Below are 576716 nucleotides of genomic sequence, written 5' to 3'. Positions count from 1 at the left end.
AGCCAAGGACTGTCTGAGAGACGCTGTGAACCCCAGCGTCCAACAGGTTCTGCTCCGTCACCCGTTTGGTGGCTGCAGGTGTAGCGCTGTGTGTGCACATGCACGTGTCTGTGTGTGTTCATTAATAGACAAGCCCCCTTTGGCCCTCTTAGATTCCATCCCAGTAGAGACATAACTTCCAGCCCAGTGTTTTTTAACCAGACGCTCCAGGCTAAGGCCACGCAATAAGGTGGACCCACCTGCACTGCCGGGGAGAGAGAGACATGCATAAAAACATTGTAGAACTAGCAATGGAAAGGACCGCCGAATGTAGCTACAGTCCAGTTTTATGTCCGTTGTTGCCTCTCTCCCGACTGAGAGAGGTGATTGCAGCGATGAACTATACAGTAGGCTACAGATGGCGGCGTAGGGCCAACCCCGTCTCCCGATAACCACATGGTTATTGTGCATATTACGTGAGTTCCCTATTCACATGAGTCTATTGACAAAACTCCCATTTTTAATTGAGTCAACTATAAGCAACGTGACCCCATGCAGCCGTGACTTTAGATACACTGCACACAGAAAAACCCTGACTGATCATTTAAAACTGCACGTCCAGAACATTGACCCAGGATTCTGTGGTGTAGTCTCGCGGTGCCCTCGGGAGACTGAAGCTCATTCTCTTCTGAAAACAAATTTCTCTCTGTGGCTTAGAGGAGCCTTGATTTCATCCTGCTACTACCGCAGGGCGCGTTTGATTGTGGAAGGTCACGAGGTCATATACTCGAGTTTAAAGGTCATATAGCGCCCGCCGCGCCGTGTTGAGTCCGCACGGTTACCGCCTCACCTCTGACCTCGTTCTCTTTTTCTCTGTCGCTTTTTGGTCCCACGTCTCCATATCTCTCTCCTTTTCTTTTCTCCCATGCAGGTTCAGTGAGCCCAATGTTTGTGAGGCTGCCATGTGGAGGAGTGGGGGTAAGTCCACCTCTCTCTCTCTCTCTCTCTCTCTCTCTCTCTCTGACTAATACAACAGTGGCAGATTTGTAACTTTCAATTTGTCGCTGTCTTTGGGTGGAATGCTTGTATGTCCAAAACCGTGACTTTTCAGTGAACTAACAAAAGAACCTGTAATTTTAGTGGATATAGAGTACACGCGTTGTGAGCTTGTACACTGGCTACTTTTTGTGTGCCACTGTGGTCCATACAGTATATTCAGCTCCATTTGTACACTGTGTTGAGTTACAAATGGATCCATTCATTGCGATGATTTTACTGTGTGTGTGTGTGTGTGTGTGTGTGTGTGTGTGTGTGTGTGTGTGTGTGTGTGTGTACTGTATGTGTGTGTGCTCTAGGTTGAGATTATATCCAATAGAAATATACCCTAGAGACTACACGGCACCCTGTCATCTGATTGGCACGGCACCTTATGGGTCCATTTTTATGCTTTCAGTGAAATGAACACTGGGTTTTACTGTGGTAATGAAACTGTCTCAGCAGCACCAAATAGGAGCGCGCTATAGCTGGTCCTCTGTTATATCCTCTTCCACTTCCTCTCTCTCTCTCTCTCTCTCTCTCTCTCTCTCTCTCTCTCTCTCTCTCTCTCTCTCTATCTCTCTCTCTCTGTCCATGTCCATGTCTCTCTCTCTCTCTCTCTCTCTCTCTCTCTCTCTCTCTCTCTCTCTCTCTCTCTCTCTCTCTCTCTCTCTCTCTCTCTCACTGCTTAAATAAAAGTGCCATTTGTTTTCCCCGTACACCACACACACACACACACACACACACACACACACACACACACACACACACACAGAGAGAGAGAGACGCACGCACACATGCACCACCAACCCTGAAGCTCGGAGGCAACAAAACTGTTGCTCTGCTTTCAGCCGAGTTGGTAATTATATCCAGATGTTTTCACTAAACAAGCTTTCTGCGTGTGCGCGCGAGTGTGTGTGTGTGTGTGTGTGTGTGTGTGTGTGTGTGTGTGTGTGTGTGTGTGTGTGTGTGTGTGTGTGTGTGTGTGTGTGTGTGTGTGTGTGTGTGCCGTGTGTGTATAATGGGAAGTGTTTGTGTACATAGCAGTGTGTTTTGGGATGTTTGTTTCTCTGTATACTCATGCCAATGATGATTGAAATGGGCACTGTGTGTGTGTGTGTGTGTGACTGTATAGTTATAGTCACCAACGTACACAGTTTTTAAATGTACAAATATTATTATCAAGATATTCTTTTTACATAATAGGTAGGCCTAGTTAAACAACTACTAAACTAGGCAACTAGTAAAAATCACTAGAAGTGAAAGCCTAGTGCGCGCGCGTGTCCCATCCATATGTAGTGAGGATAGGCGAGGGTCAGTCCAGCACCTCCCACCATATTCCCAGCCTTTATATCTCACCCCTTTACCCCCTTTCCTCATCATACAGTAGGCTACCTTGCATTATTCCACTTTCACTCATCCTCTATTCTCCTTATTCTTCTCTTTCTTGTTGTTTCGTTCTCTTCAATGCTTCATCTCTCTCTCTCTCTCTCTCTCTCTCTCTCTCTCTCTCTCTCTCTCTCTCTCTCTCTCTCTCTCTCTCTCTCTCTCTCTCAGAGGATGTTGGTGAGGTTGTGGTGGGAACCAGAAGGGCCCTCAGCTCTGTTCTTTTTAATGGCAAATGGAACAAAATTGTTGTCTTCCTGTCGCGCGCACACACTCACACACACACACACACACACACACACACACACACACACACACACACACACACACACACACACACACACACACACACACAGAGGGAAGGAGTGAGTGAGCGAGGGAGCAGAAATTAGGCTGTCAGCCAGAGGAAAACCATCGTTCCTTCATACCAACACGTTCCTGCTCCTTTCTGCCCCTGACATGCACACATGTGTGTGTGTGTGTGTGTGTGTGTGTGTACACACACATGTGCACACACACACACACACACACACACACACACACACACACACACACACACACACACACACACACTCACACTCACAATCACACACAAACACAGAACATGCACTCATCGCTTTCACTTTTCATCTCATGTGTGGCTCTGCAGGAGCACGTACGTGTGTGCTTGCGTGCGTGCGTGCCTTCATCCGGAGGTCCTACTAGATGATTGCCGTCACACCTATGGTCATGAAATGTGACTCATGACCGAAAGAATAAGGTTGTGAATACAAGTCGGCCGAAATGAGTTTTCTTCTACGGGTGGCTGTCATCTCCCTTAGAGATAGGGTGAGACTCGGAGTAGAGTCGCTGCTTCTTTGCCTGGAAAGGAGCCAGCTTAGGTAGTTCGGGCATCTGGTTTGGATGCCTCTCGAGTGTCTCCCTTTGGAGGTCCTCGATGCACATCCCACTGGGAAGAGACCCTGGGGCAGACCAAGGATTAGATGGAGGACTAACTGGCCATGGAACGCCTTGGGATCCCCCAGGAGGAAGTTACTATATGTTGCTCTGGAGAGGCAAGTCTGGAGCTCTCTGGTGGAGCTGTTGCCCCTGCGACTCGACTACGGATAAGAAGGTCGTTCGCATGTGGATCCGCATGCTTCGGTTTTCTGTGCCGTGGCTCTGCTGGAGGGAAGCAGTCTATAAGAGGGTCTGTTCGTCTGGAGCTAATCTCGTAAACCATTAGATCAATCAGCTCCACTCTTATCCACATTACCAGTTGGTAATGGCACGGGATCCGTCTTCCCCCTCCGTTGAGTGGTGGATTATATTATTGATATGTTATGATCCAACAGATATAAAAGTAGGCCTACACAGCAATGTAACTTTGGGAATGTAACCAAATCATCCAAATGGACCCGCTCATTACATGTTGTGGTGTCGAAACACCTTTAGGCTACTGGGAAAGTCACAGTGCATGTGTGGACGTCTGGACGATAACGCACGGTGGAGGAGGGCGGACAGTGTGGTTTCGAAACAGCACATGTGTTCACGTTAACGCACGTAACTGGCTAATTCTGGCCAATTCTGGCTAATTCCCCAGTCCAACTTTGTGGCTGCTAAATCCCCTGTCCCGGGCGGAATGGGTGAATGGTATTTGTCTGGTACGGCGAAGGAGGTGGTGGAGGAGTAGGCGGGATGCTTCCGCTGTGTGTGTCAGTGCAGGCTTTCAGCTGTCTGTCTGCCATGCACCCCCCCGTGTTGGTCGCACTGTTTCAGCAAAAATTCACCCGCGTCTGGTTTGAAGTTATATCGACTGATGTGCAAACATTACGAAAGTGTCAAATAACTAGTATGCGGCCGAGATGTTTTCCCCATGTTGCTCTTCTGCCTGCCAGAGGGCTGTGTTATTCCTAAAGGGGAGGTGGAGAAGGCAAGGGGAATGTTGCACGGAAAACTGTGACCCATACTGTACATTAATCTATGTCGCTCCCAACATGCATTTCACTTGTGACACGTGATCTGCGGGATGATGGTGGGGCTAAATTAAGATAGTGCCAGCAATTATTTGGTGCTTGTAAGCATTTCACATTGAAGCGAGAGCACAGGGCCGTCTGGCGAGAGGTGCGTGTAGGCTGTCCGTGCACCAGGGCGTCGTGAGATGGGCCCCTAACACCGGGGCTCCACCGGGCGCGTCAGCGTCGCCGTCACCGTCACAGAATGTTCCCTTTTTAATCAATGAAGGGTGGCTCCACTGCCCGCGTTGCGTCGCGTCTCAGTCACCATTAAAATTGCCCCGGTTCGTTTTTTGACGCCCGCGACGGAGCCGCAATGCGCCCGGTGGAGCCCTGGCGTAAGGAGACGCAATGCGCCCGGTGGAGCCCTGGCGTAAGCCAGCAGCAGTCTGGCTCTGTGCTAAGGAAGTGGTTATACAGACAGACCGACTTTCCTAGAATTAATAGATAGATATAAAAGACTTAAAATGATAATGTGATTGTGATGGCTGCCTTGGATGGCTTACTGGCTAATGGCTGGCCGGCTAGGCCGGCTGACTGACTGGCTGGCCGGGGGTTCATATAATCTATGTAGGGAGGTCTGGGCTTTATGCTAGAAACCCCTGTGTGGGCCCCAGCAGCAGTGTGTGTGTGTGTGTGTGTGTGTGTGCGTGTGCGTGTGTGCGTGTGTGTGCCCTATCTTTTCCTGTCCATCATGTCTTCCATTTGCAAATATTGTCTTGCCATGACCGTTTGAAGGGTTTACACTGCCCTGTGCATGGCTGTCATTACAATCACTCACACAGGGTAAATAATCTATATCTTTGCGCGTGTGTGTGTGCACGTGTGTACCGTGGTGATTGGGGCTCAGGGCCAGACGTGCTTCAGCATTAATCAAGCCTGACTGCTGAATCGCTGGCCTCTGTCAGAGAACACACACACACACACACGCTCGCGCACACAAACACACACACACACACACACACACACACACACACACACACACACGTTCACTGTGACTCGAGTCTCTTTATGTTTATGTCCAACAATATATTTTCTTTCTTATATCGATTTGGTTTCCCGAGTAGGTTAAAACAAACACTAGGAAATACTCCAGTACTTGACCCAGGCTATGGACTATGTGAGCTTGTAGACTTACAGTATGTATGCCTCCAGAGCTCTGTGATTTGTATCCCAGCCACCCACAAACTTGCACCTTCTCTGAACTCCTAGCATGCCTGGGGGCTCTGTCCAAGGGACCTTAAATCAGACTTTGAAATGTGCAATGTGACACACTGAGAAAAGATAATAATAATTTCAATTTTATTTGGTGCGGTTTAGCACTGCGCTCTGTCAACCACACCAAACGACATGCAGTTGAAGCGAGGTCGCTCATTTAGTGAACAGAATTTCTACCACAATGAGATAAATAAATGCAACTGGATTCAGATGTTACAGTAACTTCAGGGGTAGCCTTCCATAATCCTTACCCTGTGTCAGGGTTTACAAGTCTGTCGACAGTCGTTCACTTCCTGTGAACCATACGGCAAATGTATAGGCTACTTCGTCTTATGGCGGACCACTGCGCACTAGTTCACAATGCGTTGAGGACGCACCACATTGTGAGCTTGTAGATCCGCACCCAATTTCGAATTAAGCAATATTACACCAAGACGGTGTGGGTCACTGTCATTAATGGCACGCCCATGCGTTGCTGCAGGAACGAGCCGATAGGCGAGTTCCATAGCCACTCTGGCTGAAAAGTCCCATGAAAACTGCTAGCCTAGCCATCCAACCGGCTATGCTCTAGGAGCAGCTATAGCAGGACTCAGCACAGCTGAGGGGCGATAGCCCCTCCTTTGTCCAGCTTTTGGTGTGTGTAACCCAAATTGTGTCCTAACACAAACATTAAATGCCATTGACAATGAATCAGTAATTTTGAGTGTAACATTGCGTAACAAATTCTTATTGGCCGGAATGAGATGATGTACTATGATGATGTACGATAAGAGCACCCCTCACTTCACACAGGTGTGATATTTATGTTTTGATTAGGTGTGCCATCATCCTCGTTTAAGCATGGCTATTTCAACCAATCAGATTGCTTCCTCGGAAAGGTTGTTGCGTTCACACCAGCGCAAACGAACCGCACTAAAACATCCAGGTGTGAAGGCTCTCTAAAATGTACTTGGGTGCCCACACATAAGCACTTGGCATACTTTTTTGGGAATGTCATTATAGACGAAGATTTCCGCAAAATCCTTTAAGCCAATCTACCAGCTCAAGCTCACAATGCATCAGATCTTAACACGTTGTGTGCCTGTAGATCGGGTATAACAAAACGGATATGGCATAAATGGTTAACACACAGAGTGTGTGCATGCGTACGTTTGCGCATCACAATGTCAGACAAAGGGCTCCTTAATGTTCAGTTTCTAGTACAAACGCAATTCATGTAGAAACAATACAACAGGTTTCAGCAATACACATGTTGATGTTTTTGCCTATAATGTTTGTCGGTCTGTATTTAAGTGTGGCTCTGTGTGTATATTTGCACTGGCAGGTGGACAGCGACACCATTTGGAACGAGATCCATTCATCCAGCGCTGCTCGTCTGGCCGTGGGTTCAGTGGTGGAGTTGGTCTTCAAGGTGGCGTCTGGAGAACTCAAGGTTAGTCAAGTTACTTCTACTATCTGGCATCCCTGTTTTTGGCATGTGATTATAGCTAAACAACAAACATTGTTCTTAAATGGCACAAATAGCAGATCTACATCTACAAACTCGCAATACATCACATCGTGTTGTGGTTAAGTTCCACCTCCAAATCCAATCCAAGGACAACTGCCGTATAACGACGGTAGACTCTATTAGATGTTATTGTATCCCATATGCTCGCTCCTTGCGATACCTACAACCACTACCATTCTCTTGAGTAGTGTTGATTTTGTAGATGAAAAATGATCGTCGACTACCTTTTTTCACAGAAGAAAACTAAATGGAAACTGAATGAAAACTAAGCCATGATGACTAAAACTGTAACTAAATGTACTGACAATTTCGTCAACAAATTTAAAAACTAGAGCGTTCCGCTCTGATAATAGCGGATCTTCAGCATGCAACCAAATGTAAAACCTGCCATTACGACGCCATCAAGGCTCGTCAAAATATATTTTTTAATGGACAATACCAACTGTAGATTTAGTCGACTAAAACTAGACTAACACTGAAACATTTCAGGTCACTAAATTAGGACTAAAATTTAATACATTTGTATTCAAAAGACTATAATGACTAAAACTGAATCAAAATTAGCTGTCAAAATCTACACTACTCTTGAGCTCCCATCTCTTATGGAGAGGCAGGAATGTGCTTCCTTCCCCAAGGCTCTTATTAGCACCTCTCAGACAGACCCCCCCCCCCCCCCCCCACACACACACACACACACACACACACACACACACCACCCTACACCGCTGTCTCGCCTGCCTGCCAGCCAGCCAGCCTTCCTGTGTCTGTGGCTGCGCCTGCCTGGCAGCGCCCGTGCTCAGTGTTTGAACCCAGCGGGACGGCTGGGTGCTCGGGCACCGCTATAGTGCAACAATCACTGCTAACAGGCGTACTTTATTAGCCACACACCACAACCACCTGCAGCGCAGCAGGCATGCCCGGCGTTAGCCTAGCTGCTCCGCCACATCACCGCCGCGTAATGACATTCCTCACAGAAATCGTATAGCCTGCCATGCTAAATGCCCACATGGAGCTTTGGCGAGGAATGCTATCTTTCATTACTTCCTGTACGTGCGTGATTGAATTACCACAAAATATGTAAGTCAGGTTGCAAAACTGCATTTTTATTAGTTTTATTTTGTTTTTTCATGAGATGAAACCGGGCATTTTTAATTCATGAAAAATACCTACAGTACTTCCTTCAATTAGTGTTGAAGTTACTTACCCTCAACTTAACCTGATCTTAACACATTTACACACACGCATGCACGCACGCACGCACGGACGCACACACACACACACACACACACACACACACACACACACACACACACACACACACACACACACACACACACACACACACACACAGTCACACAGTCACACAGACACACACATTCTTTAGACACACTTTCTTGCTGCCCTGCCCTCCAGGGATCCTCCATAGCCCCAAAGAATTTGATAAATCTTCAAAACGCTCTCTTATTGAGCATCACACTCTCACTCGTTCCAGTCACCCCCCCCCCCCCCCTCTCTCTCTCTCTCTCTCTCCCTCCCCAATTCCACCTCGACACACAAGACAGGCTTCAATAACGGGGTGTCCTCCTCTCTGGCCAGCTGGGGTGGTTGTTTCTAGAAGGAACGATCCCCTGGCCAGCTGCTAATCCACAGCAGCTGCCTCAACATCATTATCCAGAGCCTGCCTCGCTCTGCATCGACCCTTACATCTATCTAACGTTCCTCGCACCGCACCGAGAGAGACCCCTGGAAGCAGTGGGCCGGCGGTCCCACAGGTCCCCATATTAACACAGCAGCCCCCAACTGACCCTTCGCAGCAGCCTCAGAGTGTGTGTGTGTGTGCGTGTGTGTGTGTGTGTGTGTGTGTGTGTGTGTGTGTGTGCCTGTGTGTGCCTGTGTGTGTGTGTGTGTGTGTGTGTGTGTGTGTGTGTGTGTGTGCGCGCGTGTGTGTGCGCGTGTGCGTGCGTTAATCAGCATTCTAGAGCTTGTGAGGACATTCTTGGGAAGTGGTCAGTTTGTTCGAATACATGATTTAAGGTTAAGTCAACCACTTAAGCCCTTATGTAGCTACTTTGACACAAGACAAATAGCAAAAATACTCCATCTACATTCTACTAAGCTCACGTTTTGAGCTCAATAGATTGGCTATTTTTGCAATATTTGCAATGTATTTGTTTATTTAGATTTTGACATGCTATACTGTGTACAACTGTACACTGTATAGATATAGTTAAAGATGTATAAATGGCATGTGCAAAATATAGGGATACAGTGGTGAGGATTAATTCTACATCTACTGTATACTGGGGGCTTTCGGTGGGGTTCCAGTACAGTACAGTATGTGTCGATTGTGTCGTATCAGTGGCTGTGTGAAGACGTTGCTATGTTACCTATAATCCATTCATGCCTGGTGGAGGGGAAAGGAACTGGTTGGAATAACGTGTTCCTTCCACACGCTACGTCCTACCAGGTAAATTCCGCCCTGTCAGGTGAAAAGAAGCGGCCTGGACTCATGCAGTATGGAAGCATGAGGTCAGTCCGTTACTCTCCCTAGTTTGTGCCCAGGATTACATTAGATAATTGACACTGGGTGAAATAATGGGTTGCAAAGAAATTAAGAATTATAATCCATTATAAGAATTATAATCACTGGGAATTCAGTTAGGTGTCAGCTGCATGGGGATTTGATGACAATGTCAGGGTCGACATGAGTCGCGTCTGTGAGTGCGACCCATGCGTGCGTGCGTGCACGCACATGTGTCTGTTCTATGTTGTGCTGCATTTCCTTAACCCTGAAGTGTAAATGATAGTTGTTTCCATTGACAGAATGGTTTCGCTGTCGTACGGCCCCCTGGACACCATGCGGAGGAGAGCACACCTATGTAAGTCATCCATTGCGTACGAAGTCTCTTGACCAAGCATATATTAACGCCTGGTCTACAAGATTCGTTACACCACCAAGATACCCATGTACATATCTAAATACTTCCTTAATGTCAACAAAGTCCACAATCACGACACCAGAGAGAGTTCAACAAACCACGTGCAACCCCAATTCGGCTCAGATTCGCTCCTATGCCACTAAAATGTGGAACGCACTACCAACAGCCATTAAGAAATGTGAATCCCTAGACTAGTGCTTTTCATGGTTTTCATCCTCATAACAGTTTTGTATTGACTGATTTCAATCAATCAATGTACTGCCATGAATATTTAACTGAAATAACCCTCACTGACAGCGATTTTTCGTTTTTCCTTACATTTTCAAGTTGTCACACAATATTTGTTTTTTAAAGGTGAGTCGTTTGGCCTATGCCAAGTTAGGGGCGATTGAAAATACCCTGTTTTGACAAAACACAGCGAAAGTCATGAAGTGGAGAAAAAAATGTTTCTGTGAATTTTTTTAACATGTACTGTAGTAGATTCAATAGCTATTCACGAGAGGCAGTTGAAGGGGAGAAACGTTTACTGAAGCACACTAGGAGGATGTTTCTCTCACTTCTCTCTTTCTCTCTCAACCCTCGATATGTCCGACTGCCTGGCATTCCATCCGTCTTATCTTTTGTACCTGCAGGGGTTTCTGTTACTTCAACTCAGTGGCCATCGCTGCCAAGCTCCTACAGCAGAGACTCAGTGTCAGCAAAATCCTCATTGTGGACTGGGTGAGTTCAATATGACACGCACAGCAAGCCTGCCTGCCTGCTCACTCGCTTCAAGTGCCTTTTTATTTTCATGATGAATTAGCCATTGTACACACAGCGTAATCCTGTGAGGTGTGCACACATTTATTACAGAGCATCCCCGACTGTTTTCTGCTTGTCTGTTTTCTGCATTCATGGGTTTGCAACCGCCTGCGGTTTGCAACCGCACACAAAATAGTGTTTCTTCAACATGCAGTACAGTGCCTGTGGCCAGAAGTTAAGTGACCGCAGAGGAGATTTTGCACAAAACCTGTGGGAGGAATTCCAAAAAGTATTGAAAAATCACACTTGTGTGAAGCGAGCGGGCCATTCGTCACAATGATGTCAACAACGTGGACGTCACAGACATTTCATGCTGAAAATGCACATTTCGTACATATATATTTAAAAAGTTTAAGTGGGGGCCTGGGCCATGGCTCAGTGGTCCAGGCACCTTGGCTGTTAATCCAGTCTGGCAGTGTGCCGCGTGTTCGACTCCCCCCATCTCTCTCCCCATTTCCTGTCAGCCTACTGTCTGTCCCGCCAAAAATATATATAAAATAAAGGCGAAAGCCACAAAAAAACATTAAAGTGGGTGTTAACAGCGCGAATTGGAGGATTTGAGTTCAGTAACTTTAACTAATGGTTTGGTTTCTGAGATTTAAAAAAATATATACTTTAATGGGAAATCACATTTTAAAATGACATAATGAAATACATAAATTTTTGGCTACTGCAAAACAAATCGATTTCCCCATTTGTGTCATAAAAAATGTGGGAAGAGTAGCACAGCAATGTTTTGCGGGTATAATAAAGAATAATATGTACGATTGCTATACTGTGGCTGCCTGAGGCAACCACACTAATAAGTCAAATCACAATGGCGGTGAAAGCAATGTAGCTGGGTGTCGTGTGGTTTATGTGGGCTGTATTATGTGTTGTACATGCACTAATAATAGGCATTATAGCATTATCACTTCATGTTTTTCCTCCAGTTGCATATTTGTTTTATGATGAGTTTCAAAGAGAGGGTGGAAATACAGTGGGTGGGTTTTGAGGAGGACCTGCAACATTAAACGGCCCTCAATAAAGAGAGGGTGGAAATACAGTGGGTGGGTTTTGAGGAGGACCTGTAACATAAACGGCCCTCAATAATAAATACAGTGGGTGGGTTTTGAGGAGGACCTGCAACATAAACGGCCCTCAATAATAAATACAGTGGGTGGGTTTTGAGGAGGACCTGCAACATAAACGGCCCTCAATAATAAATACAGTGGGTGGGTTTTGAGGAGGACCTGCAACATAAACGGTCCGAAACAATGACAGCGTTGTCGGGCCAGTGCACAACAGCCACAACCAGACATTTGTCAACAAGACAGTGGCTAGAGAGTAGAAACATCAGCTATTTGGGCCAGACGCTGTCCCTATTTGGGCCAGACACTGTCCCTATTTGGGCCAGACACTGTCCCTATTTGGGCCAGACACTGTCCCTATTTGGGCCAGACACTGTCCCCGTCCCTTCCTTAAAAGGAGCTCCAAACAAATCGTTCAAGAGACGAAAAATATCCATTACGGCAAATGAGCATGACGAAACCTTGCCCGTTGTCCCTGAATGCTGCCCTACGGTGGCTGGCTATGGCCATCCCCAGAGCTCTTTGAAGATACTTTTCATTTCCTCTCTGTCTGTCATGGGGGGGAGGGGGGGGGGGGGCTGCTGTGGCTTACTGTCGTGCCACAGTGCAGGGACGTGTCATGATGCCAACCCTCCAGCCAAAAGGGACATTTTTTGGAGCCATTGTATTAAAACATTCCTAGGATGTGGCGGATTGAGGTCACTTTTATATGGCTGTCTTGTTGACGGAATGAAATGAATAGGTATTGTTTGCTAAAGAGCTGCAATTATTTTTATTGCATGTGTCTGTCCGTCCCAGTCAACGTCACATCGGCTGGGACGTGGACTAATTGTCTGGCAGCTTTTCAGTGATTATTCCATTGTGTCCCTGTATAGATGTAGGCCTCGGACCTCGGTTCTCGTTTGGATTTTGTCTTAACCAAAATTAATTAACCACATGAAGTCATGAACCCTAGCATCCCTATTTTGGGCATGTCGTAATAGGCAGGGGGAAAAAGTGGCAGATCTACAAGCTCACAACACATCTCAACACGGTGCTTTTGCAAGCTTTTAGATTTGCTATTTTTGGGTGAAGAGATCTGCTGTAGAGGAGGAAAGGGGGACACTGGGCAATGAGGTATGCAGTATAGAGCGTCGCAGTCCCGCCCCCTTTCATGACGACGCCAGGCCCAGGAAATGAATCCCAATGCATTTTTCCCATAGACATTTCAAAAAGTATTTATTTAAAGACCTTTTAAGCGTCGTACGAAGCCAACTCTTGTCGTGACAAATCATGACAACACACACAATATTTTGGACCAAACAAATAATTGCAAAGAAGAAAAACAACAAAAAAACCCTCATCTAGACTGAGTCTGAGTCATCTAGACTGAGTGGCAAAACATTTCAGTCTAGATGAGGGGGGCGTGTCCCGGTGGAAAAGTGATGCATGTGTTGTGGATAGTTTATATTGTAGCTTACTTCCAGTGGTGGAAAGTACATTTACTTAAGTACTGTACTTAAGTACAATTTGGAGGCATTTGTACTTTAATTTCCTTTTAATTCCAGTCCACTACATCTCAGTGGCAAATATTGTACTTTTACTCCACTACATTTATTTGAAAACTTTAGTCTACACACAATATGCACACAATATGCGTTGCGATGCGACGCATTGTGAGCTTGTAGATCGCCTATTGTCAACATAATTGTATACATCTGAAAACGTGTGAATTCGGACATTCTGCAATGCATAATGAGTACTTTGTACTTTTGGTACTTTAAGTACACTTTGATTCCAATACATTTTGAATTCCGGATTTTTACTTGTAACGGAGAAGTTCTATATTGTAGCTTACTTCTCTAACTCATCTATCTTTACTGGTTTCTAGGATGTCCACCATGGCAATGGCACCCAACAGGCCTTCTACAGTAACCCCAACATCCTCTACCTGTCACTCCATCGCTACGACGACGGAAACTTCTTCCCTGGCAGCGGGGCCCCTGACGAGGTGAGAGACTGATCTGTCTGTGCATTTGAGTGACAGTACAGTATAGATCATCATACATCATAGATGTTACAAAAGTCATTGCCCTTTCATTTCGAGACATTATTCCAAAACTGCCATCCAAAACAAAGAAGCGACCACTGGTCGGAAAAGTCGGGTACTGCAGGGAAAGTGTTTTAAGCTCTTAAAAATCTGAATGAGAATTGGAATATTTGCATTCAAAACCAACCTTTTTTTTTACATACCGACTGCCATGGACGGAGATCTCCGTCTTTTCAAATTCATCGGTCTACTGCCATGGACAGAGATCTTTGTCTTTTAATTACTGCCGGGCATTAACGCGAGACTCTTATCGCACGATAACAAAAATATCTATTCTCAAAGTTGGGTCTGGGAGCTGGGTCTGCATATGGGCCAGGAGGCAGGCCGTGTGTGCGTGTGTGTGCACGCGTGCCCACATGTGCGTGTGTGTGCACGCGCGCGCACATGTGCGTGTGTGTGTGTGAGAGGAGGCGGAGCACTGTACGGAGTGCACTCTGTGAGAGGGACGGTAAACAGCAACACGTTAAAGTTCTACTTACTAGAAAAGAAAGAGGCAGCGATGGAGCCATAAGTCCACATATCCATACTGTAAGTTCTGGGACATAAAATTACGCTAAATACTGCTATCCATGACGGCAGCAGGCTAGCTGTTGTGCTAAACTAAATCATCATTCATCATCACAACCAAAACAAACACCGCTAGGACTAGCTTTAATGGTTGCCACAAGAAACAAGCAACCAGGTCTATGAAAATGTTAACAGGCCAGATCAAGTTCAGAAAATCCGACAAAGTCAGAAAATAAGTCTAAAATAAGCAGCTATAGTGCTGACTGTCAAATATCATTGTCCAATGTTTTAGAGCAGTGGTTCTCAAACATTTTCATGTCAAGGACCACCAATATTTTAAATAAACTTTACAGATAAACAAGTCCAAAGTAGCTTATAATGACTAGACTTGACTTGACTAGACAAGTTCACAATATGAAATATAAGGTATTCTCTAGGTCGTCCTCAGACGAGCCCTCCATCGTCGTTTCCAGTCATCCCGGTTCTCCATACATCTGGCCAGTTCGTTGGTACTTTGGGCTCCTGCGTCGTTCTTCAGTACATCCACGTATGTTAGCGTTGGACGTCCTCGTGACCGGTGCCCGTGTGTTGGTTCCCACAGCACTAGTTTACTGGCTGGCAGCTCTTGGTGTCTTTGGCAGTGTCCTGCTAGTCTCATTCTCCTGGCTGCTATTTTCTGGGTCACCCTTGGCATTCCATCATACAGAGTTGTGTTTGTAACATGTGTGCTCTTATTGATGTTGAGTACTGCCCGCAACATTCTGGTGTAGCACCCATCGAGAGACTTCTGCAGGGTTGGCTTCAACCTTGGCACATTCTGACTCCACTATGGTCAGGAGCTCCTGCGCTTGTTCCACGTGGTCAGAGAGCAGGCTGATGTCGTCCGCATAGTCCAAGTCTGTCAGGACTACTGTTGGGTGTCGCCTCGACCTCCTTGGTGTTATGGTGAGGCCAAGGTCCTGCTCTCGTCCATTGATGGCCTTCCTCAACGCGTAGTCCAGGACTATGACGAAGAGGAAGGGGGCTAGGGTGTCTCCTTGCAGTACTCCAGCCACGATGTTAAACTCCTCACTGTTGCCATCTGGAGTCAACACTAGCGTATTACTATGCTAGTTGTATTGTTGTTGTATTGTTAATATCATTAACACAATCATATCTTAAATTATATATTTTATGACTGTTATCAAGGTCATCATGAATAAACAATTTAAACACACGTACATCTTATTGATCATTATTTTCATTACCAATGATCATAGGGCTCCTGGTCTAATGGGCAACCTGGCCTATGCCCACCACTACTTTGAATGTTTTCTATTGATTCAGTTCAAGATGAACGCTAAGCTACTGTCTATCAGCATCTCCGTGTCTAGGAGATCATTATACCCTAGCGCACAATGTGATGCGTTGAAGATCAGTTCTTTGTCGCCAAGTGACACTGTCAATTCAATTCAAAGGGCTTTATTGGCACGAGAAAACATACGTTTACATTGCCAAAGCAGAAAGCACAATACAACAATACAGCAATACAATCTGTCACTGTCATGTGATTTGTTTTTAGGCATTATTCTATGTACATACTTACATCACTGATCAAAGCGTGTGTGTATTTCTGTGTGTGCTCTAGGTGGGCAATGGAGCAGGCATGGGGTTCAACGTTAACATGGCGTTCACCGGAGGGCTGGAGCCTCCCATGGGCGATGTTGAGTACCTGGCCGCCTTCAGGTAAGCCTGAAGGCCTCGTGGCCTTTTTTTGATCGGACGTTCTGTGGCGTGAGTGTGCCAAACGTAGGCCTTCTTCGGACACTCTGAAACAGCATGGCACTAAATGCTTAACACAAGGACTCAAGCCACACAAGACCTAGTGAAATGAAAAATATGTTTTTACTTTTTTTCACACTTTTAGACCATATCCGTGGGCATACCTAACAATGGATGCCAAAACAATGGGGAAATTAACATTTTTGTTTATTTCCAAGTCCATAAAAAAGAACATTTTAATGAAATTGAATGAAAAAGTGCTGCATGATGACGTGTAGATGCTCGCACGTTTTCGTTCAAAGGAAGTAATTACAATTGGAGTGTTATGGATTCGATATAGAAATACACAAAAATGGAAATTGTCCCATTGTTTTGGCATCTATTGTAGGTATGGCCATGATGACTACAGATATGCTCTAAAAGTGTGAAAAGAATATTTTTCATTTCACTATACCTTTAATATCAGAGACCTGCAGTGCTTTGATGAACCGAGAAATATTTAGGTCTATGATCAATAAAGAAATGAAGACCATTTTGAATATGGTCAATTATATGAGCACTGTGATGCAGTCTGACTGTATGTCACAGTACGTTTTTTCCCACTCACAGTACGTGAGTCAATGCTAGCTCAGAGTCAGATTTTAGGATGTGCTGTGAATCCCATGCATCTGATGTGGGTAGATCCAAAGAATAGTGGCATTCTGGGCATTTCCTTTTGTCACAGAGCCTGCGTGTGCGTGTGCGTGTGCGTGTGCGTGTGTGTGTGTGTGTGTGTGTGTGTGTGTGTGTGTGTGTGTGTGTGTGTGTGTGTGTGTGTGTGTGTGTGTGTGTGTTGGGGGGGGGGGGTGAGTATGTAATATATGATGCGTAGTAAAACATGACCTGGCTGCGACCGTTTAGGTGGTAGCTGTTCCTATCTAATGCCAGGTCTGAATTCTATTAGGTCCGCTGTCTGGGGCTATTTATAACCTCAAACAGACAGACACGCACGTGCAAGGCACACACACACGTTATGCATACAAGCATGCTAAAACAGGCATGTGCTCACCCAGAGATGTACACCACACACACACACGCACGCACGCACGCGCACACACACACACACACACACGCTCAGACACACACTCAGACACACATGGCAGTGCTGTTCATACAGTCATGCCCTACCACCATATGGTATATGGAGTATAGGTCTGGATTGGTTCCAGCCTTCTTTGAAGATGAGCCCGTGTGTCTGTGTGTCCATCTGGCCCCGTTGCAGACACATCAAACCGACAGGCCAATGTCGACTGGCCGCCGTCGGCACGCAAAAACCCTACCCCCCTACCCCCCCCCTCCACTCCCCCCCCCCCCCCCCCCACGCCCTCGGCCGGAAGCACACCTTGGCCCGTTAATGAAGCCCAGACTATTCTGTGCTCTTCATCCTCCTCTCACTGCCCCATGTCGTCCTCATGCCCTCTCTCTGATGTCCATGTGCACCTCTCACTGCCCCATGTCATCCTCATGCCCTCTCTCTGATGTCCACGTGCACCTCTCACTGCCCCATGTCGTCCTCATGCCCTCTCTCTGATGTCCACGTGCACCTCTCACTGCCCCATGTCATCCTCATGCCCTCTCTCTGATGTCCACGTGCACCTCTCACTGCCCCATGTCGTCCTCATGCCCTCTCTCTGATGTCCACGTGCACCTCTCACTGCCCCATGTCATCCTCATGCCCTCTCTCTGATGTCCATGTGCACCTCTCACTGCCCCATGTCATCCTCATGCCCTCTCTCTGATGTCCATGTGCACCTCTCACTGCCCCATGTCATCCTCATGCCCTCTCTCTGATGTCCACGTGCACCTCTCACTGCCCCATGTCATCCTCATGCCCTCTCTCTGATGTCCACGTGCACCTCTCACTGCCCCATGTCATCCTCATGCCCTCTCTCTGATGTCCACGTGCACCTCTCACTGCCCCATGTCGTCCTCATGCCCTCTCTCTGATGTCCACGTGCACCTCTCACTGCCCCATGTCATCCTCATGCCCTCTCTCTGATGTCCACGTGCACCTCTCACTGCCCCATGTCATCCTCATGCCGTCGCATAAACTATGTCACACTTACGACAGGATTTATGAGCCAATGCTGGAGCCATGTGCAACACACGTACAGGGTGGCATACTCTGTATTGTGTGGACACTGCAGTATTCTCAGGGATAATCTAACTCTGAGAGTGTACTGTAAAGGATTTTACTGTGTAGTACTGTAATATTGAATGACATTATATTAAATAATTTTACTTGGACATACTGTACATATTGAAAGGGAGTATTTGCACAAGGATCATAACTGCGTTGTTACTGTAATAGTTGTTGTTTTATCAAGGCAAAGAGATATGCCTCCTTTTGCCAAATCTAAATAGTGTTTTTTGTTTTCTTTTTTGTTTTCTTTTTTTTTGCAAATGTAGATTTTGAACTACGACCGAACATTCCTTTTACTTTTACTCCATAAGACACTTAAGGCGTTCATGGCCACAGCAGGTTCTGTGTCATGACATCATGCACATAGCAGCATGTGCTGTGATTGGACAGATGTACATACAGTACATCTGCACAGCCGTGCCACAAAAATGGAACGGTGTATCATCACCATATAGAGAGTATGCACATACATATAGAGACTCGCCCCCCTCATCTAGACTGAGTGGCAAAACATTGAGCAGCATGGAGTGTTGGACTTTGGAAACGCTCGTTGGAAATCACTCAACCGTCCTGCGTACCACCTGTTTCTAAATGTCACATAATGCAGGAGGCAGCAAAATGTTGTGTTATTGAAAACAAGCACTTCCAAACTCTGACACTTAGAAGTATAATCAAATGCAGGGCATTTCTTGACAGAAAGTAGCTCATAACGTTTCTATGGTGGATTTTTATGAAGCAGATAGAGGATAATTCAAGCTTTTCGTACAGCTGCAATGTTGGTGAGTTTAACATTGTTTAATCATTAAACAATGTTAAACTCACCAACATTAAACATTAAACTTTAATGCAATCCGACAGGACTTTTCTGTTTGGATGAATGGGCTGTCAAGACCAGAAAGTAGTTTTTTGCCACTCAGTGGGCGTTCCCGCATAACTTCCCGGTACGATGATGTCACGCGCATACCCTCTATTCATTTTTCAGTCTTACACTGTGCTTAAAAGGTGCATGGTTGATCATGGCTGCATCAAGTCAACCCTACTATTGGTTAGCTCGTCTCAGGTTTAATTGCCCACAACAGCCCCGTGCCCTGTGGAATTGTCCTCAAGCAAAACGCCATGCCTGCCTAATCATTATAAGTCGTTGTGCATTAGAGTTTTCAGCTAAATACCTTGAATGTTAATGTAAATCAACATCGTTTTATTGGGAAATCCTGACAGCTCAACGAGTATGTTGGGAGAACTATGACTATATCACTGACCCTCCCAACTGAGAGGCAGCCAGCGTTCTGAGCAAGAGTTATCGTGAAAGCATTCAAATTAGGCTGTACAATTTGTTTGTACAGTAGGTATCCTTCTGCATTTAGATACATTACGAGCAGATAAAATCTATGAAGCATATGCTGGCAAGTAAGGAATTGCATTTACTGTAGGGTGTCATCTCATAGTGTTGCCTTTTAAAAAGGCTGGCATAACATTCTAAAACCTCAGACTTTTGAAAACTGCTAGTGTAATTGAAAGTACTGGCTGCTTTCTACCTTGTGTGTATTTTCTGCAGGAGTTTGCACTTTAAAGGCCAGGTAGTGGCTAATATAACCTACTGTAGGTTGTCTTTCACTTACCCTGCGTTTTAACAGCGGGAGAACAGCAGCGACTCTGGGCGATACAAATCTCCTAGTGGGCGTTCCTGCTGTCATTGCCGTACGTAATGTAAACGTATCACCGTTACGCGTGGAGGGTAAACAAAGCAGCGCATGAATTTGATTGCCTATCGACGGACGATGTCGTCCAAAAGATAAAATATTTTCATGTTTTTGGACGACGTTTCCTCCACCCACTCCTCTTTGCCTGCTATGGCCAGTAGTTCCGGGTCCCATAGACAAATAACTCACTTCCGGACTATAGACGGTATGCGCATGCATAAAGTGAATGTGAATGTAACGACCTTTGCCACATGTCTTTGACCGTCTCTCCTGTCTCCTTCCTATCTATCTTCCCTTGAACTATCAATAAAGGCAGAAAAGCAACAAAAATAAATCATTGATTGCAGATGACAGTTTGGAAAAAGCACTTTGCTGCTCACTACTTCCGCCTCATTCACTCGACAAAATGTAGACTACAAGTGATGTTGGCATGAGACATATTGTTTGAAGCACAGAGCTCCTTGATCTAAGCCCTAAAATTCTTGAAACACTTTGCTTTTTAATTGGTAAATTTAAAAAAGAAACACGTGCATATGCCGGTGCACACAGATGTTTACATCCTCACCTACATCTATACGAGTGCACCTGCATGCATGCACTGCTCTTGAGTTTACATGACACATGTGGCCGCATGTTATTTTAGACATGTACACCGTAAGTCATGTTATCAACCTCTGCGTTATGGGAGCAAAGGAGAACGGGACGGAGTTGAAGGAGATGAAAAGAGCCCAGGAGTTCCTCAGTGTCACCTCTTGGACCGTGGCGTCATTCATCCTTCCCCCCAGGTTCCGATGAGTAATAGGCCCCACAGGACAACCCTGGCCATGTCTCACAGCTCATAGATCTGCCATGCAGACACACACGCGCGCACGTGAATGCATGGATAATTAAGCGACACACACACTCGTGCTCCACATCATGCACACACCGACACGTGTGCGTACGTACGTACGTAGACATCCAGACAGACAGTACACGCACGCTCACTCACTCATGCGCCTGATTTATGCTCGCGCCCTGGTTTTGTGCATCGGAATATAGCCAATGTAAAAGCTTGTCCGTACATAAATCGGGGCAATACGCTGATACGCAATATTTGTATTGTATTAATTATTCTCCTACCACACTGTTTATCCGTCTGTTGTGATCCCCCCCCTCTTTGGGAGGGGATGCGTGCCTTGCAGCCGGCACCTTCCCATTCCTGCACAGGCCTGTGCCACGTTGCATTTGCAGGGGATCAAGCCTGAGCCTCAAGAAAGCAGGGAGAAAAAAGATAAGAAAATTGGCCCTAATGAAAACCAGAAGCACGGGTCTCTCTCTCTCTCTCTCTCTCTCTCTCTCTCACCTCCCCCTCCTTTCCTTTCACTCCTTCTTTCGCCATGAACTTGGAAAGAAGAGAGAGGAGGAGAATTAAACTTAATTCAAACCAGCTCTCCACAGCGCCAGATGACAGGGCTTTGAAGTGTGTGTGTGTGTGTGTGTGTGTGTGTGTGTGTGTGTGTGTGTGTGTGTGTGTGTGTGTGTGTGTGTGTGTGTGTGTGTGTGTGTGCATATATGTTTGCGTGCGAGCGAGTGTGTTTGTGTGTATGTATGTACGTCTGTTTTACGCTCTCTCCCTCCCTCTCCTCTGCTCCTACTTTTTTGTGAATGCAGGGGAAAGCCTTTCGAGCTCTGCCACGGTTAACCCCTTGTTGTCCAGTTTGACGAGCAGTACACCTTCCAAATAACGGGGTCTGTATTTCCTTGCCCATAGGCCTTGGCACTCCCCCGTTCAGGGGTTGGCTGAGGTTGACAGTGTGCACGCATCTCTCCCGCTGGTGGTCAGACCTACTTCCAGGCTCTTACTAATTAGTCCCAGTCCAAACCCAGCTGGGGAAATCTAGGAATTAGCCTGTAACGGTAATTAGCGCTTGGTAAACTCCAGCGGAGAGGACAGCGGCGTGGTGGATAGATGGCAGGCCTGATGATTAGAGAGGCTGTTCCTGTGAGCGCACTGTCACAGGTGCGGTCCTCGCAGCGGCCAATGTGCACATGTCAGGTTGGGAGTTTTCGGCGGTGTCACTGACCCCTCCCATGAAACACGCCATAATGGGCACGCACAGTAAAATCCTTAGTGTTGATTTAACTCTGAGCATTGGTAACATTTGCACGTGCTCAGAGAGTCACAAATGGATACATGAAGACTGAGGATAACATTAGCGACAGTCAATTGATTCTTCAAATCCATATGAGTAAAACCGGCGGGGTAATTTGGTTATTTTTGGAACACAGTTCTTATTTGATGCGATATAAGAAGTCTATGGAGGATGTAGGATGTAGGATGTATAAATGACACGTTGCTCTATTACATTGAGATTGATGGGGGCAACGATGGCCTAGGCTAGTGGTTAAGTCACACACCACATAGGCTTTGATGCCTGACAGTGTGTCCTGGGTTTGATTCCTGAACCTGGCAGTAGATTTGCTGCATGTCACTCCCAGACTCGCTCCCCTGGTTCCTGTCTCTCTCTCCTCTGTCCTAACAAAGGGGAAAAGATAACTGGTTTGTAACGAGGCATTTTAACAAGGATATGTAAAATCACACTTGTGTGAAGTGAGGGGCGCAAGATGTATTTATATTGGCCATATGATGTTATTTACTGCCCTAAAGAAACATTTTAGTACATAGACTTGACTAGTCAAACGATTTATGTCATAAGCAGGGTCATTTTCGCGCAAATTTTGCCCAGACCGGCCCACCACAATCAGCGCGCAGATAGCAGAAACTCTACCACCCGCTCCATCGAGGCACACACAAACCCTTTGTTGCTCTCACAAGAATGATGCTGGCAAAAGGATTTATTTGTCACTCAACTTTGTCACTGCCAACTTGAGCGGCCCCCTACGGTCGCGCTCCACCGGTAATATGCCCGGTACGTCCTGTGGCCATAAGTGCTCTAAACAAACATTACAAAATCCCATAGACTTGGGACGGTAATCTTCAAAAGCCACATATTGGAGGCGCTTGCGCACCTCAAAAAACCTAAGAAACAAATCTACATCTAACAGTTCTGAATATACAGTCAGCTTATGGGTCTAAAACTCATGCAGTACCTGGTCTCATCCCATAGTCCCCCACCCCTCCTATTTTGAGCGTGAAAGCATTAAGTGACTACAGAAACTTGTTGGCGATGGATAACACTTGGAGAGGGAGCTCTCCTTAATCTCTTATCAGCACCACTATGCCAACACCTGCTTCATCAACCTCTCTCTCTCTCTCTCTCTCTCTCTCTCTCTCTCTCTCTCTCTCTCTCTCTCTCTCTCTCTCTCTCTCTCTCTCTCTCTGAGACGAGCATCTGTATATGCTCGTCTCTATCTGTGTGGTATGTACGAGTGTGTGCCAACGATGCGTTCACGATCATAGAAAGCCAGGAGAGTAGTAATCTCATTAGAAAAAGAGCTGTGTCCAAAAATCTGTATGCCTGGAAAACATGATCTTCAGTCTGTGTGTGTGTGTGTGTGTGTGTGTGTGTGTGTGTGTGTGTGTGTGTGTGTGCGTGTGTGCGTGCAGTGTGCACACACTCTGTTGCGTGCATGCAGGAGTGTGAGATTCGGAGCTTATGCCTTCATGTTGGAGGATTGGTGTAGGCCCCAGGTTGTCTGATGAGAAAAGAGGTATGCACTCTCCGAGGCTTAGCAGGTCCTCCTGGAGCATTACGTACGACACACACACACACACACACACACACACACACACACACACACATGCGCACACGCGAGCGCACACACACACACACACACACACACACACACACACACACACACACACACACACACAAAATCTAGGTATTCAATTCTCTATTTAGAGATTGCTGTTTTCCTCCTGCTTTCTTCCTGTTCTCTGGTTGTTGCCCCCCCCCACTCCCTGTTCATGATCACATTCCTGCTGTTGCCCTTGTAAATATGCACAGACTCTCTCTCTCTCTCTCTCTCTCACACACACACACACACACACACACACATTGTAAACGGATCCATTTACAGAACATAAAATCGTGGCAAAAATCCACATACTAAAATGAGATCATGCCGCGGCCAGTATGCATCACGCTGATGACACACAACTACTTACCAAACGTACAAATAACATGCGCGCATCAACAAGGGCACGCACACGCACACACACACACACACACACAAACAAACACTCACACAGGCTCGCGGCCAGTGCTTCATCTTCAACATATACTCATTTGATGCATGCGCACCTGTTGCTATGTAGGCCAAACATTACCAAAACAACACGGTTTTTACAGTTTGGTGGAGGGAACACTCATGATATGTGCATATCACATAAAATCCAGTGGTGGAAAGTAACTAATTACATTTACTTAAGTACTGTACTTAAGTACAGTTTTGACGTATTTGTACTTTACCTGAGTAGTTCCAATTTCCAGTGCTTTTCCTTCTACTCCATACATCTCAGAGGCAAATATTGTATTTACTACTTTTACTCCACTACATTTGTTTGACAGCTTTAGTTACTAGTTACTTTGTAGATTTGGATTATTATTACAAAACATATACATTAACCACTTCTACCCTACAGTATATACATTTTGTCCATTTGAAAATTGCATATCTACAATCTCACAATGCGTCGCGATGTGACGCATTGTGAGCTTGTAGATCTACTATTTTCAAAAGATTTGTATACATTTGAAAACTTGAAATGGGATATTCTGCATAATTAGTACTTTCTACTTTTGTACTTTTACTGAAGTGCATTTTGAATTCCGGACTTTTACTTGTATGTTTACTTCTATATTGCAGTATTGATACTTGAGTACCTTTTCCACTACTGGTAAAATCCTCTGTGTTAATGTATCCATTGGTAACTCTGTATACGACGGGTCCATTTGGGTTAAATGAACGGAGAGAGAGAGTGAGGGCCAGAGGTTTGGACAGCACAGGATGTCCTGTAGCTCTGCGGCAACGCTCGTAAACTCTCCCCCCTCCCGTAACTACGCCAAGGACCTTTTTCATCTCCTCGTACGGTACACGCATCCCCTGATTCACGCTCAATTAGTGCCCCTTAAAACCCCTGGTCTCCCCCTCGCATCGGCTCTCTAATTGATCGCAGTGGCTTTTTTTTTATTCTGCTACATGCCAGGTTGTTAAAAAGAGACAAAGTAAATCTGTCTCTGCCTGACTTTAAATGTAATGCTGAGCAAGGATTATTATTTTAATTTAAGATGGGGAGGGGGTGATCCCGCTGTTGTAATAACCTTGGTTGTTCCAAGGTAACCCCCTCTGCAGCGTGCGGCGGCCCACATGAGTGCCTGTGGCCGACATCCTTTTGGTGTGGGGTCTTTTATGGTCAAAACGTTAATGGGCCAAGGCTGTGTGTGGGAGGGGAAGGAGGCAGAGAGAGAGAGAGAGAGAGAGAGAGAGAGAGAGACCTGTGAAACATGATTAAACTCTGAAATTGCAGCTGAAAAATATGACCCGTCGTTAATTTTCATTTAATCGTCTAGTTTCCTGATGATGGGTAGAAGCATTCATGCTGATAACAGTAGTGTGTCATAAATGGCATTGGACATGCTATATCTATCATCTCTTTCATTTGAGCTAAGTCTTTGCTCTCTTCCTTCAAGCTTGTTGCAACAGCGAGCGTCTGATGTAATCCTTTTTGGCACAACCGAACGTGCATTTGTCACTTCTCCAAAAAGCGTGTTCGGCTCATTGCTCAGGATAAATACTCCCATTCAGTGATTTCAGAAAAAAAGATACAGTAGGCTTTATTGATTGATCCCTCAGACAGAAATTCGGCACACCCACAAAACAAAGAGCAAAACGTTATACCCGTGCCGTGACACAGGATTTACATCGAGCAAGGTCTCCTTCTCTTTCTTCTTCCAGCACCCTCTTTCCTCTCTCTCTCTCTCTCTCTCTCTCTCTCTCTCTCTCTCTCTCTCTCTCTCTCTCTCTTCTCTCTCCCCACCCTTTACCCTTCGTGTATGCATGACGTTTCCTCCTGAGCCGGTGCCAGTGGCATGCTGACACACACACGCACACACAGTGACGCACGCTCTCCCTGTGTGTATTCTAACTGTCTAGGGCTACCAAACCTCCGAACGGGCCTAAAGCTGCCTCCAGCCTCTCCCTCAGACAGCTGTGTGTACGTATGTGTGTGTCGTTTGGGGGGCGGTGGGAGGGGGGGTACAGTGGTGGGGGTGTGGTTTGGTGTGCCCGAGCCGAGGGTTATAATTTGGCGGTGAGCGAGGGATGGAGGAAAAGAAAAAGAAAAACGTCGGTCTTGGAAGCTTGGGGCACACTGCCCGCCAACAGCCAGCACACCAACCAACACCGTTGTTCGTGAGGTCAGCAAAGTACAGGGAACCTACGGCGGAACCCTGTGGTACTCCGCCACTCACATACCTCACCAATACACTGCCTGCCCAAATGGCCTGGACCAAAAAATCTAACCTGCTTCAAGTGTAGGGTCCCCGCAGCTGTTCGCTCGAAGAGAGAGAGAGCCACTGGTTCTGCAAGCCGGGAAGTCCTGCTATTATTATACAGTGCAGACAGCCCATCATGCTAACCCAGATCTCTATGCCACATTGTACTGCTTCCAGGTTGTAATACGCTCCGATCGGTTTATGTTCTAAAAAAAGAAAACATCTTACTGCTAATACTGCTACTACTATTAGGAGGTATACTGTAACGGACTATATGCACACAACATAACTACTTCTGGGCCGCTTCCTTACTTCCTTCACAGGTGTTACCAAAGATACTAATTAAGGCTCTGTTCCATTTAGTGTACAGTGGTTCTCAAACTTTTTTTTAAATCATTTCAAGGACCATCTTATTTCTGAGAGCGTACAAATGGACCAAATGGACCTGTAAGGGTCTATTTGGTGTGTGTGTGTGTGTGTGTGTGTGTGTGTGTGTGTGTGTGTGTGTGTGTGTGTGTGTGTGTGTGTGTGTGTGTGTGTGTGTGTGTGTGTGTGTGTGTGTGTGTGTGTGTGTGTGTGTGTGTGTGTGTGTGTGAGAAAAGCCTAAGGCAAAGAGTGTATCGGTGTCGGACCGGACCATCCGCCAAATGTATTTCCCCCGTATCCAATATTTTTCGACCAATCACAACACTTGTTTCATTCACAGAGAATGTAAACAGATTTGTAAAGCTCCAACGTAAGTTCCTTGAGCGATACTTCTGGCAAAATCCCTCTACTTCCGCCAATACACTCTACAGCGGAGGTCTTGCCCAGTGTGAGGTTCAAGTGGTTAAACAAAATTCTGAATTTAGTTGCTTTGGAAAATGAAATCTCACACTACACCACACAAACCTAGTGTGACACATTAGGTGAGTCAAAGATGGAGTCACCATATGAGCTTAGAGTATTACTATTAATGGAAACTGCAACCACAACTTAAAGTGAATCCTTCGTTCTAGAGCAGTGATTAGATTCCCGTGAAAGAATGACACATTGCACGCAAAAAAACGCCCTACCACATGTGTCAGATGTCTCCTTTACCACACTCATTCAGTTTTAGAATTATCTTCCATAATTAACAGAGACTAAGACGCACGCACGCACGCACGCACGCACGCACGCACACACACACACACACACACACACACACACACACACACACACACACACACACACACACACACACACATGCACACGCACACGCACACTAAAATGTGTCCATACCCCTGAAGTGCAATTATGCCTGCCCCTAGAATGATACACATGCAGTCAGTACTCTTTACTGAAGTCAGATACTTTTAAAACCCAGGGGTTCAAGGGGAAAAAATAATGAATGAATCATTGAATTGGAATAGATTGATGGAAATTATTTCATTGGAAATGAATTAAAATGTATATACTTGAAACATGTACTGTAGCTTTCCATCTGTTCAGTACTAGCCGATAACCATCAAGAGGTTTACATTAAAATATTTCACTACTGTACATGAATATAGATGAAGTGTTGTTGTTTTAACCTTCAATTGTCCTTTCCTATACCAAGCACTTAACGTTAAGTGTCTCCACTGCCAAAAAGATTGTATTGACTTTTGTTCTTATTTTATTGAATTTTCCATTTTGTCCCAATTTAGCTGATCTGTCCGTTACCAATTCCTCCATGTAGTCCCTGTCACTGCTGGCCTCTGTTTGGAGTGTAGAGTGTAGACAACCACGTCTCTCCTCTGATACATTCATACATTGTAATGTCACCACCAGTCTCTCCTCTGATACATTCATACATTGTAATGTCACCACCAGTCTCTCCTCTGATACATTCATACATTGTAATGTCACCACCAGTCTCTCCTCTGATACATTCATACATTGTAATGTCACCACCAGTCACAACCACGTCTCTCCTCTGATACATTCATACATTGTAATGTCACCACCAGTCAGTGGTGGTCATGTCGAGGAACCCCCAGAATGATGTATGTGATCGCCGACCTTCATCTGAAAATATGTTGTTTCAGGACCCACCAGAAGCAAAGGTTTGACTTCAAAATGTTTGCTGTGAAGGAATATATTTACAAAGATTTGCATTAGTAGTGCTGCACTACGAGTTTGTAGATCTGCTATTTCTCAATAGCTAAAGTATAAAATAAGGGTTAAAACAAGTGGTTCGCTAAAACGGGCGTTGTGGCCACCCTGCGTCTTTAGTCTTCAGTGCACCATCAGAGATCAACCTCCCCATGCACCCACAAACACAGAGATCAACCTCCCCATGCACCCACAAACACAGCCAATCAGAGATCAACCTCCCCATGCACCCACAAACACAGCCAATCGGAGATCAACCTCCCCATGCACCCACAAACACAGCCAATCCTGTTCGTTGGAGCGCCCTGCCAAGCCGGATGCACCGTGGAGGATTTTAGGAACGTTAGCCCTGCGCCACCCAAATGCCCTGAAATATAATATATTTTTAAAGGCCCGTGTCTTTCTTCCATTGTGATCCTTTTAAATCCTCATGCTCTTAATATTCACATTTCGCGTGGCCCTTGATTTCCCCTGTCTGTCAAGCTGTGGGTTCCACTTCCAGTGGCTGCAGTAGTGGTTCTGTGGAAATATGGAACTATGCTGGCAAAATCCAATAACCCTGCTTGTTTATATTCCCATCGGATTGATTGCAATGTTAATATCTTGAAATTGTGTCTCTCCCAAAAAACTTGGCTTATCGGACTCTGTGGTTTTGACTGTCCTTTGGAGTGGGTTGAGTTGCAGGTTCGTATCCCAAGAAATACATTTTGATGTGTTTCGTTTCGGGGCCCATAAACGTTGGCCCGGCGGCCATTCTGATGGGAACTGCAGGGAACTAGGGGAATATTAGCACAGAAACATAGCTATAGTACTCGGATAGTTGAGTTTTTGAAAATCTACCTAGTTGTGTCAATTTAAAGACGTGTCGTATTCTCTTCATTACAATTTATAGCATATAAAGACATTTTTGTGTGTGTGTGTTTTATTCCCTTATAGGACGGTGGTGATGCCTATCGCCAACGAGTTCGCCCCGGATGTAGTGCTGGTCTCGTCGGGTTTCGACGCGGTGGAAGGTCATGCGCCGCCCCTGGGAGGGTACAGGCTCACAGCCAAATGTAAGTACCCTGTACCCCTGGGAGGGTACAGGCTCACAGCCAAATGTAAGTACCCTGTACCCCTGGGAGGGTACAGGCTCACAGCCAAATGTAAGTACCCTGTACCCCTGGGAGGGTACAGGCTCACAGCCAAATGTAAGTACCCTGTACCCTGTACCCTGAGAGGGTACAGGCTAATGTAAGTGCACTGGAGTAAAGTAACTACAATAAGCACTGCACTATTAGGTCAAATGTTTAGGTATTTGTACTTTACTTGAGTAATTCCAATACCAAGACAAATATTGTACTTAATATTTTTACTCCACTACAATTATTTGAAAACTTTAGTTACTACTAGTTATGTTCTAGATTTGGGTTATTATTACAACAAAAAAGCACTGAGAAAACTGTTGCGCCTTTCTTCGTCCTTTTTTTCTTTCTTTCAAACTTGACTACGGTAGCGGTGGTCTCAAAAACATAAGGGAAACTTTGACAGAAAAAGACTCACCGTATTGAAAGTAAAACTCCTTAGACTGAGATTTTTTTATTTTATTTATTTCATCATGCTCATAAAGTGCTCTGTGCTCAAAGTGCAATTAAAAAGCAAACGTTTCGGTCCTAAGACCTTCGTCAGTGGTTATTATTACAAAACATTAATTAACCACTCCAGCCTTATATACACTTTGGCCATTTGAAAATTATTTAAATTAGCTTAATTTCTACAAGCTCACAATGTGTCGTGATGTGACGCATTGTGAACTTGTAGATCTGCTATTTTTGATCTGCTATTTTTTTTATACATTTGAAAACTTGAAATTAGACATTCTGCATAATGAGTACCGTACTTTTACTTTTGTACATTTTGATGCCAATACTTTTGTACTTTTTCTCAAGTACATTTTGAATTCCGGACTATTGCAGTATTTATACTTTTACTTGAGTAAAATAATTGAGTACTTTTTCCACCACTGTGTAAGTGCCAACCTGTAGCCACACACAGTACAGTGCTGTGTGTTTTCCAGTTGTCGAATAGTTTCTGATGCATTTAAAGAGGAATAAAAAAACGCCCACTCTAACGTCTGAGCGCACCTCCTTCACGTGCTCATAAACCACATTTGATGTGTGGTCCACGTTGGGTGCGCTTGTTTCAGGACAGCTAGACTATCCTCCTGGTCACGTGACGTTGCAATAAAAGTAAAGTTATGTAAACTTTAATTATAATTATTATTATCGAACAGTGTTACCAGAGCCCTGTTAGTCAGCTTCACCTGCTTCCACCTTTCACGACAGGGACGTATGGTTGGGTTCGAGAGTATCGAGTTTAGGTAGTCCATACCGGTGTTGCCAAACCAACTCTCCCCTGTGATCCGTCCTCTTTGGTTTTGAAAGAGCAGGTCGCTTCTTGCCGCTGATTCAGAGCCACTGCTAAAAGGAAAGCACATCTTAAATTAAGTGCAAACTCCACCCAGAGGGTACTTCAAAGCCTGAACAAGTGCAGCCAATGATGTCCAAAATGACAGGATGTTTGTTACACCAGAGACTATAATGTCACTGAACTTTTTCAACTCGTAAGGGGCAAGGCTACAGGGAGCAGTGCTGGAAACAGCTTTGCAATTCACATTTTGGCCCCGAATAAATATCCGTCTTATACTTACACAGCAAATAGATTTTTAGTGTTATTGTGGTCTTCAAGTAGTGCAGAAACATGAGAGGTTGGGTTTCCGGCCAAAGTCTTCGGTATTAACAACACGTCGGTATGCCAGCAGGTCATTATGTGCTATACACAGGTATGTCAACTGTTACTCTTTTTATCTCATTCATATGAATACAAGAACGCTCGCCCCGGGTCAAATCCGGCCACTGTGTATTCCTAAACGTAACCTCAATAGAACTATGCCCAAACCTAACCTTATTCTTAAACGTAACTTCAGTAAAACTATGCCCAAACCTAACCTTATTCCTAAACGTAACTTCAGTAAAACTATGCCCAAACCTAAACTTATTCCTAAACGTAACTTCAGTAAAACTATGCCCAAACCTAACCTTATTCGTAAACGTAACTTCAGTAAAACTATGCCCAAACCTAACCTTATTCCTAAACATTACCTCAGTAAAACTATGCCTGAAACTAACCTTATTCCTAAACGTGACCTCAGTAAAACTATGCCTGAACCTAACCTTATTCCTAAACGTAACTTCAGTAAAACTATGCCTGAACCTAACCTTATTCCTAAACGTAACTTCAGTAAAACTATGCCCAAACCTAACTATGTAGGCGACCGGTCCGTTGAAAAAATGTTTATTTGTGGCACACCTTCCGCTTACCATTCATATCACTGGAATGATCAGAGTCAAATGCAAAGGTCAAAGATTACCTGAAAAAGTCCTTGATGTGCTCTAAACACATTATCTTCCATATTCTGGGCATAATTGGCAAACATTCAGCAACATTTCGCGAATAAACATTCAATAAAATGCATGCACGCACACACACGCATACACACACACACACCTTGTCAGTGTTTTATACCTTTGTACTCCTTGACTTGTGCACGGAGCGCGATACCTTGGCGTGCCAGCAAAGAGCTTTCCCTAAAACCATCCCGGAGATCTCCAGACGAGAGCCAGGGGTCCTGCGCGGGGAGGGGAGTGTGAGGGGTGGCTTAGAGGGAGATTGGAGGACGAGGGAGCATGGGTGGAGTGAAGGGGGGGAGAGAGAGAGAGAGCGGTATATGGCTGAATGCATATATTAACCCCTCCTTCCTGGAAGGAAAACATCAAAGGCAGCGACTGAGCCAAAACCCAAAGCCGCATTTATTAAAATTAAACCTGGCTTGTATTATGCCCCTTTTTTTGGTCCCCAGAAAAACCCAAATCTCTCTCTCTCCCCCCCCTCTCTCTGCCTGCCTGTCTGTCTGTCTCTCTGTCTCTCTGTCTGTCTCTTTCCATAAAGAAATATGATGCAATAGTCGTCCCCCCCAACGAAACCCCTTCTCCCGCTCCGTGTTTTCTTTGTTCCATGTCCAACTTTGAGCCAGAGCGTCACTCACCTCCCATCATCTCCCCTTCTCCTACCCCCACCCTCCCCCCGTCCTTCTCCGTCTCTGCTGTCATTTCCTGTGCTCCCAGGTTTCGGATACCTGACGAGGCAGCTGATGGGGCTGGCGGGCGGCCGGGTGGTGCTAGCCCTGGAGGGCGGTCACGACCTCACGGCCATCTGCGACGCCTCAGAAGCCTGCGTCTCCGCTTTGCTGGGCAATGAGGTAAGAAAGAAATGTGGTGAATAACTGAACGCTCTCTCTCTCTAGCCAAAAACACATCTTTTTCGAGAGCGCCCTTGAGCAAAGCACTTGACCTCCACAACTCCAGCCAGCGTAGGCGCTCTGTCTCCCAGCAGCAGGAGATCGGCTCCCATGTGCCTGTGTGCTTGTGTGTGTGAGGCTGCATGGACGTGAAACCCGGGCATTACTGAAAAAAGGCATGCGTGGATCAGCATATATTTCCTGTGTTGCCTTTAGAGTGTTTCGTTCTAGCGAGAAAATATTCGGCAGTCAAGTCCCTTCAGGATCCTTTCTCTTACACACACACAGCACACACACACACACACACACACACTCGCACGCACTCATGTGCACACAAAACACCCGCTGTTTTAGTCGAACCCTGACGGTCATATGCCGGCCTTTGAAGTTCCCCACGCCATGACGTTTATGAGCAATAGCCACAACCTCTCCCCGATACGTTTGGCCCGTTGACCGTAGACTGATTTATACTTTGTTGAGCGCACGAACATTGCGTGCGTTGTGTGGACGCGCAACTCAGTATAAATCACCTGTATGGTTTCCTTGAATGGAGGGAAATGTCTTGGATATTTATTTGCAGTACAGCTCACCATATAGGCTGGGCTCTCTGTGGTTGCACACGTTCAATCAGTGTTCGAATTTACCAAGTGTTATAAATAGTCAGATGGTGTGTAATTAAGTTTCGGTCGTTTACAAAAATGGTTAACAAAAAAGAAATAAAAAAGAAAGAGAGAAAATGTCACTGGTTTAGCATTTCTCAGAGGATTTCAGAGTGCAGTTGCACTTTGGGTGATGACTCATAATGCAGGGCATGCTTTAGGTCTTCTTACTCATTGACCAGTGGGGTCAAAGTGTGTTAATATAACATATAGCAGAGCTATTCAACTAAATTGTTCAGGGGGCCACATGTCAGAAACCCATGGGGCCGGGGCCCAGGGTTCCCCCCGCAAGCTATTCATTTCATATGTATACTTAACAATGCGCTACCATTTTTTGCGGTACTTTTATTTAAGATGCTATCTTAGAATGGATGTAGACCTATTTGACAGTGCAGCAACATAATTGCCTTCCTTGATGTATTAACAAGTGTCAACGAGCATCAGGTTGGTCACAGACACACACAGCTTGTAGCTGAGCAGTGGTGAGACCACAGCCATGTGGTTATTTGAAAATAATGCACTCCCTGTCTCCCTCTGGCCTTTTGCGATGGTATAATAAACACTGGTTATCTATTATTACAATTGTCAAGTTGGTCGCCAATGAAAAGCGGCAAAAGCTGTGAACAGGTCACCAACTAGCCAATGAAACGCGCCAAAAGCTGTGGACATGTCGTCAGGCCCGCCCCCACACTAACTTTCACAGTCTCACAATCGGCAGCCATCTTGCTTTTTATTTATATGGGCGAGTGGAAATGTAATGCAAATAAATTAATTATAGGTCCAGCAAGCAAATCATGATGGTCTGTTTGTGCTCAATAGGTCACAATAACATTCCGATTTTAGGTGTTGTGTTTTGTATGACATTTTGGCCAGTAGTTTTATATCTATCTCAGCTTTTGCCTGATAGCACACATGCTAACAGTGGTGACCACAACGTTAGCAGCATTTGATGACAGGTTGCCATAGCAACGTACAGTGTGCGCAGACCTAACGTGAGTGCGGGTGCAAAATTCTAGTACACTACAAGTGAAATATCCATGTACCAATCAATGTTGTCCTCACTGTCCACCCTGACTTAAATCACTTACGTGCTAGCGGCACTACTGTACAAGTGAATGCAACGAGCAGTTGTCAGTGTTGAGGTTTTCCGAACAATGGACTGGTGGGCTCCATCTGATGTTTGACATACAGTAGCAAGGATGGACGAACGGCACTGAAAGCAGAGGATGATGTATCACTGTCAGTATAATTTGTATTGACCCGGCAGAGTGAATGTAATCTGTGGGTATTTGCAGGGGTCATCGCCATGTTGGTAAATTTTTGTCAAAATTACATTTTTGAAAAATAAAACATTTGAGAACCACTAGTACTAGTTGGACTAATGTGCCATATAGTGACGTAGTAAATAAGTGTAATTTTGATCAATTACTGAATACTTTTAATTACATTATAATGGTGTGTAAAACAGAAAAACAAAAATTTGCCATGGTCAAGGACAAGTCTTTGCTATGGACACATTTGTCTGTGTATAGACATATTGATGACCCCTGGGTATTTGACTTGGTGACATCGGTGCAGGGACGGGCCAAGCTAAAAGTGATATTTGGCACCGACAGCGCTGAGTGAAAGACGACTCAGACGAGGATGGCTTAGTCATCCTTCCTTTACTACGATCCGAGCCAAAACCATCTTCATCTCCATTTTCATACTCCTTACCGCTCTGACGGGGGAAGTCATTCCACACGCACTCACACAGTACACCACATTATACATACCACAAACACACACACGCACTACACACGCCAGCAGAGAGTATTTCTAGGCAGAAGGTTAATTGCGGAAGTGTGGAGGAGCACGGAATCAAGCGGGGATGCATTGCACACGCAGATTAGACACACCAACTTACCGACATGCTGAAACAACGGTTGGAAATGCGGTCGAACATGTGCTGCTCCGTGCTTGCGGTTAGGGCTTGAGGTAGGTTGTCGGCCTAAACTAAAGCCTGTACCCATCAAGCGATCTCCGTCTCTCTGTGATTCATGGCACACGATAATAGAGGTTGCTCCTAAAAGCCATCCTCTCTGCCTGTCCTGATAGCAAATGCAGAGGCTTTCTGGAGAGCTTTCTTGGAAGATCTCCCCAGGCTCATTTTGTCTCCTCATACAGTATTATCGGCCTAAGATTAACTGTATCCTTTGTTTTGGTTGTACTGCAGTACCACTTGTGGTAGGAAGAGGAAAGTATGGAAGCCGAAGCGAAGCCCAAAGAATACACCGTATAATCCAATTTAAGTGTCAATTTAACACTCTTGAGTCCATTTGGTTACATTTGTACACTGATAAATTCACACGTTTTACTATTTTATTATGCAGATGATGTGAGCATACTAGTGTATGAATGTGGGTGCCCGCTAGTGTGTTAACCAATGTTCCCTAAAACATTTTTTCATCGGTCTGAGCAAACACGCCAACCTTCTGAGTGCAACTGCTGAGCAACATAATCATGATAAGTGCACTGTGTACATTACACTCACGTTTTGGCTTATCCAAATCTAATTACAGAAGAAGTAATAACAGTTGAATTACTTTTAATAAACTGTAGGCTAATAGGTGAGTTAAAAAAATCTAGTGTTATTAATGTGCGCTACATAGATTTGTTCTGCATGGCACGTTCCTGAGCTACAGTAGGGGTTCGGTGTTAATTTAACCCTAGGAATGTAATGAACACTCCTGATTTCACCGTGTGTCTGTTTATTCCCCCTTTATTTCCAGTGACTGATCACTTCTCGCGTACTCACAGAAGAACCAATGTTCGTGACAAAGTATGTTTCCCTCGGGTTGACACTTAGAGTAACCACAACTCGAGAAACAAAGACATATACATCTTAACGTTTCTAAGATGGAAATATGGAAAGCAAAAATCAAGACCTGTTTTTGCAGCTGACGTGTAAGAAAGCTCATTCTGTTCTTAAACCATATAGCCACCTTTGTAGTGATTGGACCGGTGCGTGTTTGGTCAGTTCATACGCCTCATAGGCCAGTTGTGGATATCCTGTCATAAAATGGAGAAATTGTTTTTCTTTCAATAAAGGTTGTTCCAGGCCAGTTTGAATTTAGCCTTAAGCTTAATTTACAATACTCCATCACGCTAGGATGTCATTTGCCAAAAAGAACAGATCTACAAGCTAACAATGTGTCATGGTGTGATGCGTTGCTAGATTGTAGATGTGTTCTTTTGGCTGTACTACGACAACTTTTAGGTTTAACTTACCCCGAATCCCCTCCACTACATTTATAACATAAGTCGTAAGGAACTCCTTTTACAATTCCTTGACCGTAACGAGACTTGCAACGGTCAGTGGCTAAACTTAGAACTGCATGTAAAAGATTGAATATCCAGCCTGACAGTGTTTGTATGAAGTTCATTTTATTTTGAGAAATTGAGCAGTCTCCCTAAGTGTTGCTCCAGGCCCAGCCACAAGCACTCTCGGAGTGTTCGCCATAATTGGGAATGGCTACCTGCTAAAGCCATTATGCTCTGCCCTGCGAGGCCTTCAGAATGCTATTAATGATGCATGTGGGGCCATAGTTCCTATTATACAGCCTCACATTGCATATAGCGTGACCAGCTCTGCCTGGCTTGTTTTCAGCCTGATATGGGATATGATTGCAATTAGAGGGTGATAAGTTGCGTGAGCCAATGTTTTAATAACTGGGAGTTAACAAAGTCCCTTCGTCCACCCGATTCGACTGTTATCAATAGACAAGACCGCAGTGATCACTGAGGATCAGTACCATTGTTTTCCACGAGTATGGGCATGCTCTGCCGATTAAGGTTGGCGAACATGCGCTAATATTAGCTGCGGTTACGTTTAGGAGAGGGTATGAGGAGGCTTGTCATTTTCAGTAGGCTCCCAGCATGTCCAGTAGACCTGAATAGACCGATAAGATCGGTTTACGTGTCATCAACGCCAATCGCAGCCAGTAGGCTCCAGACGAGCCGATCGGCTAGATAAGATCGGCGTAATAAGTAACCTACTGGGAATTATCGGTTGGTTTTCGGTCGAAATAGCCAATAGCCGACACAGTCTCAAGCAGTTGAAGGAATGAGGCTAGGCCTCCAACCCCCAACGTCAGTGTCCATGTTTATTCTCACATCACAAGTATACAGGTGTAAAATGGTGCATTATTTTCCATACAAGCTTCCACAAATTGCAGTTTCAAGATATGCATATGCATATATGCATAATATATCAAATATATAGTACACAAGGTAGATTTCCTATGTGCAAGCAAGAGACATCACTGAGCATCAGATGTGTATTAGATGTTTTGGAATGGAGTATATTCACAGTCATATACATAGATCACTTATTTATACCGCAGTAGTTGAATCAATAACATTTTCAGAATGTGGCTAGGTTCTGATGTAGAGGAGATCTTCAAACTATTTACAATTAGGCATTTAGCAGAAATCCAGAGTGATGTACATTGAGCAAGAACAACAACATGGCAATACATCTTACAAATTATTATCATGAATCATACGTAAGCTAAGAACGTAACAGTGGTATATATCTATATAATGAAACTATGCATATATACTATATAGTGCTATGTCTACATAAAATGCTATCTAAGTTACATAAGTTGAGCCTTTGCATAAGCCTGTAAGGTCAAAGATGTATACTTCATTCCTGAATACTAGGACAGTAAGCATTAATCTAGTAAATATGTGTGGTTATTAATCGCTGCATTAGTCAAACTAATATTATACTGTATATCTCTCTATCCACTTTTCAAAGTATAATGGGCTATACCTGCTGGGCTTCGGAAAGGATAATAACTTTATGAAATCATGACTAGTCAAATTAATGTAAGAACGAAAACCTGCCACCCACACAAGTAATGTATTTAATGAGATGTATGTTTCTGTTACTTGCCAAGATTAACATAGAGGAATGAGATTTCATTTTTTTTACCCTGACTAATCTGGAAAAACTCCCAAGAATTCTTATTTTTGAGGCTCACGCTTCAGTTAATGCCTGGCTTAGTTTCTGTCTTTTCCTGGTCCTCCCTGTGGAGGAATTCATCTAGATATGTACTGAGGTTCTACTGTAACTTGGAGAGATGTCAGGACTGTGAATACTGACAGGCTGTAGTGTAGGGCCATGACAACTACGTCTCGGGGTATGGTGTCATATACAGTACAATGTCTACGCTACAGTTAGATGTTAATAGCCGCATGCTGTATACTGATGACCCAAGGGAGCTTTGGAATAACGGTGCTGGCGTTACATGTAAGACAAGCACACTTGGATTGTGAAATAGTGGGGAAAAAGCCTTCCTCCCATTCTGTATGGAAGTAAAATGTGTTCAGGTGCTTTATAATGCTACTGACTCTGGAAAAGAGAGAATGAAAAACATTTTCCAACATTTAAAAGCCGTGAAGGGAGCTTCTTGATCAATCAATCAAGTCACCTTAAGTGGCAGATGCCAAAAAGAGGGGTTTTGTGATTTTTGTTTTTTATTTCAATTATGATTATGATTCTTTAGGGGCATGTCATGTGGTCTACCTGCACAGCCTTTGTGATCTACAGGTATAGATCACAATCTAGAATCTACCTTTTGGGCACCCCTTCTGTATAGCATAGCATATCAAGATTCCAAATAGAACTAGCTTTTCTTCCTCTTTCATACACGTAAGGGTGTTGGATCACAGGCTAAAGTTTATTAAGGTTTAGAGTGGAGGAATCAGTTGTTGGCAGTTAGTACGAGGTATCGCCCTTGCATCTCTGGACATGACCTGTTGTTCCAGCCCTGCAGACAAACCAAGACATAAATAAGCTCTTGGAATCGTAAAAAGGGAACATGGCTCCGTTCCATGTCTCTCTTGGACAGAGAGCAAAACAAACAGAACAATAACGCAAGATCACGCAAATAAAACTCGGTCACCGCGACTTATCAGCCCACCACCACCTCCAAAAGCCTGAAAGGCATCATCCCCCCCCACTGCGGACAAACGGGCCAGGCCTGAACGTTGGGTCTAAGTGATCGGGTACATTGCTAAACCGCCATTAACCTTTCCAGAATGTTTCTCTTGAAGGGGAATGCTCTGCGCCACGCCAGACCTGTCAGAGGCGAGGAATGGCACCACGCTGGGACCAAGGTTTGCTTTGAGGAGAAATAGACAAACACTGCTTTAATCCAATAACCTTAATCTGTTTACCCGCGCCGTGCCCACCAGTGACTAAAAGGTCGCAGCTATGATGACTATTAAGGCTCAGACTGGGATACTGAAGCAGCCTCTGTCTACTTCAGTTTCTCTAAGTGGATTAGGACATTAGGACATTAGGACATGAACGTGAAGGGCAGAAAACGCAGTACGGGTGTCACTTTTTGGGGATGAGGAACTGTATCAATAGACTTCAGAATTCAGAGTGTGAATTTAACTCTTGAGAGTGTGACCCTCACCGGTTCATTTTACAGGATTTTGCACTGTAGTACTTAACGGTACAGTATGTATTTATCAAAGATAGAATATAAGGATGGAATATTTTGTAAAATGTTTAAATTAAATTGTGGCACAACACGTTGTTAGCTTGTTGATCACCCTAGTGCAATGCATTATAAATTAAGCTTAAAGCCGAAATCACACTCATGAGACACAACACAACGTTTTTAGCATTCGTCACAGCGGTGTGATATGTCCTGTTGCATGTCGACACAAGTCGAGGCAAGTGATTCAATTGTTTCAATTCAATGGTTGCTTGCAACTACATGCGTCTACTCGCAACCGTTTTGTTGCAAGGAGTTGCATATGGCGGCCCGTTGGTGTGCTTTCAAACTTCAAACTGGCCTGGAACGACCTTTATTGAAAGAAAAACAATTTCTCTTTTTTATGACAGGATACTCTAGTCCACTAGCCAAAAAAAATGCTGTTCTCAATTCAGCACTGTAGACTTGACTAAAAAGGCAGAGCTTTGAATAGCCATCGGCAATGCAAACCGTGGGTGCCTCCCTGGAGGGAGGAACAGAAAGTAGAGGAAACAGGGGTGAAGGGGAGTCACAAATGATCTTTAAGATCGGGCGCTGGGAGAGGGAGGCGATTGGGGGGCTCACGTCTCGGATTTCTGCAGCCCGCAGAGTGCGGGGATGGGCAGGGGTCTGGCAGGGTCACCGGGGTGGCTGCCACGGGGAGCTGAGAATTCTCCCAAATTGGCTGAAGGCGGTATACGCTAGCAGCTAGCACGGCCCTGCAGGCAGTGGTGGAAATTGTACATTTACTTAAGTGCTGTACTTAAGTACACTGTTGAGGTATTTGTATTTCCAATATCCAATCTACTCCACTACATTTCAGAGGTAAATATTGTACTATTACTCCACTACAATTATTAGAAAACTTTAGTTACTAGTTACTTTGTAGATTTTTAATAATAATAAAAAAATATGCATTACCCACTATAATTAGCCCAATATAACCTTTGCCAATTTGAAAATAGACTATCTACAAGGTCATGCGTCACATATTTTTGAGTGGTGCTAGCCACTCCTATGCAGAGCTATGTATGTGTACGTTTGTATGTATGTGTGTATACATGTGTACATGTGCAACACCTAAAGTGGCCACATTAATGCAAACACACGCACGCAGAGTGCACATGCGCGTGCGCTCGCACACCGCACGAGCGCGCACACACACACACACACACACACACACACGCAAAGCTGCTATGAAACACCTCCACACATCGGATATACAGTAGATACACAAAAACAAAGACACCCATGGGCAGAAAACCCACAAACATATACACACAGTCACAAAACTGCTATAAAACTTTTCCACAGATTGGATATTAATCCACAAGAAAGCGCACACGACGCATGCACGCACGCTCAAGTACATTTTGAATTCCAGGCATTTACTTGTAAGTAGTTCTACATTGCAGTATTTATACATTTACTTAAGTAAAATATTTCAGTACTTTTTCCACCACTGCATGTCTCGGCCCCCCAGAGCATGTCAGTTGGTACACATCTGAAAGTGGTTACCCACACACACCTCTCTCGACAGGGTCAGCCACGCACGGAGGGATCGCATAATCAAAGGAAATGGAGGAATCATTTGAAGTCAGCGGGTGGAAGCTATTGTTATAAAGCAGCTATAGGCCTATGCTGCATGGGGGTTGGTATGGGGAGCGACGACTGTAAAAGTATGGAGGATGAATTTGATCATTTGCAGAGCTCAGGAATTCATTTCACAAATAGTTGTGTTATTTGGGTGCACTTGCATGAAACCGTAAAAAGAATTCCCCTTTGAAATGTAATTTCGCACACACGCCCGCTCACAGCAAATGTTGAAATGTGTTGAACTTCCTTATACACGACGCATTAACTCTTGAATTGAATTCGTGAAATAACCTTCACTGCTGAGTATTTCACTAACCTTTGAAGAATCATTCGGGCGCTAATGTAGGTGTCCTGGAATAGCAGCGGGGAACTGGGAGACACAGGCACCGCCATTGCCCCTCATTGACTTTGCATTACACATCAATTTCCCATCAGCCCTATAGAGCGTTGCAGTCCCGCCCCCTTTCATGACGATGCCTGGCCCAGGAAATGAATCCCAAAGCATTTTTCCCATAGGCATTTCAAAACGTATTTATACGTACTTTTAAGCGTTGTACGAAGCCAACTCTTGTCGTGACAAATCATGACAACACACACAATATTTTGGACCAAACAAATAATTACAAAGAAGAAAAACAACAAAAAAAGTGTTGTAACCTGCCGTTTCTTTCTACTTTCTAATTCTTTGTTTGGCCCGAAAAATTGTGTTTGTTACTTTGTTGTCATGATTTGTCACGACAAGAGTTGGCTTTGTCCGCGCCGTGAACGTCTTTAAATAAATACTTTCTGAAAAGTCTATGAGGAAAATGAACGGGGATTTCTTTTCCGGGGGGCGGGACTGCGACGCTCTATTGGGAGCCAATGTGATTGATTTGCTTTCCGGTCACGTGATCCAAACCTGTGGCGTATCCTATACTGTGTCCGATGGAAACCATGTATGTCTTAAAAGTTATCAAAAACAGCGTAGTAAACAATGAAAACAAGAGTCGGGAATGTCGTGGTCAGTTAAAGCATCTGTTCACATGAGGGCCACAGTGCAACCTCGTAGATCCAAGCACTGTGTTACTCCCCTGTGAAAAACCACTACAAATTACCTCACAAACATGTGGCGACGTGACACATATTTCTGCCGCACGACAGCATTATAGGACAGTGGTTTTCAACCAATGGTTCGGGGGCCACCAGTGGTCCTTGAGGGGATTCCATGTGGTCCCCAGATAAATGATGGACTCTTACCTTTAACTCGTGAGAGCGTACAATGAAACCAAATGGACCCGTAATCGACGTTTGCTTTGCTGTAACTACAAGCCTTCCACAACAGTGAGAAAGCGTGGTAGTAAAGAGGAGAGGTTTAAATGTACCTGATCAAATCAAACTGGCAGGAATGTTGTTTGTTGTTGTTTTTTATCATAACCTCAATGGAGGTCTCTCGTGTGGAATGTAGCTGAAAAACTGTGCCCGGTGGTGGTTTGATTGAAGCAGATATGGAGAGTGTGTGTGTGTGTGGTGTGTGTGTGTGTGTGTGTGTGTGTGTGTGTGTGTGTGTGTGTGTGTGTGTGTGTGTGTGTGTGTGTGTGTGTGTGTGTGAGTGTGTGCGTGTGTGTGTGCGTGCGCTTTCTTGTGGATTTATATCCAATCTGTGGAAAAGTTTTATAGCAGTTTTGTCACTGTGTGTATACGTTTGTGTGTTTATGCCCATGGGTGTCTTTGTTTTTGTGTATACTGTATATCCGATGTGTGGAGGTGTTTCCTAGCAGCTGTGTGTGTGTGTGTGTGTGTGTGTGTGTGTGTGTGTGTGTGTGTGTGCACTCTGCGTGCGTGTGTTTGCATTAATGTGAATGGAGCAGATGAGTGGGCTCAGACAAGGGACCACAGCTGGATAAGTCGGTCAGCTGTGCTTTTGTTTATCCGGCCTCAAACTGCCCGAGGGTTCGTATTGTCTGGAAACGTCCCGAGTCCCACCACACTAGACCTGACATCTCTGATCTAAGTATAGCACACGCAGCATTAAGGTCAAATAGCAAATGATAAATAAAAAAGCTTGTACGTTGGCTATTTTTGACGGATGTTCTCCCCAGAATAGTGAGGCTAGGGTTCAAGGGGATAAAGTGACGGTACAATGTACAGTTTAGGCATCTTAATCCAGAGCGATTTACACAGTAAGCAAGAACAACACAGGGTAATACATCAAATACATAAAAAGAGTCATCAAGAATCATACTTAAGCAAAGAACCTAACATCCATCTATATGGATGTGGGATATCTATATAATGAAATTGTATATGCATATACACTATAGAGTGCTACTAAAATCTACATAAAATGCTATCTAAATTTCAAAGGAACAGGAATGTCTATTCCTCTGTGATTGATGACTTGCAACCACGACACAGTCTGATTCCACCTTTTTGCGACAAACCCCACTAATCTCATTTTAGATCTAACATCAGTGAGTATCTGACCCAGTTGACATTTTATGTTTTTATTGACTTGCAGTATATATATAGGCCGGAGCTGAGCAGCCCCTCCGTCGGAGCCAAAACATCCTAAACCTTTTTTTCTTTATAGCCCCCCTCTGCCTCCTGTGTGACTGTACCGTGTGCATCCAGCGTTTTACTGCACACTCCAGTGTGAGAAATATATCCCCCGCTTTTATTGGCAGGTTAAGACAAGCTTGGCTATAATGAGCATCGGGTTCCCTTTGAAAGCGGCTCAAATTAGCTGGGAAACAGGGAGATAAAAATTGCTGAATGGACTTTACGGGCTCCTTTTCGTTCGCCCCCACCGCCGGAGTGCGTAATCGCAAAAAGTCTTTCTAGTTAAATAGCTCATGAATGATGCATTGGCAACGACGCCGGTCAACTCTGAACCCGGGGACTAATTGATGATTGCGCGCAAACAGATGTCGGCCGGTCCAAACCACGGTTGTTAGCAATTATTTGATAAACAACAGGCTAATATGCTAATTGCTACCAGCTGCCAATGAGGTTATTCGCGGTGTTTGCACTCCAGTTACAGTAAGCACGCCCGGCTTCACCTGTACCCCCTCGGGCTTTTTGGTATTTTACTCCCTGTGAACACAAGGGGAAACCTATTCCCCTGCTGCCGAAAAGGTCACCTGCTTTGCACAATACACGCCGTTACCTAGTTCAATTAGCATAACATAATCAGGCGGCCTCGGCTGGGCCGCCGGCATATGCGCCTGGACGCGACAGTAAACAATGGACGCCTTGTGCACTTTTTTCTTTTGCTGAACAAGTGGAATTCCTTGCTGCTTTTCCACTGTTTTGGTTTCAGCCTCCCTGCGGAATGTTTTGTCAGGGCACATTCCTCACACACACCCGGCCGGCCTCATGGCTTTTGCACGGCGTCTCAATTTTGTTGGCTGGGGTCTTTGAAGGCCGTGCCACACTGGCAAACACATTTCCCAGGATTCAGTAGACGCAGTGACAGCAAAACACGTCTCGCATAAAGAAACATTTTATTTTATTTCTGTCAGAAGATGGCCGCCGACTTGACGCTAGAAAGACGCAGAGGTCCATACTCAAATAAACACTAAAGTGTGTGTGTGTGTGTGTGTGTGTGTGTGTGTGTGTGTGTGTGTGTGTGTGTGTGTGTGTGTGTGTGTGTGTGTGTGTGTGTGTGTGTGTGTGTGTGTGTGTGTGTGTGTGTGCGTGTGCGTGTGCGTGTGTGCGTGTGTGCGTAGTGCATTCCCTGTGTTTTGGATTGGTCCTATACCTGCCAGGTGGGGCCCCTAGAGTTCAATGACAAGAGCCATTAAAGTTTATAAGCGTGAGGCCCGGCTGTCAGTCAAACTGACAAGCTGCCCCCATCCAACCCTGCTGCGAGTGGAACCCCACAAGACCCCACAGAACCCCTGACCTTGCTTTGACAGGGTTCTGAGGCAGGCTGGGATAGGTTGGGGGCCGGGCCGGTCCAGGCTGGGTGTGAGTAGGGTGACCAGTTCCAAACTGTTTGAGGGACAGAAGTATCGCTTAAGTGAGATGGGGGGAGGGGGGAGGGGGGAGAGAGACAGGGTTAGCAACTTATTAGTCCACTCCTTCAGCGCCTCGTTTAATATCAGGTTTTAGCTGCAAATTGCCACGCTTTTCAGCCGCCGAGCTCTTCTTTTGAAGAGCCACCAGCTGATTTGATGAACCGGAAGTAACAAGCAATCATTTCCGGGGCACTCGCTATAGATACTTTTGTTTTCATCACAAGCGCTGTGTGTGTGTGTGTGTGCGGGCGGGCGGGCGTGCGCTTGTAATTTGGATATTAAACAAGTTGATTGGGAGCCTAATTGCGCACATAATTGGTGGTGGTTGTGGTGTGTAGGGGGGGGGAGAGCTTGGTAGGGCTCTGTGTTTCATCCTCTGGTAAAGGTGCAGATTGGATATGGCAACCATCCAGGTGCCACACAAAGAAAATCTGAATTCACAAATAATGAAGTTAGATCATCTACAAGTTCACATCGCGATGACACGTGTTGTGAACTTGTAGACCCGGCTACACTCACTATTTTTGCACAATAATGCTTAAATGCTTCCTCGATTATTTGATGAATCAAAAAAGTCATAGAAAGTAAATTATCCGTGTGCGTATGCGTGTGCGTGTGCGTACAGTACAGTACAGTACACGTGTGTGCATGATGCAGCCTGTCGTGCCACAGCAGGATTAAAGTATCCGTCTCTCTGGACCGACTCCCCCCCCCCCCCCCCCCGCCCTCCCACCCTCAACCGGCTATTTGTTTTAATTAAAAGAAAACTTCCAGCCTTGGCTGAGCGAGACCGACCGGCGATCCTTCTTTCCTCCGCTCTCTGGCATCCTCTGAGCCTCTCTACAAAGTCCTCGGTCCAAAACGTTTATTCTTTTTTTGTTTCGTTTTTTTTCTCTCTCGCACTATTTTCCCTTTCTCTATAGCCCTCTCCTTTCAAGTCTTTGTTTTGTTTGTTATCACGAAAGAAAAGGGACGCGTTTTTTTGAGTTTATATATAGAGTTGAGTTGGTCCTGTTTGGGGGGGGGGGTGAAAAAAGGGGGGGTGAGAAAGTGTAGAAAGCGCAGTCGGCCAAGGGGAAATGGAATCATTCCGGATTGGGAAGGCACATTGGGGAATACCCCAGTTTCCTCTGCTTTGTGGCTTGGAGACTGCAGCGGCCTCCTAGCCTTTCTCTGCGATAGGTTTGTGTGTGTGTGTGTGTGTGTCTGTGTGTGTGTGTGTGTGTGTGTGTGTGTGTGTGTGTGTGTGTGTGTGTGTGTGTGTGTGTGTGTGTGTGTGTGTGTGTGTGTGTGTGTGTGTGTGTGTGTGTGTGTGTGTGTGTGTGTGTGTGTGTGTGTGTGTGTGTGCGTGTGAGTGCGTGCGTGCCTGCCTGCGCGCACGTGTGAGAATGGGCAGCTTTTATCATCATACATCTCCTTGTGCCAATATGTGTGTCTTTGGAGTGGGATGCAACACAGAGCACACATTGTCGTTTGTGTCCGAGAGTGATGGAGGCTTGCGGTGAGTGGGAGATTGTGTGTGCATCTGCAGTGGTGGAAACTAAATACATTTACTCAAGTACTGTACTTGAGTACAATTTTGAGTAATTTCTACTTTACTTGAGTATTTCCAATTTCCAGTACTTTTACATCTCAGAGGCCTGCAGTTTTTATTAGCTTGTATTCCCCATCGATGATGTCACTGGAAGACGGTTTCTGAACTGCCCACAGCCCTCCTATGAGACACAGACAGAGTAGAAAAGAATTGCGCCATTTTTTCATGATTATTAGTGAGGACCTATTATATGAAGATAGGTTGAGAAGTGGTCCTTTAAAGAAAACAAATGGGACTTCAGCGGTTCTTTACAACTCGTTCAGAATGTGGCTTGGAAGGGGCGGCTGCTCCACAATGGAGGGGCAACAGTAGCAAATGGACTATCCCCCTTTGTTTGGCGGAATAGCGCAGAAACCTTCCCCATCAACATTTTGGAATCACGTTGCTTTTTTTGTTTTTCCCTCCATCCAGCTGGACCCCCTGCCTGAGGAGCTGTTGCAGCAGAGGCCTAACCTTAACGCTGTCCGCTCCATGGAGACTGTCCTGGAAGCTCACAGTGAGTGGATTGTTTATTTCTTTCGTCTCCACAATTCAACTCCCTAATATGTCCCACTTTACCCCTAGCCTACACAGTATATCTCTGCTGTCGGGAAGAAACCACCGAACTCCAAAATGTTCATTTCTCAGGAAATATAAAATAAATAAATTTTCAGGAAATGAAGAAAGCTTTAGATTTTGAAAATAAAGCAATAATGCCTCATCAAAGTTGGTATTGTGACTTATCAATTACTTGCATAAGATGGGGAGAGGCGGTGGAGTTTGAGGGTCCAATGGGGTTCAGAGATTTTGTCTGAAGCGCTTTTTTATACTTTTCATTGGTTCAATATTTCTTTAACCAACACACAGACGTAAAGCATGTTCAATAGCATTGATTTATGAAAAAGAATATGTAGGTGGTTTCTCTCTGACAGCAACCATACTTCTTCGCATGACAAAGGGTATGGCATTTGGTTTTGCGTTTGGTTCCAGTTCCGGACCAACTTTTATGGTTCTGAACCAATTCATGTTCAGTGGAAAACAAAACAAAAAAACTGAACCAGTTCAACTCCGGTGGAAAACGGGCATCAGTCCTCCAACTTAACCCGGAAACCCGATTCTGTGTCCCAAATTGTGACCCGAGACCGGGGAGAGAATGTTTCCAAGCCGCTTGCAGCGGCGGTTTTCACAGAGTGCACATCAAGTGCAGGCGTCTGTTCTTGTCCTCTTGCCGGATGTGTTGACTGTCCATCTGTGCGGGTGTTTTGGGATGGACCGTCTCTCGGGCTATTGGGAGGGAAAACCATGACTACACTTTCTGGGAGATGTGGTTTAAAAAATACGGCATTGCCGCGTCGCAGACTTCAAAGGGATGTTTTAGAGCTGACACAAAATGAAAATGTAAACATAGCGTGCCTGCGTGCGCATGTTGGGACGGTTTGCAAGTGAAAGTTTTTCCCCCTATGATACTGACGTGCATTCATAGTATATATACAGTATATATATATATATATATATATATATATAATTAATTCTAAATAACAGGTTTATGTTTATTTATGATATCTTGCTGTTTGTTGTGCATGGTGTGGGCTAGAATGCATATCAAACAGCTCATACTATATGATAAATACAGCATCTATACAACATGACATGCAGGAGGAGCGGTGTGTGGAATTGGAATGTGGCCAGTCAGTCAGTCAGTCAGTCAGTCAGTCAGTCAGTCAGTCCAATAACCTGCTTGATTCCTCCACAATTATCTAATACTTGGAGGCAGGACTATACGTGAGTGTGGAAGTTGGGAGTATTTGGAATGACCAGATGGATTCTCTTACCGCTACGTCACGGCCACCCCATCATTATCCACTTTCAACCTGGCATGCCTATTCTTGTACATTGGCTATTTTTGCTTTCGACATATATGACAGAGTATAGGGCCTAAGCTTTCTTCATACACTATTAAATACCGTTGACCTAATCTGTCATTGTTCAACCAGTAGTAACTAGTATTGTTGTGCATGGCGGTGGGTGGCTTGTAGGTAAATACTGGCGCTCGCTGCAGCGCTCCGTCTCTACGCTGGGCTGCTCTCTGAGCGAGGCTCTCAGACAGGAGACGGATGAAGCCGAGACTGTCACGGCGATGGCCTCCTTGTCTGTCGCCAACAAGCACATCACTAAGAGGTACGTTGGTTGCGTGTCTGTCTCTTTGCCCTATTTTTGCCATTGCTATACGCATTATGCCTAAACTTCTTTGCCTTTTTAAGTGGTGCTAGCCCTCCTATTATGCATGTCTAGTCTGTGTGTATGAGCATGGATGAGCATGGAAGTACCACGCCAATACCGCTGGATGGCACTGTTGAGCAGCGACACACACACACACACACACACACACACACACACACACATTTTTTTTCAACTATTTTGAAAACATTTTAACCGATTCCATGCCACCATTGACTTCCGGCACTGTGGAGCCAGTGCCAACAGAATGCACGAGCCATTTTCGAGTCACCGTGAATCTCCTTCTTTAGCGTTAGAAACGCATGAGTTCGCGCTAATATTGTATTGAGCTCCTAACATCGTCCCTCACCTCAATTCCTAGAAAACGCAGCTAAGATCGTGCACAAAGTTTGGGGATTTCAATGACGTAACAAAGTTGCATACCAACGGGGAAAGCGACCAAAAAGCGACTGGACGGTAAATATAAGCGCATTAATTCGGATAATCAAGCACTCAGTTGAATAATTCCACGTAATAGTGTAACGGGTGCACGGTTCTGGAAGATATACACTGTGAGAATAAATACCAGCACTCACGTTGTATCCTTTAGGATTCTTGTTTATCTTTTTTATTTCCCCCAGCAGGCAACAACAGACAGATGGAAGTTTTGGCCGAGTGGCCTTCTTCAACTCTAATCAATGATTAGAGTGGCACAGGAGGTTAAACGCGAGATATCTCGAGAATTGTTCAACTATGTTGAACAATGTTGTGAGCTTTTAGATTGCCTAATTAAACATGTTTTTCAAAATAGTTAAAAAGGCAAATATGTTTAGGGATAAGGCCCTGGCAAAAATAGGCCCCTTAGTCCTCTACTATGTCATTTATTTGAAACGCATATGATATAATATCGCCTCTGTGGCTTACAGTATGTCATGAGTGGGCGTGTTTAAACCTGTGTGTGTGTGTGTGTGTGTGTGTGTGTGTGTGTGTGTGTGTGTGTGTGTGTGTGTGTGTGTGTGTCAAGTTTCAGAGAGGTGCACCTTACCAAAGGCTTAATTAGAAACACACTGAATACATGGAGTACAGATGTTTGCTGCACATAAGCCAGCTCCATTCACAGTTTCACACACACGTACACACACACACACACACACACACACACACACACACACACACACACACAGTCATAATACTCTCTTAGCAGTTTTATCTCATACAATTGCCTGTAGTATGTCGGTAGTTTATAAGCATGATAAAGTACTAGTTCAGCGTTCCATCCTCATTGGGATAAGGTGATGTCTATTATGGTATTTCATTTATTTTGTTCCACCAGGGCTGAGGAGGAACCTATGGAAGAAGAAGCTCCAATGTAAAGAAGCATCTCTTGGCTTTGACCACCACATGACAGAGAGCGCTCTGCATCTCTTGACAGTCCTTTCAACAAAGTCCCAACTCTGTTTCAATTCGAGCCCCCTTCCCCGCGTCTTGCCTCCCCTGCTGTGTCAAGATGGCGTCTTAGCTTGAGAAGGGTGCGGGCCCATCGCAGTGTTGACAAAGGGGACCACGGGGTCTGAAACAGAACACTAAAGGTGCCCCCCATGCATCGCACTCTGTGAGAGTGGACGGATTTGATTGGCATCAGTGTGTAATGTTGTCTCCGTGTCAAGAGGCCAGAGGCCCCCGATTGCCAGGTCCTCAGTGCCTGGGATTTAAGAGGGACATGTTGTTGCGCTGTCCCAACCTTGAGGGCCAGTGCTTTTTAAAAACCACAAGACGGGACTCGTCACTCGACCCCGTCTGCCTCCAAAGCGGTGGATCGTCCGCCGTTGTTGTGGATTAACCGTGTACGTTCGTCTCCATTTCGTATCTTTGTTGCTCTATCTCTCTCGTCTTGCTTTTGTAAAAAAAAAAGAAAACGCAAACGACAGAGCTAATGTTGTAATCGGTGCTCTGCGCTGAGGATGGATAGTTACTGCTCTTCAAGGACATTTGGGGGAGAAATAAGAAAGAACATTTGTAGAATTTGCGACTTTCCAAGGTTTTTTTCGAGAGAAAACTGGACATGAAAGATGGACAGGTAGTCTATTTCCAAGATGGTGGACAGTAAAAGACTGTGAGTTTGTGCCTTTTCTTTATTTTTTTTTATTTTTTTTTTGTTGTCTTTTCAAACCTGGTGAATATTTCACAATGAACTCAAGACATTTGCCTTATGAAAAGAACAAAGAAAACAGGTTTTGGAAAGAGGCCTCTCCCCTGTCACCCCTTCACATTTTCTATCCCTGGCAAGAGTTTCAATGCCTGCACGTTGTTGGCACATAGACTGGAGACCCCTGGCATGTTTACCCATAACTCCCTGTAAACCAGCTTACTGTCCTACTCTGTACCTTAACCACCTCTCCCTCCCAAACTCCCTTTTCTTACCTACCTGCACTTTTATCCCTTTTAGAAGGTAGTTGCCGGCCTTGCAGGTGTTAACATGGTTGGTATGGTGTGGGTTGTTTCACTTAACAAGTAAACGCTAAAATGGTTTAGTATTACTCCATGTAGCCCTTTACCAGATTAGCATTACCTTTACTCAAGGAATTAACTAGCATGCACTGTATTAGGACTGTCCGAAAAGCTATAAGAATGCCCTTCATATGTATAGTAATAAGATACTAAACAAGCCAAAGCATGATGTACTATTGTTTATACAGTATCAGCTGTACCACTTAGTATTTCAAACATATAAGAAAGACTTTCCAGTCACAATTCGTACACTATTCCTAAAATGTTTGCCTGTGGGAAACTGTGGAAACAGTTGTGCCATCATGAACATACAATTTTTCTCTTTATGAGCAAGTTGAATTCAACAGAATATATCATGTGGATCAAAGATTAAGAAAATAAAATAAATGATAATATTCGAAGATTAGAAAATGGAGAACCTGTTTTCTCCAGAGATTTACTCTTTATTGCTAACAATGCAAGTTTGACTATACCACCTTTGATTATGCATAGGGATGTTCCAGAGTCTCCATAGTGATGGCTCAGATATTTGTGTCATCTACTGTATTTCTCCTTGTTCAGCACATCTGCGGCCCAACTGTCAGGTGCTATTGGGCAGGTGTGTTTGTGCACGCACGTGTGCGTGTCTGTTGATGTGTTTGTCTGTGAATGTGTGTGTGTCACATTGTACAAGAAGCTCTCTCTTAGCCTTTGCTTACAGTGACAGTCACTCAATCTGATGGCACATGCGAAGGGCATGCACATAATACATGTATATTTTCACAGGGAGGTTTTGCTTTTCAAACCTTTCCATTCGCCTCTGCAATGAAACATAGGCTACTATGCTAGATAAGCGCATGATAGATATCTTCTTGACGTTTTGGACTTTGCTCAGATTCTGGGGAATGATTGTACAGTTCTCTGGTCTGCTGAATCCCCCCCAAAAACCAAAGTTGTTTTGTTTTGTTTTTTAACTCTTTTTTTTTTACTGTGACTGAGGAATTCCTTCTTTTTCACTTCAGCAGGTAACCAGACGACATTTGGAGTTCCAATCTTATCGTAAGAAACTGATAAAACAGTGAATGTGCCTAGTGAATGTCCAGATATACCATACTTGCCCACGACTTGCCTGCTGTGGCCAGTTGTATGCCCTGCCCACCCCCCAACCTTCTGCCATCTCATGTTTAGCCTCTGGGCAACTACCTTCTCCCATTTTATTTGTTTAAATTGTTCATTTTGACATATCATCTAAAGAGCTAATCAAACATTTATCACATTTCTAAATGAACAGAAAACAGTGCTGTGGTGTTTACAGTTTTTTGACTTTGGGGTATTCCAGCCATGCACTGCAGAATCCTGATAGTTAATTCAACTCAAGAAAGAGTAGTGAACAAATGAAACCAAATGAAGCCGTAAGGGTGCATTTGGTTCCATTTGTGCACTCTGAGTTCCATCAACACTGCTGAGTTGACTGTATGCATTTGTTGACTGCTCAACACATTTCCCTCTCATCTTTGTCTATTTCCCTCTATGCTGGTTGTGTTGTTGTCTCTTTAAGTGGACTCTGTTAACTTTGTATTTTTATTTGTAGTTATTTTTGTACTTTTCCACAAGTTTTCCGGTTTTGTGTACCCCCCCCCCTCTCTCTCTCTCTCTCTCTGTTACATTGTACAGCTGACATACTTCACAACAGGTGAAGTTTCATGTTGTTTCTCTTGGTGGACATTTCATGGTTATGTTTTGTGGGTTATGGTTGTTGTTTTTTTTGGGGGGAGGGGGGTGATACAAATATTTCTACTTTGTATAATTCCAACAATTGTGTATTTACTATACCGTCTGTTCATAGTAGATTTATATATGAAACAATTCTAAGTATATTATATACATATATATATATATATATATGAAATAGTATGATCTTGTTTTGGAAGTTGGTATTTGCAAGGTGACATGTTTCATAGGTCTTAACTCAGGACCTTGCTCTGGGTTGTTGTTGTTGTTGTTGTTGTTGCTCAAAGCACCACTAAAGGCCTATTCATACTCCGAAAAGGTGGTCACCTCAATAGGCCTTAAACTGTCCCTGGCAGCAGTTGGTCGTGTGTTGAGTAGCGTTAGCGTAGCATCCCATAAAGTAACATTGATGGCTGGCTTTTGACTATTGTCATCCCATGAATGCCATTTTAGGAGTGCCATCACTCGTCACCCGCCGAAACACACATGCCACAAACGATCCCACATTACGCCATCTTTTTTTTTTTTTTTTTTTTTTTACTTATGTAATGTTAGTTTCCTGGAAAGAAAAATAATATAACGGAGGAAAATGTGAGTTAATTTCCCCACTGACAACAATACTGTATAGTTGAGATATTTTACAAGACACTTAAGTCTCACTGGTCCGTGAGTCAGACATTAACGTCTAAAAAATGGCCGGTATGGCCGGTATTCTTTCTTGGAAACCAACAATAGCACTTTTATATCAACCAATCACGCTACAACTGCAATGAAGTTAGCGGTCTAGCATGAAACATAAAACACATAATCACAGTTCCTATCTAGTCTCTGGGTTTCTCCATCTTACTCTAATGTGTAGAGTATATCTGGCAAACCCATCCTCAAGCTTCTACTTGTATGACAGTGCCTGGCACCGAAATGAACGGCAACGCGTTGTGAGCTTGTAGATCGGCTATTTTTGGTGTGCGACACTATCGTACGACAGAGCCTAAATTTGGCATTAAGAAGGACATGCAGACATGAAGGGTGGGATTGAATTCGAACAGAGCCATGGACTCCCCCCTCTGCTGCCAACAGTAAATCACTGTGAAACGGCCTAGCCAATGATTGCACAAGATAATCGCTTATGTTCTTATCTGGCCAAATGTCACCAGTTCTAATTTAAATCAACAATACTGTAAAATGATCATCGCATGTGCATGATATGAATTGCCTCGTCATGCATTAGATCTGTAAAAACAAAAAGATGGCTGTGCTGGCCACCAAGCCCAAAAGATGATTTGTGTCCAGAAGGTCACAGGTTGACTGTCCCTGCTCGACTCGTCCACTCAAATTCACACGTGAACCGGTGTGAACTCTGAGAATTTATTTGGTAGAAACAAATACCTAATTATACCGTGCATAATACAGCAACTTAATCTCCGTAATCAGAAACAAAAATCCTAGAAATGTAGCTTTTAAAGAAAAGGACTTTTCTCTATTATGATTGTAACAGGGACTGGCCCATATTGACAGTGGTGTAAAAAGTCTCCTGTGAGTTGACCCAAACCAGCAGCCGTGTCCCACTGCTAAATCTCAGCCATTCCACCCTTCATATAGCCTCCCCATCCCCCACAAAACACCCCCCAACACCCCAACAGATAACCAGGGAGGTCAGAGGTCTATTTCTAGATTCTCCTTCCTGTTTCTGTCATCTTCCACTTTGTAAACTCACAAGACTTAATTTAATTTTCGAGGAATGCGGCGGACTTTGATCCGAGATAGCAGGAATCCTTGTTTGAGATCGTTGGGGTTAACGTTAGGGTTAACACTGGGTACATGGGAAATATGCACAATGTAAGCTTTTCTTAAAAGGGGCATTATGGAGCATTAAATGTTTAGTCCTTTATGGGTTACCTTTCTGTGTATTCTTCTACAGTACCAACCCCACACACACACACACACACACGCACGCACGCACACGCACACACGCACGCACGCACACACACACACACACACACACACACACACACACACACACACACACACAGTTTACCATGGTGTGTTTTCCCAAAAGGACCCCGTTTCATAGACGATAAGGATAAGCTTTTAAATATCACAATCATTAGAATCTCAAATAACTTCACAGGCATATTATGTTGTTATTGTATTTTCATGCAATGATAACATAACTTTGGAAGATATACCCTCTGCAGCGGCTGGTTAAATATGATGAGTAGCTTTGGTCCAATCTACCCAAATATTTGTTTGAAAGAAAATACTTAACTTAAAAGCTAATAGATTTATTTTGTATTTATTTTTTTATAATTTAAACAATCACACACTGTTGTAGATTTTAGTTAACCACTTAAGCCCTATACAAAAAAGAATCACAGATCTATAATGTCAAGGTTGTAATCTGATATTTTAGAAAATTGCCCAAAAATATATTTTACATTTCTTGAACATGACTGCCTATAGATGGTATTTTGAGGTGGTACAGTATATACATAACCCTCTGTGTATGAGATGGGTTTTGGTATAATTCAGCTCAGAAGAACATCCCCCGACAAAATCCACTGTACAGTGTTTCTCCAGCCTGAACCTTTTGTGATGGCTGATAAATTTAATTTAATTTAGGACTACCTGTCTGCCGTTACAGGTAGTCTAAACACAATGCCATGTCCTATACATAAAACAACATTCCATGTTTTATATATATATATATATATATATATATATATATACTGTGTGTGTGTGTGTGTGTGTGTGTGTCATCATCATTTCCATTATTTTATTGGGGGGCATTGCCTTTGTTGAACATTTCCTTGGCCCACGATGTTGTCTGTCTGTGTCTGTCCGGCCAGGCTGAAGGATTGTCTCCTGTTTATTTAGGTGGCCTGGTTGGATTCCTCTTCAATGTCCCTTGCCTGCCACCTCTGTCTGTCTGTCTGTCTGTCTCTCTCTCTCTCTCTCTCTCTCTCTCTCTCTCTCTCTCTCTCCCTCTCCGTCTCCCTCTCTCTGTATCTCTTCTCTCTCTCTGCATGGTTCGTACGTCAGCATGCATACCTGTCTGTCTGTCTCTATCCCATCATATATATATCTGCACAACGGAAAGAGCACTGAAGGACAATTGTACTTTGATTGCATCCCAGCATTTGTTTTAGTTTAGTTTGTTCGTAAGGGGATGTTTTACGTGCTTTGTCAGATGTGTTATTTTTTTTTCTTTTTTTTACCTGTATAAATAAGGAATCAACAAAACCGAATGAAACTTTTGAACATTTTACAACCACAAAAGAAATATTTTACCTAGCACTACGTACCTAGCACACAGACAATAGAATTCATTGTATTTATGTAGAAAACCATTTGTTCTAGGGGGTTGTGTGTGACGTTACATGAATGTCGACATCGGAATAGACCAACTGTTTTTTTGTTTTTGTTTTTCATGCCAGGTATGTTTTGGGTTTTGTGTGCGGGTCTGGCAAGACGTTTGTTAAGATTTTTTTTTTTTCTTTTTGTCATTTCGGGACTTATCGAAGGGCTCAATCCAGACGCCTGGTCTTATCATTTGTTATGGTCCATTCCACTACTTAAGCCAGTTATATCTATGACCACTGTGGTTAAAAAAAAGAAATGGTTCTAGGTTTACAAATGTATGAAATGCGTATTCATTTTTTAATTATTATTGGTTATGTTTTTGACTTGTTCCACCATTGTTACAGAATAGTACTTTTTCTCTGGGGAACCTTTGCTCTAACATGTTGTCTTTGACATCTACAATATAAAGTATCATGTTTTGAAAAATGTGTGTGTGTGTGTGTGTGTGTGTGTGTGTGTGTGTGTGTGTGTGTGTGTGTGTGTGTGTGTGTGTGTGTGTGTGTGTGTGCGTGTGCTTGCGCGTGTGCGTGTGTGCACGCGGACCACCCATGAAATGCACTGAAAGACACTTACATTTATTTACATTAGGTGTAAGAAATGATGCTATTGAGGTGATCTATCCTAACTGTTCCAATCATCCCACAATTTACAGTAGGTACTTGGCAATTATCTACATGAATCATTTCATTTATCACATTTATTAAAATTAATATTTTTTCATAATTGATTGAATCGATTAGTTCAATTAGCTAATCGATTGAATGTAATGTGTGTATTTAGATCCACACATTTGATGACAAGATAGATTTTGTCAGCTGCAAAGGCGTCTTTTGGGTCTTCAGGAGATATGGCAATGGGCTCTGCACACGGAATAACTTCCTACTTCCGGGCCGCTTCCCTACTTCCTTCACAGACATGTGTTGTAATTTATATAAGCCTTTTATTGTACCATTAATATATTAACTACTTTCAGAGTGTTAACTTTGGGAATGCCATAGGCGAACATTTTCTCTTTTCGCCACAAATAGCGACGCATTGACAGCTTGTAGATCAACTATTCTCGCTATTTTAGAAATGGAGCTTAAGTGGTAACCAATTTCTAGCCAACCCCTATTTCTTTCTGAAATTACGCCTCTGCAGTGTTGCTACATGGAAGCACAAGGAGCCACCATCACCAACCTGGAGAATGGCAACCGATGGAGTCCCACTGCAGTAGCTGCGAGCAGGATCAGTCACCCATTTGGAGGGGTCGAGGGTCAACGCCGGTGTCCAAATAAACAGAGGAGAATCCCTATTGGTGGTGGAACTAAAGTTAAGACAACATTCCAAATGCAAACACGGCCAAGCCCTCCGTAGCGCGCTCAAATAAACAGGAGCTCTGCTCTCAAGTCAAGCTATGGGACGGAGAGACGGACTCTTGAGACTGTACTAATGTAACCAGTTGGACCCTTATGGACATTGTGTTATTTGTTGAAAGTAACTAAGTACATTTACTTAAAGGAGAATTCCATACTAAAAGGCTTTCTTACCTTTCTTTGTAGTTCCATTTCCACCATTTCCGCAATTTCCGCAATTTCCATTTCCGCATTTCCGCAATTTCCATTTCCACCATTTCCGCAATTACAATTTCCGCAATTGCAATTTCCGCAATTTCCGCAATTTCCATTTCCAACTATTAATGGCAGCTGGGTTTCATCATTCAAATAAAATAGAATTCTGTCCGTTTAGCTATAAAATTATGTCAGGGAATAGGGATACACAGTATATGTCTTTCATTTGCATTGCATCTCCCCCCCCCCCCCCAAGCTTTTATTTTCGTTCGAGTAATAGTACAACTCTAATAGTATTACTTATAATAATGTAATTAAAGATAACTTCATTCAGATTTATTTATTTTTATTTCATTTTCCAGATTTTTTTTTCTTCTTTTTTTTAGATTTTCATTGGTGGGCCAGTCATAATGGTCCCGCGGGCCTGATGTGGCCCGCGGGCCTGAGGTTGAGTATCACTGCCATAGCCCCATTCAATTCAATGCAATTCATTGAGGACTTATGGTAGGGGAAATAGCCAAGGAGTTTTTGCACAAAAAAACACCTGGAGCTACTAGTTACTTTGTAGATTTTGATTATTATGACAAAACACACATTAACTATGCATAAACAATGCAACGTATTGTGTGTTTGTAGCTATTTTCAAAAGATTTTTTGAAACATTTGGAATCTTGAAATATGGAACATTCTGCGTAATGAGTACTTTTTACTTTTGGTACTTGAAGTACATTTTGAAGCCAATACTTTTGGACTTTTACTCAAGTAAAAGTAGAATTCTGGACTTGTACTTGATATTTAACTATTTATATATTCCAATATTGCAGTATTGATACTTTTACTTAAGGAAAGAAATGTGAGTGCATTTTGCACCACTGACTTTTGTACATTCTGTTAAATTAACAAGCTCCGAGTTCGAGTCATCATAAATCAGGGAGGTTTTGAAAAGGCAAACGTTCCTTGTTGAAGGCATGCGAATAGGACCTCTTCTCTGGTTCCTGGAGAGCATAGCGGGGCAAACGGAGACGTGAGGAACAATATTTACTGTCCTGCAGAAGTGAAAAGGGCTCCCGTAAGTCGACAAAGGTGACACAAAGGTCTGGAATGTGCCTCTTTTAGGGTCGGGACGTTGTAACGTGATCGGGGGGAGGGGGGGCAAACTGTCCGCGTCCGCGTCGCCTCTTGCTCACCCGGGCCAACATTCAACTGTTATTATGACTAACAAACGTTCAATGCATCGTCCTCAATATACGCGGAGAGAGACACACGTGACCTCTGTGACCTTTTGGGGGAGGTCACGCCAGAAATTGTGAAACTTTTGCTTCTGAAACCGAATCCCGCAAGATGGCCGCCTTCTCAGCCACAACAAAAGGCCCATGAAAGACAGTCAGGATCGAAACTCAGGGAAAACCCCTGTCTATTTTTCCTCCGGTTTACCCCACAATGACATTGTGGGGTCTGTGGTATCTCTCTTGCCTTGCTCATCCCCCTATCAGCCCATGCCGCTGTCACTTAGCTCTGTCATTATCCAGCCACCCATCTTCATAAAAAAGGCCTCATCCTCCCAAATGGCACCCATCACCGTGCTTTTTTAATTGCAGGTCTCGCTTGACAGTAAATGGCAACGAGGCTTTGGCCAGCTGCACAGATGACAAGCAACTCTAATTACAGATCAGTTTTATTAGACTCTCTTGGACTCCGTGATTGCGTAACACACTGTGGCAGGCAATAACATTAGCTCCATTTGAAAAGATAAAATCCAAAACCGCCCCATATATATGTTTTGGAAAGAAACATGAATCTAAAGTGGTTTGAACCGCTGTAGTTGGACCTCAGCACTGGGCCAGCGCTTGTAAACACGGCACATTTTCAATACAGTCTCATCTAGTTGTTTGGAACACATGCCCCTTTTGGTTATGCCATACCTGATGAGCCCATTGTCAGAGTAGGCTACTTAGTGCAGCACCCATACTTGGTGAGAAGCCTATGACGTCAGAACTATGGCTTCCAGAGGTCTTCAATATGTCCGTGCACGGACAAATGTGTCCGTGGCAAAGACTTGGCCGTATCCGTAGACAAATTTTCATTCCATTATAATGTTCTTATTTTGATCATAGACACAAATACTGAATGTCAAGTCTCCAGGTTTTCTTCATAATATGTATGACACTTATTTACTATGGCATATTAGGAGTCCAACTAGTACTAGTGGTTCTCAAATTTGTTTTTATTTGCAAGGACCCCCTTATAGGTCCATTTGGTTCCATTTGAACACTCTCAGAGTTACAGACCTTCAAGGCTAGCTCTTTTGCGTTTCTGGTAATATTGTCCACTCATTTTGTATGGCAAAAGCTTTCGTTGTGACAAAATGACCACCACAAACCAGCATGGCGATGACCCCTGATGGCTTCATATTGATGACCTCAGGTATCAGGGATCATTAGACAGACAGATATATGCAGATATTCTGTGAATGTATCTAGATTTATAAGATTTTTGGAATGACGAAATCTAAGACGGACTGGTGTCTCGGATAGAGGAGAGCAGGCCACTATATCATATTTCAGAACCAGCCTATTGTGACAAAACAATTAGATTGTGTTACTGGTATGTTTAAATCCTGTACCTATGTTATAATCCTGTGATCGCGTTGTGCAAGTGAGGAGACAATTCATTGCAATTTAGTACTAATTAGTTGCTTCTCGTCGGATCGGTTGTGTGACGTGAGTGCAATCCCCCCCCCCCCCCCCCCCCCCCCACACGTCTCTCTCTCTCTCTCTCTCTCTCTCTCTCTCATTAGCAGGCAACAGAGCATGCACTATCCCTCTCTGTTTCTGGCGCCCCCTACTGGTACTAATAAGTCATATACTCGTGCTCATTGCCAATGCCACATAGGTGGACACATACACGGACACGGACATTGCTGGTTGTAGGAGTGGTTGCACCACTCAAAAAGTACAATATTTGCCTCTGAGATGTATAAGGTAGCCTAAGTGTATTAAAATATTCAAGTAAAGTAGAAGTTTTTCAAATACTGTATATACTGTGTACTCAAGTACAGTAGCCTACTAGTAATTGTACTTAGTTACTTAATCACTTTCCACCACTGCAGGCACAGCAAAAACAGCAGCAGCAAAATAGTACAAATATGCATTGGTCAACATTAAGCAGACAAGACAGACATGGGATAGGGAATATTAGCGTGTCGGGAAACAGCTGCATGCATCATGTGAGAATGCGGGCGATGAGTCCTTGAAAACTGACTTGGGGATAAAATTGTCCAGTTTTAGTGTATCCAGTGTTTTTTGTAGATTGTTCCAGTCCTGCAGCAGGCCAAAACCAATAATCCCTCGAACAGTTGAAACAGAATTGTATCATTAATGTTCCAGTTCCGTCTTCACGGTTTCCTATTGTGAATGTGAGTGGTTCCTGACGTTTTCTGGATCAGGGCCCACTTCAAAATCTCGAAGGTCGTATGCGACCCGCCCACCGGACCACTTTACATTTCAGACTTTTTCTTGTGACTTGAGCATTTCTACATTGTGGTATTGGTACTTTTACTCAAGTGCAGAAGCAATGGAAACGTGTGGCCTGTTGGCTCAATCTCAGAGTGCTTACAGGGTTAAAAGCATGGCAAGAAATAAGAATAAAAAGTTAAAAACAGCATATGCAACAATCAATTTCGTGGGACCCAGCTTGGCTAACCTAAAAGGGTCAAGTTTAAACTAAGAGAAAGAAAAAGTTAAGGGAATGATTTTCACTCTGAATGGATATCCCACCAGCCTGGCTGGGCTGGGGATGGGACCGCCGGTCCATCCCATGTTGTGTATTTGAAAAGCTGCGTGGCGTTTGCTTGTCTTGCCATGTGTTTAGTCTAATGTTAAGCAGCCACTGAGAGAGAGAGAGAGAGAGAGAGAGAGAAAACAGGCTAAGGACACACAAGGAAGTCCACACACAGCAGGGTGGACGGAGAGACGCGGAGGCCACGGGGAACCGTTTAAAACAAAACACTGTCAGTGCCGCCAGGTCAAAGCCAGTGGAGGAAAAAGTACTCAAAGTTTTTTTACTTAAATGTATTAATAATACTGCACTGTAGAAATACTCCGTTACATGTAAAAGTTCGGATTTCAAAATGTACTTGACTAAAAGTACCAAAGTATTGGTATCAAAATGTACTTCAAGTACTAAAAGTAAAAGTACTCATTATTCAGAATGTCTCTTTTCAAGTTTTCAAATGTATAAACATCCTTTGAAAATAGCAGAAGCAAACAATGTGTCACATCGCGATGCATTGTGAGCTTGTAGATCGGCCGAAATGTATTGGGCTGAAGTGCATGTGGTTATTGTATGTTTTGTCATAATCTACAAGGAAACTAGTAACTAAAAAACAATACATTATTTGCCTAGTTTTAGTTTACTTTAGTGTTTCACACTTTTTTAGGCCAACTCTACATGCACCGTTATGCTTCATTGATTGATTCATTGAACATTTTATTTCACAGTATGCAGAATGATGTACAAATATACACAAATATACATCATGCATTGTATGCTATGGCTTAAATGGAGCTGATTGCCGAAGTTCAGGATCAGGACCACACCTCCAATCCAGCTACCTCCACGTCGTATCAAGCCACCTCCAATCCAGCTACCTCCACGTCGTATCAAACCACCTCCAATCCAGCTACCTCCAGGCTCCAGGTCGTATCAAGCCACCTCCAATCCAGCTACCTCCAGGCTCCACGTCGTATCAAGCCACCTCCAATTGTGTCACCTCCGCCCATACAGTATATAAAGGCACCTCTAACCTACGGTTCTCCCTTTGTTCTCACTTTCCTCACACCCCTCCTCCCCCCTCCCTAATTCTCATCCTACCTCTCCTTTTTTTTTTTTTTTTTACAGGTCCCTGACGGGGCTTCGTTCCTTGTGCCCGGGAGCCACGGCGGATCCCCGAAGCCTCCGGCCTCACCACGGCTTAAGTTACCTGATGACCAGCTGGATGGGCTGATGGGCTGTCGTGCAGGGTCGTCTTCATTTCTGTTCATTATTCGGTTCGTTAACCGGTATTCTTCTTTTTGTTAATACACTTTGTTAAACTTCATTAGTTGGTGGTGTGGTCCTTGATAGTGAACCACTTTCAACCCAGTATTATTTTGGATATGTCATTATATGCGAAAATAATCTTCAAAAATAGATATTCAAAAATAGCATGTGAGCTTGTAGATCGGCTGTTTTTGCATGACGAGGCTTGAGTAGGCCTAGTTGATACAAGATTCAGTTTAGTATATTTTGTACATATGCAGGGTTTTGTTTACAAAAAAAACATTGGGTGGACCTTTTTCTTAACCACCTACAAGCTCACAACGCATTGCAACGCAACACCTTGTGACTTGTGAGCTAGTAGAGATGTACAAAACACATTTTTAATTAGAAAAATAGGAATGCCGGGGTTAATGTGGTGTAACATACATGTTTAATTAAATTGTTAAACTGGGATATTAAGCATGAGGTCAGACATGCTGCACACTTTCCCAAAAAGGAAATGCATACCGGTATTATATTTAATTCAGTCAAACCTGAAGCAGAGATAAAACACATCGCCAAAATAATACATGAACCACCAGAGGGGGGATATCCAAAGTAGAGGCATATATTACCCCCCCCCCCCCCCCCGCCATCTCAACTGTGTGTGTGTGTGTGTGTGTGTGTGTGTGTGTGTGTGTGTGTGTGTGTGTGTGTGTGTGTGTGTGTGTGTGTGTGTGTGTGTGTGTGTGTGTGTGTGTGTGCGCACGTCTGAGTCTGATAGCTCCCCATTAGTGTCTGCGTTTCAGCCACATTTTTCACATTAGCTCCCACACCTCCTGCATGGAACAAACCATGAGAAAAGAAAATGCCCCAATTTATGCCTGTTGTGTTAGCCAGAATTATACAGGTGACCTATCACCTCTCCAAAAGACCAGATCAGAAATGGTGGTAGAGAGAGAGAGAGAGAAGGGGAGGAGAGGAAAGGATTTACCCCCTCGGTGCAGGTTTAATTTTAGCTCTGCTCACATCACTGGTACCCACAATTCCCTGAGGCTGAACTAATCTAGTAAAAAAAGGAGACTGTATGTTTTGTTCTGTAGTGTAGGGTACTAACGCATAAGGAACACATTACCACATTGGTGAGTATTCCCCCTCACACATGCACGCATGCACGCACGCACGCACGCACGCACGCACGTACGCACGCACGTACGCACACACGCACGCACGCACGCACGTACGCACACAAAAGCTGCAAAGTGATTTCCATGTCAAAGAAATATCCAAAATCATTTTGTGCTTCAAAGTATTTGTTTATCGTTATTGTTCTGGAGGTAGTAGGCCTACTGTTGTTTAGGTAAACAAAGGTTGATGGCTTTTCTTTTTCTCAAAATTCTTAATAATTTATCATGCATCACTTCACATATAATTTGCAGATTAAAGCTGTAATCAGTGTGATGTCATGATACACATGATGGTTGTACCAAATGACAAACACTGCAAATGTCTGTGTGTGTGTGTGTATATATATATATATATATATATATATATATATATATATATATATATATATACATGTGTTAGTTTGTTTGTTTAGGCTGCCACTAGGGGGCTTGCATAAACAGTATAGTGGTTCTCAAACTTTTTTCAATTTCAATGACCTCCATTAGCTCCATGATTCAAGAGTGTACACATTATTTGCATCTGTTATGGAACCCCCTCAGGAAGCCCTGAGTGTCCCTGAACCCCACGTTGGGGACCAGTGATATAGTGCGGTAGTTCTAAAACTTTTTCATGTCAAGGACCTGCTATATTTAGCCACGGACCACCATCTGAAAAGGTTTTGTGCTAAGGACACAGTTCAAAAATAGCAGATGTACAAGCTTGCAGCGTGGCATAAAGTGTGAGCTTGTAGATCTGATACTTTTTGGAATAGCCATCGTAGTGATTGTGATGCTGTATTAACACATTTTGCTGGGGACCCTCTGGGAAAGCTGAATATAGGTTATGCACTTCAGCCCGTGACATCATCGTCATAACCGGAAGTTAGAGCAGGAAACTACTTTCTGGCCTTGACAGCCCATACATCCAAACAGAAAGGTCCTATAGATTGCATTAAAGGATGTTAAACTTTGCCTCTCAGTTTCCCACTCGATTTGCCACTCACTTTATCCATGCGATAAAGTATAAATATTGTGATTTCTTCTGAAAAAGGAATTTGTGGTCTTACTTTTGTTTTGATCATATTCTACAAACAAACAAAGGTTTTCAGTGTCCTTTGAGAGTAACATATAACCTCTATGTCTATGTCTGACACCGGTCTGACCCAACGCAGCAATGGATGCAAAACAACCCAAACCTACAGAGAGGCGGAAGAAAGCATTTGGGAATGACTTATAGCGGGCTCCTGTGTTGCCACGACCTCCACCGACCTCTGTTGACCTGGCGGTCATTGGCTGTACTAATGAAGGGGAGGGGCATACGTCCTGGCATGTCACATCCAGGCACCCATATACCAAAACCCCTGCCTGGTGGAGACGAGTCAAATTTCACAGCCGGTGAGGAGGATTGACGGCCATGACTGCTGGAGATCTGTTACCAGACCCTGAACAGAGAGTGCAAGGGAGAGAGAGGGAGGGGAGTTTGGGTAAGGTGTGAGTGATGGGAAGAATAAAGCTGTGCAAAACATATTACAGTCCACCACGGCTGGTAAACACACTGAGCTTATGTCTGTGTACACTTTTGTCTGCACATTTATGTATATTTGTATACACTGTGTGTATTGTGTGTGCACGTGTGCGTGAGTCAGCTAAGATCTAGTCTCTCGAGACAGGAAAAGGTTTTTCCTTTATTTTTTGAAGAAGGGTTCTCAGATTGGAAGGGAAATTGTGCTATCATGTTCAAAGGGCCACTGGCCATGCCGGGGCTGATGGAGGGTTACTGGTTGGAATAATGTGTTCTTTCCCCGCGGCGTGGACTCCTGAATGCATTGAAGGAAGCATGAGTTTGGTCCGTTGCTCTCCCCAGGTTGTCAGAGGGAGTGTAGCGACCAGGATTTCATTATATAATTGACACTGGGTGAAAAATTGGGGTTACAAAAATTGTGGTATAAAAAAATAAAACAAAGGGCCACACACCTGCACACGTTTGCCTCACGCTCATACACACCATCACGCACCTCAAACTCGCCTCGCCTGTCTGTCTGTCTGTCTGATTGTCTGTCTGTCATCACGTCGTATCACATTCTATACACTTTGATCCAGATCCACTTGGCTTTGAGGTCCAAGCCGGGGTGAGTCTGGGTATTTCCTCCCCCTGGCTGGTCCACATCCCAGCATTCCTCCATGACCTCTTTTACAGCCATCTTTACAACCACTTTAGTGTTTTGAACCCGGTTCTCCTGCCTAATACAGTCTCCCGCCTCCTTTGGATCCAACAGAGAATAATATTCCTATGGTGAAGAGAGACTGTGGAAAGGGAAGATGGGAAGTGAGAGAGGAGAGGAGAATCACCTTTAACAATATGAATCCCAGCATCCCTATTCTGGGGTAAAAGAAGAAGTAGGTCGGAGTGGCTTATTGTCTGTATCAGCCAGTAACACGTGGGAGTCTGTCCCCGTTACAATGTGCTAGACTCCTGGGAGATGGATTGCTGAGGTGGAGCACCACACCTATACCAACAGCTCCCAGTACTTCCCGCACCCAGGCCGTGGTACTCCTACGCTGAGTTGGCGGTTCCTGGGATCGAACCCATGAACAGAAACATTTGAAACGTGCACATTTGGTGAAACGTGCTTACTTATTTACCTCGCTTGTTCTATCTACATTGTTATGCTTGTTATGACATTATTATTGATTTTCATTTTTTTGGTGAAGAGGTCTGGTGTAGACTCAAAAAAAGAAGAATCCCTGTGGGACTGCGGTCAAGTATAGCCTAACATGAAGATCTCCCTTCAATTACTTCATGTTATGAGTCACTTCGTAAGTCACTTTGACAATACTACAGTGTGTACTGTAAACACCCCAACCTGGGAGAACAGACAGACACAGCATTTACAGTGCAGGGCTATCAATGTAGCCAAACTCGTCACAACAGACCACTAGCATCTCCAAGACTGTGGAACCACCAGAGATTTCATCCGAGGTTCTCCACCCGTAGTGTTGTAGTCGAGTCCACCGTCCTAAAGCGAGTCCATGTCAAGACCAAGTCCGATGGGGGCAGGGGTGGCGAGTCCGAGTCAAGACCGAGTGTGGGAGGGGTTCGAGTCTGAGTTGAGACAGAGACCGACAGGAGGTGAGACCAAGTCGAGACGGAGACCAGAATTATTTTCTCATTTGATAGATACAGAAAACATTGCGAGAGCAGGCAGGCGCATCAGCTACACTCTGTTACTTAACAAGATAGCTGTCTATAAGCGCCAGACAGCTCTCTTATAATGTTAATGTGAACAGGCTCCTAATAATATGGGTATAATACATTTATTTCATTACATTGTAGTGACTCGAGTGGACTCGGTGGGGGAGGAGTCCTGAGTCCCTTGGACCGGAGTCAGCTCTGCACTTGGTTTGCTCTTTTTCCCCTATACACCAAGCCCTACAGTATATCTTGCACCACCCCTTACCCCTTATCCCCAACATTGTAGATTGCCTAGTTGAACTAATAATAACTAACAAAAAAATGGCAAATAAGTTTAGGGATAAGGGGTTTGGCCTCTTTGCCAAACAAATTGCGAATCTACAAGCTCACAGAGAGCTTGTATCTGCTGTTTTCCCCCCAGAAAATAGGGTTGCCAGGGTTCAAATGGACAAAGATTAGACGGAAATGCTTGTTCCGGAGAGAGCTATACGTCGCAAGTGGCCATCTGGTTCAGACCCCGCGCAGCAGGGCGTGCCGTATACCGGCCAGTTCCATAGGTGTGAACATGCAGAAGAGAGACAGGGTGTTGTTGATGAAGAGCATCGCCGCTCAGCGAAACCCTGTTCCCTGCACAAAACTAAACACACTGGCCCGCCCCAAGCATGGGCCTGATGATATAATGTCGAGGGGGCCCATCAGTGTGGGGGGATCAAAGTCTTAGGGAACCCTGATTAAATGATGGAATGAAGGGAAGGCAGAGAAGAGTGGGAGAAACAACCCAGAGCCTCTCTGTTGATTCCTTTTCATCCGAGGAGCCATGTGACAGCTGTGTGGCTCCGCCAGATTCCTCTGGATTCTGCGCTTCTCTGGATATTTGTCGCACAAACTGTACTGCTGCTCTCTTTGCACTGCATGTGAGCTCTTTGTGTTTTCAACAGTGGTGGAAAGTAACTAAGTTAATTTACTTATACTTTACTTAGGCCCAAGAAGAATACAATTTTTAGGTATTTGTACTTTTCTTGACTATTTCCAATTTCCAATTGTTTTACTTCTACTCCACTGCATTTCAGATCCAAATATTGTCTTTTTCAGCACTACATTTATTTGAAAACTTTAGTTACTATAGTTACTTTGTAGATTTTTATTATTATTATTACAAAACATACATTACCCACTCAGCCCTATATACAATTTGGCCATTTGAAAATATTCGATCTACAAGCTCACAATGCGGTGCGATGCGAAGCATTGTGAGCTTCTAACAGAGTATTTTACTTGTAACAGAGTATTTCTATATTGCAGTATTGATACTGCAGAAGCCATTAATGGTGACATAATTTTTTTAGGTTGTCAGTATTATTATTATTGGACACTTGGTGGCGCGCTCTAGTTTTGACTGCACTGGGTGTGGTGTATAGGCTATTTAGAGGGTCACAGGTGCAGTAATCAGACAGGACACATGGTACTGGGGGAGCAGAACGTTCTTACCAGCCAGCCAGGCAGGCAGACAGACAGACAGAAGCAGACAGAGAACCATATCAATGGTTCAACAATAAATATAACTAAAACTAGAATCTTTGCTTGGCCATTACTGTTTTCACTGTCTACTGCCGCTGCATATAGGGTTACTCCCATCCATACCTGTGAAGTCAGGAGCCAAAGACAATAGGACATTGGAAGGTAAAAATTGTAGTACTTTTTCCACCACTGGTTTTCGGTACTACTATATGTGTCAGTGTGTGCTGTGTGTTAGTTGACAGAGGGTTTGTGAACCCACGAGACCTGTTTGTGTCTGTTTGTTGTGCTTGGCCAATACAGTGATTCTGCCCTCCCTTTGTTCCTTCAGGAACATGCAATGCTGTATACATCCTGATGCGTAGGTCTCCTAAAAGGTACTCACATTTATTACTAAAATAAAAGTATCAATACTGCAATGTAGAACTACTCTGCTACAAGTAAAAGTCTGGAATTCAAACTTTGCTTGAGTAAAAGTACAAAGGAACTGGCATCAAAATGTACTTACAGTACAGTACCAAAAGTAAAAAGTAGGCTACTCATGCAGAATATCCCATTTCAGAAGTTTTCAAATGTATTAAAAACTTTTGAAAATAGCAGATCACAATGCCTCGCATCGCGATCCATTGTGAGCTTGTAGATCGGCTATTTTCAAATGGTGGAATTATAGGGCTGAAGTGGTTTAATGTATTTTTGTAATAATAATTAAAACTACTATATACCCAAAGTTTTCAAATAATTGTAGTGGAGTAAAAGTACAATATTTGTCTCTGAGATGTAATGGAGTAGAAGTAAAAGTACTGAAAGTTTGAAATAATCACATGAAGCAAAAGAATATGCAGTACTTGATTAAATGTACTTAGTTACTTTCCACCACTGCTCCTAATCCACAACGTAAGCATTTAGCAGATGCTCTTATCCCAACCCTGTCTCCAGCGCAAAATGTTATATTGTAAAACATATAAACTAAGGATAATGAGCAAACAACAACTGCATGTACTGCTCTGATATTTTCAATGATACAGTATTGCCTCCATGACAAGTGGAGGGATTCCTGTGGTGTAAAGTAACATTTAAGTACATTTATTATTGCAAAACAACCACTTCAGCACTACTGTATGTACATTTCGGTTTCGGCCATTTGAAAATAGCCATTCTACAAGCTCACGTGAGTTTGTATAGATCTGCTATTTTCAAAAGATTATTGTACATTTGAAAACTTGAAATGGGACATTCTGCACAATTGAGTGCTTTAAGTACATTTTGAATTCCGGACTTCTACTTGTAACAGAGAATTTCTGTATTGCCGTGTTGATACTTTTACTTAATTAAAAGATGTCAGTACTTTTTTTCCGCAACTGGGGTGGGATTCCATCCTTAGACCTCCGGACCGTATAGCCTATACAGTTCCGTCTCAATGCAAAGATTTCTGGAAGGCGTTACACTTGGCAGCCCAGGAAAATATTCAGCACCTGTTTCAGCACAGCAAAGCGCGTAATGTAAATGATGTAGTGATTCCAAATGATGTTGATATTGCTCCTTACTAATCAGGGTCTACTTAACTTAAATAGAAATAATAATCACGGGGGTGGCGTTGTGGGAGTGCGGGCGCAGGGCAATATATAGTATCTGGCTAGGGGCCCAGTGGTGGAAAAAGTACTCAAATATTTGACTTAAGTGAAAGTATCAATATACACTACAGCATTGTAGACATACAAGTAAAAGTCCGGAATTCAAAAAGTACAATGTACTTAAAGTACCAACAAGTATATATACCGGTACTCATTGTGCAGAATGTCCCGTTTTCACAAGTTTTCAAATGTATAAAGATAAAATAGCAGATCTATAACCTCACAATGCATCACATTGTGACGCATTGTCAGCTTGTAGATCGGTTATTTTGAAATGTATAGCTGAAGTGCGGTTAATGTATGTTTTGTAACAATAATCACAATCAACAAAGTAACTATAGTAACTATTAAGTTTTCAAATAATTGTAGTGGAGTAAAAGTACAATATTGTTGGAAATGGAATTACTCAAGTACAAATACCTGATAATTGTACATGTACTTAGTTACTTTACACCACTGAGGGCCAACCCACTGGGCTGTATAGCAGGTGCAGCAGACCATTTCAACTGTTTGATAAATGTGGATAAACAGAATGATTGATGGCGCCAAATTAGAACAGATTACAGCATTCGCTAAAGAAGAGTGTATAACTAAAGCCTAAGCCTCCCATACATACACTACAAAAGTTTTTGGAAATATTTTTCAAAGACTATACATTAGACTAGAATGTAATCTTTTAAAGATCTTTCTGAAATCTCAAAATGAGAGGCTTAAAGGTCCTGGTTCCAAAGTTAAACACTTTTGATGACCACATGATCTACTGTATACACTTTAGGGGTTTTCCATTACAAACTTTCACTTTACTTTTGGAAAGAATATATAACATTTGGGAATGTACTTCTGGCATGCCGCAGCTATAGTATATAGCCAAACAATATGATTTATACGATTAAAACACACACACAGAATGATAGATACTACATGAGTAATATACAGTATACAAATATAAAGGAAGAGATCAATATTAGTTGAGGCCTATTTAAGTTCTGACTCATGCTTGGTACCCTATGCCTATGGTTTGTGTGTCAACGTGGTGGCAATCTGTGTGCAGCTGACTTTCAGCCTTGCCAGGAAAGAAAGAAAAAGGGGAAAGAAAAAAAATAAAGCATCAGTAATGCCGACATGCACCAACCTCCAAAAGGTTAGGCTAACCTTAGAATCTAAGTGAACCCGCCGAACACGAAATTCTGTTTGAGGCGCGCACACACAGCGTAAACCTTTTACTTTTATCCCTTTTACTGCAAATTAAAATTTTGTAGCTTTTTCCGTCTGATTTTACGGGAAACATCTGGGGCTCTCACACCGCTGGAGCAGTGGCCCCCGGGTGAGTCTCTGCCGCTTTGGCTCTGCAGTGCTCTGGATAATGAGCCCTTATCAAACTGGCTCCTAAAGCACGACTATAGGTAGAGTTGACCCAGCACCATAAGACCACCATGACAAAAGACAACAGCAATGTTCTTTATCTATTCTAAGGATATTGCATTATTATTATTATTATTATTATTATTATATGTTGCATTAGCATTTTCAACCACTAAGTTGTAGAAGGAAGACAAATTTGAAAAATTGACGTTTTATATTATTATATTTACTTAAAAAACATTTAGGCCTACTTAAAGGGGATTACTAGGCCTATTTTAGATGATGATAATAATAAGATAAGATTGAACTCACTGTTGAAAAGCCATGCAACTGTCTGTATGCAATTCAATTGGCTGCACAGCACAGGTGCACATATATGCACCCAGTCATCATCAGCAAGTGCATGGCGCTATGCACGGCGATGAGGGAATGTCACTATATCTATCAGTGATGCTCTCTCACAGCATCCAAGCCTGCTGGCTGGCGCATCGTGTCTCGCCGAAAATAGCCAATCTACAAGCTCTCAAGGCATGCAGTGTTGTGGGCTTGTAGTGTGCTATACAAGTTCAGGGGTGCATGGGTGAGACACCTCATGCAGCGCGCACAATGCAATCTGAACAGATGATTCCCTAAACGCACACCGGTGCAAAATGCAATAAAAGAAGGTGACTTATAGCCAGGCTATATCAGACGAATCCACGGAGGGGTGCCCACCGTGCCCTGCAGCCATATTGAGCTGACCATTAAGCGCAGCTTTACACCTCAGCAGCACTGATTTCCTATACACCTGTCCTATACAGGGCACTTTTACAGCCTACTCCGTGGATCCGTCTATTATGTAGGCCTAGCTTTTCCATGCAAATATATTTTCTGCTCTTCTCATCATGCAATAGCCTATACAATAGCCCATTGATTTGGTTTTCTGACTGTATACAGTACGCCTATGCTAGCCTATCAACACATAAAACCTTGCCCAACACACTATTTAGCCCACTGAAAGACACTCGAACTGGTGCTGCCTCGCGTTAACAATGAGGTCCTTTCACTGTTGAGATTGTATCTCTAACCGCGTCTGGGAAAATGAGATGTAAACGAGAGTGTGCGGGGTACAGACCTTCCTATAAGTATATATAGGCCTATATAGGAAACCATAAAGAGGTCTGGTTCTTTATTTATTTAATTTTAAGCGAGATGGATCATTATTGTCCTTATCTGCAGTTGTTCGGCCTCGTTAAATGCCCCCCCCCCCCGATCGCCATTTGAAATGATTAGTTGTCGTTATTATAGTGGACATGGATTTTATATGCTGGGGTTTGAAACTAGCTCGAATTTCCTCCACTGTTAATGAAGCTGTATTTTTTATGATCCTTTTGGTCGGCGTGTTCTTTCCACAACAAGGGGGGGAGAAGAAAAAATATATAGCCTACCAAATATCACACCCCAGTATTAGTGAAGTGGGTTTTTTTCTTCGCCTATATAATCGACTGACCATCAGGTAGAAAAGTGACTTTTATAGGCTATGGCTCTTAAAATAGGCCTATAATAAATAAATAAAAATCACATTCCATTGGAATTCTGATCTCGTCAAATTTAAGTTAATCAGAAAACGCATTATTTGGACTGATTTTTTATTTGAGTTTAAGAATAATACTTTTTGGTTTTTTCCTTTTCTAATAAATGTAGGCCTACATCAAATGTGAAAATGGCAGTGCTGTTATTGCCTTGGATAAATCAAAGAGTTCAACTACATCTCATTCAAAAAAATACTTGTTTTAATAAATAAACAAAAACAAAATTTACATTGGACGGAGTTTTTTTTTGGAGACTTGCTAAAGAAGTCGTTAGAAAAAAATCCATGCAGCGTATTTCAAGAACGTAATTATTCTAAATTGCATTGGTCCCTTTACAAGCTGATAGTCCTACGTACACAGCTATGTACAATATGCATTCATTTATATATACCTCTATTTAAACAAAAAAATATAGGCTATCTCCTTCAAAAAACGATAAAGGATGGCTTTTCCGCAGGCCTAGTACCGACCATAAATCCGAGCTATTGATTGTCTGTTGCTTTTAGATGCGTGAAACATCTCCAGCCTCCTGCACTGTCCAGGAAACTCCATGCTTTTCCTTCTGCATACACTCAAACAGTTCCATAAGTGTCATGATGGGACTGCATACAAAAACACTCTTGAAGAGTTCATATATATATAGCTGTTTGTCACATTACTTCTGCCGGCCATTCCTTTGAGGTTCGTGGGTTCTTCAATAATTCCTTAAGTCTTGTAGTGAAGTGTAGTCTTCGTACTTTGTAGAAGTAAACAGTCTGTGAAACAAGGACAGAAGAGATGCATGTGTGAACGTCAGCGACCAATATAGACATGTGTAAATTGCAATTATGCTGTCACAATTTGCTTCAGTTTGTCTCTATAGGCTAGCCTATATCCTATTATTATTATTTTTTCCTATGATGAACAGTTGGTTTAGCTGGCATAGCCTTTGGGAAGTCATTAATGAATCAATTATTTGCCAATGAGTAAAACCATATGGCAGTATAACTGAAATGAGTGTCTTTGTAAAGTACAAAAATAACTTGCAGAATAAGTTATTCATATAAAGTAAACAGCCCATGATTTTCAAATTGTTTAAGTAAAATTGTATTGTAAATCACTGTATTGACTCAATAGAACGTTTTAATCTGTGGTTAATGCAGGTTCTACCGCAGAGCACAGTACTGTCCCTGATTTCCACAGCCTATTATTTTGGGGCGGAAGGGGGATTAAACAAGTAAATCAAGAATGGCGTCAAATAAAGTAGGATTTGCCTCCGATTCTAAGTTTATTCCCCGCTTTTCTCCCCTTTAGAAGGTTCAAACAAGTGTCGTTATTTTCTTTCACATTCCACTTTAGAGCAATGAAACTGAAACCCCTTTAATGACAGCAGAAATGGATTCCGGGTATAGCTTGAGAAAAGCCACAGGTCTTCAAATGTAGGTCTACCTTGCTTGCATACACATCACTAAAGTTTATTTATTTCCTCTCGGCACAAAGAACGGTTTATAAGACAACAAAGCCTTGCTGATGAGCTATTACGAGTGGGCGGTCTGCAAACTATAGATCTTAGGCCCCAGCAGCCCATGAAAACTAAACAAACCCTGCTAGCTATACACTTATTTTAGGGGAGAATTGTTATTTAATGTCACTGGCTTTCTTCAGTCTTTCATGCGGCTAAACAAAGTTGCTACAAATTTAACCTGGATATGATGCATTGTAGAATAGGCCCATGCAGAGTTTAAAGAATATCCACATCAGCAAGCCACCCCTTAAAATCACAGGATAGAGAAAAAAGAGGGGAAAAACAAATGGGGGGGACGGACACACACCAACAATGTAGTCCACTACAATAAACAACTCGTGTATGACAGTGATGCCCGAATGGGTCTGAATTGGGCCTAAAGCTAAATGGTTCTGAGAGCTTTCCTTTGACAGCAAAGATAAGCAAACGCCGTGACAGTTTCTAATACGGTATTACGGGCCCTATTTAGGGACCTTGCAGGGTTGAACTTCCAGGTCCAGCCGAGCTACCATTCCTGCGGTCTCGACACAGGAAAAGCACTCCATTGTGAATATAAATTAGCCGCGATATCGTGGCTGCAGTGTGGTGGCTTCTCGTTTTAAAGTAGCCTACAGTTAGAGCGATTGAATGAGGCTTAACAAACAGCAAGGAAGACTGCATCAGCTCATAGGTTTCAGCTGTCACGGAACTATGTCTAGGAGTTGACTTGTTACCATTTCATTTCACTCACCGAGGCATAGTTTTATAGACATGCCAATTGTGAACGCGTTCCAAAAACATTATTTATATTAGTTAAGTCTACTTCCCCCGCTTATAGGCTGTAACCATAGGGGTAATCGTTTTCTCATAGTAAATGAAATATTCCTATTTCCATTTCCTGGCCTGACGCAAGGAATTAACGTTTTGTCAACTTAATTTCCTTGTGGGAAACTTAAAAAAAAAAAAGCATTGTCAGACAGAACTTGTCTTAACCCGGCTTGCGCTCGGGTCAGGCCCAGACCCCTTTGCGCACGCACGCACGCACCGTGCACGGGCTCCAGCCAGGTGTGGACATGCAGTGGAGTGTTTGCAAGATGTTGAGGCCTTGGTGTGAAATGTGTCGCTCCTGTAACAAGCAGGCGCACTTTTGGCACAACACTGGCGAAATTAATTGTTTACACAATACAATACACATTAGTCTGTGTGTGTCCCCTGTCTTGACTGACAGTAGTCAATTAGTTTTAGTTTTATTATGTTGTATCCTGTTTTATTAATATTATTACTTACAAAATGAATTATTATTATTAAATTACGAAATAGGCTATATAGCTATAGCCTATACTATATTGTTTTCAACTTAGCAGATACATAGGCCCTGTCACATAACTATTATTAACGATTATTGTAAATACAATTTTGGCAATAATAATAATAAATACAAAATGTGAGTTTTGACACAATTGTGTCCAACACAGGTATGTGACCTACCGCTTTGGCATTCCATAAGTGAGGCCCATTCCATTGGGCTGCTGCTGCTAGTGAGTCGCCGACATGGACCACGCGCCCTCCATCCTCCACACGGAGAACGCGTAGCTGAGCCGCTCGTGCGCGACATAGCTGCAGCTGGACATCTTGTTGTCCATCTCGTCGCTCTGCAGCACCTGGTAGAGGAAGTCAATGTAGCGCGACGCCAGCTTCAGCGTCTGGATCTTGCTCAGCTTGTCCGACGGCAGCGTAGGGATGATCTTGCGCAGCGACGAGAACGCTTCGTTGAGCGACTGCGTCCGCTGCCTCTCGCGGACGTTGGCCAGAACCCGCTGGTTCTGGAGCTCCTCGTACGACTGGCTGCTGCTCGGGCTGGGCTTCTTTCCCCGCTTGTTCCCCGGGCCGCCGGGACTAGTGCTCGACGAGTCCTCGCCCGAATTCTTCTTGCTGTTTCTCCTCTTCCTCCCGAAGCGCTTCTGATGCCTGTCGACCAGTTCCTCCTCGCTCGTTACCAGACTATCCACAGGGGAGACGGGAGGAGAACTAGAGCCCTCTTCCATTTCTTCTTTCTTGAAGAAATGCAGGGATAGCGAGGAGAAAACGTTTTCCACCGTTGAAGCCGTGGTTACAGAATGTGTATATATATATCCGTGCAGTATAAGGCAAGTAAGATATATGGGGAGAGATGCTGTTTCAAGACGTCTTATTGTTGCTCTCTCTCCACCCGTCTGTCATGCAGAGGCTTTGGAGAAGGAATCAAAACCTGGACTGTTGGCACGATTCTTCTCTCGCAGGAAGTTTTTTTCCTCCAGAACTTTTTTTGTTGGGAAACAGTCTCCCAAGTTTCTGATGCTAAATAGTTGAGTGAGTGGAGGGGGAGCCAGCATCGCGCTCCGATTGGTCAGCTAATAAACAGGAGGGACCAGTCTTGGGTTACACTTCATATTCTGTCTGGACAGCGTGCAGTGCTAACTTAAGGCACTTTTTGCAATGGCACAAATATTTATTTATTTTAACATCTAGATTTATGATAATAAATGCAAAAAACGAAACAAAAACAAAAACAAAACAAAAACAACAAAACAATCCTGCAATGTATGTATATATATATATATATATATATATATATATATATATATATATATATATATATATATATATATATATATATATATATATATATATAATATATATTGTGTGTGTGTGTGTGTGTGTGTGTGTGTGTGTGTGTGTGTGGGGGGGGGGGGTAGGCCTATTTATAAGGGGAATAGTAGGCTAAGTAGGCTTAAAATATTGTGAAATCTTGTTTCGTTCATTTAGGCAGCTATGGTCAAAATGTGGTCTGGTAATTTTGGGATGTCTTGTTCAACCCTAAAGCCTCTTTGCAAACTAATTCTAAAATGTCTAAACTTCATTATTAACATTCCGTGTCGGCAATTTGTATTTAGTTAATAAGGTTGTGTCCAACATTTTAAACAATTAAAATGTGTCATTTTAAATAAATATCCTATAAAGATTGATGATGTGTTCATGTGTAGGCTTGGCATATAGGCCTACATAAAACCAAAACAATAAGAGCCTACGACGGAGCACTTAGGCCTATAGCCTATACGCAAATGTTCAAACACGCGTTTCGTATACGGTGCGACCACAGCCCGTGCGCGCCTTGCGCACTGACAGTGCACGCTCTGCACATTTCTGCAGGTTCACAGGAAAGCCAGGAGGAAATCTATGCGCCTTTATCCCTAATCGAATCAAGAGTCGGCATGCTCTTGCAGTTCTTTTGTGGAAGTCAAACAGAAATGTAGCTTTAAGTAAACCAGTGGTTCTCAAAGTGGGGCCCGGGGAACCTCATGCATGGGTATAGCCTATACCTGAGGGTGTTCCAAATGAACATTAATTGGTCTGTATACTTTAGGTCTATATCTATTATCTATCTCAGAGTTAGGGGGGGGGGGGGGGGTCCTTGACCTTGACATTTTGTTTGCGAACCACTGGCTTAAACTAACCGAGGAGGACCTCTCCGGTTTCAACGGAGATCTCTAGTGGACTCTCAGTGCGTTTTGTCAACAGTCCACCTCTTGATCTGTGATGTCATGCTTTCCCTTCTTGCACAGGTGGCTCGTATTAACGGAGCTCATTTATCCGCTGCCAGGACGCCATGTTTGTCCGAAACAGCTGACAGTCCTCTCTAGAGATTTGAATATCACCATCTCGTTTTGTTTATTAAATACACTATACAGCCAATATCAAGCGGCACGCCCAAATATATATTAGGCTGAATTAAATTAATTAATATTAACCGAGGTCCTATTGTAGACCTATTGTTGTGGCTGATAATAATTTACAAATAAATTACTCATGCCGGCAGCCGGCTAAGCCTGGGAGCTAAAAACAAACTGTAATGACGCGCGACAAAACAATGATAAAATGATTCATATCCAAACAAGCTCAAAGTTTAAAACTTTTATATAGCTCAGTGCACAAAATATTACAATACAATAAATAAATATATATATATATGCAATAAATATGTGCAAATAATCTAATAAATAACAGTCAAACAGTGAGCAAACAACGTGAATGAATCAAACTATACCAAAGTGTATTGTGCGTTTGTGTGTGCGCGCGCGCGCGTGTGTGTGTGTGTGTGTGTGTGTGTGTGTGCAACAGCTGTCTGGGCCAAGCCGCTATGCGAGCGTGCAACGTGCCGAGTGGACTCGATATACGAATGGATTAAACAAACGATAGAGGAATACAACATATACTGCCGTGGTGCACACCAATGTACGTTCCGTTGTATAAGCGTCGTGGGAAACCAGGTAGACTACACGCCAACTTCCCGACACCAACACCAACAAGATACAGGTTTGTTGACAACCACTGTAGCTAAGCACTCTTTGGCTCCTACACCTATTGTAGCGCCGGCCGCAACTACACTATTATTGGACATTATGGGTTCGCTGCATATTGGTTATTCCCGCAGGATTGGATTTTAAAATGACATGAAATTCTCAAGATATGTAAGGCTATTGCTTTGTTTAAACAACGTCATCTTTGTTTGCTGCACAACTTCACAAGTCGATTCCAGGTAGGTAGGGCCTATGTGTGTTTTAGGCTACAGGCTAGCTGTGCTGTGTGCTATATGTCCAGCTTGTTTGTTGAAACTTGAATCCAAATGTTAATAGGGTGGAAATACGGCATCTTTTGACATTCTAGAGTAAGTAAAGGGGAACTGGGAAGTTGCACAATACTGTTTGAACCAACAAGACGACATGGTATTGGGACATGGCCTGCTTTTTCTGTTAGAAGCAAGCAAGCACCCTTTGCTGCTGCATGGGTCTGTTCTGTGTTTCGAGTCCCTTTGGTAACAGTGCTTGTCACACCACTTTTAGCCATTGCCAGAAGTCTTAATTCAGACTCTGGTATGCTTCAGCGCAGGTCGAAGCTTGGTCAAATTTTGTAACACCACCACTGGGCTAATTTCACATACATACCTTGATGTTTATAGGAAGAGCTTAATGTTTTACACATGCCATCCTCGAAAAGTAGTCATATTTACATATATGCACGTACTTCTTATAGCATTATGGACACACACACACACACACACACACACACACACACACACACACACACACACACACACACACACACTTTCCCTGATTATGCCCCCTGACCCTCTGCTCTGTGTCTCAGTTGCAAGAGGCCTCCGTGCCCAGGGGACCAGGCTTCTGACTGCTGAGTGAGAGGCTGATCCTGCACAGTGCCTGCAAGGTAGGCTGCGCACGTGCGCGTACACACACGCACGCACGCACGCACGCCCAACCACATGAAGAAAACGAAAGAGGGGCCCCTGGCCAAGTCTTTTTGATCCATCCACTGTGTGTATTTTGGGTAACAATAAGCAGTTTTCTTATTTTTTTTAAATCAAATAAGCAGCAACAAAACAATGAAGATGACAGCGTGGCCTCTTCTCAAACCTCTGAAAAGAACTTGGCTGATCCGATCTGTCGCAAGACAAATAATTTCTCCGTTACAAGTCTGAATTGACCATTTTATTTTCATCACACAGGTTACTAAACGAGGTACTGTACTTGAAGAAATATTTGTAGGACAACACACATACTCCAGGGCCAGGCATTTTGATTTAGAAATCAACACATTGTTTTCTGTGTATACACACAGTCAAATTCTCAGTGTTAATTTAACTTGAGTCCAGATGGACTCAATCGAGTTAATTTGCCCTTTGGTTGCTTTTATGTTGCAGATATTGTACTGATATTGCAATTCCGATGATCGAACGGATGCATCACACTATAAACACGTACACTATATGTATGTGCATGCATGCAATCTTTTATGAAAGAAGGAATTGAGTTCTGCTCTCCCTGCAATTTGCCTCAGTGGTTTCCAAACCTGTTAGCCCGTGACTGTAATTCACCAGGCGAGGATGACATACCTCTGTCATATTCAGACACCTCAGAAAGCAGCTCCACATGGGCAGGGGCATTATTGAGCTCACATCCTTTCTACTGGGAAGCATAGGGGGCACGTCCTCCCTACGTTCAAATCCTATATCCTCGTCTAAATAGAATAAATATGACTGTCCACGGGTGTAGAAAGATCCTGCAGGTCAATTCATTACATCTTTTTACACAGATGATAGATTGCTGTAGCTATATAATACCTGTCTATGTGGTGTATATTATAGATGCACCTTAACTGATGTTGCATAGCACCAAGAGCAGTGTAAGAATGAAACACAGATCAGTCAGGTGAGAGTCAAAAACCAAACCAAGACAATACAAAATGTAACTATGATCTTGGATTCTGACCCTAGATATCTGGACTAGAGTGAACATATGTACAGTATGCACAATCTATCTCTCTCTCTATATATATATATCTCTATCTCTATCACACACACACACACACACACACACACACACACACACACACACACACACACACACACACACTCTGATATGCATCTATTGCCAATGAATATATGATTTAATGGCACACACCATCCTTCAACATACCTTCAACAGTGAGCAATTTATACATATTTGGACAAAGAGGGAGTTGGATACAATAAAAACATAAAAAGAAAGATGGAGGGACACAATATAGAAGTGAAAGAGAAAAGGTGAGATGGAAGAAACATTCAAAAGGAATATCGATGCCCCTTATTTGCGTCAAAAGCTTGTCGTGACTCGGGTAGAGTGACGGGTTGCGGTTCCCAGTTCGAACCCGGGCTCCCCCAGAGTTGGTGTCTTAGTGTCCTTGATCAAGACTGAACCCCTAATTGCTCCCGATGGTTGGTATGAATGCGTGAATGTGTGAATGTAATGCACAATCTTTGTAAAGCGCCTTGGATAAAGGCGTTATATAAATGTACCATTTACAGTAAAATCCTCAGTGATAATTCATACGTTTGTAACTCTTAAACTTCCATCTGGTTATATCTGTACACTCTCATAGTGAAATAAACTGTGTAGCTGCGTGGAGGGGCAAATAGACGGACAGGCAATGGCGTGCACATGCAGACAATTTGAGGGACAGGTGCTCAAAATAGGTCACCTTGAGCGGCGTGTGGAACCGCCGGCTGCCTTAATAGTGTGTGGTTTATAGAATTTGGGGCATAAATATTATATTGGCAGCTTTTAATCCAGAATTTGTCGATGTCACCATGTGCCAAATACTGACTGACTGTACACTGCATGTACAAAACAAAAATAACAGTACAAAAAAACGTCCAAAAGGGCACATTTCTGTCCAGAGGGCAAAAGGGCAGCTGCCTCATGTCTGTCTGTGCACGGCCCTGTGGACACGGGTTGGAGGATTTGCCAAGCCCTCTGATCTGACAGCGAGGGTTAAGAACGTGTGAGCAGAAGTTCTGGAAGAGATGATTTATTGGAGGCAGTGATGAGTGGAATTTTACTGTCCATATGCGTGCCAGGACTGTTGCCTTCGCCCTCAAAACACTTGCGAGGCTCACCCCAAATGATCTTCGCAAGTGGATCTAAAGGTCTATAAGGCATTAATAGTGTGTGTGTGTGTGTGTGTGTGACTGTGTGACTGTGTGTGTGTGTGTGTGTGTGTGTGTGTGTGTGCACGTGCGCTGCTCGCTCATGTACTGTACTGCATAAATACAGTACATGTGTGTCTCAGTCTGAGTTTGTGTGTCTATCCTCATGCACTGTGTGCGTGTGTGTGCGCGCGGCGCTGTGTGTGTGCGCGTGCGCATCATCATTCATAGGTGTGTGTGTGTGTGTGTGTGTGGGGGGGGTGCTGTGTGCACGCGCATCATTCATAGACTCCTGTGTGTGTGTGTGTGTGTGCGTGCGTGCGTGTGTGCGCACCTGCAGACACGCGTGTCCTGTGTCTGTGAGACGGCAATAGAGGAAGTGCACACACATGTTTCAAGATGAACCAAAAATGCTCCGCCGGGGGATGGAACCAGCTGGTTCTCATTGCACAGAATACAGTGTCTATTACCAACAGTGCAATCACTTTTTAAAGCTACTGCTGGCACTGCTGTTTCCATTAGAGGAACCATTTGCAGTACCTGCTCAGGTACACTCCTGCAGCTGCTATAGCATGCACAATGCTCATTTATCCACTTAAACTCTCTATTCCAGTGGTTTTCAACCCTTTTTATATCAAGGTCTATTATTTATTTGGCATTTGAGCCACAGACCATCATTTGATGAGATTTAGCCAATAGCCTCTCAGACCAAAGACCAAATAGTTTGTTATCGTTGGATAAGATTTTGTATACATGCTGAATTGATGTGGCACCATAGGAGAGATAACAGGCAAACGTTGATAAAAAAATCAAACAACAATTCTTCTATGCTCTAATTGTGTAAAGTTCTTGTAAATTAAGTAATGCAGATGTTTAACAATAATGTAACTCATGAGAGTGTACAATGTTAAAGATCTATAACGGTCCAGGTCATCAACTCGCCATCATTTAGCTGGGGACCACCTGGAACCCCCCCAAGGACCAATGGTGGTCCCCGGACCACTGGTTGAAAACCACTGGCTCTATACTTTGTAAACTGGACATGAGTTGCCTCTGTACTTTGTGCACTCTTTATTTCCCTCTATAACAAATCTCTTAAAATCTACAGGCTCAATGCATCAACTTGTAGATCTGCTATTTTTGCCAAATGTTCCCCCCAGAATAGGGATGCAATAGGGTTCAATTAAGTGGTTGGCTTGAGTTATATTAAGATTTAGGGTTTTTACTTAATGTAAATTATATTGGGGAGCAGATTACATGTAATATGGTTAAAGTAATCTAATTTTAAAGTGGCAAATGTAATCTGCTATAAAACACTTTGTGCATCGGAGAGTGCACAAATGGAAACTTTGGTGCACAAATGGTCCCCTTTGGTTACATTTTTACACTCAGATTTCACTTAATCTTAGCATTTCACAGTGTAGCCTAATCTTCATAGCTGAATGTTGTTTGGACAGGAGTGGTACAGTGCTGGTTATAGTTTCTGTGTGTACACACAGAGACCAAGATACAAATGCCAATGTAATCAATAAAATATACAAAGAAAAAGTATTATGAGAATATAGAAAAACCCTCCATGGTATTTCCATCAGCAACCACACCCATGAGCCCTCGCTTGGTGGTAACGCAAATGTGCTATACTCGTTAAACAAGTCAAACAAACACAACTGATGAGGTTTTTTGTATTGATTACTAAGACCTTTTCTTGGCAGAAATGCAAGATTAGTTCAAAGAAATGAGTGGAGTCTGTGGAGACAAATGTAAGCTGTGTATTTTCTTTCTTTCTTCCTTTCATTTTTTCATTGCACAATTCTCTTCCCTCCTTCCCGTAAGTGATCGCAGAGAATCTGTGACTCAGAAAATAGTCAGTCCTTATAGGAAGAACAATGCAGGCTTCAAAGTTGTGGAGTGTTAAACCGAAATAAGAATCTTGTGTAAATATCTCCATCACAGACAAAAAAGCGGCAAAAGGCAATTATAGTGTTTCTTACGGTTTCTGTGTTGAATGGTGAGTTCACTGACTCAGTTATGTGTAGAGTGAGTTTCCCTCTTGGGCCTTTGGAACGTGTTAAAAAGTCATTGAATACTTTTCCATAATGGACGTCAACGCGAAAACAAGCATTATTTTCCTCATTCTCGAAAAACGTTTTAGAAATGTGTTTTTTGTCCAACAGCAATATAATAGTTGGCTCAGAATAGGAGGTATTACCTCTCTCTCTCTCTCTCTCTCTCTCTCTCTCATTCCTAAGTATTATCACAATCTTGTTAATTGTGAGAAAGGCCATGAGCACACACTTTTTTCTTTTTAAGTTTGTTTACAGTAGTCAGCACGACGGAAATAGGCAGATTTGGTGTAAAGGGCATAAAGGAGGGGGTCAAGCATAGCCCCCCGGGGCGGGGGAGTCCCTGGGGGCCTCCAATGAAGTATATAGGGTATAAGTGTTTAAAGTACACATACTGGCGACCGGCAGTACTCTGCCTGCGTTTGCTGTAAGCTGCTGCGTTAAGTGAAACAATGGTCAATATTGGCGAGGTGTACACATGTATTGGGGCAATAAAACCATAGACCCCAACACTCAAAGAGCTATTCTTCAGTTACACTCGGTAACTCCAGGACCCCATTCATTCATACATCCACACTTCTACATTTTTGCCGCCCCGGGGGCTGATGACAAGGTGTTTCTGAAATCGCATTAGGGGCCCTTTCATAAAGGTTTCATTGGAGAGTGTGTAACAGCTTGAAGCATTTAGGTTTTGTTTAATACGATGCAGACTCTCCGCTCAGCGCTTTGTCTCCTGTGCGGACAGGGGCCCGGGGTGCCAGAGACCCCCGCTGTGAGTTTACTTTGATATCTGGAGGGTGGAAGGAGGGGGCGAAACGTGGTAGAAATACCCCTCCCAACTCCCACCCCAACTTGTATGCTCCATACCTGAGTCTTCCCTGTGGAGTTATAGGCATTCATCGGACAGGTCAAGCTTTTGAAGTGCAGCTCACAAGGGCCCCTACACCCTACTGGAGATGAGAAACACAAGGGCCCCTACACCCTACTGGAGATGAGAAATCATACCAGACACACACTGTATCTATTAGGTTACATGGTTCCAGTTACTGCTGAAAACATTGATCTCCAGTACCTCTACACTTTAAAGTCCTCAGTGTTAAATTAAATCTGAGAGTGTACAAATATATTCCAATGCCACCCCCCCCCCCCCCCCCCATTTGCTTGCACATTCTCAGCATAACAAATGAATAAATTAATACTGAGGATTCCATGGGTTTAACAGTTGCAGAAAAGGTTTGTTGTTTATTTTGTTGGTTATTTTGTTGTCCCTCTGTTCCGTTGAGGAACAGTGCTTGGTGCTGGGAGTCGTGAACTTAAAATTCAACCTCAGGCTCAATTCAAACACACTTCATTGACTTGACAGTTACGAAAAACAGCATTGCTCGAACAATTATGTCGGCGGAGAAAAGGCAATTATATTCATTATGCATGTAGCACTTCCAGAATCTGAACTTTAACCAGGTAAAACAGAAGGGAAAGGGGGGGGGGGTGGAGGTCTTATTGATGGGGTCAAAGCAAATTTGCCAGGCAAATGACAGAGGGACTATGCACTTGGGTGCTGATGGGGGAAGTTTGCAGCCTCCTGCACAAATAACGCTGTGTAATTAAGGCTGCACTTTGTGACCCTGGTGCCAAGGTTAGCATGACGGTCGGCCCAGGTTCACAGTGGCCTGTGTCACACCCCAGGTGGCTTATGGGCCAGGCTGGCCTGAAGCAAGGTTAAGCTGTGCTCAGTGTGGCCATGTCTGCTTATTATAAGCGACTTTGGGCTTCTTATTCTGTAAAGTTGCTTGTAAATATTGGTAGTTCCGGGTTGTTGTTCCTTTTTTGGGCTTGTTTCTAAAGTGTAGATGCTTATTCCGGCTTGTTTCCTAATGTCGTTTAATTTGCACACATTTACATGTCAAGGACCCCAGATTAATGTATTTGTCCAAGGAAGGATCTAAAAAACAAAAAAATGTGCCTGGACCCCCATACCAGATTTGTGTTGTTAAAAAGTTTCAAACATATTCCATATTTGTCATTTTTTCCCAAGATGTTTTGAAAATAGCAGATCTAAAAGCTCACAAAAAAAGTTGTGAGCTTGTAGATCGGCTATTTTCAAGCCTATTATTCTTAGTTTTGGGCTTGTTTTCATAGACTTGAATTGGTTGCTTATTTCTTTCACACAATCTGGCAACACTGGCCGTGCTCAGTTTGCTTGGGGGAGGAAGAGTGTAGGCAAACAGAGGTTTCATTTGCTTTACTGATTGGGCTAAAGGAGGGAGGGTTGAAGATCACCGGATGTCAACACGGAGGTGACATTTACATTCCACTGTCACTCCCGTCACCTGTGTCACCAACATCCTTAGCCTGGCCCAGCCAGCGTGCTTTCTGGTCTAGAGGGGCGAGCAAGCTTGGAGCAAGCGCTGGAGAATATTGGTTTACCGATCAGAGCCCCCCTCCCTGCCCCCCTCAGGTCCCCCTCCGCCCCTCCCCTTCCTGGTTGAAATAGCGGAGAAAACTGACGTCACTATATTGAGAGCGTCCCTCTGCACTGTAGTACACTCCCACTCCTAGACCAAGAAATGTCTCACATTCCCCCAGGCTTTAATTTTTATAGCCGTAGTGAACGAAAATAAAAGCCTGAGGGCGAGAAGTGCACGCATCCACCTGGGTGACAGCAGATTGCTGTGCGAGTGCTGGCGCTTTGGCCCAGCAGTGAATGAATTCTGTACTGACCATATAAGGAGCATGTCTTGAGTGTACAACTGAGGTCAGATCAACATATGAAATGTCAGAACAGGTCAGCTCCATACAGTATATGGAGATCTAAGCGGGGACATTCTCTTGAGTGTACAGGGTTTGATGAGGGCCCAGGTAGGGCCGGGCCTTAATGTTCGGGACTGTTGAGAACTCTAGTTTTTGCCGGCTGCTGGGTGCAGCTGCACTAATAACTTTGGGCCAGGCCCGTCTAGAGTTTGAATGGAAAGGTATAAGTCAAAAGGGAGACATCAAAGAGGAAGGATGGATGGGGAAGGATCAACATATGGAATGTCAGAACAGGTTCTGACATATATCCATATGGAAGTCTGAAGTCAGATGTAGAGTTGCTGGCCAATATTGATGGCATCATGGATCTCCATATATATGCTTAACTGCGACAGCAGGTCGCATTTACAATGACATCAGGGATATCCATCCCTGATGATGTTACTTGATGTTGCGATGACCTGGGCACCATTTATGGGGGTTGATGTCACGTGATGTCAGGATGACCTGGGTGCTTGCCTGGTGTGACACACTGACAGGAAATGCAAGATTCCATATTAAATGCAATTAGCTCATGCGTTAACTTAACTGTCTGCAATGCAATATTACATTGCAGTGGGTTTGTAAGGCTACAAGTTGTTGATCACAATTTTAGCTTACACAAATAGTGAAGTTTATATGCATTTACATGGGATCAGGCAAGCGGTAGACGGCAAACCGGAAGTCATATTAATGGATGGGAACAAGACGGTAAACGGAACAGGACAGCATGGCAGCCAGAATCGGCGACGGTAATTCCAGACGGCATCAATGTTAAAATATTTAATATTTTTTACCGTTCTGTCGTCCATCAGGTGGTGCCGTTTGCCGTCTACTGCTTGCCTGATTCCATGTGAATGCAGCATAAACCCGTAATTGAATAACAGTCAAAGTATTTTTCAAATTACAATGCAATCTTTTCATCTGTAACTAGCATGGCTCACCTGCTGCTCGCAGAAAATGTATTAGTGCCCGAGCTAGGCCCCTTAGCAGTGGCATGCATAGCTAACACCTAGGAAAGCCTTAAAAGTGGACACTGTTTATTTCCCTCTGCTGAAGCGTGTTTGCACTGGGCACCGGGAGGCCTGTGATTTCAAACCAGCAGAGGAAATTATTGTAGCGCTCGTCTGAGAGAGAGAATGCTTCAAATACGGGGCCACCCGCAGTTCAGGGCCCTTCGGTGTGGGGCCCCCGGGACGCGTTGTAAAGACGACACCATATTTTCCCTCCACAAGCTCTGATCTGAGTTATTAGCTCTGAGGCTGGAAGCGCGGCGCTGTGAAGAAGAGCTGTAATGAGAAAAACAGGTGAGGTCTTTAACTGGCGTTTCACACCTATTAAAGTGCCAACACACTGGGTTGCCATGGTGACGAGCGCTGGGTACTAGTCTTCTGGGCAGTCAGCATTTTGTTTTAGAGGGGGTTGGGGGATTATATTTTTAAATTCCTGAATGCTTTTTTAATGATAACCCAACTTGTAAGTGGAGCATTTTGTGTATGTAGACTGGAGTGCTTTGTAGAAAGAAGTTGGCATGATTTATAGCATGCATTCATTAAGACAGTGATTCACAAACTTTCAAATTTCAAGGACTGCCCGTTTGCATTAGTCCACAGACCCCCATTTGATATGATTTTTATCCTGGGGACCCCAATCTGCAGTGTAAAATAGTCATTGTTCAGTTAATACATACATAAATGGACCCTTTTATTGGCAGTGGTGGAAAAAGTACTTCAAATGTATACAAAATATTCTGAAAATAGCAGATTTACAAGTTCACAATGCGTAGCATCTGCAATTTTCACATGGCCGAAATGCATATAGGGCTGAAGTGTTTTGAAATAATAATCAAAGTAACTAGTAACTAAAGCTTTTTAATACATTTATTGGAGTAGAAGTAAAAGTATTGGAAATTTTAAATACTCAAGTAAAGTTGAAATACGTCAATTGTATACTTAAGTACATTACTTAAGTAAATATACTTGGATACAATTTACAATTTAGGCATTTAGCAGACTCTCTTAATCCAGAGCGACTTACATTAAGCAAGAACAAAAGCATGGGAATACATCACATAAAAGCATTTATCATGAAACATGCGTAAGCTAAGAAAGTAACAGTGGAATATCTATATAATGAAACTATACATATAAACTATACATAAATACTACTATGCTATACATATGTACTATGGTGTGCTATGACTATATACAATGCAATTCTAGTGCTGTCTACATAAGTCTACAGAAATGCTATCTAAGGGGGTAGGGTAAGTGCTATGGGCCATGATGGAGTCTTAAAAGGTGGGTTTTCAGACTACGGCGGAAGATTGGGAGTGATGCTGCAGTTCTGACTGCAATGGGAAGTGCATTCCACAGTTTTGGAGCCAGAAGGGAGAAGAGTTAGGGACGTGTGGAGCGTTGTCCCGGCGTTTTTAGTGAGGGTACTTCCAGCTTCCCTGCGTTGGCTGATCTGAGTGCGCGGGAGGGTTTGTAGGGTTCAATCATACTTGCAAGATATGGGGGAGCCATACCTTTGGTTGCTTTGAATGCCAGCATGGCAGCATCAGAGTTTTGTATTCTGTGCGGGCAGCGAGCGGGAGCCAGTGGAGGGAGCGGAGCAGGGGGGGGACATGTGAGAATTTTGGCTGGTTGAAGACCAAGCGAGCTGCGGCATTTTGGATCAGCTGGAGAGGCTTAAGTGCACATGCTGGTAGGCCAGTAAGGAGGGAGTTACAATAGTCGAGTTTTGACAAGACTGTTGTCTGGATTAGGAGCTGGGCTGATTCCTGGGTGAGGAACGGTCTAATTCGTCGTATGTTATAGAGTGTGAACCTACAGGATCGAGTGACAGCTGTGTTGTGAGCTTTGAACGAGAGCTGACTGTCCAGGACAACACCAAGATTCCTGGCTGTTGGGACAGACGTTACCAGGGCTTTGTCTACGGAAATAGTTAGCTCCCGCATAGGGCAGGACTTAGCCGGGAAGAAGAGAAGCTCAGTCTTGTCTGGGTTCAGCTTGAGGTGGTTGGAGGACATCCACTGTGAGATAGTTACTTTCCACCACTGCTTATCCATTTGTACACTCTGAGTTACAGACCTGGTCCATTTGATTCCTAACTATCAATCATTTAGCTGGGGACCCCCTGGAACCCCCTAAAGGACACCCACAGTCCCTGGACCCCAAGTTGAGAGCCAGTGCTTTTAAGATTGTGTAGGTTAAGCGTACAATATGTGATGCATATACTGTAGATTCTGAAGTACTGATTGAAAATATCTGCAACATTTCAGATTCCACCAGCACTCAAATGTCAAAGTCAGTATTTATTTTATTTTTTGCACATAAAGCTAATGTCAACAGAACATTCACACCTTGAAGACAGATTTATAGTTGTTACATCCTGTCAGTCCCTGCGTCTTGTGTATAAAACTTTACACAGCCTCACCACAAAAAAAGTGGCTGGCTATAAATAAGCAAGTAGGCAGTCGTTTAATCTGCTGTTCATTTTAAATAATTATTTTCGCATTAAATATTACAGTAAAGAGAGATACAGATAGAGGCATTTAAAGGCATTTAGAGGAAAATAGAAGATTTACTACAAGATCACAGCTTGCACACAATGTTATATAATATGTCCCTGCTCCATCTCTCTCAGCTAAGGGGTCCTTGGCCTGAAAAACGTTGAAGACCCCTGCTATAGTGTGTTCAGTAACAGTGGTCGACTCATCACAACAGCTAGTAAACAGAAAATATATATATATTTTCAGGTTGGGATACCAATTTTATTCAGTCAGGTGAAAAAGAGAATTAAATTGTATAGTGTTCCAATTTGGTCTGTGTATTGTTTTGTTTCATCACTTTGAATTGCACGTGTCGGTCATGTATCCTGTATGAGTTAATCCCAGCATGGGGGACCCATGGTTACTATCGGGTTATAGAACTTTAACTTTATTTTCTTTCTTTTTTTTTTACAAAGACATCACACCCCCATTTATTCTGACACCCTGTTGATGTGTATTGACTATCACAGCAGCTCCAGAAACATGTTGACCGTGGCTTGTTGGAGTTGTATGTTGTTGTAAGTGTGGCTGAGAACGTTTGTCTTTTGTTCCACGGTCTGATCATCCCTGTGTGACATTCAGTGCCTCTGCTGAGTTCAATACAAACATAGACCTCTTTTTCTGGTTCAACAATAAACTGCTGTAAAACGCCGGGAAGAAGAAGCACCCTGAAGGTCCCACCTGACATTTTGGTAGTGGAGAAAACCTGTGCAGTACTAGCCTATATGGTTTCTATCTCTACTGTTTTAGTGAAAAAGAAAGCTTCTGGTGTTCCTGGAATTTGACGCCGCTGACTCCCAGAGAGCCATAATGGACATTGCAGGTGGCAAAGCTTGTCAATCAATGGGCCATATTAATATACGGTTTTGGAACAGATCAATATTTCTATGCTCAAACTTAAATTTACGGTCTGGATAAGGAATTTCACCGGGAGTGTTTAATGTGTGGAGGATCACGCCAACCTACAGGTTCAGTTGAACAGGCGCCAACCTTGTAAGAATCACTAGTGCTCGGACAGAAATTATCCACAGAATAACTCTTCCTACTTCCGGGCCCCTTCCCTACTAGTCCGGGAGCTAGACCCAGCCCTCATAACAATTTTTGCTACCTTTTTTTCCCACTATTATTTCCTGTTAGCATATACCTTGGGCCATCTCAAAATGAAGGGACCACTCCCAACTCGGGCCCGTTCGGTTTCAGGGGCCCAAAAACCCCTTTTTTGGTATATGTCTCTGGCGAAATTGTATAAAGGCAAATAAAAATTCACTAAAATTACATAAATACACATGGAAGTGTGAAATTTGGCATGGAGTATCCTGACACATAGGGGTAAGTATCAGAATAGGATTTTGGGGCTATCTACCATTGTATTCTTAAATATATCCTCAGAAACACAAAAATATACACTGTCCGTTTAACAAATAACAACAAAGATGGTTATTTTCCAGCACATTAGGGTGAATATAACTGCCTCACTTGTATATAGAAAACTTCCCATATCCTTAAGCTTCAATTTAAGCCCAAGATGACCTCTCTATCTTGAAGATTACTCTTTCTGTGGCCAAAATGCTGCACTATACCTCAAATCGGAGACATTTTCATTATCAGTCACTATAGCCTTCCAGAGTCCTTGAATGTAACAATAGGTTCACATGTTCTGCAACTACTGCTGTCTGAAGTTAGAAACATGAATACTACAGCAGGAACACAAATGCCTTTTATTATATTTATATTTATTTATTATATTATATGCACATAATAGCTTGTTTCAGTACATAGCCTATCAATAGTCACCCAAATCAATGTGCACCCAAATGTTAATAGAAAAAATGTTGAATGGGAGAAGAGGTAGAAACCTGACTGTGTCCACCTTGATGCATTCATATAATTCAACCATCATCACTCCATGTCACCCTCAATAAATATATGTGAAACCACAAGCCGACTATATATGGTCCTGCATGGTTCTCTAATATAGGCACACTGGTGTAAGGGTGATATAGCCTACAACCAGCAAACCCCTTCGTACAGTATACAATTCTTTCATGGTCCTTCGAGCACGGATCACCCTGCCATCAGAGATGGACCGGAGTCCCCCTCCCCAGCTCCACCGCCACCATCGGCGCAGCAGCGACCATGGGCCCCAGCCCCCCAGCAGCCATGGCCCTCAGCTGCTGCTGGGGAGCTGGGGGAGTGGGGGCCATGGCTGCTAGGGGGGGCTGGGGGCCATTGCTGCTGCTGGGGAGCTGGGGGAGTGGGGGCCATGGCTGCTGCTGGGGAGCTGGGGGAGTGGGGGCCATGGCTGCTGGGGAGTGGGGGCCATGGCTGCTGCTGGGGAACTGGGGGAGTGGGGGCCATGGCTGCTGGGGAGCTGGGGGCCATGGCTGCTGCTGGGAGCTGGGGGAGTGGGGGCCATGGCTGCTGGGGAGTGGGGGCCATGGCTGCTGCTGGGGAACTGGGGGAGTGGGGGCCATGGCTGCTGGGGAGTGGGGGCCATGGCTGCTGCTGGGGGAGTGGGGGCCATGGCTGCTGGGGAGCTGGGGGCCATGGCTGCTGCTGGGAGCTGGGGGAGTGGGGGCCATGGCTGCTGGGGGAGTGGGGGCCATGGCTGCTGCTGGGAGCTGGGGGCCATGGCTGCTGCTGGGAGCTGGGGCGGTGGGGGCCATGGCTGCTGGGGGAGTGGGGGCCATGGCTGCTGGGGAGCTGGGGGCCATGGCTGCTGCTGGGGAGCTGGGGGAGTGGGGGCCATGGCTGCTGCTGTGGAGCTGAGGGCCCTGACATGCTGTGAATGCTGGACAACATAACGACATGCGACACATAATGTACAGTACAGTACGGCTCACCTTAACGACATGCGACACATAATGTACAGTACAGTACGGCTCACCTATAACAACATGCGACACATATTGTACAGTACAGTACGGCTCACCTATAACGACATGCGACACATAATGTACAGTACAGTACGGCTCACCTATAATGACATGCGACACATAATGTACAGTACAGTACAGTACGGCTCACCTATAACGACATGCAACACATAATGTACAGTACAGTACGGCTCACCTATAACGACATGCGACACATAATGTACAGTACAGTACGGCTCACCTATAACGACATGCAACACATAATGTACAGTACAGTACGGCCATGGCTGCTGGGGGGCTGAGGGCCATGGCTGCTGGTGGGCTGGGGCCCATGGTCGCTGCTGCGCCAATGGTGGCGGTGGAGCTGGGGAGGGGGACTCCGGTCCATCTCTGATGGCAGGGTGATCCGTGCTCGAAGGACCATGAAAGAATTGTATACTGTACGAAGGGGTTTGCTGGTTGTAGGCTATATCACCCTTACACCAGTGTGCCTATTAGAGAACCATGCAGGACCATAGTCGGCTTGTGGTTTCACATATATTTATTGAGGGTGACATGGAGTGATGATGGTTGAATTATATTAATGCATCAAGGTGGACACAGTCAGGTTTCTACCTCTTCTCCCATTCAACATTTCTATTTTATTTATTTTCTATTTTCTATTAACATTTGGGTGCACATTGATTTGGGTGACTATTGATAGGCTATGTACTGAAACAAGCTATTATGTGCATATAATATAATAAATAAATATAAATATAATAAAAGGCATTTGTGTTCCTGCTGTAGTATTCATGTTTCTAACTTCAGACAGCAGTAGTTGCAGAACATGTGAACCTATTGTTACATTCTAGGACTCTGGAAGGCTATAGTGACTGATAATGAAAATGTCTCCGATTTGAGGTATAGTGCAGCATTTTGGCCACAGAAAGAGTAATCTTCAAGATAGAGAGGTCATATTGAAGCTTAAGGATATGGGAAGTTTTCTATATACAAGTGAGGCAGTTATATTCACTCTAATGTGCTGGAAAATAACCATCTTTGTTGTTATTTGTTAAACGGACAGTGTATATTTTTGTGTTTCTGAGGATGATGTAGGTCATATTTAAGAATACAATGGTAGATAGCCCCAAAATCCTATTCTGATACTTACCCCTATGCGTCAGGATACTCCATGCCAAATTTCACACTTCCATGTGTATTTATGTAATTTTAGTGAATTTTTATTTGCCTTTACACAATTTCGCCAGAGACATATACCAAAAAAGGGGTTTTTGGGCCCCTGAAACCAAACGGGCCCGAGTTGGGAGTGGTCCCTTCATTTTGAGATGGCCCAAGGTATATGCTAACAGGAAATAATAGTGAAAAAAAGGTAGCAAAAATTGTTATGAGGGCTGGGTCTAGCTCCCGGACTATACTTCCTTCACAGGTGTTACAGATGCTACTAATGAAGTCTCTGTTCCATTCTGGTCAAACAGAGTCAGGGTTCTGCTTTTGATATTGTTGATATTGTGCATGTTGGCTCACTGGGTGAGCTAGGGGCAGGGCTACACTGGAGACAGAATTGGCTCTGCAATGGTACGCTACCATACCACTATAATCAATGGTACCCGGCTGCAGTGTGCAGGTTGTGTGTAAGCTCCATGCGTGAATCTTTTTTGCTCTTGTGCTCTATTTTTCCACAGGTCCGCCAGGGTTACGCAGCCCTTCCCCTCGCCTTCAGGGGAAAGAAAGGGGGAAAAGTTTGAGAACAACTGTACACTAAATGGAACCTAAATTAGTAGGCTATCATTGGTAACACCTGTGAAGGAAGTATGGAAGGGGCCCGGAAGTAGGAAGAGTTATTGTGTGCATATTGTGTTCATTCCAGTGGGCCAAGCCGGACGAGTATCCCTCACAGCCTGAGGCACTGCGGATGATTCGACATTTAGTCTCTGTGGAGGTGGACAGGAGCTTTCCCCCTGTGCCACCCCGACACCACATGTTCAAATTTATGGCAATCTTCCATTACCCATCTGATCAATTGACAGCTGTTTACATTATCAGAGATTTATAGCCCTTCTGCCTAGTTTATATTCCACTGCACAGGCCGGCAGTGTCGCTTGCCGACAAGATCAGATATTTTCATCAAAGCACACCATCGCAGACATTGTATAAATTGAGCCTTTGACAGGACTGTTTCAGCTCACTGGTTTCCAGACCCCCACACGGTTCTAACAGGATGTGATGCGCTAATTATATTTACAAGTCGAGGGCCCAAAACTCCAGAGTTTTCACCAGCGTGATAAACACACCTGCCAGCCCAGGGCAGAATAGCCCCCCAGACCCCTGAGCTTCACAGTGTTTGTCAGTTCAAGTCTGCCGGATGTTAAATCAATAAACGAACCCGATGCAAAAATAAACCGGACAAGGGTCCTGATGCAATCCACAGACTGGAAGAATCTCGCTCTGTGCTGCTTGGCCTCCGAATTTTCCCCTGGCTCAATCATATCTCATCTAAAAGGTATGTTACGGCTAGTTTAGAATAGATGGGTCAGGAGCCTACATTCGCGAATGGAAAGTGCATTGTGGAAATGAAGAGAGGCCATTTCCAAAATGTGATGTAGGTACCACGTATAGTTTGAATGACAGTTACATAAATTATGTTATTTTCTATGAAAGGTCCAAAATAGTGCTATCGATACTGATCCTGCATGCTTTGGCAAGTCCTAGACTACGGATTATTAATGTTTTGACCTATGTTTTGTTAAAACGTGTAAAATCATTTAACTTACAAGCAAAATATTAGAAAGTAACTTCTTGATAGATAAAAAAACTAAAACTCATGAACTGAACTTACTTTTATTTAAAAGCTGATCTACATACCGGTACTCACGTGATGCGTTGTCAAGTCAAGTCAGTCTGGCTGTAAGTTTTTACTATCAGCTTGTGTAAAAGACCTCCTTTTTTAAACTAACTAAATTTAAACTGAATTTTCCTTTTAAGGGAGCAGGCAGTGTTGGTGAAATGGACAATTGTTTTGATTTGGATTTGTTTGCGGTTGGGAGCGATTCAGGCTATTTATTTTCCATAAACACATGAAATAAACACTCTGCCAAGACTCAGGGAAACGCTCTGCAGTCCATACAAAGACAAGAGCATGTCAAAACCAAACTTGGATAAAAAAAAAAAAATCTTTATTGCTTAAGACTGCTCTTAAAAAGCATGTTTCTCTCAGACTACATCCATCTGGTTTGAGATGTAGCCTATATGTTTCTTTTACTTTGTTACAGCACAACTTCTATTCATATTCACACATATGTTGCTGTTGAAATGCAAAACCAATGGATGTGTTCACAAACGTGACACATGATAAATGTATTTAAATGACACATTTCTGTAAATGTATCCAATATCTCATATCAAACTACTTGGGGAAATCCCTTGAAAGAAAACTGTGTAGCCTTGCGTCCACTAGGGGGACCCAGGGGTTCTAAGTATGCAGGTGTCAGAAAGGTCACTTATTATCAGTGGAGCCTAGTTTATTTTATGTCAGTGAATTTCTTTATTTTTTAAAATGTTTTATGCAATACTTAGTCAAATGGTGGGATTGATGCAAAATGCTAAACTAAAATCACACATTTGCTTATGAAAATGGTCCATGTTAAACAACACATGATCTAAGTTAAGTTAAACAAATATCAATTACATGAACTTGTCCCTTCTTAATCTCTGGTGTGCATTTACATTAAGGCGAATATAGCAGGTGCTCTGTGTGATGAGGGAAACAAGGCAACATCTGTCCTACCTATGAGGGCCGTAAATCAGTAGGATGTGGACACACACAATCACACACACACCCACACACACAGCCATACAGTCACATGTCATATGTATGAACTGTAACAGGAGAAATCCACCACCCTAGGGTTTGGATTCAATGTTATGTGCTATTGTCATCATCTATGAATGTGGACATAACAGCTAAACGCACACAGTTCTTGAGCCTGATCATTATTATCCATAGATCTCTCAATGCAGTTCCCATACGGCACCAGGCTGGTTCTTAATTGTTTCCTACGGGCTCCATTAGTGGCACTAAAATTACACACGTGCAGAAAAGAAATAAAAAACATTCACTCCCCTGGCCTGTTTAACACATCTCTGAGAGACACACACACACACACACACACACACACACACACGCACACCTGGCGTAGCATCAATGAAACGTAGACAGAAAGGTCTCGTTATACTACTGCAGCCTGCACCGTCACAAATCAAGTCAGCCGTAAGGTGCATAGTGTTAGTCCGACGTCCCAATAATCCGACATTACTAACCCTAAACCTAACCATAACCGCGCGCAGAAGCCACGGGTCTTAACCGGCCATGTATATTCACACTAACGGGATGTCGGACTAGCACCTGACCCCCCCCCCCCCAGGTATAGTGTCACCTTCTTTGCATTGCTTCTGCTGTGCAAGCTCGCAATATGATGACATTGACAGTTATTTGCGGTGACAGGCGACCTATGTTAAGCGGCATGGTAGTGTTGGCTGGGCTAGCCTGAGTTAAAGAGTTAGTTAGGTGGGAACAGCTTGCAGGGTCCCCAGAGAAGGATCTCTAGAGGGAAATGGCTAAACCAAATGCATCGGAATTGGCTGAAGGGAAAGGAACATTTGGCCTGGATTTGACAGATTTAAATTCAATGTCACCTATTTGGGCTCCGGGAGCCGCTGCACAGCTGGCTCAATGACACATGTAGTAAATATGCACGCACACACGCTATCTCTCTCTCTCTCACACACACACACACACACACACACACACACACCCCTACATACAGTATTTTACGTATTTAAGATGTAATCCATCCTTTTTGTTCGTGTGAATAAAACATTGTTTTAAATCTGTATGGTAGAGTACCAGTAAGACACCCTGAGGGCCGGAAGCATGAGGCGGCAGACTGCTGGGTGAGCACTGACGCTTTGGCATGGGGGGGTCAGATCAACATGGAATGAATTCTGTACTGGCCATATATGGAGCGTGTCTTGAGTGTACAGGGTTTGATGAGGTCAGATCAACATATGGAATGTTAGAACAGGAAGGACGGGAGGGGAAAGACCTGTTCTGACATGTCAGAACAGGTCAGCTCCATATATGGAGATCTAAGAGTTTGAGGTCATATGTAGAGTTGCTGGCTGGCTCCATATATGCAGATCTAGGTGCAGATCCAGTCTTCTCCATGTATGGTTATCTAGGGTTAGATGAGGTCAGTGTCGTGATCTTCATATATGGATATGGCCATGCATATACAGTATGGTGGCGTGACGTGTCACAAGACGTAATGTTATGGAGATCTAAGGGTCTCCATGATATGGAGCCGTGATGTCATGAGGCGTGGCCATATATGGAGATGTGGGTGACGGATGGACGGGAGACGGGTTTTCATAGTAAATGCGACATGTGGTCGCAATTTGTAGATCTGCTATTTTTGCTGAATGTTTGGCCTGTTTTATCCTTTAATGTTCACTTATCACATGCCCAGAATGGGATGCTACTATGCTAGGGTTCATGTGGTTAAGAGCCAGGAAGAAAGGTTGTGCTCCACCCCCGATCCCCCCCCCCCCCCCCAACACACACACACACACACACACACACACACGTCCATACATTTAATTTTCTTTTCACTAAACGAGTTTCTTGACACTTTTATGCAGTTCCTGGCTGTGTGCCTACTGCCCTACTCCCTGCCAAAACTCTCACCACCACAACTGTAGAACATGACCAGCGTACTGTAGGTCCACTCACTGTGATCAGAAAAACATACCGCCATCCTAGCATTTCGTTAGGAATTCCCTTAATGGACTTAAAAGCAATAATCCAGCAGTGCCCACCTACAGTATACACTAGGACTAGTGGAATATAGATAGTACGAAAAGTCATGGTATGTAAAGCACTAACGCATTAACCACTGAAACGTATGCGACAAGTCTTTGTTCCTTCTCCAATGTCCTGATGTTGTGACCGGTGAATGTGAGGTTTAAAACCCCAGTATTCACCTTCTGGGGGTAACATAAGCCAAGTATAGTAGTCCAAGTACAGAGCCAACTCTGGACCAGTTTACTAAATCGGGAGGGTTTATGTGGTACAGTAATTCAATATCACTCATACGTCTGTTATGGTCTTAATCCTGTACAAAACGGAACATTTTGGATTACATGCATGATTTTCTTTTGGCTATCGCTAACTATTTGCCAAACATATCAGATGTCTGTTACAATGAGTGGTACTTTAATAGAAATGTAATTCTTTGTCCAAGAAAGTCCAGGCTGTATTTTAAACTTTAGCTTGATCAGTGGCATTTCTGTCTATAGTTTTGGTAAGCATACAACTGGGGATAGGACATACTGTATACCCTCAGGAAGCTGTAGTCTTTTCCAGTGGTGTAAGTAAGTAACTAAGTACATTTACTTACTATGAAGTACTGTACTTGAGTACAACTTTGAGGTATTTGTGCTTTACTTGAGTATTACCAATTTCCAATACTTTTACAATTATTTACTACAATTATTTGAAAACTTTAGCTACTAGTTACTTTGTAGAATTACATTTAGATTAGAAAACATACATTAACCACGTCAGCCCTATATAAATTTAAGCCATTTGAAAACGGCATATCTACAAGTTCATAATCTACAAGTTCATAACTATTTTTAAAAGATATTTACACATTTTGAACTTGGGAAATGGGACATTCTGCAATATGACTACTTTTACTTTTAATACTTTAAATACATTTTGAATACAGAACATCTACATTGCAATATTGATACTTTTACTTAAGAAAAACAATTGAGTACTTTTTCCACCACTGGTCTTTTCTAGCATGATTGATACATGTAGTACTGTTGTGTTGACCCTATTCTAGGTCGAATACGGTGAAAATATCAGATCTACAAGCTCACAATGCACCGTGTTGCAGTCAACTATAGCGTTTTAACGTGGTTATGCATTACATCATACTCTGTTGGGGCAAGCCTGAGATTGCTCACCTTGAGAGGGACCTATTGCTATAATTTATCACACACTTGTAATCAAGACAGCAAATCACCCCAGAGAGCAGCACTGAGCATCCTTTTAGCTTACCTTGTGTGAAGTAACGATGATGGTGAGCGAGATGGACTATTTATTCATAAATAAACAGATTCTAGAAGTCAGTATAGCAAGGCAAAGGGTCAAGGGTCAAAACCCCTTTTGGTCTGTGTGTTGCATTTGTGGACAAACCACAACATCCTGTATGCAGAACACAGTAAGTGCTACATTCTTCTTTAAAACTAAAAGACAATGTTTTATGTACAAGATGTATTACCAATGTTTTTGTTCTTGCTTACTGTAAATCGCTCTGGATTAAGAGCGTCTGCTAAATGCCTAAATTGTAATCGATGAATACAAACTGTTCAAGAAAATAACTTATTTTAAACATACATGATAAAATAAATAAAAATACAAATAGATATATAAGATGCCAGTTGAATTAAGTGATAAATTAATTAATTTTAAATACAGACTCGTACAACAAAACTTATATGGCCATCTTTCTTTGGCCAAAGCACCTGACAGCACACACACACGCAGTATGATCCGTTTCTCACGCTGCACCGTCTCATTTACATGATCATGGTTCTTTTACCGCATCGCCTTGCGGCCGCGGCATCTAATGAGTCCACGTCTCTCCACCAGATAAACACTTCAGTGTCATATGCACAAGTACGCGTCCTTTCAGTCTCAGTGCCAGGGGTGCCCCTCTCCCTCTACATGGGCAAAACAACGTCACCCTTGTCCTTCCTTCCCCGCGGGCCCAAAAGACACAATGGCTCTCAATTACCAGTCAACAACAAATTACAATATTAATAGCAATGGAGGACGGGGAGATTGGAAGAGGCTGCATGGAGGAAGAGAGAGGTGAGACCTGGTGAGAAGTCTACAGATGTCGATTGGTCGTCGGCCGCCTGCTGCCACGCGGAGAAGTAGCAAGGGAAGGGGGGGTCACAAACTCAGACCCAAATCTGTGGGCGCCCCATGGGTCCACAGTTAATCCCACTTTATCCACGAGAGGCGGGCCGTCAGATCTGGAAAGGAGCGGGAGGCGGGGGGCATGGAGTGGGAGTGAACAAAGGCAAGACAAACACAGAAGTTTAGATACATTTTAATGAGTGTTTGACAAGTCACAGGTCTGCTCCGGAGAAAAGGGGCACACTTACTCCTGAATGACCCATACAAAAAAGCTCGAGAGCAGATTCTTTCCCACAGAATTAGTTAAGTAAAGTAGCACTGAGTGTGATAAGAATACTTTTAATAGGACTCCTCTGGGCACTATAATGCCAAAAGGAAAGACACCTGGGGATAAAAGCATATGGCAAATACAAAACGAGTTGTTTAAAATGGCATTAGCTTTACTCACAGCATTATGAACTGGGGCTTCTCTCAACATTAGTACAACATTGAGGACCCCCTCGAAAATGAGATTATGCATATCAAGGCGCTTATCCTCTAAATAAATGTCAAATAAATAAACAAATACATAAATAGTATATGTTGATCTTCATGTCCTACTATATATTATTACTTTGTGTCTCAGGTGGCTTTGTGTAGGCCTATAGGTGCTGGGTATCATTTTATTGTTGAACAGCAACTTTAATGTGATACTGAAGTTTTCCTACTGTATCAGGCTTATAAATGTCAGATGAGATAAAGCCAGAGAGGCCAGACTGAGATGGTTTGGACACATACAGAGGAGGGATAGTGAGTATATCGGTAGAAGGATGTTGAGGTTGGGCCCTAGAGGTCAAAGAAAATATGTATGAATGTAGTGAAAGAGGACATGAAGTTAGCTGGTGTGAGAGAAGAGGATGCAGAGGACAGGGTGAGATGGAGGCAGATGATTCCTGAAGGGAAAAGCCGAAAGGAAAAAGAAGAATAAGATCAGGCTTATAAATGGTATAAAATAAGAACATAAGTGATTAACCTAAACTTAATCAAAACATTGAAGATAGGCCTATTTACTGGGAAGCACCCTATGATCCGACGGACCATTGCTCCGAAGGAGCATTGGTCCGAGGTGCGCTGGGGGTCGGGAGAGGGTGGGTGGTTAGGTTTAGGTGTCCCGGGGGAGGTTAGGGTTAGGGTGAGGGTTTGAGGTAGGTTGTCGATCGGACCAATGGACCGTCGGCATATTGACGCGGACCCCTATTTACTATAGGCGCTGGAAAGGGGGTCATTTGGGTCTGAATGTTATTTATTTTCCTCGAGGCCGCTGGTGGTCTCTAGCACCGTTTGCATTTTGTTGCACAATCGTCGTCGTGTATTGTCTACCGCTGCATGCTAGCCTCTCGCCTCTGGCTATAGCCTACCCTATACGTGCAGTAACTGCAGTTGCTCTCTCGACTCGATCTTGAATATTGTCCCCCCACTTTGACGTCCCAACGGCGCCACTGCTATTTACGGTACTTTACAAATAAACCATATAGGCCTTAGTTTGATTATTTCTTCTAAACCAGTCAATTGGTTTAGTAGGCCTACCCTTTAGACCAATTGGACAACCCATTTGGTTAATTCATGCAATTTAAAATCATTCTTGGGAGAGAAAGAGATTTGGGCACTACAAAATAGCTATAGCCAGGCTACTAATAATTCTGTAGTGGGCTAGCATAAACAAACGGAGAGATGTAGAAGAATGGGCAATTAAAGATGACCAGTTTTTTGGGGGAAACGCATGTTTCAGCAGAGAGCTGTCAACAACGAACTCACCACTTGTGTTCCAAATGGCGTTGGTGTGGTTCTTGTAGCCGTTCTTCATGCACTCGTCCACGTAGGACTTTGGGTCACAGCCTGACACGAGGATCTCCCGGAGCAGGGCTATGTAGGCGATGGCCAGCCGGAGCGTGTCTATCTTGGACAGTCTCTTCTCGTAGGGGAATGTGGGCACGTGGCAGCGGAGCTCCTCGAACGCCGAGTTGATGCTCAGCATCCTCTTCCGCTCGCGGATGTTGGCGGCGTGCCGCTGAACCTTGTACACGGGTGGTGTGTAAAGTATAACTATAAGTACATTTACTTTTGTGTTTGTACTATACTTCAGTGTTTCCAATTCCTAATACTTTTACTTCTGCTACACTACATCTCAGTGGCAAATATTGTACTGAATGAATATTGAATATTCATTCATATTCATATTCGTATTCATATTGATTATAAAATATCACTTACCTTACCTTTAAAGGAAGAGTAAGTACGTTTTTTGGTTAAAACAAAGTTTTTTGTTAAAAGGTTAAATCAATATCATAGTAATCGTTACTATAGAGTTTGTTCAGTAACAGTCTCTCCAGCTTTAGAAAATAAATGTTTAGGTAGGTGACATTTCAGCCAAGGAGAGAGTAGCTATTTACAAGCTTATTTCTTTTTAGTGTTCCAGTTCCACTTTTGTTTGCTAATTTCTTTGTGTCATCACTTACAATTCCACTTGTTTCATCTGTATCCTGACTGCGTTCTCTATCCTGATGGGATAAAAATAGGTATCCTAGTTACAGTTTCAGTTTCTGAAAATTAGTTTTGTGTTTAATAAAAGTGTGAAGTGAGGGGCACTCTTATCATCATACATCATCATACATCATCTCATTCTGGCCAATCACAATTTGCGTCCACACTTATTTTAAAATGACTTATACCTAAGTAGCCTACAAAAAGTGAGTACTTTATCCACCACTGACCTTGTACGGGTGGTGGAGGACATGGGAGTGGGACATGGACACCAGGCGCCGGGCCCTGCGCACACTGTTGATCCCCAGCAGGGGCGAGTCGTCTGCCGACAAATAGCTGCTGCTGCTGTTGTCCCCTTCTTCTTCTTCCACGCACGCGCTCAGCCCCGGAGACTGCGAGTCGAGGTCGGTGAGGGTCAGCTGTGCATGGTCGTCGGGGAACTCGGACTGACACCCGAACACGGAGGACCCCCACGGGGACAGCTGGCCCGTGGCTGTGACGGCGGCGGCGCTGCAGTCCAGCAGGAGAGTGTCCAGCTGCGCTTGGAACTGGAAGTTTGGATCCATTTGGCCCCAGAACGCGAAATCCGTGCCGGTGCCATCTTGGTCGAAATCAAAAAATATGTCCTCCATGATATTTTAAAGGATGAAAATGAATAATTTGAGCTCTCTCTCTCCTCCTGCGGTTCTTCGCTCAATTATTGTTATGCTGGTCTCGTGTGCTGTCTTCTTGCCAACAAGAAAACTAGAGCGCTCTGCATGGGTGACATTTTAGGACAGTGTGGTTTTATTGGCGGGCCTCTCCATATACGCACCTTAATCTCTGACAGACAGACGCAAGAGGATACATCTCGTGGATTAAATACTTAACAGGACCTCCATGTTTCGCAGCGGGGGTGCATGTGCCAATTGTAAAGGCTGAAAGGGAGCTCATTTAGTGCTCCTTGACCCGCCAATAAGATCGCTCCGTGCTTTGAAAAAACAATTACAAAGGAATCAGTTGATCTCCAACTCGCCCAAAAAGAAGAAAAAAAAGGGCTCGGGCACGTGTCCAATTATAAATTCCCCCCCAAGTAGTCCGCTAATATTTACAAAAACCCACTCTGTCATATAATGCCTAGCATTATGGTGCAGACCAAGCCTGATTGGCTTCTGAAAGGAGGTTTGCTTTATTATCAGTTGGAACTCAGCTGACTGCAAACAATACTGTCGGAAACATATGAGAACACTTCAGTGGTGGAAAGTAACTGAGTAGATTTACTTAAGTAGCCTACTGTACTTAAGTACAATTTTGAAGTATTTGCAGTTTAGTATTTCCAATACTTTTACTTCTACTCCACTACAGCTCATTTATTTGGAAACTTTAGTTACTTTGTAGATTTTGAATATTATTACATTTTTCACATACTTCAGCCCTTTTGGCTGACCTCTGTACTATATTGTTTTTCTAGTGCTTAACTGTGTTATATTAACTGTTTTTATCTTGTTGATCTTGAGTGAAAGGCGCTTTATAAATACAATGTATTATTATTACATTTTGGCCATTTGAAAATAGTCGCTCTAAGCTCACAATGTGTCATGATGTGACGCATTGTGCGCTTGTGGATCTGCTATTTTCAAAATGTTTATACATTACATCCTGAATGGTAACAGGAGAAGTCGCGCCTTTACCGACTCGCTGCGAAAAGTGCGGACATTTTGCTGGACATGTCGCCTCACATGTCGCCTGAAAGTTGGGAGTTATCGGGAGAACTCGCCAGTTTACCATCTCGCCGCGGTGAAAAGTGGAGAGCAGTCGCCGCAAATTAAAAAAAAAACTAAAGACATGTCGCTGGAACTGTGGACAGCTCACCGAGACGGCTCGCCAGGATCTGTGGATAGCTCTCCGGACAGCTCGCCATGGTGTGATGATTTACCGACCACATATGAGAGTAAATTACTATAAGACATTGTAAAATAAGCTGTGATTGCGTCTTTCTATAGCCTAGAATGTTGTTCAGAAGACTTGTTTGTAGGCTTATTAACTGTTGTTTTGGAGGGGAGAATAAAGTGACTGTTTAAGTAAGTCTTTTGTGCAGCACTGTAATAACAAAACAATGTATTTTCCTTCCGAAATGATGCAGACAAGTAATACATTAGCTGTCACTGCATGTGTCACAAATCAAAACACTTACTAAATAGCTGATCTACAAGCTCTATTTTCAAATATCCTAAGTATAAAAGGGTTAAAATATGGAATATGTACATGCAAAACAAACAACTCTATTTATGGCACACTGTGTGAATCTGTTATTCAACCACAGTCACTGAGTCATTGATGGGCCAATTAAGTCTGTATACAATCCTAATTTGCAAATGATTGCTGCAAATTCCTTCATAACAATAGACCCAGATAGAACCAGGCATTAATTTGTGAATAACAACTGCTGACTACAATGTTGAAATTGTACATCACAGCATCTTCATTTATCCACAAAGTGTGTGGACTTGCATTGCGTTCCAAAATATATCACATAGGTTATGTTATTACTGAAAATCCATCCATCCATCCATCAACACACAAATGCACTACAACTACTGTACATACAGAGCTATGCTATATTAACACTGGGAGTAAAACTAGAAATTTAAAAACTATCAATTAATTAAAGGTGTAAGTAAAAATAAATTGTACACTACATACAACTATCATTAGCTCTCTGAGCTCTCCCGCCTCGGGGCGACATGTCCGGCGAGAACGACATATCCGTACTTTCGGGGACCTTCGCGGCGACATGGCCGGTGAGATCTCCGCACTTTTCGTGGAGAGTCGGAAAACTGGCGAGTTCTCCGGTATTCAGTCGGGACAGCTCTCCCCGAATCGGGAGACAGAGGCAGAGAGAGAGAGTGGGAGTGAACAAGTTTTGTCATAGATAGTTAGTGTAGGCCTACTATTTCTACTCTTTCTATTACATTTGAAAACTTGAAATGAGACATTCTGCACAATAAGTAGGCTACTTTCTACTTTTGGTACTTTATTTTGATAGCCTACTTTTACTCAAGTAAAAAAAAAATCCCTGACTATCCCTGAGTATTTCTATTGCAGTATTGCTACTTTTACTTAAGTAAAACAGTTGAGTACTTTTTCCACCAGTGAGAACACTGTCTATTAAAACAAACCACGATCTGAGGCTGCTGCATGTTGGGGGCTTCACAGCGAGAGCGAGATAGACCACTATTATAGGCTATAGCGTCGGTTTAACATTTATCACATTATATAGAGGTTTATTCTCCTCGACTTCAATGTATTTTACGCACTGACATCAGCTGTGTAGGCCCAAACCGAATACAACATGCCAAATGCAATATTCCAACACTATCACCACGGCTCGTTCCGCATAATTTTGGTCTCCCGGCCACATTAAAAGCGAGCTTAATTTGCAAATGATATGACTTTGGGTATGACAAAACCGTAAAGAAGAGGCATGCACTCTAATTATGCCAGAGTTAATGAAATGCGTGACTTCTTGCTTCGAGGTTGCCTCGGGGGCATTTTACCGATGAACGTTAATGCAGAAAGTATGTGTAGGCCTATGTTTCCTCCTAGCATATGGTTTTGATAGAACAAAGTCCTTCAGGACGCAAATTGAAAGGGGAGTGTGTGTGTTTTGTGTTGTTGCAGACAGTAAACAGTGTGTGCTACAGGCGGATGTTTCTTCAATGGCGGTAGGAGGCTGTAGTATGTAGCTCATAAGTAGGCCTACTTTAGGCTATACTTTATTGCTGAACGTATGCTCCGAAATACCTGGCATCACACCACGCTGTGGGCTTGTAGATTGGTGCATGGCACCGTTTTACGACGACGCATAAATTAGGCTTAAGAGTGATTAACTCGGCTTTGTCCCGAGTCCCGACTGGCTTGACAATACAGTGCACATAAAGGCAGGTGAAAGCGTGTGCTGGGGTCGTGTGCCTTAGCAATGGCCAGTGGTGTAAAGTAACTACATTTTACTTACTTAAGTACCGTACAATTTTAAGGTATTTGTTTACTTGAGTATTTCCAATTTCCAGTAGTCTGCACTTTTACTCCACTATTTGAAAACTTTAATTACTATTTACTTTGTACATTTTGATTATTACAACACATATATTAACCACTTCTTCAGCCATATTTCAGCCATTTGAAAATAACCAATCTACATGTTCACAATACGTCCTGATGGACTTATTGTGAGCTTGTAGATCTGCCGTTTTCAAAAGTTTTGAAAAACATTTGAAATCTTGTGAAATGGGACAGTGAATTTTGTACTTTTACTCTATAGGCTACATTTTGAATTCCAGACTTAATTGAGTATATATTTTTGTTATAGAAATATGAGTACTTTTTCCACCACTGACAATGACCACAGAGATCCAACTGTAATACTTTAGCCTAATTTGACTTCATGACACATTATTTTGTGAATGAAGACATATTACTTGTAGGACGCACGTTACAAGATTGTACAAGGCCACCTTACAATTGTATACTTCTGCTTCATGTTAATTGTTTCAGGGTGCAGCGGGATAAGGGGTTATTTCCGAGGTTTAACAAGGCGTTGAAACGATTTATTCATCATAAAATATTACAGATGCTATTGGAATTGAAAAGTGCAAATCCAAAACATACAACTAAGTATGTAGGCCATTAGGCCCATATCAAACGTATCAAAGTTTTATGGTATTCCATCACTAATTTAGTCGTGTTTTTTTTAAAGGCCAAAAATAGCACTCTGCATTTTCCTCTCATGAAATCCCGATTTCCTTATACTGGAGGCCTTTTGTATCTTTCGTTTGTTTCAGGAAACACATCAAAGTTGCTTTTATTTTCCATGGATCAGGCTCCAATGGTTATGCGTAATTAATGGACCTACATTTCTGCTGTTTATTTAACCCCCTCCCCTCTAGAGTTCAATTAGCCTGTGAGTCCGACAACACGAGAGGAATTTGGAGGGACAACATCTTTGAGTAATGAGTGCATTTCTATCGGGATCAACATCTCGTTTTTTTACGCAACGGCCGACTTGGGCCAATTGTGCTTTATAAAAATGTTTGGGGGAGTTTCGAGTCAATTACGCACGGCGGGGAACTGCGTTATTATGATGGGGATGGGTGATCATGGGTGTTCAAAGATATGACTGGATGTTTGGCGTAGAGTGTGTTCCTGTATAGCCTATAGGCAGTGGTGGAAAAATGTAGGCTACCCATTTGTTTTACTTAAACATAAAAGTATAAATACTGCAATGTAGAACTACTCCATTACAAGTAAAAGTCTGTACAAGTACAAACGTATTGGCATAAAAAATTACTTAAAGGGGCATTTCACTCAAAGCTGGACATAACAAAAACAAAAGGTGATTAGGTGATTCATAATATAGGCTATGTTACCAAATGCGTCACCATAGCCTACAGTGTAGCTTATCAGTCAGAGTGTATATGGAACCAAATGGACCCAGATCGATTTGGTTCCGTGTTGAATCAGCAAGGAAAGAAGGGAGGATTGTCAAGACCTGCTGTGGCAGTTCACGCACAGCTGACGGTCTCGGGTTGCTTTGGACGTGGCTGAAGGACGCGGCTGTCAAACTCAGACTCGCTGCTCCATTGTTTATCCGACAGCACAGACAAAAAGAGGCCCTTTTCATTCCAGTGCAAACAAAAACAAATGTATAATCACAAGACAGTCAGGGCAGCACAGATAATAATCTGGTCCCAAATCTGCATTGATTTGAACTGCTCTTAAATCTTTCTATTACATGGCGTATCAATGTAGTCTGTCATGACTCAATATTGCACTCAACTAAGAAAAAAAAAGAAAATGCTGCAGACAAATGACATTTTGTGGGTTTTGTGCCATAGAGAGAAATCCTAAACGCCTCCTCTGGCCTATAGCAACCCTGATTCAATACACAGGAGACTACACACACAGCATGGAAAAAGTCAAGTGCATTTTGGAACCTGCACACGCAGGACACATGCTTGCAATTAAGACTGCGGTTTTGAAGTCGTCTCCATTTGGGATTTTCTTTGAAGAAAACAAGGAAGTTAATGAAAATGGCAAATCAAACGCATATCAAAATTGATCCACACCTGCTCTTTCATGTTCTTTTTTATTTTTACAATATTATGATTTTTAATCAGTGACATGTTTTGCGGGTGTATAATTGTTGCGTTTGTGTCATTTCCTACAATTTATTGAGCTGTCATTTATAAACTGTGGAGTTTTAAGTATTGGTGCCAAAAGCTCATTGCAGAAACATCATTTGCCATGCGCATGACCAAATTAAAAAGTACTTATACCATCTATTTTCTCTCTCTCTCTCTCTCTCTCTCTCTCTCTCTCTCTCTCTCTCTCTCTCTCTCTCTCTCTCTCTGTCCCTAAAATAAGACCGAAGACCCACCCGAAAGAGAAAGTACAGTGAAAGAAAGGACAATGCGTTATATAGCTATCCTTTGTGAACCTAAAAAGGGAAGGTTGACATTCAATCTTTCTGTTCATTCAGTGATGCATGTAGATCTTGTTTGTTTGAGAGGCTGGTCGATAAACATCTGTCTCGAATGCCTTTGGGATCTGCTTGGCTGCTAGGAGAATGGCATAGCAGCCAAGTGTAATCTTAAAACTCGGTCACAAACAGCTCTTTCATCTGCACTGAGAGACTGGGCCATTAGACTGTCACGGCACAGTGAAGTGATATAGCCACAGTAGAAGTTACCCGTGTCCACAGACTATGGCACATATTATCATAGAACTTTACCTTTAAAGGTAAAGGACAATCAACGTAATTCAATGTATGTGCAGACTGCAGAGGGTCAAAGTTAAAGCCAGAATAAAAGTCAGGGAGAACAATATTAAAGGAAATGTGACTGAAGGGTTTGAAACAACTCACTGCATACATCACAGCTGAGTGAACCCGCCTGGGGAGCCAGAGTCCCTGGTTGTCCCAGGTACGATTCCAGGCCAGGCCAGCAATGTGTCGATGACTCGATGTGTGTCCCTGACTTAACCCCAAATTGCTCCCCGAGCACTGGAATGGCTGCTCACTGTGCCTAGTTGTTATATGATGAGGACGAATTCCACCTACAGTGTATGTATGTTTGTATGTATGTATGTATGTATGTATATATATATATTATGGAAAAAACAAAGGAGTTGGTACTATTCTAGTATTCTGCACTAAAGCCACCAAAGCGAGTCCCTGCTGCACATATACCTCGCAGGATAGTAAAGTGATTCTGAAAGGTAGAAGGAAGCAGCTCTCTGGCTCCATGCCTGATCCCCTCTGCAGAATATGGACCCAGTTCTGGTCTGGAAAAGGCATCAGGGTCGTAAAACAGGCCTTAAGCAAACACCCCTTTGGGGGGGGAGAGGGGGACACCCCTCTCCCCGGACTCGCAAGAACCTTAAGCTGGCTCTTGGCTCCCAGCTTGGTAAAAACACAACAGCCTCACTGCATTGGGCGTGTTTCCACTGTATGACAACAGGTGTTATTTAGATAACTCATTCACTCTCTCTCTCTCTCTCTCTCTCTCTCTCTCTCTCTCTCTCTCTCTGTCACACAGTGCATGCAGATTCACTTGCTCTCTTTTCTTCTATCATATACCTATCAATCCTAATTTCTCTGCAGTGCGCCCGTCTTTTATAGGGCACTCATGGTGTGAGGGTCTTCTGTGTAAGCCATGGATATGCTGGAGAGGTGGGACACTTGCTGCTGAGACCATATGTGAATATAGAACCTCCATCACTTCAAGTTATACCATTTTCAGGAATCCCCCAAAAAGCCTGCTTATATATTTGAGGGGTGCTAGCCCCCTTTGTGTATACCACTCGTGATGATTTGATTGGCTGAGCATGCAATGTGATTGCGAACGCAGTGATTGCGAACGCAGTGATTGCGAACGCAGTGAGCACTTACTATGAGACCTAGCAGATCATGTCTGTCTGTCTGTCCGTGTGTCACACTTTTGTGCCCATATATGGAGCTGCTTTGGGGACTCCTTATATGGTTATGGCTGAGTCATGGTGACATGACTGTGATGGCGTGGTCCAACTTGTGCCCATATATGGAGCTGCTTTGGGGACTCTTTATATAAATCTTAAAAAACCCCAAATATGTACGAGCTGCGTTCGCTTCCCGCGTTTGTGCGTCTTACTGGTGTATGATGACAAGAACACCCCTCACTTCAGTCAGTGTGATTTTCTTTGATACCTGTGCATTTTTGAGGGGCGATAGCCCCTCCTATGGACAGCTTTTAGTGTGTGTGCACAGAGCACACAAACTTTCTCCTACACAAACTTTAAATGCCATTGACAATGAATGGACAATTTTGATTGTAAACACAAACCTGCGTAACACAAACCTTGGAAGACAAAAGTGAGGACACAAATTGTGATTGGCCGGAATGATGTATGATGATGTTTGATGCTAAGAGTGCCCCTCACTTCACAGGGGTTTGATTTTTGAGTGGTGCCAGCCCCTCCTATACACAGGTTTAATGTTTGTCTTTAGTTCAATGTTTGATTTGCAAACGCCATTGACAATGAAGGGAAAATGTACGTCATATGTGCCTCATTACATCATATTGTCTCTTTAATGTTAATGGCGATTAATGTTTGTGTTGGCAGTGTTTGTTTTACATCACCATTACAACACCTAATACATCACCTATATTAGCACCCCTCGCTTCACACGGGTGTGATTTTTTTTTAATGATACATTGGCTTTTTCAATGGCCACAAGGATGATCAAATCCCATTCATCGCACAAAAAACCCCATGTGTAAATTCCTCTTTTTAATTCCGTCAATGCCAAGATCACCGCTGTGAGGTAATTCTCTGACACAGTGATACAGGAAAGAAGTCACAAGCCAGAGTATAGCATCATCTATGGTCACTCTCGCTGAGAGCAGAAGCAGATATGACACCTCTTAAAGTCAGCTGAATCCAAATAAGTGATATATGGCACTGGCAGGGTACATGCGTTGAGGCAAAGGTGCACCTGCTGCGATACACAGGAGATGGATTTAACAGTCTAAGGTCAGGTGGACACATAATCACTAATGACCATATGGTCATTTTGTTGGATGACAGTTGTTTTTGTCTGTTTCTTTGTATCTTCTCTGGTCTTCCAGGGGGCGGAGCGTTGTATGCATTTCCCATTTTCATTTCATTTCATCGCCGAAAGTGAAAGAAACTTTCACCCTCTCTCGAGTCTTTGAGGAGAGGAGTTGTATGGACTGATGAGAATATGGTCTCTGCTATTCCAGAAGAGTTGAAAGGAAACGTTGCTTCTTGTTAGGCCAATGCTTTGTGCTCACATGTCGAGTGGCCGATGAGAGAACCTAACCACTGTTTGAATTGATGTCTACTTCCTCTTCCAGCGAAGACTATAGGCAGACTGAATGACCTTTGAATGCCTGGAGACCAGATTGACAGTCGAGAGAATGTGAACAGGGAGCATCTCTAACCTAAACTTCGATGGTTATCAGCCAGGTTATCTAATAAACCAATTATCTCTTTATTTCTGTTAAAAAAGACCCCCCTCCCTCTGGTGACAGATGCTATTGCAGATCTGTTTTCCATTACTAGACGGGAAAGTGGTAAGTAGCACCCCTACCGAGTGTGCTCACTTCAAATTTGCCCCAAAAGGTCCCCGTTATTTTTCCTCCTTATATCTAAGACTTTAGACTTGAGGGTACGTTTGATTATAAATGCATGGCTGTTTTTGTGCAATTCGTTGGATTAAAATATGTTTTGGTCGTCATTACACCTACATGTTTCAAAGCTGAAGTAAAGAAGGGAAAACAAGTTCTGCATGTCTTGAGTGGCTTATGACAAAAACATTTCTTCTAAGGGGGAATTCCTGGCTGTGCCAATGATATATAAACTAGAAAGAGGGAGTGGGCACTTAAACTGAGGAAGGTCAGGCTGTTAAATATATAGAGAGGTGTTTTTCTTTTCTTTCTTTTTTTTCAAACAAATCCCAGCTGAAAGAATGATGGTTCCATGGCTGTTGGCACACTAAAGCCAAACGTGCATACCAGAAAGGAATCACAGCGGCACGAATGTGCTCGGAAGAAGCAGAAAAAAAGAAAATTGACACACAATGGTCAGTGTTTGTCAGCGTTTGTACCACAAGCAGGCCTCCACAAAGCATTCACAGTGGGCGACCTTGAGGCTCGGTTTTCCCTGAAACGGGAAAACAGTCCCGGGAACAATCAAGCAATGATTGAGTGATGCCTTGAGTGATCCACCAAATGTTGGTGAGACATGAGAAGGGTGATAGGATTTCATGTCATAGCTGAAGAGGATGTATTTGATTTTACATCTGACCATTGTCAAAATGTGGCTGCGTTTCCTTTTTTCACTTGAGTAGAGGGTTTGCTGTGTGAAATCCACTGTAGCGCACCCTAAGCAGAAGTCATAGATTTCCAAAGTTAATGCAAAGAAAATGAATGCTCTTGAACCTGAAGTTAATCATCCAACCCCTTTGAAATAAAGGGAATATATGAAGGTATTATTATTGTCAGTTACCAATTACATTTTGTTTTTGACAATTTTCCCGAATCTTTGTGCGATTGACAATTTACCTTGACACACCCCATCCATATATTGTACTACTCCCTATACTGACTAAACCTATAAAAACTATACAAATTAATGTGTGACAACATTCAGTCTTGTCATACCCACATCCAACCCATAAGCCTGCACGACACGCGAGCCTTTTTAATTAACGGCAATGATGTAATTAAACCTCCGCGTGCACAGCAAAGTCACACATTGTGGCTCACACCAAAGTCCCGACATCTGAGAACAATTAAACGTCTGGTTTCCATGAAAGACCTATTTGCCGGCTGACAGTTCCACAGGGCGGGTTACACTGACCCCCACAGTGCCCCTCTTTGCCTGTGCCCAGTGGTGGAAAAAGTACTCAAAGATTTTACTTAAGTAAAAGTATCAATATTGCAACGTAGAACTACTCCGTTAGTCCAGAATTAAAAATGTACTTGAGTATTGGCGTCAAAATGTACTTAACGTACCAAAAGTATACTCACTATGCAGAATCCCATTTCAAGTTTTCAAATACTTTGAAAATGGCAGATCTACAAGCATGGCCGAAATGTATAGGGCTGAAGTGGGAAATGTATGTTTTGTAAAAAATAATCAAAATCTACAAAGTAACTACTGGGTAGTAACTAAAGTTGTAAAATAAATGTAGTGGAGTAACAATATTTGCCTCTAAAATGTAATGGAGTAGAAATGGAAATTTGAAACACTCAAACACACAGTAAAGTACAAATACCTCAAAATTGTACTCTGTACTTAGTTACTTTCCACCACTGCCACCAGAGACGGCACACGTTTTGCACAAAGGCCTGAGCAATTTGAAAATACTAACTGACAACAAAAGACTGACAACAAAAGAAAACTGGCAAAGTAAACATGGACGGAGCACGTGCAAAAGTGTGAGGGTGCATTAATCTGTGGCACAACCAGCTCAAAGGCTGTGTGATTATTTCAACATGGTAACAGGGAATTCATCTACTTTATATACTCTTAGGATTGCTATTGGGTGAGAGGTTGGGCAGCTTGCACAATCTGGCCTCAAAATGTAATCATTGTCCATTCTTTGATTCATTTGGAGCGATGTTGAGAGGCCTCTTCAAAGATCATTTCACTGCATGCTGATGCAACACACCCCACCTGTCAAGTACATCAGCTATAATATACACATTCAGGTGATTATATCACAGCTATGGGCGTCGTTGGCGCAAAGCAGAGTGCCAGTGGAAATCATTGATATGATGCAAACGTTATTATTACCACATTATACAAGTGTGATGCGTTTGTCATGTCATAATGTCACTGCAGTGATTGAGTTTTCTTTTCTCACGTTTTTTTGCCTAAGCATGGCACTATTGAATGTGTTTGTTTTGCTCTGCAGACAGTGCAGGCCTTAGTATTGGGGTACATTGTGTGTATATCATTTAGCGTGCTGATTTGATTAATGCTCTTTGGGCTAGATACTGTGATGACACTGTGACTTAGCCAGAGTCTTGATGATGACTAATGAAGATGCTGTCGAGTCTCGGCATCGACACATTTGTCCATTGTTGATGATACAGCACCTTGCATATTAAGGCATGTTCTAATAGTCTATAGAACCACCGCAAAAGGCTCTGGTCAGGCTCTGCCAGTGGACCTCACCTAATGAGCCGAAGTCCCCTCACCTGTAGATTCCATGACGTCATGAGATTAGGCATCACGCTTCTACAGCCGGGGCACCAGTCTAGTAATTATAAATTTGTGTTCTAACGTGAAAGCAGCTACTCAAAAATCTACATATACAATCTACAAAATCTGTGCTTTGTTCAAGTGTTGCTATACTGTCGTTCCGACCTCCCGTCAGTCCGACCGATTACTAACACTAGGTCGCTAATCGTAACCTCAGTATTAACCGGCCACGCCTCAGTCTTAACCGGCCACGTAGGTCGGACTAACGGGATGTCAGACTTATGGGCAGGCCCCTATGTTTTCGCCTCCCGCAGAAAGTCTCCGCTCAAACAAAGGGAAGCGTCCCATGGAGGCTGGAGGCCATGCGACCATAATTGCAGAACACAGGAGTCCCCTGGGAGTTCTGTAGAAAGGGTCACAGTCCGTTGTGGTAAAGATCTAATTTTACACTGTGAGAGAGCGGAGGGTGGGGGGTGGGGGTGATGGAATGGGAGAGAGAAGCCAGTATACCCACAGTGGTGGAAAAAGTATTCAATTGATTTCCTTAAGTAAAAGTCAGAAATTCAAAATGTATTTGAGTAAAAGTACATCAAAATGTACCGAAAGTAGAAAGTACGATGCAGAATCTCCCATTTCATGTTTTCAAATTTATACAAATATTTTGAAAATGGCAGATCTACAAGCTCACAAGGATGTTAATAGTTAATCGTTAATCGATTAATCGCTGATAAGAAATTAGTTGGTAGTCGTTAACATTTAATAACTAATCGTAATTAATCGAAAATTATGCGATTCTATCATTGGGTGGTTTTGTGTGAATGTAATGCTGTCTGCGTGTGACCGAGGAACGCACATACAAAGATGCTATTGCCTGGCCCTGGTCAATTGTCAAATAAATATTTGATTTAGGAATATAATGTGCCATTTGTATTATTTTTGTGTATCAGCTAAATGTAGATTTGTATGTTAGACATTGAGGGAAATTAAGATTCTTAGATATTTTACAGAAACGCTGCTTATCAACTAACCGGTTAATCGATCGATAACCTTATCAAAACGTATCGATTAAGTATTAATGCATTCATCGATAATTCACATCCCTTGTAGTGGAGTAAAAGTACAATATCTACCTCTGAGATGTATTGGAGTAGTACTGGAAGTTGGAAATACTCAAGTACTCAAAAATGTATAGATATAGTATAGATATAGGATGGCTCTGCTCCCTAGCTGGATTACATGTCAGGTTTAGGTTATAGGATGAAACTGCAGACCTCATCAAAGCATTGTCAAAGTCAAGTTGAATTAATTCACGGTGTGATTCTAATAAACAGGTTAAATGTTGGTGTTTGCTTTTAGTGTTGTCAGACACCATGTTGTAGGCAGACAAAACGCGATCAAACAGTCAAAAATGAACATAATACGTTTCATCTCCGGAGATGGGAAGAAAGACGTAATGCTCTGAGACGCACCTTTTCCCTAAGGGTTCAGTTTTGCACGCTCAGAGTTAAATTAATTCAGAATTGTATTGTGTGTAATGTGTATACGTGTGTAATGTATGTGGTCTGAAGTAAATTAACATGCAGGATTCTGCTCTGAAAATTCAATATGATTTGCTTTAGCTTTTTAATTCGGTCATAGAATGAGCACACCTTGAGATGAAATGTAAATGCTATTGCATTATATATTCACCTTTGTCTCAAAAAATGCGTTCATTAAGGTTAAAAAGCATTTATCTTCTCAAATTGAAAATCAAATGATCTTTTATTTATCGTTTTAATTCTGTCATAGAATGAGGACATATGAGGACAATAAATGTAAATGCTTTTGCATATTTATTTGTCTCGAGAAATGCGTTCATTTTGGCAGCTTTAAGGGCCTTGCAAACGGGGAGTGATAAAACGCGCCTATAGTTCATTTTCGATGAGACCGCGGCGTCGCGGTGCGACAACGCAAGGGTATTTACGTGAGCGCGGCCCCGTGATTTTTTTGCGCGCGTGCTCGTTACGCGCACACGCCCGCGACTCACCAGACCTGGATTCTGTTTCGCTTTTTTTTTTACACTTGCGTTGCTGCGCCCCTCTTCAACAGACCTGGAGGAGACCTGTGTTGATCCAGGCAACAACACCTGCGTTCCTCGCTTCACGTTTGCACGGCCCTTTATGCTTCCATAAGTTCTCACACATGCACGTACAGTATAAACACAACAGCATGCACACACCTCATTCAATATGGGCATGTTTTTGCCAGCTGCCTGAAAAGTACCTGGACTACATTTACATGTACATTTACACGTACCACTAGTAGCGACCGTAGTGGACACCTTTTCATCAATGGCTACCTCTAACTAGCCAATTCCCATTGGCATAGAAACCCATAGTCTGAACGGCAAAATAACCCATACTCGACGTGAAGCCGTATTGGCTGCACATAGTTTACTCTGAACGCTGCAACGTGAAACCGTATTGGCTGCATACTCGGTGCATACTCAATGCTCTGACTTAAGTTATGACTGAGTCATTCTAGTTTTTTGTTTTTTTAACTGTTTGGACTGAGTTGCTTGAGCCTTTTAGGTGTTGCTGTCAGCTGACTGTTGTGTTGCCAAGGCCTCAAACCTCCTCACCCTTGTCCCTTGAGCAGACCTAATCTTGGAGCAGTTCACAAAGGAGAGAGACAGAGGGAAAGAGAAGAAGGCAAGGGTAAAAAAAGAAAATAGGGGGAAAAAAACCCAAAATGATTATAAGAAACAGATCTCTAAACATAAACACCAATCAGTTGACGGGAGCAGAAACAGGAAATCAGATTCCCAGGAGCTGGAAAACACAATCCATGAGAGAAAAATTAGATCAATGAATCATTGTGTTTTGCCTGCCACAGCTGAGAGAGAGAGAGGAGGAGGGGGGGGGAGGGAGAGAGAGAGGGAGAGCGAGAGAGAGAGAGAGACAGAAGGAAGGAAAGCGGGAGAAAGTGGCAATGAAAGAAAGGACCAAGCATAGAGGGGCTCACAACAGACACCAGACACTCCAAGGACTCCTCCTTGGCCCTGCTAGAGACCGTTGAGCACGATCCCCCACAGGAGCATCTGTCTTGGCTGTGGAGAGGTTGGTTCATCACTATACCCCGGCCCTCTCCCGGGGTTCTGTCATGGAACTGGAGGTCAGTGCAGTGAGGCTGCCAGCCCAAACTCTCCCAAGGACCAGGGGTTCTCTTGAGACTTGTGAATGGGTTTGGCATGGCCAAGCTCACTGGTTCCCAAACAGTGGGGTCGGGACCCATTTTCATGCAGGGCCCATTTATTTTTGGTTTCCTGCCATTTGTCTTTTTTCAAAACATTTCCAAAAACATTCCCAAACATATACAAATTCGATGATTTCTTTCAGTATAGTTTCATGAAGAAATAAACGAGAAATCAAAAATTCCATGAAAGAAAACTAGTGAAAATCGTAAATCTTGTAGATTTGCTATTTTCACTAGTTTTGATCACGGGCTAAAGAGTTTGGGAACCACTGGCCAAGCTGATGTGTTTTAGGGCCTGCAACCATGCAGTATAAGCTGAATAGAACTCTACAATTAGTGCAATAGTTGAGGACGTACAGCCCCGGAGGAGTGAGCTGTTGTGTGAAACCGTAACATGAACAATGAGAATAATTTTAGATGTGAAGTCTGATGTTCTGTCGCTTTAAAGCATATCATTACGATTTGTCACTGATTTACGTCTGGCTGCTGAACCTTTCACTCGTTTCGGGACTCATGTTTGATCAGTGACCATGTGTTCCATTTCAATTGGAGGCCTTCATTGGGATGATGAAGACTTTCGTTGAGGATCGCTGCCGCAGGCGTGCTGATAGTTAATTGAAGGATGACAGCATTTTCAACTCTTCTCTCACAACAAAGCAATTACACAACTGTTGATTGTTAGGTATTTCTTCGCCAGCCGCATCTGAGCAAACACCGTGCTTCTCATATTTTAGGTCATTCTGACATGAATACGGAGACAATTACAACTTTTAGAATATAAAAATAAATACATTTTAATGTGTTTAACTGAGGATTGAAAGACAACGTTTAGTGGTTATAAGTAGTTGGTGGTTTTCTTTTTAAAAGCTTATGTTATCGATGGCCTTTCAATGGATTTCCTGCTGAGTCACCTGGGACAGTGAGGCCATCTAGCCAACTGAATGACTCCTTGCATTTTTGAAGCAACAGTCATAGTATGACACAGACAAATTGAGTATAGATACCCTACCCACCCAATTACGGGACTATCATGATTATGAAGGAATTTATTATTCAACTGCAACGGGGGATAATCCTAAGGGAAACTACAATGAGAAAATGCATTTACTGTCAGTAGTGACTATTTGTTAAATACTTTGTTAACTTTTGGTTTAGTTTCCTGGCGCTGAAATCCGGCCACTAAAAACATAACGTTTAACGACACAACTTGAGACTCCTGTTTCACACAAAAAAATCCAGTGTCCTCCACTTGAAGTGAAACAAAACTAACATGGGGCTTGACAGGGAGATCCCGCAGTGACCCTGTGAAGATGGATTAGACATTCCTACTGTTTTAGAGAAGTCAGCCTAGTACATTTAAGATAATATACAACCTGGAGTTACTCTATATGGGGTGGACCGAGGTACGGGAGCTGTGGAGTGGTGAGGGATTGAAGCCCAGATCGGTGACCCCATCTCCCTTAAGGTCTGACCCCTGCACAACTCCCCCACGCCACCCCTCCTGCACAGGAGGAAGTCTAGCTGGCCTGACATCCCGCGGGCTAGCATGAGGATGACTCGGCCAAACTGGCAGGAGACACGGCGTTTCGGGGGCAATGAAAAATAATTTCCTCCCGAAGATGGGTCTCCGGGGGAAACTGGCTTGGCCCGGAGCAGGGGAGTATGAGCCACGCAGGAGGAATTCTGAGGTAGGGGTGACAGAGAGGGAACGTCAGGGAGAGATGTCAAAGACAGACAGTGGGGCCGGGCTAGCTGTGCCCTGGACCTGTTTACCCCAAACCCTGATTACACCGCAGCATGAAGGGACGGCAGCATTCCCGCCTCCAGTCACCCAGCAGAGTGGAAAATAAGAGTCAAGCTAAAAAGACACAAATGTGGAAAAAGTATATTCGACTGTTTCACTTAAGTAATCAATACTGCAATATGGAAATACTCCGTTACAAGTAAAAGTAAAAGTATTGGCATCAAATTGCACTTAAAGTTCCACATTTAAAAGTACTAATAATGCAAAATGTTTTCAAATGTATAAAAATCTTTTGAAAATAGCAGATCTACAAGCTTGTGAGCTTGTAGATTGGCTATTTTCAAATGGCCGAAATGTAGACGGGGCTGAAGTGGTTAATGTACGTTTTGTAATGATAATCAAAGTAACTAGTAACTCAAGTTTTCAAATAAATGTAGTAAAGTAAAAGTACTGGGAAGTACTCAAAGTATAAATACCGTACTAAGTACGGTACCGTAATAAGTACAGTACTTTGGGTACACCACTGCTAAAGACACAAATGTGCACAGAGATGGCAAGTGGGAGAAACACTTTTGAAATCCCAATTTGTTTTTAAATGATATACAGTTACACTATTGTCTTCATTCTACAAAGCTTTTTGGTTGAATGTTTTCTTTTTTTTTGTTTCCTGACTGGCTTTAGTCTCTGGAAGTCGTAGGAGGGGAGACATGAAAGAATAGTGGTCGAATGAAATACGTTAGCTAAACAACACAAACACCACACCTTCTAAAGGGAATACCGCCCAGTTTAAGAATTCCCCCAAAACACTGTAGGCCTATATAATTTCCAGCTCCAAAAGTCTCCCAGAGTAGTGAAATAAACTCCTATGCATTTCACCTGTTTTTCAGTTTATCTCCTGTAATTTCTACATATTTATGGCATCAATAAGACTCCTTGATTCTAGAAATAAACATTTAAAACATATTTAAATGCTGACATGGAATTATGTCAACAATATTCAATGATTATTCATGTGATGCAGTTGTAATTTGGTTTTTATTATCTCTCTCTCCCCTTTCCTTCTCCCAGACTCTTTGCATTATTAAATGACAAATGTCATTTAACAGCAGACCGTCTCAAAGAAAATAATGCTTGCTAATTAATTGTGTGAGATTAATCCGAACTTTATCTGTTTTCATTTACATCATCATTGACCATTCAACTCCCTCGACACATACATTAGCATATAAACTTTCAATTCCAGTAAAACAAAACAAAAAAACAATGGAATTTAAGTGACAACAGTAATTTGCTTAAAGGCTAAGTGATTTTGGCAGCTCCCGTCTTCTGCACTGATGTGCTGTTCCGGTGTTTGCCTCTTGTTAAATCAGCTGGGGCCTGAACGTTTGGAAAAAGACCATTATGGAAAATCCCCTTCCCTCTGAATATCCACCCCTTTGTTTTATGAGCAGAGAGTGATTGGTGTTTTTACAGGGAGGCCACTGGGGGACACTGAGGTGAATTTGTCAGTCGGTCTTATCAGGTTTAAGATGAGGAACCCTGACGGAGATGAACAATTCATATTGAAATATAAGCTGAAAGAAATCAATTACGGTTGTCATGTAGGCCTACATTAAATGAATGAAATGAAGAGTTGTCCAACACAAATCCTTTGCTTTTGTTCTAATTCATCCCAAGCAAATCCTTTTATCATTTTGAAATGACCGCTTCATTTTGACAACTAACATTATACCTTAGACTAGACAGTATTCACCTAACGTATTAACCCTTTAGGACTGACGCTGAATGATACTGTAGATGGCAATAAGAACCCCAAAAGGGGTTCCTGTCCTGAATGGGTTAACTTGTATTTATTCAAGGGTTTAGTTGTACTTAGCTCAGCTGAGTAAGGAAAAAGGAGAATTGATATTGGTGGTATCGATTAACTATGTCAGGTCATACTATTGATTTACATTTTTATTATAGAACCTCATTAAATATCAATTCAAATTTTGATACTCTATATACTATAATATACTGTATTTCTCCGCTTAAACAGTCTTTAAAAACTATAAATGAGTATATTAATTATGAGTTTGTTATTTAAGGTTTTGTGTCCGGTGACGTTTATCTTTTATGCTCTTTTATCAGTTAAGTAATCAGCATTTGAGTCAAAGCAGAACCTCCTTTGACCCAGGAAGACTGTAACAGAATATGAAGTACATTTCTAAATCTATTGAGACAGTCTGCTAAAAATGTTCCTCTTTTGACAGAGATAAAAACACAGACGGAGCAAGGTCGCGACCTTTATAGAAGCCAGTGCGCTGCTTGATGCTGTGCATAAAATATTCCACTTTCCCAGGCCTCGCATGTTTTGAGGCCCAGACTTCAAAGAGCACTTGAAAAGGTATGAGCTATCTGCCCCAAACCCAAATCCACTACCCATTTGCACAAGGGGGAAAGCGGAGCAATGTGTTTCTTATTATTTGATAAGCATCCCATATTTTCAAAGGTATTTTAATGACCCGCGGCAAGTCCTTTCATGCATGGTCCTCCTGGCGGTGACTCCCCAACGACACTCTGGGAGTCTGCACACGGCCGGGAGTTTAGACTCACAGTGGGCAGAGTGAGATCTGTATTATACACAATGACACCCAACGTTAAAGACATCGTATGATCCTTTCTCCTGGCCTGCTGCTATCCATTATTTTGTTTCTTCGCCGTCCAGTCGTCCGTTTATTTTTCGCTGTCCTGAGATGATGGCACGGGGTCTCGTGTTCATCCTTGCCGTGACAGCACAAGTGTGTACTAATTGTCGCTGGGACGGACGCAGTGTGTATTGTTTTAGGCTATGTGTGGTGCCAGCTGTCATGGCTGTCCTTGGCACGATCGAGAGCTCTGCATCACACTGATTTTACAATAATGTCCTGTGAGGTTAGGTATTCGACAACTATACGTTCCACTTCACATTGATAAGTTCAGACGAAAAACATGAGTCTTGTCAAACGGGTTAAATACTGAAAAGAGGTCATCCAATGAATTTTTTAAACGAGTAAAATGAAACTATGCCTTTATAACTTCATGAGATTTTAAAATTGATAGCTTTACAAGCTTGTGGTCTACATCACTGGTTCCCAAACTTTTTCATGTCAAGGACCTTCAAATGGACAACAAATAGCCCGCGGCCCCCCATTTGAAAAGGTATGACAGGGACTCCCATACGGGTTAGAGAAGATTTTTACGGCTCTAGCAGTGATTCTCAACCCGTTTAATTTCATGGACCACCAGTTTGACATGCATTAGTCTACGGATGCATTTAATGGCATTTCTTTCTCTGGGACCCACAATTGAATCAATGTTATTTTAACTAACAGGTCCATTTAGTTTCACTTGTACACTCTGAGTTACAGACCCCTATAATGGTCCATTTGGTTCCATTTGTACACTCTGAGTTACAGACCCCTATAATGGTCCATTTGGTTCCATTTGTACACTCTGAGTTACAGACCCCTATAATGGTCCATTTGGTTCCAAACTATCATTTAGCTGGGGACCCTCAGGTACCCCTGGGGGTCCCCATACCCCATTTTGGGAACCACTGCTCTACATCAAGGATTTGTGCAATTCTGAGATCTCGGGCATGACGCTTGAACTTGTCTCGAAGCACATTAACTTTGAAAACGGAGGAAAACTGAGAAATTATGCATTGTGACCAAAATAGGGAGATATGTCCAATAAAAAAGCCTAGTCACGTACAAAAAACCCCATCTAGTCATCCCGTGGCTTTTGATTCATTTGCAGCCTTCACACAATTTATAGCCTTGTTGATTCATATGCTACGTGTATGTGTTATTGACACCCACTATCTGGTTATTCTTTAACCAACTGAGCAAATAACCAGAGGCCAAGATGTATAAATAGATAAGATTCCATATAGATCACCACCACTGTCAGTATCTAGGCATTCCTCAATAAATGTGGACGATATTTGTTGTCCACTGGGCGTTAATAAGAAGTCTCATTCCAGTATTGACAGGTTTATACCCAGCCTCGTGTCTCTCGGGTTCTCAATTCTATCATCTTGTCGGCATTCAGCTGCATTGTTTGACTTCATCAGGCCAGACCGCAAAGCCAAGTCTCACCCTTCAGGGGCTGGAGTTCGGCTCATTTACCGACATCAGAGTTTGTTTGTGTGGATGAGTTATGGATTTACCCCACTGGTATGTTCTTTTGTGGTGATTACAAAGGGCCTTACAGTGACTGGGAGGCCTGAGCGAAATTGTCACACAGCAGCCCCTTTGTTTTGTAGCGAAACTTTTGGGGGTTACTCTGCAGTCTGCACACAGTAACCCAAATATACCCCTCCCGCCACTCACGCACCACTGTAAAATGTGCCAGTCTCTCCAGAACCCAATGCCCAATGTGGGTGGCACAGGGTTAAGTATCACTACGCTACTTGTGGAGCCTGGGGTTTGATGCCTTGCTTATAGGTTGTCCCTATTCGGCGGGTAGGGGAACAGGGAGGGGTGCATGTGTTTGGTACTAACAGACCCGACAGGCATTAGTCCGGCGCCCTACCCAAAACCCAAACCCTAAACCTCACAGGAAGCCACAGGTTAGTTTTAACCTAGCACGCCTGTCTGGAGCCACGGGTTAGTTTTAACCCTGCCATGGGTTAGTTGTAAACTGCCACGCATGTCGGGACTCGGGAGCCACCAGTCAGTTTTAACAGGCCATGGGTTAGTTAGTTGTAACCGGCCACGCATGTCGGGAGTGACGGTGTTGTCGGACTAATGTCTAGCGGACTGTTGGTATGTCTAACCAACGTATGCACCCCAACAGGGAGGGATAGCATGTTCCTCCGAACATGTTATCCCGTAAATAGTAAATGGTGCATTTATATAGCGCCTTTATCCAAGGCGTTTTACAGTAGGGGCTGGCAGTGACTATACACATCGCATTGACTAAATTGAGAGAAAGTAAAACCAAAAACATTTGATCAAACGAATGTATAACGTCGAAGGATATGTGTTTCTTGCATTTGTGCATGGAACATTGGAAACATTGGTATGATAATGGCAATACACATTTTCCTTTCCCCTCGTGACATCATAGTTTGGAAGGGTAAGGGAAGATACCACTCATTTTTTAGTTACATTAACAGACCATCTGAAATGACATTGCCTGTCCTCAGCCACTACTCTGGCAGTGGTGGGAAAAATAATGTTTTACTTAAATAAAATTATCAATACTGCAATGTGGAAGTATTTAAGTACAGTACTTATAAGTAAATACTTTCCACCGCTGCTACTCTGGTTAGATTTTGTCTCATGTCTGTCCATGGTTTCCTTTCTTCTCATCTGACTGAGAAAATGTGTTGCGGATTCCCAGGCTGCAACGTATGTTGTAAATTGAGGGTAAAACGACAGTCATGTGAATTATGGGGATTGACGCATCATGCTCTAAATATGCGGTTCGTGCAAAGCGTGGATTTTGGTTTGCTTTTGTACGCAGAATCCTGTGTTCCGGGCCCGGGGAAGATGAAACGGGGAGCCTAGCCGTGTCGTGCCGTGGGTGGTTCGCGACAACGTGTTAGGGTTTATGACCCTGAAATGATCAACATGCTCAAATGAAAATTAATTAAATGCAGAAATACTGGCGTGAATGAATGCCAGGAGCTTGAGACGAATACAAAAAGACGGTGTATTTATGCATTGATGTGGAATAAACACATTAATGTTGTAGTACTCGAGTCCTTGACTTTACTCGCCCTTAATTTTGACTTGGACCAAGGGACCAAGGGACTTGGGACTCTCCCTCCACCGAGTCTATTCAAGTCACGAGTCACTATAATGCAATGAAATAAATGTATTATACCCATATGAGGAGCCCATTCACATTATAAGAGATCTGTCTGTCTAGACAGCTATCTTGTTAAGTAACGGAGTGTGGCTGAATCACCTGCCTGCTTTCACAGAGTTTATTATTTAGTACCTATCAAAAGAAAGAATGTGACTCGGACTCGACCCCCTCCCGCACTTGGTATTGACTCACTTTAGGTGGACTCGACTACAACACTACGACACGTGCATGTGAATACAGCGAATACAGTGAATTTTCAGGACAGAAATTGCAAATTTACACCAAATTGAAACATGTTGTTTATAGTGGAATCATGGAATTGTGCTAAAATAAGAAAATCAAAGATACAAGTTGGGGACAAATAAAAGAAAAAGAACAGGTAGACTTAGAAGTGTGGAGGCGATGTCCCTGAGTAAAGCTTAGTGTGCATCTGCTTCCAAACAGACCTGGATCAAATGATATTTGCAAATGTTTGTTTTAGGCTACTTAGTTCAATGCCAGATAAATGCTGCTTCAAAAGTCCAACGAGAACCAGAAAATCGGTGTGGAAGGAAAGAAATATGAAGTCCTTTTTGGTATAAGTTGAAGTGGTTGACAACTTAGCCAACGCTATCTGAATTCACTTATCTGAAGTCTTTCTCAACCAATTAACCCCATTTAACCGCCATGCGTAACACCCTATATATTATCATCGTACATCATCATGACGTAACATGACGATTTGCACGTCCAAATATGACGTACATTCTCCATTCATTGTCAATGGGAATTACATCTTTATGTAGGACAAAAATACAGATTTGCTCGTCTACATATGATGTAAATTCTCCTTTCATTGTCACTGGGAATTTAATGTTTGTGCAAGACTAAAATCTACACTAATAGCTGAATATAGGAGGGTCTATAGTGCCCCACAACAATTATTTAGTTCTGGTTCTTCAGACATTGTAGCAGCAATTCATTGATTGAAAATGTCATTTCAAAGTATGCAGAATGGGTACATTTCAAATGAAAGCACTATCTAGCAAGTCAATACAAAAACTGTTAATGTGGACAACACTAGTACACTTGTTTAGGGTCTACCATTTCCAATTCATCAGAACATTTAGAGATGTACAAATATACAGTATACTTCTATAACAAAAAACAGGAAATCATCAAGAAAGTAAAAAGGTAAAAGCATATACAGTAAGGGGAAATGGTGGTGGAGGCGGGGACTCAGACTTTATTTATGGAGGCCAGTTTCGAATTGCAACCGTCCATAGGTGCCCATTGAGAGTGGTTTTGAAGGAGTCAAGGGATGCACATGTCTTAATGGCTGTTGGTAGGGCGTTACACATTTTGGTGGCTTAGGAGCTAAATTAATTTAGACCCTTGTTTGAGCCGAATCTGGGTTGCACAGTTTGTTGAACTCCCAATACTAAGCAATACTTCTAGGGTTGTCCCGATCCGATCACCTGATCGGAAATCGGGGCTGATCACGTCACTTTCAAATGATCTGAATCGGGGGTAAAAAAGGGTGATCGGGACATCCCTATAGTATCAATATTATATTCATATCGATGATATTAGACTGGACATTGTCTGTGGTTTTGCATATTGCACTATTGTGATATGGCATAAGAGAATAATTCAGGATTCAGAGGATGGCAGCATTATTAGAAAAAATACCTGTTTGTCCGTTCGTCCTATAGTAATTTAGGAAAGATGAATGTAATGACACGATCATATGTACATTAGCATAATCTCAAAAAGAAAATGTAAAGCTAATTTATAATTGTGTCCCACACCAAAAATAGCAGATCGACAGGCTCAAGTTTGTAGAGCTACGATGGTGCGCGTTACAGTGTGCAACCAAGCATAACTCTGGCATATGCTTCCTGATATAGAACAGAAAACACTGTCCATGTATTTCTCCATAAATCTGGAATGCTGGATGCTCGTTGCCTCAGTGCACTCTGGTGCACATCCTGCATTCACAGCACTCTGGCTTTCTGCCCGTTCTCTTGACTTATTTATTTACTTTTATGATCTCACCCTGACCTACACTCAGTATAATGTACGTCAAACAGACATGCCAATACCCTGATGTATATGGCATTAAAGATATATAAAAGCATCATAGATAGCCTGAGTTATGAATGCGGGCCTGACGCATCTTTTTGATCAGGCATATCGAGAAGGGTGGTGACAGGCAGATGAAACGAAGTGGAGAGCGAGAGAAAGAAGATAGGCGTGCGTTTGTGTGTGTGTGCGTGCGTGCGTGCGTGCGTGCGTGTGTTTTTTGGGGTGGCTGCTGAGTTCCATCAGTCAAACAGCAGCACGCGCTGCTGATGACCCATTCCGTGAGATATGGAGTTCAGGATGTGGGATTCTGCCTTTCTTTCTTCCTCTCCGCTTCATTCTTTTTTGTCATTCTTTTTTTTATCTTTTCAGTTTCCTTTGCGCTCGCACACACACACACACACACACACACACACACACACACACACACAAACACACACATTTTAGTCTTTTCTTCCCTTTTCTCCGCCGTTCTTTGTTTCATCCCAAAAAGCTGCAGTGCCCAGAAGGAATAGATTTGCTGGCCCACTTTGATCCTGTCGTTAGGATTCTTTTATTTGCTTTTAGCCACATCCTTCTTCTCTACGCTGCGCTCGCCCCAAGATGCTTTGAATTAGGCCTGGAGGGATCATGGGAGGATTGGGAAGCATGGGATGTCCAGTATATGGGGGGAGGAGGGGAGGTGGTGGTGGAGGTGTGGAGTGGGGAGTCCCCAGGAGGTGACACTGTGGTCCTTGATCTGTAGAGGTCTTCAGGTAAACCCGAGAATCGGAAATACCCGGACCCGGGTCGGGACTGCTACCGTACAGTATGTCTCTGGGCTCCGACAGTGAAATGACAGTTCCACGATTACCTGTGTGGACCCGGCGATTGGCTGTCACAGCTGTCAATCACCACCGCTCCTCTATTTCTTTCTCCTCCGGCCAGTGGGAGGCGAGCTGCCTGCGTGCCTTGCATTGTGTCACGTGACTTCGTGACACAACAATCGGTCCATTCGGTTTTGGGTAGACTACATTTTTTACGGGTCTATTTGTGTACGGCAAATTGGACTCGCTAAGACCTCTACTGTACCTTGGTCCAGTGGCGGAAAGTAACTACATTTACTTAAGTACAATTTTGAGGTATTTGTACTTTACTTGAGTATTGCAATTTCCAAAACTTTTACTTCTACTCCACTACATCTCAGAGGCAAATATTGTACTTTTACTCCACTACTTTTACTCTACTAGAACGGTGCCCGTTGGGGGGGTGATCAATGTGATCAATTGGCTAATAAAGGGCGTGGTCGTATGATGTATGATGTACGATAATAACAGCGCCCCTCACTTCACACGGGTGTGATTTTTGTGTTTATCTATCTCGCGTAATCTGTACGTATTATTACTTGCACAAGCAGAGCAGCGCAAGTACTGTTTTCTACTGCGTATGTCGGTGACACCCTCAACCAATCAGGGATTGTGACGTTTTGGTGACACCCTCGGCCAATCAGGGATTGTGAATTTTTGATGACACCGTTTTTACATAAACATATAGTTACGTCATCAGCCAATCCCTGATTATTACTGCTGTGTTGTCTTACTGCTTACATGTACAAATAAGTAACCCAGAGTGAAAACAGACCAAACATGATGAAAGATGGCACTTAGTCATAGAGATGTTTGCATCAAAGACTGCAGGAACCCAGAGGTTTGCGTCAGGGAATTATACCAGTCACTGTGGTGGAGGATTTTCTGCTCTTTTGTGGTCCATTTTGGGGTGTATTTTGGTCGATGCTGCCAGTCCACCCTTTTATTGGCCTTTGGCTTCTAGCCAGAGAAGATACATCTTTGTGTGTGTGTGTGTGTGTGTGTGTGTGTGTGTGTGTGTGTGTGTGTGTGTGTGTGTGTGTGTGTGTCACCATTGAGCATATGGTTTTCTGTGTGTACAGTGTACAGTATATCATTATATATGGTTATAATTATCCGTAAGAGTGTGTGTGCCCGCGTGTGTCCAACTGTGTGTGCCTGCAAGCTTGCATGTGTATGTGTTTTTCAATAACGGTGTGTCGAAGCATTTGTGAATTTGGACCGACATTTTTGTTAGATAGACATGGCATTTTAGTGTTATACTCATAGTTTCATTGTAGAGATATTCTATCTGTTAGACGGATGCTAGATTCTTAGCTTACTTATGATTCTTGATGACAATTCTTGATGTATTTGATGTATTACCATGGTCAGAGGTTCTTTACTCTGGAATTCACACATAATTATTGCCAACTCCTCATCTTCACTCTGTAACTTTAAACATAGATTGAGGGCAACCCTCTCCACTTGATTCTAACGTAATGTAGCTGTATTGTGCATACTCAGGCACATGACATGCATGTACACTAGGCACACTCAGGCTTGCGCATGCGTGAGCGCACTCTCTCACTCTCACACACACACACACACACACACACACACACACACGCACACACACATACACACACACACACACACGCACGCACGCGCACGCACACATACACACACACACACACACACACACACACACACACACACTTCACAAGTGTAAATAATGTATCTGTTGTTTCCATAACTATGTTTGATCACTTTGTCTCCTTACTATTTGTATATTACTATTTGTATATTATCTTTGGTGAGAACCACATATTTTGTTAAAAACGGGCCAATCCTGAAAACTTTAGATCAATCTTAGCGAATCAGAATGGAATATGACATATCAAACAAACCCGTCTTGCTCACATGCGTGAAAGTTTGAAGGAGTAATATCCAAAAAAAATGTTTACAATGTGCAGCCCTGCAAACTTTGGAAGCCCATTTTGTTCAATGGCTAAATCCGGTATAGGCAGGGCTATTCAACTGGCGGCCCGCGGGCCAAATGCCAGTAAATAATAAAGTAAGTAAAAGTAGTAAGTAAAATAAAGTGCTAGATTATCATAATGACAGTAATCAGGCATAGTTGTTTCTATAGGGCGAGGGGGGCAGCCCCACCCCATGGGGCCCGCGACCCGCAATTTTATTTGCGCACGCATGAGACTGGACCATGGTCTTATTCAAAACTTATTTATTATTACTTATTATTTGTGGACCTTCAGCATTTTTAGTTGAGGACCCCTGGCCTACATACATCTTTGTGTTTGAACACAAAATGCATTTGTAGAATCCAAAATAATCCGCGCGCACGCTGTGCGGCCCTCCACACACAATCATTCTACAGCTGTGGCCCCCGACCTAATCTAGTTGAATACCCCTGGGCTAGATGTAGCCTACTGTCAAAAAATGTTTTGCAAAAATCGGCCTCCTGGTGGCGCTATAACAGGACCATGTGAAAAGGTTCAGCTATGGAATTCGGGGAGTGTGTGCAGCGTTTGTCTGGGATCAAGACAGCGGTGGAAGAGATTAGTGATTGGACGGACGGACAGACGGACGGAAGGACAGGGTGCAAAACATATACTCTCTCCCCATCCCTTCGGCCTGCAGAGACAACAAATAAATACAGATTATACTTCAGTACAGCACTTGAGTAAATGTACTTAGTTACTGCTGGATGTTTATTGGTCCCTGTGTGTTTATTGCGTGTATTTCACCTTGCATAGTTGAAATTACCTGTGTGGGTCCGAACATGAACAAAGAAGATAACAAATCAAGGAAATCCTTTCTAAGGAATACCTTCCTGAAATCAGAGAAGCACATTTAGACAGGACAGGACAAATATTTCAATATTTCACATTGAGTGAGAGTGAGAGAGAGAGGCGCTTCCTTGCCCTGTTGTATGATGAATTGTGAAAATAGCAGATTTTTTTTAATGAAATGTCTATATACTCAAAATAGGGAGGTCAGGTGGAAAGTAGTTGATTTCCAACATATTCCAACTAAAGGGCCAATTTGCGAACGTTTAACAGGAATCCTATCATTCTGTTGTGATGAGTACATGAGAATTCAGACTGAAACATCACTGACCTTTTGAAAAACTCATTTTACATAGCCTGGAGGCCCTTTGACTGGAATCTGGCATAAGTCAAGAAGGATTTGATCACATTTATTTGTATGTTTTATATAACAGTACATCTTCAGCTCTCTTTATTTCATAATACATTTTGGTCGACTGCCCCTTTAATATGTTAAGCTTTAGCAAGAGTATAAAGTTTAAGTTTCATGTGTTCTTTTTCATAGTGTATCTTTCCTCAGAGATCATTTTATGAATTATGTGTTCTGCATGGACAGACAAGGGAAACATGGATGGGAAACGTTTTTTTGACAGCAGTGGGAAGAATTGTACATTTGTGGCATAACTCGTTTCAAACCCACCTGCTGTGCTCTCGGGCTTTCATGAGCCTGTGCTTTAATGCAATGCCATGGCAACCATTACAACCACTGTTTGTCTCAAAGTCTGAGCCAAAAGAGAATGATTTAGCTAGAATTTATTCTAGGTACTGTACCTGACCCACTCTGGCCCTTTTTTCCACCGGTTGGTTCCCAATGGGAACCGGTTCAGTTCTTTTTGGTTCTTAGTCCATGAGCCAGAGCTACAAATTTGTTGGGAAAAACTAAACCTATATTAAATAGTTTATAGGATCAATACAAGTAAATTAATACATGATAACCCTTCCACAGTAGTAGCTTTTTCATATTTTCGATTATTTTGCATATCTTCCTACATAATGCCTCATTTGCATATTTAAAAATGTAAAATTTGTAATAAAATAAATCATTGTCTTCGTGTAAGTACTAGGCATGTGGAAAATAATCGATACGTATCGATACATCGATTATGACGTGCGCGATGCGAGTGAATCGTTCATTCACTGTGTATCGGTAAAATTGACGGGTGAAATCTCGATGGATCGTTCGCGGAGTGCTTTCATCGGTAAAATCCGTGGTTGCACTGTTTTTTCATGGTAAATTTCACCCTATCCTGTGTTTCCGAGGCGCATTGAACGTACCATCAGAAAAGGAAGGAAAAAAAAGGTCTCTCGCAGCCAGCTCCGCACAGTGTGAGGCTGTGCGCTGCGAGCACGCAGTCAATGAACAGAGTTACAGAAGCTACCGTACGACGGTGCAGAGTAGACACGTTGAGTTGACTATAAAGAGCACCCGCGACGAACAGAAGTGAGCCCCACGCACAAAGGAAGCACAACCTTTAGCTTTATAAAATAGCTGTCCGTCGATCAGTTGACTTTTCACTGTAGCGCTGCGTGCTGCTAATTATCCACACTCCACAGCTGTTCTAGCTGATTCTCCGACGCGAATCTGCGTCGCGACTCGCGATCATCAATTTGTAATTAAAGAAAGCTTCTGCAGTCTGCACACACGTGTACAACAACAACAACAACGCCACATCTGGGTGTACTGCTTGCGTTTAAAGTCGTTTACAACCGTTCCACAACTTTCCACTGTCCAGCTTTCCCCTGCTATTCTCTGAGATAGAAGCCTTATTTATATTCTGCAGCAAGACGGTGTCGCACGCCTAAAATTGCAGATCCACAAGCTCACAGCGGGGCGTGGATGAGACGCGTTGTGAGCTTGTACATCTGCTATGTATTTATAACGTTAATAATACATGCAGGCCAGGGTCTTCAATGTTTTTTAGGTCAAGCCAAGGACCACTTAGCTGAGAGTGAGAGATCAAGCAGGGACCCCCACTATACATAGGCAATTATATTATAAAACTGTGTTGCAGATTAAACTACTTGTTTGACAGCACTACGAGTGTGACCTGTCATTTTTGTTTTGTTTATTTGTTTCTTTTCTATTTATATGTTGGTAACATTAATTGAGCTATTACATAGGCTATTACATTTTAATCTCTTGAACCCTCTATACTCAACCTCAAATTGACCTTTGAGATATAATTATTATACTATAGCCTATGATTATTAGTAATCTAACAATTCCACAATAACCAGCAGAGAGCAGACCCTTTGTTTACTTACATAATTCTATAAGTTGGGTTGTTTGAGATGCAGAGCTATAATACTAACCTACAGTAAAACAATAAATTGCTTTGAATTTAAATGTAATGCATTTTTACATGTTTTGGGAAATTAATAGAGCTTTAATATAAATCCTTTCTATTGTGATGAATCGCCATCAAATCGCATCGTATCGGTAGAGGGGTGAATCGCATCGTATCGCATTGATTTGAACTAAATGGTTATCGCATCGCATCGCATCGGGAAGAGGGAGAATCGTATCGCATCGTATCGCCAGGGGATTCCATGTATCTCTAATGTATCGTATCGCTGGCAGTGCATCGAGATGCGTATCGAATCGTGAGATGAGACGAGATTCACATGCCTAGTAAGTACTCATGAACTGGTGAAGTTTCATTGTGATAACAATCTAATATAGGTATGGTTTTGCACACTCAATTCATAATTAACGTTCCAAATTTGGAGCTCTGGCTCATGGACTAAAAACTAAAACAAATGGTGGAAAAGGGGCGTCTGAGGATAAATCGTTGATATGTGACCATAGGTTAGCAGAGGAATGGTTATGATCTTTGATATGATGTTCGTCTTATGTGCACCATGGCCCCCTCACATAAAGGGACATAAAGGGATATTGCACTTAAGAAAAAATGTTGGATCATTTTATCGCCTACTCAGGCTTTTGTACCCTATACGTTTTTAAGTTGCTAGATATTTGATATTCATAGTACTTCTATGTTTTTAATCCTTTTTTTCGTTTCTTTTTTATATTTTAAAACATTTTCATTTTCCCCAAAATGTATTAAAAAAAACAAATCAAAACTTATTTGTAAAAAACCTCACGCATTAGATTGATTAGAAGGTCAATATCAGACACTAGAACCAAGGATGGGTGTTTTGAAGAATCTATCATGGTTACAATGGGTATAGGAAGGGGGCGGGGCAGATAAAATGAATATCAAATATCTAAATAGAACCTGAGTAGACGATAACATGACCAAACATTATTTTTAAGTGAAATATATATAGTACCATCCTTGGTTGAATAACCTCAGGCAACAAGAATGTGATAATCCATACTGTATATTTTAGCATTTCAGAATATAAATTAGATCAATGATTTCTCAACTATCTTTTTATTTCAAGGACCCCCAGTTTGATATGCACTAGGTCTAGGCCACATACCAACACTGTCTTCAGCGTCTTGAGTGTCAGGGCTCGAAATAGCGACCATTTTGGTCGCAAATGCGCCTGAATTTTAATCTGTGCGATCTCAAAATATAACTGGGCGCACCAGTGCTACTGCATATAATTACTGTAGTGCGACCAAAACGATCGCGACCGAAAGTGTCGCGGGCCGGTTCCCTCCCGCGAGATGATTTAAACTTGTAGAGCATAAAGATCTGAGCATGTAAAAAAAAAAGTAAGTTCCTAGTCCATTCCTGTCCAGAGTTATGATTGTTTAAAGAAATATCTCCTTGGCTTCTTCTACTTCCTCTAACCTCCCGTCAGTCCGTGGACTGATTGGGTGATCAACATCAGCTGGACCTGAGGTCCTCAGCTGTGAGAGACAACAAAAGGGCTCAATTGAATGGAATGTGTGGAGTCACACACACACATTTATGATGACGTTATGAAAATAACTTCTCATAAATATATACAGTAGGCCTATATATATATATATATATATATATATATATATATATATATATATATATATATATTTTTACTTCAATCAAAAAGCAGGCCTACATAAAACAAAGGGTTTTGTAGCCATTTACAAATTCAGAAATTATAGCAGAGACAGTATTTAGAATTTAATTATATTTTCAACTGGTTTATTGCCACAAAAATAGCATCTCATACCAACTGGCTTGTAGGCCAGTGGTTCCCAAAGTGGGGTCCGGGGATCCCTAGGGGTCCTCGGTTAAATGATAGTTAGGAACCAAATGGACCCTTATGGGTCTGAAACTCTGAGAGTGTACTACATACTATGGGTAAACCAATTTCACTGTACATTTGTACACTCAGTTAAATTAACTTTGATTTTATGGGTCCCAGAGATAGAAATGGGGAACGGTAGCCTAATTCAGGTCAAACTGGGGGTCCTTGAAATGTAAATAACTGAAAATCACTGCTAGAGCCGTAAAAATCTTCTCATATGGGGGTCCCTGGCATATATTTTCAAATGGGGGTCCGTGGGCTAATGAGTGTCAATTTGAGGGTGCTTGACATGAAAAATGTTGGGAACCACTGCTGTAGGCTACAAGTGTAATAATAATGAATGTAAGAAATCGATTACATATTGGTGCTCGTAAAATTTTGGTGGGTGCTCCTAATTTTTTTCTGGTGCTCCTTCATTCTGAATTTGGGAGCACCAGTGCTACCAAGTAAAAAAGTTAATTTCGAGCCCTGAGTGTACACAAATGTGTAGCCCTTCCTTGTCATTGTCTGGTCCGGCTTTCAAGCTTTGAGAATCAGCATACACCCAGAACTGAAATAGTTTATTTCATGTAAATAGTTGCCTCATTTCTTTTACTGACCATTTGGCTCATTTGATGTCCCATTTCACAAAGCATCAGTGGTGGAAAATAACGAAGTACAATTACTTCGTTACTGTACTTAAGTACACGTTTTGAGAATTTGTACTTTTATTTACTATTTTTATTTTTCTGTATTTTTACTTTTACTTCGTTACATTTACAAGTAAAAAATCGTACTTTTAATCCGCTACATTAAAATTGGACACCTTTCGTTACTCGCTACACATTTCCACGCGAAATATGCGCAATCTCCGCATTTTCCACATAAAGTTTATAAAGTCATCGCCTCACTCATTCGTTCACATTCACACAGAAGCATGGTGGTGCGGTGCGTTGAAAAAGCTGGACAAGAAGCGCCCGTCTCTCTCTCTCTCTCTCTCTCTCTCTCTCTGTCTCTCTCTGGTGCGGTGAATAAATAACAGCGAGCCGCGCTGTGTGTGTGTGTGTGTGTGTGTGTGTGTGTGTGTGTGTGTGTGTTGTGTGTGTCTGACGTGCGCTGCATCTGCTGGTTATTGCAGTTCTGTTTTTGTTTTCGTCACATTATGTGACGAAAACAGAACTGCAATAGCAGCAGATGCAGCGCATGTGTATGGGACTCACATACACATCTTAACGTCAGGAACGTTACACGACTCACCCATCCAGGTGATTGCAATAATAATCACTGTATAGGCCGTCTTTACCGTGCATTGCATGTAAACGTCTGTCGAACGGGATGGTCGTTAAAGTTGATATCGGTTTCAACTTTATCCCCCAATAATGAAAAAACAAAAACATTTGTGCATAGGCCTATAGCCTACTGTACTACTGTAGGCTTTTTTTACTCTATTTAGAAGACATTTTCAAGCTCTTGCTAATGAAATGATCGATTATTTTTATGGAGAAATCATTTACATGCATCTCAATGGGAGACAGTTTGCCCTGCAAAGTGGAGTGGGTGGGGCTTAATTAGTGAAGGGCTAATTATAATGCGTGAATTCATGCAATTATAATGTCTGTTTTGCAAATTGCAATGGCTCTCCCCATTCTCCCCTAAATCTGAAATATATTTTTGTGTGAGCTTGCTTGCACCCTGAGTTGTTTGTAATGTTTGTAATGATAATGAGTGGCCAGTTTAGTTTCTAGTGTTTATCCCAACACAAACATTAAATGCCATTGATAATGAATGGCCAGTTTCTAGTGTTTATCCCAACACAAACATTAAATGCCATTGATATTGAATGGCCAGTTTCGAGACGAGTGTTGAAATAAAGCCACTTTTGGACTTTTCTTTGTAGGCATTTTGAAAAGCATGTTGTACTTTTTACTTGTACTTTTTACTTGTACTTTGTAATTTTTACTTTTATACTTAAGTACATTTTTACACCGGGTACTTTTTGTACTTAAGTACATTTAATTTGAGGTACTTTTATACTTTTACTTAAGTAACTTTCTTAATGGGTACTTTGTACTTTTACTTAAGTAATTTTCAAGTAGAGAATCAGTACTTCTACTTAAGTAAAATATTTTTGTACTTTTTCCACCACTGCAAAGCATATGACTATAGTGTTTAGTTCTCCAAGTATATTCTCATTATTATCCACATGACCTCTAGTGTCCCATTCTTGACATAACACCAGTGGTGGAAAGTAACTAATACATTTACTTAAGTATACTGTTGTTGTATTTGTACTTTACTTGGGGAATTTCCAATTTCTACTCCACTACATCTCGGATTGAAATATTGTACTTTTACTCCACAATTAGTTTGATAACTTCGGTTACTTTGTAAATTTGGATTATTATTACAACACATACATTACCCACTAATGTCAATATACAAGCTCACAATGCATCACGATGAGCTTGTAGATCAGCTATTTTCAAAAGATGTTTAAACATTTGAAAACTTGAAAAAGGACATTCTGCACAATGACGTTTGTGCAGAAAGTTTCTACTTTTGGTACTTAAAGTATACATTTTGATACCAATACTTTTACTAAAGCTCATTTAGAATTCCAGACTTTTATTTATAACATTAGTTCTACATTGCAGTATTGATACTTTTACTTAAGTAAAACATGTGAGTACTTTCTCCACCACTGCATAACACAATAACATATGGTGAGAACAGCAGATCCACCAGAGGGAACACGGGAGCGGACCCAATAAAGATAGAGACCTCGGGGATGCCAGTCAACTAAGGACAGTGCATATGAATGTGGTTAAAGGGACACTTCACCCCTTTTGCAACCAGATCTTATTTTAATGATGTTTGGGAGACAAGAAACACGTTGCAGGGGTTTTTTTGGCCGCCTGGCCGAGCACCCCTTCATAGATTTGTCTATACTCACCCTTTATCTGAGCATTGAGGAACCAAATCAAAATCATTTTTGTGTTTGAATTTGATTTCACTGTGGCCATCAGGAAACATTGCCAGATGGGTGGCATTTCCTAAAAATATCACCAGTCATAAAACCGGTTCTGTGTCACCGGTCAATCACAGAAAGGCATGTTCATGTATTGTACTTTGGAGGTACAGTAAGTGTGCATGAACTGACATGTGGGATACATTTGAAAGAACACATGCACGCACGTACGCATGACGCAGGCACACATGCACGCACCCAAATCTCAAACATTTCCCCACAAAACCGGATCCATTTTGATGTGCACGCACGTGCAAGTGAATCTCATGCAAATACACAATCAAGAACGACATATATGCGTTCAGTGAATGAAGGCGAGTGCGCTCATGCAGCGCACTGCCAGCACTATCACCGCTGCTCTCATAAATGTACAAGGCGGCTCCCTGGCGCTAGATCTGAATCTCCTCCCACCGTGTGGTTAAACTGTTGGACGACCAAAAACACTAGCTGGGGTTCCCGTGTTGCGTTACATTTTTCGAGGGAAGCAACAGCTGTACTAATTTGAAATAGTCTTGCACAGGGCCCTGCAAGGTGCGGGCCCTGGAGATTAAGATCCAGTCAATTCCATTGTTAATCCGGGCCTGCGCGCACACACACACACACACACACACGCAAACGCACACGCACAGTCACACACACAATTTTATCCCAGAAAATGTGGTGACCATTTACAGAAGGATGTGGATGTGTGCTGCGATAAATAAAAAGGCATCAGAAGTTGAAATGTTTATGTGGCGCGGCATAAAAGAGGGATTGGATCAGGCCTGTTTCCTACCCCCTCGTTCCAACACAGACCAAACAAAATACACAGAATCAGCAGCAAGCCAGGCCGTGCTACAGTAGGTTCACCACACACACACACACACACACACACACACACACACACACACACACACATACACACACATACATGAACAAACAAACAAACACAAGGGCACTGGGACTGGGTGGGATATAGCACCGATGCTGTATGACTTGAGTGACTAATAATGAGTACTATCTCATTCTGAATCACGATATGAAGTAAAACCTTTGTCAAAGATTATTTTCACAAAACTTTAGAGCTGAACAGTACATAATGCTGTAAAATCCGGAGTGGGCTCAACTAGGCTGGGATAGAAATGTGCCTACAAAAATACGTATTCCTGGTTGAACCCATCAATAGTTTTGCCATAAGGCCAATATTATCCCCCACTGGATACACAATTTTTCAAGTCAAAATGTATTCAAAAGGATTTAACAGTATGTGTGTGTGCTCTTGAACTGCCACCTGTCTACCTGCTGCAGACGTATTAGCAAGCCAGCTGTATTCACCCCACAGAGCAGGCGTGCCAGTGGGTGAGAAAATGAGAGAGGAGGTTGTATTGCGGTCGGTACCTCCTCTGATGGCTTGATTACATAGATGGGCTGTGTTAATGGCCACTCTGCTTCCCTATACAGCAGAGGGGACAGACCAGAGATAACACAGGCCAGAGGAAGGAGTGATGCCGTTAAGATGAATTAAGAGACCTTCCGGACGTGTCCTCTACATTCGGCCTTGCCATGTCCTAGTTGAGCAGGGAGTATTTATATTTGGGACAATTCACTATCCGGTCGATGCATTTTGAGCATTCGATTTTCAACAGAAAATTAAATGGCTATTAAAAGACTGCATTATTTACAATTTTACAATTTAGGCATTTAGCAGACGATCTTAATCCAGATGCATAGAACAACACGAGATTGTTCTATGCATGCATAGAAATAGTCATCTAGGATCATAAGTAAACCAAGAACCTCTCATCAGTCTGTCTAACTGTATATCATACTGAGAAAAACTGAGGAGTACCGATTCACTTCGGACGGCGGTGGCTCAGGACAGGAGAGAGTGGCCACTTGAGGTTCCTGGTTTGTTAGCCTGGCCCAGAGTCAGACACCGTGTTTTCTGGTATAGAGCTGCTGGAAGCAATGTGTCATATTGGTTCATCAACTTGAGCCCCATGTGTTTTTATAGGGCCAAGACGCATTTTGGGTCAAGGACACATTTTTAATGGTTGTGACTTGTGAGTAAACCGTGAGTTAAAGCTGCACTGTGTAACTTTCGTCTTATGGGTCTCTGCGAAAGTGCTGATTTATTTTTAAATACTTTGTTTGAGATAATAGAGCCTGCCTGCTTGCTCAGGGGATTAATTGAATCTTGACCTTCAGGCCAAAATTTACGTCAAACCAGAAACGGTCAAAGGTCATTTAGATCCTGTGTCCAGGTGAGACATGACTCATGTCTCACCTAGACACAGGATCTAAATGTCTCAATCGGCCATATTCAGAATGCAGCCATCTTGCCAGCAAGGTGATACCTAGGTGCTACTTCCCATAGACAGCCCTGCATTCATCCAAACAGAAAAGTCCTCTCTAATTATATTAAACAACTTACGTCAAAATCACCAACATTGCAGCTGTAGGGAAAGCTTGAATTATCCTCTTTCAATCTGTAAAGTTTTTGTTTAATAAAAATCCACCATAGTTATGAGCTACTTCCTGTCAAGAAATTCCTTGCAGATGATTATTTTCTAAGTATCAGAGTATGGAAGCTCTCATTATCAGTAAAGCAACCTCGTGCTGCCTGCTGCACTATGTGCACATTCAAAACAGGTGGTACGCATGGGCTGTTAGTGATATTCAACAAGCGTTTCCAAACTCCAACACTTCCAAATCACATGCAAGGAATTTCTTGACAGGAAGTAGCTCATAAAATGTGGTGGATTTTTATTTTTACGGTGGATTGTTATGAAACAAACACTTGAAAGACGATAATTCAAGCTTTCCCTACAGCTGCAATGTTGGTGATTTTGACGTTGTTTAATATAATTAGATAGGACTTTTCTGTTTGGATGTATCACCTAGACTAGAGTATCACCTAGGTAGCACCTTGCTGGCAAGATGGCTGCGGTCTAAACTTGGCCAATAGAAGAGCAGGGAGATAAAATACACAAAGTTATATTGTATTAACATACTCAGATTGGACAAAATGTAATTTCATTCATTAAGAAAAAGTTACAAGTTAACCTTTCCTTCATTTTCATGTATGGTAATTATATCCACTCTCGTAGTCAAGTTCACACAGCGAGAGTGACTCTGAGATGCTTTAACATTTTGACGATGTTGTGGATCTTAAAGTGATGAAACATCTGTGATGGGAGGTGCCCACTTGATAACCCCAATGACTTAACCACTTCCAATCCCCTGCTTCTTCCTTAAACGTCCACACGCCAAGGGTTCTGCTGCGTGGGCGACCGCGCTCCGGTTCAACAACACAAGGGACCGTTACATCAGATTTCTGTCTATTGGTAAACATTCTAACCAGTGTGAAAGCGGCGCGGGCTTCTCCCCCATGTCAAATATCGCCGTCTCCTCTCATTTCAGTCTCAGCGGAGTGTCACAGTGCGAGAGATGAGATCTGAAAACATAAATCAAGTGCCCCCCACCCCCCCCACCCCCCTCCTCCACTCTCCTCACTCCAGAACTTCAGAGAAGTATTGGAAAACCACAACAGCCGCACTCCTCGATGGAATTCACCGAGGACAGGATGTTGGCTCAACAGTCACGCAATGCTGCACAAGTCCCATGCCTTCTGGATCCACAACGAGAGCCTTGCCATTATTCTTTATATCAGCGTTTCCCAAACAGAGGGCCTAGACCCGTTTTGGGTTGTGGACCCATATTTGTGGGTTGTGAGTTAAAAGGAACACTTCACCACTTTTCAACCTATCTTCATATTATTGGTCCTCACTAATGATCATGATAAAATAGCACAATGTTTTTCTATGCGGTCTGTGTCTCATAGGAGGGCTGTGGGCAGTTCAGAAACCCATCCTCCAGTGACATCATCGATGGAGAATCCAAGCTAATAGAAACTGCAGGCTTTCTATTCCTTTATAAAAGTTGCAATGCGAAAATGGAAGCCATCGTTCTTGTGACTGTGGCAGCTCGTCTGGGACATCTTAGGCATGGATGTGTATTTAATGACAGCAAAGTTAAACTGTTCCGTTTTTACCGGAAGTAGAAGTCTGCCATTACGGATCAGTAACCAGCCCCGGGTGTGTCTGTCTCAAATTAGGGTTTTATGAAGCCCAGAATATCGCATTTTGACCAGATTATGAGCCATAATGAAACTGGATGACAGGAGAAATTCTGCAAAATAGACCCCATGGCAAGTCATTTGGGATCAATATCATGCAATAGGAAAATTGATGATTGCTATATGTAATTTAATCTGGAGTCTTCCTTTAGTTGACCGTTCCAGCAAAAATAAATGAATCAATAAACCGTGAGTTAACCTTTCTTACAATAATTCCTATAATAATTATTAGCCTATAATAATTGAGATGTTGATTTTCAAAAAAGATAAATGATTTTTCCGAAACATTGTGACGCATTGTGATCTTGTAGATTGGCTATTTTCTTTTTTCATAGCTCTTAAGTGTTTAATTCATAATATGAGTCTCGTACAAGATTGGGAACCACTGCTTTATATCACATCTCCTCTGAATACTCCCAAATGTGTATATTTGCATGTATAGGGTCAGGGATGAGCTTTGAGATTTACTACAACTAAAGTCTGATTTATGCTTCGTTGCCCACTAGTCCAATTGTGCCACGCCAAAAATAGTTTAGAATCTGCTATTTTCAGTTTGGGACTCCCTCGGATGACTAGTATAAATCGGGTTCACGCAATTAGAGGGTGATATGCCGATTCATCTTTCCCTGCAGTCCATAGCCACGTCTGAGTGGATCATCGCGGTCGCGGACATTCCACCACCCCAGCCACAATCGTGTCATGGCCCCTGATTTGTGCCAAGTTTGGTACGGATTGAAGCAAGAGTGCTGCTCTTGGAGGCCCCTGATAGTCAGCTTAGTCCAAAATTGGATTATTTTGTTTTTCAACTGATTCTGACATGCAGGACATTATAGGCCATGTGCCGGAAACCTCTAACGACTTTAGTTTTGGTTGTTCCCCATCAAGGAACTGGATATTTTTTCACAGTAGACGGATACAATCCTCATAAGTACTGTAACAAATGTTTCCAGCTTTGATTTGTGCACATTAATGAAATGGAGCAATCCAAACTTCCATTTTAAGCAGACACATTTTTGCAGAGCACTTGGAGGGGAGGTTCATAATAACTACAAAAAATAATTACAAAATAATTAAGGTCAGCCGGCCTCATGGTGGCGCAATAACAGCCCACATTACGTTTCGCCCTATAACTCTTGAACCGTAAATCGTAAAATAAAAATCAGCTGTGATGTGTGTTTTGAACGAGAGCTGACTGTCCAGGACAACACCAAGGTTCCTGGCTGTTGGGACAGACGTTACCAGGGTGTTGTCTATGGAAATATTAGGTCCCGCATAGGGCAGGACTTAGCTGGGAAGAAGAGAAGCTCAGTCTTGTCTGGGTTTAGTTTGAGGTGGTTGGAAGACATCCCCTGTGAGATGTCAGCCAGGCATGCAGTGATGCGCTCTTCCACCTGGGTGGCAGAGGGGGGGAAGGATAGAAACAGTTGTGTGTCATCGGCATAGCAGTGATATATTGTGAGCAGAGATGATAGTGCCAAGGGATTTAGTGTACAGTGAGAAAAGCAAGGGACCAAGTAAAGATCCCTGTGGGAATCCAGTTTGGAGGGTTCGGGGGTATGATAGCAAACCTTTCCAAGAAACCTGGTAGGTCCGTTTGGTGAGGTAGGATTAGCACCACTTTAGTGCCGTCCCACCGATGCCCAGATCAGCTAGGGTAATTTTCAATTACGCGACTTTAATTTTCAATTACGCGACTTTAATTTTCAATTACGCGACTTTAATTTTCAATTACGCAACTTTAATTTTCAATTACGCGACTTTAATTCTCAATTACGCAACTTTAATTCTCAATTGCGCGACTTTAATTCTCAATTGCGCGACTTTAATTTTCAATTACGCGACTTTAATTTTCAATTACGCGACTTATAACTATGGGATATGGGATATAACTTGGGTTATATTGAAGCGTGCACCTACACACGCACAGGCGCACATGCGTATGCACACCTGGACCTGTAAATGAACAACACAAAAACTAAGGCACTGGTGTCGCAATTTTTCAAAAAAAATCTAAATTCCGCAATTTCCGCAATTTTTGAAATTTTGAAAAAAAAAGTTATCCTCGTTTCTCATCATTTTGGACCATGGGCTATAGCCTATATCGTACGGCATACTATAGCGCGCCGTTTTTCATCATTTTTGATGATTTGACAAAAATTAAAAAAACGATGGGTTATAGCCCATGTTTTTTGAAATTTTGAAAAAAAAAGTTAGCCTCGTTTCTCATCATTTTGGACCATGGGCTATAGCCTATATCGTACGGCATACTATAGCGCGCCATTTTTCATCATTTTTGATGATTTGACAAAAATGAAAAAATGGAAAAAACGATGGGTTATAGCCCATGTTTTTTGAAATTTTGAAAAAAAAGTTATCCTCGTTTCTCATCATTTTGGACCATGGGCTATAGCCTATATCGTACGGCATACTATAGCGCGCCGTTTTTCATCATTTTTGATGATTTGACAAAAATTAAAAAATTAAAAAAACGATGGGTTATAGCCCATGTTTTTTGAAATTTTGAAAAAAAAAGTTAGCCTCGTTTCTCATCATTTTGGACCATGGGCTATAGCCTATATCGTACGGCATACTATAGCGCGCCATTTTTCATCATTTTTGATGATTTGACAAAAATGAAAAAATTGAAAAAACGATGGGTTATAGCCCATGTTTTTTGAAATTTTGAAAAAAAAAGTTAGCCTCGTTTCTCATCATTTTGGACCATATGCTATAGCCTATATCGTACGGCATACTATAGCGCGCCATTTTTCATCATTTTGATGATTTGACAAAAATGAAAAAATGGAAAAAACGATGGGTTATAGCCCATGTTTTTTGAAATTTTGAAAAAAAAGTTATCCTCGTTTCTCATCATTTTGGACCATGGGCTATAGCCTATATCGTACGGCATACTATAGCGCGCCGTTTTTCATCATTTTTGATGATTTGACAAAAATTAAAAAATTAAAAAAACGATGGGTTATAGCCCATGTTTTTTTTTATTTTGAAAAAAAAAGTTAGCCTCGTTTCTCATCATTTTGGACCATGGGCTATAGCCTATATCGTACGGCATACTATAGCGCGCCATTTTTCATCATTTTTGATGATTTGACAAAAATGAAAAAATGGAAAAAAACGATGGGTTATAGCCCATGTTTTTTGAAATTTTGAAAAAAAAGTTATCCTCGTTTCTCATCATTTTGGACCATGGGCTATAGCCTATATCGTACGGCATACTATAGCGCGCCATTTTTCATCATTTTTGATGATTTGACAAAAATGAAAAAATGGAAAAAACGATGGGTTATAGCCCATGTTTTTTGAAATTTTGAAAAAAAAGTTATCCTCGTTTCTCATCATTTTGGACCATGGGCTATAGCCTATATCGTACGGCATACTATAGCGCGCCGTTTTTCATCATTTTTGATGATTTGACAAAAATTTAAAAAACTATGGGTTATAGCCCATGTTTTTTGAAATTTTGAAAAAAAAAGTTAGCCTCGTTTCTCATCATTTTGGACCATGGGCTATATCCTATATCGTACGGCATAATATAGCGCGCCATTTTTCATCATTTTTGATGATTTGACAAAAATGGAAAAATGGAAAAAACAATGGGTTATAGCCCATGTTTTTTGAAATTTTGAAAAAAAAGTTATCCTCGTTTCTCATCATTTTGGACCATGGGCTATAGCCTATATCGTACGGCATACTATAGCGCGCCGCTTTTCATCATTTTTGATGATTTGACAAAAATTAAAAAATTAAAAAAACGATGGGTTATAGCCCATGTTTTTTTTAATTTTGAAAAAAAAAGTTAGCCTCGTTTCTCATCATTTTGGACCATGGGCTATAGCCTATATCGTACGGCATACTATAGCGCGCCATTTTTCATCATTTTTGATGATTTGACAAAAATGAAAAAATGGAAAAAACGATGGGTTATAGCCCATGTTTTTTGAAATTTTGAAAAAAAAGTTATCCTCGTTTCTCATCATTTTGGACCATGGGCTATAGCCTATATCGTACGGCATACTATAGCGCGCCATTTTTCATCATTTTTGATGATTTGACAAAAATGAAAAAATGGAAAAAACGATGGGTTATAGCCCATGTTTTTTGAAATTTTGAAAAAAAAGTTATCCTCGTTTCTCATCATTTTGGACCATGGGCTATAGCCTATATCGTACGGCATACTATAGCGCGCCGTTTTTCATCATTTTTGATGATTTGACAAAAATTTAAAAATTAAAAAAACTATGGGTTATAGCCCATGTTTTTTGAAATTTTGAAAAAAAAAGTTAGCCTCGTTTCTCATCATTTTGGACCATGGGCTATATCCTATATCGTACGGCATAATATAGCGCGCCATTTTTCATCATTTTTGATGATTTGACAAAAATGGAAAAATGGAAAAAACGATGGGTTATAGCCCATGTTTTTTGAAATTTTGAAAAAAAAGTTATCCTCGTTTCTCATCATTTTGGACCATGGTCTATAGCCTATATCGTACGGCATACTATAGCGCGCCGTTTTTCATCATTTTTGATGATTTGACAAAAAATTAAAAATTAAAAAAACGATGGGTTATAGCCCATGTTTTTTGAAATTTTGAAAAAAAAAGTTAGCCTCGTTTCTCATCATTTTGGACCATGGGCTATAGCCTATATCGTACGGCATACTATAGCGCGCCATTTTTCATCATTTTTGATGATTTGACAAAAATGAAAAAATGGAAAAAACGATGGGTTATAGCCCATGTTTTTTGAAATTTTGAAAAAAAAAGTTAGCCTCGTTTCTCATCATTTTGGACCATATGCTATAGCCTATATCGTACGGCATACTATAGCGCGCCATTTTTCATCATTTTGATGATTTGACAAAAATGAAAAAATGGAAAAAACGATGGGTTATAGCCCATGTTTTTTGAAATTTTGAAAAAAAAGTTATCCTCGTTTCTCATCATTTTGGACCATGGGCTATAGCCTATATCGTACGGCATACTATAGCGCGCCGTTTTTCATCATTTTTGATGATTTGACAAAAATTAAAAAATTAAAAAAACGATGGGTTATAGCCCATGTTTTTTTTAATTTTGAAAAAAAAAGTTAGCCTCGTTTCTCATCATTTTGGACCATGGGCTATAGCCTATATCGTACGGCATACTATAGCGCGCCATTTTTCATCATTTTTGATGATTTGACAAAAATGAAAAAATGGAAAAAACGATGGGTTATAGCCCATGTTTTTTGAAATTTTGAAAAAAAAGTTATCCTCGTTTCTCATCATTTTGGACCATGGGCTATAGCCTATATCGTACGGCATACTATAGCGCGCCATTTTTCATCATTTTTGATGATTTGACAAAAATGAAAAAATGGAAAAAACGATGGGTTATAGCCCATGTTTTTTGAAATTTTGAAAAAAAAGTTATCCTCGTTTCTCATCATTTTGGACCATGGGCTATAGCCTATATCGTACGGCATACTATAGCGCGCCATTTTTCATCATTTTTGATGATTTGACAAAAATGAAAAAATGGAAAAAACGATGGGTTATAGCCCATGTTTTTTGAAATTTTGAAAAAAAAGTTATCCTCGTTTCTCATCATTTTGGACCATGGGCTATAGCCTATATCGTACGGCATACTATAGCGCGCCGTTTTTCATCATTTTTGATGATTTGACAAAAATTTAAAAAACTATGGGTTATAGCCCATGTTTTTTGAAATTTTGAAAAAAAAAGTTAGCCTCGTTTCTCATCATTTTGGACCATGGGCTATAGCCTATATCGTACGGCATACTATAGCGCGCCATTTTTTATCATTTTTGATGATTTGACAAAAATGAAAAAAACGATGGGTTATAGCCCATGTTTTTTGAAATTTTGAAAAAAAAAGTTATCCTCGTTTCTCATCATTTTGGACCATGGGCTATAGCCTATATCGTACGGCATACTATAGCGCGCCATTTTTCATCATTTTTGATGATTTGACAAAAATGAAAAAATGGAAAAAACGATGGGTTATAGCCCATGTTTTTTGAAATTTTGAAAAAAAAGTTATCCTCGTTTCTCATCATTTTGGACCATGGGCTATAGCCTATATCGTACGGCATACTATAGCGCGCCGTTTTTCATCATTTTTGATGATTTGACAAAAATTTAAAAAACTATGGGTTATAGCCCATGTTTTTTGAAATTTTGAAAAAAAAAGTTAGCCTCGTTTCTCATCATTTTGGACCATGGGCTATAGCCTATATCGTACGGCATACTATAGCGCGCCATTTTTTATCATTTTTGATGATTTGACAAAAATGAAAAAAACGATGGGTTATAGCCCATGTTTTTTGAAATTTTGAAAAAAAAAGTTAGCCTCGTTTCTCATCATTTTGGACCATGGGCTATAGCCTATATCGTACGGCATACTATAGCGCGCCATTTTTCATCATTTTTGATGATTTGACAAAAATGAAAAAATGGAAAAAACGATGGGTTATAGCCCATGTTTTTTGAAATTTTGAAAAAAAAGTTATCCTCGTTTCTCATCATTTTGGACCATGGGCTATAGCCTATATCGTACGGCATACTATAGCGCGCCGTTTTTCATCATTTTTGATGATTTGACAAAAATTTAAAAATTTAAAAAACTATGGGTTATAGCCCATGTTTTTTGAAATTTTGAAAAAAAAAGTTAGCCTCGTTTCTCATCATTTTGGACCATGGGCTATAGCCTATATCGTACGGCATACTATAGCGCGCCATTTTTTATCATTTTTGATGATTTGACAAAAATGAAAAAAACGATGGGTTATAGCCCATGTTTTTTTAAATTTTGAAAAAAAAGTTATCCTCGTTTCTCATCATTTTGGACCATGGGCTATAGCCTATATCGTACGGCATACTATAGCGCGCCGTTTTTCATAATTTTTGATGATTTGACAAAAATGAAAAAATGGAAAAAACGATGGGTTATAGCCCATGTTTTTTGAAATTTTGAAAAAAAAGTTATCCTCGTTTCTCATCATTTTGGACCATGGGCTATAGCCTATATCGTACGGCATACTATAGCGCGCCATTTTTCATCATTTTTGATGATTTGACAAAAATGAAAAAATGGAAAAAACGATGGGTTATAGCCCATGTTTTTTGAAATTTTGAAAAAAATGTTATCCTCGTTTCTCATCATTTTGGACCATGGGCTATAGCCTATATCGTACGGCATACTATAGCGCGCCGTTTTTCATCATTTTTGATGATTTGACAAAAATTTAAAAATTTAAAAAACTATGGGTTATAGCCCATGTTTTTTGAAATTTTGAAAAAAAAAGTTAGCCTCGTTTCTCATCATTTTGGACCATGGGCTATAGCCTATATCGTACGGCATACTATAGCGCGCCATTTTTTATCATTTTTGATGATTTGACAAAAATGAAAAAAACGATGGGTTATAGCCCATGTTTTTTTAAATTTTGAAAAAAAAGTTATCCTCGTTTCTCATCATTTTGGACCATGGGCTATAGCCTATATCGTACGGCATACTATAGCGCGCCGTTTTTCATAATTTTTGATGATTTGACAAAAAATTAAAAATTAAAAAAACGATGGGTTATAGCCCATGTTTTTTGAAATTTTGGAAAAAAAAGTTAGCCTCGTTTCTCATCATTTTGGACCATGGGCTATAGCCTATATCGTACGGCATACTATAGCACGCCATTTTTCATCATTTTTGATGATTTGACAAAAATGAAATAATGGAAAAAACGATGGGTTATATCCCATGTTTTTTGAAATTTTGAAAAAAAAGTTATCCTCGTTTCTCATCATTTTGGACCATGGGCTATAGCCTATATCGTACGGCATACTATAGCGCGCCGTTTTTCATCATTTTTGATGATTTGACAAAAATTTAAAAATTTAAAAAAACGATGGGTTATAGCCCATGTTTTTTTAAATTTTGAAAAAAAAGGTTAGCCTCGTTTCTCATCATTTTGGACCATGGGCTATAGCCTATATCGTACGGCATACTATAGCGCGCCGTTTTTCATCATTTTTGATGATTTGACAAAAATTAAAAAAACGATGGGTTATAGCCCATGTTTTTTGAAATTTTGAAAAAAAAAGTTAGCCTCGTTTCTCATCATTTTGGACCATGGGCTATAGCCTATATCGTACGGCATACTATAGCGCGCCATTTTTCATCATTTTTGATGATTTGACAAAAATGAAAAAATGGAAAAAACGATGGGTTATAGCCCATGTTTTTTGAAATTTTGAAAAAAAAAGTTAGCCTCGTTTCTCATCATTTTGGACCATGGGCTATAGCCTATATCGTACAGCATACTATAGCGCGCCATTTTTCATCATTTTTGATGATTTGACAAAAATGAAAAAATGGAAAAACCGATGGGTTATAGCCCATGTTTTTTGAAATTTTGAAAAAAAAGTTATCCTCGTTTCTCATCATTTTGGACCATGGGCTATAGCCTATATCGTACGGCATACTATAGCGCGCCGTTTTTCATCATTTTTGATGATTTGACAAAAATTTAAAAATTAAAAAAACGATGGGTTATAGCCCATGTTTTTTGAAATTTTGAAAAAAAAAGTTAGCCTCGTTTCTCATCATTTTGGACCATGGGCTATAGCCTATATCGTACGGCATACTATAGCGCGCCATTTTTCATCATTTTTGATGATTTGACAAAAATGAAAAAATGGAAAAAACGATGGGTTATAGCCCATGTTTTTTGAAATTTTGAAAAAAAAGTTATCCTCGTTTCTCATCATTTTGGACCATGGGCTATAGCCTATATCGTACGGCATACTATAGCACGCCGTTTTTCATCATTTTTGATGATTTGATGATTTGACAAAAATGGAAAAAACGATGGGTTATAGCCCATGTTTTTTGAAATTTTGAAAAAAAAGTTATCCTCGTTTCTCATCATTTTGGACCATGGGCTATAGCCTATATCGTACGGCATACTATAGCGCAGTGATACTCAACCTCAGGCCCGCGGGCCACATCAGGCCCGCGGGACCATTATGACTGGCCCACCAATGAAAATCTAAAAAAAAGAAGAAAAAAAAATCTGGAAAATGAAATAAAAATAAATAAATCTGAATGAAGTTATCTTTAATTACATTATTATAAGTAATACTATTAGAGTTGTACTATTACTCGAACGAAAATAAAAGCTTGGGGGGGGGAGATGCAATGCAAATGAAAGACATATTCTGTGTATCCCTATTCCCTGACATAATTTTATAGCTAAATGGACAGAATTCTATTTTATTTGAATGATGAAACCCAGCTGCCATTAATAGATGGAAATTTCGGAAATGTGGAAATGGAAATTGCGGAAATTGCGGAAATGTGTAAATGGAAATTGCGGAAATTGTGGAAATTGCGGAAATGGAAATTGAGGAATTGCGGAAATGGAAATTGCGGAAATTGCGGAAATGGAAATTGCGGAAATGGAAATTGCGGAAATGGTAATTGCGGAAATGGTAATTGCGGAAATTGCTCTTCACTTATAGCTATCTATTTTCAGGTAGATTGTTTTATTTTACTCAGTCAGCCATATCACTACTCATTTTTTTTCATGAAAAAGGTCATAGCTGGGTAATCTATTTTCAGGCAAATTGTGTTTATTGTATTTTATTTTACTCAGCCATAACAATTTATTTTCTGTTAACCAACTTGCTGGCTGGCAGGCAGGCAGACAGCTACTCATAGACAGGCAGACAGACAGACAGCTACTCATGGAGAATTGGACAGGCAGGCAATCAGACAGCTACTCATAGACAGGCAGACAGACAGCTACTCATGGAGAATTGGACAGGCAGGCAGACAGCTACTCATGGACAATTGGACAGGCAGGAAGGCAGACAGCTACTCATAGACAGACAGACAGCTACTCATGGACAATTGGACAGGCAGGAAGGCAGACAGCTACTCATAGACAGACAGACAGCTACTCATAGACAATTGGGCAGGCAGGCAGACAGCTACTCATAGACAGACAGACAGCTACTCATGGACAATTGGACAGGCAGGAAGGCAGACAGCTGCTAGATGGCTGCTGGTGCTCATTTGCCTGATTGAACACCTGTTAAAGGCTGATGGTGGTGACACTCAAACAAATATCAAACAAGATGGCGGAATAAACAAACCTATAAAGGCTGATACAGACAGCCACAGACACACACGTCCTTGTGTTTATTAATATAAGCCTTTATAACCAACCAAAGGGTGAAATAATGCACGTGCGTGCGTGCGTGAGTGCATGAGTGCGTGTGTGTGTGTGTGTGTGTGTGTGTGTGTGTGTGTGTGGTGCACACAGCAGTTACATCAACAGTGGATGATCCAAACACAAGGACCAATGACGGACGGACTAGTTGAACAGGTGACCGGATCCAGTGGGCGGGGCTTTGGATTTAAATAGGAGCGGCCATGTTTTTTCCCAGCATGCTGTTTGGTTTGGGATCCACTTCATGCTGTCTGTTCCAAGGTAAGAAGCGTTTGTTTGAGAAACACGGTTTTATCCTTGAGCACTGTTGTTGTTTAGACATTAAGATGATTTATAGGACTGTTTATTGTTTAAACAGAGTATTTATAAGACTGTTGTTTATTGTGACACTAAATGGACAACAATGTCAGCAATGTTTGTCCATTTATAGGACTCGTTCTTTGGCCTTGGGCCTCGATCACACAAAAAAAACTTTTGTCTTGTCTGTTTAATGGCCGCCCCAATGCATTTCCAATGGGAGGCACATGCTTTGACCAAACATTTGTGCTTGATTTTGGGGGGCAATCAAACACAGGCAGAGCCCAGAACATATGCTTATGTGTGACTGAGGCCTTGGGCCTTGATCGCAACAAAAGCATTGTCTTGTCTGTGAAAATGGCTGATCTACAAGCTCACAATGCATTGTGAATGTGATGTGACACATTGTGAGCTTTTAGATCTGCTATTTTCAAAAGGTTTTTTTCTGTTCAAAATGACCAAGTATGCAGATTGTCCCATTTGAAATGTTTAAGTACATTTTGATGCCAAAACCTTTTAACTTTGACTCAAGTTATATAATGTAGATTTTGAAGTTTAGATTTTTTTTTACCAATATCTTAAAGGGACAATTCACTTTAAAAAACGAACTTTTTGTCATTGTATTATCTACTCGGGTTTATGTGAACACTACAGACAGTTTTTAAGTTAAAATGCTAAAAAGCTAAAATGAATATTTAAATACTGAATCAAGCAACTTAAAAGCTGTCTGCAGTGTTCATATAAGCCTGAGTAGACGATAAAGTGAAATATCCTTTTAATATTATATGAATTTTACAATGTATGAAATCTGGATAAAGAGTAATGTTGTTTTTATTTATGTCTTGCAGGTTAATCATGTGACCTTGGTGTCATGTGTGACCTTGGATGGGGTCATCAGGAGATGGCTGGTATTGATAATAGAGTGTCTACTCGGCTGAGCTGAAACGTATAACGGTGTCAACGAACGCTCCCTGAGATTACGAGGCGTACGGTGCTCGGGACGTATTGTGCCATACAACCTACGCGGCTCTATTAATACCGGCTATCTTCAACTGAGCGACGGAAGCCCCCCCCATGGTATGTACCTGGATTACATGTGGCTGTAGTAGAAACAAGGGCAGTGTCACCATTACATGTCAAGTTGACCATTCATTGTCATACATATGATTTTACATATGTTTGGGTGAAAAACCTTACTGAGGTTTTTATGTGTTTTTAGTATTTCAATGTGTCCATGATTTCATGGACACTTCCTACCCAGACTACAATTCCCATAATGCTTTGGTGCACTGCTCCTTGTGCATAGGGGAGGGCTGTCTTACTGAGACAACATGTAGTCTAGGGAGGAAGTGAGCCCATTGTCCATGACATCATGGAGCCCATGGACACTTTTGAAATGCTACATATCTAAAAACGACGATTACCCACATAAAAAACCCAGGAAAGTGTTTCTTGTCTCCCAAACATCATTAAAATAAGCTCTGGTTGCAAAAGGGGTGAAGTCGCCGTTTAATGGGTTGAATCATTAAAGCTGCTATAAGCAATATGTCAAATGTAATTACTTAAAAAAAAAAATTGGTATTCAGACTGCCAGCAATGGGTAAAACAATATTGTCTCTGACACATCTTGGGGCCACAATCTGCATTCAAAGATGTTCCTAGCTTTGTCATTGGTCGATTTGCCTGTCTACTTCCTGATTGGTCAGTCATTTTGACCGGGTTCTTTTTTTTTTCTCTGACCAATGACAAAGCTTCTAGGAATATCTTTGACTGCAGATTGTGGCCCCTAGATGTATCGCAGAGACTAAATCATGTGTGTTTTACTCATTGCTGAATGAAATAAAAATCATTAAAATTGACATTATTGCTTATAGGAGCTTTAATCACAATTTGTGACAATAATAAAGTAAGATATTGGTGACACAGCTTTCAGTGACTGTTATGACTTACAAAATGTCATCCTGTAGGCCGACAACTAAATAGATATATTTTTTTCTTGTCATTTCAGAACGTGAAGCTGACAAGGCGACGTCGGTATTGAAGGTACAGTGCTGTTGCCACTCCTGGGTGCTGTTGGCAGTGAAGGTTAGTAATGAACCTTTTGATTCCTGATGCTTGTGTAAGTGGGCTACATGCTACATGCTACCATACCATAGGTTGTCATTCGCACCGTGTATCGTTTCACGTAATCTGTGTATAATGCCACTCTACATCACATGCCGCAATGTGATTTATGTATTGTTTAACATAATTTACGGGTAAAGCTGTCGCGTCACGTCACATCACATTATGTATGTTCTGTTGTAGTCTTTCTGTGCTGTTTTCTGTGTCGAGTTATTAGAATTTCTATTTCCTTTCTCTTTTAATAAAAAAAAGTATTTTTTTTATTTCTCCTTGCCCTAGTTCTTCACTAGTGGACTGTGTGTACAAAATGTGATTTGGCGTCATGCGACTTATTTCCGGTATCATTATGGTAGCATGTAGCCTGCTTAACACTGTTTACAGCCTTCTATGCTGTAGATCTGTCCAAACTAACAGGAAGAAAATTATGGCAGATTTTCTTCGTTGGTTAGTTTGTTTTGTTTAGTGCTGATATTGAAGGTAAGTGGGCGTAGTTTATTATCTTTTGATGTCGGGCAGAAACCTTGTATCTCCATAGTTCAACCTTTTGTAAATTAATTTCCTTACTTGGTCATGCTACAGTGTCACACACTAAAGTAGCAAATAGCTGATCTACAAGCTCACGATGCAAAGATCATCCATTATTGAATATAACCTATTAGTATCGAACATGCACGGTTTCTACCCCGACCTTTCATCTTCTCTTCTATTCTTTGCTTTAATAAAGTTATTGTTTTTTCTGGTCAGAGTTTTTAATCGCATTTTGAATCGCATTTTTAATCGCATTTTTCATAAGTCATTTCTTTCTTTCCTATCTATCACTAGTTCTTCACTAGTGTATGTGGTGCGTGTGTCGGGTCGTGTCTCTCATACAGTTTCTAATCATTTGATTGGAGCTGTATCGTTTCACGTCATTTGCTGGTAAAGCGCCATCACGTCAGTTCACATCAGATATGAACACAGGCCGGTATGTGATGTGCATTTATGTGATATTTTTATGTGATTATTTCACAAATTGCGGATAGCTCGTTGCACGCCATGCACTCTGTTCATTGCTCTTGTGTTCTAATGTCATCCTCAGTGTTGTATGTATGTTGTGTTCTCATGTTCATAGTGTTGCTGTATTGCTGACAAATACTGGGGTCCAAAGAATGCTTCTGCCATTGCATAATTTGCACCTCGTATAATTTGTCAATCGTCCACAAATGGCATAAATTGTAATGTATATTTAAATGTGGGCAATTCTTGAAAACATGTAGATTTTAAAATAGAAATGTGGGACAACTGGCTAGAAAGACTGGCCACAAACCTAAGGCCAACTGCTTGGGCGGAGACCAAGAATCTTTTTGTTTTGTTCATGTTCATAAAGCGCTCCAAGTGCTTTAAGTGAGAAGTCCAGCAGCAAACCTCTAGGTCATAAGAGCATTGTTTGTGCTATATTATCAGATCCAATTTGTGAGTATAAAGCTTCATCTAAGCCCACATCACATATGAACACAGGCCCGGTATGTGATGTGTGTTTATGTCTCGTATCATTTCACATTGGTGAGTAAGGCTTCATCACGTCATCCCCACATCACATGATGAATTTAGGGTTAGGGCTAGGGTTAGGTATGTGATGTGGATTAATGTGATGTATGTCTTTTATAATGTGCGAGTGAAGCTTCATCGTGTCAGTTCACATCACATTATGTGGTGTGTATTGATGTGATTTATTTATGCTGCCATTTGCAGCTAAAACTTAATTCATGCCGGTCAGTAGGCGAGGCATTGACGATGGGCCTATGACCCAAAGGTTTTCTGCTGCACTTTTCACTTTTAGCACTTTGCAGCTCTTTATGAGCACGGAAAAATAAAATATTTTCTTAGTTTATGTCTGAGGAGTTTTCCTTAGTCTTCTTCTCGATTTCAATTGTAAGACATAATCATGGCTATCATTTATAGTCCATTATGATTCAAATTATTATGAATGTGATTGCTTTTGGACCTGTAAATTACAACAAAACAAACTAAGGCACTGGTGTGGTACTACTGGTTTACCAGAATGGGGTTCAACTCCCTGCGGTGCTCTCAATTTGTTGTATTTACATGGTTCATTTTCTGCTCATTGTTGCCTTTTCAGAGATGATAACCCCCAGGTTCTTTATTGCGTTTGTACTCTCTACATTTGGGTTACAAGTCTATTTAGGGACAAGCCCGAAGGTACTCTTGGTTTTCTCTTCTCCTTCCACCAAAAATGGCAGTCCACGGTCACACTCGGCAGTCAGTTGGGGGTTGGGGGTCCATATTAGAAGTCCATGGAACTTTTTTTCAAATCCTCGTTTTTCAGTATGCCGTTTTTCATTTTGGAGGATTTGAAAAAATAGACTAATCATTCCAAGATCATGGACTATAGCCCATGGTCTCGGAATGATTTTCGTTCCATAGTGAGGCGGCATAGCTAACCTATCGTTCATTTTATGACGTAAGCGCCAAATTTGGCAGAAGTTTTGACAGATATATTGGTAACGAAACTGGATATTGGGCCATCCCAAATTCTTATTCTGGTGGGTGTGGCAGCCATTTTTAAAATGGCCGCCAGCGGTTTTGTCAAATCTTCCTAAACGTCCCTCTAGCAGCTACAATATTTGCTGTAGAAGACTGAAATGTTGCATGAAGGTCATGTGCTTTCAGACCAATTGGCTAAAAGAGGTGGGGGAGATGCAATGGGAGTGGCCTATCATAAAATGTGCATAACTTCGAAGTAGACATACAAATTTTGTTTTCATTATTACATTTTTTTTCAAAAATGATGAAAAACGGCGCGCTATAGTATGCCGTACGATATAGGCTATAGCCCATGGTCCAAAATGATGAGAAACGAGGATAACTTTTTTTTCCAAAATTTCAAAAAACATGGGCTATAACCCATCGTTTTTTTCATTTTTTTCAAATCCTCAAAAATGATGAAAAACGGCGTGCCATAGTATGCCGTACGATATAGGCTATAGCCCACGGTCCAAAATGATGAGAAACGAGGCTAACTTTTTTTTTCAAAATTTAAAAAAACATGGGCTATAACCCATCGTTTTTGTCATTTCGTCATTCTTTTCAAATCCTCAAATGATGAAAAACGGCGTGCCATAGTATGCCGTACGATATGGGCTATAGCCCACGGTCCAAAATGATGAGAAACGAGGCTAACTTTTTTTTTCAAAATTTCAAGTATCATTAATGTCGTAATTTTATCTACTGGCCCCTGGCCCCTTGCCATTTTTGTAATGTGGCCGACAGGTAAATCTATTTGAGTATCCCTGGCATAGGCCCTGCAGGCCAGGCCAAGGGGCCGTGACAATGCACATTGTACTTTGATACATTTTGCGAAAATAAAGCAATTGAAAGAGAAGTTATCAAGTATCATTAATGTCGTAATTTTATCTACTGGCCCCTGGCCCCTTGCCATTTTTCTAATGTGGCCCACAGGTAAATCTATTTGAGTATCCCTGCTATAGCGCGCCGTTTTTCATCATTTTTGATGATTTGACAAAAATTAAAAAATTAAAAAAACGAAGGGTTATAGCCCATGTTTTTTGAAATTTTGAAAAAAAAAGTTAGCCTCGTTTCTCATCATTTTGGACCATGGGCTATAGCCTATATCGTACGGCATACTATAGCGCGCCATTTTTCATCATTTTTGATGATTTGACAAAAATGAAAAAAACGATGGGTTATAGCCCATGTTTTTTTAAATTTTGAAAAAAAAGTTATCCTCGTTTCTCATCATTTTGGACCATGGGCTATAGCCTATATCGTACGGCATACTATAGCGCGCCATTTTTCATCATTTTTGATGATTTGACAAAAATGAAAAAAACGATGGGTTATAGCCCATGTTTTTTTAAATTTTGAAAAAAAAGTTATCCTCGTTTCTCATCATTTTGGACCATGGGCTATAGCCTATATCGTACGACATACTATAGCGCGCCGTTTTTCATCATTTTTGATGATTTGACAAATTTAAAAATTTAAAAAACGATGGGTTATAGCCCATGTTTTTTGAAATTTTGAAAAAAAAAGTTAGCCTCGTTTCTCATCATTTTGGACCATGGGCTATAGCCTATATCGTACGGCATACTATAGCGCGCCATTTTTCATCATTTTTGATGATTTGACAAAAATGGAAAAAACGATGGGTTATAGCCCATGTTTTTTGAAATTTTGAAAAAAAAGTTAGCCTCGTTTCTCATCATTTTGGACCATGGGCTATAGCCTATATCGTACGGCATACTATAGCGCGCCGTTTTTCATCATTTTTGATGATTTGACAAAAATTTAAAAAATGATGGGTTATAGCCCATGTTTTTTGAAATTTTGAAAAAAAAAGTTAGCCTCGTTTCTCATCATTTTGGACCATGGGCTATAGCCTATATCGTACGGCATACTATAGCGCGCCATTTTTCATCATTTTTGATGTTTTGACAAAAATGGAAAAAACGATGGGTTATAGCCCATGTTTTTTGAAAATTTGAAAAAAAAAGTTAGCCTCGTTTCTCATCATTTTGGACCATGGGCTATAGCCTATATCGTACGGCATACTATAGCGCGCCATTTTTCATCATTTTTGATGATTTGACAAAAATTTAAAAATTAAAAAAACGATGGGTTATAGCCCATGTTTTTTGAAATTTTGAAAAAAAAAAGTTAGCCTCGTTTCTCATCATTTTGGACCATGGGCTATAGCCTATATCGTACGGCATACTATAGCGCGCCATTTTTCATCATTTTTGATGATTTGACAAAAATGGAAAAAACGATGGGTTATAGCCCATGTTTTTTGAAATTTTGAAAAAAAAAGTTAGCCTCGTTTCTCATCATTTTGGACCATGGGCTATAGCCTATATCGTACGGCATACTATAGCGCGCCATTTTTCATCATTTTTGATGATTTGACAAAAATTAAAAAATGGAAAAAACGATGGGTTATAGCCCATGTTTTTTGAAATTTTGAAAAAAAAAGTTAGCCTCGTTTCTCATCATTTTGGACCATGGGCTATAGCCTATATCGTACGGCATACTATAGCGCGCCATTTTTCATCATTTTTGATGATTTGACAAAAAATTGAAAAAACGATGGGTTATAGCCCATGTTTTTTGAAATTTTGAAAAAAAAGTTATCCTCGTTTCTCATCATTTTGGACCATGGGCTATAGCCTATATCGTACGGCATACTATAGCGCGCCGTTTTTCATCATTTTTGATGATTTGACAAAAATTAAAAAAACGATGGGTTATAGCCCATGTTTTTTGAAATTTTGGAAAAAAAAGTTAGCCTCGTTTCTCATCATTTTGGACCATGGGCTATAGCCTATATCGTACGGCATACTATAGCGCGCCATTTTTCATCATTTTTGATGATTTGACAAAAATGAAAAAATGGAAAAAACGATGGGTTATAGCCCATGTTTTTTTAAATTTTGAAAAAAAAGTTAGCCTCGTTTCTCATCATTTTGGACCATGGGATATAGCCTATATCGTACGGCATACTATAGCGCGCCATTTTTCATCATTTTTGATGATTTGACAAAAATGAAAAAATGGAAAAAACGATGGGTTATAGCCCATGTTTTTTGAAATTTTGAAAAAAAAGTTATCCTCGTTTCTCATCATTTTGGACCATGGGCTATAGCCTATATCGTACGGCATACTATAGCGCGCCGTTTTTCATCATTTTTGATGATTTGACAAAAAATTTAAAATTTAAAAAACCCATGTTTTCTCATCATTTTGGACCATGGGCTATAGCCTATATCGTACGGCATACTATAGCGCGCCATTTTGCATCATTTTTGATGATTTGACAAAAATGAAAAAATGGAAAAAACGATGGGTTATAGCCCATGTTTTTTGAAATTTTGAAAAAAAAAGTTAGCCTCGTTTCTCATCATTTTGGACCATGGGCTATAGCCTATATCGTACGGCATACTATAGCGCGCCATTTTTCATCATTTTTGATGATTTGACAAAAATGAAAAAATTGAAAAAACGATGGGTTATAGCCCATGTTTTTTGAAATTTTGAAAAAAAAAAGTTAGCCTCGTTTCTCATCATTTTGGACCATGGGCTATAGCCTATATCGTACGGCATACTATAGCGCGCCGTTTTTCATCATTTTTGATGATTTGACAAAAATGAAAAAATGGAAAAAACGATGGGTTATAGCCCATGTTTTTTGAAATTTTGAAAAAAAAGTTAGCCTCGTTTCTCATCATTTTGGACCATGGGATATAGCCTATATCGTACGGCATACTATAGCGCGCCATTTTTCATCATTTTTGATGATTTGACAAAAATGAAAAAATGGAAAAAACGATGGGTTATAGCCCATGTTTTTTGAAATTTTGAAAAAAAAGTTATCCTCGTTTCTCATCATTTTGGACCATGGGCTATAGCCTATATCGTACGGCATACTATAGCGCGCCGTTTTTCATCATTTTTGATGATTTGACAAAAAAATTAAAATTTAAAAAACCCATGTTTTCTCATCATTTTGGACCATGGGCTATAGCCTATATCGTACGGCATACTATAGCGCGCCATTTTTCATCATTTTTGATGATTTGACAAAAATGAAAAAATGGAAAAAACGATGGGTTATAGCCCATGTTTTTTGAAATTTTGAAAAAAAAAGTTAGCCTCGTTTCTCATCATTTTGGACCATGGGCTATAGCCTATATCGTACGGCATACTATAGCGCGCCATTTTGCATCATTTTTGATGATTTGACAAAAATGAAAAAATGGAAAAAACGATGGGTTATAGCCCATGTTTTTTGAAATTTTGAAAAAAAAAGTTAGCCTCGTTTCTCATCATTTTGGACCATGGGCTATAGCCTATATCGTACGGCATACTATAGCGCGCCATTTTTCATCATTTTTGATGATTTGACAAAAATGAAAAAATTGAAAAAACGATGGGTTATAGCCCATGTTTTTTGAAATTTTGAAAAAAAAAAGTTAGCCTCGTTTCTCATCATTTTGGACCATGGGCTATAGCCTATATCGTACGGCATACTATAGCGCGCCGTTTTTCATCATTTTTGATGATTTGACAAAAATGAAAAAATGGAAAAAACGATGGGTTATAGCCCATGTTTTTTGAAATTTTGAAAAAAAAGTTATCCTCGTTTCTCATCATTTTGGACCATGGGCTATAGCCTATATCGTACGGCATACTATAGCGCGCCATTTTTCATCATTTTTGATGATTTGACAAAAATGAAAAAATTGAAAAAACGATGGGTTATAGCCCATGTTTTTTGAAATTTTGAAAAAAACGTTATCCTCGTTTCTCATCATTTTGGACCATGGGCTATAGCCTATATCGTACGGCATACTATAGCGCGCCATTTTTCATCATTTTTGATGATTTGACAAAAATGAAAAAATTGAAAAAACGATGGGTTATAGCCCATGTTTTTTGAAATTTTGAAAAAAACGTTATCCTCGTTTCTCATCATTTTGGACCATGGGCTATAGCCTATATCGTACGGCATACTATAGCGCGCCGTTTTTCATCATTTTTGATGATTTGACAAAAATGAAAAAATTGAAAAAACGATGTGTTATAGCCCATGTTTTTTGAAATTTTGAAAAAAAAAGTTAGCCTCGTTTCTCATCATTTTGGACCATGGGCTATAGCCTATATCGTACGGCATACTATAGCGCGCCATTTTTCATCATTTTTGATGATTTGACAAAAATGGAAAAAACGATGGGTTATAGCCCATGTTTTTTGAAATTTTGAAAAAAAAAGTTAGCCTCGTTTCTCATCATTTTGGACCATGGGCTATAGCCTATATCGTACGGCATACTATAGCGCGCCATTTTTCATCATTTTTGATGATTTGACAATAATTAAAAAATTAAAAAAACGATGGGTTATAGCCCATGTTTTTTGAAATTTTGAAAAAAAAAAGTTAGCCTCGTTTCTCATCATTTTGGACCATGGGCTATAGCCTATATCGTACGGCATACTATAGCGCGCCATTTTTCATTTTTGATGATTTGACAAAAATGAAAAAATGGAAAAAACGATGGGTTATAGCCCATGTTTTTTGAAATTTTGGAAAAAAAAGTTAGCCTCGTTTCTCATCATTTTGGACCATGGGCTATAGCCTATATCGTACGGCATACTATAGCGCGCCATTTTTCATCATTTTTGATGATTTGACAAAAATGAAAAAATTGAAAAAACGATGGGTTATAGCCCATGTTTTTTGAAATTTTGAAAAAAAAAGTTAGCCTCGTTTCTCATCATTTTGGACCATGGGCTATAGCCTATATCGTACGGCATACTATAGCGCGCCATTTTTCATCATTTTTGATGATTTGACAAAAATGAAAAAATGGAAAAAACGATGGGTTATAGCCCATGTTTTTTGAAATTTTGAAAAAAAAAGTTAGCCTCGTTTCTCATCATTTTGGACCATGGGCTATAGCCTATATCGTACGGCATACTATAGCGCGCCATTTTTCATCATTTTTGATGATTTGACAAAAATGGAAAAATGGAAAAAACGATGGGTTATAGCCCATGTTTTTTGAAATTTTGAAAAAAAAGTTATCCTCGTTTCTCATCATTTTGGACCATGGGCTATAGCCTATATCGTACGGCATACTATATAGCGCGCCGTTTTTCATCATTTTTGATGATTTGACAAAAAATTTAAAATTTAAAAAATGATGGGTTATAGCCCATGTTTTTTGAAATTTTGAAAAAAAAAGTTAGCCTCGTTTCTCATCATTTTGGACCATGGGCTATAGCCTATATCGTACGGCATACTATAGCGCGCCATTTTTCATCATTTTTGATGATTTGACAAAAATGAAAAAATGGAAAAAACGATGGGTTATAGCCCATGTTTTTTGAAATTTTGAAAAAAAAAGTTAGCCTCGTTTCTCATCATTTTGGACCATGGGCTATAGCCTATATCGTACGGCATACTATAGCGCGCCATTTTTCATCATTTTTGATGATTTGACAAAAATGAAAAAATGGAAAAAACGATGGGTTATAGCCCATGTTTTTTGAAATTTTGAAAAAAAAAAGTTAGCCTCGTTTCTCATCATTTTGGACCATGGGCTATAGCCTATATCGTACGGCATACTATAGCGCGCCATTTTTCATCATTTTTGATGATTTGACAAAAATGAAAAAATGGAAAAAACGATGGGTTATAGCCCATGTTTTTTGAAATTTTGAAAAAAAAGTTATCCTCGTTTCTCATCATTTTGGACCATGGGCTATAGCCTATATCGTACGGCATACTATAGTGCGCCGTTTTTCATCATTTATGATGATTTGACAAAAATTAAAAAATTAAAAAAACAATGGGTTATAGCCCATGTTTTTTGAAATTTTGAAAAAAAAAGTTAGCCTCGTTTCTCATCATTTTGGACCATGGGCTATAGCCTATATCGTACGGCATACTATAGCGCGCCATTTTTCATCATTTTTGATGATTTGACAAAAATGAAAAAATGGAAAAAACGATGGGTTATAGCCCATGTTTTTTGAAATTTTGAAAAAAAAAGTTAGCCTCATTTCTCATCATTTTGGACCATGGGCTATAGCCTATATCGTACGGCATACTATAGCGCGCCATTTTTCATCATTTTTGATGATTTGACAAAAATTTAAAATTAAAAAAAACGATGGGTTATAGCCCATGTTTTTTGAAATTTTGAAAAAAAAAGTTAGCCTCGTTTCTCATCATTTTGGACCATGGGCTATAGCCTATATCGTACGGCATACTATAGCGCGCCATTTTTCATCATTTTTGATGATTTGACAAAAATGAAAAAATGGAAAAAACGATGGGTTATAGCCCATGTTTTTTGAAATTTTGAAAAAAAAAGTTAGCCTCGTTTCTCATCATTTTGGACCATGGGCTATAGCCTATATCGTACGGCATACTATAGCGCGCCATTTTTCATCATTTTTGATGATTTTACAAAAATGAAAAAATTGAAAAAACGATGGGTTATAGCCCATGTTTTTTGAAATTTTGAAAAAAAAAGTTAGCCTCGTTTGTCATCATTTTGGACCATGGGCTATAGCCTATATCGTACGGCATACTATAGCGCGCCATTTTTCATCATTTTTGATGATTTGACAAAAATGAAAAAATGGAAAAAACGATGGGTTATAGCCCATGTTTTTTGAAATTTTGAAAAAAAAAGTTAGCCTCGTTTCTCATCATTTTGGACCATGGGCTATAGCCTATATCGTACGGCATACTATAGCGTGCCATTTTTCATCATTTTTGATGATTTGACAAAAATGAAAAAATGGAAAAAACGATGGGTTATAGCCCATGTTTTTTGAAATTTTGAAAAAAAAAGTTAGCCTCGTTTCTCATCATTTTGGACCATGGGCTATAGCCTATATCGTACGGCATACTATAGCGCGCCATTTTACATCATTTTTGATGATTTGACAAAAATGAAAAAATGGAAAAAACGATGGGTTATAGCCCATGTTTTTTGAAATTTTGAAAAAAAAAGTTAGCCTCGTTTCTCATCATTTTGGACCATGGGCTATAGCCTATATCGTACGGCATACTATAGCGCGCCATTTTTCATCATTTTTGATGATTTGACAAAAATGAAAAAATGGAAAAAACGATGGGTTATAGCCCATGTTTTTTGAAATTTTGAAAAAAAAGTTAGCCTCGTTTCTCATCATTTTGGACCATGGGCTATAGCCTATATCGTACGGCATACTATAGCGCGCCGTTTTTCATCATTTTTGATGATTTGACAAAAATTAAAAAATTAAAAAAACGATGGGTTATAGCCCATGTTTTTTGAAATTTTGAAAAAAAAAGTTAGCCTCGTTTCTCATCATTTTGGACCATGGGCTATAGCCTATATCGTACGGCATACTATAGCGCGCCATTTTTCATCATTTTTGATGATTTGACAAAAATGAAAAAATGGAAAAAACGATGGGTTATAGCCCATGTTTTTTGAAATTTTGAAAAAAAAAGTTAGCCTCGTTTCTCATCATTTTGGACCATGGGCTATAGCCTATATCGTACGGCATACTATAGCGCGCCATTTTTCATCATTTTTGATGATTTGACAAAAATGAAAAAATGGAAAAAACGATGGGTTATAGCCCATGTTTTTTGAAATTTTGAAAAAAAAAGTTAGCCTCATTTCTCATCATTTTGGACCATGGGCTATAGCCTATATCGTACGGCATACTATAGCGCGCCATTTTTCATCATTTTTGATGATTTGACAAAAATTTAAAATTAAAAAAAACGATGGGTTATAGCCCATGTTTTTTGAAATTTTGAAAAAAAACGTTAGCCTCGTTTCTCATCATTTTGGACCATGGGCTATAGCCTATATCGTACGGCATACTATAGCGCGCCATTTTTCATCATTTTTGATGATTTGACAAAAATGAAAAAATGGAAAAAACGATGGGTTATAGCCCATGTTTTTTGAAATTTTGAAAAAAAAAGTTAGCCTCGTTTCTCATCATTTTGGACCATGGGCTATAGCCTATATCGTACGGCATACTATAGCGCGCCATTTTTCATCATTTTTGATGATTTTACAAAAATGAAAAAATTGAAAAAACGATGGGTTATAGCCCATGTTTTTTGAAATTTTGAAAAAAAAAGTTAGCCTCGTTTGTCATCATTTTGGACCATGGGCTATAGCCTATATCGTACGGCATACTATAGCGCGCCATTTTTCATCATTTTTGATGATTTGACAAAAATGAAAAAATGGAAAAAACGATGGGTTATAGCCCATGTTTTTTGAAATTTTGAAAAAAAAAGTTAGCCTCGTTTCTCATCATTTTGGACCATGGGCTATAGCCTATATCGTACGGCATACTATAGCGTGCCATTTTTCATCATTTTTGATGATTTGATAAAAATGAAAAAATGGAAAAAACGATGGGTTATAGCCCATGTTTTTTGAAATTTTGAAAAAAAAAGTTAGCCTCGTTTCTCATCATTTTGGACCATGGGCTATAGCCTATATCGTACGGCATACTATAGCGCGCCATTTTACATCATTTTTGATGATTTGACAAAAATGAAAAAATGGAAAAAACGATGGGTTATAGCCCATGTTTTTTGAAATTTTGAAAAAAAAAGTTAGCCTCGTTTCTCATCATTTTGGACCATGGGCTATAGCCTATATCGTACGGCATACTATAGCGCGCCATTTTTCATCATTTTTGATGATTTGACAAAAATGAAAAAATGGAAAAAACGATGGGTTATAGCCCATGTTTTTTGAAATTTTGAAAAAAAAGTTAGCCTCGTTTCTCATAATTTTGGACCATGGGCTATAGCCTATATCGTACGGCATACTATAGCGCGCCGTTTTTCATCATTTTTGATGATTTGACAAAAATTAAAAAATTAAAAAAACGATGGGTTATAGCCCATGTTTTTTGAAATTTTGAAAAAAAAAGTTAGCCTCGTTTCTCATCATTTTGGACCATGGGCTATAGCCTATATCGTACGGCATACTATAGCGCGCCATTTTTCATCATTTTTGATGATTTGACAAAAATGAAAAAATGGAAAAAACGATGGGTTATAGCCCATGTTTTTTGAAATTTTGAAAAAAAAAGTTAGCCTCGTTTCTCATCATTTTGGACCATGGGCTATAGCCTATATCGTACGGCATACTATAGCGCGCCATTTTTCATCATTTTTGATGATTTGACAAAAATGAAAAAATGGAAAAAACGATGGGTTATAGCCCATGTTTTTTGAAATTTTGAAAAAAAAAGTTAGCCTCGTTTCTCATCATTTTGGACCATGGGCTATAGCCTATATCGTACGGCATACTATAGCGCGCCATTTTTCATCATTTTTGATGATTTGACAAAAAAGAAAAAATGGAAAAAACGATGGGTTATAGCCCATGTTTTTTGAAATTTTGAAAAAAAAAGTTAGCCTCGTTTCTCATCATTTTGGACCATGGGCTATAGCCTATATCGTACGGCATACTATAGCGTGCCATTTTTCATCATTTTTGATGATTTGACAAAAATGAAAAAATTGAAAAAACGATGGGTTATAGCCCATGTTTTTTGAAATTTTGGAAAAAAAAGTTAGCCTCGTTTCTCATCATTTTGGACCATGGGCTATAGCCTATATCGTACGGCATACTATAGCGCGCCATTTTACATCATTTTTGATGATTTGACAAAAATGAAAAAATGGAAAAAACGATGGGTTATAGCCCATGTTTTTTGAAATTTTGAAAAAAAAAGTTAGCCTCGTTTCTCATCATTTTGGACCATGGGCTATAGCCTATATCGTACGGCATACTATAGCGCGCCATTTTTCATCATTTTTGATGATTTGACAAAAATGAAAAAATGGAAAAAACGATGGGTTATAGCCCATGTTTTTTGAAATTTTGAAAAAAAAGTTAGCCTCGTTTCTCATCATTTTGGACCATGGGCTATAGCCTATATCGTACGGCATACTATAGCGCGCCGTTTTTCATCATTTTTGATGATTTGACAAAAATTTAAAAATTTAAAAAACGATGGGTTATAGCCCATGTTTTTTGAAATTTTGAAAAAAAAAGTTAGCCTCGTTTCTCATCATTTTGGACCATGGGCTATAGCCTATATCGTACGGCATACTATAGCGCGCCATTTTTCATCATTTTTGATGATTTGACAAAAATGAAAAAATGGAAAAAACGATGGGTTATAGCCCATGTTTTTTGAAATTTTGAAAAAAAAAGTTAGCCTCGTTTCTCATCATTTTGGACCATGGGCTATAGCCTATATCGTACGGCATACTATAGCGCGCCATTTTTCATCATTTTTGATGATTTGACAAAAATGAAAAAATGGAAAAAACGATGGGTTATAGCCCATGTTTTTTGAAATTTTGAAAAAAAAAGTTAGCCTCGTTTCTCATCATTTTGGACCATGGGCTATAGCCTATATCGTACGGCATACTATAGCGCGCCATTTTTCATCATTTTTGATGATTTGACAAAAAATAAAAAATGGAAAAAACGATGGGTTATAGCCCATGTTTTTTGAAATTTTGAAAAAAAAGTTATCCTCGTTTCTCATCATTTTGGACCATGGGCTATAGCCTATATCGTACGGCATACTATAGCGCGCCGTTTTTTATCATTTTTGATGATTTGACAAAAAATTTAAAATTAAAAAAACGATGGGTTATAGCCCATGTTTTTTGAAATTTTGAAAAAAAAAGTTAGCCTCGTTTCTCATCATTTTGGACCATGGGCTATAGCCTATATCGTACGGCATACTATAGCGCGCCATTTTTCATCATTTTTGATGATTTGACAAAAATGAAAAAATGGAAAAAACGATGGGTTATAGCCCATGTTTTTTGAAATTTTGAAAAAAAAGTTATCCTCTTTTCTCATCATTTTGGACCATGGGCTATAGCCTATATCGTACGGCATACTATAGCGCGCCGTTTTTCATCATTTTTGATGATTTGACAAAAAATTTAAAATTTAAAAAACGATGGGTTATAGCCCATGTTTTTTGAAATTTTGAAAAAAAAGTTATCCTCTTTTCTCATCATTTTGGACCATGGGCTATAGCCTATATCGTACGGCATACTATAGCGCGCCATTTTTCATCATTTTTGATGATTTGACAAAAATGAAAAAATTGAAAAAACGATGTGTTATAGCCCATGTTTTTTGAAATTTTGAAAAAAAAAGTTAGCCTCGTTTCTCATCATTTTGGACCATGGGCTATAGCCTATATCGTACGGCATACTATAGCGCGCCATTTTTCATCATTTTTGATGATTTGCCAAAAATGGAAAAATGGAAAAAACGATGGGTTATAGCCCATGTTTTTTGAAATTTTGAAAAAAAAGTTATCCTCGTTTCTCATCATTTTGGACCATGGGCTATAGCCTATATCGTACGGCATACTATAGCGCGCCGTTTTTCATCATTTTTGATGATTTGACAAAAATTTAAAAATTTAAAAAATGATGGGTTATAGCCCATGTTTTTTGAAATTTTGGAAAAAAAAGTTAGCCTCGTTTCTCATCATTTTGGACCATGGGCTATAGCCTATATCGTACGGCATACTATAGCGCGCCATTTTTCATCATTTTTGATGATTTGACAAAAATGGAAAAAACGATGGGTTATAGCCCATGTTTTTTGAAAATTTGAAAAAAAAAGTTAGCCTCGTTTCTCATCATTTTGGACCATGGGCTATAGCCTATATCGTACGGCATACTATAGCGCGCCATTTTTCATCATTTTTGATGATTTGACAATAATTAAAAAATTAAAAAAACGATGGGTTATAGCCCATGTTTTTTGAAATTTTGAAAAAAAAAAGTTTGCCTCGTTTCTCATCATTTTGGACCATGGGCTATAGCCTATATCGTACGGCATACTATAGCGCGCCATTTTTCATTTTTGATGATTTGACAAAAATGAAAAAATGGAAAAAACGATGGGTTATAGCCCATGTTTTTTGAAATTTTGAAAAAAAAAGTTAGCCTCGTTTCTCATCATTTTGGACCATGGGCTATAGCCTATATCGTACGGCATACTATAGCGCGCCATTTTTCATCATTTTTGATGATTTGACAAAAATGAAAAAATCGAAAAAACGATGGGTTATAGCCCATGTTTTTTGAAATTTTGAAAAAAAAAGTTAGCCTCGTTTCTCATCATTTTGGACCATGGGCTATAGCCTATATCGTACGGCATACTATAGCGCGCCATTTTTCATCATTTTTGATGATTTGACAAAAATGAAAAAATGGAAAAAACGATGGGTTATAGCCCATGTTTTTTGAAATTTTGAAAAAAAAAGTTAGCCTCGTTTCTCATCATTTTGGACCATGGGCTATAGCCTATATCGTACGGCATACTATAGCGCGCCATTTTTCATCATTTTTGATGATTTGACAAAAATGGAAAAAACGATGGGTTATAGCCCATGTTTTTTGAAATTTTGAAAAAAAAAGTTAGCCTCGTTTCTCATCATTTTGGACCATGGGCTATAGCCTATATCGTACGGCATACTATAGCGCGCCATTTTTCATCATTTTTGATGATTTGACAAAAATGGAAAAATGGAAAAAACGATGGGTTATAGCCCATGTTTTTTGAAATTTTGAAAAAAAAGTTATCCTCGTTTCTCATCATTTTGGACCATGGGCTATAGCCTATATCGTACGGCATACTATAGCGCGCCGTTTTTCATCATTTTTGATGATTTGACAAAAAATTTAAAATTTAAAAAATGATGGGTTATAGCCCTTTTTTTTTGAAATTTTGAAAAAAAAAGTTAGCCTCGTTTCTCATCATTTTGGACCATGGGCTATAGCCTATATCGTACGGCATACTATAGCGCGCCATTTTTCATCATTTTTGATGATTTGACAAAAATGAAAAAATGGAAAAAACGATGGGTTATAGCCCATGTTTTTTGAAATTTTGAAAAAAAAAGTTAGCCTCGTTTCTCATCATTTTGGACCATGGGCTATAGCCTATATCGTACGGCATACTATAGCGCGCCATTTTTCATCATTTTTGATGATTTGACAAAAATGAAAAAATTGAAAAAACGATGGGTTATAGCCCATGTTTTTTGAAATTTTGGAAAAAAAAAAGTTAGCCTCGTTTCTCATCATTTTGGACCATGGGCTATAGCCTATATCGTACGGCATACTATAGCGCGCCATTTTTCATCATTTTTGATGATTTGACAAAAATGAAAAAATGGAAAAAACGATGGGTTATAGCCCATGTTTTTTGAAATTTTGAAAAAAAAGTTATCCTCGTTTCTCATCATTTTGGACCATGGGCTATAGCCTATATCGTACGGCATACTATAGCGCGCCGTTTTTCATCATTTATGATGATTTGACAAAAAAAAAAAAAAAAAAAAAACGATGGGTTATAGCCCATGTTTTATGACATTTTGAAAAAAAAAGTTAGCCTCGTTTCTCATCATTTTGGACCATGGGCTATAGCCTATATCGTACGGCATACTATAGCGCGCCATTTTTCATCATTTTTGATGATTTGACAAAAATGAAAAAATGGAAAAAACGATGGGTTATATCCCATGTTTTTTGAAATTTTGAAAAAAAAGTTATCCTCGTTTCTCATCATTTTGGACCATGGGCTATAGCCTATATCGTACGGCATACTATAGCGCGCCGTTTTTCATCATTTTTGATGATTTGACAAAAATTAAAAAATTAAAAAAACAATGGGTTATAGCCCATGTTTTTTGAAATTTTGAAAAAAAAAGTTAGCCTCGTTTCTCATCATTTTGGACCATGGGCTATAGCCTATATCGTACGGCATACTATAGCGCACCATTTTTCATCATTTTTGATGATTTGACAAAAATGAAAAAATGGAAAAAACGATGGGTTATAGCCCATGTTTTTTGAAATTTTGAAAAAAAAAGTTAGCCTCGTTTCTCATCATTTTGGACCATGGGCTATAGCCTATATCGTACGGCATACTATAGCGCGCCATTTTTCATCATTTTTGATGATTTGACAAAAATTTAAAATTTAAAAAAACGATGGGTTATAGCCCATGTTTTTTGAAATTTTGAAAAAAAAAGTTAGCCTCGTTTCTCATCATTTTGGACCATGGGCTATAGCCTATATCGTACGGCATACTATAGCGCGCCATTTTTCATCATTTTTGATGATTTGACAAAAATGAAAAAATGGAAAAAACGATGGGTTATAGCCCATGTTTTTTGAAATTTTGAAAAAAAAAGTTAGCCTCGTTTCTCATCATTTTGGACCATGGGCTATAGCCTATATCGTACGGCATACTATAGCGCGCCATTTTTCATCATTTTTGATGATTTTACAAAAATGAAAAAATTGAAAAAACGATGGGTTATAGCCCATGTTTTTTGAAATTTTGAAAAAAAAAGTTAGCCTCGTTTCTCATCATTTTGGACCATGGGCTATAGCCTATATCGTACGGCATACTATAGCGCGCCATTTTTCATCATTTTTGATGATTTGACAAAAATGAAAAAATGGAAAAAACGATGGGTTATATCCCATGTTTTTTGAAATTTTGAAAAAAAAGTTATCCTCGTTTCTCATCATTTTGGACCATGGGCTATAGCCTATATCGTACGGCATACTATAGCGCGCCGTTTTTCATCATTTTTGATGATTTGACAAAAATTAAAAAATTAAAAAAACAATGGGTTATAGCCCATGTTTTTTGAAATTTTGAAAAAAAAAGTTAGCCTCGTTTCTCATCATTTTGGACCATGGGCTATAGCCTATATCGTACGGCATACTATAGCGCACCATTTTTCATCATTTTTGATGATTTGACAAAAATGAAAAAATGGAAAAAACGATGGGTTATAGCCCATGTTTTTTGAAATTTTGAAAAAAAAAGTTAGCCTCGTTTCTCATCATTTTGGACCATGGGCTATAGCCTATATCGTACGGCATACTATAGCGCGCCATTTTTCATCATTTTTGATGATTTTACAAAAATGAAAAAATTGAAAAAACGATGGGTTATAGCCCATGTTTTTTGAAATTTTGAAAAAAAAAGTTAGCCTCGTTTCTCATCATTTTGGACCATGGGCTATAGCCTATATCGTACGGCATACTATAGCGCGCCATTTTTCATCATTTTTGATGATTTGACAAAAATGAAAAAATGGAAAAAACGATGGGTTATAGCCCATGTTTTTTGAAATTTTGAAAAAAAAAGTTAGCCTCGTTTCTCATCATTTTGGACCATGGGCTATAGCCTATATCGTACGGCATACTATAGCGCGCCATTTTTCATCATTTTTGATGATTTGACAAAAAAGAAAAAATGGAAAAAACGATGGGTTATAGCCCATGTTTTTTGAAATTTTGAAAAAAAAAGTTAGCCTCGTTTCTCATCATTTTGGACCATGGGCTATAGCCTATATCGTACGGCATACTATAGCGTGCCATTTTTCATCATTTTTGATGATTTGACAAAAATGAAAAAATTGAAAAAACGATGGGTTATAGCCCATGTTTTTTGAAATTTTGGAAAAAAAAGTTAGCCTCGTTTCTCATCATTTTGGACCATGGGCTATAGCCTATATCGTACGGCATACTATAGCGCGCCATTTTACATCATTTTTGATGATTTGACAAAAATGAAAAAATGGAAAAAACGATGGGTTATAGCCCATGTTTTTTGAAATTTTGAAAAAAAAAGTTAGCCTCGTTTCTCATCATTTTGGACCATGGGCTATAGCCTATATCGTACGGCATACTATAGCGCGCCATTTTTCATCATTTTTGATGATTTGACAAAAATGAAAAAATGGAAAAAACGATGGGTTATAGCCCATGTTTTTTGAAATTTTGAAAAAAAAGTTAGCCTCGTTTCTCATCATTTTGGACCATGGGCTATAGCCTATATCGTACGGCATACTATAGCGCGCCGTTTTTCATCATTTTTGATGATTTGACAAAAATTTAAAAATTTAAAAAACGATGGGTTATAGCCCATGTTTTTTGAAATTTTGAAAAAAAAAGTTAGCCTCGTTTCTCATCATTTTGGACCATGGGCTATAGCCTATATCGTACGGCATACTATAGCGCGCCATTTTTCATCATTTTTGATGATTTGACAAAAATGAAAAAATGGAAAAAACGATGGGTTATAGCCCATGTTTTTTGAAATTTTGAAAAAAAAAGTTAGCCTCGTTTCTCATCATTTTGGACCATGGGCTATAGCCTATATCGTACGGCATACTATAGCGCGCCATTTTTCATCATTTTTGATGATTTGACAAAAATGAAAAAATGGAAAAAACGATGGGTTATAGCCCATGTTTTTTGAAATTTTGAAAAAAAAAGTTAGCCTCGTTTCTCATCATTTTGGACCATGGGCTATAGCCTATATCGTACGGCATACTATAGCGCGCCATTTTTCATCATTTTTGATGATTTGACAAAAAATAAAAAATGGAAAAAACGATGGGTTATAGCCCATGTTTTTTGAAATTTTGAAAAAAAAGTTATCCTCGTTTCTCATCATTTTGGACCATGGGCTATAGCCTATATCGTACGGCATACTATAGCGCGCCGTTTTTTATCATTTTTGATGATTTGACAAAAAATTTAAAATTAAAAAAACGATGGGTTATAGCCCATGTTTTTTGAAATTTTGAAAAAAAAAGTTAGCCTCGTTTCTCATCATTTTGGACCATGGGCTATAGCCTATATCGTACGGCATACTATAGCGCGCCATTTTTCATCATTTTTGATGATTTGACAAAAATGAAAAAATGGAAAAAACGATGGGTTATAGCCCATGTTTTTTGAAATTTTGAAAAAAAAGTTATCCTCTTTTCTCATCATTTTGGACCATGGGCTATAGCCTATATCGTACGGCATACTATAGCGCGCCGTTTTTCATCATTTTTGATGATTTGACAAAAAATTTAAAATTTAAAAAACGATGGGTTATAGCCCATGTTTTTTGAAATTTTGAAAAAAAAGTTATCCTCTTTTCTCATCATTTTGGACCATGGGCTATAGCCTATATCGTACGGCATACTATAGCGCGCCATTTTTCATCATTTTTGATGATTTGACAAAAATGAAAAAATTGAAAAAACGATGTGTTATAGCCCATGTTTTTTGAAATTTTGAAAAAAAAAGTTAGCCTCGTTTCTCATCATTTTGGACCATGGGCTATAGCCTATATCGTACGGCATACTATAGCGCGCCATTTTTCATCATTTTTGATGATTTGCCAAAAATGGAAAAATGGAAAAAACGATGGGTTATAGCCCATGTTTTTTGAAATTTTGAAAAAAAAGTTATCCTCGTTTCTCATCATTTTGGACCATGGGCTATAGCCTATATCGTACGGCATACTATAGCGCGCCGTTTTTCATCATTTTTGATGATTTGACAAAAATTTAAAAATTTAAAAAATGATGGGTTATAGCCCATGTTTTTTGAAATTTTGGAAAAAAAAGTTAGCCTCGTTTCTCATCATTTTGGACCATGGGCTATAGCCTATATCGTACGGCATACTATAGCGCGCCATTTTTCATCATTTTTGATGATTTGACAAAAATGGAAAAAACGATGGGTTATAGCCCATGTTTTTTGAAAATTTGAAAAAAAAAGTTAGCCTCGTTTCTCATCATTTTGGACCATGGGCTATAGCCTATATCGTACGGCATACTATAGCGCGCCATTTTTCATCATTTTTGATGATTTGACAATAATTAAAAAATTAAAAAAACGATGGGTTATAGCCCATGTTTTTTGAAATTTTGAAAAAAAAAAGTTTGCCTCGTTTCTCATCATTTTGGACCATGGGCTATAGCCTATATCGTACGGCATACTATAGCGCGCCATTTTTCATTTTTGATGATTTGACAAAAATGAAAAAATGGAAAAAACGATGGGTTATAGCCCATGTTTTTTGAAATTTTGAAAAAAAAAGTTAGCCTCGTTTCTCATCATTTTGGACCATGGGCTATAGCCTATATCGTACGGCATACTATAGCGCGCCATTTTTCATCATTTTTGATGATTTGACAAAAATGAAAAAATTGAAAAAACGATGGGTTATAGCCCATGTTTTTTGAAATTTTGGAAAAAAAAAAGTTAGCCTCGTTTCTCATCATTTTGGACCATGGGCTATAGCCTATATCGTACGGCATACTATAGCGCGCCGTTTTTCATCATTTTTGATGATTTGACAAAAAATTTAAAATTTAAAAAATGATGGGTTATAGCCCTTTTTTTTTGAAATTTTGAAAAAAAAAGTTAGCCTCGTTTCTCATCATTTTGGACCATGGGCTATAGCCTATATCGTACGGCATACTATAGCGCGCCATTTTTCATCATTTTTGATGATTTGACAAAAATGAAAAAATGGAAAAAACGATGGGTTATAGCCCATGTTTTTTGAAATTTTGAAAAAAAAAGTTAGCCTCGTTTCTCATCATTTTGGACCATGGGCTATAGCCTATATCGTACGGCATACTATAGCGCGCCATTTTTCATCATTTTTGATGATTTGACAAAAATGAAAAAATTGAAAAAACGATGGGTTATAGCCCATGTTTTTTGAAATTTTGGAAAAAAAAAAGTTAGCCTCGTTTCTCATCATTTTGGACCATGGGCTATAGCCTATATCGTACGGCATACTATAGCGCGCCATTTTTCATCATTTTTGATGATTTGACAAAAATGAAAAAATGGAAAAAACGATGGGTTATAGCCCATGTTTTTTGAAATTTTGAAAAAAAAGTTATCCTCGTTTCTCATCATTTTGGACCATGGGCTATAGCCTATATCGTACGGCATACTATAGCGCGCCGTTTTTCATCATTTATGATGATTTGACAAAAAAAAAAAAAAAAAAAAAACGATGGGTTATAGCCCATGTTTTATGACATTTTGAAAAAAAAAGTTAGCCTCGTTTCTCATCATTTTGGACCATGGGCTATAGCCTATATCGTACGGCATACTATAGCGCGCCATTTTTCATCATTTTTGATGATTTGACAAAAATGAAAAAATGGAAAAAACGATGGGTTATATCCCATGTTTTTTGAAATTTTGAAAAAAAAGTTATCCTCGTTTCTCATCATTTTGGACCATGGGCTATAGCCTATATCGTACGGCATACTATAGCGCGCCGTTTTTCATCATTTTTGATGATTTGACAAAAATTAAAAAATTAAAAAAACAATGGGTTATAGCCCATGTTTTTTGAAATTTTGAAAAAAAAAGTTAGCCTCGTTTCTCATCATTTTGGACCATGGGCTATAGCCTATATCGTACGGCATACTATAGCGCACCATTTTTCATCATTTTTGATGATTTGACAAAAATGAAAAAATGGAAAAAACGATGGGTTATAGCCCATGTTTTTTGAAATTTTGAAAAAAAAAGTTAGCCTCGTTTCTCATCATTTTGGACCATGGGCTATAGCCTATATCGTACGGCATACTATAGCGCGCCATTTTTCATCATTTTTGATGATTTGACAAAAATTTAAAATTTAAAAAAACGATGGGTTATAGCCCATGTTTTTTGAAATTTTGAAAAAAAAAGTTAGCCTCGTTTCTCATCATTTTGGACCATGGGCTATAGCCTATATCGTACGGCATACTATAGCGCGCCATTTTTCATCATTTTTGATGATTTGACAAAAATGAAAAAATGGAAAAAACGATGGGTTATAGCCCATGTTTTTTGAAATTTTGAAAAAAAAAGTTAGCCTCGTTTCTCATCATTTTGGACCATGGGCTATAGCCTATATCGTACGGCATACTATAGCGCGCCATTTTTCATCATTTTTGATGATTTGACAAAAATGAAAAAATGGAAAAAACGATGGGTTATATCCCATGTTTTTTGAAATTTTGAAAAAAAAGTTATCCTCGTTTCTCATCATTTTGGACCATGGGCTATAGCCTATATCGTACGGCATACTATAGCGCGCCGTTTTTCATCATTTTTGATGATTTGACAAAAATTAAAAAATTAAAAAAACAATGGGTTATAGCCCATGTTTTTTGAAATTTTGAAAAAAAAAGTTAGCCTCGTTTCTCATCATTTTGGACCATGGGCTATAGCCTATATCGTACGGCATACTATAGCGCACCATTTTTCATCATTTTTGATGATTTGACAAAAATGAAAAAATGGAAAAAACGATGGGTTATAGCCCATGTTTTTTGAAATTTTGAAAAAAAAAGTTAGCCTCGTTTCTCATCATTTTGGACCATGGGCTATAGCCTATATCGTACGGCATACTATAGCGCGCCATTTTTCATCATTTTTGATGATTTGACAAAAATTAAAAATTTAAAAAAACGATGGGTTATAGCCCATGTTTTTTGAAATTTTGAAAAAAAAAGTTAGCCTCGTTTCTCATCATTTTGGACCATGGGCTATAGCCTATATCGTACGGCATACTATAGCGCGCCATTTTTCATCATTTTTGATGATTTGACAAAAATGAAAAAATGGAAAAAACGATGGGTTATAGCCCATGTTTTTTGAAATTTTGAAAAAAAAAGTTAGCCTCGTTTCTCATCATTTTGGACCATGGGCTATAGCCTATATCGTACGGCATACTATAGCGCGCCATTTTTCATCATTTTTGATGATTTTACAAAAATGAAAAAATTGAAAAAACGATGGGTTATAGCCCATGTTTTTTGAAATTTTGAAAAAAAAAGTTAGCCTCGTTTGTCATCATTTTGGACCATGGGCTATAGCCTATATCGTACGGCATACTATAGCGCGCCATTTTTCATCATTTTTGATGATTTGACAAAAATGAAAAAATGGAAAAAACGATGGGTTATATCCCATGTTTTTTGAAATTTTGAAAAAAAAAGTTAGCCTCGTTTCTCATCATTTTGGACCATGGGCTATAGCCTATATCGTACGGCATACTATAGCGCGCCATTTTTCATCATTTTTGATGATTTGACAAAAAAGAAAAAATGGAAAAAACGATGGGTTATAGCCCATGTTTTTTGAAATTTTGAAAAAAAAGTTATCCTCGTTTCTCATCATTTTGGACCATGGGCTATAGCCTATATCGTACGGCATACTATAGCGCGCCGTTTTTCATCATTTTTGATGATTTGACAAAAAATTTAAAATTTAAAAAACGATGGGTTATAGCCCATGTTTTTTGAAATTTTGAAAAGAAAAGTTAGCCTCGTTTCTCATCATTTTGGACCATGGGCTATAGCCTATATCGTACGGCATACTATAGCGCGCCATTTTTCATCATTTTTGATGATTTGACAAAAATGAAAAAATGGAAAAAACGATGGGTTATAGCCCATGTTTTTTGAAATTTTGAAAAAAAAGTTATCCTCTTTTCTCATCATTTTGGACCATGGGCTATAGCCTATATCGTACGGCATACTATAGCGCGCCGTTTTTCATCATTTTTGATGATTTGACAAAAAAAATTAAATTTTAAAAACGATGGGTTATATTGAAGCGTGCACCTACACACGCACAGGCGCACATGCGTATGCACACCTGGACCTGTAAATGAAGAACACAAAAACTAAGGCACTGGTGTCGGACTTCTGGTTTACCGGAACGGGGTTCAACTCCCTGCAGTGCCCTGCTCAATGTGTTGTATTTACCGGAAAGGATGGGAAACATTAGCAAATTGCGGAGTGTTAGAAAAAAAAGGATGGGTTATAGCCCATGTTTTTTCATTTTTTTGAAAAATTGCGAAATTGCGGAAAATTGCGGAAAAAAGGTTTTATTATAAAAATGACTGGCCCACCAATGAAAATCTAAAATAAAGAAGAAAAAAAAATCTGGAAAATGAAATAAAAATAAATAAATCTGAATGAAGTTATCTTTAATTACATTATTATAAGTAATACTATTAGAGTTGTACTATTACTCGAACGAAAATAAAAGCTTGGGGGAGATGCAATGCAAATGAAAGACATATACTGTGTATCCCTATTCCCTGACATAATTTTATAGCTAAACGGACAGAATTCTATTTTATTTGAATGATGAAACCCAGCTGCCATTAATAGTTGGAAATGGAAATGGAAATTGCGGAAATTGCGGAAATTGCGGAAATGGAAATTGCGGAAATTGTAATTGCGGAAATTGCGGAAATGGTGAAAATGGAAATTGCGGAAATTGCGGAAATTGCGGAAATGGAAATTGAGGAAATTGAGGAAATAGTGGAAATTGCGGAAATTGCGGAAATGGAAATTGCGGAAATTGTAATTGCGGAAATTGCGGAAATGGTGAAAATGGAAATTGCGGAAATTGCGGAAATTGCGGAAATGGAAATTGAGGAAATTGCGGAAATGGTGGAAATGGAAATTGCGGAAATGCGGAAATGGAAATTGCGGAAATTGCGGAAATGGAAATTGAGGAAATTGCGGAAATGGAAATTGCGGAAATTGCGGAAATTGCGGACATGGTAATTGCAGAAATTGCGGAAATTGCTCTTCACTTATAGCTATCTATTTTCAGGTAGATTGTTATATTTTACTCAGTCAGCCATATCACTACTCATTTTTTTTCATGAAAAAGGTCATAGCTGGGTAATCTATTTTCAGGCAAATTGTGTTTATTGTATTTTATTTTACTCAGCCATAACAATTTATTTTCTGTTAACCAACTTTCTGGCTGGCAGGCAGGCAGACAGCTACTCATAGACAGGCAGACAGACAGATAGCTACTCATGGAGAATTGGACAGGCAGGCAATCAGACAGCTACTCATAGACAGGCAGACAGACAGCTACTCATGGAGAATTGGACAGGCAGGCAGACAGCTACTCATGGACAATTGGACAGGCAGGAAGGCAGACAGCTACTCATAGACAGACAGACAGCTACTCATGGACAATTGGACAGGCAGGAAGGCAGACAGCTACTCATAGACAGACAGACAGCTACTCATAGACAGGCAGACAGACAGCTACTCATGGACAATTCCGCAATTTCCGCAATTTTTCAAAAAAATGAAAAAACATGGGCTATAACCCAGTGTTTTTTGTTTCCCATCCTTTCCGGTAAATACAACACATTGAGCAGGGCACTGCAGGGAGTTGAACCCCGTTCCGGTAAACCAGAAGTCCGACACCAGTGCCTTAGTTTTTGTGTTGTTCATTTACAGGTCCAGGTGTGCATACGCATGTGCGCCTGTGCGTGTGTAGGTGCACGCTTCAATATAACCCATCGTTTTTTTCATTTTTTCAATATTGTCAAATCATCAAAAATGATGAAAAACGGCGCGCTATAGTATGCCGTACGATATAGGCTATAGCCCATGGTCCAAAATGATGAGAAACGAGGATAACTTTTTTTTCAAAATTTCAAAAAACATGGGATATAACCCATCGTTTTTTCCATTTTTTCATTTTTGTCAAATCATCAAAAATGATGAAAAACGGCGCGCTATAGTATGCCGTACGATATAGGCTATAGCCCATGGTCCAAAATGATGAGAAACGAGGATAAGTTTTTTTTCAAAATTTCAAAAAACATGGGCTATAACCCATCGTTTTTTCCATTTTTTCATTTTTGTCAAATCATCAAAAATGATGAAAAATGGCGCGCTATAGTATGCCGTACGATATAGGCTATAGCCCATGGTCCAAAATGATGAGAAACGAGGCTAACTTTTTTTTTCAAAATTTCAAAAAACATGGGCTATAACCCATCGTTTTTTTTTTTTTTTTTTTTTTGTCAAATCATCATAAATGATGAAAAACGGCGCGCTATAGTATGCCGTACGATATAGGCTATAGCCCATGGTCCAAAATGATGAGAAACGAGGATAAGTTTTTTTTCAAAATTTCAAAAAACATGGGCTATAACCCATCGTTTTTTCCATTTTTTCATTTTTGTCAAATCATCAAAAATGATGAAAAATGGCGCGCTATAGTATGCCGTACGATATAGGCTATAGCCCATGGTCCAAAATGATGAGAAACGAGGATAACTTTTTTTTTTCAAAATTTCAAAAAACATGGGCTATAACCCATCGTTTTTTAAATTTTAAATTTTTTGTCAAATCATCAAAAATGATGACAAACGGCGCGCTATAGTATGCCGTACGATATAGGCTATAGCCCATGGTCCAAAATGATGAGAAACGAGGCTAACTTTTTTTTTCAAAATTTCAAAAAACATGGGCTATAACCCATCGTTTTTTCCATTTTTCCATTTTTGTCAAATCATCAAAAATGATGAAAAATGGCGCGCTATAGTATGCCGTACGATATAGGCTATAGCCCATGGTCCAAAATGATGAGAAACGAGGCTAACTTTTTTTTCAAAATTTCAAAAAACATGGGCTATAACCCATCGTTTTTTTAATTTTTTAATTTTTGTCAAATCATCAAAAATGATGAAAAACGGCGCGCTATAGTATGCCGTACGATATAGGCTATAGCCCATGGTCCAAAATGATGAGAAACGAGGATAACGTTTTTTTCAAAATTTCAAAAAACATGGGCTATAACCCATCGTTTTTTCCATTTTTTCATTTTTGTCAAATCATCAAAAATGATGAAAAATGGCGCGCTATAGTATGCCGTACGATATAGGCTATAGCCCATGGTCCAAAATGATGAGAAACGAGGCTAACTTTTTTTTTCAAAATTTCAAAAAACATGGGCTATAACCCATCGTTTTTTTCATTTTTGTCAAATCATCAAAAATTATGAAAAATGGCGCGCTATAGTATGCCGTACGATATAGGCTATAGCCCATGGTCCAAAATGATGAGAAACGAGGCTAACTTTTTTTTTTCAAAATTTCAAAAAACATGGGCTATAACCCATCGTTTTTTTAATTTTTTAATTTTTGTCAAATCATCAAAAATGATGAAAAATGGCGCGCTATAGTATGCCGTACGATATAGGCTATAGCCCATGGTCCAAAATGATGAGAAATGAGGATAACTTTTTTTTCAAAATTTCAAAAAACATGGGCTATAACTCATCGTTTTTTCCATTTTTCCATTTTTGTCAAATCATCAAAAATGATGAAAAATGGCGCGCTATAGTATGCCGTACGATATAGGCTATAGCCCATGGTCCAAAATGATGAGAAACGAGGCTAACTTTTTTTTTCAAAATTTCAAAAAACATGGGCTATAACCCTTCGTTTTTTTAATTTTTTAATTTTTGTCAAATCATCAAAAATGATGAAAAACGGCGCGCTATAGTATGCCGTACGATATAGGCTATAGCCCATGGTCCAAAATGATGAGAAACGAGGATAACTTTTTTTTCAAAATTTCAAAAAACATGGGCTATAACCCATCGTTTTTTCCATTTTTTCATTTTTGTCAAATCATCAAAAATGATGAAAAATGGCGCGCTATAGTATGCCGTACGATATAGGCTATAGCCCATGGTCCAAAATGATGAGAAACGAGGCTAACTTTTTTTTCAAAATTTCAAAAAACATGGGCTATAACCCATCGTTTTTTTAATTTTTTAATTTTTGTCAAATCATCAAAAATGATGAAAAACGGCGCGCTATAGTATGCCGTACGATATAGGCTATAGCCCATGGTCCAAAATGATGAGAAACGAGGATAACGTTTTTTTCAAAATTTCAAAAAACATGGGCTATAACCCATCGTTTTTTCCATTTTTCCATTTTTGTCAAATCATCAAAAATGATGAAAAACGGCGCCCTATAGTATGCCGTACGATATAGGCTATAGCCCATGGTCCAAAATGATGAGAAACGAGGATAACTTTTTTTTCAAAATTTCAAAAAACATGGGCTATAACCAATCGTTTTTTCCATTTTTCCATTTTTGTCAAATCATCAAAAATGATGAAAAATGGCGCGCTATAGTATGCCGTACGATATAGGCTATAGCCCATGGTCCAAAATGATGAGAAACGAGGCTAACTTTTTTTTCAAAATTTCAAAAAACATGGGCTATAACCCATCGTTTTTTCCATTTTTTCATTTTTGTCAAATCATCAAAAATGATGAAAAATGGCGCGCTATAGTATGCCGTACGATATAGGCTATAGCCCATGGTCCAAAATGATGAGAAACGAGGCTAACTTTTTTTTCCAAAATTTCAAAAAACATGGGCTATAACCCATCGTTTTTTCCATTTTTTCATTTTTGTCAAATCATCAAAAATGATGAAAAACGGCGCGCTATAGTATGCCGTACGATATAGGCTATAGCCCATGGTCCAAAATGATGAGAAACGAGGATAACTTTTTTTTTCAAAATTTCAAAAAACATGGGCTATAACCCATCGTTTTTTCCATTTTTTCATTTTTGTCAAATCATCAAAAATGATGAAAAATGGCGCGCTATAGTATGCCGTACGATATAGGCTATAGCCCATGGTCCAAAATGATGAGAAACGAGGCTAACTTTTTTTTTCAAAATTTCAAAAAACATGGGCTATAACCCATCGTTTTTTCCATTTTTGTCAAATCATCAAAAATGATGAAAAATGGCGCGCTATAGTATGCCGTACGATATAGGCTATAGCCCATGGTCCAAAATGATGAGAAACGAGGCTAACTTTTTTTTCAAAATTTCAAAAAACATGGGCTATAACCCATCGTTTTTTCCATTTTTTCATTTTTGTCAAATCATCAAAAATGATGAAAAATGGCGCGCTATAGTATGCCGTACGATATAGGCTATAGCCCATGGTCCAAAATGATGAGAAACGAGGCTAACTTTTTTTTCCAAAATTTCAAAAAACATGGGCTATAACCCATCGTTTTTTTAATTTTTTAATTTTTGTCAAATCATCAAAAATGATGAAAAACGGCGCGCTATAGTATGCCGTACGATATAGGCTATAGCCCATGGTCCAAAATGATGAGAAACGAGGATAACTTTTTTTTTCAAAATTTCAAAAAACATGGGCTATAACCCATCGTTTTTTCCATTTTTTCATTTTTGTCAAATCATCAAAAATGATGAAAAATGGCGCGCTATAGTATGCCGTACGATATAGGCTATAGCCCATGGTCCAAAATGATGAGAAACGAGGCTAACTTTTTTTTTTCAAAATTTCAAAAAACATGGGCTATAACCCATCGTTTTTTTAATTTTTTAATTTTTGTCAAATCATCAAAAATGATGAAAAACGGCGCGCTATAGTATGCCGTACGATATAGGCTATAGCCCATGGTCCAAAATGATGAGAAACGAGGATAACGTTTTTTTCAAAATTTCAAAAAACATGGGCTATAACCCATCGTTTTTTCCATTTTTTCATTTTTGTCAAATCATCAAAAATGATGAAAAATGGCGCGCTATAGTATGCCGTACGATATAGGCTATAGCCCATGGTCCAAAATGATGAGAAACGAGGCTAACTTTTTTTTTCAAAATTTCAAAAAACATGGGCTATAACCCATCGTTTTTTCCATTTTTTCATTTTTGTCAAATCATCAAAAATTATGAAAAATGGCGCGCTATAGTATGCCGTACGATATAGGCTATAGCCCATGGTCCAAAATGATGAGAAACGAGGCTAACTTTTTTTTTCCAAAATTTCAAAAAACATGGGCTATAACCCATCGTTTTTTTAATTTTTTAATTTTTGTCAAATCATCAAAAATGATGAAAAATGGCGCGCTATAGTATGCCGTACGATATAGGCTATAGCCCATGGTCCAAAATGATGAGAAATGAGGATAACTTTTTTTTCAAAATTTCAAAAAACATGGGCTATAACTCATCGTTTTTTCCATTTTTCCATTTTTGTCAAATCATCAAAAATGATGAAAAATGGCGCGCTATAGTATGCCGTACGATATAGGCTATAGCCCATGGTCCAAAATGATGAGAAACGAGGCTAACTTTTTTTTTCAAAATTTCAAAAAACATGGGCTATAACCCTTCGTTTTTTTAATTTTTTAATTTTTGTCAAATCATCAAAAATGATGAAAAACGGCGCGCTATAGTATGCCGTACGATATAGGCTATAGCCCATGGTCCAAAATGATGAGAAACGAGGATAACTTTTTTTTTCAAAATTTCAAAAAACATGGGCTATAACCCATCGTTTTTTCCATTTTTTCATTTTTGTCAAATCATCAAAAATGATGAAAAATGGCGCGCTATAGTATGCCGTACGATATAGGCTATAGCCCATGGTCCAAAATGATGAGAAACGAGGCTAACTTTTTTTTTCAAAATTTCAAAAAACATGGGCTATAACCCATCGTTTTTTCCATTTTTTCATTTTTGTCAAATCATCAAAAATGATGAAAAATGGCGCGCTATAGTATGCCGTACGATATAGGCTATAGCCCATGGTCCAAAATGATGAGAAACGAGGCTAACTTTTTTTTTTCAAAATTTCAAAAAACATGGGCTATAACCCATCGTTTTTTTAATTTTTTAATTTTTGTCAAATCATCAAAAATGATGAAAAATAGCGCGCTATAGTATGCCGTACGATATAGGCTATAGCCCATGGTCCAAAATGATGAGAAACGAGGCTAACTTTTTTTTTCAAAATTTCAAAAAACATGGGCTATAACCCATCGTTTTTTCCATTTTTTCATTTTTGTCAAATCATCAAAAATGATGAAAAATGGCGCGCTATAGTATGCCGTACGATATAGGCTATAGCCCATGGTCCAAAATGATGAGAAACGAGGCTAACTTTTTTTTTCAAAATTTCAAAAAACATGGGCTATAACCCATCATTTTTTAAATTTTTAAATTTTTGTCAAATCATCAAAAATGATGAAAAACGGCGCGCTATAGTATGCCGTACGATATAGGCTATAGCCCATGGTCCAAAATGATGAGAAATGAGGATAACTTTTTTTTCAAAATTTCAAAAAACATGGGCTATAACCCATCGTTTTTTCCATTTTTCCATTTTTGTCAAATCATCAAAAATGATGAAAAATGGCGCGCTATAGTATGCCGTACGATATAGGCTATAGCCCATGGTCCAAAATGATGAGAAACGAGGCTAACTTTTTTTTTCAAAATTTCAAAAAACATGGGCTATAACCCTTCGTTTTTTTAATTTTTTAATTTTTGTCAAATCATCAAAAATGATGAAAAACGGCGCGCTATAGTATGCCGTACGATATAGGCTATAGCCCATGGTCCAAAATGATGAGAAACGAGGATAACTTTTTTTTCAAAATTTCAAAAAACATGGGCTATAACCCATCGTTTTTTCCATTTTTTTCATTTTTGTCAAATCATCAAAAATGATGAAAAATGGCGCGCTATAGTATGCCGTACGATATAGGCTATAGCCCATGGTCCAAAATGATGAGAAACGAGGCTAACTTTTGTTTTTCAAAATTTCAAAAAACATGGGCTATAACCCATCGTTTTTTAAATTTTAAATTTGTCAAATCATCAAAAATGATGAAAAACGGCGCGCTATAGTATGCCGTACGATATAGGCTATAGCCCATGGTCCAAAATGAGAAACGAGGATAACTTTTTTTTAAAAATTTCAAAAAACATGGGCTATAACCCATCGTTTTTTCCATTTTTTCATTTTTGTCAAATCATCAAAAATGATGAAAAATGGCGCGCTATAGTATGCCGTACGATATAGGCTATAGCCCATGGTCCAAAATGATGAGAAACGAGGCTAACTTTTTTTTTCAAAATTTCAAAAAACATGGGCTATAACCCATCGTTTTTTCCATTTTTCCATTTTTGTCAAATCATCAAAAATGATGAAAAATGGCGCGCTATAGTATGCCGTACGATATAGGCTATAGCCCATGGTCCAAAATGATGAGAAACGAGGCTAACTTTTTTTTCAAAATTTCAAAAAACATGGGCTATAACCCATCGTTTTTTTAATTTTTTAATTTTTGTCAAATCATCAAAAATGATGAAAAACGGCGCGCTATAGTATGCCGTACGATATAGGCTATAGCCCATGGTCCAAAATGATGAGAAACGAGGATAACGTTTTTTTTAAAATTTCAAAAAACATGGGCTATAACCCATCGTTTTTTCAATTTTTTCATTTTTGTCAAATCATCAAAAATGATGAAAAATGGCGCGCTATAGTATGCCGTACGATATAGGCTATAGCCCATGGTCCAAAATGATGAGAAACGAGGATAACTTTTTTTTCAAAATTTCAAAAAACATGGGCTATAACCCATCGTTTTTTCCATTTTTTCATTTTTGTCAAATCATCAAAAATGATGAAAAATGGCGCGCTATAGTATGCCGTACGATATAGGCTATAGCCCATGGTCCAAAATGATGAGAAACGAGGCTAACTTTTTTTTTCCAAAATTTCAAAAAACATGGGCTATAACCCATCGTTTTTTAAATTTTACATTTTTTGTCAAATCATCAAAAATGATGAAAAACGGCGCGCTATAGTATGCCGTACGATATAGGCTATAGCCCATGGTCCAAAATGATGAGAAACGAGGATAACTTTTTTTTCAAAATTTCAAAAAACATGGGCTATAACCCATCGTTTTTTCCATTTTTTCATTTTTGTCAAATCATCAAAAATGAAAAATGGCGCGCTATAGTATGCCGTACGATATAGGCTATAGCCCATGGTCCAAAATGATGAGAAACGAGGCTAACTTTTTTTTCAAAATTTCAAAAAACATGGGCTATAACCCATCGTTTTTTCCATTTTTTCATTTTTGTCAAATCATCAAAAATGAAAAATGGCGCGCTATAGTATGCCGTACGATATAGGCTATAGCCCATGGTCCAAAATGATGAGAAACGAGGCTAACTTTTTTTTCCAAAATTTAAAAAAACATGGGCTATAACCCATCGTTTTTTTAATTTTTTAATTTTTGTCAAATCATCAAAAATGATGAAAAACGGCGCGCTATAGTATGCCGTACGATATAGGCTATAGCCCATGGTCCAAAATGATGAGAAACGAGGATAACTTTTTTTCATAATTTCAAAAAACATGGGCTATAACCCTTCGTTTTTTCAATTTTTTCATTTTTGTCAAATCATCAAAAATGATGAAAAATGGCGCGCTATAGTATGCCGTACGATATAGGCTATAGCCCATGGTCCAAAATGATGAGAAACGAGGCTAACTTTTTTTTTCAAAATTTCAAAAAACATGGGCTATAACCCATCGTTTTTTCCATTTTTTAATTTTTGTCAAATCATCAAAAATGATGAAAAATGGCGCGCTATAGTATGCCGTACGATATAGGCTATAGCCCATGGTCCAAAATGATGAGAAACGAGGATAACTTTTTTTTCAAAATTTAAAAAAACATGGGCTATAACCCATCGTTTTTTCCATTTGTCAAATCATCAAAAATGAAAAATGGCGCGCTATAGTATGCCGTACGATATAGGCTATAGCCCATGGTCCAAAATGATGAGAAACGAGGCTAACTTTTTTTTTCAAAATTTCAAAAAACATGGGCTATAACCCTTCGTTTTTTTAATTTTTGTCAAATCATCAAAAATGATGAAAAGCGGCGCGCTATAGTATGCCGTACGATATAGGCTATAGCCCATGGTCCAAAATGATGAGAAACGAGGATAACTTTTTTTTCAAAATTTAAAAAAACATGGGCTATAACCCATCGTTTTTTTCATTTTTGTCAAATCATCAAAAATGATGAAAAATGGCGCGCTATAGTATGCCGTACGATATAGGCTATAGCCCATGGTCCAAAATGATGAGAAACGAGGCTAACTTTTTTTTTCAAAATTTCAAAAAACATGGGCTATAACCCTTCGTTTTTTTAATTTTTTAATTTTTGTCAAATCATCAAAAATGATGAAAAACGGCGCGCTATAGCAGGGATACTCAAATAGATTTACCTGTGGGCCACATTAGAAAAATGGCAAGGGGCCAGGGGCCAGTAGATAAAATTACGACATTAATGATACTTGATAACTTCTCTTTCAATTGCTTTATTTTCGCAAAATGTATCAAAGTACAATGTGCATTGTCACGGCCCCTTGGCCTGGCCTGCAGGGCCTATGCCAGGGATACTCAAATAGATTTACCTGTCGGCCACATTACAAAAATGGCAAGGGGCCAGGGGCCAGTAGATAAAATTACGACATTAATGATACTTGAAATTTTGAAAAAAAAAGTTAGCCTCGTTTCTCATCATTTTGGACCGTGGGCTATAGCCCATATCGTACGGCATACTATGGCACGCCGTTTTTCATCATTTGAGGATTTGAAAAGAATGACGAAATGACAAAAACGATGGGTTATAGCCCATGTTTTTTTAAATTTTGAAAAAAAAAGTTAGCCTCGTTTCTCATCATTTTGGACCGTGGGCTATAGCCTATATCGTACGGCATACTATGGCACGCCGTTTTTCATCATTTTTGAGGATTTGAAAAAAATGAAAAAAACGATGGGTTATAGCCCATGTTTTTTGAAATTTTGGAAAAAAAAGTTAGCCTCGTTTCTCATCATTTTGGACCATGGGCTATAGCCTATATCGTACGGCATACTATAGCGCGCCGTTTTTCATCATTTTTGAAAAAAAATGTAATAATGAAAACAAAATTTGTATGTCTACTTCGAAGTTATGCACATTTTATGATAGGCCACTCCCATTGCATCTCCCCCACCTCTTTTAGCCAATTGGTCTGAAAGCACATGACCTTCATGCAACATTTCAGTCTTCTACAGCAAATATTGTAGCTGCTAGAGGGACGTTTAGGAAGATTTGACAAAACCGCTGGCGGCCATTTTAAAAATGGCTGCCACACCCACCAGAATAAGAATTTGGGATGGCCCAATATCCAGTTTCGTTACCAATATATCTGTCAAAACTTCTGCCAAATTTGGCGCTTACGTCATAAAATGAACGATAGGTTAGCTATGCCGCCTCACTATGGAACGAAAATCATTCCGAGACCATGGGCTATAGTCCATGATCTTGGAATGATTAGTCTATTTTTTCAAATCCTCCAAAATGAAAAACGGCATACTGAAAAACGAGGATTTGAAAAAAAGTTCCATGGACTTCTAATATGGACCCCCAACCCCCAACTGACTGCCGAGTGTGACCGTGGACTGCCATTTTTGGTGGAAGGAGAAGAGAAAACCAAGAGTACCTTCGGGCTTGTCCCTAAATAGACTTGTAACCCAAATGTAGAGAGTACAAACGCAATAAAGAACCTGGGGGTTATCATCTCTGAAAAGGCAACAATGAGCAGAAAATGAACCATGTAAATACAACAAATTGAGAGCACCGCAGGGAGTTGAACCCCATTCTGGTAAACCAGTAGTACCACACCAGTGCCTTAGTTTGTTTTGTTGTAATTTACAGGTCCAAAAGCAATCACATTCATAATAATTTGAATCATAATGGACTATAAATGATAGCCATGATTATGTCTTACAATTGAAATCGAGAAGAAGACTAAGGAAAACTCCTCAGACATAAACTAAGAAAATATTTTATTTTTCCGTGCTCATAAAGAGCTGCAAAGTGCTAAAAGTGAAAAGTGCAGCAGAAAACCTTTGGGTCATAGGCCCATCGTCAATGCCTCGCCTACTGACCGGCATGAATTAAGTTTTAGCTGCAAATGGCAGCATAAATAAATCACATCAATACACACCACATAATGTGATGTGAACTGACACGATGAAGCTTCACTCGCACATTATAAAAGACATACATCACATTAATCCACATCACATACCTAACCCTAGCCCTAACCCTAAATTCATCATGTGATGTGGGGATGACGTGATGAAGCCTTACTCACCAATGTGAAATGATACGAGACATAAACACACATCACATACCGGGCCTGTGTTCATATGTGATGTGGGCTTAGATGAAGCTTTATACTCACAAATTGGATCTGATAATATAGCACAAACAATGCTCTTATGACCTAGAGGTTTGCTGCTGGACTTCTCACTTAAAGCACTTGGAGCGCTTTATGAACATGAACAAAACAAAAAGATTCTTGGTCTCCGCCCAAGCAGTTGGCCTTAGGTTTGTGGCCAGTCTTTCTAGCCAGTTGTCCCACATTTCTATTTTAAAATCTACATGTTTTCAAGAATTGCCCACATTTAAATATACATTACAATTTGTGCCATTTGTGGACGATTGACAAATTATACGAGGTGCAAATTATGCAATGGCAGAAGCATTCTTTGGACCCCAGTATTTGTCAGCAATACAGCAACACTATGAACATGAGAACACAACATACATACAACACTGAGGATGACATTAGAACACAAGAGCAATGAACAGAGTGCATGGCGTGCAACGAGCTATCCGCATTTTGTGAAATAATCACATAAAAATATCACATAAATGCACATCACATACCGGCCTGTGTTCATATCTGATGTGAACTGACGTGATGGCGCTTTACCAGCAAATGACGTGAAACGATACAGCTCCAATCAAATGATTAGAAACTGTATGAGAGACACGACCCGACACACGCACCACATACACTAGTGAAGAACTAGTGATAGATAGGAAAGAAAGAAATGACTTATGAAAAATAAAGCAAAATGCGATTAAAAACTCTGACCAGAAAAAACAATAACTTTATTAAAGCAAAGAATAGAAGAGAAGATGAAAGGTCGGGGTAGAAACCGTGCATGTTCGATACTAATAGGTTATATTCAATAATGGATGATCTTTGCATCGTGAGCTTGTAGATCAGCTATTTGCTACTTTAGTGTGTGACACTGTAGCATGACCAAGTAAGGAAATTAATTTACAAAAGGTTGAACTATGGAGATACAAGGTTTCTGCCCGACATCAAAAGATAATAAACTACGCCCACTTACCTTCAATATCAGCACTAAACAAAACAAACTAACCAACGAAGAAAATCTGCCATAATTTTCTTCCTGTTAGTTTGGACAGATCTACAGCATAGAAGGCTGTAAACAGTGTTAAGCAGGCTACATGCTACCATAATGATACCGGAAATAAGTCGCATGACGCCAAATCACATTTTGTACACAGTCCACTAGTGAAGAACTAGGGCAATGGGCAAGGAGAAATAAAAAAAATACTTTTTTTTATTAAAAGAGAAAGGAAATAGAAATTCTAATAACTCGACACAGAAAACAGCACAGAAAGACTACAACAGAACATACATAATGTGATGTGACGTGACGCGACAGCTTTACCCGTAAATTATGTTAAACAATACATAAATCACATTGCGGCATGTGATGTAGAGTGGCATTATACACAGATTACGTGAAACGATACACGGTGCGAATGACAACCTATGGTATGGTAGCATGTAGCATGTAGCCCACTTACACAAGCATCAGGAATCAAAAGGTTCATTACTAACCTTCACTGCCAACAGCACCCAGGAGTGGCAACAGCACTGTACCTTCAATACCGACGTCGCCTTGTCAGCTTCACGTTCTGAAATGACAAGAAAAAAATATATCTATTTAGTTGTCGGCCTACAGGATGACATTTTGTAAGTCATAACAGTCACTGAAAGCTGTGTCACCAATATCTTACTTTATTATTGTCACAAATTGTGATTAAAGCTCCTATAAGCAATAATGTCAATTTTAATGATATTTATTTCATTCAGCAATGAGTAAAACACACATGATTTAGTCTCTGCGATACATCTAGGGGCCACAATCTGCAGTCAAAGATATTCCTAGAAGCTTTGTCATTGGTCAGAGAAAAAAAAAGAACCCGGTCAAAATGACTGACCAATCAGGAAGTAGACAGGCAAATCGACCAATGACAAAGCTAGGAACATCTTTGAATGCAGATTGTGGCCCCAAGATGTGTCAGAGACAATATTGTTTTACCCATTGCTGGCAGTCTGAATACCAATTTTTTTTTTTAAGTAATTACATTTGACATATTGCTTATAGCAGCTTTAATGATTCAACCCATTAAACGGCGACTTCACCCCTTTTGCAACCAGAGCTTATTTTAATGATGTTTGGGAGACAAGAAACACTTTCCTGGGTTTTTTATGTGGGTAATCGTCGTTTTTAGATATGTAGTATTTCAAAAGTGTCCATGGGCTCCATGATGTCATGGACAATGGGCTCACTTCCTCCCTAGACTACATGTTGTCTCAGTAAGACAGCCCTCCCCTATGCACAAGGAGCAGTGCACCAAAGCATTATGGGAATTGTAGTCTGGGTAGGAAGTGTCCATGAAATCATGGACACATTGAAATACTAAAAACACATAAAAACCTCAGTAAGGTTTTTCACCCAAACATATGTAAAATCATATGTATGACAATGAATGGTCAACTTGACATGTAATGGTGACACTGCCCTTGTTTCTACTACAGCCACATGTAATCCAGGTACATACCATGGGGGGGCTTCCGTCGCTCAGTTGAAGATAGCCAGTATTAATAGAGCCGCGTAGGTTGTATGGCACAATACGTCCCGAGCACCGTACGCCTCGTAATCTCAGGGAGCGTTCGTTGACACCGTTATACGTTTCAGCTCAGCCGAGTAGACACTCTATTATCAATACCAGCCATCTCCTGATGACCCCATCCAAGGTCACACATGACACCAAGGTCACATGATTAACCTGCAAGACATAAATAAAAACAACATTACTCTTTATCCAGATTTCATACATTGTAAAATTCATATAATATTAAAAGGATATTTCACTTTATCGTCTACTCAGGCTTATATGAACACTGCAGACAGCTTTTAAGTTGCTTGATTCAGTATTTAAATATTCATTTTAGCTTTTTAGCATTTTAACTTAAAAACTGTCTGTAGTGTTCACATAAACCCGAGTAGATAATACAATGACAAAAAGTTAGTTTTTTAAAGTGAATTGTCCCTTTAAGATATTGGTAAAAAAAAATCTAAACTTCAAAATCTACATTATATAACTTGAGTCAAAGTTAAAAGGTTTTGGCATCAAAATGTACTTAAACATTTCAAATGGGACAATCTGCATACTTGGTCATTTTGAACAGAAAAAAACCTTTTGAAAATAGCAGATCTAAAAGCTCACAATGTGTCACATCACATTCACAATGCATTGTGAGCTTGTAGATCAGCCATTTTCACAGACAAGACAATGCTTTTGTTGCGATCAAGGCCCAAGGCCTCAGTCACACATAAGCATATGTTCTGGGCTCTGCCTGTGTTTGATTGCCCCCCAAAATCAAGCACAAATGTTTGGTCAAAGCATGTGCCTCCCATTGGAAATGCATTGGGGCGGCCATTAAACAGACAAGACAAAAGTTTTTTTTGTGTGATCGAGGCCCAAGGCCAAAGAACGAGTCCTATAAAAGGACAAACATTGCTGACATTGTTGTCCATTTAGTGTCACAATAAACAACAGTCTTATAAATACTCTGTTTAAACAATAAACAGTCCTATAAATCATCTTAATGTCTAAACAACAACAGTGCTCAAGGATAAAACCGTGTTTCTCAAACAAACGCTTCTTACCTTGGAACAGACAGCATGAAGTGGATCCCAAACCAAACAGCATGCTGGGAAAAAACATGGCCGCTCCTATTTAAATCCAAAGCCCCGCCCACTGGATCCGGTCACCTGTTCAACTAGTCCGTCCGTCATTGGTCCTTGTGTTTGGATCATCCACTGTTGATGTAACTGCTGTGTGCACCACACACACACACACACACACACACACACGCACTCATGCACTCACGCACGTGCATTATTTCACCCTTTGGTTGGTTATAAAGGCTTATATTAATAAACACAAGGACGTGTGTGTCTGTGGCTGTCTGTATCAGCCTTTATAGGTTTGTTTATTCCGCCATCTTGTTTGATATTTGTTTGAGTGTCACCACCATCAGCCTTTAACAGGTGTTCAATCAGGCAAATGAGCACCAGCAGCCATCTAGCAGCTGTCTGCCTTCCTGCCTGTCCAATTGTCCATGAGTAGCTGTCTGTCTGTCTATGAGTAGCTGTCTGCCTGCCTGCCCAATTGTCTATGAGTAGCTGTCTGTCTGTCTATGAGTAGCTGTCTGCCTTCCTGCCTGTCCAATTGTCCATGAGTAGCTGTCTGTCTGTCTATGAGTAGCTGTCTGCCTTCCTGCCTGTCCAATTGTCCATGAGTAGCTGTCTGCCTGCCTGTCCAATTCTCCATGAGTAGCTGTCTGTCTGCCTGTCTATGAGTAGCTGTCTGATTGCCTGCCTGTCCAATTCTCCATGAGTAGCTGTCTGTCTGTCTGCCTGTCTATGAGTAGCTGTCTGCCTGCCTGCCAGCCAGCAAGTTGGTTAACAGAAAATAAATTGTTATGGCTGAGTAAAATAAAATACAATAAACACAATTTGCCTGAAAATAGATTACCCAGCTATGACCTTTTTCATGAAAAAAAATGAGTAGTGATATGGCTGACTGAGTAAAATAAAACAATCTACCTGAAAATAGATAGCTATAAGTGAAGAGCAATTTCCGCAATTACCATTTCCGCAATTTCCATTTCCGCAATTTCCATTTCCGCAATTCCTCAATTTCCATTTCCGCAATTTCCACAATTTCCGCAATTTCCATTTACACATTTCCGCAATTTCCATTTCCACATTTCCGCAATTTCCATCTATTAATGGCAGCTGGGTTTCATCATTCAAATAAAATAGAATTCTGTCCATTTAGCTATAAAATTATGTCAGGGAATAGGGATACACAGTATATGTCTTTCATTTGCATTGCATCTCCCCCCCCCCCCCCCAAGCTTTTATTTTCGTTCGAGTAATAGTACAACTCTAATAGTATTACTTATAATAATGTAATTAAAGATAACTTCATTCAGATTTATTTATTTTTATTTCATTTTCCAGATTTTTTTTTCTTCTTTTTTTTAGATTTTCATTGGTGGGCCAGTCATAATGGTCCCGCGGGCCTGATGTGGCCCGCGGGCCTGAGGTTGAGTATCACTGCGCTATAGTATGCCGTACGATATAGGCTATAGCCCATGGTCCAAAATGATGAGAAACGAGGATAACTTTTTTTTCAAAATTTAAAAAAACATGGGCTATAACCCATCGTTTTTTCCATTTTTTCATTTTTGTCAAATCATCAAAAATGATGAAAAATGGCGCACTATAGTATGCTACACGATATAGGCTATAGCCCATGGTCCAAAATGATGAGAAACGAGGCTAACTTTTTTTTTCAAAATTTCAAAAAACATGGGCTATAACCCATCGTTTTTTCCATTTTTTCATTTTTGTCAAATCATCAAAAATGATGAAAAATGGCGCGCTATAGTATGCTGTACGATATAGGCTATAGCCCATGGTCCAAAATGATGAGAAACGAGGCTAACTTTTTTTTTTCCAAAATTTCAAAAAACATGGGCTATAACCCATCATTTTTTTAATTTTTTAATTTTTGTCAAATCATCAAAAATGATGAAAAACGGCGCGCTATAGTATGCCGTACGATATAGGCTATAGCCCATGGTCCAAAATGATGAGAAATGAGGATAACTTTTTTTTCAAAATTTCAAAAAACATGGGCTATAACCCATAGTTTTTTCCATTTTTTCATTTTTGTCAAATCATCAAAAATGATGAAAAATGGCGCGCTATAGTATGCCGTACGATATAGGCTATAGCCCATGGTCCAAAATGATGAGAAACGAGGCTAACTTTTTTTTTCAAAATTTCAAAAAACATGGGCTATAACCCATCGTTTTTTCCATTTTTTTCAAATCATCAAAAATGATGAAAAACGGCGTGCTATAGTATGCTATAGTATGTAGGACTAACATGCTACTAGTCCTACATACTTAAACCTACCAACCCCATCCTAGCCTACTTAGGTTCATCTTAGGGTGGACATGTTTGCCTGAAAAGGAATCTTTGAAATGTGTCATAGTTTTAGAAATATAGTGCTTTCAAATGTGAGACTTTTAACATGGGGCTCAATGGCAGATTTTGGCACGTCAAAAAATCACTTTCACCTAAAAACTCCATTTTCCAACAACAGCACACGACATTCAATATTTTCCAGACTCTTAATTATCTGAGGAAAACAACAAAATGTTCTGCAATTTCACTGTCACCGTGTATGAAATCTAAAAGAAATCTTCCCAGGAGATACTGTACAGCTACGTCTTGTGCATGTCCATTTAAAGCGTTAAGCAAGCGTTCCGATTCAAAGTTACTAGCCATCACAAACAAACAACAAGAATGATTTTGTGTTTACTGACAGCCTGAACACGTTGCTACTTATGGGCAGTGATCGGCTACGTGAAACTGGAGAACAATACATAGGTATGGCCAATCGAAACAGCTCTATGTAAATACGTGCAGGAATGTTCACACCCCTAAAATACGGAAAATAATCTGTAATTATAGAGACATTTTTGCAATGTAATTACGACTTAATGACACTAAAACTACTTTCTGATGGAATAAAAACCTTCTTTGTTAATGTGGCTAAAAACGAAAACCCAGTATTTTGGTCAATTGTGAAGTTTCATTAGAGCCGACTTGTGGTTGAAAATACTGGGAGGAGTGTCACACTCTGTACTGAGTGCGGGTAGAATATGCCATAGGTACTGGAATTAGTCCTCAAAAAGTCACAGAAAAAATCACCAGGTACTCAAAAATACTCCCAAGAAATACTCAAAAATACTCCAAAGTTACTGAAAACATTTTCCACTTAGTTGGAATATATTCAAAAGTATTGACAAAGTCAGTGGTGCAATCAAATTGCTTTTCTTCACCTCAATAGTGTCCAGTGAGAAAAATGGCGGTAGTTTCCGTCAAACAAAATACACCTAAACTGGCCAGGTGGGCTACATGTCTTCTCTCTCCAGGATCAGCCCTTCACTTCAATGACTCCTGGGCAGTGGCAGGTTTCCTGCTTATAAAGGCCAGGCCCCTCCCACTACTAGACCAATCCATCCCTGTCTGAAACTTAAGTTACATCCCAGTCTAGCCCATGTCCAAAGACAATATATAACTCGCAAAATGGTACAAATGCCATGTAGTCTAACAATAACAATATTGACCATATTACTCAAACAAGCACTTAGATAATAACAATAATCTTCTCTTTAACAAAACCCCACAGTTGGTATGGTCCACTCATGGACCAATCATATAAGGCCCCCTCCATATAAGGCCGCCTGAGTCACTCCTCGGTGCTTTGCCTCTGCCCAGAAGTCAGGGAATACTGTGGTAAAACAAAGAAACAAAAGTCATACCCTTGATACACACAATAGTGAATAATAAAGAAAATAAACAATACATGTGGCAAACAGCACAGGAACAATGTTAAACCAGTTTGCGTGTGTGCACTCACCAAACTAATGAACAGGGCCCTGGCTATTGTGTCATGGTGTATTGTAGTGGAGTGTTATAAGTGTGATCATTGTGATGTGCTGTTAGTGGCAGGGTGAACTGCCACAAGGAGTCACATATCGGGTCATATCCGTATCGGCGAATATGCCAGTCTAACTACCGATCCGACACAGGGGTAAGTGGTTGACACTATGGCAGGTAAATGAAATGTTGGGCATGTGGAGTTTTCTTTCGAGTTGCCCAAACTGCAAGTGCACATATGAGTGAGGAGTCTGCTATAAACACAACACGAGATATATAGCTAGATAGCTATAAACACAACATGAGATCACAACACTGGTATCGGTATCGGCTAACACAGAAATTGTGCTATCGGGATCGGATCGGGAACGAAAAAGGTGTATAAAAGGTGTATAATGTAATCAGAGGGACAGCTCCCCCTTACTGATGTCCTACTACAGCTAGGACATGCCTTGTCTCGGTTGGTGACAGGCAGCACCCCCTTTTCCATCCATGCCTGCCGGTTCCTGTGGGATTCCCAAGGCCAGTTTGAAATGGTTCCGTTCCCACAGTGGTGGCCTGCCACCGACCCAATGACTGTCTTCCTCTTCTCCCAACTGCTTTCCCGCCGGGGTCTCTGTCTGCCTTGTTGTTGTTGTCGGACAGCGGTTTGGGAAGCTGCCCGATGGTTCCTGGTTCGTTTCTGGAGGAGGTGTGTGTGTGCGTGTGTGTGGACTGAGCACCCCCTCCCCTCCCACCATGACAGTTCCAGCGCTTTGTTCCCTGTCCAAGATCCCTGCAACTCCCTCTCTGAACCATGCAGGAACTTCTCAGCTGCGGAAAATCCTTCCCATGAGCGCCCCAGCTCTGCGGAAGTAATTAAGCATGGGTAGTTTGGTGTAATGGACATTGTCATGCTGCCATTAACAACCCTCCCCCACCACGACCCACTCCCCTCTACACACACACACACACACACACACACATACAAGCCCCAGCTTTCCACCACATATATGGGGCATTATGTGGTATTGACAAACTCACATGGATGCCGTGTTCAATGTTCATTCCCTGTTCTCGTAGACTGTTCTGTCTCATCAGATTCTGTTTGTGTGTGTGTGTGTGTGTGTGTGTGTGTGTGTGTGTGTGTGTGTGTGTGTGTGTGTGTGTGTGTGTGTGTGTGTGTGTGTGTGTTTTATAACTTGGCCAGTTTTCGTATTAGTAAGGTCCCATTACATGAGTGTTCACCGGTCGTTCAAACCACAAAGTGATGATGTATAATCCAGTTTGACATTTTAAATCCCATATAACCTGTTGAAATTCAATTACAACATTACAGCAGCTCAAAACCTTTCCATACAAATTCTACTTAGTGTCTAAAAGCTTTTATAATTCTGGACCAGTGCTTTAGGGACCAGTAATGGTGCAAGCACATTAACTATAACATCCCACAAAATAAAGGGAACTAATTAAGCATGGGAGCAAAGTAAGAGACTGTGACATTACAGAAGCAAGAACATCCGTCCTGCCACATTTGACGGCACCACATCCTTTTGGAAAACTGTCAAATTAAGACTCATTAAGCCACTCTGCGGTTTCTAATTAAAAGACGTCGTTTTATAGGTAAATAGTTTTCAGTCAATATTTCCGACTATATACGTCTTAATGAAGTCAATAAAGCTCAAGGACGTTGGAACAGTGATTGAGTTGTTTATGGGGCCAGACAGCCTTAATGGGAGGAAAAATACTTCCGCACGTACAGTTGGAATCCACATGTGCTGCGTTACAGTGTGACACAAAAATGAAAGAAATGATCAATATTTGGATAATCACTCGTCCACACCCAAGCTTGTCCGTTTAAATCGTCCAGACACAACTACAAACGGAAAACGGCTGCTCTTTTAATAGTTTTTGGACGATTTAAACTCCAATTTCACGTCAGCTGTGTCAGTGGATGTGAGTCACTTTGAGCTGTCTTATGTGTAAAGAGTTTTGCTGACGATTAAACGTATGCAAGCTTGATAAAGGTAGAGTAGCATTCAGTCCAAATTGTACTGGAACAACGTCAGTGCTCCATTGTGTGTGTGTGTGTGTGTGTGTGCAAATGCATGTGTGAGTGCATGCGTGTTTGTGTGTGGTAAACACACTGGAGGAAACGAAAAGTTCCGGAACGCCCGAGGAATGAGATCATTCAAATAAAAGCGTGTGGTAATTACAAAATTGTAATATGTGCCAGTGCAAGTGCAAGAATAGAGGCAGCCTGATAAAGAGGCAGACACAAAGTGATTGTGGTGGAACTGCCTAACAACTTGCAGGTGAGTTGTGCTCTAAACAAACCAGAATTATATCTTTCCTCCTTTCAGTAGTTCCTTCCCAGATACATCTGCAATGCATACAGAGATGCACGCACAATGCACACTGATGTGGCAGTTTTACACACTCTAAACGCGTGAGGATTCAGGAGGCAAGCAAGGTCTGGCTTGAAGATCTTTATTTAACGTGCGCACACAACGTACACGGATGCTGCAGCCACACAGGCGGGTCTACAAGGCAGGCATAATGATACAACACAGAGGTACAGTATATATCAGAGATAGACCCCACCCACAAGGTGGAGCAGAAAGAGAGTGGGTGTTTAGGAACAGGATGGAGAGGTGAATAAAGCTCTATCAAGATGAAAGGAACATGCTAAGGAAGGTAGGGGGGGTGGGGGACAGGTGAGCAGCAAATGGTCCCTTATCACATGGCCATGTGTTATCACAGCGTGGTTCCGAGAAGCTTCAAAGGGTTTGTCTAGACGAATTAAATGTATTCAAATGAGCTTCAAATGAGCTTTGATGATGGGAATTCCTCGTCAACACGCACTCACAAAATATACATACGCGCGCACGCACATGCACACACACACACACACACACACACACACACACACACACACACACACACACACACACACACACGTTATGCAGGTATCACTTAAACATTAAACATGCATGCACGCACGCACCCGTCATACCACGTATGCCAAATCCACGGAAATAACGTAATATCTAACGTTTCCTAGTTAGCTGAATGTTGTGGTCACTTCATGAAGAGCTGCAAAAGAATTACTGTAACATCCTTTGCATGTTGGCCGCAAATAGAAGCGGAACACCGCAGTGATATTAGCAGAGTCTGCTGGGTTTTTGATTGCAGTTTGTGGCACAAATAAACAACAGCACACGACATTCAATATTTTCCAGACTCTTAATTATCTGAGGAAAACAACAAAATGTTCTGCAATTTCTTTCCCCGTTTCTACCACAGAGGCGAAAAAACATAAATAAAAAATAATTATTTTCAGCCAATTTCCAAAATGCTAGATTGTCATTAAAAGAAAGGTAATTTAATATACTCATGGGGTTCCTAATAGTATTACTACTATTACTATAGAATCTACAGTAATAGTAGTAATAGTAGTAATGATAAAGTAAAGTAAAGTATAGATGATCTAGATTAGAAGATGACATTCCGAAGTAACATTTTCATTAAGTATTTTTTTTTAAAGTTTTAATTTAGGGCCATCAACCATTTTATGAACACTTTCCACAGCAAATATAGTCTTTTGCAAGAAAATTAAATGGACAGTGCTGTGCTTTTGATCAGTGCAACTTCCAATACTAAGCTGCAGCCTTACTATATATATTGTGTCTGTGTGTGTGTGTGTGTGTGTGTGTGTGTGTGTGTGTGTGTGTGTGTGTGTGTGTGTGTGTGTGTGTGTGTGTGTGTGTGTGTGTGTGTGTGTGTGTGTGTGTGTTATAAACTGGACTTGAAAGAGAAACCCCTCACAGTGGAAACTACCCACAGGAAGATAGTGGTTTACCAACTGTCCAATCGCCGCTTCGCTTTATGCTGGCGCAGAGGAGCTCATTTCGACTGCGTGTCTGTGTTTGTGCGTGTGTGTTCCGTTAATGAAAGACTTGCCTTAATGAGATCTGAAGGGATGAGGCTATTGAGGGCAGATGCTCAGATCTCCAGCTGAGAGAGAGAGAGAGAGAGAGAGAGAGAGAGAGAGAGAGAGAGAGAGTCAGAGACACACACAGAGAGAGCAATAGAGACATTATTGCCATGCATGAAAGGAAGACAGTGCCATCTAGAGACCTCACAGTGACAGCATTTTTTGAAAACACCCATATACACATACTGTATTAGGCCTACTGTACACACAGGTTCAGTTGCATCAGGAGCATTATCATCATTTACAGTTGTCATCAGCAATTGTTACACTGCATACAGTGCATTCATATAACCTCCAATTCAGCTCTTATGTAGCCTGACACTTTCCATTACACACGCCACAATATATGTATACTTTTCTTTTGGGGGGGGGGCAGATTTGTCTGATATCAGTTTGGCGACATGACATCACCAGTTTTCTTGTCTGCAACCAGATATTCATGATCCACTTTCAACTTGGCATCCTTATTTTGGGCACGTCATTATAGGTGAACATATTTTTTTCCCTTTATTAAAAAAATAAAAATAAAAATCAGACCTGTCTGAACTGAGTGGTGCTGTGTGTGTGTGTGTGTGTGTGTGTGTGTGTGTTAGGCTGCTCAACAGTGACACTTGGTGGTCAACCACGGCTATTGCTGTACTAATTTGGACATACATGGGCATAGTTGGTAGTTGGAGTCATACTGTAGATATAAAAAAATATATAGATGCCTACTGGCCAATCGCAGCGCGTCTTTTCCGGGACTTACATTACGCTCATGCATCCACTATGCTTCGCAAGGAATCTCTGGAAAATGTTGTCCTCTCGAGAAAACACGCCCCAGAGCCGGAAGAGGCGTCTACCTTTATGTCTATGGTTGGTACCACTCAAAAATTGTTGATCTACAATGCATGCTCACATAACATTGAGGCACATTGTGAGATTGTAGATCTGCCATTTTTATACATTTTTTTGTCATCCTCGATTTCTTTCTGAAATTCCGCCAAAGTTGCATCCACCCACATGCACGCATCACACACATTTTGGCACTGTATGCAATATGCAGCATGTTTGTAAAAGTCCTCCACTTCCCATGGCTCTTTGAGAAAGACAAGTTCCCCTTCTTGTCTTTGCCAGAACCATTTGGACACCAGAACCACATTTTCTGGAGTGCTGCTGATCCCTGCTGGTTCCTGCTCTGGCAAAGTCCAGTGGTTCCCAGGCCCCTGGATTTTTCCATGGGGTGTTTGGGCCTTCACTTCACCAAAGACGCGGTTTCCTCAACCGTCACTACACCCCGGCCCATTCAGCAGTTCCACAATGATAACAAACACCTCCTGTCCAACTCCATTAATTTCTACAGGGGCAATCTCCGGGTAACACGTCATTGCTCCGACCTAACCCTAACCTCAGTCTTAACCAGCCACGTAGGTTGCTAATCCTAAGGCCTATAACAAAATATAATACTTTGGTCTCCGGTTGTCGACCGACTCTATTAAATATGCTGATATCCAGATGATTTAATTGGCATTTGGTAAAAAAAAAAAAAAAGTCAGAATCAGAAAGACCAAAAAGGTCTTTGATCACTAAAATTCTCTTTGGTGACTATCGCGCAAAGTCAAAATAAAGTTTTCTTTCATCTAAAATATCACGTGCGCAAATGTTTTGGACAAAAAGGAGTTGTTTAACGACATACTTGACTTACTACAAGAGAGAAAAGTCGGCTTCTCCGTCCCGGAGAGCACGACGGGTGGATCCCATCTGCTGACTGTAAGTTCAGTTGACGTTACTGTGTAGTGTCTGTGAGCTAACTATCTAACGTTAGCTATGTTTTTTGTCTTTTAACCTGTAGCACTAGCTAGCTATACTCAGGCAAATATTGAAGTTATTAAAAGTTATTGCCGTAGGGGGATTTTTTTTTTTTATTATTAAAAAAAAATCCTGGCTACCCATCCAAAATATAATAAAATAAATTCCCTACCTACTCAGCCCAAAAATGACAGCCAACCGGAGATCAAAGTATTATTTTGTTAGACCTAACCTCAGTCTTAACAAGCCACGTAGGTTGCTAACCCTAGCCTCAGTCTTAACCGGCCACGTAGGTCGGACTAACGGCATGTTGGTAGTCCCCAAACTCTGAACAGAGAGCATCAGACACCTCACCAGGCATCTCCAACAACCTCGAAATAGCACACAGAGAGGGGGAGAACCGCAGAAAGAATGAGAAACAGAGAGAGGGAGGGACAGAGGGAAAAGTGAGCGACGTTTTCCAAATCCAAACAACCATGAGAAACCATTTCATACCCAGGCCCCCAGCAGATCACAGGAGCTGCTGTGTTCTCCATCAGCGAGCTAGCTGGCTGTGTCATCATCCATGATGCAAGCCTCTGGAGGGCCGTGGTGAAGCTGGAGCAGGAGCCCTGCTCCCCTCTTGGCATCCCTGCTGTTCATCATGACTGCAGAAAAAGAACATAAATAGTAAATTTTCACTCAGCTGTATTAAATAAATGGATGCCTCCGTTTCAGCATACCGTAGCTGTCCCTTTGTCCAACACTGACATGATAACATTATTATTTAAAAAAGTACAGGGATGTGTGAGTTTTGATTGGTTTGGAGTAAAACACATCATGACTCCATCGTTTTTATGGAGTCATTTATGTGTTGAGTGAGTTTTATGGATCCGTGAAACCTTGTAAATCTTTGCTTACGTTTAAAACAATACGCGGGTGAAAGAGTCGCTCCTTGATCCCTGAAAAACTACTTTTTTGGATGTACATGTTTTTTTTGTTTTGTAAGGCAAAGGCCTGCACCAGGCACCAGGCCAGAGGGAGACATGGGATATTATCCACTTTATCCACACAGGGTCGGATGCACTGTACAGGCAGCTTCTCAATCCGGAGATCCCTGGTTTATATAATCAGCAAGTCTTAATTAAAGAATTATACTCAATGAGGTATGCAAACAAAACCAAAAATATGAGTGAGTAGAATTACCTTCCAGAATTGATTAGCTGCATACAGTGTACCGACGCTTGTCCAGATCAAAGTCCTGCACCAGCTGTGCATTGTGCCCTGATATTTACGCTGAAGTGATTTTGTTTTTCTAGATTTAACCAAAGCACAGACTGTGTCCATGACAGAGGCAAGGAAAGTTTGGACTAAAACAGATCTTGGAAGAGGTTGTAAGGAAATGAGAACGAATAATTCTTTCATGTTTACTCAAGGAGATGGCTAACAGACACAGGAAGCATGAACAATAATCGTACTTTGGGAGAGGACATCTCAACACTTTCCGTACATTGGTGGCCATTGTATATGTACCCATTCATACTTTCAACCTGCAACTATTTAGTATTTCAAACACTTTAACCACATAAACCTTATAAAATCTCTACGCTTAAAATAGTCAATCCATGAGATCATACCTTGCGTATACTGTATACAAGAAAAAACTAATCCAAGCTAATTATTTGTATAAAACACCCCAGCATGCAAGGACCTTTAATCCCAAGTACTTTTCTGTTCAGTTTCAGAAAATATACTAAATACAAAAGTTGACAGATGTACAAGCTCATATAGCGCGGCACTCGGTGCCACGCTATATGAGCTTGTACTTGTTTGTGTGAATCAGTTACCCTAGAGACCCTAGAGACCAGTAAGCTCGCGTCACCAGGCTTTCCACATCGGAGGAAAGCCTGGTCTGTGTTACTAAATTGCCATATGATCCGGTCTAGGTGTGGTTTAGACAACATGATTAAATAAAACTGAAAAATAAACCTCCATTATTCCAGTTTGGGGGTTCCGGCTTTTTCCTGCGTCGCTTTGTTTTGGTCACCACTGATTGTTTTTAGTCCCGCCAGTCGCTACGAGTTGGAATAAAACATGGATTTACCAAACAAACTGTTCCAATTACTTGATGAAACTTGTTGGATTCATACGCCGCATCAAGGCTATTATTGTGAAGGCCCTAAAATTATGACGCATTTGATCACAGGGAATTTGGGGTATTTCTTATTCCGGTTCTGATAACTACAGCCTGGGCCATGGCTCAGTGGTCCAGGCACCTTGGCTGGTAATAGGCCTGTCTCACAGCCATTCCAGACCTAGTGGTGTTGACTTGATGTCACTCCATAGACATTACATGTTAAAAGACCTACATTCAGAAGCTATAAACAACGCTTTTTCTGAAGGTAAACTATTATTGGTTTAGCGGTCTTAACATCTTTTCTTCATAATAATATTGGTCTTTCATTTATAGAACAAATGGACACCAAGCAGTGAAGCACATGCCACTTTAGCACCCAGCTGAAAAGGGGACAAGGTGAATATTTTTTTTGTTATTTGGTCTTATTCTTGTGATTCATTGTTTGAGGTGTAGTGGTTTTCATATTGCATTTTGATATGGTAGTTTTAAGCTATGTATACTGTATGGGATATGTAATTATGGTTTATTGGAACTTGTTTGTTATGGTGATAAGATGTTGGATAATGGATGGATGTTATCTACCGGAATTTGTCTGATTTATGATACCTTTGTTTTTGTCAGTTCTACGTTGATATACGAATAAAGAAACTTCAAAATCATCAGTTCAGTCTTCAACCTTTCATGGCCAGCTGGGTCCGCTACAGTAGAACTTGTCCCCTTTCCAGCTGGGTGCTAAAGTGGCATGTGCTTCACTGCTTGGCGTCCATTTGTTCCATAAAGTTTGGCTTTTTACCGTCAGTCCTTTCCTTCGGCCTTCCTTTCCAAACTTGACCAAACTTCCTATCGTAAGCATAATTTGTGTACTGGTCCCATAGTGATGTCGTTCACGCTTCTCTACTACCACTGAGGCTGTTTTAACTGTTGCCATCTGCAGCACCATGATGGGCGTCAGCAGCAGCACCACAGGTGAACTTGATCAGCCTAATCAGTGCCCATTGATGTGCTTCTAAAGCTTAGACAGGAAACAAATGAAATAAAGGTCTGAGACCCAACATGGCAGGAAGCCCTTCACGATAAAAGTTTCACCACCCCGGGGTCCGTTACAATGCTTCAGGCTAAGAGAGTCAGTGGTTCTCAAATGAAGTGAAGTCCAGGTGTGCCGTGGGGTTTTCATGACAACCACACATTAATGTTAATATAATTATAGAATAAGCTTGAATTATGACCTGGGCCACCAGCATGGCGTGTCCGGGCACCCTAGGCTGCAATGCAAACCTGACAGCCTTGTCGCAGGTTCGAATTCTGATCCCAACGACCTTTGCTGCGTGTCACTCCCCATTTCTCTCCCCTTTCAGTCTACTGTATAAAAGTCCAAAAATACATCTTAAAAAAATAAAGGGTACTATTATTTAAACATTTTAACCACATTTTGTATGGGTGACATTTTGAAATTGGAATTCATGAACAGCACATCTACAACCTCACAATGCACCTTTGGCACAGCTTTGAGAACCACGGGTCTATACTATTTTGTGGAGGTAACAGTACAATCTGAGTCTACTACAATGAACATCCGTAAATGTACACTATGCAGACGGACATAGAACATGCCCAAGATATAGAAGTATTTGCACATTTATGCTCAGCTACATGATCACGTTTATGATCAGACATACAAAGCAATGTATATGGACATTTACAGTACTATACAGTTAAGTATATACAAGGAAATTCCATTCATATTTTTCACAAATAGCGAAACAGCAGCAACCAAAAACAGATTTGGTAAAACAGTCTCACACCGAAGCCAACCATCTGAGAAATAAATAGGATATCATCTAGGTAATAGGAATTTCATTTCTCTTAGATATCATTCATGATTATAAGTAAATTACTTAATTTTCCAGAAGAGATTGTCTCCCTGTAATTAAGTTTCAGTTGGTATTTAGTCCTTAACTAACCATGACCACACTTAACTGTCACAATTCATCGGACTGATTCGTCTTTGTGGCAGTTTTGCTACAAAAGGGATTGTTCAATCAATGACATTTCAATACTGAACCATGATGGGTCTTCAATCTCTGTCGGACAGTCTGTTTGACATAATCAGTGTTCAAAATAAAATTTAATGTATTTCAGGGGCGCCCAACCATCAAAACATACTATAAGCTAAGTTAATGAGCACAAATGCCTGGGTACTTTGACCCTTTTATTTCTTCGTAGTGGAAGCATATAATAACGATTACAGACTACATAAAACGTAGTGTTGCAGTCAGTGTGAGTTGAGCAACAGTAGAGCAAGAACATGTTATAGTATCTAGTTAAAGTGTATCACTGAGCCACAGCTTCTCTGCTTCAGATTATAGAACTATAAATTAGAGCCAGGCCCAGATTGATATATTGGCTGACTGATATAGCGACCATTGTTCCACTTTCATCCTGCCGTTCCTATTTTGGTCAAGTTATTACAGGCTAAGGTGTTTTCATAAATGATCGTACTCAATAACCCAGCATAGTTCGGACTCTACTGTAAATATATTTTAGTCAGTGCTTCTCACTGCGGCATGCAGCTAAAATGTGCTAATGAATTAAATAAAAATCAGCAAAAACCTTGGGGTGTAACGATATAGTAACTATCGAAATATCGAGGAATGGTTAGGTTGACACAAAGGAGGTTTATGGTGGGCGGGGGGGCAGAGTAATGGTTATGGTGGTGTAAGAGTCTGACCCTGGTTTGAACTTTAAATGCATCTCCCACTGTTTACTGTCCTTCCTATCTGAATAAAAGCATAAAATGCCCCAAAATAAATCTTCAAAAAGAAAGGTTTATGGTTTGAGTCAGACCAGGCAGAAATATGTTGTGATGAGCAGAGGGACACAGTACACACCCTGTCAGTTCTCATGGAGCAGGAACTTCTTGATGGGGTCAGGGAGCGGTAGTGATGTCATGTGGTTCAGACGCTTCTTGCCCATTGCTCTGCGTATCCTGATCCGACACAGGTGGGTCAGTCTCTGAGGACATCCTGGGAAGACATAGGGATTGATTCAAAAAATAAATTAAACTCTTTTCTCAAAACATGGCACAAAAGAACATGGTTTATAGAAATGTGAACATGAAGCTACCGTCTTGTCCAACTGCCATAAGTTAGAGCCAGATCAATATGTTGTCAGACATTAGACGTTTTTGGACGACAGCGTTATCAGCAATTATGTAGCCTGTGTCCCAATTTTCCCAAAGGACCATTTCAACCGTATCTCCAGAATATAATTGATCCTCACTAATGCTCAATAAGATGGCATTATTTATGTCTATACATGTCTATGTCTACTAAAAACAGCAAATAGCTTAAGCTAATTTGTTGTGTTCTTGTAAATCAGTTTTTTTTATTTTTATGAATAGGGCTTAATATTTTGTATTTTATTATAATTTTTTAGCCCACAATTTTTGTAACCCATTTTTTTTTCACCCAGTGTCAATTGTCAGTTTTAGAGACCAGGATTATGCATATTATTTATATGCATCAGCCAGCACTTTTGCTCTTTAGATACCTCTATAAAATTATAAGTATCGTGAGACTGTCCACCGTTTCCTGTCTGGCAGCCAAATCTCGTGATACCCCCGAAACAGAAACGATACCTGCTGCAGTTTAAATCCTCAAATAAAATGATGTACTGTGCACATGGAAAAGCAAGTGATTCGAAAACAAACTGTGATGTCTTCTTTTAGATGCCTGAACCGATTATATGACACAGGTCTCAATGGTTTATAAATGATGTTTGTTATGAGTTGGGCCAGCTTTCTCCATTTACTGCTTTGTATTCATGTAACTTTCGGTGCGAGATTTGGCTCCAGTCACGTGACCATGACACTTCATGATTCTCCATCTCTTCAGACAATCTTTGAGAAAACGGTGCTCAGTCTGTTAAATAGAGTGTTGTCTGATCCTTCACATATATTATCTTCAGAGTATGAGCTGTTACCCTCTGGTAGACGCTACAGAGCGTGTCGTTGCAAGAGCAACCGCTTCAAACTTTCTTTTCTTCCCACTTCAATTGTTCTACTAAACAACCACCACATAGTTCAAAGTTCTTAGTGGGGAAGGGACTTCTTGACCTTCATCAGTTACTTATTGCACTTTACTGTGATTGTGTACTATAAACTGTGAATACTCTAGCACTTTTTTTATATATATTATACCTTCTCTTATTGAAACTTGCACTTCTCTTGTGATACTCTTGTGACTTGTACTTTGCTGCTACTGTGTATTGTCTTGTGTATTGTCTGTCTGTTTTAGGAAGCGTTGATGTATGTACTAATGCACTTTTGCCCAAGACAAAGTCCCCTTGTGGGACAATCTCATCTCATCTCATCCTTCTCTAAACTTCCTTGATGTAGTCCAGGAAGGAAGTGAGACCAGTGCCTGTGACATCACAGGCACTATGTAAAGTGTTTCTTGTGTACTAACCATCATTAAAATAGGATCCGGTTGCAAAAGGGGTGAAGTGGCTCTTTAAGAAAGTATCTGTCCCCACCAGCAAGACTACTACACCAGCATCTCAAGCCCACCCAATAATCAGATTACAGATAACTCACTCCTAGCCTCCATGAAGACCCCGAGCGCCTCTGGGTCCACCTTCCCCCGGTTAGCCTCTGCCAGCCCCGTCTCTGCCCAGAGTACCAAGGCCGGGTTGGCCCCGTGGTCCAGCAGGAGCTGGACGAAGGACGTCTCGCAGCCGCGGCGGAGGACCGCGTCGAGCAGACAGGAGGCCAGGCCTCGCACCAGGGCCTCACGGCAGACGGGGCCCGTGTAGTTGTAGTCGGGCTGGGCACCGGCCCGGAGCAGCAGGCTGAAGCAGTGGAGGTGATGATAGGTGGCACTGATGTAGAGAGGGCACACCACCAGGGTGTTGAGGGTGCGGGCGCTGAAGAGCGGCCGGGGACCCAGCTGATAGTCCACATCGACGTCTGCGTGGAACCTGGAGGGTGTCACCTTGTGTTAAAGACGGAGTGCCGTAATCCCCCCCCCCCCCCAAAAAAACATGATCATCACGCATAACTATATTAAAATGGTGTTTTTATGTGGCTACACCCAACAGTTCATTAAAGGCATAGTGAAATAAAAAATATGTTTTTCACACTTTTAGGGCCAATTCATACTCCTATTTTAGAGCCGAATAAAAGACGGTTCGGCGCTGTATAGCCTACAATTTGACGTCATTTGAGGTTCGGGGGGGCGTATACCGTCCTAAAGTCGGCTCTTCGGTGCTGCTGAAAATTTCTGACGAGCCGAAATCATTTCGGCACTACAGCGCCGAAACAGCGGTAAAATAGGAGTATGAATCGGCCCTTAGACCATATCCGTGGTCATTATGGGCTCACCAGTTTGATTCCCATACGTTGTCCTCCTCCTCCACGGCTGGTGTTGATTAAAGAACTACTCCGTAGTTTAATCTCATTCAAGATGGCATCCAGACAGTGTATTACTTGTTTTAAACTTAATCATCACGCTAAAATATGTATATAGGTTGTGTATAGATTAGAAATAATCCACTGGCTTTACCCAGTCTCCCTGTCACTTTGTTTACAAACGAAATTCACGTGCAGGAAGTCACAGACTTTGAGACCCCATAGCCTGGAGGGATGATTGGTTCAGAAACTTCAGAGCCAGCGTTTCAAGATGAAACTTCAAAATAAAATGTCCACCATTTCCGTTTCCCTACACCTTTAAGTATACCTGGTTTTCACCTCAACACCACCCACCTGAACTGAAGGCTCGCCCACAGCTGTTGCTGAATGATAGTAAGGGGAGGGGCTGATTTTAGTGTGTTTCTAAAGTGGTGTATTTTTCAATGGGGTCTTTTGACTCAAAGCCTTTCAGCTTTCAGGAAGAAACCAAAAATGCACATATTTGCATGTTATAACCACAACTGGGGGTCTTTTAGAGTAATATTAAAGGACCATTGCCGTTTTTATTAGCTTGTATTCCCCATCGATGATGTCACTGGTGGACGGGTTTCTGTCCGCCGGCTGATCCTCACCTGATGAGTTCCTGCAAGATGTCCAGTCTCCCCACGCGCACCGCGTGGTAGAGCGGGGTGCTGCGGTGGTGCCGGCTGCCGTTGGGGTCCGCCCCGGCCTCCAGGAGGATTCGGACGCAGTCCAGGTGGCCGTTGACGACCGCTACGTAGAGGGCCGTCTGGCCCTTGACGTCCACGAGGTCCACCTGGGCACCCTGGGCAATTAGGAACGCCATGCAGGTGGCGTGGCCGGCCGTGGCGGCAATCCGCAGCGGAGTGCAGGGCAGGCAGCCGCAGCACCACACAGACTTCTCATTGATACGCCTGACGACAAAGGGATGGGGCCGTAGTTTAGTAGGAAATAAAACGGCAAGTTCTCGGCTGAATGAACAAAGACAAATTATTGCTTAATATTCTACAGTACAGTCCCTAGCTTTGCTAGCTCTCATTTCTTAATTCTTACCCATCATTTAGCCATGTCACTTATTGTATTTGTGCAGCATTCTGGTAAACACACATCAAACTTAATTAAAGTTATCGTTAAAGTGTCATTAATGACTTATTACCTAGATATTTTGTTCGAATTATAATCTCATTTGGTAGCATTAGATCAGTGGTTCTAAAAAGTTTCAAGACGTAGGGAAATGAAAAATAAAATGTTCACACTTTGATCCGTCATCATATGAGCATACGTAACAATCTATACCAAAACAATGGGAAACGAAAACATGCTACGTGATGTCCAGCATGAATAAAAATATATTTTGATTTAATTCAACTGTTTTATTCCCATCCTCCAAACACAGCTGGTTTTGATTACAGAACTACTCTGTTTTTAATTCTCATTCAAGATGACATCCAGACAGTGTATTACTCGTTTTAAACTTAATCACCATGCTAAAATATGTATCTGAAAACATTATAGGTTAGAAATAAGCCACAAGCTTTGCTGACGGTCTGTGACTTGTAAACATTGTGTTGCCATGTAGCAGAGCGTCCCATAGCCGAAAGGAATGCGACACCGATTGGTTCAGAAACATTTTTGGAAAAACCCCAAGGAACCCCGAGGGTCCCTAGATGGACCCTACTTTGAGAGCCACTGCATTAGAGGCATAAAGAGACATGCTCATACGACAAGTTTGCCTTCCTCACTGTCTGAAGCAGTCTTCTTGTAGAAGGCTCTTCAGGGTGTCCAGGTCTCCCACATAGGCCGCGTTGTGGAGGCGCATGTCTTCTTGCTCTGCAGGTTTGTTGCTGAATTGTTCCAAGAGCCATTCCTTCAGGTTACGGCCTGGTGTGAACAGGAGCAGTTAGGAGACATTGGCTGTAATAATATCCAAACATTATGTTATTTAATCAGAGGCCGTTGTGAATGGCCTACAGAAGGATAAACACTGCATTATGAGATCATACAATTGGCAATGGCAGCATAGTTAAAGACTAGACACTCCTCCAGGTTTTCACCTGAATAACATTGAATTCTTATGGCCTAGCTAGTCCTTAAACACACTTGTGTTTTCCCCCTTTTAATATCCTAAGATTAAATGTTTACTAGCCATGGTTGTACTTCACGAGCGTCATGATAATCATGACAGTCATGTTTCAGGGCTAAATGTTTACAAGCTTTAGCCCGTTTCACATGGAATGATTTCAGCCAATGAATGCACACACAAAGCCCAGGGAAGAAAATCTGAAAACAGAAACACCTACCTAAAAGCCCCACCCAGCCTAGCTCTGGTCTATGAGAAATGAGAATCATAGAAGCATTAGGGCTATATGGACCAGAGCTACACCCACCTGATGCCTCTGCTGGTGAAGCATCGGTACCCACTACCAGGCTTTCATTTCTGTTACTGCAGCAACTTGTTTTCTTTTTTCTTTCTTGTTGCACTTTGGTGAACCTGGGTTGTTTTTAATGTGCCTTAATATATCATAAATAAAACGGACTTGACTTCATGCTGAATACCCTTTACACTATCTCGTACCAGAGCTGACTTCACACATGTCACAGACTATAATTTATACACGGTTGGTTTGCACTTGGATTCGTTCATTCATTACTTATTACCTGCAGCCGTAGCACTCGGCAGATCAGACACAGTGATGAGCGGTGGTAAACTGCTACTGGGTGGCTCGTCAACATCATTGTCCGACCCGTCGGCCATCAGCGTCTGTTTTAGCTCTGTCAAACCTTTGAATTGAAACTGGAAGTTCGGTGCTTGTGTTGTTGTTGAAACAGGTTCCCGAAGCCAGAGAGTCGTGATCAGCGTCAGCGTGTAAACTAAATCAATGATGCAACGGGAACGGGAAGGGAGAATCTAAACATAAACAAACGAGCAGTGCAGCGCTACTTCCTGTAGATTTAAAGGGGAACGCCTCCAATTGTGGATTTGGGGGCGGCGGGGGGAATAAGGAAAACATATCACACCATTTTCTAATTTGCAATGAACAATTTCGTGCAAATTATTCCAACATAAATTGTTGGACTAGAGATGTAATTGATATCAATACAGCTTTGCTCAATGCTGGCATGCCATGGGTTTAGGTTACACTGGAAAGACAGAATATGACAGGGCAAAATGACACTGTAGCCAGAAGAATTGCTTGAACCATGCATGGCAACATGACAATTTGGCCCCCATGGATAATACAAAAATCAACACAATTGTCAGTTGAAGACTGTCAGTTTAATAGAATCTTACTGTATGTTTTTCATATTTGGTGCCAGTTCCTGTAGCATTGGGGGTGTAACGATATAGTAACTATTGAATGTAGGCAATGTAGGTAGCACACACAAAGTTCCTCTGTAGTCAGTGTAGTGCTCACAAAGAGTGAGCTCAGCCTCAGATTAGTAAACTATATAAACTGGGGACTCAGTCATTTATGACTGCTCAGGGCAAATACCAGGTAAAAGGTTCTTATAACTATGACTGATGTGATTGCACCTCATCAGATGTGATGCATTGCATCTCCCACCATAACAACCATAGACCCATCAAAGCAACTGTTTTATGTTAAGTACAACTGTGGCAAGAATCATGTGCATCTATTGGCTGTTCAACTTTAAAGAGCAAGGAGCTAATAGGCTAAAAAGCAATGCGGCCCATCTTAGCTGATCGGGTGGCTCAAGAGTCATTTTACATGAAAACGCAAAATCAAAAAAATATGTGACAGCTTATGTTTCAAAAGCTATAGGGCCTAAACTATTCTTTTTTTATTATATAAATTTAACTCAAACATATTGAAAATAGCCAATTTAGTATAAACCCAATTTAGTGTCATGCATCACTTTTTCTTAGTTTCCCAGGCTAATTACCAGAAAGCGGCCCAAATTAGTTGACATCACCCTAAATGTCTAAACTTTAATGTCAAACTAAATGTCAAACTAAATGTCAAACTAAATGTCAAACTAAATGTCAAACCAAATGTCAAACTAAATGTCTAAAGTAAAGGTCAAATTAAATGTCAAACTAAATGTCAAACTGTCTAAACTAAATGTCTTTAAACTATAAATGTCAAACTGTCTAAACTTAAATTATAAAGTGTAATAAAATAACATGTAAAATAATCAACTGGCAATGAATGCAGTAGTACTTCAGAGCTGCAGCTATGATTTTGTGAGGTTACAGCCACGGCAGTCTAAACCATAGCTCTGTGCTTCCAAACAAAGTGGTGTGGTGTGGTTTGTGTTAAAATTAAGGATTGGCCCTTTCAACCTGGCCCGGATTAGTGGGCAACTGCAGTCCAGAGCAATGAAAAGAGTGTATTTTAGGAGCCCACTCCAGTTGTCAAATAGAATCATTCATTAGCAGCACCAACAATTGTTAAGCGCAAAGTCTAAAAGTTTTGAGGGAGCCTTCTCTTAAACCACCTTGCTAGTTTTTGACAATGTAGTTTTGTTTGTGGAACCCTGCAGTGAAAAAGTAAACGCAGATGGATGATGGAGCTGTAACTTGATTGTAGTGTGGTCTCTTAATCCAACTGTTGAGGCTAAGGCCAGCGTCTTTACTTTAAGCAGGTGTCCATGCTCTCTGTGAGGGGCCTTTGGCTAAATTGATTTGTATCTCAAATGCTCTGTCTAAATCTTTCTTAATGGCCATTTAAGGGCTTCCTAATGCTTTTTGTGTGCCGCAGCTGTTTCATGGCTTGCCAGAGCAAAATCAGAGCTGATGTTATAACTAGGTCCTTTAATGAAAATGTGAAGGTTTTGATTATGTCATGTCAGGCCCAGCTTTAAAGAAAATGTGTCTCCTCGCAAGTGTGACTCTGGTGTTCCAAATGCCACAAGGACTTTAGTTGAACTGGTCAAAAAACGAAACTATGGTTTGAAACTATACTTTGACATATAATAAAATACTTCGATGTACATCACATTAGCTCTAAGTTCACAGCATACTCAATCACAGACTGTCCGCATCTTTTTGGTAGGTCTAAAAAGAATGAGATGGAGGCAAATGCTTATTGAAATGTAAACCATTTAATTCACTCCACTACAAAAATTATCTTAACTATGATACAGACTCCAGATATACATAATATACAGTTTAAAGCGCAACTGTGGAAATGGTACAAATTAGTTTACAGTGTAAATGGTCCTTTCATAAAAAATAGTATATTTCAGAAATGGGCTCCCACTGCACGATTTTCAGTTGGGAAAGTATTTAAACTGTACATCTTAAGGGCTGTTCACATTTACATTTCATGGGCTACAATACTGATATGAAAATGAAGTGAAACTGACCACAAAATAGATTACTGTAGTAAATAGTGTGATGAAATGTTTTGCCTAGTAATTTATACTTGGTTACGCTCTGCGTAGTGCATCAAATAGCCGATATACAAGCTCATTTGTAGATTATACCCCATTCATTCGTGACATTGTGATATTGTGTTCGTTGTCATGATTTGTCACGATCCGAGTTGGCTTTGTCTGCGGCGTAACAGTCTTTATATAAATACTTTTTGAAAAGCCTATGGAGAAAATTTATGGAGAATCATTTCCTGGGCCACTCGTCGTTCTGAAAGGGGGTGGGACTGTGACGCTCTATTGTGAGCAAGACATTCATTATAGGTGGACAGCTTTGTAAATTTGCCAGGAATTCCAGGGTTAATGTGTTCTCAAAGTGCAATGGTGCTTCACAAGTGGAACAATGGAAGAGATGCCACTAGACAAACTACTACTACTGTACACATTGAGTATATTGCTTTTTACAAGCTACAAAGAGGTTCAGGTAAACAAAGAAACCAGTGGCTGTCAAAACGGCCAAAGCGTGAGTTGTCCTCGGTTGATACGTTACGTGGAATATAAATTAGTTAATAAGTCAGACAGTCAGTGCTATTGAATAAGTCGATGTGAACATGTTTCCAGTTTTCAATCAGATTAATGTTCCACTGAAAAGTACTGTAGACTGAACCACTATTGTACTACAAGATTGCAATGATGGATAACCAAGCAACTCACAACTTTGCTTACTGTAAATCGCTCTGGATTAAGAGCATATCTGCTAAATTGTAAAAAGCACATGACTACTACAAGTCCAATGAAAGATTCAGCACACAGCAGTGGGTAAGAGTTAAATACTGTTTATGTTTTAATTGGTTCATGATCGAAACTTCAAATTTAGGAAACGTGTAGGACTCCCTCTTCTCAACAGCTAACTGTGAAGCATTCACTGGCTCATTCATTTGGGCCAGCCGTAGCTTAGTGGGTAGAGAATAGAGACAGGCCGTCTCTATTCATCCCGCACAAAGTTATACAGTACATGTCAAAGTGTTTCTGAGCAAGACACATGATTCCTAAGAGCTGTCTCACATGTACTCACCATGACCTCACCATGACCAGCCTTCAGCTGGGTGAAGCCGAAACAAAATTCGGCATCCATAGCTTAGTGCTTAGAGGCCACCTAGTAATGCTCTGCTGTCGGGAAGAAACCACCTAACTGAAATGGTTCTTTTCCCGGGTTTTTTTTCTAGTTTTTTTAGGAAATTAAGAAAACCTTATATTACAAAAACAAAGCAATACTGCCTCATCAAAGTTAGTGCTGTGAGCCTGTGACTTGTTGTATGTGTGTGTGTGTGTGTGTGTGTGTGTGTGTGTGTGTGTGTGTATATATGTGTATATATATATATATATATATATATATAGCATGAGAGGGGGAGAGGTGGTGGAGTTAGCAGTTTGATGATCCAAAGGAGTAAAGAGGTTTTGTCCGAAGCGCTTTTTGTTACTTTTCATTGGTTCAATATGTTTTTAACCAACACACGTTGGTAAAGGCTGTTCAAAAAAAAAAAAAAAAAAAAAAATTTGTTAGAGTTAGGTGCTTTCCTACTGACAGCAACTAAATTACTGTAAAAGGTCACCGGTTGGCTTCCCAGCACGCCCGTGTAGAAGTGTCCCTGAGCAAGACACAACCGTAACATCTCCCGCGCATCTCTGAGTGCTCATGACCTTCTGAGTAGACATCATCACCTGTCCGCGGGATAAAAGTCTTCCCTTCCACAAAGGCACAATGAAATAGTAAGCAATATGTTGCAGAGGTGGGGTGTGTATTGTGTGTGCACAGCAGGAACGGTTTCGTTGTCCTCAGTGGCTTGCAAATTCACTAGCCACCTTTACTGTTTGACCAGGCATCTGGTTTTTGAGCAGTGGCACACGCCGCACACCGTCTCCTACATGTGACTTTGACTGTCCCTATGTCAGTGTCTGACTATCTGTTTGGGGTACCAACAGGTGAGAAAGTGGTGCTGTTGAGCTTCACACTGTGCACAGATGCATGATGGGAAACCAAGTATTTTGTGTAACACCAATGTCTTTTTACAACAATAAAAGTATAGTTCCACCACGGGTCTGATTTTTTCTTTTTCTTTTATGAGAACAGGACCCTCCGCAATCGTGATTGGTTCCCTGCCAGAGTGGCTGATAAGAGGAGACAACCAGCCACTGCTACAAGAAACTAGAGGTTTTGTGCCAAGATCCTAAAAATGGATATTGGGTGGGCACAGTTCCTTCCTTAAAACCCCTTGAAACTGCAGCTTTTCATTTTCACCATTACTCAGAGTATTGTTTTGTCTCGAAAACGTCAGCGCTTAAAAAAAATAATATATATATATATATATACGGTATATATATACTGTATCATAGACCTGTGTCTACTCATGTCCTGGAGGAAAAGTTGATGCTGATCACCATCTTTTGGATCTTCTCCTCGTTCTTCAGGATGTTGGCCTTGACGGCACAGATCTTGTCCTGCTGGTCCTTGATCAGCTGTTCCAGTTCAACTAGCTCAGACTTAAGGGGCTCCACTGCACTGTCAGTCTCTCTGTGACACACGGTCAACACACGAAAACATCGTTATAAGAGCAGATCAGCTATTTTGTTTTTGTGTTTAAGTTTAAATGATTAAATGTCAGTAATGTATTTGTATATTTAAGTTACTTGTCATATCTGCTTTGTGCAATGTTTGATTACGAAGCCTTAAAAGGCAATCTGAAATGTATTTTTTTTTGTATAATTTTGATTCACATCAAAGTTCCCATATTCAATGACAATGCCTAAAACACATTCAACTTGCAATTATTATTAATAATTAATCGCAATTATTTGTGCGACAAACAGCTATAAGTAATAATATATCAAGATAGATTTTCTCAGAAGCTTTGTCATTGGTTAAAAATTTCCAGATGGTAAATTACTAACCAATCAGGAAGTGGACAGTCAAATTGCATGCATTATTATTGTAGGCAGACTGCAGCCCCTAGAGGTGTCACAGAGACTAAACATGTTTTGGGAGCCTTTAACCTTAGAGTATATATGAATAGAGACGGCACCCAGAGGAAACCCTGAGGCGAAATGGACATAGTGGCCGAATTTGATATTGCAGCCTGGCCCCAAACACATGAACGCGCTGGTCCGTTGACTATCATTGTGCACGTTCGGCAGCACGCTTGTGCGCGTTCATGCACGTTTAACGGCAGCGCGTTCATGTGTTTGGGGCAAATCCATCCCAGAATGCTCTCTGTTCCTACCCGGAAAGAGGAGTGAAATCGCCTCATGCACTTTTGAGCAACTTAATGCAAGTGGATGGAAGGAGAACTCGGATGCCATCTCTATTCATATATACTCTAAGCCTTTAACCCATTGCTGGCTGGCTGTCTGAATAAAAAGGAAAAAATGTCATTACATTTTTGATACATATGATACGAATAGCTACTTTAATCGCCAACTTAATTTTGTAACCGTGACAGCCCTATGTGTGAGTGATCCCTCCAGTCCATACCTCTGCTCCTGTGTCAGGGCCTGAGCGTGCTGCTTGTTCTCCTGGTGGGGTGTGTGTGTGTGTGTGTGTGTGTGTGTGTGTGTGTGTTCCCTCCAGTCCATACCTCTGCTCCTGTGTCAGGGCCTGAGCGTGCTGCTTGTTCTCCTGGTGTGTGTGTGTGTGTGTGTGTGTGTGTGTGTGTGTGTGTGTGTGTGTTCCTCCAGTCCATACCTCTGCTCCTGCGTCAGGGCCTGAGCGTGCAGCTTGTTCTCCTGGCGCCAGGTGTGCAGCTCGGCCTGCATGGCGTCCATGTCCTCCTGGACGTAGTCCATGATCTTGCCCAGGGGCAGGGCGCTGCGGCACAGCGTCTGGACGGACGTGCGCAGCCGGGAGATCTCCCGCGACACCAGCTCACGCTCCTTCCTCCTCGCCGCCTCAGACACCACGCTCTGGATTGTGGACCGAGTGTGAGCGAGTGAGGGTTGGAAATAGTGCTCAAATATTTTAAATATTTTCAAATGTATAAAAATCTTTTGAAAATAGCAGATCTACAAGCTCAAAATGCGTCACATTGCGACGCTTTGTGAGTTTGTAGATCGGCTATTTTTAAATGTATCACATATGTAACATATATAGCGCTGAAGTGGTTGGTTACTGTATGTTTTGCAATAATAATCCAAATCTAGAAAGTAATTAGTAACTAAAGTTTCCAAATAAATGTAGTGGAATAAAAATATTTGCCTCTGAGACGTAGTTGAGTAGAAAAATAAAAAATAAAAATACTGAACATTTGACATACTCAAGTAAAGCAAACAAATACCTAAAAATGTTACTTAAGTACAGTACTTAAGTAAATGTACTTAGATACTTTCCACCACAGGTTCTGGATCGGTGGGACAGGGTGGAAATAGCACAAAATTGCTGATCTACAAACTCACAGAGATTGCAGATCTTATTATAGAGCTTGTAGATCTGCCATTTTGGAACGTTCACGGCGGCTTTCATTTATTAATTTATTAAATTTAATAACATGCCCAAAAGTAACACTGGTGCATTAGTCTCTAAATGTTACTGGCAACAGCAAATAAAACAATGAACACAATCTTTCCATATCTAGGCAATCTAAACGTTTGTTTTTTCCTCCTGAAATAAAACTTGTTTTAGTCCCATACAGGTCAATTAGTACAATCTCAGAGATCATTTAACTAATTCGCCCGCTGAGATTGTCCATTATTGACCCCTTTACCTACTCGTCGCCGAGACGATATATATTGATTACGCTTCACAACTCTGTTCTGCACGCGCTCGGAACACTCCGGTGAAATGTCCGCTGGCTTATGCTGTCTATTGGAATAAAGTATTTAGGTGATTTAGGATTCTAATATCTCTGATTATTCTTCCAGGCTGCGTTTTGGATCAAAAGAACCTTGATTTGCAGCTTATTTTTATAAACGATATGATCGCTGGTTACAAAGTGTATGTTTTGGGTGAATACGATAATTATCAATAACAAATATCCAGTCATCAAAATGTTAGCATTTTGACAGCCAAGGACATAAAGGCCCATCATTCTAGTGTTAAGAGAGAATCACATAAAATGCAAGTATTGTTTTACATAGTCTGTTTTTTTCCAGTGGTTTACCTGCCAAAAGTTAAATAAAGTGTTAGTTAAGTTAAAAGTAACTTGAAGAATGCACACACAGATGCAAAAATGTGAGACACACACACACACACACACACACACACACACACACACACACACACACACACACACACACACACACACACACACACACACACACAACATAATAAACCCTCTTCAGGAATTCTACACTTGCTAGCAAAAGTATCAAATGCCCATGGCCAGAGCAGGGCTGCATTTAGTGGTTTAGGATTTCAAGGCTAAAAATGTTAAGCAGGAATTCTACCAACCTACTTGTATATATAAAGATCAAAAGCGTGGCTGAATTGTGTTGGTTAATGTAGGGGGCCTGGCTGGTGAAGGCCTCTAGTGTATGATGGTGGGGTTGAGGGGGTTCCGCTATGTCCCAGTTACCCTCAGCCCCTTGATGGGGGTGGGGGGGAGGAGTAGGGGGAGAGGTATTAGAGAACGGCCTCCCCTTGGCACGACCAGACCCAGTGATGTTTGCTCAGCTGGGCTCTGCAAGGCCTCTTCAGTGTGTGTGGGTGTATGTGCACGCGTCTGTGTGTGAGAGAGAGACTCTGAGTCAGTGAAATGACAGAGCGCTATAGCTCTGGCTAGCCTAAAGCCACACACATGCATGTGTGCACTCTTTCTCTCACACACACACACACACACACACACACACACACACACACACACACACAATATAAAAGGCATAGCACTACCAACCAGAGGTATATGCGCATGCAGATATAGTGGACGCACGGCAGCCACCCACACTCCTGGTCTTAAAGCCTTGTTTATTTAAGTAACAGGCTGTGGCAGTGAGGTTATTTTACTACAGTATTGAGTAACAACTACTACACTTATGCGCCCTTTCAAGTTCAACGCTCGGCCCAATTTATGTCATTCGGCCCCCACAGATGGAAGCACCTGCCTTTGTGCGGCAACAGAAATCACCGTTTGCGACAGTGTGTAAACTAACTGACAACTTCCTCTTCAAAACACGCCAGCCGTCACAGTCCACTCGGGTAGGAGGCCAGATATCACGTTTTGGCAAAAGCCGGTTCCACATTTGTTCGGAGCCCCTGTCTTATCAAGCCATCTCTTAAAAACAAACCAAACGGCTCGGTAATTACGACATTGAAAAGCGACTTAACAAGACAGGACCGCGCTGGAGAGAAAACACACAAAACCTCAAATGTTTGCCGCACATTCCCGTCAGGAAGCAAGCAAAAAGAAAATGTAGAAATTGACAAGTTGCCTTTTTTTTGTACCCTTTTTTTTGCGGTGGCCCGGGGGTGTGAGGGTCGAAACGCCCAGGCCCAAGGGTCCCTCCGTCAAGGTGGGTGGCTTTCCACCGGGCCCCGGCGTGAACACAGCAGCTAGACAAACACTCCATGGCTCATTCGCCTTGCCACGGCCGCGGTCCGCCCGCCCGCCTGGCCCAGACCAGACCCGTGGCTTCACTCTATTTCCCGCCCACTCCATGCCTGTGTCCCCGCTGTCTCAGTGGTGGAAAAAGTACACCAATGTTTTACTTAAGTAAAAGGTATCAATACTGCAATATAGAAATACTCTGTTACAAGTAAAAGTCTGGAATTCAAATTTGACTTGAGTAAAAGTAGCCTACAAAGGTATGGGAATCAAAAAGTACTTTAAGTACCAGAAGTAAAAAGTATTTGTAATTGGAAATACTCAAGTAAACTCCTAAACATTGTTACTTTACACCACTTTACACCACTGCCCCTCTCCCTCTGTATATGAAGAAAAAAAAACAGGACCCGTGGTTTGTGTGGACTCTATCCGGGCTGGACATAAATCACTGCTTTATAGAGGTCTCTGTTGGGGTGTAACAACACCAGCAGCTCCTAGTTTTTCCCTCTCTTTCTCACCCCCGATCCCCAGAACAATATTTGTTTAGAATGTGGTTGCCCAGTAGGAGAAGGGAGGAGGAGGGTGGCTAGGGTTTTTGCCATTATCTCAGACAGTGATGGAAGTCTAAAGCAGAGCTAGGGGTCTAAAGAGCTGGGAGCTCACTGCTATACTGAGAGCAGGTGGTACACAGTGGTGGAAAAAGTACTTGCATGTTTTACTTACCGGTAAGTAAGGCGGACTCTGGCGGACTGTAGTCAACGGCCTATGCTCCATAAAAAGGAGCGATAGGCATAAATAAGTAATACTGCAATGTAGAATTACATTAAAAGTCCGGAATTGAAAATGTTGCTTGAGTAAACGTACAAAAGTGTTGGCGTCAAAATGTATTTAAAGTACCCAAAAAATTGAGGGTAAGAACGCAAATTCGTTTTGGATGTCTGAATGTTGTATGTTAAGTTGGTTGTTCACCAAGGAAGTTTTTGTTTAAGGAAAAGTCATAGAAGGCATGGCAGTTACGTTGGAGAACGTTGTATCCATAAGTAACTGTTTATGTATTTTGTTTATGGTGTATCATTGTGTATGTCAATTTAGTTGTGAGTGTCTTGTAAGACCGTGCAGGCTGGCATCTTTTGATGTAAGACAATTTAATAAAAAACTCTATCCATCTATATGTACCAAAAGTAGAAAGTACTCATTATGCAAAGCTCGTTGTGAGCTTTTAGATCGGATAAAGTCTATAAAGTAACTAAAGTTGTCAAATAATTGTAAAAGTACAATATTTGGATTTGAGATAGAATAGATAGAATAGAGTATAAGTAAAAGTACTGGAAATCGGAAATACTCAAGTAAAGTATAAATACCTCAAAACGTTACTTAAGTACAGTACTCACTGTAACTAAATGTACTTAGTTACTTTCCACCACTGGTGGTACGTTGCTTAGCTGCCAAGACACAAGTGGTAACTTAAGACCACCATCTTGTGCTACAAGATGCTTCTAACGTGGGGAATACATGATCCTGCAAGAAAAACTCAAGAAAGAGCCTTTTAACCTGGCGGCCCCATTTTGGGCATGATAGGTCAAATATTTCCCCAAATTCACGTTGTGAGCTTGTACAGTAGATATTATATTTTTGCTTCTACAGTAGATATGATATTTTTGCTTCTTGTTTGACGCCCTTGTCCCACTTCCCGCCCACCCCCAACTTCCCTTTTTTACTTCTACGGAAAATAATGATACGATGGGAACGATCCACAAAGATTTTGTGCAAACATTTCACCCACATCTTTACTTCTGTAAACCTGTGAACTGACAATATAACCGATTCTGATTTTATTACAACAAGGTATGTAGAGCTTAAGTGGATTTTAAAAGCACTTTGAATATTTTGTTTTAACTTTAGTGGTACTGAAGAATAAGTCCCCGGGGCTACTACATCGTCTCAGGTCTGCCTGCCACTATGGGCAGACTTCAAAATTAAATCCTCACAAACCTGCATGCAACACTTCAAGGCAAGCTACATTGCAAATGTGGAATCCATCTTGTCCTTACATAGCTAATTAGTTTAATTAGGAATTGCATGCAAAAAAGGATGATTTATGGCATGTTAATAGGGAGTTGCAGAGGAAGGGGTGGGTAGGAGCATTCTTCAAAGTGGCCTCTGACAAGAAAAAACGACTCGCACGCATGGATCCCGTCGGAGGCCTAGTAGAAACCTCTTGGGTATCATTAATTAAAGACAAGTTAATTTAGCCACGAATGGACGAGTTCACCACGTGGGAACAGCTTCCCTCATGATGTAACCAACTTCAGTCGTCAGCTTTTACATACTGTACGTTGGTCAGGACAAGAGGATTATAGTGACAAAGCTGTTGTGACTAAGCCATGTTGAGCTATCACTATAGGTTGCACTTTCAGGAGACGTTCTAGTCTTGCATAGCCAGACGATCAGTGATCGGTGACATCTAAATTCAACGTAGCGGTGCTACATTGCTATTCTGGCCTCTGCATTGAATTTAGATGTGACCAGTGACAACCACAAACTTATGCCCACTTCTTTGAAAACCAATCATTAACCCATTCTGACCTGAGATCAGATTCTAAAAATGTCTTCTACATCCTGACAGTGTTCTGAAAAAGCTATGTTTCTATGTCAGTGGTTCTTCCATTTAAAAAAAATAGCAGACCTACAAGCTCGGTGGCGCGCTATGAGCTTGTAGATCTGCTATTTTTCAATAGGTAAAGTATGACATCACCAAAAGGGGTTCCCGCCCAAAAAGGGTTTTAAGAAGGAACACACTTACAGTACTTCTTTGCATTGGTTGTGCAATGCAGTCGTTTATATCTGAAATATTTCCATCCAGTTTTAGTCCCTAGACTGAATTTAGATGTCACCAGACTGCGGAGATCAGCAATCATCTGACCACGCAAGACTAATTTATATGTCTCTTGTAAGGCTAATATATATATTTAACCAAGTAGACCTCATTGAGATATGGAATCTCTTTTGCGAGAGGGACCTTGAGTATAGTTTGTCTGCAGAGTAATCACTGAAAACACGGCTCTGATGTCTGGAGGCGTCAATGGCCATATTACAGCATTGATGAAGACCACTCGAGTCTCGACTGGAAACAAGTTGAAACCTCTGGGAATGTACCTTGTCCTGGCTACTGGTGTCCATTGAGAGACACTGATGGACATCCAGCTCTTACTGACTACAGCTTTTACTGTGTGTTTCCAGAGAAAAGTCTCAGAGGTGGGCCAGTGAGCAACACATTACAGGATGAGAATGAGTCCTGGAGGTTGCTCATGGCCTTCCTCCACCATTTTTCATAGAAAGCCATCCAAAAGTCCAGTCAGATCATAAAAATAGCTGGGAGTCAGTGAGGTGAGGAGGGAAGATGAGGGCCGAGGGCCCGGGGAGGTTACAGGATGTTGTTATAAGGTCACTGTACCCCCCCCCTCCCCCTAGGGGTCATAGCTGAGATCACCACCTTGGGCCCTCTGAGCTGAACCAGAGGGGAAATCTCAATGGGGGGACAACTAAAGGCTTCCATTGTACAGGAGGACCCGACAAATGGGAACTCATATTATTGAAACACAGCGGAGTGGTATGTTATTCAAAACGTATCTCAAGAGAGGCTCTGGGGGACTCTATGAGATTTGAAGATGATCGCCTGTGAATGCTCTCCTTTGCAATTTCATGCCTCGCGATAATAAATCCAAAAATGCGTTGCCAGGGCCAAGGTCTGGCCTGAAATCAGATCATGCCAATTTCAGCTATTTCTCTGCAGAAACCCCCCCCCCCCCCCAATACCTCCGATATGTCAACATGGCCTCTGCGAAAGCAATACGGCTAATGGAATGCTGCGGGGTCATTTCCCTTACGTTTCCACAAAAAAGAAAAGAAAAAGATGAAAAAATGAAATGTCTGGATGTTTATGAAGACACGGGGACCTGCAGGGAGGAGTATTTATTTTCCTGATGATTCTGCAGAGAGTATTCTGGCCTTTCTCCCTCCGTGACTCTCACTCAACAGCCATCCATTTGTGTGCCACGGTGGTTTATTTATACATTACGAACCTTCATCAAGCCTAATTTGACGGGGGGGGGGTAAAGAAAAAGGGGGGGGGGGATGGGGTGCACAAAAAAAACAATCTTATGAAAACGCAGCTGCTGCAAAGGGGGCAGGATTCTGTCTAAATAAAAAAAGACACCCTCCGAGAAGTATCTTGGAATAATATACAAATGCGCCGAGGGGGTCACGAGGAAGGTCGTCCCCATAAATATACAGCAAATTCTTCAGTCGCACACACAGCGGTGGGATATGGCAAAATACAATTGCGTCGACTGTTCTGAGAGCTCCCTTTTATTTACATCGACTCAGCGATGCGGTGGGCAGGCGTTGGCATTAACAATAGCGAAACGGATTCGGGGGGAGGCGTAGAAGACGAAGTGCAGAACTTACGATGGGGGTATAATAAGCCGCAGACTGGATTTCCTTAAAAATGGCAAAGTGAAAGCTTTTTGTGTCGAAACTGCATGTGCAGTCATAAATCAAAAGGGATCAAAACTAACTGAAAGATGGTGTATTTTGATAAACGTCAGCGATGAAAAAAAAAGAACCATGCTCGCTGAAATTTCAAACCTGTCACGCCACATGGGATGGGGAAGCTCAATATTTACATTTTTAACCCTCCATGTTCCGTCGTGATTACAAAAAAGGAAAAAAAGGTGACTCCATTACGCTGACCCCTCTACCCTTTCATGTCAGGAAGGAAGTCATTATAGTCCTTTATACAGCTGACAAGGCAAGGCCAGTAATGGGGGGGGGGGGGGTTCTGTACGGTTCCTATGAGCAGATCTACCTCCTATTCAGACTGTAGGGGTACCTCAGAGCAGACCACGTACAGGATACCCTGAAATGAGGGGCTTGGAATCCCTGAAAACTGATGAGGCTGTATTAAGTCAATCAGCATCAATCCTATACACGCTGTGGTCCGGTTGCAACAAGGCATCCCACTAGTTCAGATTGCCGCTTGGGGGGAAAATATCTCTGAACCGTGAGATCAATCGGAGGAAGAAAGGATGAGTCGCACAGGCATGAGAAGAAGCTAGATTAAACACTAAGCCAAATCAAACCGGTTAAACCATACAATTAAACAAATTAACCAACGGAAATAGCAGATCTACAAGCTCACAACAACACGCTGTGACACGATTTCTTTGTTCATTTTCGAACCAAGGATAGGGAGGAACGCTAGGGTTGAAATGGTTAATTCGCAGCCCAGACTATGACTTAGCCCAACACATAAAACCGTGTAAGTCAAGCAAGTCGACGTCCAGTTCATCGCTGAAGAAGATGAGACAACCTCACTGGAATGAGTGATGAGGGACGGAGGGGTTGAGGTCGGCGGAGGGAAGGAGGCAGTAGACCAGAGGGCCTTTCCGCATGAATGGCAGTCCCAAAACAGTGCATCCATCAAGAGTCAGGGTGGTCAGCTGGGCAGGGAAGGCACGGAGCGTATACGGTTCGGAGGAGAGGACCACCCAAAACAGGCGGCGTTCGTGCGCCACCCCGCACCGCTGGAGCACACACAGACCCAGACTTCAAGCTTCACACTGATTCACTCTCCAAATATTGACGATGAGGGAGCCCTCTCTCCCTCTCCAGCTGATAAACACAGCAGCAGAGGGGAGCACATGAGCCACACGGCACCAATGCGTCACCTCGGCAGCGCAGAGGGCACGGTTCGGAGTCATGAAAAATCGATCAAGTATGACAAGCATTTAGAGTCGGGAGGCCAAGACGAGATGAGATTCAAGGAGCTTGACGGGAACACAAGGCCATCGTGTGCGGATTGTTTTTCATGGAGGACGTTCAGTGACAAAGTGAAGCCGGGTTGAAAATCCCATTGTCAGGAAAATTGGTTGTGCATGGCCCCGGTTTTCCACAATTACCTAATTCTGTCACAGGGCCACACGTGGCAAGGGATTGTGAACTGGCCAAACAATTGCTCTGAAAGCTAGTTCTCCAGACAGCGTAGATCAAGATAATGGTGCAGAATTTTCTGAGAATGCTATACTCGAGACTCATTTAGGCATGTCTAAGAAATGGTGTAACTCTATCTAGCCCTGGAAAAAATGCTTACTTATGCCCCAGACATCTTGATTTGTGTGTCAATTGTGGTGTGATGTGTGTGAGGCCATGCTTGTTTGGTTGTTATTCCTTCTGCTTCAATGAAGAGGAACATTTTTCACAGGTTTCACGGCATGGCAATTACACCACTGCACTTCCAATATCTTTCTTTTGATAATAGCCTGTGTTGCTTGGGGCTTTGCAATCTGATCAAAACTCCAGCCCCAAGGCGCAGACTTTCCACAAAGGTTGGCTGATAACCAGTGGTGGAAAAAGTACTCAATTGTTTTACTTAGTATCAATACTGCAATGTAGAACTACTCCATTAGTAAAAGTCTGGAATTCAAAATATAATTGAGTAAGTTGATTAAGTACAAAAGTATTGCCATCAAAATGTACTTAAAAGTATAAAAAGTACTCTATATGCAGAATGTCTCATTTCAAATTTTCAAATGTATACAAATACTTTGATAATAGCAGATCTACAAGCACAATGCATTGCAATGAGACGCATTGTAGGTCGGCTATTTTCAAATATATATAGGGCTTTAAATAATAATAAAAGTTACTTTTAAGTTTTCAAATGAATGTAGTGTAAGGAGTCACAGGAGGGGAATGAATGGGATGGGGTTCTTATCAGGTCTGCTACTGCCCTCTTGTGGTGATGGATGAGAACTGCCACTGTGTAGGCTGGACCTACCTGCTCTTTAGGCTTTGGGGAGGACGGTGATGATTCGTAGTCTTTCTTGGTTTCTAGGATCTTTTTCACGAGCCCACCTATGAAGAAGGTTACAGTGAGAGATCCATCTGTTGTGTGGTAGTTTTTGCTTGAATGAAAAGAAAAATGAAAGGAGATAAATACCATGTTTTTCGTCACCATCTAGTTCATCTGTAGGTGACTGTAATAGACAGGAAACAGGAGATTACGATCCTATGTCAACTTTTGCAACACAATCCCACCTTCCTTTAAAAAGAGTGCCGTGATTTCTGCCCCCCCCATAAAACATGATCATCAGATACTATGATTAGTCTACAGAAAGTGTTAAAATTATGTCTTTATGTGTCCACACCCACCAGTTCATTAAGTATACCTGGTTTTCACCTTAGCACCACCCACCTGAACTTAAAGGAAAAGTTTAGTTTTTTTCAACCATGGTTCATGTTTTAGGTTGTTATTAGAGAAAGTAAAAGATGAGTGTTCATTCTTTTTCATTTGCTGCTTTCTTTAGTTTTAGGGATTTTAGCTCTTTTTGACAGGGGGGCGGGGGCATTCGAGCATGGGGCTAAATATGTATTATTTTACATAATTTTATAGCGATTTTTTTTTAATCATTTACTATAGTCCTAATAAACCCCAAGAAATTACATCTGGCCACAAAAGTTCACAGGATCTACTGAATGTGAAGGAGGACTACTGGGGGGAAGCCACACTGTCATAGGCTCAATATGTCAGTTTGACACATTCAGTAGATCTTGTGATTTTTTGTGGCCAGATGTAATTTATTGGGGTCTAGTAGGACTAGAGTAAATAATATAAAATTAAATCGCTATAACATTTTGTAAAGAAATACACATTTAGCCCCATGCTCGAATGCCCCCGCCCCCCTGTCAAAAACTGCTGAAATCCCTAAAACAAAAGAATGCAGCAAATGAAAAAACAATTACAGTCATCTTTTACTTTCTCTAATTACAACCTAAAACATGAACCTTGGTTGAAAAAAACTAAAGTTGTCCTTTAAGCCTCGCTTGATGTCACACAAATGGTGTAATTTTGATTGACTCAAAGTCTGTCAGGTTTCAGGAAGAAAGATAATAAAATACACAGGGAAGACATATTTGAATGTTCTAACCACAGCTCTATTAGAGTAATGTAAACAGAAAAAGTACAAAGATCACGGCACATCTTTAACCAAGCAACCTACTGCTAGAAGGCCTCCTTGTCCACTTACCACCTCCATCTCTGGGAGGACCGGGGCCGGAGCGGCAGCCTCCTCCACTATAAACTGACACTTACCACCTCCATCTCTGGGAGAACTGGGGCCGGAGCGGCGGCCTCCTCCACTATAAACTGTCACTTACCACCTCCATCTCTGGGAGGACTGGGGCCGGAGCGGCGGCCTCCTCCACTATAAACTGCTCGTCGTCATCCTCCTCATCGTCAGACAGCTTCCTCCCCTCCATGATGACCGCTGCCGGGGGCTTGGCACTAGCTAGCCTGGTGGGAGAGAGAGGTAGAGGATGTGATTCATAGCTCGAGAACTCAAATCTGACAACATGGACATTTGGAACTCCCACCAAGAACCAAGCATAGCCCGTTGGTAGCATGAATGACAGCTGTCTGTGACATCAGTGTGTGTGTGTGTGTGTGTGTGTGTGTGTGTGTGTGTGTGTGTGTGTGTGTGTGTGTGTGTGTGTGTGTGTGTGTGTGTGTGTGTGTGTCACGTCACGTCACCTCTCGGCTGGAATCACTTCATTGCAGCTCTCCTGTCTCTTGACTCGTGGAGCGGCAGGACGAGCGCTGCTGGGCCTTGCTGTCCGCCTGCAGGACATACATTCACATTTCAGCAACGGTGGAAAAGTCTCCTTAAGTATCAATACGGAAATGTATAAATACTCTGTTACAAGTAAAAGTCCGGAATTCAAAATGTACAAAAGCATTGGCATGAAAATGTACTTACTGTAAAGTACCAAAACAACTTTAAGTGTAAAATATGCAGAATGTCCCATCTAAAGTCTCCAAATGTATAGACTGTCGGATGTTGTATCGGATAAAGTCTACAAAGTAACTAGGAACTAAAGTTTTCAAATAATTGTAAAGGTACAATATTTGGATTTGAGATTTAGTTACTTTTCACCACTGTAGAACACTAATCTTTGTTTGTCAATTGTGTCATTGATTCGTGAAACACTGATCACGTAATTCAGCTTTATGTAAAAATGGTTAAGTTGGAATCACTAATCAGAAGGATTTAAATCAGATTATTGTCCATGAATGCTAAGCCAACTCAGAGAGTGTACACATGTAACCAAAAGGGTCAACTTGTTTGTAATTGAAGGTATAATGGATAATGTCAGTAAATTCAAGTAAAATACAGACAGACTTTTCTCATCTTGTGTGACTGTTCCATACAAAACAGACGTTGGGGGGAATGGGGATTTCTAAATTACTGTAATACCCTTAGAAGTTTACTAAGGTCGCATTCACACCTAATACTTCGGTAGACTCGATGCGAATGGGCGGAGAAGTTGACATTTAATTTGCTGCGGTTTGCCTTCACACTGCATTGTCATCCGCAGCAACTGGAAACGCAGCAGGGACATTTATCAATGTGTTCAATTCATAAACTAGCCTACACAGTGAAATCTATGGTGTTAAAATTATACTCATAACGTGCATGTGTCGTGCCGTCGGGGACTAGACCTCTCTCTCTCTCCCCCTCTCTCTCTCTCTATGCACGCACTGTTCTTTTGGGCATGGAGGCTCAGGCACAGCGCTGAGCACAGTGACATCACAGTGTACGGGCACTCGGCAAACCCGGTGCGCAGCGCACTGGATTTTCGAACGACAACGCACCGAGTGCACTGAATAAACAAACGAGACCACACCAGTGCGTTCAGGGTACATTTCCGAACGCACCCATTGTTTGCTTAATTTCCTTTATTTGCTGCAGATTGCATTCACACCTGCACCAAATCGAAATCAAGTGCGATTGGAAGCAAAGCAAAACCCCTGATTTTTGGCAGAGTAGAATGCAGTTCTTTGTTGCGTATTGGATTCTAATGAGGATTCACACCTGCCAAACGAAGCGCACTTTCCGACAATGTGCAGCAGGATTCGTTTTAATCGCAGTAAAGCTTTCTGGTGTGAAGGCGACCATACTAAGAGAATCCATTTGTGTTACAAATGGATAATGTAACACTGAGACATAATGTGAGGCAACTTAGTGAAGGTGACATGATTTAGTTATAAATAATTTTATAAAAGCGACAAATATGAGTTTATTTTGCATTGACAGCAGATGGTGAAATGGTGCATGCAGATTGTTCAGACCTGTTTGCCGTGTGGGACGGCACTGTAGACTCTGTGACGTCTCCATTTTCCAGGGGGACAGGTCTCTCAGCCAACGGAGCCTCTCCATCTATGATAGGACCATAGTGACAGGGTTGGTCAACTCAATGAAGCTCTCGAGTCAACCTTTACAATTTAAAGGAATGCATGATTTAAAGTTTAAATCATGCCATGCCCTTCATTAAACTCTCAAAATGTATAATTATCTTTATGACTCTCATTTCCATCATTCCATCTGCATACTTTCTCATCAACATAGACTACAGCACCGGGCCTTACTGGAAACCATAACTAAGCTATGTTGACAAACAAAAAAACTAGTTTAGCTTGTAGAACTTCCTGTCCTCAAATAACACTGTCATATGAGAAGCCATCTATCTATATAGGCCTACTGTAAAAACCTAATGTGAAGTACGCACCCATTTAAGAGTCCCTTTTTTCTCCTGCAACTGGTACTGATAAGACCCAATTTTGGAAATCCCAAACATGGGATATACTTGGACCATGCATATGCCACATATAATGCCTGTCACAGGACTGCCACCTGCCAGTATATAGTGGATAACTTCCCAGTTCTGCTGTATAGCTAAACACTAACTTTAACCCTGACATCCACATTTTGGGCATGTTAGTATTATAGGCTAAAAAGAAAAGAGAATTGCTTACAAGCTCACAAGATGCCGTAATGTGTTAATCAAGACGAGTATACTTGTCAACGGGTGTAGCAGAGCCGAACTCCAAGATAAAATGTTATATGCACACTTGTATTCTCATTCTATAATAAACATTTGTTCAATCTATTCGTGAGTTATCCGACTGAAATAATAGAAACAGGTTTTTCAGAAAACTGTTAATGGGTGAAAGAGCATGCAAGTCTTAGTTTGTGCATACTAGGCATGCACATATCTGAAAGACAGAGAAAGTCAAAGACATACCTCCTTCGCTGTCCGATTCATCTGTAGGGAAGAGAACATAAATAGGAAAAGGACACATTATTCCTCAGAACCTTGATACAACTTTGAGCAAAACTATAATAATCTACTTCTGGGCCAAGCGAGAGGTGACCCATGCAGGCGTTGATTAATATAATGGGTGGAAAAGTGCCGTTAGTACCTTGACCGCCGACCTTTGGCTTGCGTCTCTGCCCTTTGGCAGACGAAGGCCGAGGTATTCTGGCGGGACTGGCAGACTGGCATAGGAGGAGACATGGCAAAGGAAAAAAAACATAGTTTAATGACCACGCACCTACACACTTAATAAATCAAGCAAATAATCCTGCTTTAATTTCATATTCCATAAGTTCTTTAGCTACAGAGCTTATGACATCCCTCTGAAAGGAACAGTGTTTGTGTAAGATTTTGTGTAAGACACACACACACGCACACACAAGGAAAGGAACGTTAACTTCAGGGTTTTCTATTATTTTTTAGAACATGAAGCCGATGTTACCTGGCTCTCTATTGCCTCTGCTGGCTATACAGAGAAAGCGCAAAGAACTAGGTCTAATTCTAAAATAGCTATATACAGTAGTCTAGTAGCCAGAATGTGAACCCGGACATGTTGAGTACACCAACGTTTTATGTTAGAAATGTTTAGTATGGGTCCCCAGCATGTAGAAACTGCCGGATGCCAACTTGCATATGTGGACTTGTGGAGCAATTTTCATAATTGGCATAATATCTGACCATACCATTAACAACCTATAAGGGGGGGGGGGGGGGGGATCAAAATTTCATCATCCTTTATGTAGCATGTGACATGTAAAATTAGGGGGTTTTCATGATGCTGAATCCATTCCAAGCATTAGTTTTGCACAAAATACACTCCTTAGGCTAAAACGGCCATAGCCGTAATCACAAATGTGATGATGTCAGCACATTTGGGCTATGTAGCAATGGCCGTTTATAGCCCAAGTTAGCATCTGGTAGTTTCTACATGCTGGGGACCCATACTCAACATTCCTAACATTAAACTTTGGTGTACTCAACATGTCCGGGTTCACAATGGGGCTCTATGGGCTGGCTGCTAGACTAATACCGCAAGGCGAGACTAAATATAAGCCATGAAGAGCAGCTCTTATGCCAGTCTACAAGCCTGCAGTGGTGGTCAAAGTAACTACAAGTACATTTTGAGGTATTTTTACTTCACTTGAGTAATTCCAATTTCCAATACTCCACTACATCTCAGAGGCAAATATTGTACATTTACTCCACTACATTTATTTGAAAACTTTAGTTACTAGATACTTTGATTATTATTATTATTACAAAACATACATTAAAAACGTCAGCCCTATATACTGTACATTTCGGCCATTTGAAAATAGCCAATCTACAAGCTCACAATGCGTTGCAATGCAATGCATTGAGTATTTATATAGTGCAGTATTGATACTTTTAAGTAAAACATTTGAGTACTTTTCCCACCACTGCAAGCCTGTCTAGTCCTAAATCAAGCAAACCACCACTGAGGTACTAACAATGCTCAGAGCAGACAGCTACAGCACTCCTTACTATCCCCCAACTTCTATCAGCCATATACCGTAAAGATGGAGATGAGTTGTTAAACCATATATTATCAAAATAGAAGATGTTTTTGAGTGGTGCAACCACTCCAAGGAACAGCAATGTCTGTGTTAACCTATGCAACGTTAACTTCGGGTTACTTCAGTAACCTCAGTTAGATGAGTGACTCGCGAGAGAGAGTCATATGGGGTCCAAGCCACTAGATGGCGCAGGCACACAGCCTAACATACACTCACGGAACAATTGTATTGGGTTGTGAACTTTCGCTCATGGCGTGGTTGTATACCCCACCCACCGGGTATATAACCTGAGGTCCGCCCTGAGCACGTCATTCCTATCAACCTGCTTTCTGACTTCTTGACAAGACAGAAGGGCGACTTAATGACTCTCTCTCTCGAGTCACTTATCTAACTGAGGTTACTTAAGTACCTCTCGGAGAGAGTCATATGGGGAACATAACACTCCCGTATGATCGCCTTGGCTGATAGAAAGATTCAACCCTAGGATCATCTCTACTTGAGAGACCAAACGCAAAGGTGGCCCAAGAAGCCAACCCTGCGCGTCCACCCAAAAGAGACATCCATTATGAAGATGTCCTTGACCCAAGGCCGACAGCTCTGCTGTTCCAGCCGTGCCGGTCAAAAACACGATGGTCATCCATTCCTAACGGTCAGGGGCCAGAAGGGACCTCTTGACCAAAAACCAGTCAGACTTCCTGACTCAAATGGGCGGCAACCTCCAGGACTGCATGTCCCAGGGTTGCAGGGGCCACATCCAGGTTATAATACGTGGAGAAGGTCGACGGAGACGACCAACTCGCCGCAGCGCAGACATCCTGAATCGGGACTCCCCTGGCCAAGGCCCAGGATGCAGACAAACCTCTTGTAGAGTGTGCACGTAGACCCTCTGGGGGTTCAGTACCACACGAGGTATAGGCTAACCTTATAGCCTCCACAATCCACTGCGAGAGTCTTACTTTCGAAATGGGTTTTCTCCATTGGGAATCCCGGGCTACAAAGAGCTGCTCACCCAGCCTGAAGGGGGCAGTCCTGTAGACTTTCAAGGCCCTCACAGGACAGAGACAATGTAGTCTCCTATCCTCCACCGAAGAGAAGGGAGGAGGATGGAAGGCCGTGAGACCCACAGGTGAGCAGCCCGAGGGAAAGGTCTTAGGTAGAAACGAAAGGTTCGGCCTGAGCGTGACCCTGGTGTCATTACCACTGAATCTCAAGCAGCTGGTGCTCACTGAGAGCGTGTGCATGTCACCAGCCCGCTACTAGCTAGTGTCTAGCGGAGCTAAAAGGCTAGTAGCTGCGTTAGCGGGAGATAGCTAACCTAGGAAGGCTAGCGAAGCTGCGGAGGGAGGCTAACGACTAGCAGCGGGGGCTAGCTAGGTAGAACAGAGCCTTTAAAGCTGTTAGCTGGGCAGGTGAGCTAGCAAGAAAACTTCGGGCCGTAGTTCTAGAGCTTATAGTACAACGTTTGTACAACAGTAGACTAAACTAAGCAAGCTAGTAGCAAACGGGGACGCAACGTGGGCTAGCAAGGGGGAAACAAAGTTTCGGGGAAAGCTAGCAGAGGACAAACTCAAGCCGCCGTATGGCCCACTTGAGTTTTTAGTGTCCTTATAGTAATTTACGGGCTTTCTAAGGCTGGGAACGTCCGTGAGTGGAGAAAACACTGACTTATGACCGTGAATTTCCGTGGCACGAGTCCGAGACCCGTCCTAGTGGAAAACGCATACACATCTTGGCAAGACGTGTATGCGTAGCACCGAAAGCGAGGAATGACGTGCTCAGGGCGGACCTCAGGTATATTTACCTGGTGGGTGGGGTATACAACCACGCCATGAGCGACAGTTCACGACCCAATAGAATTGTTAGTGTATGTTAGGCTGTGTGCCTGCGCCATCTAGTGGCTTGGACCCCATATGACTCTCTCTGAGAGGTACATAAAACTAACCTATGTGACTGACTATGTGACTATGATATTTAGCTCGCTTCACCAACAGGAAAACCTTACACCAGTCACTTCAAGAGAATTCCAAAATATAAAACTATTACATTTACTGTATGAGCGAAACAGGCTAGACGGGCAGGAATTATAGTCTAATGGACCTGTACCTCTGATCTTTCATCTTCAGCCTAAAAAACATACGTAAAGGAAAAGAGAAATGAACATGAACATTTCCTGCTTTGTGTTCAACGCAACATCAATCCTTAATGATATTAGCACAGGGCTTTATATATTATAGTTTCAAAAAAATACATTTGGAATGAGAGGAATGAAACCTCAACTGTAATGTTTACATTAAGGGGAAAAACATGTTTTCTTGTTTGTGTTGTCGCTGTCAATTTCATTCTTATTTTGTTAAAAAAACATTTAAAAGTTAATAAACAGAACGTTAAAAAAAAGGATCCAAAACATACCACTGGCACAGGTTTGGCTGATTTACTAGGCTCTGCCGAGTGGGGCTTTTGCCGTGCTTCCTCTGATATTCCTGCCTACACACACACAAACACACACAGACACAAACACACACAGTTAAAAAGTGCAAGACGAATTGTGTTGCTGACACTTGGAGGTGTGTAGACGTTGGATAACGACATACCTTCAAGTCTCCTTTCTCCAGGCCCTTAGTTCTGTCTCCGCCATCTTTGTGTCTTCCACCGTCCTTCTCTTTGTCCCTGTCCCTCCGTTTGTCTCCATCGCGTTCCCTTTTGTCCCCGTCTCGTTCCCGTTCTCTGTCTCTGTGCGAGTCCTTGTCTCTGGTCTTCTCGCGGTCTTTCTCCCTCTCCCTGTCCTTCTCCCTCTCCCTGTCCTTCTCCCTCTCCCTGTCTTTGGTCCGTGCTTTGTCTTTGTCCCGGTCTCGGCTCTTGTCCTTGTCCCTGTCCTTGGTGCGGTCCCGCTCGGAGCGGTGGTGCTTGTCAGAGCGCTCCGCGTCACGGTGGTGATCCTTCTCTCCTTCCCTCCGCCTGCTCTCCTGTTCTTTGCGTTGGTCTGGGTCCTTCTGGTCCTGGCTGCCGCTACGCTCTGTGATCTCCTTCCTCTCCTGGGAAATGGACAGTAATGCAAAGATTAACTAATAAAATAAATTAAAAGTGAACTCTGGAAAGTTGCCAAAAGTCATATGGAGCTCGTATAGGTTAGAAATAAGCCACATAGTTGCAAACGTCTGCCTCTCACTTGTAAACAAACACACTCCACGCAGATGTAGCGTAGCCCCGTCCCATAGTCGCCCTAAAGGGATGCAACGCTCTGATTCGTTCAGAAACACACAGGCTTCCGTTTCAGACTGAAACATAAAAATATGCCCATTCACCCCAACCCCCCAGTGCAGCTCTCCAACGTTGAAGCACTGGGCCCTAGTGGTAAGAGGTGGGACTGCGGGCAGACCCATGGAGTTATGACTAGGAAACCCCGTGCAGCTGGGGTTTAACATTGAGCACGTTTGCACTTCCGCTTCCGTGTCCAAATCGAGAAAAAAAGCGGAAGTAAACGGTTCTTCCGGGTGCTTCATAACGCCAGAGCAACTTCCACTGAAATGAATAGCGGGGAGGCGTGGATATCGCTCCGGTTCGGTCTCTATCCTTTTATTACTCTATGATTCACCCCCATCTTTAAACCACCATACTCCATGGTGGTGGGCAGCTATTTTATCACTGCACCAACCAAGCGCCCGACATAAAAAAAAGTTTGAGAACCACTAGTGTAAATGTAATGACATTGGTCTCACCTCTCGGTCCCGTTGAGGCTCCCGTCCCTCCCGGTTCTCCTTGTCTTGGGAGCGGGACGTGCTGTCTTTCGCCTTGGGGTCCGGCTTTTCCCCTGCCAGCACACGCTTCACTGCCTCCTCACTGGACAGCTAGAGCAAAAAAAACAACACAGGGCAATCAACAGGGCACAATCATGCCTGAGGAGAGTCGTTGCTCAGATTGGGAGTACACTGTGAAATCCTCCAAAGAGTCAGTGGTAGAACATACATTTACATATTTAACATACATTTAAGTATTATACAATGGTACTATGCATGAGTGGGTTCATGATTTCCTTACTGGTGGACCAGAACCCCTCGAGCCTCGAGGTATGGAATGTACTCCCTATGTACTTTTAACTGAACTCACAAATATACACAAATCACATTATAAATTATCTGACAGCCCTGTACTCTCAAATTCAATCAAGATTTGGAAAAAGCTTTTACGGGTAGGAAGAATATGTCCTTATTACTTGACACCACTCATAGGTAATAAGACAGTTTGCCCCGGGAATCAGGAGTGCCGTTTTTCGGTCATGGTATCATAAAGGTATTAGAGTTATAGGAAACCTGTTTGATGCCACGGGTGTTTTTATGTCATTTGAAATGGTCAAGAACTCATTTGGAGTCCCACAGAGATATTTCTTTGCTTATTTACAGGCTCGCCATTTTATCAATATTGACACTAAGTTTCCTCGAGATGAGCCTCGTCTCAGACCCTTGAAGGACTCCATTATGCATTCTACTAAAAAGAAAGGGTTGATTTCATATTTTTATGATACTTTTCTGAGTTACGACAAACACAATATCGATAATGTGACTAGGAAATGGGAAAGGGACTTTCAAACTGAGTACGATGAAGATTGTTGGTCTGAATGCATTAAATCTTCTCTTAATCTTCTCTAAGTCTTTTCTAAGTAACAGGTTCAAAGAGATGCAGTATAGGATACTTCATAGACAACACAGAACACCTGAAATTTTGAATAAAATCGATCCCAGTAGATCCCCATTGTGCATTAAATGCAAAAAAACGGTTGGTACGTATATACACTGTTTCTGTGAATGTCCCATGATAGCCAGGTTCTGGTCTTGTGTGACAAAATAATTGAGTTCAATTATGAAGTCTACGATCTGTAAAGATCCGGGGCAATTTTTATTAGGGCTGCCATACAAATTTGGGGTGCTAGATCCTAGAAGGGCTAAGCTACTTAATAAGCTTCTCTGTGTAGCTAGAAAATGCATTTTGTTTAATTGGATTCGCGAAAAACCTCCATCAGTGACTCAGTGGTATAGAGAAGTCTACAGAGTACTTCCAATAGAAAGGCTCAGTGCCAAATTAAAAGATAACTTTATGAATATATGGCAGCTGTGATATATATATCTACTGTGATTTATAAAGGAAGTGATTCATTGGATTGGAGAGCCCCAGCTGTACTCTTGCAATTTGCCTTCTGATGTGCCCATGCGTGTTGTGTATGTATATATATATTTGTATTTATATTTTTTCCCCAATGAATAACTGACTGTATTGTGTATGTCTCGCTCGCCATTTTATTTTTTGTTTGTTTGTTTTGTTTCTGTGCTTTGTTTTTCTTGTCTGTTTTATTGTATTGTGCTTATAATTTATACTTTTCTAGTTTGTCTCACTTTATCTATACAATTTTGATTCATCTTTATGTGAAAACATAAAAATTCAATAAAAAGTTATTTAAAAAAAGTATTATACAAGGTTGAGGTACTTTTACTTTACTTGAGCATTTAAATTCATATATCCTTGAATTTATATTATCTTATGGCAAAGAATAACAAAGATTTTTCTTTCAAATATGAATCTATTCTTTCTCTAAGTTCAGTGTAAGTACCAGGCAAGCGTAATGTGTCACACTTGCCTGGCCTCTTTAAAGCAAACTCTCCCAGGACACCAACAACCTGTTGTTTACACCTGCAGGTCTCCAAGGTTCCATTAAAACATTTCAGTGTGAAAGCTGTCTCTTGAGAGCTGGACCACTTTCCCCAAGAGTCTGGTGTGCAAAATAACCTACTGAACGTGCATTCATGTAGAGCCATTATCATTTACGCTTCAACCAAAATAGTACAAAAAGTGGGTCAGAGAATAAACTATTAACTGTTGTGTTGGTTACAGTTGTCACGGAGTTGAAGGAAATACAGTTACCAATTTAGGTTATCACACACTCCCCTCACTCTTGGAGACATAAAGTTACTGTCAACCCTTCCAGCAGTATTCTACCCATATGCCTGAGCTGTACAAAACAATCAATTTTTAGCACGGCGTCCTCAGTGGGAATATACCCCCTAACCCAGGCAGTGGAGTGTCTCTTCCAGGTGTACAGACCTTGCTGAGACAGCACTTTGCGATGGCCTGCAGCAGCTCGTTGGTCTTCTCTGGCTCGTGTCCGGCCACGATTCGTGCAGGCTTGGCTCCCAGGAGCTCACCGCTCACCAGCATCACCACGTCTATGGCCTTCTGCAGGAAGACTATCTTGGAGTCCTTCTCCTACAGAGGGATGTGGCATCAAGAGAAAAGAGTCGATGGACTTATGTTTGTCGAGGGCCTAATTATACATTTCCCGACCCAACAAAAGTATATGGAATTAATGCTTTCTTTTTTATTCCACATGTTTGCAGTGACACATCACATAAATACATAGATAAGTACCGGTGGGTACATTTCATGTTAGTCAAGGCCTATTCATAGTCCACTTTTCGGTGAAGAGGTGACCACTGAAAACTACAACATGACGTCACGCCGCAGTGGTCACCGCTACTAACACAACATCTCTGTTTTTACTGTTTTTACTGTTTTTTACCGAACGGTGGTCACCTCTTCACCTCTTCACCGAACACTGGACTATGAATATGCCATCAGTGCTATCTTGTGGGTTTTTGAGGGGCGCTAGCATGCACAGCTTTGTGTGCATGTCCGTTTGAGCACGAAATGTGTTTGTAGCACGGAATGTGATGATGTGATGGGCTCAGCACGGAATGTGATGATTTGATGGGCTCAGCACGGAATGTGATGATTTGATGGGCTCAGCACGGAATGTGATGATGTGATGGGCTCAGCACGGAATGTGATGATTTGATGGGCTCAGCACGGAATGTGATGATTTGATGGGCTCAGCACGGAATGTGATCATGTGATGGGCTCAGCACGGAATGTGATGATTTGATGGGCTCAGCACGGAATGTGATGATTTGATGGGCTCAGCACGGAATGTGATGATTTGATGGGCTCAGCACGGAATGTGATGATTTGATGGGCTCAGCACGGAATGTGATTATTTGATGGGCTCAGCACGGAATGTGATGATGTGATGGGCTCAGCACGGAATGTGATGATGTGATGGGCTCAGCACGGAATGTGATTATTTGATGGGCTCAGCACGGAATGTGATGATGTGATGGGCTCAGCACGGAATGTGATTATTTGATGGGCTCAGCACGGAATGTGATTATTTGATGGGCTCAGCACAGAATGTGATGTATGATGATGTATCATACATCATCATAAGAGCGCCCCTCACTTCACGAGTGTGTGTCTTTTATTTATGTTTTAATATCCCCTCCAGTTTCCCCCTATCCCCCCAAATACCTCCTGACCCCACCTTCCCACCCACCCACAGTCCACTTAACCACCTGGAATTAATGTTTGTTTAGGGTAAAATAAAATATAATTTGTGCCGGCCATGTTTATGGACTTTAATGTTTGTCTAGGGTATGTATACATTGTGACATTTTCTTCACTTCAAAGTCATTACCGAAACAATCTGGGTACCCATTGGCAAAACAAAGGATAAACAGCGCCCTCTTTTCATTTGAATTTGCACAGTATTTTCAGCCAGATCTTACGTTGACAATATATAACAACGTAAGATGTCATCTGGCTGAAAATACTGTCCTCGCTGTGCCCCTGATTTTTTTTTAAATCACAGAATGGGGGACTCTTTTCATCTATAGTTTTCCAATAATAAACTCTGAATATCATTGCGTGGTTATGTTCTATCAAGGTCACATTATTGTTGCTCTTTAATGTATTTTAAAGCAGAGGGTGAGAGGAGGGGGAGAGGGAGGAAGAAAGGGAGAGGGAGTCTATTTCGTCCATGCACCTGGCCAATGCACCAGCATATGCTGATAACACGAGAACTACGTTTTCTGCTTACAATGTGTAGATCTCACAGTGATGTTTAGCCAACATTGACAGTTATTCAGATCATTTTGGTAATAGTCTCTCAAGACAGACTGTGCAAATTCAAATGAAAAGAGGGCGCCGCCGCCGTTTATCCTTTGTTTTGCCAATGGGTACCCAGATTGTTTCGGTAATGACTTTGAAGTGAAGAAAATGTCAACACAAAAGCTAAGAAATAAAGCCATTAAAAGGAAAACGGTGTGACATTATGGCTGAAGCTGTGACAACCTTTTCTGAATGCTCCACTCCACACTCGAATTCCAACGTATGTATTCCAAATGATGCCAGTAATCCAGTATGGTCCTCAACTCCTTAAGGATTTGTGTGTTTCAGTTGTAAGCCTAACCCTGTAGATTTCAAGTTGTGTAAAATGCCGGACACCACATTTCTATGCACAACTCTACAGTGACATTATTTTCAAACAAACCACATCAGGTGCAACCTTGAGTTACACATGTATGTGCTCCTTGACAGTGTTACTTTATTTTCACATAAGGCTGTTTAGTCTGCAGTCAGGGAAAATAATTTGCTGTGTCAGACACTGTTGTTTTGTTGTTTGCAATGCTCGTTTGTAATTTGAAGTTAAAATGTATCATCTTTTTTTGGGACAAATTTGGTACACTCAGTAGCATTTGTACACTCTTCTTCGGGTTAACACAGGCTTTTACAGTGAGAAGACGCCTTTTAGGAGATGATGGCAAAAATGTGTCTCACATACTTGCACCCGGCACACAAACCCTGTGACCAAGTTAAACGGTACCTCTCCTCTACCCTATCAACTTGTTCTATCTAAGGAACCTGCCAGCTGTGTAACACGAGGGCTTGTTGCCGGTGCCACCTGGCCCTTGCGGAGAACAGCTGATATCAGACCAGCCTTTGTAATGTCTGCCCTATTCTCTCTTATGCCATCTCTATTCAATAGCTATGGCTGGCAGACGGCACAGAGACCTTTACTTCAATACAGCTGACAAAAAAGGCTTTCGTTTAGAGAATGTGTGGTGGTAGGTAAGCTGCGAACAACCACAGGCCTTTCAGCCGCCGAATGAGGACTGCAACGTCACAGTACATGTCGGATATACGCATACATTATGGAGTTTCCATTTTTGAATGGAAACTCCATAATGAAGAAGACATGGGGAGAGAGTATGTTTTGCACTCCGTCCGTCTGTCCGTCCATCCGTCCGTGGACAGCTAATCTCCGGCACCATTTGCTTGATCGCAGTCATACTCTGCACACACTCTGCACACACACTCCTTGAATGACACAGCTGAACCTCTGCCCCAAGGTTTTCACATTGGCCTCTTATAGCGCCACCAGGAGGCCGTTTTGTGCAAAAAAAAATTTGGACAGTACACCTACAGATTTTGTTCAAACATCACGCAAATTGGTACACCGTCTCTCAAGTCTAGAGCCATTCAACAACATTTCAGATTTTTCAGACTCCATCCTGATTGGCTAAGATTGGCTTCCAAAGTTCGTAGGAGTGCTCAGTTTCACACAAAATGCCGTAAATCATGAACACATCGTGTGATTTCTGTGAAATTGTGCCCGCACATTCCCACTAGGCTGAGTAAGAAATTCACTTGAACATTTTCAACTCAGCCTCATGGTGAAGCTATAACTGGCGGCTGATTAGTGTTTTTACCTCTAACTGCACGGATCTGTGTAAAACCTTGTATACACACACCCTAGAGGCCAAGGAAACACCTTTGCCTGGAATCTGCTCTTTATAGCGCCACCAGGAGGCCGGCATATGCAAAACACCTTTTCTAATATTACTCCTTCAGATTTGATCAAAATTTCACGCAAATCGGTACACTCTCTATGCTTACCATAGTCATGTGATCAAGACGGGTTTGTTTGATTTCTCATAATCCATCCTGATTGGCTACGATTGGCTTATAAACTTTTCAGGAGTAGCCCGCTTTGTACCCGTTCTGGACAAATCGCCACATCTCCTCAATGCAGCGTCCGATTACGGTGAAACTGTGTACGCATATTAATAACAGGAACTTTGAACAGGCATAAATCATGCCTCGTCTGTTTTTAACCTCTTATTTTATCATGCTTTTCTTGTTTCATTTAATGTATAATTTAAAATCGAATTTATTAAATCTGAACTAACCCTTTAAAAGGGTTAATGAGCAGAGCAATGAGGGGGGAGCAGCGTCTCTCTCTGACCCAGTAGTATGTACCGTATTGGTGCAATACATAGTAGTGCAATAGGGCCGGTGACTTGCTTCCCACCATTGTCTACTGTGTCACCAGCAGGATCAAGTGTGAAAAGCTGGCACAGTGTGCAACCTCATCTCATCCTTCCCTTTCTCATATTAAACAGCTGCCTGCGTCCAGCATGGTCCTACTGCCGTTTATACATGGTGAGAATGGAATAAATAATTATGCAGCTTTAACATCAACGCTTTTAATCATGATTTGTTCTTTAACTTGATAAATAAGCAAAATTGTTTCGTAATTACAAAATAAATGTTAAAACCGCTTCAGAAAATACTCCTTTCTTTTTTGCAAAGCTTATATTTCTTCATACAAGCGGACAGTGCCACGGTTCATTTGTTGCATTTATTTATTCATGCGGTGTTCAGATTTCACACTGTAAAGTGTGGCGAATCCCATCTTGATATTCCAGACACTGATCTGAACTGAAGTCAGCCACAGGCTTCTCTGTGCCCCCAACCGATTTGAGGTCGGCTCTTAACACTGCACACCTGAGTTCTGACACCTTGACGGGCTCACTCAGGTCATACCCTGCCAGATCCTCTGACTTTACAGAGGCTACATGTCACACAGGTGGTGTGTATAGTGTTACAGTCATCATTCTCGCACACAAACACACACTCTCACCACGGTGTCACAGACAGGTGCTCTAGTCTAGTACACAAGCTGTTTGTGACAGTGAGTGGATGCAATAACATGTGTGGGGCATTCACAAATGTATGAGCATGGATGCACGACATGGGAATATTATTATCTATAATGTAAAGACGATGAGATGTGATGATGAGAGGAGATACTCAGTCACCTGTTCAGCTCAATTTAAATTGTCCCATCTGTTCATGATAACTTCACAAGTCGGCTTGACAAAAACACAATTAATGAAAATGACAACAATAATAATATCATAACAGTAATTTTACTATTGGCCACAGCTTAACTGGAGCAGTTTTGAGTCAAGTACCTGATAAATGGCCTTAGTTGCCATGTCATTTGCTGAAGGGGCAGGGTAACTCATCCCCCCTGTAAATGTAGGTATTTGAAGCTGCTTCCACTGCCGCGTTCATAGCAGCAGTGTCGCTTTCCTTTGAATATGGTGTTTTTATGGCAATATAATGGAAAAACAAGCTAAGCACATGTAGTACATTTACTGGAAGCCCTCTCCTGCTTGATGGTGCTATGTCATACTCTTGTAAATCCCACAGTGGGATTATACTATGTTTGCTAAGCACCGCTTGTGTCTACCATATACACAATAAAACATTTGTAAAGTTTGTTAGTAATGGTTGTTAATACAAACTACTAATAAGCTTTACTATTTCCGAAATAATAATAATAATAATAATAATAGTAAGTGCTCACTGCGTTCGCAATAAGGGGCAAGAAGGACAAGAAGCCTCGTGCACGCATCCGCCTGTGAAGGCAGACTGCTGGGCAAGCGATGGCGCTTTGGGATGGGGGTCAGATCAACATGGAATGAATTCTGTACTGGCCATATATGGAGCGTATCTGAGTGTACAGGGTTTGATGAGGTCAGATCAACATCTGGAATGTCAGAACATGTCAGCTCCATATATGGAGATCTAAGGGTGGCAGCAGGGGCAGAGTCTTGAGTGTACAGGGTTTGCTGAGGTCTGCCCATATATGGAGCATGTCTTGAGTTTACAGGGTTTGATTAGGTCAGTTCAACATATGGAATGTCAGAACAGGTCAGCTCCATATATGGAGATCTAAGGGTGGCAGAAGGAGCAGTGTCTTGAGTGTACAGAGTTTGATGAGGGCCCAAGTAAGGCCGGGCCTTAACCCAAAGGCCCGCAAATTTCTAGTTATAAACAAGTGTAATGCTTTATGGTGTCGTGCACAGTAACAGTTTGTGTATTAAGTTGTGCTTTTGTTTGAAATGTACCCATTCTGCCTCTTTAAACTAATGTTGTCCACTTTAGCCTGCATGTCAAAGTGAAAAATGTGAATTGGACACAAGAGGAAGACTAGCCAAAGCTGTACCTAAACAGTTGAATCATCTGAACAAGGCCTTGTTGAACCAGCTTACCTTAACATTATCTGACTTCATCTCATTTTCGCCAAAAAGGCCTTTCATAAAACCAGTGGTCCTGATCACCTATAAGTAGGGAGCAACACATGGGAAAAGAAGGTTGCACTGATGAATGCATCAAAAGAGAGTAATAATCACATTTACAAGAGAATATGAAACAGAATATAGCAACAGGGTCACTTTCAAAAGAGAGAGATTGTTTAGACCAAGATCAATCATAGCAGTAAGGAACTTGTGCTGTTTTGCTAGCATTTAAATCATGTAAGATGTTAAAATTATCTTTATTGTTTTATACATTGCATTGACGTTATAATTCTAGTAGTCATAGCACGTCATAGTACATATGTGTAGCATAGTAGTATAGATGTATAGCTTATATGTATAGTTTCATTATAGATATTCCACTGTTACTTTCTTAGCTACGCATGTTTCATGATAAATGTCTTTATGTGATGTATTCCCATGCTTTTGTTCTTGCTTAATGTAAGTCGCTCTGGATTAAGAGCGTCTGCTAAATGCCTAAATTGTAAATTGTAAATTGTAATTTGATTATATTACATTTTTCTTTGTATTTGTGGATATTCATCATGGCTTTTTGTGAAAATATCTGGCTTTTTGTTCACCGTTGTAAAAGGGCAACACTTAGCGGCTAGTTCAGAAATGTTCCCAGATAAAATCCATGACATAATAACTTTACCCCATTCAATTCCCTAAGTGAGAAATTTAAATTTAAATTGCAATTAACAAATTAATTGTGTTGAACAGGCTTGAAGTTGCACAAAGACATAACTTTATACTTTTAAGAAAACATAAATACTGGAAATAGCACAAGCTCACAACTCGTTGCACTGTGATACGCTGTGAGCTTGTAGAATGTGAAAATATGTGATTTTTCTTAAACATGGAAACGATTGACGATTATACAAAATATAATTGCAATTATTTCAAATAATTGTGATTATCTCAAATAATTGCAATTAGGCGATTATGTAAAAATTGTGACAGGCCTACAGTGAGACACACATGGCTAATCAGAAAAATTGAATCACACTCACACCTGCCCTTTATCAAATATTCATTAGCCATGAAAGATGAGACCGCAGGCGGAGGGCGTGAGATAACACCGTTTTGGAAAAGGAAAACAGATGTCACTGAACTTGACCCCTAAATGAATTGGATTGCTTTATGCGTGCGTGTGCCGTGTGCGAGTGTGTGTGTGTGTGTGTGTGTGTGTGTGTGTGTGTGTGTGTGTGACACGTCGCACGTGCATGCACACAGCTAGTATAAGTATTCAGGCAGTTCTATAAATCTATGCAAACTCAAGTGTTCAAGTTACGGTTCTACTGAAAGTTGCGATTTTAAAACCACATACCTCCTATCATACCTAGCCCCTTTAATACATATGATTACGTCATATACTGTAGCAGCCAAGTCTATGGGATTTAATATATATATATATATATATATATATATATATATATATATATATATATATATATGACGAATCGTTTGCCAGCCACGTCTATGGACAAATTGTTTGTTTAGGCCGGGCACCAAACGACAAAGTAAGACGTCTCCACTTGTGATTGTATCGAACTTCCATCGATTAGTTCAAAGAACTGCTGCACCCCTAAGTTTGAGTATCTTTTTCTGTCCTCTTCATCTCCTCTGTACCGACACTGATTCTGAACTTAAGCATCCAGTTGTGGAACCCCCAGCCAGCAGGTACTCTAGTCCAGTGGTTCCCAAAGTGGGGTCCGGAGGTCCAGAGTCACTGCTAGAGCCGTAGAAATCTTCTCTTATGGGGGTCCCTGGCATATCTTTTCAAATGGGGGGTCCGTGGGCTAATTAGTGTAAATGTGGGGGTCCTTGACATGAAAAAGTTTGGGAACCACTGCTCTAGTAGTCCATTGGTTCCCAAACTCTTTATACTGAAGTATCACCTCAGAAAAGATTTGGCTCTCCAAGTACCACCATAATAACTGATGTTAATACAGGAGGGTATACCTGCCCTTTTTGTTCCATTCCTAAGCCAATAATGCTGCTGCTCTGATAAAACTCTGTCTAATCACTAATCAGCACAACTGATGATATTTCTAATGTGATTAATCCATTCTCAAATCTTCTATTAACGGCTAGGTGTGTTGTCATGCTCATGTCAGCATCGCTGGATATCCTATTTCAACCAGTCGCTTGGCCAGAAGAACTACCTGTCCTGTAATAATAATATAAATATTTCATTCCACTTTTTTGGTACCACCAACTGTACTCATGCCAACACCTGTTGACCCAGGTCTGCAGTTGCACCTGACCTCACTTGAGGTTGCAGAGGTCTTTGACAACTGAAGAGCAGCTGCATTGATAGCACCCGATAACCTAATATAACCTAATAATATTTGTATAATCATGTGTGCATGGCTTTTTCTTGCATTTGTACACAATGTAGAATTCATTAAACATTTGCTGGAGGTCAGGTGGCCTTTATTATTATCATAATCCAGAAGCAAGCATCATAGCTCCTTTGGATAGCGCTCTATCCAAAGGAGATAGCTGATTATCTAACCTGAACATACTGTAGCCTACTCCACTGATGATGAAAAACAAACTTTCATATAGGATCATCAGGAGACGCAGCACCCTGATCGAGGTCCAATGGTTTGTTGATAGTTATAGCAGTCCCTATAGCAACGAAACGACGCTTCTGGTATGATGGTGGTATAAACGTTATAGATTAGCATTGTTGCTCCGCTGTTATCTCTGTGACGTGGTTGCACTCGCCACCTGCTTGTGGTGTAGTATAATTGAGATAAAACATGTTTTGCTATTAAAGGCTATTAAAGTCCACACTGACAGTACACTGCAGTGCACTGGCTTCTTTGGGGAAGTAACTTGCTTATTTAGTTTGCGTTAGCATGTTAGCTGGCTAGCTCTCTGGGCTTCTATATGTGGGTGTCCCTAAAAAAACAAGAACTTATCTACAAGCTGACAAGTTAACGCGTCGAGTCGTGACGCGTTGTCAGCTTGTAGATCTGCTTATATTTTTTCCCCTAGGCGAGCGGCAGTGTTAATGAGCCTATTATGAATCTCACCTCGCTGAAGATGTCGTGCAGATACCTGAACGGCGGCTTGCTGAGAAGCTTCTCGGTCAGCGGAGGTTTCTTTATCACTTTCCCCAGAGACTCCTGGGTCTTTTTCACCACTGCCGCGTTCATAGCAGCAGTCTGAAGTGTCACTTTCCTTGGAAAAGGGTGTTGTTTTTAGACCAATATGACGAAGGGCGCGAGTGTAGTACATTCACTGGAAGCCCTCTCTTTCTCTCTCTCCTGCTTGATGTTGCTATGTCAATACTCTTGCAATCCCACAGTGCATCATTGATGAGTAATGCGCATGCGCCAAGGGTTTACGGTTGCCAGAGTGATGGTTGCTATGCACTGCTTGTGTCAATCATAGACACAATAAAATTGTTTGCTACTATTACTAACAATTAACAAACGTTACTATTTCCATAATAATGATAATAATAATGATAATGATGATACTACTACTACTACTACTAATAATAATAATAATAATAATAATATTTAATATACTTAAAAATCTTTAACTCTTGAGAGTGTCAAATGAAACCTCGTATTCAACTCTTAAGAGTTCCATTTTGATAAATATCTTCATTACTTAATTTACAAGAAGTCACACAATTATCGGCTGCTTTTCCACCGAGATTGAGTCGGTTCAGTTATTTTTGGTTCCATGAGCCAGAGCTCCAAACTTGAATTGAGTGTGAAAAACCATACCTATAATAAATTGTTTATAGGATTAAATTCAATAAGGAAATTTGTATATGACCAGTAAGACGCGCAAACGCGGGAAGCGAACGCAGCTGAGACCCTGCAGATCATGTCTGTCTGGCTGTGTGTCTGTCCTGCTGTTATATGCTGTATATGTGGACCTGGCCCCTTTTGTGCCCATATATGGAGCTGAGTGGACCTGGCCCCTTTTGTGCCCATATATGGAGCTGAGTGGACCTGGCCCCTTTTGTGCCCATATATGGAGCTGAGTGATTGCTGATGCAACACACTCCATATTTGGATAGCGGGAAAGACAGACAGACACACAGACACAGACACACAGACAGACACACAGACAGACATGATCTGCTAGGTCTCATTTCCTAACTGTGTGTGTGTGTGTGTGTGTGTGTGTGTGTGTGTGTGTGTGTGTGTGTGTGTGTGTGTGTGTGTGTGTGTGTGTGTGTGTGTGTGTGTGTGTGTGTGTGTGTGTGTGTGTGTGTGTGTGTGTGTGTGTGCGTGCGTGCGTGCGTGCGTGCGTGCGTGCGTGCGTGCGTGCGAAGAATTCTTCATTTATCACAGGCAATGCTATACCAGTTTGTTGAGTTCAACTGCTTATAAAAAGCTCTGGCCAAGCCAAAACAGAAGGTATTTGGAAAGTGCAGACACTTCCTGTTTCCTGATCCTGCAGTTAAACAAGGTAGAACTCAGAGTAGATGAGTAGAACAATTTTTTTGATGAATTGAACAAGGTGGACCCTCTTGTAATAATGCTCTATTGGTCGTCCAATAGAGCATTAGGCTATATAATGCCACATTTGCATATTTAAATGTACAATTTCAGAACATTTGAAATACAATAAATCATTGTCTTTGTGTAAGTAATCAACTGGGGAAAGTTCATGGTGATAACTATTAATTACATTTTACCTATATTCACTTGTCATATACGTATCGTATACTGTAGGTGAAAATAACAATTAAAATGTGTGATAAATAGGCCTATGAAAAAGCTACTACTGTGGAAGGGTTATCTTATATTAATTTACTTTTATTGATCCTATAAAAAATAACATTCCAATTTTAGAGCTCTGCCTCAAGAACTGAGAACCAAAAAGAACTGGTTCAACCCTGGTGGAAAAGGGGCCATATAGAGAATGTAGAATAATTGTTATTTTGATGCTATTTGGTTCGCCTGTTATCTCTCCAATGGTAGGCTACCACACAGCATCGTTATCTATCCAATGGTAGGCTACCACACAGCATCGTTATCTCTCCAATGGTAGGCTACCACACAGCATCGTTATCTATCCAATGGTAGGCTACCACACAGCATCGTTATCTCTCCAATGGTAGGCTACTACCACACAGCATCGTTATCTCTCCAATGGTAGGCTACCACACAGCATCGTTATCTATCCAATGGTAGGCTACCACACAGCATCGTTATCTCTCCAATGGTAGGCTATACCACACAGCATCCAATTGTCCGTTGTGAACTCAATCTTCTTTAGTTTGGGGTCTGCGGGGCTAATACAAATGGTGGTCCGCAGCTCAAATGCAGAATAAATAATGGGCCTTGATATGAAAAAGGTTGAAATCCACTGTAGACCTCACCTATATCATAAATGCTATAATTCACTATAGGAATGTCTATGGCGTATATGACTTTGATTGATTGATTGATTCTTTTGGAAGGGGGGCACATAAAATGCCTTTCTTGTGCCTATTCCTTTGTATGCCTTCAGTAAAGCACTTGAAATTGCTTTTGTGTATATAAATAAACTTGCCTTGCCTTGAAAGAACCAGTAAAGTGGGTTTGCATCAGATATCTCATTCCTCTTTCATTTTGCGTGTGTGCATGTGTGCATGTGTGCGAGTGTGTGTGTGTGTGTGTGTGTGTGTGTGTGTGTGTGTGTGTGTGCGTGCGTGCGTGCGTGTGTGTGTGTGTTTGTCAGTGTGAGAAGAATTTTCTTCATTTATCACATGCAATGCTATACCAGTTTGGTGAGTTCAAATGCTTATAAAAAGCTCTGGCCAAGCCAAAACAGAAGGTATTTGGAAAGTGCAGACACTTCCTGTTTCCTGCAGTTAAACAAGGTAAGACATAATAACACATATAATCATTAGAGACACAAATTACTTTTATAGTTTAAAACTAGTTGTATTCTGATGCCTAATAGAAAAGATAGTTGTCAATGAATATTACGTATAATCTGGGAGGCTTTTAACACTTTCAAACCACTTAACAACTTTGATACAAGTCAACCATATCACATTTTCGCATTATACTACTTAGAGATTGCATTGTTATAATAGGCCTACTAATAATGCAGTAACATTGTAGGGTGATAATTGAAATTATCAATATTTGTAGAATCTTGCTATTTTTTACATCATATGATGACATTTCATCGTAGAAAAAAGACAAACGAAATAGATGAAGCTACAATTATATCTCGGACTAACAATTTATCAGACCCTCTTATCCAGATTGTCTAGTTTTTATAAATTGCCACATCTGTTGGACAAATAGCATGATTAGTGAAAGAAAGAAGATAATTTAATAATAGCTCACTGCAATGTCATTCTCTTTTGAAGGACTGAACTATGCATCACTGGACTGTGCTGGCATTATTGTTGGTGACTGCACTGACCTGTGGTGAACCTGTTGGTGCACAGAAAGGAGCTGAGAAAAGAAACTCAGCACTGTCTAGAGGTGGGTCATATTCTGACACATCCACTACATGGTTGTTTCATTATTACGAGAATCTTTCGCAAATGTTACTGTATAGTGTATGTCTTTCACTGTCCCCCTACACTGTACACACTACACAGTATGTGACAGTGACACCCTGTTGACCTTGTGCCATGTCATTACATATAGTAGCACTACTCCCTTGGGGTATCTGTCTACCTGTAAATGTGCTATGATGCTATGACTGAGTGCTTGCCATGTATTTCCACTTCATGGTTAAAGTGACTCTTATACAGTAACAACATACAGGTGATTGTCTTTGTGCGCCTGACGAGTGACCCTTGTTTCATAACCAGTTTATTCACCATTGCACTTGCTCATAGGATGGGGAGATGGCATCCCCTGGGCGCAGACTTATGAGGACGGCCTAACGAAGATTAAAAAGATGTACGTTTCTTTGCATGTTTTTCTTTATTACCATTTTATTTAGTTATTTGAAATGTGACAAAATAAATGGGTGGCTGCCAACTGCAACTGAACAAGGAAATAAAGGGGGGGGGGGGGGGGAAATGACTGCTATGAGGAAGATGTGCTTAGTGTACAACATGATCCTTGTCATTGACTCATTCTCAAGGCTAAAGGCTAATGGATTAAATGTAATGTGAGTATACAGTAAGTAATCTGATTACAGACATAGTTTAGGGGTTAGAGAGGCCGTCTGCTAATCAAGGTCACAAGTTCACCTCCCGACTGTGGTCGAAGTGTAAATAAACATTCAACCCCTAGCAGAACAGAATGACAGAATGAAAAATTCTGTTTCACCTTCAAAGATACCGGTAGGTAACTGCAATACATTATACAAGTATAAAAGAAGAAAAAAGGTATTATAGTTACCATAAATGTACTCCATCCATATAAGTGATCATTTATACTGGTTCATGTATATACAGTAAATTATAAATAATATAAAATTGCTGTGAATGAATTGGCCAGTGTCCACTCGGGTACACTGCCAGGAAATAAATCGATTACTGTCTCGTAAGGTAACAAATTGTCTAGCAGAAGTGAGTTTGACTGTTTCTTAGGCGAGGCTGCCTTCACAGTTCACATCCACCACTGTGCCTATTCTTTTGTGGAATGTGTTCAGTTCTTTCTCTGTGGTTGTTTCCCACAGTAAGAAGCCCTTGATGGTCATCCATCACCTGCAAGACTGCCCGCACAGTGAAGGTATACCAGTAAGCTTTTATATTTGTAACCACATGAACCCATCGTGTCCTTATTTGGGGAGGAGTGAAGACATTTCGTGTAGAGGGGAAAAAAGGAGTGAACCAACTTGATATCAACCAAGTATAGAGAGTCAATATGTGGAGTAATCTTTAAAATCTGCTGTTCATCATGTGCCTTATCAGGTCTTGTAGTGAGTCAGTATGTGAAATACCGGTAAGCTTTTCTTCGGCAATAACAACATGATAGATTCCTGACTGTACAATAATTTTACCTGGCCATTTATCTGAAACATTTACACACTCATCCTTTCTGATCTAATAATATATTATTTCGTTATGGGTGGAAAATGCCATAGCTGTTGTGGTATGCTACACTGGTAATATGATTTATGGTGAAATATGTGGTTGGGCTAGACTAGACTAGACCTATACCTACCACAATGAGCAGGTCATACGCAAATAGCAAAGCTATAGCAATGTTATTAAGGCAATAAATAATAGCAGAAATGTGAGTGATGGCAGGTGTTATAATACTTGATATAATACGTACTGTACATTGAAAAGTGATGTCAGGTGTTACAATGCTTGAAAGGATCATTATACAAGGCAGGATTTGCATGTGAATACAATCGGTGCATTCCATAATACCGGTCAGGCAAGCCAGTCATAGTTGACATATTTCCCGTCCCACTTCACTTTTACCATTGATTAAGCTTTGATTCCTGGAAATACACGGCATCTTTCAGTTTTTGCTTGTGTCCTTTATATAAAAAAATACCATCGCCCGTGCTCATGACGCCGACGCTGCTTCACACTGAGTACAATTTATGAAAAGGCTGTGTGTTCAGCACTGGTTGAGTATTTGATAATGCAACAACCTCAGTGGACCTTTCTGGTCTCTAGAGGGAGCACCAGACTATAGAATTTAGGTCCCACCTGCCTCACCTAACCTGTTTCTAGGTTTGCACCTGCTCTCTACAACTATTGATGGGAGTTCAGAGAACAACTTTAGCACAGCTATAATTTAGAAATACAAGCTGTGGAAAATAACTGAACTTCTGAAACTTACACACTCGTTTTTCAATTATCACGGTGGCATATGTTTCAGATCCTGTTATGAAACTAAAACAAAACAATTTTCACAGCACTGAAGAAGAAGTTCATTGCTGATGCGGATATTCAGAAAATGGCCAAAGAAGACTTCGTCATGCTCAACCTAGTGGTAAAAACACTCATATAGAAATAGACCTTTAGCATAGACAGCAGATGTGTATACTGTCTGTCACTTATATACAGTATTGCATACTGTAGGTATGTGTTGGCCTCCTGTTATGTACAGTAAATTGGGATACGGCTATTCTATTTATGTTATGAGTACTGTCATTCTGTGTCTTACAGCAGGAGACCCCAGACCAGAATTTGTATCCTGATGGCCTATATGTTCCCAGAATCCTCTTTGTCGGTACGCATTTTCGTCCATCAATCGATCTTTAGCATTATTGTACAATAATATGTAAATTATAATTCGGAACAGAAATGTAGCTATAAAGTACAGAGGGATATACCAGATGAGTGGGCTCACTGCATCAGGTTATTCTTAAAATGACTGTCTATAAATGTGAAAGATCAAACAATCCATAAAGAAAAGGAATGTTTAAGATTATCCAAGGTCTGCTTCAAGGAAATATTCTAACTTGCCTGAGAGTCATAAAAAACGTTTTTCTCTTTCTCTTTCTTTTTTTTATCATTTTTATCCCACGATTTTGTAACACATTTTTCACCCCTGTGTCAAATATCTAATGTGATCCTGGGCTCTACACACCCTCCGCCAACCTGGGGAGAGCAACGGACTTGAACTCATGCTTCCTTCATGCATGAGTGTCCTAGTTGCTCCTTTATACCTGACAGGGGGGAGTTTCCCTGGTTGGATGTAGCGTGTGGAAGGAACACATTATTCCAACCAGTTCCTTTCCACCCCATCAGGCGTCCCGACTGGCCAGGGGGAGGCAGTTTAGAGACCAGGATTACTGCATGTTTTTGTGAGGGTACTTTCTTTCTCTCTTTTTATTTCAGGAGATGGTATATAGTTTTTTGTATTGGCCTAAAATAGTCTATATACATACATTCATGAATCCTCTTGCTGACCGGCTGTCAACATTGAGCAATTTGTTTTATAGGGGTTTAAATGTGACCATACCATTAACATCCTATATAAGGCAAAATGTCAAAAATGACAACATTTTCATCATGCTTTAAGTAGCAGGTGACATGTCAAACTATAGGGGGTTTTCATGATTCTGAATTACTGAATCCAATCCATTCACAAATATGATGAGGTCAGCACATTTTGGGCAAGTGGCCGTTTTTAGCCCAAGGAGTGTTTTTCGTTCAAAACTAATGCTTGGAATGGATTCAGAATCATGAAAACCCCCCAGTTTGACATTATTAAAATGTGAAAATCTTGCCTTAGGATGTTAATGGTATGGTCACATATATCCCGCTATAAAAAATGCTCAATACCGACAGCCGGTCAACAAGTGGATTAATACATGTATGTATATAAAGTAGACAATATTTTAAGCCAATAAAAAGACTATTATACCAAATTTCCCACTTTGAACAAAATAAAAATGTTGGCTGCCGGACTATACAGTAGTTAACAAGACCAGCACCTTACCAGAAGTGAGTGTGAGTGTCATCTGTCTACCTTCTCTTCTCATTCTCACTCTCTCACTCATGCCCAATCTCCATCTGCCTAACCCGGCTGTGCCTCTCACTCTGTCTCTCCATCATGGTTGCCAAGCCGCCTCTCTTTATTTCAATCTCAATTTACGGGGATTACTGTTATGCGCCGATATTGAATTGTCCAAAAAAGATCTACTGTACAGTACCAGTCAGGTGCATAAGCCAAACAAAAGTCAAAGAAGACAAAAGGAATGCTCACACACAACATAACAAAGGGAATGTCCACAGATGTTTGGCTGATGGAAAAGTGCTACCAAAAAGCGTGTACAGTGCAGTGGGATCGGGTACATCTGGTCCCACTGTACACCCTTTTTGGCAGAACTATTTAAATTCAGTCTCACTATATCATTACAGAATATTATTTGACATCTGCCAAACCCCTTTGTTATGTGTGCAACCATTTGTCTTCTTGATTGATTGAAATTCTTTAATGTAAATGAATAACCCCTTGAGATGAATCATTTCATTTTAAAGGGGGTCGACAGATTACAAAATTCCTTCCTTTTTTCATACATTTAGACACAAATTTCACAGACAGTTGGCAAACAACAAAACAAAACAGAACAAAACATACAACAACAACAGAGTACTTAAATGTACATTGGTTAATAGTTCTGTTGATTTTGTCAAAGCATGAACAGGTAGTCTCAAGGTAAGATTTTAAACAACCTAAAATACGTTATTGACCGAATATGAACTGTTAAATAGTTCCAGTCAGAGGGAGCTTTAAACCTGAAGGATTTTTATTTGGTTACCTTTGTTGGAACTTTAAATTCAATCCGACTGTTAAACTAAAGCAATTAATGGCAAAAGCACTTTAAAGGTTATAACAAACCCCTTTGACACACAGATTATGCTTTGAAAAACAATAATTGATTTTAAAAACAAATGTTCTCTTTCTTCCCATGGTTGTTCTCGCTCTCTCTGTCCTAACCCAAACCGGCTTCAGATCCATCCTGGACCGTGCGGGCAGACATCACAGGGAGGTACAGCAATCACCTCTACACCTATGAGCCCACTGACATCGATCTCTGTAAGTGGAGCGAGTTGGACACATTTTTGTGTCTGAAAAAGTGCATTCGTAGATAAATATGCACTCACTGCGAACACCTACTGTATACACTTCCCTGTCAGACCTGACTGCTTATATTGTAAAAGTTACAGTGTAACTTATGAATAAGTTACACTGTAACTTATTCATTTGGCCTCATTCTCTTCTTCGCTCACAACTTTTGTAGAGTTGGATAACTTTTTGGGGGGTCTGAGGGGAGGGAAGGTCTCATATCCACAGTAAGGGGCTTTAAGACGGCTGCAATTTTTCTCTGCAACATTCTGCTTAACTAATGCTCTGTCGTAGTGGCATGCAGATCTCCGTGCTCGCAACACTTTGCATCTGTGCTGTGGGGTTGCAGATTGGTTGTTTTCACAAAGTATTACAAATTGGGTTTGTTGGCTCATACAATTTCCATATGCTTCCGCGTAAAACTCTGTGCAACTAAGGTGACTCGTTAAAAATGACAAAAAGTATGTGTTTTCAACAAACACAAAACCCTTCACACATTATGCTGTGATTAACACAGGCTGCATTGGAAAGTAACCAAATATATAGTGACAATATAGAGTGACAAAAAACTACTTTCTGGACTTGACAGCCCATACTCACTTTGCCACTCACTTTATGCATGTACATACCCTCTATTCAATAGAGGGTATGCAAATAAGTTGCAATAGAGTCTATTTCAACTTATTTCTTTACAGTATACATTATATTCATATAACCTTTTTTTTCCTTGGTCCAAAAGTATATGGAGGAATTGCATTCTAATACATGACTTATTTCAACAGTGGTCGACAACATGAGGAAAGCCAAGTTACTCCTGCACACTGAACTCTAAATGGGCTGTACTGTGAGTGTGACCTCTCTTCTCTGAAGAGGTTTACAAAGTATGGTCAAATAAAACGTACTCAAAACAACAAAAGCCTGTGAATTCCTCCTCATACACTGAAAACCATACATGTTCATTTTAACTCAGTATAGGGATTTGACTGCGTAGAAGTTTTGAAAAATGTGTATTGAATGTTTTGTTTTACATACTGCTTAACCAGAAACATGAATATATATATATGACTGTATATATGTTTTATAGAGGGACAGACAGTAGGCTGACAGGAAATGGGGGAGAGAGATGGGGGAGTGACATGGCAGTAAAGGCCATCGGGATCGGGACTCGAACCCACGCCACATTCCCAAACTCGGACTACCGGCCAAGGTGCCTGGACCACTGAGCCACGGCCCAGAACATGAATAAACTTTAATGAGTCTGAATGAAGCATTCGATTCAGACTGTAAGTAATCGACAGCAACAGTTATACAGTCTGACACTGATACTGCTAAACTGTTCAAGGTAAAGTCACAGCATGGATGTTTGCTCAGAAAACAAAACAAAAGATCTAGTGCATTGCTGCAACTGAAAAGCCAATTTTGAAGAGTTATGGGGTTTTATATTCCTCCTTGAGGTTCTTCACAGCTCTCTGTGTGAAGGGCTTCCATTGAACTCGGTATACAATGGAAACAGTGAAAATGTGTCTCATCACTCAGTTTGCAGTTGCAGTCAATCCAAACACTGTCAGGAATCAAGATTGCATGTGTCGAAGACACTGAATGTGTCGGCTCCGCTGTCTACCATGTTCTGAAGGGAAGGGGAGACCTTTGTTAATCCCACAGGGAGAAGTCATTTTCAGCGTGTTGTTCAGGGACATGTGTCGACATGGTTGGTCTCTGGGGAACCAGAGACCTTCTGATTACCAGACTCTATCAACTCAGCCAGCGTTGGGTTATGGTTCTATATTCCAGTAATAATCTCTTTTGTTAAACCAGAAATAAATGTTCAATTCAGGAAACCAATTTTATTTAGCCAGGAGAGCTTCAGTTTTATGTCGTTCCAGTTTTTGTTTAATCACTTTTGTTTCATCACTTCCAAAGTTCCAATTTCACTTTATCTTGTATCCTGTATGAGTTCTCTCTCCTGACCGGATAATGTGTATTCTGACCTGAAAATACAGTATCTGTTTACTAACTAAAGTGCTAGAGATATGGTCTTGGGAGATCCTTGTTACTAAGAAAGTAAGCAAACACTCTAGAATGAATCAGAATATAGATATACAGTTGGCTATGTACCTTTGCACCTCTACACCAGCATGCCTATTAAAGCATGGACCATGGACCAGACAGTATTGACATGTCAGAGATTTGATTCAGTCTTTGCAGATACAGTGATGGCAATGGTGAATGACGGATGATGAGTGATGATTTGACTGGCAAGAGAAATAAATAAATAAATAACAGTCCATAATGAGGATAAGTCAGGCGTAATACACAGTAAGAAACATATAGGCAATGCAAGTAGGATATATAGGAAAAGCAGACTTACATTAATGCATCAGTATACAGGCACATAGGAGTTGTGGTGCTGCAGGCACCTCTCAGTTGGAGACAAATGTTTGTATGCTGCCTAGTTAGGCCTATATATCCCTCAGGTGTGCAGATTATTAGCTCCGCCCACACCACCAACAGACAACCTGCTACTGCTCCGCCCCACTCTCAGCTAGAGTAGTGGGGTTTTCTATAACCATAGTCAACCCCGCCAAGACCAACAGGAAGGGTTGGCAGTATGGGAATTAGTAGCATAAAGACTACAAAAATAAGAAGATAAAAAAGACAACTGATTAAGAAATCTGCTGGTATGTTTAAGTAATTATTATTAAGTTTCCTCTAGACATTGCAATACTACAGTGACCACTTATGTGAGGTTTATTGATAAATTGTTCTTTATTTAGGTGTCATATGCTTCCGAAGAAGCCCAGCCCATATGGACTTACAGGACACCTTTACTTACAGTAAAGTTTACATACACAATGACAAAAAAATGGACATGACCGTTTGTAAACGCAAATGAATACTAAACTAACTAAAACACCCCATGACATGGCAGATTACTCGAACCCACGAACCCACGCCACATAGAATGAATCAGAATATAGATATACAGTTGGCTATGTACCTTTGCACCTCTACACCAGCATGCCTATTAAAGCATGGACCATGGACCAGACAGTATTGACATGTCAGAGATTTGATTCAGTCTTTGCAGATACAGTGATGGCAATGGTGAATGACGGATGATGAGTGATGATTTGACTGGCAAGAGAAATAAATAAATAAATAACAGTCCATAATGAGGATAAGTCAGGCGTAATACACAGTAAGAAACATATAGGCAATGCAAGTAGGATATATAGGAAAAGCAGACTTACATTAATGCATCAGTATACAGGCACATAGGAGTTGTGGTGCTGCAGGCACCTCTCAGTTGGAGACAAATGTTTGTATGCTGCCTAGTTAGGCCTATATATCCCTCAGGTGTGCAGATTATTAGCTTCGCCCACACCACCAACAGACAACCTGCTACTGCTCCGCCCCACTCTCAGCTAGAGTAGTGGGGTTTTCTATAACCATAGTCAACCCCGCCAAGACCAACAGGAAGGGTTGGCAGTATGGGAATTAGTAGCATAAAGACTACAAAAATAAGAAGATAAAAAAGACAACTGATTAAGAAATCTGCTGGTATGTTTAAGTAATTATTATTAAGTTTCCTCTAGACATTGCAATACTACAGTGACCACTTATGTGAGGTTTATTGATAAATTGTTCTTTATTTAGGTGTCATATGCTTCCGAAGAAGCCCAGCCCATATGGACTTACAGGACACCTTTACTTACAGTAAAGTTTACATACACAATGACAAAAAAATGGACATGACCGTTTGTAAACGCAAATGAATACTAAACTAACTAAAACACCCCATGACATGGCAGATTACATAATTTGAATTATACAACATAAAATAAAATACACCATAAAATAAAAGACACCATTTGGGCCTTTAACAGGAGACCATGACATGGACCTACTTGAAGAGCTGAGATCGTCTTCTACGCCAGGGTCTAGAAACAAACTGTGCCGTCTTAAATACTTCATGATTAAATAATCATACAAACAAACAAACAAAATGTCAGGACAATAATACAAGTGTTGTAAAAATGTATCTCCCCCCCCCCCCTCCCCCCTCCTTTGATGTAACTCACTGGGAGAAAACAATACTGCCAATTAAAACTTTCAGCTGAGGGAAAAGGGGCCTTTCCGAACAAACCAAGTACACTGATCAATGAAAAATTATTTAATAATTCACTCCTCTTCCCCTTTTCACTGTTCTCAGTCTACAAAGGCAGCTGATGTTATATTCTGCCTGTTTTTGCCTTACATTCTTCAGTGTTTTCCAACCCGCCTTCTTTTCTGATGAAATACATTTTATGGACTCTCTCCCTTGGGCTGTTTTATGCTCAAACTTTCCAATAGACAATTCCCCAGCTGTCTTATTGCAGTGTTGTTTTAGTGGTCTATGAAAGAGATTTTACTTATGATCCATCCCAGAGCTCCCCCCGTCTTCAGAAAATGTCATATTGCCTAAGGAATATGAAGGATCTCTATAGTTTCATCAGTGTCAAAACGTAAGAATTTAAATGCTTTAAATGCTGAGAATAACTTAAATGACCTCCCTACATTGGCGACATTATCATGTATTACACGGCTTGGTTGAATGCTTGATTCTGATTGGTCAACCACTGAATACAGTGGGGTGTTATTTCTTAATTACTAATACCAGTAAGATGCCCTGGGTGACGGCAGGCTGCCGGGCGAGCGCTGGCGCTTTGACATGGGGGGTCAGATCAAGGTGCAGGTTTTTTTATAGCAAATGCGACCTATGGTCGCAACAATCCAATAATATGATTGTTAAATAGGCATTCTGCACGAGTGCTTTTACGTTTGGTACTGCAAGTATATTTTGATGCCATACTTTTGTACTTCCTCCACCACTGTCAAAAAATAACTTATTGGCAAGTGACACCATTGGGCCTGAGTTCACAGATAAGACAAATGAAATATCTTTCTGCTCTACAGTATCTATCACCCTTCTCACATTTCTGCTCTACACTGTCTACAGTATCTATCACCCTTCTCACACAGACATACCGAGTCTTACCTAAAAGTCAATTCCGTCCGTCCGTCCGTCCTTCTTTCTTTCTTTCTTTCTTTCTTTCACACCCACAACTCAGGTTGGATTGGGCTGTTATGATCCAGGGAAGGTCATGGTAAAAAATAATTTATAAATAAAATAAAATTATACATATTTTTTTGTTTTGTGTCATCACACCAAACCTCCCCTTTTTTATAAGATAGGGTTGGCATCTTTAAATTCAGTATTTAACTATGTTTCCCTTTAGGTTCATTTGAGCTCCTCTATAAAGTAGAGTTCCATTTCTTTCTTTCATTGTGAAGTGGAATGGTGTAAGGTTTTGCCCCTGAATGGATGCTGCTGACATTTTGTCTTCTCTTCCTTAAATACTGTTCCGTCTGAAGAATCTATTCACACTCGCTTCTTTGCCTTGGCCTCGGCGATGGCAGGTGCGACACCGCCGATCACACAATGAAGTGCACACTCGCGTGCATGCACGCTCATAGACACACACAAGGTCAGGCGGGTACCCTAGCCAATGAATAACAGGAGGCTAGCGATGGACAAGGCGGAGACTGGTCTTGCCATGTGATTCGCCACATACATCAACTCTGCTGAGCAGAAAATTGAAATGGAAATGTGGGGCCTTGAAAGAGTACGGCTCCCATTTACCCCTGGAGCACATCTAATGATTTGTCATTTCTCTCAGGGGCACTAGCTTGTGCCCCCGGCCCTCACACGCTCACATCACACTACACAGTAAAATCCTCAGTGTTAATTTAACGCAGAGAGTGTGCAAAATGGAATCAAATGGACCTGAATCAAGGGACCATTTGGTAGTTAGCCTACCCATCCTTCCTCTACTTCTTTCAAGACCATTGATCATTTTTCTGAGGAATGAGGGAAAGGAATTCTCATTTCACAAACCTTTGCCCCTTCATCAGCCATGTAATTAAAACGCGAAAATATTTCCTATAGTTTCATGTCCCATATGTGGTGTGTCTGTGTCTGTGTGCGTGCGCGTGTGCATGTGTGTAATCATGTACTGTTGAGTCCCCTCGGCACTGTCTACACTCAACACTCCTTCTGGCATTCATTGTGTTGTAAAATGTCCAGTGTAGTGAATGACACCCACTTGGTGCTAAAATAAGCCATAGCGCTATTTGCCTGATTTTAAGAAAAAATAAGTTATACCGCAAATGTGAAATGAGGTTTACACCATTTAATGATGTGCACGAGGGCCCTGATTTGAATAACACTCTAATATTAATCTTATGTATAGACCTTCAGATGGATTCAGAATTTATTGAATTATTGATGTCTGGAGCCATGCTTGGCTTCAGTACTCTCCTGGTCAGCTTTCATCATGTCGATCGATTTATGAGCGTTGGCGCTTCATGGCTAAAGCAAGACTTGATGTAAGATTTATTGATCGTCTGAGAGCAGAACTGCATCTCTGCAACAGAGAGACGGACAAAAACACATATACAGGTGTGTACTACATCTGGAGATATTAGGGACACCTAATGACAACACTAACCTATACCCCTCAGCCTCACCTTCCAGGTCTCCATTTTAAAGCTCTCTAAACCTTTGCCAGCTGCTTCATTTCTTGAAAGGACTTTAAATGTTTGGCCAGTGTTCTAGAAATTAGAATACAATATTCTGAATATTGATAACGTTGCATGCAACTATACCATATCACTTTACAGTTTAGGAATTCTACGCAAATTACAAATTATGCATTACAACTGACCATGTCTATCCGTAAACATCTTTGTAGTACTTTATTCAATCTAAAACAGATATGCCTATATTGCAAACATTTCTACTAGACCGTAACAAGACAGGAGCCCTGACCATCACCAACCCATGTATCACTTTTCACACATAATTAAACCATAATGCAACCCTATATTCTGACCATAAATAAAATGCTAATAATATCATTCAAGCTATCTTCTTTTTTAAGTTCCCCTCAAATCCTCACATCTTTCTCCACGACATGGGTCCCTTCGAGATTATAATATATGCACATATAAACACACAAACATACAGCACGATGATACCTCCAGTATAGGATGGAGATTAATTTAGCCGCAAAATGCATGAGACACCTCTGTCTGACTAATCCAGCCTCACCTTGAGTCTGATTGACAATATCCAGGATTGCAGCTTCTGGGTGCAAATACTTTCCTCCCACCAAGCAAACCAAGTAACTATCTGCCTAAGCTCTGCAATATTGAGTGCAAGACTGACATAGCCTACTGTGGTCTGCTGAAGGTTGAATGTGTATTTGGTCTTCAATAGTTTTGGTAAAATAAAATACTTTTAATTGAACTAGCCTACTGTTCAGGTTTATGTTCAGGTTAGGTCGATTTGGTTTGCTCTAGAGGCATCTGTCTTGACTCACATGTTGCACAGAACACAGACAGCATCGCGACGGATTGTGAGTTTGTAGATTGGCTATTTCCAAATGGCCAAAATGTATATAATATGGCTGAAGTGGTTACTGTATGTCTTGTAATAACAATACAAATCTACAAAGTAACAAAGTAAGTTCTCAAATTCATGTAGTGGAGTAAAAGTACAATATTTGCCAAATATCTCAAATTAAGTACTTAAGTAAATGTACTTAGTAACTTTCCACCACTGCATCCTATCACTATTGTCACCGTATGCGCGTGACATCATCGTACCTGGAAGTTATGCAGGAACGCCTACTGAGTAGCAAAAAACTACTTTCAGGCCTTGACAGCCCTGCATCCAAACACAACACAACACAACACAACTTAAACTCACCAACATTGCAGCTGTAGGTAAAGCTTGAATTATTCTCTATCTGCAAAGGTTTTGTTTCATAAAAATCCACCATAGACATGTTACTGTATGACTTATGACTTGAGCAGGCACGTGCAGGGGGATTTTGGGGCTTGGGGGCACCTGCCCTTTTGCCTCAAAGTGCACAGATGATCCGTGGGCCGTGGCCCTTATCAATATTATATATTTTAATGTTTACATTGTAATGAGAACTTATTGCTTATTTTACTGTCCAATGACATGGGCCAACAATGTAGGTCCACTACATTTCTGGTGTGAAATGGCACGAGAGACAGATTCCACAAAAAGACCGCACACACATGTGCCCTTTTCTTGCCCCCTACTTTCTGTCAAGAAATTCTGTGTAGGTGATTATTTTTCTAAATGTCAGCATTTGGAAGCGCTCAATTTCAATAACTGCTGCCTCCTGCATTATGTGTAATTTAGAAACCATTGAGTGATTTGCAATGAGCGTTTCCAAACTCCAATGCTCCATGCTGCTCAATGTTTTGCCACTTAAAGTGATGCAAAGTGGGCATACTCTCTATAGTCATTGCATAATAAAACACACACAAAAAAAATTGTTTTACAGAACATTAACAGTAAAATAGCTAGCAGCATTGCTTATCAGCAATTTTACATTGCACCTGTCAGTTGTAACATAGCTGGTCCTCATAACGACATCCAACCCTCTGCATACTGCATAGGGCCAAAATAACAAGGTGGGGCATACGTTAGTCCGACATACCAATAGTCTGACACCATGGCTCCGACATGCGTTGCCGTTAAGACACATACGCAAACCCTTGCTCAAACTAATAGACCCTCAGGTGTGGTTAGAATATTGAAATATGTCTTCCCTCACTCCCAGTCCCCATACATCTTTAGTTTCTTCCTGAAAGCTGAAAGCCTTCGAGTCAAAAGGCCCTCAAAATACACCACGTTAGACATTAGTGGCATCACATTATCATCCCCTCCCCCTTTATCATACTGTACAACAACAGCTGTGGGTGTGGCTTCAGTTCAGGTCGGTCACCACCCACCACCCACCTGGAAACGAGGCATACACTGGTGGGTGTAGCCACATAACTACATTTTAACACTTTCTGTGCACTTTTTCAATTTTCGATACCCAACCCTACATGATGAATTGAATATGAAGGTCAGCTAATGGAAACAAGCCATAGTGCTTTCTTGGGTTATGAATACTCTTAGCTGATTTTGTATTGAACTGTACTTTCCTGTGCTTTTCTCTGCAAACTGTTAATAAAGTATTCAATCAATCAACATTTGCTTACACAAAGCAATCGTTCTTCAGCGACGACAAGGTATTTCGTTGACGCTTGTCGCGACGACATATAAAGGGATGCAACCGGTCGCCAAATGAGCGACGAACGGGCCATTCCGTCGCCGTTTTAGCTGCAATGCTGCGACGAAAATAAAAAACGTCGACGAATTCGGCCAAACGCAGCGACGACTCTTCAAAGGTCACGGCACCCCGTCGGGGTCGCCAAAGGATCTCGCTGTCTCTCGATCATTAATCTACACTCAATAGATGTGAAAACAGATTCATAGACAGACATACAATACATCAACTTTGAACAAGATCAGAAATAACCCCACAATGTGCAAAAGTAAACTAAGATCTCTTTTATTATTTTTTGTTCATTTTATATATCTCTATTTTTTTTCTTCTTATCTGCTCACATTTTTTTTCCTTTTTTGTAGTTCTACACAAGTCCTTTAAAAGTTTGTCATCATGCGAGGTGCAGCTTCAGTGAGGGTAGTACATGCAAAAGGTGGTGACTCTGGTCAGATGTAGTAGTACACAGCAGACGACGGTGAGGAGGGTGGGGAGGTTAGAGACGACCAAGGTTCTGGAACTCCCTCGACCGCTCTACAGTCACCCAAAACATTTTAATAAAAATAAAACACCCACCGCCACAGATGCGACCAAAGGGGTGTTGCCGCATCGCTGGTGCAGGTGTCACCGGACCACTTTAGGGACTACGGGGGTTTCAAGATAAGAGAGCAGGGGCGGGGGAGGGGGAAGCAGTTCAGTTCTTGCTATAATAGTCGCCATCCATTCCATACTGGGGGACGGTTTTCATCATGACATCATCAGTTGACATCTTTAGTGCAGTCAAAAATGAGAGAAGATCATACTCTATAGAAGCAGGCAGTCATAAAAACAAAATAAAAATAAAAACTTCAGACAGCTTTGGAGAGAGAGAGAGAGAGCATCAGGAGAGAGACAAAGATTGGGGGAAAGAGTGAGAAAACCTTCCTTAAGACATTTGATCCCAAAGGGTTGAATTAAAGGGCAGTTTAAGAGTATTGCTTGTTTCTGCATGGGGTCTAGGAGGTGTCCGTCTGGAAGTGCCTATTCCCATTGTTTTACTGGGGGGTCTAGGAGGTGTCCGTCTGGAAGTGCCTATTCCCATTGTTTTACTGGGGATGAAGTTTCTTTCAATTCCAGGATTTCATGTTGCGTTTCTTTCAGTATTTTTTTTGCACGTGTATCTCACTTTTATTGTCTTACGAGGGACTGGCATTTCCTGCTCCTTGTGCTGTCGATGCCGGTCCCTAATTCTGACTCATATGACTGGGATCTTTTTTTTTCCTTCTCTCCTCTCTTTTCTTTTTTAAAAACAGGCACTGCCAGAGACAAGATTCCCAAGGTTGAATTACAATGCATGTAACAATAGAACTGGTAAAAACACCATCATAACATAAAAAAGGCCATTTGGTAACTATCTTGCATGCTTACTTTTCTTTACAGTTCGGGTGGCTTCAGAGATTATGGAACCAGTAACCGCGGCAGCATCAAGTGCCATAGCCTATACCCATTCAGCCAATGAAAGATAAAACAACGTCACTGTCCCAGCAGTTTGATAAGCATAGGGTGGAGGTTTATGAATGACGAGGAAAGGGTTACTTGTACACGGATCAGAAATAGCCATTTGTTATTCATTATACACACACGACTGCCATACTGTAGCAATAGCAATATTAGAGTTCACAATATATACACCTGGTCATTGACAGCAAGACGTAAGAAAGAAGCCTGACAATTCTGATTCCACATTTACCGGAATACACATAAAACAACTGTTTTGTTTTTTTGTTGTTGTAGAAATCAAAAGTACATCGGTCAGTGGATATACAAAAAATGAACAATAATCAAATGTTTATGCCCAGAAATCTGTATTCCAAGATATTGTAGGAGAAGAAAAACGTTAATTACTTTGTAAAGAAACTGGGACGGAAACGCACATGGATATCATCTTTGGTGAAGATTCCACACACACACACACACACACACACACACACACACACACACACACACACACACACACACACACACACACACACACACACACACACACACACACACACACACACACACACACACACACAACATTGTACGCATGCAAGCACATGCACACACTCACACGCACATCTCCTGCAGCTGGGAGTAGGAATTGCAGTTACTGTAGTTGACAACATGGAAATTAGGTTTAAAAGGGGTAATGTTTCTTTGCTGTCATTAGGAATCTTGCTGATTCGCCATTGGGAAATGCAGATAAAAGTGGCAAGTTCTCACACTAGGGTCCAAAACATGCTGTATACTTTTGATTCAGGCTACTGTTTGTCAAAATTCAGAGTGCAGCTTGGAAGGTTGTTCACACTGTACAACCGTACAAGACTGTATTGTACTGTAGTGCTTCACCAACTATCCGTACAGGTTATACCTACAGTAAATCACACCTCAATCTCCCCCTCATTCAGTGTCTACAGACTGGCACAATTAGTAATTACACATTTACACATACCATCTGCTGCCCACTTTATGTATAATTCAACAGGCAGGTATTATAGATTCCTAAAGAAATGTTGACGCTGTAAGATTAAATCAGTTTGTGTTGTCACCATTTTATCTGCAGTGTTATCCTCAATTATCAAACACCCAATCCTTGAGAGAAAAACAAATAAGAAAATAAGAAAAAAGGAAAGAACCTCTCCCGGAGCCCCCTTCCCAAACAAACAAAAACACAAACAATCACATGAAATTTATAAAATAGAGACCAAAGATTCAAAGCTGCCTGTGGAGAAGGATGCTGGCATTCATTCATTCAAAAAGTATTCAATCATGGACTCGCCGGGCTCTCCACCACATTATATTCCGTTCTGCAGGCCTCCCAGTTCAGTTCCCATGCAAAGCCATGGCTTAGGTCAAAAAGAGGACTAAAATAAACTGGAAATCAACATGCGGCGTCTCCCAAAAGTTGCCCAAGACCCAGGTACCTCAACCCCCATGGTCCCCATAAGCTCAAGTATGGGATGAGAATGACATAAAAAGAATAAACTCCACGGATAAATATGAAGAAATTAATTCAACAGGAATATTATGCACAACCTGTTTTGTATTTTTATATATGTCTGAGTAAATAAAATAATTCCAGGGCCATACTGTTGTGGAACATGTTTGTCTTTAATAGAGGAGCAACTGAACAGTCTGCTTTAACTAGGGGAAGGACCAACAATACACATCATAATGGAACTATTTGACGTAACCTTGTCAATACTACATTTACATCCTACGGAAATATTTATCTTTAAATTAGTTATTATTACAACCCATACTTAGCAAGTATGTTGCACAATCAGCATTTTCAGGTCGCTACACATTGGTTTTTGATTAGAAAGATCAGTGTGTATGTGTGTGCGTGTTTTGATCTAAACCTAGTTTCTCCCTAAACCAACTAGACTCCTTTAACCAATAAAAACTACAGCAATACCTAATTTGGTGATTTTTCTGCATCATAAGAACTCTGGGAAATAAAAACAACCCACAAAGTGTGTAAAACCAAGGATTCCAGTTTTTAAAACAGGGAGCAAAGATTAAGAGCACCATCGATTAAAAATGCTAAATTTAAAACGATACATTAAGCAAAACAATTAGAAACAAAAATAATAATACAAAAACACAGCATGAGATAAAGGGGTGATGAGGCTGAGGCTTTGCGAGGGACACAAGTGAAGTGACAGGGATTTGGGGGGGGTTGTGGGACTACACACGCAGGCGTGTTCATTTTCACACGCGCACGCACACACAAACACGCAGGATGGACGGAGCGAGGATCGAAGGTGAAGTCTCGGTGGCTGGTTTATTAGGAAGCGCCTCTCATTCTTTCAGGCCCTGGGGTCAGACGGTAAGGGGTTTCGGGGGGGGGGGGGGGGGGGGGGGGGGGATTGCCCCCACTCTCAGGAGGAGCTGAGGGCGAACTGGTCTTGCTCGATGGGTTTCTTGACCCAAGCGCCCAGGCCGGCCTTGTGGAAGGCTTTGATGAGCGCCAGCTTGGCGGAGTGGTACTCCACGGCCGCCTGCTTTGCTTCATGGTAGGAGCTGGGTTTCATCACCTTGATCCGCAGTGTTGCCATCAGCTGAGTGCGACGGGGGAGGAGAGCGGAGAGGAGAGACGGCAGACGGTAAACAATGTGGTCAAAAAAGAATGAGGCCATCATTCAAAGATCGATATGTGTGCGCTCGCGCGTGTGTATGTGTGGGGCGTGGGGCAATGCAGGCTCTGATGGTCATTTCTGAGAAAAAAGAAAAATACAGAAAAGGTGGCGCTCATGGACACTGACAGTTTCTCTGTCATATCTTTGTGTGTTTATGAATACAGATCTTGTCTCGCTGAGTCCTTTATTTTCTGCTAAACACTATGCTAGGCTGCATAGTGCAGCGTTGCTGCTGTTGGGAGGGCCAGCCTCTGTCAATGGCGGCACGTACGTGAGAAATGGTTTAGCCTCGAGGACGTCCTGGTCGACAGACAGGTCGAGACTCTCTGTTTCTAAAGTCACAAGATAAATGACAAACTGAACCCAGAAATCAATTAAATGCAATGCATCTATCTTTTCACCGCACTTTATCAAATTTGGATCCACGATGAAATGGGATTGTTGATTCGAAATGCTTTTGATTCCTCAGAACTGTCTTGGGTTCTTGAGGGATACAAATACAATTGTAGTTGTGTTTTTATTGCATTCTGTACAATAGCAAAATGTTGTTTTATTTTGCCTCAAACATTATAAGTGTGGCATTTTATTAGATGCCCCCCCTCCCCATCGGCACACTCCATTCCAGTGACATTTTGTCAGCTCAACAAATGTATAACAGTTTTACCAGTGATGCAGTACAGTGCCTGTTGTATTATGAGAACAGTTTTACCAGTGATGCAGTACAGTGCCTGTTGTATTATGAGAACAGTTTTACCAGTGATGCAGTATAGTGCCTGTTGTATTATGAGGACAGTTTTACCAGTGATGCAGTATAGTGCCTGTTGTATTATGAGGACAGTTTTACCAGTGATGCAGTACAGTGCCTGTTGTATTATGAGAACAGTTTTACCAGTGATGCAGTACAGTGCCTGTTGTATTATGAGAACAGTTTTACCAGTGATGCAGTACAGTGCCTGTTGTATTATGAGAACAGTTTTACCAGTGATGCAGTATAGTGCCTGTTGTATTATGAGAACAGTTTTACCAGTGATGCAGTATAGTATATTATGAGTTATTTCTTTCCCTCCCATTTATTTACAGTATAGGCGTCTTCTCTGCTGTGGATCCAATCTATCACACATGTCTTATCAATGGAAAATATTACGATTGAATTACTCACCTAGCACATGTGAGTATTCTCACTATTATGGTCCAAAAAGGAAGATTCATTCGGAATGGAACATCAATCAATGCAATTTATTACTGTAGGTTGTGTCTGAGCCAGGAAGTAAAAGTTGATGTTGGACACATATGCCATCAAGGCCCACCAAAATCTAGTCGACTAAATCAAAACACTGGTGCAGCTGCAGTGCTCGCTCTACACACCAGAGTCTGTAGCGTTCAGATTGTCGCATATGGATGAGGATTATTTTCCCATTCTAGGACACCGAGCACGTCTTTTGGGGACACCCGTGCTCGGAATGGAGCGAGACAGAATATTCTATGGCTTGTGAAAAACATTCTTAATTATTATTATTACTACATTTATTTATGGAATTTCTTAGATTTGTTTGTTTGAAAATGTATAATTTTCTTTTGTACTTTTAAAATAATAAAACAAAAAAAGTTAAAAACCTATTATGAAATATATATGTATTTTTAAATGTGAGAATGTGGTCCCGACCCTCTGCTGGGAACCAGTGATCCGTACCTTGGCATGAAGGCGCACCCAGCGGCTATAGAGGGCGTGCTTGCAGAGGCGAGAGGCGCGGCCCATGTCGTCTTTACCCGTGGTGGCGTTGATGACCTCCAGGGCCTGATCGCCCACGGCCCAGTTTACGCTGAAGTTGGGGGCCTTGCCCGGCTGCCTGGCCTCCGCGTTACTGATACCTGGAAACAAATGCGACAGCATGCCGACTTTAGTGTTGACTGAATTGCCCTCACTGGATGCAGGAGGTGCAAGCTAACAAGCTAATCAACACATTCACCACCACTGATGTAAATGTACAAAGTTTTCAGCGACTATTTGCGACGGTCAAAAACATTGACATGACTTTCATAAGATGTTTTGTCCATCATCTTCAAATCCCACCATCATAAAACACCGTTATTAGCGTTGCGAGCCAACAAAGATGAATCCACGCAGTTGTCTTTTTGAGCAAATGCTATGAAAACATGATGGAAGGAATGAGCACACAAGATCACCTGCGAGGGTCACTAACGGTGGAGCCTTTTCCATCTCACTATGGGGCACTTCCATAGACCCAGGCATAAATGGAAGATATATAGATGCCATAAATCGCTCTGTCCTGCTTCGTGCGTCTACTGTACACTATGTGTATGTGTGAGCGGACACATGCATGTGACTTGGGTGTGTGTGTGTCTGTGTGTGTGTGTGTGTGTGTGTGTGTGTGTGCGCGCGCACGCACGCGCGTGTACAGTATGTGTATGCGCTAGTGAGAAACTATTTTGTTCCGTTTGGCAGCGCTGGTGGCAGATGATGATTTAAAGGGCTAAAACCCGTCTGCGGCCCAATGCCAAAGCCCTTCACAGCTTAAAAACCCTCTTAAGCGGAAAAGGTTAATAACATCCTTTACTATTATCTCCCTTACCCGCATCCAGAGGAGGGGTAAGGGTGTGGGGGAAAGGAGATGACGTGTGTGTGTGTGCTGGCTAAACAGACATACATATAGACATACAGTACATAAAAACATAGCAGCTGTATGTACTCAGACATACATGGAGACATACATACATAGGGACACATACAGTAGCCGTTCATTGGAGCGGTTAGGCACTGCTCAAAAGGGATATGACTGTTTGACTATACTTTTGCACTGACTGTATAGGCTTGTGTTTACATTCTGGTTTAATATTTATTTCGTAGTGTTTCTGTTTGCTTCCCTTATTGCCTTTGCTGTCCATAGCAGTGGTTCCCAAACTATTTAGACTGTGACCCAAAAGAGAAATGAGACATTCCCCCGGGACCCAAATTAGTGAAAATAGCAGATCTGCAAGTTTGTACATCAACTATTTTCACTACTTCTTAAACATTTGTTTTCTAATTTATGGACTTTCTTAGATTTTTCTTTTACTTTTACTGTTTAACTCAAGATTGTTTTAGCATAATAATGAACACATTTTTGCCAGGGAATTGTTTATAATGAGACAGATTTTACTCTGAAAAGCCCTGCCTTCAATTACCCTATTAATTTTCCCTTAGTACCTCACGCTACCTCGTCTTATGTCTCTCTAGAAGTGTTAATATTCCAAACGAGGTGCTTGCTGAAGTCAGAAATGACCACAGAACATTGGTGTTATAATCAAAACCATGGAGAGCACCGTAGATTTAGAGCTATGAGCAACTTTTGTCGGAGTGTAAACAAGGAAGTGAAAAAAAAATCCTATTTTCGCCAGTGATGAACCCCTTTATCCCTAAACTTCTTTGCCTTTTTTACTATTTTGAAAAACATTTTTGAATTGTTCAAATAGCCAATCTACAAGCTCACAACGTGGCGATGTAGATCGGCTAGTTGAACAATTTGAAAATGTTTTCAAAATAGTTGTTGCCTGGATCGACACAGGTCTCCTCCAGGTCTGCTCAAGAGGGGCACAGCAACGCAAGCGTAAAAAAAAAAAGCGAAACAGAATCCAGGTCTGGTGAGTCGCTATTTTCAGTGCATAACTGGTGCATAACCAAGAATAAATAACGAGTAAGAGGAGCAGTGCATTCAACACTTTACTGAGACAAATAAAGAGACAGAGGTGCAATACAAGGCAGCATCAGACAAATAGGAACTAACCTGATCACACTCTCACGCACTTTAAAACATTAATATACTTATGAGTCATAAATCAAATGCAGGCGAAATTGGTACATCACACAATATTATTCCACAAATGTCTGAGCACATTTGTTTTGAGACCAGAAGAAAAATTATCTGTGATTAATCCAAAAAGACAAAAAGAAAATTGAATGACAATGAAAAAAAAAAGAACTGCCGACATCCAAATCTGCACAACCTTTTGAAAAGGCCACGCAAGTCCTGCAAATTTGCACAAAGCGATAAGGTTGTCCAAACTGCTCAGGAAGTAAGTAAATGCCATCTCAATTCAGACAGGGGGGAGAGAAGCAATAACCGAGTCCCCCTGCTGTGAACGAGATGGATCGCTATATGATTGCCTCCTCGTCCTGGCGGATATTTACCTGAGAACCTTGTGTTTGCTTGTCAAAAGGTACACAGAGCCAGCCACTTCCAAATGGGAAAATGTTAAGACAGATGCGATCAATTTGTTCTGTGTACTTGAGAAGTTAAAGAGGTACAGAGATTCTGCAGACATTCTGCGAGGCAGTGAACAAACAACTGTGCAGGAGGATGGTATATACGCACACCAGTCTTATAGTGGTGCCAGCTCACGGCAGAAACATCTAAAAAAGATAAGTCTTAAAAAGACAAAAGAGTGGCCGCACACACTGATAGCCAAAGTGCAGATTATTTATTAGGACGCAGAGTACTACAAACAACTGCCACCTGCTAGTATAGGTACTAGTGTTTATTTTGACAGCACATTGTCATTTAGTTTTAGTCATAGTCTGTTGAATAAAATGTAATTTAGTTTACACATTGAGCTGTAACGGAGCCAATGCCAGTGTGGGAAATGTAGTAATGGCGTTAGTTCAGGAAGAGCACTGAATTCATGAATGCCATCATCTGATTGGTCTAGTTGGTCGAGTCACATGACAGGTTATCAGCTGAATCTTCCAGTACCAGCAAACTCTCTCAATCAACTGAATGTACTTCTTTTAAACTAGGATTGATCATAGGTCTGCATACCTAAATATACTGACAATTTCATCAACAAATAAAAACTAGACTAAAATACTAGGGAGGGAATTAAGGGAATTAATGAAGTGGAGAAGATATAATTTTATGTTTGGTTGCGCTCTGGTGTTGCGCTCTGAAAATAGCAGATCCAAAAGCTGTAAAATCTACCATATATTACGATATTTAGTCGACTAAAAGTAGACTAACACTAGAACATTTCAGGTGACTAAAATATGACTAAAACTAAATTACATTTTATTCAAAAGACTGAAGACTGAAATCATGTCGGTGTTTTTGGCTTTGGTTTTGTATTTATAGAATGATACTGGGGGAGTTTTATTGAGCTCCCCGGGGAATCTCTTGCATGCCTTTTGGATTAATAGCGGAGCAAACCAGCAGCCAAGCCCTTTCCTCCGAACACAACTGTATAAACATTTATCGCAGTAAATGGCTCCTAAATCCTTTGACTTACTGCAAATGTGTCTGTGACTGAACCATTGATAAGCGACGTGTACCCATGCCTCCCGACTCCAAATCAAAGTGCACACTGACCAGTGGTGGAAAGTAACTAACAACTACAAATAGTATTAAAATTGAGTGACTTTACACAGTTTCTTCCAGTGGTGAAATGTCCCTTTAACACAAAAAATAAATACATAAAGTGAGTACCACTGCTCCGACTCCAAATCAAAGTGCACTGCCACTCACCACTGAGCGTAGGTCTGTTGAGGGTGAACTGCTGCGGGAGGTCCTCGATGTCTGCGATGCGCTGGTACATGGCCCTGGAGAGGTGGTCGCCGTGGTACAGGCTCCCCAGAATGATGCTGGAGAAGTACATGGGCTCTGAGAAGTAGCTCATCAGGGAGCCCTGGATCCCCACCACATTCCACCTGCATGGAGCAACACAAACACATCACAGTCAGTGTGGATTTTGACAGCACATTTTGATTTTAGTTTAGTCATAGCCTTTGGAAGTTTTAGTCCCATTTTAGTCATCTGAAATGTTTTAGTGCTAGTCTAGTTTTAGTCGACTAAATCTACAGTTGATTTTGCCGACAAAAATGTGTTTTGTCAGGCCTTGATGGTGTCATAATGGCTGATTTTAGACTTGGTTGCAAGCTGAAAATAGACGATCTACAAGCTCACAACGTGTCGCTCTGCATCATTTAGCTGGAGAGTCCACTGGTGGTCCCCGGACCCCTGGTTGAGAACCACTGATCTATACCTTAGATTACAAATATTTATTTATGATGGAACCCATGCCGAGAGAGACAATCCATAACAGAGGTACAGTGGACAGGTTCAAGGACACTTTAACAGGCAAATCATCTGGTAATATATCTTATATCGCTCACCTCCACCTGTCAATATTTTGAGACGAACACTCGAAGCGTAACTGCCATTAGTGAGGTAGGCTATGGAAAACATGTAGACACACATTGCTACGCACACAAATGTGTGTGGTAGCACATATTTGTGCCCCACACACACACACACACACACACACACACACACACACAATCCTACAGTTGTGTACACTCTGAGGTATCCAATTTCATTTCCCTCCCCAAACTTTGGTGTATTTCTCGGCCGTGTGTCATTAGCCGCCTCTCCTTAGTCATTTTCCCATTGACATGCTCTGTGAAGCGTCAACTGCCTGCCTCACATACAGAGGTTCACCAATGACATAGTGGAACAGAGGGGGGGCAGAGTAGTAGAGGGAGAGAGCGAGAGAGTTAGAGTTGGGAGAGAGGGAGTGACATAGGACGATGGAAGGAGACGGAGATGAAGTCAGAGAATTGCGAGAGAAAGAGACAGAGAGAGGCAGAGTTAAAGCACCATTACCACGTAACAGAAATAAGATAAACAAGGCAGACAAGGGTCACGCGGAGCGCTTCCCATACGTCCGTCGCTGACTCCAGGCGGACTGAGTGAGTGTGTGTGAAATTAACAACATGGTCCTGAGTCTGAGATGTTGCTGAATGCGAGGGCACAGTGCCTCAGGCAACGTCAGCGGAAGCATTTTCTGATGACATGGTTTCCATAATATGCAACAGTTACAGTCTATATACTGCATGTCTGTCTGCGTACGCGTGAGAGCGAAACATTACAATATGAATTTCCTGATATCATACTGTACCCTTGGGCAATAAATCAGAGAATTATGAAGCCACGTCTTAAAAACATTTTCTGCCACACAGAACTAACATGCATGTATAGAGGCCTTCATGGGTTCGCCTGAAAAAAAAAATATATATATATATAAAAAAATAACCCTACCATAGACCTGAGTGAATCCAGGTCAAACATATCTTGACCTGACTCACATGGTCCAATAGAATATCCATGGGTCTTGGATAAGCGACTCTGAAATATATTGTATGAACCCGCAAAGTTTTTTTCCATATCCAATTCTTTAATCTTCGGTTTTAACTTTTAAAATGATTAATCATTAAGTTGTGGTGGAATTATTCTTGCATCTTTGATTATCATCATTGTTGAATGAATTTGCTCAAAATAGTCTACAGCTTTAATTCTTACAGTTTTGTTGTTAGCCGAATAGATTGCGGTGCATTGTATTTTATAACATGTTCCTTTAGTTCTTTCCAATCCCTAAGCTTTCAGCAGATTTTAGACTTTTAATTATGCTTGGCCTACAGTCAAATTTTATGTAATTGCAAATGAGAAGCCATCCACAAAAAAGGCACATTTATGAGGGAGGCAACGTCCGGTAACTGAATGCTGAGATGAACATTGTTTTATGAAGCCTTACTGATAACATAGTTGTGTAATATGATTATTTCTATGAACAAAATATGCATCGAAACGTAACAAATAAATTGTTTTGGAATGGCATATTAAATTGATGATTAATATTAGCTTATTTATTCTTTGAGCAAACCCCCTAGAATCTCTCTCGGTGTCAGTCTGGCCCTGGTTTGATTATCCTTCGGTCCGTTTAGGTACAGGGCTCATCAATATCCGTACACGGACACATGTGTTTTTACTGTATCAATACATGTGTTTTTACACACCATTATAATGTTCTCATTTTGATCATAAGACCCAATTACTGAATGCCAGTATCCAGGTTATCTTCCGATGTATGTATGTACAGTACAGTATACTACGACACTATGGCATATTGCAGTCCAACAAAGGTTTGAGAATAGTGGTTCTCAAACCTTTTATTTACAAGGACCGCTTTTAAACCAAAATAACTTTGGTTCTAGAACTGGTTCCATTCTATATATTTTTTTATGATATCACATCTGCATCTTCCAACCTGAATAGTGACACGCCCACTTTGGTTCCCACTTAATTTTTTGGTTCCAGTTCTGAACCAATTAATGTGGTTCAAAATGTGTCTGGAAAAAATAACAGAACCGGTTCAAACCCGGTGGAAAAGGGGCCTAAGAGTGTACAAATGTACCTCCAAACCCTTACGGGTCCATTTGGTTCCATCTGTACACTCTCAGAGTTACAGAGCTGTTATGGTCATTCAGGGCTAGCTCTTTTGTGTTTCTGGTAATATTATTGTTCACTAATTTTGTGGCAAAAAAATACATTTTGACAAAAATTGCCACCACAAGCCAGCATGGCGATGACCCCCGTTATGCATAACGGGTTTGGGTGACATACTTGTGAGGACCTCTGATGCAAGGACGTTATGTTCATTTGTGACTTGTGAGGACCTCTGATGCAAGGACGTTATGTTCATTTAACTCTCGAGAGTGTAAACATTAACCTGCATGGGTTTCCTAATGAGTCCATTTAAATAGATAAGAACAGCAGAGATAGGAGGCCTAGAGCAGAACTGTACTCACTGTACCTGCCATGCCCTAGGGGCGGCAGGACTTGGAAATCAAATGAAAATGAGACGAGAGAAAGCAGGGACCATGCAGGGTACAGTCAAACTGTGCCAGCCAGTTGTGGTACACTAAATGGCACCCTCCAGCTAATAATCCCTCATAAGAGGAACTCTGTGACATGGCAGAGGTAAGAGTTGAGTAGAGATGGACACGGTCTGATCTAAACTCAGCATGTATTTTTCCACATTATTTAAGCAATAACAGATATAGCGACAGAATGCCATACCATGAGATATTGGCATGCACTGGTATGCTGCAGTCAGCCAAGTACTGTAGATCAAAGCCAATATCTCAGAGAATATCACAACTTCAACTGTATTATTGCAATAATATACCACAGCTTTATCGATAATATTTATTAAAAGCAAAACATTAAAATAAAAAGAACATTACAGGTGTCGTCAGCAGTTACTAGTTTTTAAAGTTACCACAATTTTGGACACCTTTTCTAACGCATCTCAGTATGAAAATGTTCTTACTCAGATGTCATCTATATTCTTACTCTGACATAAATACATTAAGCTTTATGGTCTAGCTAGAGGTAGGAGAGGTACAGTATGTATGATTTAGCTGAAAATAGAAAAATACTTTACGTATTCCTCAAGTAAAATTGTCTTGGTAGCACTAATGCAGACATATTGATATTTGATACCTTACGGAGTTTCAGCACAGATACACAAAAGACCAATGGGAGATTTACATGCGATTCAAAGGTAAAGCAGAAGACAAATGATAGACAGCGGACCATAAATACAACTCTAGGAATATATAGTGAACATTACGTAAGTCACTGTGTGTTCCGGTGGTGGATTCTGCCCATGTTAGCAGAAGAAGAAGAAGAAAGAGGGAGGCAGAGGACAGGAACAACGAAGAGTTATGGAGTGTTTTTTATCGTCCATCAGGGCGAGTGGCTGTGTTGCCTTGAACGTGGACACAAACTAAAGATCCTGGGAGGTGCTCCGGCTATAAAAATGCCAGAAGGACTAAGGACCCATCAATTCAGCTGTTCAGTGACACGGCCTGAATAAAATACGGACTTGAGTTGACATAGAGATTGATATCGCAAGGATATATATTGTGATGTGTTGCAGCATGAATGAAGCAAAAAAAAACAGACGGAGATGAGTAAACAATGTCTAAATGTAAATTTGATTGTAACTTGTTGGTGACGCTTTTTGTTTTGAGAAATTTTAGGTGTAATTTTGTGAGCACCTGCAAACCTATTTGGAGTTAGCATAATCTGACCTCAATATCTACAAATAAACTGAAAAACCAAAACAAAGAAACAAATGACATGCATAAGATCTGGTCATCCCAGTTTAGTAAGAGGTTCAAGAGGTGTTTCTTCACTAGTCCAATCCAGAAGAACACAGTTTGCCGGCCACAGCTGATCATGAGGTTATATCTTCCCTTCTTCTCTGGAATCCTGCCTCAAAGCAGACCAGAGGTAGAAAACTGTCGTTCCCTGATGTCATCGCTAGCGACTCATGCAACAGTAAGCAGGAACTGGGGATGGCAATGAAGGACCGGGAAGTCTGGTGTGGCATTGTGAAATCCATGATCTCGACCGCGGTCGAAAAATGATGATGATGACTTTCCACCAATGATACTTTATGCCCTCCTGATTTCCATCTACAAAGATCTTTGCAGAAAATACACAATCTATAAGCTTGTATGTAAATCAAATATTTTTTGTGTTCATGTGGTTAAGTGGTTAAGTCTGTAGTTCCTTCAGCCAGATGTTTTACTCTGAAGACCCCAAAATTACCTGGAAGCAAAATCGTCTAAAGCTAATTTGGCTATATACCGTCTTTTCATAAGTCATCCAAAGCGTTAATATTGTAACCGCGAGGTATCAACGATTTAGTAATGAGCTGTTAACATCCCGGTTTTGATCAATCTGAGAAAGGATTCCAGAGAAAAATGGGTTTTAAGATTGCAGTTATAACCTCGCTGCTAGTATATTATCACTTCTGACGAAAGCGAAGGGGACCGGTGTTGGCACGAAAATGACCAACAACTACTTCCGGTTCACTGGTGTGAATCACGGGGCCTTCAAAATAAAAGGCGCCGTGCATTCTGTTGGCAAGGCGAGGGAGTCGTCTTCGGCAGGGAGAGCCATTGGGTCATAAAAAGTGGTAAAAGTCATCTTTGGCTGTAACTGTAAATGAGATGGAATTACTGTACCTTGCAATCTTGTCACTGCAGGACATTGTGAGTAGCCTCTCTCCCTGCAGTACTCCGTCCCAGGTCTGGATGGTGTTGCTGGACCGGACAGGAATGGTCCCCTCACCAGACTCTATCTTGGTCCGCAGTTGACCTCGTGCTTTCCGGTTGGGGTGCCTGTCCCCTTGGTCTGTGTGTGGTGACAAGGAAACAATGGGCTCTATGCACACAGATTAACTCTTCCTACATCCGGGCCACTTCCCTACTTCCTTTACAGGTGTTACCGATGATACTAATTAAGGCTCTGTTCCATTTAGGCCTAGGCTACATGAGTCTGGGTATTTTTCAAAACAGATATTATCCCTGCCCACGCGACAAAGATATCCGTGTCCACACATAAACGCAGAAACACATTGAACACAGGAGAGAATCACTGCAGTAGCAGGTTTCATTTTGTATTTGATTATATATTTACATGTATTATTATGAGGGGCCAAATACCTAGGGATATCATATTTTTTATTGAAGGAATAAGTACCGCATTTAAAATGCAACAAAATTATGAGTGGAAGTGGAACTTGTTTCATGCATTGCCTGTCACCATGTCATGCACGCTTTGCGTAAATCTCCACCTACAAATCCCGACACTCGCTAATCTCACTCCATATTGTTTAAAAATATGATTCATACTTCCAATGATAGAAACTTAGCAGGTGCGTAATATGTGCGTATAGTTGGTGGCGGTGCTGCTACCCCTCCCCTCCGCACGTCCCCAACCAGGCCAGAAGGTTGAAACTATATCAATTATAGTACAAATTATCTGCGTGAATGAAAGCTCCGTTTTACATGACTACACAGATCCACTGAAACGGATATTTTGGACAATCTTCACTTATTTATCAGTTATAGTGTGCCTGAAAGGCCCATAACTCTTGAGAGTGTACAAATGGAACCAAATGGACCCATCTCAGAATTACAGACCGGAGAAATTTGGAAGCCAAATTGGTGTAGCATAGGGTTTCCTGTGAGCACAATAGCAGTACCCTGACTCTGTTTGACCAGAATGGAACAGAGCTTTTATTAGTATCATGGGTTCACACAGAAGGAAGTAGGGAAGTTGCCCACGTTCTTTCCAAAATGGTGTGTGTGCATAGAGCCCATTGTTGCAGCCGACTGAGTGCAACTATGACAAAAAACGGTAGACTCAAACTTCTTCAAAAGCAAAGTACTGTATGAGCGATGCATTTATCAGTGTATTATCAATATATTTCCGTCTCCCCGCTATCTGTCCGCTGGCTAATTGAATGTGGCTGTTTGGTATGGAGTGTGTCATGTACAATGGAAAACAATGTGACAGACTAAAGAGGCTGGTTAATCACACAGACAGGGGAGGGAGAGGAGGGGGAGGAAGACTGATGGAGATGAAAAGCGGAGACACACAAAAAAAACACCAATTACCAGAGCCTTGTTTAAACGTGTTTACCATGTGCATTTGGATGTTGGGGGGAATTCTAATTAAATGAAGCCAAGCATGAGAGGAAAATAAAAGTTAATTGAATAAAATAACCAGGTGTTGATACAGAGCTCGCAAAGAGTGTGAGAATCAATTAAAAATATGTCAGCCGTGCCAAGATGAGGAGATGGGGGGCTGGAATAATACGGCTGTGCATAAAAACAACGTTAAAACTATCTGTGGCTTTATAATGTCACAACCCGATTGGGTGAACAAAGTACACAGTTGATTCTTCAGTGTTGACTTAACTCTGTCTATGTTTGCCGTCTTAACCACTTCAATCCCTTTGTCGTTGTGAGACAAAAGGGAAAGTAGCCATTCTACAGTACAAGCCACACATTTGCAGATCTGCTATTTCGAAAATGTCCCAAAACAGGGACGCCAGGGTTAAGTGTGGTAAAATGTACTGTATTCATGCAAAAGTAAAGCAAACAAAAGATATGCTAACAATGCTTAGTGGTACACATCTTCTAAGGCTCCGTCCATCCGACGTGTCCACACATCATAAGCAATCCAACCGATGGGTTGCAATGACGTGTGTACACGTCCTAGCGCATCTTCAATGATATCAAATGAGAGAAGAATATTATATAAGAGTAAAAGTGGCCATGTCTTCCCGGCACCCAGAGCTCCTATTTTGAAGGAATCCCGGGGCTGATTCATTGACGGTGGCAGGGCTCGACAGTGCGACTAGGTACTCGCATTTGCGACTAAAAATATCACTGTGCGAGTTGTAAAATTCAATTTGTAGCACAGGTGCGACTACAGGATTTGACCGTTCAATCGTGATAAAGACAAGTCTCTGTCTACAGCAAGTGCACATTATATAGTCGTGGTTCTATCTATACCTACATTTATATTTCTGAACGGCGGTGTCGTTCGCCAAAAAGAGAAGAGCTACAAGCTAACAACGTGTCGAGGCTCAATGCGGTGTTCATTTGAAGATCTGTCCCCTTTGCTCCCACCGCCCCTCCCCTCCCTGTGTTGCTGCTCCGTGCTCTTCCGTCACTGCTTGCTGACTGTCAGCAGCGGCAGACAGAAAAGAAGACGGGATAGCATTAGCATGATAGCACAGATTCAGAAGGAATTGCTTGGACCCCGACACGTTATTTGCAAAGTTTGTTTGTAATGTTCAAAGTTCAAACGTTACTTACTTTTAACCAAACGCGGGTGAAACAGCGTGCAGCCGTGCACGCACGCGCGCACACACACACACACACACACACACACACACACACACACACACAAACACACACACACAAACACACACTCGTTTACATATGACATACATTTTCCCTTCAATGTCAATGGCGTTTAATTTATGTCATATTTAGCAGAATTTTGACGTAATTTCTCTGTTGATTGTCAATGGCTCATTTTGAGATGTGTGGGGACAAAGGCTGTATATAGGAGGGGCTAGCGCCCCTTAAAATGACATCATTTTTCGTGCTCCTAAAATAATTTGTGTGCTACTAGATTTTTCAACTTAGGCGCACACGTGCTACTTGGAAAAATGCTAAGCGTCGAGCCCTGGACGGTGGCATAGAAAAACAAGAGACATTTCCCTTTTGCCCTAATGACTAAAAAGCATGGGCTTTCGTGGATGTGCACTTCAGATTTGTCTCGTTACATTTGTCTCGTTACACTATCCTGTACTTTCCACAACATGCTGTGTGTGTGTGTGTGTGTGTGTGTGTGTGTGTGTGTGTGTACCTTCCACTCCAGCCTCATGTGGGGAGAAGATCCTGGCGTCTCCGCAGGGCGAGGTGCTGATGTAGAGATGGAACTGAACGTTGTCCTTTAACCTGTAGCCTCGCTTGTCACACCGCACAAATATGGACTTCTGATGCTCGTCTTTGTTGTTGCTACGGCAAGGGCCAGAATGGAGGGACAGTGTCAAATGAATGAATGAGGATATGTGCATGCATGTAATAATAAAAAATATATAAATAAAAAATAATAATAATCATAATAATCATAATCATACATTTTATTTACAGGCACTATATATTTTTTTTAAACAAATGGCACAAACACAACATAAAAATTACATTTAAAGTAAATGTTCTCAGGGTGGTCTCATTTAAAGTCTGTCACGCCTTTTTATATTTGTAATGTTATATTCTTCAATCTATACTTCAAAAGGTGTTCATTCATAGTATCAGGTGGATACCTCAGTATGTCCAACATGGCTACTTCAAATATAAATATATTATATAAGCAAAAATATTTTTGTAATATATGCCATTCATTTCCCCCAAAAAAAGGTAAAATATGGAGTTATGAGGTTTGAGACAGCAACAATATGCTAGATATAGTTTTCTCCTTTTTTAAGCAACCTGTAGTTGGATGAAGGGCATACTATGATCCAGAAACCAGGAAAAGCGGATAGTGAAGCCAAAAAAGTTTGGGAACCACTGCTACCACCGTTGCCTTATCCACCCACCCACCTACCCGCGTGCTGACCGTGCACTGACCTGAGGAAAAACTCCAGCTGGGTGTAGAGGTATCTGATGAGCGAGCGTCTGGCAATGATCTCGGCGTGGCAGTCGTTGAGCGCCAGGCCGCGGTCACTCATGTATTCACCGTTGATGCACTTGGTTCCCGTGGAGACACAGATGACCTGAGCTTCCTTCACGTCTGTGCCTGAGGGGCAAAGAGGGGACAAGGAAATGCGCACGCACGTGCGCACACAAACACACACGCATCAATGAATGAATAAACGCATACAAATGGGTGATTCCTGGGCCCTTTACGCTGTATATTTCAAGTGCTATATGTTGTTATACTGTATAGGCTTCTCATCCGCGTGTGCACACACGCAACACACACACACCCCAATGAATGAATAAACGCATATTGTATATAATATAATATAAGAAAGTGGTGATTTATGGGCCCTTAGTTGGCAGGACTCTACATAATATGAAGTGTTCTGACAACTAATAGCTTTTACAAATATCGACTTTGTTCAGACGTTAATCTAAACGAACTGTAACGACAATAACTGATCAAATTCTCAGACATCCACTGTGAAAAGGTTTGTTGCGTATTTCTCACAGTAGTTAGTTAGCACAGCTGTATATTATTATGCACTGCAATACACATCTCTTCTGCTCTTACATGCATTTAATTTAACACTCAGAATTTCCGTGCTCTCTGACAAAAGTAATTAATTCTGTACATGTCAACGAGACTAAATCCCTAACAGAATTGAGTTCGTAGATGAACTGAGTTTGTAGATGAAGAATCCCACACAGAGGCCCCTTTTCCACCAAACGCATGGTATAACGTGAACCAGAGTTTGTGAATGTGCCATCGTGTAATTGTTATAGAGCTCGTAGCTCGGTGTTATGAATGCATTTGAATCGGGGATTGAAATAAAGTGTAACAGAATCTGGGAGGTTTTTGAAGTTACTAATGCCGGTTGACAAGTGGGCCGTGTATTTCAAGAGGTTTCTCTTCCCTGTAAGCTTGTCATGCAGGGCCTTAAGGCACCCTGGTGTGTCGTTTAGAACCTATAAAAACCTAGTGCGGTGGTGCTGGGATGCAGCAGTGTGCCAGTACAGTAGTTCATCTCAGCAGAAGATAACTTACTGTTCATGACGGCAGAACGTACAAGACAAATTAAATTATACACTACAGCAAATTGTGTTTTTTTCCCCTCGTGATTTATTTTGTTTTTGTGCTGCACTGATTGCGGCAGTATTGAGTTCACAAGTTCCCTCCTCCTACCTTGATCTGGTCTCTCTCAAGCCGAAACGATGAACCTGAAGCAGTTGGACAAAAATCTGATATCTCCATAATAACGTCGAGTTGTAGTCTTGTTAGCTTGTGTTTACATTTGCACTGTGGCACAGCTACAATACGTCACCAGTCTCGCGTTGATCCTGCCTCTATGGCCGCATACGGCCGCATATCGCTCTGATCAGATTTTGTTCGGAGTACATCGTCCCTGCCCGAGAGAGACCAGATGGGAGCAGGAGGAGGAACTTAATGCTGCCACCAGCTGGCGGAGTCAGGTTATCCTCAATACAGAGCACAGTTAATTAAGTTTCTGATTATCCTGACTGCTACTAACCTGTGAAAGTGTTTTGTAGTACCACTCTTATGATTACAATACAATAAACAGCACCTCAGTTATACAACATCAGAAAACGGAGGGGGAAAAAATAATAAATAACAGCAGGCTTTTCCTCCACTTCATGGGGTGACTGTCAATGTCTACCTGTAGTCATGACAACCCCGGCCAGGACTTTCCGCCGAGCGTGGGGGGAGGTGAAGTTGTCTGTCAGTTCGCTGAACTTATCCACCACCAGACGAGAGACAGCGTCCGCGAGGACCTGAAAAATACACACACACACACACACACACACACACACACACACACACACACACACACACACACACACACACACACACACACAGCAGTGGTGGAGAGAAGTACTCAATTGTTTTACTTAAGTAAAAGTATCAATACTGTAATATATACATTCTTTGTAAAAGTAAGTCTGAAATTAAAAATATTACTTGCGTAAAAGTACAAAAGTATTGGCATGGCTACAGTATGTCTTGTATGAATAATTCAAATCTATAAACTAACGAGTAGTAACTAAAGTTTTCAAATTATTGTAGTGGAGTAAAATCACAATATTTATCTCTGAGATGTAGTGGAGTTGAAGTAAAAGTACTGGAAATTGGAAATACTCAAGTAATGTACAAATACCTCAAAATTGTACTTAAGTACAGTACTTAAGTAAATGTACTTAGTTACTTTACACCTCTGTGTGTCAGTTTACAAACAGCGTGCGTTATTATCCACTCCTAAAGCACTGTGTACCTGTCAAGCGCTTCCACATTCAGCCCCAAAATAGAGATGGCGTGTTAAAGAAATGATACAGTCAAACTGGGTGAACACCCCCCCCCCCCCCAAGGCACAAGCAGCCTTCAAGGTAGATCTGGCCTTTCAAGCAAGCCTGATTTGTTTTGACATAACGACACCAATGACTCCTCCTCGCGTCTCACAGTGAACGGAAAACGGAAGCAGCGGTGCGCGAGTACGCAAGAGCGCTTCGTCTTCAACGAGACCCTTCTGCATGACACTTCAAAGACTATCCGGCGTGCAGCTATAGAGCCTCGGGTGAACTTTGCACGTCTCTCCTTCTTGGACAGCTGCCTCCCTCCCTGTCGGCAGCTTTTTATCCACTGCTAATATGGTGTAAAATGACGACAACCGAGAGGAGAGACGACGGCTGAATGGCCACAAATTAAAGAGATTAGTCCAATATTACTTCCCCGCTACTTCAGAGTCACCCACTCGTAGCCGGTTCATTTGGCTTCCCAGTAGCCAAGGTTGTCTACGGTATAGAGATGGATGTAGGAATTGCTGTACTCCCTCCCCCACCATTGCTGTACTCTTGGGGCGCAAACATTAAATTAAATAACACTAATAAAAAATAACACTAAACCCTACTATGTCAGGCACAGCCCTTCTTAGTGCTGTTCGCAAAGACGCAAAGTGTTTGTACATGAGGATAATAATGATTTTCTTTTGGATGTTAAGCATCTATGGATTGGCAATAGGGTTTTACAATCATTAAGGGTGCAGAATCTTGAATACTTTCAATTCATTCAAAGAAGAAATACACCCAAATGGATGTTCTAGTTTTTCTTCTTCATCACCCCTCACTCTGTGACAGCAGTGTTATATTTCTATCGTTTTTCCATTAGTCTCTTGCCAGATGGAGCCGGGCTGCACATAAATTAAATAAATATCAACCGACAGAGAATTAATAGAGCAATTAGTGGGGGTGCTATCATCCACACATGGTGCTCGTTGAATGAATCAGATGACAAGCAGAGAGGGAGAGTAAAGAAAGAAAAGGAAGGGAGAAAAAAAAGGCTTTTTGGAGGGAACCGTTGACAGGGTGTCTTGGTGATTACTTTTGCTGGCTGCATTATCTCTCTTCACACAGTGGCATGTTTCTGACAGTCACCTCTACTGGGGCGTTAAAAGGCACAAACCTGCCCTTATTCCCCAGCCACATGAGTCTGACTTGAATGACCTCCAATTTTAATGAAAATCTGCAGCAGTGGACTTTTGACAGCCAGAATAATTTGGACCTTTCTGGAACCTCAAGGAAACGTCCAGGACAGGTGAACAGAAATATTATATAAACTAACACCGTTATAGTTTAAGCAATAAACACGGGGTATGAATGCTTTTTTCAACACACATTGAAAAAGGTCCCTGCTGCATTTCCAATTGCTGCGGATGACAGTGCAGTGTGAAGGCAAACCGCAGCAAATTAAATATATAAGAATCCCAATTTCTCCGACCATTTGCATCGAGTGTACCGAAGTATTAGGTGTGAATGTGACAAGGTGTGAAGTCGACAAAAGGTCTTGAAGGTTGTCGAATATTCAGTCATGTTTCAGTTTGTTGCTGACAAGCCCAAGAGGATAATTAATGCTCACTCAATGGGCTCCAGTCAGCCAATCTCTCATCACTGTACATTATATTCTAAGTGGTTGAAGATGGATGGATGGATGGATCTTTAGAGCAAGGTGACAAGAAGTGTAAATAGATTGTTTAAGCATATAATCCCTTCTATTTTGCTATCTATCTTTACCTGTAAGTGATTTAAACTTCTGTCTAGGCTCTGATATTAATTTTCTATTACTGTTCCATGCCCAGTAATGACTGACTTATTGTTCCAGTGAGGGTTTTCATGAGGGCACAATTTGGAAAATGAAAATTAAGTAAAAGCAAAATGATGACATACAGAATAATTCAGGATGAAAACATGAAATATCAATAACGGAAAACATTACTCTCAATGATTTCATGTGAGAATTTTAAAATAAAATACTCCCAGAGAAATCGTTTTGACCCTTTAGACTTTTTAACTAATCAACTTTAACTGCATTGTTTGACAAAGCACATTGAACTAGTCATGATTTTTTAATGTGCTTTAAAATTCAATTATTCTAATTCGGAAAAAATAAAATATTTTCACACTTGGTAACCTGACTCCACCAGATAGAAGATCGGTTTCACAACCGACCTCCATCTGGAATCACTGTAGCCCCATCACTGAAGAAGGCGTGCCCCTTTTTATTCAAGCTACTTGGCAGATCCCACCCACAGTGGCCACTGATTGGTCTGAGCCGCAGCCAGCTGGTTCATCTCTACTCCGCAAGTGATCCCAGATGAAGTCTGGTGTTGTGTTGTGAACTTGTGAATCAATACCGCCACCATCTGGCAGAGTCAGGTTAACTTGGTGCAGGATCCTTCCAAAATAAAGGCCATGGCTTATTTTAATATCCTGTATGTTTATTAACCCATTTAGGCATGACGTCGAAATTAAAAAAAAATCTTCTAAATCACGATTTTTCAAAAATAGCAGACCTACAAGCTTGTAGCTATGAGCTTGTAGATCTGCTATTTTTCAATAGCTAAATTATAACATAATGTTTAAAACACCAAAAGGGGTTCCCGCCCAAAATGGTTTAAAACAGCAAGAGCATTTGGGATTTGAAGAATGCCACTATACATTAATAATAAACTGTGTCCCGACCTACCTCATAAATTATACTAATAATACTACCAGTGCTGATTTTGAACACATTTTTATTTAGTTTTAGTCATATTTTAGTCATTTGAAATGTTTAGTCTAGTTTTAGTCAAATATCACAAGATTTTAGTCGACTAAATCTGCAGTTTATTCAGTCGACTAAAATGTATTTTGGCCGGCCTTGATGGCATCGTAATAGTTGATTTACCAGATCTGCAATTTTCAGAACATAGATTAAGACTAGTTCTATTGGATCTCTTCTCCACTAGTCCCCATCATTTTAATCTAGTTTTTTATTTGTTGACGATCATTTTAGTCTAGTTTTTATTTGTTGACGAAATTGTCAATATCATCATAGTTTTAGTCATTAATGCTTAGTTTTTATAAAAAGTTTATTCAGTTTTTGTCACTGAAAAAGGTAATCGAAAACATTTTTCATCATAGCTTTAGTCGACGAAAACAACTCATTACTACTACTACTACTACTACTACTATTGCGTCAGGTTACCTACCTGTGGTAGGTGAAGCTGCAGTCCCTCGCTGGGTATGGGTTGGCGGGAAGGCGTCTGGTCCAGCTGCATGTTGAAGAGTGCCGACAGGGCAGCCTGAGCCGCCCGGGCCTTGGCCAGCTTCTTGTTGCGACCCGAGCCTTCAAATGTCTGTGAGTCCACTGACACCGACATCACAAAATTCTTGGCGTGGCTCTCGCCACTCTCCGACACAAAGTCGTACTTGAGGCCCGGCCGGAGCTCGTTAAGGATCATGACGGGGTTCTTGCCGCTGGAGGGTGAGCCGAAGGAGGACGGAGGGGGCAATGGGGCCTGGGCCAGGTTACTGCCGGGGGGCACGGGGAGGGGGTACTCGCCTAGCGAATTTAAGGAGGCGCTACCGTTGGAGCCCAGGTAGAAAGAGTCCTCCGTAGCCACAGCGGGCGTCTCAAAGCCGTTGAAAAGCATGTCCGGGAAGTCGGCCTGATCGGACGTGAAGTCCGTGTTGACGGTCAGCGTTCGGCCCATAGCTAGGTGTGCCTCCGAGGCGTTGGGGAACTGGACGAAGGAGCGCAGGGCCTTCTCGGCCGCGTTCAGCTTGGCCTTCTTCTTGGTGGGGCCGGTGCCCTCGAACAACTGCCCATTGACCTCCACCGTCATGACGAAGACCGGCGCGTGGACCGGTCCCGTCTGAGACAGCAGCTTGTACTGGAGCCCCGGCTTGATCTCGTTCAGCTGCATCAGTGCGTTTTTGGGCAGGACCGGCCCGGGCGTTTTCTTACGCTTCTTAGCGCGGAATTTGGCGTGCGCGTGACCATTGTTGCCCTCCTCCAGGGGGCGTTTGCGACTACCGCCGCCGCCACTGCCGTTGGGGAGCTGCTCGGCCACAGCGCCCCCCGCCTCTTTGGAGGACACGTTGTCCAGGTTTCGGTTTTCCTTAACGTCGGCGCTGCTCGAACCTGCGGTGCCCAGAAAGAGTAACTTACAACGCCTTCGTCGCAGGATCTTGTAAATGCAAAATTTATAGATTCCCTTATCACTCTTTGGAACTGAACCAGTGATTTGTGTTCCTTTTTATCACTGTGAGAGAAGCTAAAGCTTTTGTTTGATCACACGCATCAAACTATTCAAAGCAAATGAAATGGCAGCGATCGTGGGCTCCATCTTGCGCCTCCCTTATCCCTTATCCCTAAACTTATTTGCCATTTTTTACTATTTTGAAAATTATTAAAATAGTTCAACTAGCCGATCTACATCTACATGTTGTGCGCTTGTAGATCAGCTATTTGAACTATTTTAAAAGTTTTTTTTTATTGTAAAAAATGGCAAAGAAGTTTAGGGATAAGGGTTAAGGTGGTGCAAGATATAGCCCTGTGTCTCTTAAGAATGGCACCTACTTATCTAAAAAAATAAATGGTTGGCTTTGAGAAGTTAACCTCATTCAAAATATTGAATGGAATATATCTACTGAACAGGATGGCAAATACTGTAACTTACATTCATGTTAACTGAATATAGGCAGCATTATGTGACGACAAATTATCTAAGAATCAGGCACTCCATATGAAGAATTTCATTCCAAAACAATATACAGTATGTTAAAAATATATATAATTATTACAAATTAGGTTTATCATTCAATTTCCATTAATTTCTCTTAAGGTTCTGAGAGCAAAATACTATAACAAAAAAAATGATGTTAAATTGACTAATTGCATAATTTCCTTTAAAAGGCAGTGTATTATAATTTTATATATCGTCTTGCCATCAGTAATTAGCAGTTTCACTTGGAATATAATACGGTGGATATTTCATTTTGAAGTGAACCTCTTCATACGATATTAATGATAGAAGCATGTGTCATGCAGGGTTGTTCTGTTTTCTAAGGGTTAGAGGAGAAAGTGTGAAAGGTTTGGAGAACGCACGCACGCACGCACGCAGTTCTGACGGCTGTCAAGAATCCTCCTCCTTGTTAATTCGGCATTCTTATTTTCTATGGATTTTCTCCGAACTCGTCTCAATAGCCTAAGAGAGCAATGTGCTAGATTTAAAGCATCCATGGAATCCCCAGTATATTCTCGGGAACACATATCACCAGGTCCAGTTACCAAAGTGGACGGAATGTTGGCAAAAATTTTCATTTATAACATCCTTCAGCAAAGGCTTGATAGGTTACTCCTTGCGGTACTCGGGAGAGAGAGAAGCCGCAGCAGTGTGCATGAGTGGGGCTCGTAGTTTTTTGGGGACAGAGGGAGTGCAGGGGGGAGTGCAAGGAGGGACGGAGGAGCTGAGGACCAGGCAAAACAGGAGAATAACATCATAGACATGAAGGCACTTCACCCAGTGCAGGATCCTAAAGTTCAACCGACCAGTGACTGGGATGCAAGGTTCAAATGTGCTCTTAAACGCATTTAGAGACTATTGTTTTGAGAAGAATAAAATCAGTTTATTTATTTTTTTACCTAATGAGCCATTCATGAGAACCGCCACACCAGCCACCCCCCCCTGTGGAGCTCATAACATCAGACAACGTAATCTTTTAGTTTTTCAAAATGCATAAACATGCCATCTACAGTGTCATCTGCATATACTACCCACTGACATGTCCCAGGGCAAGACAAAAGTTATTACATCTGTCATACACGTCTCCACGTTCCAAGAATATAAATTGTGTCTTTATTCACTTTAAGTACTTCTTTTCATATGACATGCAATATCCTTAGGCATGTTCATGCACTATGCCGAGTAATCTGGAGACTGTTTTGCGGATAATAGCAATGCAAAGGGACAAAGGAAGGAGCACAGTCATGCACAAGACTGGCCGGGCAAGAAGAACTTTTCTAAATGGAAATTAGTACATTATTGGAAGTTGCAATGTAGACAAAAGTGCTGTCAGGATATTGGATATTGTAAGATTAATTGAGTACTTGCGGCCATAATAAAAATAAGTGAACATTCCAGGACAGAATGATACATTTTTAAAATAAAGCACATAGATGACTTCTTCACTTTGATTATTTATCTTAAAAGAAAGATTCATAAAGATCATGCAAATGGACAAACTCTCACAGAAAGAATTTGAAAGAGCTTGTCTTATTTCAGTCCCAGGGTAAAATACAGCATTAATTAGTGGAGTATTGATGTTTACACAAACACAAATACTGTACTGTACTGCTCTTCAACACAAACCACCAGCTACAGGTAGATCTTTTTTTTCCTCCCCCCGCACAGCCCATCCCTTCGATGGCTTGCGTAGGAGGAGAGCTTTTTTGTGCCTGGCCCAAGCCCCCGACCCTAAACAAACCCCCCACCCAAGTTTCCGTGCCTACACAATGCAACTGTATGTGTTATGATGTCTTCATCCCCCCCCCTCCCTCTCTGTCAAAACCCTCACCCATTCCATGTCATTTCGTGCCTGCACAATGCAACTGTAATGTGTGTGATGCCCTCATCCCCCCCCCCCCCTCCCTCTCTGTCAATACCCCTCACCCGTTCCATGCTCCCCCCCCCCCCATCCTCCCTTTCTTTCTTTCTATGATGCAAGAAAGATGTATTTTGGCGCTGCACTGTGGCGACATGGACTAGGGTTACGCTTGATGCGGGCCCTTTGTCTAAGACAAATTTCTTCCTCGGGAGACTAATAAAGTATATCTCTCTATCTCTAGATCTTAGCTAGTAGGGAGTATCAAATTATGACCAATAGGCAATACTCAATTCAAAATACATATAAACAAACACCAGCATGCCATGCACAGGAACATGTACTGAGGATTACAAAAGGAAAGAACACAAATTGAAGATTATCACAAGTTAAGAGTCTATTTGTAAATTATGATATTAATTTATTTTCTCGGGAGAAAGCTATAATTACCGGTTCTCCAAGTTTAACCTTTAATATCTTTAAAATAAAATGCTACAGTCAGTAAAGTTTATGTGGTTTCCATCCCTTTAAAACCAACCACAAATTATTTCCATTTGAGTGTAATTTATTTATGTAGTAGTAGCAGCCTGTGTGTCACATTTTTCAAGATGGTATGTGGGTAGCTCATGTTGGAGCATTATTCAACTTGTGCACACTTATGAACTGGTCTGTGCTACTTCACCATGTCTCACATCTGTACTTCACACAGTTCCATGCTGTGCAAATTATACTTTAACAAATTATTATCACATATCTAGAACCCAGATTGTGTTCTTAGCTATGTTTTGGGCTCACAAAGATAGGGGGAAAGAGACTGCCTTTGAAAAACATAACAAATAAGGAGTAATATTCACCCCTGGGCTCTGGGAAATTTTGGCTTCACACACGTTACTCGTCTTCACTTGCGAAAGACGGTATACGCCAGTGACATTACAATGACAACTGTTCTCTTTTTCATTTCGTGTTGGGCACTGGCAGCTTGGTTTGGAATGTGAGTTCAGAACGGCGAAGCTGCAAGGTAAGAGATTCATTCATATCCCGTCTGACTGCTTCTGCTCCTTTGCTGAATTCTGCCAAGACGTCTAATTAAAGTTGAATTGAATGGAGAGAGAGGAGAATTTGAAAATTAAAGTGGAGGTACAGCTGTGGAATATGACCTGAAGCTTTTGAGAGATGGAATGATTTGTTTCTCCTTACAAAGTTTTATCACACTTGTGTGTGCTCATACAGTATAAGAATAGGTATACGGGTGTGTGTGTGTGTGTGTGTGTGCATGCGTGTGTGCATGCGTGTGTGTGTGCGTGCGTGCTTGCGGTTCAGGTAAGATCACATCAAATAGCTCACAACCATGCTCATGCACAGACAAGGACTGCATGCAGAGTTTCAGATTTTCAGAGTAGAATTTGTATAATTATCAAACATAATTATTAACACCATCAACAGATCTTATAGACTTTAAGTAAAAGCTACACAGCAACATCCAGTGTTAATGTAACCACTTTATCCCAGCGTAATAATAATAATCAAAATAATAATCAAAATCTAAACTAAAGTTTTCAAATAATTGTGTAGTGGAGTAAAAGTACAAATGTAGTGGAGCAGAATGTAAAAGTACAAATTCCTCCAAAATTATACTTAAGTAAAGTACTTAAATCATTGTACTAATTGCTTTCCACCACTGGAAATACATCCCTTGGCTCCCCAAGGGGAAACGCATTGAAGACGAAGTCGAGGCAGGCAGGCAGAGAGACAGGCAGAGAGACAGGCAGGCAGAGAGACAGGCAGGCAGGCAGGCAGACAGACGGACAGACGGACAGACGGACGGACGGACGGACAGACAGACAATGAAGAATCCACTCACTCATGTTCTCCTCCTCGTCCACATCCATGGTGAAGGGCTTGTGCTGACCAGGGAGCAGCCTGGCTCCCACTCCACCTGGACAGGCAGAGAAAGAACAGCCAGGATGAGATGATGGGTATAAATGCAGGCATGTGCACTAGTGTTAGCTGTTGGGTTGAAATGGTTAAAGATGAGTGCCGTACTTTTTTTCCTTCACTTTTTCTGTTTTGTATGTGTCTACGGAGTTAACATTGGCTCTGGGGTAGAGTGACAGGATGGGAACTGCAAGGTTCCCAGTTGGAACCCGGGCTCGCCCAGCCTTATAGTTGAAGTAGCCTCGGAAACCCAGAAGTTTTTATTTCCAACAAGAAAAAACAAGTCTGGTGTCGAATTTACTTCAATTCGGCATACAGTAGCACAAACGTCACTCACTCTCTGCTGATTTGTGATCGTCTGCACCATTGTGAAATTGACACACACACACACACACACACACACACACACACACACACACACACACACACCTCTCTCTCACTCTAATTAATTAGTCTCATGTCATGCAGCTGCGTGTAGTTTCTCCCGGCGGATCCTGCCGGAAGCTGCCTATGCAATAGAAAGCATAGGTGAGTTCCAGTCTAGTGTCGAAGTGTCCTTGAGCAAGACTCTGAACCCAAAATTGCTCCCGGTGTGCAGATTGGTGCCTTGTATTTGCATGGTTTCCTCCGGCATCGGTGTGTGAATGGGTGAATGTAATGCACAATCTCTGTAAAGCGCTCTGTAAAGCTATGCACCATTTACCATTTAACATTACTCTAATACAGGGGTTCACAATGTTTTTGGCTGGAGACCCCCAGAAATGCTTTGGACATGTCTCGCAACCACCACCCCACCTCTCCCCCCACCACCAATACAAATTTACCGCTAATATAACCTTAATAATAGAGAAAATACATCATAAATTAATACTGAAACCAGATATAATCATCACCACGTACTGTGAACTCTTAATTTCCATTTTCCAGCCATTCAGTTGAAAATAATTTGGGGATCATGGTGCTGGGGGTAAGCAAGGCGTTGCCTAGCAACCGGGCCAGTGTTAAAAGTTGATTTTCGCTGAACCAGTTTCATATTTGATATAAAGGTAATTTCCGGACTATAAGCCACTACTTTTTTTCCCATGATTTGAACATTCAATTAAAGACAAACATTAAACCTGTATATAGCGCCCCTCAAAAATACACAAAGATGGAATTTTCCCCATTGTTTTGGCATAGATTGTTAGGTATGCTCATATGATGACCACGAATATGCTCTAAAAGTGTGAAAAACGTATTTTTAATTTCGAAACTAGCTCGAACTAGATCTTCATGCACGCAATGCAATGCAACGCAACGCGTCACACCATGACTCCATTGTACTGCGGAGTACAAATCAGGCTATACAGACCACCAGGGGCTTATTTCCACCAAAACTTTGAGATCCAAAGAATGTTCTTCCATGCATAAATCATTTGATAGCCCTTAAATTAATGTGTGCTCCCTATATATATTTTCTTTTTGGTTTTAATTTTCCAGTCATTAATTTCTCAACTGGATTTTAAGGTCTTTGGCCATTGTTCAATGTGATATGATGTTATAGTGACTGAGCAATATGGCCATCAGTCAGGCCATATGAGTCTATAGTGTATGTGAAACACAGAGGGGTATAATGTGTGTCATTATATGCATGGGGATTGATGACTTCTTATACTATTACTGCCTAACAAAGCCCAAAATATGAGAGAAAGAGAGAAACAAATGAATGAGAAACGGAGATAGAGAAAGGCAGAGGCAAGGGACATGATGAGAGAGAGAGAGAGAGAGAGAGAGAGACACACACACACACACACACACACACACACACACACACACACACACACACACACACAGATGACATTTTGATTCGAAGCAGATTGTGCTTGTGATTCCTCTCTCTCTCTCTCTCTCTCTCTCTCTCTCTCTCTCTCTCTCTCTCTCATCGGTGGGCCATTCCTCTGCTAGACACTTTCTTAAGCTAAACTAAATGGGCTAATTAATCTAGGCTAATGGTGGGTGACAGCAAATATGCTAGCACAATTATCACCCTATTAAAGATTCATATTCCAGCCCATAATTGAAAATGAAAAGGTGGGGTGTTGGGAGGGACGATGGGTGGGAGTGAGTCCAAGACGGCGTGGGAGATGAGGGTGATTTGTCTCCTTCAGCCAGGTGGTCTCCCTCTCGCTGCACACCTTAGCGAAGGTACTCACATTTTGTACTTAAGTAATAATACTGCAAAATTGTAATCATTGTACAGAATGTCTCATATCAAGTTTTCTAATGTTTAAACATATGAGCATCGCGCCTGTCTCAGACATGCGCAGAGCAAGTTCAGTCAGGAAGAAAAGCAAGTTCAGAGCAAGTTCAGTCAATGAATGACCGCTGTTGCCAGCGGTCATTCATTGGGCTGCCTCAGCATCATGTTCTCATTCACATGATTCACTCATACAATCAGATAGAAGAAAGTAAGGTCTGCACACTGGACTGAGCTCCAAAGCTTAAGATGTTATTTTCTCACCACAGTGACATGAAGTTTCGAGCCTCACGGCTCTTCATCAGACCTCACTCATCCAATCACACATTCATTCCATCTTCATACCGGCTATTTAAACTGATAGTTTGCACTGCTCATCCTGCTTGCTTTCTGCATGCACACTGATACTGCTGCGCTGCTGTTTGCTTAAACTTTTGCTGCTCACCCTCCTCGACCCCAGCTACCTCCTGTCGTTTTTGATCTGCTGTTTAGGTAGGGGGGATTCGGAGTCCCTATGGTTGGGACTGATTTCAGTACCTAAAAAGCAGATCCATTTCATCGCCAAACCATAATAAATGTATTGATAACTTTATATTCAATAAATATATATTCCATCCATTTATGAGTTGTCCTGACTGAACTTTTTAAAATAGCACATCTACAAGCTCCCGTGTCACGTGAGTTTCGTGTGAGCATCGCGATACATTGTGAGCTTGTAGATCGGCTATTTTCAAATGGCCGAAATGTATGTAACAAAATGTTTTAATTGTAGTGGAGTAAAATATTTGGATCCGAGATGTAGCGGAGTAGAAGTAAAAGTACAGAAAATTGGAAATACTCAAGTAATAAACTACAAATACCTCAAAATTGTACTTAAGTACAGTACTTAAGTAAATGTACTTTCCACCACTGCACCTCGGCAGCCAGTGCTACATCCAGGCCAGTTTTTCACTAAAATATCACCGGTGCTTTTGTGCTGAAATTTGCCACTTTTCAACGCGGCAACGAGCCTGTCAGTTTAGATTTTCGGACGGGGCCGCCTCGGTCATGAATATCTAAGTATCTCAGTTCCAATCTATTGGGCTGGGCTGCATTGAGAATTAATGAAAAAATAAAAACAATCGAGTGTGTTGTAGCGAGTGACCGTATATGAATGTGTGAGGTGTTGAATCCCAAAGAACATGCAGCTTACACATTGTAACTGACATTTTTCTTCCAAGAAATAGTTGTTTATATGTTGAGTGGAATTGCACAATCCTCAAAACCTGTCTTAACCTGTCATATAATTACAATAGTGTCGTTATAAGCATTATTTGAAGGATTAACTTTGACTACAGGGACTGATCAGATCAATTTGCATTTTGTAAAGTCTCTGGTCTGTGAACATACCGAACATCAGGTGTAGGCAACTAAGTTTGTCGTCGACTCGTCGGGGCAATATCTCTCCAGGACTTTATATGGTGGGGTCAAAATGCAACGCGAAAAACTTTGACCTTTTTAAACGTCTATTTAGAGTCTAAATGCAAGTGAAAAAAGGCCAAATTAGAGGAACTAGACCGGTGCCCGGCTGTAGAGCACTGAGTCGATAACGATGGAAGTTGGAGTGTTGTGATGTCAGAACAGGCCAGCTCCATATGGAACCTGGGCAGGGGCCCTGTCCAGAGCCTGGGCAGGGGCCCTGTCCAGAGCCTGGGCAGGGGCCCTGTCCAGAGCCTGGGCAGAGGCCCTGTCCAGAGCCTGGGCAGGGGCCCTGTCCAGAGCCTGGGCAGAGGCTCTGTCCAGAGCCTGGGCAGGGGCCCTGTCCAGAGCCTGGGCAGAGGCCTTTTGTGGTGGTTCTGGACAACCGTGGGTCCGACGACTCAACACCAGGCACTGCACTTCCTGTGGGGGTGTGGAACGTGTGTTGAATTTGAAGTCCCAATTTAGTTTTGCGTAAATCTACAACTGACGATGGCATTGTCTGCTCTGGGCCTTTTTACATGAAAATAGTAATACAGCGACAGACACAAGAGGCTTCCTCGAACCTATGCTGAGAGCTAGACTTAAATGAAATGAAATTAAATAGAAAAATGTCATGCTTGCTTATTTACAGGGGAAAGCTTATGGAGGATTTCTTACCAGTTCCGAGTGGGTGTTCCCAACTTGTCCCTAAAACCTGTAGAGCAATTCACCAGGTTTTAAAATAGAAATGCCTTAAAGGTACATGAGTGATTTGTTTTGCCTTTTGGATGCTATGCGTCTCTGTTCATAGCTTTTTGAAGTAGTGCACCATTTGGAAAGTGACAAATGATTGGCCAAATGACTACAAGTCATCAAGGGTCTCGTATATATAAAACAGCCTCCATTGGGTATTCGATTGAATGTTCAAAATTTTCCAGGGCTCTGATGCTGCGGAAAAGTGGCAGCCAGTAGCCAGGAAGTACCCAATCATGACACTGTCCGCCAAAATATGGAGACAAGACCGTGATCTACAGCAGGAGGGGATGCCACGCACCACTAATGCAACAAGACAAGCCAAGCGGCACTGAGAGGACCTTTGCCGTTACTTCAATTTTGATGTCAGCGCTGGTGCCATTTCAGTGGACAAGATATAGGCAATCAGTATGTGATTTAGTCTGTCCTCCCTGTTCTATTGATTTTGAGTTCCCCGTAACCTCCACAAGAACGAAAAGCCCTCGGCTGCTGCCATGGCTGCATATCTGCTTGTGTTTGTAGTGTTATACATTCAAGCGGAAGTCATTATTTGGTACAAAGTCATACATTACTATAATTGATATATACCTTCACTATTTGCTCCAATTGATAGATTGCTATGGATTGCTACAACTTTACTATTTACTGCTTTCTGACTGTATAGTAGACTACATTGTTAATCTAAAACGAGTCCAAGTTGTTCTGTGTGTTTAATAACATGTGAATTAGTTTTATAACAACCACATGCTAAGGAATGAGTGAATACTGTTTCTTCATTGTATTATTTCCTTTCCTTCATAATTAGTTAACTATTATACTTATACTTACAGTATATACTGTAGTTCGGCTCTTTTTTTCCCCCCCCTCTACACCAAATCACAGATCTATAAGTGTCACAGCTAGGGTTAACAATAATATATACAGCCAGTACACATACTGATAATAATAGTAATAACAATAATAATAATAAATAATAGTGTCCCCTAATTAATTCCAGTTAATATTGAAAAATGAGGGACTCAAAACCCAGTCACAACAGTTTTACGCTTGAGCAAATCACGCGTCTCGAGTAATGCACTGTATATGAACTCTGATGGCGTTCCAGTACGTGACCCTTTCAAGGCACGCGCGGCTGACGCAGGATTTTTCCGATGCCGCGGGCCTGGCCGCTCCGCTTGCTATCTCCCACCACATGCATAAATGATACCGCATCATCAAGCCATGAGAGAGGGGGGGCCAGTTTGAGGTAATTCAGAGTTTGGGAAGCAGGAGGACGGAGGACAGGTGGGGCATGGGGAGACGGATGAGAGAGAAAATGAAAAACCCTCAAATTCAATCTGGACAGCGAAGAGGGACTGAGGGGAAATAAGGTGGGTTTTGATTTGTCTCTTATCCCTCGCCCTCGCTGTGACGGAGAGATAGAGCATCGGGCAACGCACGACGGACCAGGAGGGTGGGTGCGTGGTAGGGTACGGGAGAGTGGAGAGGTGGAGGTGAGTGGAGATGGAAAAAATGCAATCCTATTCCAAGTAGAAAGAGAGTATCATTATCTCCTCTAAAACAGCAGGCGGTGGACAGAACTGCCCTTGAAGGACGGTGGGGGGTTGTGGGAGGGTCGCAAAATCTACGAGGAAAAACTTTCGCTCCAGGGGCCCCAGGGGGGGCAACACCAAGATAACGAAGGAAATCTGAACAGCTTTCCACAACAAATCCACAACAGCTTCAGTGCTCGACACTATTTGAAAGCCTCTCTCAAAGTGAAGGGCAAACTTTAAAGAATTAAAAGTCTGGAAACATGTAAAACTGTGTCGTGGTGTGCACAGCAGCGTCAGTTACTGGACTATTCTAGTAAGTTCTAGAGTAAAACTTCAGAACGGTAGACGGACACAGCGAGGGGTATATGTAGGTGCCCAGAACTGCAAGCTGTAGAAGTAAACTGAATAAAATACAAAATGAGGTGTTTCCACAGGACACAACGTTACAAATACATTATGACTTAATTATGTTTAAGCTTTTCTATTTTTTATTTGGTTTGACTGTTAAGCGTAATTTACAGTTAGTTGCATAGTGTTGCACATTGAAATAGCAGAAGTACAACATCAGGTGTGGGTGTGGGGTTGCCATGGCAATCAATTGGCTGAGGTAGAGGCTGGGAATTCTACAGGTGAGGGGACTTAGGCTCATTAGGTCCACTGGCAGAGCCTGACCAGAGCCTTTTGTGGCGGTTCTAGCCAAATGTGTATCCAACCCACTCAAGGCTGGGCACTGCAGGTGGTATAGAACACGCATGTCAAATTTGAAGTCGGTGGGGCAAATGGTTCTCAAGTTACGTGGATTACAGATGCGCGCACACACACACACACACACACACACACACACACACACACACACACACACACACACACACACACACACACACACACACACACACACACACACACACACACACACACACACACACACACACACACACACACACACACACACACACACACACACACACACACACACACACACACACACACACAATAATTGGCCTACTGAACAGTATGATTGATTGTGATTAGTCCTCTGATTGTGATTAGTCCTCTGACAAGATGAAGGCCTCTGACTGACTTGTCTAAATTTAAAGTCAGGTCAGGTGCATTGTAAGTGGTAAGGACACGTCATTTCAACAAAAAGGTTCTGTATTTCATAGGTTACCCATTTTGCTTCTCCCAACTTTTAATTTGAGGAATGTAGAAGAAAAGAAAAGAAAAAGAAAAAGTAAAAAAAAAAAGGAAAGGAAAGGAAAAGACTCCAGAGGGACATTAATCTTGTCTTGGCTTGGTCGTTAAAGCTGTTGTTGTTAAAACATTCACTTGAACATGTCTCACCTTAACCACCTTAACTTTGTGCTACCCACAAAATGACCGGAACTACTTAACATTTCACCAAAACCAGAGCAGAACTCCCACCACGGGGCTCGGGCAATCAATTAATACAGTTGCAACCACTATATTAATGGCAAGTATTGCATACAGCCTAAGTTAAATAAATCTGAACTATCCCTTTAATAGCACATTCAAAAGGTGAATGCATTTAAACTTGGGGCGTTTCGGCAGTAGCCTTCTTCAGAGTTGTCTAAAAAGTCTGCTCTGCTCAAAATCTACAAAGTAACTAGTAACTACAGTTTTCAAATAAATGTAGTGGAGTAAAAGTACATAATTTGCCTCTGGGATGTAGCGGAGTAGAAATAAAAGTACTGGAACTTGTACTTAAGTACAGAACTTAAGTAAATGTACCTACTGTATAGTTACTTTCCACCACAGTAATTTCTGTTAGTGGTTTCTGTTATATCTCTGGCCTTCTGAATCATCCACAATGCTGTTATACTGGCCTGAACAATGGTATCCATCACCTGATGAACACTGACGTGAATTCTGCATTATGCCTTCATGGTGTTTTGGATTCTGTCAACTATCTCCAAGGATTTATATGTCTAATATTGCTCGACCTGGAAGCAGTGGCAAATCTGAGAGATCTGCTTTCATTTAGCTTCTGCTCACGTTTGAGGTTTATACACCGGTCTTTTTTTTTATAGCTCTGTAATGTATGTTTTGTCTGCTTTCTATGTTGACACATTTCTTTTGTATGTTTAAATAACCTAAACGACTCACACCAGAGGTAAAAGATATAGCCATGATCTGAATAGCTTGCATTGCATGTGTTAGTGTTTGAATGATTTTTTTGTTTTACTGGGGGCTGAGTTTTCTTCTTTCTTTGAAATATGGCCCATAATATTGCATCGCTTGGATGCCCAGTAATGGATATGTCGAAGCTTTTTGTTTAATATAAATTCTTTGCCCTGGAAAATGTGACAAATGTATTGTTCTTACAGATATTACCATAGCGGTTCTGTAGTCAGTAATGGTAAAAAAAGAAAGGTTGTTTAAATATCACTTTTAAAGCAGCTACTATGAAGTGTATTGATTATTATAACTATAACAAAACCTAATAAAGATTACGAATATCAAACTATTTGTAGATTTCAGTTATCTCTGCTTTTTGTTAATGTATTATTTGTGGCCTAAAATGGCTAGCTTTGCTAAAGCTAACATGATAAAGGCAAGACCTGATTTTGTGTTGTACAGTACATGTACAATACATTTAATTTAGGTTTTGAATTGATAATATTTAGTCAATAATTTGTAGAGGTACACATAAATCAAAGTTATAATGATTAACAAATGTTTATTTCTCACTAGCCTTTTCAGAGAAAAGAAAAACATTTATTTCAATAAGATACAGGACCACAGTGGAAACGAGACCCTAGTGCTTTTTGTGTTTTTTTAAAACCTTTGTACTATTTGCAAAATGATAATAAAGTATCCAACCAAACCAATTTTTGCTTTAACATTTTGCTTTAAATTCTCTACACCTTTAACTGTCACAATTCCTCATAACTAACAAAAAATGTAGCACATTATACCCGATTATACATTGGATATAAATATGACTTTGATCATAGTGACATTATCTATGATCAATAATAAAAATGTCATTGGGCAAATGCCTCACCTTAAATCTGTGGTCCTTAGGACTGCACTGCTTGCTTGACCGACGGTTTTTATAATTGACTGCCTTGGTTGGTCTGACAGGCACTCTAGGGTGGCATGGATGTTGGCAGTGGCAGAATCAGGCCTTGGTGTGGGTAATGGAGCAATTCAGAAGCCCAGCTGAGAGTTAGAGGCAATAATGGTACTGCCTTCACGTGGCATCTATATGCTGTAGCTCCAAGTCCCTAAAGGCATGGACAAATTCATCTATATACTGTAGCTCCAAGTCCCTAAAGGCATGGACAAATTCATCTATATACTGTAGCTCCAAGTCCCTAAAGGCATGGACAAATTCATCTATATACTGTAGCTCAAAGTCCCTAAAGGCATGGACAAATTCATCTATATACTGTAGCTCCAAGTCCCTAAAGGCATGGACAAATTCATCTATATACTGTAGCTCCAAGTCCCTAAAGGCATGGACAAATTCATCTATATACTGTAGCTCCAAGTCCCTAAAGGCATGGACAAATTAATCTATATACTGTAGCTCCCTAAAGTCCCTAAAGGGACAAATTCAGTCATATTGATCAAGTTATGGCTGCTTTAATGGCTTTTATTTTACAAGCGATGCCAGGGCAAAAAAAAGGTAGAAATTATTATTTTTTCTTTTTTACTAGGAAAGTGCAACATTGTTTTGAATGAAATGAAGAAGGAATTTATTGTTTTCTTTATTATGTAATATACTTGATGATCCTCGAGGTAATTTATATTATTATTCTTTTCTTTTTTTCTTATTCAAGGAAGGTTTTTGCTGACCATGCATGATATTTTTCTGCACTGCCCTTCTTCAGGTTCATACAATAACACACCTCGGAGCCTCCCAGTACAAACTCAGTCTTCCAGTGGTGGAAGAAGTGTAGATATACTGTACTGTACTCTATATACTCAATTCAATTCAATTGGCATAGAAATGTACCTAAAGTACCAAAACTAAAAGTACTAATTATGCAGAATGTCCTATTTAATGTTTTCAAATGTTTAAATAGTAGATCTACAAGCACACAATGAGTCTCAGTGTGACGCATTGTAGACCGGCTATGTTCAAATGGCCGAAGTTGTTAATGTATGTTTTGTAAATCTACAAAGTAACTATAGTGACTAAAGATTTCAAATAAATGTAGAGTAAAAGTACAATATTTCAATCCGAGATGTAGAGTAGAAGTAAAAGTACTGGAAATTAGTACAAATTCCTCAAAATTGTAACTAACCCATTCTGGGCGGGAACCCCTTTTGGTGTTTTAAGCATTATGTTTTACTTTAAAAAATAACAGATCTACAAGCTCGTAGTGCGGCACTCGTTGTAGATCTGTTATTTTTGAAAAACATTGAAAATGTGGCACGAATCTTTGAATATTCATTCAGAGTGAACATTTTTCACGTGAAATTGTTTGAGAATCACTGACACAGATTTTTTTTTTTTAGAAAACTGTCAGGGTTTAGAAGGCATTTGTAGAATCTTGTGTCAGGTCGAAATGGGTTCATTACAGTACAGTAAATGTACTTAGTTACTTTCCACCACTGCAGTCTACCATCCGTGGCCACTGAGGCGCTTCAGTGGAGCCTATACAGTAAGTTAAGGCTACTGTATGAGTGTATATATATGGGGGAGAGGAGAGCATTTCCACATCACTTTTACCACTTTGGGAGCTGAAAACAAGCAACTTTCTTTCCATGCGTTTCTGTAAACTTTATATAGCCTACATCTTTAGGGCTTTAACTCTGCCCTTGACTGTAGGTGAGGTGTTAAAAATCACGGGAATGGGAAATGTCACAAAAAGACTCAACACTGCCCCACTCAAGATGTCTCATAGGAAGGCACAATAATGACAAAAATAATGGGATTTATACTGTATTTTTCCTGCTGCAATCTCCAGCAATTGATTGATAAAAGTGGATAGAACTATTACAAAAAATGAATTTGGTGCTCCTACAGCAGGTAAAAATACACAAATCATTTATACGAAAAGATTATTAAATAAAACAATAATAATAATAAGGGTAATAATAATAATAATAATAGTAGCTAAATAACAATTTTTTGTATAACTGAATTGTGAATTGTAGCAAAGTTTAAAGAACTATACAATTCAAACTTTTTCAAATAGCTGCCTTATTCAGTAAACTGCAGAAGCCTTACAATATATCTTCTCAATTATAGGAGAGGTATCATCAACGTTGTACAATGAACAGCGGCAGACTTTAACTTCACTCCAAAACCAGGCGGGATTTTGTATAAGCTGAGAGCGGTGAGTTGTGGCCGGGGAAATGGAGAGAGGTGGAGAAAGGGGAAGAATCTGTCTTTTTATTGTGTTCCAGACTTTAATATCTGACAGTCGGTCGTTCATCATTCCACGACGGCTGATGGTGGGAGTGGGGTGTGGGGCTGGGGTGGAGGAGGTGTGGGGTGGTGACGCGGGGCTAGGGGGCGGGGGCGGGGGAGTATCAATGTGAATTTTTTATTTGATGGGTTTTATGGGAGATTGCATTTTGGAGGGCTGGCAGCACCTAGGTTCATTCAAGGGGGGTGGGTGGGTGGTAGGGGATGAGCAATAATGGGAGAAAGCACAGGTAAGGCATAAAAGTGTGTGAAAAGCGCAAGTGGACACACACACACACACACAAAAAAAACTGGTTTAGCTACATACAGTGCACTCTGCGATACGCGCTGGCTCCACCACTGTGGAATTCAAATAAGCAGTAACTCCATCCATCCATCCACACACGCTGCTGAGAAGTGCTCAGAGCTCAGCTCAGCTCTTCTCATAATGTCCCCCGACACTTATTCTCTCAGTCGCACATTAGTCGTTTTCTTTTCAAGCCTCCCACCCCCCACCTCCACCCCCGCTCCGCAACACCCTTCCTTCCCCAACTCATCTTTTTCTGTCCAATATCTCGCACACACATTTATGATATGCGGGGGGACACACACACACACACACACACACACACACACACACACACACACACACACACACACACACACACACACACACACACACACACACACACACACACACACACACACACACACACACACACACACACACACACACACACACACACACACACACACACACACACACACACACAGTTGCGGTCATAAATCATAGGACTGAGTAGCTATAGTATGAATCCCCCCCCTGGTGCCTGCAGAGCCGGAGGGGTTGCTGGAGAGTGTGTGTGCGTGTGTGTGACCAGTGCACTGGTGATGGTTGCATAGTCCAGAGAGGAGAGGAGGTACAGTAGCTAACTGACCAACCTCTGAGGTTGACACAATGGAGACAGACAACATAGACGACTCCCATAGCACGCACGTGCCAGTGTTGACTGCATTTCTAGTCCCTTCCTAACATTTTAGTCTATTTTGTATTTGTTGACAAAATTGTCAATATATTTAGTTTTAGTCATCACAGCTTATTTTCATTTAGTTTTCGTCAGTGAAAAAAGGTAGTCGACGAACATTTTTCATCATAGCTTTAGTCGACGGAAATCAACACTGGCACATGCTCACATGTTTGTTGTTTGTCATACCTTATATTTGATGACTTTGTCTAACTTACTATTTGTTTATTATCTTAGGTGAGAACCATGCACCTTTATGGGTTTATTTTTCTCACTGCACTATTCTTTCTCTTTTAATAATGTTACCTTTTTGTACAGTTTTTATTGTGCGAAAAAATAAAACGTTATGGATCTTTGGATACGAACAGCGCATGCTGTCCCTCTTCCGCTGGTATCCTGTTTTTACAATACAAAATATATTTGATATTCGGGTCAATGTTTAAAACCAATATTCAAATTTAATTTCTGAGGAATGTTAACAGCCCTACAGTTCCACATGCACACAAAGTTGTACAGAAGCATCTTTAATGTCTTCCTATATATTTACAGGCTGGAGAAAGAGAGAACGAGAGACATTCTCTCCTTCCAGTCGTCAGCCTCTGTGTGCCCTAGAGCTGCTCCATTTAACATTTGAAATATGGAGACAGGTTCTCTCGCCCCATTCCTCTGGCCGCTAGTTTGAACGCCGCAGGTGTATTCGTACCAGACCAAGACGGCGGGCAAAACAGCTGTGTCACACTGAACCTGAGGGCAGCCGGCTCCCAATGTCCAATGAAAAAGTAGGCCTGACCTCAAAATAAAAATAAAAATCTTCTAAATCCTCAATTTTTCAAAAATATTTTTCAATAGCTAAATTATAACATAATGTTTAAAACATCAAAAGGCGTTCCTGCCCACGTACACACACACACACACACACACACACACACACACACACACACACACACACACACACACACACACACACACACACACACACACACACACACACACACACACACACACACACACACAGGCTGTGTCTACAATAACAGATCATCAGACCATTTCGCAGCGCTGTCCAAATGTATAGAGAATCTTTTATAACCTTGTATCCCACAATCGACAATGCACACCCAACTTTATTTTCTATTTAGTTTCTCTTGGGAGCCTAACCAAACCATGTGTGGTAGGATAACATTAGAAACCATCCAAAACAGAAAAAGGAAAGATAATGGCTAAAGGGTGGTTAAGGAGGAAGGAGGAGGGTGGTCAAAACAAGATTGGTGGTACAGACGGAAAGGAGCCCAATATGGTGGGGGTGAGAGAGAGATGGCGACGAGGAACTCCGGAGAGAAAACAGATCGAACCGGACCGAACATCCAAAATGAGAGATCGAAGATGCGGGGGGGAGAAGAGAGGGAGAGAGACAGAGAGAGAGAGCCAGAGAGAGAGATGGACAGAGACAAATGGCCGTGGGAAATGCCCGGAGTAGGGGAGCCGGTCTATCAGACAACCCTTTCAGCCGGCCCTAACGCAGACAGATAGGCTAGCTGGCTAGCCGGACAGTGCTATATGGCTGATTTATACTTTGTTGCGTGGCGGGTGTCGTCGTGCACCGGAAATAAAAGATCTACAAACTCACAGCACAGCGCATGCATGCATGCATGGAAATAAAAGATCTACAAACTCACAGCACAGCGCATGCATGCATGCATGGAAATAAAAGATCTACAAACTCACAGCACAGCGCATGCATGCATGGAAATAAAAGATCTACAAACTCACAGCACAGCGCATGCATGCATGGAAATAAAAGATCTACAAACTCACAGCACAGCGCATGCATGCATGGAAATAAAAGATCTACAAACTCACAGCACAGCGCATGCATGCATGGAAATAAAAGATCTACAAACTCACAGCACAGCGCATGCATGCATGGAAATAAAAGATCTACAAACTCACAGCACAGCGCATGCATGCATGGAAATAAAAGATCTACAAACTCACAGCACAGCGCATGCATGCATGCATGGCGCGTCGTGCACTTCTGGATCGGCCATTTCCGGTGTGCGATACCCGCACGCAACTAAGGCAACCAATCCAATGCATTGAATCCCAATGTAATCCATCCCGCACGTTCGGAAATTACATTTAGGCCATTATACACTGTACCTACATCAATCAATCATAGCTTGATTGCATGACCGAGAACCATAACTGGTAAATGTGAGCATAGAGAATACACTGCAAAAGTGTTCCTTCAACTTGTTCCTGTGTAACTTCTGGGTAAGCAGATTTAAAAATATAAAACATTAGGGTTCTAGGGTTAACCCTAGAACACTAAACAGAGGTGATTTTCACCCAGACAATTATATTTTTATTAATTTTCATAATGTTACTGATGTCTGAGGTGAGTGGTTCTTTCAGTACCTTCATGATGCTTAGTGACATCATAAAGAAAGTAGGTTTGTTTCCCTGCCCACATCTTTTTCTACAGGCAGGTGTTCGGGTGAACAGATTTTGCCCCCCCTATGACAAAAAATAAATAAAATAGATATCATGGCGGGGGCCCCGGCCATGATATCTATTTTTCGTCTTTTTGTGAAAAGAATTTTAAGAAGAGTACCAAGTTGCCATGTATTGCTGTACTTCAATATATTTTGATGAGAAATATTTGTTATGGAATATTTTAGTTTAGTCTTCTAGGATTAAGTGCCATTTTAGAACTGGGGCCATCCGATAACTCTTTTTTTGGTCCATTTCCGGTTATGCTCGATCAGAAATTTAAGAGAGAAACACAATCCATAGTAAAAAAAATAATCTAAATAAAACAAGACGAGAGACAGGGAGAGAGGTGTGGTGGAGAGAAAGAGAGAGATCGAGAGAAAGGAAGAAGATGGAAATTATGAGGAACAATGCAATGGCTGCAAGAAAGAGAAAGTGCTACGGTAGGTGCAGGCTGACAGAAGGAGGGACATGAAGGTCATTGCTAACTGTGCATGTGGGTGGATAAGTGTGGACCCGTGGTTGCCATCCTATTACTTTCACCAATCAAGTTTTGGCAGTCCAGTGATTACCTCAAGGAAGCGAGAGGAGAAATTTTAATAGAAATGGAATTGGGATTCATTCTCTTTTTTCAGTCCAGAACTGTCCTTCTCTCCCACGGTTCCTGTTGCCATTTCCCCTTCAGACAGAGCCCAGGTAAAACTCATCATAATGGAGTACACGTGTGTGAGCCACCGGTGGCCTAATGGAGAAGGGGGTCCTGGCTGGACTGTCGTTTTGCCTGATTAAAACTGATGGGCCACGGTGAGGGGGCTGCGGAGTGCGGCCACCCAACATGGCCCTCTATGGTCTCGTCAAATGCACGCAGGCATGTTACAGGGACACGCACACACACATACACAGATACATGCACACACGTCTCTGAGTCCATTATTCAATTTGGCCCTTCTAATGACCAGTGAATTAGGCTGCCAGAAGCGATTTGCCTTTCCAGGCCCAAATACAGCCTTTACACACTTTCCTCTACTCTGCGTATTAAGGAAGAGCTCCCTGGACACTGATAGCCATTCAGCCTCCTCCAATCACCTCTTCACCCCCCGCAGTGAAACTAGTTAATAGAGTGCCATTGTGGAGGAAGGTCATAGCCTTCAAATGGTATAGGATATCGGTCTACCAGGTGAGCTATGGTGCCCTGTTGATTGACGTGTTCAAGAGCCTACTGTCAACACAATGGGCTTTATGCAAACACACCATGTTGGAAAGAACCTTCCCTCCAAGGCTCACACAGTCAGGGTGCTGCTATTGTGCATGTTGGCTCACTGGAAGAAACACTCTGCTACACCAGTGGGTCCTTGAGTGTGTTCCAAATGGCCCCTAACGGTCTGTAACTCTCAGAGTTATGGGAAGTGTTGGGCAGTTACGAGTTACTTTTAATATATTACTGTAATATTATTACTTTATCCAGTAATGAGTAGTGTAAGGTATCTGCCAAAACAGTAATATAATACCATATTACTATGTAGAAAATAGCACATACCGGTATTACATATTACTCAGGTTTTATTGGCTACTGTTTGAAAACATTTCATAGGATGATTGGTGACTCTTATCATTGTTATTATTAAAAAAATGATTCAGTTCTAAAAGAAGCTGGCTAAACATATTGTGTTGTTGTACATGGTCCTTACACTACCCCCTCCTTTCTGAAGTGCACCCCGCGCTTCTCGCTTCACTCCTCGAGTCCCTCACGTCCCTCGCGCAAGGGCACGCTCCAGCCAGCGTTCATCCCACAGCTGCCACATTTAGCACCCTGAGCTGGAATCGAACCCCGATCTCCAACTCAGTAGACCAGGCAAGCGACAAGCCATGCCAAGAGAGCTTGGCATGTATAGCTAGAGACCAAACTGGAGGCTGCACTGTCCAAAATCTATATAATGGTGAATACAATGTGCTTGACTAAATATAATGTGGTCAACATCATCAATTAAATATAATATTAAATAACTCGCCTGAAAAACTGAGAAGGTGATGATGAAGGATTCCATGTATTGAGAGAGTATATTTAATAAAATAAAAACCTTGCAACTTTTGCTTTCTTTCCATCATTTCAAGGTTGTTGGGACACCGATTCTCCCCGTTTCACGAGGAGCTGTAAAATCTATGTGACAGCTCTGATTTATGACACAGCAAAGGCAACACTCGCCGCCTGTGGGGGCTAGCGTGTGTGTGTGTGTGTGTGTGTGTGTGTGTGTGTCCAGCAGTTCACTGAGGACCACCACCACCAAAAGTATCATACAGAGGATACTTCACGGGTGAGCCACACCCACAAATTATCGTAGTCACACAAATAATCGGAAACAAACACATACCGAACACTTTTGCACTCTTGCCCACTAAGAGCACCATAAAATATACATACATTGTGCCCACTTTCTGCCCCTTCTTAAGGTCAAATGGGCTCTATGTACACAGAATAACACTCCCTACTTCCTTCACAGGTGTTACCGATGATACAAATTATGGATTTAGTGTGCAGTGGTTCTCAAACTTTTACATTTCAACGACGCCCATAACTCTGAGAGTGTACAAATGGATGGTTTTGAAGCTGAGTGCAGTTTTCCCTGGTTTTGCATCTGATTGCAAAGTAGAAAAAGTGCCCTTCGAGGCACAGGTCTCCACCAGGATAGGAGTGATTTTGGAAAAATGTCAAGTGGCATTTCTTCCTCAGCCTAGCGGGAATATGCATGCCGTTTCACCACAATCAGACGCTGTGTTAATGTTTTGCAGCATTTTGTACATAACCGGCCATTCCTGAAAAGTTTGGAAGCCAATATGTTTGCCAATGAGGATGGAATATGAGAAAACAAACAGAGCCGTCATGATCACATGACTGTAGAGATCATGTGTACCGATTTGCGAACCGAAGGAGTAATATAAAAACATGTGTTTTACATAAGTCTGCCTCTTGGTGGCGCTAGAAAAAGCAGATGTGAAAAATGCAGGTCAAAGGTTTTTCCTTGGCCTCTACAGAGTGTTCATACAAAGTTTTACACAGATTGGTGCAGTCATAGGTAAAAACACGAACCGGCCAGTTATATGCCACCATGAGGCTTCGTCCTCATCGGGATGTGCATGCAGAATTTCCCTCAAATTGCACTCTGCGTTCATGATTTGAGGCATTTTGTTCAAAACAGACCAATCCTGCAAACTTTGGAAAGCAATCTTAGCCAATGGGGATAAAATATGGGGAAGCGGAAAGCTCCGTATTGATCACATAACTGCAGAGATTGTGTATACCAAGTTGTGTGATGTATGGGTAAAATGTGTACAAGTAATATAAAGAAATGTGTTCGCAAAAATCGGCATCATGGTGGCGCTATAACAGGCCATTGTGGAAGAATTGGAGCAGAGGTTCGTCATTGGCATCAACCGGGCAAACGGTGCCGGAGATTAGCTGGTAACAGATGGATGGACACATGGACGGAGTGCAAAACATATTGCATATGTTATATAACATGTTATATAACATGTTATATAACATGCATAACTTATTGTTTCCACCAGCCGAAGGCATGGGGAGACATGCCTTCGGCTGGTGGAAACAATAAGTCTAGTAAGTGAAGACGAGGTGCTATGGAGCAAAAGCCTAAAAATGTACTATCACAATGTGATACTCTTTTGTCAGAACATATTATTTTAAAGTCTAAATTGGGAATAAAAAAGGTGTGAACAATAATTGCCTATTCTAATAAATAATTAGGCCTAAGTAAATAAATAAATACAAATGTGCCCACTCTTACAGTGTTGAAAACACACAGCTTCATATTTTCACTCCACTGGCTTCTCTCTCCACACTGTTCTGAACCTGCATCAGCAAGACAACACCATGGCCTCCTATCATTCAGGGTCATCGGGGTAGGTAAATGCTACAAAATGAGGCATTACTTACAGTACACTGACCAAACCATTTTGGAACTACAGGTTATTAAACCACGGGGCTCAAAATTTACTTTTGTACTTTTTAAGGAGCACCAGAAAACATTTAGGAGCACCCACCAAAATGTAAGGAGCAGCAATATGCAATAATTATTTTACATTCATTAAAAATCACACCCATGTGAGGTGAGTGGTGAAACTCCGTCTGGGGGTCCCCGGGGGGGTCCTCGGACGTTCCAGACCCACATGAATGTGGTCAGGGTGCCGGCCCGGTTCCGGTTAGTCCGAGTCCGAAGCGGTAGAGAAATGGTGAAAACCAACCAAGCTATTTTCGTGCTTGGACAGACAGACAGACCCAGGGACAGACATACATAGCTGTGTAATGGAGTGGTTGCACCACTCAAAAACAATAATATAACAGTGTGGTTTAAATATAACATAAAATTATGAAAGTAGTTAAAAATGGTAGGACATATTTGGCTGCGGACCCCCGTCTGAAAATGTTCCATGCTAGGGTCCCCCCCCCCCCCCCCCCCCCCATTTTTGTGCGTGTGCATCAGACCGTCCCCAACTCCCCATTCTCTCAAATCTGATTCTGAAACACTTGGTGCTGACCTGACCAAATGTACTTTTTTCAGCAAGTCCCTCAGACTCATTCAGTCGCACAAACACGCGCACGCACGCACGCACGCTCCCCTGTCGCCCTCTCCTTCTCGCCTGGATGCCTTGGGTGTTCACAACAACCACCCGTTTGTCACATTCAAGGCCGGGTCAAACGCACTGACACACTGCTCTCTGCTGAGGTGTGTGTGTGAGTGTGTTAACAAGTAAAGTACACACATACAGTACAATACTGCATCTTTTTAGTGTGTGTGTGTGTGTGTGTGTGTGTGTGTGTGTGTGCGTGTGTGTGTGCATGCGTGTGTGTGTGTGTGTGCGTGCGCGCCATCTAGAAGTTGAATTTCACACCTCGTGCCTCGGTTATTGTGGAGCGGAGCGGTGGTTTTGACGGACAGCTGGGAGAGAGGACATGTTGGGAAATATCTACCAGATAAGAGGAGGCTTTGACAGTGATCAGAGGGAGGGAGACAGCCATCCTAGAGAGGAGAGGGCTATGAGAAGGAGGAGGATGTCTGCAGGAGGTGGGAGGACAGAGAGAGGAAGTAAAATCCTTTAACTTGGACAGTACAAATGTAACTGAATTGACCCTACTCTCTCAGATAACGTTGAGGATTATTTATTCGCCACTTGCGCCACGGACCACCATTCGATGAGATTTAGCCTCTAAACTAAAGAATATTGTGTTGTCGTTGGATAAGATTTTGTCCATAATTGATTTTGGTACCATTAAGAGAGATAGCAAGCAAACGTTTAAGCAATATTACATGAGAGGGTGTGCCTGACCGTCATTAATGCACACCTGCATGTGCTGCTGCAGGAACGAGCCGATAGGCCAGTTCTGTAAGTAGCGCAGAAGTGGATTAATGATGGTAAAGCACGACCCGAGTGTGATATTGCGATTATACAATAGTTACCCTTTAAAAAGACACGTCAACTTAATTTCATTATAACTAAGATATTCTCTAAATCTTAAAAAAGATAATAATAATGACAGATGTAGCCACTAGACCTAAAGTGTTCCAAGAAACTCGCTAGAATAGCAACCCAGTCGGCTTCACGCTGGGAGAACAGTGCAGCAGATTTTTATGTTTTGATTAGGCGTTCCATCATGCTCATTTGAAGCAAGGGTAGATGGCTACTTCAACCAATCAGAATCAAAACGACCTATAATGATCAAAATAACATTTATTTTACATGCTCTAATTGTGTAGACTTCTTGTAAATTATAATGCAGATGTTTAACGATAATTTAACTCTTGCGAGTGTAAAATCATTTTACACTCAAGTAAAAGATCTATAAGAGTTAAAGATCTATTCGGGTCCATTTGGTTACCAGCTTTCATCATTTAGCCCACCTGGAACCTCAAGGACCACTGGTGGTCCCCGGACCGCTGGTTGAGAACTACTGTAGAGGATAAAGGCGTGCTGCAGTGTGTGCAAGAGCGGAATAATTGTAACAATGCACATTTGTTTTAAGGGCGACTGAATGATGCAACAGTGATAGGTCGTTTACACGGTACAATCCTGAGAGTGGCAATTTAGCTGTGAAAGTGTAAAAGTGGAGCCCTAGGAAGGAGCATCTCCGGTGTCGTACGCGATATGTCAATACATTTCCAACACAGACACACAAGGTTCTCGCTGTCACCATGTAGAGCTCTTTGTTACAGAGACCACATGCAATACTTGCGACGGACCATTAGTGGTCCACGGACCACCTGTTGAAAACCCCTGCTCTAAAGCAATGATCGTTTAAAAAGACCAAACAGACCCGTCTTGATCACATGACTATTAGAGATCATATGTACCGATTTGTGTGAGATTTTGACTGAATCTGAAGGATTACTATAAAAAGTGTTTTACATAAGTCGCGTTATAAAGAGCAGATGTGAGAAATGCAGGTCAAGGGTTTTCCCTTGGCCTCTAGGGAGTGTGCATACAACGTTTTGCACAGATCGGTGCAGTTATTATAGGTAAAAACACGAACGGGACAGTTATAGCGCATATGGATAGTGGATATGGATAAAATGTGTATGAGTAATATAAAGTGTTCCGCAAAAATCTGTCTTTTATAGTGTAGATTGGGGTCCCAGAGACAGAGCATTATCAAATGGGGGTCCGTGACCAAACGCATACGGAACTGGTGGTCCTTGAAATTAAAAAGGTTGAGCTACACGAACTGAGGAACAGCCACTGTGGCTTTTTTTTTTTAATCCCTCAACAATCCATCTCCAGGAGTGTGGTGGTCAAACACACCTTAGTGGTTTGTGCAGTCTCTGTACAAGGTTCCCGCTTCTATCAGCCGCTGGCAGTCATTAGCAGCATGATAATCAAGGCTAATTACACTCAGACCCAACTCATTTTTAAGGTCTTAATCAACGGCTGATGTAATAAACATAACCGTGTCTACAGTTTGATTTGATTTGTTACGGCCCTTAGAGAGAACGAATAGGCTTGTTCAGTGGCAGTTAGTGTGTTTGTCTTGTGGATCTGCTAGATCCAAATAGACATTAGAATTGTGCATTGTGAATACAAAATGCCAAAGGGAAGGGTTTGACAAACTTGAACAAAGGAAACGTTCCATTCGCAAAAAGCTATGCATGAATCCATGATAAATTAATTAAAAAAATAAAAATCAATGATATAATGCAGTAAGGAAAGAGAATTAAAGTCAAGGACAAAGTAATGTAATGTCTCAAAGCTGGTTCTAGCCTCTTCTTCAGTGAAGGATTCGAAGAACTGATTCCCCTCCCTCCCGCTCAAGTGCAAAAGCTCATTTTGGAGATTCTGCTGGCGTGGCAGAAATGGCCCCTGTTCCTCATTCTCCATATTTCATATACGGCCCATTGGAAGAGCAGCGTCTATGAGTGTCCTGGCTTGGAGGATTTATGGGAGATGCACTGAGGAGTAACGCCAGACCCATATCAGCCATTATTTGACTTTTTTTTTATGACATCGTTATCGGGAATTATGCAGCTGATAAATTACAGCTTACAGTGCGTTGTGAGCTTGTAGATCAGCAATTTTGGTCGATATTTTTCATTAGGGCTTAAGTGATTGAGCCCATTCATTTTTCACATATTTAGTTTGCTTATAAGTTACACATTCTCAAATAGAAATTTTAATCAAAACAAAGTTGGCATTGGCCCCAAAACTCTGGCATCGGCCAGCTATAGGCTCTATTGAGAAGCTTAACCCTTGGAAGAGCCCTTCTGGAACACGAAGCCAGTTAATATATATATTAAATACGGGTCCTTGGCATCAAAACGTTTGAGAACTGATTTAGAAGGCATTTGTAGAATCTGCCTCGGGTCTTATGGCTTTTTCTTTAAAGCTTTTCCTCCAGGAAAATCCCCAAAGGCGCTGACATTCTGTATTTGAATTATAAAAAAAAAAAAACTAAAAGCAGAATATGAAAAAGGGAAAGCCTTGACCACACCCCGGTGAGCCTTTAGCCTTTAACACCTTTGAGAGTGCGATTAAAGTGTTAAGCAACTTATCTCTGGGGCTTCTACCACAGGGGAGCGTTATGGCTAAGGGTGCTAGCATAGCAACATCGCTCCGACGTCTCGCTTAGTCATCGACTCTCTCGATTGTGTGTGCGCGTGTGAGTGTGGGCTGTCCCTTTCATTTCTACGGCGATAAGGGAGCCTCCGAGTCCTCCGTAATTAGTTCAGCTAATCCCTATAGGGCAGTGCAACAAAACTGTAGAAAATAAATAAATACAACGTTTGACTCCCTGATGATCTCCCTTCATTGCATTACTATTTTGAATCAAATAAATAATAAAAAACTAAATCGATGTGTCTGATTAACCACTTTAAGGCATATTTGTCTTGCAGCAACTTCAATCTACAAACTCACAATGCATCACCATCCATCGAAATTGTAGATATTCCACTTTGGATATTTTTAATAATCGATTAAATCAATTACTTTGATTAACTTGCAACCCTACACAACTGCTGTGAAAATGACACAGAAGCCAGGGGATAATGAAGCCTTCCTCCAGAAGAGTGAGATGTGGGGAGATACGGAGAGAATGATCTGCGGACATCATGGGCCTCACTCCAGACAGAAGACAATGATGGTTAACAGTAGCAGGTCTCAGAACACCTCACTTAATCCTAGGTGAGGTGTTAATTCAACTCCAGGAGTGTACAAATGTAACCAGATGCACTCTCTCTCCCTCTCTCTCTCATATAACAAAGACGTATTATTATCATGGCATGACGAGAGAAAAATGCTTGAGGCTTAATATAAAGTATATCAAAATATATACAATAGGATACCTATACACATAGCAATATCTTTAACCGATTTTTGTTGGATTGCTGTTGCTATGTACAGAATATTTATATTTATAGAAAGCTTCAGAAAACTTTAGGATTTAGAATAAATTCAATAAATAAAACAAATGGAATGATGAGGAAATAAAAGGTGGAATGAACTAGTAAATATTATTCTATGCAAATGACTGCTGACTGCATCCTAAATTAACACAAAAATGTGCCAATGTAAATAAAGACAAAAGTACAGCAATGAACAGAAAGTACAATGAACAAAAGTATTTCTTCTAAACGTAACCATTCAATATGGAAGTAGAAAATTAAACAAACAAACAAACAAAAAACTTCGTCTTATAGCGTGTCAATCAGTGTCAATCTACAAACTCACAATGCATCGTCACCAAACTTGTATCTGCCATTTTGGACATTTTCTTGCAACCCTACAGTACTTAACATTTAGAAAAATGATCTATTATTGTTTCACATAAAAAAGTTATGTATTATTTTTCTTTCTTTTTTGCTTTAACCCATTTAGATTCTACATTCTAAAAACGCCTCCTAAAACCTTTCTGAAAACGTGAGGGACGCTCTTATCATTACACATCATCATACATCATCTCATGAACAACTGAATTTATGTGATTGGTTAGCCGATTTGCTCGTCTACATATGACGTAAAGTTTCCCATTTTGCCACAAATTTACGTCATATTTGAGGCACATATGACCTAATTTCTCCTTCCTTTCATTGTCAATGGTAAATATGAGATGTGTGGGGACAAAAGCTGTACATAGGAACATATACAAATAAATGATGTTGCTATATGAGACACAGAGGTGTATGTGACACAGAGGGCGCAGCCGGCATTAAAGGTAAAACAACGAATAAGTTACACCAGGTCTAAACGGGTTAAGCACCTCAAATGGTTTCTAAACTATTATGCTTTTTATAGGAAGTGTCTCCTACAGAAAGTTGGAACAGCTCAACTACCTTCTAACTTGTTACTTAAGGGGGAAAGACAGCACCTGACACTGACACCTCTGATTATTTTATACTTTGCCTATTCAAAAATGTCAGATCTACAAGATCGTAGCACGTCACCTCGTGCAGAGCTATGAGCTTGTAGATCTGCTATTTAAAAGAAAATAGTGAAAATGTAGCACAAAGCTTTGAATATAATATTATATTCTTTCACAGCAAATGTTTTTAACTCAAATCTTGAGTCCCTGGAGCAAAATATTTTGAGATGGGGTTCATGGCCAAATACATATACTTCCCTGGGGGTACTTGACATAATAAAAGTTTCAGCACCACTGATATAGAAACATACGTTGTTGTTTTCTTGTAGAATCGACCTCAGGTCTAAATGGGTTAAGAAAAACACTTTTTTGTAAAGGTCCTTGTAAGTGTCCTTTTAACTCAGTGAGTGTGCGCATGTTTCATGTGACACTCTGAGAGTTAAATGACTGCTGGATTTTAGTGCGTACCTACAGCAACAATGCTACATGCACTCAGACAGGTTACCTTTGCGCTCAGAGCGTTTCTTGCGTCTCCTCTTGAACCTGCGTCGGATGAGACAGTAGTAGGAGCCCAGGCTCTGAGCACCGCTGCTGAGGAGAGCCATGGTTCCGGTATAACGGCACTGCGATACGACTCAAAAGATCAACAAAAACGCCTGGAGTAAACTCACTTATCTTCTCAGGAGTAGGAAACACTGGACCGACTCGCCTTGCCTCGTCAATATTAACTCTTCAATCGCAGACAAACGAAAAGAAAAACCCAGACCAGTGGATCTGGTGTAAACCTGGTGATCATTTTTCAGTGTTGAAGCAGCAGCTCAACTCAACACACCTGCAGCGTGCCAATATCTCTCCCCTTATTCCTTCCCTCTTGCCCCCAGATTCGCTCTTTCACTCTCTCCCTGCCCCTCCCTCTCAGCATCCCTCCTATATGCTGGCTCCCTCTCCACCCTATCAGCAGCCAGAGGAGGGGAGAGAAACGGGAGGAGGGGACTACTCAGTGGTACTGAGTACATTCACTTAAGTACTGTACCTGTACAATTTATTATTATTTTATTACAAAAAACATACATTAACCATTTCAGCCCTATATACATTTCGGTCATTTGATATAGCCGATCTGCTATTTTCAAAAGATGTTTAAACATTTGAAAATTAGAAAGGGGACTACTGGGACTGCTAGTAGTTGCAGTATAGGAATATAGAGCACGTCCTGCGCTCATGGAAGTATTGTGGTGGGTTCTCCTCGCACAGTGCTGGTTCTACCCCTCTTCATCAATCTCCCTTCCTTTACTTTTACTCATCACACAGGGGTCATCGCCACGCTGGCTTGGGGTGGACATTTTTGTCACAATTCCATTTTCGCCGTGACGGACATACACAATGAGTGGACAATATTACCAGAACCACATAAAGAGCTAGCCCTGAATGACCATAACAGGTCTGAGTGTTCAAATGGAACCAAATGGACCCGTACGCTCAAGAGTTATATGGTGGTCCATTTGAGAACCACTAGTACAAGTTGGACTCCCAAAATTCCATAGTGTCTTAGTAAATAAGTGTCACACTTATTCTGAAGAAAACCTTCCTAATTCTACTGCTTTGCTACTGAAAATAAGTGTCCAGCAGAGAAACTATCTATTCAGGGATCTGAATAGAATTAGCATATGTATAACACTGTGGCAAATGCCCCCTTTCTCACTGACGATGTTCTGTTTCTGACAATGCGGACAATCTACTGAATTGCCAATGGTAGGACACGTGAAGTTCTCAAACGGCACATCTGTATTGATGTATCTGCCCTTCAGTTTAACCCATTAAGACCTGAAACCAGATTCTACAGTCTCACGACAGTTTTCAGAAAACCCTTCTATATCAGTGGTTCTCAACCTATTTCATGTCAAGGACCCCCAGAATGATATGTAATTGGCCGCTGGGAAAGGATATAATATATTCAAAGAGTTCATTTTCACGATTAGAAAAATTGCATATCTACACGCTTGTATCGCGGTGCTGAGTTAACTAAGGTTACATGGGTATGTACCACTTTTGAATCCAGCAAGGGTGCAGAGTAGAGTTCTGCATTGGAATTATTAGGATCTAAGACCGTGCTGGGCTAAAGTGTGATCCGTTCTCATTATCTTTTCATGAGGACACACACAAGCCCGAGTTATACGTGATTGCGGTGCGAGATACCAGTGAGCAACTAAGTGTAAATCAGGAGTCAGACAAAATGGATTTCAACCCATGCATGCTTGCAAACGTGCACGCACACGCACACGCACACACACACACACACACACACACACACACACACACACACACACACACACACACACACACACACAGCCTCAAGTTTCACCTTGAGACATACTTATGTGAAGGAGAGTAGAAACAAAGAAAAGAAAAATTAAGTTTATCCTGCACATTGTTACATTACAGCTTGTCCCTCAGCTTCTTACTTTCATCATTGTTTGTATTCTCTTCTCTCAGGCATACCTGTGCACAGTACAAACTGCAGCACATTCCCAAGCAAGAGAGAGAGAACAAAGCTCTACTTCCCTCTAGTGGCCATCTCATCTAATTACACATCCATTCCGTTCCATTGAGTAATGAATAGGCATACAACAGGGCACGCATGCACGCACGCATGCACGCACACACTGTTTAAGAGAATCAACCACTCACCTTCTTTGCCTTTGCTGTTGGAGCAGGAGAGGTGAAGGACCTCAGCAACCTGAAGGAGGGAAATACAATAGGGTTAGCTATGTAACAAAACAAAACTATAGCACAGGTGTGGCTAAAGAGGTTTTGGTTCAAAACGGTACTAATGATGAACACCTGAGTAAATACTAAATAGTAAGACAAAAGGAAGATACGCCGAGACTGAATGACTGCTCTGTTAACCCATCGAGACCTGGGACCAGATTCTACAAATGTCTTCTAAATCATGAAAACCTGTTCTACATCAGTGGTACTGTATCAGTGGTTCTCAAACTATTTCATGTCATAAATAATTGAAAAATAGCAGATCTACAACATCGTAGCGTGGCACTCGGTGCTTGTAGATCTGCTATTTTTCGATAGCTATAGTTCAAAATAATAGTTTATAATAATAATAATAGTCTTTTTGGCTTAGTTAATCGTCCAGTAATGTTTCTTCATTAGGCAGTACGCGCTGGGCTAGACTGTACCCAAACGCATGAATAGCATTCAAAAAAGGAAAGTGTAACGCTATATTGTTAAAAACAACACATGTGGGCCAGTGCTCAGTGACCCAAATAATCATTGAACCGTGAACGAACTGTCCATTTAGTCTGGGTCATGCCATAATATTGATATACCAACTATTGTCCCGAGGCAGATTTAAAATACCAAATCCATCGTATTTACCAAGCGTGCTGTCAAGTAACAGGAATGCAATAACGACGACATACAAACAGATGGCATTTTTCCAATATGGCGTGTGCAGTTGTTAGGACAAGAAGGATGAGCCTATTGGAATTTGCTGATGCCCTAATTAGGTTGATTGATTTACAGCTGTACCTCAGGCATTTTCTCCCCTATCCATCTCTTTGTCTGTTTTTGATTCCTTTCCTCCCTCCTATCTGCTCTCTCTCTCTCTCTCTCTCTCTCTCTCTCTCTCTCTCTCTCAGTCTCTCTACCTCTCTCTCCTCAGTGAAGTTATATGATGAAAACACAAATACAATTGGTGTCATGCTAGATTTGTGCTACACTGTGCTGTACATTTTATAATTTGTGCTGGTGTCATTTTTTATATAGATATTTTAGGTGATACATTTATGAGCTTTGCTGAACCCATATTGAACAAAAACAAAATCTTATTCTTTAATGTTTTTTTGTGCTTTAATTTGTGCAGTTGTTTTATTTACACCTTTTTATATATACATATTAATTTGCATTTAATAGGAGGTATTTGATTGCACCCCCTATGGTGATGCTTCTGTGATCACGCCAGAGGGTGCTCTCCCATAAGCGAGTCACTCCATGAAATATAACTTAAAATAACTCAAAAATATAACTTAAAATATCCAGCTCAATGTAGCACAAATCCAGCATTAAAGTAATAACACCAATTGTATTAATGATATCTCTTGTTTATTATTTCTCTTTTATGTTGGACATTGTTTTAACAGCAGTTAAATTAATACTTTTAGAATAGAAAAGTAAATCTTGTAAAGTTAAAAGAGCTTATTTCGTGAACTGTAATATAGGCATTAGGCACTCAAAAAACCCCAAATGTGTTTCGTTCAACCTCAATGAATCAAAGAGCAGGAAGAAGCATCTTACTTTCATAAAATGTTGGGCTGGCTGAAAATAACAGCTGTGCTGTAAAAGTGTACGGGCACGTGTAAAGAGACTTAAAACTACCAAGAAAAGGATGGAGGACCATGGGCTTGGCTCGAGCCAAAGCCATAAAGCTGCAACGCCAAGAATGGAGAGAACAGGATGATACAAGAACAGAGGAGAGAGAGAGAGAGAACAGGAGGGAGAAACAGGATAAAGCTGGAAAGAATGAGATAGAAAGATCGATGAGGTAGGATAATATGAGGAAAGGTTGTGTGTGTGTGTGTGTGTGTGTGTGTGTGTGTGTGTGTGTGTGTGTGTGTGTGTGTGTGTGTGTGTGCGTGCGTGCGTGCGTGCGTGCGAAAGGGAAAGTTCCAACTAACATAACAATTTAAGCCCTTTCTATAATGACATGCCCAAACGCCTAAATATGCAAGTTTGAAAGTGGTAAACTGCCTAGTTAGAAAGTGGTAAGACTTGCCAGCCTGTAAGTTTGCAGGTCTTACCTGATAGATCACTCGTTCCCAAACACTGGGTCGGGACACATTTCCAAAACGTTGGAGCGTTGTGAGCTTGTAGATTGGCTATTTTCACTAGTGTGGGTGCAGGGCAAATGTCTAATGGCTGGGTTTCCCAAAGGACATCTGCGTAGGGAGTGCAGGTCTAAACAACACCCCCTTTCAATGTGAACATAGATATTCCGTGCATAGATGTGCCACGCAATGGTAGGCCTGAGGCCATACCATACCTGCCTGACCGGTCAATAAAATAATGCTGAATTAACTAGCTTGTATTGGTAAATTTGACTGCACAATAGCCTCCCATTTAACCTCCTTGTCTAGGCCTATATTTATTAACCCACAATCAAATGTTATTCCATTTAATTCACGTGCACAATGGGAAAGTAGTTACAAGATGTATTTTTATCGCCCACATGACGTTGTCATTTAGTGCCCTAAACAAACATTTAAGTCCATAGACTTGGCTAGCAAATGATTTACATCATCAGTGCTCTAAACAAACCTTAAAGTCTCATATTACGTACATAATCTTCAAAAGTCACATATTGGAGGGGCTAGCGTCCCTCAAACATAGTGATCTTGTCTAATATATAATATATAATATCCTCCAGACAGCAATCCTTCCATGCTACTGTGTACCGGCCGATCATCACTATCTCTCTGGCCAAATCCCACCACAGTTAGACGGATATTTGATCGGCGAGTACCTCTGATTAAAGTACCTCTGATTAAAGAAGAATTACTGTGAGGGGAAAGAAATGTGAGCCTGATCATGGTGGAAAAAGTACTCAATTCTTTTACTTAAGTAAAAGTAGCAATACTGCAATGTAGAACTAGTACTCTGTTACAAGTAAAAGTCCAGAATTCAAAATGTACTTGAATAAAAGTACAAAAGTATTGGCATCAAAATGTACTTGAAGTACCAAAAGTAGAAAGTACTCACAATGCTGAATGTCCCGTTTCAAGTTTTCAAATGTATAATTGAAACTAACTGAGTAACTCAAATGTAGTGGAGTAAAAGTACAATATTTGTCTCTGGATTGGAAAGTAAAAAGTAAAAAATGTACTTATTTACTTTCCAACACTGCGCCTGATAAGGGACACAGGTGAGAAGGTCCCTGGGTGGGATGTGATCCCCAATCCAAGCGGAGGAAAGGTTTAGCTCCACAGACAGACACAATGTCTTAATGTAACGTACCGTTACATTAATAACATCCCTCCTGCCTGCGTAAACCAGGAGGCTATATGGGAAAGAGGGAAAGAGGCCTTAAGCTCTTCCAGACTCCGTAAAGAGACTGAACTTCCAGTGGCCTGTTGCGCGGTTTAACAGAGGGAAAGAACCGCTGACAAAAACAACCTCTTAAACAGCCAAACGGCACGCCAAGCCAAGCTCACTGCGGTCAGCTCTTCTATTGCCCAAAGCAGTGGGATCCTTAGATCCACTCACATGACGACCGTAAAAACAACAGCACTTTTAAATATGGGTTTAGTGAGACATGGCTGGGGTGTGTAACATCTTCTGTAGCTTGCACCATCAAGTGCAGACAGTTATGGATAAAAAATGTAACAATATAGTCCAACATCGACTGTAATTTCCTGTGATTTAGAATTTTTGTCATTTTTTATCATTACTGTAAATCATTGGCCAATGGCTTTACAAATCAGGGAATCATAAGCTAAGGTATGCTAAAAATACTGAAAAACCAAAGCAAGAGACATACATAGAAAGGGCTAGTAGTCAGCGGCCACTACCATCAGTAGAGGTACAGGCTGATAACTTCCAGTACAAACACAACACTGATGCTTTGCCTTTCATCGATTTTAGTTAGTGAAAGCATCAGGAATAGACTAAGAGTCTTAATTTCTCCTTCAACTGTTAACACTAAAATATTTATTGTTAGTATTTCAATTGGAAACTAAATAATGGCTATCCAAGCTACAACGTATGACCATGCAGCAGTACATGTACACATTAGTTTGTTGTTCCTAACAATGCTAGCTAGATGTGAAAGGACAGTAGAGTAATTATAGAAAATGGTGAGTGAGTCAGACAAGTCCAATGCGCACCCATTAATAAAACAAAAACAGTCAGGGAGTCCATCGTTTCATGACTGGTTTGTGGAGTTAGGTAAGGTTGCAGCATACGAAGAAATGGCATATAGGAGGTCCGACAGACTGGACAAATATATACGGAAATGGGGAGGATACATCATGCATATTGCTGTCAATCCCATTATGGTGTGAGCGCAACGTCTCTTTTTCTCTTGTTTTCCGTGAATACAGTGTAAATTGATATTACCCAGGTGTAATGGCATTTATTTTTCCCTTTTTTATTATTAATTTGTTTTATTATTCTTTTATTGTATTGTCTGTATTGTTTAATCTTTTCTGTAAAGATTTTGTTGTGTAATGTATTTATTGTCTAGTTTTGTTTCGTTTGTTGTCTTAATTGTTTGTGAAACTAATTGAAAAAGCAATAGAATTTTGAATCATAAAAAAAAAAAAAAAAAAAAAAAAAAGAAACACATATTAGTTTAAGTTGTTTTGTGTGCATTGTTCAGCTTTATTTCTGAGATAGGAGAGTGTAAACTGTAAAGAGAAATAAATTCAAGGGTAGAGAGGAGAGACAGGTAATTGGGCCCCTGTGGCCCACACGGTACAAATGCCATTTGGTTCCATTTGTAGCCTACACTCTCACTAAGGGGCCATTTGGAACACCCTCAACCCATTTTGGGGCGGGAACCCCTTTTGGTGTTAGCATTAACACCATAGCGTGCCACCGAGTGGCACTCTACGAGCTTGTAGGTCTGCTATTTTTGAAAAATCGAAGAACGACTGACAGCTTTTTCAGAAAACTGTCAGGATGTAGAAGACATTTTTAGAATCTGATCTTAGGTCAAAATGGGTAAAGGTAACAATGAGGGCTGGACCCAACTTTGAGACCTATAGTGTTTGTTGTTTCCAGTGCGCCAACATGGACCTTGATGCGAGGAGTGTGTCGAGGAGAGAAGCAAACCCAAATATGAGAAATGTCCGGCTAAGAGGCGAGACTTCTCATTGCCTTGTGAGGAAGTATTCCATTCCTAACACGCACTCACTGAACCCACATCCCTCATGCACACACTAGCCGGTTTTGGCACGAGAGAGTGTACATTAGTGAAACAGAGAGAAAAAGACTGCGTTAATAAAAATAATGTATCATTAGTGCATGCACCGTAGGATCGGGGGGGGTGTGTGTGTGTGTGTGTGTGTGTGTGTGTGTGTGTGTGTGTGTGTTTGTGTGTGTGTGTGTGTGCGTGGCGTCAGGGACACAGAGGGATCATTATCCTCTCTTATAACAGTGGTGATGTGGACATTCTTCAGTCCAACAGATGATGACCCCTGACCCCTGGTGAACCAGGCTTCATATATACGGGAGGAAGGAATAGAGTAGGATGGAAGGATGGAGAGTCTTGGAGACAGTGCGTGACCTGTTTAAACAATGCGACTCGGCTGAATCTCGGCAGCCAGACCTCGTCCAACAATTAAGGCCAATGGCAACTTTGGCTGATTGCATTCGCACGAGAACGCGTGCACGTGCACTTGCAGACATCCCTCTGTAAGTCTCTGAGACAGGCAGACAGAAATACATTAAAGCATGCTAGCAAGTGTCCTGATAAGCCCCCCCTGGGCAGCTGGCCAACCACTGCACGCACACACACACACACACACACACACACACACACACACACACACAGTCACACACACAGTCACAGTCACACACACACAAACACACCCCCCCCCGGGCCCCGATCCTACGGTGCATGCACTAATGTATTTTTGTTATGCACACAGCTGTGCAGTAGAGGGCAGCCTTGTTACAAGTACAGTGCAGTGAGTGACTACATCTGTGCCCTGTGTGTGTGTGTGTGTGTGTGTGTGTGTCTGCATTTTCCTATTTTTCTGCCTTATATAATTGGTCCTCATTAATATATTGTGAGCAGTGCTAAGAATCCACATGGAGATGATGAAAAAAGGTTATTAACTGATTTAATTTGGTTTTAAAAAAAGAAGACATCAAATACAATTTCATTTTTTTACGTTATTAGTTTTTACATAAGCATTCAAATCAGGAGTGTGAATAATAATGGAAATATTGACAGCTTCATCTAACCAGTAAGACGCCCTGAGGGCGAGAAGCGTGCTGAAACTTCTTAAAACAGCACAGTTGAGAAGCAGGAGTTAAACTACGGTATTAATCTGGTGTCAGTGAGGTCAGATGTAGAGTTGCTGGCTGGCTCCATATATGCAGATCTAGTATGTCAAACCATGATGAGGTCAGTGTCGTGATCTTCATATATGGAGGAGATCCAGGTGATAATAGTCAGCTCCACTTATGGAGATCCATGTGTTGTACCAATTGGTACATGTCACGAGGTGTGATGTCACGAGGCGTGACTCAGGACATTCCCATATTATGGGCTTAATATTGATGACATCAGGGATCTCCATAATAAGCATAAGAGGGATTGTAGGCATGATGTCACGATGCATGAAGAAACGTGACATCACGAGGCGTAATGGACTGGCAACCATATATGGAGGTGTGACCGAACGAACGACTGACGGGTTTTGCTAGTTTTCATAGTAATCTACAAAAGTAAAAAGTTTGATTCCAAATAAAAATGTAACCCCAAAGAAAACTCAACAAAAGAAAAACAAAGAAAAACAAACATACAAGGAATGTAGAGTATTAATAATAATAATAACTAGAGAGGTGCCCGTGGGGGCACTGGCCTATTTGGAATGATGCAAGTTGGAAATGCATGCCCCACCCAGATATGGGTGAGGCAAATGGGTGGGGACACCCAGTGTCCCTTTTATGGAGTTCTGTGTCAGCCATGCCCAAATATGGAGTGTTGTGAGGTCAGAACAGGCCAGCTCCATATATGGAAGCTGGGCAGAGGCCCGGTCCAGAGCCCGGGGCGGAGGCCTTTTGTGGGCGGTTCTAGACAACCGTGTGTCCAACTGACTCGACACCGAGCACTGCACCCCATGCGGTGGTGTGGAACACCGTGTGTCGAATTTGAAGTCGGTGGGGCTCGGTTTTCGAGTTACGTGGATTACACACAGACCTACAGACAGACCTACAGACAGACAGACAGACAGACAGACAGACAGAGACTTAGTGCATTTATAGATAGATAGATTGAAAATAAAAAAGCATACGAAGACAGAGACAAAACAAGACACAACATCCGTCAAACAGTGCATGTCCATGACACATCCATAATCCGCATAACAGCACAGCACCCTGACCTTCAAATCAACACTCCAGCAGACCTCATATATCCTCCATCAGAGATGGATTCAATTTCTGGACGAATTGAAAGAACGGAACCCATATCCTCCCAAATCGGAATCGGAAGAACCATTTAATTTTAGACAATACACGATGTCCCTTATCCAGTGAGTGTGAGAGGGGGAAGTGGGTGATTTCCAATTGGTCACGATTAGTCTTCTAGTCAATAGAGAGACATCAAATACTATTTCAATGTGTCAATGTGTGTATAATTTCCAGAATTCTTAATCTGTTCATTAGAAGTAACCATAGTTTTCTAAATTTACTTTGAGTTAAGTTTAATTTTATTTCACGGTCCACTGACATAAAAAAAAATTGCTTTGGCTTTGATAAAACCGAGTCATATTTCTGATTTACATTGGAATGGCTGTGTGAGCAGTAAAGCTTTCACCAGTGGTGTAAAGTAACACATTATTGGAGTATTTGTAGGTATTTGTACTTTACTTGAGTATTTCTAATTTCCAGTACTTTTACTTCAACTCCACTACATCTCAGAGGCAAATATTGTACTTTGACTCTTTGACAATTTACATTTATTTGAAAGCTTTAGTTACTAGTCACTTTGTAGATCTTGATTATTATTATTATTACAAAACATACATTAACCATACATTAATTAGCCCTATTTTCAAAATATTTATATACATTTGAAAACATGAAATGTGACATTCTGCATAATGAGTACTTTGTACTTTTGGTACTTTAAGTACACTAGACCGGTGCCTGGCTGTAGAGCACCGAGTTGGTAACGATGTAAGTTGGAGATCCATGCCCCACCTGGCTATGCAATACCCGTTGTACCCGTGTCAGAGACGTATGTACATGCTCCACCCATCTGTCTGTGTCCCTTTTATGCCCATATATGGAGATTTCTGTATCTGTCTCTCTGTGTCCCTGACTCCCTTTATTCCTCATGGAGTTCTGTGTCAGGCATGCCCAAATATGAAGTGTGTTACCTACGTAATCTCAATGTGACGTCATGGAATCTACACTACAGGTGAGGGGACTTAGGCTCATTAGGTCCACTGGCAGAGCCTGACCAGAGCCTTTTGTGGTGGTTCTGAACAACTGTGTATCTGACCGACTCGACACCTTGCACCGCATTCCCCGTCGAATTTGAAGTTGGTGGGGTTGGTTTTCGAGTTACGTGCATTACAGACATACACATATACGACTATACTCAGACACAGAGATTTGTGTGTACGTGCATTTATAGATAGATTTTGATGCCAATACTTTTGTACTTTTACTCAAGTACATTTTGAGTTCCAGACTTTACTTGTAATGGAGTATTTCAACTTTGCAGTATTGATACTTTTACTTAAGTAAAACAATAGTACTTTTTTCCACCACTGGTGTGGTGTGCAGTAAAGCTTTCACTCTGTTTGCGGGCGTGAGAGCAGAGAGGTCAACAACCTAACTGCATATACACAACTGTTCTACATTGAGTTTGGTTCTGAAAGCTTTTGCTTACCTCTCGCCTCACTGCCATCATTAAATATATATATAATTCACTGGGCTCAATGGGCTGTAAATATTGTGTGATTTTTCTACAAGATTCAGAGGTCTAAATTTGTCTGGAGTGGAAGCAGTATAGTGGCAGCCTGTTTTCCATGAATAAATGCTAGGACTCAGATACCATGGGGTCTACTCAGGAGACTGTGTGACCACATTCATATTTTAAGGTACTGATGCAGCGTGATATAAAGCGCATTCTCTCAGGTAATGTTTGGAATTTAACTCATGTGTTCTTCGTTCCCTTTCACTGCTATATAACCTGTACTTCTGTCCTGGGGGGGAGGGGGGGGTTAAGACTAGGGCTGTGAATCTTTGGGTGTCCCACGATTCGATTTGATTACGATTCTTGGGGTCACGATTCGATCCAAAAACTTTTTTTTTTTAGATTCAAAATCATTTTATTTCCAGATTCAAAACGATTCTCTATTCAAAATGATTCTCGATTCAATACATAGGATTTCATCACAATCTACTCCAGTCTTGAACTGAAGTGACTACAGTAACTTGGAAATGACTGAAGACATGATGTTTACTGTGATTAGGGTAAGCTTACATTTCATGTCACCGATTTTTGGAAATTATGAATCGATTTTGAATCGTTCATAACGGAATCGCGATTCTAATTCGAATCGAACTCACCCGTGGCTCCGACATATGTGGCCGGTTCCAATAGAGGGTATATGCATGTGACAAAAACAAACTTTGTGGCCTTGACATACATCCATTGTAATAGAGAAATAGCCATTAGCCAGTACTCCAAAGGCAAGCCCTTCCCTTCTGGTACATTTATTTCATTGTGCAGCACGGACAGACAGACAGCCTTCCTCAGTGTGTATACTGTATATGAAACCTTTATGCAATTGTTTTATAGAGGGGACCTGGGTGTGGCACTAAAAATGTCCAGAAAAAGAGGCTTTGCTATAGGTCTATTTAGAAATACTTCACAATATTATAATATAAGCCCACAGCCCTCTGTTATTGGCTCTAGGACTCTGGTACATTGTAAATACAAATTGCACAATACCAGTTGAAAAGTTAAAGTTAAAGTCAATTTACATCCCACATCCAAACAGAGAAGTCCTATCTGATTGCATTAAACAAAGTTAAACTCACTTTGCCACTCGATCGGCCACTCACTTTATGCATGCACATACCCTCTATATCCTAATCATTCACTCAATGCCAGCAACCAAAATGCTGATTTCCACACCCATTGATGGCTGCAATGCCTCCACTCCAGTCAGCAGCCCTGTTTTTCATTTGGAACTTCTCTAAATGCGTACGTCTCAATTCTTCCTCAGGGACTTCCTTTCAATCGAACCAACCGTTCCCTTAAGGGAGGCAACCGGTCCGTTTCAGACCTCACCACCACTGGGTGCGGTCCCCCCGTCCTTACCCAGCCTGCAGTATGTTGGTCTCTGGGCCCAGCGTTGCTCGGCTGCATGTGGCTTTGGGTCATTGCCTGCTGCTTGGCCAGGGATGGAGGGGTGGGTTTGGCAGCATGACGAAGCATGAGCAGAACAATGGTCTGCTCTGTGCTTGTCCCTCTGGCAAGCAACACACCTGAAGGGTACTGAACAGTACTTAAAAGGGGATGCAAGAGATACTTTTGGGTAAAAATGTGCTAAAATCCAGCTCCAGCTCAGATGAACTATTTCTAAAATAAATATATATTTTTAAGGTGTGTACATTTTATTTTAGTTATAGAGGGCAATTATATTGTATTAAGGCTTATTAGCCAGGGATTAGGTCGGGATACAAATATAAATTATGTAATCAGTAGAGAGAAAAAAGTCAAGTCAAATTTGTACGATTTATTTGTCACACACGTTACCGCAGTGAAATTTGTTCTCCGCATTTGACCCATCTCTTGGAGCGGTGAGCCGCAGCCAAGGAACAGTGAACTGCAGCCGTGCCACACTCAGGAATCATTTCATTAGTTGATTTGACCGCCCAATACAACCCATTGATGCTGAGTGCCAAGCAGGGAGGCATTGGGTCCCATTTTTTGTCTTTGGTATGACCCGGCTGGGGATCGAACCCCGACATCCCAGTTTCAGGGCGGACTCTCTAACCACAAGGCCACTGGATGGTTACATACAGAACACATACAGGATAAACAAGTGAAATTGTAAGTGATGAAACAAAAACAAAAAAGAACAGGTTGGAATAACGTGTTCCTACTTCCTTCCATGCGCTACATCCATGCGGAGAAACTCCCCCCTGTCAGGTTAAAAGAAGGAGCTTGGACTCTCACTCACACACACACACACACACACACACACACACACACACACACACACACACACACACACACACACACACACACACACACACACACACACACACACACACACACACACACACACACACACACACACACACACACACACACAATCTACAGCAACACCCCACAATGTAAAAATCAAGATAAAGAAAGTGCTGTAAATTCCAATGCATATACTATCCTCTATATGCCTACAGTAGTTATAGGTCTTATTTACTGTTGACATCAGCATTTTGTCCTGCAAAGAGTGAGTCTCAATTTTCACACAATTCACCTCCACTCTCTCTCGCTGTATGTCTTTTGTTGGCTGTACTGCACAGACATCCGTTTCACATGGAGGGGGACAACTTAAGGTCACAGTGAAAGAAATGGATCTGGCCCAGAGGAAAAAAGAGCGAGTGAGTGAAATAGGTGTGTGTGTGTGTGTGTGTGTGTGTGTGTGTGTGCGCGCATGCGTGTGGGTGGGTGTGTGTGGGTGGGGGTTGACTGACTGTGGCCAGAGGGATGAGTATACTGATCTATATACTGTCGCCAGCAGTCCATATGAAACAGACAGATATCACATATCTATCTATTTATCCACCTAATTTAGCACAAAGAATGAAAAGGCAATCAAATTAACACTCCATAATATTTAGTTACTTCAGACGCAAACGCGTAACACGTTTCAAAAAGAGCTACTATGATCTGAAAAGTGAATCCTTTTTCCCAAGCACTGGAGTACCGAAATGCATTCACAGAGTATATGCACCCCTGAGGGACCTGCCAGGTGGACTGTGTGTAGGGGAAAAAAATAAAAGCAAGGGTGTTTTAACTGCACCGCAATGCGGTGTGACATTGGGGGGTATAATGACTGCATGCACAATTGCACACACGTGCACGCGCGCGCGCACGCACACGCACACGCACACACACACACACACACACACACACACACACACACACACACACACACACACACACACACACACACACACACACACACACACACGTCCGTCCGCCACCCATGCCTCCATATATGGTCAAGCCTTGTGACATCACGTCTCCATACAGTATATTGTTCTGTCATTCCATATGTTGATCCTTCCCCAACCATCCTTCCTGTTCTGACATTCCATATGTTGATCCTTCCCCAACCGTCCTTCCTGTACTGACATTCCAAATGTTGATCTGACATAATCAAACCCTATACACTCAAGACACGTTCCATATATGGCCAGTACAGAATTCCTTCCATATGTTGATCTGATCCCCCCATGCCAAAGCGCCTGCAGCGCTCGCCCAGCAGTCTGCCGTCTGCCATCTCCCAGCCGGATGCGTGCACGCATAATAATAATCATAATCTACAAAGTAACTATAGTAACTAAAGTTAAAAATTCCTGCAATGACCATAATGCTTTGGTGCACTGCTCCTCCTTGTGGAGACGGGGAGGGCTGTCTTACTGAGACTGAGACAACATGTAGTCCAGGAAGGAAGTGAGACCAGTGCCTGTGAGCTCACAGACACTTTGAAATACTAAAATATCTAAAAACACATATTTCACACATAAAAACCCCCAGGAAAGTGTTTGTGTCCTAAACATCATTAAAATAAGATCTGGTTGCAAAAGGGGTGAAGTGGCCTTTTAAGTACAGTACATTTAAGCTCCTGGTGGTATGACTTTGTCACAATAAGCCAAACTAGGAAGACTAAATAAGAGCAAAGAAGAAGAGATAACTTCTGATGAGACCAGATAGAATAAGGCAAATTACAATTGAGGCATTTTTACAGTAAGCAAGAACAAAAACATGGTAATACTACTAATACATCAAATACATAATAGTCATCAAGACTCATATGTAAGCTAACAGGGGTGCTACGTATGTCTACATAAAATGCTAAGTTACATAAGTTGAGCCTTTGCATACGCATGTAAGGTCAACAAGGCAAGGGGAAGAGGTGGGTTTTCACACTACGGCGGAAGATTGGGAGTGAGTCTGCAGTTCTATTGCAATGGGAAGTGCATTCCTTAGTTTTGGAGCTAGTTGTTAAAGCAGCAGTGTAAATAATTAAGATTAAGGATTAGCATCCCTCCAAAAAGAAAAGCATTAATACCTCTTCCTACTGTACGAGAGAAAAGGTCTGCAAAAGCAGAATAAACCATGTGAAAAGGATATGTTCCATGTTGGTGGTGTTCAGAGTGTGCAGCAGAGACATTACAACTGTCAAATAGCCATGTCGCTCAATGCCATTTTTCAAAATGACATATGGCGCATTAAGTGAAAAGACAGAAGGTCAAAAAGGACGCGAGACGCATATAATTGAGCATTTCTGGACTCCACGGTGTAATTCCGCCTTTGACTTTTCCCCAGCCATTTTCAGAAACATTTTTGTTTTCTTTCCGAGACAAAGGATAGAATTGTTTTCTCATCATACTTTAGTTTTACAGACCTTGCAGAAGTGTGTAGGAGGCCTGTTTACAGCGGAGAAGCTCTACTCTGCAGCGGGAGAGTTTGAGGTCACTCCCAAAATATCTCCCGCTTTACTTCCTGCTCACCTGCTCTGACGAGACTGGATGGTGTAAGCACTTTTGTACAAAAAAATAATAATTGGCGTGCGTGTGTGTGTGTGTACATACGGTACCCATTTCATTGGCAGTGTTGATATGTATGCGATGTACAGTGATGTATTGAGGTATTTGTATTTTACTTATAAACCTTGAAATGAGACTTTTTAGGTTGTTATTACAGAAAGTAAAAGATGAGTGTTAATTATTTTCATTTGCTGCTTCCTTTCGTTTTAGCGATTTTAGCTATTTTTGACAGGGGGGCGGGGGCATTCGAACATGGGGCTAAATATGTATTTCTTTACCAAAAGGTAAAGATATGGTGATTTTTATTTATTTATTATTTACTATAGTCCTACTAGACCCCAAGAAAAGATATCTGTCCACAAACGATCACAGGATGTATACTTGAATGTGACAAACTGACATATTGCGCCTAGGACACACAGTATGGCATCCCTCTAGTACCTCTACCTTCACATTCACTAGATCCCCAAGCACTATATGAAAAGGTGCCAATGATTATTGGCACCCCCCACCGCCCCACCCCCGGCGCTGCGTGATGTCTATCTGGGTCAACCAGTTGGGAAGATGCCATCCATGGCCGGGGTAGCTGGGCAGCTGGCCATCGCAGCTGGCAAACACACACATGCGCACGTGTGCGTGCACACACACACACACACACACACACACACACACACACATGCGCACGTGTGCGTGCACACACACACACACACGTACACGTGCGCGCACACACACACACACACACACACACACACACACACACACACACACACACACACACACACATGCGAGCACACACACACACACACACACACACACACACACACACAGAGCCACCAGGTAACATCTGCATTGCCACCGCCCAGAGCATGCAGGCAACCCGGCACTGCCACCTGAGTCCTCATTAGGTATCCCTGCAAGCAATACATCAATCACACTCACGATCGTCATGCATGCATATAGTCCTGATCTACTGTTGAACAATGTATATGGGGGTGTCTGTCTATGTGCATATAGTCCTGATCTACTGTTGAACAATGTATATGGGGGTGTCTATGTGCATATAGTCCTGATCTACTGTTGAACAATGTATATGGGGGTGTCTATGTGCATATAGTCCTGATCTACTGTTAAACAATGTATATGGGGGTGTCTGTCTATGTGCATATAGTCCTGATCTACTGTTGAACAATGTATATGGGGGTGTCTATGTGCATATAGTCCTGATCTACTGTTGAACAATGTATATGGGGGTGTCTATGTGCATATAGTCCTGATCTACTGTTGAACAATGTATATGGGGGTGTCTGTCTATGTGCATATAGTCCTGATCTACTGTTGAACAATGTATATGGGGGTGTCTATGTGCATATAGTCCTGATCTACTGTTGAACAATGTATATGGGGGTGTCTATGTGCATATAGTCCTGATCTACTGTTGAACAATGTATATGGGGGTGTCTATGTGCATATAGTCCTGATCTACTGTTGAACAATGTATATGGGGGTGTCTATGTGCATATAGTCCTGATCTACTGTTGAACAATGTATATGGGGGTGTCTATGTGCAGAATGTGTGCAAAAATTCATGCAAGTGTGCTGTGCATATCGTTGCTGTCGGGTGGATACCTTAATTACAGTTACAATTTAGGCATGGTAAGCAAATAGTCATCAGGGATCATACGTAAGCTAAGAACATAACATCCGTCTAACAGTATAACATCTGTATAATGACAGTAAACACTATAAAGTGCTGTCTACATGACATGCTATATCTAAATGACATGTTTTAGCCTTTGCATGTGCCTGCAAGGTTGTGGAGGTTAGGGCAAGTGATACTGTATGGGCTGAGCTACTGTATGGAAACGAATGAAATTTCCGATTGCCTTTAATTTTGGTTCTCTAACCCTTCTGGACGTGGAAACGAGACTGGATGGTGTAAGCACTTTTGTACAAAAGAATAATAATTGGCGTGCGTGTGTGTGTGTGTACATACGGTACCCATTTCATTGGCAGTGTTGATATGTATGCGATATAAATATTTGAAGTTTTTCAGAAAATTGTGGTGCAAACGTTTAAATCTTTGCTTCTGTGGGGGGGGGGGGGGGGGGGGGGGAGGGGGTCCCTGGAACAACATATTTTCAGATGGGTGTCGGTGGTCAATTAAATGACATATATTTTGGGGGTCCTTGACATGAACATGTTTGAGAATCACTGACAGAAACGTAGGTTTTTCAGAAAACTGTCACCATTTAGAAGACATTTTGTAGAATGGGCATCAGGTCTAAATGTGTTCTCAGAGAGGGTACAAATGGAACCACATTTTGGGCCTCCTAGTTAAAAACAACATTGAGGATTTTAATTCCCATTGTCCCATTTCAAGGTTTGAAATGTATACAAATCTTTTGAAAATAGCAGATCTACAAGTTCACAATGCGATCGGCAATTTTCAAATGGCCGAAATGTGTTTTGTAATTATAATCAAAATCTACGAAGTAACTAGTAACTGAAGTTTCCAAATAATTGTAGTGGAGTAAAAGTACAATATTTGTCTCTGAAATGTACTGCAATTTGACCTACTCAAGTACAAATAATAAGTTAACACTATCCAACAGGATTGAAAGACCAAAGCCTACCAAACATGAACCTCTTCCATGCACACACAATGCAGGCACAGGCTTTCCCACGCCGACTCCATTCACTGGCCGTGGATTGAGTTACGACAGAGGTACTTCAAAACTAGGCCACTTCCATGCTACACTGTGGAATCCTGAGGGTTCATTTTACTTTGAGAGTGTACAAAAGCATAACCGAATGGACCCTTCCGGGTCTATTTGGTAGCATCTGTGCACTCAAGAGTTACAAATGGATTGGGGAAAAAATAAACAATGAGGATTTGACTGCGTGTGTGTGTCATAAATTCTATTTGGAGCAATGTCATCGTTTCACTGCCATAAGCAAGTTTTTGTGTGTGTGTGTGTGTGTGTGTGTGTGTGTGTGTGTGTGTGTGTGTGTGTGTGTGTGTGTGTGTGTGTGTGTGTGTGTGCGCGTGCATGTTTCCAAGCTTGTGTATGTGTACTGTGTAGGAGGGGGAGGGAAGATAAAGGCTTACGCCTGGAAAAGTGGGAGCCACCAATATCAACCCCCTTATCAACCACACTTTACAATAAGGCTAATCAAAAAATTACAGTAAGAATTCTCCAAGAATAATAACAACCTTTTCCACAGACAAATTAAGGTTTGTTAACTTGTTGTTGTCTTTACATGACAGATACATTTAAACTTATACAACACCCCTCAGCAACAAATAAAGTGTTTTCCAGGTGAGATTGGAAAAAACAGACAGGAAAAAAGAGGTCATTTATTTCCATTACATGGGCAGGTGCAGAATTCACAAGAAGACTAAAAGAGCGTTTGTCCAGCCCGTTTAAGCCCAGGTGCCGGGGTAAAAGTAGACTCACAGTTGAAAATGGAAAAATCCACATAGTTTCCAGTTGCCAAGCACTTTACCGCAGTGTGTTTACCAACAAGATATTTGTAGGGAAAAACTGCTGTTGACATCATTCAACTTACAGGACTCAAGTAACGTTTTTTGTCCTTCCATTGCTGTGGTACTGTTCATGTTCAATATTATAGCTGTTTAGACTAGCAGAGGAGCCTCCTTAATATGTTAGTAGGTTACATAATTATGTATTCTTCAAATCATTGTTTTGTGTATCCAATCCGAGGGAGCCTACTACTAGGGGCCTTGTGACCTTTTATGTAAACTGGAGTTGGACTAGTACAGTAGGTATCCCAAGATGTTTCTTTGTCTGAGGAAGAGCTAAGATGCTCAAAATGTCACTTTGAATAAATAACCGTGGGAGCATACTCCAGTGTTCAGACTTTTTTGTTCTTCGGTCTAGCACCTGGGATTTTATCATTTGGATGCGTGTACCTTTGTAAGCCTTTTGCAACTGCTGACGACATCCCATCAGGTAAATGAGGCAATGAAGATTTAGGGCCTTGAGCCGATTTAAATGCTCTCCAGGTTCAATATTCATCCAACAGATGGCTCAACTGGAAAGGAATTGTCTGCCATTAAGAGATGAGCTCTGATGTGATCCCCGTTTCACATTCATAAAACCCACAATCATTTCAGTGCACAGAACAAAACGAGGGAACCAGAAGTTTGTTTCAACGTGGCATACTATCAAGGTGCTCCTATTTGTGCATTAAGCAATATGAGGCATCCTGTGTCCTGCATCCATGTGTGATGTGGTGAGCTACAAGATCGGATATTTTCATTGTAATTTAACACTTTATTTTGCTGGGGAATTCAGCTATTTTCAATTTTTTTACACATTTGAAAACTTGAAATTAGACTTTCTGTAAAATTGGTACTTTTACTTTTGGTACTTTAAGTACAATTTGATACCAATATATATATATATATTTTAACGCATACTTTTTCCACCACTACCAATCGTACATATGCCATATATGCTAAATAAAGAAGTGACAGGCTCCCACTGTGTTTATTGGTGGTACATGATGTCAAGATGCCAGCCCATAGGAACCACACACAGGAAGCGAGGCAGGGACAGATGTGCCTATAGAAACACTGTCTCTCTCTATCACCCCACTCCCCCCTCTCTCTTCAGCTCCCTCGCTTTCCGACCATTCTTTTTTCTCCTGCTCACCCATCAAAGCAAACATGGTTGTTTCCTTCTGGTGATGTGTTAGTGTGCGTGCGTGCGTGTGTGCGTGTGAAGCACAGCAGTGTGTGGAAATGTAAGTAAGGTATTGTGTAAAAATGTACATACATTACTTTTTGAGCAAAACGTCTATGGTAAATATAGGCAACTGAATATAAGTGAGCCAAACAACACCAATGAAATAGGACAGTGCAATTTAAGCTTTCTGGGGGTATAAGCATCCATCTGCAGTAGTGGAAAAAGTACTCCCTTTTTTATTGAGTAAAGGTATCAATACTGCAGTGTAGAACTACTGTTACACAAGTAAAAGTACAATATTTGCCTCTGAAATGTAGTGGTGTAGAAAAAGAAAGTACTGCAAATGTGACGTTCTCAAGTGAAGTACAAAATACCAAAACATTGTACTTAAGTACAGTACTTGTTAAAATAATCTGGGAAGAAGAAACAAACAATACCATCAGACTGGAAAGGGGGCCTTATTACCAAGCTCCCAAAGAAAGGAGACCTGGGAAACTGCAACAACTATAGAGGGATCACCCTACTTTCTGTGCCAGGGAAAGTGCTATATAGAGTTATCCTGGAGAGAATAAAGGAGGCAGTCAACCAGCAACTAAGAGACCAGCAAGCAGGTTTCAGAAAGAATCGGTCATGTGTCGACCAGACTGCGACTCTTCGCATTATCATAGAGCAGTCATTAGAATGTAACTCCCCACTCTATGTCAACTTTGTCGACTACAAAAACAGTTATTCTGGAATAACCTGTAGAGTAATACACGACGGACAGCTCACAAACCAGTTTGAAATCAAGACCGGGGTCAGACAGGGTTGTCTCTTATCCCCATTCCTGTTTTTACTAGTCATTGACTGGATTATGAGAACAACAACAGAAAATAGGAAGAATGGAATCAGGTGGACATTATGGACACAGCTGGATGACTTCGATTTTGCAGACGACCTGGCGCTACTGTCACATATACCCACCATCAGATGCAAGACAAGACCAAAACACTTGCAGAGACTTCCGCACAAGTAGGACTTAACATCCATCAAGGAAAAACCAAGAACATGAGGATAAATACGACCAGTGCAGAACCAATCACACTAGGCGACACCACGATAGGAGAGGTATAGTCCTTCACCTACCTGGGAAGTATACTAACAGCTTTTATACTTCTCAAGAACATCTGGCGCTCTAGGGAGATACAGCAAAAAAGTTAAATCAGAATATTCAACTCCAACATTAAATCCGTCCTGCTTTATGGGGCAGAGACATGGAGAATTACAAAGACCACAATAAACAAAGTGCAAACCTTCATAAACAAATGTCTGAGGAGAATCCTGAAGATTCACTGGCCGGACAAGATAAGCAACAACGATCTCTGGATGAAAACTAAACAACTCCCTGCAACAGAGGAACTTGGACAAAGAAGATGGAGATGGATCGGGCACACACTGCGCAAGCCAGTATCAAACACCACTAGACAGGCTCTGACTTGGAACCCTCAGGGGAAGAGAAACAGAGGCCGGCCCAAAAACAGCTGGCGGCGGGATCTCCAGGCAGACACCAAGAGACTGGGATGCACCTGGTCGCAGATAGAGACGAATGCCAGTGACCGAGACCCTTGTCGACGGCCTATACCCCCAGTAGGGGTGTCAGGCGTAAGTAAAGTACAGTACTTGTTACTTTCCACCACTGAGCATCTGGATGATGCTGCCTGCCTCAGGCCCAGCCCACTATGGACCAGTGAACTAAGCTGGTCTGACTGGAAAACTGACCGGCTGCTCATAGTGTATGTCAGATGAAATCTAGGCTACTCTACAGTATGTCAGCACAAAAATAAAAGCTTGATCGACTACTGCAATTTCCAAAATCCTCCAAAACATTGAATCAAGATTGCTATCAATGAGGCACTGCAGCAGATAAAACTGGTAGTCACACTGGGATTTTCTAGTAGTGTGTGTGAGGACTGAGGAGGGAGTTGGCTGGGAACCTTTCAGTACGTAGCCTTTGACTGTGAGCTGTCAAATATGTCCAGGTTTTAAATCTTGGATAAACATCAAAACACTTTTGTTTTGAGGGGCGCCAGCCCCTTCAATACAAGGCTTTTGAAGATTACGTCATAATGGCAGGTCTATGGGATTTTGAATGTAAATCGTTATGATGTAAATCGTTTGCCAGCCAAGTCTATGGACTTTAATGTTTGTTTAGGGCACGATGATGCTACCAGATTAGCCTTCAAGGTTGAGTGTGTGTGTGTGTGTGTGTGTGTGTGTGTGTGTACGTGCGTGTAGAGAATTATGAAAATATGATCCCCCATCACCTTTGTACAGCTCTACCGTCTTACCCGTCAATGTGAATTATTTCATCCACCTCTATGAATGAGGTATGTTTGCATGAATGTATGTGCGTACTGAATTATTCAGACACATGAGGTACTCAAACATGAATCCCTGTCAACATCTCTCACGTCTCTCCATTTCTTCAGCCCTCACATATCACTCAAAGTTTCAAATATTCATGAATAAACATCGTCACACTGCGGAGGGGGGAAAGGCATTTTTGTCCTCCCGACCGTGTTTTATTTTTCCATTTATTCCATGACTCTAAGTCAGGAACAAATTGAAATGCGGTGGTACTGCAGCAGTTCTGGTTATACTGCAATTCCGCCGTATCCTTTACTGGGCAAAGGCAAAATGCCCAGGTTACATAAGGCTACTATTTCTGGTGCTATTCTGGTGCGACACATTCTGTCTCTGTGAAAACAAAAACTGTCTTCTGCTTCCAGGGAAAAATCCAATAGCTAGAGCAAGAGAGAGACATCTTCTAAAACCATTTCTTACGAATATTTGTATTTATACAACTATTTGTCATTTCGTTTTGAATACTGTCGACCGAGAGTGCACTGGTCCGCTGGAGGCCATAATGGCTTACAGATTCAACGTGATGCCACCAACATGCTGGCTCGGGAGACTCTGAATGTCATCTCCTCAGACAGTCACTCAAGGTAAACCAGGGGAATAGGGAGAAAGCCAGGAGGAGAAAGGAACGGAGTCAAGAGACGCGACATGAACGGCGGGGTGGACAATGGCCATTGTGATTGGACTGAATTTAAAATGCAAATGCACAAACAAAAAGGTGTGCAGACAGAACCGTCAATCAAGAAAGATGCCAATAAACAGAGGTTTAACTCTGCTGATGATCTTCACTCCCACTCTTCACGGCAATAGAGAACAAGTTGATGTGCCATTAGACTCACCATTTAGGTCCATCGACCGTCCACATAACCGCATCTAATACCAAAACAAGCCATTGATATGATATAAATAAATAAAATAAGGTTATATGGTCTGTTATACCAGCTTATAAAATCAAAGTTATTGCAGATGGTAATAAAGTCTGATCTGATATACGGAATTCTGGCAATTTCTTTGGTGTTACACATATTTTGTAGTAAAATAACATGTCCTTATCCCAATCGCTTTACAATGTGCAACACACACACACACACACACACACACACACACACACACACACACACACACACACACACACACACACACACACACACACACACACACACACACACACTTTGAACAACAAAAGCAGGGAGATAGTCCTCAGTCTCTGCATTTAGAGACGTACCAGTGAGTCTACATACGGAAAATGAAAATATTGAAACAAGGTATTTGTTTATTGCCTGCACCTCCCTCCCCTGCCCTCTTAGCAAACAGCAAGTGAGAGACTGATCAATGAAGGGTTTCTACCACATGAACCCAAGCATCTCCATTTTGGGGTGAACGTGATGCATTGTAAGCTTGTAGATGGGCTATATGGGCTAAGGTCCCTGGGGGACCCTCTTCAACGAAGTATACCCGCGGAAATTGGTTAAAACACTATGCTACCTATATTATTGTTTGACTGATGAAGGCACAGTAGTCATCAAATATCACAAATTCACAACCAGACAAATAAAGAAAAAGACAATCTGAAATAAAAAAGATTCACATTCTGACTGTGAATCATTATACCGGTATGTATATGTTTCCAATGATATGATATGATATAATACTTTATTGTCAGCTCGCACTGAAATTGTATCTTGCATGCAACCCAGCAGCTTTGTATGCAAAGACACATATACCGTATTATATTTCAAGTGTCGTGTCTGCAGCACGTTGTGAGCTTGCAGCACGCGCCGCCAGTGACTCACCATGAATCCAAGCAGAGGTCCTCACAAGTATAGAATACCACTACACCAAAGTCGCATCCGAGAAATACACAAATAGTTTTAATTTAACTCACGCCATACTCAGCCAATTCACAACTGATTGTTCTAATTCAAAGTGGTGTATATTCCATGAAGTGTATAAATCATGCCTTTATTGAATGATATGGAGAGAGGGGCAGACGTTGGGTAATAATGTCCAGGCGCCTCCCCGGTCCGTGGAAGGGGAAGAGTTCATGTGCTATCTAGAGAGAAGAGTTCATGTGCTATCTAGAGAGAAGAGTTCATGTGCTATCTAGAGAGAAGAGTTCATGTGCTATCTAGAGAGAAGAGTTCATGTGCTATCTAGAGAGAAGAGTTCATGTGCTATCTAGAGAGAAGAGTTCATGTGCTATCTAGAGAGAAGAGTGCATGTGCTATCTAGAGAGAAGAGTTCATGTGCTATCTAGAGAGAAGAGTTCATGTGCTATCTAGAGAGAAGAGTTCATGTGCTATCTAGCCCATTGATACTCGAGGCCGAATCTGGGAACGCCTTCTAGGGCCTGACCTAAGGTTTCTCAAAACCTTCAAATTTTGATTCATTATTTTTTTAAATAGTTATGTTACTACATGTATAGCAATAGCTGATGAGACACAGAGAGCGCGCCGGCATCAAGGGTAGAACAACGTATAGGTTGCACCAGGCATCAATGGGCTAGAGAGAAGAGTGCATGTGCCATCTAGAGAGAAGAGTTCTGCTATCTAGAGAGAAGAGTTCTGCTATCTAGAGAGAAGAGTGCATGTGCTATCTAGAGAGAAGAGTTCATGTGCTATCCAGAGAGAAGAGTTCATGTGCTATCCAGAGAGAAGAGTTCATGTGCTATCCAGAGAGAAGAGTTCATGTGCTATCCAGAGAGAAGAGTTCATGTGCTATCTAGAGAGAAGAGTGCATGTGCTATCTAGAGAGAAGAGTTCTGCTATCTAGAGAGAAGAGTGCATGTGCTATCTAGAGAGAAGAGTGCATGTGCTATTTAGAGAGAAGAGTGCATGTGCTATCTAGAGAGAAGAGTTCATGTGCTATCCAGAGAGAAGAGTTCATGTGCTATCTAGAGAGAAGAGTTCATGTGCTATCCAGAGAGAAGAGTTCATGTGCTATCTAGAGAGAAGAGTTCATGTGCTATCCAGAGAGAAGAGTTCATGTGCTATCTAGAGAGAAGAGTGCATGTGCTATCTAGAGAGAAGAGTTCTGCTATCTAGAGAGAAGAGTGCATGTGCTATCTAGAGAGAAGAGTGCATGTGCTATCTAGAGAGAAGAGTGCATGTGCTATCTAGAGAGAAGAGTTCATGTGCTATCCAGAGAGAAGAGTTCTGCTATCTAGAGAGAAGAGTGCATGTGCTATCTAGAGAGAAGAGTGCATGTGCTATCTAGAGAGAAGAGTGCATGTGCTATCTAGAGAGAAGAGTTCATGTGCTATCCAGAGAGAAGAGTTCATGTGCTATCCAGAGAGAAGAGTTCATGTGCTATCCAGAGAGAAGAGTTCATGTGCTATCTAGAGAGAAGAGTGCATGTGCTATCTAGAGAGAAGAGTTCTGCTATCTAGAGAGAAGAGTGCATGTGCTATCTAGAGAGAAGAGTGCATGTGCTATCTAGAGAGAAGAGTGCATGTGCTATCTAGAGAGAAGAGTTCATGTGCTATCCAGAGAGAAGAGTTCATGTGCTATCTAGAGAGAAGAGTTCATGTGCTATCCAGAGAGAAGAGTTCATGTGCTATCTAGAGAGAAGAGTTCATGTGCTATCCAGAGAGAAGAGTTCATGTGCTATCTAGAGAGAAGAGTGCATGTGCTATCTAGAGAGAAGAGTTCTGCTATCTAGAGAGAAGAGTGCATGTGCTATCTAGAGAGAAGAGTGCATGTGCTATCTAGAGAGAAGAGTGCATGTGCTATCTAGAGAGAAGAGTTCATGTGCTATCCAGAGAGAAGAGTTCATGTGCTATCTAGAGAGAAGAGTTCATGTGCTATCCAGAGAGAAGAGTTCATGTGCTATCTAGAGAGAAGAGTTCATGTGCTATCCAGAGAGAGAGGGGAGAGTGAGAGAGAGAATGAATTTATGAAACGGAGCGACAGAACATTCAAAGATAAAGTTGACATAGCCTACTACATCGTATAGGCTAGTAGATGCAGCTGTTATTATATAAATTAGGCACACAGTCTATAATTGATAGAATAGGCTAAGCAACACGTTGAGCGCACATTGAACAACATCACCACCCCGCGGGTTGAACCACGTGCTCTCTCTCAATATTAAATCAAAAGACTTGCCTGAAATGTAGGCCTATGTTTACCATACCTTATATAATTTTGCACTAAAACATGCGCGACAGGAACTGTAACCAAATAATGGCCCAGTGCAGGATGGTGCAAAAGTAAATAAAAGCCTACTGCAAATAGATGCCTAGTTCCTATTAAACGCCCGGGGTCTAAATCGATTTTGCATATTAAATGACCAGGCTACTATTTGGAAAAATACGGTACACGCAATCACATCAAGTGGCTGACTCATACACTTAAATAACGGCATGCTTACGCTACTGGAACGTTAACTCAATTTGCATGCAAGGCTAATCAATGGCTTGGCAGAGCAATCAATTACTAAGCCATTCTCCATCATTGCTCTTTAAATATATCATGAGTACACTAAAAAGGTTGGAATCAAACAAGGCCAACATGGCTGTGTGCACACATGAGAGAGATAGAATTTTGTTGTGTGCGTGCGTGCATGTGTGTGCATGCGTGTGTGTGCAGACTTGAGTGACTGCAAGCTTGTGTGGTGGTGGTCTGGCATCAGCAGAACAGCAGCAGATGTGAAGTGGTAATTTGGAGCCTCAAGAGGCATGCACCCTGTGATGTGGTGCAAGGCATTGTGGGTAAATTTGCTGCCATTGAACTTGAGTGGCCTTCAGTGAGGAAGAGTTGTGTAGATTTGGGACACACATACTGACTGTACACACAGAAGACATTCTATGAGACATTGCCTCTTGGGTTACTTTACTAAACACATTGTTCCAATTGGTCTTCATCAGTATCGAGATGTGATCCAGTTTGATCAATTTTGAGTGAACTGTCTCCCTGTGGTCTTAGAGACACACTCATGGCGTTTGAAGGTATGTTGTACAGTGTTATAGTCTAGCTTAGCATTTCTATGTCTATGGGACCAATAAGCATGTCCCCTCAAATTTATTACCAAATAAATTAGTTTATATATCACAGCGCAACAGTGGATCAATATCAGCATGCCTATTTCAGAAAGAAGTACTTCCAAACTATGATGCGTAATTGCTAGGATATTTTATGTACTTAGAGTACATAGAGAAAATGTTAACGCTAGGCGAACGAGTAGTCTGTTATTCATCATTAGAGTAATCAAACTCTTCAAACATGTATTAACTAATTCTCTGCCAAGAATGTTGTGTGTTTTCAGTGTGCGCTAGATGGCGAGCTTCACCGTTCGACTCACTTTGGAACCAGGAAATCATGTGGTCGTAAAAACACAGCTCCCATCCCATTAACAAGATGATGAGATTGTTGCAGCAAAACAGTACATTTCGATAAAATAGTGCAGGCATACCAATTGTGCAGAAACAATGCAGAAAACTATAGGCCCAGACATGTTCAAGGCTGCTCAAGGCTGTGTTTACATAACTGTGCCCAGTGGGGCAACTCATAGTGGTGTAATGATGACATCACCACACAGAGACAAATTAATTAGCTTCCAAATAAATCACAGTGAACCAGCAGACAACAGAAGCGGAGAGAAAACGAAGAAAGAAAGCAAAATGAATGAGTGGAACTCATAGGATGCATAGTGATAGCACAATGAGTTTACCCTGGCTTGAGGCATTTAGAATGATGCAAGGACATGATAACATCACAAACGCATGCCTCTATAAAAATTGGAGAGAGAGACACAGAGAGAGAGAGAGAGAGAGAGAGAGAGAGAGAGAGACACACACACACACACACACACACACACAGAGAGAGAGAGAGAGAGAGAGAGAGAGAGAGAGCCAGAGAGAGAGAGAGAGAGAGAGAGAGAGAGGGCCAGAGAGAGCCAGAGAGAGCCAGAGAGAGAGAGAGAGAGAGAGAGAGAGAGAGAGAGACAGAAAACAATAATGGGATAGGGCTGCATCGATTATCTTCTTTTATTACTTTTTGAAGTCAAATAATTAATCGATCAAATCAATTTGTGTAATAATTTCCTTGCAACTGTAGGTCAGATATTACAATGAAAACCTACAAAACCTGTCAGTCAGTCCGTCCGTCCATCACGCCTTGTGACATGCTCCATATATGGTCGTTTCCATACCGTATATGAAGATCACAGCACTGACCTCATCACACGCTGGATAGCCATACATGGAGAAGACTGGATCATCACCTAGATCTGCATATTTGGAGCCGGTCAGCAACTCTACATCTGACCTCAAACCCTTTAGATCTCCATATATGGAGATGACCTGTTCTGACATTCAATATGTTGATCCTACCCCACCGGTTCTTCCTATTCAATGTCTCCCTTTTGACTGATACCTGTCCATTCAAACTCTAGACAGGCCCGCTCCAAAGTTATTAGCGCAGCCACGCCCGGCAGCTGGTGAAAACTAGATCTCTCAACAGACCTGAAAATTAAGACCCAGCCCTAACTGGGCTGGCCCGAGGCCCTGAAATCACACCTGTGTGAAGTGAGGGGTGCTCTTATAATCGTACATCATCATACATCATATCATTCCAGCCAATCAGAATTTGTGTCCTCACATTCGTCATCAATGTTTGTGTTTAATTACAACATTCAAAATAGTCTATTCATTGTCATGGCATTTAATGTTTGTTTTACGACAAAATGTGGGTTAAATACACTAAAACCTGAACATACTGTAGGAGGGCGACCTCAAAAATAAAACAAATCAAACAAGGCCCATATATGGGCATTCCCAGACCGAAGCACGACTTGTACTTGGTAGTTGCAGCTGTGGTAAGCAGCTGGTTAAAAAGCAGCCGTACCCTTGACATGAACAGACAATGAGGTCATGGCCTGTCGTCACCGTGACTGTTGTTTTTGCTTTTTTCATTAGTCACCAGTGCCTTTTAAGGCGAGTTGCTAACTCTGGCTATAGTGCCCATTTGCAAGGAGGAGTGCTTTGATTAGCTTTAGCCATTATTAGCACTAATGAGCCTTCGGAGGTCTAGCCTCAGGGGCAGAGAGAGAGAGAGAGAGAGAGAGAGAGCAGCTCACCTGGTAGCTGCTACTCTGCTCTCCTCGCTTTCAACCTCGCTCCGTCGCCCCTGCAGACACACATGCTGCCTCTACCCGTCCCTACCCCCTACAAGTTGGAGGCATACATGCTGTACACATACACCAGCTTGAGCTCAGGGGAGAGAGACGGAGACAGGGGCAGTATAGTGGGAGAGAAGGGGCAGTCATCCACGGTGAGCGAAGCAACGATGCAAAGCTCTCTTTCTTCCGTTACTGAATGGAAGATGGAGTTTGGGTCGGTGGGGGTGAGTTGCATAGTCTTTAGGGAGCAATTGTCTTTTCAACACCGCGCCAATGTTCTGGACAAAGACACCCATGAAGAGGGTCTGCCGCAGGGGTTTCCTTTGCGTTACGACGACGGTAGTCAAATGTACTTCAATCGCCCAGTGGGTGGACTTCAGGGTTATCCCAGTGTTATTCTTTGTGTTTCTACCATGTTATGTTCTGGCACAGGGGTTCCCAAAGTTAGGGTTGGGGTCGCAAAATTATTGGGTCATAAAAAAATGAAATAGAATTAGTGAAATACAAGGTAAAAATACATTTAACCATAATTGCTTTAGTGGAGGTGCTGGGTCCAGCAGATGAGTGTGCGGGTTCGCTTCTCTTTTTTCTGAAACCTTTTTACAAATCCCCTAAATAGCCCTAGGCGTAATACATATTAAGTGCAGACAAATGAGCACCACAAGTGCACGCTTATCTGCATAAAATTACCTCCGGGGTTAGGTTAAGGTCGTGAGTCAATGGCAGCATTATTTTGGGGGCGAAAGGTTTGGGAACACATTTTCCAGCATACCGCGTGTCCAATGTCCAACACATTTCACCTAAAAATCGATGTCTGTAGCCTTTGGATACAGTGTACTTTAAATTGTTCACATTTTGTATTGTCATATTGTCGCTCACGCTCAGTAGCAAACCACTCTGTCGTCACGCAAATTAAATCTCTTCATCAAAGATAGCCAAACCTTTGACTATTTTTGCAGAATGGGACGCTACACAATGGTTCAAATGAATCCATGTACGGTCATTCATAACCCCCCCGCCCCCATACACACACTATTAGGTCATGGAGGCAATAAACATCACTGGGTCATTACTCTAATCGATACTCATCTGTTAGATCACTGAAATAATTAAAAGGATACAGCACCTGGTAGAATCATTACTCTTGACACACACACACACACACACACACACACACACACACACACACACACACACACACACACACACACACACACACACACACACACACACACACACACACACACACACACACACACACACACACACACACACACACACACACACACACACACACACACACACACACACACACACACACACACACACACACACACACACACACACACACGAATGAGAACCATTTCCAAAGGTCCCAGCTGGCGGGTCTGGCACACGTAACTAGCATGCTGTGTGCACAGGTGTGATGCCAATATGCCATGTTTGGATAACAAAATCCATTATATTAAGAATTTATATAAATGGGAGAAATGTGTGAATGCGTGAGTGTGCGTGTGTGTGTGTGTGTGTGTGTGTGTGCAAGTAAATTCCTGCCTGTCCTTCAGTGACCTAATGGAGATTGGTATTGACGTGATAGAGTGATAGAGTCACGTCTATGTTTCTTTGTCCAAATTTGAACATATGTTCTTAACCACTCGAACCCTAGCATACTTATTCTGGACATATCGTAATAGATACTCAAAAGCATCAATACTGCAATGTAGATGTACTCTGTTACAAGTACAAGTCCCATATTCAAAATGTATTTGAGTAAAAGTACAAAAATATCCGCACCAAAATGTACTTAAGACAATATGGATCGTTCTGGAGAAAATGGACAACCAACAGATGTCAAGAGACGCAGCCAAAAAACAGCCAACAACCACAGGGTAAAACATAATCAAAGGAGCCCACCAACATTTGCCTGCCAGAACCAATAAGTAAAACACTATCACACACTTAGTTATCTCGGTGACAGCTGATTCAAAACATCTTGAGACATTTAACACAAACAGTAAACCGAAACTGCAGGTGATTCGCCAGTTCTTTTGAAGACACATGTGACCCTTTCCGATTTAAAAAGCAACCTATCGGCGAGGCTCTTTGTTTAATGCCTAGGCCCTAGCAGATCTAACAAGCTCACAATGCATGTCATGAAGTGAGGGTTTGAAGTGGTCATTCAAGTCATTGCTGTTGAACACAAAAGGAGTCAGAGCTCATTACCCTGGGACCACACCATAGACCCCGCCTACTTCACTCAAGCTTTCGGAAGCTTCAGTCTGGTAATCAGGCTAAGAGCTCACAGCTAAAAATGTCCAGTTTGACCTGGGAGTGATTAGCCTGCCACCTTTCTCTTAATTGAAGAGGTGTGCACTGTGCTGTGCAGTCCAGAAATTTAGAATGTGTTCTGGAGAATCACCAAGTAGAACTTGCATTCCAACAGACATTTAGCATTCTAGTCAGGACAGAGACATTGGACGTCTTTGGGGAAGCCAAATAATAAGTGATTAGGATCATTTGGAATGCTCGTTTGCTCTGCTGATCCCTGTGACGAAAGTCAGCAGTTATTCTTTTTTTGGTGGGGTGCATTCACAGCAATTTATGCAAATTCAGTTTCACCCGAGCTAAGTGCATAATGGAAAGATAATTGGCTGGCTAGTGGAGCTGGGATTTATTTTGGCTGGGAAATAAAGTGAGAGAATGACATGGAGAGGGCTGCTTTCAAACAGAGACATGGGGGCTAGACATATGACATTAGGCATATGGGGACAAAACAGTCAAGATGACAAATGACTTACAGTAGTGTGGAAATGTATTGGCTTATCAATTTAATATCTCTGCTGTCGGGGGGAAAAAACACCTAACTTCAATTCTCCAATACTACATTCTTCTGAAAATGAGTCATATACATTCTTCAGGAAATGAAAAATATTTTTTTTTCAGGAAATGAAGAAAACCGTATATTTTGAAAACAAACCAATACTGTCTCATCAAAGTTGGTGTTTTATATATTGTCAATTACTTGCATGAGAGGGGGAGAGGTGATGGAGTTAGTTGCTTTAGCAGACAGATTGAGGGTCCAATGGAGTTAAGAGGTTTTGTCCGAGGCACTTTTTACTACTTTTCATTGGTTCAATATTGTTTTAACCAACACACAGACGTAAAGGGTGTTCAATAGCACTGATGTATGCAAAATAATATTTATTTATGCAGATACTTGCAGCACAGATTCAATGTTTAGTATATATAAAATAAAATAAAAACAACACCACCCACCTCACAGACTCACAGTGAGTATTCACATTAGTATTCAACCTGTCATCTCACACCTTTACAGCCAGAGCAGATGGACATAATGAAGCTAGTGGGTGGGTGTGTGCATGCCTGCGTATGGAAGAGGACACACTGAGGTGGGTTCAGGAGGGACAGCAGTGCTTGTGGTTGTAGGTGAGCATCAACAATCTGCCATGGTGCTTTGCTATGGGTTCAGACCAAACACCTTAGGTCTTTGTTAGACATGACACAGTCCAAGACAGATGAGACGAAAGTTTAGTTCAGAATGATCTTACTAGGGCTAGGGCTACCAGTAAGACGCGCAAACGCGGGAAGCGAACGCAGCTCGTACATATTTGGGTTTTGGACGTATAGCTGCTTTGGGGACTCCTTATATGGTTATGGCTGAGTCATGGTGACGTATTGATGCAACACACTCCATATTTGGACGTAGCTCCATATATGGGCACAAAGGGGGGACACACACACAGACAGACAGACAGACAGACAGACAGACATGATCTGCTAGGTCTCATAGTAAGTTCTCACTGCGTTCGCAAATATGGACAACATCAAATAACATTATATTCTTTACCTTGATATTGATATTGTTATTGTGACAATATTGTGGCGCTTTCACAAAATATTTACACAATGAGATTTTTCCATAAAGACTAGATCAGTAATGCCTGTACAATAACTAGTGGGTAAAGACAAATAAGCGAATACCTAGGTAAATTCCAAAAATTACATCACTTTACTGTAATGCAGCCTTTAAAGCAGATCAAACATATCCAAAAACGCTGACAATATCATCTAGTCTCATATCAAATCAATATATTTTAATATATAATTCCCAGGCCTAACCGAAATTATTCTTCAATATTGGAAACCGTAACCAGAAGGATGGGCCACCAGGGTTGTCTGTGATTTGTATTAGTGTGACAGATGCCTGGCAGAAACAGATTGGACAGTGTGGTCATCTGCCAGGCAATAAGCCTGGTGGCGTCTAGCCCAAGGGTGACTAGCAAATGCTCTGCATTAGTTAGCTTAGACTGGTGCAGAACTGTCTTGTGAGGGGATAATTAAAGTTTATTTTCTCGCCCTCTCAGGCTATGAGAAACAAAATGGCATAATTTTACTAAGACTATAGTTCTGCCATCTACCATAGGCTACAGCTTCAGTTAGCGAAGCTGAGGTACATGCCAAGGGGGCATAAACTGTGCTATAGTTTGATACGGCAAGCCCTAGAGGGGGTCTGTGAGGCCCTAACCACTTATGTACAAGTCGTTGTGTAGCCTAGCATAGATCAGCACTACGTCGTCCTTGACTGCCCTTCCATTCTGCTTGGGTTCTCTGCAGTCATTGATGCACACTGACTGGAAGAGATCTGCCATGTGGTGGTAGGGGGTTGCTACGCTTGATGGAAGAAAAAACTAAACACCTGGAGCGTACCCAAATCGTGCATGCACGATATGCAAATGCAGGATTTTGATATACTAAGCATCTCATCTCTGTTTTGGGGATTCTGCAATTTGATCCCATTCACACAGCCCCCCCCCTGCCGACCCATTTTTCATCACTCCATCTCTCTGAACAGTCTCCCGACTATTTTGTATCCACTGCAGACTGTGTATTTATTTATAATTTATTATTATTTATTTATTCAAGCAGATGACAAGTTGGAGCTTCAAAATGTGTCTTCAGCTAAGGTCATTTCGCTTAAAGGTGTAGGGAAACGGAAATGGTGATCAATATATTTTTAAGTTTCAACATGAAACACCGGTATGAAGTTTCTGAACCAATCAGAGCGTCGCATCCCTTCAGGCGATGGGACGGTAGCTAGGGACGGTAGCTATGCTATCCGCAACACTCATGGTGTGTGTTTGTTTACAAATCGGATTGTCGGCCAGCTGTATCAGTTTACTGTTATGTGGCTTATTTCTACCCTATAATGTTTTCAGATATTATTATTTTAGCGTGATGATTAAGTTGAAACCGAGTAATACACTGTCTGGATGTTATCTTGAATGGGAATAAAAACGGAGGATTTCTGCAATCAGTAGCAGCTGTGTTGGACGGATGCGCAGATATGGGGAATTAAACGGGTGAGCTTCATTTTTATTGGCTTTTATCGATGTGTATCTCTACACGTCATCACGCAGCACGTTTTCATTTTAATAAATAAATAAAACAATCGTTTTTATGGACTTTTGATATAAAAACACAGAAATGAGAATTTTCCCATTTTTTTGGCATCCATTGTTAGGTATGCCCATATGATGACCACGGATATGGTCTAAAAGTGTGAAAAACGTCTTTTTCATTTCACTACGCCTTTAAGCTCTTTCTCAAGCACTGTGTGTGTGTGTGTGTGTGTGTGTGTGTGTGTGTGTGTGTGGTATTTGAAACTAACTAGTAAAGCTACTGTGGTCTATTTCTGTTCAATGGGTGGCTAGTCCATACAAAGCAATTGAGGGGGAAAGAAGAAGAGCCCAGATTTCCCTTGTGCCGTTCCAGGGATTCGAACAGACTACCCTGACGGGCGGCTTTGTCACAGTCACACACACACACACACACACACACACACACACACACACACACACACACACACACAGACACACGAGAGTCCTGTCACAACAGTATGCTAAACTGGCTCGATGGCAGTGGACATTCAGACCCCATAGAGAGCAACATGACAAAGAGTCAAAGCACCACCAATCTAACCTCCAGTCAAGGCAAAGAGAAAAGGGCAAAATAAAGTACTGTGTCAGTGGTTTTACCTACCAACTGTTCAGGACAAACTGAAAGCCAAAAATAAGAATCACAGTAGTCAAATTGGGGGCGGCCGTAGCTGAGTGGTTAGAGTGCAAGAGGGACAATGCCCGTCGCAAGTTGATGATGTCATTTGTCCGTGTGTGGTCCAGCTCTATGGAATGCATGGAATGTGCTAATAAAAATGTATTTAAAATATTGTTTTGATGCTCATATGAACCTTAGGGAGTATTAAGTCGTTTTTTATTAAGACATGCTAATAACATTCCTTAGGGCTGGACCACACATTGACAAATGACATCATCAACTGTAATTGTTTCACATTTTCAAAAATAGTCGATCTATAAGCTCACATATTTGTGATCTACTTAATTTTCTGTATAAAAGAAAAATGCATTAAATTCTTCACTAATGGCATGCCCAAAAAAGGGACACCAGGTTGAAAGTGGTTAAAATGTGAAAACCAATAAATATACTTTATAAAAAATAAAATAAAAATGTATAAAGCTAAAGAAATATTCATAACGTTTTGCATAGTAATGTGTGGTTGTCATGAAATCCCAAGGCACACCTGGTCTTGTCTCATGGCACACTGGTCTATAGTACGTCTAAGATTAAATGTGTGCTTACCTTGTAAGAAGTACCAGGGAAATGAAGGTATTCTTCGTCTGTGTCACTGATGCTCCCAGCGCTGCTGTAGAGAGAGAAAGAGATAGTGAGTAAGAGAGACTCTCCGAGTCGTAGCTCCCTTTATGAGTTTAACAATCATTTATGACAACCACTGTTGCCACTAAGCTGTTGTAAATGAAGGTTTTACGATTTCAAATTCTGACTCGGCGTCAACTGGCGTGATCCATGAAGTGAGAAGGTGACAATTAGAGCCTGCAACGAGACAATTAGAGCCTGAAACTGCTGCCCCTCCCGGTAAGGTAATACCCGTTGTACCCGTGTCAAATAATGGCCGATATAGGCCAGGGGTTCTCAACGTTTTTGGCTGGGGACCCCTGGAAATGCTTTGGCCATGCCCATGTACTCTTCATTTCCATTTGCCAGCCATTCAGTTGCAAAAAAACCCCCAAAACCTTTTTCTTTTTTAATATAATATAATGTGGCGACCCCCCGAGGGGTCGCGCCCCACAGGTTGAGAACCCCTGATATAGGCTACTGCTTCAGTCTGGCCGATATATTTGGGTATATATTACTTGTGGAAAGATTGTCATCAATTGCAACATTTGCATGTTATCGCTCCTATCAATTCAGCATAGAAATGTGAAGTGAAGTTTGGGGTCTGAGAGGCTAAATCTGATCAAATGGTGGTCCGTGAGTCCGTGACTCAAGTGCCGAATACCTAATGAAAAAGGTTGAAAACCACTGGCCTACAGCATCATTTTGTACACTATGACAGATAATGACGCCCACCAACATTGTAAACTATAGTGACTCATATATACATGTATATAATGAGTACAGCGTGACACCAGCACTGCCAGGGTTTAAGGGTTCAATCCCATGTGTAGCTCAATAGATCAAAACACAGCATTGCTGCCAGGGTGAGGTATTCATGTCTCAAGTGTGGGTATGAATAGGACTTTGCATAACGCCCCATTGTAAATGTATGCATACCATTTTAATATTCATTATTGTACATCATTTATCTGTCACGGTGTGTATCAAAATGGAACCCAAGTGCAGGCAACACAGGCAGAGTAAGTTCAATAGTTTAATAGCGACCAAAACCAAGGGAAAAGGCTTACATCGAAGTACATCAGGCAGAGGTCAAAACCAAGAAAGCAGTCCAAAACAGGCAAACAAATCCAAGGGGTCAGGACTCAGGCAGAATATCAGAGTCCAAAAACAGGCAGGAGGTCAAAATCCAAACTAGTAAATAATCTAACACTAGGAAAATACAGAGAACAGGAATGTAACACATGTAACAATGGTTATCTTCTAGCAAGGAATGAGGCAGAATGAGTCCAGTTTTATAGGCGGTGGCTTGATTGCAGAAGTAGGCACAGGTGTGTAATGAGAAGGGAACTGTTGGGCTGATGAGGCAGTGGGAGACAGGTGTATATGTCTGCAGTGTGGTGGAATAGAATGTGGGAGTGGCTGAAGTGGAACTACAGACAGGGGAAGACTCAAACCATGACATTATCGGCCACTAATTCTGTTCTGATCCTTTTGCTTTGCACACAGTCCAAACTTTACAGGCAGAAACTCAGAAGGCTATTTTAGTAAGATTACATTAGCCGCCCAGAGGTGAATGTGTGAAGACCTGATTGCCAGAGAGAATATCACATTATGTTGCACATACATACGCATGCCCCAGGCATATGCAGATTGCACACATACCAACACATGCAGACAAGCACCCCACCTCCCCACCTCTCCATATTCACAGCCCTAATTATAGCTCGCCCATTAATCAGCCACAGCTGTAATTATACCACTTTCAATGTGTAATCTGATTGTGGTGTGGGGAGATCGCACCACAGAAACTCTGTGCTGCTAGCCCATATAAGCATGACGACGGGGGGTTGGGGGGGAACATTGCTTTTGTCTTTGATGTTTTGATAAGAAATAGAAGACTAACCCTGGAATCCCACTTTTGGGCAAGTCATCATAATAAGCGAAATACGAAAACAATTCGTACAATTTTGAATGTTGTTCAGAAAATAGCTGTTCACAACGTGTCATACTGTGACGCGTTGTAGTTCCAGACCCACATCAACGCGGCCAGGGTGCCGGCCCGTGTCCGGCAAGCCGGCCCGCATCCGAAACAGATGAGAAACGACAGAGTTACCCTGTGGGGGTCCCCGGGGGTTTCCCCCGGGGGTCGCCGGAACATCCAGACCCCCAAGAACAGGGGCTAGCCGGTGAGCCGCCCCGCGTCCGAAATGGTTGAGAAATGAGTCGGACAGAGTTACCGTGTGGGGGTCCCCAGGTGGGCGCTCTACTGTACTGTACTGTACTGTACTGTACTGTACTGTACTGTACTGTACTGTACTGTACAGATGGTTCCCAAATAAATTAAACCAAATGGACCGGTCCATTTGGTTTCATTTTACACTCTCAATTATTGTTAAACATCTGCATTAGTAATTTTACAAGAAGTCTACACAATCAGAGAATGTAGAAGAATTGTTATTTTGATCAGCGTTTGCCTGTTATCGCTCCTATGGTACCAACATCAATACAGCATGGAATTGAAATGAAACAGGAGTTAATGGTGGTCGTGTGGTGTGTGTGTGTGTGTGTGTGTGTGTGTGTGTGGGGGGGGGGGGGGGGGGGGGGATATTTGAAACTAACTAGTAAAGCTACTGTGGTCTATTTCTGTTCAATGGGTGGCTCCATACAAAGCAATTGAGGGGGAAATAAGAAGAGCCCATTCACAACAGAGACCACTTCAATGTAAATATAATATGTGAATACTGCAAATGTAGCCTGTAGCTGGGCCTGTTTGGATGGATTTGTGTGGTACAGTATATGCATTTTCATGTATATACCATGAAATCTGCATTACTCGCCTACGTGAGTTGCCTAAACACTGCAGTACACTCAGCGCTTAAGGACAGCGAGCTATTATTAAAGGCTTGGTTTATTTTTGTGTGTGTGTGTGTGTGTGTGTGTGTGTGTATATGTGTGTGTGTGTGTGTGTGTGTGTGTGTGTGTGTGTGTGTGTGTGTGTGTGTGTGTGTGTGTGTGTGTGCGCGTGCATGCGTGCGTGCATGCATGCGTGGTTCAAGTCAGGTGAAATGGAGATTCACCCTGTGCATCCCAATGCCATTGTACCTGGCATCTGTGAATACGAAACCACACAAATATCCCGTTGGCATATTTATTGCCAGGCCGATATTGGACAAGACTAACAATGTCTCGCTCTCATTCCATTGCACGCTCTGTCCACTCTACATGGCCAAGTTGATGTGCATTTATTAGATGCTTATTTTGCATGCATTGATGCATATCAATGCTGTCGGACTCGGGAGGGTTAGAAATGAATAGATGGAGAAAATAACCCGTCTTGTAATGCAGTGGGGTCCTTGAGGGAGTTCCAGGGGGTCCCCAGCTAAATGATAGTTAGGAATCAAATGGACCCTTATGGGTCTGTAACTCGGACCCTAATGGGTCCATTTGTTTCCATTTGTACACTCTCAAGAGTTAAATCAACTTTGATTTTACAATAGGGGTCCCAGAGATAAAAATGCCATTAAATAGGGAATAATTCAGGTTAAAACGGTTAACCATAGCCGACTATGGTTATCATAAAAATAGAAATGATAATAATGGTTTAAACTAAAGAACAAATAGAACAACAACAAAATCATGGGCAATGAAATTGTGGAGTAAAACAGGGTTTTAAGCCTGGATTAAAAAACTTCAATAGAAGGGGAGGTTCTAATGGAGTAGGGGATGGTGTTCCACAGCCATAGGGGCTGACAGAAAAGGCACGGTCCCCTCTAAGCCTCAATTTGGTCGTCGGGACATCCAGAAGTTTCAATACACTATAGGACAGTTGGCAGTTAAGTGCATCGCTCAGGGGCCCCAACCTGGTAGCTGGTGATTTATCTCCAGTCAACAAGCTGGCATCGTCAAGGGCAACGGTGAGCTGGGGGCATGAATGATACATTGTATACCAGCCTCAACACACCAGGCCTGCTTCTGACACACAGAGTTGCCTTGTGGCATCCTGGCCTCAGCTGTACTCGAGAGCAATGACATGTTCAAACAGCTCTGACTGCCACCTGACACGTCATTAAAAGACTTGTGTTTTTGCTCCGCTCGTTTGTGTATAGGCAAAACGCACATAGACGTGCCAGCACATGCACCGATAATAATATTAATGGAAACAAAGTTTACGCTCATGACAACACCTTGTGTCACAATTCATCCAATAAATGCACTCATCTTCAGCCCAAGTGACTGTCTGAGACAAAGGCTAACTAAACAAATGGCTGTGCACTGTTAGTTAAATCACTGCCGCAGACAATCCCACGTCCCATCTGCAGTGTATGTGGTATGAAACAGATGCCACAGACTAGTGACGGTGTGCAGACCCCGCTCTGGCTGTGTTAGAATCTACACCGAAAAGTGATAGCGGGCCTCTGGCTCCGCTCCGTCTCAATGACTACATTGTTTTTGCAACTGGCTGGCGTTTGCCTGCCCGGCCCGGGTTCCAAAACATACACGCACGCGCGCTTTGATACTGGATCCATGCGACGTCTCTTGTCTGGCACACGTCACAAAAGATGGATGGAAACTGGCGTGCACGTCGCTATCTGTGTTGTGTTTCTGCTTTCTGAAGGAGGTACAGTAACGGACTGAGAGAGACAGAGAGAGAGAGAGACAGACAGAGAGAGAGAGAGAGAGAGAGAGAGAGACACAGACAGACAGAGGAATGGTATACTACTGTATGGGGAGCATGAGGGAGAAAGCAGAACTATCCGGATGGGTTCTCCACAAAATCGTTGCTGTCAGGAAGAAACCTTGTATGTCTATTTCATATTTTTATAAAACAATCATACTTCATTATATGATCGCGTTGCATAAAAGTAGCAAAAACAGCTGATCTACAAGCTCACAATATATCGCGATGCGACACATTGTGAGCTTGTAGGCCTGGTATTTTTGAGAAATGTTTAGTGTTCACCAAACAAACCTTAAATTGGTCTGTGGGATTGATAAATATCTAACCAATGAAAGGTATTAGCAGCTTTTGTGCTAAAGACGTGTCCTTAAATAAAACCGCGGGGTGCTAAGGACGTGCATAGGCGTCTTTAGGTCCTTTTTAAAGGTCATTGTTTACGGGCCGACAAAAATTGCCATTATATCTGAATCTATGTCGCTGTCCATGGTTTTGATCAGAAGTTCAGAACAGCAGTGTTCTGTCCTAATTGCTGACTTATCCAAGCATCTCGTTTAGAATATTAACGCTTCTAAAGAGAGATCAGACGAGGTAGCGCGAAGTAGTAATGGAACATTATACCTCCCGGTTTTGTTGGGAAATGGAAGGCGGGGCTTTTCAGAGTAAAATCTGCCCATCTGTTTGGCACTCTAGCGCCTTAATTTTGACAAACTCTGGCAGCATCATAAGTGTTTAGAGCTTGTGAGTAAATAACTACATTTAATCCATTGGCAGTACACACTCTTGTCTCTTTGTAACAAACTAACAGTTTGGGACATGCAAGGTTTTTCCGCCCGACAGCAACAACATGAATAAATTCGAAACATGTCCTATTGTGGTGCAGTGTTGCGAATCACTTGTGCCTCAGGATCATGAAAAACACATGGTGGATGCTGCTGGATGGCGCGTAGTTTGGTAATAAGCCAATACAATAACACAGTTGCATCATAACACGATACACATGCCGTTATGTACTTATAAAAGATTTGGATACGATAATTGAGTGTGCATACATGCATTGCATAAGCAGTATAGCCCACAGTAAACACAACTATACAGTTTATTTCCAGACAGCGTTGCTGTGAAGTACTTTGGGCCAAGGAAATGTTTGAAACAAAGCACTAAAAAAACCAAGGATATTGCTTCCTTTGAAAGAACTCCCTCCGTCTCTCTAATGTCTGCTGTGTTTGCATTCAGTGTGGCTTTTATCACTGCACTTAGAATTTAAGCTTACTAGACCGTTGCCCGGCTGTAGAGCACTGATGAGAGTTGGGGATCCATGCCCCACCCGGCTTTGCAATACCCATTGTACCTGTGTCAGAGTACCCAGAGTACCCTGTTATGCCCATATATGGAGATTTCTGTTTCTGTCTCTCTGTGTACTTTTATTCCTATATGGAGTTCTTTGTTCTTTGTATGAAGTGTTGTGATGTCAGAACAGGCCAGCTATATGTCCATATATGGAGTTCTTTGTCAGGCATGCCCAGTTATGTGTCAGGCATGCCCAAATATGGAGTGTTGTGATGTCCAGAGCCGAGTCCAGAGCCTGGACAGACACCTTTTGTAGCGGTTCTGGACAACCGTGGGTCCGACTGACTCGACACGGGGCACTGCACTTCCTGTGGGGGTGTGGAACGTGTGTAGCGAATTTGAAGTCAGTGGGGCTAACGGTTCTCGAGTTACGTGCATTACAGCCGTACACACAGACAGACAGAGACATGGTGTATTTATAGATACTGTAGATTGTATGCTTACACTCGTCGTGTAATCAATCCACTCTACACATACTTTACTGTCAGCTGAAGTAATTGGCAAATTGCCTTTGCAAAAATATGAATTTCTTTCAATTGACACATGTCCTACTGATGGGTCGTACAGAGAAAGTGTACTATCTCTGGTCTATTTGACCTCTTTGTACCTGCTGGCATTTTGACATGCTATATACACACATCAGTGAATAAGCTCTTTTATGCATACATGTAGATTCAAAACAAAAGTAGTAAGTACATTCTGAAAAACATTATTGTGCTTCTACTAAATTAGGCCTATTTAACTGAGTCGTGAACCCCTGTATAGGTTGTTCTGGTGTCCGTTAGGCACATGGCCTACACGGGAACGATGCAAGTTGAGAACAATGCCGGTTGGGAATCAATGCCCCACCCGTTAATACAATCCACATTGTAAAGGTGGTTGCACACTGGTGCGTTTTGCGGATCCGATAGTATTAGACCAGACCTGGGCATTGTACGGCCCGCGGGCCAAATACGGCCCGCCGGCTGACTCTGACCGGCCCGTGAAAGATTACTTGATAATCCGAAAATAAAACATACTTTCTAATTACCTTATGGGTGGACTAAAACCGCATTGCTTTTATTTTGAAGCCCATGTATTCTCACAGTGCACGCAATCTGCACATCAACTGTGCACGTGAATTGCGTGTGATTGAGAACCTGTCTTTCTTCCTTCACCCCCCTCATATGCGAAAATGTCGGCTTTTTGGATTTATTGTTGACTACGTAGGTGAATGCAAATAGCCATGAAGCTTAAAAGTTAAATCCCATTATGCTTCATTGCTTTATTTAACCCGCCTCACCAATAAAGTTAAGATGTTTTCAGATGCTGCCGTATGGCGTTGTTGCGCCCAGAATGTGGCATGCTTCTGAAGTTCAGAAAGCTTGGGTGATGCGCCGTGAGCTTGTGGATCGTCTGTTTTCGGCAGGTCGATCGACGTACCGTTGAACCACAAAATAAATCTGGCAGAACGAACGTGCACACGTCAACATACAGCGCCTGCCAGGCTGCCAAGTCTCAACAATACCATCACTGGTTGGCTTATTATTGTTCTCAGAACGTCGTTGTTTAATGGTCGTGACTTAACACTCATCTCTCGATAGTAAGCAGCGCACCATGGGTTGTGAAAGTGGCACCTCCAGTGTCCTTCGAATGGAACTATTAAGAGAGCTACCTCTAATGTTCTCATTGTTAAAAGAAAATTCTAGTATTTACAGGACTTGTAACTTAAACAAAAACATAGTTTTTAACTGGGAAAGGAAACGTCTCAAGCCTGCAAGTAGTAGAAAGTAAAAAAAATCACACCCATGTGAAGTGAGTGGTGCTCTTATTGTACATCATGTTGTAAAATAGTCACTCTGCCTATAATTTGAGTCAACTGTTTCACATTTTGTTTACCATTGCTTTGCAAAACGATGCCATTTACTGCTTTTTATATAGAAATAAAATTGATATCATGCATAATTAAGTTCAGCCTTTTGGCCCGGCCCTCCAAAATATTTTCTGTGTGCAAACGTGATCGACATAAAGTGAGATTTTTTTTTTTACGCAATCCGAATTTCTCTCCAATATTCGGCTGGAAAAAAAAACGCACCAGTGTGCCAACACCTCGACTGATGTAAGCGTATCTGTTGTACACATCTTTCTGTCTGTGTCCTTTATGTGTATAAGCCCAATGCCCAAATGTGACATCAGTACTCAGTAGTGACATCTGCACAAAATAGGGCTTATGAGTTAAGACACATCTTCCAGACAGGGCAAGGACTGTTCCTGTGCTCCTGGGTCCTGAAGTGAGGAACACAAACATGTGGCCAGCCTGGACTGACCACAGAGCACATACAGAAAAGGTGGTGGGAAGCTCTATTGGCTACTACTGAAGCATTACTTCCATTCCTTTTATTAAAGCTAGTCATTTTCATGGTCAAGGGGTTCAGAACTCAGTGATGACATTAGCCGATAAGATCGCATTAGCCTATAAGAGGTGGAATTTGGATCTAGAGTTGAAACCCACAGGATAGCTAAGCTGGGGAAATAAAATTGCTCTTACAATAATATTGTACAAAATGTGGTTGCAAGTCTGGCTGCAAACTATTATGACGATCTGCTCACTTATATAATCCACGTTAGCCATGATCAGACAAGAGAGGTGCAATGCTCGATTAAAATGAAATATATGAAAAATAGGTTGGACCCTGACATTTCATTCATGAAAATGTAAAGGTCAGTTTTAACCTTTTGTTCATGAATCATTTCCTAATGGAAAGGTGTGTGTGTGTGTGTGTCTCTCTCTCTCTCCCCTAGGAGAGCAGTGACTAGTTTCACTGTACCTCCGACATAAAGCGCTCATTCTCCCTGCGTCACACACAACACGGCTCTCTCTGCTGCGTCATGAAGCCACTCTGCTGCCCCCCCCCCCCCCCCCACCAATAACCCTCCCCCTGCGTTCTAAATCCCCAGAGTGCGGGCTTAAGAATGCCCCCGCCGTTGCTTCTCATTTCATTGGCTTGCCTGCTTACGAGCGCAAAAACCTCTCTCGCTTCTGTCGGCGATGAAATATGGCTGGCCTAGATTCTGCTGGTGGTGTAAAGATGAATTCATCTGAGGCAGTCACCTTCGCAGCGAGGGGAAGAAGAGGGGGGGGAGGGGGACTCATTTTAATAAGACGCGTTATTGCGACGAGCGATGGCTCATCTTCCGTCAGTCTTGGGAGGCCCGGTTTGCCCCTATACAGTATGCCACACGTGTCAGTGTGCACTGTGTTATTATGATACCTATATTCATACCTGTGCCACGAGTGTCAGTGTACACAGCATTATGTTACCTATTCATACTGTACATGTACCTCTCTCCAGCAACACACTCAGTACATTGCTGCACATAATATATACTGTACCTGTGCTGTTAAGTTTTTGGACTGTTTCTGCTTTATTCAGAGAAAACAGTGTAGAGAGACAGGAAACAAAGGGCAGAGAGGACACACACACACACACACACACACACACACACACACAAACACACACACACACACACACACACCCCTGGCTTGGCCATTTCAATTATAATCGTAAGATAAGGTAAGATGGTCGAAAAGCTATATTTTAATATATCAATGAATCAAAGTAAAAAAAAAAGTACTTGCATTTTGTTTATATCGACTACAAAAAGTGCTATGTTATTTGTTTTTGAAAGTTTTGCAAATTAAAAGATTATTATTTATTTTGTGCAGTGACAATTATCACCCAACCCCGTTTAATCAACTGTTGCATGTGGTTTCTGTTCAGAACTAGATAGCAGGTCTCACGAGGTGGGCATTATGACAATTAATGAGTGGAACTGCAGGGTTCTTTCACATTCATCCAGTTTCCACCTTGGAGCTGCCCTCTAGAATCACACATTAATCCATTAATCCACCTTTTAACCATTATTTAAAACTTTAGCTATTGAAAAAAAGCAGATCTACAAGCTCATAGCGATCACTACGATCGTGTTGATCTGCTATTTTTGGAAAACCGTGAAAATGAGCACAAATCTTGGAATAGATATTTCACAGCAAACGTTTTTAACTCAAATCTTTAGTTCTGGGGGGGTGGGAGTTCCTTGGAACAACATATTTTCAGATGGGGGTCGGTGGCCAATTACATGGGGTCCTTTACTATATAGTTTGGGAATCACAGACATAGAAACAGTTTTTTCAGAACATGGTTAGGGTTTGGAATATATATTTTATATATATATATATATATATATTTATAAAATATATATTTTTAATCAGGCCAGTAAGGGATACATTTATAGTATAGGTTTTATTTGTATTTATTTATATTTCCAGAATAGAAAAAATAGAGATCTACAAGCTCACAACTTGTAGAACAGCTATTTTTGCAATAGAGCACCGAAGTCTGACGTAATTTACCCATCCTACCTGGGTCGTGATTTCCCCCCCCCCCCCCATTCTGAATTCCCAATTCCAAACTATGGACTATGTTGAATGTTTGTGTCTTTATGAATTGTGATATTTACTTGCCGGCCATACAGGCAAACAAGGCAATTGCCTAGAACAGGGGTGGGCAATTATTTTTCCCAAGGGGCCGAATTAGAAACAGAAAATATTTTGGAGGGCCGGGCCAAAAGGCTGAACTTAATTATGCATAATATCAATTGTATTTCTATATAAAAAGCAGTACATTTATGCCATTTATGATGATGTACAATAAGAGCGCCCCTCATTTCACATGGGTGTGATTTTTTTATTTTGTACTTGCAGGCTTGAGACGTTTCCTTTCCCAGTTGAAAACTGGGAAAGGAAAGTTTTTGTTTAAGTTACAAGTGTAAATACTAGCATTTTATTTTAACAATGAGAACATTAGAGGTAGCTGTTTTAATAGTTGTTCTTCCATACGGAGGACCCTGGATGTGCCTCTTTCACAACCTACATGGCACACTGCACTCACAACCATTAAACAACGACGTTCTGAAAACACAATAACAAGCCAACCAGTGATGATATTGTTGAGACTTGGCAGCCTGGCAGGCATTGATGTGTGCACGTTCTGCCAGATTTACTTTGTGGTACAACGGTGTCGACTCGTGTGCCGAAAACAGACGATCCACAAGCTCACGGCGCATCGCCCAACCGTTCTGAACTTCAGAAGCATGCCACATTTGGGGTGCAACACCGCCGTATGATGCAGCATATCTTAAGTTAACTTTATTGGCGAGGCGGGTTAGAGCGGGTTAAATAAAGCATAATAGGATTTAACTTGTCCTCCTGCGAGGAAGTTTGGTAATCATGCGCCTGCCCTTGTGGAGCTGCATGCTTAGCTGGGCTTCATGGCTATTTGCATTCACCGACGCTGTGTCACCAATAAATCCAAAAAGCAGACATTTTCACATATGAGGGGGGTGAAGGAAGGAAGACAGGTTCTCAATCACACGCAATTCACGTGCAGATTGCGTGCAGTGTGAGAATACATGGGCTTCAAAATAAAAGCTTAGTCCACCCATATGGTAATGAAAGTATGTTTTATTTTCTAATTATCAAGTAATCTTTCGCGGGCCGGTCAGATAGCCGGCAGGCCGTACAATGCCCAGGTCTGGCCTAGAAGATCAAGAGCAACCCAATGTACCCTTTCAAACTCGTCCCGAACACCCTGGATCATAGCGCTCGCACCACGTGCCCTGCTTTTTTGGCATCCATGTAACCAAAAATAAGTTAACAAACAAGCGTTGCAGTCTATCAGCAACTGTCCTATTTTCTCAGGGATTTGCATTGGGTTGAGTCATTTCATTTTGGAAACTGAATGCAATATAGTGATATTAGCACGAAGCAATCTGAACCAGCCAATTAGAGTGGTTATGCAGAGGCATGTGTGGTGCATTATTTGTGTATCAAACTGTCATGCCTTGCAGGTCAACAATGTGAGTGTGGTCTACTCAAGGAGTGTTCAAAGTGGAACTGGTACAGTTATGTTGTATTTCCATTGTGTATGGGCAGATATTGGATTGTGTACAGCTTTTGTGTGTTGTTCCCTAGTGGCTGTGAGGTTGCAAACTTAAAGGCAGTGTCTCAATTGTGATTTCACCTACAGTAGAGCAGAATAAATGGCTTGGACCGGCATTATTCAATTGCCCTTCCATTCACACCAAGTACTCGGGTGGCAATAGTGATGTGTTGAGGTGGCACCTGGTTGAGGGGGCACTGTCAAGCAACGTCCTGTTAAGAGGCCTCCAAGTCTGGGATCACCAATTCGGAAATGGGTGGCCGAAAATAACAACACACTACTCTGTGATTCACACTGTGTTTCCTGGCATGGCATGGCATGTACTCTAGCAGATAACCTGCATACACTGCACTAAACGCTCATTACGGTAACGGAGGCGAAGGGAGGAGGGGAAGACAAGAACGCCATGGGTTGTGCATCCCCCCCCCCCCCCCCCAAAAAAAAAGAATAAGCCGTGTGACCGGCGCCACACACACACACACACACACACACACACACACACACACACACACACACAAACACATACACGATTAAGATACTTAAAATTCAGCGTTGCTAATGGAGCCTCTGTTCTTTGTATGTGTGTAAAAGAGGTTTCTTACACGGTGTAACTCTGCAGGCATACAAATGTGTTTACGTGCGTGCGCGTGTGTTTGCACACACACTTGATGGAAGGCCATTCAAAATTACATAATGCTACTTTTTTTTGTAAAGGTCAGGTTATTATTCCGCTAATGTTGTATTTCATTACAGAAATGAGCTAACCTAAAAATCACTTCATAGCTACAGTCAGCTCTCATCACAAACGAAATTCACACTTCAGGTGTGAGTGACCCAAGAGTTTATGTCTGTTAAGCAGTGTTGTAATATCCTTTCAGTGGATATATTACAATTATAGTAGAATATTTTCATTAGATGAATGGGAGGAAACTATACAGGGGAGAGAGAGAGAGAGAGAGAGAGAGAGGGGAGAGAAGAGAGACAGACAGAGTGAGAGAGCCGTTAAGATGTTTCCTTTCTCCACAACATCTCATTCGACCCGTGGCGCCGTCACATGAGCAGCGCCTCTGGGCTCATGGCCCCACCGTCCCAACAGCCTGTGGGGGCATGAGGAGACGAGGCTTACAGTCACGTCTTACGGCAAGCGTGGCCCGCGACGCAGTTCTTTCCTCCCATCATCCACGCACGGAACATCGAGGCTACTTGAGACACGCACGAGGCAGGCCAGTGACTGTCTCCTCTCGTCATTATCAGCGAGGAAGAGTGAGAACGATATATGTAGGTTCGCGTTCAAGTTCAACGCGATCCTACATGTTCGTGTCTGGGTAGCTCAGTCGGTAGAGCTCTCAGCCTCTCACCAACTCGGCGTGTGAGTAGCACGGGTGCCGCAAGTCGTATGGGAAGTACTGGAAGCTGTTGATAGGTGGGGCGCTCCACCTCATAGCAATCCATCTCCCAGGGGTCTAGCACATTGTAACGGGGACAGACTCCCCGTTAAATTTAGGTTAAAAAGATGATAAAAGCACGGAAATATGGGGGCCCTGCGAATATTAGTGGCCCAGGGGCCCTCGTAGGGGTTAATCCGTCCCCGATTACAACAGCAGCAAAAATCAAACGGCTGCAATTCCCCAAAAAGGGAATTGGGTTCCTGTTTATTCCTGTGCCCTATTGTATAACGAATCATCCCTCATCACTCAAGAACCCAAGGGTTTGGGTTACAAATTGCAAGGCAAGACACAGAAGAGAGAGGAAGAATTCATGATCTCTTGCCATTTTTAGCTTTTCTAAAAATATCTAAACTTGAAGACAAGCACACTCCTCTAAAGCCTGTGGGGAGAGATGAACGGAGAAGAAGGTTATTCTGCTGCCTGCTGAAGGTGTGGAACGATGGAGGATGCTGTCGTATCCCTGGGCAAAACGCACCACGGGGCGATGGAGGAAGCTGTCGTATCCTTGGGCGAAACGGACCACGGACACACGGTCAACCGTCCTCCTTGTGGTGGAAAAATTACTCAAATACTTACTTAATAATACTCAAATACTTGCTTTTCAAATATTTTCAGAAGGCGCTATAGAGTGCCAAGCAGATGAGGGAGATTTGTCTGAAAACCCCCGCCTTTCATTTCCCCCAAAACCTGGAGGTGGAATCGTCCTTACTACATTGCAGTGTAGTAAATGACTACATTGCCCATCGTGACACATTGTGAGCTTGTATATCGGCTATTTTCAAACGGCCAAAATCTATATAGGGCTGAAGTTTGTTTTGTAATAATAATCAAAATCTAGAAAGTAACTAGAAACTAAACTTTTCAAATAATTGTAGTGGAGTAAAAGTAAAATATTTGGCTCTGGGATGTAGTGGAGTAGAAGTTAAAGTATTGGAAATACTCAAGTAAAGTACAAATACCTCAAAACAGTACTTAATAAAGTAAATGTACTTAGTCCACCATAACACTACCTTCATCATCAAGTCGGTTCAAGGCTTATACGTTTTCCCATGGTAACCAGACTCTGATCCAGGAATTACCTTGATTTTGATTTTATTGTGTTTTGAGAGATAGCAAGCTATCACTGGCTTCATCGTCGGGATGATTGGATTGTGTTGTCCAAAGAATATCGCCAGGGAATGCAACGTTCTGCTGCCAAAGCAAGCAACAAAATATGCAGACGCCGACTGCAGTAGCTAAAGAGAGACAGCTTGTGGAATGAGGTACCTGGTTTTAATTCTTGGACCAATGGAGAAACACTGAACGGGGAAGGAGAAAGGCACCTCACGCATGATTGTTCCAGCGAGGCTGTTCAGTACAGCATGAGCAAGGTTCAGAAAACTTGGGTTTGTATGATAGCAGTATGCTAGCAGAGTCTGGTTTCTTTGTCCACAATTTACAATTTAGGCATAATCCAGAGAGATTAAAAGTAAGTGAGAACAACACATGGTAATACATCAAATACATAGACATTATCATAAAGAATCATATTAAGCAACCTAAGAACCTAAAATCTGTCTAACAGTGGATTATCTGTACAGTGAGGCTATGAGTACATTATACTGTAGAGTGCTACGTCTACATAAAATGCTAAATTTAAAATTATGAATCTAAATTACATCAATTTAGCCTTTGCATACACCTGTAAGATCATCGAGGCTAGTGCAAGTGCTACGGGCCAAGATGGAGGTATGGGTTTTCAGACTACGGCGAAAGATTGGGAGTGAGCCTGCATTTCTAATTGCAATGGGTTCACAAAACAGATGGTCAGATTTGCACTAAATAATGGTGAAATACTGGTATTTGGCTTTAAAAGACTTAGATTATGCTGATATGCTGCAAGGGATCTCCTAAATACGCTTTTAAAGAATCTTTATCTGCGTTGCCACTTCCATGAGTAGATAAATAATAATGGTCAACAATCCAGCACTCCAACAAGCCCAAAATACAACCTTTAAAAAAGGGATGAACAATAAACAATCTGCATATCTTGGATAATCCTATTCCTATCCACATATCCAGAGCTCACTATCAAAGACAAGTGGATATTGCTAGTCAAACGAATGGTGTGTGTGTGTGTGTGTGTGTGTGTGTGTGTGTGTGTGTGACTGTGTGTGTGACTGTGTGTGTGTGTGTGTGTGTGTGTGTGTGTGTGTGTGTGTGTGTGTGTGTGTGTGTGTGTGTGTGTGTGACTGTGTGTGTGTGTGTGTGTGTGTGTGTGTGTGTGTGTGTGTGTGTGTGTGTGTGTGTTTCATGTTTTCCTGAGAGCAACTTCCATTTCTGCACTTTCCTCACTAAAGAGATTTGCCACAACTAGGTCTGTACTGACCTGTATTTTACAAGTTATTATTGGATTAAATTAAAAGCAGCCCAGACAGGCAAAAACAAAGTGGTTATCCTGGTTCCAATGTGCTCGTGGAAAGAGTTTTGTCGTCAAGACCAGCCAAAAATATCAATAAATAGGCCAATATTTCTTACTTTGTGCTCATCAGCATTTCTAAATTCCAACATGAGACAGCATGCGCTCTAATAAATTGTTAAGAGAAGGTAAATTATGATTATTTTGGTATTTAAACAGTGGCGCACTCTTTACAAAAGTCATTTGTATAAATATTTGAAATTGCATAAGTCATACAGTATGCATAGGTTTGAGTTTATGAGTCACGTTAAGCCTGATTCATACTTTGTTGTGTGCAGAAAAATGGCCAGTCTACAAAAGCTTGTAGATCAGTCATTTTCAGTGTGCGAAACCGGTGTGTATAAATGTCCTTGTGCTGAACTTACTCTTTCTTGGGGCAGTCGGTAGGGAGCGGGTCTTATCTGCCAATCCTTTGCAGTCCTGCAGCCAGCCAGCTACCACAAAGCACGCCTGCAGAGCACAGAAAATGATATCAAATTGAAGGCATTGATTTGTGAATGCTTAAAGCAATAGAATCCCTCATGGCAGTGTCGCAAAACCAAATGTAATTGATGAAACGTGTGTGCAGCGCTTGTTAATTCCATTTCTTGTAAAGGAGCGCTCGTTATTTTCCGGTATGCACATCATAGCCATTATGGTTATTTTACCCTTCTGCTTCAGAAGGTTAACGACTAAAATGAGGAAAATAAATAAGACAATTGTGCAAGCTGGTGTTGTTGATTTACTCCCCTCTATTTCCTTTTCCATGCTATAATTAACTCAATCTGTGACTGCGAGATTTGAATAAAATCCTCAGTGACCAAACTCACACAGAGCATAGCCAATGGTGGAAAAAGTACTCACAAAGTACTGTAAAAGTCAGAAATTGAAAATTTACCTGAGTTTACCTCAGTTAATTGATAGTGTCTTTCCCCGCTAAACACGAGAAGCCAGAGTTTTGTTTTGTTGAGCCTGGAGGGCGCTTTTGATAACTTATGAGACATTTTCCGCGGGTCCTGTGTCACATGTTTGGATCACGTGACCGGAAAAAAAAACCTCTCCCCGTGGCCAGTGGAAAGTCCCCACAATGGAATCCCATGGTTGGAGGTGGCGCAATACAATCGGCTCTGTTTTTCTTTCTTTTTTTCACGGATCGCTTATGGATTATTTTCCGATATTAGGACAGTCGTGTGCGCTATTTTAAGGCACCTGTGGGTGGAAATATACAGTACAAGGTACAACATTGGGTGATTCTTTTAGGTTAGTGAAAATAGCAAATTTACAAGCTCACAATGTGTCACATCGCGACACATTGTGAGCTTAGATTGGCTATTTTCAAATGGCCGAAATATATATAGGGCTGAAGTGGTTAGTGTAAGTTTTGTAATAATAATCAAAATCTACAAATAAACTAACTAATGTTTTTACATAAATACTGAAGTAAAGTACAAATACCTTAACATTGTACTTATGTACAGTACTTAAGTAAATGTACTTTGTTTGGGGAAGAATGATACATGCTATTTATCCCAATTAGACGTCACCTGCATGAGGACGTCAGACCTGCATCAGTGTCACCAGTGTCACCTTAGCTTTTAACCATTATTTTAAACTTTACCTGTTGAAAAATAGCAGATCTACAAGCTGTGAAAATGTGTGCAAATCTTTGAATATATATTATTTCACAGCAAACGTTTTTAACTCAAATATTTGCTTCTGGGGGGTCCCTGAAACAACATATTTTCAGATGGGGCTCCGCAGCCAAATACAGATACTTCTGTGGGTCCTTCACATTAAAAGGTTTAAGGACCAGTGCACCACTGATAAAACTGTCAGACAACTGTCAGACAAGACATTTTGGAGAATCTGGTCTCAGGTCTCAATGGGTTAAGTAAGGATATTAACCACTTTAAACCCTATATACTGTACTTCATTGACCACCTGCGTTACATCCTCAAGCTATGGTGGCCCATCAAAACAAATGAGGAGTTATGGATAGTATAGCTACATAGTACCATCAAACGGAGAAAGTGGAACTGGATAGGCCACACCTTAGAAAGGACACAGATAACACCACAAGACAGGCCCTGGACTACAACCCACAGGGTAAGAGGAAACAGGGTAGGCCAAGAAACACCTGGAGACGTTCCACTCTCCAGGACCTAAAGGACATTGGGATGAGCTGGCAGGAAGCAAAAGTGAAGGCCCAGAAGAGAGTGAGATGGAGAGCTCTGGTGGACGCCCTATGCCCCTCGACGGGGTAAAGAGGATTAAGTCAAGTAAGTCACTGTACTTCATTGACCGGGGGTCTGTAATCTGTATACATGGCCCCATCCTTTCTCTCTCTCTCTCTCTCTCTCTCTCTCTCTCGCTCGCTCTCTCTCACCAATCATATAACACATTATCTATTTTTGGAAATTTGGAAAATGCTCCTCCCATTATGACGTGAAAGAACTGGGCTGCTAGTGTTCATGTGGTTAAAGTTGCTCAGAAGAGAAACAAGCCCCAGAGTGCCCAGAGGCGGTGTGCGGGACCTCGCAAGATTACCACGCCAAGCAAAAGGAAACTGCTGGCCCGTGTTCTGTGACCCTGCCGGTGGCAGTGTGACTCCGACCGCCATCACTCTGTAGACCAGTGCATTTCAACCCGTTTCATATCAAATATTTATTCACCAGTCACCACGGACCACCATTCGACATTTAGCTTAGATTTTGTCCACAATTCTATGCTATGTTGGTACCATTAGGAGAAATAACAGGCAAACGTTGATCAAAATAACACTTATTTTACATGCTCTAATTTTGTAGACTAACAATAATGTAACTCTTGAGAGTAAAATTAAACTGAATGGACCCGCACCACTGGTTGAAGACCACTGCTGTACGAAGGGTACAATCCACTAGCTTTTTTCAATTATTTGTGAATTGTGATACTTTTGAGCTGTCCACCAAAACATACCCAATCTACAAGCTCAAAAGAACACGTCGCAAATGCCAGGTTGAAAGTGGTTACGGCAGAGTGGCGGTAAACAGTCTGGACTCGCAGTATGTGAGGATGTGTGCCTGTGTGCGTGTGTGTGTGTGTGTGTGTGTGTGTCTGTGCGTGCGTGCGTGCGTGCGTGCGTGCGTGCGTGCGTGCGTGCGTGCGTGTGTGTGTTTGTGTGCGCATGCGTGTGAGCACACAAGTGCGTACACGCATGCTGCCCTGCTGTCCGATCACATTATTGAGTGTGATTCCATTACAGGAGACTCAAGGAGAAAACGGGGTGTATCGAACTGTGCTTTGAAAAAAAAATAAGAAAAGGGAAAAATAATGTCTAATTGACAAGGGTATATCTGGTGAATTAAGAGTGGCAGCAAAACTTAACAACGGTCGGACATGGAACAACGGTCGGACAAACTTAAGCCGGTCATGATCCCGTACAAACCATACACCAGGGCAACAGTAAGCGCTTGCTAGCATTTTGCATTAAACAATAAGCACCAGGAAAATAAATGTAATAAACAAATAGATAAAAATAAAAATAAAAGGTCTTACTCTGTAAGCTGAACCTGTGATGTCTCCAGGGGAGACATCACAGGTTCAGCTTAGATTCTGGTCCACACTTTAATGAGCTGGCTCAACCAATCAAAAGAGACGTATGTGGGTGTTTGTTGCAGACCATATGGTATCTTCTCGTGCATCAGGGTAGAGCAATCTCCATTCATGGATTACATCATCTCACTGTCTGTGTGTGTGTGTGTGTGTGTGTGTGTGTGTGTGTGTGTGTGTGTGTGTGTGTGTGTGCGTGTGCGTGTGTGCGTGCGTGCGTGCGTGCGGCATCTGCATTCCAGACTTCTACCAAGGTGCTCTTCCCTCTTTGGATAATTAAACTGAAGACAAGGGTTTCTCTTTTACAAGTTGTTTTTCTCACCCTCTGTTTCCATGTTTTCCACACCAGATGCTCTGATGATGCCATGTGTGTATAGCTGGCTTTCCATATTAAAGGCATCCACCACTTGAAAGCTTTTCTATCTCTCTTCTATGCAACATTTTAATGCAATTCTTATCCATTAACCCCACATCCAGTAACCGATGTCATGATCCAATCTGTTCTTGTGCATTTTTGTTTCTGTTGTTAAATTGACGCACACAGTGGTGTAATGCTACTAACAAATTAGTCGTGATGTGACAAAGACGTGTGCTGTTCCTTGTAGGACCAAAAGCATTGCTTACATACTCTTAATTCTTTATCTCGAGTACTCAATTATGGCGATTGTTCCTACACCAGGTGTAATTGCCCAACATTTCCCTTAATTTATATTGATGTACAGAACTACAGATATTATGTAGCTAGCACAATATTATCTTTTTCCACCTTTTTGCTAATCCTAATCTGTTCAGAGAGAAATAAAGTGCATGCAATGCCGTTATATTTGTGAACTCAATGCAGCTCATGGGCTGCTTTGTAGACCTCTCTCTCTCCCTCTCTCTCACACACACACACACACACACTCACACACACACACACACACACACACACACACACACACACACTGCCACACGCAAAGAGGACAGGGTGGCCTTGCACTTAGTTAAAATATTGTATTTCCACAGGTCAGTGGAAACCGTGATAGGTCCCGTCCCCTCACGCAAAGCTGGGATACGGAAAACTGTCATCAGTGTGACAGAATTGGGGCAAAAGCACGCAAGCCTGTTATGATAACACGGTTATGATAACAGTAGAAGCAACGTGAACCCTACCATCCCTATTCTGGGGGAGATTTGCCGAAAACAGGTGATCAACAAGCTTGCGATGTGACGTGTTGTGAGCTTATAGATCAGTTTTCACCGAAGAGATTTGATGTGGAGTGACTAAAGACCGGACCGACCAAGGCCACTCAAGTCAAGTTTACTAGAGAAAATGCCTTATAATTAGGTTAGACCTCTCAATTATAGAGTTATAGCCTGCACTTGTAGCACCTTTTCACTTAGTTCACATTAGTTTGGTGTTTCAGTCTGACATCATTCACCACTGCTGGTAAGATTGCTCTCTAGGGATTCATGAACACCATTTAAATATATCGGCATAACAAACCTAGTCTTAAAAAGCAAACAAACAACAACCCACATTTCCGGTAAAATGTTGGTACGAATGCCCAGCGGAGGTTATGGGCCTGCTCTTGTAAGGGCTAAAACATGAACATATTTATTTTAAAACCACACCAGCAGACATTATTTTTACTGGAATGGAAGGTGATAACCTCAGTTTCACCCTAGAAATGGACCCCATTGTTGCAGGGGCGTCCATGTCAGGGACTATTACTGTATGCGGTTAGGCCTGGCAGTCGTTTTCACCCCTTTGCTAAGTCTGCTGGGAAAACCACAGCATCTGCAATTCCCATCAAATACAATTCCAGTGATTCCGTGGGGGTTTGCACAGAGACTGCAGTCTTGCTACCTACAGTATATTTGCAACACTACACGGGCAGCCAGCCAAACACACTCGCAGATGTCAATCGTGACAAACTTAAGACAACAACCGGTGGGCCGTTCAATGTTAATGAATCTGGAAGAACATTTCTATCGTTACAGCCAAATGACGTCGACCCATTTTACAGTGTACCCATGAACTTAATCGAAGAAAATCTCCCCGTCATGTAGGTTACAGTTACATGACTGCAGCGTCATCAGTGCAGGGTGAGAAGTTCAGTCATACGAGAGAGACTCGGAGTAGAGCCGCTGATTCTTTGCTTGGAAAGGAGCCTGATTAGGTGGTTCGGGCATCTAGTACGGATGCCCCAGAGCATCTCCCTAGAGAGGTCCTCGCTGCACGTCCCACTGTGAGGAGACCCCGGGGCAGACCAAGGACCAGTTGGGGGAATTACATCTCCACACTGGCCTGGGAACACCTCAGGATCCCCCAGGAGGAGGTTCCTAATGTTTCTCTGAGAATCTCTACTGGAACTGTTGCCTCCACTACCCAAGTCCGGATAAGCGGTTGAAGATCACTCAGCTCTCTTAGTATTGTTTAAGTGTGTGTTACCTGGAATAGAGGGTTTATTAGCTCCTGCTCTGTCCCTTGCTATAATTTTGTACTGACACTCGTAGCATGGCCAAGCAGACACAATCAAGCCATTACAGGCCTAATGAGCTCAATCTGTGGCGTGTCAGCAGTTCTGATGCTCTTACAGCAAAAACAATAATAATAAGAAGAAACACCCACAAAATTGCTGCCTCATGACATCCTTTAGAGCAGTGGTTCCCAAACACTGGGTCGGGGACCAATCTGTATGGATCCCTTTATTTTGATTTCCTACATTTTGTTTTCAATTATTAAAAACTTTGCCAAAAAGCAATTAAGCATTAATTTCATCAATTACAATTTAGTTGTTTGTTTGTTTTGTAATTTCATGAAGAAATCAATGAAAAATCAATGAGTCCATAAATTAGAAAACAAATGTTTACCACTGCCTTAGAGTGAAAGAGACCATTATGTGCCAGACCTAAAAAAATACAATATCTTCATATCATTTTCGCTCCCCAGTAAGACAATGCTGCGATTCTTTGGAAGGTTGCGCAACGCACGTGTGAGAAAAATCTCAGGATCACCCGACATCAACCAACAGAATCAACATTATGCGCCTCACAACGCCCTTCTCGCCTGGAACGGAGACACAGACGAGGATACTAAACCATGATCTATTATTGTCACGTGTATATCCATGACCATTCATTTTTAATAATGCCAGCGAGACTACAATGCATCTCCGCATGCTAAAAGGAGTATGGATGAGATGAAAAGGTCAAAAGTATTTCTATCAGAGTATCGTATGTTCAGTATAGTGAATAAATTACAATGAAGGCATCAGAAGGACTAGTGTTACGCTTGATCACTTCATGCCAGCTCATGTTGGGACAAAAGGGTGCACGTGGGTGCACTAAAGGGTGCACATGCAAACAACAACATCCTTGCACATTTTCTATACACATTTTGGACACTGTCCAGCTAAGTTGTACAGACAAGCAATGAAAGACATGATGAGGAAAAGGAAGATAAATTCATGCATTTCAGACATGACCACATGACACTTAAAATCCTACATTTAGTTGACCGGGTTCCCATGGGCCAGGTAGCGTTTATATGACTGGATTCTCAAGGGCACTAAATATCTTTGCTGGAAATACATGTTGCGCTGCAACCCAGCGCATCATTTTGCTGAATGTACACGCTACAAGGCTCAAGTGGGATGCTAGGGCTCAAGTGGTTGACAGAAGCAACCTCGTCATAAAGATATACAACACTAAATTAATCTAGCTAGAGAATCTGATGCACCACAACGAACAAGCTTGTCACCTAAAATTTTGCGTGGCCCCGCAAGTGTACAACTGAACAGACATGTTTCAGGGGCTAAAACTGATAGAGCAAGCAATGCTTTGATGTTGACAGATGATCTCCAACAAATCATTACACGCTTCGGTGGTGGTTGGTGGCTGGGATGACAGCTGATGGCTAACTGTGCGTGTTGTGTGCCAAAATGCCTTCACCATCAAAATTAAGATGGGGGGAATGGGAGAGGTGAGTGGTAATAGGCGCTAATGCCCAAAATGCTAATGCTGTGGTGGTTCTTGGCTGTGTTGTTGACACTTTCCACTTAACACTGAACAACTTCACACAAGTTCACAGCAAAAGCTCAGAATGTGCCACACTGCGTGACACATACTGATCTTTTAGATCTGGTATTTTCAAATGATTGTTAAAATGTTATATTTGTGTCAATGACATGAGGGTCCTCTACTGAGCACACCTCCAAAAGCAGCTTTCAGTTTTGACCATACCGTCATAGAAACGTAATTCCTCGGGCCCTGGCGACTGAAAACAGAGTTCCCACACATTTTTACCAATTAATTTCATAAACCTTTCCAGTATATTTAACCCAGTTTCTAGGCCTATATTAACAAAAACAAAAAAAAAGCATAGAATATAGAAAGGTATAATTCCAACTACCTATCCTAGGGCTATGTTGTGAGCTATTCTTTTTGTCACGTCCGGACCCGGTACACATTAGGCTGCAATCATGCAGCCCGTTCGGCGTTAAACAACTTATGTTACATATTTCATGTACATGTTTCGTGTACATTTTTTATGAACTAAATCAATAGCTAAAAACAATGCATATCCAAAAAAATAAATCAGGACATTTGATGAATTCCAGAACCCTTGATAAATTCCAAACCTTTTTCCAGGACTGGAAAACGTTTCCAGAAATGTCATGACAGTGGGAACCCTGTGAAACACACGACTTACACAGCCCTGGGTAGGCCACCCGACCTTGCAAAGACATGCATTCCACAGACAGCCCCTTTCTGGTTAGGTACAGTACAATGTTAGACCTGAATTGGGATAATGCTAGATGGCATACACAGCACAGTCAAGCTGTGGATAGTCAGTTAACAACTGCAGGGTGATGTAGCAGAACTCATGATTTATGTACGGAAGAAATTAGATGAACAATTATTTTTACCAACTACGGCAGAAGATTGGGAGTGAGTCTGAAGCAACTTTGGCCAAGAGACCGGTCATCCTAAAAAAATAATCTACCACAAAGATGCACGAAAGAAACACTGCTCTAGTCTATATTTGCTGCCGCTGCAGACTGTTGTGAACGCTTGCACTCAGTGAACTGCAGGTGCGCACGGCTCCCTTCTACCGCAGCTGCCTTTCAACTAATGATTCATCGGGCTCACGGAACCCTGGAGCGGTAATTAAACAAGAAGCTTTCACCAAAAAACACAATCACTGACAAAACACTAGTCTCACAAGGGAAAACAATGATGTGTATGTGCACAATATTTGAACGGGCCCAAGCGGGTAAGTGGAACGTGTGGTCAGTAGTTGGGCCGGAGTGTCTGAATAGTGAATCTGGGCCCAAGGAACCATTTATGACGTTGAGTGATTAGTGAGGTTGCCGGGGTCCTGGAATCCCAGTACAAGGTGGGAAAGAATTATTTGAGTTGGGAAGAGAAGGATTCATATTTTCTATATTTGCTTTACTAATCGCATTTCACACACATTTCAGTCCAAGTCGTTCCAGTGGAGCTGTGCTGCTTAATCCAATTAGACCTGGAACGCATCTGTGTCACCATAGCTTTTAACCACTTTAACCATTCTTTTAAACTTTATCTGTTGAAAAATAGCAGATTTACAAGCTCATAGTGCCTACAGTGCCTACAAGCTTGTATCTATTTTATATATATATATATATATTTAAATGTGTGCAAATCTCTGAATATCTTTCACCGCAAACATTTTAACTCAAATCTTTGTCTCTGAGGGGTCCCTGAACAACAGATTTTCAGATGAGGGTCGGCAGCCAAATACAGGGGTCCTTGACATGAAATATCTTTGAGAAACACAGATATAGAAAAATAGGTTTTTCTGAAAACTGTCATTATTTGTAAGACATGTAGAATCTGGTCTCGCACGTCTCAATGGGTTAACGACTGGTGTGTGTTTATCTGTATGAATGTGAAACTACAGGAGGGAGGGAAAGAGCATGCATGCTCAGCAAATGTTCCCTGGATAAATCAGTTTCAGAATGCCGCAGGAGGGAAGACTCTCTGTCCTTTCTCTGAAACACAGAGCTCTCAAAGACACCTCCGTTTTCATCAACGCAGCGCCATGCTAATTAATGAGCCTACGGGAGGATCAGAGTGATATCATTTGTCATTTCTAATCAAGCATGGTTCACAATCAAATTAGTTAACAGATTGGGTCTTTGTTTTTCATAATGAAACTTCCAAGAACCCTGAAAACATGATTCATAACAATTTAATCAAGCAAGATTCACAATTAAATTGTTTCATCACACCTTTTTCTTTTGTAAAAACAAACAGTGGGCCAGGAGTCTCTGAGAAAAAAAATCACACTCGTGTGAAGTGAGCGGCACTCTAGTCTTGTTATCATCATACAGCATCATGCATCACATTCCGTGCTCAGCCAATCAGCTGAGCACATTCCATGCTCAAATGGACCTACAGACAGACACATACACACAAAACTGTGCATAATCTGGCATCTATAGTTGCTCGCCTGCATGGATCCTTGAGTGTGCTGTGCACACGTGTGAGCTGTGAGCGAACAGGCATATGTGATGATGACTCAAACCGCCTACCCATCTCTTCCTCCTTTCCTCTCTTCAACCCCCCCCCCCCCCCCCCCCACGCCTGGTTTTCCGCACCTCCTCTTTTTTTTTGCTTCACACATAAATAACCCCTTCTGACACCTCTGCTGACAGGCTTGTGTGCACCACCTTGGTGCAGCAGCAGCTCGTCAGCGTCCCGGCCCGGCCTCCGGAAGAACACCAAGAGGAGATTTCAGCTGATCAATGCCAAGACACAAGTAGCAGTTAATAATATTACATGCCACTAATCCATTAGGTGAAAGACGTTCATTCTTGTAGTTGGAAGATGTAAGGCTCCCCCCACCCCTCCCCCGAATCCCTTTCTTCATCCACTGAAGGTCTGCTCGAGCATTGCTCCGTTTGGATGATGCCCTGCTCCGCATACACACTGTATAATACCTATAGGAGATACCCTGGCCTGTGCTCACAATCTCTCACATTGTGGCTTCTGAACTGCCCTACTGGAACTGGATTAATCGCTATCGAATCGATTATTTAATTACTTGCCAACTAATTTAGTAATCATAATCAAATCGGTAACTAATTACTGTAGGTTTTCGCAATTCATTGTGGGTGTTTTTCCACTTAAACATAGTTTTTTCCAGTGTTAAATGTAACTAAGCTAAAGAGGAGTGAGCCATCTCTCTTCCCTTACATTCTGCTGATGGTTGCACATGCACAGTAGCGACAATGGTGGCTTTATTTGAATAGAAGCCTTTATTAATGAAATATCATCTTTAATGTATTTTTTGTTAGTCAGAACATGTCTAAAATAACCTAAAATCAAATGTATGAGTGCCATATTCCGATTGGCCGATTAATCGATTATGAAAATCGTTAGTTGCAGCCGTACTGGAATCGCTGGATCTTGCATTAGTCAAGGACATCTCGACATTGAGGTGAATTAATTGAGAGTGATGATAGTGGCTGGGATCTTGGCACAGAATCAGGATAGTTCACATTATGATTTGCTTTACCATTCTGCATGTATGTCCTTGTCCTGTATGTGCATGTTGGTTGAGGTCAATTCCTCATTGTCTGGAGGAATGAGCTTTCACAAGCTCTAGCAAAAAAAAATCTTCTCTTGATCTTTTCTATATTGGCACCTCTGGTACTTTATGCTCTGTTATTTAACAAACATAATGTTACAGGCGGCCTGTTATTAGGGATAACATTAATCCAACACTAAAGCACATCTAGACACGCAACGGCATTCATATAGAAAAGCAGCAGTTGACAGCACGGTAAAAAGGCCAAGTGCTAGTATACACAGTGATGAATACAAGGACTTGACAACAAATAATTGCCAGCCCATCAGTAGCAATTATGTCTGAGAGTCACTCTAGAAAAACCTGGCCTGACACACGAAACCAACACACACATGGAAACAGCCCCCTCACACACACACCCTTTAACACGGAAAAACATTTACACACACACACACACACACACAAACACACACACACACACACACACACAGTCACACACACAGTCACACACACACACACACACACACACACACAGCCTGATTAGCCTTCAGGCTTTGGTACACAGTATAGATTATGAGTCACAGCCTCTCATTATAAAGGACTCAACAGGGCAGCTGTGTTAAGGGTTCTCTCTCTTGATCCCGTCATGAACACTGCAACGCCACGGCTTCCCTATGGGTATGACAATAATGTGTTAATAATGTGTTACATGTATGCACTATGCAATGTACAGTAGTATATGTGTGTGTGTGTGTGTGTGTGTGTGTGTGTGTGTGTGTGTGTGTGTGTGTGTGTGTCTCCACAGACCACGAGCATCGTCTATCAGTGAATGCTCCTTATCAAATTGTTTACAATACAAAGCCGCCTTCGTGACATCTTAATAACTACTGAATGAACAAACTATGCCAAATCTTTACCTAATCTAATCTTGGAGAAGCTTCATGCCAGTTGGATGCAACACGTGGGATAGGTTAGCGCACATCCTCTTAAGCCATCAAGACCTGCTACGCATCTGTGTCGCTTCAGCTTTTAACCACTTTAACCATTATTTTATACTTAAAAAATGTAAAATAGCAAGCTTGTAGATCTGCTATTTTTCGTGAAAATGTGTGCAAATATTATAATTGAATATACAGTATATTCTTTCCCAGCAAACGTTTATAACTCAAATATTTGCTTATGGGAGGTCCCTGGAACAACGCATTTTGAGATGGAGGTCGACTGACCAAATACATATAATTCTAGGGGTTCTTGACATGAAAAGGTTTGAGCACCACTGATATAGAAACATAGGTTTTCTATAGGATAGGATAGGAAGACTTTTGTAGAATCGGGTCGTCAGGTCTTAATGGATTAACCCATTTTGGGCGGGAACCCATTTTGGTGTTGTCATGCGTGCATGTCATGCGCGCTTTAGCTATTGAAAAATAGCAGATCTACGAGCTTGTAGGTCTGCTATTTTTGAAAAATCGTGAAAATGCGGCACAAATATTTGAAAATTGAACATATATTCTTTCAGAAGACTTTAGTTTTTATTTCGACGTCAGGCCTAAATGGATTAAGCCTGGGGGAGAGAGGGGGGGGCATCGGTTCACCCTCCTCTCTTCCTGCTACGGTCCCACACATGTAAACACACAGCCGGACAGGGTCTCAACCTGGATCCAAATGCACAACACACCAATGGGGTCTGCACCTGGATCCAATCTGCCGGCGAGTCAGAATGAAGCATGCCGCCTCACAATAAGCATGACTAAAGGCAGGAAGTTGGTGAAGGCTATAGCCTAATGACGCGGTTTTACATTCGGCGTGTTTATTCCCCTTTCTGCATGTATCAATTCTGAATAAATCACAGCCGTCTTATGAAATTAAATGATCTTCTTTAGAGTTGAATCGCTACAATTTTCAGGAATCACTTTGCGGACAATAGTATTGTGATTGGTGAATTACTAGGAGAGGAAATGGAGGGGCATGACTGTGTGGTGCCACACGTTGATAACAAATAACAATCGTATAATGCACTCAAGCTGTCACACTAATTAAAAGTTCAACAGCTCGCTCACTCTGCGTTCACTTGCACTCAGGAGTCTGAGTGCAATTCAAATTGAGTAAACTATTATGTACTGTATGTGTTACTGCTAACTGTATTATGTATGTGTGCACAAAGATATTGATTCATTGACACATTTAGTCAAGTCTGAGCATGTGGGCTTTTGTTAGCATGATGCATGTGTCGCTGTTAACCTTGTTATGTATGTGCATGAAAATATTGATTCATTGACGCATTTAGTCAAGTCTGAGCATGTCAGCTTTTGTTAGAGTGCAGCTTGCCTTCTGTTCTAGGTCCCACGCTGTGATTGCCAGCGGTGGAAAGTAACTAAGTACATTTACTTAAGTACTGTACTAAAGTACAATTTTGAGGTTATTTGTATACAACTTTCCAATACTTTTACTTCTACTCCACTACTCGGATCTCGGATCCAAATATTGTACTTTTATTTGAAAAGTTGAGTTACTAGTTACTTTGTAGATTTTGATTATTATTACAAAACATACACTAACCACGTCAGCCGTATATACATTTTGACCATTTGAAAATCACCGATCTACAAGCTCACAATGCACCAACGATGCGACACATTATGAGCTTGTAGATCCGCTTCAACCTCGCTACACCTCAAATCAAAGCAAAGCAAACCGTACCCAGGGGCACTCATCTAACTAGACAGAATCCATCAAGTTGTCTGTCAACTTGTCCCGAGGCACACAGGTATCTTAGCAACATCAATACGTCAACAGTGTGATCACTATAAATCTCTCCACTTCTTATAGTTGAATGATCAAAACGTTGTCGGAAACCTTAAGGTTTCTAAATGTGTTAAGGGAGAAGGGAGTTGAAGAACGGCGTACTGTAGATGTTATCCGGGGCCGAACACTGCAATGCTGACCTCAGAAAACCTGAAAAATGGAGGCCTCTTGTTGACTTGAGAAAGCCCGGAGGGGCGAAACGTTGTTGTATTTATAGGTTGTAATAAAAAAGACGGGGAGCAGAATTATATCGTGTGCGGACAATCGGACATTCCACTTTTTTCTTCTCTTGTTGACTGATCATCAATATAGACCAATATAGATCTACACCACTGGTTCCCAAACAGTGGGTCAGGACCCATTAGTAAGGGTCACCACTAGAGTAAAAATGCTTTTTCTTTTCCTACATTTAAAAAAATATATTAAAAAATATCTATGATCAAACAAAGAGGTAGGAGCACTCACCAATAGTGGGGAGGTTCAGGGCCCACGGGAGACAAAAGGAGAGGTCGCACAGCTTATAGTCACGAATCACCATGCAAAAAAACCTTTATTTCATTATTATTTTTTTATGCATCGTGACTACAAGCTGTGCGACCTCAAATCTAATGCCATTAGGCACTAAATTATACCATGTCTCACTAGATTAGCTGTATTTGCCACTGTTGTCCTGCACTTTTTTGCAATGAGAAAATAGTGTTTTGCTGTTAACTGTAACTGTTTGTTTTTTACTGTTTGAGACCGAAGACTAATTTCCACACGTGGACAATAAATGAAACTAACTAAGAAACTCCACAAATAATAAATAATAATAATTAAGAAGCATTGAAAATAGCTAATCTGTGAAGCTTCGCATTGTGTGCTTGTAGATCAGCTATTTTCACTAGTTTGTGTCCCGGGCAAATCTAATGTCTTTTTTAGGTCTCAACTTGAAACATTTGGGAACCCACTGCTCTATACTACACATGCTCAACTGAAATATCGGAATGATGAAAAAGACCTACAAAAATACTTACTTTCAGAAAGACACGGTACAGATTTAGACCACCGATCGATTTCCTTGTGCATGTGCTCATTTCTGCGTGACAACAGCAATCAGTGTTGTTACTATGTATCAGCACAAAATGTAATTTACCCAAGCCGACAGGATTTTATAAGAAGCAGGTGGCTTGGTTATAATGACCCTGTCACCCTCTGATACGGAATTCTGTGTACTTTGAGCTTTTACCACCAGAAAGCCAGATCAGTGGTCTAAAGTAACTACGTACATTTACTTTAGTACTGTACTTAAGTACAATTCTTTACTTGAGTAATTCCAATTTCCAGTACTTTTACTTCTACTCCACTGCATCTCAGAGGCAAATATTGTACTTTTACTCCACTACATTTATTTGAAAACATTTGAGTACTTAATTCCACCACTAGCACTGATGAGCGTGGCGCCAGCTGGAACGCATGGCCTCGAGAGAAGAGAGGCCTGGCTTGTGGTGACGCTCGTCTGTTAGAGGGACAATTTTAGAAGAGCTTTTATGTCAAATTCAGCTCCACCCTTTCCTTTCCATATTAGACTCACGTTGCGAGACTGTTGCCTCTCGCAATTTCCAAATGCTTCCGTCATACTGTCTGGAGCAACGGAAGCTCTATCATGAGTAAAATATAAAGCGGAAGTGGAGCCTCCTCCCCACTTCCGTTTTGTCTTTGCAGTCGCGCACATTTATCCTTATATAAATATAAATAATCTAAGCATATATAGCTTGTTGCTTAGCAGGAAAGGAAATACATTAAAAAATATATTTTCTTGAACGGAAATGGCAGCTTCCTTACTCGGATTTCGGGAGGTGTAGTTCCAGACTGAATATAGCATTTGGAGATTGTGGAATAGTTGTTTGGCTACGTGAGACTACGTGAGACACCTCCCTCAGTTTGTGGCGCTGGAGCTCACTACACGGCACAGAAGTTTTGATTCTTTTGAATAAAAGTTAATTTAGTTTTAGTCACATTTTAGTCATCTGAAATGTTTTAGTGTTAGACTAGTTTTAGCCGACTAAATCCACCGTTGATTTAGTAGATAAAAATGTATTTTGGGCGTATTTCGACGTAATGGCTGCTTCTACACTTACATGCTGAAAATAGCCGATCTACAAGCTTGTAGATTTGCTATTTTGTGCAACACCCGAGCGCAACCAAACATAAAATTATTAGTTTTTCACTAGTCCTTGCCTAACATTTTAGTCTAGTTTTTATTTGTTGATTGTCACTGTCAGTAGGCTATATTTAGTCTGATTTTCAGACTAAAATCGAAACTGCGGCACAGAACTCATGCCCCTTTAACAATTCACCCTCTGTCCATATACAGATACCACTGAAACAATGAAGTCGTGTCACTAAGTATATTGACTGGATTTGGCAGCAAAGCCGAATGAGATTCAAGAGCTGGACCCACTTCTAAGATTCTAACTTGTGCATGTGGAGTGGGTCCAGAAAGCATTCATAATGCTTAGTAATAACCAGTAAGAACTTGTTAATGAAACATAATCATCTGCATGTGTGTGTTTTTGTTGTGAGTGTATTTCTTGATGGATAATTCTCTCAAAGCAAGTGTAATGCGTTGGGTCTTCCTGAAACATCATCGGTTTCCCCTCGTCTCCCCCCCCCCCCCCCCACGCCCTCCTCTTCCGTTCTCGTACATTTGATGTGCTTCCTCTTAATCTTCCCTGGGCTGTCGACCTCACTATGGCACAGCACACTCCATTCATCCATGGGCCATTCATTCACAGAGTAGAGAAAGCCCTCCCCTGTTCAATGCACTGAAGTGGTCTGCGTGAGATTATATGTGTGCGTGTTATATATAATGTGCAGCATAACAGACTATCGAGGGAAATGGGGCAACTTTCCGTATAGCCACAGATCACGGGGATAAGTGAATAATAATGCCGTATTTACGTAAGTGCAGCACTGTACCCTACTGTATTTTTTCCCATGAATGAGCAGGCAGTGATTCAACCATGAAAGCTGATGATTCAGCGGTTGAACCAGGGCAGCAGCCCGGAGGCAAGACAAGTATGGCCATGTGACCGGAAGGCTGCCGATCTGAATCCCAAGACTGGCGGGGAAAATCTGCACTGAGGAAAACGTGAATCAGAGCGGTCACCTCAAGAGCCAAGAGTCACTTCAACAACTAATGCGTTTGAAGTTCAGTTGGAAGTTACGATGAAAAATTAAAAATATAAAGAAGAAGCAGCTCTGTGACAGTCTATATGCAGAATACTATAGTGTTTTATATAAGTCCCAGATGGGAGTGTGTGCTCTTGGGAGCATGATGATTGGGGGGTTGCTGAAACGGCGTACATGGATGCATGCATGCATGCAGGCCACACACGCATGGCAAAATGTTCCTGAAGATTTTAAAGGTTGGACATTATTATTGTTATTTTAATGTTGTTTTGTACAGTTTTGACAATGAACAGGATGGAACCTTAAGTGACCATTAATCTCATAAGGTAAAAAAAGATCACTTATAAGAAATGCTTTTAGTTAGAAATGTAACAACACAAACAACAAAACATATGAAGTCTACATATGTGTGACCGCAGAGAGCACTCACTTGCATTAAAATGGTTTTAAGGACTTGCATTGAAATGGTTTTAAGGAAGAAATTGAATGAAATATACAAACACAGTAGAAAACATTGGTCTACCCATTATGTTTCACATGCAGTAGAATTGCCAGAATTCTGTGTGCAAGGACATTAAACGCTACAGCTTGTGTGTATGTGATAAAGTTTCAATGCGTTTCAAATTGTCCACTTAGCATGTTAAGATTACAATAAAGCAGTGCAGCATAATTAACAAAAGACTTGGGTGATGCTGCTGCAATCCGACTACTCTGAGCCAAAAGAGTGGGGGGAGGGGTTGCAGAGAGAGAGGGGATAGCAGTAGCCTGGGTGTGTGGGGGTGGGACTGCAACCTATGCAATAAAAGAGAAAGCAAGTAGGCTAGGGACTGGGCAGCCCCCCTTTATAGCATGGAGGGAGGAAAAGAAGAAGAAGAACATGCAGTTGTCACCTCCCCCTAGCAGCCATGAAGGGCATGCTGCAGGACTGCAGGGTTATGAGTGACACGGTGACAACATCTGAAATACATTTCAGCAACGAGGGGGTGCCTGGGGTGTAAAACACACAGATAATTAAATTAATTAATATCAATTAGCAAAATGTGTTGTATATACCCCTCAGCCCGGGAGCCAATAATGTGCAGTGTTTAAAATGACGCCTCGGAGCGTTGCATCCACTTTACGCGCATATGCATGAGATTCCTGTGTAACACACTCCAGTGTAACACACTCAATAGCACTCATAAATATCAGCAATTGGGATTTGGTAATAATATGATGTATGTGGCAAGTCTATGGTCTATATCCTATGACCTTGATGCTCCTATAGGACATAATCTCTCGCTTGCTCTCTCTCACTACAATGGCAATGCACATACCGACGAGTCAAAAATCAAGGCAGATTACCCCCCGCCCCCCTGTGCTAAATGAAGGGTCTTGTATATATGCTGTTCCATGCTGTGGCAGACCCATCATAGTACATGTTAATCTTCCATATGAAAATAGGATGTATAACCGCAAGAGCCGACATTCCTGAAGCTAATTCATAAATATAGAAAAATCTGATGTTTTTTTTTTAACATACTAAATTTTAATTTAGAGATTATACAATGTCCCCACGATATGCCGTTTCAGAGATATCGTACATATCGTGAATATCATACAGTGAATGCACATTAATTTATACTTTCTACTTTCTTTGTAGGTCGTTGTACAACCAACTTGATAAAAGTTTTTTTCCATATCACCCATCCCTAGATGAATGTTAGGACATCTACATGTTTTATTTTCCCTGTGGCAAAAAAGGAGGAAAATACAGTATAATGCAGTAAACATGCCATGTAAGTAGCTATTGACTGCTCTTTCCCAGTTTCTCCATCTCGCAGCATTAAGTCTGGGTGACCGAGCATGAAGGAAGCATGGCAGGCCAGATAAAGAGAGGACGCACGCAAGGCCGGGGCTTTTCTCATATCGTGTGTTAAAATGACGCATCACACACAACTCATGCGTCAAATATATTACATGTCCAGGACGTGGTGTTGTGTCAAACAGGCACATGTATTCAATGAGGCAATGCCTCATCATTGAATACGTGTTTAATATTTGAACATGTAATTCAATACATACTGTCGAGCTCAACCTGCCGTGGCATTGTCATTTAACCTCCCTACTATATACCTCGTTGACCGGGGAGCCCCAAGAGGTTTATAATTGGTCCCCTCCCGAGTCCTTTTTGCCCTCTACAACCTGGGTCTCCTACAGGGCATCCGGGACCCCTAGGGGGTTGTTGGAGATATTACAGGGGGGGGCAGACAAAATAAATACACTGTAGCTAAACACAGAGAACAACAGCAAACGCACTAAAACAATACAAAACGGAGATACAAAACATGGACCATTCAACTGGGGTTAAAAGCCAAGGTATAAAGGTGGGTCTTTAGGTGGGATTTAAAGGTCTCAATAGAGGGGGGCAGTTTGACATTGAGGGGGAACGCATTCCATAATGTGGGGGCTATGACGGAAAAGGCTCTGTCCCCTCTGGTCTTTAACCGGGTCTTCTTCTTTAGAGATCAGACTTACTAGAAAGGGATGACGGGCGTTTTCAGAATAAAACTTCCCTCATCTGCTTGGCTCTCTAGCGCCTTTATTCTGAAAGATTCCGACACCACGTGTTAAAAGAAGCAATTCACTCTCAAAGTTGCCTCGGAGAGACAAAGAACTTGAGCCCAATCCCAGGACTGGAGGTGCTGAGCCCCCAATTGGCCGTCATAGAAATAAGAGGGGGGGGGGGAGTTGAGTGGAGGACCTGCTCAGTGATGGAGGACAATAAGTAACTGCCACCAAGCAATCAATCACATGGGAGTTTCCATGATGGCTGCATTGACAGGGTCATGATCGGCCACGAGCGCCAACATGTATACACACGCAGCTGCAGCCAATCACACACACACACACACACACACACAGCTCATTGGCTCACTAAACACCAGTCCCATTCATCTCTGCCACAAAGACATCAAACACTGCCCTCATAAATCATACAAGTTGCCACCATTGTCTGCGCCACTGTTAGCCATCTGCAGACTACAAAGAAGCAGAAGGAAAATTAATATTATAACAGTCATTGAGCTGTACGCACGTTTTGGGTGTCTGGCCTTTGCCAGTATAGATGCATGTGAGATAAATATTTCATCCTACATTACAGCCGTGCTTCATTTGCGGCTGGGTACCTCAAAGTCCTGAAGGAGACGATGTGAACAAAACAAATGTATAACAATATGTATTATAATAATAATGTAAAATTTCCATTTATTGTACATAAATAAATAAGCACAGCATGTGTACTAGTGAAAATGGAAGACAACACTTCCCCTCTAGTCACCGACCAGGGGCAGACCCGTCTGACCGAAGCGGTGCAGGCTGTGTGTGTGTGTGTGTGTTTGTGTGTTTGTGTGTGTGTGTGTGTGTGTGTGTGTGTTGGGCTGCTCAACAGTGACACTTTAGGTCACCCAGAGGTATTGCCGTACTCAAGCAGAATACATTCATTCAGACACAGGGATACATACACATTGCTGTTCATTGGAGCAGTTAGGCACCGCTCAAAAACAAACAGCTGTAGCTCTCACTGATCTGGGATGAACAGAGCAATGCAGAATCATGCAAAACATTCTCAATGTAATGTGAGTGCTTAACTGTACAGAACTATGTATTGGTATTGTATTATACAGTACTAGATCGGTCCCAAAAGGCCTACTCTGGGAACAAACAAGAAATGTTGGGAATGATGCGAGTTGGTAATGCATGCCCCACCCGGATATGCATTACCCGCAGTGCTGTAGTGCAGGTTTTTTCAGATGTGCACATATTGACTATACGCTCGCACGTGGTCAATGGATGAAATGATTAGCAGACACTAGACAGTATAATTTTTGTTTTTACTTTGGCACGGCATAGTCCCACTGTACACACTACCTCTTATATTGGTGCAACGGCACAAACATGATGAAGAGCTCGGCCAATCCCATAAGCCGACTACGCGGTTAGTCGGTTCTCAACACCCGACGCTGCGCAAGCTGAGGTTTTGTGAATTTATATAGAGAATTTTAAGCTGATCTGGCAATAATGCCATCACTTGCGCCATCACTTGCGCCACAATGACGCGTAAGCCGTAAGGTCCATTTGGTTATATGGAAATCGTACATCATCGGTAACACCTGTGAAGTAAGTAGGAAGAGGTATTCTGTGTGCATAGAGCCCATTGAACGCAAGTTGTGTGTGTCACTCCGATGCTGTGAGACTGTTGGTGGTGGAGCCGTGAAGCTGTTGTCTCTGTGCAATAAAAATGGAACCGAGAAGAACATCATCTGTCTGGACCTTCAAAACTTATTCTGCACACTATAAGACCTAAAAATCTCTCAGCTTTTGTACCGAGAAGGCTTTCATAATATATGTCAAGTGCTAGCAACAATTATGCACAGTGAAAGCTGAGACATCCTTGACCGGTGAGTAATCACTGTGGTTACGGCGCAGACACTTTTAAAGCACTGTTAAAGATGTGCCTGTTAACTGACCGATCTAAATTTCCCATCTGACGCAGCACTGTGCTGGAAAAAAAAGAAAATCCCGGTTCACTTTTTCTACAAAATTACTGCTTCTATTATCTGAAATGTTACAGCCATTAATGTATTGTTTGGTAATTAGAGGTACACCGATAACATTCCAACATCAGTTTAACCACTAAGTAAGTCAGCAGCTATATTGTGTCAGTGACACTTCTTTGAAATAGTGGATATTATCTTTATGTCACATCATGGTTCTACAAGTAAAAAGGTGGGTGAGTTCACACAAAACAGAGTCAAGTCTGCAGCTATATTGTAAGTGTAGGTGTCATTTCTTTCAAATAGTGGATACCCTATGTCGTGATAGAAATCTTACAGTTTTTATTGTATAACATGTCTTGCAACTGGTGTGAGTAATTAATGGTAAGAATCTCCAAATTCAATAAAAATCCCTATGCATACATCATGCGTTGAGGGGTATTGACTCACATATCTCACAGGTCAGTTAATGCTTAATATTCGATGTCCGTGCCCGGTTCATTTTTAACAGTAGACTTTAAACGAGGACAAAGATAATTAATAAAACGAATCACCATTGATCCATCCAAACCTTCAGCATTCAACCTCTGTTACCTCACCTAATATAATCCTGCATTGTTGTTAAACCAGTCGTTTCAGTTAAATTGGGAATAATTGCATAATTATGATTCATATAGGGCAGAGTAATCTAGTAAGACACGCTTTGATCTCGCTGCAAAGCGGGTGCTTATTGGCTATAGTTCCAAACATTGGAACTATACCATTGAGATAGAATGAGCATTTCTATTGTTACAATGGGAGTCGCCACTCTCTTACTCAATTACTCTGATATAGGGTTACCCACTGAACATAGTCTATGCTAATCTTCTGGCTTGCATTAATCTCTGTGCAATATCTAACCCTACGTTCGAACAGCGGTCGACTCTGGGCGATAAACATTTCCTAGTGGGTTTCCTGCGGTCATAACCGTACAGTATGTAATGTAAATGTATCACTGTACCACGTGGAGGGTAAACAAAGCAACACATGAATTTGATTGGCTATCACCGGACGATGTCGTCCAAAAGAAGAAATAAACTGTTTTTGAATGACGTTCCTAGGCCAACTTTTCGACTATCGCCTCTTCGCCTGCTATCACCAGTAGTTGCCGGCTCCCATAGACAAATAACGCACTTCCGGAAAATACGGCAGTCTGTCACCGGCTGTTAAAATGTGCAGTGCTGTAAGGGTTTCTGTTGCTTAATTCTAGATTGAGAGCAAAAGATAGATAGGCTAAATGTCATCTCGATCAAATGTGTCACCCTTATCCGTCACTATTATCACAACAACTCTGATGAATACATGTAACTGGAACGGCTCGGAGTTGATGAAAAGGGGACTTAACCTTCACAATGGTGTGAAGTCATCCTTCTTGAACTTTTAAAGCGGTGACGCACGTGACAGGGCCGACAAGAGCAAGATGACTCGGGTGTCCAGGGGGCAAAAGTCAGGATGGAATGTCATGAGCGTGTCATCAGCTGGTGCCTCAACTAGTTAATCGGGAAAATCTAGCCAAGCCACTGGATGACAAAACAAATCGTGGTGCTCAAAAATGTGTTAAGTAGAACGAGATTGATATATTGGCCATTAAACCTTTTGGCGTCTGTAATCATGTAGCCGATGTGTCCCGACTCCCTATTTCTGAATAACTATTATATAATTATGCCCCATTCAAAAACTTAAAAAAATATCCGATATACAAGCTCAAAATGAAAGCTCAAATGAAAGCTTGTAGATCTGCTATTTTTAAACTATTAATACAATTCGTGAAAGAAACTGAAAATATTGCAAAATAGGGATGCCAGGTTACCCCTTTCAACCTGGCATCCCTATTTTAGAAACATGAAATGTTCTGAAATGTATTAGAAATTGACCACTTTTTAGTATAGGTCAAAACATCAGTAATCAGTGGGCTAGGATTCTCCCAAACTGGAATCGGCATCAGACCCAAACATCTGGCATCGGTCGAGCTCTAATTGTATGCATAAAAATGCTTGGACGTTTAGAATGCCATCCTCATGCAGACAGCAAAACCCCTCCTAAACTTTGCTTTCGGGGTTCTTGATGGATGGGATGATGCCAAGCCTCTACTTTGTCCTTAAATGTCAGACTAGGCGTGGTGGAGCATTACGTACGCCAAGCCTGAGCAGTGTGGCAGTGCCAGACTCACTCAAAGACTAAAGAAATGGAGAGAACTGACAGTAGTGCAAACATTTTGAATGCTACTACCTACTATAAAAGAAATCTACAGTAACAAAACGTTATGCTATAAACAGATGACCGTTTTACCCACCAAGAAAACTCAAGAAAGGTTTAGAAGAAGTTTGACATGCCACTTGGCTTCCAGTGTACAAATGTTACAAGTCCTTCACGGTCACTTTTTTCCTCATTTAATGTCTCATATGTTTCTGACTATTTTAAGTGTGAACATGTGTTACTTTCTGCTTAGCCACAGACCATATGTACCATTAAAAGAATGGTGAAGTCTTGAAATTGAATGTGATGTTGTATAAGTTTAGGGGCGTCCCCATGTTGTGACTAATCCAATTCTCTGAAATCCAGACCGCTACTGGGCAAACAAGCAGAAATTGCACTACATATTCATCTTTGTAATAAATCACAAGTTCACTTTCTGAATTCAGCCATATGCTTATGCTTGCCAGTTCACCCAGGCATGGCCCATAGTATATACCAGTGATTCTCTAATGGGGGTACGTGTACTGTACCCCTAGGAGGGGTACGCAGAGGTACAATGGAAAACCTGTGCTCAGGCCAGGGTGGTCTAATTTCAAGTGTTTTCTCATTTGTAATTCTTCAAAAAGGTGGCTTATGGTTCATTCATAGCATTGGGTGGAAACCATGCCCAAAACACCAACTTTTCAGAGGTAGCAAACATAGCAGATAGATATATCAGTAAGACGCCCTGAGGGGTCGCTGAAACAACAGGTCTGGAAATGCCCATATATGGACCCCCTTTTTTCTTTTCTTTTTACAATTTGCTGCAGTGTTGGGTCCGACTTGCTCCCGTTGCATTCATTCAGCCTAGTGTCAATTTGATGTTTTGGTACTCAGATCAAAGTATCGGGGACGGGTACAGAGTACGAGTACTTGAGGGTGGTAACCGATACCAGTATCAGTATAGGAACAACTCTAGTTTTCTATCAATACATTTCATCATTACCCCCTTTTTTCTTTTTTCTTTGCCTATTTCCCCCTTCCTCCTAGCCGAAGCTAAGTGGAAGAGCAATGGTTAGTATACACAATGTAGCTATTCACTAGAGTCAGACATGAAAAAAAAAAAAATGCAATCCTGAACGAATATGTAACCGACTGTATTGTTTTGTCATGGCATGTCTAGTTGCTTAGCAACTCCGTGTTAGACAATTTCTGTATCTGCCTTACATGCCAGCACAATTCGATACAGGGCAAAACCGCTAATCATATTGTAATCCAGACACTATAGCTGGGCTATTTGACAGCAGGGTTGTATTTCAACAGCTGTAGGGATTGGAGAGCGAGTTTGCGACTCGTGCGCATAGTGAGGCCCCAGGTCTGCATTCAAGAGAAGTGTGCTTCAACCAACCTGACACAGCATCATGCTAACCATGTGGACACTGTCATTTCCAATGAGCCTCCACGTGGCTATATTAGCCTATCGCCAACAGGTCAGCCACCGCTGGATATGGATAGGACACTTCTACCAACAGCATTTACCCTATGGATCTACTGTTAGAGCTGGGTAATATACCGTAATGATATTCATTCAATGTAGTGATATGAAACTAGATATCGTCTGGGATTGTGGATAGGTAAGATAAGTGTTTCTGCCAGTGCCAAAAAATGAACCGGGGCGAATTACAGCCATAGAACACAACGCAACGCAACATTGGCAGTGGAGCACCCTTCATTGATTAAAAAGGGAACATTCCCTGCGTTGACGCGCGGCCCGATGGAGTGGCGACTGGCGTTAGGTGAGGTAAAAGTTGGACTTGTTACAGCTGCCAGAATCCTGCTGCGTATATGGAAGGTCCCTATAGAACACTTAAAGAGTGGTATGAGGAAATGATAAAAATGACATCATGAATATAAGTTCTTGAGGCAGAGTGAATGGTGAAAGAAAAATCACACCAGTGTGAAGTGAGGGGCGCTCTTATCATCTTAATCATCTGCTATGATTAGGTGATGTACTGTAATGCATATGTAAAACAAACCGTGTCAAAACAAACATTTAATGTTTTTGTCAATGGCGTTTTTAAAACAAACATTGAATTAATAACAAACATTAAACGTGTATATAGAAGGGGCTAGCTCCCCTCAAAAATGAAAGAGACATAGGACAGATTTTGGATTTATCTATCCATCCATCCATCTTCATCCACTTATCCGGAATGGGGTCACAGTGGTAACAGATCCAGCTGAGATGTCTAGACTTATATATGAACCTTAAATTAACAAACGAACATTGACCATGACAGAACATGGGCTGAAATTCACAACCTCAGACAATTATGAGAACTCCTCTATGTAATCAATACTTTTGGGGGGATGGCTAAGCTGTGCCTTTACTTGAACTTTATTGTATTTCTTGGACTGGCTGCATTAGAAGAAAAAGAAACATGTTGTGGGCTTGTTATTTTCACTATTTTTGAAGAAATAAATCTGTTAAAGAAATTAAATTATCACCACAATACGATATTATAGTCACAATATCGATCAAGGTATTATTTTTTTATCTGAATATTATATTTGATGTTGTATTGCATATTGCCCAGAAGTGTGCAAAGTCTGTTTCACCGAGATGCCTACACTACAGCGAAAACTTTTCACTTGGAATCTCACAAAATCCCTCTGCAATGTCAGCTCATGACATTTTGAGTATATTTTACAAAGTAAGCACTGCATTTAATAAAATAAAATAAAATCAATAAATAATAACTTCTAGAGAAGAAGCACAGACTCCATCCACGCAGCAGTCCCAGCGAGGCTGCAAACAACCCCAATTATGCAGGGAAACCTGTGAGTGTGTACACATTCATGCGTGTGTGTCTCCAGCATCTCTGTGGGATGGCATTTGGCAGACTATGGACATTTCAATTTCAAAACAAAACACACATTACTTGCAAAGCCTTCTGTTTGTACCCCACAGAGAGAGGGGGTGGAGGGAGGGGAGGAGCTCCTTGTGGAAACGAAGCCTCGCAAATTGCAAGGCGTGTTAAAAAGCCAGCAACACAAGGAGGACGGCATTAAGGTTGCTAAAAATGGAAAGCCTGGTGCAGTGTTCGGTGATTTTGCACTCGGCGCGGCAACCATCAGCATACCACACCTGGGACTAATCAGTTCCTCTTCTCGTCCTTCTGAAAACAGGTGTCAGAATGGTACATTCTGGACTGAATAACCTTATTTAAACGAATAGATCATTCTTACTGACATTACGTTGTGTTTTCATTGCATTTATCAATCGTCTATTTTGCTTTAATAGCTTGCATTTAACCACCTAAAGGAACATTTCACTTTCAAACATGTTTCAAACTACATTTTAACCATGATAGATTCATTGAAAACACCCGTCCTTGGTTCTTGTGACTGATATTGTCCTTCTAATGCTTCATTTTTAAGATATAAAAAACATATACATATTTGAAAGTGAAATATCCCTTTAAACCCTATACTTTATCGGGGTCGGCACTGTACTTGGTCCGCTCTTTCTTTCCTCTATACCAAGTCTTTGCAGAAAACAGGTGATCTACTGTACAAGGTGAAAACAGGTGATCTACTGTACAAGGTGAAAACAGGTGATCTACTGTACAAGGTGAAAACAGGTGATCTACTGTACAAAGTGAAAACAGGTGATCTACTGTACAAGGTGAAAACAGGTGATCTACTGTACAAGGTGAAAACAGGTGATCTACTGTACAAAGTGAAAACAGGTGATCTACTGTACAAGGTGAAAACAGGTGATCTACTGTACAAGGTGAAAACAGGTGATCTACTGTACAAAGTGAAAACAGGTGATCTACTGTACAAGGTGAAAACAGGTGATCTACTGTACAAGGTGAAAACAGGTGATCTACTGTACAAGGTGAAAACAGGTGATCTACTGTACAAAGTGAAAACAGGTGATCTACTGTACAAGGTGAAAACAGGTGATCTACTGTACAAAGTGAAAACAGGTGATCTACTGTACAAGGTGAAAACAGGTGATCTACTGTACAAGGTCACAATTAAATGCCATTTTCTATGTTCCTCCCAGAGTTCAAGTGGTTAAAACCAAAAAAGGAGATCTGAAATTTTGTTTTTTTATTTAATCCGCCCACTGTGAACAGTGAGTATGGAATGAGATGCAGCTGAAAGGTCTTTGTGTCCTGACTCGCTATATGGCCAGAGGATGAGCTGGGTATGAGCTCCAGATTAATGCTAGAACGCTCTATTGAGGAAACAAGAGAGGAGTTTTAGGATTACGCCAGCTCAGCTGAGCTCAGACATACAGGGAGCTACAAGCGATGGAGAAGAAACTATAGGGAGTATATTTGCTCAACTTTTGATATGGCTAGTGTTTGGGGGCATCTCTGTTATGGCATTGTGTCACCTTTCGGATACAGCTTGTAAAGCGCCAACAAAAATGTATTTTTTATTACATTTTTTACTTGAGGACATGCGTGGTTAATGAACAATCTTATACCAGTTACTGATACCACCATAACTATACAAAGGACTAGGGCGCCTGATGGAGGGGAAAGGAGTGGTTGGAATAACGTGTTCCTTCCACGGGCTACATCCAACCGGGGAAACTCCCCCCTGTCAGGTGAAAAGAAGCGACTTGGACTCCTCATGCATAGAAGGAAGTATGAGTTCATTCTACTATACGTATACACGTCACACACACATACAAAGAGCTAGAACAATAGAATGATCTCCTCTAGGGGTGCAACATCTAATCAAACACATTTCTACATGGACATGGACATTGAGAGCTTGCAGATCTGTTATTTAGGCATGACATCCACCGTTGCATGATGAACTGTGAACTAGGGTTTAAATGGTTAAATAAACTAATCAATTTAGTAAATTATTCTAAATTGATTTGAGGATATATAAAAAATAGAATTATTATAATTATAAAAAATGTGATTTGAGGTGTTTTTGATTATTGAAAAATAAAATCGATAGAATATTCTCTTCAGACAAGAATTGATAGTTACAATCAGGACCTCCTCTGCGGTCACATACAGAGAGCTGGAGCAATAAGCTGATGAGTTCTTTAGGGTCCACTAAACTCGGTCCTTTGAGTGATGATAACATAACATCAAAGTTTGTGTATGCAGTCACTCTGCGGCATGCAACCAACAGCTTTGAGTTAGTTAAACATGTTGGCAATGTTGCGCACACACACACACACACACACACACACACACACACACACACACACACACACACAGAGAGTGTGCCAGGGCGCTCAAGTGTTGCATTCCCTCCTGCCATTTCTGCAGAACAGTCAGCATTGAATTACTGGAAGGCAACACACATAGACAGTAAAATGCCCAGTGTTAATCTGACCCCTATGGGTCTATTTGGTTACCTTTGCAGTTCGTACTCTCTCCAAGTAACAAAATAACAGAGGATTTTACTGTGTAGTTTGCAGTTCTTACACCGCTGATGCGGTCTGGCCATTTGCTGGCCATTTGCTGAGAAGATGAGAACTGCCCTGCCTGTGCAGAAAACCGCTAATTTCAGAACCCCACTCACCTAGAATAGAATAGTATAGAATTGTGCTAGAATGGCAAAGGGCTGGATCTGCTTGCAAGGACTTTCCGTATTTGAATACTGTATTATTCAATTCATACATTGACTGCCAACAACGTAGATCTACATCGTCTCAAACCAAACGCTTGACTGCCATGTTTCTCAGCAATTGCGCTCTTCGCCAACCTATGTATGATGCTTGACTTCCTGAAACGAATACAGCAGTGACCCCAAAAACATAACGTCCACTCCAATGCTAAAAGATTTATGAAAGTGCTTCTCCGATTTATTTTCCCAGATTGCGTTTTTGGTGAAAACAAGCCATAATGAACTATAAAGAACCGAAGGTCACAGATAACTATAAAGAACCTAAGGTCACAGATGGTCACGGATGATTATTTTGTTTTGTTTTTTTGCGGCGGAAAGAAAGGAGACTCGTCTTTCCAACGTGACATCCTTTGTTTACATCCACGTTGATTTCTTTATTATAATATATTTTTAACATCTGTGGATCTCTGATGATGAGTAAAAACACTGGCAGTAAAGCAGGTAAATAATTACTTACACTACCTGGGAGGTAAATACACTACCTGGGAGTTAATTTAACGAAGATTAAACAGGAAGATTAAAAAACAATGGTGGGTTCAAGCACTTGTACACACGTCATTATTGATGTAACCTGCGAGAAAGAGTGTGTAATCTTCAGCCTGGAGAGCAACAGAGAGTTTTCAACTTCTATGAGAAACAACAGACAAAAATGTAAATCGTAAAAACATCAAAAGGAAAGAAGGAGCACGGTATGAAATGAGGCCAGTAATGGAAGGCGAAGGCACAAGAGGGGAATAGGCTTTGCTTCGGTGCTCCATCAACATTTGGTGTCTGTCATCAACATCAAACTGAATATAGTTTACTTTTGCAAGGCTTTTCTGCTGCCAAATGAACTGTACATCACTCTATACATTCATTCAACAGCGGGTAGATGTCACTGAAGCAAACCAAACATAATTAGGATTATAAATTGCAATGTAATTTCACTCCATTACACAGTGGTGTAAAAGGTACTCACATTGTTTTACTTAAGTCAAAGTATCAATTCAATACGTCTGCAATATAGAAATACTAATATATAGAAATACTATAAAATACTATTAAAAGTCTTGAAAATAGAAGTCGCATTGTGAGCTTGTAGAAGTAAAATGATTGGAAATTGTAAATGCTCAAGTAAAGAAAAATAATTCACATTTTTACTTAAATACAGTAAATGGATTACTTTCCACCACTGCCATTACATTGACTGCATCACCTCCCAAAAAGAACAGATTTGCAAGGTATCATTGTGTCGCAATACAAGGTTAGTCTGCCTTGTAGATTTGTTTATTTTGTGAAGAAAAGCGACACCTTTTTTGATTGAAATGTGCGAGGAAACATCTGGCCCAAGCAAACACTCCAAGGCAGGTAATACCAAGGCATTAGCAAGATATATCTTCCAAATGTTATTCAACAAACACCTGTCAATCTGACATCTGACAAAGAAACTGGATAAATATTCACCACTGCCCCCCCCCCCCCCCCCCACCTCCTACAGTATATAATCAAATACAACACATGGATAGAAGGTATTAAAGAACCACCATTCTTCTATGGTTAGAATCTGATCTCAGGTCAGAATGGGTTAACCGCTCATCGTGATTCTCAACTTTCACCATTGAACATACCTATAATATCTATGGCTAGAAGTTTACAGCCTTGCAAGAACGTACAGTATTAACATGACCAATTTGACAAACAAGCACACTGCACCATCAGCAGGCCATCCTCAGTAAATGTACAAACGTCTGCGATTAAGTTAATTGCCTTTGGTTGTATTGGCACGGCACTTGGCAAAAGAAAACGTCCAGGAGGCACTTCCCCCCCATGAGCCATAGAGAACGCTGCCTCCTGCATTGTGGCCGTCTCACACATGGCCCCGTCAGATGGCATCCGTGTCAAGCCCAACGAACCAGTGGTTCCCTGTTAACTTGACAGACCGCTAACTGGCAGTGTTAGAAAAACTACTCCAATGTTGTACTTAAAACACTTTGAGTGCCACCGTGTGGCCACAAGTGCTATCGCTTGGGTGCCACCAGATACAGGGAGATTTTACTATGGCGCACTTTTTCGTTTCGTGTTATACTATATATATCTGACATTTATACCACTTAAATGGTGTAAAAGATCGGTTTCTCTAGATAGGGTAAATTGCCGATCTCAGATGGGGTAAATGCCGATTACTGATTAGAGTGAATATCGGCCGATATGGCCGATCACCGAACACTGGACGATTATCGGAGCATCTCTAATCGCGATGTACTGTAAAATGAGACCTGAACCTCACCATTCTGATCACCACCAAGGACAGCACCGTAGTTTCCTAGAAAAACGGCTTTTACAAATGAGTGCATAGGTGCGCGCGCACTCAAACAGGGCGGGCCCTAGCAACCGGGCCGATACAATCTTAAATTCTAGTATACTGTACTCATCCTGAGCACTACATTTTTACTTGATAGGACGAGCTATACTTGTTCTTAGCATCTTAGCATCAAATGTGTCAGGTTTGAAACCAAAAGGGCCGTAAGGGTCTCTTGGAATTAAATTAAAACGGGATCTTTACCATGCAGTTTTATCATGTATTACACTTTCTCTCCACTTGGCATATTGACCCTCCCCATTACCTCAAACCACACAGGAAACGTTACATAATGCACTATGGACCAACTCACAGGGCCCAGATGCTCTCCTGTGTCGGCCGTACGCATCAGAGGATCTAGCGGTATGGAGGGAGAGATCAGATTAGCAAGGTCGCGCTAGAGGACAAAGAGACAGATGGGGGAGGAGAAAAACAAACGCTGAGGACAGAAGCAACGCAGGCCGACTGCAGAGAGAGAGAGAGGGAGAGGGAGAGGGAGAGGGAGAGGGAGAGGCAGGGAGAGAGAGAGAGAGAGAGACACACTGATAGTTGGAGAGGGCAAATGAATCAACAAAAATGTGTTGTCAGCATCCCCGGGGGCCAGCAGGGAACATTAAGCCAATTGAAACGGGCCGCTGAGTCTCTCTCCATTTTCCTCCTTCCTCCTTCCTCCTGTACACCCTTTCCTTCTCCCGTCTTTTGCATCCGTATGGCACATTCCATAACCCCACACTCACCCACCCCCACACACAAACATGGGGGGGATGGGGGGGAGGGGGAGGGGAACAGAGGTTACTATAGCAGTATACCTGCACTGAAGAAGGAGATAGCAAAGAAGAAAAACAATATCCCACAGCGACACCGGCACTGAGCACCAGTGTAAGCGGAGGAGAGGAAGTGATGAGGCAAGGCAAAATATGACCCACTCAAACAGCTATTTTTAAACATTAAAAAGGCAGTACTAGGAGATGGACACACACACACACACACACACCATCTGCAGTGGCATGCACAGACATTTAGAGGGGCAGGTGCTCAAGTGAAAACACATGGAACTGCATGGCCGGTTGCCTTAATAGTGTGAGATTTATAGATTTTGGGGCCTGTACAGTGTACACTGTACAATTTTTTTTTTTTTTCCAAAATGGCACTTGCTGTCCAGAGGGAAAAGGGCAGGTGCTCTAGCACCCCCTCGTGTCTATCTGTGTATGCCACTGTTCATCTGAATGACACACAGGCAAAATGTGGTCCAAAATTAATTCCAAAAACTAAAAACTGGCACGATTCAGAGGCTAAAAGAGGAGTCCGACTGAAAGACACAGATTATGGCGCGCGCACGCGCGTGCGTGCGTGTGTGTATAGCAAGGCAATAAAGTGCGCTAAGATGATTGAACAGATCCCCTGGGAGGCACAACACAGCACCATTCCTGCTCCAGAGGTGAGTAATAGCACTGCTACATCTTCCTTCCCGGCCCACAAGTGCTCTCAGCCAGACTATAGCTTGCATGCTAACCTACGTACCGCATCCGTCCTGTAGTCTGCAGCAGGCCAACTGACCTCTGCCGTCTGTAACAGACGCCATAGTTCTCCTGTGGGATATATACCCACACCTGCTTCTCATCGGGTCATGATGAATAAAGCAGCTCAGAAGGGATGGAACGTGACTGTGATAGTCAGTGGTGGAAGAAGTAGTTCACTTTTTACTACTTACGTAAAAGTAGCAATACTGCAGTGTAGAAATACTAAAAGTCCGGAATTCAAAATGTGCGTCAGTAAAAGTACTAAAGTATTGATATCAAAATGCATTTAACCCATTTAGGCCTGAGGCCGATAAAAAAAAACGTATTTTCTGAAAAACTACAAATATTTATATAGCAGCATCACATTTCTTTGATTTTTGAATACTGTACAGAACCTGAAAATGGGTTACCGGCCTGAGGGGGTAAAACACCAAAAGGGGTTCCCGCCCAGAATAGATTAAAGTACCAAAAAGTAAAAGGATTTATTATGCAAAATGTCCCATTTAAAGTTTTCAAATCTATATAAATCTTTAGAAAATAGCAGATCTACAAACTCACACAGTGTGTCACATCGCAAGTTTGCAACTTGTGAGCTTATAGATCTTCTATTTTCAAATACTAAGGCAGTGGTAAATAGTAACTAATGTTTTAAAATAAATGGGAGTATAAAGGTATTGGTAATTGGAAATACTCAAGCAAAGTACAAATACCTCAATATTTTACAGTACGTGAGTAAAAGTACTGCATGGTTGTGATAGTTCTGAATCAATAAAACCCCCCAAAAGACGACCGTGGCAGGGAATGAGTTGGACAAAAGTGGTGGCGCTTGGGTGCCACGTGACAAGAAGCATTTTCAGTATGACGTGCGTCCGGTTTGAAATGACCTCCGAACATCGGCGATCTGATCAACACCACGGACAGCTCCGTATTTTCGGAGAAAAGAGTGTGGAAAGGCTGCGGTGAATACAGAAGCTAATGGAGTTTGTCACGCAGACGCAGTGCAGGCGAGGCCCTAGCAACCTTGCCTAGCAAAAATAGCAAAATATCAAGGCTTTCTTATATTGATATAAAGCGCATTAAGATGAGTATACTCGCCAAGAGCACCTCGCAAATGTATTTAATTGGACGAGTATACCGATCCTTATCATCAAATGTGTTAAACATACCAAATTAGAAAAAAGGTTTTTGGCTTTTTTGTATATTTCAAAATATACAAAAATATTTATTGAAATATTTGTTTTCCAGTAAAGACCACCCAGATTTGTCTTTGGTTATGAATTTTAAGTAAGCTTAAGCAATACATGGCACAAAATTCGAACATGAACAAAAGAAAAAGTGAGAGCTTGTAGATCTGCTACCCTTACTTAAAGCAATGTTCTTGAGCTCCACGATTCATGAATCACTGACTCATTATTTAATCCCAAAGCTTCTGGGTCAAAGCTTTGAATTCAGCTTTTTGGGGGCTATAAGCTTTGACTTGAAAACAATTATCGAAGGTCAGCCCTATCTATAACAGAGCAAGATGAGAACAGGGCAATAATAATCCCTGGAAACATGGACATAGTTCCGGGATATAATTCCTGTTTATCCATGACAGCTGAACAGACAACCACAGCTGTGATGGGAGGTATGAGGTGGCCAATCACTGAAAACAAAGGTCTTTGTGTTCTCTTCAGGAAGGTAGGGAAGAGACAAGCTGCAAAAAAAAAGTCTGCGTAACATATTGTACCAAGACATAAACAGTCCAGCAATAAGTTGTACAGCCAAACCACGAAGTAACAACAGTATATGTTACAAATCATCTGGCTGTGAACTCTTTGCTTATTCTCGCGGTACACTCATTGCTTGTCACTCCAAATGAGTGTCAGCTAAATGCCTAAAATGTGAGCATAAACATAAGTGTACGGAGAACAATCCATCTGCCTGCATAATTATAAACAACCCACTGAGTGTTGGTGAAACTAACAGCCCGCACACAGACACACAAATCGCAGTTAGCATTACACTGCCATTTAAAGGCAACTCAACAGCTCTTTTGCTTTTCTGTGTGCGCGCACATGCGTGTGTGTGTGTGTGTGTGTGTGTGTGTGTGTGTGTGTGTGTGTGTGTGTGTGTGTGTGTGTGTGTGTGCGTGCGTGGCCGCGTCGTGCATGCACGTGATCTCAGAGACTGTCTGCGGTGGGGGGAAAAAACGATTCACTCAAATGTTTAAAAAAAATGTTTAAATAGATTTTAGACAAAATCGTGCGATAAAAAATGTAAATGTCTTCGGTCAGAAAGACGTTATCTGGCTGCATTGAAGTGTACGATTCAACTTTTCATCGTAAAAGAAATGCTAATATCGAATCACAACAATTGTAGAAGAATCAGAATCACAGAATCACAATATAATTAAGAATTGCAAAATAAATCAAATCGGCAACCTAGGTATCGAGATGGAATCGGGAGGTAAGTGAATCGTCACCAACACCATGCACCCATGAACCAAAAGAGAAACAAACTAGTGAAAGCTTTATTCACATATTCTGACGTCTTGTCCAACTTTTGAACATAGTTAATCTACACCTACAGTATGTCTCCCTCTCCGGATGGAGAGAAGTAATTGTCTTGTAATGTTTCTCTATGGAAGAGTACGGAGCTGTCCTCCAACCCCTGCAGCTATATTTTATTAACATACTCTACCATCCAGAGTGGTTAAAGTAGCCTTTAATTCATTCAGATTCACACACAGATGTCACCATCACTGCTATTCAAAAAGTTGCTTGAAAAGCTATATTAAATATCCAAAGGTCTTAACAGAAAGTTCTGTACTACACATTTGAAAAGTGTGACACTTTGGAGAGGTGCTAGGAACACCTTCCTTTAGCGTAGCATGTCATCTTAATTTAGACAGCTTTCATCTGCACTTGTCTTAGTCTATAATAATGTTTTGCCTGGCTGGGTAAAAGTGCTCTTGGTCCTGGGACGAGTGTGTGTGTGTGTGTGTGTGTGTGTGTGTGTGTGTGTGTGCGTGTGTGTGACCCTTGGGTCGTCAGCAGTGCACGCCTACTTGGACGTTGGTCGGACGGACGGTTCAGAGATCGGACAGATTTTGTGCATTTATTGCAAAATAGGTTGCTGAGGAATAAGATGACACAAAGGGGTATGAAACTGAGAGAAAATTCACCAATGTGTCACACAGATTTAAACATAGTAGTGAGATTCGAATAGAACCAATTTTTCACTTAAACAAAATTAGTTAACACTAAAAATATTAACAAATGGTGAAACAGATACTTCCCTCACTTTGCCTGTCATCATCACCTACATGTCGTTGACGTTTTGAAATGTGCCATCAGATGTTTTTTACTTTTTTCATGTTGTTTTGTTTCATCCTTTAATCTTGCATCATGCGGGTGGAGCTTTTCGAAAACACTCAACATGAAGTGCTTTCGAAGCGAAGCTACATGAGCACAGTACATTTAAACAGAATTGAATATTTATATAATAATAATTATAATATTATGTAGTTGAGGTGAGGTGGGTGTACGGTTCTGCTGCTCTGTGCCGGACAGACCGGACTGCCACCAAAGTGAACAGGCGGCAGCAACTAGCCAATCAGAACACGAGGCGCATCATTGGTATTAGAGTGCAAGAAAACTGGGCCAAAATTGACGTAACCTAGAAAAACAAAGCCCACCTCCCACATACTCCCCCCCACACACACACACACACACCTACTCTATGGGTTGTATGCGAGACACCCATAGAGGAAGAGGAAAGGAGACCGATATACCTGCAAGTTTGCAAAACAAAACAGAAATCTGATGGCTGGTCAATAGGGCGCACGGTTTACAGCATTAAACAGCTCAAGTGCAAACAGAACAAGACAGAGAGAGATACGGAGGAGAGAGAGAGAGAGAGAGAGAGAGAGAGAGAGGGAGGGAGAGACAAAGACAGAGAATGCTGGTGAAAAAACAGGAACCACTGGAACCAGCCATCCTTCCACACAGCATCCCGCATTCTTCTGACAAGGCTTATTTTACCCATAACATTATCGCAGGCCATTCAGAAACCAAATCCTCTCATTGTGATCTGATCCCGATAAAATAAGCCAGCAGAAAGGGAAGTTGCACAGGAATAGTACCCAGAAGTCAAGTCAAAGCAAATCTAGTCTCTCTCTCTCTCTCTCTCTCTCTCTCATGCTGTAGGCCTACATGATATTCTAGTTGTAACCAATATTTCCTCTGACATTTACTTTGGTTGACAACTTTATTTCACAAGGTTTAACTTTGCCAGAAGCTAAACGTCACGTGCAGCTTTGGACATGTTTGAAGACATTGAAAAAGGGAACGATTGACAGCATTCCACTGTGACGTAAACTTTCTTTCCATTAAACAAGCCTGGCCATAAAGTACTGCCATTGTTGGTTTTATAATAATACAAAGGGGGGGGGGGTCACATCCGCTTTTCACGTTTTTTAGATATTTCTGGGGCTTTTCTGCCTTTATTTACGATAGTATAGTGAAAAGAGACAGCAAACAGGTAGGGAGGGACAGGGACATGCAGCAAATCCACCGTCGGGCTAGGGAAATGGGAATCAAACCCCAGGCATGCCGTCAGGCATCAAAGCCTGTGTAATAAGCGCCTTAACCACTGTCAATTCCTTGCATGTACAACACATGAACGATTTCATGACCAGCAAAACCTACTTTCACTTTCCCGACATAGCATTGCAGTCATCTGTTCACTGTCGAGCTCGCCTATGACGGAACCCACTTCACCTTATCAGGTAATGACTGATATGACTTGTATGTACAAAGAGCCTCAATGAATGCTCAATGAGTTACAGAGAAGATAAACTTGCAATTGATCACGCTCAGCAGTGAAGACTTGCTTATTCAAGAAATTCCAAAGACTGTCCAAGGCCATTCCATGTTCTTTTGATGAATCCTCTCAAAGACAAATATGTCACAGATGCGTTCCTTGCATCACCACTATGAATAGCAACAGACTAGCTGGAACTAATGCTGAGCCCTTAAAATACAAAAGGGGTCATGTTTCCAACAAGTGAGCAGAGTCAACAGACATACTGTAACCGGACCAAAAAGCTGTCGCTATGCTCGCTTCCCCCACTATGCTGTCTTTCATTCAATTCTAGATACTGTACACCTGGCCACAACTACACAACTCTTTATAACCAATTAAAGTAGTCAGTGTTAGTGCTGCACGATTCTTGCTCAAATGTGAATCTCGATTTTCCTGCACAAGAATTGAGATCATGATTCTTACACGATTCAATTTTTTTCAACGAATATATTTGTCTTTATTCTGTAGTTGCTGAACATTACTACATTCAAAAGGTGGCACCTGGAGTCACCTGGAGTGGCATTAAACAGACAACATCAAATGCTTGACTTAAACCTCTCTTAAAGTCTCTCTTGTAGCAATAACATAAAACTAACTAAAATGATTTGGACAGCACTAGTTTGTGACATCCAAAATGAAAACCAACACTCTTAGTAGGATACCAGATGTTTATATGTTGCCAGAGTACAAACTTAAATATTAAAGAAATGGGTTCTAGCCATAGAAATACAAAAGGACTATTTTCTAACTATGATTTCATGAACATTTTTGCTACACGCTGGATTTTTTTTTAAGTTCTTGCACAAGCCATCTGCTGCAGCAGCTATTCTGTCACAGAGGGAATTTAGCTAAAGGGATTGTGGTTAATTGAGGAAGGCCGAAGCCTGACCCCTTCACCCTTGGCCACTCCAGCGGGAACAGAAACAGCCTACTGGCTAAATCAGAACATGTCATTAACCCTTTCAAACAGGGGCACTGATGCGAGGCATCCAGGACCCAGCACTAAAAGGCACTCTGTTTTTGCTTTTGTCTTCCTCTCCCTTCTATATATAGCCATATCACCAAGGGCTGGATGCAGGGCTGTGTGGCATATGGAGCGGGAGGAGACGGAGGAAGGGTGGTTCCTCATGGTTGACTTGAGGCATGACACCCAAATGTAGACACAGGAGATAAAAAGTGTGCAGACTCAAGAGGTGAACTCATTGAGAAAAAGATTATCTGACTCGGATCAAGCTCAGGCTGGAAATTATACTGCACATAATTTGGAGGATGAGTGGATCATTAAAAATAGGGGAAAAAATGATTTTGGCTTTGAACATTGGACAACATAAATTACATATAAAAATGTAATTTCAGATTACAGATTCAGGCCTTTTAATTAAAAAAATGCACGGGCCAAATAAGACAAATAACTTAAAGGACCACTTTTCAACCTATCTTCATATAATAGGTCCTCACTAATAATCATGGTGCAGTTTTTTTCTACTCTGTCTGTATCTCATAGGAGGGCTGTGGGCAGTTCAGAAACCGTCTTCCAGTGACATCATCGATGGGGAATACAAGCTAATAGAAACTGCAGGCTTTCTAGTCCTGAAAAGTTGCAATGCGAAAATGTCTGCTTGATAATATTTTGAGTCACATAACGGATCACAACTTAAGTGGTAGCATACTGTATGGTCTACGTTTCATATGTTCACTTCACACTGTCTGCTTGATAATCACATACCCAGGAACACCAGTACAGATACAGTACTCTCACTCAGGAAGATGGCAGTAACACTAATCGCTTGCATTTTGTGAGTTTTAAAACAATTGCTGAAATGATTCAAACATTTCAGAAGTCTGCCCCCACTTAAGACATTCAAGTTTACACCGCATTTCACTGTACACATGAGTAGAGGATTTATTGTCTCCGACTGTATAGACGGCAGTGGCATTGGGCGGGGGAGTAGAGTGAAGCTTATAAAACATGAAAAGCATGTTTTCACAGCTACTCTATGAGGCCTGCATTATTGATGTGCTTAGCCTAATCCATTGCGGATACATGTACCACTGCATCACAGCGCGATCCATGTTATCGGGGTTGATACACACGACAGTGGTCATGAATCAGTGTGTGTGTGCATGTGTGTGTGTGTGTGTGTGTGTCTGTGTGTCTGTCTGTGCAAGTTAACAATGACTGCTGGGTCTGGCATTGGAAAAGACAGTAGATATGACAGAAGCTATACTGACAGACACAGCAGCGAACTATAGCAGTACCCTGGGGGGATGTGGCTTTTCTCGAAGCCCGCTGGCGATCCACAGAAAGCCCTATAAAGGCTGACAGGTACACTCCTCTCTCAAGCACAGCTAGCACTTCAGGGAAAAGGAAGGCTATGGGAAAAGGAAGAAACAGGGGTACCCTTTAAGAGCTTGAGAGATACCGTACAATGCACACATCCTGCACATATGCATTCCAGAGCATTTCCTTGAACTTTGGGGATAAATGGGACGCTTGAACACGAAACAAAAGCTTTCAGAAGGAAGAGTTCACACGACATGGTGTGAACTGGCACATTTTTATCACGTTGAGCATCCCTATCGGAATTCATTGCGAAAGTTTATTTTCTTTTTCTTCAATCAAATCAGAATTGGTCGTTGACCGGCAGGTGAGTCTCATAAATCCCATTCTGCAGCAGTCAAATGTAGTAATACATATGCAATCTGATTCCGAAGAAGGGAAAAGTTACCATAGGTGTCTTTTATTTATTTAGATTTGTATTTATGTAATTTACGAGTAGTAGCCTAATCACTCCCATACTCATGTTTCCTCTCTCTCTACGTTGTCCTAAAAAGCCCCCAAAATAACTTTCTGCTCATTAAGCAAAACTTCCACACTGACGACATGTGCTGACTGCGCTCTTCAATGTGCTACTTAACCATTGTGCTGCTTGTGAGGTATATATATATATATATACACCTTTTGTCAGACTAAAGGGTACCGTAACAGTACTCTTTTATGCAAATGTTGCATTTTAAAATGTGTCTAATTTTTGAGAGACAGTCATCAGCTGGTCATTGTTCAGAAAAGCAGAAAACCCTGTATTTTTTTTTAATCCAAAATGATTAATAGCATAGACTCTTCACATACTAGTATGTCTGACATAAATGTCTGCCTTCTGTCTAATAGAATAATAACGTATGGGCCTAGTAATGAGTTGTTAAAACATAGTTTCATTTACCAAATTAAATGACAAATCACGGCCCGTTCACACATTAGAACATTCTTCTAAAGGGTGAGGGGGCCGTGATTGTTCCATTACTTTTTCCCATTTATTTTTTATATGTTTTTTGAATGCTTATATTATTTGAAAGTGAAATATCCCTTTAATAAAAAAATAAAGAAAACGTTAAATGTTTAAAAAACATGCCTAATGATGTCTTCACTGGTAGGCAGGTTTCTGAAATGTTCACAGCCCTCCTCTGAAAGAAATTGTACCATTTTATCATGACCATTAGTGAGGTCCAATTATATGAAGATAGGCTGAAAATGGGTGAAGTGGTCGTTGACAATGTATTGCCATACAAAGTTATTTCAATTGTCATATCCTTATTTTGTATCCATGGACTAAACTGAGTCAAGTCATAATGAAAGGTGCATAGCGATTGCAAGACCTAACCTAAAGTATATTGGCCATAACAGCTTGTGATCAACCTGTACTTTATTTACCTCCCAGCACACCCGTGATAAACACTTGGCTTCCAACATCTTTGTGATAAAAACGAGGGGCTGCACAGCCTGCCCTGTGAGTCCTGGCTTGCCTTGCGCTGATTTGAATGAAATCACCTGCGTGCAATTCTACTTTATATCATGGATCCCAACAACAATGTTGACCTCAACGAGTTGAAAGCAAACCAGCAAAGTTCAAAGCAAATTAATAATAACTCTCCTGGCGTGGCTCCACTTTGTTCAAATCATGGATAAAGAAGAGAGCAAAGTAGGAGCTGTTAAGTGCATCGAGTGTCGCGCTTCGTTAATATTCCATTCAGCTAAGACAGGCACATGCATCTGCTAAAATTCTGATGATTGTGTAAAAAACAAATTATCCGTTTGGTTCATTTTAAATGCACGCACGCTGAGGAGACGAGAAGAGGAGAGACAAGTCTCTCTCACCCTCTGCTGTAGCCTGCAGGGAACTTCTCTCTCTCTCTAAAATGGTATTTGGACAATACGTCCGCTCTATTATTTCATGAAGTCCACATTTATGTCTGCCTGGCTGGGTCGAGTGTCTCGGAATGTCAGAAATAATCGGATCTCGTCGAGCTCGGTGCCGCCATTTGAAAGAAATCTCGGAACAGCTGGTTAGGTCGGACAAAATAGTCACGGATCCATTCAGGTTTGGTTTTCCTCTTTGAAAATGTTTTCGGAACGGGTCGGAACTCGGAATGCCACAGATTAATGCCACAGATTAATTTCGGATTTCTGGACCATTTTTTTTGGACCCGTGAAGAGCTCTAACTGGAGGCTTGACGTGGTGCGGTGAAGTGATATGCGAATTCTTCATTGCATCATTGCACACAACTGTGCTTTTATCCACGCTATCATCGGATAGCCTTTTAAATCTTATTTCCCATCCATGGAGACAAGCAAAGTGATCTCAGCGGCTTTCCCACGGTCTGGTGTACTCTCACTGTCTGGTGGTGTTATTGTCTGACGACGACACTGCACTCAGTGCACTGGGTGATGCGCCGGCCCGTCTGAAACCCGTCCAGTGACAACGTTCCGTGGTGAAAGAAATTTGTGCGATTAAAATGTGTTTTTTTAAGGTGATAACTTTTCGGTAATTAATTAATTAACATGTCAAAGTCCCGGCCTTAGTTAATATAGTAACCTCGACAAAGCAAAACATCAGAAATGATCCCAGAACGTCTGTTCTGTTCAATCAACACGGGTGCTGGCTAGATTAAAAGAAAACAGCCTTTTATAACAGCCCAGAAACAGGAACTGGACTCCCGCGTTTCCTTCTTCCGATTGGCAATGCCTGGTCACGTAACACGTGCGTTGACGCAGTGTCTTTTTTTTTCTTTAGCTAGATGTGAGCACGCCGAAGCGTGTGAACTTCTAGTAACATACAAAAGCTCCATGACTAAATTGTGACCTGCAATCCAAAACAAACCCAAAGCAAATGGATAGCAGCACCAATTGAGCATGGTTGTGATGGTTAGGGAGCCCGACCAAGATTTGTGGGTCCATTCTGCTCACAAGAGTTTAGTGACAGGGGTGATGGGGCAGCACCGATAGGGCTGATGACCCCCGCCATCTGATGCGCCAAAAACGACAGTTCTACCTCCTGCTTCCATGCTAATCACTGCACCAAGCAATTGAAACACACTGCAAGCAAACCAAACCACCCCTGTTGCTCTCCACCATTAGCTTCCAAAATGTAGGCGCTTCCGATGCAAGTCAAGAGAGATGGCAGAGAGCCGGTGCGTGCTTCTACCCGTGGCATTCATGGGGGGCCTTAAGGGAGATGAATGCATTACTGTTCATGTGACAAGTTGGCCTATTCACTCATGTATTATGAATTCCCTGCCACTACCTCTGTGGGATATAAAAAAACAAAACAAAAGAAAACACCTGCAGCATTTATATCCTGCAAACTGCCGCCAAGTTGAACGAATTAAACTCACCCTCACCACACGAGTTAAAATAATTATGGTGCACAACATTTAGTCTTTGTCCTATTTAGTCTTCTGAAAAACCTTAGTTGACCTTAGTCTTTAGTCTTATAGGGGATTCACACCGAGACGGACTGAGTTTGATTGGAACCGTTCCTGAATACGGTTGCCTGGTCCCCGCTGGCCATGATTCACATTGGCCGAGATTCAACAGCACACCCCATTCACACCCCATTCAACTTATGTGCCTCAGAGGGGCGCTGTGGACTATGGGGCTTTGGGAGACGGAAAATGTCATGTCACAGAAGAAGAGTCACTTTCAGAGTTTAGCAAATAATAATGTTTGGCTGTGTTCCTGATATTGTCTTGAGTTATAATAATAACGTAAACATCAATACACAACTAAAGCAGTGTGCGATGATGGTTCTTAACATCGCAATGTAACGTTGTCTCTCGTCTGTATGACTGTGAAGTCACATATGTATCCTTGGTATGTTAACAGCATGTGTTTTTTTGTTTACGGCTCATGCTACTCAAACCCTAGCGGATTATCAATCATTCTTTGTCAACATTCAAGTACAATTACCAGAAGTACAACCCAGGTCAAATGTGTCATTATAATAATATATAAATTATGATTATTCCTCCATTTAGTACGGATGGCTTTCACATGCAGTGATCCATATCCGGGACTTGATTGATTATGATCCCGGGTACGGTTGGGCAATCCGCTCCCGGGAACGGTACGCATCGTTGTGGTCCCGAGTGTGAATCAGGGACCATAGTGTGAATCCCCCCTTAGTTTTAATGCAATGTTAATCTTGCCGGAAAAGAAGTCTTAGTCTTTTGAATAACACAACATTTAGTCTTTGTCCTATTTAGTCTTCTGAAACCCTTAGTCGACTTATGCTTTGATGTATGCAGTGTTAATTTAGTTTACTAAGACTAAAGACATGATCATAAACGCTTTGTTATTCATGGTGCATTCTACTTCCGACGCCCACACTTTTCTTCTGAAAGGGACGTAATAGAACTACAAATTTAAGTCATTCCAAGCTTCGGAAGGGTGGTCCCAGAACTTTTCCTAGGAACCTGTGCACCGTCCAACCGTGACTCGCCGAACTATAGTTCGGGGAGCCTTTCCGAACCGGATCTTTTCAGAATATGTATTGCACTTTAGGCACATCAAAGTTACAGCAGGTGGTTCTGCTGATACAGTATCAGAGCATACACTGTCTGGGAATGGGCACACCACGTCCCTTACCGCTTTGTTCAGATCATTATATATGTGCACCACACCATAGATAACTTAGAGAGAGCTTGAGAGAGCTTTAGGTTCCAGTGTTTCTGCACAGAATATAATTACATTTACATTATCATTATCAATGAATCCATTGACTGTACAACAAACCAAAGGTTTTGCACTAGACCATAAATTTGCCTAAACAAGCCAGTGGTGGGAAGTTGTATTTATAAGAGGATTCCATAACTAAAATACATAATGCTAAAAAGTTTAAATAACAGCACTGACAGTTTAGCTACAGTACATTACAATTAGCATTAGCAATATATATTCTGCAAATTCTAATCAGAATAATCTTCTATATTTTAGCTAATATTACATCCAATGTATTGTATAAAACCGTCAGTTTGGTTGACCATTACAGCGCTAATAATAATCAAGGTTAATTTCTTTGTTTAAAAATGTGTTTAACCCAAATCCGGGGCGGGAACCCCTTTTGGTGTTAAAAAACAAATAGCAGCAGCAAAATAGCAGATCTACAAGCTCATAGCGCGCTACGAGCTTGTAGGTCTGCTATTTTTGAAAAATCGAAGAACGACTGACATAGAAACACAGCTTTTTCAGAAAACTGTCAGGATGAAGAAGACATTTTTAGAATCTGATCTCAGGTCAAAATGGGTTAAGTACAACTCTTAAGGTGATAGAATTGCCCCAGAGTTTGTCAGTAAGCTATTTTATTAATTAGTTCCTACTGTATTTAGAAAGACTTTAGAAAACCTTTTAGGAAACCTTGCCTGTGTGAAACCACTGTCATTCTACAACCAAAATGAATGCAGCAATAACGCATTCATCACAGCGGAAATTATATTGCCCTCAGGGGGAGAGAACATATAGATCGAGGGTATCAACAGCTGATATCTGCGTCAGGGTATATGTGAAAGTGATGGCTAGGACCGCTCCCTGCTGTGATCAGGCACTACAGGGTTAACAGAGGTCCATGGCTCTCCTTGTGTTGACAGCCAGCAGCAATTTATTAAGCTCAGCAGTAGCAGCAGCCAGCAAGCATCCTCGACTTCTGCTGATACATGGCACCGGTGGTGGAAAAGGTACTCACAATTTGTACTATAGTAAAGTAAAAGCACCACGGCGGCATTGGCTCAGGGGTAGTGGCTCAGGGGTAGTGGCTCAGGGGCAGTGGCTCAGGGGTAGTGGCTCAGGGGTAGTGGCTCAGGGGCAGTGGCTCAGGGGCAGTGGCTCAGGGGCAGTGGCTCAGGGGCAGTGGCTCAGGGGCAGTGGCTCAGGGGTAGTGGCTCAGGGGTAGTGGCTCAGGGGTAGTGGCTCAGGGGTAGTGGCTCAGGAGTGGCTCAGGGGTAGTGGCTCAGGGGCAGTGGCTCAGGGGCAGTGGCTCAGGGGCAGTGGCTCAGGGGCAGTGGCTCAGGGGCAGTGGCTCAGGGGTAGTGGGGTAGTGGCTCAGGGGTAGGGGCTCAGGGGTAGTGGCTCAGGGGTAGTGGCTCAGGGGTAGTGGCTCAGGGGTAGTGGCTCAGGGGCAGTGGCTCAGGGGCAGTGGCTCAGGGGTAGTGGCCGGTAGATCGGCCGGAAGGGAACGCAAGGTTCCCAGTTTGATCCCGGGTTCCCCCAGAGTTAGTCTCAAAATGTCCTTGACAAGACTCTGAACCCCTAATTGCTCCCGATGAGCAGGTAGGTGCCTTGCATGGTTTCCTCCGCCATCAGGGTGTGTGTGTGTGTGTGTGTGTGTGTGTGTGTGTGTGTGTGTGTGAAAGAATGGGTAAATATTAATAATGTAATACACAATGTAAAGGCGCTATATAAATGCACCATTTACCATTTGTCATACTGCAATATAGAATTAGAAATACTACTTTACTGAGTAAAACTACAAAAGTATTGGTATCAAAATGTAATGAATGTACCAAAAGTAGAAAGTTCTCTCGTTAAGGTTTCAGATGTGTAGAAAGTTCTCTCATTAAGGTTTCAGATGTATAAAAAACATTTTGCAAAAAGACTGATCTACAAGATCACTATGCGTCGCATCATGAAATTGGAAATACTCAAGTAAAGTACATCAAAAGTGAATGTACTTAGTTACTTTCCACCACTCTAAACAGAGAAAAAGCACACAGCAGCAGAGGAGACTAGCGTAGATTTCTATGAACACAGATACAAGACCGATTTGGCAAGGTTTGTCCTTGGTGGTCATTCTGTGATGCTCTCTATTCTCTAAAGCCTGTCACCTCAGTAACTAGAGCAACGTTGCAGCACTGTTATGAAATAAAGCACAGAGCTAGTGTAGTGCTTTATCATGGTGCTTTATCATGGCTTTATCATGGTGTCGTCCACAGTAACAGTTTTTGTATTGACTTGTGCTTTGGTTTGAAATTCTGCATCTACTGTTAATCAATCAATCAATCAGAGCTGGGTCTTTCAGCATATAGCATAACTAACTGGTGATACAACTTTGAACATGAAGCAAGATCATCCCGTGATGACGCTAATAAGCCTTAATGTTCAACTGTATTTGCTAAGGTTGGCATTGCCTGCAGGTTGTTGTGTTTACTGTTCCACTATGGGATTGTTAGAAAAGGGAATATACGCATACGCACTCCCTTGAGTAGTTTCTTATGAACTTATTTAAAACTACAGCAGTGCCTGTTAGGCACTGGCCTACTTGGAACGATGCAAGTTGTAAATGCATGCCCCACCCAGTTATTATGTCTGTGTCCGTTTTATGCCCATATATGAAGTTCTTTGTCAGGCATGCCAAATATGGAGTCTATGCAGATGTCAGGTGTGACCAAATGGCTAATTTGAGCCCTGTCCAGAGCCTGGGCAGAGGCCTTTTGTGGCGATTCTGGACAACCAGGGTGATCAAGTGTGAGCAATTGGCTAATTGTATATTGGGCCCTGTCCAGAGCCTGGGCAGGGGCCTTTGTGGTGGTTCTGGACAACGGACCGACCGACTCAAGGCCGGGCACTGCACTCCCTGTGGTGGTGTGGAACGCGTGTGTCGAATTTGGTCGGTGGACGGTTCTCGAGTTGGTCTGAATTACAGATGTACAGAGACATGGTGCATTTAGATAGCTAGATGGGATTGTGTCAATTCATCAAACAGGCCATATACATTTGAAAATATTGCTTCCAAAGGATTGTTGGCATTGTGACAATTAAATTAAATACATTGTGCGAGATTATTTCATAAAATGAAAACATATTATCATTCCACTCGTAATTATGTGTCCAAGTTGGAACTTTAAAAGGGGAAATCACAAGGGTTAAGAAGTTAGAACTGCATGGCTTCTATAGCTTGATAATAATGAAGAGATGATGATGATGATGATCATAATCACATCTTTATTGGACTGTCCTATAGCAATAGCATAGGCTTATCATGTATTTTTAAACATTTCATGCGGGTAAAACAGTCACCGTTCCCCCCACTGATTTCATTTTCAACTCAACACCAATACATCATTAAATGTTGCATTTTGAGCATACATAGTAAAATCATCAATGTTAGTGTATCCATTAGTATTGTAATTTGTAACCGAGTGCACTGTACACAAATTGACAAATGTACGTACGAACAAACGAACAGTGGTGGATCATTGCACCGTGCATATCATAACCTCACCGATAGGCCGGATAGGGCCAGCCATCTCCATCCTCGCATGGAGCCTAATGACTGTGCACAGCAGTCATTGTAAAGCATTAACAATATTTAATCCGATTACCATATGAAAATGTATGTAACGCATTGATTTACATCGTTATCGACACCATACTCCTCCCACAGCTGATAACATTGGCCTCAGGTCGTCGCTGCATGCCCGTTTGCCGTGTGTTCATGTCCTGATCATCAATGTGACAATAATGTCGTTCCATCTATAAACATGATGCGCTCCGCGGTCTCCCCAGGCAGACAGACCTAACACTAGCAGGTTGAGATTATAGCAGCCATAAACCCCAATAGTCATGTTGCGTCTGTGCGAGACAATTCAGCACCGCGTACATTAATATACACAGACTCACAGAGGCCAAAGTCAATGTTGTGCATTTACGTTATATCCAGCATGTAATAATTCTCTGACAACAGAAGCGTCATGTCTGGGATTACATAAACACACAGACACACACACACACACACACACCCGGAACACAGACAATGTATCCCCGTTGTTTGCTTTTTTGTGTTTTGTTTTTACCGCACGCTTTTACACAACAACAAAAAACAGTCTATGTATACTCACGTTTTGTGGTACGTAGAGAGAGTGAGGCGCCCCCGAGAAGCTTTAAAAACGTCTGTACGGTTAAACATCAAGCAAGGCACAGTCGTCTCTTGTCCTCTGTCTGTCGGGTCGCTGCTGCTGGCATCGGCGGTGAAAAATGAATAGAGCTGACGGAGGGAAGCAGCACGGGGAGCTGGAGCCTCGAGGAGCCGCATGTACTGCAGTGCACTGTCTACTCTGCACAGTCTATGCTACTGGACCACACCAAGTCTCGCGGTACGTGTCGCTCGGGTCGTGAGCGCGAAAACGTGGAAGAGGACGTCGCCGTGTGTTTTTTTATTGGAGGATTTGGAGTTCCATCGACGTGCTTTCCCATTGCAGGGAGGGCCGTTTGCTCACATTGTGATTGGCTAGTTGGTTGTCAGGCAACACGATATCCCCTCCCCCCTATAGGCTATGTAATTGTAGGCTGCTACTACTACTACTACTACTACTACTACGAATATCGTGGCTATAGGTATATATTAGTAGGCCCGCCCTACATGTATATTTGTAAAATACATAGGCTATTTTTTGTTTCGCATAGCTTGGCTCACAGGCAGCTATACTGTACTTCTTCAAGATGGAAATGATCCTGTCTAGGAGAGTAGACGTCTAAACAAAGAGGCTGCTTGTGTCATTATTACAGTTGCGGTCTTGAATTTTTTGGACAGCACCTCCGTTGCCTGACAACTATCTAGCCAATCACAGTGCTTCTTTGCTTCTGGGTTATGGGATCTCTAGACCTCTGTGGCAGGCATGGATTGATGGACCGTTGTCTCACCTTGGACATGTGCGATATCATCCCAACCCGTAACCCGTTGATTTAAAATTTGTATCCAGAATGCATTTTAGTGACTACTTTTTGTCCCTACCGGTACCGCTACCAGGCAGATGGCATAGGGATCGAGAGTATGTTTTGCACCATCCTTGTCCATCTGTCACCGTGTACAGCTAATCTCCGGCACTGTTGGCCTGGTCCAGGGGCGCAATTAGGTGGGGGATGGGTGACAAGTCGTCGTCGTCCCCCCCCCCCCGTCCTAGCGTCACATTTGTCCCTAAGGGGATAGGGGGACAGATGTTTTGGGTTCTGTCCCCCGGCGTTCAGTGGGAGTTGTGCCACTGGCCCGGTCGATGCCAAACTGAGCACACACACTCCCTGGCTGGATGCCAATGGCCTGTTATAGCGCCACCATGAGGACGATTTTTGCAAAACACTTTTTTTTTTAAATATTACCCGTACAAATTTATCCATAGGCTACATCACGCAAATCGGTACACACTATAGTCATGTGATCAACACGGATCTGTCCGATTTTCCATATTCCATCCCGATTGGCCTTCCAAAGTTTGCGGGATTGATCAATTTTGAACAAAATGGCTCAAATCATGAACACTGTGTGCGATTTCCGTGAAATTATGCATGCACATTTCTACTAGGCAGAGGAAGAAATGCCACTTAAACATTTTCAAATCAGCCTCATGGTGGCGCTATAAGGCCGAAGGCATGGGGAGAGAGTATGTTTTGCACTCCGTTCGTGAACATTGGCCTATTATAGCGCCACCAGGAGGCCACAACCTGACCTGCCCTGGTGCCACATCGACTCACTGGCATTTTAATGCCTCAGCATCCCCCAGGAAATGTTGCTCTGGAGGGGGAAGTCTGGAGCTCTCTGGTGGAGCTGTTGTGGGCCGACTACGGATAAGCGGTTGAAGATGGATGGACGATGGATGGATGGGGAAAACCTTGACAAGCATTGCGTGTCTTTAGTCAATTCAATTCAATTCAAAGGAGCTTTTTTTTAAAGATTAGTTTTTGGCTTTTGTGCTTTTATTGATAGTTACAGAGAAGACGGACAGGAAAGAGGGAGAGAGAGAAGGGGAGAGACATGCAGCAAAGGTCGTCATGAATGGGACTCAAACATGCAGCATGCTGTCGGCCAGAGTGTATATGTGGCATGCGCCTGGACCACTAGGCCAGCGAGTACCCCAATTCAAAGAAGATTTATTGGCATGAGAAAACATACGTTTACATTGCCAAAGCAGTGTCAAAATATAATAACAGTTGAAAATGGAGAAAGTTTATACAGTTAGAGGGGGTAAAGTATTGTGTAAACAGAGCTATGTCACATTGAGTCGTTATATACATGTTACAGTTTATGAAGCTTTTTGAAACAAATCTTTTGCAGTCACTTTGGGACAAATAGCAGGCAGCATGGTTTTCCCAAAACTATTTCAATATTATACAAAAAAGACATGTGCAGTAGGTCTAGCGGTCTATTCCGTACAGATATGAATCCTTAGGGTGGTTGTATTCAATTGGCTAACGCTTCTTTTATCACAACAGTTCACAAATATTACTTGTGAAGGCTTTCCTATGTTGTGGGTTGTCTGCCAGTGTATATTCTGTTTTTAGTGCTAGATAGCATTAGCATTCCATCTTGCTTTGGCTTTGGGTTGTCTCTTTCAGCTTTCAGGTATGTCAGATAGCTTTCTTTTTGTTTTCTTAGAATCATCCAGCAAAGGCTTGTCATAACCTTGTTGGACACTAGAGGGTGATATATTACAAAGGATCATGGAGTCACTCAACCATTGGAATACTATACCACTTTTTGAGCGTGGCCCTGCTGGGAAAAGTGGTGGCTGTTACATTTTACTCTAAGGCTATGTATTAAGATATCACACCAGTGTATTTAAATAAATGGAAAATGCTCTTATTTGTATTTGTCAAGCAGTTGTCAGATCACATTTGTGTGGAAGACATAACTAATGACACGAGCAAAAAAGTATGGTTATCAAAGTATTATATTTATGGGCTATGAATAACGAAATGCTGCTGCATTATGTTGTATTTTGAATTTCCCTTCTGAGGATCAATAAAAGTGTACATTATTTTATCTTATAATTGTCTTGGAATATACTTTATCCTTGACTGGTAACTCAGTATCTCACTATTTAGCCTAATTTGTATTTTCATTTTGATGGTGAATTATGCTAGTATATCCCAAGGGTAGAGCTGTGATCTGATCTGAAAAGTTAACATGATGGGAATGTAGATCTAAAAATTCCCACGATGTAAAAAATAAAATAAAAGCACATTTAATAGGTCATTTGGAGACAAAAATATCTTGTGTTTTATAAATAGGCTATTACTTGTACGGTCTATGTAAATATTTTGTTATTGATTGAAAAACCCTGCATTTGTAATTCATCCAAATAGTCTGTATAACTACATCTGTCATTTGTAACAAACCAAATCGGCATTTGTATCAAACCAAACCGCTCTATCCATCATACAGGGTTGGACACTAGAGAAAGGGAGCTAGTGCAGCTACAGGGCGTGGGCGTCCACACTTTTTTGACTTGAGAGCTACTTTCAAAATGACCAGCTCAACAAGATCGAATTATTGATTATGTTTGTAAGCAGCCGTGGGGTAAGCATGCTAATGTACCTACAGGAATATGAACCCCGGCAGGGTGAAGCAGGAATGACAAAATCATTACATTATGTCCTATTTGAAAATGCAAATTTTACATTTAAAAATTTGAAAATGTTCATGTTCAAGACATTTTTCAGACATAATTACAGCTTTACTGCACCGTCTATGTACATCATTCTGCTCACTTATAGTATATTGTCCTTATTTTATGTACACACATAATATCCTAGCTGCTTCAGTCGTGCACATAGGGTCCTGTACCATAAGCATTGGATTTGTCATAATGCTCTGCCTGCATCTTGTGCGTCAGGCCCTCTTGTGCTATATAATGTACATACTTTCTTAAATATCATGTTGTCTCATTTGTTAACTTCTGTATGTTAACTTCAAATCAGCTAATTTTAATAGCAATGATAGCAATTATAAGATGTGCAGCCAGCATAACTGTACATATAAAGATACACAAGATGATAGCTGTACAGATATACATACATATTTCAGAGAGGTTCATGTATACATTTTTCAAGACTTGCCCTTTTTAACTATTAATTTTAATAAAACATTGAGAATAATTGCCATTTGATAAAACTAAAACCAAACTATAGGATTTACCAGGCTTTATTCTTTTAGACAACTGACTAAATTGACTACTGTCTCCGCTTAAGTCTTATTCACCCCTTTCACATCTTTATTTTTTAGCATGGACAATTCTCAGAATTCTTATTCGAATTTTGGTCAATTTAAACCCATATATAAGCGGATTCAGAATTGGGGGAATAATGAGAAATTCAATTGCCATGAAGTTCTGGAGATCTTGAGATAAATCACTTGAGCCAAATCGCATGTACATCAAATCCAAAAGCAGAGCAAAAGTAAAAATAAATAAAGAGATTAAATGTGGCACACATGTTTGCATAAATTTACCCATGTTCTCTTTAGATGTTTGGCATGTCCTGACTAAATGCAAATAAGTCCAAAAAATAAAAATAAAATGTCCAAAGTAAAGCAAAATGTTAAAATAAGAAATACCAGTGTGAAATTTGGACCTTGAGCAAGATAGTTTAGTGATAACATAGTTAACACAGTATAGTCTGTTTATGTGTGATCCACATAATTGTGAATTTAATATTGATGCTGTGTTCATGAACATACAATAAAGTGGTATGAACCAGGAGAAAAACACCAAGAGGAATATTCTGGATCTTGTCATGACCGTGTGGTACCCCAGAGGTCGACAGATAGCCTCATATCTGTCGTATGCCATCAAAGCTAGAATCGACAAGTCACAACAAGCCGCAGAGTGTATTACATAACCCTGTAACAAGCATCCAGCATAAGAGATGACATGAGGAGACAGTAGGTCAGAGAGGAATTTGGGGTAAAAGCCTGCAGTCCCATAAAGTCCACTAATAAACAGATTACACAGGAAGATGAGCATGGGTTCATGCAGGCTTTTGTCCATAATAATGATTACAACAATCGCAACATTTCCCAACAAAATGAGCAAGTACACCAACAATGTTAGACAGAAGAGAATACCTCTTTGTTGTGTGTGATTCAACCCTGAAAGAGTAAACACTGTTACATTTGAAAAGTTATTCATATTTACCTAATAGTGAATGCAATTCCAAAATATGCTTTTGAATCATCAACTCATACCACACACATTTACACCACAGCTACCACAAGTAGTGTAGGGCATTCTTTGCTCATCTTTATCTATATTTATATCCTACGTATATTTGACAACTACTTCAGCAATTGGGATTAAAATGCTCTTTAGGGGATTGGGTAAAGTGAGCTACCTCAGGATTACAAAAACAATATGCGAAAACAATTTTAGGTTGATCTGTACATTACAGCAGCAATGTCATGATTTTAATCATATAGTTTACTATACTGCAATGTCATGTTTTGAATCATATAGTTTAATATACTTACATAGTGAACTACAATATATGAGCCAAAATGGTGTTTTTTTACCATGTGAAGTGATTTTATATACTGTATATATTGATTCTTGTAGGTTCACATTTTAGATTGTAAACCTATGGTATGGTCTTTTTCCCATGACCGGTGGATCAGCTTACCCAACACTGGGGGTAAATTGTGCCAAAAGGAACACTTCTTTCAGTGAACAATAATCTGTGAACTGTGACTAACACTTCCACGTGCGATCATCATCTGAGTCGGTGACTCTGATGAATCGAAACGTTAGTCATCTATCTGTATACCTATAGCAACTTGAAACTAAAAGGCATTTAATCTGCCAAGATGATCCAGTGCTTTATTCCTTTCATCCTGCTCTGTGATTCATTGGACCTGCCGTTAACTTCGTGTTGACGTGCTGTTGTACTAGGCCTACTTTCTTTTTATAGAAATAATATATTTGAAATGGTATGCTATCGGGATGACTCCTACTTACTTAAGATTCTACTTGTAGCAAGCAAAAAAGCTATTATAAGAAATTGGTTACAAAAGAACTGTCCTACTGCCGACCTATTTATCAACATTGTGAAACAACTGCATCACGTAGAACAGATGACCTATTCGTTAAGACGGCAAAAAGAGCTGGGTGAAAGAAGATGGGAGAAATGGACAGAGTACTTATCTGGGGGGTGGATGTGGAGTGAATATGGGTGGTGTCTTTTTTTTAATGTAACGAACCCAAAAATCTGTAATATGTATTGCTGCTGTTGTACATCCCATGACCTCTTGTTTTTTTGTCTTTTGTTTTTACTCCGTTTTTTTTTACTGTTGATGTTTCTGTCCTATTGTATGTCTTGTTTGTCTTTTTTGTCTGTCTTGCATATTCAAAAATCCTAAAATAAAATAAAAAAGAAATGGGTGCTATGCTGACGGGTATAGGGATGTTCCCAATCCGATTCGATCATTTGATTTTGAGTAGGGTTGTCCCGATCAGATCACGTGATGGGAAATCGGGGCCGATCACATCATTTTCAAATGATCAGAATTTAATCAGTATCAAGATTATATATATCATGATATTAGTCTGGATATTGTACTATTGATATCATGATATGGCATAAACGTGTTCTATAAAAATATAAATATCAGATCAGGAAAAATCGGTATTGGCATTAATACAGTATATACAGTTACTGTACACACATTCACACCTGGCATCTACCAAGTACAACCACATCTTTGCCACGGAGCTGTTAATGTATGCAATATGATGAACATTTATGTGCCATTCTTAATTCAAATAATTGAATTGACATAAGATAGTATCAACAGGCATGTCGTTGCGAACGCACTGAGCACTTACTATGAGACCTAGCAGATCATGTCTGTCTGTCTGTCTGTCTGTCTGTCTGTCTGTCCCGCTTTTGTGCCCATATATGGAGCTGAGTGATTTGTGTCACCATGACTCAGCCATAACCATATAAGGAGTCCCCAAAGCAGCTATACGTCCAAAACCCAAATATGTACGAGCTGCGTTCGCTTCCCGCGTTTGCGCGTCTTACTGGTATCTCGACAAAAGGACAGAGAGTGCCCCCAGGATGTCAGCTGTTGACAGTTTAGCTCTATAATGCAGTTATAATTTTAGAGAGAACAGAAATCTTACTAGTTTTGTATAGTTAAAGATCATAATATCTGGCCCGGGCCGACCTAGCGGTCCGGGCACCTGGGCTGGTGGTCCAGTCTGACAGTGTGTGGCGGGTTTGGGTACCGATCCCGACGACCTTTGCTGCGTGCCAGACAAAAACACAAGAAAGAATAATAAGGTAGGGTGAGTTCCCAATGCAGCTACACCGAAGATCGCAATAGACTTGTTTCACAGTGCTATGATCAGTGTTGGATTCATGTTAAGGTGTATTTTCATACAAAAACTAATATGAATACGCACAGCACTTTAGTTCAGGTGCTGGGTTGGAAAGTAACAGCAGAAAAATAAAAAACCTGCACACTCATCTGGACATCTGCTCTTTTGCACCCTCTACACCAAACATCCTCACCGAAAATAGCCAATCTACAAGCTCACAACACGTCGCAGTGCAAGGGTTCAAGTGGTTATGTTAAAAAGATTCCTATCATACAAAGATTTGGTGTAACTCTGAGGACTTCCTATGGGTCCCGGACCCCCTGTTGAAGACCCCTATCTAGTCCAATATCAAAATTGCCTAGTGGAAAAAGTACTCCCAGGTTTTAGATTTAGTTGTCAAATAACCAAAATGTATATAGGGCTAAAATGGTTAATGTATGTTTAGTAATAACAACAACTACAACAAAAATAATAATAATAATAATAAATAAAACTAGTAACAAAAGTTTTCAATTATTGCAGTGGAGTAAAAGTACAACATTGATCTGAGATGTAGTGGAGTAGAAGTATTGGAAATACTCAAGTAAAGTACAAATACCTCACACTTACAGTAAGTACAGAACTTAAGTAAATGTACTCGGTTACTTTCCACCACTGTCTAATGGGTGGATGGTGGATGTTACAAACGTAACACGCAACCCTGCCGTTGCTCCGATCCGCACCAAGTTTGGCACCAACACTGGTCAGGTCAGAGATAACCAGACAAAAACTAGACAGTCAAATTATTTAAAATATTATAGGTTAAGGTTATGCAACCTTTTGACAATACATTTAGATGCCTGTAGGATATGCAGGGTAGCCTATGAGTGATGTAATGTTATTCTAATACCTGCCATTATTGCCCAATTAAGTGACCAACTGTCCTCCCTGATGCCTGTCTCATGCCATGTCGTCCCCGGTGCGTCTCCTCTACAGGCCACAGGGACCACATTCAGCCACAACTAATTATGACCCAATGGTTACTGTATGCCTTTGAGAGGTTCTGCTGAACAAATAACTGTTATTTTTCCCTATAGTTTGTGGTTTGTTGATCTACGAGCTCAGATTGTGTCACATCACGACACGATGTGCTGCTATTTTTGACACATTTGATTTTTACTGTTATTACATCTAATTACAGGACTAGCTGTTATCAAGTCCAAAGCTAGTAAAATGGTGCAATGTAGACTTTCAATGCTGACATCTTCTGGTCTGTCGTAAACATCTTGGTATCCTGTTTAATGAGTAGCTCAGGGACGTGATATTGAACTCTCAAGAGTTAAAGAAACACTGAGGATTTTATTGTGAGAGGTTAGTTGCGTTTTGAATAATGATTCCGTAAGTGGTCAACAGGTCATTATTTCTATTATCTATAGACCAATTAAAAACCCTTTACCACCCCAGAGGAACGAAGCAACCACAACCAGGGCATGAATAAAAAACAAACACTTTGATCTATGTAAAGGAGGGGGAAAAAGAGAGACTGGGATAAACAAGAATGTTAACTCAACACAAATTTTAAATCTAATGTGGACCTGTGACGTTGAAAGGTGTCACCAACTCTAAACTTCAAAGTGGTTTGAATGGTCAATTTCATGAGGGCCTACAGTGCTTCATACTTTTCATTCCAAGGAAAAGCTAATCCAAAAATGTAAATATTATCCCCTCATGCTAGTTGAAACACATTTGAATTGTCCTTGTCCATACTGTACCACACTGGTACAACTCCATGCATGCACATTCTCCAAAACAACTGAAGTTAGGGTCAAAAAAGGCAGATGAACTCCTTACAACTCATTTAGCCATCTACAGTAAGTTTTCTGAAACCAAACAGTCACATGGATTTAGAATATTTATGCCGTCATTAAGCACAGTGTCACTACACTTTTGGCTGTAGTGAAGGTTTGCATTAAATAATGCTATTTTCAAGTCATTGTTTGACGTTTGGCAAACATTGAGCTCACGCTGCTCATGTTGAATGCAACTGAAGCAGAAGCCTCTCTTTCCAGTCACATCATCTTCATAAAATGAAGGTCTGAGAATGTGCTGTGCTGTGCAGTTAATATTCAACTTCTCAGGCAACAGTGCAACTATACTAACTATAACATACTAGTGAGTGACAAAAGCAGTGGAAACTATACGAATGATATGGAATTTAAAAAATCACACCAGTGTGAACTGGTTCTCTCTCTCTCTCATTAGCAGGCAACAGTGCAGCACTCTCTCTCTCAGTTTCTGGCACAACAGCGCCCCTACTGGTACTAATAGTCATAGCTACTGATGCTCACAGTCACATAGGTGCATGGGTGGGTTAACGTCACATAGATAGGCGGACACGGACATTGCTGTTCCTTGGAGTGGTTGCACCACTCAAAAATATTGATGATCAACAGTTGCTAATGTTGCTCTGGAGAGGGAAATCTGGGGGTCTCTGCTGGAACCCCCCCCCCCCCCCCCCCACGACTCTACTCCAGGATAAGCGCTTAAAGATGGAACACAGCTTATTAATTATCTTATGTGTGTACTGTATACTTTAACAGAATGCCTCCCTTGCAGTAAAGGAATGTCAGTCATTTAAAGGGTTAAGTGAGAGGTCCATATACAGTAGGCACATCAACACGTACGGTAAGTTCCCTTTTGTTTCTTTCCACAACAATGACCTCTTCCACTGTTTTCTGTGCTGCTTTTCCTTGTGGATAAACCATGCCAATTTGCCATTAGACAAAAAGGGTGTCATTACACTAGTGCTCAATTCAAAGCACCAAGTCAAACTAATAGCATTAGGCACTGTAGCATATTTAATATTGAAACTTGCTTAAATGTCATATATACAGTATGTACAGTATTTCTTCTCAGAAAGAGAATGTTAATCCACATTAACTGCATTGGCTCCAAGGCCATGAATATTAAATGTTTGTATTATTTTAAAATTATGGTTGGATTCACACAGGTGTAGCCTATAGGTCAGATTTGTATTGTAGCACTTTTTACAGGCCTTATCTTTACAATGGTGTTTATAAACAGAGATAAAAATAAATAAATTGTAGAATAAACGTGTGTTTCTATTTAGAATCTATAATAAATGCTGTTTTAGGATTATATATTTATATTTAACTGTTCCTGAGAATGCAACCTAACATGCTTGGTTTCCTTATCTATTCCAGGAAATGATTAACAGATCATACCGTATACTATGAGTATACTACTGGAGAATATTGACTACCCAGTGACCTGCATCACGTAGCAGCGTAGACATAACTGGATCTTGCCTAACCCTGACCCAAACCCTACAAGGAGAAGGCACTTCAGATCACACACAGTGGCAGAAGAGGGACAACAGCATGTAGTGCAAGAGAAGTTACATTATAGACGTTTAGAGAAAATATATAAAAAAAGAAACAGGACTAGACAAAATCATCAAGGAAGGAAGGAACGGACAGAACAGAACAGAACGGAGCAAAACAGTAACATGACCTATCGTCTGTTTGAGGGAAAGCAACATGCTTTGCTTTACCAGAAGTTTCGCTTTGTGCCCCCTGATGAGGTCAAGGACATTATCCTACAATACCTGGAAAAGAAGGTATAGTACGGTAGTATGTCATAAACAAAGGGACTATAGACAAATCCACAGAGAGGTGCCCTGTAGGCCAGCTGTATGCAATCAATGCTGCGGTGCACAGTTTGAAATCTACAAGCTCACAAGGCACCACGATTGCCATGCATTGTGTATTTGTAGGTCTGCTGTATTCACTATTTGTCATATGATAAGTAGCCTATAGACAAATCCGTGCATAGGCTGCAAACATAGCTGCAGTGTCACCTTGACGCAGCCGATTCGTCACTCTATATATAGAGGTTAAGTGGAACATGTTCGAAAAACACAACATTGCGCGCGCGCGCGTGTGTGTGTGTGTGTGTGTGTGTGTGTGTGTGTGTGTGTACAAAACATTGTTTTATACTGTATGTGCAGCTATATGAAAAGTATTATTCTGCACAAAAATAAAAAGGCAAATACTTCATCACAATGATATTCATATTTTCAACTCCACTTAAGAAAGGACAGCCCCATGTGTTAGCGGTGGACCTGGGCTGTGGAACCGGTCAGAATTCTCGCCTGCTGGCGCCGTTCTTTCAGGAAATAGTGGGTCTGGACATCAGCAAATGCCAACTGGATGAGGCCAGGGCTGTGCCCGGGTATCCCAATATTACATACAGGTATAGGACTGTGTCAGTGTCAGACTGTGTACACGTACAGTATGTGTGTATTTGCCATATAGATCATTCATAATGTGCTTATAGCGAAATGCTTACAGTAAGTGCACCAGGTTTCTGTTATCTCATGCCATGCTTCAGCAAACAGACGGCTGTCGGGTGGAAACTGTTCCTTAGCCTGGTGGTGCTTCTCTTGATACTGCGTGCGGTAGGCCCCTTTTCCCTTTCCGCGGGCGTTGTGAAGGGGTGAACACTTTGTGAATTGGGTGGTGTTTGTCCTTTATGATGCGTTGGGCTTCGGCTACACATCGTTGTCGATGATTCTGCCTATTACTGTCATCTGCGTACTTTATGAGGTCATGTGTGGCTGTGCAGTCATACGTGTATAGGGAGTATCTCTGGGGTGCTCCAGTGTTGAGGGTCAGGGGATCAGACAGGCTTGACGGGAAGTCTTGTATCCATTTGTGCATGATTGGGTGTAGCTCTAGATCTCTGAGCTTGTTTTGCTGGAACTGTTACATGAATTAATCCAACTTTATTTGTTTAATTCTGGGGTCTGGGGTTTTGTATGAAGCTCATGACATAAAATCTGAATCTTTATGTCTCTGTGTAGATCCTGGATATAAGTTTGACTCTTTTGCCTCCATCTGCAGGGAGGGGACAGCCGAGGTACTACCATTTCCTGACAGTTCTGTAGATTTGCTGACAGCGGCCTCAGCGGCCCACTGGTTTGGCCAGAAGCAGTTCCTGGCTGAAGCCAGTCGGGTTCTAAAGCCTCGAGGCTGCATGGCCTTGCTTGGCTTCAGCACTGATATGAGGCTCCACTATGGGGAGTGTGGAGACAAACTCACTAACATCTACTGTGATGTGGGTTCAATTTAGAATCAAACTCATACTATAATTAAACTATAATGCACTCTAATAGCTCTATTAGCTCCATTAGCTTAAAGTACAGCATTGGGGAAATGAGTACATTAGTGAGTACAACAAATTAATGCATGTTAATGTATTATTATTAATTTAAGTTACACTAGTGCTACAATTGATATCATTCTTATTCTTCTTCTTCTTCTTATTATTATTATTATTATTATTATTATTATTATTATTATTATTAATAATAATAAATAACTTGTGATTAATTAATTAAACATATTGGCTCTATTTTCTACCTGTTTAGGTGAGGGAGTCTTTGGCACCATACACTAACAGACAGGTAACTGTTAATGACAATAAACTGGAAGAGATGTTCAGTGCAATTCCATTCCCTGACAAAGAGAGGTAAGTACCACACTACCAATTACCACAAAAATACAAAGAGAGGTAAATACCACACTACCAATTATCACACAAATACAAAGAGAGGTAACTACCAATTACCACACAAATACAAAGAGAGGTAACTGCCACACTACCAAAACAAATATAAAGAGAGGTAACCACATTAAATGTGTGTTCACACCGACGTGATTATTTTGAGCGATTCAGTAAATAAGTCATCGTAAAGAAGGAAGCAACGTCAAGGAATATTCATGAGCCTTTTCACCTAGAACAACCTGTGCGAATCATGTGATCCAACATTCAACTCAAACGAGATACATTATTATGAAACCGTCATTAGATCAGAAAACCACTATACTGGTCTATCATTGTACATTCTACTTTACCATAGATACATAATACAAGAACGTACGGTACCTGCTGTAGACATCTCTATGGTGTGCGTGCACGCTCGCGTGTGTGTACGTGTGCGTCCCCCTCAGGGTCGAGTCCATCCAGGTGAGCTGTTCCATCTCTGTGAGAGCCCTGGTGGGTTTTATAGAGTCCTGGTCCCTGTTCCAAACCTACAGGAGGCAAGACAAGCAGGCAGCTGATGACCTCTCTCACAGTATTCTAGACAGGTCAAACACACACTCACACGTGCACATACACTGTAGTGGTATACAGATGAAATATTACATAACATCCAGGGCGCAGCGCAGCTCCGACCATGCGTGCTGGATCTTAGGCTAAAACGCTTATTTTGACGTAATTGTTTTCACCTCTACCACTGGTCTGGATTTCTCCTTTAACCACATGAATCCTACATACTTAATTAACCATACTAGGTCTGCTCCTTTTCCTCCCTCTACACAAAATTTGCAGAAAATAGCTGATATACAAGCTCACAACATGTCGCATTGTGAGCTTGTAGATTGGATATTTTCGCCGAATATTCTGTTCCCCACAATAGGAATGCTAGGCTTCATATGGTTTATGTAACTCAGAGAACATCCACATGTAATGAAATGTAACCATAAAGATTACATTTGCACACTCTCAGAGTTACAAATCGATAAATTAATACATACTATATACCAAATACAAATAAATACCAAATAGTATTTTTCTAATTGGAAATAATAATTACTTTTTTCCAGGTTGCTGAGGGAGATGGGAGTAACATGTCCAGACACTGAAATCAAGCTGTTCATGGAGTACTTCTGCATTCTGGCATCAAAACCACAATGATAAACACTGACATACTGTAGATTGGGTGCTTGTTCACATGTTTCTGTATGTAGCTGTATGTAACTGTTGTCACCCTATTCCTGTTCACGTGTAACTTTTCTCTTATTTTCACAGTGTTTTCTTTCTGTCTGTAATTTCACACACTACAAAGAAAAAACTCAATCAATCAACTGACAAAAGATATTTGAATAGACCTGCAGAACAATCCCTATAGTTTATATTCTTAAATGAGAATCATAATAATCTGGATGGCTGTATGGAGCCGAGCAGCACTGCCTCTGGAGGGACTCCGACTGCCTTCATAAAGGCCGCATGAATCAGATTTTTGAGTGGTGCAACCACTCCTATAGACAGCTATGCGTTTCCCTGGCGCGCGCACAGGCACACGCTGTCATCTATTCAGTCCCTCAGTTGATCTAGCTTTTCAAAACCTACAATCAGAATTTCACAGAATTCAACAGGCCCTTACTAATCTTAAACATCTATTAAATCCTGGAAAAACAAAATTCAAGGTATTTTCTAGAAAACCAAATGCCACCCAAAACATTTTTAACATAACAAATAGAGAGGGGACTCCTATTGAAAGAGTCTCAAACTATAAATATCTGGGCATATGGATAGACGACAAACATTTAAAACCCACATTTCACAACTCATCACTAAACTGAAACAAGCATTCCTCTATCAAAACAAAGCTTGCTTTAATTCAAACAATAGGAAGCAATTGATTTATAGCACAATTTTATCAGTTATCGACTATGGCGATATTATCTACATGCATGCAATCCGTCGTCACTAAAACCAATCGACACAATCTACCACTCTGCCCTTCGGTTTTTAACTGGAGATGGGTTCCTCACCCATCACTGTAGGCTGTATGAAAAGGATGGTTGGCCTTCATTGGCTAAGAGATGAGAACAACACTGCACTGTTTTTATCTACGAAGCCTTACTTTAAAATGCCTACATATCTTAGCAGCCTATTACATTCCAAACCTCCAAAACTGGCCAACATCATACCCGCTCCCAATACCTTATGTTAGTTCCCATTGTAAATTCCGAATTGGGTAAAACAGCCTTTCATTACTATGCACCTCACATGTGGAACTGTCTACAATCAATCTTAAAACTGAATAACTTGATTTCACTTGAACATTTTAAAAGACTTGTAAGGATCCATTAGTTTGAGATCTAGCTGTACTTGTTCACTCTGAATTGTTTCTTATCCTGTAATGTATTTGTGTAGATATTGTGTGTTATGTGTACTGTAATCAGGGCGTTATTGGAAAAGAGAGCTTGCTCTCAACTGACTTCCCTGAATAAATAAAGGTTAAAGAAAGAAAGAAAGAAAGAAGAACCAACCACTCTAATGTAAGTCAAACAAACTGCACACCAGCAAATCTGCATGCACTCCTGCCCACAGCCCAGTAATAAGACAACGTGGGAAATTGATTTGTCTGACTACTTGGCTTGTGTTAATAATAATAATATCTCAAACTTATATAGCACTTTTCTGACTACCCAAAGACACTTTACATAGGGGCAGAGGAATAGCAACAAAATGTTAGGCATTGTGTTAGCTATACAATGCCTTATGGTGGCTCTTATTAAAATGTCTGCTATTCAGTTCACCCTGGTTAATTTGGGATTTGTTTATAAACATTTTGGTATTTGTTTATAAACATTTGTGATTTGTTTATAAACATTTGTGATTTGTTTATAAACATTTGTGATTTGTTTATAAACATTTTGGGATTTGTTTATAAACATTTGGGATTTGTTTACAAACATTTGGGATTTGTTTATAAACATTTGGGATTTGTAAGTCTCATGGGGGGGGTAGGACCACTACCAGTTGACCTGCAGTAAGTCTCATGGTCGGGGGGGTAGGACCAAGTCTCATGGGTTTTGGGATTTGTTTATAAACATTTTGGTATTTGTTTATAAACATTTGGGATTTGTTTATAAAAATTTGTGATTTGTTTATAAACATTTTGGGATTTGTTTATAAACATTTGGGATTTGTTTACAAACATTCGGGATTTGTTTATAAACATTTGGGATTTGTAAGTCTCATGGGGGGGGTAGGACCACTACTACTGGCCACATGAGGCCCCCACCTAGCTTCTTAATTTTGATCTCAAAGTGCACCAGATTGAAGCATTTTCATGGCAAATTTACAATTTTTATCCGGCGTGGCAAAGCAGGAGGGGGGGGGCTCTGTATAATATGTTGCCTAGGGCCTCAAAAGGCCTAGAACCGGCACTGCCCCGTAGAGATGTTATGAGCTACTTTCTGTCCAAAATATTCCAAGAGTGACAATATCGAGCCGCCATTTAGATTTTTGCAACGTGCCGTGAAACAAGACGTGAGGGGGAGTGCTTAATAGCGTCCCTCCCTCCCTAGGGCGTCGCCCGTCGGCCTCTTCTTTGGGTGTCTTACGTGCGCAGGTGAGATTCTATTAAACAAGCGCTCCCCCTCACGTCTTGTTTTACGGCACGTTGCAAAAATCAAAATGGCGGCTCGATATTGTCACTCTTGGAATATTTTGGACAGAAAGTAGCTCATAACATCTCTACGGGGGATTTTTATGAAAAACAAGCTCAGCAGATTGAAAGAGGATAATTCAAGCTTGGACTGCAGCTGCAATGTTGGTGAGTTTAACGTCATTTAAGACCAGCAGATCACAAACCAAAAAACATGAATAGGAAGTGGATGGAGGGTATTGCAACTCTAGATTCAGCCCATTGTAAAAAAAAATCTAGAGTTGCAAATTGCGGCTAACGCTACCAAAGGTATTTATGTCCGCGTTCCATCATTTCCATTCGAAAACACATCACCGCACAGGGACCCTACGGGTCAGCCCGGTTCGGTTCGGATTGGGCTGACCCAGGGGGTTCCGAGAGGGGCTAGCTGCAGAGGTGAATCAAATTGGTGAAATCACACTAGAACACTAGACCTTTTAGGGGCAGCGGTGGCAAGATGGTTTTACAAACAAACAAACAAACAACAGATAGAAATGTGGTCAAACCAGCTGCAGCTCCGCACTCTACTTATCACCTAGCTCTGGTCCATAGCTAATGCGTTGTGCATTAGAGCTATGGAACAGAGCTACTTATCACCATAAGTCTAAATCCAGTAGGCCAAACCATGCTCACTTGCAGTAGCCTGCAGCCAGCTGATTTGTGCCATGATACTCAAACTACAAACGTTATCAAGAAAAAGGAACAGCGGTCAAACCTAGGCCGCTCACTCCACATGTGACTGTAAGGTTGCATGCAGTGACTTACTTGGTTCACAATTGCCATACTTTCTCAACTGCATCTGTACAATCCCATATCCAGTTTGCATGCACAATCCCTGAAGAGACAATACCCCTCTCTCAAACACATTCATGAATGGTACACCACTTTTAAGTTGGCATTCAAACAAACCGGTGTTGTGAGGACCCACAGATTGGCAATCTCCTGCCTGCCTGTTCAGAAAGGCCTTAAATATCTGTGTACTTATGACTCACATTTATCTCTGCTTCCCTCTAGGGGCTGACAGTAACAAAGCTTGTTAAAACATCATTGCTCTTGCATGGGCAAAAGACAGACTAGGCCTATACATTTACAGAGGTTTGCATAGTTTCCTATGTTGTTTTATGTTATAGTAGGCTACTGTAGTACACACACGTACAAGTGATTCTTTCCAATTTCAGAACACAGAATCAGAGTGAGCTTTCCATTCATTAACCGCACAATAGGCCACTCTGCTGGCCCTTTCACATAACCTCCCCCTCCAGGCTGATCTCTCATTAACAGGCACACTGTGCCCCACTGCCCCTGTTTTGGGGGGGATCTAGTGGAGAGAGAGAGAGAGAGAGAGAGAGAGAGAGAGAGAGGCTCAAAGAGAGTGCAAATCCCTTTCACAGTAATCCTCTTCACAGTGTTTCATGGAATGCCACAGAATCAGCGGAAAGGAGGAGAGTGTTTTACAATACAAAAATAAGGTGTTTACATCTAAACATTATGTGTAGTCTAATAGTGTAAGGACCAGACTAGAGTCTATAGGAAAGCTTATTGTTAATCTGTAATAAAATCAAGTTGACCTTATTTTAGTTTAATTTCACTGAACTCGTTTTAGGGGGGAAAAGCTATAGAACTGTGCTTGGTTCCAAATCTGCCGAGGCTGAGTCACAAATTGAGCAGACCGACACAGCGAAGTCACTGACCACCAAGTTGCAACACCAGTGGCATCAACCTCCATGGCTCATCGTCTGTTTGAAGGCAAGGGCCATGCTGCTTCCTACTGGAAGTACAGGATCTGTCCATCAGATCAGCTCATTCAACAGGTGCTGGACTTCCTGGATAGACAGGTAAGGGACGTCAAGTGAGGCAAAATACTAAAATCCATTAAGTTTTATCACCTTCAAATTCAGCACAAATGACTAGGCATAAAGTTAAATGGATTATTATAAATCAAATAAAAGTCTAAATAACAAACCGTATGAATGTTTTAGAAGCTTTATTACTACTCAATGTGTTACTTGTGTAATCGTGTTACCCACAACATTGATCATAATATAATATGTATTTTTATTTAATATCCCATGCATGACCCCATTTCATTGTGCCCCCACTGCACCTACATGTTGCTGTTTCAACTTATTACTGTACCATTCAAAGGGTTTGTTTGTGGGAAATTATCCATAATGTCCCACAAGTTATTCAGTCATTAAGTTACAATGGTAGTTAATTTAATTGCTTGTGGGTTGATTTTATCTGTGCTTTCTCAGAAAGGTCGAACTTTTGATCTGGCTGTGGATGTGGGCTGTGGTTCAGGGCAGGGCACCACACTTCTTGCCAATCACTTTGCAGCTGTGCTGGGGACCGACGTGAGTCCTGCCCAAATAGAAGTGGCTTTGGAGCACACCAGCGCCCCAAACATCACATATAAGTAAGCATGCATAAGGGTTACTGTATATAATGGCCAGGTAGTTATTGTACACGCACCTCGGCAGCGGGTGCAGGGCCAATAAGGCAATACCAGTTATACCAAGTCACTTCCTGTAGCTGTAGCCTACTTTTATAGCTGTTCCTGTTCCTTACTTCCTGGAACTATTGCTAACATGCTTTTTCCCAACAGCTTCCCCTATGAGCAAACCTTGTCAACAGAAAATGAATGACAACTACACAAAACAAAACTTTTTTATCAAACTATAGCCTACACTTACATTTAGGGGTTAAATATTCAAACATAGTTTAAAGGGTAAGACCACTTTTATAGAGGTTTGGGTTGTATCGTTACCTTGCCATGATGTAACTCCAAATGTGGACAAGAAATAAAATTGATAATTAACAATTACAATGAGCCTCTTCTGTTCTGGTATGAAGTTGAGCATGATGTAACTCCAAATGTGGAGAAGAAATAAAAAATAATTGCTCCAGTGATTAGAAATTGATAATTAACATTTACAATTACAATGAACATGCTATCCTTAGACAATGAACTGCACAGAATGAGTTAATACTGTGTGCGTGCGTTGTGTGAGTGTGTGCGTGCATGTGTGCGTGCGTGCTGCATGCGTGCGTGCGTGCGTGCGAGTGTGCGGGCATGTGTGAGTGTGCGGGCACAAACGTGTGTGCAGATCTGTGGTTATTTTCTTAAAGGTTTGCCCCATACTCTGCTCTGACCTTTCAGACAGTGTGTAGCTGAGGACCTGCCATTGGGTGACAGCACTGTGGATCTAGTAACAGCCATGTCAGCCTTCCACTGGTTTGACAGGCCACGTTTCCTTCAAGAGGCCCATCGGGTCCTGAAGCCTGGCGGCTGTGTAGCTTTGCTCAACTACACCATGGATATGGAGCTGAGTTACCCAGAGTGCTGCTCAACCAAACTCAACCAAGTCTGCAAAAAGGTATAATACAATATAAATGTATGTGAATAGCACTTTTCAAAGACAAGTTTAGAAGGTGCTTCACAGATGTAAAAACTACAAATATCCTACGCAAGACAGTCAAGAAATAAGAATTCGTAGAAGAGACAATGAAACAAAACAAAATAGAAAAGAGGAAAAACTCTACTTAAAGGCCATTAGGCCATTTATAAAAAAAGAAATCATGTTTTCAAAAGAGGACACTAAGGTAGCTTGTGGGATTTTTTGTTTATTCCAATGTGGAGTTCAAATGACCAACTGCCTTCTGCAAGAAGCTTTGCCCACCAGGGGACCGAGAGCAACAGATTGTCTGCAGATCTAAGAATACAGGGAGGGGTGTAAGGGGTGTGAAGTTCAGGAATGTAAGGGGCAAGGGTCATTCAGTGATTTAAAAGCAAACAATACAAATTTTAAATAAATTCAGAGCGCACAACTACATTTACATAGTACTAACAAATTAAACAATTATGCCTGTTAAAGTATATACTCATTAAATGCTCAACTACAGAGGTGTAAAACCAACCTTGCTAGAGCTAAACTAACTGTTTCTTTATGTTGTTTTCCTCAGTTTTATGATGCCCTGAGACCATACCGCAGTCCCCACCTTGGTCCTAGCTCTATTGAGCTCTATCGAGAGGCATATGACTCCCTCCCTTACCCTGAGAAGGAGTGGTTAGTGAAAACATGGTCTTAATCTTTTTCACACACATTCACATACTGTAAATTCATTCTTTATAACGGTGTTCTTTTGTCTTGTCCTTTCAAACATTGCTCTCCAGGACTTTTTGTTTTAAAAGGGTGAGGTTCTAGTTTTTTCATCACGAGCATTCTTGCAAACAGTAAAATATTAAAAAAAAAAAATTATTGATACACGAACAATGGCTTGACAGACATGACTGTCCACATCTGTGAGTTCCCAGTTTTGTGTGTGTGTGTGTGTGTGTGTGTGTGTGTGTGTGTGTTATAATTATGTTAAATTATAATTGTGATATGCGTATGCGTGCATGCATGTGCCCGTGCCCGTGTGTGTGTTTACTGTTTTTCAGGCAGGAGTGTACATGGGTGAAGAGGTCCATGCCGCTGTTGAGCTATATACGGATGCTAGAATCTTTCTCTAGCTACCAGGCTCTGCAGAGAAAAGACCCACAGGAGGCCTGCAAGCTGTCCATGGACATCACTCAGAGGTTATACTGTACTGTATATATAGATTTTCAAACAATTTCATGCCAAGGACCCTCAAATGTATGTATTTGGCCACAGACCCCCCTCTGAATAAGATTGTGTATAGGGACCCTTAAAATAGGGCTTAAGCTGAGAATTTTTCAGGCTATTAGATGTTTAAAATCTGTCTAAATTAAACCGGGTTATAACCGGTCCAAAAGTGAAGGTTTTTAGTGGTCTAGGTCTAAAATATAAACAGTCTTATAGGCGCTTAAAAACAGCTAAAATATAGACGGTCTATAATATATAGGCTAGATGCTTAAAAAACACCCAACGTCTAAGCTAAAAAACATTCACTTCATTCATTTCTCTGTGTGAAAATAATTAATTGATTATTAATAATTAATAATAATATTTTGACAAATATATCTCCTGGACTCACAGCATGCCTCATATTATTTTCTACAAATGTTTTCATAAAGACCCTCTTAACCAAGATCTTGTAAAGGAAACAAGTAAAGGACTCATGGTCACGTCTGTCTTTCCGCAGGTTATTGTCAGTCATGGGGGTGACATCTTCAGACACAGAGGTGGTGGTGGGAGTGAGATATTTCTATCTTCTAGCCTGCAAGCCAAAGGAGTAACGGGTTCCGCAAACTCTCTGACATAGTTTAATACATTTAGATTTTTTTGTGTCTGGGCCCTATTTGTAACATGACTCCGCCAGATTGCGGTATAGTATTGGCTCAGGGATGGTAAAAATTCCGCAATTTCCGCAATTTCCGCAATTTCCAATTTCCGCAATTTTCCCGCAACACTCCGCAATTCCTCCGAAATACTCCGCAATTTTTCAAAAAACATGGGCTATAACCCATTGTTTTTTTTTAAACACTCTGCTAATGTTTGCACATTTGCTGATGTTTCCCATCCTCCGCAATTTGCAAATTTTTCCCATCCTTTCCGGTAAATACAACACATTGAGTAGGGCACTGCAGGGAGTTGAACCCCGTTCCGGTAAACCAGAAATCCGACACCAGTGCCTTAGTTTTTGTGTTGTTCATTTACAGGCCCATGGTCCAAAATGATGAGAAACGAGAATAACTTTTTTTAACTGAGAGTCAGACCTGCATGGTTTGGCGTTGTTCTCACCACTAGGGGGCAGTCTTTAATAATATATCAGAAGCATTCTGCAAGTATATCCTCTACCTCGCTGCCATATAATTTAATTTAATCGGGTCTTACATTACAACTCCAGCTTGGCTCTACAATATTTGCACTGTACATTTGATACTAATGATAACTATGATGTATAAGCAGGTATAGTAGGCCTACTTGTTCTTACACTTCAGTCTTATTATTAGTTGCTTAACTCTGTTTTATAATTACATTTTGTTAATTATTTGGGATGCATTTTAATACCAATTAAATCTATTCTGTGCCACAACTGATTTAGTAGCCTACTACATTATTCAGAAATAATCAAGTGATAAAAAAGTTTACAAAAAGGTGTGTGTTTTGGCACCTATACAAGGTTATCAGCAGTTTATAATAAGGCATTAGATATGGGTTGCAATAAGCTTCTGAACATTTATTCCATTGCTAGTTTTCTTTTTCTATTATGTTATGTTACTATTATGTCAATCTTAGACTGAGACTAAAATACTTTTTTTTAATTATAGTTGACTAAGAATAGATTAAGACAACAATTTCAGAAGACTAAATAAGACTAAGACTAAATGGTGTGTTATTCTTTTCTGGCAAAAATAACATTGCATATAACATAACATTTGATATTTAGTCCACTAAGACTAGACTAAGACAAATAGGCCTACTATTACAGAAGACTAAATAGGACTATGACTAAATGGTGTGTTATTCAAAAGACTAAGCTAGACTACATCGAAATCTGCTGACCAAATTAACACTATGGCTACAGACAGTGTCATTTTTATATGGAACAAAAGAGGCTGTAGATCAGCATTTACACACTAGAGAGCGCTATCTGACAGCTCTGATCCAGCCTATATTTTTTTCCATTAACGCCAATTTCCAATACGCGCCACTTTTTGTCTAAATTATGTTTTAAATGTTCTGCATTATGTCATGAAACCAAATCACTTGTATTATGAACACTTAATGTTCATAATGTTCAGCTTGGATGATCCCTGTTGTTTAGTAGGCTATCATGTTGGCATTGAGATGGTGAGATGAGCTCATTTCAGGAGAGGTACTAACTAAGGATTTTGCTATATCCACATTAAGCAACTTGTATTGCATCATTAAATAACACTTGCCAAATTCAAACATGGGTGATATTAATGAAACCCACACAGCTGCCTGGGTAATGGCAGACTGCTGGACGAGTGCTGGCGCTTTGGCATGGAATGTCAGAACAGGTCAGCTCCATATATGGAGATCTAAGGGTGGCAGCGGGGGCAGTGTCTTCAGTGTACAGGGTTTGATGAGGGCCCAGCTAGGTCTGGGCCTTAATTTCCGGTCCTGTAGAGAACTTTCGCCGGCTGCCAGGCACGGCTGCACTAATAACTTTGGGACGGGCCCGTCTAGAGTTTGAATGGACAGGTATCAGTCAAAAGGGAGACATCGAAGAGGAAGGACGGATAGGGAAGGATCAACATATAGAATGCCAGAACAGGTTAGCTTTGAGGTTCATGGCCGGCTCCATAGCAGAGTGATGATCCAGTCTTCTCCATTTATGGTTATCCAGGGTTTGATGAAGTTGCAGTCAGTGTCATGATCTTCATATATGGAGATGGCCATATAGCGTGTCATGATGAGGCGTGATGGACTGACGACCATATATGGTGGTGTGACGTGTCACGAGGCGTGTAATGGACTGACAACCATATATGGAAGCGTGTGATGTCACGAGGCGTAATGGACTGACCAATAATGATTTAATAATAATAAGGGTAGCCTAATAATACAGCCTCCTCCTTTATGCACCCTCTATCTCCTCCCAGAACTATAAGTGAAGGCTATAATGCTCCATGTGGCACAGCTCACACCCACCCACACCCACTAGAGTCTACTGTCGTCCCTCCAGGCTCTGGTCCCTCCCAGCCAGCCAGGTCCCAACGGGCTCGTGTAGCGTTCACGACCGATCCACTGATCAGCTGTCCCGCATGGTGTGCAGTGGAGTTTGGAACTTGAAGGGAGAAAAGCTGTCCTGCTGGGAGCCGCAAAGTTCGTTTAATTACCGGGGCTATTCGGAATCAGCAAGAGTTTGATTTTCGTTGACAAGAGCGGACTATAAAAGCGACGATCGAACCTTCTTCTTGTGCCAACGTCTTCCCCGCGCAATTTGCGCATGATAGTGACACTGACGACAATAAATTGACCATGCAGTTGTATCCTCATAGTCATACACGGATGTTTTGTTATAGTTCGTGACATGTTGGCACACCGTTTGTCACTAATGAGCCTGCCATGTGAGAATACAGCAGCCTAAACTACTTCTGCTCCTGTCATTTGGCTTCTTTTGTTGAAACTTCAGTCATCAATGGATAATTAGTCCATGAGAGGATGGAAGCACAGAGCGACGCAGCAGTTCACAGACATGTTCTCCTCTGGACACTTATAGGTGAGTTCAAAATTAGCCTACCAGCATGAAGCCGGCTGCATACAATACACATGCGGTATAGGTAGCCTATGGGTTGGTTTTGTATTGGAATCGTGTTGGAATTCAAGTTGGTTCTTGAATGGAGCCATGTTGTTTGTTTGTTTATTTTGCTTGTAGATCTGGTCCTTTTTAATATCATGGACCCCCAAACTAATAAGTGTTTGGGCTCGGATCCCCACCGTTTTTTAGGGGGCCAGCAGGTTTAATGTTTGTCTTTAGTCCAATGTTTGTTTTGTAAACGCCATTGACAATGAATGGCATATTGTCTCTTTATTGTTAATGGCGTTTAATGTTTGTGTTTGCACCGTTTGTTTTGCAGGCCATTACATCACCTAATCAACGTGAGTTAGAGTTAGACTTTAATATATTAGCGCCCCTCACTTCACACGTGTGATTTTTTAAAATTTAGTTTTCTTTTTTTTTAATACCATGGACCCCAATTCAAGATTTGCTGTCCCTTACTGTAACCATTGTAACTTCTACTGGAGGGGCCTTATAATAATATTATTAGCACATATTTTACATTTAATATATTTTTTAAATATAGGGGTGCAGACAAAAGAGTGTAGTAGACAATCTAGACATTAAAATGTCAGACATATTTTAAAGTGAAATGCCCATTTAATGTTTAGTAGCCTACTGTACTGTATATAAGCTCTCTAGTGCACGACACGTCTCATAGGCTACAAGTAGCCTACTTTATTAGTCAGAAATAACAGTACAGTCAAACACTCTAAAAAGTGGCATGAATAACAGAATAGGTCTTAAAACGGTGTGCTAAGGATTTTAAAAACCTAGCCAAATAACTACAAGGTACTATTCACAGTTAAGGAAGTTGACTTTCAATGATTAGAATTGCCTTTTTGTATTTATCAGTAGGCTACTTTAATGCTGCATAGTACAATACAGTGTTCATCTAAAGAGACTTCTTTATTTCGTGTGTCATCATCAGATGTGCAGCTCAGCAGCATACAGCCATGCCCTCATCTCAGGTCCCACTCCGAGGGTGGTTTCAGAGAGTGTACAAATGGAACTAAATCTGTTCCATGCTATGGCATGCTAACACTTTATTTAAGGGAATTATCTCCCCAAGGATAGTGGATAGGATTAGACTACTATCAAATTGAATTATCGTGTATTGGGCTATAGTGAACTAGAGTCTAGCGTATATAGACTAATTATTGGCATAGTTTGGGGCGTGAATAGATTGGAATGCCGTCCAGACAGAATGTTAAAGTGGTACATGTAGGAACAGAGTTTAACCTCTGTGCAGTGTGCCCCATGTGCCAGTCATTCAATTTGCTTCATTATTTATTACCAACCATTAATACAAAAGGCATGAACTGATTAGACGTTGTGTTGTATTCATTTCATGGATCATGACTGTAGTCAGGACTTTCTTTCCAGCTAGCACTCATGCAAGAACTCTGAAATTGACTCCTTAAAACACCTACTGTAACAAACTCACCTTGAAGTATGTACATGTTTTGTAGTTGGTTAGAAGTACGTTAAACACTTAAGAGCCGTCGTCCCTGTTTTTAACTGTTTAGACGAACATTTGTTAGTAAGTATTTGGAAAATAGCAGATCTACAAAGCTTTCAAGTTGCAACGCATCACTGTGCAAGTTTGTAGATTGTATTCGCTATTCATTGTTGCGACCGAAGGTCGCAGTTAACTATGGAATCATGCATTTCGGCCAGCAACTCTACATCTGACCTCAAACATCAAACCCATAGATCTCCATATATGGAGCTGACCTGTTCTGACATTCCATATGTTGATCCTTCCCCATCCATCCTTACTGTTCAATGTCTCCCTTTTGACTGATACCTGTCCATTCAAACTGTAGACAGGCCTGCCCCAAAGGTATTGGTGCAGCCGTGTCCGGCAGCCGGCGAAAACTAGAGTTCTAATTAAGATCTTACCCCTCATGCCAAAGCACCAGTGCTTGCCCAGCAGTCTGCTGTCACCCAGGCGGATATGTTGATCTGACCCTCATTCCAAAGCACCAGCGCTCGCCCAGCAGTCTGCTGTCACCCAGGCGGATATGTTGATCTGACCCTCATGCCAAAGCACCAGCGCTCGCCCAGCAGTCTGCTGTCACCCAGGCGGATATGTTGATCTGACCCTCATGCCAAAGCACCAGCGCTCGCCCAGCAGTCTGCTGTCACCCAGGCGGATATGTTGATCTGACCCTCATTCCAAAGCACCAGTGCTTGCCCAGCAGTCTGCTGTCACCCAGGCGGATATGTTGATCTGACCCTCATTCCAAAGCACCAGCGCTCGCCCAGCAGTCTGCTGTCACCCAGGCGGATGCATGCGACGTGCACACGACCTCGCCCTTTAGGACGCCCTCAGGTGTCTTACTGCATATATTATTAAGTACAGTGGTTAAGATTGGTAATCAGAAAGTCACCAGGTCACCTCCTGGTCCACCCACATCAAAGTTAACCCCCAAGCGCTCATTATTGCCATCTGAGCTTACCCTCCCCATCACACTGTTACCCTCCCCATCACAGGTTATGCCATATGATGCATTCTGACAGCTGATTTTGGCAGTCTTTTAAAGATGTAACCATCTTCTCTGGCCTTTCTTCATTGTTTCCTGTTACAAAGACTCCATGTGGGTGTTACAGAAAAAGAAAATGACTCATCAACAGCAGGTAATCCTGCATCAGAATTTTAAAAACTTTCACATGAAACCACATTTTCTTTTCTTTTTTGTCACTGTATCATATTCATTTGAGCCGGTAACCAGTTGTGAGCGAACATTTAGTTGGATTAGAAGAGTCTTGACAACTGTGTCATGATGTTAATGTTCTCTTCCATGATTTGGAGACAATGGCGAAACTGCCTCTACAGGCTGTGAGCATATATATATATATATATATATATATATATATATATATATATATATATACACACACACACACACACACATACTGTGTACTTCAATTGTCTTGTATTGTATTGTATTATGAATGCTGCAGTGCGGGTCCTTGCATCCAAGACAAATTTCTCCTTCGGGAGACAAAATAAAGAAACCTTGACCGTGACTTGTAGCTGCTCCAAATCAATTCAACGCTTTTTTGCATAGTTTCATCTGCCCGTCTGAACGCACCATTAGTGTAGCGCCCTGGGAGCAGTACAGGCCATTGATGATGTCATTGGTAGGCAGAAACAGAGACCTGAGACACAGAATGAGTAGACAGAAATTGTGTCATCTTATAATAAGCATAACTTACTTACTTACTTAATCCTCTTTGTGCTGGATAGCACATAAGGTCTTCACCAACGAACGCCAATGCTGTCTGTCTTCTGCCCATTGTTGCAATTGGCCCCATGGGGTCCACCCCAACTCTTTCATTTCTTTCTCCACTGATCTTCTCCAGGTCTTTTTGGGCCTGCCTCTTTTTCTTTTCCCAGGTGGTGTCCATCTCATGGCTACCCTTGGGATGGACGTGATCATTGATAGTGGGGTCAGGCTGGCCTGTTCTCCTGTACAGGTCTTCAATGGAGACAGTGGGGTCAGGCCTGTTCTCCTGTACAGGTCTTCAATGTAGACAGTGGGATCAGGCCTGTTCTCCTGTACAGGTCTTCAATGGAGACAGTGGGGTCAGGCCTGTTCTCTTGTACCGGTCTTCAATGTAGACAGTGGGGTCAGGCCTGTTCTCCTGTACAGGTCTTCAATGTAGACAGTGGGGTCAGGCCTGTTCTCCTGTACAGGTCTTCAATGGAGACAGTGGGGTCAGGCCTGTTCTCTTGTACCGGTCTTAAATGTAGACAGTGGGGTCAGGCCTGTTCTCCTGTACCGGTCTTCAATGGAGACAGTGGGGTCAGGCCTGTTCTCCTGTACCAGTCCTCAATGGAGATAGTGGGGTCAGGCCTGTTCTCCTGTACCGGTCTTCAATGGAGACAGTGGGGTCAGGCCTGTTCTCCTGTACAGGTCTTCAATGTAGACAGTGGGGTCAGGCCTGTTCTCCTGTACCGGTCTTCAATGGAGACAGTGGGGTCAGGCCTGTTCTCCTGTACCAGTCTTCAATGGAGATAGTGGGGTCAGGCCTGTTCTCCTGTACAGGTCTTCAATGGAGACAGTGGGGTCAGGCCTGTTCTCCTGTACAGGTCTTCAATGGAGACAGTGGGATCAGGCCTGTTCTCCTGTACAGGTCTTTGTTGGACACTGTATTCTCCGAAGGCATCTCCTTTGGAATACATCCAGCTTGTGACAGATGGCCTGTGTCACTTTCCACGACAGGAGAAACCCCAGGATGTTGCTCTTAAATATAGTCAGTTTGGTCTTTATACTGATCTTACCTGATCTCCAAAAATCTCCCAGTGCCTTTCTACATCTGCCCCTGAATCCCCATCTATTGTTAGCTTGCTTCCAAGGTAGATGAAATCCTGGACTTCCTCCACATTCTTATTAATTATGATGAGGGGCTGGTTGGTTTTGTGGTTTAACTTAATACGTTTTGTCGTATCTGCGTTGATGGTGAGACCAATCTGTTTGCCATATATCACTAGGAGCCAGTCTATGCAAAGTGATAAAAATTAGCTGGATAGCTGTTTGACTCCTGTTGTGATGCTGAATTCCTCTGTGAGGTTGGGTCCACAGATGACTTTAGAACCAGTCTCTATAAAGTGTCTTAATTACAGAGATGATCTTGTCCGGGATTCCATAATGCCTTAGAATTCTCCATAGTGCGGGTCGGTTAATGCTATCGAATGTTTGACAAAGTCAATGAAGTTGGCATCGATGGTTGTGCTCCATTCATTGCTCTGTTCCAATATATGTGTCATGAACAACTGAATTTATGTGATTGGTTAGCCAATTTGCTTGTCTACATGGTATTTAATGGTAAATATACGTCATATTTGGCAGACATTGACCTAATTTTTCTCCTTTCATTGTCAATGGCAAATATGAGACGTGTGTGCACAAAAGCTTTATATAGGGGGGCTAGTGCCCCTCAAAAAGTGGAATGAAATATTTATATTACTAGTTACAGTTCTTCTGACCAAGCAATTGGTTGAAATAGGCTATCCAGCCATGCTGGAATGAGCATGACAGCACCTATAGCCGTTAATAGAAAGATTCATGTGTTAATAGCTGAATAGCATAGGATCTACGCAACTGTAATTTGACATCAGTTATTATGGTGGTACTTGGAGAGCCGGATATTTTCTGAAGTGGTACTTCGTATTTTAAGCATATATAGCTTGCTGCTTAGCAGAAATGGATATTAAAACATTTAATGGAAAGATATTCTAAAATACATTTTCATGAACCGAAATGCCAGGCTTTCTTGCTCAGATTTCGGGAGATGTAGTTCCAGACTCTACACACAGTATATAGCATTCAGAGATTGTGGAATAGTTCTCTGGCTACGCGAGACTATATGTTCAGGAATCTCTTAAATACAGTACTAACCCTAACCACTGCTGTAGGGTTTGTTCAGTAACAGTCTCCATGTCTCTATCTCAGCTCTTTAATAAACAGAAAATACTATATTCTTAAGCCAGTAAAACCAAACAAACCAGTAAACAAACAGAAGAGTGCCCCCTGTATGTGGAAGGGCGGAACACTAATTTTTGAAGAGCCACACAATATTTGCTTCTATACGCAGTGCCATATTTAACGGTGTTAATTCCGGTGATTAAAACTATGAGGAAAAATGTCAGCTGACTACTTTTTTTCCCTAACAAAAATTGTATTAAAAAAACTAAGCTGTGATGCCTAGAACTATCACTAAATATATCGACAAAAAGACTAAAATGTTAGGGAGACACTACTGTAGGTATAGACAAGTCTATGGACTTTCAGATTTTTGTTTACACTTTAAACAAACATAGATGTGGCAGCCAAGTCTATGTTTAGAGCACTTTAAACAAACCGAGTAGGATGTATGTTATTGTTAACCCATTTAGACCTGAGGCCAATTCTGAAAACGCTTTCTAAAACCTAACCTAAGGTTTTCTGTACACACCTACACACAAAGCTGTGCGACCCTCAAAAATGAAAAATAAAAAATTACGTTGCTATGAGACACAGAGGTAGCTCCCGGCATGAAGGGTAAAACAACGTATAGGTTACACCAGGTCTAAGTGAGTCTTCACTTTCTTCTGAAACAAAATCAACGCTATCTCCCCGAGGCTACTTTCTCTGTCGTGTAACGTCAGATGAGTAGCCATGTCCTCATCTCTGGACCTATTGGTGGAAGATAATTTATCCCATAGGTGGAAGAGACTTCATCTCTGGTCTTTTTGGTGCTATAGCTGGAAGAGACTTGCTTCTGAGGGGGGTAGCCTCGGTCCCAGATTTTCTCATCTGCGAAGAGAAAACCCTGGTCACAACCTAAGACAGAGAAAAGCCTGGTCACAACACAACCCAAGACAGAGAGAAATGCCTGGTCACAACCTATAGGCACAGAGAAAAGCCTGGTCACAACCTAAGACAGAGAGTGTCGGGCGGAACATCCGTCAGATATATTTCCCCCGATACGATATTTCCTGGAGCGGTACTTCCGCTAAAATCCTGCTACTTCCGGAAAGTTCCAGCAATGCACTCTAAAGCATAGGTCTTGCCCAGCATGTTCTGAGGGTGGACTCCCAGAGACTACTTCTGCAGCATCATCTCTGGGTTTTCGGTGAACATGGGCAGGCCCGCGGGGGCGTTTCTAAGGTAGCTCAGCAGCAGTATGGATAAACCGATCTGCAGGAGTATTACCAGGCCCACCACCAGCGACCACCACGCCACCACGCGCATGTTTGCAGCGAACAGGGCGCGGATCATTTGCTTTGCCTTTCCTTTGATTTCCTTCATGCACTCCTCCACCGCCTTATCCACCTTCTCATCGTAAACATCGCGCGTTTCATTCAGGTAGGCGACGTTATCCAACTCCGCCTGCCTATAGCACAGCAGCCAGTGTAATCTGTGAAGGCGAGAGGTGGCCACAGCGTCACCTAGTTTCGCAGTTTCGACATATTCGTCGTAGCTGTGTTCGATCAAGTCTCTCGCCAGCTCCCCTCGTCGGTAGAACGCCACGGAACTGACGGTGAGCAGTGCTGTGAACAGTGCGAGCGCGCAGGCCAGCAGCGCCCAGAGCAGAAACCGGTTGTTGGAGTGGGCAACGTAGAATCCGACGAAGCCCACGGCCAACATGAGGCCAGAGGTGGCGATCAGCGCGTAGAGGCAGTACAGCGAGGCGCGCGGCGCACCTGGCCACGTCAGCAGCGCCGTCAGCTCGGGGGAGTGTTTGAGCCAGAAGGCCACCACCCCCAGCATCACGCAGCCCAGCAGCCAGAAGAGCAGCTGCGACACGGACAGTAACTTCTTGACCAGCTCGGCGGGGTTGCTCAGCTCCAACTTGGACGACTTGACACGGTTCTTCACCAATTGCAAACGCCTCTTAATCGACGTGAAATACGGGACCCTGACGCCCCTCAGCTTCGGCATGATGATCACAGCTCAATTCCAAGGTCTAGTGCGGTACAGTATGTCCGTCTAAACACAGTATATGGCCGGCCGGAGCTTCGGTTGTTTAAATACCCCTGCCCGTCTGTCAGCCGAGGACTGACGTAAGTTTGGCCTCTCCATCCAGTCATGTATGAGGTCGGGACGTGATGACCATATATGGCTAGGTGGTAGGCTAGGTCATTTTTTTGGTTAAAAACGTAAAAATCTACATTGTGGTAATCATTGATATATAGACACTCATAGTAACAGTGTTAGATAGCACTCAGAGTAGAGTCGTTGCTTCTTTGCCTGCAGGAAAGGAGCCAGCTTAGGTGGTTAGGATGCCTCTCAAGCGTCTCTCGATGCACGTCCCACTGGGACGTAATGGTGATGTAAAACAAACAGTGCAAACACAAACATTAAACGCCATTAACAATAAAGAGACAATATGACGTAAATGGCACATTTATGACGTAAATTTTCCCTTCATTGTCAATGCGTTTACAAAACAAACATTGAACTAAAGACAAACATTAAACCTGTGTTTAATGTTAGCGCCCCTCAAAAATGGGTAAAAAAAGAAGATATTTCACATATAGTCACAGAACTATGCTTGTTTAACAAAGCTGTTTCCCCACAACACAATCCAGTTCAGTGTGTACGTGCACGTACGCATGCACGCACGCACGCTTGCGCACACAAAGTAATCTTAGAACACATTAGAAAGAAGAATGTCTTATTCCGTGGAGATAATTAAATTCAGACCTGTAACACCTGATGAAGTGTGAGGCGAAACACATTTGAAGCTTGAAACTTTGAAGCCATTCCTTTTTGTTCATTATATGCATGGAGTGTGCTGTGTGGCCCTTTCCTTTGAAGAATTCATTATATATATATATACTAGTCCTTACCCGTTCTGAATATATGAAGAGCAAATTATGTTCAGTGTGGGGAATTGTTTACAGATGGTCTTGGGAAGTTGGGTTGGGCACAAAAGTAGGCTAATAGAGATGGATGGATGGATGGACGGATATGTTGCTGGGTGTCCAAGCGATAACCCTAATGGCGACTGGTGAACCGTGCAAATAAAAACAAAAGCAAATTCCGAGGGAAAAGTACCTGAAATGGAGTGTTTGGTTTTCCTAGTGAAGTCAATGGGAAAAATAATAAATGTAGGACTATATAAATTAAACGTTGTTCATACATACACATACACACACCAAACATTACAACAATCATCTTCATTAAATTCATGAAAACGGATGCACTGAACGTTCTCGCAACGCACTGAACATTGGAAAATATGAAAAATAAATGTCTGTACAATTTCTTTAGCGATGGAAATAAGCAAATTAGCATATACCCAATGCCCCATTCAATTCAATGCAATTCAATTTCTCTCAATTCATTGAGGGCTTATGGTAGGGGAAATAGACGCTTTTGCACAAAATAACACCTGGACCTCTTTGGTGGGGACGTAAAAACTACAAATAAAGGTAAGAAAGCCTTCTAGCGGAATTCTCCTTTAAGCAAAGTGTGTTCAAGTGAGCAAGGAGTCAGATATCTAGCATCGGGCATTGAAAAACAACTACATGAAAAAGGGGACATGGCTTCTGTTGTTTGTTTGCATTCGACTCCTCTCACCCCTTGTTCAGCATCAATCTAATTAGCCAATGTCAACTGGGTGGGCCCACCAATCAAACGGGGTGCACTGCACGCACGCACCACACACACACACACACACACACACACACACACACACACACACACACACACACACACACACACACACACACACACACACACACACACACACACACACACACACACACACACACACACACACACACACACACACACACACACCTAAGTCATAAACGAGGCCAACATCCATCAGCAGTATTTAAATCTTGGATGGAACAGTCCCGCCCATCTCATGCGTTATCCAACCCCCATTTATTTATTCTCTACTCCTGTTTCATTATTATCTCTCCCATGCAGGCATCCTCCCTTTTCCCTCTGTGTACTAGTGTGTATATGTATTGTATTGATTTGAATGGGGTATTGGGGTGTTATGCTAATTTGCTTATTTCCATCACTAAAATAAAATGGTATCCTCTCTTCATAATGTAAATCTCAGTAAGCCTCATGTGTGCTTCACCAACCGACGCATTGGGAGCTTAACTGTTATTTTCTGTACACAATACCATCGTGAGGCGAAGTATGAATGGGGCTTTAGAAACCAAGCTCCACTCATACATTACATTCAACCATAATAATAACACAGGGACATTGTCTAATGCCACACTGTCCACATATATAGTGTACGTGCTACGAGCTTGTCATTCCCAGTGCGTGACACGTTGTGCGTCTAAGTATAAATCACGTTTATGACTGGCACCATGGCTGGCATTTCCACTAGACTAGAAGATTATTTCCATGGGGCATCTGCTTAATTGAAATGGAGGGAAGGCACATGACTGTGCTTAGCCGTATTCAAACCCACACATGGGAGGTGTCCTAGTTGGGGGTGGGGGTGCTTGGGGGGCCTACTGAATCTCAATAAACATACATGTTTTATTATTACAGTTTGACTGCGGATCACGACATTCCCACGACATTCCCAACTTAATTGATAAACAAGTTGTAACTCCGGTGCGTTTTAATAAGAGTAGAGCGTGCTTAATCTATCACATTCAGTGGCTCTGAGACACATCTTCCTCCAACACTAATTCCTGCATATCTCTCTCTCTCTCTCATTGCTTGTATAGAGTAGTAGAGAGAAAGCCCGTCTCTTCTTTCATTATTCCCTCCATATTAACCTATTTTTTGATTGCCAATGACATAGCTAGGCTATGTCTATATGGTGTATCTATATGGTGTGTGTGTGTGTGTGTGTGTGTGTGTGTGTGTGTGTGTGTGTGCGTGCGTGTCAAGTGCACAGTGGAATGCAACTAGCACTTAGTCAGTAATGGAAGCCGTGCTACCAGCTATATGCACACACACACACACACACACACACACGGGTGAGAGCTGCTGCTACTGTATAAGGCAATCTAAATACAATTGTCATATATACTGTAGTAGACCTGTAACCAGTAATCCTGGTCTCTAAACTACCTCTCCCTGGCCAGCCGGGGCGCCTGATGGAGGGGAAAGGAACTGGTCGGAATAACGTGTTTCTTCCACGCGCTAGGTCGGGCCGGGGAAATTCCCCCCGTCAGGTGAAAAGAAGCAGCCTGGACTCCTCATGCATAGAAGGAAGCATGAGGAGCATGATGAGACAAAATACAAAAACTATTTGTTTTATGTCACAATCCCTTTAACTCTGTAACTTTTTACACTCTCAGTCTCAGTTACAAATGGATGAATCTAAATAATAATTCTAACAATGTCTGAATGTCTGTCTGTCTGAATGTCACTGACAGCGCGTTATCTCATCATTAACTGCACGAATCACTCACACTTCTCACACAGGCATGCATGGACCATAATTACATGGAGGTCTTAACGGAGCCCTTTTCCCCATTTGACACATTAATGATTAATAATTAATTTATTAGCGAATTAACCTCGCACCTCCGTCCCTTAGCGACACCTGCATCACAGCCCACCGTTATCACCGTTACCCCACTGGCATGCTTCCTCTAGCTACCGCTGCAACACAACAAAATGTGCCCTATACAATTTGGCACCGCGTGTGTGTGTGTGTGTCTCCTAATAGACAGCACAGCCGTTGTGGTCTATCTCCGACCGAGCCACACTATTAGCACACATCTCTCCATGGCAAAAAAAACCTGCACGATCCCACAATCCAGCTAGGCTACATTTTACCGATTTTACCGATGTATTTCACTGTACAAATATTGTTTTTACATCACTCCAACCCCCTCAGGCCAGGAGGCGGTGTGTGTGTGTGCGCGAGCACACGGTAAACACTCAGCAACACGTTAAATTTCTACTTCTACTAAAGAAAGAGCCAGCGATGGAGCCATAAGTCCATATCCATACATTCGGGGACATAAATTGCGCACAATACTTTTATACATGACGCCAGCAGGCTGCTACATCGTCCTAGCTGTTGTGTGCTAAGCTACATCATCAACATGACCAGGGTTGCCACATTGACTGAGAGGGAAACAAGCAACCAGGTCTATGAAAATGTTAACAGGCCAGATAAAGTTCATATATTCAGAACGGACTAGTTACAATAATTCACTGGACTGTGGTTTCAATCTGAATGGTTGCCTTTGACAGTTTATATGATGAATTTCATGTCTCAGACTGAATATGTTTCATGCATACATGTAACCTGTGGTGTAATAATTAGCTCAACCTTGCCACCATATGCCTGTATTTAATGTGAATTGTGAATCATAATTGGTCGCAACAATATTAACACACAGACACATGCAAGCCATTATGTAATAGGCCCATATGCTTGCAAATTACACACTACATGACTACATGCACAATACTATGGAGATTTGTGTAATATTCACCCATGCTGCACTCTCTCTCTTTCTCTCTCTCTCTCTTTCGCACTTTGACTTTGACTGGCCAATGTTGAAGCTGCCGCTACCCTACTGGTCAAAGCTCGAACTGCAGGTTGTTCCGGGATGTTCATGGAGGTGGACGGACGTTCAGTCACGTCAAGTGTGTCAAACCTGACCTCAAATTTGAGACTGCTCTCAACTTCCACTCGCTCAAGAGTCGAGACATAGGGCCCTATAATTCCATAATTGCCATAATTAGGCCATAACACCACCATCATTAGTAGTTCCAGCAAAAACAGCCTTTATATTCATATATTTTATACCTTTTTCTGACGCCACATGGCATCAGGTCCTATACAGAAAAATAGCCTATCATTTCATATTTAAAAATAGACATTGAACTGCATTTTAGCCGCTACAGTATACTGTATGTTCACATGTTCATGAATATTGATCAGGCACCTCTAAATCTATTCATTCATAAAAGGGAATTGTTCATTACAGAGTCCATAGATTCACATTCAGTATAGATAGATACTGCCCTAGCTGCCACCAGTGAGGGTCCCCTGGAGGGGGTCTGCTGAACAATTCATGGGCCACCTGAGTTTGTTGTGATGGTTGGCCCCATAGGGACTATTAATTCCCTATTAAGTGTTGACCAGGGCAGGGCGCCATCAAGACGTCAAAAGTGCAGGGACATTATTTGGGGGACTGACGCCGTCATGACTCCATTGTCCACACCTTGATCAAGTTGAGACTAAGAGCAACTGCAGTTACTGCACGTATGCAGCCAATACACAATGAGTCAATGACTATTGCACAGCTAAATGAAAACAGTGCTAGACCATGGCATGCACCAGCACCGGTCGGGAAAAATAGGCATCCCCCAATAGTAATAGTATCTTTATAAAATTACCTACATGTAGTGTGCAAGAGGGTGTGGGCGGAGAGCAGAGAGAACAACTGGAGTGGTAGATTTCACTTGTAGGATAGTTGAAGCTGCCCAAAGATAAAACTACATAAAAAGTAAAATCATTCGGATGTATGCAATTGTTGTAGATCTCGGACGTGATGTGGCCAACCTGTGATATCGGCAATCAGTTGTCATGTATCTTAAGATTCCAGCCCGATCCGAGCCCATTGAATTCCACTATAAAACTAAAGACTCCATGTCTTTGGACAATGCACCCTTTGCCACAATTCTCCTTCTAGCTGTATAGCAAATGTGAAATTTGAAACTGAGTCATGATGACATTGGTAGCCTGGTAGGGGCCTTTATAGTGTTACTCATAAATGATAGTGGATTTTTTAGATTTGTGTTTTAAATTATTGGATCTTTAGATGTAGGCAATTGCATTTTAGATCTGAGGTTTTGTATTGTAATCAGCAACATAATTCAGTGTTTTTAATGGCACCTGTCTTTTTAAACCTGTGATCATTCATGCGGAAAGTTGAATAAACAAACATAAGAAAGTGGACAAACTAAGTATAAAAAACGGCAAGATAATGATGCATTATTGCGTACCGTGACAAAGACAAGATGAGTGACACAATGAGAAAGAGAGAGAGACGCACAGACAGACAGACATGAAGAGAAGTAATTGCGGCCCCCTGAGCGAGGAATGTGAAGCTACAGAGCCCATTATTCTCCTGTACGAGGGCCCCTGGTGTAAAACCATTAGTCTCCTGTACGAGGGCCCCTGGTGTAAAACCAGACACTTTGGCAGAACAAGAAAAGGCGGTGTAGATTTATGTCTCCACTTGGTTTTAGGGGAAGAACATGAGAACACTGAATTCTTTCGAGAGGTTTCAGTGTCCGTCTGTCCATGACGTGATGTATGGCGGTACTCTTCAGTGTCTGGCCAGGCACTAAAAAGACTGAGGTGGGATGCATGGAGCTTCATGAAATGTGCAATGGCAGTAATAACCTCTGTGTCCTATTTTACTGTCTCGTAGTTTCGCAATTGTTGAAAAACATAAATAACCCCACCCCCAATAGATTAGTAAATGTGTGTGTGTGTGTGTGTGTGTGTCTACATTATATCCAACGATTTTATGTATAAGCCATTTTTTCACCTGGTGCCAATTGCCTAAACTCTAATCCTGGGTGCAAACTCTCCCTCTGCCAACCTGGGGAGACCCATTACTGCATGAAGAGACACACACACACACACACACACACACACACACACACACACACACACACACACACACACACACACACACACACACACACACACACACACACACACACACACACACACACACACACACACACACACACACACACACACACACACACACACACACACACACACACACACACACACACACACACACACACACACACACACACCCACACCATTTTTATCCAATTTAATTGATAGCTATTACACCAGAGTCAGGGCACAGCAGTCACTGACCAATTCATTATATAATGGTTGGGTGGTAACGGATGATGCTAAACATCACAGAAATAGATATTCCACATGCACACTGCCTGTACTAATTACCACCGCGCGAGAGAGAGAGAGAGACAGTTTGGTGGAGATGTGTTGATGCCATCTACTGAAAAGAAAAACATTTCACACTGCGTACGTATGCACAGATGTAGTATGTATGTCACACCCATACACAGTGGTGTCACTGGTGTGTTCTACTGTTATACGCTACAGTGTACGTAGTATGCGTAATGGTATATAGCTTATTTTGGGATTATTTTTTATAGACCTATTTATTTATTTCTCTGAGACAAAACAGCTCGCCTGCTGCGGATTTTTATACAGTTTTAGACAGTTTATATGCTACCTATATTATGCTCGCGCAGTTCCATTCCGATGTGAAAGGTAGGACTAGGTGCCATTTCAAAGGCTTAGTTATTCATTTATGAATCAAATTAACTAGAATAAAGACTTTTACAGCTGTTTTCCCATGCTTAGAACAGAAACAAATGAAGTGATGTGTCTGCGTAATATCTCCCTCGCTCCCTTAGTATAGCCTATACCTCTGCCACGCTGTAATGACTTTCCAATTAATATGGCAAGTTACTTAACAAAATAAAGACATAGGCCTACAAGCTATGTGCACATCATGGCTGTGACAGCTTGTAGATCTGTTCTTTTGAGGCACAAAAGACAGCATGCAGTGCAATAGGAATAATTTACCCAAATGTGACAAAGTCATGTCATGTCTATGGTGCCTGCCTGCAGAAATGTAATACCACTCGCACGCTATTAAAGCAAAGCCGAATTTGCGCATATCGTACCGGGGATCAGCTGACTGTTAAAGGGAATGGCAGCCACCAAGCTGATTGGGTTGATGGAGGTGACGCCCTAAACACACCCATGACTAATTCAGGGCCGTTTTGCGCACGCCACGGTGTCGGAGAGCGCATTTTACCGTCTTCATAATTTCAAAATGACATTTGCCACACCTCCACCTCTTAAATTTTGTCATATATTCGTACATAGTGGAAAATAGGAAGTTAAAAATGGCACCCATATGTGTCGTCTGAGTCAGGCAGCAGAGGCCGGATTATAACAGTATGTAGTGCCAAAAAAATGTTTATACCGTCTGCTAATCATTTCATCCATTGATTACATACCGCGCAAGGAATAATGATGGTATACGTCTGACACACACACACACACACACACACACACACACACACACACACACACACACACACACACACACACACACACACACACACACACACACACACACATTTCAGCAATTAACCTGTGTGGTGATCCAGATCATATTGATGCTATCTGTCACTTGCCAGGTGATTACTGTCGTCAAAGCAAAAACAACGTATTTTAAATCAGTGTGTGCAAATGTGCATGTGTGTGTGTGTGTGTGTGTGTGTGTGATGGTTAAGCATATCATTGTGAAGCGACACACTGACTTCAGTAATTGGCCTAAATGGGTGTGTGTGGGGGGGGGGGGGCAACTTGCGTACACATGTTTTTATATTTTTGTAATTTACGAGTGGAAACTCTGTGACACTCACGCAAGCATGCACGCGCACACACACACACACACACACACACACACGCGCCTACTGTTTACCTTTTAGGCTTCTTAATCACAAATAGCACAGGGCAGATATGTAAAATAATAATGTGTCAAACGTACATATTGAGCCTTATGACACACAGTGTGGCTTCCCCCTAATAGGCTACCTTCACATTCAGTAGATCCTGTGATCTTTTGTGGCCAGATATCATTTATTGGGGTCTAGTAGGACTATAAGTATATAATAAAAAAAATAATCGCTATAAAATGTTGTCAAAAACAGCTAAAATCCCTAAAACGAAAGAAAGCAGCAAATGAAAAAAAATAACACTCATCTTTTACTTTCTCTAATAACAACCTAAAACATGAACCTTGGTTGAAAAAAACTAAAGTTGTCCTTTAAGAGACCGAGCTGGCTTCTTTGCTGCGTGTGTGAATGTGTTTCCGATAGGTTTGGGGGAAGCCCAATCTGTCTTTGTTCTTTCCAGTCGGTGGAATATTTATCAAACCAATTATGCCTGCCTGCAGTGTCCTGGTGGCCAGTGGTTCCCAGCCTTTAGCTCTAGCATGATTTCAAATAATCCTCAAGGACCACCCCACCTCCCACAAAACAATATAGTAGTATAACCCATCCATATGTAATGCAGAGGATTCAGATGAGATATAAATTATGATTGATAGGAATAAACTAAAGGCCGTCCGCAAAGATTGACGAGTACAAGAATAACTATAACGATAATGGTGTGAGCATGCACATTGATGAATGAAAAAGTTATTTAAAAAGGTTGTAAATAAATGATGTTGCACTTTAAAATGTGATGGATTTTGTGATCCTAATGATATTGTTCACCACTGTCATTATAGTTGTGGTATGGAGTCTGCCCTCAACTTGAAAATTGCATAGTTTTGTGAATGGCCAAATTACTAATTCATTTCATGTGTCTGTATGTAATCAGATAAAAATTGTTTATATTACCAGAAAGGATCAAGGAGACACTTTATTATTATTATTATTATTAATATTATTAATAATAAGCTTTGGCAGATACAGCCTTTAAGAAAAATTAGACCCACTGGACAGCTGGGAGTTTGCATCTTGTAAAGCTGTTGCTGCAACTATTTGATGATGACTCAGTTTGCTGATGGCATACTGCTATAGTAGCGGATTCGAATGCCAAGGGACAAAATCACACATAAGAGCATTGCTGCAGTCTACTGACCTACCGCAATCATCTCCTCTCTCTCCAGCACAGAACGTTATATTGTGACGTTTGGAGAAATTCAGTAGCCTAGGCTCCATTCTACATGTGCGTTGATCACAGCTACTGTTTTGACAGCGACAACGAGCATTGTCCAACATTACTGACCCTAACACAAAAATCTAATCCTAACTTTAACCCTAACCCTAACCTCAGTCTTAACCGGCCCCTAACCTCATATCAGTTTTAACCAGCCACGTAAGTCCCCTAATAGTCATAGCCACGTAGTCAGTTGACAACACGTGTCGTTGCTGGTAGCCGTGATCAACCGCACAGAATGTAGCCTACTGAGATCTTGGTACGTATAGGTCAGTATAGACATGTCTACTGAGAGCATTCAATGCTCTGATTAAACATGATTATTGTCTAGCTGCCTTTCTGCTTATATTTAATTATATTGTTATACTCATTTTCTATTCATTTCTAAAGCATGAATTACAATTAGATAGTTGCTGCGCTTGTTGTAACTTTTTCATGAATCACCTTACTTTAAATTCCGGTTTTGTGGATTGTGAAAGTCTCCTAAAAGGCCATTGTGCAAAACTTCTCTCCAACAATCCTCTCCTCTCACCAGTCAAGTGTCTATAGCTAGAAATAGCCCTGCTGGATTATGAAACACACTCAGATTCATATAGCCTCACAGGGACTTAATGCTAACAATACTTGCTTGGTAGAAGAAACGTTCCAATGTTCAATGCCAAAACCATAATTAAAACGTACTTGTATACATTCTACTTCTCTTCCTCTTCAGAACAAAATTACAGCACACTGAACCACTCCCACAGTGCTCCTCTCTTACCACTACAGTCTACTCTAACTTCAGATATAACTCAGATGATTTATGAAACACAGGTACTTCAGTCCAAAGATAGCCACGAAATACAGTATGAAGTCAAATGATTCAGATGAACAAACCTGGTGGCCATCATGCAAGAGTTCTGTAATGACCAGGACAAAACAAATTGGTTTCCAAACGGATAGTAGATAAAGTGTCCTTCTCCTCTACAGATTTACCAAATGACACAAAATAGTGGTTCTCCTTGAAATAGGTCACTTTATGTCCATTTCCACAGATTATTTTGGTCACTCATGCAGTGTTGTTAACAAGCAGTAGCGGCTCAGAGGGGAAACCTAAGCTTTATCAATTACACATCAGTGACTTGGAGTCCTAGATTACTACCTGGCCAGCAGCTCCACTGTGCACATTGCATGCGTGCCATGATGCCACTTCTTCTCTCATTTTCTGCACTATTGAATTGCCTAATTGCTATCATTACAAACACAACAAGAGGTTCACCCATGTGTTCACATCCATCTTTTCACCACCATGTAGCGTCAATTTGCACATTACTAGGATAGTGTAATTCTACTCAGTACCAGAGGTCTTTCTGTGGTGCTGAGGTTGTGATCAAGGGTGTAATTTGGGGTCCCAAGGGATGGCAATTGCCTCCCCCCAATTGCATCAAATTCAGTGAGCTTATGCATATTATCTCCACCTTTGAATGTTTTATTATTTGTATTTTATTGGCGCCAATTGCATGTCAATTGTTAAACATGTTAAAGACACGTACTGTATGTTCTTGTCAGTGGCCTACCAAACTACCCAACATTCTTTCTTTTTTTCTTTCTTTCTTTTTAACTCATTCACTTCCAAGGACTTTTCAAAGGCCCACACTGCCAAGGACTATAGACTAGAGGCTGGCGAGCCGAGTGCTGCTGACATATAAAAGATGTCAGCAGGACTCCAGTCCGTGATGATGAGGTGCTTGAAGTTAAAACATTTTGTATATGGAGGAGAGGGGTCCCATTGGGACAAGCTCTAGGACACACTCTACGTTTCGTCTTCTTCAGGACGTGTCATGCCCTGATGAAACTGGTCGGCGTTTGATGGCTTTTAATTGTTTTTAAAGTGTATAGCCCTGTTGAGTAAATAAAGTCTTTTTAAATGAATCCTTGCTTGAGTGTGCTTGAAGCTTGTCCCGATGGAACCCCTCTTCTCCACTGCCAAGGACTACTTTGATGACTTTTTGCTAATGGTTTTTACACTAGATGGCGCTCGTGGCTAACCTATGATTCAGCGTTCAAGTCCCAGTGAAGCGAACACGGAAACCACGTGATCGCTAATAATCGACTTCCCATCCACTTCCATGTTAGAGAATATTCTAGATCAGGTGTTCCCAAACCTTTTTGGACCAGGTACCCCTTTTGGGGTAGATATTTTTCCAGGTACCCCCTCATCCTCGCAACACGGATAACAATATATTTACAACCACAAGCAGTGTTTCCTGCAGGAAAAAGCTTTGGCATGGTGCTGGGCACAGGCCGCAATTTTGATTAATTAATTAATTTGATTAATTAATGAATAAGATTAATACATTAAGATTAATTTGTATTATTGCTCTTGTATTGCTATTGGAGACACTGGGGGACACTGGGGAGGCACTCAGGGGCACACTGGGGAGGCACTGGGAAGGCACTCGGGGGGCACACTGGGGAGGCATTGGGGAGGCACTCGGGGGGACACTGGGGAGGCACTCGGGGGGGCACTGTCTAAATGTATACGTCTAAATGTAGACGTCTAAATGTAGACGTCTAAATGTATACAGACGTCTAAATGTATACAGACGTCTAAATGTAGACGTCTAAATGTAGACGTCTAAATGTAGATGTCTAAATGTGTACGTCTTCTCTTATGGGGGTCCCTGGCATATCTTTTCAAATGGGGGTCCACAGGCTAAGTAGTGTCAATTTGGGGGTCCTTGACATGAAAAAGTTTGGGAACCACTGCTTTAAACACTTTAGCACTTTATGAACATGAACAAAATAGATGGGTCCCCCCTGGAACTCCCTCAGGTACCCCTGGGGGTCCCCGGACCCCACTTTGGGAACCACTGTTCTAGATAAGAGCATTCATATCGCTCTTGCTGTATCGTTCCTCTACTGCAACGACAACCATTACATTTTTAACGGACTAACTATTGATCGGATTATTAATTTTTTCACAAACGTGTAGCGCAAATTCTCAGATTAACAACGATCGTAGTGAAGATGAATATTCTGTGACTATACTTAAAAGGTAAGCAAATATGAAAAAGGCTGGCAGTGGCTAAATGCAGCCAAAATAAATCTGGCATTAAATATAGCAGATCACAATATAATACATTAATTTGAAAAAGTCTATTTTTCATGCATGAATAAAGGCATCAAGCTGCATGAATCATCATCTATATGAATAGTTTGATATATTCTCACTGATAAAATGCTGTCCCACAACGGATCCAGCTAATCTACAAGCTCAGAACAACAATGTGTCGTGATGCAACACACCGTGCGGGACACTGGCCCAGGAGGATACTGTCACACAATGAAGTCTAAATCTGGCTTTAATGTGGCCCATATCCCATTTGGGTCCTACACGAACTCAATGGCCTGTTTAAGCAAACTACTAAAAAAAATTAAGTAGCCTATCAATACTGCAATGTACTGTAAACTACTCCATTAAGTCCGGTAATGAAAATTGACTTAAAAGTAATAGTACTCATTATGCAGAATACCCCATTATAAGTTTTCAAATGTATAATAATCTTTTGAAAATAGCAGGTTAATGTTAACCCGACTCCGCCAGATGGCGGCAGCAGTGAGTTCCTCCTCCTGCTCCCATATGGTCTCTCTCGGGCAAAGACGAAGCACTCCGATCAAATGCTGATCGGAGCGATATGCGGCCGCTAGAGGCGGGATCAACGCGAGACTGACTCCATATTGTAGCTGTGCCACAGCGCAAATGTAAACAAATGTAAACAACCTAACAAGACTACAACTCGAAATGTATTATAGAGTTATCAGATTTTTGTCCAACTGCTTCGGGTTAATCGTTTCTGCTTGAGAGAGACCAGATGCAGGCAGAGGAGGGAATACTGCAGCAATCTGGCAGAGTCAGGCTAGGTTAATGTATGGTTTGTAAAAAAAAATCCAAATCTACAAAGTAACTAGTAACTAAAGTAGTAACTAAAGTGCAGAATTTGCCTCTGAGATGTAGTGGAGTATAAGTTGGACATAGTCAAGTAAAGTACCAATACCTCAACAGTTTACTTAAGTAAATGTACTTTCCACCACTGCTTCCAAGACATGATCATTCAACCTCAGAGAGGCTCGCCCGAGACTTCAATAATACAAATAATGCTAAGAGTGCTTAGGTAGGAGAAAGTGAAAGATGTGTATCCTTCTCTGTTGGAAGGATGAGCGAGAGATGGAATGGACACACAGAGATTATCCAATGCTGAGATCACAGTTCCTTTTAATATATTCAATTCTTTCTTGCTTTTTTCAAGATCTCTCCCTCTTTCTCGCTCTCATATCAGAGTTTCAGTTATATATGAAATTCCACCGTGGTCCCCTGCTGACTTGACTTGACTTGTAGGGGGGGGGGGGGGGGGGGTTACTTTGGCCAGTTTGAAATCTTGGGGGACCTGTCCCTGTTTGATGGAGAGGTATATCGTCATGTGGGGTTGAAGGGCACACAGTCTTTTGAGTACCTCCTCAGTTTTACCATTGACAGCTTAAAATCATCTTTACCTAGTTTTTTGTAGAAGGCTTTGATGTGCTCTACACCAAAACGCCCAGAGTGGGAGGGCAGTTTGTTATCCAGCGTTGTTGCAATGTTTGTAAAGAAGATGTTTAAGTAGTTGGCTAGTCAAGCTTGTCAGTGATGAGGGTGTCATTCAATTTGATGTTTATATTTGTAAACTTGGTTTTTAGTTTCTGACCGCAGCCTAGTTGATTGTTTAGTAGCTTCCAGAGCTCCCGAAGATTGTTTTTGTTTTCCTCTGCTTTATCATTGATAAAGTTACTTTTAGCGGATTTAGTCATGGTAGTTACAATGTTTCTTAGCTTGTTTCGTTGGGTTTTTAGGATGCCCAGTTGGGTTTGGAGATCACTGTCGAAGCGCTTGGCTAACTTGGACTTGCATTTAAGAAGTTCAGAGCATTCTTTGTCTCTGGCTTTCATTGCAGTCAGTATGTCCATGGCTCCGAGCGGGTTTTGACCCTGATGGTTCTCAAAGGAGCCATGTTGTTTAGTACTGATGTAAATTAGATTTTGAAGCCAAGCCATGCTTCTTCGACTAGTGGGCTCCTGAGCTCATCGGACCAATCCAGATTCTTCAGTTCAAGGTTAAAGGCCTCGCTAGAGTAGGTTTTGAGGTCCCTAGATATGACTGTTTTGTACATACAATAACACCTTTCTTGGAGATTATGGATTTGTCCGAGGTCAGAATGAGATCAATGACAGTTTGAGTAGAATCACACACTCTCGTGGGTTGGGTAATTAGCTGACTGACACTATGCATTTGTACACTCTCATTACTGTCTGTGCAGATCCTTCTTTCACTTAATGAACCTTTGTCCATGGTTATATATTTATGTACACTTATTTCTGCAGCTGATTTCCCCCTGCGGGATCAATAAAAGTACAGTCTTGTGGCGGAGCAAGAATGCAGCAGTGAATTGGAGATGGCGCCACAATGCTGTGGCTATCAACCGCCCAGCCCTTTGCAAAGCATTGTCATAATTCATTCACATTATTAGCATCATAATAACGTATTGCCCCCAAGGCATGACGGTTGAAGTTGGCAGTATTCAGAAATTCTCACAGCCCGCAACATTTAATCAAAGGGCTATTTATCTTCATAAACATGTCCAGAGGCAGCCTTAACAGCTGAATGACATGCACCCTGTAAAAAACATTTCCTTCTGCTTTGTCTTTCTTTCTAATTTGACTTTATTCTGCATGTCTTTCTTTCTAGCCACTGTAAACATTGTAAAAATCACTGTTCCATTTAGCCTTCCCCGTACCATGGGAGAAGGCAATATCACAGCTCTTCACCGACCCTGGGTTTACCTTGTCTGCTACATAACTGCTTACGTTTTCAAGCTCCTTGCTTGAGTTTACGACTTCAGCTTGAGCTCACATTGACTTCACCTTCTCTCTCATTCAATCACCTACAGACTATTAACTCAAGTAAATACTCATTTTCATTTTCATTTTAATATCTATCAATGCATTGCTGTATTGAAAAAATAATTATTGCTCCTTTTCCCTGTCACATAATGGAAAATGACACCAACACTATGACCACTTTCACTGTCAAAAAGTACACCATCAAATTCTGTATTCATTTCAGCACGCCAAATATTGCGTTTGGAATGAGTTTTGGATGATGCAAAATGGCATGCACGCATGTGCACACACACGCACAACTTGTTTACCCTCCTTATAGCCATTCATCGCGCACTCTCCCTCCCTTTCTCTCCCTTTCTCACGAGACCCTTACCCTCTTCTTTCGTTTTCTACCCCTCCCTCCTGTTATCTGAATTCCTGCTGCCTCTCTTCTCTCGTTATCTCCCCGTTTTTGCTCATTTTGTACCCATCTCTCTGTCTCTCTCTCTCTCTCCGTCTCTCCCACATTCCCTGGGTAATTATTCTATATTCAGACTCCCATCATCATCATCATCATCATCATCTCCCAGACTGTCATGTGAGATGAATCTCGTTCCCCCACTGTGTGCCTACGCCCTACAGTCTCTCATCTTCCCCTCTGGACTCAGAAATGCAGCAAAATATTATGCTTTGAATGTAATGTTTCAGCTAGGTAGGGTTTTTTTTTATTTTTTAGGTCTAGTAATATATTTGTTTTCAATTGTGCACTCGTATGCATTGGTGTCATCCTCATTACCTGGCATCCCTATTTTGGGCATGTGATTGTAAACGCAGATTTTCAAAATAGAGGAAAGTAGTATCTACATATATATCAGCTAAGTATAAAAGTATAAAGTATAAAATACAGTGGTGTAAAGTACAGTATAGATTTACTGTAATTTACAGTTTTGAGGTATTGGTACTGTAGGTCTATCGGAACACTGCCCGATTTGGTCATATCTGGCCTGCGAATATGCCAGTCTAACCACCGATCCGGCACAGGGGTAAGGTGTTGACACTATGGCAGGTAAATAAAAGGTTTGGGGTTTGGAGTTGCCCAAACTGCAAGTGCAAGTTTGAGTGAGGAGTCTGCTATAAACACGAGATATATATATAAACACAACACGAGATATATATATATAAACACAACACGAGAGATATATATATATATAAACACAACACGAGATATCTGTCTAAACAAACACCTCCTCCACTGTGCTCCATCTCCCCTTCTCTCTCCCTCTCTCCACACAGTATAACACAGTACGCACACACACAGACGCACGCACGCACGCACGCACGCACACTCCGATAGTTTTATACATTTGAAAACTTCTGAAATAATAATAACTTCTACCTAATGAGTACTTTTACTTTTGGTACTTTAAGTATATCTTCACACCAATACTGTGGTACTTTTACTCAAGTACATTTTAATTCTAATGGTTTGAGCCTCAATCACCAATCTGATATAACCAGCTGCAGTCCTTGTCATTTCTTTCTGATCTTTGAAAGCAGTTTTAGCTGCAATACCACAAATGGTGGTGTTTTATCATGAACATTAGTGAGGACCAATTATATGAAGAGTTGTTGAAAAGTGGGGCGCCTGATGGAGGGGAAAGGAACTGGTCGGAATAACGTGTCCCTTCCACGCGCTACGTCCGGCCGGGGAACTTCCCCTCTGTCAGGTGAAAAGAAGCAGCTTGGACTCCTCATGCATAGAGGCATGAGGTCAGTCCGCTGCCCCCCCAGGTTGGCAGAGGAAGTGTAGCACCCAGGATTACATTAGATAATTGGCACTGGGTGAAAAGAAAACTGGGTTACAAAATCGTGGGATACAAAAAAAAAAAAAAAAAGAAAAGTGGTGAAGTGGTCATTTAAGTGATTAAGTAAGCAAGCTGTCACCTTGGAGCATACATACAGTACCAACCAACACGCAGAACCGTTTTCAATGTCTCAGGTTGTGTGCAGTGTGCAGCATTGTATCGTTCTCCAATCCTTTGTTGGAAAAGCCCCAGAAAACATGAAAGGCCATGAGTTACAGCATGCTTTGTGATGTAACACACCAGATCAATGATTGGGTCAAACCTGACTCTAGGAGTCGTACATACGTACGTACGTGCGTGAGCTAAGCATGTGTGCGTGCGTGCGTGTGTGTGTGCGCGCGCGCTGCTTTTGAATATGTAATACAGGCTTTGAGGCAGTTGTGACATAGGAAGGAGAATTTGAGAAGAGATGAGAGCACGCACGCACACACACGAGCTAGCTTCAGGCAGGTTGAGCTCCTACATAGAGACCAGTGCGCTCTGGGAGACTTCGTACAGAGGAAGCACCATGTGACTGGTCAAAGGTTGTTATAAGTCACGTTCCATTTCATTTACAAGCACATAATCAGAAATATCTCACATCTTATTTCCCTCTCTGTCTCTCACCTTTACTCAGACAGAAAAGAACACAGTCCTATGTAGAAAATGGAGAGGAAAGGTTTCTCTCTATACTTTGCAGTTTGCACCCATTACTATAAAGTCAAATGGGTTCCCAAATTCCCTCTTAAGCTTCCAGCGGTTGGAACAAATCCTCCATGCTTTTGTCTCCTATGGCCTTGACTACTGTACTACACTGGATATTTGGTAAATGGTGCATTTACTGGTGCGTTTATTATCCAAGGAGCTTTACAATGCACATTCACACACACATTCACACACCGATGGACGGCGGAGGAAGCCATGCAAGGCACCAACCTGCTCATCGGGAGCAATTAGCATCTGAGGTGTCTCGCTCAAGTACACTTTGACACCAACTCTGAGGGAGCCCATGAGCTTTCTCACTTTGTGACGTTTGGCATGGTTTTATTATTTGGGGATTTCATATCACATTTACATATCGCTGAACTTACATCAATAATATAGTCAGCGTTTCATTCGTGTTGGATTTCCTCAGCAAGTTAAATAAAAAAAAATAAACGTAAAACTGTCAGCAGTAATGTGGAGTTCTGCACAGCTGGTTGAATGGGGAGAATCCTGCTCACGAGGCTTGTTCTATGGGTCAGAGAGTAGCCCTGCCGCTCTGCTCACAACACAACGCTCAAACAAGAGAAACGAAGCTGTGTTATATTTTTGCTGCATCTTGGTTTTAGCATATAATTGAGCATGTCATGGCAGCCCTTGCCATTTGGAGGCCTGTTTCAGCACAATGCGCTCCTTTGACACAAACACGCACCCTATAATCACAGTGTCCATCCCTGGCAGAACAGTGAGGCTGCCTGTCGCCATGTGAGTATTGAACCCTAATGAATTATTAGGCTATACGGACGTAACAATGAAAAACTCACAATATTAGCGACCCCACAAAAGACCCTCTTTGGGCGTTGCCCATCGGTGCGGTAAGGACGCGGAGAAACCGCCGAGATCTAAAGGTGCGTTCAGACTTGGATGGTTAGAGCACCGCAATTTCATACAAAGTCAATGCAAAGACGAGAAGTTGCGCGAACGGGCGCGGCGCCACCTGGCGTGGCACAAACGGGGCGAACCGAGCGAATATATACAGTATATTCAGGTCTGAACGCAGCTTAACCCATTCAGGTCTGAACGCAGCTTAAGGGTTTGAGGTTTGAGGTCAGATGTAGAGTTGAATATATATATTCAGGTCTGAACGCAGCTTAACCCATTCAGGCCTGACGTAAAAAGCTAGGATATCATCATCGTCATCGTCATCATCATCATCATCGTCTTCGTAATTTTCAGTTTCACCTGCAATGGAAATGAATAACGCTGATCAATTTACTTTCACCATAACCACATACCCAAAAATACAGCCAAATTTTACTAAGGATTGGGTCTACATTTCCATAGTCACCAAGGTAATTATAGTTTTAAAAATAACAAAATAAATATCGATATAAAAATGAAAGCTTTTTTTTGTATAATAAATTAACAATAACCGTGATAGCTACGCATGCAGTAACTACTTAACCTTTTTAACAGTCCACTCTCGGACTATTGGTAGATCAAATTTGGAGTAATTCATTCTAATTGAAAACAATTGCATTATTTTTCATTATAAATAATGACTCCAAATGTGCTCTATACCAATAGTAGAGCTGACTGTTATAATAAGACGTGGGCTATAGAGCTTCGCAGTCCCTCCCCCTTTCAGAACAACGGCCCAGGAAATGAATCGCAATGCATTTTGACCATAGGCATTTCTTAAATTATTTATTTAAAGACCTTTTAAGCGTTGTACGAAGCCAACTCTTGTCGTGACAAATCATGACAACACACAATATTTTGGACCAAACAAATAATTACAAAGAAGAAAAACAACAAAAAAAAGTGTTGTAACCTGCCATTCTTTTCTACTTTCTAATTCTTTGTTTGGTCCAAAATATTGTGTGTGTTGTCATGATTTGTCACGACAAGAGTTGGCTTCGTACGACGCTTGAAAGGTCTTTAAATTCATAATTTAAGAAATGCCTATGGTCGAAATGCATTGCGATTCATTTCCTGGGCCACTCGTTGTTCTGAAAGGGGGAGGGACTGCGACGCTCTATTTTGACAAAAGTAATTTCACTGGACAGATGTATTAATAGACTGCACATCAAGGCCTATAACATTACCTGTAGCAGCAGGCGGCAGTGGCTCAGGCAGTTTTCAAGCATCATGAAAGTGGAATTCCACCCGAACCTCAGTTTGGAGTTTATTTTTGGCCACTTTGAGATCATGCTGTTGTTTTGCCTTCAGAGCGCAAGTTGCTGTGGCTGAGTGGCGAAAATGACTTGTAGGATACGTTTGGCCAGCTCCATGGTCGTGGCGATTTCAGGTAGGACTAATCCAGCTTTTATTGCCAACTGTAGAGTGTGGCGTGCACATCCGAGGTCTTTTGGTGATAGCTCGCACATTTCCAAGGCCAGGTTCATATTTGAGGCATTTTCATGCACCATACAAATGCCTGTATGTCCCACTCTTTGATTATTGCAGACAGACGAGCAGAGATGCTGGGAGCTGTGTGTCGCTCTGTCATAAGGGAGGTAGTCAGGACTCTGGCTTTCATAGTCCACTCATCTGAAATGTAATGGGCAGTTACCGTGATGTACCGCTCTATGGTTGAGGATGTCCACAGGTCCGTTGTTAGTGACACACTCTTGCCTTTCATCTCCTCTTTGATCCTGGCTCGCAGGGTGTCACTCTCTCGATTGATATTAGCCCACAGAGTTGTGTGGCACGGGACTGTGTATTCCGGTTCAAAATATTTCACAATCGCTTTGAAGCCTTCCCCTTGCACTGCAGCCAAAGGTCTGACGTCTGAAATTGAAAAGTAAACCCCTTGATTTGCCGTCTTCTCTGGTCTGATAGAGGCTTTTTGGCGTAGCTGCACATGGACGTCTGCACTGGGCGACTGTCACCACTCCCGCCGTCATCCGTACCTGGATGCTTGCTTTTCAGATGGCCGAGCATAACGCTTGTATTCTTGTTGTACACGTAGATCGTCTTACAGAGTGTAGAGGCCACTGTTTGTTCTTCTTCATCTAGAGTGAAGTACTTCCACACGTGTGACCTGTGGTTGTGCTGTTAGTTTCGCGGGGTCTGTGAGGTTTCACCTGCTGAATTCTCTCTCGCCGCCATGTCTGCCATTGTTGTTGCCTTCTTGACATATTATTTTCTTCCATTTTCCCTCCACTGGGCACACCACCCGGCCTTGTTACGCATAAGGTTATCATTAGCCTCGGTCCCAGCCTTGCTCATCTGTGAAGATAAAAGCCTGGTCATGACCTAAGGCAGAGAGTGTATCAGCGGACCAATCACAACACACGTTTCATTTACAGAGAATCTAAACTGATTTGTAAAGCGTCAATGTAATTTCCTTGAGCGGCCAAAATTCCGCAACTTCCGCCTAAAAAAATGATACACTCTACAGCATAGGTCTTGCCCAGAGTGGGTGATTATTGGTAAATGTAGTATACACTATCAGGCTAAGCCAATCAGATTTTGCATTCCGTGTCCACAGCCCACCTACACAATCACATGAAAAAAGAGAGGAAAAAAACTAAAGCAAAAAACAACTGTCGATACAGGCTGGTGGGATCGAGTCAACTCGTATTAATGAAGTCATGTCGATAAGTGAATTCCCTAACACAACGCACACACACACACACTCTCCTATTTTATGTATGATATACAGTCACACACATCTGTGCAAAGACTCCGGACAAACTTTTGCCATGAAGACTTTCATACCACATAGATTTTCATGACAATATTTGTTACATTCCTACCCCTCTCTCTCTCTCTCTCTCTCTCTCACTCTGTAACTCCATTGTTGAAAGGAATAGGCTCCATTACATGTTGTACCGGAGAAGAATTGGAGCAGAAGAAAAGGAGACATTCCGATTCACACACAGACCCCGCAGGCACACCTTCGCGCACAGCCGCGTCAGAAGAACCTGACGCCCGACGTCAACCCTGGCTTTTTAGACAGCTGGTGGATGGAAAAGAAGCTCCACCTCCATGGCTGACTGACGCGGAGGAGAGCGTTTCCGGGAATCTGTCCGTCGCGTCAGTCAGCCGCGGAGGTGGAGCTTCTTTTCCATCCACCGGGCGTCAGGTTCTTCTGACGCGGCTGTGCGTAAAGATGTACCTGAGCCCACTGTGACACACACACACGCAAACGCACACACACCCCTTTTAGTCCTGTCGACTAGTGTAGATAAACCTCATCCTCTGTAAACAAGGATGAAGCAAGGAAAGCAATGTAAACAGCTTTACATGTTCATGTTTCCATCCTGCCATCCTGTGTTTTGGTCATTCTTTTTAACCAGCACATTTTATTTGTGAGGAGAGAGTATTGTAGTATACAATGTTTGTATACAATGAAATACAATGAAATTAATTGTGCACTCTCAGTCTTAAGACAATATACACTAGTGTTAAAGTCTATACTCATGTTTCTCCTCACTTACAATGAACCCATTCTATCAGAGGTCATTAAGAAAGAAACCTTCATTGTTTTCAATTATTCTGAATCTTGCCACAGAGAAGCAGGCAGTAGGTCTCCAACCAAGCTTCTGTAAACTCTGTTCACCATTAGCAAGATAAGACAGATGAAGGTTTGTGTGTGTGTGTCCACAATATCTCTCTATCTCTCTTGTCATTGCCGTCTCATGCATCTTTTGTTCTTCCCTATTCTTATTCCCATCCTTCGTATACCCTCCCTTCTACTCCCTACTCTCTCTCTCTCGTCCCCTAGCAGTGCTGTGCCAGTGTGTGTCGGTGCTGGGCTGTGGTCCCCATTATGAGTACGCCATCGAGGAGTTCTGCCTGGCCAAGTTCCGCCTGGACATGGAGGAGTTGGACCAGAGACTGTGGTGCAGCTGGGAGGAGACTGTGGAGTAAGTACTGCAGGAGAAGATATGTGTGTTTTCTACTGTGTTTTTACTTGAGTAAATGTATCAATACCGCAATGCAGAAATACTCTGTTACAAGTAAAAGGTACTTAAAGTACCACAGATAACACTCATTGGGCAGAATGCCTCATTTAAAGTTTTCAAATGTATAAAATTGTACCTGTGCGAACTGAGCGGTGCATTGTGTGTGTGTGTGTGTGTGTGTGTGTGTGTGTGTGTGTGTGTGTGTGTGTGTGTGTGTGTGTGTGCGTGCGTGCGTTTCTGGGCTGCTCAACAGTGCCACTTTAGGTCACCCAGCAGTATTGCAGCTGTTCATACCCCAAATAGACAGACATAGGGATATAGGGACATAGGCTACTGTAGGGACATTGGAGCGGTGTGCACCGCTCAAAGATATTTTGAAAATAGCCAAAATCAGGGGTCATCACCATGCTGGAATGTGGTGGACATTTTTGTCAGATTCCATTTTTGGGCCTGGGCCATGGCTCAGTGGTCCTTACCTTGGCTGGTAACCCAGTCTGGCAGTCTGGCAGGGTTCGACTCCCGATCCCGACGGCCTTTACTGCATGTCTTCCCCCCATCTCTCTCCCCATTTTCTGTCAGCCTATTTTCTGTCAGCCTGTCTGTCCCTCCATAAAAAATAAAAGGCGAAAGCCACAAAAAAAAACATTAAAAGAAAAATATCAATTTTTGCCACGGACATATAGAATGAGCTGACAATATAATTTCCAGAAATACATGAAGACATAGCCCTGATTTCTGAATGACCATAAAAGGTCTGTAACTGAGTATGAGAGTATAAAAAATTGGATCGATTTGTACACTCGAGTTATGGGGGTCCTTAATTGCAAACAAACATTTGAGAACCACAAGTAGGCTACTAGTGGACTCCTAATATCCCATAGTGTCGTAGTAAATAAGTGTCATATTCTGAAGAGATTTGAGAGACTTGACATTCAGTAAATTTGGTCTTATGACAAGAACATCGTAAGAACATCATAATGGCATGTACATTTAACAGAAAATGTAACATTAGCCACGGACAAGGCCAAGTCTTTTAGCCTGGCTAATAAGCCAGACTCAAATGGGGCTGAAGTGGTTAATGTATGTTTTGTAATAATAATCAAAATCTACAAAGTAATTAGTAACTAAAGTTTTCAAATAAATGTAGTGTAATAAAAGTACAATATTTGGATCCAATGTAGTGGAGTATAAGAAAATAACAAAGTAAATGTACTTCGTTAATTTCCACTACTGAAAGCTGAGAGGGCCACCGTGTTTCCGACAGCCAGGACACACGCAAATGCACACGCTCGCACATTACCATAACGACTCCCCAACAAGATTAATACAGCACATTTTGACCTTCCACACATTACATATTTGTTTGCAGTCAGAAGCAGGTCCCTGCCTCAATGAGAGCACACAATAAGCACGCACACACATATCCAGCGAAACAAGCCGAGGCACTCACATGCACAAACACAGTATACGATCTGTCTCACACACACACACACACACACACACACACACACACACACACACACACACACACACACACACACACACACACACACACACACACACACACACACACACACACACACACACACACACACACACACACACACACACACACACACACACACACACACACACACACACACACACACAACTATGCTGAGTGCGAGACTTCACATTTGCATAATGCAATTACTCTGCAAGATTTTTGCAGTCAATTGACACAGAATGAGCAATGATCTATTGGCGGAAAGGAGATTATATTAGCACCAAGACGCTTTGGGACACCAAAAGCCCAATAGATATGCCTCGATCCTGGCCGCAGCCCCTGCAGTAGCTGATTGAGTTTTGGTCACCTTCGAACTATTGAACTATTGATTAGTGTGTGGGTGAGAGAAACAACAAAGGGAGCGCATGTATAAGCGGAGCTGTTTCTAACCTTTTCGGGTGCCCTATACAAAATCTGGCTCACCACCACCTCAAGGAAACTGTCTTTACTGGATGTGAATTAAAGACAGACAGACAGACAGGCAGATACTGTATATAGCATCTTTATCCAAAGGTACAATGTGTTTTACATCTACAGTGTGTATTTGCCTGCGCGCACGTACTGTACGTGCATGAGAGAGAGCTGGATGTCAAACCGATGGCAGGCTGTCACCTATACTTTTGTTATTTATGTCCACTGCTGCCACATTGTCACCGCATTCTATAGTATACAGTCTTCTTACCACTTCAAGTACATTCAGAACGCATTGTGCATTAGATGTGCAACTGTTTCTTTCTACTTCTCTAACCCATTGCGTCTGGCTCTTATGCTGTTCTATTAGGATTGAACATTTGAGAAAGACTGAATGTTGAGGTCATATCTTAGGATTTAAAACAGATCTCATGTTTTTATGGTTCAGCAAAATGTTCTGTGCACGTCATTGTAGTGCTTTGTGTTGTCTCCAGTTGGTTCACTTATTCTATGGTTCACTTATTTTCACCACATCATTGGCCATTATGCATGAAACCAGGACTTTCCCAAGCTTTTCCAAGGACCCTCAAATTGCCATAAGCAATCCCTGCACAGTGCACACAATACATTACCCTGGGTTCACAATACACCCACTCTCTCATTGTAGCAGTGCATAATGAGGCCTGTACTCTGAGGAATACCTGAGCGCTGACGTGTCCAGGGAAGAAATCCAATAATAAAAGGAAAAATAGCGGCACAATAAAAAATGTCAAGCCGAGCTAAAAGTCTTGCATTGCAAAACCACTCAGCTGTTTTGTTCTTCTGCTGCATAATATTGACTGTAGCTGAGCACCTGTAGCCAATGAGGCAATCAGACAAAGTGCAGACTTCTTCAAGTATAATGCTTTCGGAAATACCCTCTCGAGAGCGCAGGAGTGCTCGTGAGCACACTGACCAATCCGACTGAAAAGCAGAGTCGTTCTGAGCATCTGGACAATGGACGGTTGCAGCTTGTTTGATACTCTATTGACAACATTCAACAAGTGTCTACAGTACATCTATCTATAAATAAGCGAATGTCTGAATTTCTGAATGTCACTGACAGCGCATTATCTCAACATTAACTGCACGCATCACTCCCACTTTTCACACAGGCATGGACCATAATTATATGGAGGGCATAACGGAGCCCTTTCTCCTATTTGACACATTAATGATTAATAATCAATTTATTAGTGATTAACCTCGCACCTCCGTCCCTTAGCGACACCTGCATCACAGGCCACCGTTATCACCGTTACCCCACTGGAATGCTTCCTCTAGCTACCGCTGCAACACAACAAAATGTGCCCTATACAATTTGGTTACAGCATGGTTGCAGCTTACTGCATTCTCCTAGCTGTTGTGTGCAAAGCTACATTAGCATAGGAAGGAACGGACCCACAACACCAGGGTTGCCACATTGACTGAGAGGGAAACAAGCAACCAGGTCTATGAAAATGTTAACAGGCCAGATCAAGTCAGAAAATCCGAAAATAAATCTACAATAAGCAACAATATAGCTGACTGTCAAACATCATTGTCCAATGTTGTTTTAGAGCAGTGGTTCTCAAACATTTTCATGTCATGGACCACTAATATTCTATATATATATATATATATATATATATATAAATGTATATATAATATATATATTTACTATATATATATTTGCTGTTCATATATTCAGAACGGGTAAGGACTAGTGTAATAAAACACAACATAATTCTGTTTTTACGAGGAAAGAATTTAATTCATTTTAAAAGAAACACATCTCCTCTGATGAATGTCAACACCAAAGCGCTCAGAAGTTGAAGAAGATGCTCAGAGCTAATTTCCAAATGTGTCCAGCCATCTTCGTTACAACTGTGGTTACACACTCTCCTTGCACATTTCATTTATGACCAGAGCAGAATATTGCCATGAATCCACCCCCCCCCCCCCCCACACACACACTTCCCCCACACACACACTTCCCGTCTTTCCTTCGCTTCATGACAAGGAAACAGCTAAAAAAATAAGTTTAATGCTAATTTTAATGAATAGAGTGTCAAAGTCCTGACATCACTCGCTCATCCCTCGGTTCACGGAAGTAATTTCTCTATGGAGAATAACATGGGGTCATCTCTTAAAATCATCTCATATAAGCATCGTGGTCCAAAAATGATACCGTCTGTTTCTAGCGAAAAGGTAACTAATTCAGCAGCAGTAACATTAGCGTTTTCTCTCAGTCAGTTGATTCTTCATATATCCATATGAGTGAAACGGCCGGGGTGACATGTTTATTTTTCAAATACAGTTCTTACAGACCTAAAATCCTCCTATGGGGATTACAATGCAATTAAAAAGTACATGAACCCGCGCCCTCTACCGATATTGATTATTATATATTGATGTGCTCTATAGCAGCAGTGAAACAAACAAATGTGTTTAGATCAGAATGTAACTGCAGAAATGACATCATACAGTATTACATTACCAAGCTCTGGAGAATTTTCAAATGCTTCCACCTAACAGTTTTTAAGTGGTGCAACCACTTCTACATGCAGCAATGTCCGTGTACCTGTTTGTGTCGTAGGTACGTCAATGAGCACGAGTGGTGTGCGCATGCGTGCGCGTGCACCACTGGTGTGCGCACGCACCCGCACCCGTGTGTGTAGTGCCGTGCATGTGCGCGTGCAGCACTGGTGTACAGGCTGACAGGTGACAGGGCGCTGCGCACAGCAGCAGCTGCAGCAGCTGTACAGGCTGACAGGTGACAGGGCGCTGCACACGCAGCGACCAGCAGAGTAGACGGATTGTTTGTTTGTACTGTTTACTGTTGTTTATTGTTGTAACGTCTATGCTCCCGTACGGATTACCGACAAGTTTAAGAGGGGAACCTTGTAGAACTACGCAATTTGCAAAAAGAAATTAAAAGAGAAGTCAGGGCTGGTAAAATAAAGTACAAAAACAAAATTTAAGCTCAACTCAAATCAAACAACCTAGGCTCTGCCTGGGCAGGGATGAAAACAATTACAGGGGTGAAAGAGGGAGAAAGGAAAAAGGTTGAGCTGCCCAACTTTACCTCTGATCATCAATTGGCTCAGAGCCTCAATGATTTCTATACTAGATTCGATGTCCATGACTTCAGCAATAACCATTGTGTGTTAAGGAACAGTCTGCAGTCAGCCCCCCCTTTAAAACCCTTTTTTGATGAACAGAGTGTCATCAAGTCCTTTAAAGGCTGTAAGCCTGGGAAAAGTCCTGGCCCAGACAATATTGGGGGTCACCTGATAAAGACTTGAACAACGCTGAACAACTAGGCCCTATCTTTTATTATATATTTAATCTATCTCTTTTCCAGCAGAAGGTGCCATCCCTCTGGAAACAGTCCACTATAGTTCCGGTGGCCAAGAGCAATAAGCCCCAAACGCTCAATGATTTCAGGCCTGTTGCTCTAACTTCCCTGATCATGAAACAATTTGAAAAACTAGTCAAGTCCGAGCTCGTGGCAAAAACTGAGCGCTTACTGGACCCCCTCCAATCTGCGTATAGGGCTGGAAGGTGTGTTCAAGATGCACTTGCCACATTATTGAATCTCCTGCACAAACACCTTGAAGGTAGTAAAACCCATGCTAGGCTGCTCTTTATTGACTTTTCCTCAGCATTTAATACCATACAGCCCCATGTCTTGGTTGATAAACTGGTTAACTCCTTTGGTGTAGATCCTTGTCTGGTGGGCTGGATTCTTGACTTCTTAACTAACAGATCTCAACGTGTAAGGGTTAATGAAATACTGTCTAGCTTCCTGACATCTTCTACTGGCTCGCCCCAGGGTTGTGTTTTATCTGCCTTTCTTTACATTCTTTATACCAACGATTGTGTTAGCCATTTCCAAAATAGATTCATCATTAAATACGCTGACGACTCGGTCATCGTCAGCCTGCTTGATAATGATGAGAACAAGTGGTAGACGACTTTCTATCCTGGTGTGACAACGCCTTCTTGCAGCTTAATGTTTCTAAAACAAAAGAGCTATGCATAGATTTTAGACGTTCCCCTCAATCCCCCCAGAAGAGTGTTGTCAACGGACAGACTGTAGATATTGTACCCAGCTACAAGTATCTAGGCACAGTTATTGATGACCTAAATACTGACGTGATGCATAAAAAGGGTCAACAACGCCTGTACTGCCTAAGGAAATTGGCTAAGTTCAATGTCGACAAGACTCTGATGAAACTGTTTTACAGTGCCTACATCGAGTCTGTCATTTCTTTCTCCATTATCTGTTGGTATGGTAATCTCTGCATCAGAGACAAAAATTCCCTAGGGAGAATTGTAAAAGTGGCCTCAAAAATCATTGGCTCACAAATGAACGGCCTAGACCAGATCTTTAAGAAACAGGTAATTAACAAAGCTCTGTGTATCCGATCTGATGCTGCTCACCCACTATACGGAGAGTACATCCTTCTCCCATCCGGCCTTCGTTTGCGAGCCCCATGTGCCACAAAAAACAGGCACAAACATTCCTTTGTCCCGGTCTCTATTCATACACTGAATGCTGCTGTGGGTAGATCGAGGATATAACCTTATGATGAGCACTTTCACTTTTTACTTTTTACTGTATTATCTCGTGCCTATGTCTATGCACACGCACTTTTATGACCTATCGCATAGCACTTTAAACGCCTGCACTTTAACGGTTGTGTGCGCCTCTGTACTCTGGTATCTGCTATGTGAACTGTTTGTTTGTTTGTACTGTTTAATGTACTGTCTATGCTGCAACCCAATTTGCCCTTCGGGGACACTAAATAAACTTGAACCTTGAACCTTGAACCTTGGTGTGCGCACGCACCCGCACCCGTGTGTGGATGTTGTTGCTACATAAATAGCGTAAATGCTAGCGAGCTAAAATATAGCCATCCTTGCTCTAGAAAGCACCAATGTTTCCATCTAGACCACCGGATTATCAGCAAAAACCTCCGAAAATCGCGCTAATTGACCAAACCATGGAGAGCTCCGTAGATTAGGAGTTATTCAGCTTTTAGTCTGCCTGTATAATGGGAGGTGGACGGCAGCGCGCATGCGCGATCCATAATAAAGCTAATCTGAGAGAGAGAGAGAGAGAGGGGAGTTGCACCACTTGGTTCACACAGGTGTGATTTTACCAAAATGAGTAGAAAATTCCATTTTCCATTTTGCCTGTGTGATCACGTAAATAAGTCCTATCGGTAACCTAGTTACTCAAAGCACATGCACAAGCTGATAAGCCTAAATGGAAATTCAAAACTATATTTTAAATGTTCATGAATATGTTTTCCAGTCCTAAGAGCAGATCAGTTCTCAACTTTTACCTTTTGTTGAACAGATAGTCTGGCTTGAGAGAATGCTGCATCATCACAGTCATCAAGTACTCAGTAGGCCTACTCACTTCATATACTGAGCGCAATACTGTAACACCTCAGTAGTCCATAATAAATATCATCAAAATATGATATAATAATATAACAATACAACACAATTAGATAACCTCATAACCATATACGTTTAGAAAATACTAATGCATAAGGCTAAACAATGGATCCATGGAGTTTTTGACCACAAAAAGCACCAGGAAGTCAGGAGTGCGAAGAAGAGTCAGCTCAGGCCCAAAACAAAGATCTGCATGATGGCACCACAAGAAACAACTCAACACTAACTCCTTCATTTGTCCTGAATCCTGAATTGATATCGTTGCCAACCATATTTTTAGGATTATGTTGGAAATAGTTGAAAGTTGCAACTATAGTGGCATCACAAATCATTGCCTTGGGCTTGAGAGTAAACGGCCCCGTCCTCTTTTGAAGATATTTTTATCCTCAATTCTCTCTTGGTTTTGCCAACAGCGTGACAACATTGTACAAATAAACCACGCTACATTATGACTATGAATCATGATGGCTTCATCATGTGGCTCAGAGCTCCCTTTCTGAGGTATAGCATAAGTGTTCCCTCTCCCCCCTCCATCCTCGACCCCCCCCCGCCCACACACACACACACACACACACACCACCACCACCACCAATCCCCTCAAGCAATTATTGTTATTGTGCCGTGCCTCGCTGTGCCTTGCCCTCTCTCATCATCATATTGCAGCTAACACTCCAGTGCCCGCGTGAGTAGAAAATTACAGTTGCAATTTGAATTTATTGAAGCGACGTACGAGTCTCGTTGCTTCTGCGATCGACTCAGCTCAATACTTTGTGTTGTTGCACCTGGAGTATACACAGTGTTCCTTCAACATGATGCTGTCTCTCTTGTCCACTGGCATCCTGTTCCTCCATTAGTCTTTTCAGACGGGAAGTAATTCATTTTCAATGAGAGGCGTGCGTTTATTTTGGACGTGCGGAGAAGTTGAGGGGCGACAATGTAAGAGTATTTACATGTGCTTGTTTTGTGCACACGCCGTGCGACTGCCTAGTCCTGGATTGTTGATTTATTTTTTTGCCCCTCTTGAGCAGACCTGAAGCAGACCTGTCGTTGATCCAGACGACAATGTCTGTGTCACACGCTCTCCGTCTAAAAAGGCCTTTAGGCTTTCGGCATGGAGAGCTGTTATCACTATGCACCCAGGACAGGCCTATGTCACAGGGGCTTTGCCATAAGTCCAGCTCTTTGATGTGGAGTGCCTGAAGGGTTATTCAAAGATTAATTTCAGTGGCCACTGGTGTCACGCTCACACACTGAAAATAGACAACCTATTGTATAAGCTCACGAGCTTCACTCTGCTAAGTTGTGGGCTTTTAGATTGGCCATTTTCAGTGTGTGACCAAGTACAAATCAGGCAAGAGGGACAACACTGGGTCGATGTCTTCATCTGGGGTCAGTGCCAGAGTTCAGTATAAAGTGGCAATTTAATGTGCATGTTTGTGATGGGGGCGGCTGTGTGCACACGAGTGGAACGGCGTGTGTGCTCAAGACAAATTTGCCCCTCGGGGGGGACGAGGGGGGACTTATAAAGCTCATCTTATCTCACTTTCACAAAGTGCACACAGCAGCTGTATAGTATGTCTGCTAAAGACAGAAAGTTCCATTTCAATTATTCATTAAATCAGTTGAATGGTTGTGAGACAACAATCCTCGTGCCAAGAAAAAGAAAATTTGTTCTCAATATTTTGAAGAAACCTCAATAGCTGAGTTGATGGAGTCTGGAGTGAATAGGCGAAGGAGCCCGACATGTTCCCACTTTATTTTTTCTTTATTTTATCTTTTTTTTCCCCGTCTTTTTATCCCAAAGATACAATTATGATCAATTTCTAATGGATAAAGCCTTGGAAAAAACACTATAATTCTGTCTTCGGATACTGTGTTGTATGATGTGTCACAATGTTTCTACTGTATGTGACTCATTTGTATGCATGCGTCTGCAATCTGCATGTGTACGTATATCATCCATTTTCTCATGCAATGACTCATACCCACCTGGCACCATATGACTAACTAATAAGATACACTGCCAGATTAGTTTGAACTTGCTTCTGTTTTTGTCTCGATAGTCCCTACTGTACATTGCTCTGAAGATGTAAATGCGGGTCTGTCTGAATGAAAGACCCACAACAGAAATCCACCACAGACTAGTGGGCGGATTGGCATGGAATTTGCTGTGAATCTTCATACTCCCCAGAGGATGGACCCTTTTGATTACTCCATGGCCTTTCCTCTAGCACAGTGGTTTTCAACCCTTTTCATATCAAGGTCCATTATTTATTCGGTTTAGCCTCTCAGACCCAAACATTTTGTCCACAATTTTATGCTGTATACGTAGATGTTGACACCATAGGAGAGATAACAGGCAAACGTTGATTAAAAAAAGGAGGATTGTGGAGGCTTCTTGTAAATTAAGTAATGCAGATGTTTAACAATAATGTAACGAGAGAGAGAGAGAGAGAGAGAGAGAGAGACAGAGTAAAATAGAGTTAAAGATCCAGGGTCCATTGAGTGTGCTTCTCACTACACACTGGCTGACCTGGTCCAAGCAAGCGGACAGGAGGTAGACTGCATAATACTATCCACTTCCGGTATTAAAAAAAAAATCACGTTTAAAAAAGGTAATTATTTCAAAAAGCATTGAACATGTGAAAGAATATTCGGGCAAGTTTGCTAATAACACGCATGCATGCGCCTGCGCGCGCACGCGCACACGCACACACACACACACACACACACACACACACACACACACACACTGTGTTCATTCACTTATGCGTCATATTCCTTACGATTAGTGTATCTGTGTTGCAAGGCAACATTGTTTGCGTAGCCAGCTTAGTTTAGCTAATTTGAGTCTCCAGTAGGAGACTCAAATGTAGGTCAATTGAGTCTCCTACAGCCTCCTATACACTACAAGAGTTTTGACAAGATTTTGGAAAGATTTTTAAAAGACTCCATCCATTCTAGTCTAATGTAGTCTTTTGGTAAATGGTAAATGGTGCATTTATATAGGGCCTTTATCCAAGGCGCTTTTCAGATATTGTGCATTATTCACCCATTCACACACAAATTCACACACCGATGTCGGAGGACACCATGCAAGGCTCCAACCTGCACATCGGGAGCAATTAGGGGTTCAGAGTCTTGCTCAAGGACACTTCGACACTAACTCTGGGGGAGCCCGGGTTCGAACATCCAGTAACTATACTCCTGAGCCACTGTACGCCCTTTTAAAAATCTTTCCAAAATCTTGTCAAAACAAAATCATATTAGACTGGTTTCCCCATTTCTTTAGACTTCACTTTAAAGACACTTATCTTTTCAAGGAATCATTATTTTAAACCACCTCTCTCCCACACACACACATCAAGCTAGTGTAGAAATAGCTCTGGCTCGTTGGCTTCAGAGGGAGATTTACCCCTTTCTAATTATTTGGGGTATTTTTTTTACACACACTAGTCATGCATGCTTGTTAACTCTCCACAATCTCAGATGACTGATGAAATGTGCCTATTTTAGGCACATTTTCTGAATTCATCAAAACTTCATCAAAATAGGGCTTAAGTTGTTGGAAAATGTCGAACAAAAATTCAAGAAACTGTGGGAGCAAGCATAAACAAAAGAGACAGCTGCATGGGCTGAAAACAAAACAAAACAAAAAACGAAACAGAACAGACAACAGAACAAACCCTCGCAAATAGCATTTTACTGTTAATTGGGACTCAAACAGCCAAGAATCTTAGTGCAAAATATGGTGTAGTTCTCTGCTTTTTGAGTGGGTATGACCGCATGCACGCACACACTCACGCAGGTATGCTGTGTCACGCACGCACACACACACACACACACACACACACACACATATATATATGTCTCCACCAGGGCAGGTCAGGTTGTGGCCTCCTGGTGGCGCTATAATAAGGCCATTTCTTCTCAAAAATACACCTGTTGGTGGCGCTATAACAGGCCAATGTGAAAAGGGTGGGAAATATTCCTCAGCCTAGTAGGACAGTCTGTGAAAGATTACACGTAAATTGCACACTGCGTTCATGATTTGAGGCTTTTTGTTCAAAACGGGCCAATCCTGCAAAATTTGAAAGCCAATGTTAGCCAATCAGGATGGAATATGAAATATCGGACAGATCCGTCTTGAACACATGACTATAGACATACTGTGTTACGATTTGCGGGATTTTTGGACAAAATATGGAGGAGTAAAAAAATGTGTTTTACAAAAGTCGGCCTGCTATAACAGGCCGTTCTGAAAAGTTTGGGGCAGAGGTTCATCGTTGGCATCCAGGGAGTGTGTGTGCAAAGTTTGGCATCGACCGGGTTAACGGTGCCGGAGATTCGCTACACACGGACGGAGTGCAAAACATGCTCTCTCCCCATGCCTTCGGCCTGGTGGAGACAATAAGGAAGTTAACTAAACAGTAGCCTGAAAAGTGGATAAGCAACATTACAGAGCCAGGAAGAGGGAGAGTGAGATCTAAGATTGATCTAAGATGACAGAAATCCAATTCCGTTTTTACTGGAGTTATGAGCTAAATAATGACCTTTATTCTGAGTTGCAGTTAGAGCAATTACACAGGAGGAAGTTGAGACATAAAAATCAAAGCAAAGAGAGTGGTTTATTTAATCTCTAAACAAATGTTGTGATAGGTCGGACTAACGGGAAGTCGGACTTATGGGCAGTCCCCGATTTGACGATGTTGGATAATGGATGCCAAAGAAAGATCTTTCCACTTTGTGCTTGCATTGCAGTCATTGCAACAAATACAAACGTAACTCCTTTATGTTGTATGTGTAGTGCCATGCACCAGAGGCTGTAGAATTACATGGTTTTGCATATTTTCAAAGTTTCATTCCAAAATTATATCTGTAGACAAAATTACTGCTGACTGCCAATGTTTGGTTGTGAAATACTCAATGAGGTAAACCCTGTAAACAGTGACGAAGACTACGTGGGGGCGACGGGGCTCGAGCCCCCATGATGAATTAGACCTGAATATGTACAGATGACTCAGTGCTGCAATCATGGCATTTAAACAAACATGCTCTTATAATCTAAACACTGTGACACGTTTAAAGAGTGTTACAAATAAGTGTTTACTAGAACCTAAACTAAACCCTAAACGTGTGGGTTTAGGGGGGAAAGAAAAAAAAACTACTTTTTTCCCCGTTGTGGCGGGGGGGGGGGGGGGGGGGGGGGGGGGGGGTTTAGCGGGGGGAGGAGGGGCGCCCCCATGACGATTACTGCAGGCGTTTTGTTTTCAAAAGAAAAGAAAAAAAGCCTGGGCGAATGAGACAGGAACTCTGGTCTAGGAGTGGGAGTGAACCTTGAATTTCGCTAACCAATAACATCGCTCCAAATTCTGTGACGTCAGTATTCTCCGCTGTGTTCTACAGGGGAGAGGAGGGGGGGCGGGGGCACAGATCGGTGAACCAATAATTTTAATCCGCCCTTCTAGGCCAGACATCACACTGGCTGGGGCAGGCTACTGGATCAGTAAGTCCGCCTCAGAGAGATGATTCACTCTTGTGTTGAAAAGGTTCAAAGGCAGTGTGCACGTTGTGATTATTATTATTTTTTATCTGATAAGGGTTACATTGCAGAACAGAATTTGCCCCGGGTTAACTTTAATGTGTCTCAATACAAAACATTACTACTATTACATTTTTCACAATGGACGTAAGGAAGGCCAACGGAAACACCAACAATGCAAGACCGATGCTATTTCCCAAAAGGAAGCAAATCTGAGCTGCATTTGAATGTGGCCAAGTACCAGTAGGCTATCACAATACTATAGACACAGATTTAGCATGTCATCATTCAGTTGTGCAAACAGTTCACAGACAGAAGAGACTAAAACTAATTCATTTCACTAGTTCATTTTCACACATTATCAAATACCTGAGGAACTGCATTAGTACAGTATCAGATTAAAAGTAATATGACCCCCCCGAGTCCCCTAGGGTAGGTACCCTCACAAGAAACATGCAGTAATTTGGTCTGCCTACTGAAAATCTGCTCATTCTATTCTCATTATTTTTACAGCGTGCATGGACACACCCACCCGCACACACCCAAACACCCACGCAAACGCCCTCACACTCGCACACGCGTGCACACACCCACACACACTTTACTAAACAGTAACGAGTTGGTTCATTGCACTTAATCTGAACTCATACTATGTCGCTCTGGATAACAATGTTGACTAAATGTCTTACATTTACTTCTACTCCACTACATTTCAAATACAATTCTCTTGGCATTTTGAAATCTTGTGCCAAAAATACACCTCATGAGAAGGAAAGCATGCACTAATCCAATCACATACTTGAACAGAAACACTTTGCATCTATGCAAAGTTAACCTTTTCCCTCATTAAGTCATATATTAGGTGAAATAGTGCTCCAGGCTGAAAATGGATCAGATCAGATTTTTTTTTCATTGTTTAAACAGGCTGGCTTGATTAACTGATAAGAACACATTATCTTATTTCAGCACATGGGTTAGAACTTAGATACGCAATACCGTAGTTGACTGTTGAATAGGAATCAACAATTGGATGGCTCAACATTTTTTACAGCTTAATGCAGATAAAACAGAGATCCTAGTCATGGACCCTGAAAGTATTGCCAACGTCATTCGGCTCTCACTAGGCCCATTGGCATCTAACATAAATGATTCCGCCAAAAATCTGGGTGTCTTCTTTGATTACCGTATAAACTTTGAGTCCTGCATGTAAATAAGGTCACCCAGTCCTGTTTCTATCACCTACGTAACATTTCAAAAATCAAACCAATCCTTACTGTACTTCTCAAGACAGTAAGGCTGGAGCAGAGTGTAAGTAATCAAACATAGGTATGGAGAATAACAAAAACAAATACAACAAATACATTAACTGCACTGGACTCTATAGCTGAATTCCAATACCCAAAATCTCGGCCACTGGCTCACTCACACTAAAGGTCACTCCAGCATGGCGATGTTACAGTGAAATTGGTGGATGATGGATGGAGCCCGCACACCACAGGTACAAAAAGACTTTCTTTATCGAGAAATCTGACGCGTTTCGATCTATATGATCTTCATCAGGTCATGTGAACATACAGTGTACACAAAGGGTTGTACTTTCATAGTGCCCCCATGCATTATCGAATCAAATCACCACATTTTGGTGCCCCTCCTGTCACTGCAGGTGTGACATGTCAACCCTAAGTGAGTAGGTGGGAACCCAGACATTTAAATTAAATCTGTTCACAAAATGTTTCAATGCACACCAATTAAAAACATTTAAAAAAAAACAGACTTCTAAAGGTCCTCAATGTCATTGCAAGGGGAAGACCGCTGGGGATAAGGACCCTTCTTCAGTACTGCTGCCTATCAGACGTCAGGGACATACAGTACTGCATCATGAGAAACTTCAAATGTAGAACAACTGAGCTTGTCTTGTGCAATCGCTGTGTTCTGGAGCACTGGGCCCATTTCGATTCACTCCTTTGAAATCGGCACATGTAGGAATGTGTGGAAGTGACGCACTTGCAGACTCTGCAACTGGTCGTGAGGTCATGCACAGCCATGAAACGGAAACATCATGGACACAGCGTTGCAGTTTCATCATTCCTCTGTACGAGTTTGGGCTCTTAAAGCCAATAGCCCACTTTCTACACAGATGGAGTTGGAATATTCAGTGGTAGTGGTAGTTTACTATGTACCCTAAATCAGTGGTTAGCAAACTTTTCAGGTCGTATGACCAAGAAGAGAGATTAGACGAAAATGTCTCATCGGCACATCCCAAAAAATATATATACCGCCAAAAACCCACAAATGGGTCCCAACCCAGTGTTTGTAAAACAGCGCCCTAGATCAATCAGCCAATCAGACATGGTGTGTTATTTTAATGAACCATCTTCTCTCCATCCACCCCTCCAGGCCCTACAGTGAGCTGACCAACTGCACATACCTGGTGGCACTGAAGCTCGGCTGCTTCTGGCCCAACCGTCTGGTGGACGAGTTCTTCATCCGCCTCCACACGCACTACTTCCGCGACTGCTCCATGTCCGGCCGGCTCCTCAGGGACCCGCCCAACCGCATCCTGGGGCCCTTCATCGTGGTCCCCGTCCTGGTCACCCTCCTCATAACGGCACTGGTGGTGTGGAGGAGCAAGCGGAGCGAGGGCATGGTCTAGCGCACGAATGTCTTCTGAATCAGGACAGTTTTCTGCAGAAAAAAAACTGTGTTTCTATATCAGTGGTTCTCAAACTATTTCATGTCAAGGAGCCCAAAAATGATATTTGGCCGCAGACACACATCTGAAAATACAGTATGATGTTCCAGGGACCCCCAATAAGCAAATATTTGAGTTAAAAACTATTGCTGGGAAAGAATATTCAAAGATTGAAATATTTTTTTTTTAAAGCAAATCTACAAGCTGGTAGCGCGGCACTTAATTGGTGCCGTGCTATGAGTTTAAACTAAGGTGTTTAAAAGTTTAAACTAAGGTGGTTAAAAGCTAAGGTGACACAGATGCGTCCTCGGGTCTTAATGGGCTAGTGTGGTGAGGGAGGGAAGGGGTGGTCACTGGTCAGTGGGTGCTGGGAGGAAGGTGTGGCATGGCATCGCCAGATGAGTGGGGAGCCGAGGCGAGCGAGTCGAGGTGAAAGTAACAGTTGAAGAAATACACTCCTCAATGTCAAATTGTTTCTTTAATGACAAAGATGAAGAAGCCCTGCAGTATAAACAAACAATCAAGGAAAACATTAACTAAAATAAGTAGGCTAATTATCACAAGAAAAAGTATAAGCCAAAGCAAACAGTTACTCACATAAGAGTGTAAACAAAAGAAAGAGGCATAAACTATAAACTTACAATTATTAGGTGAAGAACCTCCAACCAGCACAACATGCATCTCTGAATGAACATGAAACTGACAACAAACAAAATGGCTCTCTTCTTCACTCACAGAACAGGAAAGCTAAAGATATACTGCCCCTAGTGGACGGCAGACCCTTCAACAGTGGAGCCATTTTTATAAATATTGATATTTGTTGTGGTTCTTCAAAAGGTTTTTGGTTGTAGCCATCAAAAAACAAAAAAATCACACCCGTGTGAAGTGAGGGGCGCTAATATATTAAAGTCTAACTGATGTTGATTAGTTGATGTAATGGTGATGTAAAACAAACGGTGCAAACACAAACATTAAATTATTTTTATTGTTAATGTGTTAGGGACAAGATGACGTAATTATTCCCTTCGTTGTCAATGGCGTCTTTAAAACAAACATTGAACTAAAAACAAACATTAAACCTGTATATAGGAGGGAAACTATTGGTTTTTGTCTTTTGAAGGTTTTTTCTGGCTGCAGGGCTTTGTTTACTTTTGAAGGCATCTTTTAAGCTTTTGCCACACTGAAACTTATGTCAATAGGCTTTTCATAGTACCTGTGACTTACTGTTCAGTGCCCAGATCTGGTCTAGAGTCTGCCTATACTATATTCATAGTACCTGTGACTTACTGTTCAGTGCCCAGATCTGGTCTAGAGTCTGCCTATACTATATTCATTTCCACATACATGCAAACACAGAGACCGATTCTGTACGGTATCCACCAACCAAATAGACCCTTACGGGTCCTTTTGGTTCCTCCCTCCCAACATTGTGTCTTTGGGGATGACACAGACTAAATTACAACCTGACTGCATATCCGGAGTCGTGGTCCAGCTACCGTACACCCTGACTGACCAGTGTAAGCGACGCAGGAACTGAATGAGGCAAACAATTTGGAGATTTTGTCTGGTGGAGATCATTACACACAGCTCCCAGTGTGCAGAGCCATTTTCAGGGAAACCACCTGAGAAAATCCATATAGTTGAAAACCAGTTTGTGCTTTGGATAGTAACAAAACAACATCAACACTTCTGACACCTGTTGCAGCTATGGAGCACCATGTGATGTTATAAAACATATCAGCTATAGTATATGGACTTGAGAATACATGAGTGACATTGGGAAACACAAACATGTGAATTGTAGAAGAGTTTATCTGTTGTAAAAAAAAAAATAACTATGAGTAAGCACTTTGCTTGTGTTCTTCATCCATACCCCTGGTAAAATACCCTGGTAAAAGAACTGGTCTTTGGAGTACTACATACTGTAGGGAGCATACAGTAACCAGTACAAGCCACAGTATAAAAAGTGACTCTAAAAATCTATTTTAACATACACATACATACATTGATAAAGATACAGAATGTTAATGGAGGTTATATTATATATATTTTTCTCTTGTGGACATCTCTTTCTATTGTGGACGTGGACAGTGACCGTGGGTTTGGTAAAGAATGTTTACTACATATTGTGCAGACACATGCCAATGATGTGCCATATAATGTACGATGAAAGGGGTTTAGATTACGCATGGGTTTTGAGCATCCATCATGGCATATAAACATTAATGTACAGCAGATTAATTCATTGTAGAGTCTTCATTTTAGTTTTCAGAAACATTTTCCTTTGTTCATATTGGACTAGTGTTCATAATATAACTTTCCGGGCAGAGCGTTATTCTAAAAGGCAGCTTGCGGAGTGTTAGAGACCCAAAAGAGAGATTAGACGTTTGGAGTGTTAGAGATCCAAAAGAGAGATTAGACGTTTGGAGTGTTAGAGACCCAAAAGAGAGATTAGACGTTTGGAGTGTTAGAGACCCAAAAGAGAGACTAGACGTTTGCTCGGCACCCAAACTAGTGAAAATACCAGATCTACAAGCACACAACGCGTAAAAATCCCCAAATTTGATTTTTACGTGACCTACAAAAATTGGCCCGTGACCCACAAATGGGTCCCGGCTCACTGTTTGGGAAATAGTGACATCGAAGGAAGATACAAGAAAGAAAAATGTCTTGAAGTTGACAAATTCACCTGAACAGTGAACAGTGAAAGTTTTACACAACCAAGCAAGGAAGGGGCTGCACAAGCCAGACAGCCAACACTTCAAAGATAATGCTCCCAATTTGAAATGGTGACATGTTGTAAAGAGAGAGCACCGGCCCTCCGTTGGTGTCGACCTTCGACCCCGGCCCCCTCTCGCCTAACCTCGGTAAAACGTCAGTCCCCCGATTAGGGCTTTCTACCCGTCTTCTAATCTGTCTCAGCAATGACTTACTGTAGTGAAAATCTACAGTCGTGATAACTGTCTCACACTATCTCACACTTATGTGTATGATGTGGGATTCCTCTACTGAACATCATATGAAGTATGCATATTATGTTTATACAGTTGACTCAGAGCCCAGAGACACTCACACCAATGAAGGCTTCTACTACACACTCCCTTTCTTTTGTTCTATCTCCCTTAACGGCCGCTCAGCCTATAGAGGGGCCCTTAATGTAATGATCCATAGTTTCCTTTCATGGCTGTTTACATTCGAGGGTCGCCGATCCTCTCGAACGGAACAGTTTAACGTCATGCCCAGGACTAAAATATACACAAGACGGATGACATATATGGACACTTTTTTACTGTGTGTAAGATCTGTTGTCTGCAGGCTGTGCGGACGTTAGTACCATGTCATTCTCTGTCTTGTCTGACCATTCACTCAAGGCCCTGGTGGGGCCCGGGAGTCGAAGGGTTAAACGAGAATAGCAGGGAATTCCAGGGAAAAGTGATCAAAAAGTTATAACTATTGAGGTCGGCACAGGAATGGCACGAAATTACATAAATGAAGACGATATGAAAAAAAGAGTATTTAATTCAGAAAAATGAGAGAGAGAAACAGAACAGATATGCAGTTTTAGCCAAAAAATCGCATCTGGGGTCTTTGCTGATATCAACTTAGAAAACATAGCGTCATAGAGCCGAGTGCACGAGCGAGCCCGCACGTGCATGCGCCTCTGTCCTCAAGTTCTCTTTTGCCCGAGGGTAACCCCACGAGCAGTCGGCTCAGGCCAAGGCCATCTTGTTCAGTTTACTAGGGAAGCCACATAATATACTGTGTCTACAATAATATAGAAAGGTGAATGCATATGGTTATCACACTTACACATGACACAAGCACAAACCCTTCAACTGCCATACAACGATCAGATCACTGTATTATGGATATATATATATATATATATATATATATATATATATGTAATATAAAACACAAGTTATTTAATACAGTTGTAACAAATGGGGAAAATTGCATTTTAATGGTCAACACTATATAAGGTGTCAAATCCTTTCAGCATCTCGTCCATTATCACTAATGGCGGCCGTGGGCGTTCAGATATGGCCCGCGGGCTGGCCCAGGGTTGTAGTATACTGGCTGGGCCGGTAGCGGCAGAGAGGGAAAGGCCTCTGGGCCCTGGGTATGCGTCAGGCCGAAATGGCCTGTCCGGTCCGTACCTCTCCGCTTCGACGGGTGGCATGGGGAACCCAGAGGTTCCATTGCTCGCTCGGAGATAGCCAGCTGGGTGGGGGGCCTGTCCGTCCGTCGGTGTCCCTCAGCTCGTGGGCCCTTCTTCTTCTTCTGGCGGGCAGCCGAGGCTGGCTGCCGGCGTTGCTGCGTGACGACAGGGGGTCTCGAGGTCATCCAAGGCATCGCCAGCTTGCCGCCCACAACAAATGTCTTATTCTATCACCGAGCAACCATAAATTACATGGACGGACTCACATGTTGAAATGTAAGTATGGGTATTGAAGTCATGATAAACAAACATTGCTTTTAGGCAGTGTAGTGTTTGGTGCAAATAATGCCTATAAGAATCAAATACTGAATGATATTTATACATCCAATATTATGGTAAAAAAAAGATATCTGAATTTCAATATATAAAAAAAAAGAAACTTAAAAAACCATGCAGTCCTTATAATTCATGGTCTTACGATGACTCATCACTTCAATAGGAACCCATTGTGTGCTTCATTTATGTAAGCAACCATTCTGTAAGAGTGCTTTTCAAAGTGGATATCTCATTTTGGAATTAAACTGTTTTTTGTTTTTCATTTTTACATTTTAGTTTCTTTGCTCTGTTTACATTTCCGGTAGTAAACAAAACAAAGCGCCACACATATTTGACTTCTTCGTCTTTTCAGTATATTATTTGAACGTTTATCCAGTTGCCAATCGACATCCCTGTTGCTCGAAGGCAATGTTGCAACGGCATTACTTAAAACAGATTTGCTAGTGTACCAATGGTGTTCTATTGACTGTGACTGCCAGTGTTTTGTGTATTTCGTTTGGACTGTTTCTTCCATGATGTCTTTGAGAGTTGGCCGTGTTTCATTGACCTGCACAAACTCCCGCAGTCATCAAGAACACACTTAAAAAAAACATACTCACAAATACTGTATCTCGTTGTGTTTGCTGCCAAACGCTGCTGAAATAGTCAAAGTTTATTTGCTGTTAGATTGACTTGAATTGACGATATTCGTTGTTCGTCAAAAATATCGACAGTGCAACCGTATCACTGCACCGGGGCCCCCAGGGGGGAAGAAGATCAAAGTCTAAACAATTAGAGAATGTAGAAGAATTGTTATTTTGATCAACGTTTGGCTGTTATCTCTCCCATGGTACCAAGATCAATTCAAGTTGAATTGTGGACAAAATCTTATCCAACAACAACAAAATATTCTTTGGTTTTGGGTCTCCATAGACATGTATCAGCTCAGAGCTGAGTATAGGCTCTGTGGAGGCCAGACTAACATCAGTACATCACTCATCTATGGCTATAAACAGTATAAGACTGTGGTTGTGCTGGTCAGCTCTCAGGTTTCCATCCATCCATCCAGATCCGTCCATCTATCCGTCCGTCCAGCCGACAACATTTTTCTTGTCTTTACAGACAAACTATAAATATATATCTATCTGCCTCGTCCGCCATTTTTCAATTCCAAGTTTTCCTCTCAGGAGAGAGGCGAATGCAGAGCGCGAAACTGCTGGAAACATGAAAATGTTTACTGAGACAGACTGCAGGGACAACATGGCACATACTCACTCACAGGCAAAGGCGTGCGCGTGCACGTGCACACACACACACACACACACACACACACACACACAGACACACACACACACACACACACACACACACACACACACACGCACACGCACACGCACACGCACAGACACACACACAGAGAGAGCTGTCGTGGTTCTTGATTTCACAAGGGTTCTGGACTCATTATAGAATGATTCATCACACTTCATGTTCCGCAGGAGACCAGCTCTGAACCTCAATCATTATCTCTCATTGTGCATTGTATCCTTGGTCTTGTTTGCATTGTTCTGTACTATAAATATGTTGCCCATCTCTTACAATAGAGACATAGTTCTCTCTCTCTCTCTCTTCCCTTGTGCACATCTTGTTACCGGGGCGGACCGGGGGGTTTTCCAAATCACCCAAATCACTGAATGCTCCTTTAAGAGAAATTGAGTCCCTATCTAATATGGTGAAGGAACTTGTGGCCTCATGTCTGCAGATTCACATAATGACATGACTAAGCTAATTGTTTGTGCGGTCACACATTCTGATATTGCTATGGAGTCATGCACTCAAGCCAAAATAAGGATGAAAATCCACTGACCAAAATGGTGATGTTTGCATCACCACAGACTCACTGACAGTGAAAGGCATTTCCTCCTTTGGGGAGGTAGAAAACTTTACAGTCATAATAAAAACTTTCACAATAAGAGAACGGTTCAGAGGAGAACGTACCCATGGGGCCTAGCGTGTTTAATGAGCCTCATCCATCTAACCTTTGTCTCCTGTTCTCTCTCCATCTTTTTTTTTACCGTTTGGTTTTATAGTTTAAAACTTGTGTGCTTTTTGTGACATCATGATTGGAATATGATCCAACTGTCTCCCAGAGGACATATTTTATTTCATATCAAACGTAATTTATTGCTTAATTCACATTTTCTTGTGGTAATGTTGACTGGATAGGCTGGATAGATGTTGCAAAAGGAGTAGAAGTCACATTCAATCTTCTGATGCATATTATTAGGACGACAGAAGAAGTAGATCATCCAAAGTAGCCATCAGAAGAGGGGACTCTTCTGGTCGCAGAGAATTCCAGTGAACCACATTTTAAGTTGATAAGAGGCTCTATAATGTATTTCACAGATGCCAGACAGTCATTCTTTAAAATTACATTTTTAGTCCTCAGCCTCTGTAGCAGAATCCAATGTGTGTGTCCGTTCCCAAGTGCTCGTATGTATTTCTGTCTTGGTCCGATTTCCCAGCGGCCTCACACACAACGTTTTCATTTGCCAACAGACATTTGACAGACTTGGGCAGGGATTAAGTAAACAAATAAAGCATTAAGCCAAAAAAGAAAGAGTAATTTAACTCTTTGGACGCCGGTTAACATAGGAGGCGGTAGGTGGAAAGTGCCAGAGAAATGGAAAGAGAAATGAGCTCGTGTTGTCATGTCTGAACCGAATGTAATAATTGCCTGTGTTCTACTGAGGGTCACAGAGCTATACTAGCGATCAGATCATTGTTTTTGGTTAGTGGCATCTCAAATTAATGTTTTATTAACCTTCGAACATGGTACTTTATCCCAATATGAGCCATAAAGTCACTAAAGACCGCGTGCACATGAACCGAGGATGGGGGATTGTGGCTGGATTTTCCTGCCAATACATTTGTACTTTTACTCAAGTACATTTCGTCACTGTTGTGCCAGAAGGCAAAGCTCTCCGTCTACCGAGCAATCTTCGTTCCTACTCTCACCTATGGTCATGAAGTGTGGGTAATGACCAAAAGAATAAGGTCGCAAATACAAGCGGCCGAAATGGGTTTTCTTCGACGGTTGGCTGGCGATAGATTAGAGATAGGGTGAGAAGTTCAGTCACACGAGAGAGACTCGGAGTAGAACCGCTGCTCCTTCGCCTGGAAAGGAGCCAGCTGAGGTGGTTTGGGCATCTGGTTAGAATGCCTCTTGGGCACCTCCCTAGGGAGGTCCTCGATGCACGTCCCACTGGGAGGAGACCCCGGGGCAGACCAAGGCACAGTTGGAGGAAACACATCGACTCACTGGCCTTGGAACGTCTCGGAATCCCCCAAGAGGAAGTCACTAATGTTGCTCTGGAGAGGGAAGTCTGGAGAACTCTGGTGGAGATGTTGCCCCCGCGACCCGACTACGGATAAGCGGTTGAAGATGGATGGATGGATGGAGTATTGGTACTTTTTTGGAAGCAAGGGAGGGAGGAAGTCGGGGGTGAAGGAAACAGGAACAAGAAAAAACTATGCAAGAAAAAAAGATGATGGCATTTGATCCATTTGATCCATTTAAAAATTCTGTTCAAGTCATGCATTGTGCTTTCCATTTAACTTCAGCGTAACTGCCACACATTTCTCTGGAAGCCCACTCATCCCGAACTCCAGTTAACGGAAGGATTCAGTGACTCACAGTGACAGTTCTACAAAATGCCAATTTTAGCTGGTAGTTCATTCGTGCGAGAAAATGTGAAAAATAAAGTGAATCACTCAATGGAAAGAAAATAAAGGAAATACAAACAAATGTTATGGATTAAAGGGAACAATTAACCCAATCTCTAAGAAAAAAAGAAAAAACTAACGAGGTGCTCGGCCGGAGATAAAAAGGTGCTCACAGTCTCACACATCAAAAGGGATCAAGGCATAAAGAAAAAAGAAATGATCCGGGCACTCAAAGTTAAAATGAGGAGGGTAGCCTGATTAAATTAAAAAGGCAACTGGCAACATGTTTCATCAGGTCAAGAAGGATAGTTGCCTTTTTCATTTAATAAAGGCTATCCTCCTCATTTTAACCTTGAGTACCTGGATCGTTTCTTTTTTCTTTAAACCCAATCTCTAAATTATGTAAGATTACAGGTTTCCTCTCTTAAAACATAAAGAATAAAGCCTTTGTTCTGTGTTTTCAGCTTTTCACGCAATTGTTATCTCTGCGAGGCCACAAGCCAGGTCCAGAGATATTGCATTCACCCTGTCTGTGTATGTTTCCCTGCAGTTAATCTTGGAAATTACCACACCGTTTAGCATCAAAGCATCAATCCCCAAATCATTTTCTTCACAATCTGTACAGCCAATAATTTGTGACATAAACAAGAAGTTGAAGGGTAAATTTAGGTCTGATAACGAATTGCGAATGTTAAAATTTCTATCCAACTGAATGTCAATTTGGTGCACCCTTAAGCCGAGCAACTATTGCGATCGTAGTTGATGGGGCGGCTGTGGCTCAGGAGGTAGAGCAGGTCGTCCAATGATCCCTGGTGTGTGAATGTGGGAAGTGAGGACTCTGGCGTCGACTGGTCGCCGCTTCACCTCCAAATGTATGAATGAAAGAACCATTGTAAAGTGCTTTGAGCACTTGGAAAAGCGCAAATGTGAAAGTTACCAGCACAACCTTGCACTGAGCATAGCACACTGCTCCTGAAGGTAAGACATATTGTCATCATTGAATCCACCTGCAAAACACACCCACAATATAGCCTATTCCGTCACATATGCATCAGAAACAGGCAAGTCCCAGACAGAGGGGGGGGGGGATCACGGCACTCCATCTTTAAGTCAGCCACATCGCCGACTGCAGTTCAGGCCGGTCTACCTGTTTTCCTAAAAAAGCACCAGTGACACATACTGTATAACGTGAGGCCAGTTGTTCACTATAATTGCACCGCAATTATTAATAATTTGAACCACGCCGCAACAACCGGAATGGAACAAGGGAAGTACTGTATCACACACACACTCACAGGATACACAGACACACACTGTAGCACACAAGCGCTGTTCTATTCTGAGCACTTTTGTGTAAAGTGTAGCTCTCTTTTCTTTCTCTTCTGTCCGTTCTGCCTGCACGCCACCTGTCAAAGCTGAGCTCTTGAACGTGTGGTCATATACTGTAGAACGTTGTTCTCCTCATCCATGTGTTTGCCATTTAAAGAGGTGACATCACCAACAGCAAAAAGAAAACCTTGGCAGCAAAGAACAGTGGGAAATGGAGATATCTTGTAGGGTTGTACAGACAGAGCACGAGCAGGCGGCATACTGTAGCCATCCATCGATTTCATTGAGTATTTTTGTGCTAGCAACACAAAAACGAAAGGAAAAATATAATGGCAAATGATAGCCTGATTGTTACATTATGTATGGGCTGTGCCGTGTGTATCATATTCTGTAGTACAATTAGTGTTTCCTATATGATACTATACTATATGAAAAGCTTAGATCTAGTTGGTAGTTGTATTTTAATACCTGACTACTTAGTCAGTCCACTTTTCACAGTCAGTCTGAACTCTTCAGACATTCTCCACATATTCTGTGAATTTATGGAGCCGGCCAGCAACTCTACATCTGTATAAAACAATAAAAGCTTAAGTAATTAAAACTAGGAAAACACTGATGAGGGTCTAGTCTAGTCTTATCATAGCAGATACACAGCCCAGCCCTAGTGTACACATTTTCTCTTCCGTACGTACCTGTTCCAATAGTCTTTGTGCGAATTGGCACGTTTGCAGTAACAGCATTTTTGCTTCAGGCTCACTGTACAATGGACTTCCTCCTCCCACGGCTGGAACGGATGCGTGGGCAGCTCCTGAAGATGACTGAAAGAAAGGGAGAGAGAGATAAGAGAGACACACACACACACACACACACACACACACACACACACACACAGTATATGTGAGCCTCATCGGACTTCCAAGCTTTGCGTTTGCTTAGTTAGCACAGAATAGCAACGGAGTTAAAATGTTATAGGCCTATTGGTTATTATTAAGATCTTAAGGTAGCCTATGGTGTGCACATCTACCCTTCTGCATAAAGTATAACAGAAAATGAGGTTATGCTCTAGCTGTAGCGACTAGTTTTATATATTATAGGACGTGTTCCTTTTTTATGTACAGTAACATGTAAATGTTCCTTGTTTTCAAATAAACGACACTTTCAAATGTTTTTGAATCTTGCTTGTAATATTGTTGTCTTAATACTTTTGATGCACTGTTTGTATATGCCTATCCGTTGGCCAGGTATAGTGACTTATCACCTTCAAAGTGGTGCACCCCCCGAATTTGTATACCAAAGGTGTGAGGTTTGCATGCCCTATTGTGCACGCACGCACGCACACACACACACACACACACACACACACACACACACACACACACACACACACACACAATAATATGGATATTAGTGTAGATGAGTCATTCTGTCCCACCAGTGGTTCCTAATCTGCAATCTTTTAGTTAATCATCTACTGATTAACTAGTGGCAGGGTATTTATGTGGGACCCAAACGGATCTATTCATCCTGAAATCAATTCCGGTCATCCTGAAATCAATTCCGGGTGGACCTGTGTGTGTGTGTGTGTGTGCGCGCCATACACACACACAATTTTTTTGGGGGGTGAACTACTAAGTGTGGAATCAAGTTTGTACTAGTGCGATAGGTGTTCAACCGTGCGTGTGTGTTTCTGTGTGTGTGAGATAGATAGCCGTTTTGTGTCTGATAGGTGTTCTGTGTTGTGTCCGATAGGTGTTCTGTGTGTGATAGGTGTGTGTGTGTGTGTGTGTGTGTGTGTGTGTGTGTGTGTGTGTGTGTGTGCGTGCGTGTGCCCGTGCATGTGTTTGTCAGTGTTCGATTTCACTCCGCTTCGTTGGTCTCTAATGCGGGGTCTGAAGGTCAAACTGTGACGTGAGAGGGAAGAACAGTTTCCACAACTAATTCAAGACAGACTCATGAGGTCAACTCTGCTCAGAGTAACAACGTCAAGCCAATAGGCTCAAGGAAATGAAAGTTCTCAGTCATTATACACCAGCTGAATGAGGTGAGTGAGTGAGGCTAAAACGTTTTACTTAAGTAAAAGTATCAATAGTGCATGTAGAAATATCTCTGTTAAAAGTCCTGAATACAAAATTTGAGTAAAAGTGCAAAGGTATTTGATATCAAAATGTACATAAAGTACAAAGGTAAAAGTAGTCACTATGCAGAATGTCCAATTCCCACAAGTTTTTAAATGTATATAATAAAATAAAAAAAGTCAATTTCACAATGGGTCACATCGCGGCAAGACACAAATGTATATAGGGCTGACGTGGGTAATGTACGTTTTGTAAATATAATCAAAGTAACTATATTAACTAAAGTTTTCAAATAAATCTAGCGGAGTAAAAGTACAGTATTTGCCTCTGAGCTGTAGTGGAGAGCAGTAAAAAAAATTATTGGAAATATTAAAGTAAAGTGCAAATACCTCAAAAAGTACAGTACTTGAGTAAATGTACTTAGTTAGGGTGTGAAACAATGGTATGAAAGGCATGGAAAGGATTGCTTGAAGGAACAGAAATAAGTGAATAGGTAAAGATAAGACTACTGTAAGGTATAGAAAACGAGACGCAGAGAGCGAGGGAGGCCGAGGATGACATTTTCTCGGGATTCCCACGGGTCCCGTGGGATTGACTGACTTCAAAATTTGTATTAATTATTAATTATTTGTATTTTGAACAACACACTGAGTGCACGAGAATAAGGCACACCAGTGCGCTCAGTGCGAATTTCCGAACGCACCCTGTATGACATTTTGGAGTTTGGTGGCTGCTTCCCGACATCAGAGATATTATAGTTCTTGTGATTGTCCTAGCAGTTATTGATGCAATATGAGGTTTTAACAGTCATCCGAGCCTTTTTAGGCATCATTCTCAGTGTGTGTGTGTGTGTGTGTGTGTGACAATGATGACTCACCTCATATTCCATAATATTTCCATCTTCTTTCAGAGGACACAAAGAAAACTGCATATTGTGTGTAATATAAACTGTCAACATACTGGATCCTGGGATAGGCCTACAGTCAGCAAAGTGAAGGTGAGAATGTACTGTACATTGTATCTTTTTTTGTATAGATGCTACAATGCAGACATATCTTGTTCTCATGTTATTGTTACATATAATTTGAACCACAAATGTTAAGAATGTTATTTACTTTAGATACCATGTTGTTTAGACAAATGCTAGTGTTATATGGCACATAATGCCCTTATATAACTATACCAGTAAGACGCCTGAGGGCGAGAAGCGGACGAGGTCGCGTGCACGCATCCGCCTCATTGACGGCAGACTGCTGTGGCACTTTGGCATGGGGGGGTCAGATCAACATGGAATGAATTCAGTACTGGCCATAGGAGCATGTCTTGAGTGTACAGGGTTTGATGAGGTCAGATCAACATATGGAATGTCAGAACAGGTCAGCTCCATACAGTATAGGGATCTAAGGGTGGTAGCGGGGACATTCTCTTGAGTGTACAGGGTTTGATGAGGGCCAAGGTAGTCTAGTTTTCGCCGGCTGCCGGGCGTGGCTGCATTAATAACTTTGGGGCAGGCCCGTCTAGAGCTTGTAGATTGGCTATGTTCTGAAAAAGACACTTTTTGTCGTAATTTAGTGCCTCCTTGGCATGAAGAAGTTTGAGAACTACTGATTTAGAATGCATTTGCAGAATCGCTTATGTGAACAGTACCTTGGATGCGAAGCCATTTAAGATGATGCTCACACATTATATCTTGTTATAGCAACAGGGTATAGAATAAATCAGAAGCTCATATTGCAAATGGTAATGGCAAATCATAGGAATACTGTGGACAGCTGTGTATTATGAAGCTGTCAGGCACACTGTTCAGACATCACTCAACTGCACTTGAGTCACATCTGTTTAATTCAGTGGCTAAACGCTGTAAAGAGGAAATCTTTTCTCTGCTAATGGATCGTGCCATCATTTTAAATTAGCATTTGCTTTTTTTCACTTCTAGGCTAAGTATGGGCTAAAATAGCCTAAATACATGTACAATCTATTTCACCCTAGGAGGTTGGTTGCTGTGAACAGAACATCCAGTGCAGTGGAGTTGGTACAAGTGATTCAGACTATTCAACCTTCATTTCATTACCCAGCTCTTACTGACACGCACGTGCACGTCACACACAATACAGTAGCATAGCCTCAGGTTGTGTTGGTGTCCGTAGCCAAATATAGGTGGCATGACAGGTTGTGCAAGTGACAGCTCTCGGCTGAGGCAGTGCTCCCCCTAGTCAAATGACAACTTGTGTGGGTGACTGATGTCAAATGACTTGTGTGGGTGACTGACAGCTGTCCAGTGCAGTTACCGTAAGTGTGTTTTGTTCATTACATTCCGACAGCAGAAGGAAAACCACGCAAGGAACCAACCTGCTCATTAGGGGCAGTTAGGGGTTCAGTGTCAAAGACGTGTCAACAACGAAGCCAGGAGGAGTCAGGGAATCGCACCGGGAACGTTCTGGTGTACTACTAGTTACTATAGTTGTCTCCACCAGGCCAAAGGCATGGAGAGAGTATGTTTTGCACGCCGTCCGTCCATCCGTGTGGGCGTCCGTCCATCTGCGTACAGCTAATCTCCGGCACCTTTTGCCCGGTCGATGCCAAACTGTGCACACGCCACACACACTCCCTGGATGCCAACGACAAACCTCTGCGGCAAATTTTCGACACACACAAACACACAGTCCGTGGCCTCAGCACTGGCACAGTGAATTCAAGTTGGTCTTTTTTCACATTTAATGTGGAGGACAATAAAAAAAGAAAAGCCCGCTATGGATCAACAACTTAAAATGGCCATTCCAGTAGCTATAGAGTAGACAACAGTTCACTTTTCAGCCTATGTCGCAATCCATTTTTACCCCTAGACCTACTGGATTGTAATACCGATCATATGCACATCACTCATGAACACCTTCGTGTCCCATATATTTCTACATCCATCCCGCCCCCCCCTACACACACAAACAATTTAGTAAAATGCACTACTGGTAGATCATCACATACACTTTTCCTCATGCAGACGTGTGGATACAAAGCTGAACAGAGTGAGGACAGTCATAATGTTCAATGTATCAGAGATACTGCGCTCACACACTACAGTAGGCACAGAGCTAGCCTGACCCTAGCAAAGCAACACACATACTGTATACAAATTCTCCCTCCCTCACTCCCACACACACACACACACACACAGTACAGAGAAAGAAAGGGGGAGGGAGCCCTCCAAAAAAACACATATAAATCCTAACATGGGAACTCTCTCGCGACACACAATAAAATCCTGAGTGCTGATTTAACTATTGGTGTATACTCCCAGGGTTAAATCCATACTCAGAACACCAAGTATGGATGACCTCCCACCCACTAGAGTATTTATATAAAAAAGAGGTGGCTATGGTGAGTGTGTACAGTATGTCTCTGAATGTGACGTAAGAGAGGGATACATAGCAGAAGTGCTGTAGTAGTACAACTTTTGGCCTTTTGACTCGTATGTTGCGTTCACATGGGCAGATTAAGCAATACACTCTACCATTCATTGTCAATGGAAGCCAGCGATTCTACCATGCATTGTCAATGGAAGCCAGCGACTCTACCATTCATTGTCAATGGAAGCCAGCGACTCTACCATTCATTGTCAATGGAAGCCAGCGACTCTACCATTCATTTTCAATGGAAGCCAGCGACATGAAGATACGAAGCATCTATGACGCGTGCTGTGAAGCGTTTTCGCAGCGTTTCATTTGCCCGTCTAAACGCACCAAAAGGCTTTCAGCATTCAGGAAGAAACCAAAAATACACAGGGAAGACATATATTTGAATATTATTTATAACCACACCTGGGGGTCTATTAGAGTAATGTTAACTCCATAGACACATACAAAACAGTACTCCATCTTTAAAGTTGACCTGTGAATAGACCAGAGTTGAGGAAAGTGTGTTTTCTGTACGTACTGCATGATGCGTGTGTGTGTGTGTGTGTGTGTGTGTGTGTGTGTGTGAGATGGATAGGACAGGACAAGGTGGTATTCATCATTCACCTGCTGTCTAGAGAGGTGTTGGTAGGGATACAGCCTTTTATAGAAGATAAGGGGTGTGTGTGTGACTGGTTGTTTTGTTATGGTTGCATCCATCCATGGGTATCAGGGTATGAGTGTGTTTACCATCCCTTGTGTGTCACTGTGTGTGTGTGTGTGTGTGTGTGTGTGTGTGTGTGTGACTGTGTGTACGTGTCACTGTGTGTGCCACTGTGTGTGTCACTGTGTGTGTGTGTGTGTGTGTGTGTGTGTGTAAATGCGTGCTCACGTGCATTTTCTCTTTAGCAACAAAAACATGGCAGGCACTAGAACTGAGAAAACACCATAACAGATATTGATTTTTGTTTTTTCTCTCCATATTCCGTCGTTTGTTAAACAATGGCTATACGTGCACATTTTAAAATCATCCCCAGTAGGGGGTTCCTATCAGAATCCCTCAGCTGCATGTCGTCATGGCTCACTTCCGATTGGCTCAGAGACACAGAGGGATATGCGCCACATCGTTGGACGTTGCTACTGTGGTTGGACAGGTGAAGTTGTCATGAACCCAACACTCATCCAATCAATCAGCATAATTAAAGCTTTTTTTCTTCTTCTTCTTCTCTTAAGTCTGTCTTTTTCAGTTTTATTCTTCTCTCTTTTTTATGTTTATATTTCTTAAGCCAGCCCCGGGGAAATTTAGATTCAAGGGTTGTAGGGTCAGCTTGTGATTGGTCAAGGAGATTATAGGGGGTGGGGCAGGAGGTGTGGAGGGCATCCGTTAATAGGGGACGTGATGACAAGCGGAGGCGAGGTGGAGCTGATTGGCTGATTGACTGCGGAGGGTTGCAGGCAGGTAACAAGGCTCCATGTGTCTATCATCTGGCATAGTGCTTGATGTAATCTTGAACTTTATTCCGAAACTCCTCCTATAGAAAGGAATAAAAAAACAAATGCAGGTTAGAACAGAGAGAGTGTAAATCTAGCGATGTGCAGGTTGGTGCCTTGCATGGTTTCCTCCGCAATCGGTGTATGAATGTACAGTATGTGTGAATGTGAATGCAATGTACAATCTATGTAAAGCACTTTGGCTATAGAAATGCACCATTTGCTGTTTAAGTGTCCACAAGATGTAAGATCTCATTATAGGTCAGAGTAGAAGCACTTTTCGACAGAGCATCTTCTCAGTAAGAGACTCTTGGGCGCCTGACAAGAAATCGCTCTCTCTGTTTCAATAGTGTGCCTGGCGCCAGAGGTGTACTACACTTACAGGTCCTTGCAGACTGATGGAGTTATCGGCAATTGCCTGCCGAAAAAACACATCAGTCTGCAAGGACCTTTAATCTAGAAATACGGCACTGCAGTACTTATGGCTCAGAAGCAATCAGGTCTGTGCCAGTAAAACAACACTTCTGTCATATTGTGGGTGCTGCAGAGTAATGTCTTTTTTGACCCTGTATATTCCTTTTGCTGTTATTGTTTGGGCTCTGATTATCCGTACTCTAATGTCTTTTCCATCCTGTGTTTTTAACACGCTGTTAATGGCTTTTCCATCGTGCCCAGGGAGGGCTGTAGCTGTATCCCGCAAGCTAATACTCGCACGTTCACAGCAATGGCAATTCATGTTTTGCCCTTCGTAGAAATGAACCTGTCAAAAATAAATAATGCAATGGGCTATATGCACACAGAATAACTCTTCCTACTTCTGGGCCGCTTCCCTACTTCCTTGTTACAGATTATACTAATTAAGGCTCTGTTCAATTTAGTGTACAGAGGTTCTCTAACTTTATTTCAAGGACCCAAGTTTTTTTTAAATGACGTGTGTTCATATAGAGCCCATTAATTGAAAGAACGAGAGAGGGGGCAAACAGTATAGGAAATTGGACCAGTCCAACTATCTGAACCAATATCTGTGCGCTATGTAGGGCTCTATGGTTGCGTTTCTTTGGTCACGTCCCCTCAGCACACCTTAAATCAAGAGCACTTCACACCAAGGAAGTAAAAAACCTTGGTGTTATCTTTGACAGTGACCTGAACATGGAGGCACATATCAGAAACACCACAAAAATATCTGAGAAACATTGCCAAAGTCTGAACATTTCTGTCCCAAAATGATACCGAAAAACTCATTCACTGTATTATCACCAGCAGGCTCGATTATTGTAATGCTCTCCTGTCTGGCTTACCCAAAAACAACTATTGATCGGTTACAACTAGTCCAAAATGCAGCTGCCCACGTGCTGTCAAAGACCAAACGTAGAGCACACATTACACCGATTTTAAAGTCCCTGCATTGGTTGCCTATACATTCAAGAATAGATTTGAAATTAATTTAACTTGTTTTTAAAACATTGAATGGAAATGCACCTGTCTATTTCTCAGAAATGCTTCCTAAATATGTGCCCGGCAGACCCCTTAGATCATCTAGTGCTGGTCTCCTAGAGATTCCAGACCCCTAACACAAAGAAATATGGAGAAGCCGCCTTTAGCTACTATGCTCTTGTGCTGTGGAACAGCCTGCCAAGGGATCTACGGTTCTCTGAATCTGGACATTTTTAAATCTTAAGACACACCTTTTTAGCATTGTTTTTACCTAGATCATTGCATGTCCGTTTCCTTTTTTAGTTGCTCCTTTTGTCTTTGTTATTACTGTAGTTGATGCTCTCTTATGTTTTTGCTCTTTCTTGTTATATTTTTGCTCTTTCTTGGTTGATAAAGTCCAGAAACTATCTGAAAAATAATTTAGATAAAACTGATTGGGATTGTTATTTTTAATGAGAATCGATTGTTCTTTAAATCATTTTAAGATACATTTTTAATCGAATTGTGACCCCAAGAATTGGAAACTAATCAAATGATGAGATAGCAGAAGATTCACAGCCCTAGTTACAATGGAGACAAATGTGTACTCGCTCATCATCACTTTTGTACCTAATTTGGTGAAAATAAATCTACCCAAAGTGGCCTATGAGGCTGATTAAAAACATTAGGGGTGGAGTGTCGTCCTGAGAGAGTCCATCTAGTTCCTGCGTTTGGGCACATATGCTTTCTTTTCTTATCCAGAGGCTGTGGATAGCATTTCCATTAACTTGGGCTGCCGTGACTTTGTTAGAATGTAGACATTATTACATTCCGTTTTTCAATCTACAGAGCAAAACTGCATGTCTCAGCGGAAAGGCGGAGAGGCATTGTATGTGACTGGGGAGCAATTCCATTGGGATGACGTGAGACCAAGTACCGGTATACGAGAAGATGCACGATGAAAGAAAATGGTAGCCATTCACTGGATACTTTTTTTCCCCCATTATCCAAGAAATAGCAAATCTCCACGTTTTCTTTTATTGTTTTTTTGAAGGGACAGACAGTAGGCTGACAGGAAACGGGAGAGAGATGGGGGAAGACATGCAGTAAAGGCCGTGTCGGGCTCGGGAGTCGAACCCGCGGCACACTGCAACTGGATTACCAGTCGGGTGCCCAGACGGTTACGCCACTAGTTTTGCTATTTTACTACTGAGAGTTGAAACATAGCAACACCATACTGCATTTGAAGCACTCCCAGACAACACCATACGTTTAAATGATACACAGCTCCAGCATTCTCCTCTTATTTAAAGGCGTGTCTCTCTCATTTGATGTTTCTACCTCGTTGTGTGCCCCACCTCCTAACACACATGCACGCACCCACGCAGAGACACACACACACACACACACTCTTCCCGTTTTCATTGCGAGTCGCCTCTCTCTCCTGTCACCATCGTGACCATCTTCCCTCATCCGCATAGGGCCCAGCGTAATTAAACCGTGTCCGTGTTCCCTTGGAACATGAACTTTCACATCCAATTCTCCCACTGACATCAGTCCGCTGATTTACACCACAGCTCTGGTAGACAGTCACGCACACATTCCTGAGGGCTGCTGTTTTGTTACCAGGGATGAGAGTTGTCACCAAGGGAAATGAGAGAGAGAGAGAGAGAGAGAGAGAGAGAGAGAGAGAGAGAGAGAGAGAGAGAGAGGATGTACAAGAATGCAGAGAAACTGCTAAGAACAACTACTATTACTATTAGACGTCATATGCCCCAGTTCCGCCCCATTTTTGACATTGTCACACGATGGTGATACCCCGAGAAACTATGGAACTGGTTTCCAAATCAAGGTTTGTCAATGTAGAAAACTCCATAACGCCATAAGATTGTGTGGCACAGCCATCACATTTTAACGGTGCAAATGACAGAGGTGAAGCAGGTATAGTCCAACAAGCAGCTTTAGCCCTTCGCTAAGGCTTATTTTCCAATACCGGAGCAATTGACCCGCCCGGCAGCACTGTTTAATGGAATTTATTTGTGCGTGTATAAGTATTTAAGTTGACAAAGTTGTAAATGTCAACAGTATGTACTGTATATCCATAACATAAGCTAGTAGACAATACACTAATTCAGTCTTTCAATCATTTTATTATTATTATTTTCACAGTTACATTACCTGATCATCTTCTTCTTAATTAAATACACTATAGTTTAAGCTCGTCACATGAAACTCTATACCGTCATATGCATACATCTGTCGCGTGAATTATCAAAACATTAGAAAGTAGCCGCCGTATCTGTGTATTAGATTGTGAAAATATAATAACAATAATAATAATACAATGATTGAAAGACAGTACTAGTGTATTGTCTGCTAGCGTGCTGCTTGCTTATTTTATGGATATACATATACTGTTGACTTTTACAACTTTGTCATGAGTAATTCAACAAAAAGAACACACACAAATACATTGCATTAAACAGTGCTGCCGGGCGGGTCTTTGCGCAACCGCTCCGGGATTTAGATATAGGCGAAGTCCCCATCTGTGTTGATGGTGTCAAGTAAACATGTTTTTAAAATAAACTCCCTGCTTTTAACCCATTTAGATCAGAGGCCGAAAAAACGGCCTGTAAATCCTGACCTACGTTTTCGGAAAAACTTTTTATTCAATGTTAAAAATATATATATATATATATATGTTGCTAGTATCTAGCATATGTTGCTATCTAGCAACAGCTAATGTTACGAAAAGAGGTTTCTGGATTGAAAGGTATAACGACAAAAAGGGGAAAATTTTCGCCTAACATTTAAAAACAAGAGCACACTTCCAAGGGCTTATGCCCTGCGACCCCACCACTTACACAGCTGTGAGTAGCCGCCCCTTCCTGGTTAGATAATATTTAAAGTTTTGGCTGAGATGACAACATGGTTCTTCAATAGATTGAGGGCGGCAGGTTGAGTTTGTTTGAGTCTGATTCAAATTATTCATTAGACGACAACTATCCCTCTGCTGATGCACCTGCATATTATGTGCAGGAGCTCTAGTATTTGCAGTGCAATGTCTTCAGAGGGACTGATATGTACGCCGGGAGAAATGTGCTCTGAAAGGCAACTTCATGGCCAGACTGAGGTGGGCCACAGGGTGGAGAAAAGACTTGACCGAGCTTCAAAGCGGTCAAGATGACAGGAGTGGAGGAAGGGGGAAGTGGTGGGGCAGAGGAGAGCAGAGGGATAATAGGGTAAAGGTGGCAGGCAGGGGAAGGAAAAGAAGAGAAGAGAGGAGGAGGAAGACAAACCTCAGAGGACCTCTGCGCGCACACGCGCACACACACACACACACACACACACACACACACACACACACACCCCTTTGGCATAACCTCTGCAGGCTCACTACATCTCTGGCAATGAGCACATGCACGCGTTGGTTGAGGGGATCATACGTTTTAAAGGCCCCTGTTGTTCCGCTTGTTACATTCCTCATTATAAATATGGCAGCTGTTGACGACTGGCCGTTAAGCCGATTAGCCTTCCTCTTTGTTCCCTTTTGATACAAATCCCAGGACTGTGAATAGGAGTAACACGGAGAGGTGAAAGAGGAGGATATCAGAAGACACACATTCCAGTTTCATGAAGGCCACTTAGATATGAGGGCTAGTTCACCTGCTTTACTCGTTTGATTATGTTCCTGTATTTACATTATCTCTGAATCTACGGCGCTACAGAGGTTTTGATCAGAACGCCAATGTTCCGTCCTAATTTCTGACTTATCCAAGCATCTCGTTTGGAATATTAACGCTTCTAAAGAGAGATCAGACAAGGTAGCGTGAGATGGAACATTTAACGGAACATTTCACCTCCCGGTTTTGGGGGATTTTACTCTTATAGAGTAAAATCTGCCTCATCTGCTGGGCATTCTAGCGCCTTTATTTTGAAAAATTCCAGGGCATAAAAAGTGTTAAAAGCTAAATGAGTGTCCATTGAGAAAACAGGTTTACCTGCGAAGCCATCGACACAGATGGACATTTCATTGTGTTATTCCTTGCCCTAAATTTAACTACACCAACATAAACAGGAGAGCTGTTGCAAGGATCTGCATTACAAGCTTGTGAGATTTTAGATAATGCTATTTTCAGCATCCGGCACAGATGCACAACAATGTATAAATTAAGCATAAGATACCGGAGGTCAGAACAGCTCAGACGACCTCAAGAGCTTTACATGGAGATTCAGTCAGACACGGTGACATTCAAGGGACACTGCTGGTGTGTAAACATCCATGTCAACCTGGACACTGTCATTTCCACTTCAGATTGTGGCTTTCATCGTGAGCAAAATGAAAGACATAAATCATAATTGTGGAGTGTCTTGTTTAGATTTGTTTTGTCCCTCTGGCCTGTCCTTCTCTTCCCTGCTGATGTCATCTCTCCTAACTCTTTATTATAGAGACACACACCTTGTAAAAACGGCTCAAGCACACACAGAACTTTAAACAGAAAACTAACAGACTTTCATTCACACAAGCGTGCGTGCCGTGCGCACATGCACACATTCACGCACAGGGACATTTGCTATCAACCATTTGGAATAAGAAATGGCATGAATATAATCCATAGAACATTCCAGGAGAGTTTTACTGCACGCACACACACACACACACACACACACACAGAGCGTGATTTGACTTTATTACCGATTATATGGTTCCACTCAGGAGCCAATGCACGAAAATGACTGTTTAGAGAGCCGTGAACTCTCTCGGTGAACCGGAAGTGATAACCTTCCATTTCATAGCTTCACTCCGGGCCGTTATCTGCCGATGTAAACATTTGTTTTCTACTCACGAGGTAAAGTTAAAGTTTTATTAAGCTCCAAACATCGTCCTTTATCTCAATCTGAGCCCTAAAGATGCTAAAGTGTACATGGGACCTTTCGGTGGTTAGCGATGGATGCTAAAAACAGCTAACGGATGGTAAAACAAGGCCCATAGATCGTTATGAGCTTAAAGATCAACAATTTTTCGTGCACAAAACTCCCACAGGCAACACTCTGACTGTAAAGAACCACAGCAGAAACAGCATGGAGGGTGTGTGTGTGTGGGGGGGGGGGGGGGGGGGGGGCACGCCACACAACAGTGGTGGGACAGTAACAGTACATTTACTTAGTACAATATTTAGGTATTTGTACTTTACTTGAGTATTTCCCATTTCCAATACTTTTACTTCTACTCCACTACATCTCAGAGGCAAATATTGTACTTTTACTCCACTACATTTATTTGAAAACTTTTGTTACTACTACTTACTTTGATTATTATTACAAAACATATAATTATGAAACACTTCGGCCCTGTATACATTTCAACCATTTGAAAATGGCTGATCTACAAGCTCACAATGTGTCGCTCGCAATGCATTGTGAGCTTGTAAATCTGCTATTTTCAAATTATTGTTATACATTTGAAAACTTGAAATGGGACATTCTGCATAATGACTGTACTTTCTACTATATTGCAGATTTGATACTTTTTTTTTTTTTTTTTTTATTGGTTTTTTGAAGGGACAGACAGTAGGCTGACAGGAAACGGGAGAGAGATGGGGGAAGGCATGCAGTAAAGGCCGCGTCGGGCTCGGGAGTCGAACCCACGGCACACTGCGACTGGATTACTAGTCGGGTGAATCATGTATTGGAATGTAATGGTATATGTAATGTTTCGCTTCATATCTGTATGGAAATGTTTTTGGAGATATATTTTTTGGAATCATACAGAAGAAATCTGATTTTCAAATAAAGCCTGGTTTGACTTCACATTAATGAGTTAAGATAATCCCACGCCGTTGGCAGCAGCAGGCGTCCATTTGGGTGCATATATACACTCTTTAGAGGATTTTTTACTGTGCAGGAATGACTAATAGAAAACCACTTGAGTGGAGTGCAAAAGCGCCAGAGATACTGTAACGGCTGCCGTTAGCACTGGGGTGTAATTGGTGAGGTGAATAAATTAACAACCAAACAAAAGAAAAACAAGTCTCCCTGTTTGTTGCAACAGCCAGGCTTCAGTGGCTCCGCTGGACACAAGTGCATACAGTGTGGGAGTCACACAGCATATTACGAAAACGGTCTGTTGTATAAGAAGGATTTGGATGGTACTTTGACTTACAAATGGATAAATTAATGCAGGATTTTAGAGTGTTACGTTTTCATGAACTCTGTGAGAAATTCATCATCAAAGGATTAAAAACATTCTTATTTTGGGGGTGTCTCGTCGTTTTGTGTACAGCCACAGACCATCAGTGAAGCTGATCCGTTTTCATTGTAGTGAATCGTGGGATCCCCACGGGAGGTCATTCAAGCGGTTCCCAGGAAAATGGAATGGGTTGCCAATATACATAATATATTTTGGTCTTTGATCTCAAAGGGTTGTATAATCATAGTAATATTCATGTGTGTTGAACTCATGTGCGTACATAACGTATACCAGTAATGGTATCTAGAACATATACTGTAGTATACAGTATCCTACTGCATACTATGTTGTATATCTCTGCCGTCTGGAATAAACCACCTAACTCCAAAATGTTCAGGAACAAAAAAAAAGAAAAGAAAAACCTACAGCTTAAGTGGAGTTAGGAGGTACTTTTCATTTGTTCGAAAAATAAATCTGATTTCTGAGAAAGAAAACAAAAAAAACTAAAGAATGGAGTTAGGTGGTTTCGTCAGGACAGCAACGAGGTCACAGCAGAAGATATTCTATGAGACACAATGTTTCGCCTTTCGCTGGCCTTCATCACGTCACCTGATGAAGGCCAGCTACGGCCGAAACGTTGTGACTCATAGAATGTCGATGTTTTAATAACACTGTGGAGCTGAGGCTGTGTGTGGACTTCTTTCTTCTCTATGCATCCATATTTTGTCCAGCACCAGCGAGGGACTGGATGTGCGCTAGCCACCTGTTTTAATCCATTTAGACCCTAGACCAGATTCTACAAAGGCCTTCTAAATCCTGACAGTTTTCTAAAAACCCATGTTTCTATGTCAGTCGTTCTCAAACATTTTCATATCAAGGAACCCCAACAATATCTGTAATTGGCTGCCGACCCCATCTGAAAATATGTTGTTCCATGGACCTCCCAGAAGCAAAGATTTGAGTTAAAAACGTTCGCTCTGAAAGAATACATTAAAAGATTTGCACTACTGTAGATCTGCTATTTTTAAATAGCTAAAGTATAACATAATGTTTATAACACCAACAGGGGTTAACATTCTGAATGGGTTAATATAATAAACACTGTGGAGCTGAGGCTGAGACTTCCTTTTGTCCAGCACATAACAGCAGCAGAGATAGACAGTGAATGGACTCATGGTAGGCTGTATTTTGATTTCAGTGATTGCAAACGAAGAATAAGAAGAATAAGATAATTTTCACCAGCTGTAACACAGATTTCACACCATTTTCACAGAGTGGTAGTGCAAACGATACCTCCCTCCGGACCATTATGCCAACAATATTCATACAATTATTCTAGGCATATACGCCTTATGGTAATTTACGTTATGGATGCTGCAGAGCAGACCACTTAAGCGTTCACTTACATTAAAGTAGCGGGTAAAATACTAGTTCTTCATCATGACATGTTTCTATTTGACACACACACACACACACACACACACACACACACACACACAGCGCCTCACCACCAAGTGCACTAACAGAATGACACCACACACACCCCCTACCTAAATGGGCCAAATGGCCATTATCACACGCTGAAGGGCATAACCCAATGCATCATGGGAAAGGGTACGGGTCAATTCTATTCCATATGTAACCTCATCGGAGTTAAATGGACACTAGGGATTTTGCTGTGTGTATTCAAAGAGCACCAAAGGTGAAATACTGTGTGGGAAAGCTTACAGAATGGGCTCCAACAAACTTGTCTGTTCAGTAGAAGCATGCATGCGGTGTCACATTTAAGCCCGAAATACAACAGTGTTTCGTGCTTAAAGTTCGGGTACAGTAAGTGATATGTTCTGGTTAAAACATTTTTATTAAAAAGTTAAAGCATATTCTGATATAATTCATTGCCATAGTTTGTTCAGTAACAGGAGTCTCCCTGTCTCTCCTGCTTTTTAATAAATACTCAGGTGGGCAAAAAGTTTGCCTCTTCTATAAAAATAAAACGTACAAGTTACAGGCAGTCTTGTATCATACCGATACCATATATTAATATTTTCCACCACCTCGCAGCAGAGATCAGACTATCCAGCATAGCGTTATCCACCTCAGTGGACAGTCAAGACGGACAGTGTCTGTAGGCCAATCAGAGGCAGGCGGGCGTTACCATGTCTATGCTCAGTCAGGGAACGGAAGGTGCTAAAAATCCGTTGTGTTAATAGTGTTCGAGTTCCATTTTGCCGGCTCATTTTGTTGTCATCACTTCCAATTTCACTTGTTAATCCTGATTAGATGAAATTAGTATCCCGACCTGAAAATGCATTTTCTGTTTAATAAAGAGCTGGAGAGACATGGGCATTCCCGTTACTGAACATTCACTGTATAGCAATGATAATCAGAATATAGAGCTATTTAAAACATTTAACAAACACTGTTGTATGACGGTGCATAAGTGCATTACATTATGCTCCCAAGAAAGCAATTACTAAAATGAAAACGCCATAGAGTAACTGAGGTGACTTCCAAAAGCTTTCTGACAGTTTGATTAAACTGATGACGGGGAGTAGGACAACAGAAGTATCCATGCAAGATAGAAAGTAATTGGGGTTAGAGAGGGGAGAGAGAGATAGACTGGAATATAGAGAGAACACGTCTTGTATAAACGAGGAAAACAATGTATCCAAGGTCCTATTCTTTTGAACCATCTTACAGATATGTTTGGCATTGAGCACAAGGCTCGAGTTGGCATTTGACTACCTTCATTTATGCAAAAAAGTCAAAAGGTCAAAAGGTATATTGTCTTGGGGAATGGCCCAGAACTCTGTACATTTGTTTTTCTTTTTTCTTGAAGACAGTGACAGCCTCTGCATAATTTGAAGTGTTTGTGGTTAATGCGCTACTACGTGCGTTTAGAACAGAAAACAAGGATATGGCAGCCCTAGCAGTAAGTCCACAAAACCAGTAAATCTCACAATGAAATCTTCCTATATTATTATTATGTTGCAAAATTCACATTTTGTGGTGCTAGAGGAAAGGTCACGGGGGTTACTCCCAACAGTTAGGGTTCAACCTCCGGAGGGTTATGAATGAGCTCAGCCAGATTCATAGCAATCTACCCATGTGTAAGTGTTAAAATTAGGGATTAATTCATTAATTGATAATTGATTCGTTTTGATAACCTTATCAATCGATTAACCGGTTAGCTGATAAGCAGAATTTAAAAAAAATACAGAAGAGATAGAGAATACAGAGATACAGAAAGAATACAAAAGGCATATAATATTCCTTAATCAAATAATTATTTCACCAATTGAGATATAGGGCCAGGCAATGGCATATTCATTTTGTATGAGGAATAAAATTAAATGAAACGTGCACAGTCTTGTCTGTCACATCACAAAATGCAAAAGTAGAGACGTTTCTTTAGTTAACAAGATGGCGGGGGGGGATTCTTTTTATCCAGACCACATGTGCATTCCTCGGCCACATGCACGCGCAGACAGTATTAGAGTCACAGAAAACCACCAAATGAGAGAACCGCTGAATTTTCTATTATTTATTAACGGTTATGTTTAATTGAAGATTTTCTTAACAGCGATTAATCGATTAACAATTAACATCCCTAGTTAATATGGTATAAAGATGGCACTAGAGCAGCGCTACTTAAACCGCGGCCTGCAGGCCGCATGCGTGTCTGTGTGGCCCGTCATGGTCATATCAAAAATATTTTGTTCTGCTTTCAGTGTGGAAAAGTCATTTCTAGAGGTTCTAACTACATGATACGATCATACGCTACTGAGCTGTTTGTTCTACCTGCTGACAAAAAGTGTACCGTCATATGAGGAAGTGCAAACAAGTTACGGGCGCGGACAGAAAACAGCATGTTTTGTGCTTGTGCAAAGAAGATCCTCTTGGCTTGTTTCGGAACAACCGTATGTGCCTTCTCAACAATTGGAATTATCAAGTGAAAATAGCACAACGCTTTCATTGACAAGCACCCATGCATGCCCATGCGACTGTCTGCACACAGCAGAACCTCCATACGAGCCAGACATGAGTGTTTACTGTTTACCGTTCCCGATGTATGTCGTCTCTCTCCTGCCTCCTCTTTAATAGATGTCGCCCAAATCAAACGTGATTTAGCCTATTTATGAAACTATTCGCTTTAATTTGTAGGCAGTAATTAGTAAAGTATAGTGTGACTGAATGTCACTGGAAGATATTCATGATTCTCTGTTGTGTTTAATAAAATATGAGCATTTAATAAAAGCCTAATTTTGTAACGCCCTGAACTAATTTCATTATCAATCATTCCATGTCATGACATGACAATAATTTTGTTCAATGAGGTTTGGCCTTTCCTAGATGGAAATGTTGGCCGTTTTCTGTGTGTTTACTCAATTTTTAGACTACTCATAGTGTGTTAGAAAATCACTGACAAAAAAATCCAATATAGTACCAACATTATTTGGGCTTGCGTCCCTTGGACTTTTGGTATTTCTCTGAGTGGCCCCTGAGCCATCTTAAGTTGAGTAGCCCTGCACTAGAGGAAAGGACATGTGGCGTGTTCATTCTCCGGGAAGCATGAAGACACACTGCAAATTCCATGGCAACAAAGACATTTCAAAATAAGGACCATTTTAACATACAGTACAGTAGTTATCTTTAAGAATTCCAGTTACTTTAGAGTTGACCGAGGAATGAACCTGAACACAAACTCAGTTTATTTCCGTGTTCACACTGAAAATGGATGACTGAGCTCTAGATCCTATATCAATTAAATATCAGATTAGTCCACTTAATCCTCCAGGAAAACAAAAGAGTGTACTACAAACGTTACAATTTGTACATTCGCTGAGTTACAAATGGATACATTATTAACCCTGAGCATTTTTATATATACATATATATATATACAGGTTTAATGTTTGTTTTAGTTAAACAAACATTAAATGCCATTAACAATAAAGAGAGTTCAATGTTTGTTTTGTCTGTGTTTGTTTTACATCACCATTACATCACCTAATCATAGCAACATGAGTTAGACTTTAATATATTAGCGCCCCTCACCTTTTTTGTATGCATTTTCCTACCAAATATTGTATCAAATCAGTTCATTCTCTCTCACCTTGTCCCTCAGGTGATGCTCTGCAGCGTCGATGTTCAAAGGGTCATCGAAATTCAACAGGTCCTGCAGAAAGCATGAGAAGGTTATAGAAAGAAAGTGACACAGTAAGAGAGATAGACACGTGGAGGGGGGTGTTGTCGGAAAGACAGACAAGAGCAGGGAAATGTAATCTTGTGTCTTTCCCCTTAAATGGAATGTCATTAATATTGATTCCAGTTGACACTTAAGGGTTTACTTACTAGATTAAGTTACACACAACTGCACCAATACCAGTTGGAAATGTCACACACTCACACACTACCAGTGGTGGAAAGTAACTAAGCACATTTACTCAAGTACTGTAACATTTTGAGGTACTTTTACTTCTACTCCACTACATCTCAGATCCAAATATTGTACTTTTACTCCACTACATTTATTTGAAAACTTTAGTTACTACCGGTAGTTACTTTGTAGGTTATGATTATTACAAAACATACATTAACCACTTCATTTCGGCCCTTTGAAAACAGCCGATCTACAAGCTCACAATTGAGCTTGTAGATTGACTATTTTCAAGGATTTTTATACATTTGAAAACTTGAAACGGGATAGTATTTATGTATTGTAGTGTTGAAACTTTTACATATGTAAGAAATGTGAGTACTTTTTCCACCCCTGCCTGTAGCCAATGGCAACCAGTATTGTCACACCGGATTTAGCAGCTGCGTCAAACAAAATATCGTAATTGCGCTGTTGCCGTAGAGACGGCGCGCGGGGAAAAGCGACGTGAAACGAGGGGTGTCATTAGAGAGATAAAACGTGGGATGTGGCCCTGCGGCTCGTTTCCTGATTAGGAGCAAAGATTGGGAGCATGACAGGGCAGGCGCTTGAGGCTCATCATCATCACAGCGCCGTGCTTAAGGACCTCTCCTCTCCTCCATTACTGTCAACCCATTACATCTGCACAAATCACCCCCAGAAAAGGTTTACAGAATCCCATTACTTTACTGGTTAATTATTCGGTAATCAGTTAATTGTATGTGTATACCCAATGATTATTTAATTGTGTGTGTGCGTGCGCAGAAACCAGCTATGTCCAAAATAATAACTTTTCTCATCAAAGTCGGTATGGTGACTTTATACATTGTTAGATACTTGAATGTGTCCGCGCTTTTCATTGGTTCAAGATTTGTAAAAACCACGTACAGACATAAAGGGTCTTCAATAGCACTGAAAAGATATATATGTCGGCCTACTGTATGTATGTATATAAGATATGAATCCTGATTCCTGAATCAAACCTTTCAAACAGTGTTTAAGTAATCCAACAAAATCTGAATACCGCTTATACGTCAACTATGGCTGTCCTCACACAGCCCCGTCTAAACACACAGAATATAATAAATGTATAATTTGATCCCGTCTGGTTTTAATCCCATTATCCGAGGGCACGGTGTTCTTCACATTGATAGAGGACTGTTTCCCCTCAGGAAAGAGATTGTCTGTATTAGGTCTGTAAATTACATGAATACACCTGGTGTAACCATCTTTATGCAGAGACGATTCGTTTAGCTGCAGTTTACTGTAAACTGTTTTCCTCTTACTGTCTCCATTAACCACTTCAACCCATAGGTTCTTTGTTGACCGGCGTCCCCCAGGGGTCTATTGTACGAATGTACGCCCCCTCCTTTCCCCCCTCTACACCAGGGGTCTATTGTACGAATGTACGCCCCCTCCTTTCCCCCCCCTCTACACCAGGGGTCTATTGTACGAATGTACGCCCCCTCCTTTCCCCCCCTCTACACCAGGGGTCTATTGTACGCCCCCTCCTTTCCCCCCCTCTACACCAGGGGTCTATTGTACGCCCCCTCCTTTCCCCCCCTCTACACCAGGGGTCTATTGTACGCCCCCTCCTTTCCCCCCTCTACACCAGGGGTCTATTGTACGCCCCCTCCTTTCCCCCCCTCTACACCAGGGGTCTATTGTACGCCCCCTCCTTTCCCCCCCTCTACACCAGGGGTCTATTGTACGCCCCCTCCTTTCCCCCCCTCTACACCAGGGGTCTATTGTACGCCCCCTCCTTTCCCCCCCTCTACACCAGGGGTCTATTGTACGCCCCCTCCTTTCCCCCCCTCTACACCAGGGGTCTATTGTACGCCCCCTCCTTTCCCCCCTCTACACCAGGGGTCTATTGTACGCCCCCTCCTTTCCCCCCCTCTACACCAGGGGTCTATTGTACGCCCCCTCCTTTCCCCCCCTCTACACCAGGGGTCTATTGTACGCCCCCTCCTTTCCCCCCCTCTACACCAGGGGTCTATTGTACGCCCCCTCCTTTCCCCCCCTCTACACCAGGGGTCTATTGTACGCCCCCTCCTTTCCCCCCTCGACACCAAATCTAGTTCCAGAAAACAGGGACTCTAGAGTTTAAGTGGTACATGAATGGAACACAACGTTAGATAAACACAATTAATGAAATTGCTTTTAGAGGAAATGTTGTCTTACTTGCTCAAAATCAGTAAAAGATAGTACTGTAGGTTGCTTTTGTCGAGGCCAAACCTTCTGTCATTTAGGATATTCTCAGGAAATTTTCACAAAATCTGTGCAAATTGCACTCTGCCTCTTCATACACCACATTCTGTAATATGTAAGTCTGTCTCGCACAAAATGTAAAATAATAAATAATAAAAACTTACGGTGAACAAGGAGTTCAAGCCCCAGACCACGTCCTGGAAAACAGAGCACAGAGCAGAGTTATTGGACATTCAGGAAGACTATTCAGTGGTGGACAATAACAAAGTGCAGTCACTTGAGTACTGACCTTAAAAATAACAAAAACTAATATTGTACTACATGTCTAGGAAGTGAACAGGTACCTAAACACTAATTGTCACGCTGCAGACCCGGAAAGTGTGGAACCAATGAGGAGAGCGAACACCAGAAGTAACTTGAAAATAACTTTACTTTCCTTAGAACGTTGAACACAGGTTTCACCACACAGGGCAGAATAACGCAACAGGAGACTAGACAGAGATAGAACACACGCACACGAAACACACAGGAACCACTCAAGGCCATAATAGCACTAACTTTAAATACGGGAACCCATAGGTACAACATACACACCAGCAACCCACTCACGCGAAGAACAGAACCACAAAATCAAAACAAACTACAAAAAATAAAAAACACCACTAAACCCCTAAAACTCACTACCACACATGGCTAACAATAGGCACTCAAAGACAAAAAGTCTCTTAAACACAAGGCCTCTCAGGGACAAAACTGGATCTTTCATAGAAAACAAAAAGTGGCTAGAGAGACCACAATATAGACAAAGACCTATAGACGCTCTCTCTCTCAGTAGCAGTCTGGCGTCCTCCCTCCATGCTGGGGACCTTCAGGACGCCGCTGTCGGGCGATGGGAACCACCGTCTCCTTCTCCACGGGAACCACCAGAAACGCCTCCGACGCACTGGACCGCAGAGAACCGACAGCAACCTCCTCCACTCACACGGTCTGCATTTCAGTATCCACCATCGGGTCCCGACACGTAGATCTCCCAGAGCCACAACAGGATGGTGCAAAAGCGGGCGTCCAGGAGCTCCTCCAATGCACGCTCCTGGTAGTCATTGCAGCCTGTCCTTCCCGGGCCGCTCTCCGCAGGTTCCATATTATGGTTGGATTATACTGTGTGTGTGAACCAAGTGTGGAACCAATGAGCAGGAGAGCGAACACCAGAAGCAACTTGAAAACAACTTTATTTTCCTTAGAACGTTGAACACAGGTTTCACCACACAGGGCAGAATAACGCAACATAAATACATCTTGCCACCAGAGTTTGGAAGCACTCGTTTTCAGTTAAGAAATGTCCTGCTGCCTCCTGCATTATGTGCAAATTCAAAACAGGTGGTACACAGGGGAGTGATATCTAACGAGCACTTCCAAACTGCAACACAAAAAGAATCATCTGCAAGGACAGAAAGTAACTCATAACATGTGTACAGTGGATTTTTATGAAACAAACACTTGGATAGAAAGAGAATACTTCAAGCTTTGTACAGCTGCAATGTTGGTGAGTTTGACATTGTTTAATACAATCAGATAGGACTTTTCTGTTTGGATGAATGGCTGTCTATGGGAAGTTGCACCTAGGTAGCACCTTGCCATTTAATTAACTTATGGTAAGATGGCCGCGGTCTGCTCATTGGAGCCTGTGGCCTCCGCGGAACACTGACGTGGCCCCATGGCGTGTCTATCGTCATGGCAGACCCCTGAACAGTGTTTGTGCCAATAATGCATTGACATTAGAAATAAAATGTAATTTGTAGAGTTGATTTTTTTTTAACACATTCCTTTCTGTTGATCTACTGTCAAGTCTAATCCAACGCTTCAGCGCCGATGACAGAGATCTACGTCATGTGGTCTTTTCAATGGTTTATAATAGATTGCGCTCTTCACCAACATATGAATGGTGGTTTCTAAGCAACAGATACAACCAGACATGAACCGGAAGTGGACATTTCACCTGCCATCCGCCTCCATGTTATCTGTATACTTGTATAATGGGATGTAACAATAAATAATCTTGAATCTCTTGAATCTTGAAACCCAGAAAGGACAAAACATGATTTAGATGGGGTGCAAAGGAAGCATTCACTTGAGAGAAAAGTGAATGGGAAAAAGACAGTGAGAGGGAGAGGGCAATAATGAAATCAAGGGAGAGAGAGAATGAATGCATAATACATTTGCTAGCAGGAATAATTTATGACTATGTGGAATTCCAAAAGGCATGTCTAAGTATTAAGGGGAGCCGGGGACTATATAATGTTTGAAGTGCAGTCAGTGTCTGAAGGCAGCAGCTACAGTATGGTCAGTGGTACAAATAGTTTGAACACTGGTGGTTAACTATAGCTGCCTGTCCCAGGAGGTCCAGGATTTTCTCTCAGTGTGGAACCCAAATTCAAAAAATTCCCCCAGGTGCCCACCAAGTTGGAAATACGCAAACCCATTGCACTGACATTGTCTGTCTGACTGTCTGTGTCCGTTTTATGCCCATATATGGAGAAAACTTTGAACAGCAGCAAAGCGGTGCAACTAAAATTGAACGAAGCTGTAATTAATCCCATCCCAAGCAGCACCCAAGGGTCCTCTTTGATAAGTAAGTGTGGCATACAGCATATAGAGGATATAGGAGACCTGAGCACATGGAGTCTGCTTTCAAATAACAAAGGCTAAGGGACAGGTCGAAATTTAAGTAGGGATACCCCTGGAGGAAATGTATGTGCCCTACTGCCCTGATATAAAATACCATCACTTTCCCTCTGAATGAAAATTTAAATCCAGTCCCCTCCCCAAGTGATTAAACAAAAATGAAGCACCGTCCCCTAACATGACATATACCTCAGTAAAATTATGCCTAAAACCCTAATCTTTATTTCAAAACTTAAACATCAGTAAAAGTTTTTTTCTGAGAAAATGAATTGTCACCGGTCAGATTCGATCCTGCAGACCGTCTCATGGTCCTTCGAACGCTACCCAATTGCTGATAAAAACTTGTGGGGGTTACTAATGTAACAATAGTTTCGGCTCATGTCTCGTCTATACTATTTAGCTGGTCACAAAATTCAATGGACCATTTATATGCATATCATTATTGACACTAGGCAGCTTTGTAAAGCTGTGTAGGTGTGAAGTGGTGCAACTGGTCAACTGGGCAACAATGCATGTCATAGATTGCCAATCCATGATAGCAAATTAGAAAGACAGATAGCAGCAGGCAGCAGCACTCAAGCCGAGGGAGTGGAGAAAAGGAACAGTCCATGAGTATTATAATCTGAATTCCCAGAACTTTTCACCAGCTCCAGAATTACAGACGGAGACGGGAGGAGCGAGAGAGACAGAGAGGACGTTCTGGTAGCATTTCATTAATAGCGTTTCTGTGCTTGGTTGGTTTAGCTGTGCTTGCTCAGAATGAAGAAAGTGCCCAGAAATAGGAGGGACTGAGTCAAACTAGACTTTTATTTTCGTTCGCATCGGCAGAGTAGAGAGAGAGAAAGACGAACAGACTGTGTGTGTGTGTGTGTGTGTGTGTGTGTGTGTGTGTGTGTGTGTGTACGCGAGCTCAGTGTGTGGATAGGCCAATCACAATGATTGACACGTAGGAGGAACAATGAGAAACCTACTGTAGCCTTGAATGGCCAGCCCTCCAGTGTTGGGAAGTACCAAGTAAAAGCAACAGAGGGGTATCATTAGACAAAATTGGATTACCCTCCCTTGGACTTGAAATTCAATTAGCTCACCCTCCCTCTCACTAAAATAAGAAAGGCATCACCCTCCCCTATTTTCCTCCAGGACCCCCTTTTCCTAAATTTCGACTGGTCCCTAATAGTCTATTATCGCTACAGTTGGCCTCTTATTATTTCCTCAGAGAAACCCAGCTAAATCCAATTAAGGATGAGTTGATAGTAGTGTGGAGGAAGTGCAGCGGGAGGAAAAAACACTGTCAAAATAAACAGACAGACGTGCCACTTTCTGGACCCTCATTTGATGGCCCCTGATTGACAGCTTGGATTTGCATTTAAATGAAAAGAATCGACTACACTCGTTTACCGGTGTCGAGCCTTTCCTTTCATGACCTCGCTCTCTATAATGAGATAAAGCGCTTAAATTAATTGTTTGGTCACAAGAGTTCCAGTGAGAATTAACGGGACGTATCAGCCATGGATTAAAGAAAGAAACAATCTTTTGACTGAAAGTTTCCTTTCAGGTCAAAGACCCTTTCAGACTGAAATCCCATCAAAAATGGTGAGGAAAGGAAAGAAAGGGGGAGGCATGCCCTTGTAAAATCGGTAAATGGTTAATTTAATGTGTTTAGAATCACAGCAATAACTTCATTAGTGTCAATGTTTTTCGGGTCATTTTGTAGGACAGTAGCACGAACGGAGGCTTGCTCCAGGAAAGATTAATCACCGTCAATAAATCCAAGGTGTGTTTTCATCGACCTGGCAGTCCCTGCTGACCTGACAGGTTTCTTAAGCATTAAAATATTGCTGTCCAGGGCACTGTAAGCCTGGCGACTGTACAGCCTCACACACACACACACACACACACACACACACAGCGCCCCTAGTGGGGGGTAGAGTGGCTGGATGGTAACCGCAAGGTTGCCAGTTCGAACCCGGGCTCCCCAAGGAGTTAGTGTCGAAGTGTCCTTGAGAGAGACGTTGAACGCCTAATTGCTCCTGATGTGCTGGTTGATGCCTTGCATGGTTTCCGCCACCATCGTTGTGTGAATGTAATGCACAATCTAAAGCGCCTTGGATAAAGGCGCTATATAAATGCACCATTTACCCACACACACACATACGCACACACACGTGCGCGTGTAACGTGGTTAATAGTGCTTCCACTTGCCCAGGCATTATATTGTATTATGATCCAATGTTCTGTCACTTTAAGAGTTCAGGCGGCTGACGTAACCTATGACCTATAACCTAATGACGTAACCTACCGCACTTCCTATTTCATTTGAAAGCGGTAGGTTGTGTTTATTTTGTTCTGCAGATTATTTACATTATATGTACCCAAAGTTGTTGTTTCATGGTACTGCATCTGCTTTATTTCCAGCAATTGTAATGTGGAAAACATACGTCAGAGCAGAGCAGTGATTGCCTCATTCTTTGTTGTACAGAATAAATCTACTCACTGCTGAGATCCTGGTCTATGGTGCTTCATATAACACAACGCAAGATCACGTCTGTTACACGCACACACGCAAAGCAGTAGCCTAACCTGACAAAACGAAACCTACATTTTATACATACTATAATGGTCACGGTCTATTCATTGTTTCATGTTAAAGAACTGCCCAAATCCAAGGAAATAACTTTACAAACCAGTTACCTATCCCCTGCTAGTGCGCTTTCTAAGTCCCGTAGTGCCACGTCTTTTCAGCCAAAGTTTTATTTTTCTCCAAGACCCACAAATTCACGACCCCTAAACTGGAAGACGTAAAATCGGCCTGGCAAATTTTGCCGCAATGTTTTTATAAGTCCCCCGAAACGTTAATAATGTCCCGCGAGCAACACTGAGCCGTGAACATCAATCTGGGAAAATAAATCAGAGATAAAAGGGTTTCAACATTGAAGTGAACTGAGGGGAACCTTTTCACTGACGGACCACGGCCTAGCCGGCCTAGCCGAGCGTTGCATAGCAACGGAGAGCTAACCAGACAGTAGTTTGGACAGCGACCTCACTGAATAAATACAAATAAATCATCATTAAAGCCCAGGGAGCAAAGTGTCTTGCTCAGGGACACTTAAACACAGACTATGCGACTCCTGGTTCGTTAAGGTTCAATGTTGCCGTTATTTGTCTCCCTTAGGAGAAATGTGTCTTGGAGATAAGAGTCACAGCTGCATACATATACACATTCAGAAAAAGAAAGAAAAAGAAAAACACCATGAAACACACCAACATACAAAACAGAGATATTGCACACATTCCCTTGATAAAGTGCAACTAGTCAGTTAATCTCTGATTAAGCATTTTGATTGAGGAACAATTGAGTGCTTAAATCTATTATACTCGCACCGTGGAGTTCTACTGTATATCTCCTGCCTCCCTATACCTCAAATGATGAAAAAAAAACGGATGTGCAAGCACTGTGCAACCCGTACATTATGGCTTATGCTTGCAGCAATACTTCCAATATGATGACCGATTTTACAAAGATATGCTCCCTGTGTGTCCAAACGTTGACAGCGTAAGGAGGAGAGAGTTGGGGGAAAAGAGCAACGCCTTCTCTCTGCAGAATGTATTTTAAACAGCATCTTCATACAGATTCAGACAAGAAAAAACAATCCATAACTAAAGTTGGGTGTTATGCAATCCTATGCAGTGGTGGAGGATACAGCATTTTCAGCATATGATCTGATTAAAGTACTTCAGCTGTGTAGTAGAATATCCCATCTCGCTTACAAGTCAGCAACACAGACACTTTGTGAACACAGACAGGACAAGTCATTCTTAACGAACAGACAGAATTATCTCCATATATACAGTAACAGATACAGTACATAAAGTACTGTGTATTGGATTGTCTTTAGTGTCACAATATCGCAAATTGGTATGGAACAGTAGTCAACATAACCACTAGACATCATACAATAAATAATAGGTATTAAATAGAAAGAAGCATAAAAGATAGTGTGGAAGTCACCAGTAAGACGCCCTGAGGACGGGTGAGGTCACGTGCACGCATCCGCCTGGGTGACAGACTGCTGGGCGAGCGCTGGCGCTTTGGCATGGGGGGTCAGATCAACATATGGAATGAATTCTGAATTCTGTACTAGCCATATGGAGCGTATCTTGAGTGTACAGTGTTTTATTAGGTCAGATCAACCAGAACAGGTCAGCTCCATATATGGAGATCTAAGGGTGGCAGCGGGGGGCAGTGTCTTGTGTACAGGGTTTGATGAGGGCCCAGGTAGGGCCGGACCTTAATTTTCGGGCCTGTTGGGACTTGAGAACTCTAGTTTTCACCGGCTGCTGGGCGCTGCTGCACTACTAACTTTAGGGCGGGCCTGTCTAGAGTTTGAATGGACATGTATCAGTCATCAAGAGGAAGGACGGGTGGGGAAGGATATGAGGTCAGCTCCATATATGTAGATCTAAGGGTTTGAGGTCAGATGTAAAGTTGCTGGCCTGACTGACGGATGGAGAGGTTTTAATAGTACGGTCGCAATCACAATACAATTGCTCTTATATATGTAATATGTTATGTTATATCAAATACACCTTAAAGAACCTTGATCTTGATTCTTGCCCTGTGTCCACATGTCTCTTCTCCTAAAGCTGTCTTTAGGTCATGCCCTGTTTACATCTCCTCCATCCCTTTGTCCCTGTCACATGTATCTCCTCATCCATGCCTCTCTAGATCCTAAATCCTCCTTCACATCTCTCCTGTCACACCTCTCTCCTCATCCATGCCTCTCTAGATCCTAAATCCTCCTTCACATCTCTCCTGTCACATCTCCTGTCACACCTCTCTCCTCATCCATGCCTCTCTAGATCCTAAATCCTCCTTCATGAAGTGATTTATTATTCGCCGACGATGGGCCCCATCTTGACATTCTTACCATAGTTCAAACATAGCAGTCTAGCAGTTTGTCTTTCTTTATCCTCTTCCTTGTGTAAATCTTAACATACATAAAATAGGTTAAGAAAGATCAGTGGATGATCATCAGACCGACAGCCTAAACCGAGTCAAGTGCTTTCCCTCGGCAAACCCTACAAGTCGCATAAATTCAATCCCATTAAAAATACAATATTAATCTGTGAATACATTCATATACACAGAAAAATACCCTGAGAATGTAAAAATGGACCCATGCCCTCAGAGTTGAACCAACACTGAAGGTACCAAACACCAAATTCTATGCAGAGACTATTGGTTCAAGAAAGAGACATACAGAATGATGAGAAAGAGTGAGGAAGAATGACAAGTTAGGTCAGTTCTTGTTACAGTAAATGAAAACAAAATTATACTTGCCTTTAGCGTTCTGGTGGGAGCCCAGCCCGTACCATCAATAGAATGCTCCCGCAACAAGCTGCAGACACATGCAAAACAATAGTAAATGCAGTTGCTGTGGATGTACCGTGCAGTAAATAAAGCCTTTTGCTGATATCATTCTTTGCACCAGAATGTACTGTCAAGCTTCATTAGTTCTTTCCTGCATGTCATCCTTGCAACGCATGTCAACTCCCGTCAGTACAAAGTCGAACCACAAAACTCTGTTCTCACGCCCGTGACACAATGCCACAGTGGTGTTCATTCAGTAAACCTTCATCTAAAAAGGACTGCTATCCTACAACTGTTATTCATAATGCTGTAACGGTATGGTAAAGGACGCTAAGAGTTACAAAGGTCATATTTTCTCATAGGATTCTGTGCTGCTGTGATTTGGTCAATCAATATTCCAACTCCAAACTGTAAATCTGTTATCACACACACCTACATGCCATTTCATTTTAATTTTTTTAAATTGTGTTCATCGTTCATGTGTTTGGCCCAATGCTGCTCGAAACTGTGTGTGTGTGTGTGTGTGTGTGTGTGTGTGTGTGTGTGTGTGTGTGTGTGTGTGTGTGTGTGTGTGTGTGTGTGTGTGTGTGAATGAAATAATGGGGTACGCAAGAAAAAGTCATGTCGATTTAAACATGATAGTTGGTGTTGTGTGGGGCGAGTTACCTCAGGCAGATCTCTCCGGTCTCAGCGATGTTAGGGTGCCATATTCTGGTGAGGCATTTCACTTTGGGAGGCTGCAAGGAAAAGAAGATGAAAACAGAGGACAGACAGACAGACAGATAGGCAGACAGACAGTTGGGTGAGAAAAGAAAGTGAGAGAGAAACACAAAAGGCATATTAGTGAGAACCGCTTTCAAACCAAGCCAATTAATTTGGCCTTTGAGAGAGAATGAAGGATGAGGGTGGATGAGGCACAGATTCGTCACTGTGTGGTGTGCTTTGAGACAAAAAAGGAACGAGGAAAAAGAACACACTGCAAAGAAAGTAGCTCAAAAGGTCAAAAGAAATGAGAGAATCAGTTAAAAGTTGTAGTTTCTGAACTGCAGCATTCGCCCTGGTTCACAACGCAACACAACACGTTTGGTGGAACTTTAGTGTAAGGCTACTGAGCAAAGGGGGTCCCAATACAATATGCAATGTGTACATATAGTGTACATATAGTGAAGCACAAAACTCAAGCAACAGCTCAAATCTAAACATTACGGGTTCAAAATGATGAACCCAAACCCTAAGGGATCCCTGGAATTGGTTCTGAGATCCGAGTGGAGCCAACATAAAAAAAGAAAGGCACCCACTCAATGGAATGACATTAAATCGCATGTTTTCCCCTCAATGAATAAGCAACTTCACATTAAGGCACTCATAAGTCACTCACACCATTGAGTCCATGGGGGTTTGTGCGTGCGTGCTCTCTTGGCTTTCACTTTAACCAACAGAGAAATAACTTAGTTCTCCCATTATATTGTGCTACAGTAGCCTAATTTGATCCCTGGTCAGCCAGTGACAGAAGCACTTGATCATAGCCTCCTGTTTTCACACCTACTACAGCCAGCACACAAAGAACGATGATTTGTTGTGTATTAGCTTGTCTGACACCTTGATCGAGATGAGAGAGCAACTGCAGAATGGTCATTGCGGCGAGAGGCAAGCAGCAGCCAATACACAACCACGATTGCGCAACAAAATGGGCTAGACCAGCGCAGGATCGGGAAAAATAAATAGACCCCAATAGTGTGGGGTCATTCAGACCCTTCTGACCATGGCCATAATGTGTCAGCGTACTGTGTAGAATAAGCATATATAGCAAATAAGCACATAGCATATATTTAACCCATTCTGACCTGAGATCAGATTAAAAAAATGTCTGTTTGAAAATGACAGTTTTCTGAAAAAGCTATGTTTCTATGTCAGTCGTTCTTCGATTTTTCAAAAATAGCAGACCTACAAGCTCGTAGCGCACCACCGAGTGGCTACACCAAAAAGAAAAAGAAAAAAAGGGTTCCCGCCTAAAATGGGTTAAATACAAAAAAATCATTTTTTTCCTTTTTCACACAGTCAACGTGCTAGGATTTAGACGAGCAATACATCATGCAATCCTACAAAAGTGCAGCGGTGAAACTGCTAGCAAGGAAGTTTTAGAATCGTTTTTAAGGATTACTCCATCACTGGTGCGGTTGGCCTCATGCAGTGAATGCTGGAGTGGAAAACCTAAGTAAATACAGTATGAGACTATAATTTAAATAATGTTTGGGATAAAGCTCTAAGCTCTGCAGCCTAGGGCCTAGTCCTTAATGTGATTAGGAGAATCATCACATATCGCCGTCAGTGACTCAGTGTACATTTGCTCACATCACTTTCAAAATGAGGTAGCTGTCAAGCTGAAAATAGAGTTGTTTTTTCAACCCCTGAGCAGTTCACTGAGAGTTTTCATCCGAGAGCAGCAAACCTTTTGCTGGCCAACTGCGCTGCGGAAATATATTATACCATATTTCAGGGCCTGGACGAAAAGCATAAAATGTGGCGTGTGTGCTTTATGGCGACAGGTTTTTCTGTTCATGGACGTTTACAACTTCTCATAAAAGAAAGCCTGACATCCTAAACACAGACTTTACTGCCATTCCCATTAGGCCTCCATTAAGATAAAGAGCAGCAGCAGCAGCTGTGTGTGTGTGTGTGTGTGTGTGTGTGTGTGTGTGTGTGTGTGTGTGTGTGTGTGTGTGTGTGTGCGTGTGTGTGCGTGTGTGCGTGTGTGTGCGTGTGTGTGAATGCAAATTGGTTATAAATTGTACTCAAGCTTTTATGGTGTTAAGATCGATCGATGTCTCCAGCAGGTTCACACCTGACATGCAAACAAATACACACGCATTCGAGCTCACGTGCACACACACACGGAGCGGACAGTGGAAGTGTCACATAACATCATGATGACAATACAGACGGCACACAAATAAAAGCACTTGGACACATCTCAAACACACATGCACATAAAAGCAAACACATGGACACAAGCAAACACACACAGGCCGGGAGAGATACAAGAGTGTGAAAGATTAATCGATGGATGAGTAGACAGACAGACAGACAGACAGACAGACAGACAGACAGACAGTAATGATGATAATAATGATAATTCTGTCTATCATATATCCATGGAACTGGTGAGATCAGGGACTTCTTATGCATACTACAGCGATCAATACTATTACAGTATTGTTACTATCATCACTGTCTCATGTTTATATCTACAGGTTCTATTTTTTGTCTTTTTATTTATACTCGCATACAATTGTCATCACGCAGTACATCTCTGTGTACATGAAACAGACTGTACGGACACTGACCCTGGTACAGGAGGGGAGGTTATAATGTATGTATACACAGGCATATAAAACACTCAGACACTGACCCTGGTACAGGAGGGGAGGTTATAATGTATGTATACACAGGCATATAAAACAAATGGAACACTGAGAGGGGAGAGTTAAATGTATGGAGAGAAAAGAAAAAAAAAAAAAAGTACAATAATACTGTAAATATTTATGTTGATCACTCTCCTCCCGGTTCTGTTGCGAATGCAGTGAGCACTTACTATGAGACCTAGCAGATCATGTCTGTCTGTCTGTCTGTGTGTCTGTCCCGCTATCCAAATATGGAGTGTGTTGCATCAGCAATCACTCAGCTCCATATATGGGCACAAAAGGGGCCAGGTCCACTCAGCTCCATATATGGGCACAAAAGGGGCACCATATAAGGAGTCCCCAAAGCAGCTATACGTCCAAAACCCAAATATGTACGAGCTGCGTTCGCTTCCCGCGTTTGCGCGTCTTACTCGTTTGAATAAAGCATTATTCATAGTCGTTTGCTGGTGTTCCTTTAGAAGATTACAGCCTTTTCAGGAAGTGAAAACGCAACAAAGTGAAACCACCTCCCAGAGTGGAAATCTTTGAGAACGCCGTTTCCTATGGTCTCCATATAAACAGGCAAAATGACGAATCTGCAAAACTTATGACATCATGGCTCACACAACGCATATGTTTATTAGTTCCTACAATGAACAAGCCTCCCTCCTAACAAGCGCCGCTCATCAGCGATGGTGAATGTAAAACCATGATGTAAATGAAATGCCTTGTTGTGATAGGTGGCAGGCAGCAGCGTTTATGTAGCCTAATGTATTAGCCTATTGTAAAATATATAACAATCCTGTGGTGCATGCTCTGTGCTGCCTGTCAGCCTGTCTGTCCCCTTTGATGTGTTAGCAGGCAGGCTGAAAGCAGGCAGCGAGCGACGGCCACAAGCCCACAACCCTGTCGTGTTCTGGAAGCATCATTCAAAACCCAGATAGGGTTGCGTGAAGGGGGTCTACCTGTTTCTTCTTTTTGTACATGGGTGGGTCTATTTGGCAGCCCGTTACCGCCACCTAGCAACATTATAGCGTTTTCCTAAAGTGTGTGTTCTCGTGTAAAGGGTCAATAAAAAATTAGAACGAAACAGGACTTTGCCGTTTTATCTGGAGATGGTCGCCGTCTAAAAGAGGCCTAAACTCTCCCCTCTCTCTCTCTCTCTCTCAGATTGGAGCCCGTTTCTCGATTTGGAATCAATTATTTATGTTCAGAGAGCATTATTTTCATTATATCCAGAGAGCCTGAAACCCAAAAATTAGGAACACGTTATGGTTGTTTCCAAAACTGTAGGTCGTTAGGTATGTCTGTACCAGTCCATGAGAATGTGATATGGCTTAATTTCAGTAGTAGTATTGGCATCTTACAGTACCTACCTCTGATATTTGATTTATTGGCAACAGTAATCTGTTCATGTTCTCTTCACATTCTGTCAATAAAAGCCTTTCATCATTAATCATTCCATGTCATGACAATATTTTTGTTCAATGAGGTTTGGCCTTATAGATGGAAACGTAGGCCGTTTTATGTGCGTTTCCTCAACAATCCAATAGAGGACCAACATTATTTGGGCTTGCGGAAGTTGCGGCCCTTGGACTTTTGGATTTTGCTGAGTGGCCCCTGAACCATCTAAAGTTGAGTAGCCCTGACCTATAGCCTTAACTAATCGGTACCCAACTCCTCAGTATCAGGGGGGAAAAAGTGCATTTATTCAGGATTTACTATTCTTGTTGGGTACTTTGTTTTAACCACAAAGATAGTAAAACAAAACACACACATGCACAATAACAGGCGATGACGAGCGCACTCACCACCATGTTGTAGGCTTCAGGGACATCTATTTCAAAGTGGAACTTTCCACTCTGGTAGTAACCCTCATCTGTGAACAGAGACAGGGAGGAGAGAGAGAGAGAGAAGTAAAATATATGTGTGTGTGTGTGTGTGTGTGTGTGTGTGTGTGTGTGTGTGTGTGTGTGTGTGTGGAAAAAAGAATCCCTTTGCTATGAGAACTGTGTTCTCTGGACAGTCTTCTCTTTTAATCACCTTTCTTTGGCCATTTAATTCTGCCGACACACACACACACACACACACACACACACACACACACACCTAATTCAGAATTCGAATCAATTGAGGTGACCTTTGCAGCGCTTCTCCATCTCTTTCTCCTTTGCTGGTCATCCAAATGGATGCACACAGGTTCTCTTTAGCCTGCTGACAGCCAATTAGTGGCCTGTTCAGTGACACAGCCGGGTCTGTTTTAATAGGGGCCTATAATGAGGTAGATGGCATTTATAGTCTCTATTACTCTATGGTCTTATGGTGACATACGGTTGAACAACTATATGAAGAATTAAAGTAATAAAATGACTTGAGCACTTCCAGGGACGGAGAGAGGCAGATAGGAGATGTGGGGAGAGGGAGGTGGCGGCAGACAGTGAGAGAAAAGCGAGAAGTTAAGGATGAGAGGGAGACGATGCCCTTGACAGTTAAATGGTGCAGTGATTCAACTCACATAGACCTACACGGTGAGTCATACTTTGGACCAACACTCAATGTGCTTAAGGGAGGAAGAATGGGAGAGAGAGAGAGAGATGGCTTTAAAAAGATGACTTAAATATAAACTTCAGGCCACACATGGGAGGGAACAGTCTGGTAATCTGATCTCAACTTCTCAATGCAGATGTATTCATATCCACTTTTTGCAGTTTAAAGAATCAAGAATGAAAAATATTGAACTCATTTACATAATCTACTTTTCTCTTTTTAAATATTTTCTTTCTTCATTTGTTTTGGGTCTTTTTATGCCTTTATTGATATGGAACAGAGAAATCGTCATAAATGTGAATTTATATTGGTTATGCCATAGTACAGTATGGTATGTCTTCAGTCAACACCCCTACATTTATGATAGACAAAACTCAGTTATTATCACCAAGTATGACGATAGCATGCAGAGTTCAGTTCATCCTCCTTCCCATTGATAATGCAGCGTTAATGGTGAAAACATATTTACAAATGCACCTTGTCTCCTTATAATAACCTTGGCTCCAAGGAACGTCCTTTTCCTATTTCCTATACAATTTGGTGTAAAAAAGTAGAGTACAGACTGGACCATGTGGACTTGAGACAGAATGAGGAAAATTAACATAAAGAGATTACATCAATTTACCATACTGCACATTACGGCGGGGCTCCACCGGGCGTGTTGCGTCTCCGTAGCGTGCGTCAAAAAAACGAACCGGGGCGATTTTAATGCAGTCACGCAACGCAACGCGGGCAGTGGAGCCACCCTTCATTGATTAAAAAGGGAACATTTCCTGACGGTGACGCGCCCGGTGGAGCCCCGGTGTTAGTCACTGCAGTCCTGCAGCCCAGAAGAACATTTCCCATGTCTTTTATGAATTATGAATTGAATACCCAGGACCTGAATGGAAAAAAGACTGCAAGGACTTTTTTCGGTGATCCCTTTGGAAGTGTGTTTGACTGTACCCTGTACTAATTACATTTCTGTTTGACTGTACCCTGTACTGATTACATTTCTATTATCAATAAAGTATTCAATAAATCAATCCTAATTTACTAGTCATTTTACAAGTTCAAGTTGTTTAATGTCTGTGCAATGTAAAGCAGTGACACAGTTTATTGCAACAATGATATCAATTCAAATTATTGTACTATAAGCATTCCTCAACAATGTGAACTCACCACTACTCAATTTGACCTTCACCAGAGTATCAACTTGCTCTGACACAGTGATTCCATTAACCTCGTTACTTTTCTGCCAGTGAGGAGCCCCCAACGCGAGGACGTACTATACCGCCTCAATCCTACTACTTCCGTTCACACCCCTGTTGACAGCGACAAACATGGCCCTCCATTTGCCCGGCTTCCTTCCCCAAACACAGCCAATTGTGTTTGTGTAGAGGCAAGCCAGTTTCTAGACTCCATGGTGGCAGACGGGTAATTCTGCGCCATCCGACGCGTGTTCCTGAGCAGCTCAACAATGACTGGTCAGCTGATATCAAAGCAAGGGAAAACAGGGAGGATATTTTTGTGCAGCTTAACAAAAATAAATAAAAAAGAATTGGCACAAGAATTGGCACAAGTAGGAATTACTGTAGGCTATCAAAAGTTCAAAGTAATCACAAGTGCAAAAAAGATGAATGTATGTTGTGTATAATAAATGGTTGGCATGCATTATACAAATGGCATGTTATAGACAAAGGTGCATTGTTGTAATGGCAAATCAGTGGCCTTGCTATTCACATTGTTTCAGATACAAAAAATACAAAAGTTAATATAGAAAGGTGCACATAATTCAGCGTCCCAGTGGCGCTCCAAAAGGCAGAATTGAAAAATGCAGAAATTTTTCTTTGGCCTGTAGGGAGTGTGCATACGAAGTTGTACCCATATCGGTGCAGTTGTATGTGAAGACGCGACTTGGCCTGTTATAGCACGACCATGAGGCTAATTTGAAAAATATTGAGTGGCATTTCTTCCTCAGCCTAGTGGGAATATGCATGCACAGTTTCACCGCAATCGAACACCGCGTTCATGACTTTGCATTTTGTACAAAGCGGGCCTCTCCTGAAAACTTGGATGGAACATGAGAAATCAAATAGACTCGTCTTGTAGAGATCATGTGTACCGATTTGCATTACATTCGGATAAAATCTGAAGGGCGCGCTCATGCACACATACACGCACAAATTACTTTGAATTATAGATGAGTAAAGAGGACAGTGCAGAGGAACGGAGAGTGTGTGAGAGAGAGAGAGAGAGAGAGAGAGAGAGAGAGAGAGAGAGAGAGAGAGGGAGGTATACTGTATTAGGCCAGTCAATCTAAGCTAAAATAAATTAAATTGCAAACTAATCGTTCAAGGTTTTTTATGATCCATTCCTTAGGTCCATCCAAATAACTCCATCCTGGAGGCAAATCTTTCTGGTGATAAAATGGCCACCAACGTAATCAAAAAGGTCTACCAAAAAACAAGATTCCTATACAGGATCTCCTCACTGGTCAACAAAAACACCTTGAAGACCTTAACAGGAGCCCTTATACAAGGTTTCTTCGACTATGCTTGAACATCCTGGTACGGCCTGGTACCACAGCACCTCTAAGGCCCTTAAAACAAGGCTCCAGACTCCAAAACTGGTCAGGCTGCTACTTGGCCTCACTCCCCAAACCCACCTCACCCCTGCCCACTTTGACAGGCTGGAAACGACAGCACCTTGCAATGGGTCTGGTCCACAAGACTCGCTACACCACCAAGATACCCATGTACCTGTCAAAATACTTCCTTAATGTCAACGAAGTCCACACCCACAACACCAGAGGGAGTTCAACAAACCATGTGCAACCCAGATTCGGCACAAACAAGGGACTAAATTAATTTCGCTCCTATGCCACCAAAATGTGGAACGCCCTACCAACAGTCATTAAGACATGCAAATCCCTTGACTCCTTCAAAACTGCTCTCAAAGGGCACCTATGGACGGCTGAAATTCTAAACTGGCCCCCGTAAAATCCCCCTTATATGTTTCTTTTCCCTTTTTACCTCCTCTATGATGATTTCATTTTGACTATATAGTTGTGTATATTCATACGTCTCTAAATGTTTTGATTAATTGAAAATGGTGGGCCCTATTGTAAACGAGTGTAATTCTTTATGGTGTCATCCACTCACTGTTAACAGTTTTTGTATTGAGTTGTACTTGAAATGTACTGTAATTCTGCAAACTGTTAATAAATCAATCAATCAATGGGACTGCAAATCTGATCACCGTTTAAAGCAATTGAAAGGAGGATTTTCAAAACTCCATCGGAATCCAGGAGAGCTGTCCTTGGTGGATCTTCAGCCATCCAAAATTCGGATCTAATTTGTGAATTTGCACTGCGTCGCTCCCGACACGCTTCTGACGACCGGTAAACACTGTGTGCTTGTGCTAATGATACTAAACGATACTGTGTGTAGTGACTGTGTTTGTGGGGGGGGGGGGGGGGGGGGGGGCAATGGTGGCACTGGGAACTTTATAAATGCTAACTGCTAGTCGGCAAAGAAAGAATTAAATTTTGATTTACCATGATCCACAATTTATATAATACTCTATTTTTAATATGTTATTTGGATGAACCTAAGGATCATAACAAACCTTGAACGATTACTTTTGCATTTATTTTGGGTCAAATCTTAGATTGACTGGCCTATATGTTGTGGGACAGCGAGAGAAATGGAGACAGGCAAAAGAATGATAAGAACAAAAGAGTGAGAAAGAGATAGCGTCTGCTGGCTAATGGTTCCATCAGAGGACATCAATTAGTCATGACGATTGTTAATGTGCCAACTGTCTTTACCATCAACACACTGCTGCACACACTGCCGCACACACACACACACACACACACACACACACACACACACACACACACACACACACACACACACACACACACACACACACACACACAGTCACCTTATCTGACTGTTCCAGATTACATCAAATATAGATTTCCTTCAGCGAACAGTGAACACACAGATGTGTTCACCGTTACAGATAATCAAATATTAATACTGAAATACAAGACTTGTTTAAGAAGACCTTTTTGTCCTCTGGCTATTGTGGCTAAAAAAGGCTAGGCTATTTTACCTGTTTAAAGTGTAATGAGTGTATGACGGTGACATTGACCAGAGCAGATCAAAGACTGTGTTTAGCCACACTTCAAGTCATTAAAGCACAATCGGAAAAATACTTATATACCATATATTTGTTGCAGAGTTTTGCAAAATAATATGTACAGATGAATGTACTCCTGTGTTGTTCTATCTGTATTAAATATGATTCCCATACAAAGCACAGAAAGTGACACACATTTTATATATTTCAGCTGCAATCCATACGTTTATAGTGAATTAAACATTATTTTAACCAATCTGCACGGTAGAGTAAGGTTGTGTTCACACTAGCTGGATTTTATTAAGAAATAGTGTTGGCCTACAGCACTTTCCAACTCTATGGAAAGCTAGACAAGTAGACATATTTATAAAGTCTCAAACTAGTAGGTGTAGATATCACAATAAAGTTGGTGTCTTTGGGTTTTTTTCAGAGGTGTTGGGTTTTTGGACAACCTGTCCTGACATTGAACAAACACTGCTGTTCAATATGTAATTTCATTCTAATGGAGTTTGTCCAAAAAACACAACAAAGCAGGAGGTGACCCATGAGTTCACACCCTCGTTCTACATGGTGGGCAGTTTTTAACATCCCCTGCTAATTCCCAGGGGAAATAATTATGAATGGTTGCAATCTGAGACCTTGTGAGCCACAATTCAATAGTCCATAAATGTGCACACTGCATGTATGAAAATACAGACAAACACCAATAGATTGTTAGAAACTCTGAATAGCACCATGTCGTTCCTTATTCACAACCAATGTAATTCCTATTCCTAACTTACTCTGTTTGGCTGACATCACCTCATGAAGAAGTTATTTACTTATATACTGTACACGACTACATACATGCCAATCAAGTGTTTCTGATTATGAAAGCTCAGTTCATTTTCAGCAACCTGCTTTCATTGCAATACAACCTATTTGGCCTCCTGTTAAATAATTGGATTACGTATAAATAATAAGGTCTTTCAAAATTATATTTTTTCATTTGCCTCATTTCTTGAAAAGTCAATGGGAAGGAGGGCCATTTACATTTTGTTCAAAATACTGTATGTATGTTTGTTTTTGTAAGTAATAAGAGTGGGAAGGACTGTATTGTCAGTTGTTTTCAATCTATTTTGTTAAATGTGTCATATAATCCCATATGGGATTCATTCATTCATTCGTATAAACAAAATGGCATAGCTGAGTGTTTAGTGAGCTCGCCTGGGGAGCCAGAGCCCCTGGTTGTCCCAGGTACGATTCCAGGCCAGGCCAGCAATGTGTCGATAATTGTTCCCCGAGCGCTGTAGAATTCAATGAGCTCACTGCTCCTAGTTGTTATAGGATGGGTCAAATGCGGGGGGGGGGGGGGGGTTGTACGCACACGCAGTAACGCACACACAGTAACGCACACACAGCAACCTCTCAGCTGAGAAACCTGCCCGCCTGACTTGTGTTGCTAGAAAAGCTAGGAACTGGAAAAGCAAGTGTCAGTATTCTGCAAATGCAGTCTGCATTTTGTCTATAAAATAGCTTTTATCTCAGATTTGCATAGAATTGAAGAAGTTGAATAAGCACACTCTTGCGGTGATAATAGCGTACTTTGTATCATTTCAGCAGCAGACGAGCACAGTTTGAATGGTAGCAAGGCTGTCTGGGTATTGAGGTCCTGATTGGAATCCTGCCCTGGATCTTTCAGATACGAGTAAGACGCGCAAACGCGGGAAGCGAACGCAGCTCGTACATTTTTGGGTTTTGGACGTATAGCTGCTTTGGGGACTCCTTATATGGTGCCCCTTTTGTGCCCATATATGGAGCTGAGTGGACCTGGCCCCTTCTGTGCCCATATATGGAGCTGAGTGATTGCTGATGCAACACACTCCATATTTGGATAGCGGGACAGACACACAGACAGACAGACACACACACAGACATGATCTGCTAGGTCTCATAGTAAGTGCTCACTGCGTTCGCAAAAAGATGCCTGCAATTAGTTGAACTGCAAAGCGATTGTGAAACTATTGAAATTAGGCTTTCTGAGTATACCGAGATCTTCCACATGATCAAAGGCAAGATCAAGAAGTTCAAGAGCACTGATGCGCTGATGCACACCTTTAGTTTGAGTGTTTCTTTTTTTTCTTTTTTTGTCAGTCAGTTTTCCTTTTATATATTGTAAAACAAGACACAGTGGATGACGTTTTTCTCTCCAGATTTGCTGTGTGTAAGCAAGCATGAACATGCTCTATTAGCCATAACATTTTGGAGGTGTCGAATAGGTCTGTCCTGGACCCAAAGGAATGAAGAGAATGGCCAACAATCAAATAAAAGGACATGAGACAAAACCTTGTCTGCGTGTTTACTGCATGTATATTTCTGTGATTGTTATGTTGAGAAACCTTATCTTTAAGAGATAAGTGAAGAAGCACCAGTGCATTAAAATGGAACCCTAAGCATACAGTATATAGTTCTCTACCTGCTCTGTTTGACTGATGCTTTGAAGCGATAGAGAAAACAAAGAAATATTATCTCAATACACAAAGAAAGAGGACACAATATCCGTCTGAAAAACGTATCTCTTTAACATCACATGATCATCCAACATAAAGAACATTCTCTATAGCCTTTTCTCTGCTTTCTTTCCAGACATTGACTTAGATGAGCAGACAATGTTATTTAGCCGTTTGACAGATTTAGAAGAACACAAATCATGTCCGACAATGGATGTAAAATAAATCTATACGACCCTGAAGAAAAGTGATAACAGGGCTCCAGAATAACCTTTTTCACTGTTCCAAAATAAAAATGTAACGGTCACAAACTAATGTAAAATGTAAACATATTAATAATACCTTAGGCAACAAGTCAAACTTGATTAACTGAAATGTAACTAGTTTGATTACAGGAGATCGTCATATTACTCATTTACTGTGGCAAGTTCTATTCTCATTTCCTCTCTTCCTGTCTGTTCCCAATGACCTTTTTCACAGAACTAATATTAAATGTAATCTCTCCCAGACACTTCTGCTTAACACAATAGTGCAATGTTCTATTGTGTGCGCTGACCTCAGGGGTGCACCAGCTGCACCTGTTCACAGGAACCTACAAATGAAAGGACACAAGGAGGCTTCGACAGGGTGCAAACACACCTACTGTATGCTTGCACAAGTGTCTGTGTCACACACACACACACACACACACACACACACACACACACACACACACACACACACACACACACACACACACACACACACACACACACACACACACACACACACACACACACACACACACACACACACACACACACACACACACACACACACACACACACACACACACACACAATTCCGTTTTCCCAGACATTTTATCATCTATAATTAATAGGGTGGTGTTGACTCAGCAGAAACATAATACATCTATCTAAGCAGCAGGGTCGGGTTTACACGGTTGGGTTAAATTAGCATTTAACTGACTGAAGCCATCAAGTCAGACATCACAGTCTGCTAAGCGCCAGAAAAGGTTGGCATTCAATAGTCAACCAAGCTGTCATTAAACTGCCATGGCTGGGGAAAACATTTAGCATTTTACTTTCAAACTGATGTTGATAGGCATTCTACTGACTCTTAGGTCACATTCTCACCAGAGAGCTTTGCTGCGATTAAAACGAATCCTGCTGCGCATTTTCAGAAAGTGCACTTCGTTTGGCAGGTGTGAAGGCTCATTCGAATCCTAATGCGCAGCAAATAACCGCATTTACTCCGCCCAAAAACGGGGGTTTCGCTTCGCTTCCAATCGCACTTGACTACGATTCGGTGCAGGTGTGAATGCAATCCGCAGTAAATAAAGGAAATGAAGCAAACAATGTGGCGGGTGAGGAGCTGAACACAGTTGGAGACGGAGAAGGCATATTTTACGCAGCGCAAAGATGTCCCGTTACTGTGGATAGACGTGGTCGAATGAGGAGACTGAAGCCCTGATCGCAATGAGGTGTACATTAATCAATTGCTTAAGAAAACACATAAAAACACTGCAGTGTAGCCTATTATAGCCTACAGAATATTCTGTCTGTCTGTGCGTGCCGTAAACATGCAGTGCTGTCACTGTGTGGGGACTGGGGAGTTATATCAGTGCGCTCATGCAGCGCTGTGCCTCCATGCCCAAAAGAACAGTGTGTGGCTGCTTGCGTAGAGAGAGAGAGAGAGAGGGGGGGGGGGGGTCCCCCAGACGGCACGACACATGCACGTTATGTCCCCCCAAAATCCCCGCCCATACGCATTCGAGTCTACCGAAGTATTAGGTGAGAATGTGACCTTAATCACCATTATGTCATGAGGTCAATTGATCTTAAAAAAAATAGAGAAGAGAGGGCTTTTGGACTGGTTATGTTAAAAAAAGGACATTCATCATGTGACAAAACTGCCACTTGAAGTTGTAAAATGAGCATAGCTTTATTTAATAAGTTTAAGTTGGAAAAAAGGGGTGCATACTTAGTTTAGACTAGTCATTGGTTAGACATGGGTTAAGGTTAGGTTTAGGTGTGCTGCCCCGTGGGAGGTTAGGGTTAGGGTTTGAGATAGATTGTAGTTGTAGGACTAATGACTAGGGATGGGTCCGATTAATAGATAATCGGACCCGAAATCGATTATTAAAATGAATATTTTTTTTATTTTTTTTAATGAAAATCAGTTGGAAAGGCAATATTGTCATCCAAAAAGCACAGGGCTATAGGCCTACCAAAGTGTGCCTGGGATGTGTCTGACAAAGCTGCATGACTGAGAGGAGTGTGAGCGACTGAATGTGTGACTGATTTAGCCGTTGTTGGGAATTCACCTAATCAGGCCGGGGTTGCTATGGTGATCAATTGGCTCAACACTGGTCCAGGGACCACCAGTGGTCCTTGAGGGGGTTCCAGGTGGTCCTCATCCAAAAGATGGAGTTAGTAACCAAATGGACACTTATTAACTCTCAAGAGTAAAAATGATTGTTAATCATCTACATCAGGGGTTCCCAAACCTTTGTGGCTTAGGTACCCCTTGGGGGAAGAATTTTCTAATGTGTAGGGTTCATAAAAAAATATATATATATAGCTTAAAAATATTTAATTATACAAATCGATTTTCATTTTGGACACATTTACACATCCCTACTAATGACAATGTCTAAACCAAATACTGTCTAAACTAAGTACTGCACCCGAATATTTCTGGGTTGGATGAAGTCTCACTGTGTCTCGCAGGTGTTCCTGCTCGTTTCCCTTTGGTGTTAAGAAACCTCACTTTTAAAAGATCATTTTAGCAACAACAGTGCCTGAACATGGACTGCTAGTTGTATCTTTCTCTCACACACACACACACACACACACACACACACACACACACACACACACACACACACTTATTGATGCTCTCTCCCCGTCCCTGGGTTATTATGTGGGTGATGCACCATATGTTCTCTCTCTCTTGCAAGTTTGGAATAGGCTCTCACCCTCCCGCCTGTAACCTCACCCTAAAAATGATGACATCATGACACCTAACTACAGGCTACACTTTTTACTGCGTTTCTTAATTTTGCCCCATTTCATAAAACGCTGTCAAATCTTCTGCCGCCAGCCTTAACGCCGTGATTTTCTCCAGCCAGACCCCGAGGGAACTCAAGCGGTTGAGATGAACAGATTAGATTCATGCTGAGGGGCTATGATAAAGGTGGATTGAATTAAACAGAAGATGTCTTCCAGTTTAGCATGGATGAACAAAATACAATCATATTGTCAGCAGGCTGTTAGTTCTTTGCTTGGTGAAACCCCATGCATCACCAAGCAGTCAAACTCTTTCCTCATTCCCAGCCAATAAGTATATTACATCCATTTTATTCAATGGCTAATCCTGCCAGGAATTTGCGTCCAGTCAGTGTTTCCACTAGAGGGAACTCTTAGCTAACATATGATCAACCTTATGCATCTCCCTCTGCAGAAGCACACGTGCCAGCCATGTGCTCATAAAACTCTGCCTCATTTTCATTTTTGAGCGGTGCCTCCAACATTCTGAGATTTTTAGAGGAAGAGACCGGACTGGAGGCGTAGAAGGAAGTAGAGAAGCAGAAGGACTGAGCTCCAAGGAAGGAAGAAACTGTTTGATGTTCTTTAATGTCTTCCAATAACACAGAGAACCATTGAAGAGAACCATTAAAAAACAATTTCCATAACCCCCGGGCGTGAGAGAGGAGTAGCGTCTATGTTGGGAGTCTCAGGTTTTAAATTATTGAGTTATTCTCTCCCACAGGGCTCAATCTCCATAACACCAACTTGACTCGTCTGTATATAATCGCTGAGCTCGGCTTTTCTGTATAGATTATTTCCCCACAAAAGCCGTGAGCCGGACTATTAAAGGTTGCAGCATACTGTACTCCTTACAGAGACAAAGTTCAGTGAGGTCATTGCAGAGAAGTTTACTTCGGCAGTTCTTGCACCGACCAACAAACCGGACATCCCCACTGATACAACAATGTGGACGCTGTGTGTGATTGGTAACAAATTCAATGTGCTCATGTTTTATCTCGGCAATCTGCTGGCAATGTACCATGGACACTGGACAGTGTTGAAGAAGGAAGTACAAACCTTTGTAATGTGTCTCTAAGGGACAATAAACACAACCGAATGGCAATTCATGGAGAGAGATGGCACACACTTTGTCCATTGTGCCTTTTACCAGAAAAATAACTAAATATTCAAGACAAATCTGTTAACATACATCGTAGAGTGATAAAAAACAAAATCACCATTCCGGGGCACCCGCTGGCTTAGTGGCCCAGGCGCATAGATACCACATCATAGGCTCTCATGCAGCCTGACAGCGTGTCACGTGTTCGAATCCCAGTGCTGGGACGTTTCCCCATCTATTCTCCCTGTTTCCTGTCTATCTTACACTGTACTCAGACTGTATACTATAAATAATCAATAAAGGCATATAAATGCCCCAAAAAAACACTCAAAGCGGGCCATTTTGAATATAAAATAATTTAGTCCTTAGTCAGAGAGACCTATAGTTTTGTTTTGGTCAGCTGAGAAAAGTTTGACTTTGTTTGAAGAGCGTTGCTGGCTTTAAAGTGCAAATTGCACTCTCAATCTCGCATATACACCGGGGTCCCACCACCATACAGTCAAACAGACATGTGACAGTTTAGACAATTATATATTTGGATGCTGATTTAAAACAAATATCTTTGTAGACAAATGGTCCTGTGGAGGCATAATTTAATTCATTGCATCACTTTTAAATGCATCCTTCCTGCTGAGACAGTGGTCTATTTTCTGGCCGAGTAGGCAGGGGAAAATACTGTTCTTTCTCAAAACAAATTGCACCTAGAAATATACCCGTTTTGGAGCAATTGTAGATTTTTATTGTTTTTTATTCATGACTTAATCATTTTCACACTTCTCCTGGCACATTCCCGAGGAGTTGAATTAAGTCAAATTAGAAACTCCCAAGTTCTGCCTGAACTTCCTTTCCTTAAATTTTGTTTATCTGTTTTAGCTACTTTTAACCTGACAATCTGGCCATAGGTGAAAGTTTAGCGATAATAGTCGATCAAAATGCTCACAATGCATTGCGGTGTGCTGTGATCCATTTTCCCTATTCGGCAACTAAGTATATAGGGCTCATGTCACATGGTTACGGTACTCTCAATATTCTGTAGTTTCAAAAGTAAGGACACAACTTCATCCATCTGCCATCGTTGAGCAGGTGGTAGGCGGACAGACACCGATTGAATAGTAGGATATAATGATGTACCGAATATTCGGCCAGCGAAATCATTCTGCCGAATAGTGGCAAAAAATGCATTTTTGGTATTCGGTTTGGTAGATTTGGGTTACCGGTTTTGTTGTGATCAAAATGTCTTTTGCCATTATCATATAACTCTACACCAAAGGTAAGGCCATGACAGCAATGGTACGATGGTATTAATCGACATATTGTTTCCTAGATTCGGGATTTGGTTTTGGTCAAGAATGTACCATTTGGTGCATCCCTATATACCCTGTGATTTAAGACAAACAAAGAGGTTTTTGTATCTAAAGTGATATCCAATTCTTCCTAGCATCCTCCTCGCATCCACTTGCAGTGGGATCAAATTGGGGTCACTTGACCTCCTGCTCAGAGGCATTTTGTGCAGAAGCATTTTGTGCAGAAGCAAAAGCTCTTTCTCCATGAAAGAAGAGAAGAACAATTGAGGAGACTGAGCCATTGAATATAAATGAGCACTTAGTGGAAAAAGATCACCAAGGAGTGAGTTCTAGAATGACAAACAGCGGAGAGCTACTTTAAGAGATACTTTAAAGTAATGAACTGCGTAGTACCACATAGCAGCACTCTGGAGAGATACTAGAAACACTTCAACAAGTTGGCCAGACTGTTATTATGATTGGCATTATAACTGGCAAAACATCCATTTCACATTTATTTATTTGTGTAAATAATAGATAATGTAAAGGAATAACCATGTGTTTAATCACTGTGGTTCTGTCATTGCACTCTGTTCTACATTTGGCAAATACATACAATCATACATAATTCTTAAAGGGACACTTTAATCCTTTTGCAACCAGATCGTATTTTAATTATGTTTGGGAGACAAGAAACACTTTCCTGGGTTTTCTTATGTGGGTATTTCATGTGGGTATTTCAAAGTGTCCATGATGTCATGGACACTGGGCTCACTTACTTCCTTTGAAATAGTGGACTCACTTCCTTCCTGGACTAAGATTCCCATAATGCTTTGGTGAACTGCTCCTCCTTGTGACGAGAGGAGGGCTGTCTTACACATATTAACATACATACAAACATCAGGAAAGTGTCTCTTGTCTCACAAACATCATGAAAATAAGATCTGGTTACAAAAGGGGTGAAGTGTCCCCTAAAACATGAACCCAAAAATAGCAGATCTACAAATACTAACAGAACTAGAGGCCTGGGGGGAAACCAGGTCAACAAAAGGTTTACAGGGTTTAAGTATAGTTAAACAAGCAGCTAGCTGTACTGAATTTCAAGAATATCATGCTAATGTAGGACTGAGCTTCTCAAACTTATATGGACTTTATGAAAACAAATGCTGTCCAGGCTGTCCATTTATTTATTTGTTTGTTTATGTATTTGTTTGTTTTGTGTTCAATATCTGAAGCACGATGCTGATATATTTTGAGATTAGCAGGAACAGAAAACTGAGCAATATGAACAGCTGTTTTACCAAGGGACCTCGTAACAAAAGGTTCAATTAATTTCACAAAGAAGAACAAAGCTTTATGAAGCACTGCTCAAATACACCAGCAGGATGAGCTCAATTTGTTCTTGAAGGACCATAATTCAAACTATGTGGGTAGGTGACATTGAATATTGAGCCTTGGACAGTTCGTAGACTATGTTGTGATTATAAAAAAGAAAAACATAACCCTCCGGCCCTACAGAGGGTGGCCAAAACAGCTGAGAGAGAGAAAGAGAGAGGCACGCATTTCAGGTCTATACGGTATCCGACAGGTATAGCTTAGTTAGGTGGGATCTCTTGGCACACTGCTGAACAAGCAGATTGGACTTGGGGAATAATGATGGGGGGAAATCCCACTTTTTGGTGGTCTTGCCTTCTCTTCATTTAGGGTGAGTGCGAACTGCACCCTAAATGAAGAGAAGGCAAGACCACCAAAAAGTGGGATTTTCCCCCAGAAAATATTTTCTGGGGGAAAAGAACACAAGCATAGCATACACAAATGACATACAACACACACACACCGTTACCACCACTAGCTCTCTTCACACACACACACACACACACACACACACACACACACACACACACACACACACACACACACACACACACACACACACACACACACACACACACACACACACACACACACACACACACACACACACACACACACACACACACACACACACACACACACACACACACACACACAACTTTGCTTAGAAGAAAGATTCTTAAAAATGAGGGTTCCATCATGGACTGGAGCAGAGCTGTGTAACAGGACAGCTTACCGCTTACACTACCAGGGACAAAAGAACACTGCTGAGCCATCGCAAACAAGTGAGGAAAAATGCTGACTACAAAATTATGGTTGGGGATGGTAGATTTGACTGACTTGACTGGTAAATAAATTCATATAAAAAGGACATACAATGAGTGCTGGCATTTTCTTCATTTCAACGTATACATTCGAGCCTTGCACCGTAAGGACTTTATTCTAACTGGAGTGCTGAGGGTTGTCTGCTGTGGCAGTACTTTCTTACTCTTTACACATGAAGACACTGGACAGAGACAACTTATTCTTTGTAGAACAAGGGCAAGAGGTAAACTGTAGCAGAGACGGTCTAGGTTTAGACCTGGGTGTGTGTGTGTGTGTGTGTGTGTGTGTGTATATATATATATTATATATATATATATATATATATATATATATATATATATATATATATATATATATATATATGTATATATATGAAAGCACAGGAATTGTTTTGAGTCACTTATAATGAAATTATACATCATCAATGACAGTAGTGCACTCACATTGAAATGGATCAGGACTGCAGCATCAGGGCTGTCAATTAAAGTCCATTTCCCTTACAATGTGCTACAACTGTGCTGGGAAGAACCAGAGGCATGTTGTGTGTTGTCTTGTTCTTACCTGGGGACACTGCCAGCTGAAAATGATGGAGTTTGTCTTCATCTGGAAAGCTGGCTTTACATGTACCTGACCAAAGAAAATGACAAAACAAAAGTGGTGGTTAATAGTATAACAACAACAAATCAATAAATCAATATACTATATAAAAAAAGAAGACAGTCCTGTGTGTCTTATTTATTATAAGATATTATTGGTATTGAGTAAGCACTGCATTAGAAGAAGCACTATCACTTGCATTTGTATCACCACTATACTATACTTTCATTATCTATTTACTTTGGTCAACCTTGGTTGTTTTAAAATGTGCTTTATAAATAAAGTTTGATTTGATTTGCATCTCATTATGTTCGGATTGTTTGTACAGTACAGTATTTGGTGTTTGTTTGTGCTCATGTTAGACTGCTGCATGCAGCCAGCTCTGCTGAATGACTTCATCAGTGAGATCCCAAATGGCACCATGTTACCCCCTGGTGTTCAAATTGTAGTATTACAGCTGAAAAATGACAGGCCGCAGGGGAAAATCATTCAGCCCTATTTAGCAGTGTTTATCTTGAGCATGTCTAAATGAAAACAAAGAAGGATAATGTGATGAACTGAGGTCATGCTTAGAAATAGCTGCCTGAACTAATAATAAGTAATTGAAGAGGGAATTAAGGCTGATCCCTGGTCAGGCAATTGTACCCTGCGGTATATCTATTCTAAGCGTGAGGGGGTTACAGGAATAAAATCAGTCACTTTGACATTGAGGAGATTGGAGCCAGTGTGAGTTATGGATTGAGCATTGAGGAAGGACCTCAGCTGGAGTAACGCACTCTACAGTAGAATGTAACTTCAGAGTAATTGATTTCTCCTTCAGTTAGACGCCGCACCCACTGAGAACAGCTCAGCTTTTGAGCTGGCATCGTTCTATGCTAAAGATGTGCTAGCAGTGGTGTAAAGTAACTAAGTACATTTACTTAAATACAATTTTGAGGTATTTGTACTCCAATGGTACTGGAGTATTATAAATATTCAGTCATTTTCTGTAGCCTACTTTTACTTTTGATACTTTAAGTTTAAGTACATTTTGATGGCAATACTTTTGTACTTTTACTAAAGTAGGCCTACATGTTGAATTCCAGAATTTTACTTGTAACAGAGTATTTCAATACTGCATTATTGATACTTTTACTTAAGTAAAGTACTGCGAGTACTTTTTCCACCACTGCGTGCTGGTGCACTCCTCTTCCCACTGTTCCCAGTGCCTGATCATCACGCTACACTGTGGCTACAGCGTTCCTGGCACCCTTGTGACTTTTATAGTCACTGAAAGAATGCATTATATTTTGGATTTGAGAGTGACATTTCTGTGGTATTCTAATTCATTAACAAAACTCAGTGAATGTGTGTAAAAGTATTCACACAATTTAGGTAAGCATTTGACATAATGAAGAATCTAACCCCAAGGTAAACAAACTTGGTGTTGGCGTAAAGTTCAGAATACAGTTTTAAGTAACTTGAGGTCCAACTGCTCTTCTGGTACATTACATCCAAGTGTATACATCCCCCCACCTTTCAAAGCTTTTTCATTTTTCAGAACATGTGTTAAAAATTGATTTGGATTTAAGGGCTTTAAGGGACCTTTAATCTGTGCAAAATAATGAACATAATCCATCTACTGTGTTGTAGCCTGTTGAATGGTTTCCTAATAGATGAATCAATCATGTCCTCTCAACAGCTCGCACATGCACTGCTAAGATCTAATCGCAGTGGGGGGGGGGGGGTGCTCAAAGCTGCAAGTAAAGTAATCTGCCTGTACGGAGTTCAACAAAAGCAATGATAGACGCATGCTGTGCTCACTCCTTAGACCAGGGGTTCTCAACCTGATTTGAGTTCACCAGTTCCCTCCTCCTGCCTGCATCTGGGATCTCTCAAGCAGAAACGATGAACCCGGAAGCAGCGGGACAAACATTTGATATCTCCATAATAATTTAGAGTTGTAGTCTTGTTAGGTTGTGTTTACATTTGCGCTGTGGCAGCGCTTCAATATGTCATAAGTCTCGCGTTGATCCCGCCTCTAGCGGCCTCATACAGGCGCATATCGCTCCGGCTAGAATTGGACCGGAGTACATCATCTCTGCCTGAGAGTTCCCAGACTCTCCCTGCTGGCAGAAAATAATCTGGTGACCCCCCCCGAAGTAATTTGGCGACCCCGACCCACAGGTTGAGAACCCCTGCCTTAGACACCCACAAGCTGGAGGCTGAGACAACCTGAATGACTTCTGAAAAATCTGGTGTTGAGCACTTTCTTAGTGCGAACTATGGAATAAAATACCATTATCCTAAACAAAGGAATGGTAAATGAAATGACCTAAAGTTTATTACTTACTAGGGAGGTTGGCTTCAAGTTCGGCAACTTCTGTGAAGAGAAAAGACAAGAGAATGAAGTGAAAAAGAGAATGCGAGGAGGATGTAGAGAGATGTGGATAGGTGCACACAAACACACACAAACACATACACATGTACCGCATGTGATTTCGTCACTTTTTTTTCGTCTGATAACACATGTGGTATCAGAATGGCAAAGACTGGCACACTTTCCGCCACCGATACCGAATCCAATAGCACTCCAATGTTCACTTTGGGAACATATGTTTTGAGCTGGAAGCTGAACCGTAAGTATTCAGAATTACAATAGTGTTTTCTTTTCTTTTTTTACTCTTTGGACACCCGTTCCCATAGGTGGTGGTAGGTGCCTAGTGCCAGCTAAATGTGCAACATGAGCAAATAAGAGCGGCTCTCTCATACCCCCTGGTCTACTGAGGCCCACAGAGGCCTACTAGCGATGCTATCATTTATTCTTTTTAGCGGGAGGTCGAATTAATGTTTTCTTAGGCTCCCATCATGGTACTTCATCTCATTATGAGCCATAATGTCACTAAGGACTGCGTGCGCGTGTGTGTGCATGCAGGGATTTTGGCTGTTTCTTACATGGACTCCGTTGACTAGCTAAAATAAGGTAAATAATAGTTTTTAAAACTCTAGATTAAGGCTAATTTATCAAATATCTGGATCTCGTTCCTGGCTACCTGTGCATTATAACATTAATCTCTAGATCTCAGGCATGGCTTCCAAGGAGTTAAGCATGCTACCAGGTCTTGAGTTTTGGAAATGTGGCCAATGCTTATCAAAATGCCACCATCCTTTGGGGGGGTTGCAAACCCAGTGCACCTCATTCCCACTGACAAAGACTCAAAATGCACCCACTAGAAGAAAAGAAAATCACACCCGTGTGAACTGAGTGGTGCAACTCCGTGTGGGGGTCCACAGGAACCCGCGTCCGAAACGGTAGAGAAATGTCTCTCTCTCTCTCTTTAGCTATAGAACCATTGATATGGTAACCAGGAGCTTGAATTAATGTTTGCTTAAACTCCCAACATCGTACTTTATCACATTCTGATGCGATAAACAGTAACAATACTAATTAGCAAATGGTTTGTTCCACAGACCTTTGGTGAGGAGGCGGTCCCTAACAGAGATTCTGTGGGTTGAGTCAGACGGTCCGGGGACGCGGCCTGTCTTCCCTCCGTCTTCTCTCTTCAGTTTACTGGCCAACGTCAGCATGACTCCACTGCTGTGTTCTGCCCCGCACTGCACCCTGCTGTGGCGCACACCAACAATCAAATTCCTGTTAATCACAAACACCATAAAATAGTGGTTTATAAGCCTTTTCATATCAAGGTCCATTATTTATTTGGCACTTGAGCCACGGAGCACCATTTGATGAGATTTAGCCTCTCAGACCAAAAACGTAGAATATTTTCTTGTCATTGGATAAGATATTGTCTACAATAAAATAAATATCAATAAATGTATTGATGTTAGTGTCATACTGTAGGAGAGAGAACAGGCAAACATTGATCAAAATGACAATTCTTCTACATTCTCTAATTATGTAGACTTCTTGTAAATTAAGTCATGCAGATGCGTACAGTAATGCAGAGCGTAAAATGAAACCGTTTCATGTTACGCTCTCAAGAGTAAAAGATCTAATATGAGTCCATTTGGTTCACCACCACCAACTACATCATTTAGCTCAAGGACCACTGGTTGAAAACCACTGCCATATAAAAGGATCCTAAATGCTGCAATGTGGGGGGAAAAGAAGAACTATAACAAACAGTGTATATTCTTATATTAAATCAAATCAATCTCAGTCTTGTATGTTAAAATTGACACATGGAATCGTGCTGTCTGGGGTCTATAGAAACCCCCCAACATGTTAATCGAATTTGGGGTTAATTGGCTGTTTCGATTTAGCCTGGCATCAGACTCACGTTATGAGTCAATGCCAGGCTAGTTTTGTTTCGTCCATGATATGCAGGTGTAAACCTGTATGAATGTCTATAATCATTATTAAATTCAAGCACCACTGTATGTGTGTGTCCACTTCCGCAAGTGCCTCCTCACAACGCCACAACGCACGGACAGCCTCACGGAACCTAGCACCACACCTCCAACCTCAATCTGCCCCGCATTACACATGCCAAACATTCTAACAATCTTAATTAATTTGCGTCAAAAACAACTCATCTCCCCGGAAATCATGTGTCACCAGTGTCATGTTGGGACGGCAACAGATTAATATTGGCACACAGTTTTCCGTGCAACATCCCCTTTGCCGTCCCCACCACTGTGACCGCACCTCCAACCCCACGCTGTGAGAGACACACACACACACACAACATTCCATCCCCGTCCGTAACAACACAGAGACAGTCACTTCTTTCTACGACCACCGAAAACTACAAAGCCATGTCAAAGCACAAAAAATCATCAATTCCCTCCCAATCAGTAAAGTGATCTATTACATCGCATTACCCACACTGTACGTAATTTGGTGTTCATAATATTCAGAACGGGTAAGGGCTAGTAGTATTAATTTGGCTTGTCCAAAAGAGGGGATTTAACCAAAACACTGAAAAGATTAACACAGGGGACCAATGATTCTGTTCCTTTGCTGTTCTTTGTGCCTTTGAACAGTCGATGGATGGCCTTGACACTAATTAATTAAGCCTGCGCAACAAACAAGTTTATATTGATTAGGTAACCTAATGGTAATTAGGCAGTAGTTAGTTGTTGTAAAGATGAATGTACTGCAAGGCTGTAAGGTGTCTTTTAGAGAGTTTCTCTCTCTCTCTCTCTCTCATTTATATCATTAGCAACTTGAATGGTCCCAGAGTAGGCTGGTGCCTGACGGGCAAGAGTCTGCTTAATAGCAGCAAAGGCAAACCAATAGCACTAAACACAAAGGAGCTAATTGCTATTTAAAGGTTCAAGGTACAAGGTTCAAGCCTGTGCTTTATTGTTACATCTTGTGTACAGGTACACGAGTAAAACATATTTTTTCCTTCAGAAAATGCAGCAGCATACGTAAGAATAGTATTAACAATAATAAAAAAATAGAGAGTCCAAAACAGCAAAATAAGCAAACATCAGTGTATGTATTGTACACGTGCATATATGATATTGGGATATTATGTGCACCAACAGCATTTTTTCAATTGCTGCATTTCTGCCAGGCTACCTTGAATGAAACAATTTACAATACATTCAGGCATAGAAGACACTCTTATAGTGACTAATAAGCAAGAACACCACAAGGTATTAAGGTAATACATCAAATGCATAGAAATAATCATCTAGGATCATAAGCACCTATAAGAACCTATCATCCATCTAACAATAGAATATACAAACATTGAAACTATAAACACTATAGAATGGCATCTGTGTCTACATAACTAACATGCTATCTAAATTTCATATTCTATCCTTTGCATAAGCCACGGCAAGTGCTACGGGCTAAGGGCCGATTCATACTCCTATTTTAGAGCCGAATAAAAGTCTTCGGCACTACAGCACCGAAACAGCGGTAAAATAGGAGTATGAATCGGCCCTTAGGTGTCTGAAGAGGCTTTCAGACTACGGTGAAAGATTGGAAGTGAGTGCAGTTCTAATTGCAACAAAGGCCAATAAGCAAGTTTCTATCACGCCATTGTGTTGTGTGCAGACTATCATTTGACTTGAAATAATGTAATAGTACATACATACATACATCTTGATCCGAGACGAAATATCAAAGTCAACTGAACAAATTAAAATCTCCAATATTTATAGGCAATGGGCTGGACACCACAAGATGTACAACCTACATGCAAACATCCTAGTTTGACATGTTTGAAATGTTGCCTTATATTGGTTGTCTATGGTGTGGTATACAAAAATGGCCATAACTTTTTTTCGTGATGTTTCAGGCAGAGCAGACCTCTCATTCTGTGGACCTTAATGACCAAGTGAATAGAAAAAACACAAATAGGAAGTATGTCATGACATCACAGGTTAATCCTTAACTGTTGAGCTTTTGGGCCTGTGGCTCCCTGGCTACAGGCAAAAAGAGCTCAAATGTCAAAACTCAGAAGTATAAAGGAAGCAGTTTTGCTACAGTTGCAGCTGCTCTTGAGCCAGAACAGCCACAGGAGAGTCGTGTGGCACCTGGCAATGCAAAGGACGTCTGTTTATATTTGCCAAGTAGCACACCATATTGGGGGAGTGCAACAAACTGAAAAATAAGATGCATAAGGACAAGATTGCCTTTCCAACGGTGAAAGGAATCCGCTTCGGATGCTTAAATGTAGGACACATGTCCGTTAGTTGTACAGGGCGACTCATGTGCAATGTGTGAAATGGCAAGCACACTAGCATCCTTCACATTCAGTTTAAGGAAAAGCAAACGGATCAGAAACAGGAAGCGCAAGTGAGCAGGGCACTCAGGATTTCTGTTGCCAAAATAGAAGAGCTGTTAATCTCACAATACAATTTCAATGAAAAGTCGACAAAGGAAAAACTTTAAAAACAAGAGAGTACTTGAAATTCATGGACACGATGGAAAGGTCAGTCCAACTTAATGAAGGCCATTACTGTTTGGATCTACCATTCAGGGATGATAACACCACTATGCCCAACAACCGCAACATCGCTGAACATAAAGAGTAAGCTAAAAAAAGACTTAAAATATCAGCAAAACTATACCGCTTTTTAGGTGATGTTATTGACAAGGGATACGCTGAGATTGTACCCCCACATCAATTGCAATGTAATGATGGTAAGACAAGGTACCTCCCACATCATGGAGTGCAAGAAATCATTGAGAGTAGTTTTTGACTGTGGGGCAGATTTAGTGTCTCATCAAAATACATGCTGCGCTGTCAATCAAGTGCCGGGAAGCGCTTCTTTATACAGGGACAAATAATTTCAGTCACCCAGCTTTTGATAAGCACAAGAAAAGCAAAGAGCACGTCAACATAGTTGAAACAATTAATCGAAGGATCGAAGTTGCCCACTTGACAGGTGGCAGGACAAACGTCAAGCACTGTGCAATATATTTCTGTTGGCCTTGCATGAGTTAATTTGAAGAGGACATTCCGCTGCTCAAGAGGCTTGGAGTTAACGTTGGAAGTGCCTATCATTCACGCAAAGGGGGGGGGTCCCGCATCATGCAAACCATTGCACAATCAGCTCAGAACTGTGTGAAAAGTTAAAAGCAGCAGAATTTTGGGGTTTGCTCTTTGACGGATCAGAAGACATAAACAAAATGGAGCAGGAGATAGTGTACATTGTGTCGGTGTCTAGCAATGGAGAGTTTAACTCAGATTTCCTTGGATTAATTCATCTGGGGGCAAAGCGATCGACACAGGACATTGTGGATGGACTTACTCCAACATTCAGAAAGTCCTTGTGTTGTCCCTTACACTGTCCTTGAGCAGTGCTGCATGTGAGAGAGGATTTTCACACCTCAACATTATAAGAAATCACACCCGTGTGAAGTGGGTGGTGCAACTCCGTGTGGAGGTGGGGGGGGGGGTTCCAGAATCCAGACCCACAGGAACGCACCCAGGGTGCCGGCCCGATTCCGGCGAGCCACCCCGCGTCCGAAACGGTTGAGAAATGAGTTACCGTGTGGGGGTCCCTCTACTGTACCCTGTCCTGTAGTGTACTGTACTGTCACTGTACTGACCCACAGGAACGCAGCCAGGCTGCTGGCCCGATTTTGGCGAGCCGCCTTGCGTCCAAAGCGGTTGAGAAATGACAGTTACCGTGTGGGGGTCCCTCTACTGTACCCTCTACTGTACTATACAGTTAATATGTGCGTGTGTGTTTGTGTGTGTTAGGTTGCGCACAGGTGGTGAAAAAAAACAATGCTGTTTGTCCCACCCACCCAGCCACACACATAGCTCCGCACTAAAAAACAAGTACAGATCCAGCCTGTCAGATTCTCGCCTGTCATCCCTGATGCACATCCACCTGTCTAAGATGACATCAGAGACTTTTGACCCAAAGCCAGCTGTTGACTTGTGGATGCAAACCAGGGGAAGAGGAGTAGGCCTGCATCATTATCTGTCATGGTTGAAATTTAGTTATGACAGCAGTGATGATGATGATGATGTACAGCTTGTAGCATAAATGTTTAGGTTGTAGCTTTAAGCAAACTGAGCTCAAAGAGCAGTCAGTTGTTTCAGTGTTTACATAATATTCAGTGCTCAAAGAGCAGTCAGTTGTTTCAGTGTTTACATAATATTCAGTGCTCAAAGACCAGTCAGTTGTTCAGAATATTCAAAGCAAAGTTACTATATTTACCCAGGGTAACTGGACTAAGCTCAAGAACTTGTTTACAGCCAGGCCCTGCTCATAGAACATTTCATGGTATGAGTTCAATACCTTGCTCAAGGGCACTTCAGCTGTGGTAATTTTATCGTGCCGGTCCGGGGATACAAACTAGCAACCTTCCGATATCAAGACCGCTCCGCAAACCGTTCGGCCACCGCTGCCCCATTCAGTGCTCAAAGACCAGTCAGTTGTTTCAGTGTTTACAGAATATTCAGTGCTCAAAGACCAGTCAGTTGTTTCAGTGTTTACAGAATATTCAGTGCTCAAAGAGCACACTGATTTCAGTGTGTTTAAACTTTAAAGAACAGACTTTATGCTTAAAGATAAAGGTGTAGTGAAATTTTCACACTTTTAGACCATATTATCCGTGGTCATCATATGGGCTTACCTAAAGAGAAAAGCAGTAATTAGAATTTTCACTTGTTTCTTTTGTTTTGCATCCAACACCAGCACACATCCACTCACCTACACTACTGATTCTACAGACTAACACACACCATCATTCATCTTTATTTATGAATAAATATCGTTTTGCTTAAAGGCGCAGTGAAATGAAAAATAAGTTTTTCACACTTTTAGACCATATCCGTGGTCATCATATGGGCATACCTAACAATGGATGCCAAAACAATGGGAAAATTCTCATTTCTGTGTGTTTTTATATCAAAGGTCCATAAAACGATTGTATTATTTATTTATTAAAACGAAAACGTGCTGCGTGATGACGTGTAGAGGTACACATCGATAAAAGCCAATAAAAATGAAGCTCACATGTTTAATTCCCCATGTCTGCGCATCCATGCAACACAGCTGCTTCTGATTACAGATTTCTCCGTTTTTATTTCCATTCAAGATAACATTCAGACAGTGTATTACTCGGTTTCAACTTAATCATCACGCTAAAATATGTTTCTGAAAACATTATAGGGTAGAAATAAGCCACATAACAGTAAACTGGTTGTGCTGGGCGACCGTCTGATTTATAAACAAACAACACCACGCTGTTGCGCATAGCATTAGCCACCGTCCCTAGCTACCGTCCCATCGCCTGAAGGGATGCGACACTCTGATTGGTTCAGAAACTTCAGACCGGTGTTTCATGTGGAAACACCATTTTCACGTTGTTCACCATTTCCGTTTCACTGCGCCTTTAAAGTTATTCATGCATCCCTCTTTTATCCATCCGGCGAGACACGGGTCGCCGTATTTTGGGAGCACCAAGTAACTTCTCCAGGTGCTCCTCGGAGTACTAGACTAGACCAAAATATAGCCCTGAATATTAAGGTTATTGTAGTGGTCAATTTGTGCAGAAAGTTTGTGCTGATGCAAAGTGGATGTCCTACCTCACCCTCACTTCAGTTTTGCCTTTGCAGTCATGAAAATAACTGCTATTGGAAACCAAATTAGTCAACTATCTAGCTGGAATCTAAATGGAAATTCTAAAATATATTAAAAAAAATCACACCCGTGTGCAGTGAGGGGCGATCTTATCATCATACACCATCTCATTCCGGCCAATCAGAATTTGCATCCTCACCTTCGTCTTCAATGTTCAATTTACAAGAAGACTCAAAATGGTCCATTCATTATCAATGGGATTTAATGTTTCTGTAGGACAAAGTTTGTGCACATACACTAAAAGCTGGACATATAAGGAGGGGCTATAGCCCTTAGAGTATATATGAATAGAGACGGCACCCAAGTTCTCCTCCCGTCCACTTGCATTGAGTTGCTCAGAAGCGCATGAGGCGAATCCACTCCTCCTTCCGGTTTAGGAGCCCTGTGCATTCTGGATTTTTGCCCTCAAACACATGAACGCGCGACGACCGACACATGAACTAGCATCGTGCGTGTGTGCGTGTGCGTGCTACTCGTGGTGAACGCGCATCGCTATGTTGGCAGCAGACTCGTCTGCTGTTTTTTATCATATTAGCATTTTGAATAGATTAAGAACATGGATGTATCTGATTCTTTAAATTCGTTATTTTTATACACCTCTATGAACTGTTTACACACCATATAATATAATATTAATGCAATAAACTGAAGTTCATTCCAACTTGTGTTATTGTGTGGTGCAGTGCTGCAGTTGAATATTTGCTTTTAAAGGGACTTTATACTTTTGCTAATTCACATTTAGAAGAAAGTGAAAATATAGGCTACATACATTTTACAAATACACTTTACCAATGACAATGTAGAACAATTTTAGCTCTGAAGAACACTTTAAGCCTTCATGGCAAATGCAAGGTCACAGCACCACTCTAAACTATTAAATAATAATGCTACAGATCTCTAATAAAATGCCAAAATACAATAAATGATGGGTTCTTTTTCATAGCACTTGTAGCACTATGAATGCAAATATAATAAATATTAAATATGTATCAGACAACCAACAAATGTAATACAAACTATATATTTATATAACAAAATAATATTTAAAGTGTGACAATATTGTCACAATTGTAAAATTGTAATTGAAAAAGAATGTCAATATAGTTTAAAAAAGAGCACTTTGACACTTGTCATGCCAATTTGCGCACCACTATGAGCAATGACTTTTTAGACATATTACTAACAAAAATACCAAATCGTACATGATCTACTGCTTGACCAGACAGATATTGTTTTTGGTTCTTTAGACAATATGAACATATTCCAATATCTGATATGCAGAATAAATGCTGCGTAGGCTATTCTATGCCATTCAGGTTCATATATGTGCATAGGAAATATGTCTCAAAACTGGATGTACAGTATTCCAGTCCCACTGTTGTTTATCCAGTGTGAATAATAGATTATTTTAAAAATCATTGCAATTTGATCTGTGACTTTTGCAGAACCCAATGTTTTAATTCAGAGGTTGGTTTAAAATGAAAGCATTTTGATTATCTCGGTAAGCACATCAATACGAATCTGGGTTATTATTGTGGTTATCTTAGCACTTCATCATGGATTCCTTGGGTGAAATTCCCAGTTTTACACTTCACATGTGACATAGAGAAATTCTTCCTTGATCTCCACCTTTTCTTAACTGCACTTTGTCCAAACAGAATAAATGTAATTTACACACTTAACCATAATTTGATTTTAATTGGAAAATTGATCATTTTCAGTGTTATGGAATAATTTAACCATTGATTTTAGACTGTAAAGAGACGGCACTGCACAGAGCTCCACGACCACCAGTCAATCATTCAACCTCTGCCCAGGGATGGAGGCTTGAAGACGGGGTAAATGGAGAGACATACGCCTGGCAGAAAATGAGTTTCGCCTACTTGTAGGTTATCAAACCATGTATTTATATCGGTAAATAATCATGTTGATGCTAAATCAACATTAACATTTCATGTACAGCTGCTATTTAAAAAAAAAAAAAAAGAATTCGGACTCGGGAGTTCTACAGCAGAAGCCTATGGTAAGTGAATGGGAAGTCCTGGCAGTCAAAATGACATAAGCGATCTTTATAATCTTAATACTTGGTCACAAACCAACTATTTTACAAGAACAATATTGATGTAACTAGAGATTAGACAAATTATCTATATTTTATATACACAGAATAATAAGTAATGAGCAAAAGTCCTGATGCGACATTTCCTGGTTTTAATGCGGTCTGTCTCTCAGCGCTCCGCTCTGGGGCAGAGCTCAGAGAGCTGGCTGAAACTTGCTGGAGTGGGCGGAGCCTAGTGCGCGTTCATGTGTTTGAGGGCAAAACCTTACCAAACTGCAATACCTTCTTCGGCCACTATGTCCATTGCGCTTCAGGATTTCCTCTGGGTGTCTTCTCTATTGTATATATACTCTAAGCTATAGCCCCTTAAACACACACAAACACACACGCACAGTGCCTCACCACCAAGTGCACAACAGCATGACAGCTTCCTGTTCTCTTATGGGGCAGAATTACTGACTCTCTGTGGCATTCAAAGAATGCGGAAGAGTCGCCAAGCATGAGAGACTAGTGTGTGAGCCCCTGGCACGGGCCTGGCAGTGTCAGTGCATGCAGTACAGTACTGTACATGCATTTAGTTACTCTCTGGGTTACTAGCAGTAAGAGAAGATATCACATGTCAGTTCCACCGACCCCCCCCCCCCCCCACCACCACCTGCCTCAGCTGTCAGTCAGCCTGAACCCCTGCTTTGCTTACTGACACCACCAGGCAGCCCAACCCCCCCCCCCCCAGTGAGGACAGAACAACGTAGCAAAACTAACCTGGAGTCCCTGGACATTATTACAGTAGCCAATAAAACAGCTTTACTACAATAAACTTGAACAATGTTTATGTATACCAAATACGTATGGGGTCAGTAAGAGATTGTACAAAAAGAACCAAATGGACCCTTATGGGTCCATTTACCCTTTTGGGTCCCTTATGGTTCCATTTGGTTCCGTTTCGTACACTCTTACACTCTGTAATTTTAACACTGAGGATTTTACTGTGAAGCTATAGTTGTAGGCGATATTAGCTTATTAACTAACCCAAGTTACCGGCATGCTAACAGTGTGGGCGGCTAACGTTAGCTAGTCTGAGTGCGGTGACAGGTGCAGACAACAATAATACGCCTGAAGGCTTAGGCGTACGTGCATTAACTTGTGTTACATGCTCCTGGCTTTGCAAGACTGCACATTGTGCACAAAGAATTTTCACTTGCCAAGTCGGTCAACAAGCACGTTTAGCTAAACGTCTATTCGTGTACTGTGTTGTATTGCTGTGTCTGTGGTCGCTTTACTTGTGTTGTGTGCGTTTGTTTTACCTGCTGTCCTCACAGATAAGAGCTCCGTCCTACAACACCATAATCAATCTCACGCTGGCTGCAACCCCAGCTAGGGCTCCGTAAGAGGCACTTCAGACAGAGAATGGCGTCCAAAATCAATGGTGTAACTAAGGAGCGAACGATGAAATGATGAAAAATAAACAAACTGGGGGCGATCAGCTGTCAGAAGTTCGCTCCGGTGTCACAGGCGGCGGAAGTGCAGTGATTGTGCCGTTCGTCATTATGGTCCGGGTAGTTTTGGAACAGTATCAGTGTAGTTCCGCCGAGCATGATTGATATCGGATAATCGGATGGATTGGTACATTCATAATATTATTAATATATACTCTAAGATTGGTACCGGTAATTCCTTGTATTCTTTTTTGCAACAACCTGATAGATTGGCTATTGTAGTAATAATATCAATCATGTTTAATACTCAGCTGAAAAAATTGCATTCTTAATTACTTCTGTACACTGGTAGGCTGTAGGCACCTTAGGCACGAGGAGGGTTATCACGGGCATCATAGGAGGCCTTTGCTATGTTTCACCAGTTTCAATTGAAATGGGCCTCCACCCTCAGGGGGGGCCTCTGAGCTCCGACTGACCGTCAGTCAGGCCCCCCGCCACCCTTGGC

The 576716-nt window shown here is 41.5% G+C and overlaps 11 protein-coding genes across 19 annotated transcripts in view; 4 read left to right on the top strand and 7 right to left on the bottom strand.

Moving 5' to 3' along the window:
• Window positions 1-57648, top strand: part of hdac4 (histone deacetylase 4) — a 207244-nt gene extending 149596 nt beyond the window's left edge. For all 4 annotated transcript variants that reach the window (XM_080785448.1, XM_080785446.1, XM_080785449.1 and 1 more), the window contains 11 exons: window positions 911-957; window positions 6937-7044; window positions 9946-10001; window positions 10694-10781; window positions 13803-13922; window positions 16156-16253; window positions 29666-29784; window positions 32893-33026; window positions 47860-47944; window positions 49464-49605; window positions 50978-57648. In XM_080785448.1, the coding sequence (XP_080641574.1) occupies window positions 911-957; window positions 6937-7044; window positions 9946-10001; window positions 10694-10781; window positions 13803-13922; window positions 16156-16253; window positions 29666-29784; window positions 32893-33026; window positions 47860-47944; window positions 49464-49605; window positions 50978-51017 (1037 nt within the window). In that variant the 3' untranslated portion in view covers window positions 51018-57648. The remainder of the gene's footprint in view (window positions 1-910; window positions 958-6936; window positions 7045-9945; window positions 10002-10693; window positions 10782-13802; window positions 13923-16155; window positions 16254-29665; window positions 29785-32892; window positions 33027-47859; window positions 47945-49463; window positions 49606-50977) is intronic.
• Window positions 57649-74412: 16764 nt separating this feature from the next.
• On the bottom strand, window positions 74413-78012 carry twist2. The gene is made up of 2 exons (XM_080786486.1): window positions 77201-78012; window positions 74413-74984 (listed from the first exon to the last, which is right to left on the bottom strand). Exon 1 carries the CDS (start codon window positions 77755-77757, stop codon window positions 77248-77250), a length of 510 nt encoding a protein of 169 aa, XP_080642612.1. The 5' UTR covers window positions 77758-78012; the 3' UTR covers window positions 74413-74984; window positions 77201-77247.
• A 24578-nt stretch (window positions 78013-102590) lies between these two features.
• Window positions 102591-105664, bottom strand: LOC308330297 (uncharacterized protein; the record flags this gene model as incomplete). Its single annotated transcript, XM_080785134.1, has 3 exons — window positions 102591-102628; window positions 104307-104565; window positions 105263-105664. The coding sequence occupies 3 exons, from the start codon at window positions 105662-105664 to the stop codon at window positions 102591-102593; spliced, it is 699 nt and encodes a 232-aa protein (XP_080641260.1).
• Window positions 105665-209022: 103358 nt separating this feature from the next.
• Window positions 209023-218845, bottom strand: asb1 (ankyrin repeat and SOCS box containing 1). 2 transcript variants are annotated; one of them, XM_080785856.1, is made up of 6 exons: window positions 218646-218845; window positions 217730-217868; window positions 216599-216901; window positions 215154-215536; window positions 213448-213582; window positions 209023-209090 (listed from the first exon to the last, which is right to left on the bottom strand). In XM_080785856.1, exons 1-5 carry the CDS (start codon window positions 218740-218742, stop codon window positions 213452-213454), a joined length of 1053 nt encoding a protein of 350 aa, XP_080641982.1. In that variant the 5' UTR covers window positions 218743-218845; the 3' UTR covers window positions 209023-209090; window positions 213448-213451. The 2 variants fall into 2 exon arrangements, with proteins under 2 accessions (XP_080641982.1, XP_080641981.1); XM_080785855.1 differs by lacking the exon at window positions 209023-209090 and having other exon boundaries at window positions 213337-213582.
• A 2235-nt stretch (window positions 218846-221080) lies between these two features.
• traf3ip1 (TNF receptor-associated factor 3 interacting protein 1) lies at window positions 221081-256178 on the bottom strand. The gene is made up of 15 exons (XM_080785695.1): window positions 255923-256178; window positions 252831-252899; window positions 246697-246858; window positions 244323-244451; window positions 243198-243638; window positions 243016-243090; window positions 239175-239250; window positions 238997-239017; window positions 238044-238131; window positions 236445-236531; window positions 236072-236207; window positions 234855-234891; window positions 234693-234769; window positions 225064-225281; window positions 221081-223896 (listed from the first exon to the last, which is right to left on the bottom strand). The coding sequence occupies exons 1-15, from the start codon at window positions 256043-256045 to the stop codon at window positions 223731-223733; spliced, it is 1905 nt and encodes a 634-aa protein (XP_080641821.1). The 5' UTR covers window positions 256046-256178; the 3' UTR covers window positions 221081-223730.
• A 1037-nt stretch (window positions 256179-257215) lies between these two features.
• Window positions 257216-265268, top strand: agr1 (anterior gradient 1). 2 transcript variants are annotated; one of them, XM_080786400.1, is made up of 8 exons: window positions 257216-257321; window positions 259222-259339; window positions 259702-259765; window positions 260493-260545; window positions 261690-261766; window positions 261943-262006; window positions 264239-264322; window positions 265135-265268. In XM_080786400.1, the coding sequence occupies exons 2-8, from the start codon at window positions 259231-259233 to the stop codon at window positions 265182-265184; spliced, it is 501 nt and encodes a 166-aa protein (XP_080642526.1). In that variant the 5' UTR covers window positions 257216-257321; window positions 259222-259230; the 3' UTR covers window positions 265185-265268. The 2 variants fall into 2 exon arrangements, with proteins under 2 accessions (XP_080642526.1, XP_080642527.1); XM_080786401.1 differs by lacking the exon at window positions 257216-257321 and adding an exon at window positions 258693-258720.
• A 10029-nt stretch (window positions 265269-275297) lies between these two features.
• adarb1b (adenosine deaminase RNA specific B1b) lies at window positions 275298-431243 on the bottom strand. 2 transcript variants are annotated; one of them, XM_080786398.1, is made up of 13 exons: window positions 431041-431243; window positions 382002-382086; window positions 365668-365731; window positions 330899-330947; window positions 303413-303487; window positions 298155-299089; window positions 294294-294408; window positions 292543-292711; window positions 291779-291930; window positions 288574-288742; window positions 283223-283404; window positions 279400-279578; window positions 275298-277631 (listed from the first exon to the last, which is right to left on the bottom strand). In XM_080786398.1, exons 5-13 carry the CDS (start codon window positions 303438-303440, stop codon window positions 277452-277454), a joined length of 2109 nt encoding a protein of 702 aa, XP_080642524.1. In that variant the 5' UTR covers window positions 303441-303487; window positions 330899-330947; window positions 365668-365731; window positions 382002-382086; window positions 431041-431243; the 3' UTR covers window positions 275298-277451. The 2 variants fall into 2 exon arrangements, with proteins under 2 accessions (XP_080642524.1, XP_080642525.1); XM_080786399.1 differs by having other exon boundaries at window positions 288574-288736.
• A 3943-nt stretch (window positions 431244-435186) lies between these two features.
• On the bottom strand, window positions 435187-436101 carry LOC308330884 (olfactory receptor 5AR1-like; the record flags this gene model as incomplete). Its single annotated transcript, XM_080785958.1, has 1 exon — window positions 435187-436101. One exon carries the CDS (start codon window positions 436099-436101, stop codon window positions 435187-435189), a length of 915 nt encoding a protein of 304 aa, XP_080642084.1.
• A 5695-nt stretch (window positions 436102-441796) lies between these two features.
• On the top strand, window positions 441797-455239 carry LOC308330883 (uncharacterized protein; the record flags this gene model as incomplete). The annotated part of the gene is made up of 12 exons (XM_080785957.1): window positions 441797-441907; window positions 442382-442542; window positions 443193-443406; window positions 443720-443820; window positions 444303-444427; window positions 449285-449409; window positions 449830-449990; window positions 450735-450951; window positions 451538-451641; window positions 452016-452153; window positions 452681-452732; window positions 455174-455239. 12 exons carry the CDS (start codon window positions 441797-441799, stop codon window positions 455237-455239), a joined length of 1575 nt encoding a protein of 524 aa, XP_080642083.1.
• LOC308330709 (receptor activity-modifying protein 1) lies at window positions 455217-502043 on the top strand (the record flags this gene model as incomplete). Of its 2 annotated transcripts, none has more annotated exons than XM_080785685.1 (3): window positions 455217-455731; window positions 486221-486359; window positions 501788-502043. In XM_080785685.1, the coding sequence occupies exons 1-3, from the start codon at window positions 455674-455676 to the stop codon at window positions 502041-502043; spliced, it is 453 nt and encodes a 150-aa protein (XP_080641811.1). In that variant the 5' UTR covers window positions 455217-455673. The 2 variants fall into 2 exon arrangements, with proteins under 2 accessions (XP_080641811.1, XP_080641810.1); XM_080785684.1 differs by having other exon boundaries at window positions 486218-486359.
• Window positions 502044-517473: 15430 nt separating this feature from the next.
• ube2f (ubiquitin-conjugating enzyme E2F (putative)) lies at window positions 517474-576287 on the bottom strand. Of its 2 annotated transcripts, none has more exons than XM_080785372.1 (10): window positions 576080-576287; window positions 566101-566279; window positions 564981-565010; window positions 562613-562678; window positions 547062-547129; window positions 542516-542586; window positions 541820-541877; window positions 533961-533993; window positions 531286-531348; window positions 517474-518607 (listed from the first exon to the last, which is right to left on the bottom strand). In XM_080785372.1, exons 2-10 carry the CDS (start codon window positions 566213-566215, stop codon window positions 518557-518559), a joined length of 555 nt encoding a protein of 184 aa, XP_080641498.1. In that variant the 5' UTR covers window positions 566216-566279; window positions 576080-576287; the 3' UTR covers window positions 517474-518556. The 2 variants fall into 2 exon arrangements, with proteins under 2 accessions (XP_080641498.1, XP_080641499.1); XM_080785373.1 differs by having other exon boundaries at window positions 566101-566252.
• Between the last annotated feature and the right edge of the window lie 429 nt (window positions 576288-576716).

Source organism: Protomyctophum bolini, assembly GCF_963924005.1.
Source record: "Protomyctophum bolini genome assembly, chromosome: 16".
Classification (NCBI taxonomy): domain Eukaryota; kingdom Metazoa; phylum Chordata; class Actinopteri; order Myctophiformes; family Myctophidae; genus Protomyctophum; species Protomyctophum bolini.
This window is presented reverse-complemented; position numbering and strand designations above follow the sequence as displayed.

Coding starts and splice junctions, on each gene's coding strand:
- twist2 (XM_080786486.1), bottom strand. CDS start 77,757: ATGGAAGAGGGCTCTAGTTCTCCTCCCGTCTCCCCTGTGGATAGTCTG.
- asb1 (XM_080785856.1), bottom strand. CDS start 218,742: ATGGCCGACGGGTCGGACAATGATGTTGACGAGCCACCCAGTAGCAGT. Junction 216,902..217,729: donor CAAGAAGACTGCTTCAGACA/GTGAGGAAGGCA, acceptor CTTTGTCGTCAG/GCGTATCAATGAGAAGTCTG. Junction 215,537..216,598: donor ATCTTGCAGGAACTCATCAG/GTGAGGATCAGC, acceptor GACACCCTCCAG/GTTCCACGCAGACGTCGATG.
- traf3ip1 (XM_080785695.1), bottom strand. CDS start 256,045: ATGAACGCGGCAGTGGTGAAAAAGACCCAGGAGTCTCTGGGGAAAGTG. Junction 246,859..252,830: donor TGAAGTCAGATAATGTTAAG/GTAAGCTGGTTC, acceptor ATCCCTCTGTAG/GAGAAGGACTCCAAGATAGT. Junction 236,532..238,043: donor CCGTCCCACACGGCAAACAG/GTCTGAACAATC, acceptor TATGTCCTGCAG/GCGGACAGCAAGGCCCAGCA.
- agr1 (XM_080786400.1), top strand. CDS start 259,231: ATGCATCACTGGACTGTGCTGGCATTATTGTTGGTGACTGCACTGACC. Junction 260,546..261,689: donor AGACTGCCCGCACAGTGAAG/GTATACCAGTAA, acceptor CAATTTTCACAG/CACTGAAGAAGAAGTTCATT. Junction 262,007..264,238: donor TCCCAGAATCCTCTTTGTCG/GTACGCATTTTC, acceptor AACCGGCTTCAG/ATCCATCCTGGACCGTGCGG.
- adarb1b (XM_080786398.1), bottom strand. CDS start 303,440: ATGGATGTGGACGAGGAGGAGAACATGA. Junction 299,090..303,412: donor GGACGAGGAGGAGAACATGA/GTGAGTGGATTC, acceptor TGGGCACCGCAG/GTTCGAGCAGCGCCGACGTT. Junction 288,743..291,778: donor ACATGAGGCTGGAGTGGAAG/GTACACACACAC, acceptor CACCACACACAG/ACCAAGGGGACAGGCACCCC.
- ube2f (XM_080785372.1), bottom strand. CDS start 566,215: ATGCTGACGTTGGCCAGTAAACTGAAGAGAGAAGACGGAGGGAAGACA. Junction 533,994..541,819: donor CTCCCACCAGAACGCTAAAG/GCAAGTATAATT, acceptor TCTGTTTTCCAG/GACGTGGTCTGGGGCTTGAA. Junction 531,349..533,960: donor GCTTGAACTCCTTGTTCACC/GTAAGTTTTTAT, acceptor TGCTTTCTGCAG/GACCTGTTGAATTTCGATGA.